This window comes from Anastrepha ludens, chromosome 2, assembly GCF_028408465.1.
Source record: "Anastrepha ludens isolate Willacy chromosome 2, idAnaLude1.1, whole genome shotgun sequence".
NCBI lineage: Eukaryota > Metazoa > Arthropoda > Insecta > Diptera > Tephritidae > Anastrepha > Anastrepha ludens.
In genome coordinates, this window is record NC_071498.1 from 158,226,979 (window position 1) to 158,764,530 (window position 537,552).

Below are 537,552 nucleotides of genomic sequence, written 5' to 3' on the forward strand. Positions count from 1 at the left end.
GAATTGCGCACGGAAGCTTAAGGCGAACTGAATACTGAAGGTGGCGTCTTACCAACACAGTTACGGAGGCGTATTTCATCAAGGTATTGTGATTTGAGTATATGATTGCTTGTTCTTCATTTCGCCATTTTTTTTCACTTAGTAAAACGGAATGACGGAAAGTTTTGTTGGCATTCCAATTTTTATTTGAAAGTGAGTAAGGATTTATATTTTAATTTTGTGAATAATTTTGTACGTTTTCTGTGTAATTTTAAATCGCAATAAATAAAAATACTGTGAGAACACAATTGCAAGGTTTGCGGTGTGTTTAAAAAATATGAACACGGAAAGGAGCTTTTTTTAAAGTTCCAATTGGCGAAACTGAACGGCAGCTTCAGTACAAATAATGACGGACGTAGCTTAAAATTAAAAGTTCTGTTTGTTTGCATCATTTTTTACGCACGGATATAATATGAAGCCGTCGTAGCTGAATGTGTTGGTGCGTGACTACCATTTGGAGCACCAAAATTAAAAAGACGTTGTTCCAATAGCAGTCGCCCCTCGGCAGGCAATGGCAAACCTCCGAGTGTATATCTGCCATGAAAAAGCTCCTCATAAAATATATCTGCCATTCGGAGTCGGCTTAAAATTGTAGATACCTCCATTTATGTGGAACAACATCGAGGCACACGCCACAAATAGGGGGAAAAGCTTGACCAAACACCCAAAAAGGGTGTGGTCATAAAATATATCTGCCATTCGGAGTCGGCTTAAAACTGTAGATACCTCCATTTATGTGGAACACCATCGAGACGCACGCCACAAATAGGAGGAAAAGCTCGACCAAACACCCAAAAAGGGTGTGCGCCTCAATTATATATATATATATACATATATAATATGCGATGGCTCGTTGTTAAAAAAAAATAAAAAAAAACACATTCTATTACCTTAGCCATTTATTTTTCACTCAGCTATGACTCAGACTTTTTTCGAAGAGCAACAAGCAAAATTGGCCGTAATAGCGGACAGCAGATGCCCTTCTACTCGTGCGACCTTGCGAAAGAATTGCATCCATGGCTGCAAGCAAGGTGGGATAACTCTGCAAAAGGGCGTTGGATGCACAAATGCATTCCCTACCTTAAGCTTTGGTTAACGAGGCCGCATGGAGAAGTGGACTTTTAGCTGACTCAGTTTTGGATGAATGCTTCAAAGCATATTTATACGGGTTTAACCGCGGTGACAATCCCTATTGTGAATACTGCGACGGAAACGTTTTAGAGAACGTTCACCACATATCACATATTCTTCACATCTTGTACTTCCGTTCTGCATGAGAAAAACTTCATAGAACCTTTGGAGAACCGGAAACATTCGTGCATCATATGCTGCACTCGAAGGAAAAGTGGAATGCGGCTTGTGACTTAGTAGCTGCTTAGTCTGCGACACAGAAGCGGTGGCTTATCACCTTCCCTCTCCGCGAAGTAATAGTTGACGGTAGTCCCGCGGCGAGAGGTGCTGGAAATAAAAAGGCTCGGACTGGTTTCTGAAGGCCATTTGAGGGTAGCGTGCCTTCACAACGCCTATGAAAAATGAAAAAAAAAAAAGATTTTTTTCCCCATAAAAAGCCAAAACAAAAACTGCAGTTCAGGGCTTTATAGTAATTTGTGCTTTCAGAATTTAACACTCGATACTTTGTTTTCATTAGTTGATTTCGTTTTAGTCTCACATATCACAATGCTGCCAAACCATTCCCGAAATTTTCACAAACAAGTAATTTCTTTTTTTTTTTTTGTTTTGCTCTTTTAATTTGAATTGAAAAGGGAAGTGACGTCGCATTGTAAAAATCGCAATAAAAATAAAGTACCGGTTTTGGAAAGGCGCCACCTTCAGTATTCAATTCGCCTTGTATACTATTATCTTGATATTTTCTTAGTAGATATATGGGGAATCCCCTATTTAATATTAATTATTGATGAATACATATCTTTTTTTTTTCTTTCTGCTCGAAGTTTGTATTGCTTCGTCAAGTGAGCAGTGATGGTAAATGTAGGGAAAATTCCCTACATGTAGGGATTTTTGTCGAAAAATGTGGGCGTAAGGAAAAGAAGGACAGATTTTTTTAAATTCTGTAAATGTAGGGAATTTTCAAGAAGGGCAAAAAAAATTTTAAAATAGCGGGGTAAAATTAAAAAGGTATATTTAAAATAAAAATCTGCGGTAAGACTTTATGCCAGACTTCTTTTCCTTATGGCAGCATACTTTTAAAAGCGTTAATACGGCAACATTGCCTGTTTTTTTCTTCGTTAACGCTAGCACGATTTTTTCTTTGCGCGAAAATTGCACCAAAAAATATGAAGGCAATTAAAAAGACATCTAAAATAAAGCGAGTAAACCAAATGGTTTCAGAAATTTCGAAATAAGACTTAGCATGTTCTTCGCTGAGCATAATGTTGCGCTGCAAGTGGTAGACCATTTAATCCCACTCTTAAAAGAAATCGTGCCCGATTCTGAAATAATAACAAACTCTGAGCTCGGAAGAAAGAAGTGCACCAGCATAATAAAAAATGAATTGGCAAAAGAGGAAAGACAATTTAGTTAAGAAAATTAAAAGTAAACAAATTTTCCATAATGATCGATGAGAGACATGGGACTCAATAAGCATACCTATGTGTCTCATGGTGAGATTTTTCGACGAGGAAAGCGAGCGGCTTGTGGTTAAGCTGCTGGATCTAATTCCAAAAAGAACTGATTGCACTGCAGAAGCCCTGTACGGAATTTTTAAAAAATCTTAAGCACACAATTGAATTTTGGCGTTGCAATTGCCTCATTATAGTGTAAACACAGGAGAAAAAAATTTAGGGAATTTCGTAGGGAAAATTTTTTGTAAGCGTAGGGAAAAGTAGGGAATTTTTTTGGGCTGTGTAGGGATTTTTCAAAAAACCATTTACCATCACTGCAACTGAGTCGTTGCAGTATTGTCAAATTGAATTTAGAAGCTTTCTGCTTATGGAATTGACTTGAATTTTTTTATCGCCATTAATTTCTATATGCCATTTTTTTAACCAATCCAGAATTTTGTTTAGGTCGTTTTGTAAAATTGTTTGTGCTATGTTCGGGTCTCTATGAGATGTCACAGTGTCATCTGCAAACGTCGCAATCATGCTACTTCCTGAAGACGGTTCCGGTAAGTCAGCGGTTCAGATGAGATACAGAGTGGATTCTAATACACTGGCTTGGTGAGTTCCTGCGTTCACAAGCTCAATGTATGACCATGGGTCGTTATACTTAACATAAAATTTTCTATCTTGGATGTAACTTTTGAGCATTAGAAAGTAGTCATCTGGCAACCAAGATTGGAGTTTGCGTAGTTAGCCATACTTTGTCAAAGGCTTTAGCTACATACATACGTCGAGATACAGTGGCTCACAGCTTATTTCGTGTGCCCGTTTATCAAAATAAAAAAGTTTAATATTTTTGTATAAACTTTATTTAGAAAAAAAAACTTAAACGTACATTCAAAGATAAATTATTTCTTGTTACAAACATACATAAATAAACTTAAATTATTTCTTCTTAAGTAATATATTTACAGCAAAATCAAAATTATAAGTAAATCCACGTCACTCCTTATTTCGTGTGCTTAACCAAACTAAAAAAAACATGATTTTTTTTTTTAATTTATTAAGTTTTTACTAATCTAATATTTTGTAGGGTAGCCTTTTTGTTTTAATACAGCTTTTAACCGGGATTGCATGGAGCTAACAAGTTTTCCAGTGTATTCAGGAGATATTTTCCCCCACTCCACTTGCAATGCTGTTTTTAGATCTTGTTTGTTGCTTATGTTATGTTTTCTAATTTTTTGATCCAGAATATTCCATAAATTCTCAATTACATTGAGATCAGGTGATTGTGCTGGCGTTTTTACCACATGAGGGCAATTCCATATAAGCCACCGTTGCACTAATTCCGACTTATGCTTCGGATCATTGTCCTGATAGAACCTGAACCTGTCCCGAATGCCTAATTTTTCAGCACTTTGTAGTAAATTATATTTTAATAAATTCAAATAAACTGTTTTATCCATAATTTCGTCGATAAAAACCAAGTTTCTGACACCAGCTGTTGACATGCAGCCCCAAACCATTACATGGTCCCCACCGTGTTTTACTGTACCACGCAGATTCTTCGGGTCCAGCTCCGCGTTGGGCTTACGCCAAACGAAATACTTTCCATCGGAACCAAAGAGGTTGAATTTGCTTTCGTCGGCGAAAATAACGTCATTCCAAAATGTTTGGTCTTTATTAACATGGTTTTCGGCAAACTCCACCCTTAATCTCCTGTTACGCTCATTAACAAACGGTTGTTTCGAGCTGTACGACCATGGAAATCAGCTTTGCGCAAAATTCTTCTTATTGTTTCAGGATTACATGACTTACCAAGTACTTTTTCAACCTCTTTTGTCAAAGCTGACGCACTAATTCGTGGGTCTTTTTTAATTTTTCTTAATATCCACCTTTCATCAGCTTCTGTAAAAATTTTGTTTGGAGCTTGGCGGCCTTTGTCAACCACTCTTTTTTCACGAGAAAAGCGTTGAATAATGTACTGTACTGTGGAAGTACTTAAATTTACAATTTCAGCCATTTTTTTCTGCGACTTTCCATTTTTGTAATGCGTAATCACTAATTCGCGCCTTTCAATCGACGTACGACGACCCATCACGGTATTTTTAAATTAAGCTGGACAACCGACTACTTTCAATGTGTAAACTAAATAAGGATATAATCTAATATACTATGCAAAACAAATTTCCTATAATTGCTAACCGGTTTACTGGCGCCGATAACGGTAAAAGTGAACACACGAAATAAGCTGTGACGTCAATTTACCTAGTATTCTGTTTTTGTTGTAAATATTCTACTAAAGCAGAAAAAATTTGAATGCATTTATACATGTTTATAATTAGAAATAATTTATCTTTGATTGTGCATTTAAATTTTTTTTTAAGTAAATCAAATAAAAATAATTTTACAATTCTTTAGTTTAACATACAGCCACACGAAATAAGCTGTGAGCCACTGTACATATACAGCCACGCATACTTGAAGTCTTTATTAATTTTGTGAGTGACTCTGTGCACTTGTTGGATTGTCGAATGCTTGCGTCTAAATTCGAACTGATGTTGGGGAATTAAATTTATTATTGTTATGATGGGCTCTATGCGATCAAAGAGTAGCTTCTCATATATTTTTGATATTGTCGGCAGCAGACTTATTGGTCGGTACGACGATGCGAACGTGGCGTCGAATAAATATTTGGAGGAGAAATATTTTTCTCAAGATTTTTACTTCAAAAGGTGTGAATTTTCACAAGTTCATCTACTAAAAGAACAGAAACTGTCGTCACCTGAGGAACTAAAAAATCTTTGGGATCTATTTGTTTTTTATAGATTTTAAGAAGTTTTTCAAAATCCTCTCTTGTCTAAATTTGTTTTTATGTTGATAGTTTTTGACCATCCAAAGCTCTGTATGTTCTGTCCAATTCTCCAAAGCAAAACATTCTCCATTCCTTTGTACGATTGAAATCCTGCATCCTCGAAATAAGTGATGCTGCGTTCCTTGCATGTTTGTAACTGAATTTTGAAACAATATTCCGCGTGTATGCCAGACTTTAATAGGCGATATTTTATTGGCCCCTATCATGAGTTACATTCGATCTTCGATATTCGTTGGTTGTCGAAGATCGAAAATCGAATGTCAATTTGGTATTAAGAGCGGTGCAACCCTATCGAAATTTTCGTTGTTTACCCAATTTAGAGTCGAATGCAATTTTGCTTTCGATCGCGTAGCGTTTTGTGGGAAAACTTGTTAAAGTGTAAGTTGTTTGCGATTATTTATGGTTTTGTAGTAATAAAATAATAAATATATACTAATTTTGTTAATATTATGCAGGTCGAAAGTCGTGAGTACCAAACAACAATTAGAAAGGTGAATCCACAATTCGCAAAAGGGATTTGCACCAAAGTTCAAGCAGCAAAAAAATGGGAGGAATTTACAACGGAGCTGAATTGCTTGCCACCAGTGAGAACGGCAGCAAAATGGATTAAGCTTAATAATGGTTTTTTTTTTGTGATGTTTGTAGGAATATATTTTTATTTTCCTTTGGTAGGTATGGGCTGAAATACGTAGAGGAACTGAAATACATGTTTTCTTCGAATGACGAATAATTGAATAAAGAAAATTTATAACAAAAATAAAACAGAAACTGTGGCGTAAAGGTTTCTATTTATTACTTTTTAGATTTTTCTATAATATTCTCAAAATTTCATTTCTTATGTTTTCTACTTCTCCGTTATTTGACTCCACTTCAATATCTTCAGCATCATCGTACACAGTGGGTTGAGCAAGTCCTAGCATACTTTCATTACCAATACTCAATTGGTGCGATCCCTGAGCACAAAATCGCAGAACTGTGGCTAGCTTTAACATATTTGGAATAGATTTGGCTCGGAAATTACTCAATGGAAGCCATTTCTAGGGAGTTGGATGCGCCCCTCAACTGTTTTCTACTTCTAGCTAGTTCACTAATCTTTCATCATAGGATGAATCGTCGAACCACAACTCCGTTGTACTCATTTTCACAAAAAATACTTTTTTTAACTTTTAAAAATGTTGTTAGCAAAGAATTTCAACACAATCGGTTTTTCTTTTATTTTGATTTGCTGTATCAGCTGAGAAAAATTATATATTGTAAATGCGTCGAGCGATCGAAATTCACAATAGTCCTATTCTTCAACGAATGAGCACCATAATACCAAATGAAAATTCGTTCGATCAGCACTTTCGACTACAGTCGAAGATCGAATGTTGCTCATAATAAGGGCCATTGTGTACATAAACTATTTCGTTCATGCAATGCGTAGATGAACCCAGCAAGAAAAGTTCCGGTCACGTTACCGATCACGTAACCGGCACGCGTGACCGTTAAACAGTCACTAACCACACCTCTTTACAATCACGTTGTTAAGAGCGTTGGGAAAATCGTGCCAAAAACTTTGTGTACGTGTGATTTTCTATCCCTTTCATACATATGGATTCGTTTCAGTGCCAATTTCATATAAACGTAGCGACGAACAAAATAACTTTTAGGCCAGCGCCGACAGCATAGCGCGATAGCCCAGCGGTTAGCAATGTGGGCTTCCGATCCAAAATCCTTGGTTCGAATTACAAAAAAAAATTTTTTTTTTATACATTTATTTTATTTTGTTTTATGATATGTTTATGAGGAGATTTTTTTCATGGCAGAAATACACTCGGTGTTTTGCCATTGCCTGCTGATGGGCGACCGCTATTAGAAAAATGTTTTTTATTAATTTTGCTTTCACCGAGATTCGAACTGACGTTTTCTCTGTGAATTCTGAATAGTACTCACGCACCAACCCATTCGGCTACGGCGTTTGTTTACTTTGACTGATGCAAAAATGAGGAAAAATATATGAATAAAGTTTGCTTACTGCTTACACATTTTCCAAAGGTGACGGAGAATAAAAAAAAAGTCGATTGTGTTAGAGTTTCGGTCACGCCCCAGCAAAACCTGCGAGCATATGTGTTTGTAACATATAAAAAACTGTAATTGTGTTAGAGTTTCGGTCACGCAGGTTTTGCTGGAAAGGAAGGATAGTGTAGATGTAGTGGTGTAGCTGCACCGGCAGAAAGCTTTTAACTTAGGTAGGGCTTGCACTACAAACTGCTCAATAGTTTGGCGTATGGCACAGTTCAACCTTCGTATTCGATCAATAATTGTTTCAGTTGTTAGTCCAGCCGACTTGAAAAATGTATGTAGTTTCAAGAAAAAACATGTTTTAAGTGTTCGCTTCACTCATTTTGGACCATTGTACAAAATTCCAAGTAAAACACTCTTCTTTTTACTATTTTTTGACAGGACCCCTTAGTGTGAGTTTGACAGGCAGTTAAGTGCGGGATGGTGTAAGTGCTTGGTCATTTTGTTTGAATGCATTGCCGGGGTTACTTTGCCAAATAAGAATTTTATGGTAACATTAAGAACAACAGAATTTTGACTAAACACAAAAACAAAAAAAATAAATAAAAAAAAATAGTAGCTTTGACTTGGAAAATTTGCAATAATAAATATTTTTAATAGATTTCTTAGCTATAATAATGTTTCCTATTGAGAAATTTCCAAATTTGTACGACATTTTTAAACCTTCTATGCAATTTTAATATATTTAAAGCAACCATGTTACAGAAAAGAGCATTTTAATCAGATGTTTTCAGCTGTGGACATTTTTAGATGAGAAAGTTTTTTCTTGTGGATTTGTACAATGCTTTGGCTCGCGAGAAACTGCGCCATCATCCAAAAGAAAAGTATTTAGACCTTTTTTCCGCCTAATTCCTTTGAGCCGAATGGGTTCGCAATCCCGAGCACGGAACACCAATTGGTAGAAAAAAGTATTTGCTAACACCGGTCGCTCCTCCTTGTGTATTTCTAATATGAAAAAGCTCCTCATAAAAAACCATCTGCCGCTCGGAGTCCGCTTAAAATAATCGATATCCATTTACGAATACTCCCTTCCAAATGTTGGCCGCAACTGCGTCGTAATTCGGAAATCCGAAAACATAAATTTTGAATGGCTCGTTGACTTCGGTCGGTATCTCGTGAATAACTTTAGTAATGGTGGCTTCCAATGCCTCATTAGAAGCTGGTTGATCGTCAAAACATTTAGACACACCTCCACAAATAAAAGCCTAAAGGTGTGATATCACACGATATTGGTGGCCAATTCACTGGTCCGAGACGAGAGGCAAAATGCTCACCGAAATGACGACGTAGTAAATCCATTGTTGCATGCAAATATTGCATCAAAAAGTCCTTTATCATGGCGTGATAGCGCCAGCCTCGTGTTTAAAGAAATATGGGCCGATGATTCCCCCAGCCTATAAGCTGCTGTTTTCATAGCTGGTTGTTTTCAATGGATGTAATGGCCATATCAATGGAACCAAATGTTGTGGATATCACGGGCTTCAATTTCTGTTACATAGGCGCCAGGCTCGTCTTTGAAGAAATATGGGGCGATGATTCCTCCAGCCCATAGGCTGCTGTTTTCGTAGCCGTTTGTTTTAAATTGTTGTCGAGTGGCTTCGGGTTGCTCTTCAGCCCAAATGGCAATTTTGCTGAATGACGTAGCTATTAAGCCAAAAGTGAACCTCATCGGTAAACACCATGAGTTGGCCTGAGCGCGCTTTGAACACACAGTAAAAATTTTAGTTTAATGTTAATACCAATTTGGTGTTTGTATATAACAATTCCAGAAAGTATAAGATTAAAACCATTCCGGTTTCAGAAAAGAGAGAGAGAAGTTAATTAAAATATTCTCTTTAAAAATCCAAGAATGAGACTAAATTATATACTTTTAAAGGTTTAAAAATAAAGCTGAAATGGTTTTGACTTTATCCGAGAATTGAAATAAATTTAATAAGAATTAGAATTAAAGTTAATCCAAAATTGAATTGAATGTAGAACTTTCTTGGAATTGAAAGTAAACCCTTGAATGATATTTTAATTCCAAAAAGGAATTGAATCCAAACCAAAATTGTAGTAGATTTAGTACATTGTTGACGAATCCTCAAAACAAAAAAGAAAATAAATTTTTTAAATAAAAACTTACGTTTTATTTAAAATGACATAAATTTATATACATAAGTTATTATTTCACTTACATATTTAAATTTTATTCTATAATTTCACATGGCATTAATAAAAATCTATAAAGTACACTTCAAATGGTCTTACATTTTTAAGGCTATTAAATTTAATTAGTTCTGAAAGATCTGTTGAAATAATTTCATAACACTGCAAAATGGAATTAAATTCCTTAGTGACAAACAAAACGGTATATTAAATACGTAAAATGCTTTAAAATACAAGTCAAAAACTTGCCTAAATTTATAATGCTCGGGAACTGCTATCTTCTTACCATCAATTGTTATAAAATATTGGCAAATTGTGGCTTTGTCCTGTCCAACTGCAACGATTGTGGGCTGACCAGACGTTATTTTATATTCTTCTAATGGTGTGTTAAGCTGTAAAAACAAATTTTTTTATTTATGCCCATTAAGAACAAAAAATTTTTTTTGTTCGCGTCCACTGGCAGTGGATGGCAGCAACTTTAAGAAAATCAAATAAGGTAATACTTCAGACGTCCATTCTGTACAGTTTCCCAAATTAGAACCGCCACTCGCAGCAATAAAAATTTGTTCCACACTGCTTTCATATTTCCCACAGTTCTCTAAAAACCTATTTGAAATAGCCTCCCTATACCGAAGATTAAAATCAAAATCAATCTAGAACAAATTATTATTACTATTTAAATGTAGGTGATATAATTGTTTATGTATTACCAGTGACGATTCATATACAAATATTGGGAAATTTTCCAAAACATTGCACGCAGTTGCGATAAATTTTTGCCTCGATTTTAACGTTTCTCGCAATTTCTGCTGCACCAGATTAAGTTCGTCTTTAACTATGCAGTTTTGAAAAAAACGAAGATCTTCTTCAGAAATTACCTCGCTATCATCGCTTTCCTTATTGACCTCGGACAGTTTACGTTTTTTGGAACTACAGCCACCGAGTTTTGTAAGTTTAGTGTTTATGTTTTTTAGTTTTGCAACTAAATAACCTGAATTGTTCTCTGGATTAAAGAACAAATCCTAAAATGATTTGGAGTTTAATTAAAATCAGATGGTATTTTTACGTATTAGCACAATGTTACGCATACTTACAATTTCTCCAAACTTGCTATTGGTAATCTTATAAGCAGGAAAAATACGTATTATTGACTCGGCTAGTGCAATTTTTTCCTCACGCTTGGGGTGATTTTCACAACGCTGGCGTAAAAAGTTCGTAGACTCACGCACTAAGGTACGTCGGGAACTATCACTCAAAGTGTTAGTGTGTTTGTATTCCTCAAAAATACTAGAGAAATCTCCACTTCTGATGTAGTTCTCCAGATCCTGTTGAATTTTTTAACACTAAAATGTCTCTTACACTTTATTTGCTACTTACCTTATGATTTAAGCTTGATGCTTCTTTCCTTGGCGAATTTTCGTATATTTCCAATAAAAAACAGCTACAGCCTTTATATTGGCGAATAATATCTTGAAAATCATCAAAAAAAAAAAAATTCAGCTCCGTTGCGGTCTCTAAATGCTAGTGCATACTCAGTATTAATATTTAATTGTTGTACAACTGCCAAAAAACACCATTAAATTTTATAAAATCTCAACAATTGTTTCGATTACTTACTTGATGCAATTGTTTTATCCACCGAGAACTCCTCACTTTCAGGATTGATTATTTTAAGGAAATGCACTTCCGCGTGGTATTTCACTTTTAAAAACTTGCTTCTAGAATAGTAGAAAAAATGACACTGAGAGTGAGAGAGTGACAGAGAGTGAGAGAATTTTTTAATACTTTCTTGGTTTTACTTTAAATCATATAATACTAAAGTTCAGAGTACATTAAAATTAATTGAGAGTGAGAAAATTGTTTAATACTTTTTTGGTTTTACTTTTAAATAAATAAATTTTAAATTGAATATAATTGAAACTTAAACTGAAACCAAAATAGCTTGAAACATTAAAGAGAGCATTTTAATGTTTTTTCGGTCTTACGTTAAATCTAATAGGTATTAAATTTCAAAAACGCAACGCTCAGCACCAATTAAAGTTTTGTTTTAAACCCATTTTGGATTTAAAATAATTGCAAGAATATTTCATCGTCTTAAAATAAAACTTTTTAGTATTAAAAATCAAATTTAATTCCAAAATTGTATAAATTCAATAGCAACTGGTATTAAATATAAACCATCATTTTTTACTGTGCACTTTTCACAGAGCGTCGATTTTCGTAATGCAATTGCACGATTTGTAAACGTTGTTGGAGGCGTAAATCTTTCCATAATGAAATGTCAATGAATGATAGCCAAGCCGCGATCAAGTCTCTGACGACGTTATGGTGTATATGCAAAGTAGTCAACTCCTGTAAAGAGATCCAATCTCTTGGGTGTGCAGGTAACATTTTTATGTTTTGGATTCCAGGACATTAGAACATAGAGGGCAATGAAAGTGCTGATGAGCTTGCGAGGAAAGGCACTGAATTGGTCTCACAGCTCACCTACCCAGACATCGGCATTCCCTTAAAGGGGAATTTTAAAACTTATTTCTCAGGAAAGCGTAGAAAAGATGAAGCTCCATTTATGTGCTATTTCGAAAACCCTTTGGCCCAAGTACAACACACGGAGGACTCAGAAAGTCTTGGAGACACCAGGACATTCAATTTCCAAACACGCGGAAAAGCTAGATTTGCTATTTAACGCCCATTGCAGAAGCTGTGGGGACTTTTCTAAGAAGAAGACTGTTGTGCACTGCCTCTGTAAGTGTCCGGGCTTAGCAGCTAGACGATTAAAATCACTGCATCATCCTTTCTTTGAGAGCCTGGGGTAGTGTGCCAACCTAGATCCCATCAATCTTCTCCATTACTCAACTGCTTTGGCTGGCTGGCTGTAGATATCTGCCTGTTAGAGGTCTCGTAATAGTATAAAAACGGCGCTTTAGTGCTACTTGGGGAGTGCCAGAGTGGTATATCAATCATTTCAGCTACTTACCTGAGTACGTTCATTGGTATAAGAACTTTCGAATTATATATAGGGTGGGCCATGTAAAATTTGCTGTTTGAATCGGCTATAAAGAAAAACGAATCAATATTTTTTCAAACTTTTTTTTTTTATTTTGAAGATTGAACATTGTCATTTATGAATAAAAAAATTCGATCAACCCAATTTTTAAGCACATTTTCGATTGTTTGGGCTCCAATTTCATGAATGGCAACTTCGATTTCGTGTTTTAAAGCATCAATCGTCTCTGGATGGTTCGCATAGCATTTGTCCTTAACGGCTCCCCACAAAAAATAATCCAACGGGCTTAAATCACAGCTCCGAGGCGGCCAATTGATATCGGAATTCAAACACGGTAGCCAAAAGTTCGAGTGTAACTTTGGCAGTGTGACAAGTTGCACCGTCCTGTTGAAACCAAATGTCGTCCATGTCATCCTCTTCAATTTTTGGAAACAAAAACTCTCGCCATTTACTGTAACCGCGGAAGAAGAAGACTCACCACTTTGGAAATAGGTTTTCAATATTTCCCAATTTTGTTCAAGCGTATAGCGTCCCATTTCGCAAATGTCAAACCTTTAAGTAAATTATGAACACATCTGACATGTCATTTGTGCTACAATTCTCAAAAAAATAGGTGGTTCAAAAAGCAAACGCTATATGAACCATTCCGTTATTTTTTTTTTTCGTTTTGGTTTTGGTTTTGTTTTTTGTATTGATTTTATTTTTTTAATTTTGAGTTTTAATATAATTAGTTTATTAGTTTTCTGTTTTATTTATTTTTATTGTTTTTGTTATGTTTTATTATTTATTTTTTGCTTTTTAATTTTTTGTTTTTTTTTTTTTTTTGTTTTCAGTTTTTTTTTGGTTGGTTGGTTGCTTTAAGTTCGACCCCGCATCGGAGTGCCACATAGACCACAAGTTGGGTCCGTTGTGTGGCCCTAGAGCTCATTATATTATATGATTTCCCCACCTAACCGAGATTTTTATTATAGATTTTGGTCCAAAATATTGATTCGTTTCGAGAATTTAATGAGAGATTCGATTTTCAAGTCCGAGAGTACAGAAAGATTGTCAATTGTTGGAGTGCCTAGAAGAGCGAGTCGACTTCTGGCTAGGCCCGGACAACTGCACAGCAAATGCCTGCTCGATACTTCCTCATATTCCTCCTCACAGTATCTGCACAGGTCGTTTTGAGGAACCTCGAGCCGACGTGCGTGAGTGCCGAAAAGGTAGTGGCCGGTGATAAGAGATATTATATGCCTTAGTTCATGTTTCGAAAGACTTATAAGGGTTTTTGTCTGTTTCAGATTGTAGGATGGCCAGATTCGTCTGGTCGTAACGCAAGTAGTTTTCACTCGCCACCTCCGTAGGACTATGAATAAGTTCGTGCGGTTTTTTTTCGAAATTTGAAACTTTATTGACGTAAAATGGTTACAAATTTAATATATATATATACTTTTTCCCATCTTTCTGGCAATTCACGGATTCCCTTTGTGAAAAATTCGGTCGGTTTTGCCGCAATCCACGAATCGATCCATTTTTTGACTTCATCGTAATTACGGAAGTGCTGGTCAGCCAGGCCATGTTGCATCGATCGGAAGAGATAGTAATCGGATGGCGCAAGGTCTGGACTATACGGCGGGTGGGGTAGGACATCCCATTTGAGCGTTTCTAAGTATGTTTTGACCACTTGTGCAACATGTGGCCGAGCATTGTCATGTTGCAAAATAACTTTGTCGTGTCTATCGGCGTATTGCGGCCGTTTTTCTCGCAGTGCTCGGCTCAAACGCATCAATTGTCGTCGGTAGACATCCCCCGTAATCGTTTCATTCGGTTTCAGTAGCTCATAATACACAACACCCAGCTGGTCCCACCAGATACACAGCATAACCTTCAGGCCATGAATATTCTGCGCCGACGTCGATGTTGAAGCATGGCCAGGGTATCCATACGTTGCCCGACGTTTTGGATTGTCGTAATGACCCACTTTTCATCGCCAGTCACAATTCGATGCAAAAACCCTTTCTTTTGTGCCGTTGAAGCAGTTGTTCGCATGCCATAAAACGGCGTTCAACGTCTCTTGGCTTCAATTCATACGGCACCCAATGGCCTACCTTTCGGATCATTCCCATGGCTTTTAAACGTTTGGAAATGGTTGATTGATCAACTCCCAAAGTTTTTGCAACCTCTTCTTGCGTTTGAGCCGGATCTTGATCGAGCAATTCCTCCAATTCGGTATCCATGAACTTTGGCGGCGCACCCTCGCGTTCTTCGTCTTCCAAGCCAAAATCACCACTTTTAAAGCGTGCAAACCACTTCTGGCACGTTCGCTCAGATAGAGCATGCTCACCATAAACTTCCACCAAGATACGATGACTTTCGGCTGCTTTTTTCTTCATATTAAAATAATGAAGAAGAATTCCCCGCAAAAACACATTATTTGGCACGAAATTCGACATTTTCAAGTGTGGTAAAAATATTGTTGTTTACGCTTCAAATAAAAAACTTATACTGACGTTTGTGCCTTACGACAGTAGCTCTCCAATGAATGTTTGGAAATGTGGATCGATGGAATAATAATCAAGTTACGCCATCTGTTGTAAAACCGCACGAACTTATTCATAGTCCTATATAATTTTTGTGTTTATTATTTTTTATGTGCTTTTGCTTTTGGTTCTCGTTTTTTGTTTTCTTTTTTGGTTTTTTATTTTATTTACTTATTCTTCTTTTTGTTTGTTGTTTTTTTGGTATTTTTTATTGTTTTTGCTTTGTTTTATTATTTTCTTTTAGTTTTTATTTATTTTTTTTTTATTTTAATTTATTTAAATTTTTTTTTCGTTTTGTTTTTTTTTTGTTTTGGTTTTTTCTTTATTTTATTTGTGTTCTTTTATTAATTTCTTGGTTTTATTGTTTTTGCTTTGCTTTTTTGTTTTTTTTTTTTTTGATTTACCGTTTTTTTTTTTTTGGTGTTTTTTTTCACCTACCTACCTACCTTCGACCGTTCATAGGTATGCGAATTTCCGAATTATAATTTTTTTTTTGGTTTTCTCTTTCTATTTTTTATTTTATTTGTTTATTTTTTTTTTAGTTCTCGGTTTTTTGCTTATTTTTTTATATTTTTGGGTTTGTTTTATTATTTTGTTTTTTATTTCTTCTTCTTCTTCTTATTTATTTTTAATTTTTTTCTTTTTTTTTTGGTTTTTTGTTTCTTTATTTATTTTTTAATTGTGTTTTTTATAAATTTTTTGTTTTTATTGTTTTTTATGTTTTATTATTTATTTTTTGCTTTTTCTTGTTTTGTTCTTTTTTGTGTTATTTGTTGTTTTGTTTTTTTGCTTTTCCCTTGCCTTTTTTGTAATTATTTTGTTTGTTTTTTCTTTTGCCTGTTTTTAGTTTTTGTTTTGTTCCTTTAATATTGTTTTTGTTTTGTGCGTTCTACTTCACCTACCGACCTACCTACCCAGAGGTATCCTTTAGGAGCGGTTCCATTGTAATTCGGAAAAAAATCTCAAGCCATTCAAGTAAAAGTAACAAAAATGTATTTAGTACTAAATAATTGCTGTATGTATTTCCACAATTGAAAACAAAAACGCAACAGATCTATGCATGTGGGTATATGGGTGGAAATCTAAGCAAAACATTTTTACATACTTTAGTATACTTTTTGCCAAGTAGTTTCTTGTTGCTACATGCGAGTATGTGGACATACATACATACATACATACATACATAAATTGCTATTAATTTCAAAAGTATTGTTTGTTCACACTTTTGAACTGTTTACTATTTTAATTTGTATTGCTCAACTTGTTTTTGCATTTGTTTATTTTAAATAAATTCTTTCATTCTCAGTTTTTCATTTTTCCATTTCGCATTCACGCTTTTCTTATAAATTTTTCGCTACTTTCTGAAAAAAGTACAATGCGCAAGGTAACGTTATTTCAAAATTATGTACTAAAATGCAAATATTCCTAAAAAAAAAACTAAAAAACGGATACATTTTTTTTTTTCATAGTAATAATAGTAATAACTGTGCGAAATTAAATACAGTAAATGTGAGTAGTCAAATTAATATGCATCGGCATATTTTACTCTGTTGGGCTTGGCAACTTTGCTGCTGCATATAAACGATTTCTAGTCAACATTTCTAGACACAACTTCACGCACCTATTGATGAATTTATTATTATTTTTAATTATTACGTTTTGTTCTTGTTTTTAATTATATTAAATTACCTATTTCTCTACTCTGCTTGCTTTGCTAATTCTAAATGTGGCTGCACGTTCACATTTTTTTATAATATTTTCATTTGATTTTCGGCGTGCATGCCGTTCTACATTCGTGTGCACATACATACATACATATCTATGCATGTACGTGCTAGTATGCACTCATGTGCCAATTATGTAATTTTCCATACAATTCCATTGTTAAAGTCTATCAGCCTGTTTTTTATGCATTCGTTTCGAAAATTCGCTTTGCGTATTCGCTGTTTCTAAAATGGTGGTTCCCACAATAACCAAGTCTTACAGTTGCTGCAGTATGAACGGTTGTACATTTGTATGTATGCGCGACCATCACTAAACATTTTACGAGTAGCTACGAGTGTTTACATTCAATAACATTAACATTTCTAAGATTTAACAATTTTCTAGTTTCCAACTTCGTATTTGCTTTGTTATGCATTTTTTAAGATTTTTATTTATTATAGTTTTGATTTTATTTTTAAATTATTTTTTAATGAATATTTTTTTATTTTTTAATTAATTAATTTTATTTGTTTTAGTTTGGTTTTATTTTTAAATTATTTTTTAATGAATATTTTTTTAGTTTTTAATTAATTATTTTTATTTATTTTAATTATTTTTAAATTAGTATTTTTTTTAGTTTTTTAATATTTTTTAATAAATGTTTTTCTTTATTTTTATATTTTTTAGTTCTTTTTAATTAAATTTTTTTATTTTTTAATTAATTTTTTTTTTTGTTTCTTAATTATTATTTTTTTATTTCTTAATTAATGTTTTTTATTTATTTTAATTATGTTTGGTTGGTTGTTATGTTATATTTTAATTAATATTTTTTTTATTTTTAAATTTTTTAATTAATTTTTTTAATTTTTTTAAATTATTTTTTAATTAATATTTTTTTCTATTATTTTTTAATAAATATTTTACTTTATTTTTATATTTTTTAATTTAATTTGTAATTTATATTTTTTTATTTTTTAATATTTTAATTCACTTTTTTAGTTTTTTTTAATTTTTTTAAATTATTTTTTAATTAATAGTTTTTTCTATTATTTTTTAATAAATATTTTACTTTATTTTAATATTTTTTAATTTAATTTGTAATTTATATATTTTTTATTTTTTAATTAATATTTTTTTTATTTTTTAATTTTTTAATTCACTTTTTTAGTTTTTTTAAATTTTTTTTAATTATTTTTTAATTTATATTTTATTTTTAATAAATGTTTTTTTTTAATTTTTAAATTTTTTAATTCATTTTTTTAGTTTTTTTTTAATTTTTTTTTAATTTATATTTTTTCTATTTTTTAATATAATTTGTTTATATTATTGTTTTTAATTAACATGTTTTCGTATTCAATCTAAAATCAGTTCTTTACGAAAGTCGCTACAACTTAAATTCATGCATCTGGGTATACATACATACATACATACATTTGTATGCATATGTAGATATCAGATATAGTAGTTCACATACAGTTGGCCAAGAATGAGTTTACTCATTGAAAATGAACGCAGAGCTTCAACTTTCGTATCCAAATATTTTATACTTCCACTTTATAAAACGTTTTTTTGTAAAAAATATAATAATATGCCGCATTTTAAGTTAATTCAATAAAATAAAATCGAAAACTCATTAGAAAATAAACAAAAAATACAGCAAAAACAAGAGTCTCTCAATTTTTGTTTTGGTTAGGCGCCAAATAACTCTTTTCTCGGCCAAAACCGCTTAACCGATTGATCTGAAATTTTATCATTTCATCAGTTATTCCACACATCAGCAGTTCTGGCAGGTGCTATTTTCATTTCTTTTCAGCCCTAACTTTCCATACTACAGTCTGATTTCCACCCGAAAAACATACCTGTTTTTTCAAAAGTCCGCCATTTTGTTATTTCTCAAAAAAATTTTCACATTATTACACCTTCCAGAATGACAAGCCTACAGAATAATAATCAGGTTAACTTTTTCGTTTCAGATGTCTTGAAGAGCCAAAATAGTGTTGACAAACCACCTATCTGTTTTTAAGACGCTTACGATGGTGCCACACTTCTACAACAAAAAATATGTAACACAAAAAAAATTGTTTTTGTACACTATTTGATGTCAATAATAACATACTATAAAATCAAAATGATCGCATTTTATTTTCTTAAAAAAAAACATTCCTAAAAAATATCTATAAAAAGTGAGTATTTGATCAGACAACTACCTTAAGCGGCTTGCGCGCCAATCAAGAAGAAGAAGAAAAAGAAGAATAACTCCTTTAACAAATAATAACAAGTGCTGCTATATGCAAGGTTTTAAATAATGATTTAGACCTTATGACATAATTAATACTTAACACATGGACTGGACGAACCTGCGTTTACTCCGAATTCCCAATGGTAGTCACGCACCAACCAACTCGGCTACGGTGGCCTAAAAGACAGCTGTTCATTCCAAAATTTCATGATATCCTTTCTATTCATTAGTTCGTGAGTTATTGGGTTGAGAGTGACGCACTTTTGTTGTTTTCAAGCAATGCATCAAAAAGAATTTCGTGTTATTATTTTCTACTGTTTCTTGATCGGAAAAAATACCGCTCATGCGAAGCAATGGCTTGAAAAGTGTTATGGAGACTCCGCTCCATCAGAACCAACAATGAAACGATGGTTTACTGACTTCAAACGTGGTCGTTGAGACACCGATTAACCGATGATGCACAACGCAGTGGACGTCCAAATGAGGCGGTAACATCAGAAAACATCGAAGAGGTCCACAAATGGTTTTGAGTTATCAAAAAATGAAGTTGCGTGAGTTAGCTGGCATCGTAAAGATATCGAAAGAACCTGTCGGCTTTATGTTGCATGAGCATTTGACTATGAGAAAGTTCTGTTCAAAGTGGGTGCCGAGTTTGCTCACTATTGACCAAAAATAAGTCAGTCACAAGTCAATCAAAACAGTGGCAAAACTACATGAATAGAACTTCGAATTGGTCCCACATCGCGTATTCGGCAGACTTGGCTCCTAGTGACTACTCACTGTTCGCAGACCTAAAAACAAAAATGCTCGCCGCTAAGAGATTTCGCTCGAATGGAGAGGTTATCGCTGAAACTGAGGCCCATTTTGAGGCAAAAAATAAATCGTTCTATAAAAGTGGTATTAAAATGTTAGAGCGACGCTGGAATGTTTGCGTTGTACTTGATGGAAATTCCGTTGATGAACAAGGCTAATTTTGAACAAAGACCACGTGACCGGTGACCACCGCTGTGAGTTTGGATATTGAATGCCGATTTGGAATTGAATGATCCCCAGCACTTGAAGCGTCTAGCATCTATCGTGGTCCACGTGTTTTTGAGATAGCGCACAATAAAATAGAACTTTCCATTTGTCTTGCTTTTTTGTTTTTGAAAAAACATTGTGCAGCTCCGTTTAACAACGGTCGAGAGGATGCCAATGAGTTGGGAACAACAGAATCCGGTTCTGTCAACCCCTTCCTGGCAAGCTCATCGACAATTTCATTTCCCTCTATGTTCCTATGTCCTGGAACCCAGATAAGCGAAATGTTTTGTTGCACTTTCGAAACGTTTGATCTCCTCCTCACAGGAATTGACCAGAAGAGAGCAGCAACATGACGACGACAGGGCCTTGAGCGCAGCTGTACTATCGAAAAAGATATTTATGTGTCCCTCCAATCAGCGAACTCTAAGCATTTTGCATGCTCGCAGGATCGGGAAGACCTCTGCCTGGAAAACACTACTAGTTTTTGGCAGTTTAAAGGAGACCGACATATTGGCTAATTTAGAGGGAACCAACGCTTTCACTCCAGATTCCATGTAGGATCCACATAAAGCCAATCATCAACTAACAAATGAAATTGTAGAAAAGTGTCTGAAGGGAAAATCATCATTATCTTGGCATTACAGTGCGGGGTGGACCATTGCCTCCTCTACAATACGCCTCCATTCTTCTCGTCAGTCCGATTTCGTTCTATGTGGTGAGATTTTCATCTTTCGTATATCGTCTTCTACGTCTTGCAACTATCGTCTTCTTGGCCGGCCTCTCCTTTTTGCTCCTTCAGGGTTTGCTTCAAAAAGCGGGTTTTCCAATAAGAGGTGTTATTTTGATATTCAAAGAAAAATGCTATTTTTTTATAGAAATGATCGGATGTTTATTTCATTATAAAGAGAAAGTGGCTCACGATAGCCTCACGAATTTCATCTTTGAGGTCTTGAATCGACCCTGGGCTGTTGGCGTAGACTTATGTAATCACCTCTTCGAGAGATAACACGGTCCGAAAACTTTTCCCGTAAAAGATCAATGATTTCGTTGCTTGTGTGGCACGTAGCGCCATCTTGTTGATAATAATCTGTTGTCCAGATCAATAGCATCCAATTCCGGCCATAAAAATCGTTAATCGTCTCTCCTGTTTAGCACCTAACACCTGTTATTGAAAAAGCCTTTACTTTTTTGGTCGTTCTTTCGCCGATCATTCTTAAAACGTGTCCATACTATCGTAATCTTTGGGACTTTCTAAATCGCGTTACATTTCCTCCCGCGATTAAAACACTGAGCTCGGTATACGGTATGTACCGTCTTCTAATCGTATAGGGCCGAATATTGTTCTAAGAATTTTTCTGGAACTGGTCTTATTATAGTATTGTACATCTGGAGTTTTTGTGCCTTTGATATCAATGAAGACTTCATAAGTTTGATATGACCAAAGTATGCTCTGTTAGTTCCCTGAATACAGTCTTATATAGATAAGGGCATATCCTTATTTATGGTGAGTACTACGCCTAAGAATTTAAACTCTTGCATGAACTCAAAAACTTAACTTCCGAATCTGATGTGACTATCATGAGTGCCTCCAATTCAGCGTTTTCGAAGGTTTTTGGTCTTCCTTCACGCGGACGGTCGTCAACATTAAAATCACCGTCTTTCAAGCGACGGAACCAATCTCGGCACGTTGTTTTACTTAAAGCAGTATCTCCATAAACTTTTTGTAGCTCTCGATGCGCTTTAGCCGCCATTTTTTTCGAATGAAAGAGGAAAATCAACACTTCCCGCAAATGACGATTATTCGGCAGAAAATCAGACATTTTCACAAAACCAAAAGTATATGATACCAAAACAAAATCACTAATGTGTCGAAGCAGTTTGTTTACCATATGACTAGGCTTGGTTTATGACGTTTAGGCTATGTTTGAAACGACTAGCGTACACTGTTATTGACAAACAGCGGGAACTTAGTTGCGTACCTAATATATTTTTGAAACCTTTACTAGAGATATTTATTGTATTTATTTCCAATGTGTAAACTCACTCTTGACAAACTGTAGGTATTTACATATAAAAGACGAAATAAAATTGTTGTGCGGATAATACAATAGAAAATCTCCAAATTGCGCGGAACTTGTGTTAAACAAAAGTGTAACAAAGTCTGCGACCACAGCTAAATCGAAAATGAGATTTTGAATTGTGAAATCCATTAGAATGAAAGCCTCACACTGCAGTAAAGTGAAAGCGACAGCATGTGTGCTTTTGCTTGCGAGCTTTCGAAAAGCTCACGTTGAAATTAATGCATGCTTGCTTGGCACTTTTTGCGCGTTGCCAATTTTTTCAGGCTAGTAAACAAATTCATAACTGTAAAGCGCATTTTCTAATATTTAGTAATCGTAACAAATACCTGCGTATTTTTAAATAAAAAAAATCGTATGATTACACTTAAAATATTTACGCTAAGCTCTTTAACATTTCATTACTATTATTTTGAAATATACCAACAAATTTACTTATAAACACTAATAAATAACGGTTATTCACTGAAATGATTATTGAAAAAAAGAAGGCACATTTGTTAATGTTTTATATAAGAAAAAAAGAGATATATATACATTTGGTGTATGTTTTGTAATATCTTCGTAAATCAAAATGTATTATTGTTCATTCAATTCAGTCACTATTAATATCCTACACTTCATATCGAAATAATACATTATTAGGCTATTGAAAAATTGATAGAAATAAAAAAAATATAATCGCTTTCGTTACCACCTCCAACTCCTTTATTAAATGATTCACACCGAAAACGAGAAGCACAAGATAATTGTGAAAGCCGTGACGCCGAAAGCTTAGTTAAATGAAACCACAGAGCTCCCCTTTTTTCTGCAATGTTACATAATTTCGTAAATTTGTACTACCGCTTGGAGTTTTCTCATTTTTTATTTTTTGTTAATTCTCCCGAAAGTCCAAGTGAAACATACTTCCTACTAACATACCCTCCAATGGAACTCGCGAACTTAATAAGCCCATATTATTGCATTTAAAAATCATATTTTGTGGTTTTGAAATTTTCGGCGAAGAAAAACTTCTGAGGTACTATTATTTTTAAAGGATAGTTTATGTCCCCACAGCACGCCACCACTTCTACTATTATTATAATTGGACCATAATGCACTGTGACCTCTAACGTGGCTAATGTAGCTTGATAGCAAGCCCAAAATTGGAGGCATCAGCTGACTTTTAGTACCTACTCAGATTTTTCTTTTCATAATTTTAATGGAACGCGGCCATCAGTAACGACGCGCTGTGAAGATCAACGAATGAGGAGCCCATCCTAAGGCAAATCAAACGCAGAGAGTGGCGATGGATAGGTCACACGCTTAGAAAAGCCCCAGATAGCATCATGAGAATGGCGTTGGACTAGAAATCGCAAGGGAGCGGAGGTCGCGTTCGGCCAAGGATCACTTGGTGAAGGTCGATGTTGCGCGAACTAGTAGATGCTGACATCTCATGGGACTGCGCAAACACAATAGCCTAGAACCGTGTACGATGGACGAGTCTTGTCGAGGCCCTATGCTCCTGAGCGGAGTTAACAAGGATATAAAAAAATTGAACGCGGGCCCCGTATCCGCATGGGTTGGTGAGTCACTATCATGCGAGGTTGGGTAGGTTCGAGTCGACGTGCTTGAAACATCAAATGCTAGAACAATTTTTCCTAATACCGATCACCCCTCAGCAGGCAATGGCAAACCTCCGCGTGTTTAGTGCAATGAAAAAGTTCCTCATAAAATACTACCTGCCGTTCGGAGTCGGCTTAAAACTGTAGGTCTCGCCATTTGTGTGGAACAACATCAAGACGCACACCACAAATAGGAGGAGGAGCTTGGCCAAATACCTAACAGCAGTGTACGCGCCAATTATTTATTTATTTTTTAAGAGATTTAGAGTCGCGCCAGCCACTTGTGCGAACCTTCGTCTTGCGAAATTTCTTAAATTTCCATCAATCAGTTCACAAAAAACGGCAGATATTTGTTTCAACTGATTCTAGTTTCCTGAAATGATAACGCAGACGACAATGTCCCGTGCAATATTCGGTGAAAGTTTGTAAGCTCACTCTATCCAAGCTTAAAAATCTATTTGATGCTCTTCTGGAGGGAAGGATAAACTCTTCAGCCTGCCTTTGTCTTAGACTCTCCATCCAAGGTTTGCGTGAGTTCCCTGTCTTCCCATTCTTTAATAAATTCCTTTATGTGGGCTTTGGTGAGCCCGCAAAATGGTTCTGATCTATTGAATTTTCAGATGACGTCTAATTTCGCTAGGCAGTAAGCCTGTGCGTGGCCGTTATAACTTTCATGTCCTGGTGCCCAGCCCAACAAAACGGTGTTCTATGCTCTCAGGCTATCGAGGACAATGCAGCATACCTCAACAAGTTCGAAAGATGAGAGACTGCAGTGCACATAAAGCTGTCCTCAACAGGAGGTGGACTGTCTACGAGCTGACGCCAAATCACAGACGTTCGAGTCAAACGGTCCGATGTTTCTGTTTTGCTGCAGACGCTAAAGAAACTACCCATAGCGTATAACCTCCATACGCACATGTGAGAGGAACCTGAGAGCATGTCCCACCTACCACTGGTATGACGGCACAGAGACATTAGAAGACGAACCTATAGCATGAAGCTGGCTACAAATATGGTGGACCCAGATGTGCGTGAATAGTAATGATCGCCGTTCTGGGCCATCACAAAGTAATGCGTAAAGTACTTCCGGTAAGGAAGTCTCCCCCAAAAAAACAAAAGCTGCCTGATTACAAAGTTCCATAATAGGTTTTTATGCCCGCAGTTGGGTATGAGCACTGCTCTCTCTGAGGGACAGTTGCGCTATTGAGTGGTCTATAGAAAATTCGCAGAAGAAATGTTAATAATAAGCATTTCTTACAAGAATTAGCTGCATTCCTCAACTTTCAATTTACCACTTGATAGATTAGCAAAGAGTTTAAATCTTTTAAGGTCGCACTCACCCCCAGCAAGCACTTCGCTACGCCTGGGGTTAACCCTTACTGTAGACCAGTAAATGCCTTTTCGTCTCATCCCCAAGCTGTTATTTAGTCACGCGTTATCTTCACCACCAGGGCAAGGGTTGTAGTCACCACGTTTTCTGTAGCCAATCTATCAGCCTCTTTCTTTCCTCTTCCTCTTGCTAAATGTTATTTCCTACTGCCAGTAAGTGTAGTGTTTCAATGCACACAAGTGACAGTTTCAACTCAAAATGTGATAGAGTATTGACTGCAGCCTGACTGTCGCTTAGGATAGTCTACCGTCTTAGAGCCATCGTTACAGCAATGTATGGTGTCTTGCAGCCTGATTATCATTTACAAGACCACGCTTTGCGAGTAATTTTATATTTTTTACCGACTTTATCCCGCGTAGATGCCTTTAAAGAGTGGAGGTACTCCCGTTTGACTTGCTTGTGAGCTCGGGCCTGAATGCTTGCTCAAACTGGGCAGTCTTTCTGATACCATCTCTGGAGAGTCGAGCTAACGGCAGCTGCCTGCTTATTTCCTCAATGTTGCGTGAGGATATCACCTCTCATATTTCAAACTTTCCCTAACTAAATTCAGAGGGGTTCATTTGGCTGAATGTTCTAAAATTATACGTAGCTGCAAATTCCCTCTATCACAGGCGTGAGCCGTGTCCGAACAAGTCACTGAAGCGTGGTTAGTGTGTGCCGCATGGCCAATAGAGTAGTTCTACCCAGTACCCCAGCCACCTCTCTACAGGTTGCTTGAGGTGTCACACTATACAAGTACACTGTGCCTGTTGCAACACTTTTCTGCGCCAAACATTTGCAAGTCATCAGCGCCTTTGCCTATTTGGATGCGATTGCGTAGATAGGGCAGTTTCCATAAAAGCTTGAAGACTTGGATGGGACCCAATACTACACACCCGGAGCGACTTCAACCCCATTCAGAGGTTAAGATAGTATCCACTTTACGGAATAGCGCTTGGAGAGTGTAGTGCTCTCGGAATACCTTTCATTGTGGGAAATTGGTAATTTAAGCTGTTTAAACGTTATGAGACAGTGTACAGCAAAATACCTGTCCGACTTAGCAACGTAATTGTCTGATACAGCCTCGTCAGGCGTTTCTCTTGCTCCTGAGTCTAAAACTACCACTTCGCACGAGGCCAATTTGAGTCGATTCAGTCGATAAATCAATTGGATGTCAACCAAGACAATTTTCTAAGCTCCGCTTTCTCCAATCTAGCGTAATAGTTGGGGCTTATCACTAAGTAAAATTGTCCCATTCTCCTCAAGACACTCGAACTGTGCTATGCTAACGGATCGACTCGAATTCATATGCTCATAGAATGACAGCGGCGCCGGTTGGCACAAGAAAGAAGCGACTGGCGCGCTTTGTTAAACTCGGCCTAAATCGCGTAAGCGGTTATCGCGCCAATCAAGAAGAAGGAGAATCTTAACAGGGCGGTATGGTCGGGAAGTTATTAACGCACAACAAAACAGGACCCTTTTGAGGAATCACTTTCTAGTGACTATAACCTCACTTTGTTGTTTTCTTCCGTTTACCGGTTAAGTGACTGCCTTCATGCTTCAACTATTCACTCAGCACCGCAGTGATGACGTCACAACTGTTTTTCTATTCTTTTTCATAAGTCAGCTATGACACTAGAGCCGCCTGCACTCTTCGACTTTTTCTGTTTTTTGCTTTTGCGCCTCTTCTATTTTTGTGCGTGCCTTTATGCTTAGCTCAACGGTGGGAATCATACGGTTTCAGAGGTGTGCGACAACTAAATGTTTTTTTTTTTCTTCTCTTAAATAAATAGCTATTTGTCGTAGTACAATTAAAACTTATTCCTAATTCGTGTTGTGCATTCCTGCAATTTCTTGTCACCACTGGCTCTTGAGGACGCCGATGACGAGGCGGTATGCGTACTGCTGCTGCGATTCCGTTTCGAGTAATAGCAGAAGATACAGAAACCATTCTGCGGTGTTGTACATCAAATGTTTGTGGGGCTGCGCGATGCCGACGATGTACGATAGCGAGAATTCGACCTATAAATTGAAAATAAATTTATATTAAAATCAGACAATAATTTCCTTGCCTAGAGGAGCTCTACTTTTAATGAAATTTCGACAAACAATTTGGCTCGCCTACCTCGAAATGCCCGATGTGTAATCCCTCACTGGTGTGCGCGCTTCACGCCTATAACTGCTAGCGCCAGCTGTCGACGGCGAAGAGGTGGTCGGATCTAGCAATGATATAGTACGATGATCGTAGGCGCGTATGGGTCTGCGCCCCACCGTCGCATAACCATCCAAAGTGGAATTGGTGAGTGTGGCACCACTTGGCAGTGTGCCATTGAATGTATATGAGGAACGTCTTTTCGGGCTATAGGTGTTGTAGTAACTGCCACCTGCGCCACCTGTAGCAGCGCTCACACCTGCACCTGTGCCCAAACCCATGCCACTTGTGGCTGAAGTGGTTTTGCTTTCGTAAGGACTTGAGCTGGCTGAGGATTTGTAGCGTATTGGCACACCGCTGTTAAGCGTCATATAATCCGTGTCCGCCGTAGAACCGTAACGTTTGCTCATCAACGACGGTGACGTGATGGGCCGTATATCGTTGAGACTCTTACGTGGTTTGGTAATATTGGTGGCATAATCAAGTGGCGCCTTGTAGATGGGTGGCTTCAATTCAGTGCCGACGGGACTTAGTTTCAAGGGTCGGAAGAATTCTTGTGTGATGTCCGGTGACTTGGTGCGTTCATTGGGATGCAGTTTATTGCTGGAACGCGCCTTAACCGCTGCTTGTTGTTCACGATAATAGTCGCGCACTGCACTGGGCCCCACAATACTGCTCGTGCGCTTAGGTTTCTTGTCGTTAAAGCGACAATAGAAGCTACGACGCTTGATGCGATCAATAACGCTTTCATTCGGATCTGAACTCTCACCACGCGTGGGCGAGGAGAGCTGTGATGCGCGTGAAAGACGTGAGACTGTTGGCGAAGGTGAGGCATGCAACATGTAGTTATCCTCCGAGCAAACCGACCAATTATCGAAGTACAGTTCAGGTTCTTCAGTAGGTGATAGGAACGTTGACGTTGAGGCGCAGTCATCTTGGTAACTGCGCGAATCGGAAGAGTAATTGGCAATGTTCTCAGTCGAAGGTGTGAGTAAATGATTTCGATTAATCTCGTGTGTAGACGATGTGCGATAACCCGATGTTTGCGAGGTTTGCATAGACGAATTATTATTGGTCATATAGGAGTTATTGTTATTAGTGGCATTATCCATTGATTGCTGGCTGGAGCTGTTGTTCGAAGAACTATTAACCGCACCCGGATATGGCGGGAGATTCGAGTAAATGCCATTGCCGTTTATGTAGGCCGCCTTCAAGTTGTTGCGATTTGTTGTGGCGTTATTATCAGTTTTATCCAGCTTGCTGAGATCCAACATCAGACCCTTGCGTTTGTCCTTATTGCCCTGTGCTACTTCTTTACTAGGCAGCAAAATGATTTTTTCGTCGCGGTTTTTAGACTTCAGACTTGCTGCCGCATCTTGTAAGCAATCGACACATTGTTTTTCGTCAGTGTTGACTCTATGCGTGGGCGCAATATCGCAGCTACATTTGGCAGTGATGTCTGACTTCCGCACACCGCCACTATTGGCTACCAAATTGCCAGCGAGCGCTGCTGAAATGCTACCAGAACGTTGGCATTCGGCTGTATTTTGATAGATTGGCGAGGGGGACGCTTCGCGAATCTGGCGCTCAATGTTACTTGTGGAGCGCGTGCTTTGCACACGGCGTTCTGCGCCGCCCACGTCCTTATCAACGCGTTTAAAGAGCCCTAGCACCCTATTAACGGCAGTTTTATTAAAGGTGCCTGGCATTTCTTCCACGCTAACGGCTCGCTTGATGTAATTATTTTCAGTAGCAGGACGTGAACGTGGCACTGAACGCTCACGCAATGAACGTATCATGGAATCAATTCTTGAACGTTTATCCGGTTTAGCTGGTTTCTCCTTTACTTCTCCTCCATCGACAGATAGCGGGTTGTGTGATGCATTATTTTCAATCGCATTGCCCTGCGCCGCATATTTATCAGTCTTTGTGTTTGTGCCATCCAACGATTTCTTCTTCTTAAGCAGCGTGGATTTTTCCTTGATCTTCTCTGGCGAGGCATTTTCTGGAGATCGTTTCTTTGTTACACTGCCATTTGCTGAGGATGCGGGACTAGACGTGATGCTTTTCTTCTCTTTACTCATAGCGGAATCTCGTAGTTTTTCGAATTTCTGTCCAATAGCGTAAAGCAAACCTTTACTTTGCTTCTTCTCAGGTGATTTCTCTTTTATTGCGGGGCTGGACTCTTTTGAATTTTCAGCTGGCGTTGTCGTTGTTGATGTCATTGCAGACGTCGGTGTTGTGGGTGTAACTGGCAGTGGTTGTGCTAGCTTAGACTTCTTGGAGACTTTAATAATTTTCTTAATGGTAGTAGGCTTAGTGTCGCTCGAAGACGAACTTTCCACATGCGCTTTAGAGATTGGCATCGAATGCTCGAACTTCTCCTCAATCGCGAGTGGTGGCGTTGTGTCGCGTACTTTGGCTTCGGCTATGGTTGGAATCGCCGCCCCGCTGCGCGTAACTTTCTTCGACTCCTTTGGTGGTGTGAGCTTTGATGTTGGATAGCTCTTGGGCCGCACAAGTCGGCTCTCACGCGCGCTCAATCCTATGGACTGGACGTTGGCTGCTTCCATACTGGTATGTGGCATATCGGTAGACATTTCTGGAATTGTAGTTGGTTTGGTAGACAACTTTGGTGTCATGGCACCTACTTCTGGCTTCATGGCGATTGGCGGCTCTTTGGTAGGATAGGATTTAGGTCGCTTCAGTTTAGACTCTTTCTTGGTCTGCTCTATTTCTAAGGGCGTAAGTGGATTATCTTCTGGTGTGACCAGACTGGCACCGGGTGTATCGTTAAGTATAGTCTTTGTGGTTTCAGTCTTTTTCACAATCTTTTTCACTTTTTTCACCACAGATGTGGTAATCGTAGCATCAGCATCTGTACTAGACTCTGTGGTAGTAGATTTTTCTTTGGGTTTTATCTTCTTAATCTTTTTAATTGTAGACGTTGTACCCTGCTCCTCAATTTCTGCATGACTGTTCGGCCCTACAACAATGGACTTCGTGGATGTTTCCGAAGACCGCTCAACAGAAATTTCTCTCGGCACTACGGGTCGTTGCTGCTGTTCTTGCTGTGTGCGTGCAGCCGAAAGTAACTGTAACTCCTCCAAAATCTTATCGGCCAGATCATTCTTACGTAGCTCTTCAGTTATCTCACGCGGCCGCGAAATACTACGACGATTGTGTCTTATAGTCTCTTGCGATGAACTGCTACCCGGTTGATATTCTGAATACATCTCCATACTCTTATTGCGCACATGTTTAAGCTCCGTATTTTGTGGTATACTCGAGCCATCTGAGCTAGGTAAGCTATGCTTGCGTGCCATGGCATCCTCCGTATCGAACCCACTATAACTAGAACGTTCTCGGCTCGGTTCACGAGATTTCTCTCTTATCTCACGCAGCACATTTTGCGCTTCACGCTCGCGCTGTTTCTTCTCACGTAGAAAGGGATTCTCATCTAGTGGTTCATCGAAGAAGTCGGGCCGTAAAAAGCGTGAGATACGTTTCTGCGAAGAGCGTCTACGCAAGGAACTGCTACCGCCATCTGCCGTTATAATAGGCGGCGATAAACAACCACTTGGTGGACGCCCATGCGCAGAACCGATCGCATCGCGCTGTGCGCCAATACCGCCACTGTAAAGTTTCTGCGGCGACACTGAGCCACTTTCGGTGGATGAATCCTTCACTGGTTTACTCAGATACGGCGAATAGTATTTGTAGCGATCATTGATATCTGTCGTATAAGTGGAGCACATCGATTTGCTGTGGTCGTCACGACAAACACTACTGCTGCGACTCTTCGGCATTGCATCACCCGGTGAGGGAATACTCGATTCATAGTCGTAACGCGAACGACTGAGACTGCGTCGGTAAACAGGATCATAGTGTCGACGTTCACTGCTATCGGTACTGCGTTTGCTCGCGGTACTGCTGCTGGCTGTTTCCTCGGGAAAATTTTCTTTCAAATCCTGCCCAACCGCAGTGTGCAAAACCCCACGACCGCCACTTTGACTGCGCTTGTATATTTTTACGGGTGCAGTTTGTGTATTACTTTGCATACTCAATGTGCGCGACAATTTGCGCGCCTGTGTTGGTGGCAGTTTTGCGAGAAGCTGCTCTTGGAAGCATTTCGGCAGGCCGGGTGTGATGCTGGACAAGGTTTCCAAATCTTTCTTGCTCAAACGTAGACGCGACAGATCTAAATCGGCCAAATCGAGCGGTTCGTCGGTGGTTATAGCTGGCGGCACAGATCCATCAACTGCGCTACTAGGCTCGGCAATAGTGGCAGGACGGCCGATTTTGGTGGAAGTCTTCGTGCCTGGAAAATAGATAAAGGCGTAACATGGTAATAATGCGCGAACGCTGAGAGGGGCTTTGAGAAGCCTAAGCCTTCATAAATTGTGAATTAGTTTAGATCTGTAGAACATTTGAATATAAAAATGAGTAAAATTTAAAAGATAGGTACTTACCGGCTGAGATTTTGCAAAGGCTATGAAGTGCAGGACTATTGATGTGAAAAATTTCACGAAGCTGACTTTTTTTATCTTTTCAACATTAAATTTGAAAATGCCTAGTATTAAAGTATAAGTAACACAGGCTTAAGACGCTTAAGCAGCTAAGAAAAGAAGACTAAAAGTTTCGAGCAATGGAAGATGGAAGATTCGCACGTAGCATTCCAGTGGTCGAGGAAGGGTGTGCAATACAAGGCAAAAGTTCTTATATGCATGAAATCAAAATAAAATGCTTTAAAATGTCAATCTCGGTATTTAGTAGCCACGCCCCGTACACAGCCAAATCGACGTTTTTAGTGAGACTCACTATGCGGTTAAAGCCTTTTGAGTCAATCTTTAGCGATATCTGGCGACGGCAGAGATTAAATGAGTCGAGTAAGCGCTGAAAATGAGACCTGGATAGGGCTAGAGGCTAGTTTTTACGAGATCCATTACAAAACGAACTGAAAACACCTGAACCGGACAGTATTTAGAAAGACGCTAAATGGCATTCATCGGGAGACATTTACCACCTGCTCAAACTCCCGACCTCTGAATGCCGTCATCGATTTCCCATTGCAGAAGAAGAGCTTCAGCTATACCGAGAAACCCGCGTAACTTTGGAACAATTACGTTCTGGATACTGTAGCAGTCTAAACTCCTACCTATCAAGAATCGACCCCGATATACCCAACTTATGTCCAGCAAGTGGAGTGCCTTCACGAGGAGGTTAGCCTTTTCATATGCCCCATCAAACCTACACACCTAACACCCCTCTCCCTCCGGACCCAATCTGTAGAAACAGCACATTTCCAGGGTCTACCGCTAGATGAGTTAGACAAAGACGACCGGCAACTACATTGCTTTGACAGCTACTAAGCTGCTACAATAACAGCAACAACAGATCTGGATTTTTTGAATATGACATCGCGACCCGTAAACAAAGTCAACTGTGGATGGAGAAGTGAGTAGGAAGCCCAAAGAAAGCGAGAGTAACCAAGCTACGATTGAAGGCATATCCATCGACTTTTGTTTTTGTTTTTTTTTTCGATTTGCGCGGCACTATTCATCGTACATTTGTTTTTGAGGAATAGAGAATAAGCGGACAGCTCGTTGTGGCGTCCAAAAGTGGCTGCGAGGACGCTCGAGGTGCTGGTCAACTTACCTGCTCTGGAAGAAAAGCAAAAAGGTCTTCATGGAGAACTTTTTGTGGTGAGATCGAGACTACGGTGGAGGCATCTCGACTGAGGAAAATCCTAACCAAGTCTGCTCAACCCATAGGGTATCTTCAGAAGCCAGACTCCAGCTGGACAGAATCCAGCCAAGAATCATTAGACCTATTACTAAATACCCACTTCCCAGGTAACTTAGAGGAAGCGATAACCGCCAATATTCCAACTTCGGATGCGGTACTAGGTACCGACATCCCCAACATTGTCACAGAAGCCAAGATAACTTGGGCTGTAGAAAATTTCCATCCATATAAAACACCGGGACCAGACGGGATAATCCCTGCGCAACTACAACAAACATTGGACAACATTATGCAATGGCTGATAACCATATTCAGAGCAGCATTACAACTAAACTACGTCCCCCTAAGATGGAGGGAAGTCAAAGTAGTTTTCATACCAAAGGCTGGTAGGAGCTCGCATACAAAGCCTAAAGACTTCAGACCTATTAGCCTTTCCTCATTCCTATTAAAGACGCTAGAGCGATTAATAGACGCCTTTATAAGGGAAAACTTGACCCCGTCGCTACTGGCGAGATCACAACACGCTTACTGTAAAGGTAGATCCACAGAGACAGCATTAAATTCACTAGTTTCAGAGATAGAGAAATCAATAGAGGACAAAGAGTATTCTCTGGTAGCCTTCCTAGACATAGAAGGCGCTTTCAACAACATCCTACCGGAGGCCATAACAAGCGCAATGACTGACTTGGGTGTCGCCGAGGGCCTTGTGAAATTTACTAAACAGTTGCTACTAGGCAGGTTAGTAATTTCGACGTTGGGCCCCTCGACGATACGCAGATCCGTCAGGAGGGGCACCCCTCAGGGCGGTGTACTTTCTCCTCTGCTGTGGATTCTGCCAATGAATCAATTGTTGAAGAATCTAGAGGAAAGGAGAATACACGTAGTGGCCTACGCAGACGATGTTGCAATATTAATAAGAGGGAAATTCCCAGATACCCTCTGCAATATAATGCAAAATGCTTTGAACGATGTAAGCCGGTGGGCTGCATCGAGTGGTCTTGGGGTAAATCCCAGCAAAACAGAACTAATCATGTTCACCAGGAAATACAGGTCACCTGTCCTAAACCCCCCTACTCTTGAGGGTATCACACTATCAATTGGGGAAGAGGCGAGCTACCTAGGACTGATATTAGATAGGAAGCTCTCGTGGAAACAAACGATTAATGATAGAGTAAAAAAAGCAGCCACAGCACTCTATACATGTAAAAGAATTGTGGGGGCAAAATGGGGCCTAACCCCAAAAATAGTACACTGGCTATATACAGCAGTGGTACGGCCTATCATGACATACGGTGCATTGGTCTGGTGGCCAATACTCGAGAAAAGAACAACAGTAAAACGCCTAGAAAGTATTCAAAGAGGTGCTAGTCTCTGCATAAGCGGGGCACTAAAGACTACACCCACGGCAGCGATGAATGTCATGCTGCATTTATTACCGATTGAGGCCTACAGCAAGCAGCTGGCGGCGAAATCGGCACTTAGGCTAAGAGAATCTTCTAACTTAGCCACTAACAGAAGGGGTCACGCTAGAATACTAGACGAATATCCCTTCCTACATCAAGCGACAGATTTTTGTAGCTCAGTAGAGTTGCACTTAAACACATCCTTTACCATAACTTTCCCAACGAGGGAAGATTGGGACAATGGGGTAATGGACAATAAAAGCGGAATCAGCATCTATACAGACGGTTCCAAGCTAAATGATCAAGTAGGCGGAGGCATTTATTCTGAAGGAATGTACGCCAACACCTCATTCCGGTTACCGGATCACTGCAGTGTATTTCAAGCTGAAATTTTGGCTATCAGGGAGGGCCTGCTAGCCCTAAATAAAAGTGTCCTCACCACAAGGGATATAAACATATTTTCAGATAGCCAATCGGCCCTGAAAGCTTTAAAATCGCCCAATATTAACTCGAAGACAGTAAAAGAATGTATCGACGTTTTGACAGAACTATCACAGTACTTTGCAATAAACCTGCTCTGGGTGCCGGGTCATAGAGACATAGAAGGCAACTGCAAAGCAGATGAATTAGCGAGATTGGGGACCACGTTACCGATCCAACCAGACAAAGCGGACATTCCTATACCCTTAGCAACTTGTAAGATGCTTATAGATAAACACACTATCAGTGCTGCCAACAGGCTGTGGTCTCAGACCTTGACCTGTAGAACTAGTAAAATGACGTGGCCGGAATGGAACATGGGCCGCACAAACCGACTGTTAAAACTAAACAGGAAAAATATGAGAAATCTACTCGGGGTCCTAACAGGGCATTGTCTGATTGGCAGACATGCCGGTAGGCTGGGAGCGCCCTATAACGACTATTGTAGAAGCTGTAACGATATTGAAGAAGAAGAGACTATAGAACACTTTCTATGCGGGTGCATGGCTCTGGATGGAAGAAGGTTCAATATTTTAGGAAAAAGTTCCCTGAATAACTTGGCAGAAGTAGCCAATGTAAAAATAACAAGTCTTGTTAAATATATTAAAGCCACAGGTTGGTTCAATGAGGACAATGTAGAGTGAGGAGAGGGGACAGCCCTGGTGGTATCACAATGGGCCTACAGCAGGCCTAGGTGTGTCAACCGACAACCACTATACCTACCTACCTACCTGCTCTAAATCTGGTAGAAAAACACGTGGCTGCCGCTTCAGCTCTGAGACTTAATAGTATGGCGTTATTGAAGACCCGGTTCGAACCACCGTGCACGAACATCAAATAATGGGAAAAGCTTTTTCTAACAGCGGTCGCTTCTCGGCAGGCAAGGGAAAACCTCCGAGTGCATTTCTATCATGAAAAAGCTCCTCATAGAATTCATTTGCTGATCAGAGTTGGCTTAAAACTGTAGGTAGAGGAACAACGTCAAGACGCACACCACAAATAGGAGGCGGAGCTCGGTCAAACACCTAACAGGAGCGCCAATTATTTATTTTTATGGTAGACTCGACGGTTCGGCCACGCTTCTATATTACAAGCTATGAATAGTTATAATCAAGAAATCGATTACTCTTTCCCTAAACCCAACTTCGACAGGCTATTCAAGGCCAACATTCCGACATTGCCAAGGGAGTGGCAAACTCAAAGACCATGGAGAAGAGGGGAGTTGAATTTTTACTGTAACAACCACTACGATAAATATGTTCTCGGATATTCAAGCGGTCATCAAATCAAATGGAGGCAGTTATACTAAGATCAAAGGTTGTTCAAGAATGCCCGGAAGCTCTAATTGATATTAGCACCGTCTTCAAGGTCAGTATAGTATGAGTACGTAGATATATTCAAGGAAATTGCCGCTGAGCTAGCCAGAAAGGGTACTAATATTCCACTGCTTGGAAACAGAGGCAATATTGGAATTCCAATGGCAACTTGCAAATTAAGGATAAAAAATCATATTCTCCAGGAGGTAAATAGGTCATGGAGAGAAGGAAATACGTGTGCTACAACCAGGCTTATTTGGCCGCAAGTAGATATGAAATGGTCAGGAGAATTGTTCAACGTCTCAAGAGAGAACAGCTCGAATGTCGTGGCTGGTGTTACCGGTCATTGGCTGTTAGGTGGGCACTCTTTTAGGCTAGGAATATTTTTGCATGATTACTGCAGAAGTTGTAGAGACGAGGAAGAGGAACAAATAGTAGAACACTGCCTCTGTAATTGTCAAGCCTTAGCTAGGAGTAGAGCAAAGTTGTTAGGAAAATACTATTTTGACTCTCTGACGGAACTATCAGGTGTTGGGATAAAAACTATCCTGCGCTTCGTAAGAGCATCTAAATGGTTCCATGATGAATAAACACTGAGGCTCCCGTATTACAGTGCTGCCACAACGGACCTATTGAGTCGAATTGAGTTGGCTATTCTAAGCCGCCTGCCACAAAAACCTAACCTAACCTAGTAAATCGTAGAAAAAATACAGGACATCGTATTGGAAAGAAGAAGCCTTCGGCTTTTACAAATAAATAAATTGCTTTTTTTATTACTTGGTACAAGTATTGCTCCCTACTTTATTTAGATCCGACATAAAAACTACACCCACATTCCACATGTTAAGACTAAATTTCCCTCCGTTCGACTATATAAAAATTCTGTTCGGACCGAATTTAGTCTTCCTTACTTGTTTTATTTATTGTCGAATTTTGGTGATAGAAACTTCGACCTTATCAAAACAAAGCAGTTTCGGTTGAACATTTTGAAGAAAGTATGGCCAAAATGCATACATACAGTTTATCAAGCAAGTATGTCTGCAAGAAGATTTTTTCTTTTATAAATAAATTCCTGATTGAATATCGAAGTGAGATATTGTTTTGCACATACATATGTATGCCTTTCTTTTGCAGGCTCGTAATTGAAAATACTCTATATAAATATAATTAATTAAACAATAAAGATTTTTTTTTAATAATATGGTGTGGGACACAAACTTTTTCTCTTTTAAAATGACTTTCTTGAAAAACTGTATGTTAAATTTTTAACAAAGTATAAGTATTTCTGAAAAATGAGCGAATGAGGGGTCGTTGTTATCACCAATAATCGTGCGCTGAATAAAATATAATTTCAAAGCCAAAACAAAGGGGACCATGACAAGAGAAGTGATCCTATCATAGCCAATTGTTGAAAAACTGAAAATATGAAAATTTGTAAAATTTCATTTGTGTGGCTACAATCTTCCGTCAACAAATGCCTCCGCATCATATGTGAAATATTCTGGCAAAAAGCCATCAATAACGACACGCTGTGGAGGTCAATGAAAGAGGAGCCCATCCTTAGGCAAATCAAACGCAGAAAGTGGCGGTGGATTGGCCCCACATTGAGACAACCACCGGATAGCATCACGAGAATGGCACTGGACTGGAACCCGTAAGGGAGCAGAGGTCGCGGTCGACAAAAAAACACTTGGAGAAGGTCGATGTTGCGCGAACTAGCAGATGCCGATATCTCATGGGACGGTGCAAAAACAACAGCACAGAACCGTGTACAATGGAAGAGTCTTGATGAGTGATGATGCTCCCGAGCGGAGTGGACAAGGAAAAGAAAATACATGAAGGACCACAAGCTGGGTACCGTGTTATTAGGTCAAGAACCAAGCGTTACAGATACTACTCGTATATGTACAATGCAGTTGGCCCGTGTACTAGGATATTACTGTAAATTCTAAGTTTTACTGCTGATAGTATGCTAGGTCTGCTACTATTGGTAGGTCTACCAGGTTTTTTCAAAACAGGCGACCCTGGACGCAGGGTGAGTGAGTAAGTGTCCTTTCTATCCAAAATCTAAGAGAAGAGGAGAGATGTTTTTAGTGGCATTTATAGACGGTTACTATACGGTGCAAAGGCATTTCTAACTGAGACTCACCGCCAAAAAAAAAACAAGAAAAGGTACCAGGTCTGCTGCTATTTGCACGCTCCATACAGTGAATTTGTTTTGAGAAATTTGAAGATATTGTTTCTTTTTTTGTTTTTGTTTTTTATTTTTTTACCATTTTTTGGCTCCCCAAACTCGCGCAAAATGAATTATCCAATTTTGTTTTTGAATAACTTTTCTACAAAATAAATAAAAAAAATGATGGGATGGAAATTTTTACTTAGAGCTTTACGCGCTCCATTGCGTGTTTGTTTTTATACTACTGCTGCCTAGTCACAAGTGTCAAATACTAGTTTGGGGACAAACAAATCAATTAGCTGTTACAGTATCGGCACCATAAACACCATTGCATTTTCTTGCATTTTCGGCTTTATCAAAGACAAATTGTAAAATGTACCGCATTTTCTCTTTATTGGTTTCCGTTGTTGACACCCTGTAACTCTCCACTGAATGGAACAAACAAAGGTTAGGTTAGGTTGACCTGGCTGGCTGAAAGCCATCACACAGACCTATTGGTCCTTAGTGGTATCAGATGGAGCTTGACCCTTACGTTTCTTTATAGTAGGCTTCTTGCGTATTTTGCGAATCTAAGTAAGCTCTGAAGCTCTAACACCGAGAGACATTCTAACCTCTCATATTTTAGCGCTCCTAAACATTTCATTTGGGTTCTAGTTATTGCAGGGCAAGAACATAGAAGGTGGTTTAGATTTTCTCTCTCTTCTAGTTCATTGCAAAATCTGCAGCTAACATTGTTTGCAATTCTCATCTTGTATGCGTGTGCCGCTAACAAATTGTGGCCTGTCAGTATACCTACGATAGCTACGAATGCTTTCCGAATCCTAGTACGAATCTGGCGTATTTGTCTGCATTCTGAGCATTCGCGGTTTTACAAGTGGTTGGATTATTCCAACTCCTGTCTTTCCGTATTTTCATGTAATCAGCGCTTTTGACAATCTCATCTAAAATTTCGTTACCTGCAATGCCCATATGTCCGGGTACCCAAAAGACGTGCAACCGTCTGTCTGCGGCTAGTCTCTCTGTGGCTTCCTTGGTCCTAAGAACGTTTCTAGATGAAATTTCAAATGAGTTTATTGCCTTTATGGCCGCTTGACTATCAACATATATACCTTCCACTCAAATATGAACGAGACGTTATCAATAAAACGGTCCGCGGATAACATATGGCAAAAATAAATTTTTTGTTTTTTGGTAGGACTGATATTAGCTTACATGGCAAATTTCAGTGTGATATGTCACATAGTTTGTTTTCTATGCTACTGTAAACAAGTCAAGCTCGAGTGTGTTCTTCGAATTTAACGATGGATATTCAAGTTGAACAAAGAATTTGTTTGAAATTTTGTTATTCCAACAAAATTTCGGCTTCAGACGCCTTAAAAATGTTGCAGACAACCTATGGGGACTCTGCTCTATCGCGTGCACGTGTTTTCCAGTCGTACAAATCGTTCAAAGAGGGCCGTACATCGGTTGAAAACTTGCCTCATTAACGTCGTCCAGCAACATCAGTAAACGACGAAAACATCGGAAAAGTAAAGGAAATTGTGCTTGAAAATCGCACAAATCGCAAAATCGGTTAACGCTGAATATTATTTAGATGTTTTAAAGCGTTTGCGCGAGAACATTCGTCTTAAAAGGAAGGAATTGTGGGACAACAAGTCATGGTTCTTGCATCACGATAATGCACCAGCTCACACATCACGTCTTGTTCGCGATTATTTAAAAAAAAATAATGTTAATATCGTTCCGCAAGCACCGTATTCGCCTGATATGGCTCCATGTGACTTTTTCCTGTTTCCCAAACTCAAGTTGCCGCTCCGTGGAAAACATTTTGAGACAATTGAAGTCATAAAAGAGAATTCGAAGAACACACTCGAGCTTGACTTGATTACAGTAGCACAGAAAACAAACTATGTGACATATCACGCTGAAATTTGCCATGTAAACTCATAACAGTCCTACCAAAAAACGAAAAATTTATTTTTGCCATATGTCATCCGCGGACCGTTTTATTGATAACGTCTCGTTCATATTTGAGTAGAAGGTGTGTATATATGATGGAGATGCTCGATGTCCTTGCTAGTGCCATTTTTGCAGCTTTTCCTACCGCAAAGACTTCTGCTCGAAAAATACTGCAATGGTCACGGAGCTTAATTGGTCGCCTGATGTCCACCTCTGTATTCCGGAGTCATATAGTCCGTATTGGTCCGATAATTCATACCTAATGAGCTATGTCCGAATATTTTACAGGTAAATTAACCTGTTGCGTTAAGTCTTGCGGCAGGTCAAGCTGCTAGACCTTCTGCCGCAATGTCAATCGGTGTTAGGTTGAGTATTCTTTCAAGTGCTGCCGTAGGAGTGGTTTTAATTGCCCATGTCGTGCAAAGTGCACCAAGACACTGAATGCTTTGCCACCAATTTCGCCGTAAAGTAGAAGGATGGCTAGCCAATCCCCATATGGAGCTTCCCTCTTAGTTCGTGTTGGGTTGATCCCATGATATGGGGGTCAAACCACCACTTAAGCCTCATCTCCACAGCAAGGATACCAACATGATGAGGAGGAACAAACAAAAACCAGCAAACTATTTTTTTTTGGAATGAAATATCACCTTGACAACGAACATAAACTTTCAATTGTTTGATGGATACTTTACGAGTTATAGATCACTAGAGCCATCTACCGATGGAAATATGGAAAATAATGGATTCCTTTTTTCCCCCAAACGAATATGTTTCCGATGGGGTGATTAATTTTGCGCCACCTGGGTTACCATATTTCAACTAATTTTTTACTAGATTCTAGAAAAAACCAAAAAAATTTAAAAAAATCTATGGAAAAGTACTACTACTACATTAGAATACCCGGCATGCCACAAATATCTAGGAATCATACTTACCTCCTCGGTGAGTCTAATTCTACAGTCTCGTAGATTTCCAACACACATTGCAACAAATCGACGGTTTTTTTTTTTTGTTTTTTGTTTACTCAACACTGATATTTTGCGCTTAAAATTTGTAATGCAATGCAACCAGAAGATGTGGAACACTAAAAATCAGGAAATATTCGCATTTGCAAGCTAAGAGCTAAGCACAACACGGACGCTGGCGCAATGCATGGATGCTACAAGGGCACACAGCAACAACAAACATACAAATGCGTTAAAGTGGTTTAGTTTTCAGCTAACTAAAGGCTAACTAGGAGCTGGAAGCCAAATGTTACATATAAATGGAAATTAGGAAAAGGATTGCGAAAACATGCTTGGATTTAGCAACTGCAAGAGGCAAAACGGGCACTCTTCACAACGAGCAAATGTAGTAAATAATAGGAAAAATAAACATTTAAAAAATAAATAAAATTAATTAATAGTTTTGGTTTGGTTTAAAATTAGTTTACAATTTTATTGTTGTTTGTCTTCTTCGTTTTAATTTCTCACACGAAACAATACTCGTATAAAATATATGCAAAAAATATTGTAGTATTATGTTTGTTATTATTATTATATTTATTTTCTTCATAAATATTGCTTATGTTGACTTCAATAGTAATTGAAATTGTTTAATGAGTGAATAATACCATTTATGTTATCAAAAAAGGAAAAAAAAAATAAATAAATAACAAATAAACATACGAAAAAAAATTAATATTAAAATAAAAAATAAAAGGAAACAAAAAAACAATAATAATAATAAAAAAATAAATAAATAACGATTGAAAATATGAAAAAATTATATTAAAATAAAAAAGTAAAAAAAATAAAAAAAATATTAAATTAAAATGAAAAAACAATTAAAAAAAATAAATAACTAATAAAAATATGAAAAAATATTTATTAAAATAAAAAACTTAAATAAAAAAAAATAAAACATATAGTTAAAAAATATTAATTAATAAAAAAAATATAAAAATAAAAATTTAAAATAATTAAAAACAAATAAATAAATAGCAAATAAAAATATGAAAAAAATAAATATTAAAACAAAAAAATAAAAGAAAAGGAAAAAATTCTTATAAAAAGAAATAGATAAATAACGAATAAAAATATGAAAAAATATATTAAAATAAAAAAGTAAAAAAAATAAATAAAAATAAAAAAATTTAACTTAAAAAAAAAATTAAATAAATATATAAACAACAAATACAAATATGGAAAATAAATTTAAAAAATAAATAAATAACAAATAAAAATATGAAAAAAATGTTTAAATAAAAAAAATATAAAAAAAATTAATAAATAAAAAAATGAAACTAAAATGAAAAAAATTAAAAAAACAAAAAAAATATGAATATAAAAACTGAAATAAAAAAGTGAAAATAAATAAAAATATGAAAAAAGTTAAAATAAAAAAATTTAAAAAATTAAAACAAATAAAAAACAAATAGAAATATGAAAAAATAACTATTAAAATAATTAAACAAAAAAAAAAAATTTAAGAAAAAAGAATGAAAAAATAATTTTAAAAAATAAAGAAATATCAAATAAAAATATGAAAAAAGTAAATATTAAAAAAAAATATATAAATAAAACCAAAATAAAAGTAAAAAAAAAATTAAAAAATAAATAAATAACAAATAAAAATATGACACAAAAAAATTTTAAATAAAAAATAAAATAAATAAATAACATATAAAAATATAAAAAACTAACTATTAAAATAAAAACTGAAGTAAAAAAAGAAAAAATAAAAAAAGTAATTACACAAAAAAAAATAAAATAAAACAAAGAAAAAAAGAAAAAAATAATTAAAAAAAATTAATATATATCAAATACAAATATGAAAAAAAATAAATATTAAAATAAAAAAGTAAAAGAAAAGGAAAAAAATTATAATAAAAATAATTAATAAATAACGAATAAAAATATGAAAAAATAATATTAAAATAAAAAAGTAAAAAGAAATAAAACTAAAATGAAAAAGAAAAATAAATGACAAATAAAAATATGAAAAAAGTAAATATTACAAAATATTAAAATAAAAAACTGAAATAAAAAAATGTAAAAATAAAAAAAAATGCATTAATAAAAAATAAACAAAAGAAAAATAAAAAAATATAACTTTAATGAAAAGAAAATTTCAAAAATAAATAAATAACAAATAAAAATATGAAAAAAAATTTAAAATAAAAAAATAAGAAAAAAAATTAAAAAAATAAATAAATAGCAAATATGCCCTTTGGTTGGGCACCTATTGCGGCGCGTCCCAGGTGGTCCCACAGTTATCTTCTGTGGTTAAGTAGGTCATAGCCTTGGTAAAAGCCTACTCGCGAACCAGCCTAGTTCTCGTCAACCAACAACTATGGTAGGGGGAACAACATGCTGTGCAGTGTTACTGCACGCGTGCCGTAACTGCCATAATTGCTGGCAGTGACCCATATCCACTTCGGTGGATGGCGAGAAGCCACTCGTATTAGTAGGTCATGGCTCTGCTAATACGAATGGAATAAACATGGACTCACGGGGAGAAGGCCACTTCCTTATATCAAAGGCTACCAATCCAAGGTGGAACAGCACACGCCGAGGGATGCATGGCTTAGGGTGAGCTAAGTCGCTAGTATGCGGACTCTGGGGCACCTGTCACACCCCAGTTTCAATTCGACTTACCACGAAACAGACAAAAACCCTTGTAAGTCTTTCGAAACACGAACTAAGGCATATAATATCTCTTATCACCGGCCACTGCCTTTTGGGCACTCACGCACGTCGGCTCGGGGTTCCTCAAAACGACCTGTGCAGATACTGCGAGGACGAAGATGAGGAAGTATCGAGCAGACATTTGCTGTGCAGTTGTCCCGGTCTAGCCAGAAGTCGACTCGCTCTTCTAGGCTCTCCAGCAATTGACAATCTCTCATCAAATTCTCGAAACGAATTAATATCTTTGACCAAAATCTACAATAAAAATCTCGGTTAGGTGGGGAAATCAATTAAAATAATGAGCTCTAGGGCAACACAACGGACCCAACTTGCGGTCTATGTGGCACTCCGATGCGGGGTCACCCTTAAACCAACCAACCAAATAAAGATATGAAAAAATAAATATTAAAATAAAAAAACGAAATAAAAAAAGTAGAAATAAATAAATAAAAAAAATTCATTAATAAAAAGAAAAATAAAACTTAAATGAAAAAAATTTAAAATATAAATATATAACAATTAAAAATATAAAAAAAAAAAAAATTTAAATAAAAAGATAAAATAAAAAAAATAAAAAAATAATAAAAACAAAATTTTTTTAATAAAACTAAAATGAAAAAAAAAAATTAAAAACTAAAAATAAAAGTCACTAATATCCTTTTTAGTTTACTTTCGCTTTGTAGCTGCTTTTCTGTTGTATGTGTTGTTGTTTGATCACGTAACATTTTGAATGTGTGGGTGTATATGTAGCCGCCACTGGGTCGCTTTCTGTTTGCTCGCTTGATTCACTGATTATGTGCTTGAGGTTAGTTAAACTGCATTCATGCTTTTCTGTTCTGTTTTCTATTGCTTGTTATGCTAAATTTTTCCCACATTTTTTTTTTCATCTCAAAACTGCTAAGCGCACATACATACATACATATAAGCCATCATAAATTGGTGCAAATACATACATACATACTAAATGCGGAGTGATTCCAAAAGTGATGTACATAAGTAGACATTACATTACATAGCAGAGCATAATAATATAAAATACAATAAAAATAGAAATTTGCATAGAAATGTGAATATAAGTAGTTTAAAAAAAATTTAGTTAAAAATCAATATGCAAATATATTAAGTGTGTGGTGTAATAACAAATATATTATATATATATAGTTTTTTTTTTGGATATGTAATAAAATTTTGTTGGGATAGAACAAGAATGCATTTGCGATTTTAGAGTTTTACTTCAAATATTGACTGTAAAAAAAGAAAATAATAAAGAAATTAAATTAAAATAGGCAGCAATAAATTAAAATCACAAGTTTGGTTAGTTAAAAATGTAATAAAGGAGAATAAAAAGTATAATAAGTCCATGTAAACACACACTGCATTGATATTTTGCCATACACAAGTGCTCGCATGATTAAGCCACTTTTTCTTTTTGCAATATTCGCAATATTTTGCGCGCAAAATTTTTTTTTTTCGCAAATTTTTTACAAATTACTTATAAAATATAAAAAATTATAAAACTTACTTTATTATAAAATAAAATAACAAAAAAAAAGTATAAATCAAATTTCAAAATTTTGCAAAAAAATTCAACGAATTTCCAAAAATTGTTATCAAAGTTTTTAATCTTTTATCCGAAGCTTTAGAAAACTTTCGAGAACGTAGTTTTGTAGCCCATTAAAATATAGTTAGATAACGTAAAAGGTACTCAGATTGGAGGTACATTTTCCTATAGGTTTTTTTGACAGATCACGCCTGACTACTGTCAAACTAAATACATCATTTTTTTTTTTCAGTATTCATTGACACTACATTATGAAAAGGCTTACGAAAATCGACGCACCGTGAAAAGTGTTCAAGGTGCGTTCGGCCCAACTTATGGTGTAGATAACCGTCCTACCGAACGCACTATTCGGCAAACCATCGGCAAAATTGAGCATAATTTTACATTACTGAATGATACTCGGCCGATTAGAGCACGCACAGGCAGAAGTGAAGAGAATATTGCGGCCGTAAATGAGAGATGTGCCGAAGACTCAAAATTATATATTTGGCGTCGATCTCAACAACTTGGCCTGTCTAAAGACACTACTTGGGCGATTTTGCGCAGATATCTTGGTTTTAAAGCGTATAAAATGCAGCTAGTCCAAGATCTGAAGCCGGCCGATCTTTCAAATCGTCATAATTTCAGCCATTGGGCTCTTGAAAAACTCGTCGAAAATCCGTTCAGCGACGAGGACCATTTTTTGCTCCATGGCTACGTCAGCAAGCAAAATTGCCATATTTTGGTTGAAGAGCAACCCGAAGCTATTCAACAACCATTGAAAACAACCGGCTATGAAAACAGCAGCTTAAAGGCTGGGGGAATCATTGGCCCATATTTCTTCAAACACGAGGCTGGCGCCAATATAACAGAAATTGAAATCTGTGATAACCACAACATTTGGCTCCAAAAAGGCGCCGCTACTTGCCATACAATTCGTGAAACTGTGGATTTACTGCATCGTCATTTCCGTGCGCAGTTTATCTCTCGTCTCGGACCAGTGGATTGACCATCAAAATCGTGTGATATCACACCTTTGGACTTTTATTTGTGCGGGTATGTAAAGTCTAAATGCTTTGTGGATGGATAAATCAGTTTCGATTGAGGCATTGGAGGCCAACGTTCAGCCAATTAAAGTTATACACGAGATACCGACCGAAGGCCCCCAGCGAGTCTTTTAAAATGGGTGTTTACGTATGGCCGAATTACGGCGCAATCGCGGTCTATATTTAAAAGGGATTATCTTTAGAAAATAAATGTCGTGAATGGTTTTACACAAAAATAATAAAGATTGCGAATCTATTTGAATTTTCGTTGTTTTATTTCAATTTAAAATTCGATACCTCTAAATTGAACACCCTTTATTATATACACGGTGAGCTTAAACAAGCTAACGAACAAAACGAGCTATTATAAACAAAACTGAGCTAAAATAGAAACGGCAGGAGCTTTGTTTTGATAACTTCGAATTTATTTATTCAAAATAGTCCCCTCTGGTCTCGATACCCTGTTTTGCGCGATCTAAAAGCTTTTCGAAAGAGTGTTTCAGGTCATTGTCCTTCAGGTTGTCGGCACAAGCTCCTTTTAGATGGCCTCTACCGACACAAAACGTTTTCCTTTCATGGCAAAATGCAATTTTCCGAATTTTCCGAAGTCGCAGGTAGCCACATCAGGCGAATACGGTGAGCGATTGATGCTTAAAATGCGATTTTTAGTCAAAAAATCAGTCACAAGAGTGGATCCATGAGTTGGTGCATTATCGTGCAATAAGAGCCAGCTTCCTCCTCTGTGGTATTCAGAGCGAATTCGAAGAATGCGATGCAACAAATGCTTCAAAACGCCAAGATAGAAAATTGCTTTAACGGTTTGGCCCATTGGCACGAACTCCTTGGGGACAATTCCCCAATCGTAAAATCAAATGAGCATCGACTTGATTTCTGACTTCTTCAAACCCGATTTTTGGGTGGAGGCTCGTCTGGGGCCTTCCAACCGGCACTTGGACGCTTAGTTTCAGGTGAATGTTGGAAACTCTACATTTCATCACCAGTTACAATGTTGTAAAGGAAGTTCTCGCCTTTTCTCGCCTCTTTAATGTTGAACTCTGACCAAATGGCTGGAAACGTGAGATTATTTTCTACTCACGGATATATTGGGTCCTATTCCTATATCTATTCTCATAAAGATCTCGCATATAGCAGCCGAATGAAATTTTCTTATTGACCCTTAATCGGGTTTTTTCTATTTTTCGTGGCATCATAAATGACGTATAGTTTTGGATATCTTATTGCCTAGACAGATTGTGATTAAAATTGTAGGGTGACAGACGGTTGTTACGCGGATTAGTGAACAGCTGATTTGCTTATGGGATAGTTTTGTCAATAAAAGATGGACCGCAGGCAACAAATAGAGGTATTAGATGCCCTGATACTAAGAAAGTGATTTGAAATATCGCTGCAATTAATGAAATTTCGAAGCAAACTAGCATTGCATTAAGTCTTTCTTGTTTTTCTGTTTAAAGGTTTTATTATTTTTTATTCACAATAGATATTGATTGTTATTTTTCGGCAGTGTTGCCATCGAAAATTCCCCTAATCCGCTTAAATTATTAGAATTAAATCTGGTTGTCAATCCGCATTTGTTTTACCTAATTCCTGGGATAATTTCGAATTAAGTCGTTAATCCTGATTAACGCCACCCTTTGTGTGAACTGTTGAGGGTCAATAGCCTCAGTTCAACTGAACCTAACCTAAGTTCATATAGTGGGCAGAGAAACATTTTGGTGGCAGACCATGCATGTTTCAACAGGACTCGGCACCGTCTCACAAAGCTCGAGTGAACCAAGAATGGCTAAAACACAGCGTTCCGAACTTCGTAACGTCCACGCAATGGCTCTCAAATTCACCAGACACGAATCCGACGGTTTATTCTCTTTTGGCCATTTTGGAGAGCAAAGTCCGAACTAAAAGGTTCACCTGTCTCGAGGCGCTGAAAAAACCCACTGTCCGCGAGTGGCACAAAATACCTGCAAGACACATTTGGGAAGCTTGCGATTCATTTCTGGACCGTCTCAAGGCCATAGTCAAGGCAAAGGGTGGTCATAGCGAGCAAAAGTAAATTGATTCTTAATTTTGTATTATTTTCACACAGTTTTTAATTTGAATTGAATAAAAATAATTTTCCAAACTAAATGTATGGCCTTTTTATTGGAATAGGCGGTAAAATATTGCAGTTTTCGGCAAAAAATAAACTTCAACATGACACCAGTTCATAAAACGGGGCATAAAAATTGTATTTGCTCAGATGTAATTTTAAGTTTTGTGCTGTAACTAAAAAATTGTAAAAAATACCTTTAGCCAAAGCTGATTAAAAAAATTTGTTGATTAAATTAATTTGTTTTGGTGATTCAATTAAATTAGTCAAGTATGATAGCTACGTTAGATTTTCTGGTATTATTTTGGCTCAATGAACTTGACAAATTATGACTAAATTTTATAAATATTTGGCGAAATGTTTGTAATAAATTTGAAAAGCGAAAGAATTAGTGCAAAAAAAAATTAATAAAGTGACATTAGGGCTCTTAATAGTGCGGGAGCCAGGAGACATTTTGACCTCATCATTTCATGCCGACTTATTTTAAAACTGGAGGCAGACGCCATCCAATGGAGGACGAAACTAACCGTCAGCTGGTCCAGTAGTGGTGGGTACGTGCTTGGGATGCTGCGAAACGTGTCGAAACAAAAGTTTTAACAACTCATTTAATACCGGCTGAAATTTTTTTGTGTATTGTTGAGATTTAGTAGAATAAAAAAAATAGTCAGCTGGGGGAAAATACGTCAGCTCAACAGGCGAACTTGAGTTGGTAGAAATTTTTTTTCGACACGTTTCGTACCCTCCCACAATCATACCCACCGCGGGTGCGCCAGCTGACGTTGACTTTCGTTTTTCATGAAAGCTAAATCACAGGACAAGAATTTAACGGCGTAAAAACGCAGTTCAAAATCGGCCCCTGGCTTCCGGACTATAAGGAGCAATAACATGGCAAAGTTTCTTTTGTTTGTTAATATAATACAAGGTGGCGCAAAATTAATAACCCTATCGGAAGATTTATAATTTTTGAAAATGGCTTCGTACTTCTATCATTTTTAACAAGCAAGCAATACATTAACGCGTTAAGATCAAAAAACAGATTTCCACCACTTGAAAAAAATTTTTTTTCATTTTGTACTTCGTAAAAAAGTAATTCAAAAACTTAATGTTGCGCCATCTTGTATAATTACATCTATATGTATTTGTATGTATAAAAAGCGTCTAAGAAAATATTAAGCAAAACAGTTATTCAAAAATAAAAAAAACTGGATTATTAATTTTGTGTCACCTTGTATGACCTTTATATGAATGTATGTATATGTCTGAAGTGTCTGAGATAATTTTTTTTTCCACTTAATTATTATTTTACATTAATTTTTTGTTAAATGAAATTTAGCATTTAACCCTTTTTTGCACTCAATATTGCAATTTATATGTTTGTATGTATGTATGTATGCATATATGTATGGCATATTAATATGAATTGACAACAGCTAGCAAAATACCAAAATTATGCGAATATTAAATTATATAAAAATAAAAATAAAATTTAACTTAAAAACGGAAAATGTTAACTCTTTAAAAAAAAGAAAATGAGGAAAAGGCATTAATAGTAAATAATAAAAATATATTAAAATTATTTAAAGCCAAATATTTTTAGTGTTAATGTTTAATGTTTTTGTTGCTTCTACTATTTTCGGTTTTTTTTTTGTTTAGCTTTTCTTAATTTTGTTTAATTTGTATGATTATTGTTATTGTTGTTGTTGGCTACACTTTCGCGTTGGATGGCTTGGTCAGTTGTGCTGTGGCGCTCGCCGTTATGGTAGTGGTGGACGTTTTCGTCTTTTCTATTAATGGTTTAATATTTCTAATGTTGTTGATGTTGCTAATATTGCAGCTGCCAATGCCGGGATCACTACTGGTTTTTGTTTGTTGTTGTTTTGGTTGTTTTGATTGGTTTGATTGTTTCGATTGTTGTGGTATTGTGGTAGTGGTACTTATTGTGGTAGTAGTACAAATATTGGTTTTAGTTTTTGGCATTATGGTAGTAGTTGTGGTAGTTGTTGTTGTAGTAGGAAAGCTGCGTTTACTGTTAAGTAGCGCATGCGCTTTGGGAATGTGTAAACCCACTGCAAACAATAATAGAAAAAATATAAATGTATATAAACGGAAATAAATAAAATAAAGTGTTAAAAATAAGTTAAACAGAATGAAAAAAAAACAGAAAAAGCGGAGCAATCAACATCAATAAAATATATTAAAAATTTATTAAAAATTATTTTTGGAATAAAAAAAAAATCATAAGAAAAAAATCGATTAAAAATTATTTTGCTATTTTTGAAAATAAATAAAATATTATAAATCAAAAATTATAAGAAAAAAATTGATCAAAAAGTATTTTGCTATTTTTGAAATAAATAAAAAATTATAAGAAAAAAATTTATCAAAAATTATTTTGCTATTTTTGAAATAATTAAAAAATCATAAAAGAAAAATCGATTTAAAAGTATTTTGCTATTTTTGAAATAAATAAAAAATCATAAGAAAAAAATTGATCAAAAATTATTTTGCTATTTTTGAAATAAATAAAAAATCATAAAAAAGAAATTTATTAAAAATTATTTTGGCATTTCTTAAATAAACAAAAAATTATAACAAAAAAAATTGATTAAAAATTATTTTGCATTAAAAAAAAATAAAAAATCATAAGAAATAAAATTTATTACAAATTACTATTTTTTTAATAAATAAAAAATTATAACAAAAACAATGATTAAAAATTATTTTGCTATTTTTGAAATAGATTAAAAATCACAAGAAACAAAATTTATTAATATAAAAATTACTATTTTTTTAATAAATAAAAAATTATAACAAAAAAAATTGATTAAAAATTATTTTGCTATTGTATTTTTGAAATAAATAAAAATTTATAACAAAAAAAATTGATTAAAAATTGTTTTGTCATTTTTGAAAAAATAAAAAAATCATAAGAAAAAAAATTTATTAAAAATTACTATTTTTTTTTAATAAATAAAAAATTATAACAAAAAAATTGATTAAAAATTATGTTGCTATTTTTGAAATAAATAAAAAATTATAACAAAAAAAATTGATTAAAAATTATTTTGCTATTTTTGAAATAAATAAAAAATTATAACAAAAAAAATTGATTAAAAATTATTTTGCTATTTTTGAAATAAATTAAAAAATTATAAGAAAAAAATTGATCAAAAGTTATTTGCTAATTTTGAGATAAATAAAAAATCATAAGAAAAAAATTGATCAAAAATTATTTCCTATTTTTGAAATAAATAAAAAATTATAACAAAAAAAATTTATTAAAAATTATGTTGCTATTTTTGAAATAAATAAAAAATTATAACAAAAAAAAAAATGATTCAAAATTAGTTTGCTATTTTTGAAATAAATAAAAAATTATATCAAAAAAATTGATTAAAAATTTATTTGCTATTTTTGAAATAAATAAAAAATCATAAGAAAAAAATTGATCAAAAATTATTTCCTATTTTTGAAATAAATAAAAAATTATAACAAAAAAAATTTATTAAAAATTATGTTGCTATTTTTGAATTAAATAAAAAATTATAACAAAAAAAAAATGATTCAAAATTATTTTGCTATTTTTGAAATAAATAAAAAATTATAACAAGAAACTTGATTAAAAATTTATTTGCTATTTTTGAAATAAATAAAAAATTATAAGAAAAAAATTGATCAAAAATTATTTCCTATTTTTGAAATAAATAAAAAATTATAACAAAAAAAATTTATTAAAAATTATGTTGCTATTTTTGAAATAAATAAAAAATTATAACAAAAAAAAAATGATTCAAAATTAGTTTGCTATTTTTGAAATAAATAAAAAATTATAACAAAAAAATGTGGCTGTGTTGCCAACCTACCTGCACTTCCCAGTACTCTTCAGAGTAATTATGGGAATAGATCAGATCTAATCAGCTCTAATAGCATCTCTACAGCAATACTAAGCTTTAAAAAATTTAAATCACCAGGTCCTGACAACATCATTCCAGCAGAACTTCAAGAAGGACTGGAAGTTCTACTGCCTTGGTTAACAAGGATCTTTAACAAGTGTTTAAATCTCTCTTACCTCCCGACAATTTGGAAGAAATCGAAGGTAGTATTCATTCCGAAAACGGGGAAGCCTTCACACTGCAAACCAAACGACTTCAGGCCCATTAGCCTAACCTCTTTTTGCTTAAAGGCTTTTGAAAAAGTCTTAGATGAGCAAATCAAAACCCAACTTGATACTAAGTTGATCTCTGAGGCACAACATGCCTACACTAAAGGGAAATCGACTGAAACGGCACTTCATTCACTGGTGCAAACAGTGGAAACTTCCCTTCACAATAAGGAGTACTCTCTTGTCGCATTTATGGACATAGAAGGTGCTTTCAATAATATTGAACCCAACGCTATTTTGTCTGAAATTGCCAAATTGGGTATTAATTGCTCCATCCGAAAGATGATCGAACAAATGCTCCAAAATAGAATAATCACTTCAGAGCTTGGGTTAAGCCGCATGAGAATGTACGCCGTCAAAGGCACCCCTCAAGGCGGAGTACTTTCACCCCTTCTCTGGAATCTCGCTGTAAACAGTTTGCTTCGAAATCTCGAAAAAGCAGGCTGCAAGGTTGTAGCCTATGCAGATGATATTGCACTCTGCGTGTCAGGCAAACACCTGAATACCCTCACTGAGCTCATGCAACGCTCAATCAATATTCTGTCAAAATGGTGCACCGAATGCGGACTAAATGCGAATCCAGCAAAGACAAATCTTGTTCTCTTCAATAGGAAACAACAATCTCCTCCACTGCAAACAATAACTTTAAAAGGGGAATCATTACTCCTATCTGATTCAGCTAAATATCTAGGAGTTATTCTAGATAGGAAGTTGAGTTGGAAATTGAACATCGAAAACAGATGTAAAAAAGCTTTCATAGCTCTCTATACTTGTAAGAAAGCTATAGGCAAAACCTGGGGGTTTTCACCTCGGATCATTTATTGGATATACACCTCGATCATCAAACCGATACTCTTCTACGGTGTGGTTGTATGGTGGACAGCACTCGGAAAACGATGCAGAGTAGCCACAATTGATCGAGTCCAAAGAACAGCCTGCCTCCTGATAACAGGATGCTTAAGTACAACACCTACTAAGGCTCTAAATACGTTACTTCACTTGCTCCCTATCGATCTGGCTGGCAAAGCGATTGCAGCGAAAGCAGCGACACGCATGAATGCTATATCAAAATGGAATAAGTATCTTGGCCATTCAGCCATACTGAACAGGAACACTGTTATCTCTCCCGACATAGACTATCATGTAAGTCTTCCATCACCACCCTTGCTATTCTCCTGTTCACTCCCAACTAGGGAAGAATGGAAGACAAATCTAACCGAAACCGATGGCCCGCTGATTATATATACAGATGGTTCAAAACAAGACGGCAAAGTGGGATTTGGAATCTTTTCCAAATCCCCTCACATCAATCTATCATTTAGATTACCCGACTACTGTAGCGTATTCCAAGCGGAAGTATGCGCTATCTGGTATGCTGCGAAAACTCTCTTAGAAAATAGAATATCACTAGAGGATATCCGCTTTTTCACCGACAGTCAAGCGGCCGTTCGAGCACTCAGCTCCTCTTATACCCACTCAGATGTGGTTCGATCCTGTCTCTTATCTCTTAACGAGATAAGTGTTCAGAATTCTGTCCAAGTTATCTGGATACCGGGTCACAGTGGATTCGAAGGTAACTGCAAAGCTGATGAGCTCGCAAGAGCTGGAGCTGCGCAATCAAATGTTAGTGACTTACCCACAATCCACATTCCGCTCTCAACATGTAAAATGCTCATCGATCGAGAATTTCACAGCATTGCTGATCGGAGGTGGCGAGTGGAAACTACTTGCGTTACGACCAGACAAATCTGGCCATCCTACAATCTGAAACAGACAAAAACCCTTATAAGTCTTTCGAAACACGAACTAAGGCATATAACATCTCTTATCACCGGCCACTGCCTTTTGGGCACTCACGCACGTCGGCTCGGGGTTCTTCAGAACGACCTGTGCAGATACTGCGAGGACGAAGATGAGGAAGTATCGAGCAGACATTTGCTGTGCAGTTGTCCGGGTCTAGCCAGAAGTCGACTCGCTCTTCTAGGCTCTCCAACAATTGACAATCTTTCAGTACTCTCGGACCTGAAAATCGAATCTCTCATCAAATTTTCGAAACGAATTAATATCTTTGATCAAAATCTACAATAAAAATCTCGGTTAGGTGGGGAAATCATTCAAAATAATGAGCTCTAGGGCAACACAACGGACCCAACTTGCGGTCTATGTGGTACTCCGATGCGGGGTCACCCTTAAACCAACCAACCAACCATAACAAAAAAATTGATTAAAAATTGTTTTGTCATTTTTGAAAAAATAAAAAAATCATAAGAAAAAAAATGTATTAAAAATTACTATTTTTTTTTAATAAATAAAAAATTATAACAAAAAAAATTGATTAAAAATTATTTTGCTATTTTTGAAATAAATAAAAAAATTATAAGAAAAAAATTGATCAAAAGTTATTTGCTAATTTTGAAATAAATAAAAAATCATAAGAAAAAAATTGATCAAAAATTATTTCCTATTTTTGAAATAAATAAAAAATTATAACAAAAAAAAAATTGATTAAAAATTACTTTGCCATTTAAAAAAAAAAAAAAAAAAATCATAGGAAACAAAATTTATTAAAAATTACTATTTTTTTAATAAATAAAAAATTATAACAAAAAAAATGATTAAAAGTTATTTTGGTATTTTTGAAATAAATAAAAAATCATAACAAAAAAAAAATTGATTAATAATTATTTTGCTATATTTCAAATAAATCAAAAATTATAACAAAAAAAATTGATTAAAAATTTATTTGCTATATTTGAAATAAATAAAAAATTATAACAAAAAAAAAATTGATTAAAAATTAGTTTACCATTTAAAAAAAAAATAAAAAATGTATTAAAAATTACTATTTTTTTTTATAAATGCAAAATTAAAACAAAAAAAAAATTATTAAAATTATTTTGCTATTTTTGAAATAAATAAAAAATCATAAGAAAAAAAATTGATTAAAAATTATCTTGCTATGTTTGAAATAAACAAAGTATAGCAAAAAAAATAAAATAAAAACAAAATGGCTTTGAGCGACAACTCGAGCACTGCGCGTTAGTAATGGCAATAAATTTCAACGCTTGCTTATTGAACTAAATACATTCTTTTTTCTGAATTAATATTAGTTTTGAAACAAAAATTATTTAAATAGACTAAAAATTGTATTTAAGAAACGATTTCTAGCAAATGTATGAACTATGCACAACGATTTCGGATTAGTATCGAACATTATTATTATTATTATTATTCTTATTAATATTAACATTTTAAACAATAGTCGTATTCAAAGTTTTGGACATTTTTTTCTCACTTCGTTTAAATTATGATTTCATGTAATATACCATCTTCATTACGCTTAATACATTTGGTTCAGATCAAATTGTTCCACATATTTATTTTCAGCTTAACATTTTGTAAATTACGGGAAAAAATAGGTACTCAATTACCACATTTACATATCAGGTGGCAAGCAATGACACATTTACCAGTTGAAAATAAATGATTTATGCTGTTTTCTTTTCGCAAAATTTCTCTAATTTCATACTCATATTTGCAACGAATAATTTTGAAGTCGTTTTTGGTATATGTTTTTATATACTTGTTTTCAATATATCCACTATATATCCATATATACACGTACATATATATATTTATATATAGAAATGTATATATTTTGATTTTCAAAAAAGCCCAGAACTCAGAAATTTGTTTTGTTATGTTGATATGGTAGTACCAGGCGGCGCAAAATTAAGCATCCAATTTTGTTTTCGAACAACTTTTTTAAGGAAAATATAAAAAAAAAAAAACACTTTTTTGAGTGCTGCAAATCTTTATTTTCAGCTTAACGCGCTCTTTTACTTGTCTGTTCGCTACAGCTGTCTTGCTCGCAAGTGTCTAATATGATTAATGTCGACTCGCAAAAATGATAAATCTTCCCATAGGGTAATTAATTTTGCGCCACCTGGTATATGTATGTCTATAAAGGCATATGTTGTTGTTGTTTGTGTTTGTGATATGTGTCTTTTGCGTGATGTGAACTGACAATTTTTAACTATGAATTGTTGTTTTTTTAATAATTTTATGTATACAAATTTAGTATTAAAAAACAGCAAAGTGTGAACAGAAAAGAATAGGAATGAAATTTACATAATTTTGTTTTTTTTGTTAGTATCAATTGAACTATATTTTTGCTGGCTTTGTACAGAACTTAACTTAAGATTAAATAATATTTATGTAAATTTGTATAAAAAAAATATATACAAAGGGAATATTTTCTTAAGCACTATTTGGAAAAATTGAATGCAGAACAGGAAACCAGGAAAACAGACTGATTTATTGGAAGAAAATAAACTTCGATTTAGGCACAAATTTAAATGTAGTCTAATGTGGTTGTTGTTGTTGTAAGAGCATAAAGTAACGCCTATAAAGTTTTGAGCAATGCTGCTGCAACAATATTGGATATAAAACCAAGTCGTTCCCGACAATTCAAAGTACAGAAGAAATCGATTTTATAAAAAACTTAAAAAAAAATGTATAAAAAAAACTTTATTGAAAAATATTTCAAAAAAATTATTAAAAAAAATGCTATAAAAACCAAATTGATTAAAATATGGATAGAATGGAAAGGAGAAATTTTATAAAAGATTTAAAAACAAAAACAATTTTATAACGAAAAATTTTATTAAACAACATTAATGCAAGTATACGGCAAACATATAAAATATCAAAAAAAAAAATTTAGTTAAAAAACTGGAAAAAAAAGTTGATAAAACAAAATTTTATAAAAATTAAAACAAAAAAATTGTATGAAAAAAAATTAATGCTAATGTGCAGAAAATATTATATTATAAAAATATTTAATAAAAAATATATAAAAGGAAAACTAAAGAAGAAACTAAAAAATGGAATAAAAAAATGTATAAAAAAAAAGATTTTATAAAAAAACTAATAAAAAGAATGTCTAAAAAAAATTTTTTTTAAAAACTTATAAAATAAAATTTATAAAAAAGTTAATTTAAGGAATGGAGTAAAAAAGAAAATTAAATAAAGCAAGATTTTATAAAAAAATTAAAAAAACAAATTAGTAAAAAAAATTTATAAAAAAATTAATTAAAGAAATGGAATAAAAAAGGAAATCAAATAAAACAAGATTTCATAAAAAAAATTATAAATTATTTATTATTAAATTATTAATTATAAAAACTTATAAAAAACCAATTGTTAAAAAAAAGTGTTTTAAAAAAATTTAATAAAAAAATTAAAAAACAAATAAATTTATAAAACAAATTAACTAAGAAATGGAATAAAAAAGAAAATTAAGTAGCATAGGATTTACATTTAAAACTAAAAAAAACAAATTATTAAAAAAGAAGTGGGTAAGACAAAATTTTTTTAAAAAATGTTATAAAAAAATAATGAAAAAAATAAAATAAATAAAATAAAAAATAAAAAAATAATATAAAAACAACTAAATAGAAAATGGAATAAAAACAATTTTATAAAAAAAAAAAAAAAAAAAAAAAAAATTTGTATAGAAAACACAAATTAATTAAAAAATTTTATAAAAACAGATTTTGTAAAAAAGTTAAAAAGAAATAAAAAAAGGAAGTGTATAAAACAAATTAACTAAGAAATAGAATAAAAAAGAAAATTAAATAGAATAGGCTTTACATTAAAAAATTAAAAAAAGCAAATTATTAAAAAAGAATTGGATAAGACAAAATTTTTATAAAAAATGTTATAAAAAAAATAATCGAAAAAAATATAAAAACAACTAAATCGAAAATGGAAAAAACAAGTTTATAAAAACAAATAAAAATAAAAATATTTTATAGAAAACACAAATTAATTAAAAAAATTTATAAAACAAAAAAATTTTGTAAAAAAAATGGAATAAAAAAATTGTACAGAAAAATTAATACTAATATGCGGCAAACATTATGAAAAAGAGTCAAAACAAAATGAATAAAAACAAATTTATAAAAAAAAATGAATAAAAAAAATTTATAAAACAAAAATTAAAATCAAAAAGTTTTACAAACAAAAGACAATTTTTTTTTATTTATAAAAAAGTGAATTCTAATGTGCTGCAATCAAGTAGTTAGGACTGCTCTAATTTATTTTTCGAGAAGCTGAGAGAAAAATTACTGTCATGGTATAAATATAGGCTGACTCCCAACAAAGGGCAGGGCACTTAGGAAAAGAAGCAATAGCTGTTGGCTGCAGTGTGTTAGATTGATTTCGTTCGTATTGAATATAGCAGCATCCTTTTTAGAACTCACTTGGGCTAACTTTCAGCACCTACTCAAATGTATTTGGAAATACTTGTGATTCTCATTTTATGTCAGCCAATACCCCTGGCAGCTAGCGCTGTAACCGAACGATTGCGTTTTATAATTACAATAATAAATTGAATTCAATAAATAAATAATAATTTGTTGTGCTTGAAATATATTTCTCCATATGATTTAGTACTATTTGCTTTTTAAAAAATTTTCAAACGAATTCTAGGATATTTATAACGAAAATGGATATTTATATTATTTCGAATCCGATTTATAAAAGAATTTACGAACTTTTGAATCGAAACAGGTCATGAGCAAGTATGGGTGGATCTCAAAACTCTTTCCTTTACTTTCTAGTTTAATAAATATTTTGGAAAACCGAAATTTAGTTTTTAGCATCGTTTAAGTGGGTATCGCGCCAATCAAGAAGAAGAAGAAATTTTTAGCTTCTATAGGAATATTGTAGCAAATTAAACTAATACCTATCCTGGAAATTGATCTCGAAGAAGAAAGGTATCCCGGATCACTCTAACCTTCTATTCACTTATCTGCTTAAAATCACGCATCTAATAATCCTTTACCCTTGGAACAGCACCGTCGAAACAGCATGTTTCTTGGGCCTACCGTTTGCTGAGTTTGACAATGACTATCGGTGACTTCACCGCGCGGTGCTTGATAAACTGTTATAACAACAACAACAATCGTCTAGAATATTTCTCACTCGCAATTTTTTGGAATTCTGGGTGGGATGTTCGCCATTTATGGTGGTTTTGAAAATTCAAATTGAAATGTTTGCACCGAGAAGGTTCTACGGGACTAAGATATTTCTTTAGGCAGTGTTTTACTACTGAAAAATTAAAATTTTTTGATCGAATACTGTCTGAAATCAGTAATAGTGCTTTAGTTTTGAAAAACCTCAGTTGAAATTTTCGAATCGGAGGAAGTCTGAAATCGACGAGTGTCGCAGTTTTGAAAACTCCCAACTGAAAATTTCGAAGCGGGCGAGGTCTAAGATCGACGAGTGTTTTAGTTTTGTTCAGTGTTTGTGTTTCAGTTAAAATTTTCGAATCGGGGGAAGTCTGATATCAGTCTGTCTTTGGTTTGGAAAGCCTAAATGAAAGTTCTCACCCAAAACGATTGCCCAAAATTTTTCTGCAAACGAAAATATTTTTTCGATACCGCAAAGAATGCACTTAAAAACACGCGGCTCAAACTTGAATTCAAGAAACTTAATAAAGAAGTACTATCGTACTTTATTTGCCGAGTTTTACGAAAGCGTTGATAACTAATTTTATAACTGAAAAATTCCAAGTAAACAATAATAAAAAAAATAAATTTTTAATAAAAACTAAACATCTAAGTGAACACAATTTTTTGGGGGTATTTTGCGCTCATTTAAAATTTATTGAAAATATCAGTCGGTTTTAATCCGATAACGGGTTGTGATCCTTGATCAGGCCATATAAGTAAGAGATTAAAAAAATATATTTTAAATATAAAAAAAAAAAAAAATAAATGAAAAAAATATATAAATATAAAATATCCTTCATAACGATTTTTCTACCGAAATTTTCGATTTATACAGTATTTTAAATTTACTTTAACTTTCTAAATTTAGTGGTAAGTCTTTAATTTTTGTTTTTGGATTTCCATACACATTTTAAAAACTAATTTCTGCTTACAAAAAAAAAGTTAACATATGTCAAAACCTTCTAATCCAACTACAAACTTCTGCATTCAATTTTTTTTTCATTTGTGAGGAACAAAAAATACAACTTCGTTAATTTGAGTTTCTCATACTATTCGTTTTGCATAGAACTTAACTCGCATTAGTGCCTTGAGGAGTGAGTTGGACAGCTAGCTGCTATAAATTCGTTTGCGGACTGCTGGCGGCAGGGCGCACAGAACACAAATTGATAAATCAGTGCATTAGAAAATTTTTTTTTGTTTCTTTGGGGAAATTTCGTACTTCATAACAAACTTGGGGGTAATTAACAGTAACACAAAACTATACAATAGCAGTAGTAAATAAGATAAATAAATAATTTTTCTTAAAAATATGTATTACATAAAGGGACTGCACCGGTTAGTGTTGACAAAACGTAAATTTTGTGGTTAATGCAATTAGAAATAAAATTTATTAGAAAAAAAAACAAATTTAAGGTAGCGGGGCCATTGCAAATTTACAAGTTGTTCCATAAATAGGCAGAAAATTTTATATTTATTTTCTTTTTTTTTTTTGTTTTGTTTTGTTTTGACTTTATTTACACAATTCTTTTGGTTGCACGCATTCAACGGCTGCGCTGCTGTACTGGCACAATGTGTGTTTTTGTATTGGCTGATTAACTGACTGGTTGAAGTCTAAGGAAAAACAATAGCGATACCAAAAAATAACAAAAACAGCTTTTTCTTCATTTTTATTTTTGTAATATTGTGCATCAAATCGTTTATTTCAATCAAGTTTTTCTTTATGGTTGTCATCTGCATCATCATAAATGTAAGTAAGTATATTCTACAAATATATTCATATATTTTTATTTTGCTGCAATACCTTTTTCACTGGTATATTTATAATAGGTATATATATTTTTTTATTATTTTCCTCTTTTTTTGTTTTTGTTATAATATATCAAATATATACTTCGCTTGTATATAATTAGGGTTAGTTGTTGTTTATTTATGATACCCTAGAAAGAAGGACTTTTACGCAAGTGATAATAAAAATAGGATTGCAAATATCCTAATTTTAAGTAGCGCGTAGGCGAATCAGAGTTGGCTGGGCTTCAGCAGGCGTTAAGAAAATCGATTTACCTGGGGTGATAGGGTGAATAAAATGGAAAATTAAGATATTTCGAAATTCTTTGAGATTTAAAAATTCAACCTAGTAAGCCCCGTAAAACCTGAATAAATAGTACCTAAAATGGGTGACAATTAAGATGATAGAATTTGGAGTAAAAAATAAGTTAAAATTAAGATATTTCGAAATTATTTCCGACTTAATATTTCGACCACGTAAAGCCTCAAACAAATTATTCATTAGCAGACGTAAACGCTGAAAATTATTTCTGTGATTCCTTTACATATTTGTTATAAAAAATATAAAAAGATGTAAAAAAATATTAAAAAAATATAAAACCAAATATTAAAAAAATATTTAAAAAATCAGCTAAAAAATGTAAGTAATTCTATTAAACGTAGCCTTGCCAGCAAATTTGTTCAAGAAACGAAAATTCATTTTTCATTCATTCAATTTAATTTTTTCAACTTTGAAAGTTTTCGAATACAATGTTAAGTAAAAAGCGTTTTGAAAATATTTCAAGGCGACTCTATTAAAGGTGATATCGGTAAATCAGCTGATTTGTTTTTTTTTCGCCATCCCCATGTGGCTGTCAGCCCAGAATGAAACAAGGCGAATTCATTATTTGTTTTCTACTTTGCGAATACTTCGCTTTGACAGTCAAACGTACAAGACATTGTTGTTGGTCTAGTGCCACCACCTCTAAGGAATGCACCTTGATGTAATTCTTCGGATTTACTATGAATCGGACGAGTACACCCAGAGTTATGTCATAGCCAGAGCAGTGACGCTGATTTGATGCTGACAGCCCAAGCATCGTTTTTCGGAAACTGCTGATTGATGAAATAACTACTTTTTAGACAATCTACGACAGTCGGGTAGTCTAAGCTGCCGTAATGAACCAGATTTATAGCTGGTCAAAAGTTAGCAGTCAAGCTAGTTTCTTCAAAAACATTGCTGAAGTGTTTTAGCTGTTAGGTTAGGTTGCTGAAGCGCCCGTCCTGTGGGACACATTCAGACTCATAGCCCATTGTGATGTCGCGTGGGGAACTTGCCCTTATCTCTCCTAATACCAGTGTGTACCTTTCAAAAGTTTTAGCATATCACAGATTTCCACAGTACTGAGATCTTTCAATTTATTAAAGAATTGATTACCCAAAGTGGTAAATCTACGTCTGGATAGAGCAATTCAATGGAATAGAAAGTGCGAGATCGCCTTTTCCTCTTCCTCATCTTGACAGCTTTTGCAGAAGTCATGTGTGGGTGCATACCCATCCTCTGGGAGTGCTTACCTAGTAGGCAGTGCCCCGTAATAATTGAGATCAATGTGCTAAGACTGTGGTTATGTCGGTTTAGCAGAGATTCTGTGCGTTTAGCATGACCACATTTGTGAAGCGATTCTGCATGTAGTTTCATTAAGCCATCTTTCAATCGCTGCTCTTACGATTTCCTCAAGGATAAGTACTTAGATGTCTGTAAGGGTATGCCTATGTCATTTTCAATGTACTCATCGGTCAATTTGGTGCCGAGTCTCGCTAGTTCGTCGACTCTGCAGTTACCCTCAATGTCGCAATGGCTTGGAACCCATGGTCATTTAGCTTTTTCTGTTACAACAATGGTAATTTGAAGACAAAACTTATTTTATGCTGGTAACTTAAACCAAAAATTTTCGAAAACAGTTGATTGATGAAATAACAACTTTTGAGACATTCTAAGTCAGATGGTCAGCTCAGCAACTTTCTTCAAAAATTGTTGTGAAGCGTTTAAGGAATTTAAGAATTAGGTGAATTTAATTTAATTATTCGATGCAACTCAAACTATAGATTTTTGAAAGCAGCAGATTGATATGTAACTGCTTATGAGTCATCTTTTAGGTATAATGCACACGATTTTTTTTCTATTTAAATAAAAATCTTGCGGCCGAATGTGTTGTTGGGTAACTATCATTCGGAAGTGCATAGGTTCGAATTTCCGTGCATGAAACACCAAAAATATAGAAACCAGTTTTCTAATAGCGGTCGGCCCTCGGCAGGCAATGGTAAGCCTTCGAGTGAATTTTTGCAATAAGAAAATTCCTCATAAAAAACCATTTGCCGTTCCGAGTCGGTTTAAAATTGTAGGCCCCACTGTTGTGGAACAACATCAAGACGCACACCGATCAACAAGACGCATCAACCAAAAGGGTTCTAAGCGATTATAATTTGTGCTTACTTCGGAGCCTTTCTTATTCAAAAACAACAATAGTTTCCATTAGTTTTATAAAAAATTCACCAAATATTTGTGAGGAATATTTATGCTATTAAAACAGAAACATGATCAGGTATCCACTATTGTAGTAACTCCGGTTCAAATTCTTGCATTAACTGCTAGAAAATATTTGAGATAAACTTAGAAAGATTTACTTCGTTCAAATATTAACGCTTTTGCATCATTCGATTGAATAATCCGCGAACAAAAACTCTCTCCCTTATCGCCAAGAACGGAGTAATCCGCCATAAATTATTTTTTTTGTTGAAATTTGAGGAAAATAAAAAAATTTGGTAATCCTGTAGCATTATTTTGCATTAGGTCAAACAGTAAACAGCATAAAAACTATTGCACTCGTTTTCTCATACAGATTTATTACTTGGTAAGTTTTTTTTTTTTAAATACACGATAGCCTCAATATGGTACTCTATAAAAATAAAAACTTAAAAGCTTGCTTTTTGTGGGGATTCTCATAACTACCCATAAACAGCCTCCTCGAGACTTTCATGTGAAAAAAATTATTCGCTTAATTTACATTGCAAAACAAAGATGAAATATATAAAAATTCTCAAGTTGGTCACAAAGTCTCAAAGTGGGGGAAAAAACAACAAAAACAAAGTGTGAAAAATTTCACAAATTGTTTTCAAAGTGCCATTTTGTGAAGTTTAGTACATTTTTTTGTATGATGTGTGTTTGCTTTGCAATGTAATTTATGGGAATAAATTGTTCAAATGGGGCTCACACTCAAGTTTAATACAGTTAAAAAGTCGCTTTCGAAAAAAAAATTCGAAATTCGAATTCGAAAAATTCAGTGTCTAAAAATATGTATTACTATCAATTTTTTATACGTATGCCCACTCCATTTAGACTATCGGAAATGTAGTAGATAACTTTTGATTTCGAAATTGCAAATTTTCATTTATACAAGGTGGCGCAAAATTGATCATCCAATTATGTTTTTGAATTACTTTTTTACTATACACACAAAGCAAAGAAAAAAATTATTTCGGGTGATGAAAATCTTTATTATGACTTTTACACACTCCATTTCTTGAATATGATTGACGTACGACGTCAGTTACAAAAATTAGAAATCATCCGAGAGATTGATTAATTTTGCGCCACTTTGTATGTCATATTGACTATCGAAAATGTAGAAGAGAATTTTGATTTAAAAATTTTCATTTACACAAGGTGGCGCAAAATTAATAATCCAATTTCGCTTTTGAATAACTTTTTTACAACATTTTTTTTTTACTAAATGAACAGAATGATAAAAATCTTTATTTTGACTTTTATTTTGCACTCCATCACTTGAATATGATTGACGTACGACGCCATTTGCCAAAAATTAGAAATCTTCCAATAGAGTGATTACTTTTGCGCCACCTTGTATACCATTAACATGCACTCTATATACTAGATTAGCGAGAATGTATTAGACAATTTATGACTTCGAAATTTTATTAATATAAGGTGGCGCAAAATTAATAAACCAATTTTGATTTGGAGTAACTTTTTTACTAACACATTTTTTTTTTTTGCTAAAAAAACAAATTATTTTGAACGATGAAAATCTTCAAATCTTATATTGACGTTTTTAGGTCAACTTTTTTACTAAAAATTTTTTTTACTAAATAGAAACAAAAGTATTTTGAGCGGTGAAAATCTTTATATTGACCTTTAGGTGCTCCATTACTTGTATTTTTATGTGCTGCAGGCTCTCTAGTTCACCGATGTCAATTATGATTGCCAAAAACGCCATTTGCAAAAAGTATTAATTTTTGAATAGGGTGATTAATTTTGCGCCACCTTGAATACCATGTGCGTACACTCCATTTAGACTAACGAGAGTGTAAGATATAATTTTTGATTTCGAAATTCGAACTTTTCAATTATAAAAGGTGGCCCAAAATTAATGAAACAAATTTTGCTTTTGTATAATTTTCTTAATAAATTTTTTTTTACTAACAAATTTGTTTACTAAATAAAAAAAAAAATATTTGAGTGACGAAAATATTTATATTGACCTTTTTAGGTCAACTTTTTTACCAAAAACTTTTTTACTAAAAAACTTTTTTACTATAAAGTTTTTTACTAAATAAAAAAATTTATGTTTAGTGCTGAAAATCTTTTTAGTGAAAAAACAAATTATTTACTAAATAAGAAAAAATATTTTGAGTAATGAAAATCTTTATATTGACCTTTTAGGTCAACTTTTTTACTAAAAAATTTACTAAAAAACTTGTTTACTAGAAACTTTTTTACTAAATAAAAAATGATGTTTAGTGCTGGAAATCTTTATTTTGACCTTTACCTTGTCTGTTTGTGTGCTGCAGCTGTTTGGTTTACAATCGTCAAGCAACAAAGCGATTAACGTACACCGTCATTTGCAAAAATTAGAAGTCATCCGATAGGGTGATTAATTTTGTGCCACCTTGTATGCCATATACATATGTACCTTGCATGTAAACTATTGCGAATGCTTTGGATAATTTTTGATTTCGAAGTTCGAAATTTTCAATTATACAAGGTGGCACTAAATTAATCATACATATACAAAGCTTTTTAATAACTTTTTTACTCATTTTGCGCCACCTTGTATGCCATATACATACATGCAGACCATTATAGGCTATGCGAATGTATTGCTAATTTTTGATTTCGAAACTTTCAATTATACAAGATGGCGCTAAATTAATCATACAAATTAGTTTTTTAATAACTTTTTTACTACCTTGGCGCCACCTTGTATACCATATATGTACCTTCCATGTAAACTATCGCGAATGTTTTGGATAATTTTTTATTTCGAAGTTCGAAATTTTCAATTATACAAGGTGGCGCTAAATTAATCATACATACACAAAGTTTTTGAATAACTTTTCTACTACTTTTGCGCTACCTTGTATACCATATACATACATCTGTACCTTGCATGTAAACTATCGCAAATGTATTGGATAATTTTTGATTTTGAAATTCTTTTTTTTTTTTGTTTTATAAAAAAATGTATTTTTAAAGTATACACATGCACATTTTTATACGCATGTGTGCATGCAGAATTTAAAAATTTATTTGCTTATTTTAAAAATTATTCACTCTAACACCATTCGTTTTGGTTAAATTCCCATTTTCTCTACGCCCAAAAGCCGCCAACCAAGCCACTGATTTGCCAATTGGCGCCACTCTCGCTTTCACATACACTTTTTTCCACTACATTTGATTTTTTCACTTGTCGTACAAAACTTTGAATACGAGGTTTGTTTCCTTAACAATTAACTAGAGAGTTGATTAAACAGTATTAAGAAACAGGCGGAGAAGAAAAAGTATTAAAGTAACGAAAATTGTTGTGTGTTTTTCTTTTTATATGTAATTATAACAACAAAAAAGTCATAAGCAATTAAGAGACAATTTCAATTCAAATAAATATTGTAGAAAAAACATAACAGTTGTATATTAAATTAAGAAGTTGTGAATTAAAATTAAGAACCATTTGCGGCTTGTTACACATTTACAAATGCTACTTGGATAACTGTATGTCACAAAAAAAAAAAAAAAAATTATAAAAAGAAAAGACAGCTAATCCACACATGAGTAACAGCTGCTGCAATACTAAGTGAATTTTATAAAAAATAAATATATATTATATGTATATGTACCTTTACATAGTTAGCAAGAAAAAAAATGTTGTATGCAATTCATTTTACATACATTTCGGTAGTTTCAAAAATTGAAAATTGTGTTGTTCTGTTTTTTTATAACTATTTGTTATCGAGAGTTCAAACTGTTATGTAGTGAAGTCGGAAAATTGTCAAAAAAAAATGTTGTTGTTGTTGTTGCACAAAACCGAAATTGACATTCGAAGTGCAGAAAATATTGAAATTATTAAAATTAAAGCATTGTAAGTTTGTCGCATCACGAAGCCGTTACTGTCCACCAATAGGTCTGGAAAAGCACGCAACAAAAAAGCAAACAAACTAAATCTGCAGCTGCCATTTTTTTTCTCTTTAATTTTCAATACACTTGCAATGCTTAATAGCTACATATACTCGTATGTATGTAATATATGCACAGGTGTGTGTGCATATATTTTTTAAGTATTTTTTTTTTTTTTTGCCTTTGCCAAATAACTTCTGCTAAAACATGTAATTACTTTTGCCAACTGCTACAAACATAAATACACCTACTGTGTAATTTGTTGTGTTTTGTTTTGAGTTGCTCACTCTTTTTGCTACTGTTTCGTTTTTATTTTTGCTTTTTGGTTTTTTATAAACTATAAGCAAATAGCTAATTAACAACAAACTACCAACACAACTACATACATTTCATTGCTTTGTTCGAGTAGGTTTTGTTGCATTTTGCAAATTGCTTTCCATTGACAAGTGTGCACTATTTGTCTTTGTAGTAGTAGTAGTAGAGTAGTGGTAGTAGTAGTAATAGTAGTAGTGGTGGTAGGTTACGTAGTATTGCTTTATTTTGTCTAATTTTGTTTTCATATTCTCGTTTATAGTTTTTCTTTCACCTGATCGCATTTTACTTTTGATTTATACTTTGCTGGTCATAACACAACACGCGCTATCGTTTGCCTTCTATGTGCATTTTCTTGTGCTTTTTTGTTTTGTTTTTTTAATTTTTTTAATGATCTAAAAATTTACTCTTTAATCTGTGATAATCACCTCTTGGCAGTGTGGCGCCAGTGCGTGAAAATATCGAGTCCATGTCGTTGCTCAAATCACGTGACATACTACGACGCCATGGGGCACCTACATTGTTGCCGGAAGCGCTGTTGAGGCGGCTGTAAAAGAGAGTACACAAAAGGGAAAAGAAAAAAAGAACAAAAACAATATAATTATTAGGAAAAGATTGATGATTAAGAAAATAATTGCTGATTTGAATTTTTAATTTGAAATCGAAATAATTTGAATTACTTTGGAAAGCTAACAGTAGCATGCACAGGTTAATTGTAAGCGAAAGTTAGTAAGTTAAAAGGAGTGAATTCGATCATATCGATAGATTTAGAGGAATTATGGGGACAGATACCTGTAAAAAAATCTATGTGTTTCAAGTTTTCGAAAAAATAAAATTTTTTAGTGAAAATAGTAGGAAAATTCACCCCAAAATTCATTTTTTTAAGCATTTTATTCCGCGAATGTTTTTTTTTTTTTGTTTTTCCATCTATTGTTAATTCATAGAGAAATTTTGATATTAATAAACAAAAAAATGTTTGGTTTTTGTATTCAGCTCACTGACGCCGATATTACAATGCCCGCCGATTGAGAAGCCCCGCTGCGACCTTCCTGGAAGAATTGAGTGTGCATCTGCCATTTTAAATGATTAAAATAAAAAAAAAGTATATTATTATAATGTATAAATAGACTATATGCCAATTTTGAAAAAAATATATTGACTTCTTTATTTTAAATAATTTTAATGAAAATCAGGGAAAATATGGCCGTTTACAGGTATCTGTCCCCTAAGCATAAAAGAAAAATTTGAGGCTTTTCTGAAATTCCTTTCTAAACTTAGATACAGTTTTTCCATCATAGCTTTACTGTGGTGAATTACTAAACTGCACTCACCTCACCTGTACTCACATAAGTAAGGGGTTAGGGGTAGGCAGAATTTTCAAAAACTTGATTTTTTTATTTTGCATTTTCTTAAAGTATGATATCTTAAAAATATTGTGTGAAAATCTGAAGTGAATCCGACAAATACTTTTCGAGTTATTCAACAATTAACAAAGGGCGCTCGGGCGCGTTCGTATGCTGAAAAAATAGATGAAATTGGCAGATAAGCGCGCTAACGATAATACGAGTAGTCGAGAAGGTAGAATGCTACGTAGGCAACAGCAAATCGATATTTTGGAAGCTGCTATGACGGCTGAAGAACTATTATATGGCCAAGGAATAGATTACACTGTGGAAGTAACTAAATACTTTTCAAATATTTTTCGAAAACTTCCAGGCATGCCGTTTTATAGCAGAAGCAATTTTAGTATCTATTAAGGTCTAAGTTTGTGGTCCCTCAAAAGCAATTTTCTTTGCATGCGCTGTTGACAATTTTCATCCATATGAAGCACATGAAGCAAGCCTTTTATATGATAGAAAATTCTCAGCAAAATTCAAGCCAAACAAAAATTTTAATGAAACTGCATCCCAAGAAATTTTCTGAAGACTTTGTCTAAAAAGTTGGCAGTTTTGACAATAATTTTGGAAATGGTGCACAAAGTTTCGTTCTTTGATTTATGGGTTTTTCTTCTACTGCAATGAACTATGTTTTTATAAAACAAATAAAGGAAAAAATTTAACACGAAAAATATTGCGAATTTTGCAAAAAGATGAAGTTACTGAACTATGTGAGCACAAGTGTATGACTTATCTAGGGAAATTAGGGGGTTTTTGCTATTACAACAACAACAATAGCAGTCCATTCCACACTACCGGAACGATACTTATCAATAATATAAACAGCCAGGAACTGAACAGTGTTGCCAAAGCCAACAATTGGATATTGTGGTGTTACAGGGAACGAGTTGACTGATAAACTGGCTAATGAAGACTCTACAAGTATGCCACTAGACGCTGAACCATTTCTAGGTGTCAATTCTGCATCGATACAACTATGGATTGACGACTTCATGCGGTCTATTCATAGAGGAGACCAGCGTCCTGTTGAACTCGTGCAGAGTAATCAAGTGCTTTGTGAAAGAACCAAACAGGAAAATAGCGACCTTTCTCTTAAAACTTAGTGGTAAAGACTTGAGAGTACTGGTGGGCATAATCACAGAACACAACGCCTGTGGTCAGCATATGGTTGCTATGGGAGTCGTCGACAGCCCGATATGCCTATCCTGTCTTGAGGATGACGACACTGTAGAGCATTTTCTCTTTAGCTGTCCGGCGTTTTCCAGAATCAGACTTGGGATATTGGGTTGCGATATACTGAATACGGATAAAATTCATACTCTTCCTCTTCCGGATCTCTTAAGATTCATCAATGAATCCAAGAAATTTGTTGAAGTGTGACCTCAAACTAATTCTTCCGTCTTACCATCCACATTTTATCTTTCCTATCTCTATTCTTTCTACTGAAATCTATCCGGGTGTTTGTACAATGGTCTCCTGACTGAGTGCTTGGACTTATCTAAGCCGCCACAAATCTAATGTAAAACTCATGGACAACAATTAACAGGGTCACTTGCACAGTTAAAGAGTCGAAAAACACCGCTAAATTTAGCCACAAAAATACAAAAACTGCATTTATTTTTTAAACCACGATTTCAGTTTTTCAATCAACTATTTAAATGGAATACTTGATGAACTATTCAAATTAGGATATGAGAAAAATATATACAAATCGATAAGCTTGCAGTGAGTTCACAGAGGAGTCATGCTAACCTGAGTTAAGCAAAACGTCAAATGCTTTACATATACATACATGTCTATGATGCTACAGGCAACAAAAATTGTAATATCGTAAACTTAACTTACAACCAGCAGTGTGATAAAAAATTGAGCAAAATTCTACCTATACGAAAAACATCAGCACGACTCCTCTTAACTCTTTGCTTAATAGTTATCGATCTGTATAATTGTAAATAATAATAAAAAAATATATTTATATTTAAGCAGTTAGGAGCATAGAGAACCCAAATAGAAGAAAAACGTGATTTTATGGCACTGAGGAAAATCATGCTTAGAGGCAGAGGAGACAGCGTACAAAACAAGAGACAGCAACAAAGTGACAAAAAAGAGTAGAAATTGAGACTGATTTTTAACTCGCAAGAAAAGCGCACATTTTATATAAATACGGGCGTATATTCACCGAAATAATTTTACAGGCATCAAATAGTGAAAAATTTTGACTATTCAGTTTTTTTGTTAATTTCAACTATTTTTTTTTTTTTTATAATATAAAAAAGTTTTGACGATTTATTTAGTTATTTTGTTAATTTCAGCAATTTTTTTTAAAGTATAGTTCATTTCGTAAAAACGATCATAAAGCCTAAAATTTCAAACTTCATACAAGATTTATAATTCATTTAATTCGATAAATTTATATCAGAGGTTAAAAAAAAAATTTTAATCAGAACTAAAAAAAAAAACAAAAAAAAAAAAAACTGAGGAACGCAGTTTCATAAATAAATAATTGGGGCTTACACTTCTGTTGGGTAGTTGGTCATATTACAAATGGAGGGATCTACAGTTTTAAGTCGACTACGAACGGCAAATGGTTTTTTTTGAGGAGCTTTTTGATGGCAGAAATGCACTCGGAGGTTTACCATTGCCTAGCGGACGACGACCGCTATTAGAAACAACTTTTTCCATCATTTTGCTGTTTCCTGCACGGAGATTCAAATCTATCCACTCCCTGCACCAACTATTCAACTAAAGCGGACGCAGTTTTATTGCCCATTAAAATTGAGGTCAACAAAGTGCAAAATTCAATAAGCTCCAAAATTTCCCTTGATTATCAATAACTTTTTTCCCTAACGATGAAAAAAAACATCTTTATATAATAATTTTGTAGTGTATATTACCGTTAACTTTTCACAGGACCTTATTGACGGTTGGCATTTCAGTTTAAATTAGTAAAACTACTAAATTTTGAATGTATTACTTCCCAAATTACTAAGAAAAAATTAGTCAGTTCACAACAACTCAGTTCATGAAACAACCGTCCGACAAAAATGCAGTTGTGGTGATACACTGAAGCTAGACCTACATACAGTTATGGAAAAATACACATCTTGTTTATATGGAGAAAATCGCAATACCTTCAAGAAAAAAAAATTGCCAAAAATTAACGCGATTTTTGAGCCACCTGTAAACTGTCAAAGCAACTGTTAAGCATTTTTGATGTTAAAGTTTGTTGCGCAAAAATAATGGATTTCTTTTTCCACAAACTAATATTATACCACAAAAAAGGTACTACCAACTTGTATATATAATTTTTAAAAATGGTTCGCCCAGTGGTTGAAATTCACTCCGTTTAATATTTATCTTTACCTCCTTATTTTTATGTATATTTATGTGCCTCCCTGGGACTCATCCATGACAGAGGTCTTACGTGGAAGCCAAACATTGAGGAGAGAATCAGAAAGACAACAGCCGCCTTGTATGGTTGCAGGGGCACTATCGGCAAAAGATGGGGCCTCTCGCCTAAAGTCACTTTTGGCTTTATAACACGACTATAAAACCAATCTTGCTGTAGGGAGTCCTTGTCTGGTGGAACTCGCTAGAAAGGATGGTATCAGTTAAGAAGCTGGAGAGGGTACAAAGGTCTGCCCTCATTGGAATCAGTGGGGCGCTCCGTACCACTCCTACTCTAGCGCTTAACGCTATGCTGAATGTGGCGCCCGAGGACATTGTAGGAAAAACTACCGCTGCACGCGCCGCAACCAGATTAAGGTGTTCGGGCCATAGGCTAGACTTAAGTTACGGACACTCTAGCATACTTAAAAACTTTGAGTTCATCCCTATGGTGCTGGACCACTGTACACCCACGCTAGGTCCGAGCAGACCTTTTTCTACTCACATTCCCTCAAGGGATGAGTGGGCGGGGTGCAACATTTGGCGGCAAGGCATGGCAAACATGTTCACGGATGGCTCGAAATTGGACGGAAGGGTTGGTGGGGAAGTATTCTGTAAGGAGCCTCCCATCAAACTTAAATTTAGGCTCCCGGACCACTGTAGTGTTTTCCAAGCGGAGGTATCCGCAATTAAGGAAGCGGTGAACTGGTTGCTTAATTCGGTAATTACCGTTAAGGAAGAAAATATTTACTCCGATAGCCAATCGGCAAATAGGGCCTTGGGCTCGCTGTTTGTGCGTTCGAGATTGGTCGGGGAATGTCTGACTTCTCTCTGGATTGCATCCGAATACTTCGTCATCAGGCTCATTTGCTGGCTAGACAGGGAACTTTGGAGACGGTTTCGTCGCGTAATGAGAGAATTGGGGTTCCCCTGAGAACCTGTGGTCTGCTCCTGGAAAGATGGGCCTCGAGTCAACTCAGCGAGCGCTGGGCTAGTGCGCAAACGTGCAAGGTCGCGAGGTCCTTCTGGCCACGAGTAGATCGGGGACGCTCAAGGGAACTCCTAAGGTTAACAAAGCCCCAGCTCTCGAATTTGGTGGGCATCCTTACCGGACATTGTCCGTTAGGTGTTCACGCCGTGAGACTTGGGATTGCCTCAAGGCCGTTCTGCCGAAACTGTCTGGAGCACGAGATGGAATCCTCTCAGCACCTTCTTCTCAGCTGCCCTGCTCTCGTCTGGCAAAGACTTAGACATCTGGGCTCTCACTTTTTCGCTACGCCTGCGGATATAGCCGGTGTAAATATCATAAATTTGGTGAAGTTCATCAGTAGCTTGTTACGGCTAACTACGAACGCTAATCAGCCAGCCTCGGCGTCGTCGTAAAATGTATGGTCATCATCGTCTCTAATCCCAAGGCTTCTTCTTCTTTCCCATCTTCTTTCCCCTCTACCATGTATGGCACCACAACGGACGAATTTCTTAATATTTGTCCAAGTGAGCCCTTAGCTAGGGCAGCCATTTAACCTAACCTAACCTAACATGTGCCTCTCTCCATGCCTATCTTTGCCTAATGTTTATCCTATTTTGTTTGTTTATCTTTTTAGATACGTTTTTATATTTATCTTTATCTTACGTTGATTTCTATCTCCATATCTATCTCTGTCTCAGTCTCTATCTTTATCTCTATCTCTATCTTTATCTCTGTCCCTACCTCTATCTTTATCTTTATCTTTAACTGTAACTTAAACTTTTAATTAATCTTTAACTTTAACTTTATTTTTAATTTTATCCTTATCTTTATTTTTATTTTTAATTGTATCTTTATCTCCATCTCTATTTCTATCCCTATCCCTATCCCTATCCCTATCTCTATCTCTATTTCTATCTCTATCTCTATCTCCATCTCTATCTGCATCTCTATCTCTATCTCTACCTCTATCTTCATCTCTATCTCCATCTCTATCTCTGTCTCTACGTCTATCTCTATCTCTATCTCTATCTCTATCTCTATCTCTATCTCTATCTCCATCTCCATCTCCATTTCCATCTCCATCTCTATTTCCATTTCCTTTTCCATCTCCATCTCTATCTCCATTTCCATCTCCATTTCCATTTCCTTTTCCATCTCCATCTCTATTTCTATCTTTATCTCCATCTCTATCTCCATTTCCACCTTTATCTCCATCTTCATCTTTATTACTCCACTATTGAAAAAAATCAGAAAGGTTAAATCATTCCATACAAGAAATGTTGCATGAGTTGAAACACGTTTGCTTTCACGTATGAGTTTACACTTTTTTTTTTGTATTTTGGTTTTAATCTACAAATTTTTCCATTATGGTCTCCACAAAATCTTAATCTGAGAAGAGCATCCGCATCTCGAAAATCTCTTCAAATTACTTAGCCTTCACGTTTAAAATAGCTTTTGCATTTGAAATTCAACTCTGTAATATTGAAAAGTCAGTTTTGTGCATACCGGCCGCCTTTAGAACCAACTATCCCTTTAGCTCAAGGCCACTAAAGTCGCATTGCGCTTTAACCCGGGGTTTGTCGCTAGGCAAATATAAACACAAACGGTCGCAACCGGGTTAAAATTACCATATAATATATAGGTGTATAATTAATTAAATATTTCTTTTACGTAGGGAGCGCATCTTTTGTTTCTATGCAGAAAGGTACTTTAAGCAGCAGGTCACGATATTTTGTAGAAAAAAAGTTAGAAGTGGTTTTATTACCTCTGTGGTATTTTTTACCCAGTTGCGACGAACACCGGGTTAAAATATGCAGCATTTTGTATGCATTACCAAGCTGAGTGAAAGGTTATTTGTAACTGCTTGACATGCGTCAGTCAGCTAGTCAGTCAGCAGTCTTTTATCTCTGCAATCCATAATATTATCTCTCTCTCTCTCTTTCTCTTCGAGTTAAATTTTAAATTTATATTTTTTTTAATCATTTTTATTTTTCAATTCTTAAATATTTTAATATTCCCATGTGTCATATTGTGATTTAACACTGGAATATAACCTGCGGTGATTGTGTTAGCCCAAATAAAATAAAATAAGTAAATAAATCAAATTTTTAAATTCGTCTGTATTGAGTGAATAAGTTAACGATTATTAAGATTTAAAACTTTCAACTATGAAATGAGAAATATCGATATCAGTTGAGGGTTCAGAATAAATTTTCTATAAAAAAAAATGTTTTAACTTTTCTTGCGAGCTAAAAATACCTCAAACAAAAAAGAAATCACACTGCATATCAATACAACCTTGAAGAGTAAAGTGAGTTAAAGAGACAGCGACTCGTACGAAGCGGTGCAGCCTAATAGTTTGAAGAGTTCTGATTCTAAACAAAAGACATTCACTTTTTATTTCGTACTTACACTTGTTTCTTCTCGACTGTTTCACTGTAAGTATAACTCACTTGAGATCTTAACAAACAATCGTACAAAAGTGATGATAATGGGGTTCGAAATGTTTAACAACAAATTCAATATTATTTATTGCATTTCAGTTTTTGTTAATAATAACAAATTGTATTTGTGTGTGTGTGTGTGAGTTTGATATGTAAACATCCGCCGATTGAACGCCATTCGAAAGAGTTTAGAAGCAAATGTTATTGTTATGTGAAAGAACCGTTTGTTTAATTGTATTTTAGTCAGTTTGATTTTAGCCAAGAGCAAACGCAGCATGAAAACAGAAATAAAGATGAACAGGTTATAATATAATTTATTATTTTTTTTTTTAATTAATTTAGCATGAGCAATTGGTTATTGGCACAAAAAACAATTTGAATTAAAGCATTAAAAGAAAATTAATCGCAAAAATATTATTGCCAACGAACTCACCTGCCAAAGGGTTCTTGATTCCAGAAAGGACCATGTCGCATATTGCTGAGAAGACGACTTGAATTCGGAAATCCTGCGGTTAAGTCCTTGTCAACATTCATGCGATGTGTTAGCGCGTGCACCTAAGAGCGCATTAAGAAAAAACAAATAAATGTAATAAAATTTTATTGCGATCAAATCGAATGCAAATACTCGTTGTAATAAAGTAGAGAAAAGATTTTCAGCGGTTAATATTTCAAAGCCGTCGTCATCATCTTCTTCGCCGGAACTTTGTGAATCGTTCTCCTGGCTCAGTTTCTTCACAGGTCTTGAGCTTCTGCATTTAAATAAATAAATGAAAAAATTATTCATAGAATATACTAAAATATTTAGAAAGATACTACAGTGAAACCTCGATATAACAAAGTTTAAGGAGTTGCGCAAGTGCTTCGTTAATTCTATAGTTTCGTTAAATTTATAGAATATTCAAATCTCGATACAACGAAAAAGGTAAAATTTTGCAAAAATTCGGTAAATTATAGTTTCGTGCCAAATCAAGCAATCGGGAAAAACATACGCTGTTTTGATACTTTATTAATGAACACATAATTGTATATGTGACCTGGTCTATAAAAAGGTACCTTACGTGTCAAAAAATCATTTTTCACTTTTTTGTTGATTCGAATTTGAATGGCTCTTTAAAATGGTAAAAACCAAAAAGTCATAATTTGTTTAAAAGTTTGTTAAAAGTAAAAAAAAAGAAAAGTACAAATACGAAAAAGACTAATTTTTTTGTCATGATACAAATTAGAATAAGGAAGACAATAATTTGTGCAAATTAAAAACTGAACCATTCCTGGACAGTATGAGGTGTAATGAATACGATACTGAAGTCAAAAAATTTGTTACAAAAAATGTATTCATAACTTTATAAATGGTGTTTTTTTTTTAGAAGTTTAAACTTTAACTGCTGTTTTCTCGAAAACTTGTTTTCGCACGTAAGGTACCTTTTCGTAGACCAGGTCACATATACATATATTTATTCCTGCCACTCTATAGTGAAGCATCCATCCACAACAATGGCCACAGAACTAAAAGTATTCAATTGGCTAAACAAATTTATTTCGTTGCCATTTGCCGTGTCAATAGGTGAAGTCCAAAATAAACAAAACTGGCGTCATAAAAATGTTTTTAGAAGTTTGCGTTGGAAGTTACATCCCTAGCTGACTTCCAGTGAAAGCTTGGTGGCATTCGGTTCAGTGGAAGCGAAGTTATTGCGTCTAAGATGTCAGTATGTTTGTGTCATCGGTACAAAAACGAGTTTCAAACAAAGAGCTAATATCAAATTTTGTTTTAAAATCGGTAAAACCTTTACCGAAACATTTGAAGTGATGAAAAAAGTTTATGGCGATGATTGTCTATCTCCTGCCAGAGTTGATGAGTGGTTTATACGTTTCAGAAATGTTCCTAAATTTGTTTAAAATGAACCGAAATCATCATTAAAATTCATGGAGTCGGAGTTGTATATCTCCAAAACATTGATTTATCGCATTTTAACTGATCATTTGGGCTTACGAAAGCTCTGTGCACGTTTCATTCCGCAAAAGTTAACTGAGGACCAAAAATTGCTCAGAATTCAACATTCGAATGACCTCATTAAAGAGGCGAGAAAAGACGAGAACTTCCTTTAAAACTTTGTAACTGGTGATGAAACGTGATGTTTCCAACATGAACCTGAAACTAAGCGTCAAAGTGCCGAATGGAAGACCCCAGATGAGTCACCACCCAAAAACTCGTGTTTGGAGAAGTCACAAATCAAGTCGATGCTTATATGTTGTTACGATTTCAAGCGAATTGTCCACAAGGAGTTCGTGCCAACGGACCAAACCGTCAATGCAATTTTCTATCTTGGCGTTTTGAAGCGTTTGTTGCATCGCATTTGTCAAACTCGCTCTGAATACGGCGAAGGAGGAAGCTGGCGCTTATTGCACGATAATGCACCATCTCATGGATCCACTCTTGTGAGTGATTTTTTGACTAAAAATCGCATTTTAAGCTTCAATCACTCACCACATCATGGGACATCGCCTGATGTGGCTACCTGCGACTTCTGTCTATTCGGAAAATTGCATTTTGCCATGAAAGGAAACCGTTTTGTGTCGGTAGAGGCCATCTAAAAGGAGCTTGTGCCGACAACCTGAAGGATATTCCAGTGAATGACCTGAAACGCTCTTTCGAAAAGTTTTTAGATCACGCAAAACAGTGTATAGAGGCCAGAGGGGACTATTTTAAATACATAAACTCGAAGTTATCAGAACAAAGCTGCTGTCGTCAGTCTTGTTTATTTTAGACTTCACCTTGTAGGTGAAACTGTTGAAGTACCAACCTGGCACTCCCCAAGTAGCACTAAAGCGCCGTTTTGATACCATTATGCAACCTCCAACAGGCAAATATCTACAGCCAGCCAGAGCTGTTGAAGAAATGGAGAAGATTGATGAGGCTTAAGTTGGCGCACCGCCCCAGGCTGTCGAAGAAAGGAGCACCGAGTGGCCTTAATCGTCTAGCTGCTATACCCGGACACTTACAGAGAAAGTTCACAACAGTCTACTGCTCTGAAAAGTCCCCTCAGCTTCTGCAATGAGACTTAAAATGGTAAATCTTTGGAGTTTGGAAATTGAATGGAGTAGAGTCCCCAGGACTTTCTGAGTTTTCCGTCTATTTTACTGGAGCCAAAGGGTTTTTGAAATAGCACATGAAGAAATAGAGCTCCGTCGTTTCTGCGCTTCCTGAAAAAAAAAAACCGCTTTAACAACGGACAGGCGGATGTCGATGACCGGGTAGGAGGACTCTGATACCAATTCATTACCCTTCCTGGCAAGCTCATCAGCAATTTTATTTCCCTCTATGATCCTATGTTCTGGAACCTGGATCAGAGAAATGTTACCTGCACACCCAAGATATTTGATCTCTTCCTTACAGGAGTTCATTAGTTTGGATTTGCACCATGGCATCGTCAGTGTCTTAATCGCGGCTTGACTATCCGGAAAAATATTAATATCTCTCTCGCTTCCACGTTCCCTAAGCATTTTGCATGCCTGCAGGATCGCAAAGACTTCTGCCCGAAAAACACTAGCAGTATTCGGCAATTTTAAGGAAATAGATAAATTAGCTGGTTTAGAGGAAGCCCCTGTTCCGACTCCCGTTTTCTTCTTGGAGCCATCAGTAAAGACAGAGGTACCAGTTTCGGTGTAGATTTTCCCCTCGTTCCAATCCTGCCTACTTGTAAAGATTGCCCTGGCACGATACTTAAACTCCAGTTTGCGGATAGAGAGATCTGTACGAAGTTCAGAGAAATACGGTGTTAACTGCCTAAAAATGCTGCCTTGTTCCTTGAGAGCTTACCTACAGAGGCCAACCTCCTTTAACCAGGTCGGTTTTTTGGCAGCGATAAAAATAATGTAAAAATCGAGTTCTTTGCACCCTCCCCAGTTTAGTGATATTATAGCCCTTCCGAAGCGCTTCCCTCCAAACTAGACACCCCTACGTTAAAGTGGGCAGAACTGCTACGTAGTGCATCCAAAGCACGACAAAGCAAGCATTTGACACTTCGCCTCGAAAAATGTTTGGAGCTTTTTGATGGACATTTTTTTGCGTAGGTTAATCGACTGACACTTCGCTAAATAACTCAATTTGACAACTAGACTCTAGTTAAAACTAGACTGACACTGACTAGGCACGCAACGCACTACACGTAGAGGCTTTTGACCCCGACACTCAAATACCCAACATATTCAGAATTCGCCATGTACAGGCTTTTTGAGTCGGTACTTCGTTATATAGAAGCTTTTGCTCATGAGACTTAAGCCGTCAATATAATCCAAAGGTCTTCATGCTCAAAAGGTCTTCCTTACATCTATGGAACATTTTTGTATGGAAAATATCGCAATAACGAGGTTTATTCAAGCGACTAAGCAAACATTTTCTTATGTTGAGTTTTCATTTTGTTCAAATTTATCATATCGTTCACCACACGGAACTCGTACTCAAATTTATAAAGAGATACAAGGTTATTTTCCCGTCTAGGGAAGAGTGGAACACTAACTCAACATGGATAAATGATGACTAACAAAAATGGTACACAGATGGTTCCAAAACGCTCGAAGGAGCAGGAGCAGGAATAGTGGGGCCTAGAGTACTCAAATCCCCAACAGTAAGTGCAGATACCACAATTTTCTATGCGGAGCTCTTCGCCATAATGGAAACAGTGGAAATCATATCCAAAACAGGGTTCGAGAAAGTAAAAACTAAAATACTTTCGGACAGCCAATCTGTTCTCAAAGCCTTGAATAGCTTCACATTCTAGTCAAAAGTCCTAATAGAGTGTAACAATGCACTCAACAAACTGGCCGCTCATAATCAGGTTTCACTGATTTGGGCACCAGGATATGAGGGATAAGAAGGAAACGAGAAGGCAGACTTGTATGCCAGAAAACGGGCAGAAGGGCTATTTATTGGGCCAACCCTATTTTTTGTCTTCAACAAATATAGTATAAAACAGGAAACCAAAAAATAGATCCAAACTAAAATCAGGGTACAGTGGAATGGCACAAGTGGCCTTAATCACTCCAAAAAGTTTTTGAACTTTGACTTTTTGAACAGAACAAAATCTGCTCTAACCCTAAATTAAAAGGGCCTCTGATTACTCTGTGAAGCATTACAGGTTACTTTGCTGGTAATAAACACTTTAACACAATCAAGTACAAGATTATGCAAGTTCTGCTGGGATGAAGAGAAGTCCATGGAACACTTAATCACCAACTGTGAGGCATTAGGCCACAGGAGACACAGAATCCTGGGCTCGTACCTACTAAAGGAGGAAGACCTACAGTTGCTTCCTCTTAAGAAGCTGGGAGCTGGTTCGATTCCTCGGTATAGTAAATAATTATAATTAAGTAATTAGGGACGCACATCAGATCAATCTGTTCACACTGCATAAAGGTCTTAGCCTAACTCGTACAACCATTACCATTACCATGATATCGAAAGTTATATCGAGGTTTTACTGTATTTTAAATATGAATCAATCAATCAAATCCTACTCACCTTAACCTGTGCAGCGTGAAACGTGGCTCTTCATCGCCTTCCCTATTGCCGGACGACGTCCGGAACTTCTGGAATGGCGAATTATCATCGATGCCAGAATCGTTTAATAGTGAGCTGCTGTAGGAAGAAAGCAAAAAAAATAAAAACACACCCACAAAATTGAATTCACTTGCACTATTCGCATTATATTAAATTGAATTTTTTTCTGATTAAACGCACCCAATGCGACGAGTTGGCCGCAGCCGATTGAATGCCGATCTACTCGATGCGGTATGACTAGACTCCGACGGTTCAATGCTACCCTCACGCGGTGTTATAAACCCACCGCCCTCCATCGCAATTGGTATAATGAATTCGCGTGGACTCTTTTTAATCGGCTGCGATGAGCCGGTTACGGTGGATTGTGACATATTTGCAGTTGTTGTTGTATCAGATTCAGAGTCATTGGTAGATTGTCGCGACAGCGAACCAGATCTTAAAGAAGAACGAAGAGAACGGTTTGAGAATATAAAAATAATAAGCATACAAAAAAAAAAAGAAATAGTAAAATGCACTTACCTTGTTGTTGTATTTGAGGTGGTGCGCGTATATGGCGCCTGCGGCCTTTGTATTTGTATGATATGCTCCTTTGGCTCTAGGCTGGTGGCGCGTGCATTCAACATCGTCTTGATGGGACTATAAGGAGCTGGGCCTTCACGTGCAGGCGCACTACGCAAATCAGCGACAGGATGTTGCATTTCCGTGGTGAAACGCATATTCGGTTGTTCGACAATACGTGGTTTTATTTCTAATTGAATTTCCGTTTTGGCGGTTGGCTTGCGGCGCGGCAATGTGGCTGATTTTAGTGTTATGGTAGCCGTGGAAGTCTTAACGGTATTATTCGGTTCGCCACCTGGTGATGCTGCGCATGGAAGATAATAAAAACAAAAAATAGTATCAAAAATTTTTTAGTGCAAATCGATTCTACCATAAGATGAGGTGAGTGCATGGATGCAATGGTAATGGAGGCCAAAATGCTACGATTAGTTATGAACATTGAAAAACGCGACATGAAAAAAGAAAATGAATGAAATGGGCGTAAATTAAAAAAGCATGGAAGACAAGCATGGATATGCTCAGAGGGGTTGTAGATATGTATGCGATTTTCGCATTACATTTTTTTTTGTAAAAATTTTGTTGATTTCCATAAATGGTTACTAAAAAATGCCTGTGATTCCGGAGAGAAAGCCGTTTGGAAATAAATATTCAAGTACAAGACGACTAATAAAAGTTCGCTTGATGGCAACACTCACAAAAATTTTTGACGAAAAATAAAATAGCTGATGATTTCGAAGTTTCACTGCAAAAAGTCAGCGTGGAGGCAAGAAAAAGCAAAGCTTGTGAGAAAGAGTTGGTAGATATTCCACTGTTGACACAGCAAAGCCGCGACTTGTCATTATTTTCACATTACGGCAGAAGATTCAAAGCTGTGGAAGTATTTAAGGGGTGTCAGGTAGCATTTAGACTGCACGGTCGCTTGAGATCGTCAATCGGCAACTCCAAACCAAGCTGGTTGTAAGTCATCGGAGCGACCGGGATTTATATACAGCCAAGGATTGTCACTCTAGCAGCATTCCTCGTATATGTATGGGGAATGTTTATGCTGCTAAAACAACAACAACAACTCCAAATGAAGGTCCAAGTTTTTGATTGATCACGTAAATGAGACTTCGATACGAAATACGCATAAAGAACTCAAGAGTAGTTGAGTCCTGTAAATCCAGGCTGAACTATATCGGTAGACATAATATCCTAAAGCTAACATGGGTCCTAAGACACGCGGGTATCGCGGGTAACGAAACCTCTAACTCTTTAGCTAGAATTGGCTCTGGGGCCAACTTTTTTGGCTCAATGGTAGAATGGGTTCGGAGCCCCATCTACCACTCCCAATTCTCGGAGCCCATTCTAGCATTGAGCCAAAGAAGTTGGCGTCAGATCCCATTCTACAACTCCCTTCTGCAGCCATCAAAGCCACGGTTAGCAAACGGGCTACTTCCACTCACAATCGAGTTTGACAGGCTGAGAGTGGCTGCAGATGGACAAAACTGATGTAACCTGTCATGTCCGATCGACTGTAGCAGATCCTCCTGTCATTAAGCAGAAGGGAGCAGAGCATGTGGAGAGGAAGATGAGATCGCGGACCACTTTCTGTGTGTCTGCCCGACCTTCGCCCGAATCAGATTTGAGGTATTTGGCATTGATGTGTTAAGAAGCGATCACCTTGGCTCCTTGGCACCACAAGATCTACTCAGATTTCTTGCGAGGTCAGGCAGATTTAAAGAAAATTAAATAGGGAACCCGAGTGGATTTAATGTTGTCTGAGTGCTGTATTTGCTAGTTGTTCTGACAAAAAAAAATTCTTGCTCCTTGTTTTTCCTAAAACCAGTAAAAATTTAGATGCACTGCAAAAATCTTTTCGTTTAAAAAAACAAACAGCTTCATTGTGCTGTTAGTGATTGAAAAAAAAGTGGATATTTTTTTTGCGGGCTCGTGACGCGTTCTGGCTGTTTCAATAATAAAAAATAAATTCAAAGGAAAGGTCTTCGTCAACAATAAAGTCCGAGCAAAGTCAGAGAGCTGGCACTACTACGGCGTATCGAGATTACAGGGTTTGATTGAAAAGTAATGAGCCTTCCCGCGCGGAGCGTCTGCCAAGCGATCAACCGAATCGGCTGGTGGGGGAAAATGATCGTTGGACCTTCCCCTTCCACTAGAAATCGGTCCCAGTTCGCTGGCAACAGCGGTGCAGTCAACATCGCTCCGCGCGTGAAAGCTGTTTTAAAAGTGTGTTAGGATTTTGCAAAGGTCAAAACCATGCTGATCATCTTTTTCGACTCTCGAGGCATCGTCCACAATTATTTTGTACCTCTAGGAAGTACTGTAAACGCGGCATTTTACAAAGAAGTGCTCCTTCGGCTGAAAAACCGCGTCGCCTGCGTTCGGCCCGACCTCGTCAATACTTGGACCCTTCATCACGACAATGCGCCGGCGCACACCGTCTTCCTCTGCACCTCTGCATTGGCCAAGATGGGGGTTCCGATGCTTCCCCACTCTCCCCTACAGCCCAGACCTGTCCCTTCCGGACTTCTTCTTGTTCCCACCCCTGAAAAGAAAGCTGACTCCATGAGGCAATCCAAAAACTGTGACAGCCGAATTGAACGCGATTCCGGCGGGTGAGTTTGAACAATGTTTCCTGCAGTGGAACGACCGCTATTAGCGGTGTATTGACGCTCAAGGGTCCTATTTTGAAGAACATTAGTTGTATAAGCCAAAAGGTTTAATAAAACTGCGTAAAAAAAATAAGGCTCATTACTTTTCAATCAAACCCTGTATGTTTGGTTAGTAGCATCTCTTGGAAGAACACACACCAAGTTTCAGCCAGCTCGGTCTATTTCTTTGTGTTTGGCATTCGTTTGAATTGAAGAAGACGAGCAGCAGTTGTGGTCACAAAATTAATCGAATGAGGGTTCCAACTCGTTTCACATTCCCGCTATTCTACAGACTTGGCGCCCTCGCATCCCTCGGAGTATTTGTTCCCCAATTTGAAGAAATGGCTGGCGGGAAAAAGATTTTATTCAACGAGGAGGTGATGGCAATTTCTCGTGGACGGTGGCCCCAATTTCTCGAAGACTTATGAACCGATTTTAATCTTTTTTTAATTTTTGTACATGTATTGGCTACAGTCATACATAGCCGTTTTTAAAAATTTCAAAAATTAATATTTTTTCAAGCCTTTCGAAAAAAAGGGTAAAAACACAAACTCTTTTTTCAAACTTGCACCATTTTCTCAACAAAAAAAAAAAAAAACAAAAAACCGCCACGTACGACGATAGCCATTGATGTATAGATTAAGCATTTTTTTGGTTTTTGCTTTCAGATAATTTTTCACCCGTGGCCAGGGTGCATCAGTTTTTTATGACGCCATTGCATTAATATTAATAACAATTGTAATTTTTAATATTTTTTAATACAAATTTGTGTCAGTATAGTTGAATATATGTTAAATAAATTATAATTTGTCCGATCCCCAAATAATCATCCCTACTTATAAAAAACATTTATGAAAATCATTCACGCGTTCACAGTAGTGTTCCCCTTAACAAACTTTCAAACATTTTAGTAAGAATTTTTTGGAAAATTTCGAGTATCCAGTTTTGTAGCTCATAAAATTTTAGTACACTAAAGTGCAAGTCTAAAGTGGCTCAAAATCAGTGTTGATTTTTGATAATTTTTTTTGTTGACGTGGTTATGCCCGCCGTAGCCGAATGTGTTGGTGCGTGACCACCATTCAGGAATGCGTACTTTCGAATTTCTGAGCATGAAACAGCAAAATGGTAGAAACAGTTTTTTCTATTAACTGTCGGCCCTGCCTACAAAATATCTGTTCAGAGTCGCCTTGACTCTGTAGGTCCCTCCATTGATGTTAAAACATCAAGACGCACACCACAAATAGGAAGAGAAGCTCGGCCAAAAACACCTTCTAGAAGTGTACGCGCCAATTATTTATTTATTTAATTTTTTTGTTATGAATTTTCTTTCATATAACGAAGGCTTGCATTTTTTTATATGGAAAATATGCAAAAGAGCGCCGGCAAAAAATCAAAGCGATTTTTGAGCTACTTCAAGCTTGCACTTTATTATACCAAAATTTAAGAACAATACAACTGCTTTGTCAAAATTCTAAAAACTCTAATAACAAATTTTTTAAATTTTCATGAAGATTTATTGAATTTTTTTTATAATATAATTTTTTTTGTATAATTTTCATAATTTTTTTTAAGTTTGAAACTTTAAGTTATATAATTTTTGGGAGCTATATTTTTATAAAAAAAAAATTAAAAAAAAAGAAAAAAAAATATATTTTTTTTAAAGTAATAAATGGTCAAATCTTTACAATAAATACCATAGGACGCGTTTCTATTACTGTGAACACAGATGTACATACGTATGTCGACACTTAGGTGCCATTTAAGTGTAAAATTGTAGAGAAAATATTTGCTTATGCCAACTTTCTTGTGAGATCAAAGAAAAATGCGAATTCATACTTAAGGGCAACTTGTTTGTTTCGAATGTTTACAATAGCATTCTGGATGTGTGTACTCATGCATCCAGTTTGTGTTTTGAAAAGCTTTGCGCTAATGGGGGTTTCAATGGGGGCATAGCAATTCTGCATTTAAATACAAACGCGCCCTTAATTTTTTTTATAATTCTGCAATGTGAAGGAGTCATTCAAGGACTACATTTTGGCGTGCGAATGGTAACCATTGGGAATTTTTAGGAGCTACCTCCAAAATTCCGACGCAACTTTAAGGGGTTAAAAAAAAATTAGATTTTTTTATTTGCATTTTCTTAAAGTATAATATCTTAAAAATTAGTTGCGAAAATTTGAAGTGAATCCGAAAAATACTTTTCGAGTTATTCAACAATTAACAAAGGGCGCTCGGGGGCTCCGGACAAGCCATAAAAACTTTAAATGCGTTTTTCTCAAAACTAATATATGTTTTTTGAACTGGTTATCACTGTATGTTAAAAACCGCTTGGTAGATTTCAATAAAATTTACGCTGGTTTTGAAAAACATAAAAAGCTCGTGCCTGATCGAAGAATTTTTGAAAAATTTCGATTTTTTTTAACAATTAATTGCCCTTTTTCTCCGAAAATCTGAAAAATATTTTCTGAGGCCGCCTCATTTTTAATTTTGAAAAAAAAAACTTCGATCAGGCACAAGATTATCTATTAATAAAAGTAATTTCTCTTGTCCGATTGATTTTAGTTGCGTCTCCAAGGACTTGAGATGATCACCGCAAGGGACTTCTGGAGAAACGGGCTTCACACAAACTGCGATACCTTTCACAATTATTCATTTTTTTTTTTAATTTGCTAAAGTCAAGTCGAAACCTGATGTATTAAGGGGTTACATGGGTTTCGTGGATTCAAAAACCCGATTTTGTTTGGCTTATGAATTTCTACAACATCTCGAGATTATTATCCCGAATTTCCAAGTCGATCCGAATAATAGTTTCCGAGATACAGCCTTTGCAAAGTGTGCGCTCCAAGCCACTTTTATTGTTACTCAAAACTTTAAACGCGTTTTTCTCGGAACTGTGTTTTCAAAGTTGGTTGTCAAATGATCTCGAAAACTACTCAACCGATCTTGATGAAATTTTACACAGGTGTTCGAGATACAATTTACTCGAAGGATTTTTTTTCAAATACAGTTATTTAAAAAAAAAATGTCAAGCAAATTTGACCGAAATTTTCATTTTTTTGGAAAAATGTCTGCCAAAATTCCAATTTTTAGTTTTTTTTGCGTTTCTTCGTTCAAGCACTAGTTTATGGTCTTAACTAAAACACTTATTTTTGTTTTTTCATTTTCGATAATCCTGTCAGGAGTTATGCTGACAACGCGGACGCATCTTTTTTCGAGAGGCCACCAGAAATGACGACACAATGGAGGAGTTTTAATTTTTTTTTTGTTGAAAATTTCAGAAATTATTCTTTAAATACAGGGTTGGCCATATTAAACTGACCCATTGAGTAACCCTATAACTTTTTACTGTAATTTCAGATCAGCTAATGACATACCGCGTTGGAAGCGTCAGTCGAAGGAGATTTATACCATGAAACAGTACACCCCAATAGAACGCGCTGAAATTGTTCAGCTGTACATTCAAAATCCCTTCTCGATTGTAAAAACGCAACGTGCGTGGAGAAAAAAAAATAAAGTGAAAAGAGCGCCGTCAAAGAACGCAATCAAGCAAATGCACAAAAGATTTTTGTCTTCCGGCACTGTGGCTAATACCCGACGTCCAAATAAAAAGCGGCCAAGACGATCTAACGAAAATATCGCGGCCGTACGAGCCAGTATCGAGTCATCGCCGCGAACGTCAGGTAATCGTCGTTCTGCTCAGTTGGACATCCCTCGGACCACTCTACGACGTATCATTCGTTTGGATTTGGGGATATTCCCGTACAAAATACAACTAAATCAACAACTGTTGCCGGCCGATAAGCCTCGTCGCTTGGAATATGCCAATTTTGTCGTCCGAATGGCCCAAACTGATGAGGATTTTTGGCATCAAATCATTATGAGTGATGAGGCCCATTTCTCCTTGAACGGAACCGTAAATAAGCAAAATTGCCGTTTCTACGCCACTGAAAACCCTCAAATTATTGAAGAGGTACCTCTCCACGACCAAAAAGTTACAGTCTGGTGTGGCATTTGCGCTGATATGGTCATTGGGCCGTTCTTCTTTGAAAATGGTCAACACCAACCATTGACCGTCAATCAAGAGCGTTATCGGGCCATGATAACCGATTTTGTGATGCCGATTGTTCGTGAAAATGGTATGGAGCACTTCTGGTTTCAGCAAGATGGCGCACCACCACACACAGCACGAGCCACCGTCAACTTATTGAAGACTTTGTTCCCTGGCCGTTTGATATCAAAAAGCGGCGATTTTGACTGGCCGCCACGATCACCGGATTTGACGCCACCGGACTTTTTTCTTTGGGGCTGTTTGAAATCTAAGGTTTACGTCAACAAGCCAAAGACACTAGGCGCACTTAAGGCCAATATCCGACGGGAAATAGCCGCCATATCGGCCGAGACGCTGGCCAAAACTATGGAAAACGCCGAAAAACGGGCACATTACGCTATACGAGCTAAGGGCGACCACTTGCGCGATATCATATTCAAAAAGTGATGTAAACGAATCTCCTTGAACTAAATTAAATGTTTTTCACAATGAAACACAAAAAAATGTTTCTTTTTCCATATTTTTTTAATAATCACATGGGTCAGTTTAATATGGCCAACCCTGTATGTATATATAAGACAGAAAAAAGTTTGAATTTAATAAATAATTTTTTACATAGAAAAAAAAAAATATTGAAAATAGGCCTCTTTTTACACGACGAAACCCATGTAACCCCTAATGCTATGTTTTTATTTTTGTAAAATAACGCAATTGACTAGCAAAAAAAAATTATTGAAAATCGTAATTTTTTTCGGGCCTCTGACTACCCCTAACCCCTTAAGTTAAAGTCGAACGGAAAACTCCTCAATGTTATTTTGCCAGTAAGACAGAAGAGGCAAAACCCCTGTCGAAGTACTGAAAATATTACAGTTCCTGTTCAAAATGTGCCAAACAAGTCCTTTTCGGCTGTTTACGGAAAAAAGAAATCGCGAGAAATTTTGCGTGAAATTCTTGTTCTACTGCAACCTACAAAAACAAATTAACTCAACAAGTAAAGCTACTTGGAAATTTGAGCTGCTAAGGCCTTTCCGAAAGGGCTTTTTAAAGTTATATCATGCCCCTATTGAAACCCCCTATATGACAGAGATATGTATACATACTAATTGAACAAATAAAAGCAACAAACTAATATCAAAGAAAATAAAACAAAAATAGTAAATAATTATACAATTTTGGAAATCATAAATTGCAAAGTTTTCGAAAAGGAAACAAAAGGAACTAAAGTAGAAACAGAACAAAAAAAAAGAAACAGAAATCAACAGTTTAAGAAAGAACGAGCGAACCAGCTAACGAACTAAGAAACGAACAAACGAACGAACGGGTGAACGAACGACAACTAAACTTACATTTGTAGAATATCGAAGGAGGTGGTGCATTATAAAACGGTTTTGGCACACTATTCGCGGTGGCGGCGGTAGAGGAGATGGCGGTATTTTTGACGTTGGCAGCAGTGGCAGTGGCAGATGCGGCAAGTGTGTGTGGCATTGACATGCTGTGAGCTGGTTTGGATTGGTATTGATGCAATGGTTGTTGTGATAGTGCTTGTTTTTGGTATTGGTGTTGTTGTTGTTGTTGTTCTAGTTCTATATCTTCTTGCTGCTCTATTAGCGATTGATGGTGTCTCTGTCTTTGTTGTTGTAATTGTTGTAGTCTTTGTTGGAATTGCAAAAGTTGATTTTGAGTTGCTTGTGGCGATAAATTAGTGTGTTGGTATTGATGTGATTGTTGTTTTTGTTGTTGTGGTTGTGGTTTTTGTTGTTGCTGTTGCTGCTGTTGATGAGGTTGAGGTTGTTGTGGATTTTGATTGTATTGGTATTGAAAGCTTACAGCATTGTTGTTGTTGTTGTTGCTGTTGTTTTGATTATACTGGTTATACAATGGAGAGGAATTGCAGGAGGAGGGTGGTGGTGACTGTATGAAGTAGCCACTTGGCGTAGATTTGTATTGGAATTCATTTTGTTGATCACCAGCATTAGCTGCCAAACGTCCCATAATGTGTTGCCTTGCAGCGGCGAGGGCAGCGTTTGCATTCACATTCCCATTCGCATTCGCATTCGGCTTTGCTTTTGCTTTTGCAATTGCATTTGGTGTCAACAGAGGCGGCGGTGTCTGAGGTAAATTGCTCATATTGTAGGCCAACATTTGAGGCGGTAGTGCATTGCTGCCAAAGTTGCCGCCACCGATGCTACCGCCAATTTTGGCGTTGACGCCAATGGAACCAATGCCGCCGCCGCCAACGCCAACGCCAACGGCACCGCCGCCACCCATGCCGCCGCTCATGCAGCTGCCGCTGCCACTGCTGCCAAAACCAATAAAACTGCCACTGGCTGCACGCATTTGACCGTAGCCCCCGCCGCCGATGCCAAAAGATGGTTGTGATGGTGGCCGGCGTATAACTAAAATAGATGAACCAATGATGAGATGATACAAATGAGAACGAACGTATGTACGTGATGTGATGTGTGTGGGCGAGTGTGCGTGTGCGTGTGTTCGGGTACAGTATGTAGGTGAGACTGTCTGATTGCATAGATGTTTGTTTGTGTGTCTATATATGTATGTAGAAGTATGTATGGATGTATTGGTGTGTGTGTGTGTGTGTGTGTGTGTAAACTAATGAATGAATGCAAAATGAAACCACTACAAATGATTTTGAATGCAAAAACAAATAATGTTTTGTTCTTCGAATGATTGATAAAATGATTGGCCGAAACTTGAACTGAGGAAATTTTGAGATTTTCAATGGGTTGGTTAAAAGGTTTTTTTTTCTAAATTATCCGCGTTCGGTAAGCTTCAAATGTTGTGCGGAGATGGAACATATAGGAGTTCTAACAAAAATTCCCTACCCAAAAAGCATAATTTTGAAATAATTTCTAATAAATCTGGACATAGGCACTTTGCAAAAAAATTGGAAAAAAAAATAAAAAAATAAAAATTAAAAGGAAAAGAAAATAAAGAATGATCTAAATCATCCTTAACTGAACTGGATCACACATATTCTGTGCCTGTTGCTAGAATACTTACAGGAGTGTCGCAGAAAGATATTGTAATTATGTTATCTAATTATATCGGGTGTTTGTTAAAAGTTTGAGAACTTAAAATGATAAAGGTTGTCAAAAAAGTCTTGCGGTATTTCCGCAAGCTTGTCTTTGCAAGCGCGTAGTTCTAGTTGTATTCGTCGCATCGGTTCACACTAGAGCTTTTTGGAAAGCTCTTTTCTCGTGCTAACACGTTTTTGATTAATTGTTGTTTGCTTTCAGTCGTTCGTGAGTTATAGCGTCGCAAACATGGAGCAAAATAAAGAGAAAATACGGCATATTTTACAGTACTACTACGATAAAGGCAAAAATGCATCTCATGCTGCCAATAAAATTTGTGCAGTTGATGGACCCGATACAGTTTCCATTTCCACCGCACAACGATGGTTTCAATGTTTTCGTTCTGGTGCAGAGGTGATCGAAGATGCGCCACGGTCCGGAAGGCCTGTCGTCGAAAATTGCGATAAAATCGCTGAATTGATCGAAAGAGACCGGCATAGTAGCAGCCGTAGCATCGGCCAAGAGCTGGGCATGAGTCATCAAACCGTTATAAACCATTTGAAGAAGATTGGATTCAAAAAGAAGCTCTATGTATGGGTGCCACACGACTTGACGCATAAAAACATTTTTGCCCGTATGGATGCATGCGAATCGCTTCTGAATCGCAACAAAATCGACCCGTTTTTGAAGCGGATGGTGACTAGCGATGAAAAGTGGGTCACTTACGACAACGTGAAGCGCAAACGGTCGTGGTCGAAAAGCGGTGAAGCTGCCCAGACGGTGGCCAAGCCTGGATTGACGGCCAGGAAGGTTCTTCTGTGTGTTTGGTGGGATTGGCAGGGAATCATCCACTATAAGCTGCTCCCCTATGGCCAAACGCTCAATTCGGACCTGTACTGCCAACAACTAGACCGCTTGAATGCAGCACTCATGCAGAAGAGGCCATCTTTGATCAACAGAGGCCGAATTGCCTTCCATCAGGACAACGCCAGGCCACACACATCTTTGGTGATGCGCCAGAAGCTCCGGGAGCTCGGATGGGAGGTTCTTTGGCATCCACCGTATAGTCCGGATCTCGCACCAAGTGATTACCACCTATTTCTGTCCATGGCGAACGAGCTTGGTAGTCGGAAGTTGTCCACAAGAGAGCCCTGGAAAATTGGCTCTCCGAGTTTTTTGACATTCCCTATTGCGAGCTTCTATAAGAGGGGCATTATGAAGTTGGCATCTCGTTGGGAACTCGTCATCGAACAAAACGGCGCATATTTGACTTAAATCGCATTATTATAACCAATTTTATGAACAATTGAAAATTCAATAAAAATACCGCAAGACTTTTTTGACAACCTTTATTATAAAACAAATACAGTCTGCGTCAAAAGAAAAGAACCGTTTTTTTGCAAAATATTGTATATTTCGTTCTGCTTTTTGCTGCATAATAGTCCCACTCAAGGACTACGAGCTCAGTTTAGTGTCGTTCGAAACTTTCCCGTAAACGCAACCAAACAAAAATGAGAGAGAAGTGCGCGAAGCGTTTTGAGGCGATATTTTTATGCACGCATTCGAAAGGGCCGAAATTATCTTACGCCGCGACTGCAAAAGTAATTAAAAAATCAAAAAAGTTTGTTGTGAAGTGGAATCAGCGGCATAAAGAGTACAAAAAAGTTGATGACTTTTCCGAGCGCGGCCTGAAGCGAGTGACGACAAAAAAGCAGGATAAAGTGATCGTACAACTTTTTAAGCGGGAACCTTCTTTGCGACTACGCCAAGCACGATCAGTTCTTGCTAAAAAAACCATGGAACGTCGACTGAAGGAGGCGAACATATCCTACCGTCCCACACCGTCACAACCACTGCTCTCAGAAAAACACATTGAGAAACAACAAAACAAGAAAATAGCGTCACAGTATTGGACTGGCCTTCCCAGTCCTCAGACGCCAACCCCATTGAAAATGTGTGGGAAACTATGAAAACACATCTTGCCGGAAGGCCAGTCGAAGATTTCAAGCCACTTGTGCGTCAAGTTCGTAAAATGTAGTCCTCTTTGTCGACGAGCTACGCAGAAAAGCTGGTTCAAAGCATACCCCTGGCAGAGGATTTAGACATTGCTTATGGATCCGTTCAGCAGTTTTTAGTTAGTGATTTGCGTTTGCGTCGCGTTGCTGAAAGTTGGCCCCAAAGGATCTGAATTTCGTGCCAAAAAGGGGCCGCGTTGATATCGCCATAGACATGATTTCCAAAGCTGAATCCGACTCAACATTCATCAAACGGCTCATTACTGGAGACGAGATGTGAGTACAAATATGTCAGGTGCAGACTTGCATGGGTTAAGGTAAATTCAGAACGGAACTGAACAAACTTAATATTCACGGATGAAACTTTCTTTTAGGCGAATAGTTGCATACATCGGTACTGATACACTGTTTATAATCGAAAACTTTAAGGTTCATATTTGGGACTGCTTCTCCCAAAAAGGATTTGGCGCTTCATTTGTGATTGCCGCCAATTGGAATGCAGTTTTGATAAATAAAATTTACCAAATGTTTGGAAAGACTAGTCAACCTTGGATTTTAGAATAGAGCGGAAAAGGGCGTAATGGGATTGAAATGGTGGACCTGATGCCAATCCTATTGAAAATGTTTGGCCAGTTGTTAAGCAAAAACTCAAAAGAAAACAAATGTGGACGGTCCAACCCTTATCAGGGCAAATTCGGCTGATTTGGAGCCGTTTACCTCCACAACTTGCGCGGAAATTAACATAAGCTAGTGTTAGTGACTGTGGATTTTATTGAATGTTAACTTTATATTGCGTATAAAAAAAATGGATAGAAAAAATGCGAGATTGGTGGAACTGGCAATAAATATAAACCCAACCAAATATATGAGGATCTCGTATACAGGAAAGCGTCTGGCGTTATAGACGTCGAGGACTTAAGTTTTAGAGCGTGTCCAAATTTACATATCTCGGCGTATTAATAAGTAACAACAACAGCATTGCATTCAGGACTGTATATCTGACAGGATATACACGCTCCGCTAAAACAAATCTCCTCAATTCAAAATCTCTCTCACGTAGGTGCAAACTCGCTATTTATAAATCGCTCATTCAATCATTGTTGACCTACGGCGCTAAATTTGTAGCGTGAATCTTGCAGACGGGGAAGGCACCTAAGAATATATAATATTTGAGGGCAAAATATTGCGTAAAGTATTTGGCCACAAAACGCGAAGAAGTTGGCGAATACAGAATCAGGCACAATAAGGAGCTGCTAAGTCTCTGCAATGGCGAAGATATTCTAAGATTTATCAAGTCGCAACGCATCAGATAGGCAGGACACATCATCCGCATGAATGACGGCGGGCCACAAAAACTTTTGCTGGACTACAATTTTTTTTGCTCAAGACCCCGTGGTAGACCAAAAACAATTTGCCTGCATAATGTCACCGAGAAGCCGGAAAAATTAGGCGTCAGAAACTGGAAATCTCTAGCGCTGGATTGTGTTGAATGTAGGAAGATTGCTGAAGCAGCTAAAGCCCAACCCGGGCTGTAACGTTAATAGGTGATGATGAGCGTATACAATGCAGTGTGTTAGAATCGAATTGGTCAAATAGGTTCCTAGTTATGGTGGTTCCGCTTCTATTAGACAGACAGTATCTCAATTCCAATAGGGCACTACAAGCAGCCACTATGTGCACAAAATTAATAATAACCCGAATAACCTAAATAGCAAAATTAATAATAAATAATATAACATAACTTAACATAGCATAAAATAACATAGCATAACATAACATAGCATAGCATAACATAACATAACATGACATGACATGGCAAAACATAACCTAACTTACTTTTTCAAAAACTACTCCAATTTATGGAAGTAAGCTAATTTATTAACGCAATCGCTTAAACAACGTTTCTATTAGACTGACAGTATCAATCCGAATAGGCTACTACAGGCAGCCACTATGTGCACAAAATTAATAATAACTTGAATAACCTAAATAATAAATAATATAACATAACTTAACATAGCATTACATAACATATCATGTCATAACATAACATAGCATTATGTAACATAACAAGACATACCATAACATAAGATTACATAACATAACATAACTTAACATAGCATAACATAACATGACATAACATAACATAACATAACCTAACCTAACTTAATTTTTCAACAACTACTCCAATTTCTGGATTTAAGCTACGAGGGGTGCCTTTTATATGTCGGGATTTGGCAACCCTGGTGTTGCAATCTGGCAACTGACAGCTGTATCGCAAAGTTTGACATTTTTTGGCTTTTACGTACTCAGAACGTTTTGAAATACCAGCGCTATTTGTGTTGTTTACAGTAACTTAAAAGATTCATCTCGGTCCAAAAATGGAATTAAATCGTGAACATTTTCGTGCGATTATTTTTTACAACTTTCGACGTGGATTAACTCAGCAACATTACACGGATGAACTTAATTCATTTTTTGGCGATGAAGCTCCATCAAGGACCAGTGTTTATCGATGGTATGGTGAATTCAATCGTGGTCGTAGTTCACTCCAAGACGAATTTCGTGAAGGTCGTCCAAAATCAGTTGTTGTTACCAAAACCATTGATGCTGTGCGCGAACTGATATTGCAAGATCGTCATGTGACCTATCGTGAGATTGAGACAATCTTAGGCATTGGTGGGACCAGCATACATTCAATATTGCATAAACATTTGACTGTCAAAAAAATTTGTTCGCGTTGGATCCCACACAATTTGTCAATCGCTCAAAAAGAGGCTCGTGTCGATTGGTCGAAGGAAATGCTCAAAAAATACGATCGCGGGGCTTCGAAACACGTCTATGACATCGTGACAGGTGATGAATCATGGATTTACGCGTATGTGCCCGAAAGTGAACAGCAGTCGACTGTATGGGTGTTTCAAGATGAGCCAAATCCAACAAAAGTTGTTCGCGCACGAAGCACTTCCAAGCAAATGGTCGCCTGTTTTTTCGGAACAACTGGACATGTCGCCACCGTACCACTAGAAAACAACGCAGAACAGTAAATTCTGAGTGGTACACAACCATTTGTTTGCCAGTTGTCTTCCAAGAAATTAGGAAAACCAATCGCCAAAGACGGATCACTCTTCACCAGGACAATGCGAGCTCTCACACATCGACTCAAACAACTGCATTTTTGAGCACCCAAAACATCGAATTAATGGGCCATCCGCCGTATAGTTCTGACTTGGCACCGAATGACTTCTTTTTATTCCCGTACGTAAAAAACAAACTGAGAGGTCAACGTTTTTCGACACCTGAAGAAGCGGTTGCGGCATTCAGAATGCATGTTTTGGAGGTACCTCATTCAGAGTGGCGAAAGTGCTTCGACAATTGGTTCAAACGCATGCAAAAGTGTATAGATCTTCATGGAGAATATTTTGAAAAACAATAAAGTGATTTTCGATTATTAAAATTTTTTTTGTTCTCTAATCCCGAAATATAAAAGGCACCCCTCGTAACCTGAATAACTAGAGTAACCTTAATAATAAAATGTATAGTAAATAATAGAACATAACTTAACATAACATAAAATAACATGGCATGACATGACATAACATAACCTAACCTAACTTAACCTAACCTAAGGTAATTTTTGAAAAAAAAAACTCCAATATGAGGATGAAGGCTAAGCTAAGAACTTAAACAAAGTATTTCCACCTTCATAGCATTTTTTTTTTTTGGGACTACAGTTAAATACTTCCCAATAGTTCTGAAAGAGGGACAAGCTGCAGAGAACTATTTGCCCACCCTATTTTTTTAACATTATTCCGCATTCTCTTAAAACTGTAACTTGTAAAAACAAATGTACTATTGGCAGTCGCTCTTCGGCATACCTTTAGCGGAAGTATCAAATCAGTCAAAAACACTCTCACACAAACCATTTGCTATTTTATTAAATTTCCACATTAGAGGAAGGGCACTGAAATTCACTCTTAAGAAATACCTTTGGCAAAGTATTACAACAACAGCCTGGTATAAAAATTTATAGCCATGTCTTATCCAACAGCATCCGATGCCGGTTTTTTAGCCTACGCATTGCATGCCATTACTCTGATCTTCAGTCTCAAATAAAATAGTTAAAAAGCTCGGACAATTTGTTATTTACTTTTGGGCAAATTTATGTTAGAACTCCCATACAGTTATTCAAAGCACAATAATATGGCAAGCTCTTAAAGGGTTGTTTACTTTTTTTCCAAAAACCGCCCCTCCCCAGCATTCTACTATTGTTGTTATTGCTTGCGTTATATTACATACTTCAATCAAGCTCACTTACCTGGCTGTATGGCATTTCCGATTATGGCGCGCGCATTTTTCAGCTTCCTTTCACGCTCGGCCGCCACCATTGGATTACCAGTTTCGCTCACTTCAATATTCTCAGTTTGCGCACATAGTTGATCGACCTCTTTCGATGATTCGCTTTGCGCTTGCCGCAACAACGCTATGGAGTTTTCCATGGAGCGACGCGCATCGTCAAGTGACAACGAAGCGACAGAGTTCTTTGAATCGCTCGCCTCGATTGATGCCGTTTCCGATGGTGGTGGCGGTGCATTGGCGGGCGTAGTCTGTAGTGTCTGATCGTCAGTTTCCAATTCTTGCGCTGCAGCCGCTGCGGCGGCAACTTCCTCCAGTGCACGCAATTCGCCTGGCGTGGGGCCTTGTGGCGCTGACGGATTGGTTGCTTTACGCTCGAATTCTTTCTTATAGCTGCCGACACTCACACCAGGTATGCTGAACTTCTTCGTCTTTTCACCGCCCCCGCCGCCGGTGTTCATTTGCTGCAACTTCTCGGTGGTTTCGAGTACACGCGATTTGCGACGGTCAGCGTTGAATTTACTCAACGAACCCTCGTCCTGAAGACTGCATTTGCGCACGAATGGCGTGGGTGTGGCATTGTTCGATGTAGTAGTTGTTGGTTTGGCGATTGCGGTTTTGGCATTACTGGTTTTTGTTGGCGCAACTGCGGCTTGCTCGCCAGCTTTCTCAGTTGAGGGTGCAATTTGACCGATGGCATTTACTAGATCAGCCGTTTTGTGCTTATTGACGAATTTCTTAATAACTTTTGTAGCATCTTTTTCTTCTGGTGTCTCTTCCAGCGATTCCAGCTTACCAATGGTCTTTTGACGCGGTACGCCAACATGTGTCGGTGTTACCGGAGTGCTGGGTTCATTTAACTGTGCTGCTGCAGGTGTAGTGGGTGTGGATTCCTCTTGGATCAGTTGCTCGCAGAGATCGCCAACCATTTCCATATCCCTTTGCGAGAAGCTGGCCGATGGCATAGTTTTGAGCGATGCTGGGGTAATGGGCTCTTCAACAAATGCGTTCTGTGCTGCCTCATCTTCCTCCTCCGTCTCCATGGGTGTTTCCTCTGTCAATGGCACTGTTGTCTCTTCGAGTATCATTGCACTGCTGCCCAGTTTGTCCTTCTTCTTCAGCGCAGCACCATGCGCATTCTCCGTAGAGACGGTGGTCTCGAGTTTACGTTTACTCTGCACTGGGCTGTGTGTTGGTGTGATTGTGCGCGTAGGTGATGGCATGAGCGCTGCTTCACCGCCAGCTGATGGGGGAAAAATGTGGAGAAAAGAGAGAAAAGTGGAGGTGTAATGAATTATGGGTTAAATGATGGAAACACAAATTTAGTACGCTTGAATGTTTGTACGAGTAGGGTTATTTGTAGACGTTTTTTTATAGATTTAGAAAGTTTTGAGAAGTATTGTAAGAGTTTTGTTTGAGGGGAAGTTGGAAATAGTTGTGATCAACAAACAGAAGGCAAATGAGGGATAGGAAATACAGTTATCAGCTATTTACAGACAACGGGAGTTTGCAACTACTACATATGTAGGTACACACAAATACATATACAAATACTACACTAGTCGCTCTTTCAGGCACAAAAACAAATATTCACAAAAAAAAAGCCAAATGCGCGGAGCTTGCAAAAGAAATTAAATTTTTCTATGTATTCAAAATCTATTTCAAAACTATATTTTTCGTAACATTGCGATTTAATTGTACTTTTTTTTGCTGTATAACAAAATATTTGCGAAATTTCTTCCACAAGCTCTGCGTTTATCTTAAATAAACTAAATACTACCGACAACCTACCAGCAACCATGTCCAATATTCTTCGTTCTGCTTCCGTATTGCCGCCCATATCACGTATCGATCCCACCGAATGGCTTCTTGGCACACGTTCTCCTTTGCCTGCATCGGCGGATGGCACAACCAATTGATCGGCCGTCACGGCGGCCGGTGTTAATGACAACAAAACATCCAAACGTACTGGTGTTTGTGTTGCCAGCTCCTCAGCCAAATCCAAACATGAGACATTATCATTTTCATTAACCCACCAATGAGCGCAAATCTGTTCGATGGTGGCACGTTTTCGTGGACTCACCGTCAACATGTCACGTATGAGCGATGAGGCACGCGATGGTTTCTTTGGCTCATAGTAGTCACCTTGACTGATTTGCTTAACAAGTCTTTTAAAATTGGAGCCATCAAATGGCATTGACCCATAGACTAGAGTGTAGAGGAGTACGCCAAGGGACCAGCAGTCGACTTCTGGACCTTGGTAGGGAGTACCTTCAACAATTTCGGGGGAAGCGTAAAGCGGTGAACCGCAAAATGTGGCGAGTAGATTTTGTTCGTCAAAAACATTCGACAGTCCAAAATCGGCGATCTGGAAATTGATGGCAGAAATTTGGAACATTTAAAATGTATTTTTAGCAAAGTGAATGCGGTGAAAGATGCTTACCTTCGCATTGCCATGCTCATCGAGTAGTATATTCTCCAATTTCAAATCACGATGACAAATTTTGTGCTTGTGACAATAGTAGACAGCAGTGGCGACTTGCCGGAATATGCGACGCGCCTCCTCTTCGCTAAGCACCTTACGTTCCGAGAGGTAATCATACAGTTCACCGCCTGCGGCAAATTCCATGACTAGCACCATCTTTTCACGATTCTCGAAAACTGTAAAAAAAAGTGAAGTGAAATTTTTCTTTAGAATTATATCACGGGGGGTAATCGAAAATGAGATAAATTAATATAAAAATAATAAAAATAAATAAAATAAAATAAAATAAAATAATCCTTACGAATACCACAAGAACACATAATAGACCTGATATATTTGTGGTAAATAAAAATGACAACACTGCGTTTGTCATAGACGTTGGCGTCCCATTGAACAAAAATATTCATAAAACGTACACAGAGAAAATCAGCAAATACTTCGATTTAGGGATTGACATCAAGCGGCAGTGGAAACTCAGAAAGGTCTTTATATTGCCACTGATCATATCGGCTCACGGACTCGTTCACGTAAATCTGTCGTAAAACCTCAAGAAGCTCAAATTGGAGAAGCACCTTATCTATGACCTTCAAAAAGCGGCTCTGCCGAATTCTTGCCACATCATAAGAAATTTCCTTCAGTAAATTAGTATATGTATTACTATTATTGTTACAATATTCACACCTGTACCTATTACTTCTATATTTAGAGTACGATAGTATAAGAACTTATTGAAACAGTGCAGCAAATCGGATGCCAAGTTGTGTAAGTGCTTCCCAAAGAATGGGAAGTTTGAACAAAAAAAAAAAAATAATAAATACATAGGTTAGGTTGGTATAGTTGCCCAGGGAATGAACACACTTGGACGAAGAAGGATTCGTCCTTTGTGATACAATTATGAAGGAGGTGAGGTGAAAGAGAAATACCGATGGGATGCAGGGAGTGGGTGGGGAGAGATGGTGCTGGGATGGTTAGGAGCGTGCGAATTACGAACGATAACTATATTTGCTTGATGAAATTCATCAGATTTTTAATGTCAACGGCTATATCAGCAGGCGTGGCAAAGAAGTAAGAGCCAAGATGCCTGGTTCTTAGCCCCGCCAGAGTAGGGCAGCTAAGGAGAAGATGCTGAGATGATTCCACCCATCCTCCATACATCCAGCGCAAAAAGGACTCGAGGTAATTCCAAGTCTCACAGCATGCATTCCTCGCGCATTGTGTCCTGTGAGAGAACCCACGAGATTAGAGAGCTGATATTATGTCAGCCTCAGAAGCTCGCCCGAGCGCCTCCGGTCCACACGTGGCCAGAAGGATTTCGCGACCTTACACGTTTGTGTACTTGCCCAGCCCGCGCTGAGTTGGCGCGACGCCCATCTTTCCAGGAGCACACGGCAGGTAGTCAGGGGGATACCAATTCTCTCCCTTCGCGGGGAAATCACCTCACATGTCTCTTGACTGGCCAGCTCATCCGCCTCACAGTTTCCCGCAACGCAGTCGAAAGTGAGGTCAAGCATTCCTTGACCAATTCCGAATGCACCGTCATAGACCCGAGGGCCCTTATTGCCGCTTGGCTGTCGGAGTAAATATTTACTTTCTTGACTGTTAGTACGCATTTGAGCAGCCAATCAGCTTCCTTGATTGCGGCTACCTCTGCCTGGAACACACTGCAGTGGTCCGGTAACCTGAATTTGAGTCTGAGGGGAGCTCCTCGCAAAAGACTCCTCCGCCAATCTTTCCTTCCAACTTCAATCCATCCGTGAACAAGTTCACCAGGCCCTGCCCCCAAGAGTAGCCCTCAGTCCACTCTTCCCTTGACGGAATATGAGTGGAGAAGGTTCCGGTTGGACTAAACGAGGGTATACAATGATCCGTTGGCAGAGTGATGAACTCGAAGTTTCTCAAGGATGCTTGAGTGCCCATAAGTGAGGTTGAGCTTATAACTCCAGCCCCTCAGTCTGATTGCGGTACGTGTAGCGGCAATTCTGCCTGCGATGTCTACGGGTACCACATTTAACATTGCGTTGAGCGCCAGAGTAGGAGTCGTTCGAAGCGCCCCACTGATTCCATTGAGTGCCGACCTCTGAACTCTCTTCAGCTTCTTCACCAATGTCGTCTTCTCTAGTGAGTTCCACTAGACTATGACTCCATATAAAAAGATAGGCTTTACAATAGTATTATATACCCAGAAAACAACTCTAGGCGAAATGCCTCATCTTTTGCCAATTGCGCCCTTGCACCCATACAAGGCAATTGTTGCCTTCCTCACACATAAATAAATAAATAATAAAAAAAAAATAATTAAATTAAATAATAAAATTAGATAATATTAAACAAAAATATAAAATATAATAGGACTATGAATAAGTTCGTGCGGTTTTTTTTCGAAATTTGAAACTTTATTGACGTAAAATGGTTACAAATTTAATATTCAAAATATTGTCCATCGCTTACTACTACTTTTTCCCATCTTTCTGGCAATTCACGGATTCCCTTTGTGAAAAATTCGGTCGGTTTTGCCGCAATCCACGAATCGATCCATTTTTTGACTTCATCGTAATTACGGAAGTGCTGGTCAGCCAGGCCATGTTGCATCGATCGGAAGAGATAGTAATCGGATGGCGCAAGGTCTGGACTATACGGCGGGTGGGGTAGGACATCCCATTTGAGCGTTTCTAAGTATGTTTTGACCACTTGTGCAACATGTGGCCGAGCATTGTCATGTTGCAAAATAACTTTGTCGTGTCTATCGGCGTATTGCGGCCGTTTTTCTCGCAGTGCTCGGCTCAAACGCATCAATTGTCGTCGGTAGACATCCCCCGTAATCGTTTCATTCGGTTTCAGTAGCTCATAATACACAACACCCAGCTGGTCCCACCAGATACACAGCATAACCTTCAGGCCATGAATATTCTGCGCCGACGTCGATGTTGAAGCATGGCCAGGGTATCCATACGTTGCCCGACGTTTTGGATTGTCGTAATGGACCCACTTTTCATCGCCAGTCACAATTCGATGCAAAAAACCCTTTCTTTTGTGCCGTTGAAGCAGTTGTTCGCATGCCATAAAACGGCGTTCAACGTCTCTTGGCTTCAATTCATACGGCACCCAATGGCCTACCTTTCGGATCATTCCCATGGCTTTTAAACGTTTGGAAATGGTTGATTGATCAACTCCCAAAGTTTTTGCAACCTCTTCTTGCGTTTGAGCCGGATCTTGATCGAGCAATTCCTCCAATTCGGTATCCATGAACTTTGGCGGCGCACCCTCGCGTTCTTCGTCTTCCAAGCCAAAATCACCACTTTTAAAGCGTGCAAACCACTTCTGGCACGTTCGCTCAGATAGAGCATGCTCACCATAAACTTCCACCAAGATACGATGACTTTCGGCTGCTTTTTTCTTCATATTAAAATAATGAAGAAGAATTCCCCGCAAAAACACATTATTTGGCACGAAATTCGACATTTTCAAGTGTGGTAAAAATATTGTTGTTTACGCTTCAAATAAAAAACTTATACTGACGTTTGTGCCTTACGACAGTAGCTCTCCAATGAATGTTTGGAAATGTGGATCGATGGAATAATAATCAAGTTACGCCATCTGTTGTAAAACCGTAACGAACTTATTCATAGTCCTATTAATAAATTAAACAAAAAAGTTCGTGTAGCGTAGTACACATAACAGAAGTGAAACTTCTGAAACTTCCTGATAGAGAATGAGAGAGGGAGAGAGAGAAAGAATATATATCTTAATAAATTCACAACATTTGCAGAGAATACAAATAGAGAAAATTTACAAAAAACGGAGAAGGGTCGACCGGTGTAGGTAAACGCCGGACACAAACCGTGGCAACACCGCGCACTACTCCGAGCGTTTATCACCCGCACACACGCAGCGATTCCAGGGCCGCGGCAACGCCACAAATTACCGCAAGGCAATACCAATAAATCCGACTCCGGAATAGATAGCACTTTATATGACGCACAAGCACTAGCCAGGAAACGGAAATGAGCGCCAAAAAGTAGGCACCAAAAAAACGCCAAAAACTTGGGACCAAAAAACGCCCCAAACAGTAGACACCAAGGAAATTTAACGCCAAAAAGTAGGCGCCAAAAATATATTTCCTAAAAAGTAAGTAGTGTTATTTCTCACTAGAAATTAGCAACTACAAGCAGAAACTAAGAAAAAATAGATAAGATATATATAAGGTATAGCTCTCTCTCTCTCCTATTCCTCCACGTTATATCTTTTTTCTCTCTCTCCTAATCTTCCACGTTATATCTTTCTTCTCTCTCGCGGAACGAAAATACCCAAAACGTTGCATGCCGTGAAATTTTACTCTCCCATCTCGCTCGTCCATCGACGCCTAAGGAGTTTCACTTCAAAAATAAAATAAATGAAATAAAAATAAATAAAAAATGTATTTAAATTAAATTAACTAAAATTAAATTAAATGCGAAAACAATTTAATGAAATGAAAAAACTTCAATGAAATAAAATGAATTAAAATAAAATTAAATAAAAAAAGTAAAATAAAAGCGAATAAAATAAAATGAGACATTATTATTATTATTATTATTGATTGGCTGTTTGTGCATAAGGCCATGTAACATACTCGAACAGTTTTAGGCTATTAATAAAAACTAAAACCGCTGTAGGCTTCATTTCTAGCAGGAGGTCTGGATATATAGCCCCATTTCCCAGGTAATTTAGTCTGCGTCGTGCCACTGCTGGGCAGTCGCATATTACGTGTTCTGCTGTTTCTTGTGCTTCTTTGCAGAGTCTACCAGGAATCGTTTTCTATCGCACCTATCTTTTCCATGTGATAATTAAGTTTACAGTGTCCTGTTAGTAGTTCAGTGTAAAGTTTTATGTCGTTACTGCTTAGGTTAAGGATTGCTTTTGCCTTTATCCGTTCCGGATCTATGAGTGTTTTCGATTGCCGTATGCTGGATTGGGCTCTCCAGTATGCCTCGTTGTTCCTGCTCACGTAGAAGGGCACTTTTGAAGCTGTTATTTACCCTACAGAAAGGTTCAGGGCCTATGAAGGGAGTGTTTTTCGCTAAAGTGTCCGCATTCCTCATGTCCAGAACCCACATCAAGGTAACAAAGTTTCTTGATGCTAGGGTGTTGAGGATTTTAATAAGTTTATAACACTATATTAAATTTAAAAAAAAACTGCATAATATGTTAAATTTCTTCCTTCTTACCTTCATAAATGTGTATAATATTGGGATGCTGCACCGAGCTCATAATTTGCACCTCACGCCGTATGCGCACCAAGTCCGCCTCAGCTTCTATTTTGCACTTTTTTATGGTTTTTATAGCCACCTCCTGGCCGGTTTCCTTATTTATACCTAATTGCACTTTACCGTATGTGCCCTGACCTAACTTTTTAATAATATCGAATCTGGGGAGAAAGAAAAAAACATACATGGAATTATGAGTAGCTATTTTAGCAGCAAATCATTTATTTTTTCAGCATAGAAATACACTAAAAAACAAATAGATGAAAAATAAATATACAGTAAAAACTCGATTATTGCACTTAATGAAAACCGGACTCGAGGTAGTCGCAAGTACTGAGGTTTTTTTTTTCATACAAATACTGAGAGCAATCCAATTTAATTTGTTTTTATTTTATTAATTAAATACACTTTAAAGAGCTAAGTTTTATTCGAAATTAAAGAAATTTCCGATTTTGGTTTGTCTTGTATAAAGTGAAGTCCAAAATAAACAAGACTGGCGTCAGGAAAATGTTTTTGATGAGTTAGTGAATTAAAAGTTACATCCCTAGCTGGCTTCCAGTGAAAGATTGGTGACATTCGTTTCAGTCGAAGCAACGTTATTGCGTCTAAACTGTCTGTTGGAGTCATCGGCACAAAAATGAGTTTCGAACAAAGAGCTAATATCAAATTTTGTTTTAAAATCGGTAAAACGTTTACCGAAACATTTGAATTGATGAAAAAAGTTGATGGAGATAATTGACGATCTCGTGTCGGAGTTCATCAGTGGTTTACACGTCTCAGAGATGGTTGTGACAATGAACATACGGGCCGCCCAAAATCAGCAATCACCGAAAACTACATCGAAATTGTTCGTAAATTTATGAAATTCATGGAATCGGAGTTGAATATCTCCAAAACATCGATTTATCGCATTTCAACTGATCATTTGGGCTTACGAAAGGTCTGTGCACGTTTCATTCCGCACAACTTAACTGAGGACTAAAAATTGCTTAGAATTCAACATTCGAAAGACCAGACGAGCCACCATCCAAAGAATCGTGTTTGGAGAAGTGAAAAATCAATTCGATGCTCATTTGTTTTTACGATTCCAAGAGAATTGTCCTCAGTGAGTTCGTGCCAATGGGCCAAACAGTCAATGCAATTTTCTATCTTGGCGTTTTGAAGCGGTTGTTGCATCGCACGCCCTGAATACCGCAAAGAAGGAAGCCGGCGGTTATTACATGATAATACACCATCCCATCGATCCACTCTTGTGACTGATTTTTTGACTAGAAATCACGTTTTAATCACCAATCACTCACCGTATTCGCCTGATACGGCTACCTGTGACTTGTACCTATTCGGAAAATTGCATTTGGTCATGAAAGGAAAATGGTTCACGTCCGTAGAGGCCATCCAAAAGGAGCTTGAAGCAACTTCCTGAAGGAGATTACGGATTCCGGTCCATGACCTGAAACACTCTTTCGAAAAGCTTTTAGATCTCGCAAAACAGTGTATCGAGGCCAGATGGGACCATTTTGAATAAATAAACTCGAAGTTATCAGAACGAAGTTCCTGTCGTTTCTATTTTAGCTCAGTCTTGTTAATTTTGGACTTCACCTTGTATAATAGCTTGGCTTTCCCTTTTGACATATGACTTGTAAATGGCCAGTTTTTGGCACTTTAATCCGCAAACCAATTGAATAACGAAAACCATCAGAAGTCTTAAGAGTTTTGCTTTTACCTGCACCGGATACAGATCGCGTAACAAACTTCTTCATTTTATTTTTTTCTTTACGCGTTATTGTTGCTCTACGCACGTGGAAGTTTTTAGCTGATGCATTAATGGAAATTCCCGCATTTACGTTATTCAGAAGTTCGGGGTTTTTTATTGTAAGCAGCGTAACTTTCTCTTTTTGCCATTATGAGACCACATCAAAAGTTAACGCAAAACTGTCATTTTGTTACCAAATGAATATGGCGATACTTCCCTTAAATTCCTCTGGTGATGCCCTAAATTCTATGATTGATTTGGTCCCCTTGGATCTTAAGATACAACAGGAAGCAATAAAAGCAATGCATAGACTCCATAAATATGGTTTCTGGCACAAAGACGGAACTTCGGGACACAGAGAAATCTTTAAGTTGCTATCTGAGTAGAATCCATTTTGGCACCTAAAGACGACCTGATACCCACAGTTTCATTTGGAAGAAAATTTGATGTCAGATTGATGTCATTGCGTGTGCAATCCACAATACATGCAGGGAGGTATGACGGATATTTTCTTTACTGATGGGTCCAAGAATGAAATAGGGTCTGGAGCCGGATGGTACTTAAACGATAGTAATAAGTATCACTATGCTATGGAGGAAACGGCAACTGTTTTCCAAACAGAAGTTTTTGCCATCCTGAAAGTAGCCGAATGTATAATCGAGAGGAGATGGAGCAAGAATAAGATTGGAGATTTCAGTGACAGTCAGGCTGCATTGAAAGCCCTGGAGAACGCGAAGCAAACCTCAAAGATTGTTCAAGAATGTAAGAAGAACCTTAATTCTGTCGCAAGACAAAAGAGGCTAGTGTTCAAGGAAACGAAATTGCCGTCAAATTAGCCAACCGTGGATCAGCGGTGCCCCCACAAGGGCCAGAGCCAATAATCGGAATCAGTTCCGCAGGAGTCATGAATTGGATCAGAGATTATGTAGGCAATTTACATAAAGAGGGATGGTCCGGTCTGGAACGCTGCAGAACTGCAAGGTGTTTTGTGACAAGTCCGAACAGAAAACTGTTAAACTTTCTACTAAAACTTAAAAGGAAAGACTTTCGATTGATGGTCGGTACCATTACAGGACACAGCCCATGGGGTCAGCATATGACCACGATTGGAATCATTGAGGACCCAGTGTGCCTGTCATGCTTGAAGGAGGCGGATAGCACTGAGCACTTTCTCTGTGAGTTTACTGCTTTTGCTAGAGCACGGCTACGAGTTTTGGGTTCCGATGTGGTGAGAATGAGTAAAATTCGTTCTCTAAAACTGGAGGATATCTACAGATTTTCCAAAGAATCTGGAAAATTCTCACAGGACTAACTATATCTATTTTGTCTCTATTCTTTCCTATTTCTTTCTCTGATACTTTTCTTCTTCCCTCCATGACTATCCGCTCTCTTTCCAAAGCTTACGAGCCACAAAATCTCTTTGTGCTCCCCGGCTCGACCTTTTCAAATTTCAATTCCCCTAAATGCATTCAGCTGGTTTAATTAAAAAAATGCCATTACTAGAACGACATCGACGGTATTTTGCTGAGCTTTATTCTAAAAAATTCTACGTAAAAAGCGCAAAAGAGAAAGACAAAGCAAAAACTGTTGCAAGTATCGAGTTAAAATTTCGTTGCATGTATCAACTGTGCAAGTATCGAGTTTCTACTGTACATTCGATGATTAAAGTCGCTTTGCCCCAATCGAACTCACCTTTGACGCAACTTCTTTCGATGGTTATTCATTTTCACATCACCCGTATTCGCTATCCCGCTCATTATATTATCTATTCTATCCCGTGGAATACCCGATGGATGCGCCATGCTAACCGCATCGCCACCAGCATTGTTAGTGGTGGCGGCCACAGCATCTGGATTGCTTATCACCATTTTTGAGCTTTATCTGTGGAGTTCACTGTAAATGGAAGAAAATAATAAAAAAATATATAAGTAAATATAAAATTCAATATAACACAGCGAAAAGAGTATTACATAAAAATATGTTAAAGGTACACACAACACAAGAAGTTTTATACGGGTATGTAAGTATGTGTGCGTATATAAATCATAGTAAAACTGCAATCCAATAATTCAAAGAGAGGAAACTAGGTTTAGAGCGCAGTGTAGTGAGTGCATGAAAGGGAATTTAGCGAAAGCAAGCGGGAAAGGAGCGGGGAAATGAAATATAGCAATAGAGAAGTATTTGCTCTGCATTCGAGAGGATATTATCAATACGAATATGTTTGCTGTTGTTGGCATACGCACGTATGTATGTATGTATGTATGGTATGTGTGCAGCTCGTTTTGCAATGAGTTATTGAGCTCATTATGGCAACTTTATTGCCCCAAAGCAAAGTATTGCTTTTGAAAAGCATTGAGCGAAACGCTTGTCACCGCTTGCCAAGTGGGCCACAGGAAGCTTAAGTCGCTTTGTCTAATTCATAACTGCATTCATGCGCAAAGAGCGCAAGTTTTAAATTGGAAAGCAAAAGGGTGCAAAGCATTTATGAAAAATATGTGCACTACATACATATATATGTGCGTGTATGGGTGTGTATTATAAGTAGAAGTGCCCTTTAGGTTTGTTTGGCTATGGCAAACATCTGGTAGCAATAACTTCATGAATTTAACATTAACTTTGTTCATTTCGGCCCGCGCTAAATGATATCGCATCAGTTTTAGATCAGTTTTGATAATTTTTCTTGTATTCTTTTGAAACTTCATTATTTTTGTGTACAATTATAGCTCAATGTCTAAAAAAAAACCATACAATTTCAAGCTTCAGACCTGATACAAAAATTAGAAAAATTCTACAAAACTTTTCATACCGATTTCAGGGTATTTAATTAGAATTTCTAGAAAAAATGTTGGTATGCAGTTTTAAAGCTTATTAAATTTTAACACAATAAAGTGCAAGTTTGAAGTTGCTAAAATATTGCATCGATTTTTTATAATTTTTTTCCTCAACAGGCTCGCGCATTTGCCGGACCCTGTAGGCACTCGAAGTGTAACCAATTTCGGACCGCTCGCATAGCTGACGCACGGGCATCAGATATCTGTTAGTTGGCTAAATGACAATCCAGAGTATTGTTTACAAGCACGCGGAAGCTTTTTGCAGAGAGTAAACGCGAAAAAAGAAAATCAGTAATGGATTTCAAACGCAATAGTGTGATTGCATTATATTTTCTGGAAAGTCACAATCAGCGATTATTTGTGACCTCGAGCATCTTAACGTAAATAAAGTTTTTATTTATCGCACCATTACTCGTTACACTGATACTGGTAGCATCGCGAAACGTCTTCTTCCAAAAGGGAAGTAGCGACTTAAGCGAAATCCCCGACCAAGTGCCAATCAAATGGCGAAAGAACTGAAAATATCTGACCGTAGCATCCGCCGCATATTGAAAAATAATCTCACAGTGAAGCCTTACAAGATCCAAAAGGTGAATGATCTCACACCAAAGCAGCAACAAGTCAGACTTGAGAGAACGAAGGAGTTGCTTCGCTTAGCCGAAAGCCGTCAATTTCCAAACATTGTGTCTTTTGACGAGAAAATTGTTCAAATTAAGCAATTCGTAAACGCCCAAAACGATCACGACCGTTCATATGAGAATTTGAGTCATCCAATGGCCACCAGGAGGCAGCATCTGCCACAAGTAATGGTTTGGGCCGTTGTAACCAATCATTTTCATCGAGCCTGGCGTCAAGGTAAATGCGAAATATTTTCCGGAAAGTATTCTGGAGGTGGCTTTGAAGCCGTAGGCAGACAAACATTTCGGTGGCAGACCATGGACGTTTCAACCGAACTCAGCACCGTCTCACAAAGCTCAAGTGAACCAGAATGGCTAAGAAACAACGTTTCGAACTTCATGACATCCACAGAATGGCTTTGAAATTCACCAGACGCGAATGCGATGGATTATTCTCTTTGTGCCATTTCGTAGAGCAAAGTCCGATCTAAAAGATTCATCAGTCTCGAGGCGCTGAAAAAAGCCCTTGTCCGCGAGTAGACCAAAATACCTGCAAGTCACGTTCGAGCAGCTTGCGATTCGTTTCTAGACCGTCTGAAGGACATAGTCAAGTCAAGGCGAAAAGTGATCATATCTAGCAAAAGTAAATTGATTCTTCATTTTGTATTATTTTCACACATTTTTTACTTTGAATTGAATAAAATTTATGTTCCAAACTAAGTTTATGACTTTTTTAATTGGTCACACACGAGTGCTGGACCTTGTATATAAACAAAAAATGTCGTGCATACTTTGGATAAATGCGGGTATTTCACTAACGTACTAACACATCTATCACCATTAGAATTACCAATCGCTACATGCAACGCGGTGCGACTCAGAGACAAGGAAGCTTCGACAAAAAGATCGTCCAGTCACGGAGAGATCCTCCTACAGGGACACTCACTGCTCAAAAACAAATCAGACTTCACGATCCCCAATCTTAACTTCAAGAAAGATTTTACGGTACATTTTCCACCCAACCCTCCCATATCGTATTACAATTTTAATTTTATTTTTTAATTATTTTTAATTTTTTAAAATTATTTTCCCCTAAACACAGACCTCGCATAATCGGACCCTATAGGTGTCTGCTTAAGAGAGAGTACACTGTTCAATGAATCAGGGTATACATATTACTCTTTTCCCAAAGTAAAGTTGGTATTTAAAATGGGAGAAATCGGTCAATAACCACGCCCACCTCCTTTACAACCTGAATTTTCAAAAAAAACAAAATAAAACACTTGCTAAAATTTAGGATGCAAGTAAAAGCGCGTTTATCTCAATAAAACTTTTTTTTGTCCTTTCAAAAACATTTTTTGTCCTTTCAAAAGTTGGAAAGTTATGGGAATTCCTCTACGAAACTTTCCAAGGATTACTGACGTAGTCTCAGAAATTATTAAAAAAAAAACAATTTGACGGGGGGCTGTTTTTCAAAAATAACAAAACGAAAAAGCATTTTACCAAGAAAATTATACCAAAAAAATTTAAAACAAATTTTTTGGAAAAAAGTTAAATTTTGTCCCAACAACAAATTTTGTTTTCTTAACTTTATTCGTAACTAAAAACTTAAAAAAATGTCTCAGTCTCAGCTATTAAAACAAAAGAAAACAATCTGACGGGGGCTGTTCTTCAAAAATAACAAAAAACAAAAAATTACAAAAAAATTAAGAAATAAAAAATTTTACAAAAAAAAATTTACAAAAAAAATTTCCAAAAAAAAAAAAAATTAAAAGCACAAATTTTATGCCAAAAGAAATGTTTGGCTTTTTTTTTAATTACTAAATTAATTGAAAATTTTTTGGTTTTTATTTAATCTTAAAAAGAATCGAAAGTATTTCACTTTGAATTTTTTTTCGGTTCACTACAAATACAAGAAATGTTCATTTACCACAATACGGCGCCTTGATGTGAAATCACACTAACAGAATTAGGTTTTTAGATACTAAAGAAAGAAGCATCCCACCTCTTATAAACTCACTCCAAGCGGGGGCTACAGAAAAATACCTAGTAGCAGATTTTATTATTGCATACAGAAGTCAACGTCCAACACTAATTTTCTCTGTTTTACCATATTTGCAAACACATACATATACACATACACATATGCATATCTGTCTACATGTATGCATATCATTGTGTTTTGTTTTCAATTCAATTTGAATATTACAAATTGCAAAAATAATTCGATTATTGAAATACTTTAAACTGCATGTAATAGGTAGAAATCCTTAAGGCACCAGTTGAATCGAATATTCAATTAAAATTAAACTGAGTATGCAAAATAGCAATCAAATGCTTTTAATAGTAAATAAATTTGCAATATTTGCATTTTGAATAGATGTTTTCTAGCACAGCCACAGGGTGGCCCAATTGAACTACGACCAACATTAAACTATCATACATGACGTCGTATGACTTTCGAGCTGCTGGCAGTATAAGGCCTCTTCGATACGCCTTTATGGACGAGAGAGCCATATACCTATGTGTGTGTGAGAGAGAGTCCTTTCTCTCCAGACACACCTGAGAGAGAGAAAGAGATGCCAGATACACACCGCCTACGCTTTGAAAGTATTGTAAGAAAAACTGTTAAGGCTGAAATGGATTGAAATCCGTCCGACTTAGTTGTGACATTTTCACGAAAGTCTGATTAATGTCTGCTTTGATTAGAAGATTTTTCGAATTCGACAATTCGTAAACAAGAAAATTAATCGACTTTAGTTAATATAGAGTTCTTAGGGAAATTTGGATACTCAAATGGCCGCCACAAGAAGTCAAGCACCAGCATTTGAAAAGTTTTGAATGGTCGCGGCAGCCGTTGATCGCTCTCTTCTGATATTTTTAAATTGCGACTCCTACATTTGTGATATTCCGCATATTTAAAAAAATGGAAGGTTGTCTGTAGAGATGGGTAACTAAACACTGTGCTGAACGACTGGACTGGCTCTTAGAGACGTGCCGCACGCTCTGACTTACCTCTAGAAAAGCTTGCAACTCAGTAACTTAGTGGAAAGAAATAAAATCAGGACTTTTTAAATTTTTTTTGTTTTTTTTTTGTTTTTCAAAAGATGTGACCAAACAAATCAAGCTGTTTGGCGATTATTGCATTACTATTTATTGTATATTATTTGCATTGAAATATTCTATTTTTCACATGCTGAAGTAGAAGTGGAGCACGAAGAAGCAACAAACAACCACTGGTCTGGGCAACCGACGAGCTCCCGCAATAGAAATCTGCCACCAATCTGAGCACCCAGTAAGCCAAAGAGAATTCAAACTGTCACCGGCCTGAGCAACCGGTGAGCTGCAACCGGTGAGCTGCAACAGGCACGGACGTGTCTTTAAATTATTTGAAAAATAGATTCATTAAACCTTAAAAATATTAAAAACACATTTTTTTGAATAAAATAATATCAGATGTATTTCAAATAACGTCGAGACACCATTTATAATGAGTCTTCTAAATTTTGGCAGAGGTAAGCTAAATATTTTCCAAACCGCTTTTGATTTTCCATAAATTTCGATATGCCCACCAATTTTGAGATAGCACACTTGTCACAGCTCACTGTGTTGACTCTTTAAAGTAATTTGGAGTTACTGAGTTACCCATCCCTAGTACTCTGAATCAATGGATAAAGTAGGCTGACTACATTTGATTGAATTGCAGAACCAGCAATCAGACTATAACTTGCCGATTGTTCTTGTTTGCCTGAATCTGAATATGAGCTCTGCAAGTCACGTTTTCGAGCTTAAAAGTCCAAAAAACCAAATTCTGGGCTCCATTTGAGGCCATAAAATAGTGTGGTTTTTTTTTTTTTGAGAGTACGAATTCCTTGAAAGAGTAGTACTTTTTTGTGCGGATCACTGTGTGGACTTTTTATACGAACCTAAGCTGTAAATTAAACAGACGATATCTCAGAGCCAAATACAAATTTGGTATACTCGTATATCAAAATGTGTTTGAAAGTGGGATAATTCGATTTTTTTTTTTGTTTTTGTTAACTGTGGTATCACAATGGATCAGCAATGGCATAAGTGAGTTCGTTTAAAGACCGACATTTTAAAAAATAACTCTAACTGTTGCACTTTCAGTACGAAATATCGCGAAAACTTTGTGTCTTTCTGTGCTATTTTGAGTATGAATTCAGTAATTCAAACACTTTCGGAAGAGTGTAGTACGGGCCCTGATTCACACAGCACACACCAAGCAGTACTAATGGTCAGCAAATGCAAAGCCAGTCGTCCAACCCAGGTGAAAGGCCAAGGCTAACCCTAAACAAAAACCAAATGTGTCAAGTACGCAAGAAAGAAATTCTTGTGTCGACCAGTTCAAAACCATAAGTTGCAGTAAAGACCTTCATTTAGAAAAACTAAAAAAAAATTCGAAAAAGTAAATTGTTTTTCAAGCATTTTTATATTTACCACCTGTGCGACGATGCGTTATCATGGTTCAAAATCCAGGAGTTGTATTCCAACAAATCCCTTTCTTTTTTGACGAATTGCTTCAGGTAAACATCTCATAATGCCCAAATAATAGTCCTCATTAACTGTCTAACCTACTGGCAAAAATTCGCGGTGCACAGTACCGTTCTACCTATGAAATGAGAATTTCAGCTATTAGTCCATAGATGTCGCTAGGAGTATTTTTAAACCTTCCCAAATGTCTTGTTTCTTTCGTCTGTCTGTCTGCCATCTGTCATCTGTCAACAATATTCAGTTCATTGATTGTTACATTTCATACAACAATGCATTTTTGTCGCTCTTAAAAATGTCGAATTTCGTGTCTTCAAACTACGATTTGCAGACATCGTTGATTTTCTGTTATCAATTGAAGAAAAACGCTTCTCAAGCTTATCAAATGCTTATAGAAGCTTATGGTGGACATGCTCTAAGTAGAGGTGGTTTGAAAAATTCCGAAGTGGTGATTTTAGCGTGGAGAACGAGGAAAAGTTTGTGGACGCCGAATTGGATGAAGATGATGGTCAAACGCAAGAAATGATGGCAGAGCAGTTGGGAGTGACCCAAAAAACCATTTCCAAACGTTTGAAAGACATGGGCATGATTTCAAAGGTCCGAAGGTGGGTGCCACATGAACTGACTGAAAGGCAGCAAGAGAACCGAAAAACCACTTGTGAAATGCTGCTCTCCCGCTTTAAAAGGAAGTCGTCTTTTTTGCATCGAATCGTTACGGGTGATGAAAAATGGGTGTATTTCTCCAATCCCAAGTGTAAACGATCGAATGGTCCACCCGGCCACAAGCCAAAAACAACGCCCAAACCAAATCGCTTCGGCCGCAAGGCAATGCTGTGTGTTTTCTGGGATCAGCGTGGTATGATTTGGTACGAGCTATTAATAGGACTATGAATAAGTTCGTGCGGTTTTTTTCGAAATTTGAAACTTTATTGACGTAAAATGGTTACAAATTTAATATTCAAAATATTGTCCATCGCTTACTACTACTTTTTCCCATCTTTCTGGCAATTCACGGATTCCCTTTGTGAAAAATTCGGTCGGTTTTGCCGCAATCCACGAATCGATCCATTTTTTGACTTCATCGTAATTACGGAAGTGCTGGTCAGCCAGGCCATGTTGCATCGATCGGAAGAGATAGTAATCGGATGGCACAAGGTCTGGACTATACGGCGGGTGGGGTAGGACATCCCATTTGAGCGTTTCTAAGTATGTTTTGACCACTTGTGCAACATGTGGCCGAGCATTGTCATGTTGCAAAATAACTTTGTCGTGTCTATCGGCGTATTGCGGCCGTTTTTCTCGCAGTGCTCGGCTCAAACGCATCAATTGTCGTCGGTAGACATCCCCCGTAATCGTTTCATTCGGTTTCAGTAGCTCATAATACACAACACCCAGCTGGTCCCACCAGATACACAGCATAACCTTCAGGCCATGAATATTCTGCGCCGACGTCGATGTTGAAGCATGGCCAGGGTATCCATACGTTGCCCGACGTTTTGGATTGTCGTAATGGACCCACTTTTCATCGCCAGTCACAATTCGATGCAAAAAACCCTTTCTTTTGCGCCGTTGAAGCAGTTGTTCGCATGCCATAAAACGGCGTTCAACGTCTCTTGGCTTCAATTCATACGGCACCCAATGGCCTACCTTTCGGATCATTCCCATGGCTTTTAAACTTTTGGAAATGGTTGATTGATCAACTCCCAAAGTTTTTGCAACCTCTTCTTGCGTTTGAGCCGGATCTTGATCGAGCAATTCCTCCAATTCGGTATCCATGAACTTTGGCGGCGCACCCTCGCGTTCTTCGTCTTCCAAGCCAAAATCACCACTTTTAAAGCGTGCAAACCACTTCTGGCACATTCGCTCAGATAGAGCATGCTCACCATAAACTTCCACCAAGATACGATGACTTTCGGCTGCTTTTTTCTTCATATTAAAATAATGAAGAAGAATTCCCCGCAAAAACACATTATTTGGCACGAAATTCGACATTTTCAAGTGTGGTAAAAATATTGTTGTTTACGCTTCAAATAAAAAACTTATACTGACGTTTGTGCCTTACGACAGTAGCTCTCCAATGAATGTTTGGAAATGTGGATCGATGGAATAATAATCAAGTTACGCCATCTGTTGTAAAACCGCACGAACTTATTCATAGTCCTATTAAAACCAGGTGAAACAGTTGACGGTGCACGCTACCAACGACAATTGGCCGTTTTGAACAGCGCTATACACCGATTGGTGTGACAAAGTAATTTTTCTTGATGACAATGCACCGCCACATCGAACAAGAGCGACCCGGAAATTGGTGGAGACGTACGATTGGGAACCGCTGGTGCATGCGGCTTACTCACCAGACTTGGCGCCTTCCGCTTATCATTTGTTTGCATCGATGTGCCACGCACTTTCACGCTTCTTCTCACGAAGAAGCCAAAAAATGGCTCGATAATTGGTTTGCGGCCAAAGACGGGCAATTTTTTTGGCGCTGCATCCACAAACTGCCTGAGAGATGGGAAAAAAGTATCGCTAGCGACGGCTATTATTTTGAAGATTAAATTTGTAACCATTTTTTGTTAATAAACGTTTGAAATTGAAAAAAGTCTCATTTCATAGGTATCTACCGGTAATCCATAAAAACCGTGGGCATCGCTTTCTTTTTGACTGAAAACGACGTGGTTGTTTTTTTTTGTCTTGGTTCATTCGGTGCTCTCCACTCACTCGCCTGATGTCTGGATTGCGTGTCGTACTCATAAACCTACATCACGCGTTTATTGAATGTTCAGCCAGATTCAGCTATGGATATCATGTCTTGGACCAACTTTGCAGCAAATCATAAACTACAAAGTCCTGAACGGATCCATAAGCAATGTTCAAGTTGTCTGCTCTTAAATAATAATTTTTTTTTTTTGAAATTTCTACATCCCTATCCATCCATATCCTAACCTTTTCAAACAAAACAGCACCAAGTAAATATAGTCTTTTGAAAAGTTGCTGCCACCCTGTATGTGCCTATATAAGAACTACGTTTAATATGTGACATAGCAAAAGCTTACATAAATATAATATTTATGTGGCTATGTGCAGACATATGTGCGAACATAAGAGCGGATAAAAGCAAATGCATGATTAATTTAAAGCATTTTGTTTTCTCAATTTGCTAATTTGCAGCAATAAACAAGCACACATGTTTTTGTACACTCCATTCGTCCCGTATGCATCGACTAGAGCTGTTGCACTTTTGCAACCATTCAAATGAAAATCACTTAAAAGACACTCCGGCACGCACTTGAGATTATTGCTGCACCGAGGAAGCAGCCAACGCTAAGTGCAATGAAAGAAAGTGAACATGTGTGGCAAGTGAGTACAAGTGAGAAATGCTAAAATATATATAAATGCATATACCTATATAAGTATGTGTGTATGCATGAACGAGAGTGGTTCAAAAAGTTCTTAGAAACAATTACAAATCCAATATTTCACTTCTCAGGAGATCTCTTTCAGAAAAGCACACGCAAATTTTGTGACTGATCTTTTCAGGAGCTTGGGTGCATGAAATGAATAAAAATTAATTTCAGGTGCCTATTAAATACTATTTTTTGCGCGAAAAAGCTATCCCGTGGACTACTAGAAAATTCTAAAAATATTTTAAAAACTTTTCAGTTTCGATTGGTGCCACCATTCGCCGTTCGTCCACACATTTTAATGCGGCCTTGTCAGCAAAAATGACTGCAAACGTCTTAGCTAAATCTACGACAACCCGCTTAACACCTTGGACGAATGAGGTCAAACTACAGTTAAAAGTGAAAGTCGATGACACACCAAGACCGACCGTCAACAACCCCAACATTTTCGGCAGTTTGCTCTTCATCCCGGCGCATACAACCGCAATTAGCGCTAAGGTCCAAAACCGCAACAAAGTCCTCAAATCGCTAGCCGGCAACATTTACGGCAAAGACAAAGATATGTTGCTGGCGACATTTGAAGTGAGTGGTGACCGGCCGTCGATTCGCGGACCGCTAATAATTCGCAGAGAAAAAATCTCCATTCAAAATACAACTATCAAAACAGCCTCGAGATGCCTCCTGACGTCTCCCTTGCAGCGCCTTTACAAAGAGGCTTCCAGGCTCCCGCTCAAGGAGTACAGTGAAATGCTCAGCAAGCAGTTCTTGCTTTGGTGTTACCAAAGGATGTTACCCCCGCAGACATTTGCTAGCACCTGAGCTTACATGCTAAACGTGTCAGGGGCATCTCTTCGACTACACCGACGAGATCCAGGACCTAACACGACTGCAACTACTAAATCGAACAGTACATAGACATACATTAGACGACATGAATAGTGAAACTCTCACCACCTTCCCAAACTCCCGACCCCTGAATGTCGTTATCGCAGTTCAACCACCACCTATTGCTGACGAAGAGCTGTCTCGTGAGATCCACATAAATTTTATCTCAATTACGGTCTGAATATTGCCGCAGGTTGAACTCTTTCTTATCCAGGAGCTTCAGCTGCCTCGTGAGATTCGCGTAAATTTGGCTCAATTACGGTTTGGATATTGTAGCAGGCTAAACTCCTACCATAATCGACCCCGACGAACTCAATATATGTCCGGAATGTGAAGGTACGCCGCACGATACTAACCACCTATTCACATGCCCACCCAAACCCGCACACCTAACCGCTCTCTCTCCTTTTAGACCCAACTCGTAGAAACAGCACGTTTCCTGGGCCTACCGTTAGATGATGCCGATCGGTAACTACACCGCACTGACAGGGCCTAGTGAATTGCCTCAACAAGAACAACAAACGTCCTAGCCGCCCAATTGAACTCACCTCATTTGAAAAGGCGAACAAGGATTTATACCAATTCACTTTAGATTAAAACATTGTCCCCTCAGTTAACTCCTCCTGGTGAAACGAAGCCATGAAAGGGTAGGCCAAGAACTGTCACTCCAGCTCTCTTTACAATGAAACATAGACTGCCTACAGCCTTAACGCTAATTTTCAAGGGTGTGAAGATTCCTTTGAAAGAAATTGTGAAGTACTTAGGACTCATATTAGACAGGAAACTTACGTGAAACCTAATATTGAGAATAGGGTTCATAAGGCCAACATTGGTTGTTCGGACTATTTTGCTATATGGAATACTTGGATGGCAAGTTATATGAAACTGCCGCGCAACGTCCAAAGAACTGCATTTTTATGTATCACCGGCGCGTTCAGGACTACCCCAAATAAAGCGCTCGAGGTGCTAGTCAACTTGCCTGTTCTAAATCGGGTAGGAAAACACGTGGCGCTGCTTCAGCGCTTAGACTTAATAGTATGGCTCTAAGGAAAACCCGGCGGTTCGACCACAATCCTATATTACATACTATGAGTAGTTATAATCAAGAAATCGACTACTCTTTTCCCCCTAAATCCACCTTCGACAGGCCCTTCAAAGGCTAACATACCGTCAAGAAGAGTGTAGCAAACTTAAAGACCATATAGAAGAGGTGAAATATATTTTTACGCGGCTTTATTGGCTATGAAGTTTTTTCAAAAGAATTAGGACTAGAATTATCTGCCCGACTTCCGGACTATTATAGCGTCTACCAAGCAGAAGTCTTAGGTACCATAAAGGAAGTAACGGTGTACCTTAACACACACGCCTTGAAACAAAACTGCGACAAATATCTTCTCGAATAGCGAGGCGACCATAAAATCAATGGAGGCAGTTATACTAAGATTAAAGGTTGCTCAGGAATGCCTGGCAGCTCTAAAGGATATTAGCACCGTCTTCAAGGTCAGTCTTATAAGGGTTTCGGAACAGAAAGACATTGACGGAAATTGCTAAATCGCTGAGCTAACCAGAAAGGGTACTAATCTTCCACTGCTTGAAAACAGAGGCAATATTTTAATTCCTATGGCGACTTGAAAGTTAAGGATAAAAACTTATATTCTCCAGGAGGCCAATAGGTTATGGAGAGAAGAAAATACGTGTGTTACAACCAGACTTATTTGGCCACAAATAGATAAGAGCAGATCAGGAGAATTACTCAACCTCTCAAGAGAGACCAGCTCGAAAGTCGTGGCTTGTGTCACCGGTCATTGGCTGTTAGGCAGGCACTCTTGGCTAGGAATATTTTCGCATAAATACTGCAGAGGTTGTAGAGACGGGGAAGAGGAAGAAATAGTAGAACGTTTCCTCTGTAATTGTCCAGCCTTAGCTAGGAAAACAGCAAAGTTGTTAGGAAAACACTATTTTGACTCTCTGATGGAACTATCCGGGGTGGGGATAAAAACTATCCTACTCCTCATAAGAGCGTCTAAATGGTTCTATGATGAATAAACACTGAGGCTCTCGCATTACACAGTGGTACCACAATGGACCTATTAAGTGAATCGAAGTAAGTTCGCTATTCCAAACCGACTATCACAAAAACTTAGCCCAACCTATCACTTGCCGTAGGCTGTAGGTCGCATGAAGAGGTAATCGATGCAGTAAGCGACCGTTTTGAGAGCTCCGAGAAGTCTCATTATTTGAAGGGCATCCAAGAGAAGGCAACACTGCAAAATACAAAGTTTCTTTATTTAAGCTTTCATGGACTTATTGAACCACCCTCGCATACATGCATAAATATAGAGAATTCATACTGTGATTGTGTGTTCTGTTCGAATAGAAAATTACGTGGTAATAATTACAGCTTGCACATGCACTTGATGGACACAAATGCAGAACAATAAACAGAGCTGAAAGTGGATGAGCATATTGTGCAAGGCACTGGTAAATTCATAAGTGCATGCGTGCATGTGTGCATGTGCATGTGTGTGGCGAAAAATCACGCAAGAAGCAATAGGAATACCTGGCAAGCCACAAGCATCTGTAGATTTGTCTGCTTAGCAATTTAAGTGAACACTTAACGATGCGCTTCGTGTGCGTCAGTAGTCGGTAGCTTGTGGGCGGACAGGGGCGTGGCAGCAGACAAATGCCGAAGTGAGCCAGATTCACGACTTTCAAGTATGCAACAAAAGGGGGAATACGATGAAGGTATGTAAATGCATGTTCATGTGGCAAGAAAGTGCACACACACAGATGTAAATACATGAGAAAATAGTTGGTGGCAGCTACTGATTCGAGGCATGAACAGCACCAAAGACAAGCGTGCAAACAATGCAAAAACAACGACATCAACAACAGTGCCCAAGATACCAGACTGTCAAAGACAGCAGAAATGACAGCAGCAAAATGCAGCAAAAATGGGCAGCCACAGCAGCAGCAATGCGCCTTTGCCACAGACTGATGGCACGAGCCGAGCATGCAGCAAGAAATCACAAAAACAACAACGACACAAATAAGAAACTAAATAACAACATTAAGCAGCAAACTGTGAAAAGCGTAGCAACTGAATGCACTCGCATTATACAGGGTGCTGATAAGATAAGATCAACGTGCAGAAAGGCTGAAGGCTGGCCTAATGCAAAGTTACAAATGAACAAATAGCTGATGGATTGGTGAGCAAAGCAAAACATCGTGCATATACAGACACACCAACACACACATGTATGCATGCATATATGTGACTCTACGTACAGTCAAGTAAATTAAGACAAAGTAAAGCACAAGTCAATAGAAGTCATGAAACAACAAATAAAAGTTCAGTACTATTAGCACAAAATGAGAATTGTGAAAAGGGATAGGCAGTGGACTGAGAAAGGGTGATTGCACTAAAACACATTTCGACATTTGAGTGGTTAATGCAACGGCTGCGCATATCGTGATCGTAAGTGAAGTGCAGATGCGAGTATTTGTAAGCAATTGTACATGGGCGTGTGTGTCACAGTGGGCAAACCATAAATTAAAAAAAGTAAAAATCTTACATTCACAAACAATAAAAATAAAATGTTTATTTAATAAATTAACAATAAAAATAAAAAAATAAAATAAAATATTAAAAAATAAATTAAAAAAAAATAAATTAAAAACAGAAAAAAAATTAAAAATAAAATTTAAAAAAATTAAAAAAAAAACTAAAAAAAAAAATAAAAAAAAAAAAAAAAAAAATTAAATTAAAAAATATTATAAAAAAAAATTTAAAAAATAAAATAAAAAGGAAAGAAATAAAATAAAAAATTAAATTTGTTTTTAAACAATAACATAAAAAAACAAAAATAGGGGCTTTTTCCAAAAAAGTTAAAATCTTACATTTATAAAATTTCTCAATGGAAGCAAACAATAAAAATAAAATTTGTATTTAATAAATTATCAATAAAAACAAAAAAATAAAAAATAACATAAAAAAATTTAAAAAACTAAAGAAAAAAATTTTTTTAAATTAAAAAAACTAAAAAAACATAAAACAAAATTAAAAAAAAAACAAAACTAAAAAAATAAAACAAAAAGGAAACAAATCAAATAAAAAATATTTTTTTTTTTTAAATAATAACATAAAAAAACAAAAATAGGGGCTTTTTAAACATTATTCTATTAATATATTTTAACTTTTTTCATTATGATTCAGTTTTTAAAAGTAGTCATGATATATTGGAGGAATATATGTTAATAAATTAATCATATCTGCAAATTTTTCGAATGTGATCGGTCTAGAATGATGATATAGACGAGATAGTAAAGGATTTTCCAATAACAGGTGTTATTTAAATATAGAAAAGACTATCGAGAGATGGTTAACGATTTTTTATGGTCGGAATTGGATGGTATTGATCTGGACAACGTTTATTTTCAACAAGACGGCGCTACGTACCGCACAAGCAACGAAACCATTGATCTTTTATGGGAAAAGTCTCCGAACCTTGTTATCTCTCGAAGAGGTGATCATAATTGGCCACCGAGATCTTGTGATTTAACACATTGTGACTTTTTTCTTTGGGGCCACGTGAAAGAGAAGGTCTAAGCCAACAGCGCAGGGTCGATTCAAGTCCACAAAGATGGAATTCGTGAGGCTATCGAGGACATAGGGCAACCACTTTGCAATTCGGTGGTGGTCATTTGCCTGATGTTATTTTGCACTATTAACGACATACCTTCCTCTTTATAATGAAATAAACATCCGATCATTTGCATTAATAAATATAATTTTTCTTTGAATATCAAAATAACACCTCTTATTGGAAAACCCTTTACAATGTTTCCAAGTTCTGTGGCCTTCACCGTAGGCCTTCACAGAGGATTTTCTTATCGAACAGAACACTGATTTGTACAAGGTGACCCAAATTAAACACCCCATCGGAAGATTTATAATTCTTGCAAATAACGTATCAAGTCAATCCTATTTGACACTTGTGAGCCAGAAAGCTGCAATAAACACACAGTCAAGCAAAGGAGCGCTTAAAGGTCAAAATAAAGATTTCCATTACTTAACATAATTTGTTTTATTAATTTTTTATTTAAAAAACTATTCGAAAACAAAATTATGGTGATTACTTTTGCGCCCCCTTGTCTTATAAATATTAAAAATTTTAAAGGTAAAAAAATGATTTCCATCACTCAACATATTTAATTTTTTTTTATTTAGTAAAAGTTATTTAGAACCAAAATTATGATGATTAAATTTGCGCCACCTTCTATCATAAATTTTAAAAATATTAGAGGTCAAAATATAGATTTCCATCACTGAACATAATTTTTTTTATTTAGTAAAAAATGTGTTCAACAACAAAATTGGATGATTAATTTTGCGCCACCTTGTATCATAAATTTAAAAACTTTTAGAGGTCTAAATAAAGATTTCCATCACTCAACATATTTTTTTTCATTTATTTTTATTTATTAAAAGAATTATTAAAAACAAAATGTTGGTGATCACTTTTGCGCCACCTTGTATCAAAGATTTTAAAAATTTTAGAGGTTAAAATAAAGCTTTCCATCACTCAACATAAATTCTTTCATTTATCTTTATTCATTAAAAGAATTATTCGAAAACAAAATGTTGGTGATTACTTTTGCGCCACCTTGTATCATAAATTTTAAAAATTTTAGAGGTCAATATAAATGTTTCCATCACTCAAAACATTTTGTTTTATTTAGTAAAAGTTATTTAAAACCTAAATTATGATAATTGAATTTGCGCCACCTTGTATCATAATTTCTAAAAGTTTTAGAGGTCAAAATAAAGATTTCCGTCACTCAAAACATTTTTTTTTTGTTCAGTAAAAGTTATTTAAAACTAAAATTATGATGATTAAATTTGCGCCACCTGTATCATAAAATCTAAAAATGTTAGAGGTCAAACTAAATATTTCCATCACTCATATATTAAAAAAATTATTCGGAAACAAAATTCTGGTGATTACTTTTGCGCCACCTTGTATCATAAATTTTAGAGGTCGAAATAAGGATTTCCATCACTCAACATAATTTTTTTTTTATTTAGTAAAAAATATGTTCAACAACAAATTTGGATGATTAATTTTGCGCCACCTTGTATCATACATTTTTAAAATTTTAGAGGTCAAAATAAAGATTTTCATTAATCAACATAATTTTCTTTTATTTAGTAAAAACTTTATTGAAAAGCAAAATTATGATGATTTAATTTGGCGCCACCTTGTATCATAAATTTTAAAAATTTTAGCATGAACATAATTTTTTTCCCCCCATTTCGATTTCAGCCGCACGGTTTGTGCCCAAAATTTGCACGGCAGTTTCCCACTGTACGGCGTCGCTTCGTGCAGCGGCAGGCAAAAACAGACAACTCGTTAACTAAACGACTATCTTTGCGATAAGGAGGCAGGCGTGCAGTCAGTCAGTCTGACACTTAGGGAACGCACATCAAGTGAAATAATTAAATTCTTAGCACTCCAGAGAGAGGGGAACAATGATGAACGGGTGGAGGCGGGTGTCGGGGCGTATCGCAGACGAGCCCAAGTAAAAATAAGACACAGACAGCCACAGAAAGGCAGGCAGGCAGGCAGTCTGTGCACTTAGGCAATGTAAGAAGAAAACGCAGCCAAAGGAATCGAGATCTGCGTTTCAATTTCTTTGACTCACACACATGCACACACACACACACACAGCAAGCTAACAAAAACAAACAGCAGCAACCACAATAACATCGGCAATAACAACAACTAAACAAACACCATCAGAAAAATGTAACTCAACGAATTATTTTAAAGTACGCTGAACCCGTTCCACAGTCGCCCATACCCCACTGTGGCGGCATATTGTAGCTGGTCTTATTGAACGAGTTGCATACAAATGTACGCTCAATTGTTTGTATGTACTTTAGCATGCCTATATTTGTTTGTTTTGTTGTTTATTTGTTTTAATGCGGCGATCACGACAGATCGACTGGCTCACCGCTATCTGTCGATGATCTCGCCGGGCCATCAGGCCGTCGTTTTGCCGGGTGCAAAGCATTTAATAAGGCGTGTACAGTATATGCAAATGAACATACATACACACATACATACGTAGCTACATACATAGCTTGTGGCATATGGATAATATTCACTTTTACTCTGTATAGCAAAATTTTTTATTTTTTTATTTTCTCAGTTTTCAATTCCGTGGGTGTGTGCGTCGTCAAAAGTGCTGGGGTAGGTAGACGCCGCCTTGAGCTAAAAACTTAATATAAGGCGCTGACGGCTATGGGCTGGACTTGTTGATTTACACACCAACACTTAAAATGAGTGAAGCGACTGCTACGTCCATATGCGCGTACGCGTATTGCGCTCTGCACAGAATCTTGAGCAACTGATGGGTTCTTTGGGTGTGTTCGAGCGGTGGTGAGATGGCACCACGTTCTGTCACATAAATTCTGCAATAATAACAACGTAACTTCACGCGTTCCGTCAGTAAAATGTTACCGATTTTCACTAGCAAAGCAAGCGCAGTATAAAATCACTTCACTACGGAGTAGAAATGGAAGAGTAGGTATTTTATTTAATAAAAATTAAATTAAATAAAAATATAACTATTGCCATACTGCGGCAGCTGATTCAGCTGAGTGTCAGCTACAGGTCATCAAAAAACTAACAGGCACGCAATATTGCTAATCGACGAACACCATCATTATTATTAGTAGTATTAAATTTAAACTTTACAAATTAATTTATAAAGTATATTTTGGTGGCTCGATTTCTAGATCATTCTGCCTCGCAAGCGTGTTCATACTTCGTGCAGCAGATTATGTTTTTTGAAGGCGCCGCTTAGTATCTTAATCGTATCTTCCTTGCTGCAGTCTAGAATTGTAGGTAGATTGCTGCTGTAGCTCGAGATGGGGCAGTCCTTTAGAATGTGTTCTATGCTAAGAGGTGTATAACACCGCCTGAATTCTCGTGAGCGCCCAGATATAAATTCTGTTACACCTACTCTTGTTCTGGCTATTGTGATGTATTTTTCGGGTGAGAGATCTTGTGGTAGTTTGATCGTTCGCATTTGAAGTTGTGGGTCCTTAAGAAACAGGTTCACGATTCTCACAAGCTATCTCTTAATGTTCTAAGATACGATCTATGGAAGTTTATCATAACAGTGGTTAAGCAAGGAGTCTCCGCTACAAGTGGGATGTCAAAAGTTTGCTTCGCAGATTTGTTCGCCAGCTCATTGTCTGTTATTCCCATATGTCCTGGTATCCATATGAACTTAATTTGGTGATGTCCATTTATTCTTCCCATTACATATCGGTGCGCTTCACTGTTTCTATTTATTAGCGATTTTAACACACTCAAGACGGCCCGTTGAAAAAATATCAGCTTTACAGTTTGCTTTATATGTTAGGAATATTTTGTTGTAAACTTCTCGAAAGGTGCTATTTTTGGGGAAAGTATTCAGTGAGATGTCTATTGAAATGTTTTGGTTTGTCCTAAATGTGTCTGGTGGTTTAGGCGGTATTGGCGTATGTGCGTCCAGTAGCTATTTATTTTATAGCCGCAATGTTGCAGGTGCTTCTATAGCTTTGACTGACCGGCTAGTTTCGGCTAGTTATGCGTTTCCAAAAGTCATTATGTAGAGGATGCGGCACCGTTGTGTTTGATTTTGCCTTAATAGTGTAGAAATGGATCCTGCCATATATCACTGGATTGCAAGTCTCCTGAAATGCTGAAGGATTATGGCAGAACGGAATGAGACTATTTTAACGAGGAAAGCAAGTAGAGTCCCTCCTCAAGGGAGTATCTTATCGCCACTTCTCTGGTTGCTAGTTGGAAATAGAGTGAGTATTACTCGATTAGAAGGTAGAGCTCCAAGGCTGAGTGAGACTGCAGATGGGCAGAACTGATGTTATTTGTCATGTCCGACCAACTGTCGCAGATTCTCTTATCATTAAGCAGAAGGGACTGTGGTCAGCTGGTCACTCTAGTCATCTCAGACAGTCCAGTCTGCCCAGCATGTGGAGAGGAGGATGAGACGGCGGGCCACTTTTTGGGCGTCTACCCGTCATCCATGAATGCAAGGAAGCAATTACAAGCCTGCGCTCGAATCCGGCTTGAGGTCTGAAAAGTAGCACCATTAATGCATTTACCGTTGGATCAAAAATGGAAGAGGGGTTGACGCTGGCGTATATTGTGCGAAACTAAGAAGAAGTCATTTAAACTCCCTAACTATGTCACTGTGTTTCAAGCTGAGATATATATTTGCTGTAAAGAAAACCGCAGGGCTTGTATACATATAAAGAAGCAACAATTAACTGCACAGAAAATTTCTACGTAGATCGCCAAGCGGCTATAAAAGCGATGAAATCATACTGCCTATCATCCATTAATACAAGGAAGCAATTACAAGCCTGGTCGTAGTCGCAGGATTTGAGTATATTGGGTTCCTGGGCATAAAGGCATAAAGAGAAATGAGATAGTGTTAAGCAACTAGGCCCCTGCGCACAATTCAAAAAGAACTAGAGAACCACTAGTTGAGGAAGGCGAAAGGCACATGGCTTAGTTTAACAAATTGCAAAGTTGCCAGGATCAGGAGTAAACACGCATATGATGGCAAGTATAGCGAATCGGTTCTATAGAAGGAACTGTAGAGCCTTAGCTGGTGCGGGGTAGGGCACTGTCTAGTTTCAAGCTATATCTTACTCTTAGTAATGCTTACAGGAAATGTAATGAGCCGAGTACAAGGAAAATCCTGGAGCATCTTCTATGCCACTGTCCGGCTCTCTCGAAAACTAGACTATGCTACCTGGGTGCTCTCAGTTTTGAAATACTAATATAGAATGCATCTATCCGTGAACTGGAACTTGAGCGACTCCTAAAATTCGCACACAGTACGTACATCTTGAGTGATGTATATTTCCACTAAAACAAAAACATAAGACTCTGATCCGGTACCGCTATGGACCAAACTTGTCTCCGCATGCCTTCGGCCAGCCGTTATAACCTTACTCAACCTATTCATATATCACTGGAGTGCAGCTGACTGTCTCTACTGGTTTTCATCACCAAATTTGGTGAAGTTTTTAAGATTGTAAGTTACTGAAAATCTCAAATATTGGAACTTAGGACTGGTATTAATAACTGAATACCCGCATAAGAGTAGTTTATCAATTACCAGTCAACATTCGCAATAAAGGTTATAATACAAGGTGGCGCACAATTTATCACCCTATCGGAAGATTTATTTGTGGGACAACATCACAAGGCACGCCACAAACAGGGGGAGGAACTCGGCCAAACATCCAATAAAGGGTGTAAAATAGATTTGTTCGAGGTTTGCACTTCGACCTCAGCGTCTTTTGTGCCCTCTGCTCATCACAGTAAGTCAATCCCTCCAAGTTCAGAATATAGTGGGGCTGCATTGTGCCTTTCTTCTGGCTGCAATTGGACGAGATGTCTAAACCTTTTCCGTGCTATAGCGCTACAGTCTAGGAAAAGGTGCATTGGAGGGTCCTGGGATTGATGGCAGAAACGACAAGAATCAGTGGACGATAACCCGATGTCTGCAGTGGCCTGTGAGAATGGTCGAGAGTATTCTTAGTTTATCCTTGGGGAGGGTTATAAGTATTTTAAACTTTTTTTGGTTGCATCCACCCAATAAGCTTTCGCCTGGTGTAGCTTCATATATTGCTGCCAGCAAACATCCCGTAGCCTTAGCGCTTCACTCCTAAGCTTGTCCTTGATGGTGTGTTGTTCCATAGTAAGGAAGAGCTCAGGTCCTATTAATAGCGAAGCCGCAGCCTCTCTTGCTAATACATCCACTGCTTCGTTCCCAGTTGTACTCATTTCTCCTGAGACCCAAATTAGCCGGATGCGATTGCGCGTATCAGTAGATTCAGTTGCCCACACAAGGGCCAGTGAGGACTTAATCGCACAGGATGATAGAGCCTTGAGTGCCGCCCGACTGTACCATAAAGGATGTAGGCGCCAATTATATATATCCAACGATTTATAATTGTTGCAAATGGCGTCGTAAGTTAACCATATTTGGCACTTGTGAACTAGACAGCTGGAGTATACAAAAAGACAAGCAATGGAACGCGTAAAGGTAAAAATAAAGATTTCTATCACGCAAAATCATTTTTTGATTTTTATTTAGAAAAAAAAACTATTGAAAAACACAATTGGATGATTAATTTTGCGCCATCTGCACAATAATAATTTTTTTGCCCACAATTTTCCTGATATCGCAACTGGACCAATTCTAGTCACTCTCGAACTGGTACGATTTCTTCCCTGAAATACCAGTTAAGAAACCAGAAATTATGCTGAGTAGTTGTGCCTTTCACTGCAGGAATACGAGTATATCTTCGTGCATGCGTGCAATGCACAATAATACAAATAAAACCAGCTCAATTTCTGCTTCACTGACAGTTCACGCACGATTATTATGAGCTCACAATTCGTTTTATTATTATTATAATTTTTTTTTGTTTTTCGTATTCTAGCCTGTGCGAAATTCCTGATTTTCTTGCTTTGGAAAAGTAAATAAATTTTCTGGGTCATGACGACTACCAACTGTGAAACTATGGAATTGCGAGTGTTGAAAAGTGTGCGGTACGGGTGCTGAGACACGCCGATTGGTGCATGGGCGCGTGAGTGTTGATGGGAAAACTGCTTGTTTATGTGACTTCAATGCAAATAAACAAGTTGAATGCGCGTAGGTGTGTGCGTGTGAGTCTCGCTTCCTGAGCAGCAAAGACGGCAGCCCATTATTTGCATATAAATGTATTAATATTTGCGACTGACTGCCAACAACCATATTACAAAAGACATTTCGACAGTGAGTTAGTGCGCCACTGAGGCAGTGAGCCGGCGAGGGAGTGAGTAAGTGCCTCGTCTGACTGCGACGGCTGCCATAAAGCAAACAGCAAAGCAAGCGCAATAAACCGTGAAAAACATAATTTAGCAGTCTGCAAGACGATACACACATGAAAATGTACTAATTTTGTGTGTGTCTGTGTGTGTTGCTTTCGCGACAGTCACCAACAAACACCCAATAAAATATGCTAATAAATGTTCGCACAAAAGTTGTCTGTATGTTCGGGTGCTTGTAAGTGGATACGTTTGCTTGATTTTGCAGCGGCACGCCCACAAAAGCCACCAACAATAATAATTTATCAAAAACAATTAGAATAAATTGAAATTAGAAGCGTAGCGAGACAAAGGCAGGCAACCATTCAACGATAACGACATCAGCAATAATGGGCCATAACAACAAAAATACATAAAATATACGTTACGTACACCTGTGCTCATAATAATAGCAGCGCGGCATATTGTTAAGTTTTAACTATTTATTTGTGTCTTTCTATTTTATTAAGCAATTTTTGTTTTCTTATAAAAAATAAATAAAAAATATATAAAAATACATATATAATTATAAATAAAAAATTAAAAATATTAAAGAAATAAAAAATATACAAGTAAAAAACATATATAAAATTAAAAAAATATATAAAAAAAAAACAATTAAAAAAATAAAAACAATATAAAAAAAGGTTAGAAAAAAATAAAAGAAAACTTAAAAATAAATAAATAATAATAAATATTTTCAAAAATAAAAGAATTATTATTATTAGAACTAAAAATATATATAAAAATAAATAAAAAAACTTAAAAAATATAAAAATATATTTAAAAAAAAATAAAAAAAAAAAATAAAAAAAAAAATAAAAAAATATTAAAAAAAAATATATATGTATATATAAAATAAATAAAAATATAAAAAAAATTTAAAAAATATATAGAAAAAATATTATAAAAACACAAAAAAAAACAAAAAAAAAATATAACATTAAATAGATACATAAAAAATTAAAACAAAAATTTTTAAATATTTAAAATATATATTGAAAAATAAATAATTATACAAAAATTTAAAATATTTATAAAAATAAATAAAATAATAAAACAAATATCAATTTAAAAATATTTATATACAAAAAAAAAATAAAAATAAATAAGCAAGTATTAAAAACAAGAAATAAAAAGAAATAAAAAATTCAAAAAATATAAAAAATATAAAAATAAATTAAAAGAAATATAAAAAATTTAAATAAATTAAACAAATATTAAAAAGGTATAAAAATTAATGAAAAAATTATAAAAATTAATAAAAAACATATTAAAATAACTAAAAAAATATAGTTCGTACTACATAAAAAATAAATTCAAAGAAATATAAAAAAATTTAAAGAAATTAATAAAAAAAATTATAAAAATTAATAAAAAAAATTGAAATAAATAAAAAAATATAGTTCCTACTACATAAAAAAACCTGCAATCTAGGCACTGGCTTCGGCTACAACAACCTCTAAACCGGTGGAACAAAACAGAAATAGCCTTTCCGCCTTGAATGCAAACCACAAAGTTACCTCAATCTGGGACATTGGAACATTGAAGGAAATGAAAAAGCGGACGAACTAGCAAGAGGGGGATCTGCTATGGCCAACAATCTTGCAGAATCGATATTTGCACCACTGGGAGCAATCAAAAATGCAAACTGCTGAAAATATGTATATACGAATCGGGGATTTTAGATGGAGAGACCAAACAACATGCAAAGGCAGCAGAACTTTATGGCCCACCTACAACCAGAAATAAACGTCAACATTGACAAATATGAAAAAAACGAAGGAATGCCTGCAGACTCACGGCAATGACAACTGGCTTCGGGTCCATAGGAGAGCCGGCAGTCAAAATGGGTATCACTTACAATATTCTTTATACCGACATAGTTGTAATGAACCGGGGAAAAAGGAAACTATTTTTCACTGCCTCTGTGAATACCCTGCCCTATGAAAGGCGAGGATGTTAAGCGTTGGAAACCACTTTTTGAAAACCTCGAAGAGCTGGCCGGTACAGATGTAGACAACCTTATAAGGTTCCTCAAGCGCACAGACTGGATGTAGTGGTGAAGGACGACGAAACGTATAATTTGTTGGTAGCGAGGATGTAGCAAAATTGAGCGGAAGCACTAATTGGATTTTTCAACTAACCAACAACATACAGCAAAAACCATATAACTTAAAGTTTCAAACTTTGTAAATTAAAAAAAAACAAATCATCAACTTTCCATTAAAATATCTAACTTCTTAACTGGAATTTTTAGAAAAAATTTGATTTTTGGTATAATAAAGAGCAAGATTTTGGCTAAAAAATCCCGCTGATTTCGATTTTTGTTTTTGCTGACGGCCTTGTGCATTTTCTCCTTCCAAATGAGGTGGTAACACCAGAAAACATAAAAAAATCCACAAAATCATTTTGGATGATCGAAAAGTAAAGTTGTGTGAATTACCGGTCGTCGTAAAGATATTCACAGAACGTGTTGCGAAGTCTAAGCACTCAGTTACAGTGGAAGAGAGACACGATAAATAGACAATATGGTGGTAGGACGGAAAAATTGGTTTGAAGTCACGACTCCGCAAATATTTTGGATTCATTGATGATCCGGAAGAAGAAAAGTATGAACTTTATCCATACTCAGTACATCGCAACCCGTCTGATTCTAGAAAACGCGACAGCTACAGAGAAAATACTCTGTTCTCATTCTCACGGAAGGTTGCCAATGATTCCCATGGTAGCCATATCCTGACCGCAAGCGTTGTGACATTGTGATTACACCCACCAGTACTCTCAGGTCCCTCCTATTAAATTTTAGGAGAAGGAGAGCTAATTTTCTGTTTGGTTCTTAGCACTTGGCTACTCTGCAGCAGCCCAACCTTCTATGGGCAGACCTCATGAAGTCGTCAATCCATAGTTGAATCGATGCAGAATTGACACCTAGAAAAGGTTCAGGGCCTTTACATACATAGAAAGACTCTACAATGTAGAGTCTACATACATACATATATAAGCACTCGAAGATTCTTAATGAAAAGTTTGAAATTTTTATGAAGTATAAAATTTTGATGTCGAGCATTCGTTACATAAAAAAAAAACGCATAACAGTGGTAACAAAAAAAAAATGATAAAAAATCAAGACAAAGTTTGGATCGCTGTAATATCAGCCAAAATTGACTGGACAACAAACCCGCATATCCAGAATTTTTCAAAAATTTCTGTCTAAAAAGTTTGAAATTTTATGAAAATTTGGAAAAAAAATTTAAAATTTTGTAAGAGATTTGAAACCTTAGTTATAAGGGTTTGTGTTAGTAGGAAGTATATTAAAAAAATAAATAAATAAATAAAATAAAAAAAAATTAAAAATAAAATTAAAAAAGAAGTAAAAACTAAATAAAAACTAATATAAATAAAAAAAACATTAAAAAAAATCTTTAACTTAATAAAATTTAAATAAAAAAAAATGTTAATGAAAAGAAATTTTAATTTTAAAATTAAAAAAAGAAAAACTTAAACAAAAACATTTAAATGAAATAAAAATTAAAATTGTAATTAATTTATTTTAAATTAAATTGTTTTTTTTTTATTTTAATTGTTTTTTTTTTAATTAAAATTTTTTTTTTTAATTTAAATTTTTATTTTAATTTTAATATTTTTTTTTGTATTTTAATTAATTTATTTTTTTATTTAATTTTTTTTTTATGTTTGTTTTTTTTTTATTTGATTTACTTTTTATTTTTTAAATTTTTTTTTAACATAGCTCCTGCTAACACAAAACCATATAACTCAAGGTTTCAAATATCTTACAAAATTTCAAAATTTTAAAATATATTTAAAAAAATTAAAAATAAAACAGTCAAAACTTTCTATATGTTGCACTGCTATTATTCCCACCACAGGTGTGCATACTATATTAACATTAAATGCTGAACGTACATGTGTACGCTTGTATTGAAGTATATATGTATGCGTGCTTGTTTACCGCGGCACAGCCCACTCACACACGACGCCGCCGATGCCAATAACGACTGTGTAGGTCACCTGAATATAAATTCAAGGATGTCGCTCACGTTCTTTGCTCTACGAAATTTGCACAATACATTACATTGGCTCCCAAATTTTTATTCCTCAATTTAAAGACTTTGGCAAACACACTTAAACGGGCATTGATGATGTTAATGGAGAGAGGAATATTTTGTATGTACAGTATTTAGTGATTTTAACAAAAAAAAAACAGAAAGCAGATAAATTTATTTTTTTATTAAAATCAATTAAAAAGCACATTTGAACTTTGCGCGCATAAGTAAATTAAGAAAACTACAAATATATACTGACTATTTTCATTAGAAATCGAGTCTAATTGAACTCGCGCAGCTATCGCAGGGAGTGGCGAAAAAAACGCAAACGCTAAGACAAAGAGATAGCGACCGATATTGGTGAGTTGTTGTTGTTATAGCAGCATAAAAATTGTCCATATATTTGCTGGGAATTGCTGCTGAAGCGACAGTCTTTGGATGGATTTAAATACCTCCGGTAATGTAGAACCCACTGTCGTGGGAACGATCCCAATGTTAGTGTCTCTTGGAGCGTTCTGCACGATTTTTTCGGGATGAGCTGAGTGTAAGCATGGCTTCTACCAAGCGAACTGGTTTTTTGCAAAAACAGCATCTCATTTTATAGTTAAAGACATAATTTCTCGGGGTAAAAATGTCATGAAAGGCTTATGCCTAATTACCTTTAACGAGATGTGGGCCAATGAGTATGACAATAATTTTATTCAACAATCATCGAAATGATGCTTCACAGACCATCCATGAAAAGGAAAAAAAAAAATCGAAAAAGTCGTTCCAAAAGCAAGCCTTTTTGACAATGCCTCTGTCAGATGTAATCCATTCCGTATTTCTTTCGTCAGGCCATGCAGTAGGTTAGGTTAGGTTGAGGTGGTTGGCTGAAAGCCATCACATAGACCCCTTGATCCTTAGTGGTACCAGATGGAGCTAAACCTTTACGCTTCTCTGTAGTAGACATTTTGTAATACGTCTGAGTCTTTTGCGAATCTAAGTAAACTATGTAGCTCAACCCCCCGTATGCCATAAAGTGCATAAGGAGTATTTTTTGAGCACTCAGAAGCATTTCAGGAATAATTTTCATCGGAAGAAGCCGAGATTGTCAACTTGTCTCCTTAATAAACGCAAGTCGCAGCGCACGTTTTGCAGAATGCAAAACGGAAGAATACGTTGCAAAGTTTTAGATGCGCGCATGCTTGGTGAAAAGCGAAGAGGACTACCTCAGAAGCATACCAGTCTGAGTCTGAGCCGAGTCAGAAGCATCGTAGTCTGGTTATGGACCGAGATGAATTGTAGAGGAAGCTAAGACTCACAACGAGCTGTGATGCTATGAACGTTGATGATCCTTAATAATATTTCGCACATCTACTATGGTCTGATATAACATTGTCTATTCCTACGCCACATCAAAGACTTAAAAACTCTCTTAGAAATCCATTATTTGCTTGACCTCGACCTTAACAACCGGGCTGTTAGTTCTGCTTTCTCCAAACTGGATAAAGCAGCAAAACAAATAAACAGTCGGCGCACTTTCGTATCGGCACCCACGTCACTACTGACAGTTGTGCTTTCGAGGTTGTAAGAGACTTCGTGTAATATCTAGAAACTAGCATTAATACCGATAACAAGGTCAGCCTTAAAATCTAACGGAGAATCTCTCTTGCCAACAAGAGACACTTTGGACTACGTATGCGATTCAAGTCCTCTCTCAACGAACAAAACTAAGACTCTACAAGGCTCTCTCTTAATATATATTTGAACTAAAAAAAAAAAATTTGTACAATCTCCAACAATATATTGTAAGCCGAGTTATCAATAGATTCCCAGAGCGCCTTGCCACTGAAGTATCCAACTTCTGTACAAGATACAGCTTGCAATTTTCATCTGAAAACAAAAAAAAAAAAGATTATTAATTTTGATGTAATTATCTTCGATGTGAACTAAGAAAATTGGGAGAAACACGTAAAATTCGAATTTTTGGGGAAGGTAATTAGAAAAAAAAAAGTGGTTTTTCAAGGAAAAAAAAACTCTTCAACTGGGTAAAAAAGTCGCTTAAAAAAAGTTTTTGGATGTTTTTTTTAGTTCACATAGAAGAGAAAACAATACTGAAGATAACGCATTTTGAATGAAATGGATAGCTAGTTTAGTTTTTTTGCAATCGTGTACATATATATATATATAATTGGCGCGTACACCCTTTTTGGGTGTTTGGCCGAGCTCCTCCTCGTATTTGTGGTGTGCGCCTTGATGTTGTTCCACAAATGGAGGGACCTACAGTTTCAAGCCGACTCCGAACGGCAGATATTTTTATGAGGAGCTTTTTCATGGCAGAAATACACTCGGAGGTTTGCCATTGCCTGCCGAGGAGCGACCGCTATTAGAAAAATGTTTTTCTTAATTTTGATGTTTTCACCGTGTACATAAATTAGGTAAAATCGTGAAAATGAAAAGCTGAGAAAACGCGCTTCAAACTACAACAATAAGCGCACGGTTGCTCGACGCCGCACTACGCTCGGCTCTGTAGCTCTGCAAATACTTGGAATTTAACTCTGAAAATTTGTGTCTCATGTTCTTGAATATCTAAGCTATTGATTTCAGGAAAAAAAAATCGATTTTTTTGACCTTTTAATTGGCCCGCCGGCCTTTCAGTTCAAATTCTAGAGCTCAAGCGCCTCCCTAGAGTCCTCCCTTTGCTTTCGCTTTGCAGTCAGACGAGATGAGAAGGGCACAAGGATTTTCTCAGAGTCTTCAATAGTCTTCAGAAGTAGTTTATTGAACCACATACAAACATATTTTAGAAATTATCTAAGAGAGTGCTTATGTACGTACGAACAGAGAAAAAAATGTCGATCACTCAATCTCATTCTCTCGTTGTCATGTATTTATTGCTCTATACGAGAGAGTGAGATTGATTTTTTTCTTGTTTTTGATTTCACTGACTCCCACCTTTTCAGCTGGCTCCCACTGATGCATATTAAATTTTACAAGCACGGCGAAAGCATTTCTTTTCAACAACTAATTTTTAATTTGAGTGAACGAGAGCCTTCGAATGAGAGCTCATGAAGAGAACGAAAAATGTATACTGGTATAAATTGAGAGAGGACGAAAGAAAGAGAATGGGAGATAAAATAATTAAAACAATTTTAAGAATTTGTCGGGAAATTATATTCATATACTACATAGTACATACATATATATGTAGCACGCAACACGTCAAACATTTCGCCTTCAACTCGCGTTTAACATCATTAAGTATTTTTATACTCGCGCGCACTTTGGCGCAAAGGTATTAGAATTTTGTTCACATAACGGTTGTATGTATGTCACAGCATAAAGGAAGCGGGACTGTATATTTACACATGCACAGTGCCTCACAAAAGAATTCGGAAATATTTTTTCTCACTTATTAAATATCAGAAACTTTAATATTTGAATGTAAAGCCGATGCTGCTTTTATCACTAATAAATGGGGCTTACACACTTTTTTGATTTTTGGCCGAGCTCCTCCTCCTAACGTACTTGCGGTGTGCGTCTTGATGTTGTTCCACAAATAGAGGGACCTGCAGTTTAAAACAGACTTCGGACGGCAGATATTTTTTATGAGGAGATTTTTGATGACAGAATGGAATACACTCGGAGGTTTGCCATTGCTTGCCCAGAAGCGATCGCTATTAAAAAAACTCGTTTCATCATTTTGGTCTTTCAGGCACGGAGATCAGAATCTACGCATTTCCGAATGGTAGTCACACGCCAACCCTTTCGGCTACGGCGGCCGCCCTCACTAAATATTGAAATTGAAATTTGAAAAGATCGAGCCAAAGAGCACCAGGATACTTGGTGGCTACTAAAACACTCAGGCTAAAAACCCATTGTATTTAAAGCTCTGGAAAGAGGTTAGATAGACAAGGAGGGAAGAAGAAAAGTATCAGAGAAAGAGATAGGAAATAATAAACAGAGACAGAGGTAGGAGAGAATTTTGCAGAAACAGGCACACTGGGTCCTCAATGATTCCAATGGTGGTCATTTGCTGACCCCATGGGTTGTGTCCTGTAATAACACCGACCATTAACCGAACGTCTTTCCTTCCAAGTTTTAGTAAAAAACTAAATATTAGAGTAGAATGGGGTAAGATAGGTCATTTTTTTTTTGGAGAGCTCTTGCTACGGTGTTTTTGCATTGATTTTGAAAAATAAGCAAGATTTTGAAAGGTTATTTATCTGCTAACATTTTGGTTATACTGAGTTATGTTTGGCTAAATATTTTGGAAGCTGCATTCAATAAGACAAAGGTACTTTTTTTCGATGTTTTCAAAATCGGGGGGCACGATAGGTCACTATATGTGAGGGGAAAAGAACAATGTACATGGCTTGGAAATTAACGATTTAACTTTTATTTATAGAGTATGAACACTGCACATGTTATAAAAGTTAGGAATTTTTCTTTAATTCATTTTTCTTCTCTTCTTTGGTAAATTTTTGGCGTTTTTGTATGAGCTTCTGCCTCTTTGCAGCCTCTTTTTCTTTTTTTCTTTCGGCGGCAAATTGTTTTTTTGCTTCCGCGTCCGATTTCTTTTGAGCTGCAGCTGCTTGCTCAGCGCGTAATGACTCTAGCATCACTGCATCTGTGAGAAGTGCAGCTTTACGTCGCTTCCGGCCTCGATTTGATGGTTTGCGCAGTGGAGCTTTAGGAAACGGCCGAATGTCCTCAATTGGAATTAATAGGTCGAGATTCGATCGATCTGGCTCTTGATCGGCATTCGATAAAACAGGCTCTTCATGGGCATTCGTTGGACCAGTCTCTTGATGAGCAATCGATGGGCCAGCCTCTTGATCTGGTTCGTCCTCGTACGGACGATCAGTTACGAATGCTGGCGTGAAATCATCTTCAGAAAAAATGTCGCGATTAAATGGCCAAATGCCAGTTGATCTGAATCCAGCGTTGATATTCATGCTGGAATCACCTTTCAACAAGGGTTCAGCTACCAGTTCAGCTATTCGGTCGATGGTAATAGGAATGCCGGAATGATTTAACATCCACGCCTTGCAGGAATGGTCAAAATAAGTTTTGAGCGGCCCAAATACTCCTCTATCGTGAGGCTGCAAACGATGGCTGGTGTGCGGAGGTAGAGTTTATACTTCAATATTATTATTCTTACAAAAGTCTAATCCAGCAATTGTCATGTGAGATTCGTGGTTATCCATGATGAGCAAAGTTTTTTCAGTACTGGATCGAATCGCATAATTTTTAAAGTGCTTCAGCTATTCCAAAAATGTGTGGTTGGTAGCGATTGCGTTTTTTACGTCCTCTTCACTTCGTTTCGGCGTTTTTCGCACATAATTACGCACGATTTTGCTGCAAAAACAATTAAAATTTATTTTATTCAATTAAAAGTAGTGACCTATAACGCCCCCAGACGGCTGACCTATAGTGCCCCCAAGCACATGTTTTATGTTAGTGTCGATATTTTTTTTAAAACAAAAATATCAAAAAACAACACATTATTCGTATTCAGCATTGTTTTCTACGTCAGTAAAACTCACCTGACAAATATTTACATACATTAAATGCACTGCACCGTAGAATAAAAAAAATGCTATGTCGGAGAAAAGCTCACAAAAAACTAAACGACGCCAGAACTAGGATAACTAATCAATGGTGACGGCCGAAATGACAGTCGCGAACGTTGTTCCCCACCACGTATTCAATTCACATAAGACGAGTGACCTCTGCAAAAACAGTGACGAAAACCCCACCTACCTATTGTGCCCAAAACCAAAACTAGTTGTACTTTTTTTGCGAATTCCAAACCCTTTTTTCGGTTTTTTTTCTTTCACTTATAAGCAGCTTAATGAGTGGAGTTCGCCCATTATACCCAGCTGCTCTGAGCTTTTTTCGCACAGTTTCATTACTAACGTTTATTCTGCTAATCGCAGCGAATTTCTTGTTCGTTTCTGGGGCAGAAGGGCGTGGCTTTCGCTTGATGTTTCTAACAAATATGGTCTTATCGTGGGACTTAAATTTTTTAGGCCTTCCTGATCGCTGTCCTAACCTTAATCAATTCCTCTGCAGAATGCTGTTGATGTCTGAAATGCATATATTTCCATGCAATTTCATTTTATGATTTAGTTGATGTTGAAAAAGGGAGAAATTGGTCAATAACCACACCCACTAGCCATATAACGGCAATTAAAAAAAGCAATACAGCGTGTCATCTGTTATAAGTCAAACAAAAATTGTCAAATTTGGTAAAAAAAATCATAAACTCAACAAATTATATAAAATTTTGAAAATGGAACAAAAATTGTCAAATTTGGTAAAAAAAATCATAAACTCAACAAATTATATAAAATTTTGAAAAATAGGCGCGGCATAAGTGCGCGTAAGCGTCTCGGTTAAATTCGACAAAATTATTATTGAGATATAGATTTCCAAATATAACTCCCCCGACTCTAGGGGGAACGGCACTTTCATTCAGTGATGAGGCCCGCTACTTAGGTCTAATACTAGACAGAAAACTAAGTTGGAAGGCAAATGTCGAAGATAGAGTAAAAAGAGCGACAATAGCGCTCTACTCTGGGAAACAGCTGATAGGACTAAATATTATGTTTAACCTTTTTCCAATACAGGGTTGCCCATATTCGACGGACCCATCTGGCAACCCTGTATCTTTTGACAGAGACGTCAGATCGCTTAATGACATACCGCGTTGGAAGCGTCAGTCCAAGTAGATTTCAAAAGAAGAAGAACAAAATCATCATGTCCGATGAGGCTCATTTCTTATTGAATGGGACGGTAAACAAGCAAAATTGCCGTATTTACGCCACTGAAAATCCTCACGAAATTCAAGAGGTACCTCTTTACGACGAAAAAGTCACTGTTTGGTGCTGTGTTAGTGCGAAAACGATTACTGGGTCGTTTTTCTTCGAAAATGAAGATGGTCAATCAGGAGCGTTATCGCGATATGATAACCACTTTTGTGATGTCAATTATTCGTCGAAAGCGTATGAGGCAGTTCTGGTTTCAACAAGACGGCGCTCCACCACACACAGCTCGCACCACAATCGATTTTTTGAAGAAATTGTTTCCTCGTCGTTTGATGTCGAAAAATGGCAATTTTGACTGGCCACTGCGTTCGCCCGATTTAACGCCACCTGACTTCTTCTTGTGGGGATATTTAAAATCAAAGGTTTATATTAATAAGCCAAAGACCATAGAAGAGCTCAAGAACAACATTCCTGAGGAAATAGCCGCTATTCCAGCCGAAATGTTAGCTAAAACTATGGAAAATGCTGCAAAACACGCACAACACGCCGTACAGGCTCAAGGCGGCCATTTGAGAGATATCATATTCAAAAAGTGATGCCAACAAATCTACTTGAACGAAATAAAATGATTATTATCGTCAACATCAAAAAAATTGTGTTTTTCTTTGATTTAAAAAAACACACATGGGCCCGTCGAATATGGGCAACCCGGTAGAGGAATTCGGTAAGCAAACAGTGCTAAAGCAGCTCTCAGAGTAAGAGAAATCGGCCTACTCAGAACGACCCAGAGAGGACACTCCTCAATTTTAGAAAAATTCCCCTGCATTCCTGAATAAATCCTTCGTCACAGTAGGAAGTAGGAATGGAATAACGGGCTTATTGTTAAGGAAAATGATATAAACATCTATACACACAGCTCAAAACTAGACAACAAAGTAGGTGGAGGGGTTTACTCCAATAAACTTGAAGTTAGCCAAACATTTCGCCTACCTGATCATTGCAGTGTATTTTAGGCGGAAGTCACTGCCATAAAAAACGAGAGTATCATCCACAAATGAAGTCTTCATATACTCGGGCAGTCTAGCGGCAATAAAAGCGCTTGAATCTAAAACACACTCGTCAAAAACAGTTTTAGATTGTCTTAAACTTCTAAATAACGTATCTAAGTGCTACAAAGTGCACCTTATCTGGGTGCCAGACGACAGGAATATAGCAGGGAACTGCAAGGCAGATGAACTTGCTCGAACCGGTACAACGCTCGAACTCCAACCGGATAAAACGCTGATACCTATGCCCAGAGCCACTTGTAAATTACTTATAGATAGGGAAACCATCGACAAGGTAAATACAAGTTGGCAAAACCTCACAACATGCGAACTAAGCAGACATACATGGCCGAACTGGAACAGCGGTCGATCGAAAATCTTGTTAAGATTTAACAGAGAAGCTATAAGAAAAATGATAGGGGTATTAACTGGTCCCCCCTAGAAGGTTAGAACCCCCGTTCTTCGATTTCTGTAGAAGACAGCTAATACAGAAGAAGAGGTAACAGTCAGACACCTTTTATGTGAGTGTGAAAGCTAAGCTATGAGGAGGCTCCGCACTCTTGACATGGCATTTTTAATTGATGTAGCGGACATAGCGCATCTAAAATTAACGAAGCGCTGATCATTTATTAAAGCTACCGGTCGGTTTGAAAAGGAACCCATAGGGTAAGGATAAGCTCCAGTGGTATCACAATGGACCTACGAAAAGTCTAAGTGTGTCGTTACGACAACCACCCAACCTATGTACCTATTGAGATCGAATAAAGACCACGCCCACTTTTTATATGTAAGTTGAAATTAAATTTCCCTCAATCGCCCTGATGCCACAAACCTTAACCGTCATTGTATTTTACCAAAATGCGTGGTTCGAGCTGAATTTAGGCCTCCTTATTTGTTTTATTTATAACTAGCAACCCGCCCAGCTTCGCACGGGTATAAAATATATACCCTATGTCACTCACTGAAAAAATGATTAAAATCGATCCAGTAGTTTTGGCTTATTCATTATTGCCCGTGGCCCGCACGCGTTAAATTTGGAGTAAAACAATTCCCCTTTCTTTATAGCATGAAGATTTCCTGCTATCTTTGGGATATCTAAATTCATACCCTACATTTTTGCATATTAACTTTTTGCATTTTTACATATGTATTTATTTTATTTTTACAACAATTACTATATTACAGAATGTCTTTATATACAACGTTCATAGCCTTCTTGTCATTAGACAATACAAACATGTTTTCTCTAGAGGTTACTCTTGAAAGAGCGACATACGGCCAGTCAACACTCAAATCTAAGCCTGCAATGTTGAAGGTTTGACCCTGAGATTTATTAATGGTCATTGCAAAAGATGTCTTTACCGGAAATTGTAAGCGTTTAAATTGGAATGGTAGATCCGATGGTATCAGAGGGATTCGGGGAATCAATACATCTTCTCCGGTACCACATCCTGTGAGTATTGTGCACTCTATTATGAAAGTTTTCAATGATTTTACCAGCAAACGCGTGCCATTGCAAAGTTTAGGTGGATTTAGGTTTCTTAATAAAATAACAGGACAACCTATTTTCAGCTCCATTTTGTGAGGAGGGAGTCCAGACGGTTTCAAATAATTTAGAAATTCTGTAGGAAATTGAACAGCTTCTTCCAAATCGAGAACAGTATCGACCGAGTAGTATATTTTCGTCGGCGCATCAATCTTTGAAATAATCAAGTTATTTACTTTATCTACTTGTTCGTTAGTTGGTGACAGAATAGCTCTTTCTTTAAACCAAGATATTGTCTTATAACTTATGTTATCAATGTCTGAATAGACATTGTTGACTAACTCTTGGATGTTGTCTATCAAAACACAAAGGTTTTCTAGGTTAATCCTTCCCTCACTTTGTGTTAATTCTCCATTGCCAACTTTTAGCAGCATCTCTGGAAATAGCCTGTTCTCACGTGAAGATGACGAAATCCTCATATTAGTTTTAAGCTCTAATTTATGGACATACGACTAAAGGTGGGACCTTTTTAGCGAAGCATTTATTTCGTCAGCACGTGTTCCTCGAGTCACAACTGGTAGGATTTGACGGAAATCTCCTGAGAACAGAATTGTACATCCACCCATAGGTGCATTTTTGTTGCGCAAATCGCGCATTGTCCTATCCAGTGCTTCCACAGACGTCTTGTTTGACATGGTAGCTTCGTCCCAGACTATTAATGAGCAGTCACGCATCAATTTTCCTGTATTGCTCTGTCTAGAAACACTACAGACGCTGTTATCATCATCGGTGGCGATTTTCAGCGGGTGCTTCATTGTAGAGTGTGTGGTTCGGCCTCTTTCCAAAAGAGTAGCGGCAATGCCGGATGACGCAACAGCTAACGCAATTTTTCCGGTAGATCTCAATTACTAATTACTGTTGTAATATCTTGAAAAATATTGTTTTTAATTATATGCTGTAAAGAGCCATATACATAGATCTATATGAAAACAACAATGTATTTAAGGTATTTAATTGGATAAGGATTAATGTTGTACCCATTTGTTGAAATCGCTTCGAAAATAAGCTATTAGTTGTCGTAAAAAGTAAATGACAAAAAATGTTACTGTATGGAATTGATAGCAAACTAAACGCGCTCCGAATCAATAAAAACTATTCAAAAACTGTATTTTAATTACACATAGTAGAAAAAGTCTGCGTTCACCTATGCAAATATTTTTTGCATTAGAAAAAGTTCAAAACAATAAATATTTCAGAAATTTTTTTTAATGAGTTTTATTAAGTTCACTTAAACGTAACTATCACACATATTTCGCTACCAATAACAAAATCAAATTTAAAATGAGATCACACAAAATTAAAAAGGCCATTCAAACTAAACGGAAAAAGTTTGCGTTCACTTCAATAATAATAAAATAAAAGGCTTAAGATCATAGAAATGTTTTAAAATTAATAGCTAGTTGGATATCCCCGGCTTTTTATGACTTCTAGGAGGCGTCTTTTCATTGATCCAACTAGGTTGGCTGTTATTTCTGGACTTATGGGTACCCATTCCTCTTTAAGCGCGTTCTTAAGCATTTCCTTGCTAGTTATTGTACGCTCTCGTTTTTTTTTTTCTAGAACGTCCCATAAGTGCTCAATGGGGTTAAGGTCAGGTGATTGTGGGGGTGTGCGAAGTTGTTTTGGAACATTATACAACAACCACAACCTAACAATCTCTGCTGTGTGTTTCGGGTCGTTGTCCTGTTGGAAAACAAATCTTTCACCGAGTCCCAGTTTGATTGCACTTTCTCACAAATTCGTTTTTAAAATATCGAGATAATCATGTCTGTTCATTATCGACTCAAAAAACTGCATATTTCCAACGCCCGAACTAGCCATACACCCCCATATCATGGCACCTCCTCCCCCATGCTTTACCGTAGGTACCAGATTTTGCTTTCCAAGTGCCGTTCCGTTTTTCCTCCAAATAATTTTACGACTTTTTATCCCGAAAATGCAAAACTTGCCCTCATCTGAAAAAATCACACTATTCCAAAACTCAGGTGGCTTGTTTACGTATTCCTTGGCGAAAGCCATCCGCTTAAGTCGATTTACTCGCGATATGAAGGGTTTTTTTCGGGCCGCTCTGCCGTGAAATCCGATTCTTTTTCGAATTTTTCTTACTGTATCTGGATGTACTTTCTTTTGGTATTTTACTTCTATGTCTTTTGAAATTCGGCTTGCTGTTAGTCGTGGATTAGAATTCACAAGAATAGTTATGTTGCGTTCTTCTCTTTCCGTCAGTTTTTTTGGACGCCCAGAACGAGGCTTAGACTCCAAACAATTCGTTTGCTTGAAGTTGTTTATCACTCTTTGGACCGAGGAGTATTGCCTCCCAGCAATTTTCGCGATTTCCCGATAGCTCATACTATTTTGCCACAAGCTTACAATGATTTTCCTTTCACCAATATCTATTTCTTTTCGCCTTTGGTCCATAGTAACAAAAAATGTATTTCTAATATCAATTTTTCCCTCTTTAGATTTGTTCTTAACCGCGTCAACTACATGAATGATTTAAAATTTAATTTAACGTAATTGCCATGCAAATAATCGTCACTATTCGAAATGAACGCACACTTTTTCTGCTTAGCCTATTTAAGTAACTGTACTACAATCCCGTTATCTGAACACGACGCAGCTCAAACTCCAAAAAATTTTGTTCATAACATCTATGAATAATTTTCTTTGAAATAAGTGAAAAGAAATAACTGAGAGTTTTAAGATAAACACGTTAAATTATTTTAATACTTTATAACAATGGGTGAACGCAGACTTTTTCTACCATGTATATGTGCGATTTACTAATATAGAACCTGAAAATAGAGTTTTATTTCGCTGTAAAATTGTATGTACATATAATTACATGGAATTCAGTACATACATAGATACATATGTACATATGTCCGAAATGAAATAATGCGAGCGATTCGTAAATACATACATACATACGTTACCATACGATGTAATTCAACATTAATGAGGTGTGGTGAGATTATCGCTTAACGCCTATTGCTTCATTCGGTTGACAGCGAACACACACACAAACAGCTTTTTTTGGAAAAAGAGCTGCTTTTGTTTAAACAATTTTGGTTAAATAACAAATAAATCAATTTTTTTTTTTGATGCAGAACGAAAGTAAATATTTCAAAGTTAAACTTCAAGAAAGTTTCATTTTAATTGGTTGATTCGTTTATGATTTATGGCCGTGAAAACAAAAAAATTATGTTTTTTTGCCACATTTTGACCGATTGCCACGCCCCCTTTATATATTTCTTCACATTATACAGATATAAACCTTCCTCTTCAATCAATCTATCAATCTATCAAAACCGCATCAAAAAGCAGACAGAAAAAGCGACTTTGTTTTATAATATGTAGTGATTTTATTTTTAATTTTTTATATAATTTTTTACAAAATTTATGCTTTCTTTCTTTCTTAGTTAAAAATAACGAAAAAGGAATTTGCACGCGTAAAGTGGCTCACCCTTGGGTTTATTTTTATTTATTTATTTTATTTTTTTGCAACTGTCTGTCAAATTGTTGAGAACACCCACAGGCGACTTTCAGTCAAACCCCTATGAACGTTGATATGTATGCATGTATGTATGTATGTATGTATGTATGTATGTATGTATGTATGTATGTATGTATGTATGTATGTATGTAAGTATGCATGTATTTATTTAAGTATTACCACATTTGCTTACTCCTGCTAATTTTTATCGTATTCTAGTCAAGTTCATTTACGCTTGACGCCAACAACAACAAGCCAGCCGAGCAAAATAGTACAGTACAGTGCATCAGCACAGCAGCCATCGCTAATCTCGCGCAACATTTTCAATAATTATTTTGGCAAAACACGATTTATTCCCGTCGCTGCTGCACTTTTGCAAGTTGCAGTCGCTTGTTGGTATGTCTGTCTCTTGATCTGCCTGTCTGTCAATCATTTGCAAGAAGAGTAACAACGCGAAAATTCTTCGTAGTCACTTGGCGTTGATGGCGTCGTTGTTGTTGTTGGTCTTATTGTTGGTGTTGTTGTTGTTGTTGTTGTTGTTGTTGTTCTTATTATTATTGTTGTTGTTCTTATTGTTGGTGATGTTGTTGTTGTTGTTGTTGTTCTTATTGTTGTTGCTGTTCTTATTATTGTTGTTGTTCTTATTGTTGTTGTTGTTCTTATTGTTGTTGTTCTTATTGTTGTTGTTCTTCTTCTTCTTATTGCTGTTGTTGCCGCAGTTGTTTGTCGCACAAATTATTTTCTTTCCACTTCCCAAACTTTTCATTGTCTTATTTTTTCTGTCAATTCGATTTCGTTTAATTTTCGCTTGCCTTCTGCTTCACAGTGTCGGTCTCTTCAATGCTTTTTAGTGCATTTGCATTGACATTTCGGCAGTGGAAACGTAAAGAGAAAAATGTGTGTATGTATGTAAGTACATTAGGGCTTTGCCATTTCCTTGGAGTTGGAGATGTAAATGACTCAGTTGAAATTTTCGAAGTTTTTAGCGATATTTTTAAGGAAAATCACACAGAACTGACTGGTCACTTAAATAAGACTATCAAAAAGTGGGAATATTCACATTTTAATATTTCATAATTTTGGTGCACCCTGTCAATTTTCAACTCCTGTCATGCCTCCCTACAGAATTGAGATTGGATATAAATTTTTAATATTTTGGTGTTACCTTCCGGGCAGTTTTTACTAATCTAAAATCTTTTTACCGCCAACCATTTCTCCAAGTTGGGAAGCAAATAGTATTCCGAGTGGCCGGAGGCAGCCAAGTCTGGAGAATGGAGAAGATATCAAATCAGTTGCAACCCCATTTTCATTAATTTTTCGGAATGCGTGCAACACGGCAGATCCAAAATGGATGAGCTCTGCGAAAATAGACAGCTCACAAGGGAATAGAGGGATATGAGAGAGTTGACAAGCTTGCTAAGGCAGGCACTCGCTTGCCTAGGATGAGTACGTCGAACATATATCGCTCACTCTCAGTTTTGAAGACGAAACTAGACGAGAAAACAACTTTGGAAGTACAGCCTATATGAGAAGCCTCGACCTCCCAGAGGATTGCCAAAATAAAGCCACGAACTTGCAACATGAAAACAACGAACTTTATTTCTATTTTATCACTCCCAAGAGAGGAACGTAAAATATTGGTTGGAGTACTGACGAGATATTGTCTCATTACATATCACGCAGCTAAAATGGGAATGATGCGTGTAACTTATGCTAAGAAGAAAGAGATACGTCAAAATACCTCCTTTGCCACTGCCCTGCTCTAAGCAGAACTTGTAACAACTTCCTGGGATCGGTATACTTTTCCGCTCTGAAGGATATTACTGGCAAAAGTTTAAACTCATTATTAAAACTCGCCAAGACGTGTATCACGAACTATGTGTAACACGACTTCAACAACACTGATAACACTACGGGCCCTTGTGGTTTATGTGAGATCTATTTAGATCAGCCAGACCAACTGCTGAGGCGTGAGCTGGTGTGTTGTTGTGATGGGAAACGAAAATCACTCGACTTTCGCGAATCAAACGAATGCCAAACACAAAACAATGGACCGGCCTGGCTGAAGCTTGATGTGTGTTCTTCTAAGAGGTGCTACATACATATTATACTAACTAAACACAACCTCGATAAGCGCCAATGATGCCATCTCTCTGACTTTGCACGGACTTTTCAATCGACCTTCGTAGTTCACGTGTCTTCCTACTGCTAAAGCTACTTTAACTCTGTCAATGACTTCCAAAGACTGCAAACCACTCCTAAATGTCAGAGGGACAAAACGTTTGTTTACTTAGCACTATTTGGAGGTTCGTCCGATGATATCAAAGATCGAATAAAGTAAGCTGTGACGGCATTTGGCTCGCAATTGGCAATTCGAAACTCATCCCACATTTCACTTCTCACAAAACTCCGAATTTTTAACTCCAACGGAAAGTCGATTTTACTATATGTATGTTTGTGAAACGTGGAATGCGATGTTTTTGTAAACAGATGCCTTCGAAAAATTCTCAAAATATTCTGGCCAAATATTATATTATGTCGAATGCTGATTTATGGGCCAGAACCCAGCAGAAGCCAACACAATTAGAGATCCGAAAGAGAATATGGGGATGGATAGGCCATGTTCTACGCAGAGGAAATGGTGACTTAACAAGAGCCGCCATTGACTGGAACCCCCCAAGGAAGCCGCAAACGTGGAAGACTAGCGAATACCTGGAGACGACTGCTGGAGTCAGAAACCCGTGCCATGCAGCTTAGCTGCAATGAAGTTAAGAGATTGGCGCATAAGCCCGAATAGAAGAAGTTCGTTATGGCCATATGTTCCACACTGCAACTCTAGGAATTTATGATGACTTGGAGTCCTTATAAACTTATAATTGCTAAGTTTCAGTCAAATTGCTTCATTATCCTCTGAGATATCGATGGATACAGAAATCAGTCGGATGGCAAACATCAACTCTGTTTAGAGAAAATTGAGTTCGTGGCAAGATCAAGTTGACTACTAAGCACGTCAACTATTAACGGGGACTCTTATTCACGCAAAACAACAACTCACAGATGCAAGCAAACCAAATAATCTATAGACAACAATCAGCGCTTAAGATGATTGATAGAGGCGACGTCGAAAAACTTGCTCTGGAGGATGCAAGTGCGAAAAAAAAGAAAAAAAGAAATAAATGGTTACCCAAAATATTTACGACCATTCTGAACATCTTCTACAATCAAACTGGCATATCTATGGACAGCGCTAGGTGGATGCCGAGAATGCTCGTTCTACTTCAGAAGACCCAGAGCGTTAAGTGTTCAGCCGAATTTATCAATGCGAGCAGCGAGAGCAGAAAATAGTACCTTAAACGAACTGACACTGTAACAAAAATTTGGGTTCTTCTATATGTATGAGTCTGATTCGAAGCATTCGTTGAGACGAAAAAAAGTTAAAAAGACATTTAAGGTGCAACAAACGTCTGAAAAAGAAGAAGAATGCACCGTTTTGAGATTCAGCAAATATTTTCTTCTTACAGTAAACATTTTATTGATCGATATACTATAAGAAATCACTTGATCGGACATCCGATTATAGTGGAGCGGAGCAAAAATAAAAAACATACCATATCGGTGATTTGAAAGTTTACGTCACAATTTTTTCAGTGGAGATCACAGTTCCCACGTTTTGCACATTCTTGTGGTAAATCGGCCTAAGAAACTGTGAGATGCTTACATTTTAGACATAAGGTTTGTTCGGCAATTCTATGTAAAAAATAACGCGGATCATTTTTGTGGAACATTTTAACCCTCTAACTCCTCAATGGATGGGTTTTTTGTCTCTTTTTTGGAAAAGGGCAAAAACTAATCAAAATTGATGGGTGTAATGGTTAAAATTCTACTAAAAGTTTCTTCGTGCAACAAAGTTCAAAATTCAATGCACTACACCAGAAACTAGTAAAAACAGAAAATGTGTACAAGTTGGCGCAAAATTAATCACCCTATCGGAAGATTTATAATTTTAGCAAATGCCATCGTATGTCAATCACATTTGATACTTATATTATATCAGATGAGATTTCTTCTACACCCGAATAGATTACAGTGGAAAGAATAGCAAGACAGGATAGATATATACATGGCAAGACTGGAAAATTTGGTTTGAAGTCACTCTTCCGCGAATCTTTCGGATTTATTGATGAATCTTAGAGGTCCAGAAAAAGAAGAACTTTATCTATACATAGAACATCTTAACCCAACAGCCTAAGACTGATTCTAGAAAACGCCGAACAATTACAAAGAAAATGCTCTGAAGTGTTTTCATTCTCACGGCAGGAGAGGCATATTGGGTCGGCAGTGATTCCCATAGAAACCAAATGCTGACCATAGGCGTTGTGCGCTGTGATTACGCCCACCAGTACTCTCAAGTCTGTCCCACTAAGTTTTAGGAGACACTTCGCTAATTTCCTGTTTGGTTCTTTCACAAAGCACTTGGCTACTTTTGAGGAACCTAACTCAGACCAACGATTTCTATGCGTAGACCTCATGAAGTCGTCAATCCTTAGCTGAATCGATGCAGAATTGACACCTAGAAAGCGTTCAGGGCCTAGTGATACTTGAGAACTAAACAGCTGCAGTGTACAAACAGTCAAGCAATGAAGCGCTTTAAGGTTAAAATAAAGATATCCGTTACACAAAATCATTTTTTCTATTTAGTAAAAAGGTTATCCAAAAACAAAATTAGCTGCTTTATGTTGGATGATATATATATCATCATCATCATAGCAACTCCAGCTCGAGGTGACCCAGTGCTTCTCTCACAATCGCGCTACATACGACTCGGTTCATTGCCTCGCTTCTCCTAGCATTTATAAGGCGCAGATCTGCTGCAACATCGTCTGCCCATCTTCTTGGCGGTCTTCAACGCTTTTTATTGCCACCAATAATAAGAGAGTTGAAGGTCTTCTTCGTAATTCTGCTGTCGTCCATCCTGAGAGATGGCCAATCCATCTCAGCCGTTGAGCTTTAACAAAACGCACCGTGTTGTGACCTGATATCAGCTGTTCGATCTCATTATTTTATCTGATTCTGTAAGATCCATCAGCTTCCGTCACTGGTCCAAATATCCTTCCTAGGATTTTATGCTCAAAGCGGAAAAGGTAGTTCTTTATCTTAGATATCAGCACCCTGTTGCACATCTGTTGCTACTGATCTGATTAGCGTCCTGCAGGTTTGTAGCCTCGATAGGAATTTATTTTTAAGAAGTTTTTTCAGTTCTTTTAGCATCTTGTAAATTACCATTCACGCCGATTAGGGAGACTGCAGCTTTGCTAAGGTTTTCACCCAGGTATTTAAAACTCTCCACTTTGTGAAAACTATATAGACCCACGTCCAGGTTGCCATATCGTGTGGCGCTTAAAGGCCTAACGAGATATTTTGTCTTATCGACATTAACTTCAAGGCCGACTACCTTTGCTTTAGTTTTAGCTCTAGCGTACAGTCATCGAGTGCGCCTTGGTTTCTCTCAACGATAGGAAGGTCGTCAGCACAGCCGCAGGTCTGGACATTTTTCATCCTCATTGGTAGCTCCAGGGTTAATATCTCGCTGATTTTGTATACAGGGTTGCCCATATTCGACGGACCCGACGGATTTAGATGACTCTTTGGACCCATTCCAATCAACGAGGCTTGTCCGCAGGCCACAATCGTTGCGTCAATTGAAACTTATACGGGAATAAATGCAAATCAATGCGGATAATTCGTTGTAAAGTGGTCCGAGCAATGCCCAACTGCTGAGAACGGCGATTTTGGGATGTCCTTGGCGACGCCTTGGTCGGTTTTGATTTGGGCTCTTTGGATTAGAAAGAGCATCAGCAGTCGAAAACCTTTCGTACAAACGTTTAATGGTGTTCTTAGAATGCGCACTTTTGACATTGTCTAAATTTTTATACGCACGTTGAGTTTTCACAATTGACTTCTTTTGTTGAATGTAAATTTCAACAATTTGGGAGCGCTCGCGTGGCGTGTACTGTTCCATGGTAAGAATCTGCTTGGACTGACGCTTCCAACGCGGTATGTCATTAAGCGATCCTGACGTCTCTGTCAAAAGATACAGGGTTGCCAGATGGGTCCGTCGAATAGTGGCAAGCCTGTATTTATATGTAATTGGCGCTTACAACCTTTGTTGCTTGGTGAACCGAGCTCCCCACACCACTATTTGTGGCATGTGTCTTAATGTTTTTCCACAAATCGGAAACCTACAGTTTTATGCCACCTCCGATTGGCAGAACCTTTTCTATGAGAAGCTTTTTCATGGCAGAAATACACTCGGAGGTTTGCCATTACTCACCGGAGAGCGACCGGTATTAGAAAAAACTTTTTCTAGCTTTTGGTGTTTTATGCTTGGAGTTTCGAAAACCGAAGACGCATGATAAGGAAGAAGAAGAAATTAAGAAGAAGAAATTCAAAATCATATTTAATTTCAAACAGATTCCTCTTCAACCCGCAAAATTTCCGACCTCACCCCGCAAATATATAATATTTATTTCCAAACAAAAATTTACTAATATTTATGTGATGAATGATGCTTAAGGACCTAAAAAATGTCATAACCAAAATCGATTATAATTTTTCAAAGACTTCTAAAAACCATTTTAAAACACATAAACTGCATGAATTTTATTTTCATGCCACACACATCGCATGTTTGGGTGAGCCAATAAAATTTTCAATTATAGGGAAATGTGACCGTCACCCTAATGCACATACATATTTACGTTTGTAGGAATACAATAAATTCCTTACAACACAAAAGACTGTTTCCTGCCGCCAATATTTTTTCAAAATATCAAAATTATTTTTCCCGATGAGGTGTTGATGGGCGACGGGCGCGCTAACCGAGGTCGTTACACCGATTGTTGCACATCTCGCGCGGCAATGTGTAAGTGAGAGAATACTTTTGAACAATAAATGTAAAAAATATGCATACACGGACATAAATATGTGCATACATATGAACAATATTTGGACGAGAAATCAAAATGACAAAGCGGCACGTCGGGTACTTGAAAATTCTTTAGGACAAGAAGAGCACAAACTCAACTAATTGGACTATGAATTATTTGCTCGACTAGTAATTTAACGTTTAAAATACTAAATTTAATATAAATACGTACATATGTCCATAGGCACACAATTATATGCAAGTGTATATGTAATACAGAGAACTTTGAAACAATAATGCGGAATTTAAAAGTTATTGTTTTCTGTTTTTTGCCGCAATACGAAAAATCATGCACATTTATGAGAGAAGCCTGTCTGCCGAAAACTCTTTAGGTTATTTTCCATTTGATTTTCCTCAAAGGCAAAACAACAGCAAATTTGCATATACATAAGGAAATTCAAAATCTAAGAAAGCAAAGCTTTGGAGCTCTTAAGCTGGTGACTAATGAGATTCAGAAATTCGCGTGACGAGTTGGGATCATTTCAGAGTGGATATTTTCAACGCCATTCTTAATAATGGCGACGAAAAAATTTTAAAACAAACGTCACTTTCCGATATTTAAAACATTTAAGTACAAAACTCAGTGCAATTTTACGAAATTGAATTTATAACACATGGGCTGAAAAGACATGGGGCTAACACATAGACGCCGCCGTAGCCGAATGGGTTGGTGCGTGACTACCATTCACAATTCACAGAGAGAACGTCGGTTCGAATCTCGGTGAAACATCAAAATTAAGAAAAACATTTTTCTAATAGCGGTCACACCTCGACAGGCAATGGCAAACCTCCGAGTGTATTTCTGCCATGAAAACGCTCCTCATACAAATATCTGCCTTCAAAATCTGACTTTTCTTGCTCCCTGAAAATATTTTTGGGAAGCTCCAGGTAAGCTGTAAGATTTAACGCATCAAAAAGATGGGAGGATAAAAGATTTCAGATTGCTAGATAAATGTTCCGGGACGTTCAAGTGATCAGGCCCTTATTTTCATGCGTCTAACCAGTGGAAAGAAGATACACTTCTAGGTATTTACTCTATCTGTACAAGCTGCATATGGCTCAAAAATAGACCAAAGAACGTTGGATATGCGTATTTTCAAGAGTGCTCACCCTAAGAGTGCTCTAAGTTTTCAGCTGTAGGCTGATCAACTAAACTGTGGGACAATTTTAAGACAATTTTCATTGCATTTTTGCAATTTGCAATTTTCCGGCGTAGTAAAACTTCAGCTCTAAAATTTAGCACGATTTTTTTTTTTTGTTTTTTTTTTGTGGGTCATTTCAACTTTTCAGCTCCAATACTGTTTTTATACACCCAAATCTGGCAAATAAGAAACAATTCGCTATATTTTATACACAAGCAAAAAACTTTTTTGTGAGCAAAATACATCGTAAATATTTTTTTGCGTGAAATTATCAAAAAAAAAAAAATCCAATTTTTTAAATTTTTTATCTTTCTCTAAAACAACAAATACATTCAAAAATTATTGACACAGTCTTTAGCCAAAACATTATCGTTAGTAGTGACTATTTACCCTAATAATCAAGCAGCTATAAAATCACTTGGCTGCAAAACCTTTTCGAAAATTGAGAACATAAGAATTTTAAATCTAAATGGACTGACCTGTAAAAACTCCCTACTAACAGTAGGTAACTACGTAGCAGATGATTTGCCAAGAAAAAGAAACTACTGGTCCGATATGAAACCTTTTCTTGATTCAAAACAAAAACGTCCTCGAACAGGCAAATCACAGTTGGTCTGCAGAGTCCATAGGTGAAATAAAAAATCAAATCTGCCCTAGATGCGATTACGAAAAATGCTCAAATTGTTGATAAGAGGTGTTATTTTGATATTCAAAGAAAAATGTTTTTTTTTTTAATATAAATGATCGATGTTTAATTCATTATACCGTTAATAGTGGAAAATGACATCAGGCCCTTCTTATGAAATTTTCCACAACCGAATTGCAAAGTGGCTGCCCTATGTCCTCGAAAGCCTCACGAATTCCATCTTTGAGGTCTTGAATCGGCCCTGAGCTGCTGACGTAAACCTTCTCTTTCACGTGGTGACAAAGAAAAAAGTCACCAGGTGTTAAATCACAAAATCTCGGTGGCCAATTGTGATTACCTCTTCGAGAGATAACACGGTCCGGAAACTTTTCCCGTAAAAGATCAATGGTTTCGTTGCTTATGTGGTACGTGACGCCATCTTGTTGAAAATAAACGTTGTCCATTGATCAATATCACCCAATTCCGGCCATAAAAAATCGTTAATCATCTCTTGATAGCGCAATCCATTCCAACTCAAAGGGGAGGAAAACCGTTACCATAAACATTTCTTGAATCTCTTTGACACCAGAACTTACAAGTATTGCAGTATCTTAGCTTTGCTAAAAGTGTTCACCAGTGCAGGTCTAGCGTTTGTTTATGAATTGTGCTTAACAGGAAGTACCTTTAAACGAAACATCCTAAAAATAATTGTAGGTACTTTTTTCCATCCATTGTAAACATCCAGTACCGGCACCTGAACGTTTTTTTTTTTGAGGTCATATCAGAAATTCTATTAGGTTTTCGTTTTTCATTTCTCCTCTTTCTTGTTTCCAAATATAAAGAAATGGCACGATGGTAATATGCTGAAGTCGAATGGAGTATAAAGCCTATTTCGAAAACTTCGAAAAATCATATTATTTGCAGGGTATCACAAAAATTGCAGAAACGCTGCGGGAAGTTAACAGACTAAAATTCAATCTTCACCCTACCAAATATTAACGGGCAAACCTCGCTCACTTTCACCTAGTGCAAAGTACTTAGCGGTAATTTTGAACTCCAAACTTAGTTGGAAATTAAACGTCGAAGAACGGGTAAGTAAAGCTGAAATTGCTTTAAATGCCTGTAAACGTATGCTTGGAAGAAGATGGGGTCTTCAACCTAAGCATACATTATGGCTGTATAAGGCGGTTATAGGACCTATTTTATCGCATGGTTCGGTAGTTTGGTCGAAAGCTCTAGGGAGAGAGTACAATTCCAAATAACTCGGCAGAATACAAAGATCAGCCTGTGCAATTATGGACGGTGCAATCAGATCATGTCCTAGGGAGGCTCTCAATGTACTGACACACGTAATTCCAAGAGACCTACATATAAAGAAGACGGCAACCATGAGTGCATTTAGATTATATGAAGCGGGTTGCTGGAAAGTGGCCAGTCTATTATTGCGACAAACTCAGTTAACCTCGGTGAGGACTGACTACATCGCCTCGACGGTAACATTCAATAGGAATTTTCCGACTCTCTTTCAATCTAAGGAGAAATGGAATAAGGGATTCTCACTAAACAAGTTCGGCACTAAAATGGAATGTGGTGTTGGAGCTGGTATATATTCTCATAGACTGAGAATTGAAAAATCTGTACGTCTCCCTAATACCAGCAGTGCCTTCCAGGCGGAAGTACTGGCAATTGGGGAAGCTTGTAGGTTCTGGGGATCTGCGATTACCTCTTTTTAGGGCAATATCGCTATTATCTCGGATAGCCAGGCTGTAATCCAGGCACTGGATTCGGCGACAACAACCTCTAAACTGGTGGAACAAAGCAGGACTACCCCTACCACCTTGAGCGAAAACCATAAAGTTACCTTAATCTGGGTCACGGGACATTGGAGCATCGAAGGTAATGAAAAAGCGCACGAACTGGCAAGAAGGGGATTTGTCATGAATAACGCTCTGGCAGAATCGGTATTCACACCATTCGATGCAGTCAAGAGTGCAATTCCCCTAAAATACCTCCGTATCGCAGATTGTAGATGGAGAGACCGAACGAAATGCAAAATTAGCAGAACGTTATGGCGCACATACAACCTCAAACAATCGTCAATATTGTTAAACATGAAACGACGGGACGCCTGGTCACTATCGGCAGTCATAACTGGCTTTTGGTCTATCGGAGAACAAGCAGCCAAAATGGGCTGCTATGGGACAACACATAGTGTCACAGTTGTAAACAACCGTAGAAAAAGGAAACAATCTTCCACTTCCTCTGTGAATGACCTGCTTTAAGGAAGGAGAGAATGCCAACCCTGGGCAAACCACTGTTCGAGAGCCTCGAACAACTGTCTGGATGTCAACCACCTAATAAGGACTGGAAAAGACAAAGCATATGCCAGGCTCGAGCAAATGCCCGTTGACAAAAGAACATGCCAAGACAAGATAAGATATGATTATACTTCAAGCAAGTATGCACAGGAGTAAAAATGTAGACCTGCTAATGGAGCAGATGGTCTTAGAAAAAGGAGTTCAAGCAGTCGTGATAAGCGAACAATACGCTCAATCCGAGAAAGCTTGGATCGAAGACGAGTCGGTAATAACCGCAAAAGGATCAGGCGATAGTTTCGTCTACGTTCGAAACAGCCAATTCACAATGATAAGCTGTTATCTTTCATCGAACGACAATACAGATGAATTCAACCGAAAACTGGAAAGTATTGAAGACAAAGCCCTTAGTTTAGAGGGACGATTAATAGTAGCAGGAGACTTGAACTCAAAAGCAACCGAATGGGGCTCGGCGACAACGAACTCAAGAGGTAGACGAGTGCTGGGCATGGCAGCCAGACTAGGTTTAGTGGTACTCAACACAGGAACGACTACGTACCGAAAGCCAGGTTGCGAAGGCACAACACCCGACATAACCCTAGCATCGGAAAGCATAGTCACCTTTACTAAAGACTGGAGAGTCCTGGAAGATTACAATGGGAGTGACCATCAATACATCACGTTTTGCATTGAAATGGAAAACCAAAGAGTGCGTGAAAATCGAAATAAAAGTACACGCAAATGGAAAATTAACAAGCTAAACCCAGCGACGCTCCTTGCAACTATTGACGAAAATAAAACGACGATTTGTACGAATAGTACAGCAAAAACACTAGTCAAGACAACAATGCAATGCATTACGATAGGTTGCAATGGATCTATGCCTAAAATAGATAAGAACAAAGAAAGAAATGCTGCATAAGCATAGAAAGTATACTGGAGCCAAAAGATTAGACCCGGCGATAACGGAATCCGAAGAATACAAAAAGAGCAGAAAAGAATTGAGGAAAGCTATAAGCTAAAGCAAAAAAAACAAACAAATGGGAAGAGCTACGAAACGATCTAACAATAACCCATTGGGAGCTACAAAATCGTTATGAAAAAGCTAGGAGCCAAATCCCCTGCTGCTGATATGGAAACCGAAAAGGTAAGCAAAATAGTCGACACACTCTTCCCAACACACTGTGCTGAGAGGGAAGAACTCGAGCATGAAGCAACGGAACCTGTCCCATTCACAAAAGAAGAACTTGTGGATGCTGCAAAAGCAAAGAAATGCAATAAAGCGCCAGGACCCGATAGCATAGTTGCAGAAATATTGAAACTATTGGCAATCGAACGCCCTCCTTTGCTGCTAAACATGTACAACGCATGCCTAAAAGAAGGAATTTTTCCAGAAATATGGAAAAAATACAAAAACTAGTACTAATCAGTAAGGGAAAGGGAGACCCAACATTAGCGTCCGCTTTTAGACCGTTATGTATGCTGGATAGCGCAGGAAAAGTCTTTGAGAAACTGATAAAGCATAGGCTTAGCGAAGCCGTAAAGTACAGTGGCGGCCTCTCTGACAGGCAGCATGGTTTTAGAAGTGGCAGATCTACCTTAGGAGCCATCCAAGATGTAATAGCTAGTGTAGAACATGCCCAGGTAGGTAATCGATACTCCAAACGCTTAGTATTAATAGCCCCTCTCAATATTTGAAATGCTTTCAACAGTTTAAGTTGGAACGACGTAATTGAAGCTTCAAAGATAAAATTCAAGATCCCGAATAATCCATTGAAGATTATTCGTAGCTATCTAAGCAATCGCGTGCTTTTATACGAAGCGCGAGAAGGGTGTAAGACTAAACAAATAACAGCAGGTGCGGCCCAAGGATGAATACTCGGATCTGAACTCTGGAATATAAGCTACGATGAAATCCTTTGAATAGAGATGCCCGACGATGTTAATTTAGTGGGATACGCAGATGACATTGCAGCTGTAATAATCGCCCGAAACACTGACGAAGCTAAAAGAAAGTTAAATCAGGTGATGACCGGAGTTCAGACATGGCTAGAAGACCATGGATTAAAGCTGGCCACAGAGAAAACAGAGCTTATCCTTCTAATGAACAGACGTATTCGATTAGAAGTAGACATGCAAGTACTCGATGCCACTTTATCGACAAAAAGAGTGGTCAAGTACCTAGGAGTGCAATTAGGCACAAGGCTAACTCATTGGGCGCACATAAATCATGCTGCCACAAGAGCTGCCAAAGTAAGAGGCATGTTAAGTAAGCTCATGGCAAACCTTGGAAGTCCAACGCAGAACAAGCGAAAACTTTTAATGGACACGACGAACTCGATTCTCTTATACGGATGCGAAATATGGGCAGATTCGCTAAGGGTGCAATGCCGGCGGAAAACTCTGCAATCTGTGCAAGGCACCTGCGCTCTCAGAGTGGCTTCGTCATACAAAACAGTATCTGAAGCAGCGGTGTTAGTTATCAGCGGAACCATCCCTATAGATATTCTAGCACAAGAGCGCAAACGAAGATCGGAGACAAAAAACACAGGAATCCCAGTACCACGCTTCTCTGATATTAGAATTTAAATGCTCACACTTTGGCAGGCAAGATGGAACTCTGAACGGTATGGTAGATGGACAGCGAGACTAATCAGATGGACAGCGAGATCAACGAAACTGCATATATGGAGATACTGAGTATGATGATGCGGAGCACACCTGCTTTAAATGCGAGAGGTGGAACGTAGAGAGAACAGGTCTGCAACGAGCTATTGGTGTATTTATTGTGAAGAAATTATCGAGAAAATGATGATAGACGAAGAAAAATGGAATGCCGGCGCAAATCTTGTGGAAAAAAGGAGCGCGAAATGGAAAATTATGCTGAAGAGCATTGGGCATAGGTTTCTCAAAACAGGCAACCCTGGACGCAGGGTGAGTAAGTAAGTGTCCTTCCTAGGACGCCGTCTTGGCCCTCTACCTCGAAGCAATGCGGAAGCAGTCCCGAGGTGGAGGGAAAAATCCAAGAGAAGAGGAGGGATATTTTCAGTGGAATCATCACACACGTAGTAACGACGGTTGCTATATGGTGCGAATTCATTTTTAACCCAACCTCACCGCAAAAAAAAAACAAATCCCGTGGCTTCAAGATCTTTGTGGTTAGCGAAGCATCTGCACTTGCGAATTTGTTTATTTAAACTTAAACAATTTTATTCCAGCTGAATGCCAACCATCCAGTCATTGAGTTATGTGCCGCTAAATCAGTATTTCTTGACATTCAAAGTACTTTCGAGGTGAATTACTAAAATAAAATATCCTCAGAATGCAACTATCAGTCATCCATCCAGTTGATGAAAAATAATCTACAATTTATGAGCGTATATAAACATTTCATGAGCTTTCCGAAGAACTTATACACTTTGAAATTTTATCAAAAATTGTCGGTTAAACTCAACGAGTGGCACTTAATGACTCGAAAAACAAAAAAATAATAATAATGACATCATACAACGAAATACGGCATGAAATCGTGACTTTGAAAGTGATTTTTGTTAACCCCAAATGAATTGTTACAAAAATGTTATCAGAACACCACCGCTGCCAGTTGACGTGTTCGGCACACACACGATGACGCGAAAGGCGCACAGCGCTCACGGACGCACTCGTGCGCGCAGCAGCGGCAGGTAACGATGATGATAGAGGTGATTCGGAATTCATGCAGCGCAGCCAAAATTATAATCAATGATTCATAGCATAAGAATGGATAGGAAATTTCGTACATAAATGTATTTACCGTTTGATATTCGTAGGCGTTGAGTTTTACGAATAAATCCAATTTGATAGCAGCGACGCGTTTTCCACTAAAAAATTGTCCAGGAATCGAGACGTTTACAGCAGAAAGCAGTTTTCATACTGCTCCGTTTTGCAGGTATACTTAAAACGATTAATCTTGAAAAAAATCAACAACTGCTCATCAGGCACTTTACACAAAGACGAATCGATTTTGAATTGTATTGCACTTTTTACTCGTTTTTTTTTTTGGCTTTTTCTTGCTTCTTCTTCTTCTTCTTCAGCTTGTTAGCTTCTTTCAACGAATCGATTTGAATTGGTTTGGTTTGGTTTGGGTTGGACTCGTTTTCGATACTTTCTACTTCAATACACTTTAATTGCCATATTCTCTATATTTCAGATAGTATAAAATTTAACAAGACGTTACGAAAATTTCGTACGCCACTGAAACGCACACACTCACACACACACACGCGCGCGCTCTCTGTGCATAATACACATGCGGTCACAAATTTGCTGGTAGTCGCGCATTATTTTGAAAATATATACTCGTATGTACTATGTTTTTTAAAAATAACTTTTAGCTAACACGCAAGAAGAATTTTCATTTGAAAATCATTTATGTATGTACTCGTACATGTACAGCGATCTGGTGATATTCACACATTCACACGAGTAGAGGAGGCGAGGCGAGGCGGTAAGAGGCGAGCGAGCGCAACCAGGAACGAGAGCGTAAAGCGGAAAGCGTAAAGCTGTTGAGCCATCCCCACATGCAGGCAGGCAGTCAGTCGATCCGTATGGTGGACTCGTGCCGAAATCACAAATTTAAATTCAATCCAAAAGATATAATCAAAACCAACAACACGAAACAAAAAGCTATACTACACGTACATGCATACATATGTATGTGTGTATGTATGTATGTATGCACGTATGTATATATACATATATATTGCACCATACACTGTTCGCCACGAATTTTATGGTATTATAGATACACACTTTGCTTGTAAGGCACTTTTTGCCGATAATTCGATAATTTCCCTATAGCCAGGAGTACCCAAAATTCCATTCGATTGGAAAATTATTTTCTAATATAGTAAAAGTCGTGCACGTTTTTCTATTTTCTATTTGCCATTTGTTTGCCAAGCTATGGCTATGAGATGGTCAACTTTTTTAAAATTGCGAGTTGTAATTGCACTTTTCGCCAACAACAAAGTAGGCGGCGTTACACGTACTGCGAAAATTCGAAAATTTCAAAAATACTTTATATATCTTCCTTGTTTGTAGCTGCCTCCAAGTTAATTAAGCACACTTAAATGAAAAGATGATTAACAAAAAAAAATACTGTACATTTAGTATTTTTCCCGATTTTCCGATTTTCCGCTTTACCGACTTGCCGCGAGTATCTTTCAGCCACGATGTGCTCGCGCCGTCTAAACACTTACATATTCGACTTGGTCGAGCAGAAGTTTTCATCGTCGCTTCGTCTGCTGCTATGAAGAATATTTGATCCTAAAAATAAATCGGCTAAGGGAATGTTTTATTTTCAGCTACGAATATCATCGTTTATACGCGCACAATGGCTAACGAAGAGAGCGCTCGATCAATTCCGTTATGTACTCGTCGTATTAGAGTGTAGAGTAGGAAAAAGTAATGTAGCGGCGAGGCTGGGCGCACAATGGCACGCGCCACAAAGGAGTCTTGGCCTCGCCTCGCAAGTAGTGCAGAGAAAGTTGAGCGGCAGCACAATGCTCCTCTGTGCTTGCTCTGTTTAAAAAGTATCCGAAGAAGAATGAGAGCAAAAGGCAGTAGGCGTTATTGCTGCTCGGCGCTCAGTGAATTTGACAGCATCAGCGCTTGAATTGACGTAATTGTAAAGTTTCGTTGACTTATTATTATAATATTTTTTACAAACCACTTCTTTTTTATCCTGTTTCCTATAATTTGTGTTTTTCTTTTAAATTGACCTAACCTAACCTTCCATATTCGTATACAAATGTGGGCTATTTTTACATTTTTTACCCCCGTTCTCTCTCACAGCCCATGCAAAGTTATGTCCGCGTAAGATTACTCCCAAAATTTCATTTCAATCTAAGCGATATTGTATTCTATCATTCTTGAAATGTCCGCCGCTTTCGATTCACCGCTTCTCTGCTCGCTAGCGAACTCCGCTGCTCCCCAAGCGAAGAATTTGTATAAGAAAGTACCACGAATTTAGCGGTGATCAAACGTTCGTGCGTAAGCGAATGAATCAATAGATGAAGGAAATGGCATAAATCAAACATACGTTGGCAGCACTGAAGAAGAGCTGGCAAAAATAGCATTTGCCACAAATTGAGATTTGTAATGAAACTTGCCTAATATTAGAAAAGAGTGGTAGCAGCCCTGGAAAAAACCGCCAAAAATGGCATTTGCTTGGCAGCACTTATTGAGTATTAGTAATGAGGCTTGCTTAATATCAGAAAAGAGAGTTCGAAGGATTGAATATTGTCAGTTATACCATTTTTACGCTGATGGCGTAGCTTGCTCGTTAACTTTCACATGTAAATTTTTTCGGCAAGCGAGCAGAGCCCAAACATAGCGAGCAGAGAAGTGGCAAATCGAAGACGGTTTTTGAACCGTCTTAACTCACAAGCGATATGCTTGGGAAGCACAAGTAGAGATACTTTTCTTTATATTATATAGTGCATACTTTTAGGGGCAATACTTTCACAGGAATAGAATTACAAATAATTTGAGCAATATGAGAGTTGGAGCAAGACGCTTGATTCTTGACCGTTTGTCACAGGATCAAATAAGCTAGCATACTTTGAGGCGGCACGCTTTGAAAAGCAATGATATTACATAGAAATTTATGAAAAGTAAAGTAGTGCACTGCTGCTAAATTATAACCGACATTAGATTCAAGAAAATTTTTTTATTTTATTCATGACTCGTAATTCGAAAGCAGTTCTTGTCAAAATAATTCGTTTTTTTCTGTTGTCAGTTTTCACATATTCATTTTGAGGCAACTCTTCACCTTAGTTGTTGATTAGCCCATGAAAAGTTTTTCGAAGATTATAAAAACCATTAGAATGCGTGTGATTTACTGGAAAATTTGTCCCGAGTATTTCTATGGACTAACACAGGTCCACATCAACGAACTTCTCAGAAGGTGGGAGGAGAAGAAAATCGTTGAACACTGACCAAATTCCATCGGTTAGCGACAAGCGAAACAATTCCTAACGCCGAACAGAGGAACTTCTGATAAGCTGTTTTCACTCAGCAGAGTAGAGTTAAGACTTCTAACTGGTTACTTTACAGGCCACTGTAGCCTAAGATACCCCTTAAACAAAATTGATCTCTCTGAGACCTTCATCTGTTGATACTGTGAAATGGACACTGAAAATTCAGGAAACACCCTTTGTAAATGTCCTGCACTGGGTGGAAAACGGCTACACCCTCTTGGTGGTATTATGGAACAATAAACGCCAGAAAGTTCTAAAATTTTCAAAAAGCCTTCAAATATAGGTTACCTCAGCTTTTCACAACAGATCTCTTTTGGGGTCGCAGTGCGCAGTAGCCTAATAATAATAATAATAATTTAAATACTGCAAATTCCTGGAACTTTTAAAACAGAAGTTATTTTCCATCAACATCGATCACTAGAAAATATATGTCGAAATAAGAAATTTTCAACACAAAATATGGCGAAATTTAATTGCCTACTGTGATTCACAAAGAAGTGATTTCTGAGAGCTTTGGTGTTTACAGCAAATCCTACATTTAAATGTGTATGCGAATGTGTTTGCACATATGGAATTCACGCCTTTGTTTAGTACAAGACCGGAAAGGCTCTTTCAAGTTCGAGTTTTTATCAAATTTAATTTTTGAATTTTTTTTTTCTTAAGTTTTTATTTTTTTTGGGAGTCAAATCAATCATATTTTGAAAAGGATGTCATTATCTGTTTGTTAATCTGTTTTTGTTAGAGGGTCTCCACTATTTGAAGAATAAATTCTATTGTCATCCAAACAAATGTGAGACAATCGAAGTGTATTTAAAGCATCATAAAGTATCATTTCGGCTACTCATTTGCTGAAGCACTAAAAACTGCCACCTCTACAGTCGCCAGAATGGCCAACTAGCCTCAATCCTCTTAACCTCATTAGCACTTAGGCATTTACGAATGTGTAAAACTGCTTCTCACCCAAGGGTTTTTAAAAAATAATTCCGATTCACCATATTAAAAATGGTTTGCCAACGCTTGCAGAGGATCATCTGCTGAATAAACGTACCATTTTCATTAATTAATTTTTAATTAATTTGATATCAAACAAAAAGATCAAAATAAAGATTTCCAAATATTGTTTTTTATTGAGTAAAAAGAGTTGTTAAAAAAAAATTGGATGATTAATTTGTATAATTTTCTATATGGCAGCTCAACTAACTCAGCGATAAAGAAGCATTCAAGAAGTCATTAAATTCGCTCCTAAGTAGTAAATTTTTCAGCAGAATTGTCCTATACTCGTAAACTTTTGAAATTTATAATGCCAAGCAATGATCAGTTTGTCAAACTTATAGAGCACATACGCAAATAAATTCCTTTGATGCTTTCTAACTCCAACTTACGCTTTCTAAAATCCAGCTGGCTATTCTAAAATCCTATTTACGCTTTCTGAAATTCAACTGACTTATAAAATATAATTGACGCGTTTTAAAATCCTTTTAACGCTTTGTAAATTCGATCGACTGTTGTAAAATCCAACTGACGCCTTTTAAAATCCCCTTGACGTTTCCCAAGATCCCACTGACTATTATAGAATCCAATTTACGCTTTCTGAAACTCAACTGACTATTCCAAAGCCTAACGAAAGCCTTCGAAAATCACCTTGACGCTTTCTAAAATGAATCGACTATTCTAAAATCCAATTTACGTTTTCTTAACACCAACTGACTATTATCAAATCCAATTGAAGCCTTTTAAAACCCTTTTAACGCTTTGTAAATTCAAATGACTATTGTAAAGTCCTCTAAAGTTCCCTGAACGTTTCCCAAAATGCAGCTAACTAAAATCAAATTTACGCTTTCTAAAATTTAATTGACTATTCTAAAGCCCAATTTAAGCCTTCTAAAACCCAATAAACGCTTTCTAAAATCCAGCTGACTGTTCTAAAAGCCAACTTACGCTTTCTGAAATTCAACTGACTATTCCAAAGCCTAAAGGACGCCTTCGAAAATCCCCTTGACGCTTTCTAAAATTAACCGACTATTCTAAAATCCAATTGACGCCTTCTAAAATACCTTTGACGCTTTCTAAAATCCAATTTACTCTTTCTATCATTCAAATTAGCCTTTATAAAATCTCATTGGAAATGGTTTAGTGCTGACTACTTTTCGCTACTCAGTATCGATTCTCTTAAAAATGGTTTAGTACTAAGTACTTTTCGCTACTCAGTATCGATTATTTTAAAAACCGAAACGCTACCGACTCCTTTTGAGAACAGAGCACCCTCTACAGGATGTCCGTTGACAGAGTAAGGAATTACAAACCACTTATAAATTAGAAAAGAATTACTAATGATAAAAGTTTACTTCAATAACTATGACAAAGAATACAAGTGCGGATTTTTTTTTTAATATTCCCTCTAAATATTGACCGTCACGTAGGATACACTCTTGTAATTTGGCCTTCGAGTTCCATGTCACTCACTGTAGAAGTGATGTCCGGATACCAATAACCTCGTGAACGATTATTTCTTTTAGTGCTGAGATAGTCCCCGGGTTGGTTTCACAGATTTTACTTTTGAGGCACCCCACATAAAAAAGTCCATAGGTGTAATTTGGGCGACCTAAGTGGCCAGAATATGTCACCGAAACGGCTTATCAGTTTGAAGGTTTTAGGGGAGAAATCAACGACGCCTTGCTCGAACTCGGGGAAGCTGAGCCAAATTTGTCGATATCGTCGATATGATAGCTCAGAGGTTAAATTCATCACATGGAACAGCCCGCAGGCACCTGGTTCAGTTGGTAAAGGTTTCAAATCTGGGAAAATGGGTTCCGCATAGACTTTCCGTCGCCAACCTTCAGCAGAGAGTGAATGTGTGTTCTCAGCTGCTGCAACGGCTTGAAAATGAAAGTTTCTTGAACCGTATTGTTACTGGTGATGAAAAATGGGTCCTTTGCAATAATCCTGTTCGCAAACGCCAATGGTTAGATAAAGGTGAAACACCAGAACCGACCCCGAGACATGGCCTTCACCCCAAGAAGATTCTTATGTCTATTTGGTGGGATATGGTCGGTATTGTTTATTATGAACTTCTGAAACCAAACCAGGCGATAATTGCTAATTATTATTCCCATCAGCTATCAAACCTGAAGGAGGCACTTAAAAAAATCGACCGTCTTTAGTGAATAGACGCAAAAGTTTTGTTTCACCGCGACAACGCAAGACCTCATACCGCAAGGCAGACATTAGACAAGCTGAACGAGTGCGGATGGGAGCTAATGCCGCATCCACCATACTCTCCGGATATTGCACCTTCAGATTATCACATTTTCCGTGACTTCAATCCCATATGAGTAACAAGAACTACTCCTCAAAAGTAGCTTTAAAAATTTATATCGAAGCGTATTTTGGCTCCAAGGACAACACATTTTTTGAGCAGGGAATTAAACATTTGCCTAAACGTTGGGAAGACATTGTAAATAATGAAGGAAAATAATTATTGATTAATAAATACTTTAAACATCTTTTTTATTAATTTTAAAACCACCTTCAAAAAACGCACGAACTTATGGACTGACCTGATACCTACAAAAGACACAGAAATTGATTGCACTCGGCAATTTTCAAAAAATATCATACAATTATTCCACTGTTTCACAATGCACAACAAACCGTCACTTTGAAAATCTGAAGTGGCTGTTTATATTTTAATAGTGACCTCTGTCCTTTAGGTGACCACTAATGGCAATTTTTGTTCGCTACTCTATCGTTTAAATGAAAATGAGCTTCATCACCATAATAGTTAGAGTTTACCGTACGAAATCGCCCCAAAATTGTCTCCCACAAATTTTTACGCAAATTGCAGTCGTTAGGCTTAAGTGACTGCAAGATTTGAATTTTGAAGGGGTGAAGTCTAAGATCCTCCATATTCGTGTACAATAGTTTTTGAAAGTTCCAGAGCAGCCGCTCTCTTGCGCACGGATTGCCATAGGTTATCGTGCAAGCTTTTAGCAACGAGCTCATTTATTTATTTATTTATTAGAAATATAATTAAAAATAACTATATTACATTACGAAGGCACTAGTAGCTAGGACTATCGGCCTGAAATAATACTAATAGATTTTTTACTTATTTATAAAAAAATATATTAGAATAAAAATTAGGGAATTAATAAACAAAATTATAAAAGATAAACTAGTCCAATTTGATATATAAAATTATAAATATTCAACATATTTTCTAGAGAAATCTCTTTCAGTAAATCGGAAGGTTTCCTGCCGTTAAAGATATTGTTTCTGCCACTGTTATACTTGGTGCAGTAGTCTATTATATGAGTAATGGTCAGTGGACAGTTACATGCTGAGCAAATCGGGGCAGGCATTCCTTTTAGAAGGTGTTGGTGAGTAATATTTGTGTGTCCTAGCCGGAGTCGGGTAAAGAGTTTTGTCTGCTGCAGTGTCGCTCCTGTTGGAATAATTGCTTTTAGCCGTTCTGGATTTATGGATTTGTAACTGGCATTTCTCCCTTACGGTTGAGTGATAGATACTATCGATTATCCTGAGAATGTCGGATTTAACGAAGGTTTCGAAACAGAATGTAGGGATATTGCTGACATTTTTCGCTGCTTTATCAGCGTTTTCGTTGCCAAGAATTCCGCTGTGTCCAGGGATAACTTTTATTTTTGCCTTTTGCTGGGACAATTTATTTCGAATATTGTCAATTAAAGGTTCTCTGCTGTTTGCGCTCAACAGAGCTGCGATGGCAGATTTACTGTCTGTACAGATTATATATTTTTCTTTAGTTGAGGAGGCGTAGTCAATGGCGAAGTTTATAGCAGTCGCCTCGGTAGAAAATATCGAGTTGTGTGAGAATAGAAGACCACTCCTAAGTATGCTTCCCTTATCAGATACCACAGCAAATGCAGTTGAGGCGGTTTCTTTAGAGCCGTCAGTGTAAATAAATTTCCAGCCTTTGGCATCCCAATAGTTCTTGATTTGAAAGAATAGCATTTGATAAACAAGTTTAGAGGTGGTTTGTTTTGAATACATCAGTAGGCTGGTGATGAAAATGGATGGAGGAAGTTCCCAGGGTGGGAATCTCGATTGAAAAGTTAACATGGGCTTTATGGAAACGTCGAATTTCGCGGTTTCTTCCACCGCTCTGTATATAGCTGATTCACGCTTCAATTTTGTGGTTCTTCTGATGACATTTTTCAAGTCATTGCTTATAATTGGGTTACTGGAACAATATATCCTTGGAATTAAACGAAGTGTATTATACCTTACTCTATCACTCATTTCGGGGAGTCCCGCTTCGGCTAAAATACTTTTTGTCGGGGAGGTTGGAAGAGCTCGAAGACTTTTACGAACGGCTGAATGGTAGATTGCTGATATGTTCGCGAGGGTGCCTTTTGAACACTGTCCATATATTGGTAGACCGTAATCAGTGCAAGATATTATTAATGATTTTGTTAGATTTATTAGAGAATTTGGGGTAACATTACTATACCTATTTTGAAGCAAAGTATTTAATGAGATTTAATCTATTATTAAGTTTAAATTTAAGGTATTTACAATGCTCCTTAAAGCTAAGATTTTTATCAACTTGTTGCGCGAAACCTTCGCACCCATGAACGAATCCAATCGTTATATGTTACATTGAGCTTTCACGAGACATATTTGCTTGAAAAATTATGTAAAAATATTTATGACAAAATGCAAATGTTTGAAGTAAACAATTTTCTATGCCGAAGATATTGCATGATAAATAAGAATATTTCTTTTGCCAGCATTTCTCAAAGTCATGCAATTTTCACTTGGATATTTGCATATAAGAAGGAACGCACAAACAAATTTCTGTAAAGGCAAAAAATGATTCTAAAGCAAAAATATTTATAGAAAACACTCAGGCGTGTAACAAAATGTTTTTCGCAACAATTTGCAAATTTGATTGGCTCAATGAGAAGGTGAATGCATAATTGAATGATTTTTGTATAAAAAATTTAAACAGGTTTACTGCTGGAGTGCACTTGAATGCGCAATCTTTGCCGGTACGAGTATTGTTTGCTGAGCCAATTAGGATAAGGTGAATGAAATTGAAAAAAAAACAACAAAAAAAATGAATACACAAACAAAAAGCTAATATGCAAAATATGTATTTATGTACACAAAATATTTATGTGCTGCATTTCATGCACACAGAGGTGGAAAATTAAAGAATTGAATAAAAAATTTTATGAATATTTTATAAAAAAAATTTTTTACAGCACAAATCAATATAAGCGCCACATTGCATTCAGCTGTGCAATTCAAGTGCCTCTGCAAATTTTCCAATCAATTTACGCATTTACCGGGCTTTTCCCAGGAGCTTAAGCCGGAACGCTACATTTGATTGTTTCGTGCTGTAATCCTCCGCTGTCGCCCTAAGAGCAGCTGTTCTCTGCGCTATTCTCTGCCGTTCTGTTAATTAAGCCAGCTGCTAAACACTAACACAACAACAATGAGCTATGCAATCAAAAAAAAAAAAATCTAAAAAACAAGAGAAAGTATTGCAAAATAACAAAATAGACAATTTTCCTTTATGTTCCACTATTTGCACTGCTGAGTATGCAGCTGCGTAACAATGAATAACGGATAAAAGCAAACATCAAATGAATAATAGATGAGAAGACTGAAATTTGCGCAACAGCAAAATATAGCGTAAAAAATGAAGATAAAAATTGAGCTAAAATAGCAAAAAACAAAAAAAATCACAATTGCCAATGTAATATTGTCACCAGCGTAGACAAACAATAGCCGGTGGTGGCAATGAAATTTTAAAAGCGTAAATGGCATTCTAAAAAAATTGGGAATAAAAGCAAGTGAGAATAACAATGCGGTGTATCAAATAGGAAATGGTAAGTAAAAAAGTGCATAGAAGCACATTGCGTAATAAGATATCGCAAATAGTGAAATTTTATTCTGGAAAATTGAGTGAAATAAAAAACTTAATGGGCTAAAAAGCAAAAAAAATAAAATAAATATAATAATATAATATATTATATAATCTATACTAATATTATAAAGAGGAAAACATCTTATTTTGGAAAAAAATAGGGTTCCGTAAGATATTTGGATTTTTCGGACACAAACTGAAAAAAATCTTATATATAAAATAAAGTCAACTTTTTGTGTGTGTTCGCTAACCGGCCGTGTCTGCACCGAATTAAACCAAACTTACATACATTGTTAAGAAGGTATTGAAGATGGTTTCCGTATAGTTTGGATACCTATTGGTGGATAGGGCTCGAGATATAGGTCAAAACGTGGACCCGGGTAACCTTCGGATGTGTATGTACAATATGGGTATCAAATGGAAGCTGTTGGTGAATGCTTTAGTTCAGAGTATTTTTCATGCCGCTCCGTGACTAGGGTCTCGAGATAGAGACCAAAACGTGGACCCTAGAATGTGTTTGTACAATATGGATATCAAATTGAAGCTGTTGGTGAATGCTTTAGTACAGAGTATTTTTCATGCCGCTCCGTGACTGGGGTCTCGAGATATAGGTCAAAACGTGGACCCGGGTAACCTTCGGTTGTGTATGTACAATATGGGTATCAAATGAAAGCTGTTGATAAGTGCTTTAATACGGGGTAATTTTCATACCTCTTGATGACTAGGGTCTGGAACTATATGCCAAAACGTGGACCCGCCGTGTCTCTGCACCGAATTAAACCAAACTTACACACATTGTTAAGGAGGTATTGAAGATGGTTTCCGTATAGTTTGGATATCTATTGGTAGATAGGGTCTCGAGATATAGGTCAAAACGTGGACCCGGGTAACCTTCGGATGTGTATGTACAATATGGGTATCAAACGGAAGCTGTTGGTGAATGCTTTAGTTCAGAGTATTTCCATCCGCTCCGTGACTAGGGCCTCGAGATAGAGACCAAAACGTGGACCCTAGAATGTGTTTGTACAATATGGATATCAAATGAAAGCTGTTGATAAGTGCTTTAATACGGGGTAATTTTCTTACCTATTGATGACTAGGGTCTCGAAATATAAGCCAAAACGTGGACCCGCCGTGTCTTTGCACCGAATTAAACCAAACTTATGCACATTGTTAAGTAAGTATTGAAAATGGGTTTCGTAAAGTTTGGTTGTAATTCGGAGAAGTGGCAACGGGTACAGCGTTCTTTTGAGCCAGCCATAATGTCGCTTACTTTTTTAACGCTTGGGGCGGAACTGAACTGTCAAATTGACAGTGTGAGTTACAATGTGTCAATATTTCTTTCTGATTTGGATGCCATAAGGAAAAAACGTAAGTGCAACATGTAAAAATTGTTTGTGAATTTTTTTGGAGTGGATTTTGGAACAGTGAATAATTTCTTACGAAATTTGAGAATTTAATGTGAAATCCGAATGAAATTATGTGGAAAAAACAATTTTTTTCGTTTTTTTTTTTTGAAAAATATAAATGGATAATGGTTAAAAAAGCTCCAATGCTTAATAAAACATATAAATTGAAACGAAAAATTCATGGATGATCAGGAAAAAAGACGATTGTTTATTCATATGCGTTGATTTGAAATTTAAAAACAATCTTCTTTTTTCCTGATTTTCAATTTATATTTTATATTTACTCAAAAACAAATAGAAAAACAAAAAATATTGTTTATGCCAAAACGCTTGAATAAAGAATAAAGAAATAAATAATATGAAAACCATATATTTTCTGTTCTAAACCATATCTATTCTATTTTGGTGTGCCCAGCGAAGGGGGCCGGGTTTGCTAGTATAATAATAAATAAAATACAAAAGTGCGTGTAGCGTAGTACACATAACAGAAGTGAAACTTTCAAGACAGACAAAGAAAGAGGGAGAGACCCGAGAGAGAATGCAAGTGAGGGAGAGAGAGAGAAAGAATATATACTAAATAAATTCAAAACATTTGCCGGGAATACAAATAGACAAAATTTACAAAAAACGGGGAAGAGTCGACCGGTGTAGGTAAACGCTGGACACAAACCGTGGCAACAACGCGCACTACTTCGAGCGTTTATCACCCGCACAAACGCAGCGATTCTAGGACCGCAGCAACGGCACAACTTACCGCAAAGCAATACCAATAAATCCGACGCCGGAATGTATAGTACCCACAAGCACTAGCCAGGAAACGGAAATAAGCGCCAAAAGTAGGCACCAAAGAAAAACGCCAAGAAAATTGGGACCAAAAAAATGCCCCAAACAGTAGGCACCAAGGAAATATAACGCCAAAAAGTAGTCACCAAAAAAATATTTCCTACAAGTTTGCACCAACAAACAAGCGCCAAGAAGTAGGCAGTGATATTTCTCACTAGAAATTAGCAACCACAAGGAAAAACTCAGGAGCCAAAGGTGAATCTAAAATAATATAAGGTATAGCTCTCTCTCTCTCCTTATCCTCTACGCTATATCTTTTTTCTCTATCGCGGAACGAAAATGCTCAAAACGTTGCAAGGCCTTGAAATTTTCGCTCTGATGTGAAGAAGCACGAAGGGAACGAAATTGTGGACACTTTAGCCAAAAAGGCTGCAAACACTCCCTTCATTGGTCGTGAACCTTTCTTCGGAATAAACAAAAGCATCAAAACTGCCTTTCTGCGTGAGTGGGAACAACGAAGCTTAATCGAGTACTGGAGAACCCAAACGGGCATGCAGCAATCAAAAACACTCTACGTTACAGGAACGACCCAAATTTATATCCGGTCAAGGATTGTCACCCCTTTTGCATGCTACAACAGTAACATCTCACTGATCCAGAACGTATAAAAGGAGAGGCAGTCCTCAACCTCAGCAGAAAAGACATACAACTCTCACAAGAAAAAATTGGTGTGACAGAAAATGATTCTTGTAGGCTCTGTTTGAGCAGGCTACACGGCTGCACAATAATTATTTTTTAGGTCGCAGTGCACAAAAAGCCGTTTTATAATAATAAAAAATACAAAAAATGATATAAAAATTTACGCCCGCCGCGCTTGAACAGGTACAGGTACGTGCCGAGATTGGCTCCGTCGCTCCAAACACGGTGTTTTTAAGGTTGACGCCCGTCCGCGTGAAGGAAGGCCAAACAACTTCGTAGGCGCTGAATTGGAGGCATTGCACAATGAGGATCCGTGCCAAACGCAAGAAAAGTTTGCTTCAGTATTAGGAGTTACCCGCCAATCCTTTTCCAAGAGATTGCATGCTTTGGGAATGATTCAGAAACAGGGGACTTAGGTTCCTTATGAGCTAAAACCAGGGGATGTTAAACGTCGTTTTTTCGCCTGAGAATAACTGCTCGAGCGACAAAAAAGGAAGGGTTTTCTTCGTCGCATCGTGACGGGTGATGAAATATGGATTCATTACAGCAATCTAAAGAAAATAAAGTCATGGGGATTGCCCGGTCATGCTTCTACGTCGTCGCCTCGACCGAATATTCACGCTGTGAAGGTTATGCTATGTATTTGGTGGGACCAAGTTGGTGTTATTTATTATGAATTGTTAAATCCAAGCGAGACTATCACTGGCGATCGGTATCGACTTCAATTGATACGATTGAGCTGAGCACTGCGCGAGAAATGGCCGCAATACGCGGAGAGGCATGAAAAACTGATTCCACAGCATGACAACGCTCGCCCTCATGTTGCCAAACCCGTTAAAACCTGCCTTGAAACACTGAAATGGGAAATCCTACCCCACCGGCCATACTCTCCAGATATTGCACCTTCCGATTATCACCTGTTCCGGTCGATGGCACATGGTCTAACCAGCAGTTCCATTCATATGAAGACATCAAAAAATGGCTTGATCCGTGGATAACCTCAAAAGATGAACATTTTTAATTATTTAATTTAATTCTATTATTTCTACTTTTTTTAATTATATTTTTTTTATTTAAATAGGTAATTTTAAAAGTAATGACGTAAATTTAGATGATTTCTGCGAAAGTTTTGCGTGGAAAATCTCTAAATAACCAACTTTTATCAACCGAATTGAAATGTCAGGTTAGATTAGGTTAGTTTTAAAAAGTTCGTCAGATATTCCATTGGATCCGCCAGTTTGAACAATTATGAAAATTTAATTTCAAATTCGTAATCAGCGAGCATGGAAATCTTAACGCAACAAGTTTTAAGCCAATTCGATGAATTAAAAAAAAAAACAAATCGTCCGCCAATTTAAATTTTTAAAAGGGGAATTTTCGTTTTAAATTTGGTAAATCAGATTCATAGTCACCAGCGTCGAAAACCTTTGGGCAACAATTTTTCAGCCAATCCATTCAATTAAAAAAAAATATTAATAAAAAAATTAACAAAATTGTCCGCAGTTTGAATTTTAAAAGTGGAATTTTCATTTTGAATTTGGAAAATCGGACTTCAGATTCATAGTCACCAGCAATGCATTCAATTCACCAAAAAAAAGAAAAGAAAAAAAAAATGATAACAAAATCATGCGAAGTTTTGCATACGCCATTTTCAAAAGTCGAATTACAGATTCGTAATCAGTGGCCCTAAAAATAAATGCATTATTCCTAACCTAACGATTTTCACTATTACTAAAAAGAAAGAAACAAGCATATTTGCATACTCGCTTCAGTACAGCCGCCATTGTGGATTTTCAATTCTGCATTGTTTCGATTGAATGTTTATCAGCTCCGTCGCGGTAGCTAAATGGGTTTGTGCGCAGCTCCCAATCGATAGAATGCGTGTTCGAAGCCCACTATAGGCATGAAACATTAAAGGGAAAGGAAGTTTTTTTTTTTTAATTTTTAATTTTTTGGATCCCCAAGCTGAAATACTAAGCAGAATGCGCTATTACATTTAACATGGCAAATGCCACAAACGATCTTTGTTGCTTTCTCGTTTCACGTACACACACTGCCTCCACGTCGCGTTCCCTATATAAACTACAGGCAGTCGTCCGCAATGAATTAATGTGTGCAGCGAGCCACTATGCTTTAAAGGTTTTGCGGCGGGTCTGGAATCCGTCATGTAAAAAAACAAAAACACTCCAATGTACGATCTAAATAAGCTTCGGTAAAGCGCTCCCCCCTTTGGTGACAGACGAGGAAGGCCACATCTTCGTTGGCAAAACCAAATGCTGCAGGATCTATCAGCGCTCGGAATTTTTAGCTGACTCCAGCGAGCGGGCCGCCGTGGACGTTGGTTCGAATCGCTGTGAAACACCGAAATGAAGAAAAAGTTTTTTCTAATAGCGGTCGCCCCTCGGCAGGCTTGGAAAACACCCGAGTGTATTTCTACCGTAACAAAGTTCCTCATAAAAAATTATCTGCCATTCGGAGTCGGCTTGAACTGTAAGCCCTTCCATTTGTGAGACAATATCAAAACGCATGTCACAAATTGAATACAAACGTATATCAATAAGTAAAAATATTAAAAAAAGTATTATTTATTAAAAAAATTATTAGTTATTAAAAAAAAATTTATTTATTAAAAAAAAATTTTTTTTTTTTGTTAAAAAAAATAGTTATAAAAAAAGAGATTATTTATTAAGAAAAATATTATTATTTATAACAAACTGATTATTATTTATTACAAAAACATAATTTTTATTTATTAAAAAAATAATTTATTTAAAAAAAATGATTATTATATTTATTAAAAAATAAACAAAATGTATTATTTATTAAAAAAAATATTATTGTTTATTAAAAAATTAATATTATTTATTAAAATAATTAATTAAAATTAAAAAAGTTATTATTTATTAAATAAATTATTTATTAAAAAAGATTATTATTTACCAAAAAAAATTATTATTTATTAAAAAAATTATTATTATTTATTAAAGAATAAAAAATGTATTATTTACTAAAAAAAGATTTTATTATTTATTAAAAAAAGATTATTACGATTATTTTTTAATTATTTTATTATTTATTAAAAAAAATATATGTATATTATTTATTAAAAAAAAATAAATTATTTATTAAAAAAAACGATTATTTATTAAAAAAAATTACTATTTATTTGCCGCTTTAAAATATGTGTGAGTTAACAGTTGCTAATCAGTTTAGCCTTCGACTTAAATAATTTCTTGAATAAAATCGAAGAAATAAAAATACTCCAATAATGAACTGCTTATGCACGGAAGAAAAAAAATTCTTTGCGACGAGGATGGGATTCGAACCCACGCGTGCAGAGCACATTGGATTAGCAGTCCAACGCCTTAACCTCTCGGCCACCTCGTCACTGTTGCCACACTAGCGTACACACGTAACTATTACGAATATCTGACGCTGCTGCCGCCGCCGCCACTGCTGCTGCTTTCATTGTCAAGGGAGAATATCAAATTAAAAAAAAGTGACTATCAAAGAATAAACAAAGCAAAGCGCATAACGGAAAAGACAGAACATCAGTCAACATTAAAAAGTTGCAAAGCAATAGTATGTACAAAAATAGAAATGCTAAAACACAGCAACAATGTTAAAAAGAATACTATCCACTAGAAGAGAGAAAATTACACTGTACAACACACAACAAAAAAAAAATGGGCAAAAGGGAAAATGTGTAAGAGTTAAGTTCGTTAGTGTGTATTGAAAAAGTTGGTTTCAATGTATGTTTGTTAAAGTGCACATTTTCCGTTTTGACTTATTTCTGGTAGTTAAATTGAAACTTGAGCTTTGCTGTTTGAAGAGATTTGTTGTAGTACTTCATGGGGATGTTTTCCGAATTTGTTAACTTCATTTGACAGGTATTTCAAGAGACAAGATATAGACAGGGGAAGATTAGTCAGATGAATTTGAAGCCTTTTCTGGGCTAAAGCAAGGGTGTCTTATGTCTCCTTTACTTTTTGCGCTATATTTAAATTACTTGCATGAAGATTTGGGTGATGATTTCAAAGTTGACGATCTGAATATAAGAGGCTGCTTTTCTATGCCGATGATATAGTCCTTTTGCAGATGAAGTAAATACACTTCAAAAAATTATAAATAATCTAAAGGTCTACTATGAAAAATGGAACATGGAGGTCAACCTAGCCAAATCCGCAATAATGGAAAAAAAAAATAACGCCGGAATATCAAGCTTAAACTTCACAAATAATAACTTTTTTGATAAAACAAGTAAATAAAATTCGTTGTGAAATGAAAAATGTTTCAGTCAGTCCGTCGAGCTGTCCAAAGTTATGCGGCGGCGCAGGTATGGTGATACTATGGCGATAGTAAGTTTGAGAATCATGGCAAATTGCAAATACAATTCATAAAGAAAATGTTTAAGCTCCCAGGCTTTTTGTACAGTTTAACCCGTTATAGCTCTCTGTTATGAGCATTTTTTGACCTTTCTCACAAAAGGAACATAACAGACCCTTCTACTGAATGATTTTTTTTTATTGAGAAAGTTGTACTTATAGTTAAAACTCAATTACAACGAATATCTAAGCTATGGCTGCTTGGGTTGAGGTCTATTGGCCTTGTCTATATGCCCACATTTTCTGTTTTTACTCATTTCTGGTGTTATAAGTTGAATTTTGAACTTTGATGAATCTTCCGATAGGGTGATTAGTTCTGCGCCACCTTGTATATTTGCACATATTTTGTGTTTTTACTTATTTCTGGTGTTGTAGGTTGATTTTTGAACTTTGATGAATCTTCCGATAGGGTGATTAATTTTGCGCCACCTTGTATATTTGCACCTATTTTTTTGTTTTTACTTGTTTCTGGTGTTGCTAGTTGAATTGTGAACTTTGGTGAATTTTCCGATGGAGTGATTAATTTTGTGCCACCTTGCATATTCGTACATATTTTCTCTTTTAGCTTTTTAACTTTGGTGAATTTTCCGATAGGTGATTAATTTTGCGCCACTTTGTATATTTTTACATATTTTCTGTTTTTGCTTGTTTTTGGTGTTGTAAATTCAATTGTGAGCTTTTGTGTATTAAGGATAACTATTTTTAAGAGATACATATTTTTCTAATGCATTTTTAACCGTTAGACCTATAAATTTTGAGTAATTTTTGCCCTTTCCCATAAAAAAGAGCCACCTATTTTGGAGCTAGAGCGTTAAAATATTCCACCAAAACGTTAACCACTGTTTTTTCCATAGAACTGCTAAATACATTGCAAGCCAAAAGTGTTCTGACAGAAAGGGTGAAAACTTTGTTTCCTCTCAAATGAAAAAAAATTAAAAAAAAACAAAAAAAAACAAAAAAAAAACAAAAAACAAACAAAAAAAAAAACAAAAAAGAAACACAAAACAAAGAAAAGAAACAAAAAACAGAAACAAAAAAAAAACAGGAAAAAAACCCCAAAAAAAAAACTTAAAAAAAACCACAAACAAAAATAAGAAAAAAACCAAAGAAAACAACCAACAAAAAAATAAGAAAAAAACCAAAGAAATCTATTTTGGAGTTAGAGGTTTAAAATATTCCACCAAAACGTTAACCACTGCTTTTTCTATAGAACTGCTAAATACCTACATTGCATAACAAAAGTGTTCAGACAGAAAGTGTGAAAACTTAGACTCCTCCCAAAAGAAAAAAAATTAAAAAAAAAACAAAAAAAAAACAAAAAAAAAAGAAACAAAAAAAAACAAAACAAAAAAAAACAGGAAAAAACCAAAAAAAAAAAACACTTATAAAAAAACCAAAAACAAAAATAAGAAAAAAACCAAAAGAAAAAGAAAAAAACCAACAAAAAAAGAAAAAACTCAAAAAAAAAGCAATAAGAAGGAAACCATAAACAAAAAATCCAAACTTTCAAACCTCCGATCCGCGATTATCTTTTTTTCGCGCCCTCCACCAGAACCCATTGCCGAAACCATGCTATGTTGCAAAAACCTTGATTATGGCGCATAGTGTTACACCAAAAAAAAAACAAAAAACAATTGAATAAACGAGCTAAAATGTTTGCTTATCTAAGCAACTGATTAAATATGAATTTAGTAATTATGTATGTATGCGCATTTGTGTGTATGTATGTAGATTTTTGCACATTGCAAACAAAGCGACAATTGTTCGAAAAAATTCATTTAAAAATCTCAGTGACACTAACGAAATCAATAATTAAATTTCGTATTTTATATGATTAAATAATTTAAGGCCACAATGCGTGAATGCCGACAGTGAAAACAAATTTTTTAAACCCCATTTTCAACTTTTTTTATTTAATTTTTTTAAACATAAAATGAATTCCACTAGGCGGAAATTGTGTACCTAAAAAAACAAGTTTGCACCTCGGCTGCCACCACCACTCACACACAGCCCACACACATTTTTCGTTTTTTGAAAGCAGATACAGCAATGGGCATATAAATTACACAGAATACGATTTCGAATAAATACTTATGCATATACAGATATGCATACATACATACATACATAGGTATGTAAGTTTTTCAACTGTGATTTTATTAAGTTTAAAATGCAATATTTTCAGCTCGGTTAAGCTGAGTGCTGCAATAAAGACTGATGTCCGCGGGAATACAAATAAAAAGTTCTATTCGACATACTTAATATTTACCGTTATTGCATGTAGATATAAAATATTTTTTTATATGGACAAATGTGCATAATACCGTTAGCTAAAAAAAATTGTTAAATCAACGAAATGTTTTAACAGCTTCAAGTTTGCACTTTATATGCATACCAAAAATTTGTTCTAGAAATTTTAATTAAATTGTTGAACTGTGATGGAAAGTTTTTCGAATTTTTCTAATTATTATATAAATTTGGAAGATTTATATGGTAGACAATGAGCCATACTTTCATAAAGAAGAAAAATTAACATTCAAAAATAAAAGAAGCAAAAAATGTCAAAACTGATCCAAATGTTGAGGTACACAGCCCACACTGGGCATATGGGGGGAACACTTCTGCAATTTACTTGCTGGCGATGACGCACACAATTCCGATCCAGTAGAAGATGACCCGATACCGCCAATTGACGATAATTTGGACGTTCCACCACCCAGTCATGACGAAGTCAGAGTTGCCATTCAGCGGCTCAAGAATAACAAAGCGGCTGGCGCTGCCGGCTTGCCCGCTGAATTGTTCAAGACTGGCAGCGATGTGCTGATAGTGAGCATGCATCAGCTCATATGCAAAATATGGCTAGCAGAAAGCATGCCCGACGATTGTAATCTCAGTATTTTTTGTCCTGTACTAAAGAAGGGTGACACGACGATCTGCACCAACTACCGGGGCATCAGTCTTCTAACCATCGCTTACAAGGTCCTGTCTAGCGTCCTATGTGAAAGACTTAAGCCGTTTGCCAACACACTGATCGGGCCTTATCAGTGCGGCTTCAGACGTGGTAAGTCCACCATCGACCAGATTTTCACACTACGTCAAATCCTGGAAAAGACGACACCCATCATTTCTTTGTCAACTATAAAGCTGCGTTCGATAGCCCGATAAGGGATTGCCTGTACGCCACCATGTCTGAGTTCGGTATACCAGCGAAGCTCATATGGCTTTGCAGAATGAGCAACACAACCAGCTCCGTCAAGGTAGGAAATAACATCTCCGCGCCATTCAGTACCGTTTGAGGTTTCAGACAAAGCGATCCACTCTCATGCAACCTCTTCAACTTCGTGATGGAAGGGGTGTTCCGAAAAGCAGGTGCTCATCGTAATGGCACTATTTTCTACAAATGTGCCCAGCTCCTTGCGTACGCCGATGACATTGACATTATCGGCCTCTGTAAGCGAGATGTCACCGCTGCGTTTTCTGCTATCGAAAAGGAATCATCACGAAAGAATCTGGCGGTGAACGAGGGTAAAACGAAGTATATGCTGACTACAACGCGGAACACACGGCGTGCAGGAACGCCCGTCATTGCGGACAACTATACTTTCGAAGTTGTACCAGAATTTATTTATCTAGGCACCGCCGTTAACAGCAACAACGATATCAGCCTGGAGATCAAACGGAGAATCACTCTTGCTAATAGGTGTTACTATGGGCTAAGTAAGCAATTGAGTAGTCGAGCCCTCTCTTGCATGACCAAACTAATACTTTACAAGACGCTCATCATGCCCGTGTTGCTTTATGGCGCAGAGACATGGGTAGTGTCACAAAGCGATGCAGCCGCTCTTGGGGTGTTCGAGAGAAAAGTTCTTCGAAAGATCTTCAGTCCTGTGCGCGTTGGCGAAGACTACAGTTCAATAATGAACCACGAGCTGTATGAGCTCTACGCCGACATTGACGTAGTTCAACGCATCGCCATCCAACGTCTGCGTTGGCTAGGGCATGTCGTGCGTATGGTTGAAGAAGCTCCAGCAAAGAAGGTGTTCGAGGGCGAAGTCCAAGGGAGCCGACGCAGAGGAAGACCATTGCTCCGGTGAAAAGACCAGGTGGAGGAAACCCTATGCTCGCTTGGTGTACAGAATTGGAGAAGGCGCGCGCGGAGCAGAGGCGCCTGGAGAGAGCTAGTGAGGTCAGCCGTAACTCGGTAACGGGTTGTTATGGCCACCTAAATAAGTAAGTAGGTACACACAGAAAAATTAAAATCAGCTGGTCGACGCTCACACCCACATTTTTTTTAAGGTAGAAAATTTAGCACTTTTTCATAGTTACAGCACAGTATTTTGAGCAAATGGCACGCAACCCTATGAACCCGGCGTGTAACAGAGTAAATGCAATATTTTACGTAAATAAAAAACGCTATTAGTTTTATGGTGCCAGCACTAACCGACGTTATCGGGGGCCTTTTGCTTTGCCCGTAGGATACACAAAATTGAGCAAAGCTTTAGCTCGTAGAAAGCAATTGCTTTCATTTGGTTACATACAAGGTGAAGTCCAAAATAAACAATACTGGTCTCATAAAAGGGTTCTTGATAGCGCCATCTTTTTAATGAGTTAGTGCGTTGGAAGTTATATCCCTAGCTGACTTCCAGTGAAAGTTTGGTGACATTCAGTTCAGTGGAAGAGAGCTGATTGCGTCTAAAGTGCCGTATGTCATCGGAACAAGAACGAGTTTTGAACAAAAAGAGTTAATATCAAATTGTGTTTTAAAATCGGTAAAAGATTTAACGAAACATTTGAATTGATGAAAAAAGTTTATGGCGATGATTGTCAATCTCGTGCCAGAATTCATGAGTGGTTTACACGTTTCAGAGATGGTTGTGAGGACATACAAATGTAAATGAAAATGAACATACGGGCCCAAAATCAGTAATCACCGAAAACTTCACCTAAATTGTTCGTAAATTTATCAAAAATGAACCGAAATCATCATTGAAATTCATGGAAGCGGAGTTGAATATCTCCAAAACATCGATTTATCGCATTTTAACTGATCATTTGGGCTTACGAAAGGTCTGTGCACGAGAAAATACCAGAACTTCCTTTACAACATTGGAACTGGTGATGAAACGTGGTCATGAACCTGAAACTAAGCGCCAAAGTGCCGAATGGAAGGCCCCAGGCGAGGCACTACACAAAAAATCGTATTTAGAGAAGTCGAAAATCAAGTAGATGCTCATTTGTTTTTACGTGCCAAAAGGCCAACCCGTCAATGTAATTTTCTATCTTGGCGTTTTGAAGCGTTTGTTGCATCGCATTTGTCGAATTCGCAGTGCATACCGCGAAGCAGTAAGCACGATAATGCACCATCTCATCGATCCACTCTTGTGACTGATTTTTTGACTAGAAATCGCGTTTTAACCATTAATCTCTCACCGTATTCGCCTGATATGGCTCCCTGTGACTTCTACCTCTACGGAAAATTACATTTGGCTATGAAAGGAAAACGTTTTGCGTCCATAGAGGGCTTGTACCGGCATCCTAAAGGGCATTACGGATTCCAGTCAATGAACTGAAACACTCTTTCGAAAAGAGGAGACTATTTTGAATAAATAAACTCGAAGCTACGAGTATCAGAACAAAGCTCCTGTCGTTTCCATTTTAGCTCAGTTTTGTTTATTTTGGGCTTCACCTTATATAAAAGTGGATTTCTTCAGCTGCGGTTTCCAGCAAAATTGCATAGTTTGGCGTGAAGTCTGGTGTCCTTAGCATACGTTTTATCAAGTATCTTTGCTGTTTGATTGAGTTGCAGTTGAAGAGGTCATGAGTCCATCGAGGATGACGAAAGTAGTGGCAGGCCGAAAACTGATGAAAACATCAATCAAGTGAAAAAAATGTTGATTAATAACCGCAGATTAACCATCAGAGAATTTGAATAGAGGCAGAGGACTTGAGCATTGTTTATGGGTTTCTCTTTCTGCCGTGTTGCTGCAAAGTTGGTTCCAAAGAACCTGAATTTCATGCAAGGGACCATGTTGATATCACCAAATTCTAAGAGACGCGACCTGGGTTTATGAGGCATGCAATTCAGACATCAGGCAAGTGAATGGAGAGCCTCGAATGAACCAAGAACAAAAAAAACCAAGTCGTGTTCAGTCAAAAATGGAAGCAATGCTCTTGGTTTTATGAATTACAATGGTATTGTATGGCGGAAATACACTCGGAGGTTTGCCATTGCCGGCCGAGGGGCGACCGCTATAGAAAAAAAAACGTTTTCCTTAATTTGACGATTCATGCCCGGAGATTCTAACCTGGGCCCTTCCGAATGGTGGTCAGCTACCAACAAATAAAAATTATCCTACAACAATTATTGGATGAATACGCATGTCGAACCCTTGATGATATGTCTAAAGAGTTGGATGTTGAGATGTTGACAGATCAACTGTCGGTAAACGTTTGCACGCGATGGGAATGGTCCAGAAACCATGTAACTGGGAGCCCCATCAATCGTAGGAGAGTGATATCGAGAGACGATTGGTCCCACACGTCACCACATCACCGCTTCTTGAACGGCAAAAAAAGAAAAGATTTTGTTGTGCCTCTGGTGGGATCAGAAGCGAGTCATCTATTATGAACTCGTTAAACCATCTGAAACCATCACTGGCGATCATTACCGACTGCAGCTAATGCGTTTGAATCGAGCTCTCAAAGAAAAGCGGTCGGAATGGGATGGTAGACATGACAAACTGATTTTGCTGCATGACAACGCCAGGCCACACGTTACTTAATCGTTCCAGAAATATTTAGAGGGGCTGAATTGGGGAATCTTTCCCCATCCACCGTATTCCCCAGACATTGCAACTTCGGATTACCATCTGTTCCGATCAATGCAGCCAGCCCTTATTGGAGAGCGGTTCACTTGTTACGAGAGCAAAAAAAGTTTGAGCATCGCAAACTGGCTCAATGAATCCATGAAGTCCAAAGAAGTCGAATTTTTCCTCAGACGGATCCGTAAGCTGCCTGAAATATGGAGTAAAGTTGTAGCTTCCAACACGATCTATAATATAAAAATGAATCGCAAAATGTGTTGGTAAGCGCATAACTCAACAACGCATGGACCAATCTTAACAATTCTTTTTTAAAATGCTCCTTGAACTCCAAGGATGGTTTTTACGGCGAGAAAAATTCGAATAATTTCCGGGAAAATCCTAAAACAGCGCTTTTCTTTTTCCCATACATATATTGCGTGTTTGCGTTGGAGGATCTAATGCGTTCTTACAAAAGTGATAATATTCTTTCTTTTATTTTAGTTTCAGAACGATTTAAGGAATAATTTCAACAAATCCAAACATATTTTAAGAATACCAAAACGATGAAAATACTTATATACGTTTTATTTCATTATTCTTTATTATTTATATCGGTTATTAACCCTATGTTAATTAAAATAATAATAAATAATAAATTATCTCTATGTTTTGTCATTGAAGCACCCACGTTATAAATATTAGTCACCCTTAGGTTTCCACTATCCCTTTAGATTATTTTTCAATCAGGTTTACACCTTAAGTTCCCCTCTTAGTTTGAAGCCCTCTGGCAAACATCCCAGTCGGGGTTTTTAGTGGGCCCCAAAAGGGTGACCAAAGTTCGTGGCAGCGAAGACACTTAGGTCACCCGAGCTGACCCTTTTCTTTAATTCTCCTTAACGGAACCGTCACCATGATGATAGGGCGGTGTGTGAGGGTCAGCAGAGTAAAAACGTCTTAAGGTCGAAATATATACAGCCACATTCAAAATCTATTTGACAGAACGAAGTCTGTCGGGTCCGCTAGCATAATAATATAAACTCACATAATATCGTGTATTATTTCATTGTTTAAATAATTCGTAACTTTGGCTAAGAAAGGACGCAAACTTATTCCCATATCCAATACTACCCGAAGTTAGAGCTTGTAAAATTTTCTCGTCGTTCCTAATTCGCTGGACGAATACTGTAGTTTCATATTTTCAAATATTTACGTATGTATGTCTCTAATATGTGTATATGTATAGAGGCGTTTGCATGTTTCTATGTATTATAAACACTTCCAAATGTCTGTACGTAGGCGCAGATTTGAATATGGCAAGTGTTGTGCCAGCTGCCTCAGAGAGCGGAAATGCAAAGCTAAATAAATTGGCACCAATGCAAGCAATTAAACCTTTTAAATAAAACAAATTTATAGTTATAATGAAATAGTGTACAAAATCACACACACACTGACACACACACAGTGACATACACAACTAGAAAGAGCAGCAAAACAACCGAAAACACAGATACAAAAAGAAAAAATAAATAAATAGCTGACAAAAGGAAATCAGCAAGCTGCCTTCAGCGTCACATTAATTAATGCCATTTAAAATAGTTTCATAAACCAAAAATTTACAGCAAATTTCAATCGCATGAGCGCGTCGCACAAAAAAAATGAATGAAACTACACGAAAAGGATTGAGGCCTCCGGCAACTGTAGAAATTTTGCACAACATACACAGTATGTTCAATAAATAACAGAACTTTTTATTTAAATCATGGAACACGTAGAGCTATCTATTAAACTTTGATCATATTGAAAAGGTACAAGCGTCAGCTTTCAACCGCAGCCAACTTCATGTAAATCGTCTGACAGGTTAAAAAGTTACGCGCCTTTTATTGACAGTATGTTTCGTGCTTGTGTCGCAAAAATATTATACAATGGGCAAAGAGCAAATATTAAATTCTGTGTTAAACTTGGAAAAACATTTAGTGAGACGTACGAATTGATGCAAAAAGTTTATGGTGATGACTGTTTAACTGGTTCAAATGTATGTATATAATTGGTTTAAACGATTTAAAATTGGTCGTGAAGATTTGAATGATGATGAAAGACCTGGTCGTCCAGAAGCAAGTAATCAATCGTGCTGAATTGGTGGAAAACGTCCGCGAAATCATTGCTGTTGACGGAAATTTCACTGTAAGAATGTTGGCTGAAAAATTAAATTCATCTACTGGTACTATTTGGAAAATTTTAACTGACAATTTGAGTATAAGAAAGGTTTGTGCACGCTTTGTTCCACACCAATTAAATGAAGATCAAAAAATCGCTCGTGTAGAGCATTGTAAAGACATCATTTCAACAGCTGAAAACGATCTAGATTTTCTTGACTCGATCATAACTGGTGACGAAACATGGTGCTTCAAATATGACCTTGAAACTAAGCGTCAATCTGCAGAATGGAAGACGAAAGGGGAGCCAAAAGCAAAGAAATTGCGTATTTAGAAGTCAAGAATCAAAACAATGTTGATCACGTTTTACGATTCCAAGGGTATTGTATACAAGGAATTTGTTGCAGAAGGTCAAACTATTAATGGAGAATACTATTTACAAGTTTTACATCGTTTGTGGTCAAGAATTGTTCGTGTAAGAACTGAATATCCAGAGGGGAAACAGCTGTTTTTATTGCATGATAATGCACCACCTCACAAAACCTAAAATGTTCGTGAATTTTTGATGCAAAAACATATTTGTGTCATCGACCACCCTCGGTATTCTCCTGATCTATCACCATGCGGCTATTTTCTGTTCCCTAAATTGAAAACTGCCATGAAAGGTGCGTTTTATGATGATATTCCAGCCATTCAAGCAGCCGTGACACAGGTATTAAAGAACATTTCCTTAGATGACATAAAAAAGTCCATGCAGAAATTGGTTGATCGTTCTGAACGTTGTATCGAGTTAAGGCCGGCGGGCCAATTAGATGTCCTAAATTCAATAGTTTTCGCGAAGCGTTGTAGGATGAGAAAAAAAAACAATTAGCCAAATGAAGTTTTGGGGATAGTTTAATATATATTTGAACTAAAAAAAAACAATTTGTACAATCTCCAACAATATATTGTAAGCCGAGTTATCAATAGATTCCCAGAGCGCCTTGCCACTGAAGTATCCAACTTCTGTACAAGATACAACTTGCAATTTTCATCTGAAAACAAAAAAAAAAAAAAAATTATTAATTTTGATGTAATTATCTTCGATGTGAACTAAGAAAATTGGGAGAAAAAAAGGTAGAAGGTAGAAAAAAAGTGGGTTTTCAAGGAAAAAAAAACTCTTCAACTGGGTAAAAAAGTCGCTTAAAAAAAGTTTTTGGATGTTTTTTTTAGTTCACATAGAAGAGAAAACAATACTGAAGATAACGCATTTTGAATGAAATGGATAGCTCGTTTAGTTTTTTTGCAATCGTGTACATAAATTAGGTAAAATCGTGAAAATGAAAAGCCGAGAAAACGCGCTTCAAACTACAACAATAAGCGCTCGGTTGCTCGACGCCGCACTACGCTCGGCTCTGTAGCTCTGCAAATACTTGGAATTTAACTCTGAAAATTTGTGTCTCATGTTCTTGAATATCTAAGCTATTGATTCCAGGAAAAAAAAAATCGATTTTTTTGACCTTTTAATTGGCCCGCCGGCCTTAAATGGAGACTATTTTGAATAAAAAATAACTTTCAAACACAGTATGATACGTGTTTTATTCTACGTCTGAAAAGTTATCAGGAAAGTTATTTATTGAACATACTGTGTATGTGGCATAGCACAGCTAAACATAATTAATTAATTTACTATATTGGGCAGAATCTAATTAAAGCACATATTTGCCTAATTTATAGATATTTGTGTGAGTGTACGCGTAATTAAGTAGATAGAAACTTGTGCGAAGGGGGTAGAAAAATTTTAATTTGATTTGTGGCAAGAGAATTTGGTGCCCACAAATATTTTTATGATTGTCGGAATGAGCGCCACTTTGGATCTATTAACGCACCTCATAAAAGGGTTGCCTTTTCCATTTTGCGCCTTTGCAACTCTACTTTTGAAGAACTATAATTCGATATTTTTAGCGAAAAGTTTGGAATTTTTTAGCATACATTTACATGCAACATTTTCACTTACGGGCTTTATTTGTTCTATTTTCAGTGAGTTGAAAAATTCATCGCTCGCTCAAAAGATGGAATTAACTCATGAAGATTTTCGTGCGCTGATTTATAACGATTTTCGACGTGGAGTGCATTGCTCAACTTACTGCGACTTTTAGCGTTGAAGCACCACACTTAGCCACACTGTGAAACGTTGCTGCAACGCATCCCCTTTACACTGCAATCGCCAAGTAGTGAAAATCGTTAACATTTACAACGCCAATTCGTAGAAAGAAAGCCAATAAAGAATTAATTTATGATTTTACTGCCATAATTTTTCAATCGAAATTGAGTGCCTTTGAATGGATTTTATGCCAAAGAATTTTTTAATTTAAATGCACTTAATATGCAAATCGGTAGTAAAAACAAAAAAGAAATATGCAATCAACAAATTTATATTTATATTCGAGTGATATTACATAAATAAGTCCTTATGGAAAATGAATTCATAACAATTTATGCTTGTTTTCTGCAGCCATTAGATAAATTGAAAAATATAAAAATGTTTGCACAAATTTAAAGCCACACAAAGTATTCTTAATGTGTTTGCTTAATGAATGCATGCAGAATTTTACATACAAACGTAGATCTACAGTTGCCCACATTAAAACCCGGACAAGTAGTCGGCATACACATAAAACACAACAGGAAAACGTCTCAGCAGAAGAAGCAGCAGTTATTTTACAAAAAGGGATATGCATTTTTTTCAATTTTGCATCACGATTACCCCTCTCTGATGAGCTGACCTCGCAGGGAACCCCGGAGCCGGTTTCAACAACGCTAGGTCCAAGCGGGACTTTTTCCACTCACAGTCCTCAAGGGAGGGGTGGACAGGTTTACAACATTTGGAGGCAGGCAGGGCATGGCAAATATGTTTACGGATGGCTCGAAGTTGGACGGAAGAGTTGGTGGGGGAGTATTTTGCGAAGAGCTCCTCCTCATGCTCAAACTTAGGCTTCCAGACCACAGCAGTATTTTCCAAGCGGAGGTAAGGAAACAGTAGATTGGTTGCTTACTTCTGTAATTACTGTAAGGGATATAAATATCTACTCCGACCGGCAAGCGGCAATTAAAGTCTTGGGCTCATTGTTTAGGCAATTGAAATAGTAGGTCGTGGAATGCCTGACTTCTCTCTCGATTACATCGGAATACTTCCGATATTAGGCTCATTTGGGCTCCCGGTCATAGCGGCATAGAGGGAAACTGCTGGACCGATGAGCTGGCTAGACAGCAGATCCCGGAGCCAGTTTCATCGCGAAACGAGAGGATTAGGGCTCCCTTATGAACTTGTGGTCTACTCCTGGGCCTAGATGGACCCCGCGTCAACTCAGCAAGCGTTGGGCTAGTGCGTAAACGTGCAAAGTCGCGAGATCCTTCTGACCACGGCTAGATCGGGGGCGCTCGAAAGAACTTCTAAGGCTATAAAAGCCGCGACTCTCAAGCTTGATAGGTATCCTTACCGGACATTGTGCGCTAGATGTCCATACGGTGAGACTTGTGATTGCTGCAAGTCCTCGCTGCAGAAGCTGCCTGGAGGACGAGGTGGAATCATCTTAGTACCTTCTTCTCAGTTGCCCTGCTCTCTCGTAGGGCAAAGCTTTAGACATCTGGGCTTTAACTTTTTTCCTACACCTGCGAATATTGCGGGTTTAAATATTACACACCTAATGAAATTCATTGGTAGCCTGAAGCGGTTAATACGAACGTATTTAGCCACTATTGGTCGTTATCCACTAATCCAAAGCCCCTGCTTCCTATTTCCACCTTTTTTGATTCTTGTCGATTCTTTTTTGATTCTTGCGAAGATTTGAAGGCTTAACTATAACAGGAAATGAAATGAAAAAATTTTGGATAAAAAACTATAATTCATTACTAAAAATTCTTTTGCTTATTTTTAGGATAAATTATACTTTTTAAAAACGCTTTTTGCGAAGATCAGTAAAAAATTAGTGCTCTAGCGAAGCACCAGCCTTCTCCACCTAATAGTATTTTATTGAAATCGGCCGAACACTTAAGAATTTTTTGAATTTTTTAAAGACTTTTTTAATGATAATTTATACAATATTTTTTTAATATTGATTTTTTTTTTAAACTTAAATGTTTTTTAATAAAATTTTTTTTTTTAATAATTTTTTTTTTATTAAATTTTTTTTTAATAAATTTTTGTTTTCATAAAACTTTTTTTATAAAAATTTTGATACTTTTTAAAAAAGTATTTAGTGATAAAAATTTACGAATTATTTTAAAGGAAATTTTTTTTTTTATAATGAAAAATTTTTTTATGAAAATCTCTTATTAAATTTTTTAATAAACATCTCTTATTGAAAATTTTTAAATTTTTTAAAAAAGTAATTAGTGTTCTGTTAGTTAAGTAAAACTTTATTTTCACTATAGCATTATAGTATTTTATTGAAATCGGCCCAACACTTTAAAATTTTTTGAATTTTTTAAAGAATTTTTTTAATGATAATTTATATAATATTTTTTTAATATTGATGAATTTTTTTTTTAAACTTAAAATTTTGTTAATAATTTTTTTTTTTTTATAAAAGTCTTTTTATTAACTTTTTTTTATAGTAAAATTTTTTTTTAATAAAATTTTGATACTTTTTAAATAAGTATTTAGTAATAGAAATTTACGAATTTTTTTAAAGTGTTATGAAAATGTATAATTTTTTTTAAGAAAAAAAAATTTTAATGAAAATTTTCAAATTTTTAGTAATCTGAAAAAACTTTATCTTCACTATAACAAAGTAGTATTTTATTGAAATCGGACTAACACTTTTAAATTTATGAATTTTTTTAAAGCAAATTTTTTTTCATAATTTATAAAAATATTTTTAAATGATAATTTTGAAATATTTCAAAAAAATAATAATTAATACAATTGGTTTAATGAAAATTTATGATTTTTTTAATGAAAATTTAGGAATTTCTTTTATAGAAAATTTTAAAATTTTTTTAATGAAAATTTGGAATTTTTTTAACAGAGTAAAAAAAAAAATTTTATAATGAAAAATTTTACAAGTTTTTTTAATCTGTTAGTAAAGCAAAATTTTATTTTCACTATAACATTTTAGTATTTTTTTGAAATCGAACCCTCATTGTTTAAAAAATGTTGAAATGTTGTTTAAAAAATAATGAAAACTTTACTATAATTTGGTATTGCACATACAATTAAAGTAAAATTTTTAAATCCTTTCATTTCGAAACGTCTATCATGCAAAGCTAGAATTTTACCAAACTACACGAAATTCAAAGACCTCAAATTTTCAAATAAGGACAGCCCTAATATCAGTATACTCGTATACATAATAAGTATGTGAATTTTTACATAAATTCTTATGACACAAAAAAAGAACTAAAATATACAAAATTTTTGAAATTATGCAAAATATTAATGGAACGAATTTATATTTTGACATTAGCTTTTCACAAAATATGTCACTTGGCTGCTGCAGGCGGGAAAGCAAACGCAAAATAAATATTTTAAAAATCCAATGCTAAATACACTGCATACAGTCAAATATATTTGGGGCAGTCTCAGCATATTGCCATGCACTCATTTGCTGCAATAATAAAATGAAATGGGAGGATACATAACTCAAAGTACGGCACTCACACATACATATGTACATATGTGTACATGCACATCCATACAAAAGGAGCTCCCAAAACGTAAATCATTTTTTTATATTTTGTCATACATGAGCTTGGAGATTTGCCATTTCCTACTTAGTAGCGAGTGCTGTTGATTAAAAAGTGTACTTATTTAATATTTTTGTGCTGAAGCTCCAAAGTAGTGGCTGATATGCAGCGTCAAAGCATATGGATTGTGGCTGCGGTGACCACATAATCTGGGTTTTCTTGCAGCCAAAAATATTACTTTTTCATTTCAGATCGCTGCATGCTGCTCGCTGTAACGCTTGATGCATGTTACGACCTTTGTAGTGGCCATTTATGAAAAACGCCTCATCCTCACGGACAACAAACACCCAGTCCAAAAAAAAAAAAAAAAAAAAAAAAAAAAAAAAAAAAAAAAAAAATAGCACCCGCGTATATATTTTACATATTAATCATTTTATTAACTAATTAATTTTTTTTTGTGTATAGAATTTATTTGAATTATACATAAAAAATATTGAACTCACCACCTTTTCTAGAAAGAGTTACTGCTTCTGAAATTAAAGAGAAAAAGTTATGAATTAAAATCTTGAAATAGTATATAAGTATGTACATAAATGGATACTCTACACAGAAAAAATCTTCTTTCTATATTATAATATTCACAATGTTTGTTACGCTGAAACCTTTTCGCATTTTTTTTATTAATCCTAGGATTAATATTACGAAACATTTATTGGCTGCTAAACCGGAACCCCCCTCTCAATTGACAACACGCTTATCCTTTGCGTGTCTTCTTAAGGTTGAAAAATGGATCAGTGCTTCGATCCAGTTTATCTTAGAGCTAACTAAAAATGTTAAATTTGTACCTTGAAAGGCTATTTTACAGGAAATATACCTTTAATATTTAAATCGATGACTTTAAGTCAATTCCTTTTTTAATGGATTCCAATATTTTAATTACTTTAAAAGCATAGACAGAGAAACATTAATTAAAACCACAAAAAAGCCAACAAGAAAAATTATAAATATTATTTATTAAAATATTATTTTTATCAATTTATCACTAAAAACATAAAAACAGAGTAAATCAAAGCTACAAAATTTACTCAATATTCAGAAACTTTTTACGCAGTTTTATACCCCATTCAATTTTAATATTATTAAGTATAATAAGGTTAAAGTTTGATGGCGCTCAAACATCGCGTTGATTTTTGACAATTTTTTTTCTTTTTGCTTACGATGTTGACTATTTTCTGCCATATAAAGCACATGTTCGGAGGCTTTCGCAAGAGATAAAATGTTAATGTCCAAAAAACTATCTACGCGGTATTCCACGTAAAATTTGTATGCTTATTTTAAAGCTCCAGTGTATAAATCTTGTCAAAGAGAATGTTAAGATTCCAATCCCCAATCGTCGACAATGGGACTATCGTTCCGCTACCCGACCATGAAAAAGTGTGAATAGCAATAACGCGGCTACAAAACAATAAAGCCGCGGGAGCCGACGGACTGCCGTCTGAGCTATTCAAACATGGTGACGAGGAGCTGGTAAAGTGCATACATCCGGTTCTATGGAAAATATAGTCGGATGAGAGCATACCTGCCCATGGGAGTTTAAGTGTACTCTGCCCAATCCATAAGAAGGGTGATCCTGCAATATCTGCCAATTACCGCGGAATTAGTCTCCTAAATATCGCCTATAACGGTCTAGTGAGCGTATTGTGTGAAAAGCTGAAGCCCACCATCAACCAACTGATTTAACCTTATCGTATTAGACCTGGAAAGTCTACAATCGATCAGATATTCACATTACCCCAAGTCTTGAAAAAGTCCCATGACAGGAGAATCGAGACACACCATCTTTTTGTTGATTTCATAGCTGCATTCGACAGCACGAGAAGGATTTGTCAGAGAGCGCCGCCCGAATTGGGAAGGGCATCTCCGAGCCGTTTGATACCAAATAAGGTTTCAGACGGGGTGACTCGCTGTCATGTGACTTCTTCAACCTGATGCCGGAACAGATCGTGCGAGCCGCAGAACTTAATCACTCAGGCACAATTTTTATAGGAGCGTACAATTGTTGGCGTATCCCGATGATATTGAATATCGAATATCGCAGGCGATGAAAAAATGAGGTGCATTAGCATTACGACACATAGACATAGTGCATCGAAAAAAGATCCAGCGGCTACGTTGGCTGGGTCATATCATCCGAATGGATACAAACGCTCCGGCTCTGAAAGTATTCGATGCGATACCAGCTGGTGGTAGCAGAGGAAAAAGAAGGTCTGCCATGCCTTGAAAGGATTAGGTGGATAAGAACTTGGCCTCACTTGGTGTGTCCAACTGGCACCGGTTAGCACGAGAAAGGAACGACTGGCTCGCTTTGTTAAACTCGGCCAAAATTGCGTAAGCGATTATCGCGCCAATCATAAAGAAGAAGAAGTGGATCTTGTGATTTCGTAGGGCTTTTTGTTTCAGAGGAGGTAAACTTATTGTATGGTACCTTAACCGTTTGAGTGCGATTCGTCGATATAGCGACGATAACTAATTACTCCAAATTTGCGGCGCGTCGCTATAGCGACGATTGCACCACTGTGCATTATCAAAAATTTATGTCATATAAAAGTATAAATTAGTTGAGACCGTTAAAAACAATTTTTATTTTTCGTTCAATATCGATATTTTGAAAATAATTCCTGACCATGTCTAGTAGTGAAGAATTTACTGACGTGGAAGATACGATACCGGATTCCGACAATGAAATGGACTATGATAGTGATTCGAGTTTAAGTGAAATTAGAGTGTTTACTACCCGGAGGATGCGCATTTTTAGTGATAGTTCCGACGAAGACGAGAATAACATGGGGGATGACCTTGAAAATAACATATTTACTACTATATCCTCTATATCTTCGCAATTTTCGTATGTATTAAAGAAAATCGCTTAGGTCTCAAACGGTTAAAGAAATGAGTCATAAGCTGTAAAATTCGCTTATGGCAAACAAAATTCTGTGGTTCCCTCTGCAGTAAACACGTTTGCTTAAATTTTTTATATTTTTATATTTTTGTTTTTTTTAATTCACAAAACAAATTTCTTTTTATTTTTATTCAAAAAAATTTTTTAAGTGATTTTTTTTTTTTAATAAAATTTCTTTTTTTAATGTTTTTATTTTTGAAGTGAAACTTCTTAGGCGTCGATGGACGAGCGAGAATGGAGAGTAAAATTTCAAGCCCATGCAACGTTCTGGGCATTTTCGTTCCGCGAGAAGGAAAAAAGATATAACGTAGAGGAAAAGGAGAGAGACACAGTTTAGGCTATTTTTCCTGAGTTTTTCCTTGTGATTGCTAATTTCTAGAGAGAAATAACACTGCCTACTTTTTGACGCTTATTTGTTGGTGCAAACTTGTAGGAAATATATTTTTGGTGCCTACTGTTTGATGTGTTTTGTGGTCCCAATTTTTTTGGGTTTTTTTTTTATGCCTACTTTTTGGCGCTTGTTTCCGTTTCCTGGCTAGTGCTTGTGCGTACTATAAAGTGCTATCCATTCCGGAATGGGATTTATCGGTATTGCCTTGCGGTAATTCGTGCCGTTGCTGCGGTCCTGGAATCGCTGAGTTTGTGCGGGTAATAAACGCTCGGAGTAGTGCGCGTTGTTGCCACGGTTTGTGTTCGGCGTATACCTACACCGGTGGACCCTTCTCCGTTTTTTTGTAAATTTTGTCTATTTGTATTCCCTGCAAATGTTGTGAATTTATTTAGATATATATTCCTTCTCTATCTCTCTCTCTCTCTCATTCTCTCTCGGGTCTCTTCCTCTTTCCTTGTCCGCCTTGAAAGTTTCACTTCTGTTATGTGCACTACGCTACACGCACTTTCTTATTTTATTTTTTATTAATAAAAAAAATCCCTACGACCAGTCATAAAATAACCAAATTACTGTATTTAATGCTCGATTAATAATTTTAAAGTACTCAAGTTAAAAATGGAATGAAAAATAAAAATGAGTTTAAAAAAAATTTAAAAATTTTAATTAAAAAAAAAATTTATTAAAAAAATTTAAATTAAACAAATTTTACATTTTTATATTAAAAATTTTAAATTTTTTAAATAAAAAAATAAAAGTTATTTTAATTAACAAAAATTAAACATAGTTTAATTAAAATTGTTTTTTTTTTTTTACAATAATTAAAAATGAAATACAAAAAAACAATTTGTTGAAGTTTTTTGATTTTCTGTTTTTACTTCGCGTTGTTATTAATCGTATTTTCGCAAGTCAAAAATAGAATGAAAAACAAAAATGAATTAAAAAAAAATAAACATTTTTTAAATAAAATATAAGCATTTTTTTAATTAAAAAAAGTTGAACATAATTTAATTAAATTAATTTTTTCCTTAAACATAATTTAAAAAATAAACACAGTTTAATTTTAAAAACATTTTTTTTGTAAAATTTAATTTAAAAAAAAATTTTTTCTCGAATTTTTTTGTTTTACTTTGTGTAGTTCGTATCGTATTTTCGCAACAATTTAAACGAAATGAAGCAATTAAATTGTGAAAAAGAAATATGTATCCGCAAATCAGGATTACTCAGGTACTCTGACATCTACGCCTGTACAGCTGCTGATACCTGCGTAAATAATGACTAAATAAATAAAAGTGCGAGCACTGCATAAATGTGTTTACAGAATAATATTTACACTACCTGACAGATAAATTTTTATTTGAGAAAAAATATTAGTACATTCAGCGCTGACGCATGCATTTAGCCGCTGCAAAGCAAAAGCGCTTGAATGCATACAAACTTAATTTACATATGCAGGCATGTAAGTAAACTTTACATATGCACATGTAAATATATGTATGTATGTATGTATATGTGTATGTATGTATGTCTGTCGCATATATCATATGTGAATCAACTCATTTAGCAACTCAGAGGCGAGCACAAAAAAAAAAATTAAAACCGAAGAAAACAGTTGAATGGGCGGCAAAGCACAGGAATGCAAGTACGTCGACGACGACGACGACACCAATAAAGTTCGTTAGGAAGGAAAATGTTTCCATAAATTCAACGCTCATCATAAACGTCAAAATCAGCGTCAACGTCAACGCGTCAAGCGCTTTGTAAATGGCAAATAGCTCACGTCATTCATAAAAAATGCTGTTGCTGCTGCTGGTGCTGCTGCAAGTCATCAAGTGTTAACGCAACAAAATGTTGTTGCAACATTATAATGAGAATAATTAAAATTCATTCAAATGACTGAAAAGGCAGGTGCAAAAGTGTGTGTGTGTGTACGTATATGAATGCCTGACGTGTGTGTATGTGTGTGCGTTTGACTGCTGGAAGCAAGACGCGCTCATTCATTCATGCAGTCATTCAACTAAACTAACTGCCAAGCTACAGGGCAACTAACTGCAAATATGTGCATGGGTGTGTGTGTATGTGTAACTGTATACTGGTAGTCAGCCAGTAGTCAATCAGTCAGTCAATTATCACTACTTCGTGCATACATACACACACACACACAAACACACATGCATACATATGCGTGTGAATATATTCAAAGTGCGCATCGCTGAGTTAATTATGCATAGAAAATTGTGCAGAGCAAATTAACATTTCCCATTCATGTGCGAACGCATTCACGCACGCACGTAGCCACACACACACACACAGGCACATACACGTGAGCATATAAAGTAGCAATATAGCAACGCGCGCGGCAAAACTTTTGCAATATTTTCCATTCAAAACAAAAAATTAATATGAAATAATATGAATGTAAAATTACAAAAAAAAAAAAACAAAAAAATAGGGGGAAAATATTGAAATTAAATTCTGGACGTGCGATCATAATAATGCCGCGAATGCAGCAATCTGCCACAATCTGCAACAGCTGAAAGTAGCAGCCAGCCAGTCAGCAATCAGCGGCAATAACAATAGAGTCCAGTTTCTGTAGCATCACAGCAATGCGTTTCGTGTCAGCTGAGACGTGACTGAGGAGCGGCAAACATTTATGGCGCTTTTCGCACCTCGCCAAACAACCAAAGAATCACAGCAAATGCAACGCTCAGCTATTGTAACGCCGCCATGGCTGTACTGCACTGCATTTACAAAATTTATCATTACCATAAACATCATCGTCATCGTCACCATCATCATCATCGCCATTATGAGGTATATAGACCCCATGGCACGCCATGTTGTTGGCATTGTGATCGTTAGCACCGCAGCCATAGTTGCCGCAACCACCACAGCCGTGGCAACTGCATCAGAAGAGTGGCCATTTTAAGTACAAGTTTTGCCAAGCGGCCGCGTGGAAAGATTCGCTCGCACGTTTATAGTTCAAGGTAGTCTAGCGTGCGGTGTATTCTTTCAGTCATTTCCGGTTGACATCCTACCAACATCAGCTACCAACTACGAGCTACCAGCTACCACCTGGCTTTAAGCTTTGCGCGCGCCTTCATATACTCGTACACATACAAGCACAGGAAACTACAAGCGCAAACTGCCGACGTCAGCAAACGCCAACGTTGTTCGTTGGCACAGTAGAGAAAAGTTGTGGAATTTGCGAGATAAAAAGAAAACTTAAAAAACTAAAAATAAACAACTACAAGTAAATTGCTTTTTAATGCTTTATAATGCATACGAGGGGTGCTCAGAGTATTCTCGGTGTTAATATGAAAAACAAATCGAATTAAATTCAATATATTGGGTTGTCGAAAAAGACTTTTCTTATTTCTAATCAAACTTTATATATATTTATTATATTTATATTGAACTTTATTAAACCAAATAAGTACCATTTTGGTCAACCACCTCTTGCTATTTTTCTTCTAGAGACATTATTCCATCAGTGTAAAACTTTTGTGGTTTCTCGGCGAAGAACTGCGACAAGTAATTTTCACAGGCTTCTCGTGAAGCCCACTTTACTCTATTAAGGGAGTTCTGCATTGACCGAAACAAATGGTAGTCCGATGGTGCAAGGTCGGGGCTATATGGTGGATGCATCAAAACTTCCCAGCCAAGCTCTCCCAGTTTTTGCCGAGTCATCAAAGATGTGTGTGGCCTAGCGTTGTCCTGATGGAAGATGACGCCCTTTCTGCTGATCAGTTCTGACCGTTTTTTTTCGATTGCTTGCTTCAATCTCATCAGTTGTTGACAGTAAAATGTAGAATCAATCATTCGAGCAGGCTGGAGCAGCTCATAGTGGATGATTCCTTTCCAATCCCACCAAACACACAGCATAACCTTTCGAGACGTGAATCCTGGCTTTGCGACCATTTGTTGAGATTCACCACCCTTGCACCATGATCTTTTTCGCACATTATTGTCGTTTTTGATCCACTTTTCGTCTCCTGTTACCATTCGCTTGAGAAATGGTTCGATTTCATTTCGTTTCAGCAAAGAATCGCAGATGTTAATTCGGTCCATTAAATTTTTCACAGACAATTCATGTGGTACCCAAACATCGAGCTTCTTTTTGTAACCAGCCTTTTTTAAATGGTTTAAAACCATTTGATGATGAATGTTTAGTGCCTTGGCGATGTCATGCCAGCTTATGTGACGGTCCTGGTTAATCTTTTTCCATAATTTCATCGACTTTTTCCACGATAGGTCGACCGGAGCGAGGTATATCTTTCATATCGAAATTTCCAGAACGGAAGCGACCGAACCATTGTTGTGCTACACGAACTGATACAGCATCGTCTCCGTAAACTTCACAAATTTCATTGGTGGCTTGCGTGGCATTCTTCCCTTTTTTATACAAAAACTTCAAAATATAGCGAATTTCTTCATTATTTTCACTCATTTTTGAACAGCTATAACTTTTTTTCAACTTCTCCGAATTTAATATTTTTTGGTTAAATGTCACCTTTCTAACATCATATGATATGACACAATGTGATTGGTAGCACTGGTGATAGATGACGTCAACTACATCTATTGACAAAACATGAAAAGACTTTTTCGACTACCCAATATGATATTTTTATTCTTCAATATAATCCCTCATCAATTCACTTGCTACATCGGGTGCTTTTAAGCTGCATACCGATAACTATGGTTTGACAGCTGAGAATGGCAAACTGCGTCGACATTTCTGTTCAGTAAGGCTTGGCAAGTTTTAATGAATCGTTTACCTCTAGAAAAATGCTTTCAAATTGTGGAAATTTACTTAAAAAAAAATTTCTTCGCGAAGTTCATAGACCCCGGCATCATCATCAGTGGAAATGAGGAAGGAGCTGCCGTTTGCCGTTACGGTGATTGACAGCTACGGAGCGCTATCGAGCCATTCTGACAGAATTTTTGTTTCCAAACGATATTTGCTTTCAACAAGTCGCTATACAACATGATCGATTTATTGGACCATGAACTCATACCCCAGATTTCATATTAAAAAAAATAAATGGCATGGAAGGATCTACCAGATTATAATAGCATACAAAAATTTCATTCCAACAATATTTCTGTGTTGTATTATCAATTTAGCGTAAGTGCACTAGTCTGCCATCCCTGAGGTTGCGGGTTCGAACCCCACGTAAAGCACGGTCCTCGCACTTTTCCAAATTTACCTACTTTTCCAGTTTCGGAAAAAAAATCTCATTCCTCAAACCCAAAACCTTACACATTCCACCCTTACTACCGCACAATAGTCAGGGCAAACAAGGAAAAACACACAGTTACACATTGCATCAGTGGCGTCAGCAAGAGGAAGCAGGCAACCGCGGTAATAGCGCAGACACACCAAATTTAGCGAAGTCCTTAACCATCTGTGCGATCCTTTTGCAGAAAATTGTGAAGCATAGATGGCGCTCCAAGCAGTAAAGGAGGCGTTGTTCCTAAGCAACGACAACTGGGTATTTCCACCACTTAGGACTGGTAGCGGCAGGCTAATCACCTACCCTGTCTGAAATCAAATAGATTCACGAAATCCAACGCAAGACAAGTTTTTTCGAGGCCCTATGCTCCCGAGAGGAGTGAACAAGGAAAAAAAATTACCAATTTCAGTTCTGAAGCTCTTAAAAAACCCCCATCTATTGAAAATTGTTAATGCTCTCTAAAAAATATCTTTCCTCCTTGTCCGAAAAGTGTGCGTTTACTACCGCCTCGAACTCTTCATCGTAAGAATAATTATTTTCACAACGATCTGTTTTCAAATTTGAAGAGAGGCCAGTTCTGGACTGTACGTACGGTGGATGATTGATTTCTTCGAAGCCACAATCTCGTACAGCGATTTTTGGAGCACGTAGAGAGAGGAGCGTTGCCGTAGAGTAGCAACGTAACGGCAGTCAATTTTCATCGTATTTTCCCTTAAATTGCTTGCCTTAGATTATGGAAAGTGGTCGCGTAGGGCACTACGTAATAGTTTCCTTACTCAATCAATCCCAAAATACTTGGACCACGATTTTTTCAGCGGAGGGAATGACTTTAAATTTCTTAGGAGAATATGCGCCTCTTTCTTACTTTCAGGGCATTTGAGGCATGTGATGAGCACATTTTTCATCTCCAGTAACAATACAATTTTTATCACAGAGCTCCTCCACTCGCACTTGTTTTTGAGGTGTGAGTTTGGTCGTCTCTTCCTATAATTTAAATGATATACGGGATTATTCCAGTGTAGAAGTTTCTCAACTTCTTTCGTATTTGCTTCTGCAGCAACCGTAATAGGCTGCTTGAGGCTCACGTACCTGCCGATGGACAAAGACTTGTATGAAAACCAAAAAGGTCGTTGAAATCCTCATTTTATAAGCGACAATCACCACTAGGGTTTGTTAAGGCTGATCTCGGTAGGCATGATTGGAGGATGAGCACGTAAAGTTGTTAAATTTTAAAAGGGAGCTGCAATCATAAAAGAGAATAACTAAGCCGAGGCACATCAGAAGTCTTTGCCTCTGCAGCTCAGTGACGTGAGTGTACAACAAATAACAACTCCGGTATCGACAAATCGGGAATGACCAGCGATAGCCCGAACCAAGTGGAGAAGTGGGAAGCGATCAACAAATTCTTAAAGAAGTTCCTCTCTTACTTAGAGAAAAAAATCGTTTCGTTAAACAGCGTGCGAATAATTATTCAATGGACCTATAGAGGACTCCATCCCCACGGCGAGCTTTACAGCAACGAAGCATTTTTTCTTATCACAGACGCATCTCCACAGCAAATGGGAAACCTCAGAGTACACATAAAGATCTTCTCGTACAAAACAACTGCCATTCGTGGGTGGTACAAAACTATTACAATGGATTTGTGGGAAAACATCAAGAAAGACATCACGAATTAGAAAAGCCTAGTCAAGAATTTAAGAGCCACTTCGAAAGCAAGTTGTGCATCGAGTGACCACAGACTGACGGAACTATTACTGCTAATATTGGGCACAAAGAAGGTTGCGGCACTGACTTTGTCGACTACTATGACAAGAATCCTCTAGTCATAACTCCTACACAAGCGAGGATGATACCTGTATAAACTTCGAGATTTCCTCGGTGTTTACCGAAAGCTGACCATATTAAATACGGATTTTCAATAGGACACTTTGATAACGACCCGATATGAAACGTAGAACTTTTATTGATTATGGCGGTTGTCAGCTATCAATAGAAGCGATTAGGACATCAGCCTATAAGAAGGTTATGTTGCAGGATTAAGTCGTGATTCCAAGTTAGCATGGAAAGTAAAGTCCATTTTGTGGAAAAACGCACAAGACGCACACGAGCAGTGGAAGAGAGATCTCGACCAAACAACCAACAAAGAATGTAGGTGCCAATTCATGCTATATATTATAGATGTATTTATATAGTTCCATCTTATTATATAGATATTGAATCTTCTTTTCTATTGTCGCAGTAACCGCCTACTGATTCTCGCCGAGTTCAACAAAGCACGGCAGTCGCTCGGGCAAAAGGCCTTAACTCGTTTGCCGTAGTCATCTTCATCAAAACAGAGAGTTCTCATCCGAGGTTGGTTGGTTTTTTACGCGGCGGGTCTAAGACCCAGCGCACAAACCTGTGTTCGGGGGCTATGGGAAGGAAGATACTCGGGTGATATCCGGCAATTTTGAGCTGTTTAAGTTGCTTGCAGAAAAATCGTCTTGGGCACTCCTAAGTGAAAAGCGATCAGAAACTTTTCCTACTTGCATGCGGGGCCATTCGCAAGTGAATCTCTTGAAAATATCTGAGCAAAGTCGTTAGTATCAAGCGGAGTATACATGTAAAAGCACACGGATTGATCGGATTGATAGCTTTGATTGATCCAAAAGATAGCTTTCCACAAAGCTTTCAACAATTTATTACCACATCTTTTACCTTCTCTCTAAGAAGGCTGAAGCTATTTGCAGTTAACTACGAAGGACCAATTAAGTAACCAGTCTCGTGCATTGTGAATGTCTCCAGATAAGATAAGATCGAGATCCTGGAATGAAAGCAAGAATGTGTAGGAAGAAGAATTTTAATGGATATAAAATAAAATCGGTAGCAAATTCAACTTTTTCTTCTTCTTGATTGGCGTGATAAGCCCTTACGCGATTTTGGTCGAGTTTAGCCCCTTGCCGTGCCATTTAGCTCGACGAAACTCCGGCGTAAGTGTTACGCGTCAACGCGTGGTAAATATCAGACTGATGCGCGAGATGATGTAACAGCAATTAGGAGACTCGGGACTAACTCTGGTCGCGTACAGATAGAAACTAACATTCAAGCAGGAGCCAGACTCGTGATATTTACGTTTGGCCCGACGATCTATTCGTGGCCTGGCTCGTTAAAGCACGGCAAGGGGTTAACAAAGCGCGCCAGTCGTTTCTAAGTGAAGCCACCTTCTCCACCTGATCTTTCCAACGTCTTCCTCTTTTTCTGCTACAACCAGCTGGTATCGCATCGAATACTTTCAGAGCCGGAGCATTTGAATCAACTATTCAATTGCTAGCTGCATTTTTAAACGGACTGGGAAAGTGAAAATATAAAAAATAAGGCAGCTCTCATGGACCATTACCAGATTTATGCATGAAATTTGCGATTCGTAATATTTATTAATTTCGTATTATTTTCTAAAACTATCTATGTTGATTCCTCCACTTGATTGGAGGAATATCAGTTGGTGCCTGCGACCTGGCAGAATAATTTATTTCTTTTTTCGTTTATTTTTACTCGTTTCATTCTTCGGTGTGCGTTGTTGTTGAGTCGAATGCGACGTTCCACCATCTAATACGCGTATTTGGCTGTAAAGTGCTGCACCACCAAAACAGAAAAGTATCAGCGCTCATATAAAAACCCACATACCTGCACTTGCACAAGCGCTCGAACCACCCACGGTCCCACAAAGACACTCATGCACGCATACCATATACTCGTACATAAATACATACAAACATTTCGAAAGCCTATGTATGTGTGGATATGCAAAATGAGCGCAACAAACCGAATTCACTTAAGCAACGTGAAGTGGAAAAGTTTTCAGCTCCGGTGTTGCATGTGCACTTGCCTGACTGGTTGACTGGTTGGTTGGCTGGTCGTTCGGCGGGTTAGCGGTCGTGGACGACAGTTGACGGCCATTCGCTCGCTACCTCGCGTTTTCATTCATTTAACGATTTAGTGAGTTAGTTACAAATTTGCATAGACCCCACGCCCACGCCCTCGCCATTTCCTTTTCCTTCCATGCCCAGCCCGGCCAACACATCTGACTGCAATGGTAGCAGCAATTTCCCTTAGCCTTTTATGATGCAAACACTTGTCCACGGGGTGTGGCCGTTGTGGGTGTGTGTGCGTGAGTGTGAGTGTGTCCAAGTCTATCGCAGTGTTGACCCAGCTGAGCGCAAATTAGGTCCGTTTTGTGCATTTCACGTGCAAGCATAACTCGACGAGTTGACAAAGTTTCATAGCCTTCGCCTCGCCTCCAACTACTTGACCAGCCGTGCGCTTGGTTGAGCGTATTTTCGATGGTGGATGAACTCTGCGATTAAGGTGACACAGATTAGGCGCGGACTGAGCTAAACAAGCAAGAGAAAATGCGCCCAAGCACCTTGACATACGCGATGCGAACTAAACTGCGCGGCGGCGGTCTAGACGAGTTAATAAACGCCCAACGCGAAATTATTTAATTTGACTTGAATTGAGGCATGAAAACTAAACAAGTCGACTGACAACAAGTAAACATGAAAGGTGGGGCAAAGGCTGATTTCTTAAAAAAAAAGGATTAAAAAAAATCCGAGGCTTTGTCTTGATTCTCGTTGGAGGAGGATTTTTACGTGGCGGCTACCAAACCCAGCGCAGAAACAGATATCGTGGGTTGCTTCGCCAGTTCCGGAGCTAAGCAGAGAATAATTGGGCGGAAGTTGCAAGCTGCTTGAACTACATGCAGACGAATCGTCTTGTCCACTTGCAAATGAGTGGTAATGACGGACTTTTCCACCTACGTGGACTTTCATACACACGAAACCATCCTCCTTGAAATAAAACGAAGAATCCAGCCTTTCTTTCGCCAAAACGTGCTAAGTGACAATTTGGACTAAGTAGGCAATTGAGTGGTAAAGTCGTCTCTCGACGAACAAAACTAACACTCTACAAGACTCTCATCATGCCCGTCCTAACCTATGGCGCAGAAGCGTGGACGATGACAACATCCGATGAGGCTTCCCTTGGTGTGTTTAAGAGAAAGATTCAGCGGAAGATTTTTGTACCAGTACACGTTAGCATAGCCCAGTACCGCAGGGGATGGAACAATGAGCTGTATGAGCTTTACGATGACATAGACATAGCGCAGCGAATAAAGATCCAGCGGATACGCTGGCTGGGTTATGTCGTCCGAATGGATACAAACGCGCAAAGGCCTCCTCTGCGTAGGAAAGATCAGGTGGAGAAGGACTTGGCTTTACTTAGTGTTTCCAACTGGCGCAGGTTAGCATGAAAAGAAACGACTGGTGAGCTGTGTTAAAGTCGGTCAAAGTCGTGAATCAGTTATCGCGCCAATCAAAAGGTAGAAGAATAAAAAAAAAGATCCGTTTCATCTGAAGAGATTTTTTTGCCACCAACAGCAGATGGGCTTTAATTTCTGAACTTATGAAACTTTTTAAGCGACTAAGCCGAGATATTTATGAAAGAATACTCCTCAGACTATTGCTGCTAATGTTGGATTCCTGATATCTGCAGTGGGTTGACACTCTCAGGTTTATGTACGTCTTCAGCAGAACTAACATCCCTAGAAGAGCCGTTCATCTTGTTCAGAATTTCTTTCTAACCCCCTCCGTTGGAGCGTTTAGAAATATGTTAAATTCACGTCCAAAGTCGAAAAAGTCTCTTCTGGCCAGACCCGGCTACCCAATACAGAGTTAAAATTCGGCCTTTTTTGGCAACATCGCATTTACTGTGGATATAAGTTTCAATATTTCAAAAAGCTCTCCATACAGCTTTGATATTTTGAATATCACACCTAACATTTTTAAACGTAAAATAGTCAACAGTGTCACAATAAGAATTTATTTGCCAATAAACCGAGCGCTGGCTCATCCTTTCAGGTAAGTAAAACCCCTTTTTCTTAGATGTTTGACCACTTTTTCGTTGAATAAGTTATTTTATGAGTTATTATAGTCCTAGTTTTCAAATCGCTTCTTAGCGGCATTTGAATTTTATAGGAAGCTGCTTTATAGCAGAAATACACACGAAAGTGTGCGATTACTCGTCAGAAGGCAACTGCCAGTAGTAGTTTTATGTCCACGCTGGGCATTGTAGTATCCCAGAAAGCCACTCGACTACGATGGCCACCCAGTAAAATGTAAATTTTAGACAAAGTAGAGCTCTACGCTTCAATAAATTTCCATAGTTTTAATGCCACTAAATCTATCTATCGGAAAAAAGTCATTGTAATGCTCACAAATATTTTGACTTACCTTAATTTTTAAAAAATTTTAACTCATAACAACATAAAAGTTTTACTTAGAAAAGTTTAACTTTGAAACAAAAAGAGTTAAGTAAAGCAGACGAGGACCCTCAGCAATGAAATTTTTTTGTTTACTACAAACAAGTTTTTGCTTCAGTATGTTTCCTTTTTCCTACAGGCCACTCTGGCATCAGGAAATAAACACTCGCTTAGCACTGTTCTAGTTAATGCCAACAAAGGGTTATTTTGGTTAAGGTTAGCATTGAAAAATGGCCACAGGTAATGCAAAGGTCGGCGTTAATCATGATCAGGCAAAGGACAGAGCAAACGGCATAGAATTAGAATGAAAAGAGTCCGCAATGGTATTGCATACACGGACAAACAGCTGAGTGGTTATTTAGGAAAGTTGATTGTAGAGATTTATTTCAGCTATAAAAAATTTTTGATAGTTTTGTTCCAAACTCACACACAGAAGGCAAAATGACGGGATCTCTTGAGAAAAAACGAAAAATGGAATGAGTATAGAAATGATTTTTTTCTAAGCTGAAAATTTCCATTTGCATGAAAAGGATTTGAATTGGCAGTATGCGAACTGGGAATTCCCGCCATGTAAAAAAGGTTTGTACAAAAAAAAAAACACTTACAAACTTACACATTTTGACATCTTCCTGCAAGGTCTTAAGCTTGACGGAGCTATCAGACAAACAAAAAAGAAATACTATATCTAAGCCTTTTGCAACGTAGGTCATGATTTACCACATCAAACGCTTTAGAAAAATCTAGAAGGCAGAGAAGTGTTAGATTTCCATCAACAAAATGTATCCTAAAGTTGTCAATTATTTTCAACATGGCTGTAGGCTAAAGAGTAGCTGTTACGGTCGAAACCCTGATTGCAATGATGATACCAGGTTAGGAGCTCACTCACATACGTTGGAAAAGGCTGGCAGAATGCTTGTCGGCTCATAGGGGTTAGTGGGTGGCATTATTCTTTTTAGCAACTGGAATAATGACAGTCTATTTCCACTCTGTTGAAAAATATGCGATTGTGAAACAGTGATTTATTATGTGCGTTAGAGTGCCCAGAATAAACGGCAAAGCAAGCTTCACAAACCTCAAGAATATCCTACCTTCACCTATAGCATTTGACTTAATCGCACTGACAGATATTAAAACTTCATTCTCAGAACCTTCATCAAATTGAAATTTATCTTTACAAGCAAAATCACAACAAATGTCTATGCAAGATGATTATTGATGCTTATACCGGAGCTAGCCAACGTGCAAAGCCCAAAAAATCTTACGCAGAATCTTCTCTCAAACACTCCAAGCAACGCTTCATCAGATATTGCCACCGTCCACCCTACTGCGCCCTACAATGAGACGGGCATGATGAGAGCTTTGTAGAGAGTTAGCTTTGTTCGTCGAGAGAGAGCTTTACTACTCAATTGCCTACTTAGTCCAAAGTAGCACTTGTTGGCAAGAGAGATTTCCGCTCTTTAAAGCTGGTATTTGTATCGGTGTTAATGCTGATTCCTAAATAAACGAAATCTCTTACAACCTCGAAATTATAACTGATAAAGGTGACTTCTTAGAGGGAGAATAAAAGGGGGCTCATGCCTTTTGTATGTTAGACAAGATTTTTGTGAAGAAAGCGCTCCGGTTGGTCAAATTAAGACACACAAAATGTTTAAACTTGGCGATAGACAGGATGGTCCCACATTAAACTGAAGATGGCGTAATCGAATGAAAAGAATGTTAATGAATTTTTAAGAATTGTTTTTTTTTATCCTTTAAAACAAAAAAAATTTAATTAAAATGTCTAATTCAAAAAACAAAGTTTGTTAATTAAAATTTTCTAATAAAAAAGAGAGCAATGTTTAATTACTTTTAATTAAATTTTAATAATATAATTAAAAAACAAAATGAAATAAAATAGAAAATAAGTAAAAAACAAAAATCAAATATAAAAAAACTAAACCTTTTATTGAAAAAAAAAAAAAAAATGATTACAAAAGATAAGAATTTTAATTAAAAAAATTTATAGATTTACTACAAAATTTCAAAAAATTTTAATCAACACAAAAAATTGTAATTAATTTTAATTAAATTTTAATAATTAACAAAAAATATAAAATATATGCAAAATATTGTAAAAATCAAAAATACTAAACTTTTGATTAAAAAAAAAAATTATTAAGAAAAAAATTGGGTTCTAATAAAACAATTATTTGATTAATTTAATTGAAAAAAGATAAAAATTTCAATAAAACATTTTTTGATTTTTTTCTGATTAAAATTCTTATCTTTTGTTAATTACTATTTTTTAAATTTGTTTTGATTAATTCTTTTTTTTCAGATTCTTTTTATCAAGATGAAATATAAAAAACAATAATTGATTTATCACTTAAAAGAAAAAAATTATAATTAAAATTTTCTGATTAAAAGCAAGAAAATACTTTTAATTTAAATTTTTTATTTAAAAACACAATTTTAATTAAATTTAATTAAATTACATTTAATTTTAATATTTAACAAAAAAAAAAAAAAAAAGAAAACATAAAACAAATATAAAATAAAAATCAAATACAAAAAAAACTAGACTTTTGAATTAAAAACAGAGTTGAGAAAAGATAAGAAAATAATATAATAATTTAATAAAATAAATTTGTTGATTAATTTAATTAAAAAGAGATAAGAATTTTATTAAAAAAAGGTTTGGATTAGTTTTATTTAAAAAAAAATTAAAAAAATATATATTTGAATAGGATAAAAGAAGATAAGAATTTAAATTCAAAAAAAAAAATTAGAAAATTTTAAATAAGAAATAAATATGAAATTTACAAATACGAAAGTTTTGAATTGAAAAAAATAATAAAAATATTTAAAAAGGATACGAATTTTAATAAACCAAATTTTTTATTAACTTAATTAAAAAAAGATAAGAATTTTAATAAAAAAAAAATTTAAATAAGAAATAAACATGAAATATACAAATACGAAAGTTTTGAATTGAACAAAATAATAAAATTATTCAAAAGGGAATTTTAATAAACCAAATTTTTGAATAACTTAATTACAAAAAAGATACGAATTTTAATAAAAAAAAAATTTAAATAAGAAATAAATGTGAAATATACAAATACGAAAGTTTTGAATTAAAAAAAATAATAATAAAATTATTTAAAAAGGATTAGAATTTTAATAAACCAAATTTTTGATTAACTTAATTAAAAAAAGATAAGAATTTTATAAAAAAAAAAACAATTTAGAAAATTTCAAATAAGAAATTAATATGAAATATACAAATACGAAAGTTTTGAATGGAAGAAAAACAATAAAATTATTTAAAAAGGATATTTTAATAAAAAAAAAAGTTTAATAAATTTCATTAAAAAAAAGAATTTTAATAAAAAAAAAATTATCAAAAAATTTTTATCTTATTTTTTTGTTTCTAGAAAATTGTTTTTTTTTTAATTGTTTTATTAATTTTATTTATTATTAATTCAAAAGTCAGTGTTTTTATATTTCAGATTTATTTTTTTCATTTGCTCGGGATGTTATTTTGACGACGCCTATCTTCAACAACGCCTATCTTCAAACAATTTTGAACGCGATATTTTGACCACTAGAACTCTTCGTTTACGATTCTGATTTGAATTTTTTTTAATATAAAAAAACTCGTCACATTTTTAAGCAAAGCACATCGATTTTATTTTATTCATTCGGTCTCTTAATTGTCAAATTTTGCTTACATTAATCTAAACTGTCAATCTTTGTGCATAGATTTTCGATTTTTAGGGACCAAAAGCAAAAACAAAATACATTGCTTTTGTAGTTTTTGCTCTACTGCTACTACCTGTTAAATGTAATTTTTTTTAATTCAGAATTAATTAAATTCTGAAAAGGTCGACTCCAAAGCGGAAATAACATGCAAAATTTAATCTGAATGTAATGAAGAAAACCCAACATTTGTTCCAAACCAGGTTAAGCTCTTCAACCATCTGCCCTGCAGCCCACTTTAAATGTCTCCCTACTTTCTAGGCTTAGCTATTTTTATCAGTACTTTTTATACCTCAACCACACAGTCGTAATAAATCTATTCAGCGGACGAAATCCTACTTCACAAGCAATATTTTGCTACGCCTTTGCACTCACGATTTTTTCTATAATCAAAAAAATGTGGGAAAAAATATTTGTTTTTGTTTTTTTTTTTTTGGTGATAAAAAAATTATAATAATTTAATAATTACGCTCCAAAAAACTTAAATGAACCGCCTGATTCATTGCTGCTTCATCAATTTAATTCAAATTGAGATGTATGTATGTATGCGCGTACGTGCATCGCGTCAGTAATAAATATGTACAGCCAACTCATTCACGAGATTAAATGTGCAGTTATTAATAGCACAGAAAACTAAATGTCACCACAATATTTTTATTTTTTATTACCGTACAGTGTAATTAGCACGAAAACTGGTCAGACAAGTCAAGTGGAAAACGTATTAATTGCTCTGCGACCTACTGCATACATAGCGAACTCACACAGCAACAAAATATGTACGAGTACAAAAACAAAAACAAAAAAGAGTACACACTACACCCTCACTGCCCAATTACAATTATATTTTCTGCGTTTGGGGCTTAGCAAAACGACGTCATTAAGGCATTAAAATGTACTAGCAAAAGTGTCCGCATCTCGTCCCCGCTCATCCGTAATGGCCTGTAGCCTATATCGTAACTCACTGAGTGAGCAGGCAACAAGGCGACAGAAGAGTCAGCATATTTTTTTGTGTTGTAGGAGTAAAGAAATAAAGTAATTAAGAGCAATTTTCAGCGAGAGCAAGCAAATGAAAAGTGTGACAAAACTAAATTTAATGGCTTTAATTTTTTTTTTATAATCCACTGCTATGTAAAGTCTTTATTTAAATGCCATTTTTTTCATTGTACTTCACTTTTGTTTTGCCTTCCTTTTTGTCAGTGAAGTAGAGGAAGTCACAACGAAAATACTTATCATATCAGCGCATACCTAGCCCTGCACCTATGTCTACAGTTCCACAAACTGCCTACATACAGCTGCGTTCATGATAATAGCAGCGCGACATTTTGCAAAATTTTGTGTATTTATTTATATTTTTTTTTTATCTTTTTATAAAAATATAGGGCATACTAAAATAACAACTACACAAACTTAAAGTTCCAAACGTAGTACAAAATTCACCCAAAGAACGTTTGATAACTTAATTTTCAAGAATTTTATTTTCGATTAAACAATTAAATTAAAAAACAAAAACATCTTTTAATTAAAATTTTCTAATATAATTTAAAACAAAAAAATAATTTTAGTTATAAAAACTGTTCATAATTCTAAAGCAAAAAAAATTTCTTATCAATTTTAATTAAATTAAATTGAATTTTAATAATTAACAAAAAATATAAAAAAAATAGAAAACAAATATCAAATATAAAAAACTGAACTTTTGAAATAAAAAAAAAACAAAAATTTATTAAAAAAGATACGAATTTTAACAAAACAAAATTTGTTTTGATTAATGTTATTTAAAAAAAGAAAATAAGTTTAATTAAAAACCTGTTTCGTTAATTTTTTTTATAATCCAAATGTTTAATTTAATTATTTTTTTTATTAATTATTTTTTTAATAAATTGTTTTTTTTTTTTAATAAATTACAATTTTTTTAATTTTTTATGATTAATTTTTTCATTAATATTCTTGTCTTTATTAACTTTATTTTTAAATAAATTAAGTTAAATTTTAATAATTTACAAAAAAATAAAACAAATAGAACACAAATATCAGATATAAAAAACTAAACTTTTGAATAAAAAAACAAAAATTTATTAAAAAAGATAAGAATTTTAATACAAAAAAATGTTTTGATTAATGTAATTAAAAAAAGACAAGAATTCTAATAAAAAAAAAGTTTGATTACAAATGTTTTTTTTTAATCCAATTTTTTAATTATTTAATTGTTTTTTTAATAAAACATTTTTGGTAAATTTTTTTATAATCCAATTTTTTAATTTCATTATTACATAAACTATTTTTTTATATATATATTATAAACTATTTTTTTTTAAATAAATTGTTATTTTTTTTAACAACTTTTTTTTTTAATACAATTTTTTTTAATGATTTTTTTTTTTAATAAATTACTATTTTAAAAATTTTTTGATTAATTTGTTTATTAATATTTTTATCCTTATTAACTTTAATTTTAAATAAATTAGGTTAAATTTTAATAACTAACAAAATATATAAAATAAAATAGAAAACAAATATCAATTATAAAAAACTAAACTTTTGAATTAAAAAACAAAATTAATTAAAAAAAGAAATTTTCGATTAATTTAATCAATAAAAGACGATCTCCTTTGGTTTTGTCATTTTTTCTTCACATCTTTTGGGCTAAACTCGACTGCTCGTCGTTTCTTGGGATCATCATCGCCATGACAATTGCAGATCGGAGTGAGCAAGTGAGTTTTAACGCGCAATCGGCAAGTGCGCGTGTATTTCTGGCAACAATGCAACTATAGCAAGATCGTCAGTATAGCCACAGATCTGAATGCTCTTTGTGAAGATAGTTGCACCAGGGTCGAGTCGATTTGATCTATCCTTTTGTTAATTGATTTTAATGAGCGATGTAGAAACCTTCGTCGTTTCGTACTTTTTCCTATAGGCTATATAAAATGCTTTACAATGCTGATGCCCCAATTAATAGAGTTTTGTCCGAGTTCCATTCTTTCCCGAATTTTTTAGAAGTACTAGTTTGAAGTGCCTCAAAAATCGGGTTGTGTTTTTGATATTTTTTTGCTACCGGTTTTTTTTTATTTTATCCTTATAAAAATTTTTGAGCATCCGGCATACGGAAGAAAATGCATAACATCATCAACAAAAAAAAATCACCAAAAATCAATGCGAATTCTGAGCCACCTTAAAATCCCACAATTAGATGCCAAAACTGAAGGGGCTACAATACTGCATACCCAGAATTTCTTTTTTTTTTTTTAATATAAAAAAAATCGAAGTTTAAATTTTGATTAAAAATTTGTCGGAGGTTTCAATTAAAAGGTTTTTATTGTACTATAAACTATATTTTTATAAAAATAATTTAACAAAATTAAAGAAATATATATATAAATATATTTTTTATTTAATTTTATATTTTATATACAAATATTGTATAAAAAAAAAGTTTATATTTTATATAAAAATATACAAAAACAAACATTTATAAAAAAATTGTATATATATTTTAATATAATTTTTTTTTTAATTCAACAATAAATTATTAAATAAACAAAACCTTGCTATATGTCGCACTGCTATTATTGCAAGCACAAGTGTATGTTTGATATATTAATGCCGCCAATGGTTTGTCTTGTGTTGTCCTCGTCGACAATTGCCAGTTGTCAGTTAGTTGAGAAATCAGCGGTCGCCTTGTTTTCGAAACTATGCAAATACGCAAACGAGCCAAGTAGGCAAATAGCGGCAACCGACAATAGTTTGTCTTGCCCCTTGATGCTTAACCCGTCAACAACTATTGTAGTCGCAGCTCCTCCCACACCTTTGGCCGTTTACTAGTAGTCCAAAAACAAAAAGAAACTGTCGCATGGCCGAATGCGCCTGTTGACAGCTTTTCATTTTTCCAGCTGTCAAGCATTTAAATTTTTTGTCAGTACCGGCGCATATTCTGTCAAATAAGTTTCCACGATAAGTCGAGTCGATTCAGCTAATTTTATTTATGTATATTATAATAAGAAATTTGACGGGAAAAGGAAACTCTCCTTATAATTCTGAAAGTATAGTGATTTTTGAGAATTTTTTTTATTCGTGGGCTTGTTCATTTTCTCCATTTAACGCCTACTGCACATTTTTTTATATGGAAGAAAACAGAAAAGTTGTCAAAAAATCAATGCAATTTTTTAACCAAAGCCCTCGAGCTTTAAGCCATCTTTTTTTACATTGATGGGCTTACATCGTTCCCACCGTTCCCACTCTTCCCTTAAGGGTAGGAGGGTCGTAAACGCTGTAATGGCAAGTATAGGCGGGAGTGAATAGTCGACCAGTCCCCAAAGTTGTTCGTTAGAAGAAAAACATTTTTATGAATAATTTTTCATTCTAACTAGAATTTTAGGATTTACGAATGATCTCAAATCCTGTTACTTTTACAACAGAATATGCATACTTATGTGTTAAACTGTAAAAACAAAGACAAAGTAAAGAAAAAATCTAGAATAATGGTCAGTGAGTGTCAAATATGCAAACAAATGGAGGGAAAATCTGTCAAAGACCAGCAGAAATCAAATTCGAACAAAAAGTTTAAACCACGAAGACGACGACAAAATACTTTGCGCTAATGCTATAAAAACAACCAGAACGCTCAAGTGGTAAGCGGCAAAAAATAAGGTGGAGGCCGCAGCAAAAAAAAAAAAAATTAACAACAACAATCACAAGTTGCAGTAAAGCTTAAGAATTATAATCGCCCAACGGGCGCAGGAGTGGCCAGCGGGCGTAGTGCTGTGAAGAACGCCTGGGTGAACGCGTCAAATGAAATACCCCAACAGTGGTGGCCATCAGCAATCAGATGGCAAACACACACACACCACCACCACCACCACCAGTGCATGTATATGTGGGTCAAACCAAAAATAAATAAATAAATAAATAAAATATATAGAATAAGTGGGAAAAGGAAAAGCCGACTACAAAGAAAACACAACGGCGGCGGTACGTAAAAAAATGCACAGAATAAATACTGGCATAAGTTTGTGCGTACGTACACACATACATACATATATTACAAGTAAATATGTCTGTGTAAGTAAACACTAAAGAAAACCTTAAAGAAGCGGTGAATATTCGGAAAGAAAAAAACAACGGTAAAACAACAAAAGCTAAAGTATAGAAAAAAGTTTACTCTTCAACGCCTCAACGGGGACTTTGATTTTTGCAGCGCATAAACGACAGGCCAAGCGCATACAAAAGAACACGCACACATGCACACACGCGCATACTAGACTAAGCCAGCAAAGTAAGTAAAGGCGAAATAAACCAAATCTTTAAAAAATACTAAATATGTATATATGTATGAGTGTATGTATGTATGTGTGCATGCTTGTGTTTATGCTTGAGAGTAGGAACACGAAAATGGATTAAGACCCAGTGTGATACTGAGATACTGCGATACTTACGACATGAAGATGATGCCGACGACGACGACGACATGGAAGAACAAGACACCGTGGAAGATGCTGCAGCTCGTGTAATGCGCCATTGTGTTAGAGGCAAGTCTGTCAGCCAGCTCAAGGATGCTGCATGACACGTACGCAAAGAGTTACATATAAAATAGTATTCTCTTTTTTTTTTGTTTTGTTTTAATGTCTGTATGACAAACATTAGTTGATAAACACAATTACACGCACACTAACGCCTTTTGTATCGGCCATGTTGTTCTCTGGGAAATCGTCACAAACACCAACAAAGCAACGCCTTATGTCTTTGCATGTGACTAACTTGAGGATTTGCCAACCAGTCCGTCCAATATGCGCTCATATGTACGACCGTGTGTGTGTGTATTTGTGTATATATTTGGCGTATAAGCAACAGAAAGGATGATGGATCACCCATTTTTAGGTAATGAAGTGTAATGCAACATTGGAGTCGACCCAAATTTTCGTACAACATAAGGATGTTGGCAAAGCATGCAACAACAAAATATGCTGCAGCTCATTGTAATTGATGTTTGGATGTGTATAAACAGAGAAAATGGAATTACTTAGTAATGGCAATTAACTGTAGGGAATTAGAGAGCCCTCAGCAAGTTGGGAAAAAAGAGGATTCTTTTTTTTTGTAAATACGAGTCTTTTAAGCCAGGATGCTGTGAAATCATTTAAAGTCATAAATTTAAGTTTAGAAATTTTGAGTGAAGAAGTAAGGAGTATTTCAAAAGTGTAGGTAAGTAGGATATGTTATTTTGATATTCAAAGAAAAATGCTATTTTTTTAATATAAATAATCGGATGTTTATTTCATTATAAAGAGAGAGAAGAAGGTATGTCGTTAATAGTGGAAAATAACATCAAGCAAATGACCACCACGACCAAGCTTACAGGACAATATCCTTTTCATGAAATTTTCCATAACCGAATTGCAAAGTGGCTGCCCTATGTCACGATAGCCTCACGAATTTCATCTTTAAGGTATTGAATCGACGCTGTGCTGTTGGCGTAGACCTTCTCTTTCACGTGGCCCCAAAGAAGAAAGTCACAAGCTGTTAAATCACAAGATTTCGTTGGCCAATTGTGATCACCTCTTCGAGGGATAACACCGTGCGGAAACTTTTCCCGTAAGATCAATGGTATTGTTACTTGTGTGGCACGTAGCGCCGTCTTGTTGAAAATAAACGTTGTCCAGATCAATGCCATCCACTTCCGGTCATTAAAAAACGTTAATCATCTCTCGATAGCGCAATCCTATTAAAAATAACACCTGTTATTGGAAAACCCTTTACTAAAGCTCCGTTTTGATACCATTATAAGACCTCGAACAGGCAGATATCTACAGCCAGCCAGAGCTGTTGATGTAATGGAGAAGATTGATGTGATCTATGTTGGCGCACTGCCCTAGGCTGTCGAAGAAAGGAGCACCTTAATCATTTAGCTGCCAAACCTGGACATTTACACAGAAAATGCACAACAGTCTCCTTCTTCTCAGGGTCTCCACAGCTTCTACAATGGGGGTTAAATGGTAACGTAACCCCAGCTTTTCCGCGTGCATGCCGTTCGTCTAATGACCGGTAAACACAGCTAAAAGTTTGGAAATTTAATGGCGTGGAGTCCCAAGGACTTTCTGAGCCCTGCGTCTATTGTACTGGGGTCAAAGGGTTTTCGAAATAGCACATGGTGAAATGGAGCTCCATCTTTTTAGCGCTTTCCTTAGAAAAAAGTTGTGCAATTCCCCTTTAACAACAATCAGAGGTATGTCAATGACCGGATGGGAGACCTCTGAAGCCAATTCAATCCCCATCCTAGCAAGTTCATCAGTAATTTCAATTCCTCTACCTCCTATGTGCTCGAAACCAGATACGACAAATATTATCTGCACATTTAAGAGATTTGATCTCCTGCTTACAGGAGTTGACTAGTTTGGATCTACACCATGGCGTCATCAGAGCTTTGATCGGGGCTTAACTGATGAAAGAAGTTTTAATATGTTCCATGTTCCCTAAGCTTTTGCATGCCTGCAAGATAGCAAAAACTTCTGCCCGAACAGTTGTAGAAAAGATGAAAATCATTTCCTACTCTTCATCATTCAAGCAACTTCTTCAAAATGAAATTATGATTTTTGCTTGTTTATTTATAGCTCTTCTATGTATAGTTTATCTATTTAGAGAAAAGCTCTGCTCTGACTCCCGATTCCATTTTGGAGCCGTCAGTGAAGATAGAGGGACCAGCTTCGGTACAGATTTTTCCCTCGTTCCAATCCTGCCAACTTGGGAATATTGCCCTAAAACGAGCCTCAAACTCCAGTTTGCGGATTGAGAGGTCTGTTCGAAGTTATGAAATGCTGCAATGTCCCTTGCGAGAATTCCTCTAGAGGCTACCCGCCTTTAACCTGATTGCACTCTCTCCAGTTTGATTTTATAGATCTTCCGAAAAGGTTTCTACCAAACCAGCGTTACCATACGTTAAAATTTACAGAAACACGACTTTCCCGCACTAATTTACTCCACTACTGGTGTACCCATTTTTGGTCGAACATAGATTTGCAGGAGTGGCCAAACATAGATTTTCAGGAGAGTATGCAGCAGGTCTTCAATAGTGAATAATTCGTAAACTATAGAAGAACGCATTAAAATTATGGAAACCTATTATGCCTGGACTTTCCGGAGGAACCTACTCACTGTGGTAAATTTCCATGCAAAACCTTGCACTCGAACAACGTTTACAAATAGAGGAAATTTAGTTCTGAAATTCATGTTCGCTGTGTCAAAATTTGAGATCGCGTCCATCCGAATTGTGATACGCATAGGCGCCTATCCCCTGAGGAGTTTATACGGAATGCAATGGTGCGACTTTGAATAAAATTCATCCTCGACGAGGGTATGCCGTACGCTCCATTGCCGCTTTAGAAATAAGTGTGGCCGAAGATCCACACGTGTGTTCAAAGCAACTCGCCTCAGTCCGTTTATTACAGGAAGGTTCTTAGGCCCGCATAGGATTGAACTCGTGCCGCAGTTGCAGACGTTAGTAACGCCTTACGGTAGATGCACTGAAAGTCAATTGCAAGTGGAACTGGGGTTTTAATGTTAAATAAATTTTTGGCTATGGACCTAATTTATGGCTTAATGTATTTATGCAACATGAATAAGGAAAATTTTTATATTGTAATATATTTATAATAAAAACAGTCCTCTTGCGACTGTCGAAACTCCATTACCTAACGAAGAGCTCACAGTTTACTGTAAATTACTTGCCGAAGAAACTATTGGTCCATATTCTTTTCTAAATTGGTGACGAAAAAACGTTACTACACAATAAAGGATTTGTGACTTGTCGGTTGTTGTTGTTGTAGCAGCATAAACATTCCACATATATATACGGGAAATGCTGCTGGAGTGACAGTCCCTGGCCGGATATAACTCCGCATCGTTCCAGTAATGTAGAACCGACTGTCGTTGGACTAGCGACTTGTAGGTTCTCCACATGGTGAAAAGAATTAAGAAGGTGTGCTCAATAACAGACCGTTCACGGGATCTCATCATGCCCGTCCTAACTTATGGCGCAACAGCTTGAACGATGACTATACCCGATGCGGCGAAAAAAAAATCCTACGCAAGATTTTCGGAGCTTTGCACGTTGGATGGAAACATGGATGGAACATTTGACTGAACAATGAGCTATATGAGCTTTACGACGGCATAGACACAGCGCAGCGCATAAGGATCCAACGGCTTTGGTGGCTGGGTCATGTCGTCCAAATGGAAACAAACGCTCCGGCTCTGAAAGTATTCGAGGCGGTACCAGCTGGGGGTAGCAGAGAAAGAGGAAGGCTTCCTCTTCGTTGGTACGATCAGGTGGAGAAGGACTTGGCCTCACTCGGTATGTATAATTGGCGCCAATTAGCACGAGAAACAACTGGCGCGAGATAACAAGAAGAACCGCTTCTCAGAGAATTTGACGGAATCAGCTCATGGACTGACGTAACAGGGGATGTGCTTACAAAAGCCTGAGATTGTGTTGGAGATATACGAAAAAAATATTGGCACAATGTTACTGCGTTGCCGTCTGAACGACGACTGATTGAACGAATCTGTGAATGCATGTGAAATAATCGTGCAGAATTCGGCGGCCGAATCTCCCAAGTGACGTGGCAGCCGAAGTTCCCCTCACAATTTTCCTTTTCACCATAGCTAAATAGCAAACCTTCTAAATCTATCACTCCTGGGTTTTCCAGTAGTGGTAGAAGACTTTCGATAGTGTGATGACACTTCATTTAAATAAAACTTTCTTAAATAAAAACGTTTTTTGTAACAGAAAAAATTTACTTTGTCCAACGAGGTGTTAAAATTTGTATGGCGAAACAACAAAAAAAAACAAGTTTGCATAAAGTTTTTAATGCATTTCTACAACGACAACAAAGTGAATTGAAGTGTTTTACTCAGTGAACGCAAACACAGTTATGATGCGAATGCATTCAAGTTGAAACGCAGTTAAATGCAACCTGCAACGGCGTAAAGTGAATGACACCGAGTGACTGACTGCTGGAAATTAAATGATAAGAAGTGTCAAAATGAGAGACAAAATGAAAAAAACACAGGATGTAGAAGAGGAAGCATTAGGTGAGGAATTTAATCAATGACAAAATGTGTAATTAAAAGCGGAAATAGGTGACAAGAAAGATCTGAGTAGCAAAACGATAGTTGGCACTTCAATTAAGCGAAGCAATGAGAATAAAAAAGTGAAAAATTTAAGTGCAAAAGAGAGAAGCGAAAACATGAATGGACCGCGACGACTTGGCAGCCAGCTGGTGAATTGAACTAATTAATCTTGCATGAGTTCAATAGCTCGCAAAATTTTCTTAGGTAGTTAGGTTTTTACAACATTTTTTTTTTTCGTGGCTTTCTTTTTACGTTTCGCTTTTTGTGGCACTTCCGCGCCGAGTGCTTTGGAGAGTTTGCACCTTCTGGGTTGTGCGATTGCTTGTACGAATACTTCCGTTGGACGAGCCTTCTTCCTTGCTGCCGCTTGTCTACGTTTTGCAATGCGCAGCACATAAATTCTTCGCTGCTGTCATTTCCGGCCAATATTTCTGTGCAATTTTTTTTCGTGTTTTTTTTTGTGTGTTTTTTTTTTTTGTTTTTTTTGTTTGCTTGTTAGCAACAGAAAATTACAAAAGACGAAAGACAAAAACAAAAAATGTATACATGTAAATGTGCATGTAACAGAAAATGCCAAAGGGCAGCAGTTGCCATTTACTTGTCTTTGCAATCGTTGTTTCGTGCAAATAATATTCCTGTCGAATCCTTGGCCTTATTCTCATGACGCATGCATTTCACTGATTCTTAGTGCACACACCGAGCATTGCATTGCATTTCGGCAGGGCAGCCGTAAAAATATGGAAAAAGGAAAAGACTGGATATTTCGTAACGCCGACACAAATGGCAACAACAATAAATATAAATAAAACAGAAATAATATAAATAAATAAAAATAAATAAAAAAATAATTAAATAAAAAAAATTAAATGAAAAAAATTAAAAAAAAAAATTAAAAATAAAAAAGAAATAAAATAAAAAAGAAATAAAATAAAAAAATAAAAATAAAAACAACATATAAAAAAGTAATCAGCAAGCGGCAAGAGGGAGCAACAACCACAACAACAACAGCAACAACTTTGTATAGCATAAAGTTTTAGTAGCTTTTTTCACGAATATCGCAAAAAAAACCTTGACCGATATTTGGTGCCGGTACCTCACGGCTGACTACAACAAACACACATAAAGCTCGTGCATACCAACAACGAAATAAAACTCGCATGTATGTGTGTATGTATGTATAAGTAAGTACACAAAGCTAACTAATATGAAAAATTCGAAAGTAGCACTAAGGTGGATGGTTAGATGGATGGATGGATGGATGTATGGCTGGATGGATGGCTACATGGCTGTATGGCTGGCTGGTTGGTTGGCTGACTGAATGGCTGGCTCACCAGCTCACCAGCTGACGTGACAGGATGGTTGGATAGACGAGAGCATAGCTAGTGAGAATGTGATTAGTGGGTGTGGCAGGCAGCGCACACACCTATAACTGCATATTTGCACACAAACACCCTGCTTACAACCAACCGCATAACTAAAAATTTTCATTTATTTGCAAATTTTCACATGCATAAACACAGGGATGCACGCAACCATAAGCATTTTTGCGGTGGGGTGTTTAAAATCTGCTATGCACTACTTTTCAAAAATTGGTAGCTTTCAAAATTGATTTCAACTCGTTTAATATTAATCCGCTTTAGGGGAGGAGGTCTGATCCACCAACACACACACACACATACACTATCAGCAGCTTCATCTAACAACATCCAACGCCTAAACTAACCACACCTATGTACGTAACACTTACTCGGACAAATGACTAGTCAGGCAGCCAACTGACGTGCATACATACATGCGAATATGTAAACAGACGGTTGATGTGTGTGTGTGTGTGGCTAAAGTATTCGAACGTAAATTGCATTTAGTTAAACCAGTTTTGAGGTACTCGTAGTCACTTGTCGAGTCAGTAGCTCAGCGCTCCTCAAGGCTATCACCTCCTTCACCCTCCTCCTTTCTACCGCCTACCTTTCATAACCGTATTTTCCATCATTCTCCACTTTTTGTTGCCCCAGGCATGCAGGCGGCAAGTGTGCACCGCTTCGATGTGGTTCATTCATGTTTTATTTATCTAGCCATTTATTTACTGCTCCCCTCATTCTGTTCCGTTACAGGGGAACCTGCTGCTGCTGCTGCTGCTGCTACTTACATAAGGCATATTAACCTTCGTCTCTGTTCATCCTTAGTATTGCATAACGAAATTTGAGTGTCACCGAAAGTGATTCTCAAATGAGTATTTCCCGTAAATGTTAGCTCATTCGTGGTGCATTTGACAGTAATTCATGCAGTTCGATACGCTGTGAACCTTGCAAGAATTATGATGGCATTTTCACTTTCTTACATTTTTGCATACTTTAGTGGTGATTGATTTTGTGAATAAATTGAATGAGATATCCTGGCTTGTGGTTTGATATAGTAGTAGGGATATTTAACAGCTATTAAATTTGTTCTGTGAATAATCTGAAAGTGTATAATGCGATTTATTTTTACTCCTCTGAGAATTGTAGAGCTTTATAGCAAACAGAGCAATGGCCCAGCGTTCATGGCCGACCCATTTCTGCTGGAAAAATCAAAATTTTTTTACAGGTGCATTACCGCCTATTGTTGCATAAGCCATGTCATACCAAGTGGCATGCCCTTGTATCGCCCAGCTAAACCGCATACGAGTTTTTAAAACACTGTTTTTCAAGTACGTTTAACCCATAGGTGGTCAATGTCTTTGATAACCACTAGCGAAATTTTCCAACGAATTTTTTTGTGGAACATATTAACCCTTTAATACCCAGTTGAACAGGGCTTTTGAAGAATTTTTGAAAAAATGGGTTAAATAGTCACATAACGGTGGGATTCAACGGGTTAAAATGTTCTACAGAAAAATGTATCATTGAATTTTGCTAAAAGTCTTCTAAGACGAAGTTTAAGAAAAATCAATATTTGTACTGGATTTATCATATTGTTTAATATGACATTTGATTAATATTCCGAACCTGTAATACACTGTAAAAAAAATTGTGACCCGGTAGACCCGGTTGAGGTTTTATTACTCTACATGAGCACTTTCATTTGCAATTAATTGGTTTGGTTTAGGCCCAAAAATTACTGCCGCACTATGTAATTTGCGCTCAATAATATTAAAAATTACTCGATTGTTTTTCAAAATATTCTCCTTGGCAGCCGATACACTTCTGCAATCGCTTGAACCAATTTTTAAAGCACTTTTGCTACTCAGAAACGGATAACTAAAAAACGAGTTACTTCAAACTTCAATAGCTTCATGCATTAGGCGTTGAAAACCGTCGACCTCGCATTTTATTTTTGTTGCTCGTGAAAAATAAAATAAATCATTTGGTGACAACTGAGCGCTGTAAGGCGGATGACCCTTTGATTCGTTCTTTCCAGTGCTCAAAAACTCAGTTTTGTGAACCGATACGTGATAGCTTGCAATGACTTGGTGATAGATGATACGTCTTCGACGGTTGGTTTTCCTAATTCTGCGAAAACTTCAGGCAAACAGATGGTTGTTTACCACTCAGAAATGACTGTTTTAAGTTTCTCTGGTTTTACAGTTGCGACATGACCACCAAATGCTCATGCATTATTGAATATATACCAGTCCTACTAATGCCCAAGGATGCCTCTATCTCGCAATATGTCACTTGAGGATGTTGTGTTATCAACAGCATCGATTGCTTCACAACAAATGTTTTTGGACGACGTTTATGACATTTATCCTGCAAGGATTGAAACTCGTTTTATCCGCTTTTCACAGTGGCTAAGTGTGGTGCTTCAACGCCAAAAGTCAAAATAAATTGATCAGTGCATCCCTGGCTCGATAATCCAGTTGAAAATCGTAATAAATTAGCGCACGAAAATCTTCATGAGTTCATTCCATCTTTTGAGCGATGTGAACTTTGCAACTCTCTGAAAAAAGAACAAATAAAGCTGAAATAAAGTGAAAATATTTTAAGTCAACAGCGAAAGACCCTTTAATTATCTACCAGATTAAAATAAAAAAATACATTCCAACAATATTTCTGTTTTGTATTATCATTTCAAGTTCTCAAGCTCTTAAAAAACACCCTATACAACACACATTAGCACCTTCTCATGTGGTAAAGTCGGTAAAAAATTGTTTATCCAGCTAAAGCGTTTATCATTTCACACAACAGGAAATGCCGTAAAAAACCTATCCTAATAAATTTCCAAACCATGTTTATTATTTTTTTGTGTTTTAGTGCAGTCATAAAATCACACAATAAATTCCTGATTTCAATAAATTCACGATTCTTTAAGAAGAAAAAAATCGATTCTACATCAAGCGTAATTTTAAATAAACTTTTATTAAGACAGAATTCCTACTTTAAATTGATTTTATCAATTCACTCATTCAGCTATAAAACGAAATGCACCGCGAAGAATATTGTTGTTGCTGTCCCAATTTACGAGCAGTAAAATTGAAAAAGACAACGATTGGCAATTGAATGATTGGAACGCACGCAGAATTTCGAAAGTTTCAGACAGTTTAGTAGTGTTGTAAACAAAAGCAGCGCCGCCCAAAAGTGTGCGAAAAAAGTCAGTAACATTTTCACGGCATTCCCCCAATTTTGGGTATTGCTCTTCAGTCGCTTGAGTGGGAATGCGCTTAAATTCCATTTAATTGACTCAGAATGGCACACAAACGAGCATACATATGTGTGTATGTACTCACATTTGCACCTATGTTTGTACATGTACTGTGTAATACGTTTATATGGAGGTAGCCCCAGTCAACAACAAGCACAAAGTCATACTAAACTGATTTACCAATTTGTTTTTTTTGTGACTAAATAAAAATACCGGCATTTTTAAAGCGTTCACTCATTCATCCACAAATGGTATTGATAAGGGTGTGGCATCGTATAGTGCGCCCACAGCAGTACGTATGGTCCCATACCAGAAGATGATTGTGCGAAAATTTTAAAGTACATAAATACTAAGTAAATACGAAGTGCGGGAAGTAAGTATAAGCAAATTTGTGCGTTTGTATGTATGTAAATATATATGAACACAAAGGGGAGGCAAAGCCATTAGCAAAGCTGGAATATGATATGGCGCGGTAGGTGAGTGCGCCAAGTCACTTCAGCAAAAGCACAAGCACATGTAATTTGAGAGAGCAAGAGAGAGAGAGTAAATGAGATTAAGGAAGAGCGAGAGGGACAGAGCGTGAATGGGTATGAGAGTGGAGTGGTGTGTGTGACTTCTGTACACATTTGTTAGTTGGCGAATTAAGCGTAATTATTTAAAAGGGCTTGCGGGTGGAAGTGTGGGGACACTTTGCAAACCACAAACGATATTAATTTTCGAAAACGTGCAAATGCTTGGCGAAGTGTGTGCCGCGCGAATTTCACACTCAGATGTTTTTAATTACATACCTACACTTCTAATATTTTGCATGCACAGTAAGGTGCAAAAACTAAGTGGGGTTTTTACTACTAATATTTATTATATTTTGGTTTTTCGGTCATTTTGGAGTTTAGCGTTAAATACTACTCGTAGACGAGGAGTTTACCATAGAAATAATTTTCGTTAAGAGGTTTTATATACAAATAGAAAAAGCGTATTTTCTAGAATTTTTTCTGAAAAACTTTTAAATTTATTGGTCTAAAAATTATATGCGTACACATTTTTTTTTATCTTTTAACTGTATTTTAAGACTTATGGTAGTAGCCCGGTGTGACGGGTTCAAAAAATCGAATTTTTTTGTTTTTACATTTTTCGGAAGAAAAACATCGTAAAAATATACTATAAAAATTTCAGACAGACATTTTTATTATTTTTAAAGTTATAACTAAAATAAGAGAGCGCGCCGTAGTGTGTATGAAAGCGTGTGACACGCCAGCAGCAGCTGTTGTCGAAACTTTAAACGCGTTTTTCTCAAAACCATGTTTTCGAAATTTCGGGGAATCACTGACTCAAAACTATTCCACCGATTTGGCTAAAAATTTAACCCGTTGTTCTAGACACACATATCTAGATCCCGGAACTTTAAAACATTTAATTTTTTAATAATAAACTATTTAATTTAAACAATTTATGAAGAAAAAAAATTAGATTTTGAGAACTTTTTTCACAAGTCCGCTATTTTGTTTTTGTTTTTGTTTTTTTTTTATTTTTATGTATATTTTAGGTTCGGGACCTAAAATAAAGTCTACAGAATAATAATCTCTTTGAATTTTTTATTTCAGATGACTTTGGAAGGCTGTGTGTTTCCCCGAACCAACTCATCTTTTTTTAAAGACTCCATTTTGACGTCAAAAATTTTAAACTATGTAATTAATATAAAATTACCTTAAAAAAATGTTTCTTTATATACTTCAAAACACCAATAAAAACATGTAAACACTTTGAAACGGTCGCGTTTTATTTTCTTTTTAAAAAAGATTCATGAAAAAACGTCGAAATTTCGGTCTACTACACCCGACTACTACCTTATAAGTATAAGTATAAGTAAAAATATTTATTTGGAAAGGAGCTATGGCTGGTCCCCGCGAGCTCCTCTCAAAAAAGGCGTTTTGCAGTGACCAAAAATCTCTGAACTGGATCCTCTGAAGTTTAAAAACCAAACAGATTTCGTTAAAGTAATCTTAAATCTAATAATTAAGCGAAGGAATAAGCAAAATAAATTTTTTTGACAAAATGGCGGTTTCACAAAAAAAAAATCGATTTGTGACCAAAATTTCGGCCTTAATTTGTTTATAAAAAACAATATTTATCGGTGAGAGAAAATCTTCGACTAGTTCCAAAAAGATAAAAATTAAGAAAATCAAATTCTAACTGTATATAACCCCTTAAACACGCTTTACACGCCACTTTCATTTCGTGGTTAAATTTGGGCGCACTATTGAAGAATTTTGAGAATTCAGTATATTAACAAAATGTGACTATTTATTTACTTACTTTTTAATTGCAATTATTCCTTTATACAGTTCACACTGCAACACAAACCTTATAAAGCGAAGTTTTGAACTTTACATAAAATTTATAAATTTCAAACCTTTTACTGACAATTTTAAGAAAAATTGCGGGTATGCAGTTTTATAGATCCTTGAATTTTGGTATAATACTGGACACTGAAAGTTAATGATATAAACCAGTTATTGCGATTAGAAAGAGCCATAATGAGAAAAATCTACGGTCCTATTCGGCTTGAAAACGACACGTATCGCATCCGCTACAACAACGAAATTAGAAACCTTATTGGTGGTGCAAATGTAATACGTTTTATGAAAGCGCAGCGTATTCGATGTATTGGACACATCATAAGAATGTCCAACGAAAGAATCCAAAAAAGGGTGTTTACCGACCAAGAAAGAGATAGCTTGATGACTTAGAAGCAGATTTAAAAGCGATGAACGTTCGTAATTGGAGAAACGAGACAAGAGAGAGAGAGACTGAATTGAAGGAGGATTGTTGATGAAGCTATGATCCACCACAGACTGTGAAGCTAAGAGAGAGAGAATTCTGGTATATAAAGTGCAAGTTTCACGTAGATCGTGTGATCACTTAATCACACTGATTTTTGAGAATTTGTTTCGGTTGCGTTCTTGCGCATTTTCCCCATTTAACGTCTACTCCAATTTTTTTTTTTTTATATGCACCCTACAAGACCTACACTTTTACGCCGCCCTTGAACAGCAGAAAATTTTTTGTGTGAAGCTTTTTTATGACAGAAAAACAATCGAAGGTTTGCCATTGCCTAACGAGGGACGACCGCTATTAGAAAAAACTTTTTCTATCATTTTGCTGTTTCATGCACTGAGTTTCAAGCCTGGGCACTACCAAATGCTAACTACGCATTCGGCTGCAGCCACTGACTTTTTAGTAGTGTATAAATCGCATAGAAGAATATAATCATCGTTTTTAGCTTATTAAAAAAGTATAACCTCTTTTGATATTCCAAAAATGCAATTTTATTTTGCGCTCTTTCGGAGCAATAACGCTTTTAACGCATGAACTTTTTTAGGTTTGGAAACAGTTGGAAGTTGATAGGGGCCAAATTTGTTGAATACGGTGGGTACTTCAACAATTAAAACTTTAGCTCATGGATTTTAGCCATTTTCAAACTGCTCTTGTGACAGGGTGCATCGTCCTGATGAAAAATAATTGTATTCCTTTTTCAAACTGGGTCTTTTTTTACGAATTCTAAAATGTTAAATGCTGATGCCATTTGGCCGATTTGTGGGCACGAACTAGTTTCGGAGTTAAAGAACCAGTTTCACACCACTCCTTAGTCTCTTCTTTTGATTTTGAATAATTTTGATAGACTTAAAATCTCATCGGTAGTGATGAATCGAAGCACAAAATCCAGTTTATACTTGACAATGCTCTAAATGTTGCTGAAAAAGTCGCATTCGAATGTGTGTTCTTAACGAATGCGGCACACAACTTTTTGAAATCCAATGCTTTAGTCAAAATATTGTTTACACTACCGAATGAGATGCCTAGGGCTTCTACCAAATCTCTTTCAGAATAAATTGACAGTTTGAGAGTGTGCCGACATAATAAAAAAAAACATTCGACAACGTCCTTCCTTGTTGAACCGCAAAATTTATTGAAGATCCCAGTATGCTTGAGGTTTTTCGAGTTCAATGCATTTTAGAATTTAGCGAAATAATTTTCACTCACTCCTGCCTGATAAACTAGATGTCACTGTCAAAACCACATATTATTCTTCTTCTTCTTTAATATTGTGTTATGTCGAGAGAATGTGGTTTCAATGTTAGCCCAGCAGAGAAAATCATAATTTTCGATGCGACAATGAAGTTATATACTTTGCCCGAAATCTAGGACAAAAGACTGAAGAGTGATCCAGGAAAACTTTCATCAGCCTGCAAGTCAGCATTACGTAAATGTGGGGGCTCACACCTTAAATACTACAACAATTTGTTTTTTGGCCTTAAAGTCAGGTAGATATCTACTATATAAACAGATCTACAACAAGAAATAGAGTTACCAATGTGAAATGCCCTCAACGCCGACAAAAGCCTTCAAAATCTGACTTTTCATGCTCCCTGAAGATATTTTTGGGAAACTCCAGGTAAGCTGTAAGACTTAACGCATCAAAAAGATGGGAAGATAAAAGATTTCAGCAAGCCAGCCAAATGTTCCCCGACTTTCAGGCGATCAGGCTATTCAACAGCTTCTTCACGCACATTTGAAGCATTACTCCATCTATACAAGCTGCATATACCTCTTTTACTGCAGCTGTCAAGTTCACAAGTGTGAAATATGTTCAACATTTCAATTTAATTGTATTCTAAACTACTTAATGGCATTCTTGATCCCAACAATCCATTCTTCCTTCAATTATACTAACATTTTAAATTGAAATATTTATTTCGAAGGATTTGTAGAATATTCAAAAGGCAAATATGAAGCAAATTTTTGGAAAATTGCAATATAAATAAATATTAATTAGAGTTTGCATAGTATCGCTTTGAGTAAACTAACTTTTCGCCATCCAAGTATTTGTTTATATGTATGCAAATATCAATTTTCAGCTATAGACTTGTGGGTACAATCATCCGCAAATATGTTTAAAAAAATAAATAAACACTTTAGAAAAAACCAGTTGCATTCATCAGTACACAAAAAAACTGGTTAAGGTTTCCACTATGATTTTTCGCGTCAGTGCAAGCAAATTGCTTATGTATTGCACACCACTGTATGTACATTGGGGTATGATTTGTTTCAGAACACAAAATAATAGGGGTAAAGATGACGAGTGTCAACATTAGCTACTCCATTTTTTTCTCTAATAGTAACGGATTTGAAATAACTGCCTTCTTTGAATTTTTTTAAGTAAATGTTGCTCAGTAGCAGCGATTATTGTCAGCAATTTAGTTAAAGCGTTTATTTTCACCCTTTTTCAACATTTCCCCATAAACATGATTCTCGAGTAGTCATGCCGCTAATATGCATACCTATGCAAGTACTTGAATATTCATGAGTGTGTTGGTGCCCATAAATGTGAAGAAGTGTAGGTGAAGGAGAAGTAAACAATAATGGAGGCGTTTTTACACCTTATCAAACACGTACACAAGCAGAGAAAACGAAATACTTTTACGCTTACGTATGGATGGATGTAGTATTCAAGTATAGGTAAAGGGTGGTTCAAGTAGAACAGAAGTATGTGTATAAGTGTTTGGACACCGGCAACTCTTTTCACCGCGAAATTTTGTGGTGTGGGAAGGGTGGGGAAATATTGTTAATTTGTTTTAAAATGGAATGCTGCTATCCATACGGTGGGTTTATTGAAACGCTGCTTTGGCCGAAATTAAGCTGCATGGGAATTACTGCATGGAATTTACTTATATGGGAATTATTATTCTAAACAAGTTTGCGCGAAAAGTATGTGAGACTGACTCGCTCGAGCACAACACTTACGATCGTAGTCGCATTAGCATGCTGTGGTCGGTCGAGAGTATGTCAGATGAGATTTTTGTACTACCATTGGCGCTTCTTTATTGCCTAGTAATTGAAGACTTGAAGCAGGTAGATGTTGCGGTTGTTGTTATTATTGTTTTTATAATTATTGTTGTTGTTGTTATTGTTTTTATAATAATAATTATTGTTGTTGTTGTTATTGTTTTTATAATAATAATTATTGTTGTTGTTGTTATTGGTTTTATAATAATAATTATTGTTGTTGTTGTTATTGTTTTTATAATAATAATTATTGTTGTTGTTGATGTTGGGTTTGTTGTTTTTATTATTTTTATAATTATTGTTGTTGTTGATGTTGGTTTTGTTGTTGTTGTTTTTATTATTTTTATAATTATTGTTGTTGTTGATGTCGGGTTTGTTGTTGTTGTTTTTATAAGTATTGTTGTTGTTATTATTGTTTTTGTAATTATTGTTGTTGTTGATGTTGGTTTTGTTGTTGCTGTTTTTATAATTATAGTTGCTGTTGTTTTTATTGTTTTTATAATTATTGTGGTCGTTATTTTTGTTTTTATAATTATTGTTGTTGTTATTATTATATATTATATTTATAATAATTATTATTGTTGTTGTTGTTGATGTTGGGTTTGTTGTTGTTTTTATTATTTTTATAATTATTATTATTGTTGTTGCTTTTGTTATTGTGTTTTTTATAATTATAGATGTTGTTGTTGCTGTTGTGTTTTATTATTATTTGTATAATATAATTATTGTTTTTGTTATTGTTTTTATAATTATTATTATTGTGTTTGTAATTTTTATAATATTAGTGTTGTTGTTGTTATTGGTGATATTGTTGTTATTGTTATTGCTGATATTGTTGTTATTGTTATTGGTGGCATTCTTGTTGTTTTTTTGCTATTGGCCGTGGTAGTGTTATTGTTGTTATAGCAGTTCATCACGCAATGCCGCATGCAATAAAATGCAGGTAGCTCTAAATAAGATTGAGCATTGGTGCGAATTGCATGGTCTTTCGGTGAATCCTACAAAGAGTACCTTAGTGCTTTTCACTAGGAAACGCAATATGGAAGGCCTGTTACTACCCACATTGAAAGGGGTAACACTGCAACTGTCTTCTGAGGTTAAATATTTAGAAGTAATCCTAGATAGTAAACTTACCTGGAAAAAGCACGTGGAGCAGAAGGTCTCTGGAACACTAAAAGTCTTCTGGCAGTGTAAAAGAACCTTTGGCAAGACATGGGGTCTAAGACTGGCGATAGTACATCACCCTGATTAGACCCATTATTACATACGCCTCTGTAGTATGGTGGAAAGCCACAATGGTTAATTCCAGAGTAAAACCCCTAAACAGGCTACAGAGAAGTGTGTGCTTCGGTATTACAGGTGTCATGAGTACGACATCTGGGTATGCCCTTAATGCCATTCTGAACTTGCAACCTCTAGATCTTCCAATTCGAAAGGAAACGATGAAGGCGGCGTACAGGCTTGAGTTAAACGGATTCTGGGGAAATGAAGAAACCACTGGCCACTTTCAGATATACCACCAGTTGTCGGAGCGGTGCACACTGTTCTCGATGCCAGTGGACAATCGGGTGCCTAACTTCGGTAGGAAGTATGACGCTTTGATCCCAGATAGAGATCAATGGATAAGTTCAGATAACCTATTAATGGGATATCAGCACACTTTCTACACCGACGGATCCAAAACCAGTGATGGAATCGGATCTGGATGGTACTTAGACGAAAACACTCAGTACTCCTAGTCTATGCCATCTTGAATGTGGCGTACTGGCTAATTGAGAAAAAGTGGCGGGGTAGCAGTATTGGAATTTGTAGTGACAGTCAAGCTGCACTGAAAGCCCTTGCGAAGTTAGTCGGTGAATGTAAGAAAAAACTGAACGTGTTGCAAAACACAACAAAGTTAGTCTTATTTGGGTGCCTGAACGAGTTAGCTTATAAATTAGCAAATGAAGGCTCTGGAAGTCCCAGGTGTTCCACTCCTGTTTCGTAGGGTATTAGGTAAGCGAGTGCGGCAGCTCTAGTAGAGCATTGGAGTTGTTCGAGTAATTAACTGCCCGCGGCGAATTTAATACAATTGATGACATCCGTCCAGCTGATTTTTTCGACGTAGATATGAATAACGTCAAAATTATCAATGTTGTTTACATCTGCATGTTTACTTTGCCATTTGTATGCATTGAGATGTATAGTTGATGATTCAAATAATATCCAAAGTGAAATATTACAAAAAATACATGAAAGTATTGGAGGTTGAATTAGTTTTAAAGGTTTTCTTCGAAGATTTGGGGCTTTATTGTGAAAAACGGTACAAAATAATAGGACTATCAATAAGTTCGTGCGGTTTTTTTTCGAAATTTGAAACTTTATTGACGTAAAATGGTTACAAATTTAATATTCAAAATATTGTCCATCGCTTACTACTACTTTTTCCCATCTTTCTGGCAATTCACGGATTCCCTTTGTGAAAAATTCGGTCGGTTTTGCCGCAATCCACGAATCGATCCATTTTTTGACTTCATCGTAATTACGGAAGTGCTGGTCAGCCAGGCCATGTTGCATCGATCGGAAGAGATAGTAATCGGATGGCGCAAGGTCTGGACTATACGGCGGGTGGGGTAGGACATCCCATTTGAGCGTTTCTAAGTATGTTTTGACCACTTGTGCAACATGTGGCCGAGCATTGTCATGTTGCAAAATAACTTTGTCGTGTCTATCGGCGTATTGCGGCCGTTTTTCTCGCAGTGCTCGGCTCAAACGCATCAATTGTCGTCGGTAGACATCCCCCGTAATCGTTTCATTCGGTTTCAGTAGCTCATAATACACAACACCCAGCTGGTCCCACCAGATACACAGCATAACCTTCAGGCCATGAATATTCTGCGCCGACGTCGATGTTGAAGCATGGCCAGGGTATCCATACGTTGCCCGACGTTTTGGATTATCGTAATGGACCCACTTTTCATCGCCAGTCACAATTCGATGCAAAAAACCCGTTCTTTTGTGCCGTTGAAGCAGTTGTTCGCATGCCATAAAACGGCGTTCAACGTCTCTTGGCTTCAATTCATACGGCACCCAATGGCCTACCTTTCGGATCATTCCCATGGCTTTTAAACGTTTGGAAATGGTTGATTGATCAACTCCCAAAGTTTTTGCAACCTCTTCTTGCGTTTGAGCCGGATCTTGATCGAGCAATTCCTCCAATTCGGTATCCATGAACTTTGGCGGCGCACCCTCGCGTTCTTCGTCTTCCAAGCCAAAATCACCACTTTTAAAGCGTGCAAACCACTTCTGGCACGTTCGCTCAGATAGAGCATGCTCACCATAAACTTCCACCAAGATACGATGACTTTCGGCTGCTTTTTTCTTCATATTAAAATAATGAAGAAGAATTCCCCGCAAAAACACATTATTTGGCACGAAATTCGACATTTTCAAGTGTGGTAAAAATATTGTTGTTTACGCTTCAAATAAAAAACTTATACTGACGTTTGTGCCTTACGACAGTAGCTCTCCAATGAATGTTTGGAAATGTGGATCGATGGAATAATAATCAAGTTACGCCATCTGTTGTAAAACCGCACGAACTTATTGATAGTCCTATTATTTTATTCGAAGTATTGGCCATCGCTAGCTACAACTTTCGCCCATCTTTCGGGCAATTTCCGGATGCCGTTTCTCCAAAATTCTGGCCGCTGCTTGGCTATCCATGACTCAACCCATATTTTGGTAGCCTCGTACGAGGAGAACCGCTGGTCCGCCAAATCGAGACTCATATGCCGGAACAAATGATAATCGGAGGGAGCTATGTCTGGACTATACGGCGGGTGGGGTAACACTTCCCAGCCAAGCGTTCCAAGGTATTTTTTGACAGGTTGAGCAACATGCGGCCGAGCGTTGTCATGTTGCAAAATAATCTTGTCGTGCCTTTTTACCGTTTTCGGCCGTTTTTCTTTCAATGCCCGGCTTAAACGCATCAATTGCAGTCGGTAACGATCCCCCGTGATTGTTTCGCCCGGTTGGAGCAGCTCAAAATATACGACGCCGACCTGATCCCACCAAATGCAGAGCATGATTTTCTTGCCGTGAATATTCTGCTTGGCCGTCGACGTTGATGCGTGGCCGGGCAAACCCCATGATTTTTTGCGTTTTGGGTTATCGTAGTGGATCCATTTTTCATCGCCAGTCACCACCCGATGCAAAAAACCCTTCCGATTTTGTCGCTCGATCAGCAATTCGCACGTAAAAAATCGCCGTTCGACGTCGCGCAGCTTCAACTCGTACGGGACCCAATGTCCTTGCTTTTGGATCATTCCCATCGCTTTTAGACGCTTGCAAACGGTTGATTTATCAACGCCCAATGATTCAGCAAGCTCTTCTTGGGTTTGGCACGAGTCCTCGTTTACCAATTCCCCCAATTCCGCGTCCTCGAACTTTTTGGGCTGGCCAAGACGCTCCTTGTCTTCGGTGTGAAAATCACCACTTTTGAATCGTCGAAACCAGTACTCACATGTTGAAATCGACGGAGTATGGTCTGGGTAGGCCTCCTGCAGCAATTCACGGGCTTGGGCTGTATTTTTTTTCAAATTGAAGCAGAAAAGCAAAGCTTCCCGCAAATTGCGTTTCGACGGCACGAAAGTTGACATACTCGGAGCACGAAAACACTGCGTTGTTTATACTTCAGCGAAATGACAGATACTGATAAACAAAGCCTAGGGATGAGGCTTTGTCATGAATATATATTCAGTATTGCCAACGCGATAAAGTGATAAATAGCGCCATCTGTGTGTCACCTTTAAAACTAATTCAACCTCCAATATATTGAGCTTGAAAAAAGTTAATCGGGGCAAAGGACTCTTTTTGTCGTTCCTAGAGGGGAACCGAAATGGCAAATGTGGAGAAGAGCATGCTGATTTGGACGTGATGGAGTTCAAAAGGCAAAAACAAAATACCCGTATGTTTTTACTTACAGGCGGATGCCATCGCCTGTAATAAATTCGTTTTGTATCTACCGAACGGATATCAAACAGGCTATCGATATTTTGTGCGCTAATTTCGGTTATTGTGGCATCAGCTGTCTTGTCCTTGTCTATTGGCTGCCACTGAGCTGTAATTTGAATATTTTGAAACTTTTTTAAGGAAAACTTCGAAAGATTCATTTTTTTCAGACAATCCAGAAGCAGTTTTGGTCTTCAAGGCGTGTAAAATACAGCCAGAAACCATCAGCCAAGTTTTGTGAAACAAAGTTGCCAAGCTGCGCTACTGTCAATACAGCCGAGGCACGCTCACGACGGAAAGCGTATTCCATAAAATGTATAATAAAAGCCTTTATGTACCAAAAAACAATGTAATAAAAGCTGTTATGTACCAAAAAACAATGTAATAAAAGCTTTTACGTTACAAAAAACAATGTAATAAAACCTTTTATGCACTGAAATAAAAAAAAATCTTTTGTTTATTTTTAAACGGAAACCTAAACTTTAACTACCCTTTATGTGTATATACATACATATGTACATATGAAGATGTCACTAAGCATACATTAACTTTAAAAGTGTGAAAAAGCTGGTATGAGTCACTGTTCACGATCACAATGCGATGTAGTGACAAACAAACAAAACAAAAGCAACGGACGAGTCGAGTCTTGCTCAGCTACAAACCGCAAAGAGATATGCACGTAGATATGTATGTGTTTCCACAAAAGCAAATAAGCAGCAAATGTTAAAGTGTTAAAAAGCGATCGAATCAGGCGCCAAACAAAAAAAAAAGCTTCACTTCTCTTCGCCCCTCCTACTTATTTAGTTACTCGAGCAATATTTGATTCTTATTTCAGGTATTTGTGACTTGAAGCAGGTGACTCGGATAGAAGTCTTTATGTGGAAATAAAAACAAATACTAACAAATGTGTCAATAACGAAATGGTAAATTGAAATTGGAATTTCTTGATCATCCATAAATTATGACAAATATGCGCATATTTATATATATTACAAAACTTGATGTATGGCAGAAGTGGTTAAATTAAAAACTGCAACTTTGTTGGTGGATGTATGTACGCATTCCATGCAGCTACTAAGTCTACTGAACAAACAAGTAAACTCGTGCGAGTTTTTTGAATGCCAACAGAAGCTTTGAGAAACTTTACCAAATTCCTAGAAACTTTACTAAACTATTCAGGCGTGAGCTGACACTAATTTAGAGCTTCTTACATGCATAGGAATCTTTTTATGTTTTTTGTTCACAACTGGAATGACTGCACTTTGCAAAAGTATCTGAAGCGCGCTGTACGCCACCAGGAGCATAAACATTGCCCATAACTCCCTACTCCACCATTTCAGGGGTAAAGTGTAGCTTCTTGTGATCAAAGTTACAAAAAATTTGATTTTGAAAACTGTCAACCACGTTTTACTTTTTTTTTGCGATAGAACACTTCTATTCTTGTATAAGTTGTGGGTAGCGTGCAAGGATGACAGATTACTAGGTAAGACCAATAGCTTATGGTAAAAAAAAAACAAAATTGTGAGGGGAACTTCGGTTGCCACATCACGGGAGTGATTCGCCAGCCGAATTCCGCACGATCATTTCACACGCATTCATACACTCGTCCAATCAGTCGTCGCTCAGACGGCAACGAAGTGGTATTGGGTTGATTTTTTTCGTATATCACTAACACATTCTTCGTTTTTTTTCGTAAAACCCCCAATTCATTACCCCTGCGACGTCAGCGCATCAATTGACTCTCTCAAATTCGTTGAGAGCCGTCCATTGTTATCGACGCTCGAAAGATGTTAAATTCAACGTCAAAGTGGAAAGCGGGTAAATTTCCAAAGAAATATTCGTTTCAAGCAAAACCAAATATTTCAAAAGTGTTGAAAGAGATTGATATCCACGCTTCAAAGAAGGTTATTACAACGTCAAAGGCAAAAGGGACATAAGGAAAATGGAAGCTTCACTTGATGAAGATTTGTCGCAAGCACCAAATAGCACCATTGTGGCAAGCACTGCAGAAGCAGTATTGACACCAGCCATAAGAAAGTCGTTTCAATGCATTGGAAATCGTTTGAAATCAAGAAAATCCAGTAGTGTACAGCCGCCCAACATTTTGGGGATCGCACGAATACACAAGACTTATGAAGTTATCCGAAAGTAGCGCCAATAATACGGAGTCAAATGGAAAATACAACACGCTGATCAAAAATGTCCCGGAATAACCGCCAGGTAACGCTTTAAGTGAACTGATTTGAGTTTTTTTTTTCGTTTTTTTAGATTGCCACATCTGTGATTAAAATTTCTACCACTGAAATTTCAAATTTCTACTGATGAAAACCTTAATAAGGAAAAAAAAAGTTGATCAACAACCGCAAATTAACCATCAGAGAGCTGGCAGAGGAATTGGATATTGCTTATGGATCCGTTCAGTGCAGTTAATGATTTGGGTTTGCATAGTGTTACTGCGCAAGGTTAGTCTCAAAGAACCTCAATTTCATGCAAAAAAAGGAACGCGCTAATATCGCCACAGAAATGATTTCCAAGGCTGACTCCGTCCCAACATTCATGCAGCGCATAATTCTTGGAGACGAGACTTGGATTTATGAGTACGAAACGCAATTCAGATATCAGACGAGTGATTGGAAAGCACCCAATGAGCCCAGCCCAAAAACAACACATCGTTTTGAGACAAAAAAGAAAGCGCTGCTCACGGTTGTCATGGATTACAACGGCATTGTGTACCGCGAATTTTTGCCAGAAGGTCAGGCAGTTAAAAATGACTATTATTTGGGTGTTATGCGATGCTTACGTGAACCAAATCGCCAAAAACAAAGGGATTTGTGGGAATACAACTCCTGGATTTTGAACCATGATAACGCATCGTCGCACAGTGCCATCATTATCCGTGAATTTTCAACTAAGAACGCAACAAATACCATCCAACAGCCATCGAATTCGCCTGGTATGGCTCCCTGCGATATTTGTTTGTTTGATCGAGTCAAAAAAGCACTACGGGAAACGCGTTTTAACAGCCGAAAGGAAGTAATGGAAAAATCGAAGACGGCACTGATGGCCGAACCGAAAAAAGAGTCCCAGAAATGTTTCGAGGGATGGATCAAGCGCTGGCATAAGTGCGTTGCAGTTGATGGAGAGTACTTTGAAGACGATAATATCGCTTTTGAGGAATAAACTTGTATTTTGAGTGTTCTGAATATCTTTCGGGTACTTTTTGATCAAGTTGGTACGTAGGTTTTAGCGGTCACTGTGGTCGAATGGGTTGTGGTAGGACGCGGATTCAAAGGAACAGATTTTTTCTAAAAGCGGTCGCCACTCGACAAGTATTGGCAAGCCTCTGAAAATTATTCTGCATTGGAAAAACTTCTCATAAAAACAAAATCATCTGCCGTTCGGAGGCGACATAAAACTGTAAGACTTTCTATTTGAGGAACAGCATCAAAACTTAAACGACAACAAATATGAAAACAATCACGCTTCACTCAACTAATCCACGAATACCTATCTATAAATTTATCCTTCTAACTACAAATGCACCCACATCCACACTCCACACATACAACCTCCGACAAAACGATCAACATCACCAAAATTTGGACCTTTTTTTTTTTTTGTTTTTTTTGAATGTACATAGTTCAGTATACAAGTAGAGCTCAGTGTCTAACAAAAATTGCATAAATCCAATTTGAAATTTTTTTCAAATATTCGAACACTAACACAAACTTTCCACCCCATTTGCGCGGTTTTTAATTACAATTTCTAGAAAGAGTTTTGGTATGCAGTTTTATAGACCATTAAATTTTAATATAATAAAGCGTTAAATAAAGAAGCCGTTGCGGAATGGATTTTTGCGTCGGCAGTGCCCTGATCTGAAGACCTGGGGATGAAGCACCAAATGATAGAAGAAGTATTTTCTAATAGCTAAAGCCAATAGCAAACCTCTGAGTATATTTTTGGCATGAAAAAGTTCCATATAAAAAAATAAGGATGATAGAATACAACGTTGCGCCTTCCGAATTCGCTGTGTCGTCAGGCTCCATGAATAAACAAACATAAGAAAGGGGAAATACTCAATTGTGAAGAGGAAGAGTAGGCGAAAGCAATAGAAGCTACTAAATTCGAGAAATTATACTCTCACACACACAAACTTCCTTGCCGAGGCGTCCTCATAAAAACGCAAAGAGGCGGCATTCGGAGGTTTTATATTAATTTGTGGTTTCAGAATTCAACACGCAGCACTTCGTTTTCATTAGTTTGTTTAGTTTAAGTCCCACAAATCCCAATATTGCCAAGCCATTCACTGAATTTTCACAACATGTATTTAATTTCTCCTCCTTTTGTTTGTTTTGTATTGGAAAAAAGCCTGACGTCAGACTTGTCAAAATCGCAAAAATAAGGAAACTGTTTAGGAAGACGCCACCCCCAGTATTCAGTTCTTCTTGATAAAAACCCACACGCCGTACAAAAGCGGAATTAAACTGTAGGTCCCTTCATTTGTGGACAAACACTACAAATAGGAGGAGGAACTCGCCCAAATACCACACAAAGCGTTCAAGGGGTTATATACAGTTAGAAGCCCGAAAAAAGCGAATTTTCCAGAATTTTTTGTGAGAAAACTTTTAAATTTATTAATCTAAAAATTTGTACGCTTTTATGCTATCTTTTAGCTGTATTTTAAGACTTAGTATTAGCAAAAATATTTATTTGGAAAGGAGCTACAGCTGATCTCCGGGAGCTCCTCTCAAAAAAGACGTTTTGCGGTGGCCACTACCTACGTATATACCTATGAAATGAGACTTTTTTTCATTTCAAACGTTTATTAACCAAAAATGGTTACAAATTTATGTTTCAAAATAATAGCCATCGCTAGCGACACATTTTTCCCATCTCTCAGGCAATTTGTGGATGCCGCGCCAAAAAAATTGGCCGTCTTTGACCGCAAACCAATCATCGAGCCATTTTTTGGCTTCGTCGTGAGAATTGAAGTGCTGCTCGGAAAGTGCGTGACCCATCCATGCAAACAAAAGATAATCGGAAGGCGCCAAGTCTGGTGAGTAAGCCGCATGCACCAGCGGTTCCCAATCGTACTTCTCCACCAATTCCCGAATCGCTCCTGTTCGATGTGGCGGTGCATTGTCATCAAGAAAAATTACTTTGTGACGCCGATCGACTTTTCCTGGGCGTTTTCGGTGTATAGCGCTGTTCAAATTGGCCAATTGGCGTTGGTAGCGTACACCGTTAACTGTTTCACTTAAATTTAATAGCTCGTACCAAATCATACCACGCTGATTCCAGAAAACACACAGCATTGCCTTGCGGCCGAAGCGATTTGGTTTGGCCGTTGTTTTTGGCTTGTGGCCGGGCGGACCAAACGATTGTTTACGCTTGGGATTGGAGAAATACACTCATTTTTCATCACCCGTAACGATTCGATGCAAAAAAGACTTCCTTTTGAACCGGGAGAGCAGCATTTCACAAGTGGTTTCACAATGTCCGCAAATCGTAGTTTGAAGGCACGAAATTCGTCATTTTTAAGAGCGACGAAAATGCATTGTTGTATGAAACGTAACAAACATTGAACTGAATATTGTTGACAGATGGCAGACGAACAACACAAGACATTTGGGAAGGTTTAAAAATACTCCTAGCGACATCTATGGACTAATAGCTGAAGGTCTCATTTCATAGGTATATACCGAACTGAACTGGATCCTCTGAAGTTAAAATCCAAACAGATTCCGTTAAAGTAATGTTAAATCAAACGCGTTTAAGGTTTGAAAAGTACTTTCAAGCACTCTGAAACGCTTTTTCAAATTTGCGTGTAACTTCGAAAATATTCACCGGATCGATATTGAATTTGCAGTGTGTATTCTTAAATATATGTACATTCGAAAAAAAAACAAAAAAAACCAATTTTTTTTTAATTCTAACTGTATATAATCCCTTAAGCGCCAATTATCATCATTATAATTCAAGTTTAAAGTTACTAAAAAATGCCGTTGATTTTTTACAATTTTTCTCCCTAACGATGTTGCGCATTTTCTCCCTATAACAAATGCACGAAATTTTGTTTGCCAAAATTATACACCTCCTCGCACAATTGACTGCTGAGAAAGTATTTAAGAAGCACTGAGCCCAACCAACAAGCCAAAATTTACAAAAAAAAAAAAAAATTGTATAGAATGAAAAGGCATTTTAGTACAAACTTAAAACTACTCAACTCAAGCACATCCACTCACACTCCGCATAAAATCAACAAACACTTATTTATGTACATATCTTATACACCTACACACATTCGCCTTTAATTTTTTTTTTTTTCGTTTTAATTTTCTTTCATACCTTTTCATTTAATTTAATTTGCTGCAACCTAACCGTAAATACTGAAACTTCCACGAAATCGAAAGAATTTCTATATGACTTCTCTCTAAGTCGATTCAATGAATTCCAACATTGTAGAAGTGCACGTTTTCGCAATTTTCTTACAAAAAAAAAACAACAAAAAAAAATAAAAAAACAAAAACGCAAAACTGTGTGGGTGGCCCACACACTCACCACTGACTCAACGCAAGGGGAAAGAGAGAGCAGAGCGCCGCACAGTGGCGTTTACATTTTAAACTGGCGCAAGGTTAGAATCTGCGAGCCAGCAAGTTGGGACGCGCAGAAGTAACAGAAAGCAATTGTTTGCACCGCCTTGTTGCATGTGTTGCATGTTGCACGTTTGTGAGTTGCGATTTAAAGTTCCATTTCATTTTGCTAAAGCATATTCGAGTGTGTGCGCGAGTATTCGCTACAAATTTTGCTGAATTTTCGTGTCATTCTATTTGCGCTTTCGTCGCGTATTTGGCAGTTTGCAGTGGCAATATGTAAGTGTTACTAATTGAACGATTGTGTTAAAATATGTAATTGGGAAGAGAAAACTTTTCATTAGTAGTTAGTCAGTTAGTTAGCTGGTTAGTTAGTCCGCTGGTGGTAATTCGGTGGCGTATTCAAGTGGGTGCAGTAGCAATTTGTGTTATTGATATGGTGCTTTGGCGCAGTTGGATGCCGTGCAATTAATGTAAATTATTGGCTTTTTAATGAGGTTTCTATAGCAATTAAAGGGGAGTTTGGAATGTTATACAAAATGATTTAGATTTGATATCAAATTAGTATTGGATTTTGGATTTTACTTCAACGCAATGGTTTGATGACTCTGTGCATATGAACATTAAAATTGTTGAATATGAATGGCGAAAGTAAAATTGCAAAATGTGTGTAAATGAAGCCATACATTTTTTTATATTATTTGTTTTATATAAAATAGCTCAGCGTGAAAAAATTAACTGCGAATTTCACTTGTTTGATTCATAGGTTTTCCTTCCGTTGCTATTACATTTCAGGTAATATTATATCGTCCCCCTTATATCAGAGAAAATTTTGGGTAATCAAATTTGAAAGTTCAATGAAAATTAGGAGCCTACGCTTTTGGTATGAAAAATTATTTATGATATCCTTGTACGCATCGTATTCTAGGTTTTAACGTAACATAGACCATTCAGAGGTTAGTCCAATCAACCCACTTACTCAAAATTTGGAAAAATTGCACATTTATGCTTCTGCCATAAGGGAGATGATATGATAGAGCTTAGTCAGAGGAGGAGACTTTTGATCATTTTCTCTGCAAATATAAATCTCATCAACCTTCCCCGTTGCATCAACAGCTCTGGGCAACTGTAGATATCTGCCCGTTGGGGTCTCATAATAGTATCAAACCGGTGCTTTATTGCTACTTGGGGAGTGCCAGTCTGGTACGTTTCGAATCATTTCGCCTACCTACCTACCTATGGGGCACCGTTTTCAGAAAAACTTAAATACAATTTGAATATGATTAAATTTCTGATATAAGGGGGAAGTCCATATAAAATTTTCAAAAAATTGTTTTTTTTTTTGTTTCGATATTTCGAAAGTATAGTATCTTAAGAATATACTGTGAAGTTTTCATGCGGAAATTCCTAATATTATAGCTTCTATAGCCCATTAACTATGTAGAGAGTGGTCCGCGCGCTCCTGTACCGCAAACTTTAAACTCATTTATCTCGAAACTGTATTTTTAAAAACTGCTCGTGTTGTACCTCAAAAATTTATCGACCGAATTGTTTGAAGTTTGGTGAGGCCTTTCTGTATATTACTATCGGAAGGCTAAACCTAAAATTTCAGATATTTCCCTTGGGTAAATAACTTTTTGGGGGTTAAAAATGTCAATAAAATAGGCCTAAATTCTGAATTTTTTTCAAAGGCTTATTTTATAATAATTTTATACTTGTTTTTTAATTTTATAGATTCATCTTTTCCGTTAATATGTTATAAAATAAACCCAATTTAATTTTTTTGTTTCAGATCGATAGATTAAGAGTAATAAATAGCGCAGTTTGGGACCTAGCACCGTAGGCAGCCGAAAAGAAATGATTCTGAGTCGCCATTTTGAAAAAAAAAATGAAAAACAAATTTTTTTGTACTTTCGAAAGGTTAAATAAAGTTGTTTTAAAGCTTCAAAATAATATAACTATTTTTTACCTTAAAAAATTACCGATTTTGAGGCTTCTACATGGACTTCGCCCTTAATTTCATATGTAGCACTTTTTAATGCCTTTACAGCATTTTATGTCACTCTAAGAATCGAACATAAAAAAAAATTATATCAAAAAATCGATTTAGCTTTTTTGTAGGGTATGGAAGAAGAATTGTTTTGTATTCCTCAAATACTCTTATAGTAAATGTACAAAATAAATTGCAACATTTTAAGCTCCAGCTAATCTTTCCAACGCACAGGAGGTCTCTTCCTCTGCTACCACCATCTGCTTGTTTCATCGCCTACGATACTCGCCGTCTCCAATATGCAAAAAGGTACAAGAATCTTCCGCAGAATCTTTCTCTCAAACACTCTAAGAACTTTTGTGCCATAGGTAGGGAGGATGGCTCCAAATGTAGAAGTCCACGCAAGTCGAGAAAGTACCTGATTGTCATTCACTTGGGAGTGGCTAGGATGATTATTCCGTTAAAGTGACGCCTAGATGTCATTAGTAAATAATTCCTAGACGGTACCTTTTTTTATGTCATCTTTGACATTTGTCAAGCAGACAGATATAGAAGTTTAACCCTCTCTTGAGCACCCCTAAGTCTGGCCAGACTGGCTTTTTCGACTTTGTACGCAAATGTAGCCTATTTCTATTATAGCTAACAACTTGAGCTTCCAGGTAGTTTCTTAACATTTAATTTTGTATGATTTATGAATATAACCTTTTAAAAAGAATCTTCGAACAGGACGAAAAAAGCCAGATCCGGGTGTCGCGCTAAATATTTAAAAAAAGGTGACCAAAGGAGGGTTTACCGTGGATATTTACACGATAGAGCAACGCGTGAAAATTCTGCTTCTTCTTAGCGACACAGTCCTTGGTGAACCATTACTTCCTTCACAGCTTCAGCGTGAAAATTATGGAAATTTATTATGAAAATAGTCGATCATTAAGAACAAAATATTATAAAATTTGTGGCGACCAAACTGATTAAAAGGAGATATACCCAATTTTCTGCTTCTTTTTTTGTCAATCATATAAAAAAATCATAGTTTCATATTCTTATTTATGTAAATAAAGCAACGAAGAGAAAAATAGAACAAAAAAGAAATTTTATTTAACTACTCTTTTTCTACTTTTACTACGTTTTTTGTTCTCTCACATCTCACCTCCTTCATAATGGTATCACAAAGGACGAATCCGTTTATCTTCGTCCAAGTGTGCTCATTCCTTGGCCAACCATTCCAACCTAACCTAATTTAACCTTTTTTCTATTTTTTTTGTTTGCTGTATCTGTAAATCACATACGAGACATGTTTTAATAGCTATTAATAATAAGATTGAGGTCACTGTACAATAAGTACGCATGCGACAAACGCCAGCTGTTTAGCGCGAGGTCTTCTCTCTTTCGAATGTGGTGTCTTCCGCTTCTTCAAACTTATGGTCATACTTCATCACGACGCATGATGTATAATGTAAAGGTGGGGGAAACATCAGACCGTTAACCGGCTCTCAGCAATTTTAAAGGAATCCGCTGATTGGCCGACGTAACCGGGGTCATGATTTGGTGATATACGAAAAAACGTACATCTGAACGACTTATTGGAAATGTGTGTGTGAATACGTGTGAAATGAGCGGGCAGAGTTCTGTTGCCGAATCAACAGTAACGTGGCAGCATAATTTACTCTCACAATTTTGTTTTGGATGGCCCGGTAACCTATCATCTTTGTATAGCCATAAGCTTCGTTAGTATTAGAGTTGTTTTCTCAGTTCGCCAAAAAAAATTTTTGAGAGCCAAATGTTCAACAAAATTCTCGCCACAACCAACTTGCAGAAATGTTTGTACTGATACTTAAACATAAGTGCACTCTTTTTCCACATAGCAGACGCACACAATATCATAAAGGAAGGAAAGGAGAGTTAACTGCGGAGGAGAAGAAAGGAGAAATGATCTTAGATACCCAAAACTGGTACTTTAAGTAAAAGTCGTTCCTGAACAATTGAATTAAACTAATTGGAAGTGATTAGAGAAAGTGCAAAGGTTTTTTTTTTTTCAACTGTTGACTCTATCAGCCATTAAACCATTTTTAGTTTGTTTTTGACAGATATAAATGTGAGACGTGTTTTGGTGTGCTTGGCGATTTCTGACTACATTTTGACCAAAATAACCATCGCACGAACATCGCTCAGGAGCTAAATAATGACAACCGTGTGGTTGGGCACATCACCCGAGTAGAGAACCAGGGCGTCAAAAGCAAAGACCAATTAACCCAATTGAAGCGGCCAGGAAGGCCATGATCGAAAAAAGCACGCCTAGTTCGGTCAAATGGGAAGAGGGTCCGCACTTTTTTTCAATTAAAATGTTGTGGTGCGTCGTGCATTCCTACGAGGAGGACGCACAGTTAATAAGAAATATTACTTTGAAATTCAGCGGTGTTTACGTTAAGTTATTCGTGAAAAAAGTGACTTTGTGCTGAGACAACTATTAAGTTTTTGTACTTTAAGTGGGCCATATTTGTTCTATTCTAAACAAGAAAAGTTCTTAGAAGTTTTAAATACCATTTTTTTTTTACGAATTGTACAATTCGGCTTAAGTGGACAGATACCTGTAAAATTTCGAATTTTTTTTTTCTTTCCATAAAATGTTAACATAATCCTTTAAGAATATGTCAAACAAATTTTAGAACGTAAATTTAAGTATTTTTTATATTATAGATCGTCAACCGTGGCGACCCTATTCTTTGCATTCGAGCGCTGGGAGAGGTATAGTTACGTTGTATTCAAACTTTAGACGCGTTTTTTTTTTCAGAACTATATCTTTCGAATTGGCGTACACGATAACTCGAAAAGTTATTGACCGATCTTCCTGAAATTTTGCACACATCTTTTTTATGATATTACTTTCTATCTGTTTCAAGTTTTCGAAAATTGTTCAAAAAAAAATTTTTTTCGAAGCAAAAATAGTAGGAAAATTCGTCATTCATTTTTTTAAGCATTTTATTCCGCGAATTTTTTCCCCCCATTTTTTTTAATTCATATAGAAATTATGACATTAATAAATAAAAAAATTTTTGGTTTTCTGTATTCAGGTCACTGACGCCGATGCTACAATGCCCGCCGATTGAGAAGCCCAGATGTGACCTTTCTAGAAGAATTGAGTGTACATCCGCCATTTTAAATGATTAAAATAACATTTTTTTTATATTATTTTAATGTATAAATAAACTGTATGCCAATTTTGAAAAAAATATATTGACTTCTTCATCTTAAATAATTTTAATGAAAATTAGGAAAAATATGGCCGTTTACAGGTATCTGTCCCCTTAAGTCTTTTGTCGATGAAGTGAATACTCCAAACAAATGTTTTTTTTTTTGCATTTTGCCTGAAATCAATACCACATCCAGAGTTAATTATAAAACAACTGTATAAAATAACGTAACTATGCTCATTTCAACTTTACAAAACGTTTGTGAGATTCCGCCTCGCTGAATATTGAGTTATTGTCATATCGAGAATTTGATAATCTCGTAACCAAACCACAAAGATGAGTTCGTTCGTAATCATGCAACCCACCAGCCGCCAATGCAGCTGAGTAAAACAATACACTTTATCCAACAGCTGGTAGATATGTATATACCCAGCTACTTTATGTATGTACATCTGTATGTAAACGTGCCTATGTATGAGTGTATACAGTTGGAAAATTGACACCGTTGAACTGTAGTGCACGCGCTCGAAGCCACGTGAAGCACATTTCTAATTACGAAATAAACAACATTTATGAGAGCCACCGAGAGGGGATGGGCAAACAGGAGTAATTGGAGATGCAAGAGGAGTAAGTGCATTTAATTTTTGCCTGGCTTTGCTGGCAAAGTTGAATTTCTGGTTTTCGAGTAGAAACCGCAGTTGCATGCAAACTAACAACAGCACATACATACAAACAGCATGGGAGTAAAACAAACGTGAGCACGAACGAACAGATTTTCGTTACAGTCAAGCTGTGATTATAAACGCGCAATGGTGACAAAAGTAGTGAGGAACGGTATGAAGCAGAGAGTTAGTTGTGGGTTGTGTCCAATAGGAGGGAGTATGGTGAGTTGTAGTCAAAACTTACTGACACAAGGCAGTGAGTGCACTCAGTCTGTCTGTCAGGCAGTCAGTCAGTCAGTCCGTTAGTGGTGTTTGGCAGTCATGCGTAGGTATAAGCGTACTTTCGGTCGCTCATTCGTTCATTCGCATTGCATACATAATCATATCAGAGTGACTCTTGACTGACTGACTGACTGAATAAGTGAGTGAGTGAGTGAATGACTGACTACCTAGCGGCAATCTCTTAAATGTTGTTGCTATTATTATTGTGCAATTGTTATTGTGGCTTTATTGACTGGTTTGCTGCTTGTTCGCTGTCGCTTGTAGCGCGAAAAGTAGTTGAATGCGCGTGGGTGGGTGGGCGAACAGCGGATTGGTGCTAATGTTGTTGTAGTTTTTATGTTTCTTGTTGCTGTTGTTGTTTTTGTTGTTGGTTGCGGCTTATAATCTCATTGAAAACTTGTTTCTGTTCACAAATGCAAACGCACACATTCATCCACATCCACATTCATATGACTTCATTTAAATGATGGTATGCAAATATGCTCGGTACAATTGCATATCGTGGCAGAGGATTTTCTGTTCGTAACTTCTCAAGTTTGCACTTCTGTGTTCTACCCTGCAGTAAATCAAAGTATCGCCAGAGTAGCGCATTTTGAAACTCTACCATTTACTTTTATCTGTTGTTGGGATTGGTTGTGACAAATACCTCTGTCTAAAGGGTTTTCCAATAACAGGTGTTATTTTGAATTCCGTAGATGTCACTATTGCAGATGTCATTTGTCGATATTTGACAAGTAGAAACTACGCCATTGATAAAAATGGAACGGCACACGCTTAAACTACGCATTGAAATTATTAAAATTCGCTATAAAACTAGTGAAAATTTGGCAAAGACGGTTCGTAAAACTCGAACATATGTGGGTCATCGAACATCATAAAGCTGTTGGGACAAGTCAGTGATGTGAAGAATAAAACCCGTGCACGTCGCTCAAGAACAGCCGAAAACATTGTTGTTGTAGCCGAAAGTGTTAAAGAAAACCCAGGTTTGTCCAGTCCTCGTCGTTATTTGGAATTAGGCATTTTCGACAAACGTCATTACACCGTATTTTGCATAAAGATTTGGATCTTAAGATTTCTGAAGTTCAGTTAACACAAGAACTCAAGCCGGCCGGCCATCAACAATGTCGTGTCTTTGCTGATTGGGTCGTTGAAATGCATCAAAATGATCCGGAATTCCATGGAAAAATTATCTTGAGTGATGAGCCCCATTTCCACCTCGGTGGCTTCGTCAACAAGCAAAATTGCCGGATATGGGGCTCAGAAAATCCAAAAGTTATGGTTGAAAAGCCTCTCTATCCTCAACGTGTGACTGTTTGGTTCGATTTATAGTCCGGCAGAGTCATTGGACCTTACTTTTTCGAAAATGAAGCTGGAGCAACAGTTGCGGTGAATGGATTGCGCTATCGAGAGATGATTAACGATTTTTTATGGCCGAAATTGGATGGTATTGATCTGGACAACATTTATGTTCAACAAGACGGCGCTACGTGCCACACAAGCAACGAAACCATTGATCTTTTACGGGAAAAACACCACTTATTGGAAAACCCTTTATATTTGCTATTGATAATAAAAACAGCGATGTCAGATTTTACAATAGATTCTGGGATCAGTCTTTGCTCCAGACCTTAAGTAGCAACAAGTCTTTCCTAACAGCGAGCGGCCTCCGACGGTTAATAGCAAAAGTTCGAGTGCACTTCTGCCATGAAAAAGCTTGGTGGAAAATGTATCAAATGCAAGCTCGGATGAGCTGAGATTTTTAAGAATTGCGTAACGCAGACTACTTGGATATCTCCCCAAGAACTCACTCTCTTAACTCAGAGGTTAATCTACATAGATTTATTATCGTAATTTGCTTTCATTTTCTGAGAGAAATCGTAAAGCGCGAATTGGCGATTTGAAAAAGTCCAAAGGCAATTATTACATTCAAGAACACCAGCTGCTCGCTCAAAGCTCGATAGTAGTACCGGAAGTGATCTCATTGCTGAACCTCTGTTGTTGTTCTTGCTGTTGTAACAGCATAAAACATTCCTCAAACAATTTCTGAGTATGCTGCTGAATGAACAGACCTTTCCCGGTTTAAATCCGCGCCGGTTCGGTAACATAGTAACGACGGTTGCTGAACCACTCCTTTCGGTTGAATTTTCAGTCCAGAGTCTTCCAGGTACAAGTATCAGCCAACGTGAAGCAATTCGAGAGTGAATCTTGGCAAAGGCATCTTCTTATATGCCAGGCACACATACTACCTACTGCGATGTGCTCCACATTGAGACTGAAACCAGGCGGATATGATAAGAGGACTAGATTTATTTGCATTCATCCTTAAACTTGCACAGTCCCGTCGCTAATTTTTGTAAGAGCCCGTTCTTGTGTTTAGTGCTAGTTTAACTCTGCTTTCAAGTTTAACCGAGTTTTGAAGGTTTAAAAATGATTCACCCCACTTGGGGCCGGTTTCCGTTGTCTTCATCTCAGACATCGGTGGCCGTTGTTAAAGGGAAACTGCACAATTTCTGCCTTAAAAAAGCGCAAATCGGATGGAGTTCTATCAGTACGACAGAAGCAGGACGCTTAAAGTGCTAGGGATTCCCCACCATTCAATGTCCAAACTCATAGCCGTGGTCAACGGTCACTGGGTGATCGGAACTCATGCAGAAAAACTTGGTATTCTGTACAACTCTCATTGCAGAAGCTGTGTGAATGCGGCAGAGAAAGAGACTGTTGAACAGTTTGTTTGCAAATATCCGGGTCTGACAGCTAAGCGCTTGAAATTCCTTGAAGTGCCTTTAAGGAATATCCTGAGGCAATTCTCAAGCCTAGATCCCGTTTTTTTCTTCCACTACGTAAACAACTCTACATGGCTGTAGATGGTTCATTTAACCATCGGAAAACCCACGTAAAGGATTAACATTGCGGAAAACCGTAAATAAGCCGATATTTAAACAGAGCGTTGTGACTGATGCCCGTAATAAATTAACACCAAATATAAACAGTCAAATATCAGACGGTCAACAGCAAATAATCAACCGAAAATGGATGGATTTATAATGGTAAATTACTATAAAATATATAAGGTATAGCTCTCTCTCTCCTTTTCCTCTACGTTTTATCTTTTTTCTCTCTCGCGGAACGAAAATGCCTAAAACGTTGCATGGCCTTGAATATTTTACTCTCCATTCTTGCCTAAGAAGTTTCACTTCAAAATTTTTTTTTTCGTGTTTAGTCAAATTCGTGTAAAAAGAGAAAAATCAAGGCCTAGTCGTACAATAAAGATGAAGAAGAAGAAGAATTTGCACTTTAGGATAAAAACAATTCAGATGCTAGGTGGATAAAATGCATTGGAAACGGATTAGAAACGGCCAAAAAAGGTAAAACTTATCACCTGTCTAGAGAGTTTCAACAGAGCGCAGCTTTGTAGAACGGCACAGTGGTAAAAACTTGGCACTTATTATATTTTTGTAGTTTATCTAGAAACTGTAGAGGCAAAAAGGAATAAAAACGGTATCACTACTTCTCTGTAACTTCCCAACTTTATGTAGGTATTATCCAAGGATGATAGATTACCAGGTTTGGCCATCTGTTCTGGTGCAAACAAAACTATGAGAGCTACTTCCGATGCCGTAACCGGGGATTCATAGCGGAATTCTGTTCCCTCATTTCACGCGTTATCACACTTTTCACCATAGGCATTATCAGATTAAGTATTTAATTTGGCAACACCATTTTGTAGCACTACTTTTCAACTCCGACATTCCTGTGGCAGCCTGCATTCACCAATTTATAGACAGCAACATTCATGGCATAGGTAACATAAAACTAGTCCCCTTATAAGACTCTCTGCAGGGTGAATGAGCACACACACACATGCATGCATACATGCACACATACACATATACAAACATACATGAATACAGTAGTGTTTGCATTCATTTATATGCACCACAGTAAGCTTATACAGTTATTAGAATAGCTCGCTGTCTACCACACAACAAAGCTAGTGCCGCTACAACCAGTGTGTTGGCATTTGCATGTATGCAGGCAAAGACAAAGCTGAGGACAAGACAAGACCCGGATGAATGTGTAGACAAAACGAAGCTTCACATTTTACGGAAGAAAATTGCGGTAACACAAATAAAACAATACCGCACAGTAGCGGCAACACCAACTGCATTAAAATGGTTTGCATACTTGTACAACAATAACAACAGTTGAAGCATCATGGCGGCACTTCACAAAAACAACAAAACCACCACAACATGCCATGATATGATGGTTGGTATGGTGGGTTTTTTTCTCTTTTTGTTTTTTTTTTAGTACTTATTTATATGCACTAAAAAATTCTTGTCTTAATATTAAATTTAAGTAAAAAAAAATGGCATACACTCGGCACTAAAGCTGGCTTAAAGGAGCTTCTTCTTGATGTAGGGTAAAATTTCTCGGTTTAAGAACCCAATTAAAACTTCATAGTAATCTAAATCTGCTGCATCCCCTGAAGATGTTTACGTTGCCCGCAGTTTAAGTAACAGAAATTTCAAGCAGTCAGGCTTAGCCATAAGCTCCTGAAGGGGTTTTTTATAATTAATGTCGATAAATACATTAAGGGGTTATATACAGTTAGAATTTTCAAAAAATCGATTTTTTTTTGTTTCTTAATGTACAATGTACATGGGCGGGTCGATTTAAAAATCGCTCATTGCTCTCTGAAAATTGTATTCTAGGGATCAAAATAAGAAACTTTGCCGAAGGAACCATACCTCTAAAACGAATTCTGATGTCCCAGAATTTGGGCCGCACTTTTTAGTTTCTTTTCTCATGTAAAGGCCAAAAATGGTGATATTTTGAAATGATTGTATAGGGAACCCCCCAGGGGAGTTCCAGGGGGTTTGCCACTGGCATGGGTGGATCGGCCGTCCAAAGTTAGTGGGGGTCGCTTATACATTTAGACTCGATTGGAGCACTCTAAATGGGTCAAAATGGGATTTTGGGTCAAATCGATTTTTTGATCCCTAGAATATGATTTTCACAGAGCAATGGGCGATTTTTTTGCCTCCCCACAAATCAACCCGGCCTAATGTACATATATTTAAGAATATACATAGAACATTTAATTTCGTTCCGGTGAATATTTTCGAAGTTGCACGCAAATTTGGAAAGGCGTTTCAGAGTGCTTTTCAAACATTGAACGCGTTTTTCTCAAAATGATGTTTTAAAACCAAAGCCGAAAACGACCGATTAATCTCAAATTTTAACACAAGCTTCTTAAATATAGTACATATTTTTTAATAACTAATAGAAGATTTTTTCTCACCGATAAAGATTTTTTTTTTTTAACAATTTACAGTCTGTTACATAAGAGCGTGGTCACTGTTACGCGTATATAAAAAATCAGAGCGTCCTGCTTCTTTTTCTATGACATAGAGGTCACCTCAGTTCTTCATGCTTTTTGTAAAAAATCAGCTGTCTGTCAAATTAGTCTTCCATTTAGTGGTTTTCCGAAATGAGTGAGAGTCGTACTCTCGCTTTGAGGCAATTTTTCTATGTTTGCATGAAAAAGGACCAAATTAACGCAAACTGCTGCTGCGAAATATATGGGAAAGTCGAAGCAGTTCATTAGCAAGTGAATAAATCGCGGAAATGCAAGCAAAGTCTCAAAAAAAGACGAAAAAAAGATTCTCGCATTGTTCTCGAAAGATCCAACTTTGACTTTACGTGGAGCTACTGTGAAATTGAAAGCAAAAGGTGTTGACATATCTTACGGAACGATCCGCAGGCACTTGCTTGCCAATAAAGTGAAATATCGGAAATGAAAGGTGGATCCTTCAAGAGGACAACGACCCGAAACATCGGAGTCGAGCGTGTAGCGGGTGGAAGGCGCAAAGCGCAGTTGTCACTTTAGATTGGCCATCCCAGTCACTGGATGCAAAGTCACCATAGAAAATGTGTGGGCTCTGATGAAAATGCAGCTTCGCAGACGCAAGCCATGTAATTTAGATCAACTTTCTCGACAAATTCGGAAAATTTTGAGGTCTTTTCCGGTAGAATATGCAGAAAAACTAGTGGAAAGTATGCCCCGACGGTGCCAAGCCATAATTGACAATGCAGGAGATTGGACTTGCTACTGAGGTATTTGCATTGAGTATTGACGACCAAATTATCAATAAATTTGCGAATTTTCGAACAATCAATTGTTGTTATTACTTAGCAGTGACCACGCTCTTATGAAACAGACTGTAAGGTCGAAATTTTGGTCAAAAAGAGAGAAACCGCCATTTTGTCCAAAAAATTTATTTTGCTTAATCCTTCGATTAATTACTAGATTTAACAATACCTTAACGAAATCTGTTTGGTTTTTTAATTTGAGAGGATCCAGTTCAGAGATACAATAGTCACTGCAAAACGTATTTTTTGCGAGGAGTTCCCGGAGATCAGCTGTAGCTTTTTTCCAAATTAATATTTTTACTAATACTAAGTCTTAAAAGACAGTTAAAAGATAACATAATGTGCGTACAAATTCAAATAAAAGATAACGTAATAAGTGTCAATAAATTCTGGAAAATTCGCTTTTTTCGGCCCCTTACGTATTTTCCAACGGCTGCATATTCTGAATATGAACGAAATCGGATCTGGCGCCACCTGACGGGAAATAAAATACATTCTGAACTTCCTCTCCTAGGAATCATTTAAATCACTAAAAACATAGGAGCGCATGGCACCGACACATAGTATTTTTAGATTAATAAAACGTGATTCTTTTTTTTTCGTCTGTTAGATCAGGCGAGTCATTTTTCTTCAAAATTGTTTGGCAAATTATCAGACAGTTACAGCCCACCATATTTAAGCTGTACTAAGATAATCAGCGTATGGTCAAAAAAAAGAAAAACTTCGTGCACTTAGATCAACTTTTAGTGCACATCATCGACCATCCGCACTTTGGTAGCCCAGTGCTCGTATATTCTACATTTTCAAAAATGAACCAAATGAATAAATCTTTAGGATAGGCTCCTTTTAGTCCCTCTTTTATGCTTTTATTTTGCGAAAACTTATTTTGAGTGAAAACCAAATTTTCACCAACTTATATTGTAATAAGTTGCACTGTATTGTCTAAATAAAAAATAAAAATAAAATATCACATTTTTACATATTCATTTTACTATTTGCGGGCACTTTCGTCCTCTGCGTGCAGCTGTGGCAAGCGAATAATATATGTCTGTGCGTGTGTATATGTGTAGGTTTGTACAACTATTCCTCCAAAGCAAAGCAGTAACAAATGGAATCTACTTCCTCCATTCTATTTAGGCCTTCATTTTGCGGATTTTCAGTGATGCAAGTGCATACAAAGGAAAAGATGGATAACCTACGGGCAGATATGTACAAGCGCAGAGATCAAGAACATAACTGTACAAGGAAATGTGTGCCATAAAAGAAACCAAAACAACAACAAAAAAAGAAAAAACAAGAAAATGCATAATTTAAATGCACAAAATTTATCCATCAAATATTTCAGAATATGAAATTATTGCGCTTTTATTGTGCTGAAATAAATGTTTTGCTTTATGCTATACACACACACATACTAATATGTATGCATTTGTATGTGTACAAAAAATATAATATTTATGCCTGTTATTGACGTATTCAAATAGATACAGGATGATGAAAAATCAAATTTTACCCGGCTAATTTCGTGGCCTACAAAATAAGGTCAAAGCAAAAAGGGATTTTTGGGATTCGTAGCTCAAAATATTGATGCTTTGAATTTGTATAATTTTTATACGTTTTTTTTTTTTTGTTATAAATGTTTTGCGCTTAACTCGTGCCCCAATCTATTGGTTGGTTCCCCACTTGGCTTTTCCGAGCCCGTCCTCTGGCTACCTACTTACGCTTGTGAGTGTAGAGGCAAGCAAGCGAATTTAGGTCTAAAATAAGCTACACTTCACTCTCGTAACAAACTTATTTAGGATTTAAGCGTCTGCCGGTAAGAGCGATGCGCCTTTTTTCAACTTTTAGGTACCACTATTTTTATCTCACGCACACTGGCCTACTATAGTAGAAGTATTTTCATGTAACGGTTGCTTGGAACTGCCTAACAGCATTGCTATACATAAAAGCGCGTACAAGATGGCGCAAAATTAATCACCCTATAGGAAGATTTATATTTTTTGCAAATGGCGTCATACGTCAATCATATTTGACACATGTGAACTATAAGATAAGATAAGCAATGGAGCGCGTAATGGTCAAAATAAAGGTTCCATGACTCAAAGTAATTATTTTTATATTAAAAAATTATAAAAAATAAAAATTAAAAAAAAAAAAATTAAAACAGTTATTCAAAGCCCAAAATGGGATTATTAATATAATTTTTTTATATTAAAAAAATTTTCAAAAGAAAATTAAAGGTTATTCAATACCAAAATTGGATTATTATTTTTGCGCCTGTTTTGATTATAAAATTTGAAGTTTTGTTATTATTTATTTATTTATTTATTTATTTTTTTTTTAATTTTAACAAGCTATTTTAACAGATTCCTAACTTTGTACAAAATTCAAAAAATTTCATAAAATTTTTATAAAAAATTCAAACTTTTTAATCCGAATTTTCATAAAGCTTTTAAGTACGCAGCTTTTGAAACTGAAATTTGAAAAAGGCGAGCCAAGAAGCTCGAAGAGAATGGTAGCTCCTAAAATAACAAGGCTAAAAAGCCCATCGTATTCAAAGCTCTGGAATGTAAAAAGGTAGATAGTCAAGGAGGGAAGAAGAGAAGTGACAGAGAGAAAGAGATAGGATAGAATAGAGACAGAGAAAGAGAAAGGTAAAGAAAATTAAAAAGAAAAAAAAAGAAAAAGAAAAGAAAAAGAGAAAGACAAAGAGAAAGAGAAAGAGAAAGAGAAGGAGAAAGAGAAAGAGAAAGAGAAAGAGAAAGAGAAAGAGAAAGAGAAAGAGAAAGAGAAAGAGAAAGAGAAAGAGAAAGAGAAAGAGAAAGAGAAAGAGAAAGAGAAAGAGAAAGAGAAAGAGAAAGAGATGGCTAGTCCTGTGAGAATTTTCTAGATTCATTGGCAAATCTGAAAATATCCTCCAGTTTGGAGAATTTTACTCGTTCTCATGACAACGGAACCCAAAATTCGTAGCCTTGCTCTAGCAAATGCGGGACACCCGCGGAGATAACGCTCAGTGCAATCCGCCTTCTCTAAGAAAAAGAAGCAAATAGGGTCCTCAATGGTTCCAATGGTGGTCATATGTTGACGCCATGGATTGTGTCCTGAAATAATACCGACCATCAACCGAACGTCTTTTCTTCAAAGTATTAGAAGAAAGTTCGACAGTTTTCTGTTCAGGCTTGTCGCAAATCATTTTGCAATTCTGCAGGGTTCTAGACTGGGCTATCGCTTTTTATGTAAATTGCTTACATAATCGCTGACCCCATTCATGATTTTGTAGAACTAATGCCGATTATTGGCTTTGGTTCCCGCTGATACGCAGAAGGTCAATTCATCGGCAATTTTGTTTCCTTGAACACGGCGATGTCCTTGTTCGTCTTGCAACAGAATTAAGCTTCCTTTTACATTCTTGTGCAATCTTTGAAGTTTCCTTTGCGTTATTCAGAGCCTTGAGTCAAGCTGTCACTAAAGACTCCAATCTAGTTCCCGCTCCATCTCTTCTCAAATATCTATTCTGCTACTTTCAGAATGGCAAAAATTTCCGTTTGCAAAACTGTTACCATTCCTCGCATTGCGTAACGCAGCTTTATAGGACATTCAATTTTAGTTTGAGATGCGTCGAAAATCGCGTTGATTTTTTAGAATTTTTTTTAGAATTGTTTTTTTCTTTTGATTATTGATGATATTGAGTATTTTCTTCTATAGAAAACAGAATTTTTATTTGCAGGAAAAGTTCAACATCGTAAGTAAAACAACTTTCCCAAAATCTACGCGATTTTTTAGACACTTCAAGCTTTCACTTTATTAAAAATTACCATTATTCTATTTAAAAGTAATTTTCCAAAATGCAAAAAAAAAATTATCTAATCCTTGGTGTTCGCGTGCCAAGCTGTGAAATCACGCGCCATTTTGCGTCACTTCGGTTTGGCGCTAAGACAAAATATTAAAATGCCAACGTGCTGGCATTTGGTGAGAAAATAATTGCCAAAGAAATAATTATGCAAGGAAAAACTCGCAAAGAAAAAATGATAAATTTCTTATGAGGGATGAATTTAAGAGAACCGGCATATCAGTTCGCAATTTGAATACAAAATGAGTGCCTATATAAATGGTCCTTTTTTTTTGCTTTGCATTAGTTGCTTTTTGTTAATTTATTATTATTACTTTTTGTTAATTTATTATTACGCTAACAAAAAGATTACGCAAAAAAACATAAATAAAAAATTTGGAAAAGTCGATAAAATTTCATATAATATTTGAATCAGATTTTTAGAATTTTTTTCGGGTATGCAGTTCTCCGGCCTCGGTAGTAGTCTAGCGTAAGTGCACTAGCCTGCCATCTCAGAGGTTGCACGATTCTCGCACTTTTCCAAACTTACCTATTTTCCCTGTTTCTAAAAACAATATTCCTTCAATTCCATTCCTCAACCCCAAAAACTTATCCTTTCTATCCTTACTCCCGCAACATAGTAAGCGCATTATTTGCATTGTGGCTACTAAAACAAGCAAAAACAAAGAAAAACACACAGTTACACATTGCATCAGTGGCGCCAGCAAGAGGAAGCGGGCAATCGCGGTTAATAGTGCAGACACACGAAATTTAGCGAAGTCCTCAACCATCTGTGCGACCCTTCTGTCAGAAAAATGTGAGATACAGATGGCGCTCCAAGCAGTAAAGGAGGCGTTGTTCCTAAGCAACGGCAGGTGTACATTTCCACCAGCTAGGACTTGTAGCGGCAGGCTAATCACCTACCTCGTCAGAAATCAAAACAGATTAACGAAACAAACGCAAGACTGGGTCTTGTCGAGGCCCTATGCTCTCGAGAGGAGGGAACAAGAAAAAAGACTAAAAAAAATGCAGTTCTCCAATTCTTCAATTTTGCAGTGGCCACTATAAAAATTTAGAAATACGTATTTTCTTCACACAAATAAAAATTATGTATTTTAAAAACATTTTATGGATAAATAGCTGTGCGATTTTCAATGGCATGCCCTGTATTTATATACCTATAATATGTACATTAAGGCCGGTCAATTTGTTTGGAACGGGGTTTACCGTCATCGTTTCTAGCAGATTCGGATTCTGTATAAAATTCTGAGAAAGTAAGTCTATTAAAGCATAGCTCTAAAGTCAATTTCGAGCCCCCCAAATTTTCTTTATCTTTAATTAGTAAGAAAATAGAGGCCATCTTCTATGGCCAGGAAGATAGAAAATAGGAAACATTACTTAATTAATGTCCAGTGTTATCAGAATCATTTGCAATTTAAGTTCTCAAACCAGGATCAGCCGTAGAGAACATTGCTGCCCGTTTGGCGGACTCGAGTAATCCTTTTGGTCCTTTATCGATAGCGGACTCCCGCCCAATTAATATTAATATGTATTCATTGCGTGGGGGTGTCACAGTCAGATTATGTGATTCCATGGTGAAGATGTTTTTTGAGGTGTACTACCTAGCAGACCATTATGGTTCTCAGCGAATTTGACAGATATGCCGATGACATTCGCTTTGTGTCTCACATAATTTAGCTTTAGCTTAGTGAATCACAAAACGAATGCCGGAGAATCCAAAGTTCTCCTCAAATTTTTTTTAACTATACCCATAAGCAAACCTGGTATCTATCATCCTTGATGTGATTCACTGTCTCCTCCAGTAACTCGCATTTCCCCACATATTTTGCCCACGTTGGAGATAATTGAGTACTAATAGAAAACTTGATTATTCTCTTTCAAAAGGGAAACCAGCTATATAAGGTCTCAGAAAGGTTGTTGTTGTACCATGGTCAAAAGATGTTTAGTGCTGTACTTTGTAGTAGATCGTTACGTCGCTTGGGTCACGAAGCGGTTTGTTTATAAAAAAACTGAGATTGTATTAGTGAAATACGAAAACAATCAACCAATAAGAACACATTGCCATCATCTGAACAACGACTGATTGGAGGAGCATGTGAATACATGAGAAATGATCGTACAGATCGGCTGCAGCCAAATTTCCCCTCACTTTTTTTTCAGCATAGCTAAATAGCAAACCTGGTAATCTATCACCCTTGTGTAAGTACTGGGAATGCTGCTGGTGTAACACCCCTTGGGCCGGTCGTTCTGGTGATCTAGAACTGACTGTTGAGGGAACTCAAAAAAGTGCTTTGCGGTTTTTTCAGGTGAGAAAACAAATCTTCGTATGTTTTAACATATAAATTTCTTTTTTCCAGCAAAAATTGGCATTTGGTTTGGTTTGGTTTGTAAAATGCCAATACAGTTCCCTAATGTCGTGAAAGATACAGCTCGAAATTTTTATCTGAAACAAAAAATCGAATAGAATTTTAATTGCTTCGATTTTTTTCTTCCGGCAGAAATCCAAAAATTTCAACATTTTTGAAGGTTTAAAAAAAAATTTGCATTTTCAGAAAAAATTGTAAAAAGTAAAAAAATTGGTCAGTTCAAAATTTGAACTTCAAATAGAAGAGAATTTAATAGTGGAGAGAGCTCCAAAAGAATAATTAGTTTCTTTTTTTTAATTACGACCGGCTACTCAGAGCAAGTCAAATATTGGTTGACGGATGCCCAGTGGAATTCTTTGAAAGGTTCTGCTACCTCGGCTGCATCATCACGGCAGATGGTGGAGCAGGTGAATAAGCAAGGGTGGCATTCGGGAAAAGCATACAGTATGGGGAAGTTCGCAAATCTCCAGGCGCACTAAAATACGAATATTCGGCTCATGCGTGAAGTCCCTATTGTTGTACGCAAACGAAACATGGCATCTAACATCATCACACAAACGCTACAATCTTTCGTCAACAAATGCCTCCGCATCATCTCCAGAATATTCTGACCAGACAGCAACAGTAACGACGCACTGTGGAGATAAACGAATGAGGAACCCATCCTTAGGCAACTCAAACGCAGAAAGTGCCGATGGATAGGTCACACATTGAGAAAACCACCAGATATCATCACAAAAATGTCACTGGGCAGGAACCCGCAAGGGAGCAGAGGTCGAGGTCGACCAAAAAACACTTGGAGCAGGTCGATGTTGCGCGAACTAGCAAATGCCGATATCTCATGGGACGGTACAAAAGCAGAGAACCGAGAGGAGTGAACAAGGAAAAAAAAATCAGAACAATAATCAAAATTAAAAAGCGAGAAGAAGAACAACTATCTGAAGCCCGTATCTACGGAAATATTGCGAATTAGGCTTTGTAATTTATATACCTGGATATCAGGATGGAACAAACAAATTTTTTTTCTTGAATTTTTTTTTAATTTTTCTTTTTTCCTAAATTGTTCTATGGGGCGAAAAACAGATACCTATTTTTATTTTTTTATTTTATTCAATAATTACGCGTGCGGCCTCCGGGGAAAAATACACTTTTTCGTGTATTTTTGGTGTAAAATATTGCCGAATTGATATTATTTAATCTCCTTTTTTAATTTATCTTCACTTCAACCGATTGAGGGCCTCATCTAAACAAAAGCCCTCATTATGTACTAAAACCGAGTGAAGGTGTACGCTTTTAGTCTCCGAAGTAATCTGTCGGCAGCACTTCTCTAATTTGCAAGGATTATTGCATTGGTTTTTTGAGAAAGAATAGCCTTTGTGGCATGGTTGAGTAGAGGTCAGATAAAAAAAAACACTGACATTCGAAAATTCACTCGCATCGCGCTTAGATAGACCTACAAGATGAAGTCCTAAATAAACAAGACTGAGCTAAAATAGAAACGACAGGAGCTTTGTTCTGATAACTACGAGTATATTTATTCAAAATAGTCCCCTAGTCTGGCCTCTATACACTGTTTTGCGCGATCTAAAAGCTTTTCGAAAGAGTGTTTCAGGTCATTTAGCGGAATGTCCTTCAGGATGTTGATACAAGCCTTTTGGATGATCTCTACGAACGCAAAACGTTTTCCTTTCATGGGCAAATGTAGTTTTCCGTATAGGTAGAAGTCACAGAGAGCCATATCAGGCGAATACGGTGAGTGATTGATGATTAAAATGCGATTTCTAGTCAAAAAATCAGTCACAAGAGGGGATCGATCAGATGGTGCATTATCATGCAATAAGCGCCAGCTTCCTTCTTCGCGGTATTCTGGGCGAATTCGACGAATGCGATGCAACAAACGCCAAGTTAGAAAATTGTATTGGCGGTTTGGCCCGTTGGCACGAACTTCTTGTAGACAATTCCCTTGGAAGCGTAAAAACAAATGGGCAGTGACTGGATTTTCGACTTCTCCAAACACGATTTTTTGGGTGGTGGGTTTGGGACCTTCCATTCGGCACTTTTACGCTTAGTTGCAGGTTCATGTTGGAAATACCACGTTTCATCACCAGTTACGATGTTGTAAAGGAAGTTGTCGTCTTTTCTCGCCTCTTTAATGCGGTCTTTCGAATGTTGAATTCTGAGCAATTTTTGGTACTCAGTTAACTTGTACGGAATGAAACGTGCACAGACCTTTCGCAAGCCCAAATCATCAGTTAAACTGCGATTAATTGATGTTTTGGAGATATTCAACTCCGATTCCACGAATTGCAATGATGATTTCGTTTCATTTTTGATAAATTTACGAACAATTTCGATGGAGTTTTCGTGTTCATTGTCATTTACATTTGTATGTCCTCACACCCATATCTAATCGATTTTGCTGTATGCAGCTCCAGCATGGGCGGAAGCAACTAATTGCAGCTCATATGTGAGTTGTATGAAATCAGTGTATCGACTGAGTGCCACCAGAGTGTGCTGCGCGTTTCGAACGGTATCAGAAGACACCATTATGGTTATTGCAGGACTACTCCCAATAAATTTAATGGCAAAAGAGTACGCTGAAGTTTACCAAAACAAAGCTACTTCAGAACGACAGACAATACGCAAAGAAGCAAGAGAGCGTAGCTTGCGCTCATAGCAGGGAAGTTGGAGTTCGTCCCTGAACGGACGCTGGACGTACCGTCTGATTCCCTTAATAGCCAAATGGGTTAACCGTAAGCATGGACAGTTAGACTATTATCTGACCAAATACTGACGGGACATGGGTGTTTTAAATCCTATCTATATAGGTTTAAGCACGAAGACGACCCGTACTGTTCTCATTGTGCACCAGCTGTAGAAGACGCAGAACATGTTTTCTTTGTCTGTCCGCGATTTGTGTTCGAAAGGGAGGAATTAAGCACTAAGGTGGGGAAGCCAATTTCGGCTGATAACCTAGTCGATATTATGTTAGAGTCAGAAGAACATTGGTCAGCTGTATGTAATATGGCAAAAATAGTAATCTCCAAACAGCGTTGCGCTGAACAACAGCGCAGATCTTCATGAAGAGGCAATAGGCCTCACTGAACAACACAGCGCAAATTTTCAAGAATTGGCAATAGGCCGCTCCCCCTCCCGCGAAGTCATGCCTAACGGTTGTCCCGCGGTGGGAGGGAAACGGAGCTGGGGTGGGTTTTTAGTGGGTGAGTCAAAAGGCAAGTCCCACACTTTTCGGCTTTCAATGCTTTGTGCCACCTCCATAAAAAAAAATTTAAAAAAAATAAAAGCACCCATATGTGAAGCGTGTAAACCACTCATGAACTCTGGCACGAGATAGACAATCATCGCCATCAACTTTTTTCATCAATTCAAATGTTTCGGTAAACGTTTTACCGATTTTAGAATAAAATTTGATATTAGCTCTTTGTTTGAAACTCGTTTCTGTACCGATGACACAAACATACTGACACTTTAGACGCAATAACTTCGCTTCCACTGAAACGAATGTCACCAAGCTTTCACTGGAAGTCAGCTAGGGATGTAACTTCCAACGCACTAACTCATCAAACCCATTTTTATGACGCCAGTCTTGTTTATTTTGGACTTCACCTTGTATAAGCAAATTTTTTTTAAATAGAATTAATTACACATAGGTTTTTGTTATTTTATTAGGTTGCAATGAGAAATTAAATTATTAACCATTTAACCAATAACTTTGGGCCACCCTGCGCTTACGTGCACGTACCTAAATACGAGTGGTTGTATACTCATTCATACACGAGAAATGAGATTTATGCTGTAGACGCAAATGCCGGCGATCAAACCAATTCGTTGATCCGCTGATCTTTGGCGCTTGTCGCCGCCAGCGTGTAAATACTAAATACACTAAATACAGACAGTCAAGTACAGTGGATAAAAAAAAAATATTAAATTATTTACGTCATTTAGCCACAATGATACTAAAAGCAAACCCAAAACCAAAGCCTCCTGTCCTGCTCCTCAGTGCGGGATGGTCACTGTCGTCTTCAATAAAATTGGTAGAAAGGAAATTGCGCCACAGTGTGCACGAATGTACAACTATTTAAGTAGCGTACACACAAGCCCATTTACATGCATATGTATGTATGTGTGTGCAAGTGTGAAGGTGTGCGTGCATATTTTAGCTTAATTTAATATGCATGTATGTATGTATATATTCTTTTTTTGTTGGTATTTCTGAAATACGTTTTTATGTAGCGAACTTTGTGTGTAAGTTTCTATGCTTAGCCTGTTTAAATGTTTGTTTGTAGGTTTGTGTGTACACTGGCATGCGCTCTTTGTTTATTTTGCCCAAAAACAAAATAGAAACAAAAAAAACAACAATAAATGTTGGCCGTTCGACTTTTCTGCTATAGATTTTGAAACCCGTGTCGAAATAATTTTGCAAATTGTGGCGCAAGTAAGCTAAGCCAATTGCAAAAACACCAACAATGCGTACACAACAGGCTAACAAGATAAATAGCGTCTACGCAATACGGCCAAAAACACCGTGCAAGTATTTTGGTGCTCGCGTTTCTATTAACCACATACATACATACATATCTACATACAGTGGATCCATAACAAAGTCAAACATCATATTAAATTATATACCATTCTTATTCTTCCCGTGTTCATCTTTTATTTACGACTTAGTCCCGTTTAAAAACATCATTTGACAATAAATCATTAACTATAAAAAAATCTTAGGTTAGGTTGCGCTTGCGAAGGGTCCACTTGGACATATATTCAAAATTCGTCCGTTGTAATATCACACAGGAGAAAGGAAAAGCAAGGCAAGAAAGGCCCTTGGGATTAAGGGTGACGACCATGCACTTACGACGACGACCAACGGGTGCTAATGTACATTCGTAATTAACCGCTGCGAGCTACTGATGAACTTCACCAGATGTGTGATATTTAAACCAGCAATAGTCACAGGTGTAGCGAAAAAGTCAGAGCCCAGATGTCTAAATCTTTGCGCGGCGATAACAGCGCAGCTGAGAACAAGTGCTGAGATGATTCCAGCGCGTCCTCCAGACAACTTCTGCAGAACGGACTTGAGACAATCCCAAGTCTCACCGCATGTACACCTAACGAACAATGCCCGAAAAGAATACCCAGCAATCTGAAAGCAGCAGCTTTGTTAGCCTTAGAAGTTCCGTGGCCAGAAGGCACTCGCGACTTTGCACATTTCCGCACTAGCCCAGTGCTCGCTGAGTTTATGCGAGGACCATGCTTTCAGAACTAAAGCACAGGTTCTCAAGGGAACCCCAATCCTCTCGTTTTGCGAGGAAAGCGTCTCCAGGGTCCACTATCTAGCCAGCTCATCGGCCCAGCAGTTTCCCTCTATGAACGGAGACCCAAATGAGCCTAATATCGAAATATTATAATGCAATCGAGAGAGAAGTCAGGCATTCCCCCCCCGACTAATTTCGAACGCTCAAACAACGATCCCAAGACCCTAATTGCCGCTTGCCTATCGGAGTAGATATTTATGTCCTTTACAGTAATTAAAGAAGTAAGCAACCAATCTACTGCTTCTTTAAGGGGTTAGGCCACTCTAGGATTTTCAAAATATCGAAATTTTTTTTTTTTTGCTTAAAAGATGCTTTAAACTCTTTAGAATATAAAACAAAAAGTCCTATGCGTGAAAAAAATGTTTATCTCTAATATTTCGCACTTTTGCGCGAGCGCCTCTGACGTCTCTGACACGACTATTCAAATTTAAACCGTGTTTATCTCAAAACGTGATTTTTCAAAACTGCACGCAGCATAACACAAACAATTTTTAATATTTTCACTTGTAATTGTACAAGGATCTTTAGAACATTATTCCGCACTGAAATACGTACGGATTTTTTTATTAATTAATTAGAAAAATTTTTATAAACAATTAACGGTTCCATTTTAGATGAAAAATTCTACTTTTGACTTCAAACATCTGCAAAATACACAAATTTCAATATTTCTAAAATCCCGTACGTATTTCTACAGCTATACTCACGTCGATTGAGAAGAATTTTTTTAATTTGGTTTAGGTGGACATTTACGTCAGTTGTACTGCGTGCCGTGAAGTGCCTTTTTCGCAGGGCGCGTTCAGGGATTCACTCCAAAGGCGCCATTTTGTAATATTTTTCCATAAAAATATTTGTAATTACACTTAAATACATGCTTAATAATATACCTAAAAAGTTTTTTCCTAGCACCTTTCTTTCAATGTAAAAAAATCCTTAAAAAACTGCTTTTTTTACAGTAGCTAGAGTGGCGTAACCCCTTGATTGCGGCTACCTCCGCTTGGAAAACACTGCAGTGCTCCGGAAGCCTAAGTTTGAGCTTGAGGGAGAGCTCCTCGCAAAATACTCCCCCCACCACTCTTCCATCCAACTTCGAGCCATCCGTAAACATGTTTGTCATGCCCTGCCTCCAAGTATTACACACCGCCCACTCCTCCCTTGAGGGAATGTGAGTAGAAAAAGTTCCGCTCAGACCTAGCGTGGATGTACATTCATCCAGAACCATAGGGATGAACTCAAAGATTTTAGGAACGTTAGAGTGTCCGTAGCTGAAGTCAAGCTTATGGCCCGAACACCTCAATCTGATTGCGTGCAGCGGTGGTTTTCCCTGCAAATGTCCACGGGTGTCACATTCAGCATAGCGTTGAGCGCTAGAGTAGGAGTGATATGAAGCGCCTCGCTGACTCCAATGAGGGGAGACCTTTGGAAACTCTCCAGCTTCTTAACTGATACCATCCTCTTCAGCGAGTTCCTCCAGACAAGGGATCCACGAACCCAGTCCGGAAACTTTTCTCGTAAAAGATCAATGGTTTCGTTGCTTGTGTGGCACGTAGCGCCGTCTTGTTGAAAATAAACGTTGTCCAGATCAAAACCATCCAATTACGGCCATAAAAAATCGTTAATCATCTAATAGCACCTTTTGTTGGAAAACCCTTTTTAAATTCAAAGCACATATAAGTCTTATAATATAGTCAGTATTATTATTCGGATCTTGAGCCTGATGTCCAACCTTCTTGCCAACTTCTAGGAAGCCTTCCTGGCGGTCTAGTTGTATAGGGTCTTTCCAATCTTTTACCGTGTTTGCTCCATTCTTTCCAGCACTTTCTACTCCATTTGGTTACGTCCTCAATTTCACATATGCGTCTTACATAGTCGTTTCTTTGGTGGTCAAGCCTCGAGTAGCCCGCTATATGTACATCCTAAAGTCCGTTTTATAATACGCTGCGTTCTAAACGTATCTGCTCGACCATCATATTGGGTCTGAGGTATGTTTTGTAGATACGGACTTTAGTTCTGGTACTCATATTTTTTAATATTATGCAGAATGCTTTTGTAGTTTGCATTCTAACTTCTAAGCACTTAAACCCCATCAAAGTTTACAACTGAGAGGGTTTCTTGAAATTGTCAAGGATTTCGTCTTTGTTACCAAAGCTTCAAAATGTTCGTTGTAAGTTATCTTCATCTTCAGTTAGCAACAGAGCATCGTCTGCGTAGCAAAGAGTTTCAAATTCTGTGTTTAATACTTTATAACCATTCGGTCTTATGTTTGTAATATCTGTTGTTACTCCATCCACGATTGGGTTGAAAAGTATTAGACTGAGACAATGCCTTTGCCTTACACCTGATGCTATTTTTATTTTGTTCGACATGCTTTTGTTTGCTCAAATAAAAGTTGAGTTGTCTGTGTTTACATCTTCTACCACTGCAATGATTCGTACATCTAAATTTCTATTTTGCAGTTGATTCAGAACAACGTGCAACTTCACCATTTCAAATGTTTGTGTTAGGCCAACAAAAAACATAAAAATATGTTTGTGTTAGGCCAACCAAAAACATATAAATGCTGGCGTATTATATTCTGTTGCCTTTTCTACAAATTGCCTAATAATAAATGTTGCATCTGTTGTCGATCTATTCTGTCCGAAGCCTTGCTATTCTTCACTCATTCAGGTGGCAGTAATCTCTGAAGCAAGCAACTTCGTGAAGCGTTTTAATACAGAGTTTAACAGCGTTCATTTTATATTTACACTTCACATTTTTATCTACTAGTTTTAGTTCTAATATTTTTAGCGAGAAAAAATTGTTGCTCTGTTGTCCGTTCTTGGCTTGCAGTCACTGTACGTTCAGATTTACGTATGCAGTAACGTAATGCAAATTCAGAAGCTGCTGGGGAATTTAATGCTGGGCAATTTCAGTTGGCGAAAGATTTTTTCTGGACCCAGTTTGGTTTTTGGTTGCAACGAAAATAAATATAGCCACGATCGCCGCGGATTAAAATCGCCGTACGATGTTCGTGGGTATATATGATACAATGCACATACATACACATTCACATATATTTACATATACTCGTATATACATATATACTTATACATACGTATTTTTATCACAAGCGATCGGGTCAATAAACCTTAATAAGACTGCAAAACAACGTAAGTAGCTTTAGTTCTGGTGTTTTAGATTTGAAAACTGGATTTTTGGAGTTATATAAACTCATTGAATTATATTGGGATGAAATTTCCTGTTTTAACCTATTTTGTTTCGGATCAAGACTGATAAGACAGAATCAAATTTTTAATTTCTCAAAAAATACCAGGATTGGAATCACTCATAAATATACGTATTGTGTTATCAAGAAATATTTCAAAAATTATACACGAGTACATACTTCCATAGCCAACATCTTTTCCAAAAGTTCTTTCAAAAATAACAATTTGATTTTAGAAAGCTTAAATTCTATTTCATATGATACTTTATAAGAACTTTAGAATTATTAAATGCCCTTTAGAAGGCGTAAAAGATACTACAGAAAATGTCAAATGTACTTTAGAAAAAACCAAATGTTCTTTAGAAAGTGTCAAATATACTTTAGAAAGTGTCAAATGTACTTTAGAAAGTGTCAAATGTACTTCAGAAAGTATCAAATGTACTTCAGAATCATATTTTAAATATCTCTTTAAATTTTTTATCTAGCAGCTAACATTATTTTCATAAAAGAGTTGTGCATGTACATCGATTGTAGTAAATCATTTCATTGAACTTGTGCATTAATCAGAAAAAATTAAGAGACGAACCAAACTGAAGTCCTCGTCTGCGATGGGTGGTGGTTACTCTCATGACAGCATTCGGAGGGCGGGAGTGTTAAGAGACGCCCGAGTAAATATGTCTGGTCCTGGATTACGATGGTTCTTCACTATTGGTTGAATTATTATTATTTTTTTCAAACAAATTTTCCATAGTACAACCATCTAGTGGCATTTTTACAGATGGCGACAATTATTTTTTTATTTATTTATTATGTTAGTATGTATGGGAAAAGTGGTATAAATTTCCTTTAAAAATATTACTTTGTTTCCATCAGAATCGAATCCTTGCTGTAACTTGATCTGTTTTCTCGTTGTTGTTGTTACGGTATTGTACTAAGTCATGGATAGAACTTTTTTTAGAACCGAATTGTACTTTCCACAATGTACTACACATATGGTCATTAAAATAGGTACGCTGCCTTTATCTACCGATTTCTTTGTGCCGCTCGAAAATATTTTAAATATTATTGAAATTTCCCTTTTTTACAAATGGCATCACTTCTTTGTTAGGAATTCAAAAGGCCCGTTGTATTAATGAAATTAGAAAACAAAAAAGATTTGCTTTCCGCAGTCCGCTCGTCCATATACCATAAGCGATAACATGAACAATTATTGACATTTTTTGAAGAAACTTAGGAAAAATGATTTAAAAAATTGTGTTGATTTTTCGTACGATTTTTTTAAATTCTGGCACTGATTTATACAGTTTGTGTCTGTTAGAATATGAATAACATGTGGGCATCAATTTTTCCCATAAATTATATGAGCAGCACACAAATTAACGCACACAAATAAATCTTAAAAACTTTGCAAGCAATTAACTTAACGATTTTTAGAGACACTCTCTCTATTATCAGCAGCAGAAAAGCAAAATTTGCTGAAAACTGCCCACTACTTACAACGAATTCTTTGCAATGTTCCAAACATTAATTCGTCAATTTTTAAGATTTGCAAAACATTTTTTTATGTTTTATTGTATTCTGACACGATCAGCGAGTAATGAGAGCCCAATGAAATGCGGCAGCGCGAGCGACTAAGGCAGACATAGAACGGCAGCTGCTCTGCCGCCGCGTCTTAGCTGGTGCTCAACAGTGGGCGTTGAACATTAACTTTTACACGTACACACGCAAATTTGTATGTGGATGTGCAAAAACAAAAACCAATATAAAAGTAAAATATAGAATACAAAGAACAAAAGCGGCAATTTATCATACCGCGCTTCTGCGAAATGTGTTGAAAATACTTTGAAGAAATTACAACTAAATAACTAAATAAAATTTAAAAAAACATTGCAAAATGAAGGCGAAAGCTGCAAACCTGTAAGACAAATAGTGTAAGCGACATACACACAGATGGGAAAAATGCCGCTAGGCATTGGGGCTGACAGATTAGCAAGGCCGGTTTGTGGGGAGCAACATTTTAAGACTAAGGCCGACGGCCCAATCAGTGCTTTGACGTCATTGTTGCTAAGTTTAGAAGTATAGAAAATTTGTACGGCTAAGAGACTGGCTGTGAAGGGAGTTCGATTGGGGATGCAAAGTATTAAATGGTTCTAAATCTGCAAGTTTTCCATGAGTGGTGAAATCTATTTTAAAGTAGAGTAGAATGGGGTAAGATAGGTATGGGGGCACAATAGGTAGGTGGGGTTTTCGTCGCACTGTTTTTGCAGAGGTCACTCGTCTTATGTGAATTGAATACGTGGTGGGGAACAACGTTTGCGACTGTCATTTCGGCCGTCACCATTCATTAGTTATCCTAGTTCTGGCGTCGTTTAGTTTTTTGTGAGCTTTTCTCCGACATAGCATTTTTTTTATTCTACGGTGCAGTGCATTTAATGGATGTAAATATTTGTCAGGTGAGTTTTATTTTACGTAGAAAATAATGCTGAACACGAATAATGTGTTAGTTTTTTGATATTATTGTTTTAAAAAAAAATATCGACACTAACATAAAACATGTGCTTGGGGGCACTATAGGTCAGCCGTCTGGGGGCATTATAGGTCACTACTTTTAATTGAATAAAATAAATTTTAATTGTTTTTGCAGCAAAATGGTGCGTAATTATGTGCGAAAAACACCGAAACAAATTGAAGAGGATGTAAAAAACGCAATCGCGGCAGTCCGAGATGGCGCTAGTGTTCGATCAGCCTCTAAACAATTTAAAATTCCGTTCGAAACATTACGTGCTCGCGTGATGAATTAAAGAAAAATTCCTAACTTTTATAACATGTGCAGTGTTCATACACTATAAATAAAAGTTAAAACGTTAATTTCCAAGCCATGTACATTGTTCTTTTCCTCTCACACATAGTGACCTATCGTGCCCCCCGATTTTGAAAATATCGAAAAAAAGTACCTTTGTCTTATTGAATGCAGCTTCCAAAAAATATTTAGCCAAACATAAGTCAGTATAACTAAAATGTTAGCAGATAAATAACCTTTCAAAATCTTGCTTATTTTTCAAAATCAATGCAAAAACACCGTAGCAAGAGCTCTCCAAAAAAAAATGACCTATCTTACCCCATTCTACTCTAGTTTTTCACGAGAAGAAAACGAGCAATGAAAAATTAAAAGAAATAAATAAATAATTGGCGCTTACACTTCGGTTAGGTGCTTGGTCAAACTCCTCCTATTTTTGTCGTGCGTCTCGATGTTGATCCAGAATTAGAGAGACATTAAGTTTTATGCCGACTCTGAACGGCAGATGGTTTTTATAAGGAGCTTTTTTCATGCCAGAAATGCACCCAAAAGTTTGCCATTTCCTGCAGAGAGGCGGCAGCTATTAGAAAAAACTTTTGCTATAATTTGCTGTTTCATGCCCGGTAATTCGAGCCTCGGCCCTTCTGAATAGTAGTCAAGTAGGATGAAACCATTTACTGCAACAAAGTTCACTCACCTTAAAAAGACTAGAGCACTTTTACATCAACCCCCGTAGCTAAAAATAAAACCCCTTTTCATTCCGGTGCAAATATCGCTGAAATTTTGATCGAGCCATTGGCTTTCATTTATTATGCAATTAGTTATTTCACGGAATATTTAGCGGTTGAGTTAGAAAGACGGAAGTGTTGACAAAATTAGATTGCCGAAGGAAGTTATTTTGGTTTTAAGGTGCAATGTACGAGGGCATTTCAATAAGTACCCGTGTTTGATGACAGAGGGCGTTCCTTAAGGGAAGTGGTGATTAGCATCGTGTGCGTCATCTATCAAACTAGGGCAACACAAATTTCAAACTGATTGATTGGTTACTTTGGATTTCGCAGCTATTCGAGTAAGATGTGTGACGTGATTTTCGCCAAGATGGAAAAAGAACAGTAGCGTTCGGTAATTCGCTTTTTGCTTTTATGGTAGATGGGAAAAAATGCGGGGAGATAAAAGCAAAGTTGGATGCTGTTTATGGGGACGCTTAGTCACCTACGAGACTACCAGTTAGATATTGAATCAAAGAATTTAAACGTGGGCGAACATACGTTTTTGATTAGGAGCGACCAGGCTGCCCGGCTGACGTGGTTACCGAGGAAATCATTCAAAAAGTCTACGACAAGCGTCTCGCTGATCGACGAACGAAAGTGCGCGAAGTAACAGAGGTCATAGGCCGTTCCGGTCTACACGGCAATTAATATTTTACATAAGTTGTCGATGAAAAAATTGTCGACCCGATGGGTGTCGCGTTTGCTCACGGTGGACAACAAGCGGATGCGGCTGTTAACTTCGAAGTACTCTTTAGTGTGAGCAATTTAAGCGAGATTCGAAGCAATTTTTGCATCGAGTAGTCACCGTTGATGAAACCTGGATTCATCATTACACATCAGAAACTAAGCAACAATCAAAACAATGGATTTCTCACGGTGCATCTGCTACAAAGAAGGCGAAGACAGTCTCAGCGCACAGTGCGGCCGATTCCCAAAAAGCTGGCCAAAAGTCGAAAAAAAAAGTTTCTAGATAATGCCTTGAGTAGTGAAAACCGTTCATAGCAACGTCCTGTACCCTAAGTATCCTCTGTATTTTCAGTCGCAACGTGGCCTTCGTTTGAGCATCGTATTACTGTCGAAGAATAGTGAAAGTTGTACACATTTGAAAGATTTTGTAATGGAGTAAATTGAACAAAACCAAATGGAATCATCTTCGGAAGGTTAGTAAAATACGAGAAATCTTTAGTACACATCAATACCTCGACACAAAATTTTTAGCTGCAGCAATACGTAGATACATTTTTTGCAATTTTTTTTATAAAATTTGAGTTTTCAAACTGTATAGTAATACAACGCCGTCATATGCTGCTTTGAAACCTATTAAAGGTTACTCAAAAAAGTAATGGTTACTGAATAAAACAACTCGGCCAAACACCCAAAAAGGGTGTACGCGTGTATATACTCGTATGTATATATAATTCAAAAACAAAAAACATAAAGAAATAATAATACTTATTATGAACGCGCCTTAAGCAAGCTGGTTTTCGCTCTCCCCGAAGCTGCATTGACCAAGCCAACACACTTCGGATTATAGTAGAACAATCAGTTGAGTGGCGCTCCCCGCTCTACATGCTGTGCGTAGATTTTAAGAAGGCGTTCGACACTATCAAACGAGTCGCAATATGGCTGCCACTGAGTAGAAAGGGAGTTACCGCCAAGATAATCCGCCTCATCAAAGCCCTCTACGAGAACTCCGAACTGGCAGTGCTTCACAAAGGCTATATCAGCGATCCATTCACTACCAACGCAGGCGTAAGACAAGGTTGTCTCCCTTGTCACCTCGTCTTTTCGCCCTGCAAAAAAAAAAAAAAGCAACGTATGGAGTTTCAGCAGACATCTTGAGGACATGGACTTCGCCAATGTCATCTACCTCCTATCTCACAAACTCTCTGGCATGCAAACGAAGGCGGGCAGACTAGTCGCGCTGGCACGCACTGTCGGACTGGAGTTCAACATCGCCAAGAGAGCCAACCTCAATAACGCAAGGCAGATATTGGTTGACGGATGCCCGGTGGAAGTTGTCGCAAGCTTCTGCTACCTCGGCTGCATCATCACGGCAGATGGTGGAGCAGGTGAAGATGTCAAATGCAGGCTAAACAGAGCAAGGGCGGCAATCGGGCGAATGCGGAACGAATGAGGAACTCATCCTTAGGCAAATCAAACGCAGAAAGTGGCGATGGATAGGTCATACATTGAGAAAACCACCAGATAGCATCATGAGAATGGTACTGGCCTGGAACCCGCAAGGGAGCAGCGGTCGACCAAAAAACACTTGGAGAAGGTCGATGCTGCGCGAACCAGCAGATGCCGACATCTCATGGGACGGCGCAAACATAACAGCCAGAACCGTGTACTATGGATGGAAAAGTCTTGTCGAGGCTCTAAGACCCGAGAGGAGTGAACAAGGAAAAAAATCGTCGCTATTGCAATAAAAAGCGAGATTGCAATGAAGTTACCTAATTCAGAAAAAGACATTCGCTACAAAATATTTATTTAATGCTACTTCTCACAAATACAAAATAAAATAATTGTATTATTAATATTATTAAAGAGCAACAAAGCGAATTAATGCATTTATTTGAAATAGAGTATTTTTTTTTTTTTTTTTGTTGTTGATTGACATATGATGGATGTGGGTAGCTATCGAAAGGCGACGCGTTACCATAGCCCTTTCATAAATTTTTCAGAAAGCAGTGTAAAAAACAAAAAAAAAAGATAAAGAATGTACTGTAAAGTATTCTCGTACAAATTATTCAAAATCAGTAAACATTAGCATTTGCATGCATATGGGCATTTCTCCAATGTCGAATGCGACATTCGTACGCATTCAAAGTGAAAAAACACATATCCCAAAACATTATTTTATTTTGACAAAAGGCGAAAGCTATAGCACTTGATTAGCACTATGATTGGTGCTAAGGTTGATTTTGGGAAATTGTTCGTTTTCAAGATAATTACAAAAAATCAATCCATTCGCATGCGACAAAAACAGAAGTCGCTTTCAAAGCAAAAAAATCAAACACTTTTTTCAGCGAAACCTGAAGAAATATATTAATGCGACTAATTTTTAAATGTTATGCATTGATGTATCTTTTGTTCCATCATACTTTTTATGTTTATTTTTTTTACTTTTTATGTAATTAGATATGCAAAAGATGATTATAAATGATTTTTAATATATTCAATATATTTATTTTCACAACCTAAATTATAAACTTAACAAAATATCTTCAATAAAGAAAAACAAAAATAAGTATATTAATCTTATATACTATGTAAAAACAAAGAACGGAAACTAACTTAGCTGAGAATAGTATTACTAATGTCAAATAAAGTTCTTTTAATGGAATATGCAGTCCTAGCTGCTTCTAACTGTTGGCCATCGCAACAAAACGAATGCAACTGGGATATACCTGGAATATTTTTCACTTCCTTCCATTTATCGTCCAATTTATAATGAAGAGACAAATTTTCAATTTGAGCAGATGACATAAAATACATTTTAATTCCATTTGAGTTGTTTTGTGCACATTGATAAAACGATAGTGCATCTGGTAAAACAACGTTTTTAGATTTTGTTATTTGCCACACTTTTCTTTTAATGACGGCTCCAACTCCATCAACGGCTCCCTTTCCGTGAGAACTGGCATTACTAGTCATTAACATAAAGCGCTTAGCTACTAATTTGCCTTCAATTATAATGGCGTCTTTCTTTCCCGAAGCTTGCACACTAATATTATCATTCTGATAAAAAGCATTGATGGCATTAATTAGGCTTTCTGGTACGGTTCTGTTGGATTGGTTAACGTTTTTCTTTTCTTCAAACTGCTTATATTTTTTTACCAGGACTTCAAGAACTTTTAGCCTTCTGTGCATGTCTTTTGGCATCGCTTTCTCCCCTTTTTTAACAGCTTTCGCCAAGGTTTGTCTACATTCATAAGATGCGTTTTGGCTTTAACGTGCATATGACATTCCATTTTCTAAGAGTTTTTGGCGCCTCTCTCGTTGTCGTATGCGATTATATTTCCGTTTTTCTTGAATTATATCTTCTTTGCTTTCAGCCAGTGCTCTCCCCGTCTGTCTAGCTTTCCGCATTCTTTCCTTGTTTCTTAATTTATAGTTTTGTAATTTTGTTTCATCATCCTTAAATCTTTCTCTCCACCGTTTACAGTTCGCCTTATTTTTCTCGCCGCCGTTTTTACTCATCTACATTCAAAAATTTTATATTTTGTATTTACATATACTAATAAAGATATTTTCGAACGAAAATTTATTTTGAATCTGTACATTTTACACGTACGATGTCGCACGCTACAAGCTTTAAATAAGTAAAAAGAGCAAAGCGCTGATTATTTTCCAGCAAAGTTTTGTTTATTTAATTAGCAATTAAAATATCTATTTGCTACTAATATTTGATGCAAGTTGTACAAATACCTTCGACTCACTGATAACAAATATTCTTTTTCAATGTCGCACGCGACATCGAGTTATACAGTAAATCAAAGAAAAAATGTACCATAATTGGCAATCGCATCGTTCCTTTTACATTTTTCCTACATTCTTTACATATAAACCGAGATTTAAAAAAGGAAATGTCACGGCATAATATATCTTATGAAGATCATTAATTAAAACAAAACATGCAACAAAAATGTTTAAAATGGAACTTTTGCACTGGTTCGACTTTGCATTCGAATATTTCAAAATGTGGTTTGTACAAATGTAAAATTTGTTTACATTAGTTACATTTGATAGATTCCCTATAAAAATATGTTAAAACAACATAATTTTATAGACTTTGAATTTTTTGGTTTCGGTTGACATTTCTGTGGAAATGCCCATATGCCAATAAAATTAATTAATGTACGAAATCATTTTCTTTTCACACACAGCATCCCCACGAGGGAATCAGACAATTACGTAATTGCATAAAAATGAATCGGTTTTTTTGAAACTATTTGTGAACAATATTAAATCTTACATACCCGCTTTTCATGTAGCATTAAAATTAAGAATTTTTCACTTTCAATCGTAGGAGCTTATTGCATGTGTAGTTGAAAGATGGCGTTAGCGCTCACCACGGCAGACGCTTTGCACAGCAGCTAAACAATAAATTTTAAATTTTTTTTACAGATTTGAGCTTCACTTTTTACACTTCACAAGTTTACTGTTTCGCTGGCAAAACGTCGTTTCTATGCCTGTTACTTTAGCAGTATTTAACAATTGAGGATCCACGCACTGTTCTCCATATTTGGGGAATATGGCGACGGTGTGGCGGCTTTAACCATTGCATATGTACCTGGCATGTATAATTGTTGCGAACGTGCCTTCCTATGCCCACGCTACAAAGTACAAACACTATATTTTTAATCAATTAATTGTTATCGCTGGTGTACGACAGCTTGCCGTGTTGTGTCTGCTGGAGGTGATTGTTTTTGTTTTTTTGCTCGTCGATTGTGCAGCTGTTAAGGTGAGCAATCATAGAAGTGTACGCGGGAGGCGAGGCTATAAAAGACACAAGTGACTCAAAGTGCAGCCGAGTTGCTTTTTTCCATTATTCACTAAATATACAATGGATATTTCACTCATGGTTTTCCGAACTATCGGTAATATTTATTTTCGACTTCTTTTATCATACACGGACTCTATACATACATATGCGTAATCACTTTTTTCACTGACTGACTTTTATTGCTTTGCTTCAATTCATTTGTTTTATTTTTGGTTTTAAAGCCGTAGCTGGCCGTAGTGTCAAATAAGGCAAAAAAAAACAAAAAACTCTGCCTCTGTCAACGCCGGCAGTAGCTGCGAAAGCTGGCATAAAAAACTGCCGAAAATTAATCGAATACTAACAACAACTTAGTCAAGTTCGGAAACGACAGCGATAGTGACGGCGCTAAAAAGACAACAACGAATACGATGACAAAGGCGGAATAACGACTAATTTTACGATACCACAACAACAAATTCAACGAATATCTGATCTGGGCGTTAATGTGTGTGGGTGGCGATTGAGTGTATGGTAGGTATTGTTTTTGTTATTGGTGTTAGGTGAAGGCAGCGGTAGTTGCGCTCTTGGTGGGATGGTATGTTTGCAGAGCGATTAGACTGCACACTGCACGGGATGTGGGGATCGTGCACAATAGGAACAACGGTCACAGCATTGACCAAGAACGCAAGCACGCAGTAATTGTGTATGTCGTTATGGATTTTATTGCTTGGAGCACTTTTCGGTCACACTTTAGTTTCGGTTTGCTTGTGATGGTAGCACGCCTGGAAGCTGCGTGCAGCTTGTGGTATAGTTCCTATATATGAAAATGGATCTTGTGTTGGGCAATGTTACCCCACTCGTCATCCGCGCTTACTCCACAACTTCGCTTACTCTCACACTTCTGCGTTATGAATTGCAGTCTGCCGCCAGACGTTTCCAAAATTACACAATTCTACTTATTGCCCAACTTTTTCACTACAATATGCCATCTTACCACACGCACTAAGTTAAAATATTTGATATTTCGTGGCAACTGTCTTGGGTGTTGGTAAAACTTGGTCAAAATCTAATTGGCATTTGTTTTTGTTTTCTATATATGTATGTATATTATCCACTTTAATGAGATACCGTTGCACCGATTAATCCAATCAGACAAAACAAACCGCATCGAGACGGTGAACGAAGCCGACTGAAGCGTAGACGCAGCGCTATGAACATTGCGTCGTCGTTCATAATAACTGACAGTGTTGCCGTTGGTTCAAATGCTCAGATAAATAAAATAACAAATAAAGATGACTAAAACTTTTAGAAGAAAACGAGAAGTTTAAAACTTTCCTTTATGAAATCATGTTTATAGTATTTCGTATCCTGTACTTTTTAGCTGTACCATTAAATATAAAAACTTTATGCCATGTAATTAATTATTTCGAAAGGGCTTTTTGCAACTCTGAAGGACGTGTTCAACTAAATTGAACGCAAAATAAAAAAGCCATTGCATTTCAATTTCGTCACGTTTAACTTTTTTAACTTTGGACGCAAGATAATGCACTGATAAGAATTGAAAACATGTATTAGCTTTCAAAAAGATAAAATGTGTTAGCTGTGAAATAAACGTCAAGCCCATTTCTAAAAACTTTTCTTCTAGTAGTCTGGCTTGTCCTAATAATAAGGACGCGACTGTGTTGGGAACAATTTTGTTGTATTTACCCGACTAAAGTAGTCACTTTAGACTATTTTAATGTATATGTATATATCATGTATTATAATACATATATAATATATTATTTTGGAAAAAAAGTAATCCATAACTTTCTCGATATAGGGCTGCAGTAATCGATATCTCGTAAGGTATCGACTAAGCAATTTAAAGTTTGTGTTCGTTGTCAGTTAAAATCTCACAATAAAAAATTCTTTTGCTGTTTTTTGTTTGCTCCATTCAGTTGTAGGATACAAGGTGTTAACAATGGAAGTCAATAAAGAGCATTCGGTACATTTTACAGTTTTTCTTTGATAAAGGCGAAAATGCAAGCCAGGCCCCTGAAATTGTGAATGGTGTTTCTGCTGTCGATACTGTAGCAGCTAACTACGTGCAATTTCAGTTTCGTTGATTCTATTCAGGCATTTTTGACGTTAAAGAAAATGTCGAAAATGCAGTTATAGCATCACCCAGGAGCTAAAGTTTGACTATAAAACAGTTTAAAACCATTTGCGCAAACATAATGTATTTCTTTTTTTCCCAAACTAATTTATTATAACAAATCAAAAAACATTTCTTAAAATATAAGTTTATTTTAATTTTTTTATTAAGTCTATGAGTATAAAATCTTACAGATTAGATAAACAGAATGTTCTTAATATGAGTTTCTCAATGAGTAAGGACAACAATTTTTTCTTACCAAACACTTTGTATGTAAAAGTGAAGACACATTTCCTTCGAATGAGATTTTGTGCGACTGATTGTTTACTTAGCATCACAAGTGCTGGGGTTAATTTCTTAAAAAAAATGTAGATATTATAACACTCTTCCAGCAAATAGCGACATGTATTCCTTTATTCTATTCAGTGCAAAAGTACTCACCCATCTTTAGACAGCTAAAGGCGTTCCTATCCGCTAACTGCTGATACCGATAACTTTTCGATAACAATTATGAAAAACAGTTGTTTCAACTTAAACAACAAAACATTTCGGTTATAATTAAAATTAATGCAAACCAAACATTTCAAATATAATTTAAAGAATTACAGCATTCAACAACACTCGAAAAAATCGATTACCTCAAGGAAGACAACAGATCAATTTTTGCTAGGCGATTTTTCAAGCGTTTATCGCCTGTCAAAAATTCACCTATATATATATATATATAGATGTTGTTCCAAAAATGGAGGGACCTACAGTTTTAAGCCGGATCCGAATAGCAGATTTTTTCTATGAGGAGCTTTGTCATGGCAGAAATATACTCGGAGGTTTGCCATTGCCGACCGCTATTACAAAAAACTTTTTCTTCATTTTGGCGTTTCACCGAGATTCGAACCTACGTTCTCTCTGAATTCCGAATAGCAGTCACGCACCAAGCCCTTCGGCTACGGCGGTCGCCTCATGCAAATGCAATTTTATTAAAAAGTATTGTCAAGGCGTATCTGTAGAAGGTGATGTGATTAGAGAAGTTGATTGTTTATTCTTCAACTCGCCTTAATTTTGAAATGTCAGTAAAACGTAATGACGACAAGTTGTTGTTTTTTTGTGAATGTGCGACAAACTTAGTAATTTGTCAATAATACCACTTTTCTATTCTCTTTCCCTTGACAGCTCTAATTCAAGAAATGTTGTTGTTGCTCGAAGGCTACCGCCTTGAATAGATGCGCCTTGCTTATTGTCTATTATTTTTATGGACATTGCCAATTGCTTGTGTTGATTCCGTGCATTTTCTATTGCTGGCAAGTGGCAACGCGTTTCATACCTAAATAAACATGACAGATACATATACATATATATATATATACATGTCTTCCTTGATTCCATATGATTCGTGAAATGTTAGAAGCAATTTTGCAATATAGTAATCATGTAACCGAGTACTCATTGCAACATAACCCAGCACATTTTCTGAGGATCGATAAGCATTTGAAATGCACATGCAACCCTGCTAACTACAGCCATCATCCTTTTGCGAATTGTTTATTGCAAGTTTCGAATATTCGCGCCTGTAAATTATCCATACTTGTGCGTGAATCCGCAAGAAGTTTTTTATTTGTGAAACGCCTGTGTAAAAAAGATTTGGCTAGAATTTAGTATAGTGCCGATCGCTTTGGAAAAAACGGTAAAAAGGGGGTGATAGAGGGGTGTATCCTCATCTTAAAACTGAAAACAGAACCTGCCGGAGGCTTATAGTTTTTAAGTAATTTAATGTTAAAGTTCTATAATTTAGCGAAAAGTTGGTGTTGCCATACACCTGAAATGTAAACGAAGTTCGCACGCAGGGATGTTCAGTGGAAGGTTCATTGTAAAACTGCAGTATTTTTTGCTGTAATTTAAAGTTGAGAAATGAATTTGAAAATAAAAACATACAACTCATTTAAACTTAAAAACAATGATATTAAGCGTATCACAAAAAATAATAAAGTAATTAAAATTAAATTAAATTAATTAACACAGTATTTTTGCGTGGAACTCTTTATCGCGTAGGCGGCCTTCGGCCGCGCTTCATAAAAATAACCCTCATCAGTCCTACTCCGGCTACGCAATCCACAGTATTTTTGCGTAGAACTCCTTTTCGCGTGGGCGGCCTTCGGCCGCACTTCAAAAAAATAACCCTCATCAGTCCAACTCCGGCTACGCAATCCACAGTATTTTTGCGTAGAACTCCTTTTCGCGTGGGCGGCCTTCGGCCGCACTTCAAAAAAATAACCCTCATCAGTCCAACTCCGGCTACGCAATCCACAGTATTTTTGCGTAGAACTCCTTTTCGCGTGGGCGGCCTTCGGCCGCACTTAAAAAAAATAACCCTCATCAGTCCAACTCCGGCTACGCAATGCACAGTATTTTTGCGTAAAACTCCTTTCCGTGTTAAAACCATTGAACCCAAAATTAAAACGTCATATGCGTGTATGTAGTAAGCAGGCACAATAACCCCCATTCCCATCATTAACACTAAACTCAAGTACTTAATTTTTGTTTTCATTTGCAGGCATCCGGCAACACCATACTGTTGTAATTCCAATCTTCTTCTTGTTCGCGCTTAAAATTGGAATGTGATTGCATAGGCAAATGAATTTGCATTTAATTTTAATAGATATAATTAGAATATTAGCATAAAAATCGGTACAAACACGCGTGTGAGTGTATATTTGGTGATTTATAGTGAAATGTTAAAAAATATAGAGTGTAATGTGGCAAATTATACTGATGTTCCCAAGGGCATTTTGAATGTAAATAATTAAAAAAATATTATTTCCCGATTAATTTAAAGTTATAAAGAGTGTTCCTTAACACCTCACTAACATCTCCACCAAGTTTCATTAAAAAAAACATTATAGTTTGCCAGAAATTCCAAGATCGGCACTGTTCTAAACTCCAGCCAAAGATTTTGCCTAAATACCATCCCATCTGGTGTACTATGTATTTTTGGTGTCTGTTACAATCCGCCGAATAGGTTAGCATCATGATGAAAAGTGAACCTTCTGATCCAGTCATTACTGTAACATTGGAATCTCCAGGTGAGTAGACGAAGGTGTATAACTTATTTGACTACTACTACATTTAACTAAATTGCAGATATGGAAATTCCAGTGGAAAATCTTGACATCACCTCTAGAAATGCACCTAAAAGTAGTGGTTCTGTGGTGAGCGTTCCAAAGTCTTTCAGCCCCCAGGTACGAAATATCTTAATATGACCCTTACGTATGAAAATTCCAAGACGTTTGCATTTGCTTCTAAACTTGTACAAATTGTATGCTAATTTTAAGGTGTATCCTATTATAATTACAGAATTTCTGGATGGAGATGCCCCAAATGATAGTTGTGGAGACCCGTTTTATTACTCAGCAGATAGCAACACAGAATAAAATTTACTCGGCGCAAACACTGCTTCAGATAACTGATCAACACAATAGTATAGATATTCGAAAGCCATGTTTTCCTGCATCTACGCAAACGACACCACCACCGCAACTAGTAGACGTAGGTTCTTTGGTGAAGCCAGACGTTGCTGATGTTGTCGTATCCACCGATAGTCCTAATCCCTGCCGAAATCGCGCACAACAAACATCGAAATCTGCCAATCAAACAACAACGATAGGCATTCAATGCAATTTAGAGGACGACATGGCGTTTCCTGATATGTACTCGAATATTGATACCACCGCGGAGACGGATGATAAGCAGGAGTTTTTAAAGTTTACCGAAGAGAAGGTTATATTTTACTTAAATGGTAGAACAGAGTGTACGTTGTGTGGCGAAGTGGAAATTAGTATGAAACGAATGCTTTCCCATTTGGCGCTTCATTGGGGACCGCCAGTTCTTTGTCACTTGTGTGGTTTGCAGTTTGAACATCAAATGCTAATGGCAACCCATGATTGCGAAATGAAAAAGCAGCGAAGTAAAAAACGTCGAAAAGTGTACCAACAGTGCCCCATATTCTGGTGCGGCTCTGTAAAGAACTCCATGCCCGCGCTAAATGTGCACATACGCAAACATTTAAGTACAAAATATAGACGTGCCTGTGTAACTTTTACACTTGATCGTACGATGGTACTGAAAAGGCCTTCCGTGGCGAAAACAAATTCTTTACTTCGTTGCAATATATGTTTGCAACGTTGCAAGAATGCTTCGAAGTTTGCCAGGCATCGAAAAATATGCATACAAAACTTTATGGGACGGCTGAAGGAGCAGAAAGTTGTTGAACCTTTACTAATTTTATGTAACGAGTGAATGGCGGAAACAATGCTAGCAAGCCATTGAATTTAATGTACGATTTTGTGTTTTTTTAGAATTGCGAGTTAAGGGGGTAGTATGGTTAATTTGGTGTAAAACAAGCATATTTTTCGAAATTTTTTTTGTCGACACAGTTGATTTATTCAAAATTTTAAAATTACTTCATTATAAAGTCATATTTAAAGAATATTGTGTGAAATTTTCATTGATTTTTATGAAGAAATGAGTTGGTGGCAGCGAATCTTCGCGGACGTCTCATAAAAAAGTTTTATTGCGGTGTCCCTCAGAACTCATTACTGGATCAACTAAAATCAAAAAACCAAATTGATTTCATCAGCTAATAAAGTTTCGCAGGTAACAACGTCGAATTTTTTTTTTTTTTTTTTTTTTTTAAATTTTTTAAAGCGCTTTGAAGTCAAAACACCGATTTTTCATAAAAAAAACTTGAAAACTTTGTTGTTTTAAAATATGACAAAATTAAAAAAACAAAAAAACTCGACGTCATTACCTCGTGAATAAAGTAAAGAAACAAAAAAACCAAATTTGAAAAGAATCGGTGCAGTAGATATGAATCTACAGTGGACACCGACCGTAAAAAAGGCAAGTGTGAGAAAAACGCGTTTAAAGATTTTCGGCAGCGTGAAATCCGGTTGGAGAGGTAGATACTTAATCCTTTGTGTCTTTGTCAATTTTACTCTAATGCACTTCAAACTTTCACACAATAATCTTAAGATGTTATAGAATAATTTAAAAAAAAAAAAATACCATACTACACCTTTAATGCGCCTGTTAAAATGTCAGATATGACCATGATTCAATTATTAAAGGTTTGCTCACTAGTGGCATTCGATTTTTGACACTCCCTTACAAAAGGTTGTATTTAAGAAGGTGAATAAAGTGGAACAAATTAAATCCTTTTTGGTAAAAATGGTAGCAAAAAAGGATTTTCCTACTTAAATGGGATATGACAAACAAATTTCAAAATAATTCAAATTATATTATATTATTACGTAAAAGGCATAAATCATGTTTTTAATTTTAAAGAAATTATTTGTAGAAAATAAGCAGAATTAATAAGTTGTTTTATTAACATTTCGGCTTACAACATGAACTTGTTGTTTTTCTCCGATAAATGTTTTGAAGAACGTTTTGCATCAAGAAACAGCGAGTGGACATCGTCAATGTCCTCCTTTGTAATTTGTGTCCTTCCGTTCACCTTGGTCATTTGATGGGCCGGCGTCAGCAGTTGCACAGCATAGCGCAACGTCGATGTGCTGCCGATTTCGCTGAGACGGCTAAATGCCGTCTCCTCCAACTGGAGGCCTTCAGTTTGCGCGCGTAGTTTGATAATTTGCTCCATTTCCGTGGAGGAGTATGGCAATGTGCGTATGATCAGCAGACGGTCCAGCAAATCCAATGGTATGCCATGTGGCGATACGATATCAGTTGTGCCACTGCAATGCCACCAATGTTAGTTTAAATTACAACATTGATTTACATATTTATGGAACACCTACCGTATTACACAACGTCCGCGATTCGTAGCAAATATGACGATTGGCGCAATCGGCGATTCGAGTGATTTATGCAAGTATGTGAATGTTTCCAAGTCAAGCATGTGTATTTCGTCAATAAAGAGCACGCCCGGCACAAGTTCGGCAATACCCTGATCGATATACTTGTTAACGACTTTGTTAATCTCCATACGCAATTTGTCTGCAAGTATTTGAATTAGCACCATCAACAATAGAATACTTTGGCATACTTTTTTTGCTGAACACCTACCTGTGATTTCTGTCTTCTTTGGCTTCATCAATTGTCCCATCATTGAGAGCACATCTTGTCCGCCTTGTGGCCGCGCGTTTGCCACATCCAAATCGTGTAATGTGACATCCTGTATAACTTCCTTCTTTTTATGTACATCCCCCTTTGGTAAAGGTACATATTCTTCAGTTTCCAAATCGAATTCTGTGGCAAAAGTGTCGCTGCGTCCCTGCCGCTTCACTGCACCGCTGTTCGCTTCAATATAAATCACATCGCCGACCTCGACTTTTTCCTTCTGTAGCGACTCAAAAATGCTTGGGTCGAGTTTCAATTGCTTTGTACCTTTAGCTGTTTTCAAACCAATAACCACATTGCTAATAGTTTTGCCATAACCGCCCATTGGATTCTCGGTTTCGACCGGTGTCAATTCCGTAACTTCACCCTCATACACCTCCTTTGTTTCACGTATACGCAAACCTATTGAACGTCGGAAATTCTCCATTAACACCTCGGTTTTTTTGATTTCGCTGCTGAAAACCTCAGATCCCACCATTGGGCAGAAGGGTACTTTATTACCCAGTTCTTGTGCTATGGCAAGCGCTATTGCCGTCTTGCCTGTGCCTGGTGGGCCGGCTAGCAGCAATGCACGTCCGGCCATTTTCTTTGATTTTATAAGATCCAAAGCAATTCCGGCAGCCTCACGTGCACCCTTTTGGCCAACCAAACCGGCTGCTATGGGCAACGGTACACCATTCTCATCGAGGCCCAAGCCCTTCACATGACTATGTGCGGCAATGCGCTGAGTGCGCACAGTACTTTTTACTTCCTCGATCTTCATATAGACTGAAACTTATAGACTATCTCGATTTCTAGGCGGGTTCTGATTTTATTGATCAAACTTATCGCTTTTTCTGGAAAATTTTAACTGTTTGACTGTGACAATTAGAGCAGTGCACGCTATTTTGTTACTATTGTTGTTAGTGCACGTACAGTTGTCAAAGTGTTGAGAGTTGCTTAGCAGTATGCGTTTCATAGCAATGAGCTTTTTATACAGTGCATACGGTTGCACATTTAAGTGCAACTGTAGTTTCCATTCAGGAATAATAAGATACAAGATAACGCTTTTAATTGTCGTGCCATTTGTTTCTTTTCTGTACTGACGTCACTGCACTTAGGAAGGCACATTCTTACATTCTATCGTTTTTTCCCTATATGCGGGGGTTTTAACTAATGCTGTTTTTTCTCGCAAGAATTTCTCATTCACTCCTCATTTCGCCAGAGCGGGCGAAAATACCCATTTGGTCTCCCGCCTCTTTTAAAAAAAGGGGTATAAGGGGTGGTAGAGGGGTGTATCCAAAACTGAAAACAGAACCTACCGGAGGCTTTTAGTTTTTAAGTTATTTGAGTTTAAAAATTGTAAAATTGACCAAGAATCCTCCTATTTTGGTTACTACAACCAGCCGAAGTGCTGCCAGACATCGTATAAATAAACAATTTTAGAAGATAATAAATGAATAGAAATACAAAATTTTACAAATTATTTCTATATTACATACGTCTATTCATATATATATATATATATATATATATATATTATATAGGTATATTTATGGATATATGTATATATTTATATACATATATATATTAATGCTTGATTTTCAGTAAAGTATGTTTGATTGTATGCAGTTTGAATATATGATATACATATATATATGATATATATATTTTTAATTCCAAATTTTCACTATATTATGAATATATGATATATATATATACATATATATATTTAAAAAAAAAGAAAAAAAAAGCGCCGCAGGCGAAAATTTGGAATAAAAAATGACGCGATTTTTAATTCCAAATTTTCACTATATTATACATATATATATTTAAAAAAAAAGAAAAAAAGCGCCGCAGGCGAAAATTTGGAATAAAAAATCGCGCGATTTTTAATTCCAAATTTTCCCTATATTATGAATATATGATATATATATATACATACATATATATATTTAAAAAAAAAGAAAAAAAAAGCGCCGCAGGCGAAAATTTGGAATTAAAAATCGCGCGATTTTTAATTCCAAATTTTCACCATATTATGAATATATTATATATATTCTTTTTTATATATTAAATATCTATATATAAAAAAGAATAATTAAAACATTTTGCGTAAAACTTTTTTCTGCGTAGGCGGCCTACGGCCGCACTTCAAAAAAATAACCCTTAATAGTGCAACACCGTCTCCGCTGCACATAGGAGTTTTACGTGAAGCGGAACTGTATTTCGAAAATCATATCGATATTGTATTTATATATATTTATGAACTCAATATATACACCTTAGAGGTTGTAAACCCCCATTCCTTCATTATTCTAACAGAAAAGAGTGTGTGGAAATTATGTTCCTATGTTGCTTCGTTTTCAATCGCATTCTATTATTTTTTTTTTTATTTTTTGCTTCTGGCAGCACTCCATTTAGCCATGCTTTTCAGTTATTGTAAATTTAGCTGGCATATTTGGAGTTAGCAACTTAAAAATGCAATATAAATGGTTAATTTGTGGTATAAATAAATAAAAAGAGTTAAAAACGTGTGTGTATGTTAATATAGTTTCAATATTTATTAAAATAAATGTGATAAATGCACTTATTCTATCAAAATTTGGTGAAGGTAAAAGACAAATTTTATCAACAAATAACTTAAAAACTATTATTAACAGAATAGTGTTGGTGCTAGTTTTAGCAAAATAAGCACGAAATGAACATCTCCTGTGAATTTCATTGGAAAATTCGTAATATTTCTCTCAAAACAAGTGAGGGGATACTGCATGGAGTCGGAGCCATTTGATTAAGTGTTGCATTTTTCTTGTTCTATTCTCCTATGAAAAAAAACTTTCACAGGGCGTATCGCAATACATTCGGAATGTCAAAATATTGCGAATCGACTTTTTTCACTCAAAGTTTTACGTGTTTTGAAAAGAATTTGTATAATCGATGATAGTTATTTTATATCACTGAAGGCCCATGGCTACTGCTAATTAAGTATATATTCCCAATAAATAATAATAATAATGTTTTATATAAAGGGTGATCCATATACATGGGTTCCTTTCAAAAACTAATAAAAAAGAATAAAACACAATTAAATTTTTTGAAGTGAAACTTCTTAGGCTTCGATGAGCGAGCGAGATTGGAGAGTAAAAATTCAAGGTCCTGCAAAGTTTTGGGCATTTTCGTTCCGCGAGAGCGAAAAAATATATAACGTAGAGGAAAAGGAGAGAGAGAGCGCTATACCCTATATATTATATATCATAGGTACACTTTAGGCTATTTTTCCTGAGTTTTTCGCTGTGGTTGCTAATTTCTAGTAAGAAATAACACTGCCTACTTTTTGGCGCTTGTTTGTTGGTGCAAACTTCTAGCAAATATATTTTTGGTGCCTACTTTTTGGCGTTACATTTCCTTCGTGCCAACTGTTTGGGGAGTTTTTTGGCTTTTTTTTTGGTGCCTACTTTTTGGCGCTTAGTTGTGCGTACTATAAAGCGCTATCCATTCCAGCGTCGGATTTATTTACTGGTATTGCCTTGCGGTAATTTGTGCCGTTGCTGCGGTCCTGGAATCGCTGCGCTTGTGCGGGTGATAAACGCTCGGAGTAGTGAGCGTTGTTGCCACGGTTTATGTCCGGCCTATACCTACACCGGTAGACCCTTCTCCGTTTTTTGTAAATTTTGTCTATTTGTATTCTCTGCAAATGTTGTGAATTTATTTAGATATATATTCTTTCTCTCTCTCTCTCCCATTCTCTCTCTCTCTCTCCCATTCTCTCTCTCTCTCTCTCCCATTCTCTCTCTCTCTCTCTATCTGTCATTCTCTCTCGGGTCTCTCCCTCTTTCTCTGTCTGCCTTGAAAGTTTTATTTCTGTTATGTGCACTCGCTACACGCACTTTCTTTCCTTGTTCACTCCTCTCGGAAGCATAGGGCCTTGACAAGCCTCTTCCATAGTACACGGTTCTGTCACGACACAGACACTCCAAATTTAGCGAAGTCCTCAACCATCTGTGCGATCCTTCTTACGTACAACAAAATAACATAAATGATAATAATTGGCTCTCCCACCCTTTGATGGGTATTTGGCCGAGCTCCTCCTCCTATTTCAGTTGTGCTTCGTTCCTCAAATGTAGGGACCACCAGTTTTCATGCCGCCTTCGGTTTGCCATTGCCTGCCCAACTCTTATTAGAAACAAATATTTTTATCACTTGAGTTTTTATCCTCGACGTTTCGAACCTGTGCATTAGCGACTGGTAATAATTACCCAACCATTCGGCTACGGTGGCCGCAAAAAAACTGGACTATTAATATAACAAATTGTAATTTTTATATTAGATCTCCAGTAACTTGGCAATAAGTTAGTTACCGAGAATTCGCTCTCGACGAGAAAAATATCAAAACAAGTTCATGAACGCAAAACTAGTAAGAATTTGCAAGTTTTATAACAGCTGATTAAATTGTTGGCGGAAAAAATCACAAAAAATAAATTTATTTTCTGTTGAGCTGCCTCGTATTAAATTTAAAAATAATAATAATAATAATACAAGTAAAATGCAAAATATGCACCTAGCACCACATGATTTTATTTTGTTCCTAATAATTTGTTCCATTTCATCATCGCTGACTGACATATAACATTCCATTAGCAATTGTATTGTTCTTGTTTTCTTCATATTTTCCTTGCCAAATTAGTTAATAACCAATAACTACAAGCATAAAACACAAAAGATACCTTCAATGCTTTCGATTTGTATTTCCGAAACTGCAGCAACGGTGACTGAAGGCTGGGCACAGAAGTACATTCATACCTCTATATCATTGGCCGATTCCTATTCAATATGTGATTTCAAATAAACTTTATAAATATAATCTAAAATATTTTTACTTATAGTCTCCATTTTAATCATCATTTGTTTTAATTTAGTACTTTGCCTCAATACGCACATTTTAATTCGTGTTTATTTTTACTTTGCGATCAACTATTTTTCTCATTTACTTATTCTTACAAGTAAAAACTTGCAACTTCCCCTCAAAATGTAGTATCGTATTGCTTTCTCACTTTCCCCTACTTTGCAAGTTTTTTGGATACATGAACATCCAAATTTCATAATTTGTAATAATTGTTACAACTCTTTATTACTAGTAGCCAATTGTCTTTTCTTCATATCCTTAAAAATAATTAAACAAACCAAACTCCAAAATATTCCACCAAACGAATTTCTATAAAGAAAATCCTTTTGAATCAGTCTTGACAGCTGATCGTCAATTTTGGTTGTTGTTGTAGCAGCATAAACATTCCCCATACATATACGGGGAATGCTGCTGAAGTGACAGTCCTTGGCTGAATATAAATCCGGGTCGTTCCGGTAACGTAGAACCGACTGTCGTGGGAATGTCAATTTTCGAGGTAATCTATCACATGTGAACGGGTAGATTAATTTTGTGGATTTATTGCTAATTACTGCATATGGGAACGTTTAGCATTCTTAGGAGCTAAATCCGTTTCTATCGCCAACCATTTAGTGACTTGAGAAATAAACCAAGAAGCTATACTTCTGCATTAGGCTGCTCACACTTACCAACGTAAACGTACGCCCGTATTGCTGGAAACAGTGAACGACGTAAGCGCAGTCCCTTGTCAGCTGTTACGATCAAACTAATGAGAACCCCATGTAAATAAAAAATTCCTTCCATCCGTATCGTAGATTTTATTTCACGATTTTTGAAAAATCCCGTAGAACCCAGTCAGCTGATTGCTCTCTCACCATACAGTGTTGCCAAGCAGTACATTTCGAAACCATTTACAGAATAAACTTGGAAAAATTATAATTTTTATTAAAATAACTTAAAAACACTGTTGAATAATGTTAATTATAGATAAATGAACTATTTGCATTTGTTGGTTTTTGGCTTTGGTTTATTAAACAATGAAATATTGTAACTGATAACGTGGATGTGTGAAAAAGTGTGTAAGCAAAAATATCAATGGCAACATTGTGTAGATACAACCAAACACATACACACACAAACCGATGTATTGTGTAAATATGTAATTAAAAGAACGCAATTGTTCTCACGGGATGAGTTTTTGTGCTCGTTAGGGGCTGCGGTAAGGGACTGCGTACGTTGTTCACTGTTTTCAGCACATCACCTGACACGATGAAACTAATGAGAGCCTCATGTAAATGAATTCTCACTACCGTTCCGTTCCGTAGCATCGTAGATCGTTGTTTCATCGTGTCAGATGATATGGGCGTACGGGCGTACGTTTACTTACGTTCTCTGCGTTTACATTGGTGAGTGTGACCACCATTATTGCGAAGCAGCCATCAGCGAACATTCTAAAGAACGTATGAAATCTGTTATAATTGAAATTTACTTCACAACACTGGTGTCTTCAGTGAAAAGATATATATTTTTTGAAATTTGTGAACGAAAACCAAAACAAAATGAGTAATCGCAAGGAATACTTTGTAAGCGAATTTTTTTAACTATAAATAATAATAAATAAAATGTGATTGTGTATATTTATTGTCTAGATTGCGGCAATACCAATGATGGAGCAGTGCAAATTGGATCGGCCTAAAAAATCGGGAACTGTTCAAAAAATATATGATGCCATATTTGCAAGTTCGAGCTCTTCCTCTGAAGACTCTGACGCCGAAAATACCGAAAATGAGAAAAGGACCTTACCGCCTAACTTTGAAGCTACTCTCGATGCATTGAGCGGCATGGACTTCAAATTGAAAATGGGACTGAAACGTGAAACAGTGGAATATCTTATAAGTAATAACTTAAAACTATATAAAAGAAAGTGTAACTATCAGAAAATGAATAAAAACTTTTGCTGCTTTCAGCACAGTACTCGTTATCAAAATTTGTGCCTGATGCGTTTGGCGGCGGAAGATCACGGGTGGCACCCAAGAAAGCAGTTTACATGTATATTTGGTTCATACGAGATGACAGCGTGACATTTTGGCAGCTGGCGGAGATGTTTGCGATATCCACATCGTCTGTGTGGACAACAGTGAAACGAGTTACTGACTTCGTACTATCGATTAGCAATGAATATATTAGGTGGCCAGAAGGCGCTTACTTGCACAGTAATACTGAGAAGTTTCGTCTGAAAAAACGTATTCCTGACGTGATTGGAGCTGTAGATTGTATGCACATCGTTATTAAATGTCCAAAAAACCAAAAGGAAATGTACATTAATCGGGAAAAAGCGTACAGCATAGTTCTGCAAGCTGTAGTTGATGCTGATAAAAAGTTCGTTGATATAACTTGTGGTGAACCTGGGTCACTTGATGATTACACAGTTTTGAAAAGATCCAAACTCTATCACGATGCCGAAAGATATTATGAAGAAATGTTCTTAAATAACTACTTTATTATCGGAGACGCGGCATATCCGTCGACGCAATGGTTGGTGCCACCATTTAAAGAGTCGGAAAATTTAACTGAAAGTCAACGGAAATTCAACGAAATACATAATTCGACACGAATGGTGGTGGAAGATGCGTTTGGCCTTTTGAAAGTACGTTTCCCAAGGCTGGCGAACTTTACAGAAGCCAAGGATTTGATGATGATTACTAATATCGTGGTCAGTGCATGTATTTTACATAATATTTGCATTAACTTTGGCGATTCGTGCGACGTAAAGGTAGAAAATGAAGCGAACGAAGTGGACCCCTTTGTACTTGATGATGATGAAATTGAGGATGCGAATCTGGATGTAGCCCTTGATAGAAGACAAACCCTTTTCAATTATTTAAGACAACAAAATATTATTTAAAATAAGTGTATTATGTATTTCTAAGTCCTGCTGGGAAGTAGTTAGTTTCATATTGTATTATTGAATAACATTTTGCGCCGTAAGAATTACTCATTTTAATTTTAAAAGAAAAGTCACAAAAAATATCACTAGAAATCGCAAACACAAAAAGTAGTTGTAATACAAAAACAATTTTTTTTTTAATTTATTTGCCAGTGTTTCCCAAATACTTCACGTGCTTTTGTTTGATATTATTGGGCTCAAAGGACGAAAGTCACCAAAAATGCAGTTGCTTGCCTAGAGGAAAGTTTTGTACGCCTGGAGAAAAGTGTGCACCTTGAGGACTCACAGCTTAATGGTGTTTTCCAAATCAAACCCACGGCAGTCCGTTCTACACTACCCGGAACGAACCGGATTTATATCCGGCCAAGGAATGTCACTCCAATAACATGGCCCGTACTGGTTCGCGTGGTTCGAAGCCATAAGAATCGTTCGGAGAGAAATCGCAGAAATAAACCCCCTTAGAAAGCAGAAAATCATGTCCAACGAAATGAATTTTTCGACCAGATCCATGTCGAGACTAATTAGAAATGATCTGCACATGAAAGCCTTTCGTCGCTCAACTGGTCATATTTTGACAACCCGCTTGAAGAAAATTAGACTCGACAGATGCAAAAAACAAAAACCCGTCGAAACAGCCAGTTTCCTGGGCCTACCGATAGATGAGCTAGACGAAGACGACCGGCAATTACACTACACTGACAGGGCGAAGATACTGCTACAACAACAACAACAACAACAACAACAACAACAACAACAACAACAGATGCAAACACCTGAAGAAAAAAATTTTTCTAATAGCGGTCGCCCCTCGGCAAGCAATGGTAAACCTCCGAGTGTATTTCTGTCATGAAAAGGCTCCTCATAAAAAAAATATCTGCCGTTCGGAGTCGGCTTGAAATTGTAGGCCCCTCCATAAAATGAAAATATTCTTTTCAAGATGAGAAAATGTTCACTGTTGAAGAAGTTTTTTTTAATAAGCAAAACGACAAAATCTATGCTAAGGCTTCTAAAGACGCAAAAAATGTTAATCCAAGGGTTTAGTGTGGCCACCATACAGCCTCCAAAATGGTAAAACTGAGGCAAAAGTGTACCAGGAGGATGTCTTAGAAGGCGTGGTGAAGCAGTTTAGCAGTACTCTCTTCAATGGAGAGAGAGAGGGATTTTCCAGCAAGCTTCCGCTTCAGCCCATAAGGTAAAAAACATCCAGCGGTGGCTAAAAAAAATATACTTGAATTCAAACCGCAGAAGATTGGCCGTCTGAGTGTCCATTGGACTACAGTTTGTGGTTAGAATTGGAGAACAAGGCCTGTCGAAGGCCTCGCAGAAATGTGGAGAATCTCAAACGATCTTTGGTTCGGGCAGTGACGTCAATATCCATGGAATCTTAGCTTAGAATCCTGGTGCTTCTTCGCGAGTTCAGTTTTTTCGCTTTTATTCACGCGCCCACTTGATTCTTTAAATAACGGTTGTACGTAACAGCATAAAGGAATGGAGGTTAATAGACCAAAATGCTTAGAATGATGAGAGGAGTCTATTTGGCCGTGTCTGTTCGTATGTCTGTGTACACGATAGATTGTTATTGTTGTAGCAGTTCCTTAAGCCTTGCCAGTGCGGTGTAGTCGCCAATTGTCATCGCCAAATTCATCTAGCGGCAGGCCCCGGAAACATACTGTTTCGATAGCTCGAGTCCAGAGGGGCTGGGGTGTTAGGTGAGTGGGCTTCAGAGAGTATGTGAATACTCTGCCGGACATATGTACATACATTGAGTTTGCCGGGGTCGACTCTAGATAAGTTGGAGTTCATCCTGCTACAATATCCAGAATGTAATTGAGCCAAGATTATGTGGGTCTCCCGTGTTAGCTGAAATTCTTCGTCTGCAATGGAAGGTAGTTGGACTCCGATGATGGGATTCGCGGGTCGGGAGTTTAGGAAGGTGTTAAGAGACTTTCTATAAATGTCTCTTTATGTCTGTCAGTGCCTGTCAGTGCACTGTCCGATCCAGAAGTGTTAGTTGTTGTTGTTTTAACAGCATGGTTAGCCCTGTCAGTGTAGGTATATCATCTGTCGTCTTCGTCTAGCTCATCTAGGGGTAGGCCCAGGAAACATGCTGTTTCGACGGGTTGGGTCCAGAGGGAGAGGGGGGTTAGATGAGTCTGATTAAGGGGGCATGTGAAGAGGTGGTTAGTGTCGTGCGGGGTACCTTCACATGCCGGACATGTGTTTGGTATGTCGGGGTCAATTCTGGATAAGTAGGAGTTTAACCTGCTACAATATCCAGAACGTAATTGTGCCAATGTTACACGAGTCTCACGGGGAAGCTGGAGCTCTTCATCTGCAATGGGTGGTGGTTGGACTCCGATTACGGCATTCACGGGACGGGAGTTCATGAAGGTGGTAACGGACTCCCGGTGAATGTCGTTTATTGACTGTCTGAATACTGTCCGGTCCAGTAGGTCTCGGTCAGTTTTGTCCTGGAGTTCGTCAGCGTAGTCGAGGAGGTGTCTCCTGACGTGCCTGGGAGGCGGCTCAGGCTCAAGCAGGTGTCTGCAGGGGTGAAACCTGCGGTAACACCCCAGCAGGAACTGCTTGCTGAGCAATTTGTTGTGCTCCGCGACTGGGAGCATTTGTGCCTCGTTGTGCAGGTGTTGTATGGGTGACATCAGGAGGCACCCGGTCGCTGTCCGAATGGCGGTATTCTGACATGTCTGAAGCTTTATCCACTGCGAATCACTAGTACCAGGCGACCAGACAGGCGCAGCATAGTTTAGAACCGGCCGGCCAATTGCCTTAAATGTCGAAAGCAACAGTTCTTTGTCCTTGCCCCAAGTGCTGCCGGCCAGCGATTTGAGGACCTTGTTGCGATTTTGGACTTTAGTGGCAATTGCGGTTGTGTGCGCAGAGAAGGAGAGCAAGCTGTCAAAGGTTACACCCAAAATTTTGGGGTTATTCACAGTCGGAATTGGTGTGTCGTCGACTTTTACCTTAAGGGACAGCTTGACCTCCTTTGTCCAGGTGGTGAAAAGGGTCGCCGTGGACTTAGTGGGGGAAAGTTGGAGATTCCTCGCAGTGAAAAAGCGAGAAAGGTCGGTGAGGTAGTTGTTCACTTTGGAACACAGGCCATCGATGTCATTGCCCGACGCCATTATCGTGCAGTCGTCAGCGTATGAGATCAGGGAAACTCCCGCTGGTGGTTGGGGGAGCTTCGAGATGTAGAAGTTAAAAAGCAAGGGTGAAAGGACACCACCCTGCGGTACGCCTTGCTTAATCTTCCTCTGCTTTGACATTTGATCTCGAAAAATCACTGACGAGTGCCGACCGCTCAGGTAGTTCGCGGACCACCTCTTCAGCCCTGGCGGGAGTGTCGACTGATAAATATCATCTAGTAGCGTGGAATGGCTGACTGTATCGAAAGCCTTCTTTAGGTCCAACGCTACTAGGACAGTCCTCTCGCAGGGGCGGTTTTGGTTAAGCCCGCGATTTATCTGGGCGTTTATGGCGGTGAGTGCCGTGGTGGTGCTGTGCACTCGTCGGAATCCGTGCTGATGTGGGGCTGGGGCCAGGTGGGTCGTGAAGAGTGGGAGTAGGAGGGCTTCAAGTGTCTTCACTACTGGGGAAAGGAGAGTTATCGGCCGATAAGACTCCCCTTGGTTGGCGGGTTTCCCAGGTTTCAATAGTGGGACCACTCTCCCTGCTTTCCACTTGTCAGGGATGATGAGAGTGGCCAGAGACAAATTGAAGACCCTTGTGAGGTATCCTACTCCCAGGGGTCCCAGATGCTTCAGCATCAGCGCGTTAAGTCCGTCAGGGCCAATGGCTTTCGATGATTTCGACTTGTTGATGGCCCCCTGAACCTCATCACCGGAGAAAGTAAGTGGCGCACTGTCGTTCGTCAGTTTGTGCAGCCTTCTGGTAACACGACGTTTGGTTCTGTCGCCCGGAGGATGCAGTGTAAACAGCCGGCTAAAATAGCTCGCGCATCTCTTCGGGTCCGACGAAGTACAACCGTTGAAGGTGATAGCCACCTTGTCGTTGTGTTTCGTCGGGTTCGACAGTGTTAGTCATGTTTGGTGCTGGATCTCGTCAGTGTAGTCGAAGAGTTGTCTCCTGATTCGCTTAGGAGGTGTGTTTTGCTCTGGTCTATGCCTGCAAGAGTGTTTCCAACGGTACCACCCCAGCAGGAATTGCTTGCTGAGCGCCTTAGTGTCGTCCTTAACCGGAAGCATGGAGTCCTCGTGAAGAAGGTGATGAAGGGGAGATATAAGGCGGCATCCCTTGGCTGCCCTGTTAGCAGTATTTTGAGAAGCCTGTAGCTTTATCCACTGCGAATTACTTGTGTCAGGTGACCAGACCGGCGCAGTGTAATTTAGAATCGACCGGCCGATTGCTTTAAATGTTGCTTGTATTTCTTTGTATTTGCGCCAAGTGCTACCGACTAGCGATTTGAAGACTTTTTTGTGGTTTTGGATTTAAGCGGCAATCGCGATTGTATGCACAGCCAAGGAGAGCAAACTGTCGAAGGAGACAACCAACATGCTGCTACAACAACAACCGTTCCCACGAAAGCCAGTTCTACGTAATCGGAACGACCCGGATTTATAACCGGTCAAGGACTGTCACTTCAGCAGCATTCTCCGTATACGTATGGGGAATATTTATGCTGCTACATCAACAACAACAACCAAAATTTTGTGGTTGTTAATGGTCGGTATTTGTGTGTCATCGACTTTCACCTTTAACTGCCGTTTGACCTTCTTCGTCCAGATGGTAAAGAGGGTCGTAATGCATTTATCATTCCTCGTAGTGACAAAGCGAGAAAGGCTGGCGAGATAAACGTTCACTTTGGAACACAAGTTAACAACCTCATAGATAATCGTCCTACCGAACGCACTATTCGGCAAACCAACGGCAAAATTGAGAATAACACTAGTCTACAAGGAAAAGTATTCGAAATAATTTAAACTAATATCTGCTTCTCTGTCCATGCAAAATTCGGATTGATAACTAAAATTAATTTATTAGTTTGAGTTTTCGAGATATCCTAACCTAAAAGTGCAAAAAACCCCATTTTTGCCCATATTTGAGGTTATGTAGCATTGCAGATGTTTTCTTTCACCAAAATTAAAGGATGGCATCTTTAAATACAATCCTTCTTTTTTCAAATGGCGTTTTGGTTGCTCAAATATCATTTTTTTTCGCAGAGATATCGCATTTTGAAATTTTCATGTTTCGAAATTTTACTACACCTGAAAATCGATTAAGATAACATAGACATGATATATTCGATTACTAATTTTCTTGAATTGAGTCTTATTTTTCTTAAAATTTTGTCTCACACCATAAGTGTGCTGACTCACCACATCCCTACACTATCTAACCTTTGGGTACCGAGTCACACACAGCCCTAACCCCTAGAAACCACCCCTATCATACCGCGAGCAGGCTAACCCACATAACCGCAAGCAGGCTTTCCCACAAACTCCAAATTTACATACTATTAATCCATATATTTCAGGCCCTCAAACCCAAGAAAATTAGTAAGCGACTATATCATGTCTATGTTATCTTAATCGATTTTCAGGTGTAGGAAAATTTCGAAACATGAAAATTTCAAAATGCGATATCTCTGCGAAAAAAAATGATATTTGAGCAAACAAAACGCCATTTGAAAAAAGAAGGATTGTATTTAAATTTGCCATCCTTTAATTTTGGTGAAAGAAAACATCTGCAAGGCTACATAACCTCAAATATGGGCAAAAATGGGGTTTTTTGCACTTTTAGGTTAGGATATCTCGAAAACTCAAACTAATAGAGCAATTCTGAGGCCAGATTTGGATTCAGCGCATCATAAACCTTCGGAAATATATAGTCTGGTTTCTGGGTCTGAATGTTGGTTAAATTTTGTCGGCCTGTGTAATTTTACATTATTGGATGATACTCGACCGATTGGACCACGTACAGCCCGAAGTGATGAGAATATTGCGCCTGTAAATGAGAGTTTTTGCCGAAGATCCAGAATAATCTATTCGGGATGTCTTATGGCACTTCTTGGGCGATTTTACGCAGAGATCTTGATTTGAAAGCACATAAAATACAACTAGTCCAAGATTTGAAGCCGGCCGATCTTCCAAAGCGTCATGATTTCAGTCGTTGGGGTCTTGAAAAACTCGCCGAAGATCCGCATTTTAGAACCCGAATTTTGTTTAGTGACGAGGCCCATTTTTGGCTTAATGGCTACGTGAATAAGCAAAATAGTAGTATTTGGGTTGAAGAGCAACCCGAAGCCATTGAAGAATAGCCATTACGTCCATTGAAAACGACCGTTTGATGTGGCGCATGGGCTGGAGGTTCATCATGTCAACTAACAGTGAATAGCGAACGCTATCGCGCCATTATAAACGACCTTTTGATGTTGGAAATCGAAGCCCGTGATCTCCCAATCATTTGGTTCCAACAAGATGACGTTACTAGACATACAGCCCGTGAAACAAGGGACTTACTGCGTCGGCGTTTCGGTGAATAATTTATCTCTCGTCTCGGATGAGTGGATTGGCCACCAAGATCGTGGGATATCGCACCTTTGGGCTCTTATTTGTGGGGGTATGTAAAGTCAAAATGCTTTGTGGATAAAAGAGCTTCGATTGTTCGATTGAGGCATTGGAAGCTAACATTACTTAACTTATTCACGAGATACCGACCGAAGTCCTCCAGCGAGTGTTCAGAATTGGTGTTTACGGATGGCCGAATTATGGCGCAGTTACGGCCAACATTTGAAAAAAAGTGCATGTGTGGTAGTACACATAACAGAGGTGAAGCTTTCAAGGCAGACAAAGAAAGAGGGAGAGACCCGAGAGAGAATGAGAGCGAGAGAGAGAGAGAGAGAGAGAGAGAGAGAGAGAGATAGAGAGAGGGAGAGACCCGAGAGAGAATGAGAGCGAGAGAGAGAGAGAGAGAGAGAGAGATAGAAAGAGAGAGAGAGAGAGAGGGAGAGGGAGAAAAAGAATATATATCTAAATAAATTCACATTTGTTGAAAATACAAATATACAAAATTTACAAAAGACTGGTGTAGGTAAATGCTGGACAAAAACCGTGGCAACAACGCGCACCACTCCGAGCGTTTATCACCCGCACAAACGCAGCGATTCCAGGACCGCAGCAACGGCACAAATTACCGCAAGGCAATACCAATAAATCCGACGCCGGAAACAGTAAGCCCCAAGGAAATATAACGCCAAAAAGTAGCCACCAAAACCAAGTTTGCACCAACAAACAAGCGCCAAAAAGTAGGCAGTGTTATTTCTCACTAGAAATTAGCAACCACAAGGAAAAACTCAGGAAAAATAGCCTAAAGTGTATCTAAGATATATACAGGGTTGCCCATATTCGTCGGACCCATCTGGCAACCCTGTATCTTTTGACAGAGACGTCAGATCGCTTAATGACATACCGCGTTGGAGGCGTCAGTCCAATCAGATTTTTAAAATCGACTCACGTGTTCCAAATTGTTGAAATTTACATTCAATAAAAGAAGTCAATTGTGAAAAGAAGAAGAAAAGAAGAAAATTGTGATGCCAATTATTCGTCGAAAGCGTATGAGGCAGTTCTGGTTTCAACAAGACGGCGCTCCACCACACACAGCTCGCACCACAATCGATTTATTGAAGACATTGTTTCCTCGTCGTTTGATGTCGAAAAATGGCGATTTTGATTGGCCACCGCGTTCGGCCGATTTAACGCCACCTGACTTCTTTTTGTGGGGATATTTAAAAAATGCTGCAAAACGGGCACATTACGCCGTACAGGCTCAAGGCTGCCATTTGAGAGATATCATATTCAAAAAGTGATGTCAACAAATCTACTTGAACCAAATAAAATGATTATTATCGGCAACATCAAAAAAATTGTGTTTTTCTTTGATTAAAAAAAAAAAAACACATGGGCCCGTCGAATATGGGCAACCTTGTATAAGGTATATCGCTCTCTCTCTCCTTTTCCTTTACGTTATATCTTTTTTCGCTCTCGCGGAACGAAAATGCCCAAAACGTTGCATGGCCTTGAAATTTTACTCTCCATTCTCGCTCGCCGATTGACGCCTAAGAAGTTTGACTTCAAAAATTTATGAATGGTTTCACACAAAAATAATAAAGGTTGGCCAATCAATTTGAATTTTAGTTTTTTTATTTCAATTTAAAATCCGGTACCTCTAAATTGATCACTTTTCATTTGTATGAACTTAAAAGGTAAACCATTTTTAATTATGTACAAATATTTCTTTCATAATTTATTTACATAAGAAATCTAAAAAATTATGCTTAAAGAAGACTCGAAATATTGCAACTAAAGGTCGGGTAGAATAGGCGGACAAGTGCAGACCAAATGCTTATCACCGTAGGCATCGTCGATTCGTCCGACGGTAGGCCAAATCTTTGAATCTGGCTTAACAAACAACTGTATGAAAAAAAAGAGTTTAGTAAATATGCAAATGCCAGTTCTTTCTTTTTACTTACCGCTGGGAAAGCAGCCACCTCGCGGGTATATGGCCTATCCCATTTGTCTGAGATAACCTGCGCTTGTGTATGCGGCGCCATCTTCAGTGGATTCACCGTTTTATCCATGCGTCCCTCTTCAATTTCGGCAATCTCTTCACGTATTGAAATCATCGCCTCGCAAAACCGATCCAACTCTTCCTTATCCTCAGATTCAGTTGGTTCAATCATTAAAGTGCCCGCCACAGGCCAAGACATAGTGGGTGCATGGAAACCATAGTCCATTAAACGTTTAGCAATGTCCACTGCCTCAATATTGGCCGTCTTCTTCAGATCGCGCAAATCAAGAATGAATTCGTGAGCCACAAGCCCACTCTTCGATGACTTATACAGGGTTTTGTAGTGGTTATCGAGCCGTTTGGACATGTAGTTCGCATTGAGAATGGCCACTTGAGTGGCGCGCTTAAGACCGCGACTACCCATAAGCTTAATGTAGGACCAAGAAATCGGTAGAATGGCTGACGAACCGAAAGGTGCTGCCGAAACTACACCAAAGCTGTCGTGTTCACTTTCTACTGGACTGATCACTGGATGTCCTGGTAAATAGGGCGCCAAGTGCTCTTTCACACCAATAGGACCCATGCCAGGACCACCACCGCCATGTGGTATGCAGAAAGTCTTGTGTAGATTCAAATGGGATACATCACTGCCATAATCACCGGGACGACACAGACCGACTTGTGCGTTCATGTTCGCGCCGTCCAAGTACACTTGTCCGCCATGTTTATGTATGAGTTCACATATGTCAGCAACAGTTTCCTCAAACACACCCATTGTGGAGGGGTAAGTGATCATAAGGCAAGACAAATCGCTAGTATGTTCCGCAGCCTTGTCGCGTAAATGTGCCATGTCTATGCTGCCGTCGGAGAGAATACGTATGGGCTCGACTTTCATACCAGCCATTTGTGCCGATGCCGGATTGGTACCGTGCGCCGAGATGGGTATCAAACAGACATTGCGATGACCTTCGTTACGGTGCTCATGATAACTGCGAATAGTGCGCAGACCGGCGTACTCACCTTGTGCGCCAGAATTGGGTTGGAAAGAGATTCTATCGTAGCCGGTAATCTCGCAGAGATCTTTTTCGAGTTCGCTAAACATTTGATGATAACCCTTGGCTTGTTCGACAGGCGCGAATGGATGTATATCGGTGAATTGCCGGAAGGAGCATGGTATCATTTCTGTGGTGGAATTGAGCTTCATTGTGCAAGAGCCAAGCGGTATCATAGAGTGGACGAGTGAAATGTCCTTATTTTCCAAACGCTTCATATAGCGCACCATGCGAGATTCGCTGTGGTGTGAGCTGAATATAGGATGTTGTAGGAATGGTGAGGTACGTAAGAATTTCGAGCGCTCGATGGAGTTTTTCAGTATATCGCGTTCGGCTAGTGTCTCATCTAACGACTTACACTTGAATACCCACAACAGATCATTGACGTCCTGCGCCCCAACAGTTTCATCCAGAGCTATGCCCACGCTACCATCCGTAAAGTAGCGGAAGTTAATGCGCTTTTCCGCCGCACGCGCTTTAACTTCATCAATCGGCAAACTTTCCGACGGTGTGACATTCAAAGTGTCGAAAAAGTGTTTGTTGTTCACCTGATGTCCGGCATCGTGCAGCCCAGTTTGCAGCGCAAGTGTGAAGTGGTGTATACGATTTGCGATCTCTTTGAGGCCTTCTGGGCCATGATAGATGGCATACATGGCAGACATATTGGCGAGCAGTGCCTGTGCAGTGCAAATATTGCTAGTTGCCTTGTCACGCCGTATATGTTGCTCCCGTGTCTGCAACGCCAAACGGTAAGCGTCGTTGCCGTCTCTGTCACGCGTAACACCGATCATACGACCCGGCATCAGGCGCACCAAATTCTGTCGGCAGGCAAAAAAGCCGGCATGTGGACCGCCATAACCGAGTGGTACACCCAAACGCTGCGAGGTACCAATTGCTATATCAGCGCCGAATTCAGCTGGCGGGCGGAGCAGAGTTAGTGCAAGCAGATCCGTGGCGACCACAACGAGTGTCTGTGTGGAGATAAACCCAATAGGAAAAGGGAGTGGTTTAGAAAACATTTAAAATATTTTATTTCAGCGTAACTTACGCCATTTTTGCGCGCCTTCTCAGCGACATCCTCAAAGTCCTTAACGTCACCAAAAGTGTCGGGATATTGCAACAAGATGCCAGATATTTCACGGCCCTCCAAATCCGCACTCGCGATCGGACCGATTTCCGTCACAAATTCTAATGCTTCAGCGCGTGTCTGCACCACGGACAAGGTTTGTGGATGCAATCTATTGGAGAGGTAAATCTTCTTGCGCTTGTTTTGCCTGCATTGCATAAAAGTCGGTAGATTCGCTTAGTAGATGTAGTGACTGGATTCATCTTACCTCGTGCACAAGCTCATAGCCTCTGCGGCGGCCGTGCCTTCATCCAAAAGCGATGCATTCGCCACATCCAGCCCTGTCAGTTCAGCAACCAGAGTTTGATAATTCAATAACGATTCCAGACGGCCTTGGGCGATTTCCGGTTGATACGGCGTGTACTGGGTAAACCAACCGGGATTTTCAAAGACGTTGCGCACAATCGTATGCGGCACATGACAATTGTGATATCCCATGCCGATGTATGAGCGCCAGATTTCATTGCGCATAGCGATGCCCCGTATATGGCGTACGAGTTCATGCTCATCTGAAATGGAATGGATTTGATTACTACGAGAGCAAAATTAATGTGAAATTTTGGATTTTTTTTAATGTAAGAAAACAAATAATGAATAAGAGCGGGGATCTAACATACGCTTGAGAGAATATCGAAGCACTCGGGGAAGATAGGCTGCACATGTGGAAGGTGTGACCAACATCAGACCGTTAGCCGGATCTCAGCGATTTTGAAGAAATCAGCTGACTTGTGACGTAAGCGGGAATCATACAAGTTAACTGTGTCCCCAACAAACTTGGACACATTTTAGATTTGATATTTTTATGTAAAAGCGTATAATTTTTCCATAATTGGCGCGAGGACAAATCGAAGTACCTCCTGTCTTCAAACAAACAGTTGTCGCACTCGCGTATCGGCACTGTTGACAGTTATAATTTTGAGGTTGTAAAGGACTTCGTATACTTATGAACCATCATTAACACCGATAACAATGTCAGCCTTGAAATCCAACGTAGAATCTCTCTTGCCAACAAGTGCTACTTTGGACTAAGTAGGCAATTGAGCAGTAAAGTCCTCTCTCGGCGAACAAAACTAACACTCTACAAGACTCTCATCATGCCCGTCCTAACGTATAGCTCAGAAGCGTGGACGATTGGATATCTGGTGAAGTGTTACTTGGAGTGTTTGATAGAAAGGTTCTACTGAAGATTTTTGGACCTTTGCTAGTTGGCAACGGTGAATATCGCAGGCGATGGAAGCTGTATGAGCTTTCCGCCGACATAGACATAGCGCAGCGAGTAAAGATCCAGCGCCTACGTTGGCTGGGCCATGTCGTCCGAATGGATACAAACGCTCCGGCTCTGAAAGTATTCGATGCTGTACGAGCTGGTGGCTGCAGAGGAAAAAGAAGGCCTGCTACGCCTTGAAAGGATCAGGTGCAGAAGAACTTGGCCTCACTTGCTGTGTCCAACTGGCGTCGATTAGCACGAGAAAGAAACGACTGGCGCGCTTTGTTAGACTAGGCAAAAATTGTCTAAGCAGTTATCGCGCCAATCAAGAAGAAGAAGAAGAAGCAGAAGAAAAAGAAGAAGAAAAAGAAGGAGAAGAATAAGAAGAACAAGAACGTTTGCTAATTTAGCGATATTTCTCAAAAATTTATGAGGAATATTTTAGGCTATTTTAAGGGGGGGGGGGGGGTAACGTTTTTAAATTTTTTTTTTGCATTTGTTTTTTATTTGATTTTTTAAATGAAGAACCTTTCAAGAATATTCTGTGAAAATTTTAGATGAATCGGAGCAAAACTTACAAAGATACAGCCATGTAAGTGTTGCTACCTACCTGGCTCAACCGCGCGCCATTTGTACTTTAAAGCGTTTTTCCCACAACTTACGTTTTCAAAGTCGGTGCCCCTCATAACTTTGAAACTACTGCACCGATCCTTTTGAAATTTTGAACACTTTTTCTGTAGATGTTTCACAAGGTAACGCCGAAGTTTTTTTCGAATTTGTTGATACTTTTGTTTTTACGGTAACTAATTCACCGATTTTTTTACGCGAAAATCGTGTTTTTGACTTTAACGTGTTCCCAAAAATCGAAAAAATTTTAATTTCAAAAACCCTTCTCGGCGTTACCCGGAGAAAACGATTATCTAACGAAATAACTTTGGTTTTTTGATTTCAGATGATTTAACACCGAGTTATGAGGGGCACCGCAAAACTACTTTTTTTTGAGATGCGTCCGAATAATTTCTGCCATGCTATAGTTTTATGTAGTAAAAGATTTGACGAATAAATTTTAACTGTGTCATCAAAAAAAAAAATCATAAAAATGTGCCTTTTTTTCCATGAATTAACGATCAGCCAGAATATTATCTTTTAATGAAACTAATTTCTCTCGTCCGATTGATTATCGGTAAATGTCCAAGGATTAGTGATGATCACCGCAAGTGACTTCTGGAGAAACGGGCTCCACACAAATAGCGATAACTTTTACAATTATTATTATTTTCTTTTTGAAATTTTGCTAGAGTAAAGTCAAAACATGATGTTTTAATACCATGTTTTTATTTTTGTAAAATAAAGTAAATGACAAAAAAAAATTTTCTAAATCAAAATCATAATTTTTTCGGTTCTCTGACTACCCCTAACCCTTTAACAACAACAGCTGGCTCAGTGTTTTGCTGCCCATGGCAGCTTCACAAGTAATTCGCGCAGAGAGGATTACAAATACTTGCCTTAATTACCATTAATTGGTATCTCTACGATTTCCTTTCCTTACACCCCGTTACAAAATTATAAACATACCACCATTTTATTCTAAATATTGTCAAATGGTAATGGTAATGGTTGTACGGATTAAGCTAAGACCTTTATGCACTACTGCCAAACTTATCTATTGTGCGCCCTAAATTACTTAATTATATTTATTTAGTATATCGAGGAATCGAACCAGCTCCTTAGGAGGGAGCAATTGTAGGTCTTCCTCCCTTGTAGGTACAAGCCCAGGATTCTGTGTCTCCTGTGCCCTACTGTCTTACAGTTGGTGATTAAGATTTCCATGAACTTCTCTTCGTCACAGCAGAACCTGCATGATCTTGTACTAGATAACCCTATTGTGTTAAAGTGTTTATTACAGGCAAAGTGACCTGTAAGTGCTCCACAGAGTAATCTGAGGCCCTTTTTATCTAGGGTTAGAGCAGATTTTGCTCTGTTGGCATTGAAGTTTACAAACTTTTTGTAGTTATTAAGACCGCTTGTGCCGTTCCAGTATTTCCTGATTTTAGTTTGTTTCCATTTTTTGATTTCCTGTTTTATATTATTTTTGTTAGAGCCGAAAATGGGGTTGGTACAATAAATAGCCCTTCTGCCCCTTTTTTGGCATAAAAGTCTGCCTTCTCGTTTCCTTCGTGTCCCTCATGTCCTGGTTTGTCCAGTTTGTTAAGTGCATTGTCACACTCTATTAGGATTTTTGACTTTAATGTGAAACAATTCAAGGCTTTGAGAACAGATTGGCTGTCCGAAAGTGTTTTAATTTTTACTTTCTCGAACGCTCCTTTGGATATGATTTCCACTGTTTTCATTATGGCGAAGAGCTCCGCATGGAAAATCGTGGTATCTGTGCTTAGTGTTAGGGTTTTGTTTGCCCTATGCCCTGTTCTAGGCTCTTGGAGCGTTTTGGAACCATCTGTGGGTCATCATTTAGCCATGTTGGGTTAGTGTTCCACTCTTCCCTAGACGGGAAGATAACCTTGCATCCCTTTAAAAAATTTAATATATTGCCACCTACCCAAGCTCCCACCACCAACAACACACACTTCCTCACTCATATTCTTCTTACCCTTCCTACTTATGTTCTCACATATCTTTCCCTTACTCACTAAGCTTTTCTTTAATGGCATCTAAACCAATCTCTTTCTTTTTGTTACATAACAACAACAACAACAACAATTCACATTTTCACTCTTACTATTAGTTTTTAAGCTCATATTTGTTTACTTAGTTGCAAGAATTGTGTAACCTTGGAAAATATTAATAAAGCTAACTTCGAAAAGAACGGAGTTATTATTATACAGTTCATGCTTCAACAACAACCATATAACGCAAAGTTTCAAACTTTTACACTTCTACACAATTTAAAATTTTTTTTTGCAGTGAAGCTTCTTAGGCGTCGATGGACGAGCGAGAATGGAGAGTAAAACTTCAAGGCCATGCAACGTTTTGGGCATTTTCGTTCCGCGAGAGCGAAAAAAGATATAAAGTAGAGGAAAAGTAGAGAGAGAGCGCTATGCCTTATACAAGGTTGCCCATATACGACGGACCCATGTGTTTTCTTTTTAAATCAAAGAAAAACATAATTTTTTTGATGTTAATATAAACTTTTGATTTAAAATATCCCCACAAGAAGAAGTCAGGTGGCGTTAAATCGGGCGAACGCGGGGTGGCCAGTCAAAATCGCCATTTTTCGACATCAAACGCCGAGGAAACAATTTCTTCAATAAATCGATTGTGGTGCGATCTGTGTGTGGTGGAGCATCGTCTTGTTGAAACCAGAACGAATAATTGGCATCACAATTTTCTTCTTTTCATCTTCTTCTTTTTCTTTTGTTGAATGTAAATTTCAACAATTTGAGAGCGCTCGCGTGGCGTGTACTGTTCCATGGTAAAAATCTGCTTAGACTGACGCTTCCAACGCGGTATGTCATTAAGCGATCTGACGTCTCTGTCAAAAGATACAGGGTTGCCAGATGGGTCCGTCGAATATGGGCAAGCCTGTATATATCTTAGACACACTTTAGGCTATTTTTCCTGAGTTTTTCCTTGTGGTTGCTAATTTCTAGTAAGAAATAACACTGCCTACTTTTTGGCGTTTGTTTGTTGGTGCAAACTTGTAGGAAATATATTTTTGGTACCTACTTTTTGGCGTTATATTTCCTTGGTGCCTACTGTTTGGGGCATTTTTTTGTCCCAATTTTTTTGGCGTTCTTTTTGTGCCTACTTTTTGGCGCTCAATTCCGTTTCCTAGCTAGTGCCTGTTGCGGGTGATAAACGCTCGGAGTAGTGCGCGTTGTTGCCACGGTTTGTGTCCGACGTTTACTTACACCGGTCGACCCTTCTCCGTGTTTTGTAAATTTTGTCTATTTGTATTCTCTGCAAATGTTGTGAACTTATTTAGATATATATTCTTTCTCTCTCTCTCTCTCTCTCTCATTCTCTCCCGGGTCTCTCCCTCTTTCTTTGTCTGCCTTTTAATTTAAAATTTAAAATTTTTAAATAAAAACAAAAATTTAGATTTTAAAATTTTTGAGATAAAAAAAATTAAATTTTTGAATTTAAAAGTTTTCCTAAAAATTGTTAATTTTTTTAATCAGAATTTTTACAGTTCTTCTGGGTATGCAGTTTTATAGCCCAAACATTTCCAAGTTTCAAGGGACAACAAAATTCCGTTGATTTTTGACATTTTTTTCGCTGAGTTATTCTTCCACACAAAGTACAAACTCGAATTTTTTTATATGGAAGACCGCACCGTCAACTGATTTACGCACATCTCTATACTGACTTCTCTATATGTAGAAGCGAGAGGCACTGCATTCGCAAGAGAAGACTTCCCGCTAAACAACTGGCGGTCGCTGGCGTTTGACGCATGCGCACTTCTTCTATAGCAGCGTAAGTCTCCTTATTTAATAGTCACCCCTCGTCTGTGTTCATATAGGAAATATTAACATAAACCCGAAATAAGAAATAAATAATCACCATAATTCGCAAAACACAAAAACGCGGCCTTCGCATCACCTAAGAACAAAACAATTAATGATAAGCGCCGTTGATCTTTTGACCTGTGCTTGTAGTAGTAACGACTGCACTTTGCTCCCTTATCAGTATGCTCTCTATTGTATACGACTGATGCACAGCAGGGGGTCCAATGAATATATGGGGTAATTCATGTGCGAAAAATTAACAGCAAGCAAATTTTCCAGCGAAATACTCGTAACTAAATTATATGAAATCAAAAGCACTTTCGCACACTCCAATCGATTTGGCAGCACATGTCGGCAAATACTCACTCAAGGGCTTGTCCAAGTTTAAATCACGCTTCAGTTGTATACGCCGAGGTATGGCCTTCTCCGTTAGCTCCTCTAAGGACTAGTTGTGAAGAGAAAATATTTGAAATTCACGCCATGCTTGATTTATTCTTTCTTTTGCTATTTTTTTTTGTTTTGTTTTTATGTAAAGTGCATACCTTAAAGCCTAGTGTATCCAACATGGCGACTACATCCGTTTTACGCGGCCCTATGTGACGACTGGGAAAGTCGGATTTGGTGGGAAAGAGCACTTCACCCACTGGCACTGTGGCTAGGCAACGTGTTTGTATGAGTACACGTGGCGCTTGCCAGCACTTAGTGGCTGTGTGTGTGAGCGTGACGAGTTGATGCATCTGTGCGCGGCTTAAATGTTGCATTTTTATTTTTGTAATGAAAGTGAAATTACAAACATGAATAGAAAATTGTTAGCATGCAAACACTCTGCAACTTTAACTGCACTTTTATTTTTAACTTTGTTACAATTTGAATTTCGAGACACTTTTCGAGTGACAAATGCTGCTACTTCCGCCAACTGCTGACCACCGACTGATTGAGATGAGCAACCAACAGATAAGTTGGGCAGTGGGCTAAGTCTGGCTTTGGTGCTCATCGTCAGCACTGATAAGGTAATCTGAAATTTCCATTAGGAGTCTAGCCTCACAATGCGCTGCGTGTGTGTGCTTGTGGGTCGTATCGGGTGCTTGATAGGCTGTTAAGCGATAGTCTGTTTATTTTGAGAATCACGAATTAATAAGTGATTATGATTTTTACATAATATAATATTTGTTGTGAATGAACAAGAAAAATTAAAATTTAAAAGTGAAGGGTGTTCCATGAGGACTGCCTATTAAAAAAGATAAAATTCTGCTTTTTTATTAGATTAAAGGGACATAGGTAAGAAAAACATTATCCCACAAGTCCATTGAATTTTGCAATACATGAAGAAAGAAATACAGCGAACGACATCAAATCATAAAACAAAACCAATCCTGGTCAGAGCCAGTCGCGAGGTATGTGGGTTATTTTTTTATTTTTTTTTGAAAAGTCGAGCCAAGAAGCACCGAGAAAATGGTAACTCCTAAAACACTCAGGCTAAAAAGTCAATTGTGTTCAAAGCTCTGGAAAGTGAAAGGGTAGATAGTTAAGGATGTCAACTCCGTTTAGGGCGAGCAATCCCCATTTCACCTCAACCCCTTTTAGGGGACGGGGGTTGGCACCTGCTTCCAGGTTTAACCGACAGGTTACCATAGATGGTCCTAGTACCTCTAGGCGGAGTACAGTCGTAGAGAAGGCGGGACTGACTAAACATATCCGTCCCATTAAGCAAAATTACTACGAAAAAAAGGCCGCCAATAGGGTCTTATTTAGACTAGGAGAGATAGTAGCAGAGTAGCTAATAGAGGAACAGGCTAAATCGCTGGAACGGACAAAGGGTATAATAACCGACTTGGCGAAGACCGGCGAGTGCTACTCCTAAAAGGCAACGATCCGCAGATAAAGCGGAAGAGAAGGTCGCCAAAAAACAAAAAGTAGGTGGCCATAAATACCCAACTTTCAGTGAGGTCATCAAAGGCGGCGGTGAGATATTGTCCGGCATTGATAAGGGGTAAGAGGAAGAGACCATTTCTAAGGAAAAAATGGAGGTTAAGGAGGCAATCGCCAAAGTATACCTCCAAATCCTAGAGGAATACCTTGGACCTCCTCGCCTTTGTCATGACGCAGACTGATATCAAGGTAGGGCAAAGCTCATCGCCTGCGAAGACGTTAGGTCAGCCACGCTCTACAGGTTGGTGGTAGCTAAGGTAGGAGAAGTTTGGCCGGGAGCCAAACTCGAAGCTTTTAGTTAGTAAGAAATTCCAAGCAGACATCCAGCGCGAGTTTGGATTCCGGCCAAGCCGTGAGAGCCTAACAAAATTGAGCAAATTTTTAGGTCCTACAATAGCGACCTGCCAACTCACAATTGGAAGGTAGGAAGAGTAGAATAGCCAGTAGGGGGAAGAAGACAGGTGATGCTCATCCTCAATGGAGTAACGCTTGCCCCACTGGCGCAGAAGAATAATGTTACAAGGTTCGGGTTTGTAGACGCAACCATTCGGATCTATCGCAGCGACGAGTCAGCTTTCGATTTAGATGAAGAGAGTAACAAAGTCGGCTTGCGTAGCGATACTGAAGAAAGGGCGGTCTTCAACCAAAGTGCAACCGATTCTGAGAGGCTGTCGGGTGTGAGGCCGCATTGGGATCCTCACAGAGGAAACGCTCAGTGCTATTCGCCTCCTCTAAGCAAGACAGGCAAATCGAGTCCTCTATTTCTATGATTCTAATGGTGGTCATATGCTCACCCCATGTATTTTGTCCTGCAATAATACCGATCATCAACCGAACCTCGTTTCTTCCAATGTTTAGAAGAGAGTTTGACACTTTTCTGTTCGGGCTTGTCACAAAACACTTTGCAGTTCTGCAGCGTTCTAGACCGGACCATCGCTCTTTATGTAAATTCCCTACATAATCGCTGATCCATTTAATGGTTTCTACAGAACTAATTCCAATTATTGGCTCTGGTCCCTGTCGTGTAACTGAATTAAGCTTCTCCTCTTAGATTCTTGAACAATCTTTGAGGTTTGTTTTGTGTTTTCCAGAGCCTTTGGTGCAGCCTGACTGCATAATCCCGTAAAAGAGGTTAGATCTGATAACGGTCCTATACAGCCAGTAGAGATCTTCAGAGAGAGATCCCACTTGCATCCTATGGCCTTTTTGCATGAAAATAGAGCTACAGTAGCGAGGTAGGTAACCGTTCCAACAAATGCCGCCAGATCTACTGACTCCTCTTTCGAATGCAGAATCTCTCGTATCTGCCATATTCTCCAGATATTGACGATTGCTCGGCTGAGTGACTTCCACCCTTTTCTAACCGGAAATTTGATTTACAAAAAAGAAAAAGAAAAAACTTAAGATTTCTTCTAAGAAACTGAAAAATACTGATTTTTAGCTTTGTGCACCCCTACGAATATGTGGGTGTATGGCAGCTGTCCCACAATACTGTTATTAGACCAACTCAAAGTTTTCCAGGCAGTCCCTTTTATAAATATTGTCCCACAATGAATATTTACTTGAATTGGCTACCTAGACCTAAGGCCACACTGAAAAGTGTCAATCAGTTTGCTGATTCTCTCAATATAACCTCGCAGGTGTCTGGTGGAACTCGCTGGAGAGGATGACATCAGTTAAAAAGCTAGAGAGAGTTCAAAGGTCTGCACTCATTGGAATCAGTGGGGCGCTTCCAACTACTCCTACTCTAGCGCTTAATGTTATGTTAAATGTGGTACCTATAGACATTGCAGGCAGAATTGCTGCTGCACGCACCGCAATCAGACTGAGGGGTTTGTGCTATAGGCTCAATCTCACATATCGGCACTCAAGCATCTTCAGAAACTTTGAGTTCATCCCCCGTTGACGGATCAGTGTGTACCCTCGCTTACTCCAACCGGAACTTTCTCCACCCATATTCCATCAAGGGAGGAGTGTACTGGAAGCAACACCTAGGAACAGGACCTGGTTATAATGTTCACGGATGGCTCGAAATTGGACGATAGGGTTTGGAGCAGGAGTATTCTGCAAAGAGCTCCACATCAAACTCAAATTCAGGTTACCGGATCACTGCAGTGTGTTCCAAGCAGAGGTGGCTGCAATCAAAGAACCAGCTGGCTGGCTACTTACTTGCGTAATAACCGTTAAGAAGGTAAATATTTACTCCGATAGCCAAGCGCCAATTAGGGCCCTAGGCTCTATTATGGTGCACTTGAAACTGGTCAGGGAATGTCTGGTCTAACTTTCGATTGCATCAGAATTCTTCGACATAAAGATAAGGTGGGTACCTGGTCATAGTGACATTGCTGAAAACTGAAAAGCCGACGAGCTGGCCAGACAACGGACCTGTGGCGTAGTGTGCCCGCGTAAGGAGAGGATCGGGATCCCCTTGACAACCTGCGCTCTATTCCTGGAAGGATGGGCTTTGCACTAACTCAGCGAGCGCTGGGCAAGTACACGAACAAGTAAGGTCGTCAAATCCTTCAGGCCACGTTTGGATCGGAAGCGTTCGAGGGATATTCTGAGGATGACAAAATCTCAGCTCTAAGTTTTTGTGGGCATCCTCACGGGGCACCATCCACGGAGTATACATGCCGTGAGACTCGGAATTACTTCGAGTGCTTTTTGCGTCAGCTGTATGGAGAATGAGGTGGAATCATCTCAACACCTGCTCTTTAGTTGCCCCGCTCTCGCTGAACTAAGACTTAAGCATCGAGGTTCTCACTTCTTTTCTGTGCCTGCTGACATAGCAGGTCTTGATACCAAAAATGTGATGAACTTCATCAGCAGCATAAAACGGCTGGTTGTGTAAATTAGTCACCGTTCATAGTCCACAAATACTCAAACCATCCCACCCCTACCTTTTTCGTCGTATCGTTTTTCCTTCACCTCTTTTTTCCCCCTTGCAATGATATCACTAAGGATGAACCCTTCTTCTTTTGTCCAAGTGGGCCCACTCTCTGGGCAACCATTACAACCTAACCTAACCTATGAAGCGCCAGATTGGTCTCATCCCCACACCAGACAGTTCCGTTAGTTCAAATTCAAGAATTCAAAAAGTGTCTGCCTAGAAAACCTGCTCTGATTCTAGCTAAGGCTGGACAATTGCAAAGGAAGTGCTCAACTGTTTCTTCCTCTTCTTCTTCCTCTTTCTCATCTCTACAACGTCTACAATATTCATGGGAGAAAACTCCTAGTCTCAAAGAATGTCTGCCACGTACTTAATGACCGGCTTGGAAAGCTAAGCAGTTCCTCCGTATTTTTCTTATTTATTTGCGGCCACAGCCTAGTTGTAACGCAAGTGTCTTCATCTCTCCATGTTCTCTTGCACTCTTGGATGATTTTATCTTAAATATTAATTTACTCGTAGCCATAGGTATTCCAATAGTACTTCTATCATACACTCGACCAAGCAGTCGTTGTTCAGAAGGCAACGAAGCAAGATGAGTAAGGCTTGAGTCGATTTTCTTTCGTATATCACCAACAGAATCTCAGTTTTTCTTTCAAATAAACTGTGATTGGCTGGTTACCTCAGCCAATCAATTGATTCCTACAGAATCGCTGAGAGCCGGTTGACGGTCTGGTGATGTCCACCCCTCTGAATTCTTTTCACCATGGGCCTGATTTTGGGAACCTCTCTGCATCCTTTTCTCCCTGCTGACCTTTAGTTTTAAAGGTGAGTCGCGTGAGCTATTCACCACTGAGTTGAAATAAAAGTCGTATTTTTCTTTTAATAGATTTCATTTTAATGCGATTTTATTGGCTTTCTTTATTATTATCAATATTTTGTTTTTTGTCGATGAACCCATAAACAATATTCATAAACTATAATACCGTAAATATAGTTATTAAATATCCATACAGATACAATGCATACATAAAACGTTTATTAAATATATATATATATATATATATATAATTTTTTTTTATAAATAAAAGTTAACGTTTTTATGACTATTTAAAATATACAAATTATTATAAAGTAAATTAAAATTTAATATTTATGATATTTTTCATTTCGCTTCCAATAGCTTTGACATCATTAAGCCGTGCTTTGTTGCTGTCGCTTTAAAAAATTCGAATCAACTTAAAAAAATAGTCATTATTACATATTTATGCATATTTTTGCTCTAAATATATTTTGTTGCAACCATTGCCGTTTTGAATTGAACTAAAAGTTGGCTCTTGTATATTTAATATACCTAACTGCATTGCTCTAATACTCGTACTCGTACGCGCACAAAATACTACTTACATATTAACGTATATAATACAATTTGTGAAAGGAATTTTTTTGAGTTCACTGTGTTTTTTGGGTTTTGTCTTCATTAATTTTTATTTTTTTTGCTACTCCAACGAAGCCATTGCAATACTTTTGAACTCTTCATTAAATATTCTTCTTTAACAACTGTAATTATAAATTTGAGACTAATTTGTAAATTTTACATTTGGTTCCAAAAATTTAACTAATTATAATTATAATTTTCATACAATACATATTTTTGTGTGTTACTGTAAAGTTTATCGCTCGCTTTTTTATTGTTTTTTTTTACATACATAACTATATCGGAATTCAGTCAATAACATTTAATGTGGTTTTATAGCAATAGGCTAAAATTGAAATTTGTGTTGGTATTTTGCTGAGTTGGATATACATATATTTTGCTTTTATTGACATTTGCAAAAGGGTCTGATAAAGCCACTCTTGAAAAATGAAATGCTGACAAATAGAGAATAAAAAATGCTTTGCAAGTTGTTTAAAAAGTTTACACCCCCGTTATATTGAGCATAGAGGGGAAATCAGTATGAGTAACAAGAGAGAATAGTAAGTAAAGGTCAAAGAAATTTAGTTTGAATGCTTTTTTTAAGTAGCATTTATTATCATATTATTATAATTTTTCAATGCCATTTTTATTTGCTTAATTTTGATGCTAGTTCTAAAGTACAGTTTATAGTATTCAAGTTGCTCTCTAATTAAATATTTATGCATACACATATGCATAGTTGTAAATATTAGTTTCATATCATTATGTATTATATATGTATGAGGTATGTTGCGAGTGGTGCTACTCTCCGTTAAGCCTAACAAGTGTTCTGGTGCGAGTTCTTCTCAAATGAGAAGAGAGAAATGGAGAATTGTTTTCAAGTCAAATAGATAAGGTAAAATTTTTGTATGCACACACATATGCACATAGGTATGTAGTAGTAAGCTGTGTGGGTGCAAAAGTGCGTGCTGGTACGTATGGATATACGAGTATGCATGTAGGTGAGAAAGGGTGGTGCTTCGATTAAATATTTCATATTCAAATTTTGAAAGTAAATTTAACTGTTGCTCTCTTTTATTTAATTTCAACTTACATATATATGTAGTTGCATTTATTATAGCATGTGTGTGTGTGTGCATGTGTGTATTATTGCTTTTTATTTGTTAATATAGCTTTACATCTTTGTATTTGTGTTTTTTGAGTAAGGTTACGTGGGTAAGTAGTAGATATATGGTATATAGGGGTTAAGGGTAAATGCTTAGCATAGTTTAAGGGGATTTTCTTCTCACTTCTTATATTTTTTAGGTTTGCATTGTAAATTTTAGGCTGCAGACGGGATCTAACAAGCTTCGACAACCTTTTTTTCATTAATTGATTTGTATGCTGGCGACTTCTGACATCTTTAATATTATATAATTGTAAATAAAACTAATGTGCATGCATATACTGGGAGCTATAGGTGGTTGTGTTCGGCGAGTATTTTTCTTAATTCAAATTTAGTAGATTTGATAACAGAAATTTCGAACTCCAAATTCATATAATGATAAAGATACATAAAAATTAAAAAAAAAATTAAAAAAAATTAAAAATTCAAAAAAAAAAAAAAAAATTAAAAAAAAAATAAAAATTAAAAAATTAAACAAAATTTATTACATACAAAAAAATTGTAAAATAAAAAAATAAAAAATTACAAAAAAAAAAAATAAAAATAAAAAAAATTAAAAAAAAAAATTTATTATATACAACAAAAATTATAAAATAAAAAAAATTAAAAATTCAAAAAAAAAAAAATTACAGAAAAAAAAAAATAAAAAAAATTAAAAAACAAAATTTATTATATATAAATACAAAATTCAGTATTAAAATGGAAGATAAACATCGAGGTTAACAAGATCTACATGAACTACATAAACCACCTTTTCTACTTCGATAATTTTTAAATGACGCATTGCCTGAATCAATCTTCTTTACACACTATCTAATACCCGACCTGCTATTTCGGCGTGTCATATCAAAAGTGCGTTAAACTTTGCGCGCGAAAAAGAAATTTTTAATTCGAAGTTTACAAATTTCATCAAGATTAGTTAAAAATGTGCCTCTCTTGAACCTCTCTTTTTATGCCTGTTATAGTCGAGTGTGAAAAGTTATACATACGCGGGTTGCTATTTATATTGCAGGCGCAGAAATTAAAAAAACAAACATTGGTGGTTTTAAAATGGTTTTATTGCTTTTCAAAATATTCCTCACGATGATCAAACACTTTTGTATTTGCTGAAATCAATTTTCGGAGCACTTTTTCCAATCGCGTTTCCACGGCGTTTCTTAATCATTCATATGATATGGCTTCCTTCCAGGCTCAGAGCGAGCTCACAATGGAAGACTGTCAAATATGGACATTCAACCATCCTAGATTCCTACATGGATATAACCCGTGATTGTGATAATCTCCCTCCCATTCTATGCTTCGAAAGAAATTTCTTAATGAAAATCCCTTCTAGACTGGAATGGCTTGAAGAAGATCCATCACCCAACACACCCGTTAAGATCTACCCGGACGGATCGCAAATGGACACCGGTGTAGGATCAGGGTTATATTGCGATGACTTTTCTATCACTGAATCCTTTAAACTACCGGCTCACTGTGGTGTTTTTCAAGCGCAAATAAATGAAGCTTTAAAATGGTTAGAGATAAACAGAATATCATCAACAGATATCTGCATTCCATCAGATAGTCAAGCTGCCCTACGTGCCCTAGATGCATTCCAAATGACATCAAGAAGTGCCTTACATTGTCGCCAATCTCTTAATGGGATGGCCAAAAAATATCGTATCAACTTATGCTGGGTTCCAGGCCACAGAGATATACCAGGGAACTGTAGAGCTGACCAACTAGCAAGAGAAGGTACCTGTATGCCAAACATAAATCACTTTAGGGGGGGACCTCTCGCAACTTGTAAGCTTCTTGTTATGGACACAGTAATCAGTTCTGTAAATCTAAGATGGATTAGTGTCAATAGCTGTGAAATCGCGAGGCAAACATGGCCAAGGCTAAATCTGCGTCTGCCCAAGAATATTATAAAATTGAGTAGATTTCAAATAAGGACCTTAGTAGAGGCCGTCACAGGACATTATCTCATAGGAAATCTTGCAAGGAGATTAGGCGTTTACACGCATGATTTCTGTCGTAGCTGTGGGAATGAGGAGGAGTTGGAAGCAATTCAACACCTTTTTGAAGTGAAACTTCTTAGGCGTGCAACGTTTTGGGCATTTTCGTTCCGCGAGAGAGAAAAAAGATATAATGTAGAGGAAAAGGAGAGAGAGCTATACCTTAAATATATCTTGCATACACGTTAGGCTATTTTTCCTGAGTTTTTCCTTTTGCGTGTGCGTACTATAAAGTGCTATCCATTCCGGCGTCGGATTTATTGGTATTGCCTTGCGGTAATTTAGACCGTTGCTGCGGTTCTGGAATCGCTGCGTTTGTGCGGATGATAAACGCTCGGAGTAATGCGCGTTGTTGCCATGGCTTGTGCCCTGCGTTTACCTACTCCGGTCCAACCTCCTCCGTTTTTTGTAAATTTTGTCTATTTGTCTTCTCTGCTAATGTTGTGAATTTATTTAGATTTATATTCTTTCTCTCTCTTTCTCTCTCTCTCTCTCTCTCTCTCTCATTCTCTCTCGGGTCTCTCCCTCTTGCTTTGTCTGCCTTGAAAGTGTCACTTCTGTTAAGTGTACTACGCTATACGCACTTTTTTTCCACCCGCCCGACTCCAGTCAGAAGCAGGAACCGATATTTAAGATCCTACTTCTTAATGAATATAGATAATCTACATTAGGTATCAGCAACCTTTTACGCTTTGTCAAAAGCTCAGGATGGTTCAGTACGGAAAGGGAAATGTAGCCCAGCCCCTGCGGCTCTCTACGGACCCATTTCGTGGTCTAAGTGGCATTGCTGTCTCTATGTGCGATGCGGGTGCCAAACCTAACCTAACCTAAGTCAAAAAAACCACTAAGAAGAACGTGTTTTAACAACCGAAATGTAGTGTAATGGAAAACTCGAAGACGGCGCTGATGGTTATGCCGAAAGTAGAGTTCCAGAAATGTTTCGAGAGCTGGATCAAACGCTGGCGTGGGTGCTTAGATGTTGATGGGGAGTACTTTGAAGGCGACAATATGACTTTTGAGGAATACATTTGTATTTTGAATTTTCTGAATATCTACCGGAAACTTTTTTATCAAGGTGCTATGGTACACGATTTGCCTAGCATTTTTGTTATACTTTTTGTGCTTTTATTTTCACATTTTTTTTTAATTTTTAACACTGAAATCGGTTGCATTTTTCTTAAAAAAAAATTGAATTTCAAATTCGAAAATTAAAATTAAATAATAATATACTCGTATATGTAAGGATTAACGAATTTGAAAAAAAAATATACGTTGCAAGTCTGGAAATACTTATATATTTAAGGGGACAGATACCTGTAAAATTTTGAAAAAAAATTTTCGATCTCCCTGAAATTTTGCACACAACTTTTTCATGATATTACTTTCTATGTGAATTTACAAGTTTTTGAAAATTTTTCGAAAAAATAATTTTTTCGCCCCAAAATTCATTTTTTTTAAGCATTTTATTCCGCGAATTTTCTTTTTTTCCATTTTTTTTAAATTCATGTAGAAATTATGACATTAATAAACAAAAAGCCCCGCTGCGAGCTTCCTGGAAGAATTGAGTGTACATTCACCATTTTAAATGATTAAAATAAAAAAAAAATCTTATATTATTTTAATGTATAAATAAACTGTATCCCAATTTTGAAAAAAATATATTGACTTCTTCATTTAAAATAATTTTAATAAATATCTGGGAAAATATGGCCGTTTACAGGTATCTGACCCCTTAACAAAATTTTTTCATGCACTTTGTACTGCTACTAACTTTTTGATGTGCCTTGGAAGCTATTCCACATTCTTACTTACCAAAGACTAATTAAAAAACTCCGTAGTTTGACTTTTTAAGTAATGCAAGACAAGAAGAAACTAAAGCAAGCAAATGTCATATTTTAATAAAGGTTTGGGGATAGCTAGGCAAGTTGGACAGCAAAGGCAAAGTCGCTAAAATTCGTAAAAATCATTAGATGAATTTCCATGTCAGCTTCACCAATAACTGGCTTTAAGAGGCTAATTTACTGCATACTAATAATAAAATTATTGTTTTCTTCTCATTTAAAACCTTTTATAATTTTTGCTTGGACTTTTTCGCACATGCTTTCACTAGACTTCTTACTACCAAGCGTACCTACAATTGCCGTTTGCTTCATTCATATGCAGCTGGATATAATATAATATTTTCAATAAATGAACACCTTTATGAAACTCATGTGAAGCGGATTCAAAATTCATTTTAAAGTTAAGGAATACGTATACAAAATATGTATATGTGCAGATGTATACATACCTACGAAGGTGGATAACTCAAACGTTGCATCAATTTTGCTATTCTTTATTGGCCGTGTAACAAAAATCAACTTTTTTTCATGCAAGTGAAACTACAAATTTTTATATAAAACTACAAACTGCATACATTTTTCAACACATTATATGTTTTTTAAAAACTTTAGAGTGTCAAAGAACTACATTAAAAAAAAAAGACAAAACCAAATAGTAATATTAATCCTTTGGGGACGGAAGCGCTCGACGGGCGAGCGTCGCTATGAGAGGTATTGGGGTGTGCAGTAAAGAAAATAAATATGTACTTTATTTAACACAAGAAAAATTTTTCATACAATCAAAAAGTAATGAAATGCCTGAGTGGATTCCTTCTTGCACGGATTTCACTTCCACTTGACGAAGTACTGCCGTCATCTTCCGTCTTATGAGACTCAAAGTAATATTCGTGAGAACTGTGACTATGTAACTTATCATCTCTAGATCGCTTAGCCATCGTGCCAAATATAAGCCAAAATATAAAATATATAAAAAGTTTGCTGGTTCCTCTGGCAGTGACACTGAGAGGCGGAATCGAAGAACTGAAATCCGTTCTGACTCTACCGTCGTCTGTAAGTTTACATTATAAATAAGATAAGACTTCATCGCTAATGGCCCCTAATGTCTTTGAAAGAAAACGTGACTCTTTTACTGTACCTATGCGTATCTTATCGCTCAGAACGACAGACGTCGCAAGTCTTGCAGCTACGAAGTAATTTGGGCGGTTATATGCCGACACTCGCCCCCAGGGGGTAAATATGGATATCCAACGAGAGAAAAGAGAATATATGCAGCTAATGAAAAAATTTGCTTAGTTTTCGATCTTGCTGTTAATAGAAAAGAGGTAGGAACGTCACAAAAAATTGTTGAACTCTCCTTCTATGAAGTTAAGTATACGCAGTGGTGACCATACAAATCGTATTTGTTCTGGCGAAAAGTCAAAGAAAAGAAAACTTAATAGCTGCATACATCCTCTTGATATCTAATATATATTAATATTAATATTCGTATTTCATATTAATAGTCGGTATCGAATTATCATTATATCATATCGTCAAACACTCCACAATTCAAATTTGCAAAGTTTCTTGGTGAACTTTGAATTTTGGGACTCCCCTGAAAATACCTTTACTGTGCGTAGTTGCATGTTACGCATAAAACATAGGCACATTTTGGCGCACGCTTCCGTACGAATCGCTTTGTTGGTATACAGATTAAAAATTTGTATTAAATATGAGTCCTAAAAAGTATAAATGTTTGACAATTGAAGAATTGAGAAGAAATTAATTGAAAAAGTAAAAGGAGGTGAGAAGAAAAGCAATGTCGCAAAAGAATTTAAGACTCCTCTCAGTACTCTCTCAACCATAATAAAGAACAAGGAGAAAGTTACAGCTGCTCAAACTGCTGGAGCACGGAAAAGAACAACCAAAGGTGAATTTCCTCGTCTGGAAGAAAGCCTGGTCATTTTGCTTAGACAGTGTAGAGGTCAAAATGTATCTATTAGCAGAACTTTGTTAAAGGAAAAAGCAAAAGAGTTGGCGTCTACTCTAAACATACAAAACTTTGCAGCAAGCTAAGGTTGGCTTACAAATTTCACAAAGAGGAATGGAGTTGTGTTTAAAAAAGTTTGTGGAGAAAGTGGAACTGTTAATGATACTGTTTGCTCAGATTGGCATGGTAAATTGAAGACAATGATTGCAAACTATGATGCCCGAGACATTTTCAATACTGATGAAACTCAAATGCTTACCGCACAAGACGTTTACCTTTAAAGATGACAGGAAAAAATAGTAAACAGAGGTTGACAGTTCTACTGGCAGTAAATATGAATGGATCGGAAAAACGTAGGCCCTTGGAAATAGGAAAAGCAATGAAACCTCGATATTTGTTTAAGGAGTGAAATCGTTTCTCACTGATCACTGTGCTAACAAAAAAGCTTGTATGACAACAGAACTTTTTACCAATTGGCTTTTAAAAGTTAATGGAAACATGAAACGACAAAAGAGAAAAAGAAAGCAACAGTGAATGGTGAAAGTTATAGCGCCAAGATAAAGGATATTTTGATGCTGGAAATTGAAGCCAGTATTTGGTTCCAACAACACGGCGCTACTTGCCATACAAACCATGAAACAATGCATTTACTTCGTCGTCGTGTCGGTGAGCAATTTATCTCTCGTCTCGGACCAGTGCATTGAACATTGAGATCGTATCTAAAAGCTTTGTGGGGAAACTAGCTTCGATTGAGGCATTGAAAGCCAATATTACTAAAGTTATTCACGAGATGCCGACCGAAGTCCTCTAGTTTGCGGTCAACATTTGAAAGGGATTATCTTTAAAAAATAGATTTCATGAATGGTTCCACGCAAAAATAATAAAGATTGCACAATCTATTTACATTTTCATTGTTTTATTGCAATTTAAAATCCGATACCTCTAAATTGATCACCCTTTATTTTTTAAGTATATAATAAATAAACCTTGTCCATTTATATATTTTTTACAAACGAAGGTAGCAAGAAAAAAACCTGATTTGAACGAATTATGATTATTTTTGCAGTAGGGACATATATAGCCCAGAGCCATTAAAGGGTTAAACAAGTTGTGTTAAGATTAGGTGGAGATCGCAAACTTTTACTGTCACACTGTTCCTGCCTAATCAGAAATCTTAACATAGCATCCTTAACATGAACTGTTAACTTACATTGGCGTGTTTTAGTGTGCGAACTCATTTTGAAAACAAAATACTAAAACAACAGTTGTTGGTAGGTAATGGGTTGACGATTGAAAATTAGAACACATTTAACAGCATGAAATTGCACAGAATTGTGGCGGGAACGGATTTCTTGCCGTCAGTTATTTTAACGGCGACAAAATAATTAGATTCATTTTTATTTTCTTCGACGGTTTACAGACTCAGGGTTGCTTTTCTGAATACTTGATGATTGGTTTACAAGCAACAGCAGGCAATATTCCATTTGCACAAGAAACCCGGCGAATTATGTATAAATAATTTAGAAAAAAGTTGTTTATTTGAAACTACGAGCTTCAACGAGTCGCCTCACAAATAGCAAAAAGCAAACGAAAAGATTTCACTACAAAATTAATTTTATTGTAGCCGCAAAATGTCAGTTGAAAACCGACCCGTCGCAATAGTATTTTCCATCTCCGTCGCAATTGTGCTTCACCGACTGAATTTTCCGAAGGAATTAGATCAGCTGATCATCACCCGTCAACCCGTTAATCGCTGTCCCGTTTCAATGCTGTTCCAGAAGAAGCGACATTGAGAGTTATAAAGAGGCCAAGGATGGAAGGTAAGATGTATGGTAGGGTTGCATTGCTCCCTCGCTTATTGTAGGTTGATTGTTTACTTAAAGCCGTAATTAGTGGTGCCGTAGTCATACTGTCATAGTCGTAATTATAACCATAGCCGCAGCATTACAGCTAATATGCAAGTACAATTAATGACAACATCTGCATTTTGTCATAAAAACACCCATAATTTCCCACTAAGTCAATTAATTTTATGTCGTTCATTTCTAATATTCAAATTTTTATTGCAAATATTAAAATAAATGTAAAGTATTTCATAGCAGCTTACGATAGCGGAGATAAACCAAAATTTAATAGATACATATGGCTAGGATTATGGTTACGGCATTATGGTGTGACACCTATAATCGTTTACAGTGATGCCTATACGCTTCATCCAAACAGCTGCTTGCTATGGTTACTGCTATGCTAGGCCACGACTAATCGCAGCTTAACTGAGTTTTCGTATGTCATAACAATTTTCCATTACTTGCATCTGCATATATTTGAACGTATATTCCAATAAGCAACAGTTTGAGTTATCCAGGTTCGACTGTATACATGCACTTCACACCACATGAGTTTCGAATTAGGTTCGATTACATTTTCTTTCTTTCATACTACAGTATAAGTATGTGTGTATGTATGTATAACTACTTTTGTGTAAATATAGTACTATTATTTTGCTCTGTTGCTAAAAATACATACATAAATATGTAACTAACAGTTCTCAACTCAACTTCAGACACACTACTTGAGAGTAATATACTCTCTTATACATTTCCATCACTACACTCACTCTTTGTTTTGCATTTAGGCAGCTCGGTTGCATAATTTACTACTAAGGTTTTCACTTTTTCACATTTTGCGCTAATTCATGTCCCGTCGTGTTGCTGTTGCTGTAACTCAAATGGCTGTTGTTGCTACAAACGTTGTTGTTGTTGTTATTATTGTTGTAACTATTTAAATTACTAGTGTAAAGGCCCAGTGAGGAGAATGACATCGTGTCGGAAGGTTGTCGCATTGTGAGAGCCATACTCAGGGGTGCACTCGTATTATAGAGGCTGCCGCCGCTGACGACGCTGCCGCCACCACTCGTCGTATTGTAGGACAGAAGTGATGAAGATGAATTATTTGTGATGTACTTGTTGGTATTTTCACTACCAACCATTGTTGTTTTTGTAGTTGTTAACAAATTATTAAAATTGTAAGTACTAGTTGTTGTCATTGTCGTGGTGTTGGTACTAAAAGTACTAATTACTGTTGTTGTTGTTGTAGTTATTATTGTTGTGGTCGTTGTTGGTGGTACTGATAGAGCTGTTGCGAATCTGTCTAAACCTGTGAAACTGTTGTTGATGTTCAAGTTTGTTGTCATTTTTGTTGTAGCAGTATTGGTGATGTTGGTAGTGGAGAAGGATTTATTGGTTGTAGTTATTGTAGAGGTGATGTTTGTTGTGTTGTTGGTTATACTTGTACTATCAATCAAGCCAATTCGATAGTTAGTTGTGGTCGGAAATGAAAAACGATTGTTATCGATTGGACGATTGCTTCTTAGCGTCTCTGTCGACGTCGGCGTCGTCGTCGATGTCCCGGTCGTAGTTGCAGTTATTGTGGCTATTGCTATTGCTGTTGTTGTTGTATTGTTGGCCGTGTGCCCTAACCCAGCTGCAGTTATAGAAGTAGATTTGAATTGCATGAGTATATTATCACAACTGCGTATGCGTAAGTCCATATTAGAAGCTTCGGTTGCCAATGGAAACCGTGTGCGCATATATGTTTGATACGAATATGTGCTTGAATTACCTGTGGGTGTTGTGGCCGAATTTAGTGTAGCGGTAGTTGTGGTGGTGATAATGTCGGTGTTGGTATTGAATTTTAAGGGATTCAAGGATTGATTGGTGTTGGTGATAGCTTTGGTTGTGGTCGTGGTGGTGTTATTCAGTGGGTACGTCGAGCTGACAGCATTATAAACGCTACCCTCATAGCTACCGGTCATTGAACTGCGATATTGTTGTGGGCTTTCAATGTTGATGAAGCTTGAGGCGCCTGCGGCGTTGTCCACTCGCAACGCTGCCAAAGCCGTTGTTGGGGATTTGTCAATGTAGTAAGACTTAGCGCTTGCACTTGCCAAATCTACATAACTCTTCGATGTAATCGATGGCGATACGATAGGGGAACGGCTCGGTGGACGTGAGAATTTTCGCTCAATTTCCTTTTCTGCCAATAAGCGGTCATAGAATGTTGACGTAACTGTTGTGTGACGTATATCAAGCTGACCGGGCACATAGACGGGTGTATTGGAGCGTTTGAGTGGATCGTAGCCGAGTAGAGTGTCTGTGATGTGACGGTAGGCGTGCGCGTACGGTCTGTCCAATTCCAATTGATAATTTTTATTTTTCACTTTTTTTGTGTTGTACCGGTCGTTGTTGTCGTCGCAGTTGCTGTTGCTGTTGGTGTTGGTGTTGGTGTGGGTGTTGGTGTTGTTGTGTCGTATGCTTGAATTGATGTTGTCGTGCAACATGCTTTCTGTCATCATCATCTCCCTCGATCCATACGGCGATCTCAACGGCGATCTGGAGGCCGATCGTGAACTTGATCTGTCTCTTTCATCACATTTGTATGTGTCTAGTTGTCTATCTACTTTATGAAACTTAATTAAACTACTACTACTTACATGTCTAAGATTATCTAATAAATAATAATTTGGCAACATATTTTCACGTCTTACCCTACTCTGGTATTCTTCACGCTCTTCTTCGCGTCGCCGGCGTGGCGAGATCTCGCGTCGCAAATCCCGATTCGAACGATGATGTAGTGGACTGGCAGCGCGCAATGGACTTGTCGAACGTATAGAATCCGCCGAACCCAGAGAACGGCCGTATAAATAGTCCGAGTGCCTTTGGCTATGATCCGAGACACGTATGGAGGGCGCATATTCGCGATGTACACGACTTTCCGCACGCGAGAGATCCTCCAGTGATGCCTTCTTGCTGCCGAAATGTATGGAATCGGAGAATAGTGAATCGATGTAGCGTTGGCAACGCTCTTTACGATATGGTTTCTCTTCGCATAGTGTATCGATGGACTTGATCGTGTTCTTAATGGAGTCCAAACGTTCGTTGATATTGTCATTGGTGCGTAATGGTACACCGGTGTGACTTCCAGTACGTTGTAGTGGCGAAGTCTCCTAAAAGTGGAAAAACATGATCAACATGAATTTTGTGTAATGTAGGCGGATACAATCGTCTTTAAATCTAACTCACCCTCATTAGACGACTGCCGAACTCGTCAAGTCCTTCGGATGCATGAGCTTGAGTAGCGCCGCTAGCACTTATACTGCTACATGAATCTGCAAGAGTCTTCTTAAGAATACGTTGGAGGAATTTAGAATTTTCTTCAATTGTTCCTAAAGCGCCATAATTAATTTTGCCCACCATTCGTCCAATGTTGTCTCGTGTATCCGTGTGCGATTTCGGTCTGTGCGGCAAACTTGTCACATAGTCGTCTTCTTCATCGCGGAAGCGTATAGCCTTAGGACTAATTGATCTGTACTGTCCATCCTCATAGTTGCTGGCGGAGTCGCGTAGCGCAGATTTCGGTGTTGTTGAACGGGTTGTCTCGCTGCGTCTAGGGCTTTCCTCGCGTGATTTTGATGTTTTGAATTCTTCGAAGGAAAGTGATGGGGACACAGCATCCTTCAGTTTTTGATTGAATTCCTGATAAGTCTTTTGCATTTTAAAGTCGAAACAGTGTTCCTCTTCTAATGCGCGCATGCGTGCCTCCAGCTCGTCAGCTGTGGGTAACTCTCTTTTGGTTGGCGAAGCGACAAGCGTTTCCAAGTTGTGTATGGGTGTTGTTCTTGAATGCTTTTCTTCTGCTAATTTCCTATTTTTTATATCTTCTATGGTTGGCGAACGTGAGCGTAATTGTCGAGCTGGTGAAGGTGTTCTTCTCTTATCTTCCAACACACGAATTCTGTGCTCCAGTTCACCGGTTGTGGGTATAACGTCCTCGTCTGGGCTGGGATCGAGCAGCATTTCCAGTGGATGTATTAGTGATTTTTTCGCATCGGCGATATTTCGTTTAGACTTTTCGTTCAACGATTCTTTCGATTTAGATCTTGGCAGTTCCAAAGCACGAAAACGATACTCCAGATTTTCCGTTGATGGTATATCGGGATCCTCATATCTAGCATAGCCAGGCGAAACATGTCTTTTGGGGCTTTTCGATGCTCCATTTGCACCATCATAACTAATACGCCCAGGCGAGGTGTGCCTTTTCGGACTACGGGATTCACGTGGTGGGTGTGTCGGTGATGTGTAGGGTGTTTTCTCTTTCGCTCGCGACGGTGAGGTATAAGGTGATCTACCTTGTTTCGGTGTAGGTGTTCTTGACGCGCGTCCATCCTCTATTTGATATCTATCACGCGCAGCCGTTATAGCTTCGGGCAGTTCATCTAAATTCTTGCCTTCACAGAGTTCCAAAAATTTGGTGAGATCCTTCTCGTGCGATAGTGAATACTGCATTTTGATTTTGCGCTCAATTTCATTTAACCGCTGTTCGACGTCGATCTTCTCCACATCTTCAAGCAGTTTTATTTGACGTTCGAGTGATCGAAAGCGCGCTTCCAGCTCTTTAGTCGATGGCAGATGTACGGTTTTGCGTTTTAAATGCCGCTTCACGGGATCCGGCCCCCAGTCGTAGTCTTCCGCTGGAGATTTTGATTTGTCAGCACCCTTTTCCTTTTCCTTTTTGGTTTCTTTCTCTTTCTCGTTTGGATTTGCTCTAGTATAGTCTTCTATCTCCTTCGAGAGTTGTGTTAAAGCCTTCGATTCTTCTGATGGTGGCACATCGGATTTTTCGGCAGCGCGCATTAGTTTACCATCTTCTGATTTAATGAGATTGCGATCACTCAACTGTTTTTCGAGCGCTTGGAATAAGTTCTCCAACTCTTCGGTGTTGGCGCGCGTCAATCGTCGCACCTTAACGGCTTTCGGTTCATTGTCAAGCAGCAATACGAGCGTTTTGTTGTTCGGATCGGACGATCCAACTTGAATGGCAGTTTGCATGGGGGCAACCGATGGCTCGGCTGATGTCTGATCTCCAGGTGTTTTGGTTGATTCCTTACTATTATCGTGTTTCTCCTGTTTAGGTACATCCTTCGCCACCTGGTGATTTTCAGGTGTTTTGGTTGATTCTTTACTATCATCATGTTTTTCTTGTTTAGGTTCATCCTTCACCACCAAAGTTTCTTTCGGTTCTACCTCTGCAGTTGTATCTGTTAATTGCTCCGGTTGCGTTGGCAATGCTTCTTCTGTGGGAATATTTTCTTCATTGGCTCGCTTTTCAACCGCTACCTCCTGCTTTGATTTGTTTTCGCTCTTCTCGTGAACGTCTGCGTTAATATTCTGCGATGTATCGCTTTTCTCTTCAGCCTTACACTCTCGCTTATCTTCAACAATTTCTTTTTTCGAGCGCGCAATTTGCTGGTTCTCGAGAGTTTTTTCAGCTTTTAAGACCTCAATTCTAATATCATTTTTTTCGTTTTCTCCGTTTTCTCCGTTTTTGGTATTCACATTTTCTGTAATCTTCTTGTCACTTTTACATTCTTCGTTGAATGCTTCCTTCACATTCTTTTCAATTTCTAGCTTTTCTTTCAATGCTTCCTTGGTTTCTCTTTTCTCCATTTCTGGCGGTTCTTTTATCACTTCTTTACTTTCAATTTCCTCGGCCACGTACTCGTCTGATTTATCCTCACTTTTCTTCAGCTCCTGCACATCATTGACATTATATTGGTCGATGCTTCCCTCGCGACGTGATCTGGACATTTTCAGTTGCTGTTCCAGCACCTCGAGTCGTTTTTCCAACTCCGCAGCAGTCGGCAGCTTCTCTTTGGGCTTGTTCTCTTCATCCTCGTTTTTTTTAAGCAGCATTTTAATATTAATACTTATGTTGATCGGTTTGAGAGAGCCAGTTTCTTCAAGTTCGCCAACGTAGCGCACAAGTTCCTTGCCTGTCGCATCGACAGTCTCCGAACTAAGGCGTCGCGGGGAGTCCGACTCGGCGGCTGCTTCCTGTTCTTTTACACGCACAGCCTCAAGTAACTTTAGACTATTTTCGCTAAGTTGCTTCTCCAATGCAAGTACGCGTTTTTCTAAATCGTCTGCCGCTTGCTGTTGCGCGCGCGCTGATGTACTTGGTGTTTCGTCGTCTGCGGACCGACTCTTCAAATCCATGAAATATTTTCTCGATGCCACTTCGGAATCACTTGCACAGCGCTGCTTGTAGAATTTGATTATCAATTGTCTTTCCAAAAAATGTAAGCGATTCTCAAGATCAGCTTTTGATGGTAAATCGGAGAAACGACGAACCATTTTCTGTGGTTGACTGTACCAGGGTTCGTAATTTTCCGATCTAAAGTAAGCGGTGTTTGCATGTGTTTCCGAGGTTCCATCGAATGGTGATGTTCGTTGTCGTTCGGTTGTTGTACGTCGATTTGGATTAATGTCGCTTGGTTTGAGGTTTTCACCATTGGGTTGCACTTTAATTTTACTCTGAAATTCTTCAATAAGCGCGCGATGCTGTTCATCGTTAACTAAAAGTTCTGCTGTATCATTCAACGGCATTGGCGGCGCTACGGGGATGCGTGCAGTGCTTTCATTTAATTTCTTTTCGTCAGCTGATTCTTTCAGTTCTGTTTTGCTAGTTCGCTTTGCCGTTTTTGTATCTACGATTTCTTCCTTTTGCGCTCTTTGCTGGTTTTCATGCCGCTTCTCGAGATCTTCTTTCTTTTGTTCGCTTGCACGTCTCTGTAATGCTTCATATCGACTTTCTAAGTCCTCAGTGCTTGGAGGCTCCGCAGATTTTATTGTAGCTTGACTTTTAGTTTCCTCTACATCTAATATCTCGTGTGGCCCCTCTTCAAGAACTGTCGCCGATTTATCTTTTACTCCGAACCCTTTTTCGATTATAGCTTTGGTGCTCATTCGTCGCTTGAGCGACTCAAAACGTTTCTCTAAATCTTCTGTAGTTGGTGGTTCGGAAGCGCGTCTCTTGTTGGCCACGTTGGAAGTGTCCTCATTTTCTGCTTCTCTCTGCTCCACATTCGTCGTTTCTTTGGGTTTGGACAGTTCTTTATTAATCTCCTTACATTTCTCATTAAAGGCTTCAACCAGTTTGGGTTCTGGTGTGGTGATTGCTACAGTTTGCTCCGATTGCTCAAGTTCTGGCTTAGTTTGCTTAGAAAGTTCTTTGTTAATTTGTTTGCACTTTTCCTCGAAGCTTTTTATGGCTTTAGTATTTGTTGCCGGCTCAAGCGGTGCGGTTTGTTTGCTTTTATTGGATGCAGCTTCTACCTGAGCGTTTACTGATTGTGATGAATTTTGTTTTCCTTTACTTGACCTCGCCAGAGTCTTTTCGGATTCTGAGGAGCTTCTTGTTTCTTTGTTGCCCTCTAGGCTAGCGCTACTCATTTGTCGTTCCAACGCCTGAAAGCGTTTTTCAAGTTCTTCGGTACTTGGTGGCGATTTCTTTTCTGATTTTTTCAAGTCATCTCCCGTTTCTTTCAGAGCAGCCTTGTTATTTTTCTGTGGCAGCTTGGAGCGTTCTACATCAACTTCTTGTTTGCTTTCACTTTCTAGGCTATCGCTTGAGTGATTAATTTTTTTAAGTTCTTTTTCGTTATTAGTCGTTGCCTTCGCAGTTTGCTTTCCAACACCTCTTTCTCGTTTGTCTTCATACCCCTCTTGCTTGTTTGTCTTTTCCCCTGCCGTGTGTTCCGTAGTTTTTGAGACTCGCTTTGCGCCATCTTCCACTTCCACTTCTTGTTTCTTGTTGCTAGCTTGAGCTTCTTCCACTTTTGTTTTATTAACTTTTTCACCACCTTTTTTCTGATCAGGTGAAATCTTCTCTTTGGCAACTGATTTACCTTTGTTTGCTTTATCATCTTCTTTACTCTGTCTTTCTGGCTTACCTTTAATATCACAATCCTTTTTACTCTTCTCTTCAGCTGGTGTCTCTCTTTTTTTATTCGGTTCTTTCGTCTCTGCTTCGTCGGGTGGTTCCTTCTTCGTTTTGATGGGACTTGATTTTTGCGTGCTCATTCTTCTTTCTAGCGCATTAAAGCGATCTTCTAATTCGGCAGTAGATGGCAACTTCTTTAGGCGTGGCTTTTCTGCTTTTCTATCATCTATCTCGGATGCTGCCTCTCCTTCAATATCATTTCTTAGCTGCGTTTTACTCTCACCTCTTTCCAAATTTTGTTTATTGCTTTCGTTAGGCGTATTAGGAGGCGTCTGTGCATCTTTTTCGCTAGTCTGATTTTCGTTGCGCCGCAAGTCCATTGAGCTTTTACTTGGCACACCATTCGAGCTTAGTTGTCTCTCCAAAGCACTGAAGCGATCCTCTAATTCTACCGTTGAAGGAATATGATTGCGTGCTCGTTTTGATATGGAAAGCTCATATTTTTCTTCGGAGGGTACTACGTCTGGTATATTATCTCGCATTTCTGACGGGTAGGGTATAATTGGAACTTCCTCTGTAGCAGAATCATCATAGGAGCTTCTGTTTAATTCTTTTGCGTGTCTTGATTCTGTAAATGATCTGTTCGTTAGTAATGTGGTTTCATGATTAGACAAATCTCTATACTCGCTACTTTCAGCAAACCTTTTCTTCTCATCCGCCTCTTTACTAATTTGCTTTTCAAGTGTACTCAATCTTTTCTGCAGATCGGCCGTTGATGGTATCTTTTTATTAGACCTTTCATCATATGATTTATCATCAACCATCTTCTCTTTGTCGATGATAAATTTTTCTTCACTCATTCTGCGTTCCAATGCCTGAAAGCGTTCTTCAATTTCTATAGTTGAAGAGCGCGTGAGAGTCAATCGCCTGGGATCGCGGCGCTTTCGGCAGGCGCTACTCAAACCCGCCGATTTTTTTGTTGCTGCCGCTTTAACATTATTTGGATGCGCTTTTGACTTCTCTGCTTGCGGACTATTTTCCTCGAATGTTTCAACTGCTTCACCAGGAATGTTGCTATCTCTGATTGGGAGCTTAGATATCATTTCCTGGGCATCCTTCTTCTCAGCTGGCACTGCATATGAAAGATCTTCAGCTTCGGCTGGCTCTTTCGTTTTGTCATGTCTTAGATTTGTGGAAACTTCACTGGTTGCCTCTGCAATGAAAGCCGCTGATGACTTTTCAGAGTAGTCCATTAGCAATTCCATGCGTCTGTCAGAACCTTTGTCCGTTACTTCCAATTTATTAGTTTTATCCTCATCATCCTCTTCTTTGCACAATTTTTCACAGTTTTCAGTCGGTTTAATACCAGCACTATAACTTTCCTTAGCGTTCTCAAGGTTAGCAACTTCTTTCTCATCTCTACGTATGCCATCTTCTTCGTTGAGCGAATAGAACAAGTCTAATTTTGTTGGCCTCTCTACGCTATTGACCCTTTCAAAGTACTGATTTGTTACGCCATCATCGCTGACAGCAAACTTTCTGCCTTCCTCTCCATCGTCTCCACTACCCAGCGAATTAGTTGAGTCGAGGAAAAGCGGTTTCGGTGTAGGCAATGGACTAATATTGGAACTATTGAGATAGGCAGCTATGTCGGGCATAGGAGAAAGTTGACTTGTGCTTGTTATCACAGGTAGCTCTAAGACGTCCGTTTGAATGTGCAATGCACTTAGCTTCGTGGTAGCCAGATCTCCTGCAATAGAGGAGTACTTGGTGTCGGTCCAATCAAACGCAGCTGCGCCTTTGTAGCCGAGACGATCACATTCGGTTGTGCTGTCCTCCTCCTCCTTTATCAATTCCTCCAAGTGGTGCGAACGTGTAGACTTTTCATCGTCGGCGCTGTGTGTTGGCGAATCGGACGTCATAAGCATAAATGGAATTTCAGTTGAGGAAGGTGCCCATGATTTGGGTCGTCTACGTTCCTTTTCACTATCACTAGGTTCATTTAGGGTCTCCAACTTCGTAGCGTACTCTTTGGCCTTGCGCGCTGATTTAGATCTACGCTTGGGACTATTCTCAATCGAAGAGGAATGTGTTTTATCAGCTCCGGAATTTGGATCATCATCATCGCAGAGACTGGTATCAGTACTCGAGCCCCCTTCATTGGCGTCGTCTTCACTTTCTTCACTGTACGATGAAGAGTCGCTTTTGCCGACGCGTGAGCGAATTTTCTGTGACTTCGGCACAGGCTCCGCACCATCACGCAATAAAGTGGCACGATCCGCCTTAATCTCCTTCCATGTGAGGCTGTCTCTGCGGCGCTTACTTATATCCGCATCGCGCCAATGCAAAGTCTCACCACGGCGCAATTGACGTTCTGGTGGTCTGGAATGTAGTACAGTGGGTAAAGAGGGTTTACGGGCAGGTGGTATTGCGCCTGCTGGTGGACCGACTCGCCTGCCATTGTTCGTCACTATTGCAGGACGACCCAAGAGTAGTTGATTCACAGTCACAGCTGTATTAGGTTGCGTGGAAGAAGTAGTGATGGTGCTTTGACGCGCCGTGGAGCATGCAGTGGTTAGAATAATGTGCGCTTGACGCTGACGTTCGCGCAGACGATCGTATTGCTTCTTCAGCAACGAAATGTCCAACGCAAGTCGCTCTTTATTTTCGGACACTTGCTTGTTGGCGTTGCTGCTGCTGCTGCCATGTGAACCACGGCGACCCCAAGGCATACCCCAGACAGTGGCGACAGCAAGGCGTGATTCTTCATCCGAGCCGGGCTCTTCGTCGTCATAGTAGAATCTGAAAAGCAAAGCGAATTAGCTTGTTTTAAGATTTTGTCTAAAAATGCTGAAGAACAAATTAAATTACTGTAGTCCTTGTTTGTGATGCAGTGGTGTGATGTTGTATAGGTGCTTGTCACGCAGCCGCTGTATGTCGGGTATCGGGCCAAGTTGCACAACTTTTTCAATCAAGCCATTCGAATCGATAAGATGACCATTGAGGAGTTCGCTCGAGAACGAGCCCATTTTCCCGTAAAAATCGTCTGCTGTTCGAGTGCTCAGCACGCGACTGTGCGAAAGCAAAATAATTATCTCTCATATCTACCATACATACTTTCGATGTCTGAGGGCACTGAGGCATACTTACTCTTCCAATAAGCTCCAAAGCACAAGTGCTGTTCGCAACAATACATCACTACCCTCGATGAGAACGAGATCCCAGACACGCAACACACAAGTCATGGGCAGGCAGGTGCAGAACATCGTAAGAAACCATTGCATGGTGAAAACATTCGTCAGCGGCGGCTCATAGGCGTTTTCAATGGGGCCTTGGAGCTTTTGCAAATGCTTCGCCAATCGGGGCAGCTTGGTTTGCATCAGTTCACGAAACACTGCCATATCGGCCTGCAAGCCGCCCATGGAACCGTGGAAATAACCAGGTGGCAGCACACCCTCAACCAAGTAGATCATTACCTTCATCGACTCGGCTTCCTCCTTCTCCATAACTTGCAAAATTAGCGCGCCAAGCATATTGAAACCCTGTGTGTAATAAAAAGCATATTTTACATGAATAATGGAGGATAGGTTAGGGCTGGAATTACCTGACAGTAACCAACTTCTGGATTATAACGCGCATAGCCCAAAAGTATACGCTTCAGTTTGGCCTGATTGATTGAACCTGCCGGGCCGGTGCATAAATTCGAGCCGGTGCGATGCAAATCCTGCGGAACAAAGGCGTTAAGAGAATTTTGGAGGAGCGAAAGATGGGTAAAGTTGATATAAGGGGGTAAAATATAATTTTTTCTGCGTAAATCGTTTCTTATGATATGATTCCACCGATTTCAAGACCTAACTGCAGTTAAGGGCATTTCCAACACAACAAACTTAAGTTAAATAGATTAAGAGCTTTCGCTACCAACGGCTGGCTACCAGAGTTAAATTTAAAAATCACTCCTTATAACAAAAAAGAGAGTCCAACATTTTTTTTTCCAATCCAGCTGTTTTTAACTATCGGTTAACTAATGCAGGCACATTGGTTAGCTACCGGTAATCATTACTTAAATTGTTATCTTTCCCATGGCAGCCGGTTCTATGTTATCGGTATGACTCGGGTTTTTCCCGACCATGGGCTGCCGCCCCAGAAAACTAGCCCTGTCTAGTGAATCGTCTATCAACCCCCTCTTACGTCAGCTCAGGGCTGGTATTGAATCCAACCTTGGGTCAGAGGTATTATATTGCTGCATTTGTCATTAACGACTCCACCCGAACCGCTGTTCAGCCCACACGCTATGTGACCGCGTGTTGCTCCCGCCACCAGGCGTCCGATGCCTCACTACTACACCCCCTGATAGGACGGCACTACCAACCGCCATCACAACCCATACCCTCTTGGCAAGGAGCTTATCGGCCCAACACAACTCCCCCAACATAGTCCATCTCCTCCCCTCTTCTCCAACCCCAGTGCGGGGACAAACCAGTAGCTCTTGTTCCCCCGCACAGTCTGTTCCGTGTGTCAGACCAAAATACCTCGGAACTTGGCGTCAGTCAAATGCAATTTTTGCAATGGCTAGAGCCATTTTCGGAGATGCTCTGGCCTGCGCACCACCCGTGAGTGGACAACTGAGAACGTTGGTCCCTGCTGCAGAGCTCTGCACCCGCAACCTCCCCCCGTGGCGCGACCGCCCACCACCATCAGGCCGCAACAACAACAGTGGAACGCACAGCAGGCCCAACGTAGACAACCACACGCGTCCCTCACACCCTGAGTTACAACAGCCATGCCGAGAAGCGTCAAGCTTCTACAATTTTACTGTAACGAACTAACGCCAGCTCTTCTCTCACAACCAGTAATGGCTATAACGCACACAGACAAGATCGCGAGCGAGACAACGATGGTGGCCTAGCGTTCATAGTCCTCCACACAGTGCAGTATTGTCCGATCGACGAAGGCATCGTCCGCCTCCCAGGCACGTCAGGAGACACCTCATCGAACGAACGGACATTTACTTTACCAGACAGTGTTTAGACAGACAATAAACGTAATTCATCGGGAGACCGTCACCACCTTCCTAAGCTCCCGACCACCGAATGCCGTAATCGGAGCCCAACCACCATTTACAGCAGAGCTTGCCCGTGCTCCAGCCTGCCCGTGAGACTCGCGTAACACTGGCACAATTACGTTCTGGATATTGTAGTAGGTTAAACTCCTACTTGCCCAGAATTGACCCCGACATAACAAACAAACAGGGGGACTTTCTCTAAATTAGCCAATTTATCTATATTTTTAAAACCGAGTACTGCCGAGTACTGGTAGTGTTTTTCAAACAGATGTCTGCGCGATCCTGCAGGCATGGAAAATGCTTAGGCAACGCGGAAGCGATAAAGATATTAACATTTTTGCCGATAGTCAAGCCACGATTAACACACTGACGATGGCATGGTGCAGATCCAAACTGGTCAACTCCTGTAAGGAGGAGCTCAAATCTTCTGGGTGTGCTGGTAACGTTTATCTGATCTGGGTTCCAGAACATAGGAACATAGAAGGAAATATAATTGTTGATGAGCTTGCCCGGAAAGGGTCAGCTCAATTGGTCTCAGAGATCTCCCACCCGGCTATCGAAATCCTTCTGACTCTTGTTAAAGAGCAAATTGTACAACTTATTTCTCAGAAAAGCGTAGAAGAGATGGAGCTCCATTTCTTTGTGTGCTATTTGGAAAATTGTAATAAAAATTTAATTAACAAAATAAAATAAATAGTGGGCGCGTACACTTCTGCCAGGTGTTCGGCTGAGCTCCTCCCCCTATTTGTGGCGTGCGTTTTGATATGGTACCGCATATGTAGATGGTTTTTATGAGGAGCTTTTTTATGGCGGAAATACACACAAAAGATTTGCAATTGATTGCCGAGGGGCGACCTCTATTAGAAAACAACTTTGGAGATACTGCATTTTGTGTTCCAAATAGAATCGATGTTATAGCATTGACAGACGGCGGCGTTAATCCGGATTACGCGGACAGTTAATCTGATTGAAATCGTTGTGTGACAGCCGGACTAGTGAACAGCTGATTTAAAGTAAAAGATGGGCCGCAACAAAGACGGGCATTAGCTGTCCTGATACTAAGAAATAATAATTTATTTTAAGAAATTTTCATATCGCTGTTTCAAAACGCAAAATACTTTCCAATACTTTCGAAAACGTAAAATTACTTTACTGTTTTTATAATTATTTGGCGGGTTGTTTTAAAAGAACAATAAAATATTATGCCGCTTTTACAATAAATAGTTGAAAAAAAGAAAAAAAGGAAAAACTCTCACAAAACATAACTCCCTTAAGAGGACAGGTACCTGTAAAGTTTCGAAAAAAAATTTTTTTTTTCATAAAATGTTAATATAATCCTTTAAGAATATGTCAAAAAATTTTAGAATGTAAATTTTAGTATTTCTTATATTATAGCTCGTCAACTGTGATGACTCTATTCTTTGCGTTCGAGCGCTGGGAGAGGTATAGTTACGTTGTATTCAAAGTTTAGACCCGTTTTTCTAAAAACTATATTTTTCGAATTGGCGTATACGATAACTCGAAAAGTTATTGACCGATCTCCCTGCAATTTTGCACACATATTTTCTATGAGATTACTTTCTATGTGAATTTACAATTCAAAAACTTTTCGAAAAACTAATTTTTCCGAAGCAAAAATAGTAGGAAAATTCGCCCCAAAATTCATATAGAAATTATGATATTAATAAACAAAAAATTTTTGGATTTTTGGATTCAGGTCACTGACGGCGATGCTACAATGCCCGCCGATTGAGAAGCTCCGCTGCGACCTTCTTGAAAGAATTTAGTGTACATCCGCCATTTTAAATGATTAAAATAAGAAACAAAATTCTTGTATTATATAATAATGTATAAATAAACTGTATGCCAATTAAAAAAAAATAGTTTGACTGCTTCATTTTAAATAATTTTACTGAAAATCAGGGAAAATATGGCCGTTTACAGGTATACGTCCCCTTAAGCGCTAGGCATGAAAGGAAATTTAAAATATTTCATCACCACCTACCTTAACAATTTGTATGCCCAATTCTTCGTCATCTTCGCGCCACTTCTCGCAGAAACACTTTTCCTCCTCCTTTGACCAGTCTACATTTTTCGATTTCAAATATTTATCTGCCAGTGACAGCCACAACTACGCAGGCAATGCATGCGGGTGTGTGTGTGTGTGTGTGTGTAAGAAAGAAAAATTTTCCAATTAAAAAACAATTACACGAATTTCCGGGCACTGGTGTTGTTAACCTGCAACAGATGGTAGCTTACCTTACGTCTAAATTCCGGTGGCATGCCGCCAGGCAAGCGCGCCACCAGCTTCATTGCATGCAACCATTGAATGTAGTCGGATGCTGCATCCTCATCGTCCGCAGACAAGGTTAGGGCAGCTGTGCTGGGCGAAATATCGTCGTCGCTTCGGGCGCCAACGCCGGAAGCACGTGGATCATTGTTATTGCTTTGTGCGTAATTGGCTTGCATGTTGGTGGGCGATGTTATGACGGAAGTGGACTTGGATGGTGGTGGTGAGAGGCTGAATCGCATTTTTGGATGAACATTGTCTGCAAATTCGAATGGAATTCAATTTTAGTGCAAAACGGATTACAAAATTAAATCTAACTGGGGCAAATGACATTGTAGCATAAACTAAGGCGCATAAGATACGAGAGAGAGAGAGAGAGAGAAAGAGAGATCTATATATGTAAAGATGTAGATAGGAAGAATAAATATATTTCATATTCATATATGTATGTATTTGTATATATAAATATATATAAGGAAATTAATATGTTAGTTTGAGTGAGACTTACAATATCCGTGCAGTATGCAAACTTTTTAATTTTTTTGGTAAATAGAGAGTAGTAGTAGTAGTAGTAGTAGTAGTAGTAGTTTTGGCATTTAGCATTTTACAGGAAAAAGACACGTTTTTTGTTTTCGAAAAAAAAACAAGAAAAAACGAAACAAAAACACAAATATTTATTTTAGAACCAAAATATAACACAATTACCACATAGAAAAATTTACACACAATTTCAGCATAATTTACAATATTATATTTAAATTTCAAATATTGTCTCGTTTTGCTTATAAAATCTTTGATGTTTTTTTATTTTTCAATTTAACAATGAAAGTTGCTTTATGCGAAATGCGATATAAATATTTTATAAATATGCAGGCGGAAGCGTTATGGCGAACGAACGAATGAAAACGACATGTAAACGTATCGGAATCGAATCGTATGCGAAATGTATGCATTCAGGTATTTGAGAAAAAACGATTTCAATCGAAAATGTATATGTGGCATTATATACAAAAAGAAACTTGATCGTAAGAAAGTTAAATGCTGATACAAAAAGCTGGAATTTGGTAATTGTGTAATTAAAAGTTAAAGAAAAAAAAATATTTAAAGGAATTCAAGTCCATACAGTACATTTAAAAAGTGCGTGTCACAGTGCGGTTAAGGGTTAAGTGTGCTGAAAAGTCATAAAAAATATATTTATATACATAAGCAAGTACCCTACAAGACAGCTGACTATTATACAGGGTGGGCCAAATAAGACCTACTAATGTTAAGCACAAATAACTTTTTTATTTTTTGTCATATTTATTCTCCTCTTTTTGTAGGTTATAATTGAATTGTTGGAAATTTATTATGGAACACTACAGCACAACACAACGCGTTAAAATTATCGAGTTTTTCTATTCTTACACAATTAGCCACACAAATTGATTTTTTAAATAATGTTTTGATGTCGGATGAAGCGCATTTCCATTTAAATGGTTATGTCAACAAACAAAACTGTAGATTGTGAGGCTCTGAAAATCCAAGGGCAACACAGCAACATCAGTTGCACCCGTCCAAATGTACTGTTTGGTGCGGTGTTATGGCCACTAGCGTTATCGGTCCATATTTCTTCGAAAATGAGGATGAAACGCCGGAATCGATTTCAGGAGCTTCTTACAGAACATTGATTGAAAACTTTTTGCGGCCAATGGCGTAGCAGTATCCTAATTTGTGGTTTCAACAAGATAGAGCAACTGCGCATACTGCTAGGTCTTATTTGGCATACCTTAGTAGGTCTAATTTGGCCCACCCTCTATAAGCAGTCATATTATCATCATCACTATCCTCATTACACTACACATTTTCCTTCTAGCCGTGGGAAAGTTCTGATAGTTTCCCCTAGTCGGTGTGATATTCTACCTCGCTTTTACCAATAGCAATTTCTCCTGAGAAATATATCTACTATGCTCTAAAGGCAAGGCAACCAACAATTTTTATTCTTACAGTGTAACTACTGACAACTAAACTCCTTATTGTGGTATAATAATCATGCATCTCATTTTCGTTATCAAAAAGTAATGAGTACTAGTGATAAAAACTCCTCATTTTCGTTAAAAAGTAATCAGCCCTGGTGATGAAAACTCCTCATTTTCGTTAAAAAGTAAACAGCACTGGCGAGCCAAACTACACATTTTCGTTATCAAAAAGTAATCAGCACTGGTGATGAAAACTCCTCATTTTCGTTAAAAAGTAAACAGCACTGACGGGCCAAACTACTCATTTCCGTTATCAAAAAGTAATCAGCGTTGGTGATAAAAACTCCTCATTTTCGTTGTCAAAAAGTAATCAACACTGGTGATAAAAACTCCTCATTTTCGTTAAAAAGTAATCAGCACTGGTGATAAAAACTCTTCATTTCCGTTATCATAAAATGCTTATTTAGAAATACTTATATAAAATTTTTATTTTTTTGGCTAAACTACTCATTTCCGTTATCAAAAAGTAATCAGCATTGGTGATAAAACCTCCTCATTTCTTTAAAAAGTAATCAGCATTCCATGTGTTGGAATGTTTGCCGAAAGTACTCAGCACAGTCTCTTTCTCTGCAGGATCCCCCCAGCATCTGCAACAGGGGTTGTACACAAGTACAAGCTTCTCCGCATGAGTTCCGAGTGAACACCGCAATGTGTTTGGAAATTGAATGGCGGGGAATTGTTTCTATCGTATTGAGGCCATATCGATTTCGAAATAGCACACGATGAGACAGACCTCCATATGACTTGCGCTTGTGTGAGAAAGAAATTGTGTAGTTTCCCTTTAACAACGGTCAAGGGGACACCGATGTCTGAGAAGAGGACAACTGAAACCGGTTCTGTCGACTCCTTCCTGGCAAGCTATTCGGCAATTTTATTTCCCTCTATTTTCCTGTGCCCAGAAACCAAATAAGGGAAATGTTTCCTGCATGTTGAAGACATTTGAGTTCCTCCTTACAGGAGTTAGCCAGAAGAGAGCTGCAATACGGCAACGACAGGGCATTGATCGTAGCTCGACTATCGGGAAAAATATTAATGTCTCTCTCCCAACAGCGATCCCTAAGCATTTTGCATGCTTGCAGGATCACGAATCCCTACTTGAACTCGTTTTCCAGCAGTTTAAAGGAGACTGAAATATTGGCTCCCACTCCAGATTGCATCTTGGATTAGTCAGTGAAAACAGAGGTACCTATATCCGTGCCGACTCTCCCCTCTTTCCAATCTTGCCTACTCGGAAAGATAGCCCTAGCACAACCCTCAAAACCCAGTTTGCGGATGTAGAGATCTTTACGAAGTATAGAGAGTAGGAACGGTAGATCTGATTCAAGATGCCACTATGTCATACAGGAAGTTGCCTCCAGAGGCCAATCTTCTTTAACCTAACAGCGCTCTGAGCAACAATGAATTTAACTTGAAGATCCGCGGAAAGTAAGCGCAGAATGACGTTGAGGGCAGCACCCCTGTTTAAACGCGTAAAAGCTTCGTCAATTTCTACTAGGTAAAGGAGAGAGGAGAGGACGACAAGGCTCACCTTGAAGAAAAATACTGCTTTGAATCTGGTAAGAAAAATATGATTAGCAGCAGCTGTAAATTTATGCAAATTATGCAATTTTCATGTCCTATGCAGCTTAGGAAAACAAAGAAGGAACATAAACAGGCTAGCGGTTAACACACACACACACACACACACACACACACACGCACACACCCACATGCATACAAATCAGCAGTCAGTGCTTGCACTTTAAAATAATAAGCAGAAAATTGCATTTAGTTGCAGAAGTGTATGAGCCTTTATCTTGTCCAATGAAAAGGGTGGGAAGAGGGAATGGTTGTTCACAACTATGATTTTATTTTCAGTCCACTCTCCACCCACTACGAAACGTGCACTATTACCCATAAAGCAGTATTGTTGAAAGTTTTTGGATATTTTATTTATCCACATTGATGTTGACGAGGTTTAAGCGCAAATATGGAACGGAATATGTGTATATGTATGCATGCAAATATATATGTATGGTATGGACACATGTAGGTATGTTTGAAATCTGTTAGTTGTCCTTCATGACGTACACATGAAAGAACTTTTTTGCCTTCACCCACAATTTCACACATAAGTTTCGATATGTGGTTGCGACTAGCGTTTGCCGCACTAAACTTGGTGACGTGAAGTTGACCATGACATTTAGGCGCACTCACCTACATACAACCACATGCGTATACATATTTATGCAAATTTTACTTCATTTGCCCGTACATACAGAGTTGACTCGTGTACTCGTATCTGCGTTCCCCTAAATATAAACTGTAGTATACATATGTACCTATACAGTCGATTCTCGTTAATTCAAATCTGCGATATTTCGAACCTCTCATTAATTCAAAGTTATAACGAGTCCTCTACAAAATCTCTTTATATGTATTTCGAATTATGCCCATACATTTTTATGTACTCGGTAATTCGAACGAAAAAATCATTGCTACGACGCGGTGTTTCGAACTCATATGGTCAAACACTGGACAATTCAAATTTGTAAAGTTTCTTACTAACACAGAACTTTGAAAGACTCCCCTGAAAATACCTTTACTGTGCGTGGTTGCGTGTTACGCATAAAACATAGGCACATTTTCACGCACGCTTCCGCACGAATCGCTTCGTTGGTATACAGATTAAAAATTTGTATTAAATAATATATGAGCCCTAAAAAGTATAAATGTTTGACAATTGAAGAACTGAGAAAAAATTAATTGAAAAAGTAGAAGAAGGTGAGAAGAAAAGCGATGCTGCAAAAGAATTTAAGACTCCTCTCAGTACTCTCTCAACCATAATAAAGAACAAAGAGAAAGTTACAGCTGCTCAAACTTCTGCAGCACGGCAGAGAATAACTAAAGGTGAATTTCCTCATCTGGAAGAACGCCTGGTCATTTTGCTTAGACAGTGTAGAGGTCAAAAAGTATCTATTAGCTGAACTTTGTTAAAGGAAAAAGCAAAAGAGTTGGCGTCTACTCTAAACATACAAAACTTTGCGGCAAGTGAAGGGTGGCTTACAAATTTCAAAAAGAGGAATGAAGTCGTGTTTAAAAAAGTTTGTGGAGAAAGTGGAACTGTTGTTGATGCTGTTTGCTCAGATTGGCATGGTAAATTGAAGACAATGATTGCAAACTATGATGCCCGAGACATTTTCAATACTGATGAAATTGGCCTATTTTTCAAATGCTTACCGGACAAGACGCTTACCTTTAAAGATGACAGGAAAACATAGTAAACAGAGGTTGATAGTTCTAAAGGGTGGTTAAGTTTCAAGGGCCGGTGTTGATTTTGAATAAAATAGAATTTTTTTAGGAAATTATTATCATTTTTCTTTATTATGATAATATTGGTATGGCTCAATTACGTAGGGAATAAAATATTCTAAATAGCTGCCGCGGCCTCGGCGGCACACCTCCATCCGATGGTCCAAATTTTCGATGACGCTGAGGCATAATTTAGGTTCTATGCCGTTAATGTGCCGAATTATCTCATCCTTTAGCTCTTGAATTGTTACTGGCTTATCGACGTACACCTTTTCTTTCAACTAACCCCAAAGAAAGAAGTCCAACGGTGTCAAATCTCGTGATCTTGGCGGCTAATTGACATCGTCGCGACGTGAGATTATTCGGCCATAAAATATTTCGCGCAAAAGACCTATTGTTTCTTTAGCTGTGTCACAAGTGGCACCGTCCTGTTGAAATTACATATCGTCCACATCCATATCTTCCAATTCGGGCCATAAAAAGTTCGTTATCATCTCACGATAGCGAACACTATTCACAGTAACTGCCTGACGGACCTCATTTTGGAAAAAATACCCCCCAATGATGCCGCCGGCCCATAAACCGCACCAAACAGTCACTCTTTGTGGGTGCATTGGTTTTTCGGAAATCACTCTTGGATTATCATTCGCCCAAATGCGGCTATTCTGCGAATCCACTGGGGTGAAAATGTGCCTCATCACTGGAGATGATTTTCTTCGAAAATTGGTCATTCATTGTTGCCATTTCCTGCCACCATTCTGACCATTGACGACGCTTGAAATGGTCAAGAGGCTTTAGTTCTTGAGTCAATTGGACTTTGTAAGCGTGTAAATGCAAGTCTTTATGCATAATGTTCATCAACGACGATTTTGAAAAACTTAAGCCTTTAGTAATAGGAAAAGCAATGATACCGCGATGTTTTAAAGGAGTGAAATCATTTCCTACTGATTACTGTGCTAACAAAAAAGCTTGGATGGCAAAAGAACTTTTTAACAATTGGCTTTTAACAATTAATGGAAACATGAAACGACAAAAGAGACAAAAATTACTATTTTTTGACAATTGCACTGTCTACAACAGTCCTCCTACATTATCCAACGTAGAACTCTACTTCTTCGAACTGCAACCATTGGACCAAAGGGATCATTCATAATTTAAAGACGTTCTATTGCAAAGAAATTGTTAAGATCGTTTTGGAATCTCTCGACAAGCAGCTAACTACGAATATCACGGTTTTGACAGCTATTTTACTGATTGACAAGGCATGGAGAGCTGTAACACTCCTAACGATTCTCAAATGCTTCTAAAAATCTGGTTTCGTAAAAGAAGATCAGGACAATTCGCAATAATTATGGATGATAAAGAACCATCAAAGGTACCAGTAGTTGACATCAGCGGTGTGAGTTTTACTGACTATGTTCAAGTGGGTGAAGATGTTGCGGTCACAGGATAACTAACCGATGGCGAAATTTTTTCTGCGACAGATACGAATGAAAAGAGCAACAATGAAGATGAAGACGATACATCAGAACCTTTGGCAGAGTTTCAGTTAAGGTAGTAACGGCCTTATTCGATAACTTACAAAGCTTTTGTCTACAAAACGAAACTGATGAAACTGCATATCAGGCTCTTTTTCTCTTTAAAAAAATTATTGAAAAGTCTGAGCAGCAGCAATGAGCTTCGAAGCAACTCCGTATAAATGAGTTCTTTTCAAAGATTAATTTATTCACATTAAGAATATGTAAAACTTTAGCAGTTAAGTAAAAACACTCGATAATTCGAAGTTTTATTTATTTTCTCTCAAAAATTTCGAACCATTTAATATTTCAAACACTCGATAATTCGTAATATTTTAAGAGTTCCTCGAATTTCGAATTAACGAGAGTTCACTGCACATACTTTTTATGTGTATCTATATATGAATGTGTGTAAATATGTATGTGTGTACATATGTATGTGTGCATGTGCCCCAGGGTGTATGGAAATGACATTATCGGTTGTGGGAATAAACCATTCATGCTGCGTAATGGGAAACGTCGCTTCACATTTGCTTGAAGGACGACGGCGGTCGCAGCGAATAGGAATTTGCTCTTGAAATGCGCTCCAACCAGATGTATGGATGAGAGCTCTGGTTCAAGGTAAATATCATATAATGCAATTAACTTCATTTGATTCTGCAAATTAATTTAAATACTTAGGTAATAGCAGGCAAAGAAGAACATTTTTTATGAATAATGAAAACGAGTATGGAGAATGCAGCAGTGAATGGGTGTAATGAGGGAGCCTTTGATATTGCAATGTAGCGCAAAATAAATCCTACCGGAAATTTAATAATTTTTGCAAATGGCGTCGTACGTCAATGTTTGACACTCTTGTCCACTAGATAGCTGCAGTATACAAAACAGAAAAGCAATGGAAGGCGTAAAGGTCAAAATAAAGATTTTCATCATTAAAAATATCTTTTTTGTTTTTTGTATATTAAATAATGTTCCAAAAAAGGAAAAAAGAAAAATTTTGCGCCACTTTGTGTGAGACTCCACCACGAATTGAATCCTTTTGGAAAATAGATCTCTATCACACAAAGTACAATATTTTTTTTGATTTCTGAGAAATAATTTGTGCAGTTCCCATTTAACAACTGTCAGGGGGATACCGATGACCGGGTGGACTCGCAGTACTCCTTCCAGGAGTTGCGTTTCGCATATTCAATGGCTTTTTTGTATTCATTCAAAATTACACGGTAATTTTTATAGTTTTTAGCTTGGTAGCATTCGTTAAAAACCTCCCCAACTTTCTTTTTCAAGACGGTCAGCGTCTTGCTCCACCAGGGAGGAAAGCCTTTCTTGCGAAAAGATACTGGACAAGCCACTTTGAAGGCCGTCTGATAGGATCGCTGCAAGTATTTCACCTCCTTGTCCAGTTGATCAGTGGATGAGTAAGAAAAAGTTCGCCTATTCAATTTACTATTGAAAACCCTTTTGAACAGAGACTAGTCGACTCTTTTAGGGTTCTTGTGGGGAGAATAAGGCTATTCGACTTAAAAGACGTCATCAACATGGTCAAACCTTACCGCTTCAACACAAAGTATAGTAGTTGTCGGTTGACACACCTGGGCCTGCTGTAAGCCCATTGTGATATCACCAGGGCTGTCCCCTCTCCTCATTCTACATTGTCCTCCTTGAACCAACCTGTGGTTTTAATATATCTAACAAGGATTTTTATTATTTTTATATTGGCTACTTCTGCCAAGTTATTCAGGGAACTTTTTCCTAAAATATTGAACCTTCTTCTATCCAGAGCCATGCACCCGCATAGCAAGTGTTCTATAGTCTCTTCTTCTTCAACGTCGTTACAGCTTCTGAAATAGTCGTTATAGAGTGCTCCCAGTCAACTGGCATGCCCGCCAATGAGACAATGCCCTGTTAGGATCCCGCAACAGATTTTTCATTTTCTTTCTGTTCAGTGTCAACAGTCGGTTTGTGTGGCCCATGTTCTTTTCTGGCCAGGTCATTCTACTTGTTACACAGGTCAGGGACTGAGTCCATAGCCTCTTGTCAGCTATGATAGTATGTTTGTCTATAAGCATCTTACAATATGCTAAAGGTTTAGATGTGTTCGCCTTGTCTGGTTGGATCGGTACTGTGGTACCCAATCCCGCTGGTTCATCTGCTTTGCAGTTGCCTTCTATGTCTCTCTATGACTTGGCACCCAGAGCAGGTTTATTACAAAGTACTGTGATAGTTCGGACAAAACTTCGATACATTCTTTTACTGTCTTCGAGTTAATATTAGGCGGTTTTAATGTTTATATCTCTTGCAATGATGCCACTTTTGTTTAGGGCTAGCAGGCGTTCTCTGATATCCAGAATTTCAACTTGAAATACACTACAGAGATCCGGTAACCGGAATGAGATGTTAGCATTCATTCCTTCAGAATGATGGCCTTCGCCTTCTTGTTCATTTAGCTTGGAACCATCAGCATAGATACTGATTCCGCGTCTATTGTCCATTACCCCATTGTCCCAATCTTCTCTCGTTGGGAAAGTTGTGGTAAAGGATGTGTTTACATGCAGCTCTACTGAGTTACAGAAGTTTGTCGTTTGATGAAAGAAGGGGTATTCGTCTAGTATTCTTGCATGACCCCTTCTGTTAGTGGCTAAGTTAGAAGATTCTCTTAACCTAAGTGCCGATTTCGCCGCCAGCTTTTTGCTGTAGGCCTCAATCGGTAATAGGTGTAGCATGACATTCATCGCTGCCGTGGGCGCATCTTTAGTGCCCCGCTTATGCAAAGTCTAGCACCCCTAGGCATTTTACTGTTATTCTTTTCTCGAGTGTTGGGCACCAGACTAAGACACCGTATGTCATGATAGGCTTTACCACTGCTATATATAGCCAGTGTACTATTTTTGGGTTTAGGCCCCATTTTGCTCCCACAATTCTCTTACATGTATAGAGTGCATATTCCAACCCAATACATACATACATCCTATGACATCCACCAATGTCGCCATATTTAAATGGCTCAAATAGCTCACTTCAATATGATAATTATTTAATCTGTGATTAACACAAAAACTCAATTCGCCATTATATTTAATACCATTCCTCAATAAGTATCATAACCACGCCCATCCTTTTTGCATAATTAATCTATAAAAAAGCCATTTGAGTATTGCAGCATGGGAGTTTAATGCTTTTTAAATATACACAAGGGGCTAACTAATGAGATAAAAATTATACTTGTGAATTGGTAAAGAGTTTTTTATCAGCATATCTACATATACATTACACATACATACACATACATACACTATATACTCATAATACCTACAAACAGTTTATTACGTACTCAGCATATTTTCCCACACAGCTCATTCGTTTTAATGCCCTGTTAATAATAGCAGGATAAGTAGACGAATAAATGAAATTAGTGCGCTCCCGGAAGTTGAGGCAGTGCATCGACCGACTTGCAGGCTGTGAAGAGGTCATACAACACAAAAAAATAAAAAAGAAATAAAACTGCGAGCTAAAAGTGCACCTGAGGGCTCGAACGAAGTAAAATGAGTATAAAGCGTAGGCCCAAAGAACGCCACACACTCACACCACGGCAATGCAGCTAAGTTGAAGAAAAAGTGTCGAATGAAGGAGGAAGCGATCAAAAATGCAAAAAATCACGGAAATCCTTATGGAATATGCAGCGAATAGACGCCATTAGTGCCAGAATTGTTACACAAGCAGGCATTGCTGTCACACACATCTCATGAGCGCCTCATTCGGCATAAGGAAGTAGGAGTACATAAATACATACAGTGGCGAGCATAACTGAGTGAATGACGATTTTATTTTTAATATATAAAATGTTTTACGATTTAGTTTTTTTGTAATTTTTTTTAATATTGTTCATTGATTAATTAAAACCTTATGAATAAAATGTTCAAACTTTATAGAAAATTTAGAAAAATTCAACAAATTTTTAATCTGAATTTCTAGAAAAATTTAACAAATTTTCGCCTAAATTCTGAAATTTTTAATCTGAATTTCAAGAAAAATTTCGAGTTTCGAGTATGCAATTTTATCACCCATAAAATTTGGGTATAGTAAAGTAAAAGTTTTAAGTGGCTAAAGAAAGATTAAAAAAACTTTCAGTGACGGCTCTTGCGTTTCTTTCATATAAGAAGTGGGATTTATCAAAACTGGAGTTTTTCCTTTAACTTTTTTTTGCCATCGGTCTGGCGCATTTTCAGGGCCAAGAAACTCGTTTTTGTATGTAAAATTCAAAAAGGGTTAAAACAAAATTAGTGCAAGTCCGAACGATTTTTCGGCTGCTTTAAACTTGCTCTTGTTTTACAAAAATTTGAAGAGCAGTAAAGAGATGCGTACATCAAAATTTTCTGAAAATTCAGATTAAGAAGTTCAAAATTTATACGCAGTTTTTTAGATTTTTTAAAATTTGCTTAAAATTTGGAAGTTTGATTTATTTGAGTTTCTTTAAAGAATGAATATTACAAGAACAAAAAAATAAAAAAAATAAAAAATTGAAAAAATAGAAAATAAAAATAAAAAATAGGAATAAAAAAAGTACAAAATAATAGCAATAAAAAATGAAAAAAAGATAAAAAATTTAACCAAAAAAACATTGTAAAAATTGAAAAAAAATATCATCATGCACTCAGTTTTGTTCCCCACTGTATGTAAAGGAAGATGACGAGAACAAAAACAAAAAAAAAATATTTTTAATATTTACAATGCCTTTCGAGTCAGTTTTTTTATATTATTCATTAATTAATCAAAACCTTAGGAATTAAATGTTCTAACTCTATAGAAAATTTAGAGAAATTCAAGGAATTTTCGTCTAAATTTTGAACTTATTAATCTGAAAATTTCCATAAATTTTCATCTGAATTCTGAACTTTTTAATTTGAGTTTCAAGAAAAATTTCGAATTTCGAGTATGCAGTCTTATCACTCACAGAATTTTGGTATAATAAAGTACAATATTTAAGTGGCTGAAGAATTGCGTTGATTAAAAAAAAAATTAGGACATCTCTTGCGGTTCTTTCATGTAATTTATTTATTTAATATATAAAAACTCAAAGCTGTTGATTTTTCTTTTTTTTCCTTTTTTGCCCAGGGTCTTGCAGATTTTCGGTGACAGGAAATTCATTTTTATATGAATTTAACTGCAATAAAGAGAAAAAGGGGCAAAAAAAAAAAATAATGGAAATCCGAGCGCTTAAACTTGCTTTTATAATACTAAAATTTCAGGAGCCTCATTACTGCGTATAAGAAAATTTTTTGAAAATTCCAATTAAAAAGTTCAAAATTGATATGCATTTTAATTTTTATTTTTTATACTTTATTTAAGTTCGGAAGTTTGGTTAAAATATTAAAACAAAAAAATAAAAAATATAAAAAAAGTAAAGTTTGTAAAAATTGAAAAAAAAATATATATATCATGCACTCAGTTTTGCTCCCCATTGTAGGCAAAGGAAGATGGCCCAAACAAAAACAAAAAATATATATATTTTTTCTTGATGCTACTCTCCTATTTTATTTATTCATTTTTAATTTTTTTATTTTTGTAATTTTTAATTTTTAACATTCTTCAAAGCTGGGGGTTTCCGAATACCTATAAAAATAGTTTTTCTTTTTAATTTTGTATATGTTTCATCAAAGCGCACCGGTTAAGATGGCTGGGTCATGTAACAAGAATGGACGGTACGAGGGCGGAGAAGAAAAATGTAACAGCCAGAACGTTCAACAATAGAGCAAGAGGAAGACCGGGAACAAGAAGAGGAGTCCCCATTGAAGAGAAGAAAACTTTCAAGGAGCATCAAAAATAACCAGTTACAAGGCAATGAGAGTGAATAACGCACTCATGCGTATGCTATCAAACGTTGGAAAACTTCAAGCAAATAGAAGAAAAATGTTTTCAACTGTTACTGACTCTATTTTTCTATATGCTGCCCCAGTATGGTCAGCAGGACGAACGAGACGTTCAAAAAAGGTAGTGCAATCTAACAGACTTGACGCGCAGAGTAGCAAGTGCGTACAGAAGAGTATCTGATAATGCAATCTGTGTTATAGCGAGTTCTCTTTGATATACCTACGAGTTCCTTAAGTTCCTCTAAGCGACTGTATCACTCACGTAGGCACAGACCGACACCTGAAGACAAGATAACCGATCGCGAACATACGATAGCAAAGTGACAAAATAGATGGGATCACTGCTCCAAAGGCCGATGGACATACATATAAATTGATTCCCAAATTAGATGAATAGAATTAGCAGAAAGCACGGCGAAACCGATTACTATCTAACACAGATTCTCAGCGGATATGGTGGCTTTCTTGTGTACCTCCACTGTTTTAATCTAGCAGATAACTCAACTTGTCCTAAATGTCACAACGAAGATGAGAGTGCAAAACACGCGACTTTTCACTACGCTAGATTTTATGAAGAGCTCTTCGTGCTCACAAATGTCCTCGGCATCGACCCAACGTCAGATAACATTGTAATGAAAAAGTTGAACTCGAAAGAGAAATGGGAAGCAGTAAAATAGTTTGCATCAAGGATAGTAATAAAACTCCGTAGTAAAGCAAAGGCAACCGATTTAGAACATACCACAGATATGTCATCCAAAGAAGCCATTTTGAAACAGACCTCTTGTGGGGGTGACTTTATTCACGAACATACGACAAGCACGAGCGCGTGAGGTAAAGTCTCAAGACGTGTCCAAACAGACGACAAGTCGATATCGAGTAACCATAATGAAACTTGCCGATGCTCCATTGGTCACAAAGCAATGGAGGCTATCGATAGTGTATAAAGCCAGTACGCAATTAGAAGAGGAACTTGGACGCAGGTGCTTGGTGTCTCTTAAAGGCTTAAATACGGCTCCGCTTTGATGAAATGCTTTTACCAGTCCCAAGGTGGAATCAGCCGAGAGAGGAAGACTATTATAGGGTTTGTGGGAGCATGCACCATATACCACTGGTGTGACAGCACCTTTGATGATGTTTTTGACACTTTCGATTTTAACCTTCTGTGGCCAAAGCTCACAAAGAGCTGTAGTGTCAAAATATGATGATGATGGTTTTTTTTAAATAAAGCAGAGGCTATCATTTTGTAAACATTTGTGGAGCGAAATTTAAAGAGAAGATTACTGATGTCACTCTATAAATATTTTATACGCACCAACATTACGAAAAAGTGCGTTTTTTTCAAATTGAATTCAATGCTACGATTCAAAGCGTTGGCAGCGCGGGTAAATATAAAAAAATAAAATACAAATAAAAAAGTAATAACATTGGTGTCTCATTTTTTGGCCAAAAATAAAATAATTTTTTCTTGCTTCATCCTGATGTAAAGGGTCTGTGAAGTTCGTGCTTCTTTCTTTAGCAGTGTTTTTGCTTATGTACAGGGTCTTTCAAAATCATGTTTCATAGAACAAAATCATTTTTTCTCGCTCCATCTTAACGTAAAGGGTCTTTCAAAATCATGTTTCGTAGAACAAAATATTTTTTTCTTGCTCCATGCTTATGTACAGGGTCTTTCAAAATCATGTTTCATAGAACAAAATAATTTTTCTTGTTCCATCCTTATGTACGGGGCCTTTCGAAATCATGTTTCATAGTACAAACTATTTTCTTTTGCTCCATGCTTATGTACAGGGTCTTTCAAAATCATGTTTCATAGAACAAAATAATTTTTCTTGCTCCATCCTTATGTACGGGGCCTTTCGAAATCATGTTTCATAGAGCAAAATTATTTTTTTCTTGCTCCATGTTATGTACAGGGTCTTTCGAAATCATGTTTCATAGAACAAAATAATTTTTCCTTGCTCCATCTTTATGTACAGGGTCGTTCAAAACCATGTTTCGTAGAACAAAATAATGTTTTCTTGCTCCATCCTTATGTACAGGGTCTTTCAAAATCATGTTTCATAGAACAAAATAATTTTTCTTGCTCCATGTTATGTACAGGGTCTTTCGAAATCATGTTTCATAGAACAAAATAATTTTTCCTTGCTCCATCCTTATGTACAGGGTCTTTCAAAATCATGTTTCATAGAAGAAAATAGTGTTTTCGTGCTCGATCCTTATGTACAGGGTCTTTCAAAATCACGTTTCATAGAACAAAATAATTTTTTCTTGCTCCATCCTCATGTACAGGGTCTTTCAAAATCACTTTTCATAGAAGAAAATAGTGTTTTCGTGCTCGATCCTTATGTACAGGGTCTTTCAAAATCACGTTTCATAGAACAAAATAATTTTTTCTTGCTCCATCCTCATGTACAGGGTCTTTCAAAATCACGTTTCATAGAACAAAATTATTTTTTTCTTGCCTAATCCTTATGCACAGGGTCTTTCAAAATCATGTTTCATAGAACAAAATAATTTTTTCTTGCTCCATCCTTATGTAAAGGGTCCTTCAAAATCACGTTTCATAGAACAAATGAATGTTTTTTTGCTCCATCTTTATGTGCAGGGTCTTTCAAGTTCGTGCTTCTTTCTATAGCAATGATTTATGGTGATCACAGTTCAATGGCGTTTGAAAATTAACTATTTTCTGATATGGGCTATTAGTTCCATTTCGCGTGAGCACAGTAAAAAATAATTAAAATACACTTGGCTAGATTTTTCGCAGGTTTCGCTAAAAATTTGCCTTTTAAAGCATTATAGGGTTTCTGTTGAAGTATGAATTACGATCTTATGAAAAAAAAAAAAATTAAACAAAAAAAAATTATAAAAATAAATAAATACTCAAAACTTTGCAATATGTCGCTGTGCTATTATTTGGCCAGCCACTGTATAAGAATTGTCTAAAAAAATCTTGCCTTACACACAATTGACGAATGAGTGAAATGCTTCTTAAATTTGTCTAAACTGTCCAGATTAACAAATACCAAAGGAATTCGTAAAATGTCCCTACGCAAAACTTTAATTTGCCCGAAAGTGTAAGACTGAGAGGTCAGAAATTGCAGTTCGATCGGATAGTCATGGCTTAAACAGCCGACATATTTTTTAAAATTAAATATTTTAAAGCTTTTTATTAGAAGAACCAATAGAAAATACCATTGCTACTCATGGCAATATGTTGGGAAGCCTTCAAATTCCGCTCAATCTACTGCTAGGGTGCCTAGGTTGAGGTCTGCTGGTGTTGTTGAGCCATTTTTCTTAAAAAAATGCAGCTGGTAATGCAAATTTTGTTTTTGCATATTGTTGATGGTATTTAAGTGATATATAGCTTCAACACTCGTTTATACAACATGCAACACAGGTCTAGAAAAAATGAATTTATTTAAAAAAAAAAAAAACTACCCATAAACAATAATTTTGCGTAATTTGGGCTCTAGGAGTGGCTATGGGCTGCCTTCTGTGTTTCCATCACAAATATAGATTTTCTATGTTTAGATTAGAAACTCCTGAAGCTTTGAGAGGCAACATTCGACGCGAAATCGCTACCATAAGTGCCTACTTATGCTAAAATTTCGCCGAAAATTTCACCGGCAATTCAAGAAATAAATCAACAAATAATTCGCCCTACCACATAATACTTCAACTATCCAATATAGAATTGACTTCTCATTCTAAATATGTATTTAATTTGTATTCACAAAGTAATCTCGAACTTGAATTGCCCTTTAAATGCACTTGATTTAAATCAGAGAAGAGAATTTAAGCGCGCGGAAAATTGATATTATCGTAATGAGAGTTGATTGGTGGAAATAATGGAGATAGCAATACGAGAGCTTTACATGCATGCGCACATCTAAAAATAGACACAAGCTGTCATATACACACATTTCATTTCCATATTCGTGTGAGCCCTCTCTTACACAAGCACATTTACACACGTAATAAGTTATTTGAGTGCGGTGCTACGCGGCGTATGAGTAACGCGAATTCGAAGCGCATTTGTGTCAAAAGTATGAGTGGAAAATAAGAAATAAAATTACAAATCAGCAGCGCAAGATTCAGCATTATTTATGGTATTTTGCGACACAATTGTCTGTTTGCTTGTAAAAATGTGTGCACTGGCTCTTTCGGTTTATACGAATAATATCCACATACTTACTTATGGATCTGTGACACGACTTATGAACTGACGTAGTACAGTACAGATATGTATATGTTCGTATGAATTTATTCATAGAGTACTCGAATGTGTAGAGAGTATATTTAGCCGATCATACACATCATATATTTGAATAATCGTGGCTATGCATAGTAAAACAAAGCAACCTGTTAGTTACATATCTTTGCTGGGATTCCTCAACTAATCGGAATGCTTGCCACTGCTTTGGTTCTTTCGTTCCAGTATTTGCACTCAATTTTCAAATTAATGTATTGATTTATAAATGGAATCGTCTGTTTGAGTTTCGAATTCTCTTAAGTGGCAATACACGCGAAAACTGTACTACCACAGCTTAACATCCACATATATGGTCAAAAGTTCATATGAATGGGGAAGCAGTTATTTGTTGTATGGCCGGTAAGTAAGGTGAAAATAAAACAGAAAACCCTTAAAGTAATAAAGTATGACACGAAAAGAATATTAATATTTCAGTCAGTTGAACATCGAACTCAAAGGGTATGTTAGGTTAACCTGACTGACTGAAATCCATCACATATACCTATTGATTCTTAGTGTTACCAGATGGAGGTAGACCTTTCTTTGTAGTAGGCATCTAGTAACACGTGTGCGTCTTTTGCGAATCTAAGTAAACTCTGAAGCTCTAACCTCTAGAGGCATTTTAATTTCTCATATTGTAAAGCTCCTAAGCATTTTAAACTGGTTCTAGTTAACGGAGAGCAAGAACATATGCAGCTGAGTAGCAATACATTATAGCGGGAGATAGACCCCTTGTAACTCCCAGTATCTTTTTACATGCGTATAGTGCGTTGCTGGCCTTTTTCTTCCTCTCTAATATATTGTACTTCCATGATAATTTACTATCCAAAATTACTCCGTTTTATCAGCATTTATCCCTAAGCACTCCGTGCCCTGCTTCGACTGTATTATTCATTATGTCACTCACGGTGTTTAGGAACAGGGTGGACCATATAGCGTTTGCTTTTTGAACCACCTATTTTTTTGAGAATGGTAACACAAATGACATGTCAAATGTGTTCATAATTTACTTAAAGATTTGACATTTATGAAATGAGACGCTATACGCTTGAACAAAATTGGGAAATATTGAAAACCTACTCAAACTGTGAGAAATTTGAAAACAAAATTCCAAAAAAAAAATATTTGCCAGCAAGACAGTTTGTGGATAAATTTGTTAATCGTGTTTATGAAAGTGGATCGTTAATGGATAAAACAACACGTGAACGTGCTCCTACAGTGCGTACACTCGAAAACATTGCTGCTGTAGCCGAAAATGTGCGTGAACATCCAACAACTTCAACTCGTCATCGTTCTCAAGAATTGAACATTTCACGCACTTCTTTGAGGAGAATTTTGCATAAAGACCTCGGTATGAAGGCTTACAAAGTTCAATTGGTGCAAGAACTGAAGCCTAATGACCATCCAATGCATTCTCGGTTCGCTCAATGGGCAGAAAATCGTTTGACCGAAGATGAGCATTTTTACCGAAAAATCATCTTTTCTGATGAAGCTCATTTTCACATCGGTGGCTACATCAATAAGCAAAATTGTCGGATTTGGGGTTCAGAAGATCCACACGTTACTGTAGAGAAGCCAATGCATCCACAACGAGTCACTGTTTGGTGCGGTTTTTGGTCTGGCGGCATTTTTTTTTAGAAAATGAGCGAGAAGCCGCGGTTACAGTAAATGGCAAGCGTTACCGTGACATGCTCAACGAGTTTTTGTTTCCAAAAATTAAAGAGGGTGACATGGACGACATTTGGTTTCAACAGGACGGTGCAACTTGTCACACTGCCAAAGTTACCCTCGAACATTTGGCTACCGTTTTTGAATTCCGATATCAATTGGCCGCCTCGGAGCTGTGATTTAAGCCCGTTGGACTATTTTTTGTGGGGAGCGGTTAAGGACAAATGCTATGCGAACCATCCAGAGACGTTTGATGCTTTAAAACACGAAATCGAAGTTGCCATTCATGAAATTGGAGCCCAAACAATCGAAAATGTGCTTAAAAATTGGGTTGATCGAATGGCCTACTGTAAAGCCAGTCGTGGAAGTCATTTGAACGATATTATTTTTTATTCATAAATGACAATGTTCAATCTTCAAAATAAAAAAAGTTTGAAAAAATATTAATTAGTTTTTTTTTTTTTATAGCCGATTCAAAAAGCAAATTTTACATGGCCCACCCTTTATTTGCCTGTCACTGCTATGGCTATACCATCTGCATATGCTACTAGTTTCGATACCGTACCTTCAAATTTCTTTAGTAACTCATTAACAGCGAGTAGCCAGTGAAGTGGCGATAGAACATCACCCTGTGGCGTACCCTCGCATGCTACTTTAGTGAGTTTAGCTTCGTTCCATTCCGCCCTTATTATTCTACAACCTAACAGGTTCTTCATCTATGAATAAACAGCGAGTTTTGTATTTGTTGTATTTAAGCCCCTTAATATGGCTTCTCTCGACACATTGTTGAATGCTTCACTAATGTCTATAAATACTCCGAAAGCATATTCCGTGAGCATCCTCCTTAGAGCTTTCTCTTTAACAAACACTAGTGAGTGTAACGTAGTCTCTGTGGATCTGCCTTTAGTATATGAATGTTGCGCCATCAAGTCTGACATCCCATTTCCTCTGATGTGTGCGTCAAGGATTTGCTCAAGCGTTTTCAGATGAAATGAGGTCGAACTCAAAACATCCAGCTGATTTCTGCCGCAAAAATGTTAAAAACGCAAAGTGCTTTTCAATCCCTTTTTTCCTAGGGGCTTTTTTTTGTCTCCATTTCAGAAACTGCGTAAAAAATGTGTAATTCCGAAAACTCCGCAATTGTCGCAAACAGTCCCGATAATGGCGGGACCTAACAAAAAAAAAAAAAACTTTAATCACGGAATTAACATCCCTAACGGCTACCCAGATCAAATGATTTAGAAAATCTTCCTGAACGAAAATATATTAATAAATATTAGTATCCATATACATTTTTTTTTTTAGTTTTCTCAGAAACATTTTAAATGTCCAGCCCTGTATATAATCAGTAGCCACAAACGCAACACGTAATTGACGCATTATAAGCCTGAAATGTCTTACTTAATTAATATTTATCCTTTTGTTTGTTTATAAATTTCCGAGCACACAGAAATATGTACAGTAATGAAGGTAGAAAGGAAAACAGCATTACAATTATATCCCTACATATTTAAGTTTGCGAGTATGCACACACTTTTACTAACGCCACGCAAACTGATACGCATTAAAGTTCATATGCTTAAGCTCCAATGTATAAGTATTTGTTGTAATGTGTAATAATAAAAAAAAAACAGTGGCATACGAACTTGAAAAGCCGAAAGGCCGCGCTTCTGCTCCAATTTGAAGTGTGAATGTTACAGCTTTAAGTTGCATCCGAGAAGTTTCTTCACATGAAATATGCACGCGAAGGCTTGACATTGCTTCCAATAGGGCAAAAACTGTTACAGTTGAAAATGTCGGTGGTTTTTATTTTGGGTAGTGGGAATTTAAGTTAGGATTCGCCATCTACATGTCGTGCACAAATACGCTGGGCAAAGCCACTCGCTTTAATTGCGTTTTAAATAATCCAATTGTCGTTAGTTTGTGTGAGACGGTGTCCACTTCGGTGCCACGTAGGGTGACCCAAAGGAAGAATTGGTATAAGGCTTGGGAATTACGATAAGATTTTCTTTAATTACCAAGAATTTCGGTCTGAAAAATTCTCTAATGCGTACTTGACAAGTCTGTTGTTTGCAAAACTGTTGAAAAGTCTTCTAAGGTGCATGTATTGCCGAAATATTCAACTTTTCACATCGATTCATCAACTTTCTTACCACTTGACCTATTTAAGAACCTCAGGCCAATTTAATGCATCGTCGACTTTGGCATATTTGGCAGCTATCCTAACACCCTCATGGACATTCTGCGCTCTAACATGGCCACGCTTAGGAGCTGGACTGAAAGTAGGGGACTCACTATAAATCCCGCAAAAGCTGAAATAATTCTCTTCACAAGGAAACATAGGCTTTCTATAATCTCTCGCTGGTTTTCAAGGGTGTGGAGATTCCTTTGAGAGAAAATGTCTAGAACTTAGTACTCACATTAGATAGGAAACTCGCATGGAAACCTAATATTGAGGAAAGAGTAAAAAAGGCAAACGTTGCATTATATACTTGCAAAAGAGCAGTCGGTATTAAATGATGGGGGTTAACAGCTCGCGTTACTCATTGGCTATATACTTCGGTAGTTAGACCAATCTTGATATATGGAATACTTGTATGGTGGCCATCTACTCTAAAGGCGAGTTACGCTAAAATCTAGAGTAAGGTCTAAAGAACAGCTCTTTTATGCATCTATGGTGCTTTAAGGACTACCCCAAACAAAGCGCTGGAAGTGCTAATCAATTTGCCTGCACTTAATCTCGTAGGGAAAAACGTGGCCGCCGCCTCGGCGCTTAGACTCAGAAGTATGGCGCTATGGAAAGAACGGCGGTTTGGTCACACCTTTATTTTGCACACTCTGAACAGTCACAAACAAGAAGTAGACTATTCTACTCCTAGACTTACCTTCGACAAGCTCTTCAAGACAAGTATACCGTCAGGAAGGGAGTGGCAGACACCAAGGCCATGGAGAAGGGGGGAATTAAATTTTTATACAGATGGTTCCGAGCTAGACGATAAAGTTGGCTATGGGGTATTTTAGAAAGATTTAGGACTGGAATTATCCGTTCGACTACCAGACTACTGCAGCGTCTACCAGGCAGAGGCTCTAGCCATAAAAGAAGTGGCTACATACACAAAAACGACTATAAATATATTCTCGGATAGCCAGGCGGCCATTAAATCAATGAATGCGCCTATACTAAGCTCAAAGGGTGCACAGGAATGCCGAGCAGCCCTAAATGATATTAGCGTCGTATTCAAGGTCAGCCTTATTTGGGTTCCAGGACACAGAGATACTGATCTAAACTGTAGAGCTGATGAGCTAGCCAGAAAAGGTAGTGCTCTTCAACTTCTTCACTGGAATGCCTTTGGCTACGAGTAAATTAATAATAAAAAACAACATTACCCAAGAGGCCTATAGGTCTTGGGAAGAAGAAGATACATGCGTAACAGCCAGGCTACTATGGCCGCAAATAAACAAGAAAAGGACATCTCAAAAGAAGATATCTCGAAGGTCGTGGCTTGTGTCACCGGCCACTGGCTATTTGGAAGGCATTTCTTGAGACCAGGAGTTTTCGCCCATGAATATTGTGGAAGCTGTAGAGATGAGGAGGAGGAAGAAACAGTAGAGCACTTCCTTTGCAATTGTCCAGCCTTAGCTGAAATCAGAGCAGGTTGTCTAGGTAAACACTTTTTCAATTCTCTTACAGAACTATCTGGCGCGGGGATTAGACAAATCCTGCACTTCATAAGAGCCTCAAAATGGTTTCATGCAAGTAAATAAACAAGGTTCCCGTGTCGTGGTATCAGTGCGGACCTGTGAGGACTAAGTGAGTTAGTCATACGGACCGACTACCACCATAACCTAACTTAACCTTGACATATTTGTTATTTAAGTGAGGAGACGATACCGAAAATAAAAGAACAAGTCTATGAACTGACAAAAGTTGGATTAGGTTGATTGAGTTGCGGACAGATGTATTGCGATCTTATCGGAAATAAGTTTTTGTAATTAATTCTGACCAAATTTTCATAGATATTAGCTAAGAAATATCAAAACATTCTCTGCTCCGTTCCACGCGGTATGCAACTTTTAGTGGCAAGGCTCAAGTAGAACCTTTACTTTGCAGAGTTGCTTAGTTAGGGAGTTAGGTAGAGCCAAGGGTGATAGATTAGCAGGTTTGCCCATTCGCTATGGTGGAAAAATAAAATTGTGAAAGTACCTTCGGCTGCCAAGTCACCAGCCCATTTTACTCCTATTCACGCACTCGGCTAATTAGTCGTTATTAGTAACATTAGCGGAGGGTATTTTTTGTTTCGTATATCACCAACACAACCTCAGTTGTTTCGTAAAGAAAACACTGTCGTGACCCCGGTTGTATAAGCAAATCAGCTAATTATTTCAAATTCGTTGAGAGCCGGTTAACGATCTGATCAAGGCTAAATCTCTGAATTCTAACATTAGGTTGATCACTGGCTAACTAACCGATCGGAATTGAAATTTTAAGCTCCCATTTATAGTATATGATTCTACTGAGAAAAAAGCGGGTAGTCGCGATCTCACATTAAAAGTTATACCACGCATTTTGCGCATTTTGTCTTTCGCCATTAAGAAGTCAAAGAAGTTGGTTCCGAAATCAGTCAGCATTACAGCCCGGCAGCCGCCATAGCTGAATGGGTTGATGCGTGACTATCATTGCACCATTGGCAGTGCAGAGATTTGTAAGCCCAAGCATGAAACACGAAATGGTAGAATAAGTTTAGCCTAATAGCGGGCGTTCCATATAAAAGAACATCTACCAATCGGACTTGCCACAAAACTGGAGATCCCTTCATTTGTGGAACAACATCAAGATGCACACAACAAATATGAGGCTCGATCAAACACCCAATGAAAGGTGAAAGCGCCAATCATATAATATCTAAGCATTTATGTGTGCCAAAAGGATCGGAAATCAAGTGAGCCGCAACTGGACCAGGCAAAACCTACCAAAACAGGGTTATAATTTTTATAAGGCCTGATGGTTGTGATGGCATGATTACATACTGTCGGCTTAAGTTTCACAAAAGGAAGAGGGATTAATGTGAAAATAGTTAAAACTGGGGTAGTGGTATTCAAATCCATTTAGCGATTAATCAAAATTTGGTGTTTGCACAGCAATGTGATATTGGATCAAAAGTCATACGCAGGAAAAACGAATCCTACCGTAGAGACTGCCTGCAGCGGATGGTAGAGCTTCCAGCTAGCGTCCTGGTGTGGGGTTGCACGCCGGCAAGAGGTGTATTGGACTACATACTTTTGTTAGGGACGAACCTAACATTTATCCAAATGCTTCTGCTAGATATGAATTTATCTTCCAGCAAGCCAAAATCTCTTTCCTATAGCTAAAAAATTCCTCTAACAGAAAAATGGTCTTGGTCAAATAATATTGAAGTATTGGTCTCATCCCTGTCGAGTGCCGATTTTAGCCCGTATCGAATCTTTATATGCACTCATGAGATAACCACTAAAAATCAGGCCTCGAAAATTCTTTTGCAATGAAGAGCAATAAATGAAGTAATTAAACTAATTAAATTATACTAATTAAACCAGGTCAGTGCGGGAAGCTGGTATCTTCTATGAGCAGCCGATGCAAAGCAGTAATCGTTGCAAGGGGGGGCGTCATTAATTTAAGTTTACACCAGTCCTACGAACTAATGTTGCCAGATTTCTGTGTTTGTTTTTTAAGTCGTGACATATAAAAATTATTAATAAGATAACCGTAAGTTGTATAAAGTTTGAATGCATTTTTTTCTTAATGTAAATTGCATCATCTTTCTATTCTATGAAATTCTAGTTTGTTCAATAAGTTTCGGTTTCGATAGGCGAAGGCGTTGCTACTAGCCTATTTTTTGTTGTGTTGGTACACTCTTCATTTCAATCTATCAATTCATGCTTTGTTTGTAAGCCATATAGTATCGACGTGTCACAGAATTTTCTACAATGGAAAAAATCAAGTATCGCACAGTTATTGAATTTTTATTTTTCGAATGCTTAAAAGCAAAGGAATTTATGAACGAATGTTGAAAGTGTATAAGGAATTTTCATGCCTTTTTCATCAATGAGTACAGTAGAAAGATGGGCTGCTGAATTTGAATGTAGTCGTACAAGCCTTGAAGACCAGTCACGTCCAGAACGTCCAAAAACAGCTACAACATCATAAATTGTAGAAAAAACACAGGAATCGTATTGGAAAATCATCGAGTGACTGAAAGCCATTTAGTAGAAGCCCTAAGCAGCTCACTGGGCAGTATAAGCAATATTTGGATTGAAGTTTTGGATTTCAGTAACCGATGTACGCTATAGGTGCCGAGTGCTGCCTTCGCTAACAATGGGACAAAAACACGTTCGAATGCGACTCTCTCAGCAACATTTAAAGCGTTTTCGAAAGGATAAAGTGGATTTTCGGCATCGATTCATTATTATGGATAAGACTTGGGTCTATCACCAAGATCCTAAATTAAAACAAAAGACTAAAGATTGATCTGAAGCTGGTTCTTCGCCTTAGAAACAAGTTCGTGCGAAAGAAATTTTGTTTGTGGATTACTTGCAAACTGGTGAAACAATAAATTCTAAATATTATTCCAACTTTTTAGACCAACTGCAGCAAGCTGAATTCATTAAAAAGTGCCCAGTTTGCTCCAGAAAAAAATTTATCAGGACAATGCACCGTGTCACAAGAGCATTTTGCCAATGGCTAAAATCCATGAATTATATAATAGTAAAGTTCGAATTGTTAGGAGAACCACCAGATTTGGATCCCAGCGACTTCCATCTGTTTCCAGACCTAAAAAAATTCATTGGAACAACTGTATTTATGTTCAGGGAGACTATACTGAATAATAAAGTGCATTTCGAACTATAAAATTGTATTTTTCTTATCGAAACCGAAACTTATTAAACAATTTTGTACGAGTATACTTATAAAGAAGAGGTGTACAATGAATTTGAAATATGAATATGAGAAGAAATCGTAGAGGAAGGGACTAATAGTGCAAGTAAAGGGTTTTTCAATTGGCGCGGGTCGATTTTGGCGCCCTGTGGCAGCCATTTTGTTTTGGTGACATCTGTCAAATCTTTTGTTTATTATTCAGTTGTTTATACCAAATCATCATGTTCAAATGATAAAACTTTATTATCAAAATGAGTGTTCATTAACGCAAACGTTGCGCGCATTGCGCCGTATATGGGACGACACCAATCCACACGAGGTTCACCAGGTGATAATGCATCCTCAAAAAGTTACCGTTTGGTGTGGATTTTGGGCCGGCGGCGTCATTGGTCCGTACTTTTTTGAAAACAACGTTGGTGAGGCGATCACGGTCAACAGCGAGCGCTACACAACGATGACAACCAATTTCTTATGGCCCATAAGGACCATATGAACCTAGACGACATGTGCTTCCAGCAGGACGGCGCTACGTGTCACACAGCAAACGCCACGATTGACATTCTGCATGAACGATTTGAGGGTAAGATTATCTCTCGTAGGAGTGATGTGAATTGGCCACCAAAGTCATGCGATTTGACCACGCTAGACTTTTTCCTGTGGGGTTTCTTGAAGTCTCAGGTCTATGCAAATAAACCACAATCGACCGATGCTCTAAAGGTGAACATAACACCGGCCATCGCTCAAATTCAGCCGGATCTATGCGGAAGAGTCATTGAAAATTGGACAACTCGGATCCGTTCCACCGTAAGAAGCCGAGACGGGCATTTCAATGATGTCATATTCCACACTTAATGGCATATATGCGCCTTTCAAATAAAATAAAAATGTTGTCAATAACTCACACACAGCTTGTTTTATTCTATTTCAACATCTACCCGCCCTATTGAAAAACCCTTTATATTGGATTGAACTCCTCTGAAATGCAGGCCTTTTATTATTCAATAGGAGAAGAAGGAGTAAGACTGACGGGTTTTTGACCTACCAGGTTTAAGCGTGTATACATTCGTGATACAAAAAAATCGTTTAGATCGAAGTAACTCTTCCATGTTTTTATACAAAATACCGGTTTCATAATTTTTGATCTATTAAGCTGCTTGGCCGTAGGTTTTTTGGATATACAAGAACCCGAAGTAGACTAGTTGGGGAAACTTGGGCCATAGAAGACTTTAAACGAGAGAATCGAGATTTTCCAAAAAATTCTATTTTGTATGCATTTCGTGGCTGTCGTAGCCGAAAGCTTGGTGCAAGACTATCATTCAGAAGTGCCCAGGTTCGAATATCCGTGTACGAAAAACCAAATGATAGAAACAGTTTTTGTTTTTAAAGCGGTCGCCCCTCGGCAGGCAATGACAGACCTCTGAGTGTATTTATGCTATGAAAAGTCTTTGCACAAAAATCATCTGTCATTCGGGTTATAACTGGAGGTCCCTCTATTTGTGGAACAACATCAAGACGCACACCACAAATAGGAAGAGGAGCTCGGCCAAACACCTAAAAGGGACGTAAGAGCCGATTATATATATACTCATATACCTATTATACGTTTCGATTCGGAATTTATCTGTTGTTTCAAGCAAAAACATGATAAGTACAAGAATGTAAATTTCACCAGAGCTGTAATATAAATATATAAATATAATATAATATATAAAAATATAAATTATATTATAAAAATAGTCCTCAACATTTTTTCGGATTTTTCAAACAACTCAAAATTTTTTCTTTAAAAGTAAGGGCTATACAAAAAGATATGCAGCAGGGATGATTAACATTTCTTAAGCAGAATACCTTTATAGTCCCCTCAATCACTGGGAAAGCTGTCTTCAGAATCAGTAGAATAGGATTGCAGGGGTGACAAAGAAATGAAAGAGTTAAACACTAACTTTGATACTTCCATACTTTGGCCAGGAGAAGAAGTGTCTCCTTCCCCATTGTATCAGCTAGCGAACCTGAACTCAGCGCAGCTACATGCATTTTTAAGGACCTAAGTGAGACTTAGTGTTGATGAGTTGTTAATGAGAAAACATGGAGACACCGACTATCGCATTTCACAGTTGCTCAGCGGACATGGCTGTTTTCAGGAATACCTGCACCGTTTTAAGCTGGCAGACAGCCCTTTCTGTCCAAACTGCTCGAATACAGACGAAAACGCAGAACACGTCATGTTTTATTGCGACCGCTTTAGAGAGGAACGAGCTAACATATACTGGAGCAAGCCCTGGGTCATCAACCGTCCTTCAGCAGCCTCACACGAGATATGTGCGCAACCACCGGTAAGTGGAAGGCAGCGCAAACGTTTGCAGGTAAGATTATGACGCGACTTCGCCATATTGATTGGAACCGCAACGCGTTTCAGCAACAGAGAAGGTGGAAAGTCTCTGACGAACCGACAACAAGCACAGACGTTTGAGTGAAACACTCAGTACAGTATCAAGCAGAAGACAAGACGGTAGTAAGTTAAGATAATACTACTGCAAGCTTTCCGACGTCTCCTTTACTTTGGAACCACCTATAAACATAATTGGGACTATCGACGGTGTATAGCCTTCAAAAGCCTATAGGAGAGGAACCTGGACACAGGTACCTGTTGTGTCTTTGGACATAAACGCGGCTCTACCCAGAAGTTATACTTTTGTGGTCCCAGAGTAGAATTAGCCGAGGTGGAGGATTGTTATAGTATAAGTGGGAGCGTGCCCCACATATCATTGGCGTGACGGCACCTTTGAGATGTTTCTGAGATTTTGATTTCAACCTCATTAAAAACAAAAAACAAAAAAGTGCCACAATTGCATATCTAGAATCTCTTTCTATATGAATTTGCCATCTTCTTTATAGGAAAGAATAAAACTCCAAAATAATTAGAGAACCATTAGTATGAAGCAGGTGAATTTTCGCTTCGGGTATCAGGGTAGAGTAAGCGGATTTTCTTTCGTGACTTATACAGGCATATTAGTTGGGGAAAAAGAAGTCCATTTTTTGCGTAAATTTTTGCGCAAATTGTTTAAAATTGTTTTATGGTTAATCTTTAGTTCTTAAGCGATGCAAAGGCTCCTAAAATGCCGTTATTTCTATGATTTTATCGAGATTTTCGAATTAGTGACATTTTCTTGAACACCCAAAATGTCTGAACGTACTCGAGGAAACCAAAATTGCACGTAATTGTTGTTGTAGTATCGGCACCATAAACACTATTCACAATTTCTGCGGTCTGGCTGAACTGAAAACTGTACCAATATTCTCTTAGTATCAAAAATGTACCAAATTTTCTCTTTGTTGACTTCCATTGTTAATACCCTGTAACTCACAACTGAATGGAGCAAACAAAAAACAGCAGAATAATTTTTTAGTGTGAATTGTCACCTTGACAACGAGCATACACTTTAAATTGTTTGATCGATGCTTTACGAGATATCGATCACTACAGCCATCTACTGAGAAAATACCACTGAAGAGGCAAATTTTCTGCGGGCTTATATCGTCGTAGTCGTTGTCAGCTCTGAAAATATTTCTTTGCTTTGTTTTCATTTTAGTTTTCTACACATAAATGAACATTCCTACAAATATAAGGTACACAAAAATATGCATATGTGTTTGTGTGTATTCAGTAGTTTTTTGTTTTAACAGTTGCGGTGTTGGCACCTCAACTAAATGTACACTTCACCGATGTGAATGAAACGTGACTTTTTCTCCACAATTTTCCAGGCGCTGCGGTCTCACGAGTCGCCCAAAGCCACTCGGCAGTTATATCTAAATATGTGGAGTAGTTGGTATAAAATTTGTCTATGTACAGGCTTTGCGGCTTTCGTTGGCCATGGCACATGGCAAACATTCGCTAACAAGAAAACATAAAAGCAAAAAAAATTAATTTATGAAAGCGTCCGCTTTGCAGTCGGCAATCGTCACTGTTTGCCATGGCAGGCCGTTTGTGACATCCTTGACACGTTTAACGACGCCATGCCAGTTGGAAAATGGTTCTACATATTCTTTCACACACAACATTTCTCTGCAATAACACGCTGGCGCCGACTCTCACGCTGCTGTGCTGGCACATAGATATACTTGTGTGTTCCTATTTAAACATGTGTGTGTGTGTGCATATGTTCGGTTGGCTGCTGTTTTTGCCTTACTATTACTGGCTTCATCACTTGCGTAATAACTTTCCATTTTAATTGCGGAAACTGAAAATTTTGCTGGCAGCCACAACCGAAGCGCCTGTTTAGCTACAGAGAAATGGTTTTAGTGTGAAAAAAGGTGGAATGTCTAAAAAATTTTGGAAGTAACTACAGAGAACATTAACATTGTGCATAGGCTCGGTGCAAGGGATATATTTTGGGAAAATTTTAGCCTCATTAGTTGGGATACTGATAGATCGAGGATGGAGAGAAATGCGGCGGGTGTGATTTTTTTTTTTCAATTTATTGTAGCTTGAGTCTATGAGTTTAGAATAAAAAATACACATAGATCTACAGGGTTGCCCATGTTCGACGGACTCATCTGGCAACCCTGTATCTTTTGACAGAGACGTCAGATCGCTTAATAACGTACCGCGTTGGAAGCGTCAGTCCAAGCAGATTTTGACCATGTAAGAATAGTACACGCCACACGAGCCCGATTTAACGTCTCCTGACTTCTTCTTGTGGGGATATTTAAAATCAAAGGTTTATATTAATAAGCCAATCAGGAAATAGCCGCTATTCCAGCCGAAATGTTAGCTAAAACTATGGAAAATGCTGCAAAACGGGCACAATACGCCGTACAGGCTCAAGGCGGCCATTTGAGAGATATCATATTCAAAAAGTGATGTCGACAAATCTACTTGAACCAAATAAAAATATTATTATCGTCAACATCAAAAAAATAGTGTTTTTCTTTGATTTAAAAAAAAAAAAACACATGGGTCCGTCGGATATGGGCAACCCAGTATGATCTGGCCTATAGGCTTCTGTTAAGATATGGAAATATGATATGCTGACTTTACTGTGTTAAACTGTTTAGAAAAGAATACTTGAAAGCATCGGGTAATATAATATTAGGATAAAGTCGATTCAAGATTAGCTTGCAGTACTACTGAGTCTTTAGAATTTAAGGTGGCTACGTTTTAAAACCTTCAGCATTCTTTCTCTTCATTGCTTTTTCCCCATTTTGCTTGTGGTCAGCTCTCCTACTTTGTTAATTTGCACGTTTCTTGACGCTTTCGATCTGCTTCTTTCCTCCCTTCTTTCGCTTATTTCAAGTCCACCATCACTAAACAAACACTCAACTAAACCCAAGTCTAAAGATCACTTAGAGCTAATATCAGCTTAAATTACTACAGATAGTAAAATAAATAAATAAAAACAAAGAGTTGAGAAATTTGTAAAATTCATTCCTTGACACCGAAAGGTCAAGCGGAATAGAGTTCGAGATCTCATTGAGTTCTCTTTGAGCGCGTGCTTCATCCAAGTATTTTGGGATCACCCTGGCTTCCTCCGCACCGTAACGCTGTTCAGAAATTTTTTTGCCCTATCATATCCAGGCTTCTTCTGGACTTGACCATACCAGCTAAGACGGCTCTCTTGTATTTTTTGTTCAATCGGCGCGATTTTAAGGCTTCCACGAATGTAGCGGTTCGGTAGGTAGGTAGGTGAAATGGTTGAAGTGCCGGTCTGGCACTTCTCAAGTAGCAATATGAGACCTCCAACAGGCAGATATCTACAACCACCCAGAGCTGTTGATGTAATGAAGAACATGATGAAATCTAGATTGCCGCACTGCCCCAGACTGTCGAAGAACGGGCCGCCCAGTGACCTTAGTCGTCTAGCTGCCAATCCTGGACATTTAGAGTTAGAATGCTCAACAGTATCCTTTTCTGAAACGTCCCCACAGCTTCTAGCTTTTTCGCGTGTGTGCTGATCGTCCAGTGACCACAGCTATGAGTTTGGAAATTGAATGGCGAGAAGTCCAAAGCACCTTCTGAGTCCTTCGCATATCGTATTGGGGCCAAAGGGTTTTCGAAATAGCACATGAAGAAATGTGGCTCCATCTTTTCTGCGCTTTCTTGAGAAATAATTTGTGCAGTTCCCATTTAACAACTGTCAGGGGGATACCGATGACCGGGTGGAGGTCTCTGTGACCAATTTAGTCCCCTGCCTGGTAAGCTCATCAGCAATTTCATTTCCCTCTATGTTCCTATGTCCTGTATCAGAGAAATGCTACCTGCACACCCAAGAGATTTGATCTCCTCCTTATAGGAGTTTACTAATTTCGTTCTGCAGCATGGCGTCGTCAGAGCCTTAATCGCGGCTTGACTATCGGAGAAAATGTCTAGTAGCAAAAATCATTAATCAACAAAAGAAGCGGACAAGAATACTGCCCCGAGAAACTCCTGATGTTGCACCGAAAGTGCGCGAATTCATACTGCCGAGTACCAGTCTACAGTTTCTATCCGATAAATGCGACTCTATCCAATTTAGCGAGTTAGAGTAAAAATTACTCAGCAAATTGGCACCCTAAAGTGCACCATAATAAACACCTTCGAAAAGTCTGCGTAAATTAGAGATCTGGCAGCTTTACGCTTTCTCGAATTGCTCAACTCCTTAAATATATAGAGGACATAAGATGGGATGAGGAGGTTAACAGAAGGAAAAGAATCAAATAGGTGGAAAAAGGAAGAAGTGGCTTTGCACTGGACGTTGGTATAAACGCTTCAATATACTGGTGAATTTCACCAGTTGTGCAATATTTAAACCCACAGGTGTAGAAAAGGAATGAAAGCCCAGATGTCTAAATCGACGGTAGCAGGGCAGCTGAAATAATTCCATCTCATCCTCTAGACAGCTTCTGCAGAAAGGACTTTAAGCAATACCAAGTCACACCGCATGGACATCTAACGGGCAATGTCTGGTAAGAATATCTACCAAATTCGAGAGCTGCGGCTTACAGCAAGAACTATTAGAGACTGACTGGCCTGAAGTCCTTAGGGCATACATGTGAGATTTTACTTGCCTTGGGTATGAAAGTAACTCTTACACCTCTTCAAGATCTGGGCATGTAGCTCTTATCTCTGCATCTTGCGTAGATAGGGAGTAGCCAACGGCAAGATACCTCCGCAGATTTCAGCAGTTGAAGAAGCATGATGCCATCGGGCGTAGGTGACTTGAAGGGCTTGAAAGAGTCAATCGTCCGAAGAGCTTATTTAACAAGCACCTATGGGTGCAGTTAATGCTTTCCATTTGTCCATTTGTCAGAATTTGTCGGAAAGTGGGCGTCGAGAAGCAATTTGATTGATTGCTCGCTGCTCGCTGCTCATTGTCCAGTTCCCTGATCCATCCCTCAGATACCTCATGGGTGTGGCATGCCTCTAGAGAATACGTCTGAATCTTGCGGACTCATGACAGCCTTCCACGCTTTCGCAGAATCCCCTCCATGAACCTCGCTTCGCTTTCCTAATTTCGCACTTGCAGATTAATCTAATCCTACTCTGTGCAGCTTCCATCTCGAGGGAGACTTAGTTCTTGTGGCTCTATTAAAAAGCCGTCTACATGACAAAAATTACATTTTCATTTACATTTCAGTAACTGGAGTGGTATTTAAAAATTTGTTGAACTCTATGTCTAGAATTATGGGAACCTGGTGATTACAAGGCGAAGCAATCGGCTGCATTCTGAAAGCTTAACATTTAAATTTATTTCATGAAAAAATTAAAACTAAAATCGATTGCACTTATAAATCGAACTCTTTGCTTGGAGCAGTCCAATGCTTGAAAATTTACCAATCAAGTACGCTTCGAAAAAACTGTAGCCATTGGAAGGCGTAAGATCATATGAAATGGTGAGCGGTGGAGCAATGAAAACGGATTAGTAGTGGATCCTAGAAAAATATATTTTGTATTTTTGAAAATAAGTTAGGATAATCCCAAATATGTAAAGATCACAGCCATACACAAAATTACACTTAAGTTAAGGAAACCGGCAAAAGCTACAAAAAACTTGAAGAAAGAAAAAGTGTCAAAAGTGAAGTGTCAAGCCGCCGAATTGGGCTTACTTTGCTTGGTTCACATGACGACTGTAAGTCAAAGTGTATTAAATTCTGCGTATTTTTAGATACATGTTTTTAAACATACACACACACACACACATAAAAAATGCATACAAGTGCGTGTGCGTACATTAAGTACAATATTTTCCCATGGCTTCATTTTATGTTACTTTCCATATACCAGCAAATGAATTGTATTGAATCAACTTCATAAAAATGTAATTGGCCATAAAAGGAGACTATTTGAGTTGCATCTTAGCGCAACAATACAGCTTTAATGAACAACTTATGCGTGCGTTTTTTTCACTTATTACTTATTTTTACTGCGAGCTCTCATGGCTTAACAGATCATAAAATATCACAGGAGGATTACAATGATGCTCGTTTATGGTACTCTAAGTGCCCTGGGGGGTTGATACGAGCACTGAAGCTTAACTAAATACCGTAGGCGTATAAAATCTATAACTAGCAAATTTGCACTTGAATGCATACTCGCATGAAGATGTGGGCGAGTGATATATCCACGCAGTTAATATAATATCTCCAAATAGACATTTACATTCATTCATATACATTTTGTAATTGGTTTTTTGCTTTAATAATAAACCTCCTCCCGCTCAACCGACACGGGGGGCACATTCTACATGACGTACTGCTAATTTTTGTTCTGGCGTTGCCCCAAAAAAGAGCGAAGTTTATTAATCATTAATATGTAAAACTACTCAGCTACAGAAAAATTTTATTAGCTGAATAAAAGCTGAGAGGTATTTTATTGCCAATTATTGGCTGAGAGAGGATAGCATTGTTTTTTTAATTGTGAGAAGCGAGTCCGATATATCGAAAGAGCTAGAATGAGGATTAAAATTATGGCATATATGTCGAGTTGATTCATTAAGGTTTCAAAAAATGGGCCTGCAGTGCGTTGTTGCACGAGAGGCAACATTAAGGATAATTTTTGGCAGCAAAAAATTGGTTTGATTGACTGTGATTGCATTATATAATATTTGGCTGGATAATCACAACCAGCTATTCTTCGTGAGCTCGAGCACCTTAAAGTAAATAAAGCTTTTGTTTATCGCACCATTACTCGTTAAAATGATACTGGTACCGAAACGTCATCAAAAGACTGCAACTTCCCGTGAAATGGTTTAAAAAGTGAAGAAGCGACTTCAGCGAAATCCCCAACGAAGTGCCAATCAAATGGCGAAAGAACTGAAAAACCGCCCCTACGAGAGGACTGTCCTAGTAGCGTTGGACCTGAAGAAGGCTTTCGATACAGTCAGCGATTCCACGCTACTAGATGATATTTATCAGTCGACACTCCCGCCCTCGTCACTAGTCAGTGATTTTTTGAGACCAAATATCAAGGTAGAAGACGATTAAGCAAGGTGTACCGCAGGGTGGTGTCCTTTCACCCTTGCTGTTCAACTTCTACATCTCGAAGCTCCCCCAACCACCAGAGGTAGTCTCCCTGGTCTCATACGCTGACGACTGCACGATAATGGCGTCGGGCAATGACATCGATGGCCTGTGCTCCAAAGTGAACAGCTATCTCACCGACCTTTCTTGCCTTTTCACTGCGAGGGGAAGTTGGAGATTCCCCCTGCTAAATTCACGGTGACGCTCTTTACCATCTGGACAAAGGAGGTCAATCTGCCCCTCAGGGTAAAAGTCGATGACACACCAATTCCGACGGTAAATAATCCCAAAATTTTGGGTGTAATCTTCGACAGTTTGCTCTCCTTCTCAGCGCACACAACCGCAATTGCCACTAAGGTCAAAAATCGCAACAAGGTCCTCAAATCGCTTGCCGGCAGCACTTGGGGCAAAGACAAAGAACTGTTGCTATCGATATTTTAGGCAATTGGTGAACCGGCCACGCAGTGGATAAAGCTACAGACATGCCAAAACACTGCCAAACAGTCGGACAGCGACTGGTTGCCTCCTGATGTCCCCTATTCAACACCTTCACAATAAGGCACAAATGTAATGGAGCACAGCAAACTGCTCAGCAAGCAGTTCCTGCTAGGGTGCTACCGCAGGCTTTACCCTTGCAGACCCCTGCTTGAGCCAGAGCCGCCTCCTAGGCACGTCAGGAGACACCTTTTAAGCTACGCCGACGAGATCCAGGACAAAACTGACCGAAATCTAATGGACGAGACAGTGTTTAGACAGTCAATAAACGACATTCACCGGGAGACCGTCACCACCTTCTTAAGCTCCCGTTCTGTGAATGCCGTAATCGGAGACCAACCACTAAGTATTGCAGAAGAAGAGCTCCAGCTTCCCCGTGAGACACGTGTTACACTGGCACAATTACGTTCTGGATACTGTAGCAGATTAAACTCCTACTTATCCAGAATCGACCCCGACATACCAAACTTATGTCCGGCATGTAATGATACCCCGTAGGACACTAACCACCTCTTCATATGCCCTCTAAAACCTACTCATCTAGCACCCCTCTCCATCTGAACCCAACCCGTCGAAACAGCATATTTCCTGGGCCTACCTTCAGATGAGCCAGACGAAGACGACCGGTGATATACCCATCGCGGACGGGGCTTCTATTACTGCTAAAACAACAACAATAACCATATTTTTAGTATCCATATGTACTAGACTATATTCTAGTACGAGTATCAGTATAGTATAGTATAGTAGCATGTGGATCATTGAATTATTTCAACCACATTTTTGTAAATGTAAAAGCAACACTTTCTCTAAATGCCACTTTCGATAGTTGTGGATATTTCAAAATTTTTTCGAAGAAAATAAAACTCAAAAACAAACTAAGCAAAAAGTGTGCTAAGCGTCTTAATAATAAGAAATTTTCAACTCGCCTTAATAAACTGATTATCAAAGTGTTCATGCGAAGCATATTTAAATAATTATAGTGTATGCTTACTTATTAATTTGTATTATTACTATTTTTCTTGTTAAACATATTCAACATACTTCAATTTGTATAATTTAATTTTTGTAACTCACCACACTGTAATTGCAACTCTGTTGTGAGAATGAGGAGTAAGCAATCGAAGTAAGTACTGGAAAAGTACCGTATTTGAGTGCTCTTGCCCTTTTCAAATTGTTGCCTTGCAGTATGTGAGCTTAGAATTTAGCTTCCGTTTTTCATTTTGGACATCAGACCGTGTGGTCGTGTATATATCAAGAATATTCAATAAAACACAAACTAATAAAGCCATACTACGTTCGCGGCGTGAACGCGAGTGATGAACTGTACTGTGATATTTTCATAGAGAAGCTTGATTTTTTAGCATAAACTTACATGCAACGTTTCAAATTTCACGAGCTTAATTGTTCTTTTTTCAGTGAGTTGAAAAATCCGTCTCGAGAATTCATTCATGAAAATTTGTGTGCGATAATTTATTACGATTTTTTCTATGTGGTTGGTGGATCACCTCATATATTCCACCCGTATTTTCATCACTTGCATATCTACACATACCCTGCAGGGAAATCTATTAGTTTCGAACTGCCATCCTGCTGGTGAGTTTAAGTGGTTGGAAAAATCACCAAAAATCATAAGAGTGCATCAGTTTTTTTATAATGAGTAATTTTTAGTAAATCAAGTTGTTCCCTATTTAAAAATTACAGTTCTTTAATTCATTAAATATTTCGAAACAGTTGTATATTGGATATTACATTTTCCTCTTGCTTTCTGCACTCATTCTCATTTGGTGTGTGACTACCATTCGTAGCTTCAAATCTCGGTGAAACACCAAAAAGAAGAACAACTTTTTCTAATAGCGGTCGTCCCTCGGCAGGCAATGGCAAACCTTCGAGTGTACAGGTATTTCTGCCATGAAAAAGCTCCATAAAAAAAAATATCTGCCTTTCGGAGTCGGCTTCAAACTGTAGATCCCTCCATTTGTGGAACAACATCAATACGCACGCCACAAACAGGAGGAGGAGCTCGGCCAAACACCCAAAAAGGGTGTAAGCGTCAAATATATACAGGGTGAACGATATGATAAATGAGCTCAAGGTCAAGGCTTACAAGTTCCAAAAAGCGCAGGATCTTTCAACCCAGCAAAAAAAGTTCGGAGCGAAAGAGCAAAGTAGTTGTTGCGCTTGCACGAACGTGACGTATTTCCTAACATTGTGTTTTCTCAATTTTTCAATTGAGCAGTTCATAAACATTCAAAACTCATACGAGAATTTGAGCCTACCTATGGCGACTCGAAGCAATTTCCCATCGCAAGTAATGGTTTGGGCCGCAGTGACCGCTGATGGACGCTCTCCAATCGTTTTTATCGAGCCTGGTGTCAAAGTGAATGCGACTTATTATCGGGAAAATGTTTTAGAAGCTGCTTTAGAGCCGTGGACAACGTTCCAACAGGAGCAAGGTGAGGACTAAAAAATATGCCAGTATGGATGCGCTGAAAAAAGCGATGATACGAGAATGGGTCAAAATACCTCATATTCGTGCAGCATGCCACTAATTTTTTGACCGTTTGAAGGCTATAGTGAAGGCAAAAGGTGGTCATATCGAGCTAAAGTGAATACATGTTAAAATTGTAATCATTTTTGAACAATTTTGTCTTTGAAATCAATAAAAACGAATTTCACACAAAAAAGTTATGGTGTTTTGAATAGGTAACACTTCACATCGTTGACCCTGCCTCGCCCAGGAGCTAAAGATCGAGTATAAAACAGTTTTATGAGGTTAGGGGTAATCAGAATTTTCAAAAAATTTGATTGTTGTTTTCTTCTCTCTTCTTAATTGGCGCTATAACCGCTTACGCGATTTCGGCCGAGTTTAACAAAGCGCGCCAGTCGTTTCTTTCTCGTGCTAACCGGCGCCAGTTGGACACACCAAGTGAAGCCAAGTCCTTCTCCACCTGATCTGTCCAACGCAGAGGAGGCCGCCCTCTACCTCTGCTACCAACAGCTGGTACCGCATCGAATACTTTCAAAGCCGGAGCGTTTGTTGTTTTACATTTTCTTAGAGTATGATATCTTAAAAATATTGTGTGAAAATTTGAAGTGAATCCGACAAATACTTTTCGAGCTATTCAACAATTAACAAAGGGCGCTCGGGCGCTCCGGAGCGAATGGCAAAACTTTAAGGGGGTAGTATGGTTAATTCGGTGTAAAACAAGCATATTTTTCGAAATTTTTTTTGTCGACACAGTTGATTTATTCAAAATTTTAAAATTACTTCATTATAAAGTCATATTTAAAGAATATTGTGTGAAATTTTCATTGATTTTTATGAAGAAATGAGTTGGTGGCAGCGAATCTTCGCGGACGTCTCATAAAAAGTTTTATTGCGGTGTCCCTCAGAACTCATTACTGGATCAACTAAAATCAAAAACCCAAATTGATTTCATCAGCTAATAAAGTTTCGCAGGTAACAACGTCGAATTTTTTTTTTTTTTTTTTTTTTTTAAATTTTTTAAAGCGCTTTGAAGTCAAAACACCGATTTTTCATAAAAAAAACTTGAAAACTTTGTTGTTTTAAAATATGACAAAATTTAAAAAAAAAAAAAAACTCGACGTCATTACCTCGTGAATAAAGTAAAGAAACAAAAAAACCAAATTTGAAAAGAATCGGTGCAGTAGATATGAATCTACAGTGGACACCGACCGTAAAAAAGGCAAGGGTGAGAAAAACGCGTTTAAAGATTTGTGAAGATTTTTACAGCGTGAAATCCGGTTGGAGAGGTAGATACTTAATCCTTTGTGTCTTTGTCAATTTTACTCTAATGCACTTCAAACTTTCACACAATAATCTTAAGATGTTATAGAATAATTTAAAAAAAAATGAAAAAAAAAATACCATACTACCCCCTTAAATGCGTTTTTCTCAAAACTATGATTTTTGAACTGGTGATCACTGTAATACAAAAACCGCTTGGTAGATTTCAATAAAACGTATACTGCTTTTGGAAAACTTAAAACACTCGGCCTGATCAAAGGATTTTTTTTTTCAAAAATTTTAATTTTTTTTAACAATTAATAGTTTGGTTTTTTTCTCGAAAATCTGAAAAATATTTCCTGAGGCCGCCATACTGTTAGTTTTGAAAAAAAGCTCCAATCAGGCACAAGACTATTTATTAATAAAACTAATTTCTCTTGTCCGATTGATTTCAAAGGAATCTTAAGGACCTGTGATGATCACCGCAAAGAGCTTCTGAAGAAACGGGCTCCACACAAACAGCGATAACTTTTACAATTAATAATTTTTTTTTTGAAATATTGCTTAAGTCAAGTCGAAACATGATGTATGTATTAATGCGGTTTTACGTATTTCTATTTTTCCCTGCAGGGTCAATGCGCTTGTAAGTCGACCTATTAGCATTAACGTTTGCGCTTTCTGCGAATATCAAATTACATTGCACGATAATTACGTAATGTATTGCATGCCAATTACGAAAATCACTGCTGGCAGTTGTGAGTAAACACAAATCATTACAAATGATTTTAAGAGAAATTTAATTACTTGTGCAAAATTCATATGAAAAACATGCCACTGTGTGTTTGGTAAAATTGAAGGCCGATTTTTGAAGTTAAATGTTTAAACTTCGCGGATATGGAAACTCGCAATTATTACACGACGAAATAATTTTCGTTCTTTGTCCTAAAGTTTTTTTTATGATTTTCTGCTTTATTATGAAAAAAAAACGAAGAGAAAATACTTTTTTTCGGTATAAAGTTTGCTTTCCTAATAGTTACAATAACAACACTAATTTTTTAATTTTTTACGAATTTTAATTAAGTTTAATACGTTAAAAAATACCGCGCGATTAGAGTAGGGTTTTAACGATCACACAGTGCCGCTAAAGTGATAAACAACCATCAGGTGTTATGCACAAATCTAGAATGACCTAAAATGTCGTCGCGAAAGTGTAAATGTGGAGCTGATGCATTTTGTTATATATGTGGACAATTTATTGAAGTTTGAGATATAAAATATGCCTACGAATCATACTTTGGCTATCCTGTTCGGAATCAAGACAAGACATGTTGCTTGTAGTTACTGTAAAAGATGTTTGGAAGGTAAGTACATTTGAATTACATAGTAAATTAAATTTAATAGACATATTGATTTTTGTTTCTATATTTTAGGTTGGTATCGAGGTGAGAGAAGGTCTTTGAAATTTGCCATACCAAGAATCTGGCGAGAACCAAAAGACCACATTAAAGACTGCTACTTTTGCATTGTGAATCCGAGTAAAAGACGTGAAGGTAAAAATGCAAAACCTATTGAATATCCTGATCTAGAATCTTCTTCTGCTCCAGTCGCACATAATCTCACACGACCAGCACCTGTGCCACCAAAAAAACTATCGCAGAAAAGTGGCTCATCTTTTAGTTCATATAAAAATAATTCCGATAAAGAGTTTTTACCGACACCAGAACAACCAAAAAATCATTTCATCACTACAGAAGATTTTAATGATTTAGTTAGAGATTAAATTTACCAAAAAGTAAAGCAGAGCGTTTAGGCTCTCGCTTAAAACAGTGGAATTTGCTTGATGACGTTAATATTACGGATCAGCGTACTAGACATGAAATATTCTCAACATTTTTTACAAAAGAAGATGGACTTTGTTTTTGTGATGACACAAACGGAATGTTTGAAGAAATTGGAATACCTTATGTTCCTAACGAATGGCGTTTATTCATTGACAGCTCAACAAAAAGCTTGAAAGCTGTTTTATTACACAACGAAAATGAATTTCCATCTCTTCTAATTGTTCACTCAGTACACCTCAAAGAAAATTATGAAAGTGTTAAAATTTTGCTTGAATCTGTAAAATATCGCGAGTATAACTGGCAGCTGATTGGCGATTTTAAAATGGAAATGAAAATATACTGAAACATTTTAAGGCGATGAGCTGCAGGATGTCATTGAAAGTACATATGCTGCACGCCCATTTAGATCAATTCAAAAACAACATGGGGGCGTATTCAGAAGAGCAAGGTGAACGTTTTCATCAGGACATTAAGAGCTTTGAACAACGTTATCAAGGGCAATATAATGAAAACATGTTGAGAGACTATATTTGGGGTTTATTGAGGGATAGTACCTATGAACATACAATAAAAGAAAATGTAAAAAGTATTTTATACTTTTTTGTAGGTTATTTTAATAGTAAAAATTAATAAAAATGATAAAAATGTTTATTTGAAAAGTTTCATTCTTAAATAAAAATTAGAATCATAGATTTTGAAAAATATCGTTCAAGCTGTTTCTTAAACAGGAAAGCAAACTTTTTCAAGCCATATATTTTTTTTTCGTCTAATTACGACCTAAAGAATTGAAATTTAATGCTTTGAAGTCAAAGTCAAATTTTGTGTTGACCCGTGTTATTATTATAATTTTTTTTTATGACCAGGCCACGGATCAACTGCTTAAAATATCGCAGTGCTTTCTGAATATTTTATATCTGCTTTCCAAAATCGAGTTCAAGTTGGCACTGTGTGAACAGATTTCTCAAGCGCATTTGAAACGCAGTCTAATCACACAGTTTTAACTAACAAATTGAGGGCTTTAAGAATTCACTCCACTGTTTTAAAAAGGTTTTAAGGAAATGTGTTGCTAATGGTAATTTCATTTATTTCTTTCTTTGAGACCTCTTGTGTCCCCCAGGGAAGCATACTGGGCTTCTTACTTTTTATAATTTTTGTTATAACATTTCCAGTTATTTTAACGCAAATTTTTTTTAGCAGAAAATGCTGATGATTTAAAGATATACTCGGCGATTACAAGTGCAGCAGCCTCTATAAATCTTCAATCTGTTTTTTATAAATATTTGCTAAAAACTATCAAAATAAATATTATTTTCAGCTCTGTTCCACGCGGCAGGAGACTTTTAGTGGCGAACCTGAAATACAACTTTTACTCTGCGCAGTCCTTTACTCATATCAGTGAATGGAGGTACTGGGAAAAATAGGGAGCCTCACAAATATGAAACTATTTGACTATTCCTCTTCGATTATTAGATCGTTAATCGAAAAAATGTATTTCAATATTCCTCAGCGAAGCGTATAAAATATAAATAAAAGCTCGCCGGGAGATTTTTCCCTATTTCTTTTCCTCCCTTCATGGATAAAAATTTCTAGGAAACTTTTTACATTTTCCCTTTCCTCTTTTCAAAAATGAGCTTCGTAAAAAATAAATAGTACAAAAACAAAAAAAAAAATAAGCATCACAAATGCAAAAATAGGAAGAATGTAATTGCATTTTCAAACGAATTTTCCGCCAGCCAAGTGTGGGGTAGCTTAACACAAAAATGTAAGAATTTTACTTTTCAATGGAATAAAATGCTGAACATTTGTTGTTTTTAGGCCGAAAACTGCCAACAGCGGCCAACTCGAGTTATTTGTAAAAATAATCCAGGGAAATCCTGGAATTCCGGGAGGATTTTGCAAAGCCAGCAATGAGGAGTTTAGCAGCAGACTATGCAGTCAAAAATGTGCTTAATCCCTGTACATAGTAATGGGGAGTTTTTTGAGAACTTAAATGATAATACAGCAGAAATATTTTTGAAATGAATTTTTGTAATTATAATCTGGTAGATAATTTCATGGCATTTATTTTTTGACATCATAACCAGCGGCTACGTATTATATAGACCATTCGATCAGTCCAACTTTTTGACTACTTTTTCCAGTAAATTTGAATAACAAATCTAAATGAGCCTAATCAGCATAAGTTAGTTATTTGGCTTCAATTTTTGCATGTAAGCAAAGATGCTTACAACAAAATTTCCACGTAGTCGAAGGACAAAAGCCAACAAGTTGAGACATTACGGTGTCTTCTTCTAAAATTCGCACTATGAACTTCGCGAACAGTTTAATTTTTTGTGAAGTAAATTTCCACAATTTGGACGCTTTGTTTTGACGTTAAACAACACATGATGACTTGCCAAGCCTTACTGACCAGAAATGTCAACACAGTCTGCCATTCTCAGCCATAGCTATCGATATCGATAGTTCTCATGCAGCTAAAAAAACACCCTATAATAGTAACAAGAACATGAATTTTATAATATATAGTAATGATAGCTATTTTTTCTGATATTCTATTTATTTTTTTTATTTCATTATTTAGTATTTATATGTGGAGGATGTTTCCTTGTGTAGAAGTCCACGCAAGTAGGGAAAGTTACTGACCGCCATCCACTTGGGAGTGGCCAGGACGATTCTTCTGCATATGGTTCCAGCAGCTCACAACTTCTGGGATTAGCTTCCGAACACCCGTTCGGGAGTGAGCTAACGTGAGAAGGCGAAGGATTCCAGGATAGCTGGTTGTGCGCTGGGTTAAGGACCCGCCACTTAAAAAAAGGAGGGAATTTTTAGTCCCACAGTCGGAAAAGTCAGCCTGCACAACGAAACATCCGGCAACGGACAGAGGCTGATCGACTTCGCCGGGTCTGCAGCACCAGATTCCAGCATAAAAAGATCCACCAAGCTACCTGGCTGTCCCCTGATCGAAAAACACGAAACCAGATCGATCATGTTGTGATAGATGGAAGACACGCTTCTGGTGTATTGGATGTACGTACGATCCGAGGACCCAACATCGACTGGGATCATTACCTTGTTGCTGCTAAACTGCCCACACGCCTCTGTGCAGCAAAAAACGTACATCTACCTACGCAAAGAATGTTCGACATCGAAAAGCTGCAATCACAACAGACAACCAGAAGATTCGCCACTCAACTCTCACTCCTGCTCTCAAAGAGCACTGCCCAACAAACCGGCATGCACGAAGAAGAAGAAATCGGATTCCGGCGAGCCCGAAAAAACAGTTGGTACGTCGAGGAATGTCATGCTGCCGCAGAAAGCAAGGATGCCGCCTATAGAGCCACGCTGCGATCGGGCGCAACGCGAGCCATGTGGGATCGCTACAGAGAGCTGAAAAAGGAAGAGAGACGTATTATCCGAAAGAAGAAATGAGCGGCCGAAATACGTGTATGCGAGGAGCTTGAGATGCTGGCCGAAAATTCTACCAGAAAGTTTGGCGGCTTACAGAAGGTTTTAACACCGGGACGTTTTCCTGTAAGAACAAAGACGACGAACTGGTGACTGACATCCAGAACATCGACTGATTGGACCTTATCAGTGTGGCTTTAGACCTAGAAAGTCTACCAAATATTCGTATACACAATCCGCCAAATCTTGGAAACAACCAATGAAAGGAGAATCGACACCCACCATCTTTTCGTCGATTTCAAAGCTGCATTCGACAGTACGAAAAGGAGTTATCTGTATGCCGCGATGTCTGATTTTGGTATCCCCACAAAACTAATACGGCTATGCAAGATAACGTTGCTCAATACCAGCAGGGCCGTCAGAATTGGGAAGGACCTCTCCCAGCCGTTTGATACCAAACGAGGTTTCAGACATGGTAACTCGCTGTCGTGTGACTTCTTTAACCTGATGTTGTCGTGTGACTTCTTTAACCTGACGAGCCGCATAACTTAATTTTTCTTTCATTTTTTGTATTTAAATTAATTCTAGAAAATTGGATGACCACTTTGCAGCTAATTAAATAGGATACTTTCTATATTTTGAGTCACTGCTAAGTTGTGGGGTGAGGCCAAAGTAATAACTTCTGCACTATGGCTAAAAAGGGTGACAAGCCCTGCTACTAATTTTTCGCTTAGGGTTGGAAATGCTTTAAAATGAAAGCACAACTCAAAGCACAAATTCCTATTTTCTTCTGCTTCAAATACCTGTATCCCCTTTGGACATAAAAGTATTTAGAAAATATCAACCATCTGATCTGAGGTTTCGTTAAGAGTGGATTGAGCCAAAGAAACGTCCCCATTTTTTCCGATCCCACTGTGCTTTCCATCTTAAGCAAAAAAGTCCAAAGCTTAAATAAGCCTCACTTGTACAACGCTGTCTCAATCGTACTTCTATAACTCCGCCAGTTTTCCTCTGATTTTCATCTATCCATTTTATCGCTAATCCAGCTAATTGGAGAAGAAGACTGAAACGCAGAAAGCCCAAAGACTTAATGTACATACTAACCACACCTTAGCGTTAACTGTTGTATATACCTTATTTTCTAAATTCTAAACAAATTGCTCGTTAGTTAATAAAATTTTTCTTTGTAACTAGTCGCAATGTAAAATAATAAAAAAAAAAAAAAAAATCTATCTTAAGCAAAAAATATCTAAAGATTCAATAAGCTATATCTGCATTCTAAGCTCTTCGAACAAATATTGGAAATTAGCCTTATTATTTGCAATTATTCAAGGGGGGTTGCGTTAAAGAACAAGACAAAGTGCCTCCTGCCATCAAACAAACAGTCCGCGCACTCCCATATCGTAACCCACGTCACTTTTCACACTTATAATTTTGAAGAAGTAAGATCTTTTTGAACCATGCGAAACGAAGCGGGGCTTCAGACAGGGACGTCATCCTTAACATGCGGCCTTTTCAATTTGATGATGGAGCGAATTATTCGCGCCGCCTACATCGACATCTTCGGCACTATTTTCTATAAAAGTGTCATGCTGCTCGCTTACGCTGATGATATCAACATTGTGGGTCAGGGTACAGTCAGTGCAACTCCAGTCTTGAAAAAGAATCCCGTAGAGTGGGTCTCGCTGTAAACGAGGGCAGGACAAAGTACATTGTGTCAATAACCGAAAAGTCTACAAAGGATTCAGCATTAACATCAACAACAACGTCAGCCAAGCGATCCAGATAAGAATACCTCTTGCCAACAGGTGGTACTTTGGGCTGGGTAGGTAATTTAATAACAGAACCCTCTCTCGATGCACGACAAAAAAGCTCTACCTGGATATTAACGAACACCGATGGGCGGTTACTAAGAGCTTTCGAGAGAAAAATTCTTCGCAAGCTCTATGGTCTGATTTGTGTAAATCGTGCATATCGAATAAGATGGAACCACGAGCTGTACGCCAATATGGACAATGTGAAACGCATTAAAATTTAGCGGCTCCGCTGGCTAGGTCACGTTGAGCTAATGGACAATAACGCTCCAGCAAAGAAGGTACTCTTTTCGAAATGCACTGGTGGAAAAAAAGGAACGCAAAGAATCGCAAAAAAGGACGTCCTCAACTACTTTGGCGAGACCAAGTCGACGACGACCTGACCGCCCTTGGTTTTTCTAACTGGTGTCAACGCGCGCAATGCAGAGGCGATTGACACAAAATTTTGGTATTTGGACCGACCAGCGGTTGTAGTTGCCAGCTAAGTAAGTAAGTAAGATACCTCGTTTATTTAGGAACCGATAATAATGTCAGCTTTGGGATCCAACGGGGAATCTGTTTTGAAGAAGTGCTACTTAGGTCTAAGAACGTAATTGAGTAGTAAAGTTCTTTCTGGACGAACAAAACTAACACTCTATAAGGCCCTCACCATGCCTGTCTTATTATATGGGAGATGACAACATCCGATGAGGCGCTCTTTAGAATGTTTGAGAGGAAGATTATCTGGAAGATTTTTGGACTTTTGCACGTAGCACGGCGAGGAACAATGAGCTGTATGGGTTTTACGACGACATAGACATAGCGTAGCGAGTGAAGATCCAGCGGCTTTGGGGGCTGGGTCATGTCGTCCGAATGGATACAAACGTTTCGGTTCTGAAAGTATTCGATGCGGTACCAGATGGTGGTTGTAGAGGAAGAGGAAGGCCTCTTCTGCGTAGGAAAGATCAGGTGTAGAAGGACTTGACTTCACTTGGCGTGTTTTTGTTAAACTCGATCAGAATCACGTAAGCGGTTATCGCGCCAATCAAGAAGAGGGAGAAGTCTGCACGAGCAGGCATTTGGAAAAAAACTATTTTTCATAAATTGTGTGCCTTTTACATTTTTATGTATGGAAATAAACAGGTAAGGAATTTCCATTGAAAATCTGTGCTTAATTTGAATTTATGAAGAAAATTCGAACTAAAAATACCAACTTGAAGAATGCATTTTACTGTGTGCATAATAATTCCAAATGATTAATTAAGTAGTTGTAAAAGGCTTTAACATTTGAGTGACACGCACTGTCGATTCAATAATTTATCATACCAGGAATGTTGCTGAATTGCTGTTATTATAATTTTCCGTCAATTACATACTATTACTCTTACATTTGTATTTTTTTTTAATTTTAATTTTTTTTTCGTTTTCGTGAGTTGTATATCTTTCAAATATATTCAAAGGAAACCATAATAAAATTGCCAAAAATAATTTTATTTCATGTGTGCTTTACGTAATCTGAAGGCCCGTTCAAGTCATTGTTCACAAACAAAACTGGCAATGAAGAGGGAAATCATTAGGCCGCGATGATTTAAAATTCATAGATTTGAAAAGAAGCCATATTAAAAAATGAAAAGCAGTAAATGCTCTATAGATGTTCCGACATGGTTTTGAATTGTGTATATAAATACGTACGTATACACACGATATTACGATAAAATTTGGTCAAGGCATGTGTGCTGAAGAAAACAGATAGCTATGATAGTTTTTTTAAAGCCTTGTAAGTAGAGAAGGAAGTGAGGGCACGGATCGTCTAACTCATAATGAACCTTTTATTAGTATAATATCGACTGAATCGCATAATTTTTCAAATTTGTTGGTTTACAAGACATCACTTTTCAAAAAGTTCCCTTAGCATACTCCATACCTGCTTTGTTAGATGTTTGGTAGCGCTTCGCCACTAATTTGCGTTGTGCGGCCTGGTGCATGACCCTGTCTGCAAAGGGTTTCTATGAAAATACCTTATCAGGTTGGTTATTACGTAAAGTTGGAAAAAGTGTTTTTCTATATTTTTTTCTACCGAGGTTAGGGTCAATCGAGTGATAGCCGCGCACTCCACCACTTGGCTACAGCGACTGCTGCACATTTGTCTTCGCATTTCCCTCGCAAAGTTCCCTTTGGAAACGTGATACAGTTGAAAAAAAACGTATGCTTCGTTTTCTATTGTGCATAAAACCTTTGTCACAAAATATAAAAGTAAACGAAGGGAAGAACGTAGCTATGTAATGCACAATCGTGCCGTTTGACACTTTAATCCGAAATTTGTCCTTGGAAACTTTTCGTCAGCTGTAGAACAATTTTATTGGAAATGTGTTGAAAAGTTCAAATACGCGCGAAAAAGTAGAGCAACACGTATTGCACACACGTACACACACATCTATGTAGGGATATGTATGTTTATAGAACCGCATAAAGGCACATTAGGGTGCGTCACTAAAAAAATTCGACTATTTTTATTATAAAATTATAGAAAATGATTTATTTTTGAACAAGAGTGTATATGAAATATCTCTAGAGTTTAGTTTCTTATTAAGAAATGGTGTATATTGAAAAAACTTTGTTTTCCAGCTTGATGTGTAACTGATAGAAAAAGGTTAACTCTGTATAAGATCTGCATCAAAATTAGAAAAAGTAAAAGCGAAAGAAAAAAGTCGTAGGTATGGCTGAGTTGTTCAAATTTTAGGCTAGAAAGGCTGCTTAAAAAACTACCAACAATTTTACCAAATATCTTATTATTGAATAAAATATTTAATACTATAAAATAATATGTATGTATGTATATGGGCATAGTTTTTAAATATAGGGTTTTCCAATAACGGGTGTTAACAGGCGCTATCGAGAGATGATTGACGATTTCTTATGGCCGAAATTGGATGGTATTGACAACGTTTATTTTCAACAAGACGGCGCACCGAAACCATTGATCTTTTAGGGGAGAAGTTTCCTCACCGTGTTCTCTCGAAGAGGTGATCATAATTGGCCACCGAGATCTTATGATTTAACACCTTGTGATTTTTTTCTTTGGCGCCACATGAAAGAGGAAGTCTACGCCAACAGCCCTGGGTCGATTCAAGGCTAAGGTCTCAGATGGAATTCGTGAGGCTATCGAGGACATAGGGCAGCCACTTTGCAATTCGGTTATGGAAAATTTCATGAAAAGGATATTGTCCTGTAAGCGTGGTCGTGGTGATCATTTGCCTGATGTTATTTTCCACTATTAACGGCATACCTTCCTCTTTATAATGAAATAAACATCCGATCATTTATATTATTGGAAAACCCTAAACTTTGAGGCATGGCTCTTAACTCTAAAATTTCCGAAACGAAATTTCAACTGAAGGTTTTGAGGCAGCCTGTCCAATTCAACCTCTTCTTGACTGCACTCCTGTTCTTTGGTGGAATCGAGAGCTTCAGATGTCGAGAAAGCTTATAAACCGGGCTCTAAAGACTAATCTTGTTGAGGACTGGGAGCGGTACCGTCATGTTCAGAAGGACTACAAGAAGCTTATTTGGGACTCGAAAACAGCTTAGTATAGGGAATTCTGAAGCGGTATTGAATCATTGAGGGACACGGCGAAATAGGTTGAGGGCTGTTGTCAGAGCTGCTACACCTTCTCGGCATGACTGGTACATTGCCAGATCTGTGGTGAATGAAGCCGCCATTCTATTTTATGTTTGACGGCTACAAGTCACTCGGATCAGATGGCATATATCCTGTCATGCTGAAGAAAGGCATAGAATCGCTCTAGAAGGATGGTGAGAGTCATCTTCCCCCTAAAGTTGAAAGAGATGACTACACTAGCCTCAAAAGCTTTAGACGCATCAGTATGACTTCATTCATGGTGAAAGGTCTCGAACGACTGGTGGAATTGCGTTTACGGCAGAAGTCGTTGAAGGTTCACCCCCTTTCTCCATTTCAGCATGCCTATCAAAGTGGAAAATCCTGGCAGTAGGCACTACGAAACCTTGTTGTTAGGGTAGAGCTAGCCATGGACAGGAGAGACTACGGTGTGGGTATCTTTTAGGACATAGAGAGGGCCTTTGATAATGCAAATTTTGACAGTATGTAAAGCTTTGCTAATTGGATTCGTTCGATGCTAGCCCAAATGATCGCCACGGTGCGAGCAGAGGAAGATCTGCTGGTGTCATCCGGGGTTAATAGTGGTTGCCCCCAAGGTGGTGTGCTATCTCCATTGCTCTGGTCCATGGTGATCCATCCTCTACTCACCACCTTAAATGATGCTGGAGTCTACGCACAATCATATGGGGACGACGTTGGGATTGTTTACTTGAGAAAAATGGACAATAAGAGTCTTGGACAATAAGTCAAAAGGACAAAAACAGATTCCAAGTAAGATGGAACCATGAACTGGACCAACTTGTAAGAGACAAAATTGTTGTGCCGTTCATCAAAGGTCAAAGACTAAAATGACTAGGCCATACCATGAGAATGGACCCCACGATAGCTGAATGAAAAATAACTTGCAACGAGAGCAAGTGGCAGACCAAAATGAAAAGATGGATTGACGAATTAGAAGACGACATGGGGAAACTCAAGATCAACAACTGGAAGGAATCAACCAAGGATCGGGGCAAATAGATACATTTTTTGCAGCAGGCTAAAGTGCACACAGAGCTGTAGCGCCAAATGATGATGATAACTTGAGAAAAGTACGCACTCGTCAGCCTATTCCGTACCTTTTAAATGCCCCACGGTAAGGGTGATCCATTTTTCTGGAATTTTTGTAAATTTCGTTGTGTAAAATTTCGTCAATCACAATCAGTAACAGTAGAAGGGGGAGAAAGGATGCATCCTTGCCTGACACCCGCAACTGTATTCGGATCGGATCTGAGAGCATTGCGATATGTAAAACTTTACTTTACATTTATACGTTACATTTATTTCACCGCAATAATTACATTTATTATTTTTCAAGACTTTCTCCAAAAATTTTGGAAAAATATTAAGAAGAAGCACAGTTAGATTTCCGTGAGCTGGACCGATTTGAGGGCACCTTCAAAAGTCGGTGTTTTTGTGTATAAATAAATATTTTATAAATATATTTTTTCCAAAAAAAATCACTGCATGAAAATGTTAAAAATTTAATCAACTGAATCGAAATAATTAAATTTTTGGTGGCATTTTTTACTTTTTTGGAAAGATAGGTCTAATGAAAATTTGAATAACTCAGCCAAATCTTGACAGATTTAGACTTCCAAGGTATTATTGGAAGGGTATTTTCTCACACTTGCCTTATTTTAAAGACATCATTAAAGATTTTTATGCAGTCCTTCTAAGCTTAAGCTTCTATGCTGTTGCAGCAAAAACATAACACATACATATACGGGGGGTGTTGTTGGAGAGAGAGTCCTTGGCTGGACATATGAATAATTAATCCAGATAGTTCCGGTAACGTAGAACAGATTGTCGGGGCAACGAAACTATTCTATCTGCCTTGGTGTTTTGGGAAAAATATTTTTGAAAACTAATTTTATTCATAAAAAAATCAATTATTATATTTTTCTGAGATATTTTGATGGTGTTCTTAAAATGTAATGAGTTTTGTAATTTCGGTGAAGACCCGCAAATTTTTTTGGTGAGCCACCCTAATGTATGTATCTACAATGTACCTACAAACTATGTTGGCAATTGAGTACACTCAAATTTTTACAGTGAATAGTAATCCTCCAAATAGTTTTTGTTAACATATAACGGGTGTTTTTTTAAAGGCTTGAGAACGTAAAATGATAATAAAAACAGAAAAACTGTTAGAATGTATTTTTGAAGTGAAACTTCTTAGGCGTCGATGGACGAGCGAGAATGGAGAGTAAAGTTTCTAGGCCGTGCAACGTTTTGGATATTTTCGTTCCGCAAGAGAGAAAAAAGATATAACGTAGCGGAAAAGGAGAAAGAGAGAGCTATACCTTATATATATCTTAGATACACTTTAGGCTATTTTTTCTGAGTTCTTCCTTGTGATTGCTAATTTCTAGTGAGAAATAACATTGCCTACTTTTTGGCGCTTGTTTGTTGGTGCAAACTTGTAGGAAATATATTTTTGGTGCCTACTTTTTGGCGTTCTATTTCCTTGGTGCCTACTGTTTGGAGCGTTTTTTTTTTTTTTGGTGGCTACTTTTTGGCACTTATTGCCGTTTCCTGGCTAGTGCTTGTGCGTACTATTAAGTGCTATCCATTCCGTCGTCGGATTTATTGGGATTGCCTTGCGGTAATTTGGGCCGTTGCTGCGGTCCTGGGTGCGGGTGATAAACGCTCGGAGTAGTGCGCGTTGTTGCCACGGTTTGTGTCCGGCGTTTACCTACACCGGTCGACCCTTCTCCGTTTTTTGTAAATTTTGTCTATTTGTATTCTCTGCAAATCTTGTGAATTTATTTAGATATATATTCTTTCTCTCTCTCTCATTCTTTCTCGGGTCCTCATTCTTTCTCTCTCTCTCTTTCTGTCATTTTCTCTCGGGTCTCTCCCTCTCTCTTTGTCTGCCTTGAAAGTTTTACTTCCGTTATGTGTACTACGCTACACGCACTTCTTTTTCATTTTTTCATTTCATCTGGTAGACGATTTCATGGCATTTCGTTTTTGAATATGAACTTCGGCATATGTTTTAATAAAATATCTGGCATATGCCCGCCGCAGCTACAAGTTACGTAGTCCATTCAATCAGTTCAATTTTTGACTACTTTTTCTAGCAAATCTGGCCATTTGGCGTCAATACTGGCTTAAATATTGCAATAAATCGATTGCAAAGCGCGCTGTATGACGCAATTGGGACTTCTTTTGGTACCAAATGTCGTCGATGTTTAGCTGATTAATTTTTGGAAACAAAATTTCAGTCAGCATGGCTCAACAGCGCTCGCCGTTTACCTAAACGGCAGCTCCTTCCTCGTTTCGAAAGAAATAAGCACCGATTATGCTGCCCAAACTCCAAACTCGATGAACTTCGCTAATAGATTTACTTTATTTTTCCAAAGCAAATTTCCACAATTCGAAAGCGTTCGGGCATTAAGCGCTTCATGATGACTTGCGAAACCTTACTGAACAAAAATATCAACATAGTTTGCCACTCTCAGCAGTCAAACCATAGTAATCCACATCGATAGTTCACATGTAGCTAAAAACACACCCGATATACGAAATTTTGCATTACATTGAAACAGAAAGCCAAGTGCATAGTACTTATGCACCTAAAAATATGTTTATTCAGAACTCTTTTACTCAATCGAGTGCATTTCTGTGTATAGAAATTCATGCGCAATGTTTGCTTAAATGCATTTCTCTGAATATATTTCACATTTATTTTACATATCTACATCAAGTTCGTTGAAATTCGATATTTCTTTGATATTTTTCAGATAGTTAAATTGAAGCGATATATAGTCGTTTACATTTATGCTATTGAGAGGCAGCGTTTTGTTGTTTTTGTGAGAAGCTTTTTCATCGCAGAAATGCATTTGCGCTATGAAAAAAATCCGTTTTTCTTTTATTTGCTGTTTTATATTGAACCAGGGGAACTTTTTTTTGAAAGGACTCAAACGTTTCTGTTCTGATGCGGAATTCGAAAAACTATCATAAATCTTTAAGGGTATATGAAATGTATATTTGGGCATCAATTGTAACAATAATATGAAGGAAATTTTTATTTCATTAATTTTTAATTTATTTGTACAATATAATAAATATCCTTCAATTGATGTTGATCCTTCCTGAGTTGTGATAGTTATTTTAGTACCCATTTAAATTGCAGAATTGGCAAAATGAGAGTTAAGCAGTGAGTTTTAAGTAGATTCTTGAGGTTGTCTGTTTTTTTGTAAGCTTTGGGGTGATTAGAATGTTTAGATTGGGATGAAGGAAATGTATCTTTATCTGGAACATGTGAAATGGGTACTTCAAAAACATTAGCCATCCCTAGGCATTTTCTTGAAGATTTTCATTGGACTACTGCTAAAAACATTCATGATAAATACTATTCTATTGATTTTAGCCTGCCAATTTCATCTTCTAAGTTTTACACTATGTAACAAAATTTAACTATTTTCTAAATAACTGAGTTCTGCCGATGCTCAATGCTTCATTTCCATATAAAATATGGGCCAAAATATACCGGATCCAGCTGCACGGGCATCAAAAGACTGCAACGTTACGTGAAATGATTTAAAAAGTGAAGAAGCAACTTGAGCGAAATCCCCGATGAAGTGCCAATCAAATGCCGAAAGAACTGAAAATATCTCACCGTAGCACCCGCCGTATGCTGAAAAATGATCTCAGATCGAAAAGGCGCATGATCTCACACCGAAAGAACTGAAAATATCTCACCGTAGCATCCGTCGTATACTGAAAAATGATCTCAGATCGATAAGGCGCATGATCTCACACCAAAGCAGCAACAGTCAGACTTGACAGAGCGAAGGAGTTGCTTCGCTTGGCCAAAAGAGGTGAATTTCCTGTTCGGAAATATTTGTTTTCTGACGAGAAAATCTTTCAAATTAAGCAGTTCGTAAGCTCTCAAAAAGGATAGAATTTATTTGACCGACCATTCATACGAGAATTTGAGACATCGATTGGCCACCAGGAGGGAGCACCCGCCACACGTAATGATTTGGGCCCCTGTAACCGCAGATGGGCGCTCCCTAATTGTTTTCATTGAGCCTGGCGTCAAGGTAAATGCGAAATATTATCGGGAAAGTTTTCTGGAGGTTGATTTGAAGCCGTGGGTAGACACACATTTCGGTGGCAGACCATGGACGTTTGAACAGGACTCGGTACCGTCTCAAATGGCTCTCAAATTCACCAGACGCGAACCCGATTGATTTTTCTCTTTGGGCCATTTTTGAGAGCAACGTCCGAACCAAAAGATTCAGTTGTCTCGAGGAGTTGAAAAGAGCTATTGTCAGCGAGTGGGCCAAAATACCTGTAAGTCACATTCGGACAGCTTGCGATTCGTTTGTGGACCGTCTCAAGGCCATAGTCAAGGCAAAAGGTGGCCATATCGAACAAAAGTAATTTGATTCTTAATTTAAAAGTAATTTTCCAAATTTACGGCCTTTTTTATTGGTTACACTTCGTGTGCCGGACCCTGTAATTATAGGCGGCCTTCAATGAAAACTTGTCTTCAGTGAATTTCAGGACGCTGATTTCAAACATGTTTTTTGCTGATAACTTTTACACTTTCACTGTAGATTCACTATTTGAAGTTGGAAAATTTTTAATTTTCGGTATATTTTTATTAAAAAGAAACTTAGTAAAGATAATTGTATAAAAAAATCAATATCACGAAAACAAGCTTTGATTAAGATCTCTCCACATAAAACTGGTAAGCATATTTAATACTTCAGATGCAAGGGTCTTACGATTTTGTATACCTTTTCATCGCAATAAGAGGGCAACTATCTCCTTCTTCAAAAGAATTTAGACCTATAATTTAAAAACGGTGTATGACAGATGTTATTTTTTTGACGCTATTATTAAGGCTTTGTCAGAATATTGTTAGTATTCTTATTCTTCTTCGTATCTTGTACAAAGCTACTATGAAACAGACAAAGCGCCAAAGCCATTTGCTTTAATGTTATCCCTTTTGTACATATATTATATAAGTATGCAATTTTATGCCTATTGAATTTTTAGATGTAACTTTGAAGGCGCTAAAAAATCGCCTTGAATCAATTTCTTTTTTGGTAACGCATTTCCTAAACTAATAATGAAAAGCAAATTTTTAAATGGAATGAAGTGAAAGAAGCCATCATAAAAAAAAAATAGTACAAATCCGAGCGGCATGGCATGAGGCATTTCACTGCGTACGCGTAATCTTTTTTAAAAATACAGATTAAAAATTTTAAAATTTAGATACAAATTTGCTGAGTTCTTCTAAATTTTGAATACGATTTTAAAGTTTGTTTCATAAGATTATAATTGAAGGATGACTAAAATTAAAATTGTAAATCGAAAAACATCGTTAATTTTAAAAAAATATCATCATTTACTCTGCTCTGCTCTGCTCGCCACTGTGTATTAATGCTTATGATAATGAAGAATAGCATAGGTTAGGTTATGTTGAAATGGTTGCCCATAGAGAGGGCTCATTTGGACGATAATCAAAAATTCGTGCTCTTTGATACAATTGTAAAGGAGATAAGAAGGCTGTGAAGAAAAGAAGGTGGTGGAGGAGGGGATTTGTATTTGTTGAAGACAACCGAACGATGACTGATTTACGGTGGTATTAGCCGCCTCCTACTACTGAAGAAACTCATCAGGTTTTTAATATCAATGCCTGCTATATCAGCTGACGTGGCAAAGAGATGAGAGCCAAGATGCTTAAATCTTAGCCCAGCGAATGCAGGTCAGTTAAGAAGAAAGTGCTGAGATGATTCCACGTCATCCATTTAACTGACGTAAAAGGGCTCGAAGTAATGCCGAGTCTCACAGCATGCATACCATGGCACCCACGAAATTGGAGAGCTGAGATTTTCTTAACCGCAGGAGACCCCCCGAACGCTTCCGATTCAGTCGTGAAGATTAGCTTACTTTTTTTCTTTAACAATTTTTAGCGCAACTAATTTTTTTGCTCTTCTTGCACAATATGATAACAAAAGAGCAGAAAATGAAAATGCCATGGATTTGCCAAGCCTTGGCTTGTCATTGAAAAATGCTTACCATTTTAGTTAAGCACATTACTGCAAAATGTCTCTATTTGCAAAGCCAAATAAATTGTCGGTGCAATGCTTATCCAATCAAATTATCCAAAATGCTTGTCAAGTAATTTTTTCTTAAAAAGTTGTTAAATATTTTTGATAATTTGTTATATAGTACAACGGTTATCAAAAATCTCAATGGCACATCTCAATATTCGCTAACGACCAGCAGTAGAGTAGAATGGGGTAAGATAGGTACGTGGTGGGGAACAATGTTTGCGACTGTCATTTCGGCCGTCACCATTGATTAGTTATCCTAGTTCTGGCGTCGTTTGGTTTTTTGAGAGCTTTTCTCCGACATAGCATTTTTTTTATTCTACGGTGCAGTGCATTTAATGTATGTAAATATTTGTCAGGTGAGTTTTATTTTACGTAGAAAATAATGCTGAACACGAATAATGTATTAGTTTTTTGATATTTTTGTTTTTAAAAAAAATATCGACACTAACATAAAACATGTGCTTGGGGGCACTATAGGTCAGCCGTCTGGGGGCATTATAGGTCACTACTTTTAATTGAATAAAATAAATTTTAATTGTTTTTGCAGCAAAATGGTGCGTAATTATGTGCGAAAAACGCCGAAACGAAGTGAAGAGGACGTAAAAAACTCAATCGCGGCAGTCCGAGATGGCGCTAGTGTTCGATCAGCCTCTAAAGATTTTAAAATTCCGTTCGAAACATTACGTGCTCGCTGAAGCACTTCAAAAATGATGCGATTCGATCCAGTACTGAAAAAACTTTACTCATCATGGATAACTACGAATCTAACATGACAATTGCTGGATTAGACTTTTGTAAGAATAATAATATTGAAGTATTAACTCTACCTCCGCACACCAGCCATCGTTTGCAGCCTCTCGATAGAGGAGTATTTGGGCCGCTCAAAACTTATTTTGACCATTCCTGCAAGGCGTGGATGTTAAATCATTCCGGCATTCCTGTTACCATCGACCGAATAGCTGAACTGGTAGCTGAACCCTTGTTGAAAGGTGCTTCCAGCATGAATATCATCGCTGGATTTAGATCAACTGGCATTTGGCCATTTAATCGCGACATTTTTTCGGAAGATGATTTCACGCCAGCATTCGTAACTGATCGTCCGTACGAGGACGAACCAGATCAAGAGGCTGGTCCATCGAATGCCGATCAAGAGCCAGATCGATCGAATCTCGACCTATTAATTCCAATTGAGGGCATTCGGCCGTTTCCTAAAGCTCCACTGCGCAAACCATCAAATCGAGGCCGGAAGCGACGTAAAGCTGCACTTCTCACAGATGCAGTGATGCTAGAGTCATTACGAGCTGAGCAAGCAGCTGCAGCTCAGAAGAAATCGGACGCGGAAGCAAAAAACAATTTGCCGCCGAAAGAAAAAAAGAAAGAGAGGCTGCAAAGAGGCAGAAGCTCATACAAAAACGCCAAAAATTGGCCAAAGAAGAGAAGAAAAATGAATTAAAGAAAAATTCCTAACTTTTATAACATGTGCAGTGTTCATACTCTATAAATAAAAGTTAAAACGTTAATTTCCAAGCCATGTACATTGTTCTTTTCCCCTCACATATAGTGACCTATCGTGCCCCCCGATTTTGAAAATATCGAAAAAAAGTACCTTTTTCTTATTGAATGCAGCTTCCAAAATATTTAGCCAAACATAAGTCAGTATAACCAAAATGTTAGCAGATAAATAATGTTTCAAAATCTTGCTTATTTTTCAAAATCAATGCAAAAACACCGTAGCAAGAGCTCTCCAAAAAAAATGACCTATCTTACTTACCCCATTCTACTCTACAAACTACACTTCTTATTTACATAAATATAATGGAGTAATAAATATTTCTGTACTAACTAATTTGCATGAAAGGGAGAAGAAATGAATTCAAGCCTAAAGTTCGTAAGTAAAAAATTGTATGCAAAAATTCTCAAATAAAGCCTGCCTCTCTGTAAATTTAAATACTCATTAAAAATGTATTAAATTATGTGAAAAGGTAATTCTTAGAAGCACCTTTAATTAATGGATGAAACCTGAACATCTAAAAAACGGCGCTAGCAAACATCAAAGGCGAATCACGCGCAACGCCGCCCCCAAGCCCAGGCGAAGAAGCGCAAATTTTCCATCGCTGCCGTAGGCATTTGCGCCAGGTCGACGCATATTTTCTGCTTTTAGTTAATGCAAAGTACTGTTTCGGGGGAAAAACGCGCCTAGTAGCAATTTGCTATCGGAATTAATCTCACGGTTCAACAAATTATGTTAAAACTGTAATAATAACAAAATTGTGTCAAAACTCCGGTAGACAAAAGCAAACTACATAAGAAAGATTTAACTTCTTGTGAGGCATAATTTGCAATTTGGATGGCTTAGTAACCACAGCGCAGAAAAACTAAGGAAAAATTGTTCCTTTATTATTCCTTGAAGGAGTTCAACACGCATTTCGAGCTGCTGCTGTAAGAACAAAGGAAGACATAACTTTGGTTTAATACTAAAAAAACTGTATGCAAGTGTGAGTGTGTGTGTATGCGGTGGACAGCTGCATTATTGAACGAGAAAATCTCAATTTCAGTCCAATCGTCATAAAAATGCAAATAAATGTTTTTTAGCTTGACGTCAGTTTTGTTGCTGTCGTTTTCCGACTCGCTGTCATTGCCATTTGCTGTATATTTTTATGTGCTTGTTTTTATTGTTGTATGACCTTTTGTACAACGAAAATATTTTGACGCAAATGGCAGGAAAATGTTAAAAGGAAAATAGCGTCGACAATGGGTAATGCGTAGCTTAGGAAGATATCTGTAGCACTCAGTGAAGGATAAGAGAAGGAAAGAAAGGATAAAACGGGATGTGATATTCAAGTCTACATATCTAATATTACTTTTTGTTTAATGCAGTCAGAAAAAATGTTGAATAAATATTACTTGTGGCGGGCAGAATTTAAATTTATTTTTGAGCTTCACTAATTTGAAGCAGCACTCATTTAACACATTGAGTGCCATGTCGCACGTTTTTTTGTACGACACCAAATACTTTCTGGGATGCCACGCCTCAATCTACAAAATCCAAAATAAACAACAAAGCAGGTCATAGATCGCCGATCGTGTTTTGTTGCCCACTAGCAATAATTTAAGGTTACATTCTGTGGTTAATTCCATGACAAAGGAGACCTTAAAGTTGTGGTCCAACTTGAACGACCTTGGAATGGCAGCCATTTTCATATTGCCACACTATGAAAGAAAGTCTAAAAAGAATATGAGCCTCTTCTTTTCGCCAAGACTTAGCAAGCGGCGAATAGTTGAAGCAACTGGTACAAAAGAACATATTTGGGAAACGCGGGAAGAGAACTACCTTAAGTTACTTGTGTTGGTAAGGCAGTGCGTCTAATGAGCTATAGCGATACTCGCCAGCGCCGAATCTTAGTCGATAACCTTGTTGTTTTCGCACGCAAATTTTTCGTCAAGTTAATCGAGCAGGAAAATGCTGAATAGAAGAGGCCTTATATTTCTTGGAGAAGCTTATAAAATCATCTACTAGAAAACCTCCAAAATTCTTTTTCTTTGTGAGATACTTATTTTTTTCAAATTTTTTCAGTTGATTCTAACAAAAGAAAAGAAAAACACAATTTTTCTCGAAAAAAATTTTGTTTTTGTTAAATATTCTAAAAAATTATAAAACAACATGTTACCAAGAATTTTTAACAAAAAATACTTTTTTTCCAAAAACATTTATTTTAAGTATTGTATATTTTATGTTAAAATCTTAAAAAAAAAGATAAAATGTGAAAAAATAAAAAAAAAATATTTGAAAATATACTGAATAATAAATTGTTAAAATTAACTGAAAATTAAACAAAAAAATTGATACTGAAAATTTTTGTAGAGATTTTTTAAAGAGGAATTTTATCGGCACTTTTCTTTTTTTTTAGATTTTTAGATAAAATATTAAAAATAAATGTTTTTGGGAAAAAATTAAAAAGAAAAAATGCTTTTGGAAAAAAATTAAAAAAGAAATGTGTTTCGAAAAAAATGTATTTCGCGGTAAAAACTCTTGGTAAAATGATTTTTTGTTATTTTTGGAAATTTGTAACAAAAAAGATTAATTTTTTGTCGAAATAAACTGCAAACTTTTGAAAATTTAATAACTTTGAAATTCCTGTTGAAAATTTTGGTAGAGATTTTTTAAAGTGAAGTATCGTCTGCAGTCTTTAGATAAATAAACTTAAAAAAATTTGTTTGAAAAAAAATTTAAAACAAAATTTTCTTATAAAAAAATTATTTATTGTTGAAAATTCTTCTTAGATAACACGTACTTAAACAAAATGTTTTTGAAAAAATAAATAAAAAACAACAATTGTGGAAAAACCTTATTATAAAAAAAGTTTATTTTTGGGGAAAAAATATATTTCATGTTAAAAATTCTTTTTAGATAGAATATAATTAGAAAAAATATTAAAAAAAAAAATTAAAAATAAAGTTTTTTGGAAAAATTCATACTAAAATAATTTTTTCTAATTTTTGAAAAATTTTAACAAAAAAAATTAATTTTTTGTTAAAATAAACTGCAAAATGTTGAAAATTTTATAATTTTGAAATTCCTTTTGAAAATTTTGGTAGAGTTTTGCAGTTTTTCAGATAAAAAATACTTAAAAGAATGTTTTTGGAAAAAACAAAATTACAAAAATTTATTTATAAAAAAAATTTATTTATTATTAAAAATTCTTTTTAGATAAAATATACTTAAACAAAATGTTTTTGGAAAGATATTGAAAACAAAACATTTTTAGGAAAACTTTATTTCTTGTCGAAAATTCTTTTTGATAAAATATACTTAAAAAATATTTTTGGAAAAAATTAAAAAAAATAAATTTTTGAAAAAAAATATGTTTCATATATAAAATTTTTTTTAGATAGAATATAATTAGAAAAAATATGTTTGGAAAAAAATAAAAAAGGTTTTTGGAAAAAAGTAAAAAATGAAAATCTTTGAACTTTGAAAGATAATATTTGTTTACTTTTTTATATTAATATTTAGATTACTATAAAATCTTAGAAACTAACATAGTTTACTTAACTTGAGATTAATTTAAAAAAATACCCATTTTTCTTAATTTTTCAACTTTAGGCTCTAGTCGGAACCTCTAAATTTTTTTCGATTGGCTTAAGATTTAACAATTTGCAGTTTTTTCGGAATCCTCACATTTCTAGAGGGTGCCCCGCAAAAAATAAAAGTGTTTTATTTTTTCCACAATAATAACGGCTACCCTAGTGCAGAACACATTATGCTTTCAATGCTCCTCTTGTTCGCTCTCTTCATGAACTCTCTAAGATCTCGAATACCATTGAATTTGATTTTCCTTTATCTAAGCTATGCTTTTTTGCTGAGTTAAACCGTTCAATTGCAATAGAACTAATTTTTTCTCTTTTCTGAAATATACTTTTGTTATAAGTAGTCAGTAAGAAAAATTGTTTATTGATTTCAGACTAACTAAACAAATAAATACTCATCGAAAAAAATGGCAAATTTAATACGAGCAAAAAACTATTAATGCCACGGAGGTGTCGCACCAAATACAAACAGTATTTACATATACACACATACATACACAAACAAGCGACAACATGAATAATTAGTGCACATCGACTAACAACAGACGTACAAATTTTTATATCGATGTACAGCCTCATACATATGCATGAGAAAATAGCGCGCGTGGCAAGCAAACATGCAACAGTTGTTAGGAACCAGAAATATTATAAGAAAATGTGGGATATTTATATGAGAGGCAACTCAGCGAAATGAAAGTAAGCATTGATGTATGTGTACGAGGATGTAGATATGTTTGCAGCAGCCACACGCAACTGTAAGCACATGCAAGAGCCGTTGTATGTATGTATAGGTAAGTGTAAGTGATAGAAATTAGGTGGTGGGCGAAAATTTCTTTGCCACAAGCGAAATTTTTAATGAAATTGTAGTTCAAATGAAGTTGATTTATAAATACTTATGTATGTATGCAGAAAAATGTGTATGTGTGCAAGTGTGGGTGTTTGTGGATTTGCGTGGCTGCTTGCTGGTTTATCGCCGCTCTATTCCTTGTGTAATGGCAACCTTGTCGGCATCCAAACAATGTAGCAATGCGCAAAAAATCGAACGTCAAACATAGAAATAAATATTAAATAGAAAAAAATGTGGAAATCACGCATGTAAAGAGGAGAAATGGGAATAGCCCCTTAAAGTTGGTGTGCGTGGGTTGGCAATGATTTCGCCTGACTGTTATTTCGTTTCCGCTTTTGGTTATTTTTAGGGAAGTGATGAATTTATAATACAAGTGAAACCAATGTAAAGTCAGTAGAATAATGAAATGCGCTAACGGCAGCATAAAGGCGGGCAATTACTTATTTATGTGACATGGGTTTGCGATGAGGGCACAAAGTGCTGGCTGATACGTGAATGAGTGGGAGGTTTGTGTCAAAGAGAACTTGCTTTATTTAAATGAAAAAAAAAAAAATAGAAAAATTGAATTACATATAAACCACATATGATTTAGTGAAGTGCATGAAGCACCACGTGTATACCTATGAAACCGGAATTTACTTTTAGATCACGTGGTTTTATGATTCTGACCTTCATTAATAACAAATACGTCAGCAAATTACAAGGTTTTCACAAGAACGCAATGTTGTCTATTTTATATTGGGTTGGGGAAAAAGAAATGTCGTATTTGTGATCGAAATTTGACGCTTTATTTAACGTACTTAGAGTTATCCGATTCAAGTCAAATATGCCCCGTTTTGTTCGCAAACTTGTTGCCATTTAGAAGGCTACTTCATTATCCCCCCTTTATAAAACTCCCCCTCCTTATTTGCAAAAAACTCAGACAACCAGTTTTCGCAAGCCTTTTTTGAGGCCAGCTTGGTATCACCAAGGGCGTTTTGCATGGACCGGAAGATATGATAGTCCCTTGATGCCAGGTCCGGACTATATGGTAGGTGCGATAGGACATCCCATCCGTGCTCCCGTAGCTTCTGGCGGGTCATCAAAGATGTGTGAGGACGAGCGTTGTCCTGGTGGAACACAACACTATCCCTATTGACCAATTCTGGCCGCTTCTGGTCAATCGCCTGCTTCGAACGGTCAAGTTGCACACAGTATAGGACCGAATTAAGGGTCTGGCCACAGTTGAGCAGCTCATAGTGTATAATTCCCTTTCAATCCCACCAAACACACAGCAAAACCTTCTTGGCGGTCAATCCGGGCTTGGCGATGGTTTGGGACGGCTCGCCGCTTCTCGACCACGATCTTTTTCGCTTGGCGTTGTCGTACGTGATCCACTTCTCATCGCCAGTCACCATCCGCTTCAAAAATGGGTTAAGTTCGTTCCGTTTTAGCAGAGAATCGCAACTTCACACATTTTTTGCCGCCGCCTTCGTTGCATTTTTACCTCTAAGGTAGTAAAAACGTAAAATATGACGAATTTCTTGCTTGGTAGACTCCATCTTTGACGCGCTATAACTTAAGACTGAAACGTACGATCACAACACTGCACTATGGGCCAGAAGACCAAAAAATTTGGCCAAAAGTCATTGAAAGATTTTTCAAAATGCAATATAGTATCATCATATAGATAAGTGAAAGTAGTTATTTTGTAAATTTTATAAGTTTTAATGAAATATTTAAGCGTGTATAATAAGTTAATATAAGTGTAAGGCTTAAATGATCACCATATAGCTATTGTTCTAAACTGTCACTGTTTTACTGAAATGTAGTATTTGTCATTAATTATATTGCATTTTCTCATTAGTTGCAATCATGTAGTATGTGTAAATAGTCAATAGCTGAAAAAATAAATCTGATGCTAGAAATATTGAGAATAATTGTGAAAAATTTTGTTTTTTTTTACTACTTGTTAATACGCCGATTGAGCCTTGCGCAAAACTCCAGAAGCTATTAACTATTTCTTTACATTAACGTCTTCAGTAGTTCATGTGTAACAAGCTAAAGGTGCGGTTTGCTGCGGTTTTTCATTTTCTTTTTAAAAAAAATGAAGTTTTACTGATCTATGCGCGAGTTGACTGTATATCAATCATTTGCCAATAGGGTGTAAAAAGTTAACCAAGTATTAGTCATACAAGTCACACAATTTTAACTTATTTAATTCATAATGACTTCATTGAAGAAAAAAGAGGTTCTTCAAATTATGTTAGGTAATAATGACATGAATATAACCGTTGATTCAATTTTAACTAAAATTGGTATCAATAAATCAGATGTAGGTTGTAAAGGATTGGAACGCTTGAAAAATGCTTTAAATAGTTTAAAGTCAAAAAGAAATGCAAAATATCAGCATTGCAGTAGGAAAATAGCTGTCTTTGAGTCACAAATTCAGAGTGGTTAGATTCTGAATTTACTATTCCTGACTTAGACCTCACAGCTAAAATAAGTAAGACTGAAATACTTAAAAGAGGTCGTCCATCGCTCGATTTTGCAGAAAAATCTACTAGATCGAAAAGACGAGAAGTGTCTAAAATCAGTGAAGAACATGATAATGATCGTCAGAAACTATTAATGGCTACTAGTCATGCGGCACGAGTTTCAGGGGAAGCAGATTTGCGATCGGTACTTAACGAACTTTCAAAAAGCGAGGAACAGGCTAAGAAAATTAGAAAAATAATGACAACACCTTTTCCTACAATAGAAAAGAAAAGCCCAGAAGTGGCTTTAGCATTTATTTTCGATAATTCTATGTCTAAACAAGTCTATCAGAATATGCGATTAGCGACCAAATCTAGTGGAGCAGACATTTGGCCTGCATATAATGCGATTAGAGAAGCCAAAGAAAAGTTAAGACCGTCGAAAGAGTCAATTAAAATTTCTGAAACGTTAGCTGAAGTATCACTTCAAGAACTTTTAAACAGCACGGTGAATAGAATAATAGAACTACAAAGAGAAGTTTTACACTGTCTTATTGTTCTGATGTGTTCTTGGGGATTTGATGGGAGTAGTGGGCATTCGCCTTAAAAACAAGGTTATGATAGTGTCAATGAGAAACAGACTCCTACAGATGAAAATCTGTTCGTTACTACACTTATCCCCTTATTGAGTAACAAGTTTCAAATTAATCAGATAAAATTTAAAAAAAAGGTCCGCATAAGGGATTCGACATTTTTAATTTCTAAAATCTGGCAGCAGATTCGTAATCAGCGCCCCCAAAAACCCCTAAATAATAAGTTTGGTAAAAAATAATTAATTTTAAAAAATTTATGTCCGCCATATTGGATCCGCCATTTTGAATTGTTGAAATCTGACTTCATATTCGTAATCAGAGACCATCAAAACCCCTAAATACCAAATTTGGTGAAAAAAATCCAATTTTTTAAATTTCATGTCCGCCATATTGGATCCGCCATTTTGAATTGTTGAAATCTGACTTCATATTCGTAATCAGAGACCCCAAAACCTGTACATAGCGGTATTAAAAGTTATAAATTGTTGGTGTTTTGGGAATTATGAATTTTGGCCACTTATAAGGGTCTCCTGGCCCATAGTGCACTGTCCAAGAGGCACTTGTAGTATAGATTGTCGTCTTCAAATCGCCGTTTAGTGTGACCCGACGCAATAAGTACAACGCAAGATATGTTTAAATGTCGCGCTCAATTGACAAAATACGACATTACCTTTTCCCCAACCCAATATATTGGGTATGGGATTAGGTTTTCGCCCTCGTAAAAGAGGTGTCGCTGCTGATAATATTTTTTTGTTCGCTCTAGTAATATACTGGTGATTTTAAGGTGATTATGTGAGGTTTCAATTGAAATAGTTGACATTCGTTTGAAGCGTAAAGATCCTTTTTTATCTGACATCAAAAATGTCTACGTTCGTCCCGAGAAAACAGGAAGTCCTGCGGGAAGTCCTGCTTCATTATTACCCTTTAAAGAAAAGTGCAGCTAAAATGTGTCGTATATTGATCAGTATTTACGGTAATCGCACACCATCAAATACAACTTGTGAAGAGTGGTTTCGACGCTTCCAAAGTGACAATTTCAACGAGAGTGATAAAGATCGCGAAGGGGCACCAAAAATTCGAAGATACTCAACTACAACATTTATTGGATGAAGACGCATGTCGAACTCTTGATGATATGTCTAAAGATTTGGATGTTGACAGATTAACCGTTGGTAAATGTTTGCACGCGATAGGAATGGTCCAGAGTGCAGGTAACTGGGCGCCACCTCAATTGAAGGAGAGGGATATCGAGAGACGTTTGGTGACGCGAGAGAGACTTCTTGAACGGTAGAAAAGAAAAGGTTTTCTGCATCGCATCGTTACTGGCGATGAAAAATGGATCTATTATGATAACCCTAAGTGTCGAAAATGTAGGAGTTTGCCAGGTTAACCAGGTCCATCGACAGGTCCAGGTCCATCATGCTTCAAAGGTTATGTTGTGCATCTGGTGGGATCAGAAGGCTGTCATCTCTTATGAACTCCTTCAACCACCAGCGGCGATCTTTACGGACTGCAGCTAATACGTTTGAATCGAGCTCTCAAAAAAAAGCGCCCGGAGTGGGACGGTAGACATGACCAACTGATTTTTTTGCATGACAACGCCAGGCCACACGTTGTTAAATCGGTTTAGAAATATTTAGAGGGACTGAATTGGGAAATCTTACCCCACTCGCCGTATTCTCCAGACATTGCACTTTCCGATTACCATCTGTTCTGATTAATGCAGTCAACCCTTAGTGCGAGAGCGGTTCACTTCTTACGAGAGCATTGCAAACTGGCTCAATGAATAGATCAAGTCAAAAGAACTCGAATTTTTCATCAGCGGAATCTGTATGCTGCCTGAAAGATGAAGTAGAGTTGTATCTTCTAATGGCATTTACTTCCCATAATCCCATCTATTATTTAATTGTTTAAATAAGTCGTAACTTTGGCTAAGAAAGGACGGAAACTTATTCCTTGACCCAATATTTATATCCCGTTTCTTGTCAACAAAATATGTACGATATACCACCAGCACTGCAACTAATTTTTAAATTTTATAACATTTTTGACATCAGTTTATAAAACCAAGTGAAACGTTTATGAGTCAAGGCTATCGGCCATAGGCCAATTAAATTCAAGTGCTGCAAATACACTCCGAACCTCCAAAGAGTCAACTCAAAATGATATTTGATTGATGACAATGCGCCATTACATCCGTGCCAAGAAAATGGCAACGGCGATTAACTGGGAGGCACCGCCTCATGCGTCTTATGCATCAAACTAAACTCCAACTGATTAACAATGGGAAACGCATTTGCAGAGCTGCACTTTGCTACTAGGAAAATATGAAAAATTGTTTGTTGCTTGAGTTGGCTCAATAGGCGAACAAGCTTTGGAGAGCCATTAGCTAACTGCATGGAAGATGAAGAAAAGTGCATATGGCATTTGCCACCCTTCCTCATGACATTGTGGTTGGGCCTGTGCGCATCTGCGAAATGCTGGGCTGTGCCAACGGAATACTTAGGTACTCCAGAAGTACCTCACCCATGTTGGAGAGGTGAGCATGGAGATGCCAAACAAAGATAGGTTCGTTTCCGTTCGTTTTCTGAAACCGGAAGTTCCGAAATATCTAAAAGTGTCTTTCTCATTGAGTGCGGTTCTCTGGTCGGCGCCTGTTTCCAATGGGTCGGCAGTGTTTAAACCTAGCAGTAGGTATGAAATGCAACTTTTCTTTCCCCCCTTCCTCGTCGAATCAGCGCGGCTAAAGAGAGTTCTTAAACTTCCGAAAATCAAGTAGTTCATATACAGAACTCAGGCACGACCCGTGGTCATGTTACTGAAGCCCCTGTTGTTCAGATGGCTACCTCAGGTCTGCACAGTCGGCAAACTATTAGAGTAAAACAACTTGTCCTAAGGTAGGCTCAAATAAGAAGCTATTCTGTGATATAAAGTGATCTGTCGGATCGAACACTAGTCGCCAACACGGTCTACACCACGGATGAAAAGGGTATCTCTTGGGTATACGGAGTATCGTAGCACCAGACTTTAAACCCATAAGTGATCCAAAGTTTACTTATCCCAAAACCAAATCGGATGACGCCCCAAAGCAGTGTGGTGTCAGTGTGGTACACAAAACCCGGAGTGGAAGATAAAATCAGGCTACAAAAGCTCAGTTAAGTTTCTTGCCAATCTGAGCAAACGTCACCCAAATTCTCGCTCCACACGAGTTAAGGCGCTGATGAAGCAGCACGCATACAACGTCCGGAAGTTTGAGAAGCAGAATACGATGGAAAAATACGATGGTAGTTGAGCTTCCAAGCAAGCCAGCAAAGAAAAAGACGAACGAAACTGAATCGCCCTTGCAAAAGCTGGAACAGTCGAAAAGTCGAAGGCTTTAGTCGAAACACAGCCTTCCGGGGACTGCCCTTGGCTCGATTTTGAATATAATTAAACGGCGGCCACCGTAGCCGAATGGGTTGGTGCGTGACTACCATTCGGAATTCACAGAGAGAACGTATGTTCAAATCTCGGTGAAACAACTAATTAAAAAAACATTTTTCTAATAGAGGTCGTCCTTCGGCCGACAAAGGCAAAACCTCCGAGTGTATTTCTACTATAAAAAAGCTCCTCATAAAAATAGCTGCCGTTCTAAGTCGGCTTTCAGCTGCAGGTCCCTCCATTTGTGGAACAGCAAAAAATTTGCGAAATCAAAAAAAATTGTTTTTTTTACAAAATTCCAGTTCCATAGGTACACACGCGGTCATGAGAATGAAAACGGAGAGAGTGAGACCGCCTAGAAATTAGAATTGAATGAAGGCAATAGGTGTAAAATTTAGAAATATTTAGTGAATACGCAAAATAAATACTTAAACATAAAACCTTGAAAATTAAATAACAAATCTTAGGAGTAGATTACGTGTGAATGATAATTCCAAGTTGTCATAACTTTTTTCCACCTGTGGTGTGGTCATAGCTTTCGTTTCATTTTCAAGTTCAAAGCATAAGAGTAATTTTTATATGCCTCTTAGAGCTAAGTGATAAAAAGAAATTTAAAGAAATTAAAAAAAAACAGAGTTAAGGAAGTCATTAAATTTCTTTAATGCACCAAAAATCAAGCTAAATAACACATAGGCTGAAAAGTCCCGGGCCCAATACATAGATTGCACTATTTTTATTGCACTCACTTCTTTTTAACGGAACTATTTATATTTTCTTTGATATATTGTGCATTCAACAAGTGATTTTAATCGCGGATAGAAGCACAAATTGTTAAAAAATAAAATAGAATCTTCGAACGCGTATAAGAGGCATATTTTGTAAATTTTTTATAAAAGTAGTAAAAATGCAAAAACTGCTGTTGCAGAAATAAACACTGTTCACGGAGAGGATATCGTGAGCGTAAGGACTGCGCAAAAGTGGTTTTCAAAATTCCGAAGTGGTAACTGCGACGTGGAGGATGCCCCGCGCGCTGGTCGTCCTGAAGTCTTTAACTCCGACGCCTTGCTCGAACTCGTGGAAGCTGAGCCAAATTTGACAGTCGATATGATAGCTCAGAGGTTAAATTCATCGCTCGGAACAGTTCACAGGCACCTGGTTCAGTTGGTAAAGGTTTCAAATCTGGGAAAATGGGTTCCGCATAGACTTTCTGTCGCCAACCTAGAACAGAGAGTGAATGTGTGTTCTTAGCTGCTGCAGCGGCTTGAAAATTACAGTTTTTTGAAGCGTATCGTTACTGGTGATGAAAAATGGGTCCTTTACAATAATCCTGTTCGCAAACGCCAATGGTTAAATAAAGATGAAACACCAGAACCGACCCCTAGAGATGGCCTTCATCCCAAGAAGATGCTCCTGTCTATTTGGTGGGATATGGCCGGTATTGTTTATTATGAACTTCTGGAACCAAACCAGACCATAACTGCTGATTATTATTCCCATCAGCTATCAAACCTGAATGAGGCACTTAAGAAAAATCGACCGTTTTTAGTGAATGGACGCAAAGATTTGTTTCACCACGACAACGCAAGACCTCCTTCCGCAAGGCAAACGAGCTCGGATGGGAGCTAATGCCGTATCCACCATACTCTCCGGATATTGCACCTTGTGATTATCACCTTTTCCGTGGACTTCAATCCCATATGAGCAACAAGAACTACTCCTCAAAGAAGTTATAAAAAGGCATATCGATGCGTATTTTGGCTCCAAGGACAAACAATTTCTTGAGCAGGGAATTAAAAGTTTGTCTAAACATTGGGAAGACTTTGTAAATAATGAAGGAAAATATATTATTGATTATTTTTATTCATTTTAAAACCACTTTTAAAAAACGAACGAACTTATGGACTGACCTAATACTAACCTTAAAAGGACAGCTGGTAAAATTTCATGATATTCATTCATATTCTTTCGTTCGTGAGTTATTGCGCTAAGAGTGACGCGACTTGTGCTATTTTCAAAACAATTGATTGCAAAGAATTTCTTGTTTTAATTTTACACCGCTTCTTGATGGGGGAAAATAGCTCTAGCGAAGCAATGGCGTGAAAAGTAACCAGGAAATAAGTAATCAGAGATAACAATAAAACGGAGGTTTGCTGACTTTAAAAGTGGTCGTAGAGACACCGATGATGCACAACGCAGCGGACGTCCAAATGAGGCGGTAACACCAGAAAACATCAAAAAAATCCACCAAATCGTTTTGGATGATCGAAAGGTGAAGTTGCGTGAGTTAGTTGACATCGTAAAGACATCAATAGAGTGTTTTTGGCATTTGTATTGCATGAGCATTTGACTATGAGAAAGTTCTGTTCAGGGTGGGTGTCGCGTTTGCTTACTGTTGACCAAAAACAAGAAGTCACAGGTCAATTAAACCAATACCAAACCTTCATAAATCGAACTTCGAATTGCTCCCACATCCACCGATTCGCCAGATTTGGCTTCCAGCGACTACTGGCTGTTCGCAGACCTAACAAAAAATGCTCGCCGGTAAGAAAGATGGAGGTTATCGCTGAAACTAAGACCTATTTTTAGGCAAATATACAGTCTATGTCAGAAAAAAGAAACCGCCATTATTCAAGAAGTATAAAGGTACAAAACTAAGAGTCGCAATTACTCAATAAGCCGTCTAGTTTTCATTGTTGTCGAGTATAGCCTGGCATCTTTTTTATACTTTGAACCAGCTTTTCTGCGCACCTCGCGAAAAGATGAACACAGTTGACTCACGAGTTGTTTTAAAATATAGACTGGCCTCCCGGCAAGATGCGTTTTCATAGTTCCCCAAACATTTTCAATGGGGTTGGCGTCTGGGGACTAGGAAGGCCACTACAATACTGTGACGCCGCCATTTTCTTTTTTTGTTGTTTCTCAAGGTGTTTTTCTGAGAGCAGTGGCTTTGATGATGTGGGACGGTAGGATATATTCGCCTCCTTCAGCCGGCGTTCGGTGGTGTTGATACTCACAACCATTCACACATTGTGTCACAAATAAGGGTCCTGCCTAAAAAGTTGTCCGATCACTTTATCCTGCTTTTTTATCGTTACTCGTTTCAAGCCACGCTCCGAAAAGTCATAAACATTTTTGTACTCCTTTTACCGCTGATTCCACATCACAACAAACTTTTTTGATTTTTTAATTACATTTTTAAATATCCCCACAAGAAGAAGTCAGGTGGCGTTAAATCGGGCGAACGCGGTGGCCAGTCAAAACCACCATTTTTCGACATCAAACGACGAGGAAACAATTTCTTCAAAAAATCGACTGTGGTGCGAGCTGTGTGTGGTGGAGCGTCGTCGTGTTGAAACCAGAACTGCCTCATAAACTTTCGACGAAAAATTGGCATCATAAAAGTGGTTATCATGTCGCGATAACGCTCCTGACTGACGGTAACAGCTTGACCATCTTCATTTTCGAAGAAAAACGGCCCAATAATCGTTTTCGCACTAACGCCGCACCAAACAGTGACTTTTTCGTCGTAAAGAGGTACCTCTTGAATTTCGTGAGGATTTTCAGTGGCGTAAATACGGCAATTTTGCTTGTTTACCATCCCATTCAATAAGAAATGAGCCTCATCGGACATAATGATTTCGTTCTTCTTCTTCTTCTTCTTTTGACTTCTTTGGTTGAATGTAAATTTCAACAATTTGGGATCGCTCGCGTGGCGTGTACTGTTCCAGGGTAAACATCTGCTTAGACTGACGCTTCCAACGCGGTATGTCATTAAGCGATCTGACGTCTCTGTCAAAAGATACAGGGCTGCCAGATGGGTCTGTCGAATATGGGCAACTCTGTATATCTTGAAGTTACAAGAAAAAAAGCGGTTCTTTTCTTCTGACACAGACTGTAAATCCTTCTACAAAAGTGATATTGAAATGTTATAGCGGCGCTGGAATGAGTGCTTTGTTCTTGATGGAAATTACGTTAATGAATAAATTAAAAAAAAGTGTTTTCTTTGTTAGGCCCGGTGCTTCTTAGCTCATGTGTTAGTACTTGAAATCCGATAAAAATCTATGAGTTTAACAGCCCTTGCGCATAGCACAGCTCAGTACCATGCGGGGTTTATTTGAAAGAAGTACTGGATCTGGATGTTGTATTGTGCGGATTAGAGGCCGTAATTGATGTTAAGGACGAAATGCTTGCATCTATTTTAATAATTCATAATGTCGCATTTCCAATCACACCATGTAACGAGATTTTTTCTTTCTTTTCATGCCGAAAAATCTCAATGGTCAGCTCTTAAACATACCGTTTTTCGACTCTGAGGGGATTTCACAGAATCAGCTGATGGTCTGGGGTCATTTCAGTGTCTTTACAAAAAAAAAACTAAGATTGTGTTGGTGATATACGAAAAAACTTAACCAATGCCACTTCGTCGCCGTCTGAGCAACGGTTGATTCAGCTGCCGAATACCCAAGTGACGTGGCTGCAAAAGTTCCCCTCACAATTCTCTTTTTCCCCATAGCTAAATAGCAAAAATCATGGTGAAAAGATTTTTAGAGGTGTACTACCTAGCAGACCGTTATACGGCTCTTAGCGAATTTGACAGATATACCGACGTCATTCATTTTGTGTTGATGAAACACAAATCCAAACAGAATCCAAAGTTACACTCAAAAAAACTTTTTCTCACCATACCTAACGAGCAAAACTGGTAAACTATCATCCTTGAGCAAAACTGGCTAACTATCATCCTTGTTTTTTGTTTGTTCATTTATACAAGGACTAAGTAGGCAGCTGAGCAGTAAAGTCCTCTCTCGACGAACTAAACTAACACTCTACAAGGTTCTCATCATGCCCGTCCTAACGTATGGCGCAGAAGCTTGGACGATGACAACATCCGATGAAGTGACGAGTTGGAGTGTTTGAGAGAAAGATTCTGCGTAAGTTTTTTTAACCTTACGTTCACGTTGGCAACGGCGAATATCACAGGTGATGGAACGATGAGCTGTATGAGCTTTACGACGACATAGACATAGCGCAGCGAATAAAGATCGAGCGACTACGTTGGCTGGGTCATGTCGTCCGAATGGATACAAACGCTCCGGCTTTGAAAGTATTCGATGCGGTACCAGCTGGTGATAGCAGAGGAAGAGGAAGGCCTCCTCCTGAGGAAAGATCAGGTGGAGAAGGACTTGGCTGCATTTGGTTTGTCCAATTGGCGCCGGTTAGCACGAGAAAGAAACGACTGGCGCGCTTTGTTTAACTCGGCCAAAATCGCGTAAGCGGTTAACGCGCGAATTAAGAAGAATAAGATTTATACAAGGGGAAGAAGAAGAAGCCAAAGTCGTAATTTTGAAACTAAAGAAATTTTCACCACACTGTGGTGAAGTACATAACATCTTTTTTGTGGGAGTTTTCCAAAAATGAAATCATAAAATAGAGAAATTTATTTGAAATAAAAATTTAAGTAATTTAAAAAATAAAAAAATTTAAATGAAAGCCAATGGCTAAGAATGGGGTTGTAATGCGCAGGAATGAGTACTTGGATATAAGAAAAAAAAAAGATGGTAATTGCTTTTCACTTGTACGATTTTTGGCATTGACTCTGGCAGTATGGGACAATGAGAATGCAACAAATTTCAATTATGATTTTAAATGGCAGTGCAACGCGCATGAAATGACGCGTCAAATGAGCGCCGGTAAATGTTATGAAATGTCAAAAAATTCAATTAGCATTTAGATTGAAGTACTTAGAAATAGTTTTATTCAAAATAATGATGTTAATTTACCTGCCTCAGACGTTTATGTTTTCGATTTGTATTTTACATTTTGCGTGTTGTTTTTGGGCATTTCATATTTGAATTGTTTTTGTTCAAGTGTTTTTGCGTCGTTTAGAAAATTAGTGAAATGTTAAATTATTTTAATTTTTTTTAATGCATTTTATATGTATATAAGTATTGTATATATGTGAATATTATTAAGAAAAGAGAAAGACATAGAATAGTTACTGTTACAAGAAATTTGTTTTACAAAAATTTTACATTATATATCATATCTAGCTATGTATGTATGTATTTATGTATGAGTAAAAGAGAGAAACATTAGTTGAGTACGATATGCTACGAAACACAGCATTTTCTAGTTATTTGATTTCCACTATTACACAATTTTTTTTTGTTTTTATGAAAAATTTTATGTATGTACAAATATTTTCTTACTTCATTTAATTCAAACTTGAATTGCGTTAATTGAAACTTTTATATTTACCCATGATCCATCCAATAACGTTGAAACATACGTTTCTCGCTGAAGCTCAAGAGCGTTGACAAGCCTACCAAGCTTGCTGGTGTTGCGAAATGCTCCCCTTTTGCTGCTTTACATTTTGTTGATTTTTTCTCGCAAAATTCTGTATTTCAACACTTTTATATTTTTCTTTAAACACTGCTTTATTTTTGCTTAATGTTCACACACGAATTTATTTTATTTACTTCACTCATTCGCTCGCATTGACGCTTTATTACGTTCACAGTCGCAGCACCTAAAATTATGCAATGGTGTGTTTTTACACAGAAATAAGCTAGTGCAGAATTCATATATACACACAAGCGCAGACATGCTGACATATGTATATGCAGATTGTATGTTTATGTGAGTATTCACTTAATGCGCCACGCAGGAAAAATTTCAACAGTGTCACACACTACTCACTAGTTGCTGAACTGGTGAAAATCAGAAGGAGTCTTCACCTTTGGCCTAAGTGTGCCATACCGAAATAGTCACATCATTTATTAGAGTGGCGGAAATGAACCTACAGCCATGGACAGATAAATAGCACAAATGTGAATCTTATAAGTTAAGTTAAGTTTTGAGTACGAACTCTGCTTTGACAAAAAAAATTTGTTTGTTTGCATTTATTACCGCTACTAACTTTACATTTATGCGAGGAATTTACCGTTTCTTTTCGATGGAATTTTTTGCGTTCTATTTTATTTATGCTTATTGCTGTTTTCAAGTGGACACAAAAATAGCACATTTTAACTTGTGCAGCGGAGAGTAAAACTTTAATATTGTTTCAGCGTTTTTTAGTAAAATTTTTTGTTTCTTAAATAAAATTTTAAAGTAATTACTAAAAATGGGACGTGGAAAACACTGCATTATATACCGTATGAGTCAAAACGGAAAAAGTTATGCAGAAATAGCTGAAATGATGATGCGCTCTCGGAAAATGGTTTATAATGCTCTTAATTTAGTTAACAAAGATTCATCCTATCTAAGCAAAAAAACGGAAGGAAAACCAAAGCCGCGAAAAAGTGATGTTAATGTGGATAGAGCTATAATACGCAAGAGCAAAGCAGATCCTTTTAAGTCGGCATGGTAAATAATATTTCAAATAATCCAAGAATCTGGTCTACAGGTGTCCAGAAAGCTTGTAGGAAGGCAACTTAACGAAGCCCAGCTGTTTGGCCGCATAAGCAGAGAAAACCACTCCTCTCAAAGACACATATCAAACACCGACTTGCTTTTGCAAAAGCCCACAAAGACAAATCTATTCAGTTTTGGAAAAACGTACTTTGGACCAACGAATCCAAAAACCGGAAAAACTATTGTACCTCGTCCAAAAAATCAAGCGTCAAATCCTAGCTTCACAAAAAAGCCTATTAAACACGGCGGCGGAAGCATCATGGTTTGGGGAGCTTTTTCCTGGCATGGTGTTGGGCCGATTGTTCGCGTGGTTGGTAAAATAGATAGATTTCAGTATCTGGATATACTCCAGAATAAAATTGAGTCATGCGTGTTTGAGTTTATGCCATTAAATTGGACATTTATGCAGGTCAATGATCCGAAGTATACTGCAAAAACAGTGAAGCAATGGTTCAAAAGAGAAAAAATTAATGTATTGGATTGGTCGGCGCAGAGCCCTGATTGCAATCCAATAGAAAATTTGTGGAATGTTGTTAAGGTCAAACAAAAGTTTTAAACATTTTGATGAGTTATGGGCCGCAGTTGAGGAGGCTACGTACTCGATTCCAAAGAAAAGATGTCACAAGCTTGAAAAAAGCATGGAGCGACGGCTTGAAGAAGTAATCAAAAATGGTGGATATAGTACAAAATACTAATCTGGTGAAACAATATTATTACTTAACTATCTGATTTGCTTACTATTTTTGCTTTTATTTGGAATTTTTTAGGGTGTGCTATCTATGTGTCGCGGAGGTGTCGTGAGTTATCAACGTTCTTGTAAATTAAATCAGAACTGAAATTCTTTTTGACCATTTTTTTGTTTTGAAGTGGAAGTAAATAAGTTTTTTATTTTTTATGTAGCTTTTTCCCCAATAAAACAAAATTATTTAAAAACATATTCAACTTTTTGCTTTCAAAGTCTAAAAGTGCTATTTATATGCCCATGGCTGTATACTGTTAGATTTAAAAAATAAATAATTCGCATTAGCTGCTATAAACAGTTTTTAGTGTAATTGCTTTGGTTTGATTTGTTTTTTATTTACAATTTTTTTTATGTTTCGAATTTACCTTCCATTTTATTCTTTGTTTTACTAATTAATTAATAAAAGAAAGAATAAAATGCGCCTGCTGTCGATAATAGACGCCAAGGAATCAGAGATAATGCAAAGAGAGCGGTACTATATTTGAAGTCAGCTGAATGACTCAGAAAAGTTTTCTTTATAATTTGCATGAGCTGATAAATATGTGAAAAATACGCAGTGAAGTGCTTCGGGAGTTAGCTTCCAGTTAATTAGTATATCTTATTAATTAAAGAGAATTTTTGTCTAATAGGGATAGTTCCTTGACAAACCTCCGAGTTTATTCCTGCCATGAAAAAGTTCCTCATAAAAAACTATTTGTCGTTCGTAGTCTGCATAAAACTGTAGGTCTCTCCATTTGTAGGATAACATTAAAACGCACCCTACAAATAGGAGCAGCATCTCGGCCAAACAGCTAACAGAAGCGTTCGCGCCAATTATTATTTAGTTTTAAGAGAACTTGGGTCGAAATTCGAACAGATTTTATTTTCTACTTAATAAACATACATACATACATACAGTTTTGACTATTTATTTACTTACTTTTTAATTTAAAGTATTCTTTTATAAAAACACAATTAACCCTACAATAAAAACCATATAAAGCCAAGTTTCGAACTTTGCATAAAATTTGTAACAATTCAAAAAAATGTTCATCTAAATTTGAAACTTTTTACTTAGAATTTTTAGAAAAATTTCGGGTATGCAGTTTCACAGAGCTTTGAATTTCGGTATAATAAAGCGCAAGTTTCAAAAGGTTAACAAATTGCGTTGATTTTTGATAATTTTTTCTGCCGATTGCTGCATTGAGTATTTTCTTACATAAAAAAATGTCGAGTAGGTGGTCTAGAAATTTCAAAAAATCGATTTTTTTGTTTTTTGATAATTTGAAAGTATAGTAACATAAGAATATACTGTGAAGTTTTCTTGCGGAAATTCCAAATATTCTAGCTACTACAGCCTACTAACTAGATAGAGAGCAGTCCGCGCCCTCATTTATCTCGAAATGACTTTTTAGGCCAGGTGTTGTCAAAAAAAAAAAAAACCAAAAACTTTTCTACCTAATCGTCTGAAATTTTACCATGTTGTTCACAGCATCAATGGCTATCGCCCTACTCAGTCATACAATTATTTCAACTATTTCGAATTTTTTTAATTAAAAACCTGCGGAAAAAACCACGGTTTTTAGAGTGTGAAATTCAAAACCGCACCATTTTGTCAGTTTTCTTTTATTCTAGTAGCGGGACATAGCTACAGTCATACAGAATAATAATTTCTTTGGGTTTTGTGTTTCAGATAAATAGAAGAGCCAAAATGGTTAACAACGTCCGGGTCCAATTTTTCGGGAGGGTAAATTTCAGCGCCATATATAAAATTATTAAAATTAAAAACAATTTTTTTAAAATAAAAAGTCTAAAAAATTTTAATATCGTTTTTTCTTTTTTTATTGTAAAAAAAATTCCTGAAAATACCCTAAGTTTTCGAGCTCTAGACAACGGGACCCCTTAAAGGAAGAAAACGCACAAGACCGCGACAAAAAAAAATGTTATTTTAAAAATCAAGAATAAAGGCTTATTTGAAAGAGAGAAAAAAAATTATAAAAAATATTAAATTACAAAATAAAAATAAAAAAATGTGAATTTCATATAACCAACTACATATTTTCCTTTCTAATATCTTTAATATTTCCATTACTTCCAATGTTTACATTAATCTATTCTAAATTTAAATTTTCGCTTCAAAAGTTCGCTTATTTTGACATCTTCCAGGTAGTTCTCTCTCACAACTCATTTAATGCTAACCTACAGCAAAATTACTCGCGAAATCCTACATCCATCTGCGTAATCATTCTATTATTCTTAGACTCGAAGGCTGCCAAAATATGCCCCAACATTCGTTAACCTAATTCTCATTTTTCTTCAGAATTTATTTTCATTTTATATTTTAATTTTTTTAGAGAGCCCAAACATAGCGAACAGAGAAGTAGCGAATCGAAGGCGCCTAGTATACAGCTGCATTAGTCTTGTACCACCACAAAAGCGTATTTGCCCTGTACTAGTCTGGCTATAGCTCGATTTCCTACTGGGTATTTACTTATGTACACAGTTCACCTACTTCACATAAATGTACATATTTGCGTGTGTATTATACAATCGCAATCAAAGGCCGCAGCAATACGCCGCCCATTTGCCTACAGTTCAAAGCAAAAAACTGTGGCATTGAAAATTATTTTCGGCTGCTGGCACAAAAACTGCAGAAACTTAAAAAACAAAGATGGCAAGCAGAAATGCTTAAGTAGACTTCCATGCACACGTACACACACACACAGAAACACGCAAAAGAGCCATTTATTGGCAAGCAGAAAGATAGTTTCCAATTGCAGTGCAACGGCGAGCCTTGAAAAGCTTCACCCAAAAGAAAACGAAAACCCCATGAAGGAATGGAAGGAAAAGAAGCCGAGAAAACTGATTTCACAACACGAGTAGGAAAGTTTGCAATTGAGTTCAGAGGAATGATTTCTATTTATATAACTTAAATATATGCGTATTATATAAATCCGTTGCATATTTTCAGGCATTAACATATCAACCATGCACCATTGTTTGCCTTCGAGATTCAACAAATATATTTTTTTAAGAATTCAACTGCCATTCTCACTCGCTCCGCACACACAAAAGTGGGAAAGAAAGCATGGAAATCAAATTGGAATGTATTTGTGCCACGCAGTTACGAATAACACACACACACACACAAATACATTTGCGAGTATGCATATTTTATGTAAGCTAATACGTCTCTATGAATGATAAATGCTCTGTGCTCTGTCATATTTCTACACTTTTTACGTAGGCAAGCACTTTTACTTTGGCTGATATTTTTCTGCAACATCTTTTTTTAGTATTTTTTTCTTGCTTTGAGTTGTCTTACACTGAATTTTCCTTTTATGCGTTTGTGCTGCTACTTTTATTTGCTTCTTTTTGTGTGTGAGTGTGTGTATGTGTGTGTGTGTGTCTAAGCATTTGCCACGATTATCTTTCAGTTATCTAGGTTTTCCGCTCTTTCTCACCACTTATTCATTTATTTTCTTAATTTTTTATTTTTTTTTTGTTTGTTTGTCGATTTAATTTTTTTATCTTGACCCAGTTCAAGCAACTGCGACGTAATTGTTAGCAATCCCAGAGAAAATATTTTCAGAGATTAAAATGGAAAGCGTGATTTGGATAATGAAGAGTATTTTTGTGGTCGATAAATTACATTTTTTTTAAATAAATATAGGCATGCAAGGGTCTAAGAAGAGTTCAAAACTCAGGTGGAGCTGAACTGCATGAAAGCCCAGTTCAAAATCCTGAAAAGTACGTGCAAGAATTAAATCTACTTTGTTCGGCGTAAATCTTTTTTTTTAATGTTTCATCATAGCCTCCTTTTAGGCGTATACACTTCGTTCAACGCTGTTCTAGTTTGTTGTGCCCGTCCGAATGATAGAATTCGGCCAAGTCTGAAAAATAGCCATTCGTTTTTGCAATCACCGAAGAATTTGATTATAATCTTTTTCCCATCAGCCATTTCTTCAAATTTGCAAATTATGGGAAAAAAGGTTTTCCAATAACAGGTGTTATTTTGAGTAGGATTGCGCTATCGAGAGATGATTAACGATTTTTTATGGCCGGAATCGGATAGTATTGATCTGGACAAGGTTTATTTTCAATAAGACGGCGCTACGTGCCACATAAGCAACGAAAGCATTGATCTTTTACAGGAAAAGTCTCCGGACCGAGTTATCTCTCGAAGAGGTGACCACAATTGGCCCCCGAGATCTTGTAATTGAACACCTTGTGACTTTTTTCTTTGGGGCCACGTGAAAGAGAAGGTCTACGCCAACAGCTCAGGGCCGATTCAAGAACTCAAAGATGGAATTCGTGAGGCTATCGAGGACATAGGGCAGCCCCTTTGCAATTCGGTTATGGAAAATTTCATGAAAAGGATATTGTCCTGTAAGCCTGGTCGTGGTGGTCACTTGCCTGATGTTATTTTCCGCTATTAACGGCAGACCTTTCTCTTTATAATGAAATAAACATCCGATCATTTATATTAAAACATAGCATTTTTTTTGAATATCCTTCTATTGGAAAACCCTCTAGTAGTCCACGGGAGGAGATGGAGCGGGAAACAGATTGGAGTTTTCAGTGACAGTCAGGCTACACTGAAGGCCCTGGAGAACGCGAAGTAAGCCTCAAGACAATATAAGATTGTACTTATATTGTTCCCAGGATACTCCGGTGTTCAAGGAAGCGAAATTGCCGATGAATTGGCCAACCGTGAATCAGCGGTTCCCCCACAAAGGCCAGAGCCAGTAATCGGAATAAGTTCTGCAGGAACCATGAATTGGATCAGCGACTATGTAGGCAATCTACATAAAGAGCGATGGCCCGGTCTAGAGCACTGCAGAACTGCAAATTGTTTTGTGACAAGCCCGAATAGAAAACTGTCAAACTTTCTACAACTAAAACTTAGAAGGAAAGACATTCGGTTGATGGTCGGTATCATTACAGGACACAACCCATGGGGTCAGCATATGACTACCATTGGAATTATTGAGGACCCAATATGCCTGTCGTGCTTGAAGGGGGCGGATAGCACTGAGCACTTTCTCTGTAAGTACCCTGCCTTTGCTAGAGCACGGCTACAAGTTTTGGGTGCCGATGTCGTGAGAATGAGTAATATTCGTTCTCTAAAACTGGAGAATATCTACAGATTTGCCAAAGAATCTGGATAGTTCTCACTAACTATATCTATCTCTGTCTCTAATCTTTACTATCTCTTTCTCTGATACTTTTCTCCTTCCCTCCTTGACTATCTACCGCCTATCCAGAAGCTTTAAATATAATGGGTTTTTTAGCCTGAGTGTTTTAGGAGCCATCAAGTCTCCTGGTGCTCCTTGGCTCGACCTTTTCAAATTTCATTTTAATTTCAGTCCACGAGATCCGAGAGAGACAAGTCTGCCGAATAGGGGGGACGTGAAACGAGTTGGAACCATATTTCTAACTGCTGAGGTTCGTTGTCGTGATGAAAAAGAAACTAATTTAAACGAAAGCCAAACACAAAGATATATACCGATCTGGCTAAAACTTGGTGTGTGTTCTTTCAAGAGTTGCTACTAACTAAACATAACCTCGATAAGTCGTAGGAGTGCCAGCTCTCTGATTTTGCACGGACGTTTCAAATGACCCTCGTAAACAGGATTAACTAAATAAAAAAGTATTTTTGAGACAAGACCTCTTTAATTATCTGAAAATAGTAGCCTTCGGCTAAAAACAGCGGCTACGTTGGTTGAGCCATGGCGCCGGTTAGCATGAGAAAAAAACATCTGGTGCGCTTTGTTGAACTCGGCCAAAATTGCGTAAGCAGTTATCGCGCCAATTAAGAAGAAGAAGAAGTAGGTAGGTAGGTATGTAGAAGTGGCAGTCCGTCTCTAAACCAATTCACTTAGACCGTTGTCGATCAATTGTGATACTACAGCAGCAGTTTATCTGCTACTCCTCTTTAAACCATTTTTTTTAAGTAAACACCCATTCACCTGAGCAACACTTATATCACTAAGGACGTCAGTATCACTCAAGAGCGATGAGCCAAAGTATCCGCATGCCGCGCGGGACAGCAATAGAGAAAATGTCTGACTTTTCTTTCTTCTAAATGCCGAATATATATTGGACAGGTCGGAGTCGATTCTAGATAAGTAGGAGTTTAACTTGCTACAATATCTAGTCCGTAATTGAGCCGAAGTTACGCTTGTGTGGCGGTTGGACTCCGATAACGGCATTCGTGAGTCGGTAGTTTAGAAAGGTGGTAAGAGACTTCCGATGAATTTCGTTTTATGTCTGTCTGCACTCTGTCTGATCCAGTAGTTGTAGTCGTCAGTGTAGTTGCCTGGATCTTGTCAGTGTAGTCGAAAAGATGTCTTCTTTCTCGCCTGGGAGGTGGCTCAGGCACTAGAAAATGTCTGCAGGGTTGATTCCTGCGGTAACATCCAAGCATTTTACTGTGCTCGTTGGTCGTGAGCATGGAACCCTCATAGTAAACGTGTTGCAGGGAAGACATCAGAAGGTATCCCGTGGCTCTCCTGTATTTTTGCAGGCCTGGCGCTTTGTTCACAGTCCAATGCCGCCAATAACATTTCTTTGTCTTTACCCAAAATACTGCCGGCTAGCGTTTTGGACCTTAGTGAAAATTTCGATTTTATGCGCCGGGAAGGAGAGTAAACTGTCTAAGTTGACATTTTGACAATTTTGGGGTTGGTAATGGCCGGCATTGGCCGAATTTTACCTTTAACTGCCGTTTGACCTTCTATTTCCAGGTGGCAAAGAGGGTCGCCTTGGATATAGTGGGGGAAAGCTGGAGATTCCTCGTAGTGAAAAAGCGAGAGGGGCTGGCGAGATAAACGTTCACCTTGGAAGGCAAATCATCAATGTTAGACCGGTCACATTTTCATGGCAGCCGGTTCTAAGTATCGAAATGGCTCAGGGTTTGTCCCGAACAAAGGTTGGCGCCCCAGTAAACTAGGCCTGTCTAGTGCGCTCAACCTCAGATAGTTTCTCGTAGGGCTTTCTTGAATTGTCCGAAAAGTAACTTCTGTGTTAACAAGTTTAATAACACCTTGTCGGCTGAACGAAGGCCTGGAAGTGGAAGGAAAAAAGGATTTGTATCGCAGTCAAAAAGAAAAGAAGTGGTGTCATTATTTCTAAAAAAAAACTTGCGTCTCACTACGAGATACGGCAAAGCAGGTTCATATTATATGTCGAAAGGTTACGTCCAAAAGTGCGCAAAAGTTAAGGTTTACGATCATAAAAAAAAATTGTGGCACCTAATCGAAATGATAAACAAAATAAGAGTGCTAAAACACGTGAGCAAAACTTATGCAGTCAAGACATCGCTAAATGTGGCTCTGTGGTTATGGACGATGAAACATACGTCAAATCAGGCTTTCAGCAGGTCCAGGACGCTGAGTTTTAAACTGCAAGTGCGAGAGGAGGAGTCCTAGGTGCCTTTAAGCTAAAATTATTGGATAAATGCCCTTCAAAAATATTTGGCTTGCCCAGCCATCTGCCAGTGTGTGTGCCAGAAAAGCAAAACGATCATTACCACGGGTACTATAAATTAAGAAATTTATACGAAGGAGTGTTTGTAAAAGCGTTTGCTGTCATTCATAAGACAACATAAAGGCGCAGTTCTATTCTGGTTCGATTATGGCCGCCTTGCTATGAGCTGGTATAAAAATCACCAGGTAAATATTGTTCAAAAGGCACTGAAAAATAAGTTACGATACTAAAAAATGTTGTCTAGGGACCTTTAAATTAGGGGACACCGACTTAACTCTATCTGGGGACATGAAATATTTGGGAGTAGTCCTTGATAAAACTTTTACCTAGAAAAATCACTTATCGTACCGCCTTGAGAGCAATATACGCCAACGACCTATGCCTCTCTGGTATGGTGGCCAAAAGTAGACCAAACTAAGACTCAGATAACACTTAACAAGGTATACAGAATAGCCTGTCCGAGCGTAACGGGAGCATTGCAAACCTGCCCCACAGCGCCTTTAGAAATGATCACTGGATTCATTCCACTCTACCTTGTAGCCCGACCTGGCAGGCAGTCAGTGCAGCTCTAAAGGTTCCTAATCTACTCCACCTCAAAGAAGACAATCAAGAAAGAAAACTAGAATTCTCCAAGAAATTGAAAGTGGTCATTAGTGGCCGCTCAGCGTGGAGCAATAATGGGCACACAGGTATGGTATACTGATGACTCAAACATGGAAGACCGTAGCGCCGGGGCTGGAATTGTCGAGCCACATTTCAAAATAGCAATTGCAATGGGAAAAACCACTTCCATTTATCAGACGGAGGTCCACGCCTTAGAGCTGTGTGCCAGAGAATGTCTACGGAGAGGTAGGCGCGGTGTCAATACTAACATTCTCTCTGACAGTCAAACAGCTCTAAAATCGCTGGATAGCTTCTCATTCCAACCGAGGTTGGTCTGAGAATGTATTAAAACCATCAACACTCCAGCATCAATAAATTCTTTTACCTTGATGTGGGTTCTGGGACATGAGGGGCACGAAGCGAACGAAATTGCGGACACTTTAGCGAAAAAGGGGGCAAACACTCCCTTCATAGGTTCTGAACCTTTCTGCGGGCTAAATAACAGCTTCAAAACTGCCTTTTTGCGTGAGCAGGAACAACGAGGCCTTATCGACTACTGGAGAGCCCAATCGGGCATGCGGCAGTCGAAAAGACTCATAGATCCAGCGGATAAAGGCAGAAGCAATCCTTAACCTAAGCAGAAAGGACATACAACTTTACACTGAACTACTAAGAGGACACCGTAAACTTAGTTACCACATGAAAAAGATAGGTGCGATAGAAAACGATTTCTGTAGACTCTGCAAGGTGCTCAGGAAACAGCAGAACATATTCTATGCGACTGCCCAGCAGTGGCATGACGCAGACTAAATTACCTGGGAAATGGGGCTATAGATTCAAAGCTCCTGGTAGAAATGAAGCCTACAGAAGTTTTAAGATTTATTGACAGCCTAAAACTGTTTGAATGGGCTACATGGCTGCACAATAGATCTCTTCAGGTCGCAGTGCACAAACAGCCAATCAATAATAATAGTAATAGGACTATGAATAAGTTCGTGCGGTTTTTTCGAAATTTGAAACTTTATTGACGTAAAATGGTTACAAATTTAATATTCAAAATATTGTCCATCGCTTACTACTACTTTTTCCCATCTTTCTGGCAATTCACGGATTCCCTTTGTGAAAAATTCGGTCGGTTTTGCCGCAATCCACGAATCGATCCATTTTTTGACTTCATCGTAATTACGGAAGTGCTGGTCAGCCAGGCCATGTTGCATCGATCGGAAGAGATAGTAATCGGATGGCGCAAGGTCTGGACTATACAGCGGGTGGGGTAGGACATCCCATTTGAGCGTTTCTAAGTATGTTTTGACCACTTGTGCAACATGTGGCCGAGCATTGTCATGTTGCAAAATAACTTTGTCGTGTCTATCGGCGTATTGCGGCCGTTTTTCTCGCAGTGCTCGGCTCAAACGCATCAATTATCGTCGGTAGACATCCCCCGTAATCGTTTCATTCGGTTTCAGTAGCTCATAATACACAACACCCAGCTGGTCCCACCAGATACACAGCATAACCTTCAGGCCATGAATATTCTGCGCCGACGTCGATGTTGAAGCATGGCCAGGGTATCCATACGTTGCCCGACGTTTTGGATTGTCGTAATGGACCCACTTTTCATCGCCAGTCACAATTCGATGCAAAAAACCCTTTCTTTTGTGCCGTTGAAGCAGTTGTTCGCATGCCATAAAACGGCGTTCAACGTCTCTTGGCTTCAATTCATACGGCACCCAATGGCCTACCTTTCGGATCATTCCCATGGCTTTTAAACGTTTGGAAATGGTTGATTGATCAACTCTTAAAGTTTTTGCAACCTCTTCTTGCGTTTGAGCCGGATCTTGTTCGAGCAATTCCTCCAATTCGGTATCCATGAACTTTGGCGGCGCACCCTCGCGTTCTTCGTCTTCCAAGCCAAAATCACCACTTTTAAAGCGTGCAAACCACTTCTGGCACGTTCGCTCAGATAGAGCATGCTCACCATAAACTTCCACCAAGATACGATGACTTTCGGCTGCTTTTTTCTTCATATTAAAATAATGAAGAAGAATTCCCCGCAAAAACACATTATTTGGCACGAAATTCGACATTTTCAAGTGTGGTAAAAATATTGTTGTTTACGCTTCAAATAAAAAACTTATACTGACGTTTGTGCCTTACGACAGTAGCTCTCCAATTAATGTTTGGAAATGTGGATCGATGGAATAATAATCAAGTTACGCCATCTGTTGTAAAACCGCACGAACTTATAAATAGACCTATTAATAAAAAATGTTGTGGATTTGTTATAAGGGGGAAAAGCGTAGCACCGTCAAGGAAAACATATAAAATAATCAACGGGGTTTTCTAGCAACTTTCAACCTGCACTTTATTATATTGTACTAAAATTTAATCTGCTGAAATTCTACTTAAAAACCATAAAATTGGGACTTGAAGCTCGTAGAATTTTTTCTAATTTTTTAATAAAATTTGAAATCTAGCTTTATATGGATTTTGTAAAACAAAGTGTACCTCACTTTTATAAAAATAATCACCTTTTAAAAAAAGCGAAAGAAAATAGTCAAATTTAGCCATCTGTATAATTCAACTGATTTCATATACATAGTTTTCAAGAAATATTTCACTTAAATTCGCTTACATTTGTTTGCTAGTGTAGTAATTCAAGTATTATCTTACCAAGCAAAAATTCGCACACATTCACACCCACATACTCGTACTCGTACATACATACACATATGTAGTTGTGCATTCAGCAGAGTATGTGGGACTCTGCTTACTTGCACTTTACATGTTGCTAGAAAGGCAAGATAAGTGTTTGCTAAGCCAGATTAAGCGCTTGGCAGTTTGTTCGTGACACACAAACTTAATTTCCCAGCAGTTAAATGCAGTTTCTACGCTTAATGCCAGCTAACTGTGTCTGTTAGAAAACAAATACAAGTGAAATGCTTGAAAGCGTCAGGTAACATTTTGAAGGACATTTGAAGTTCTCTGTTTAAGTTTCTATGCAAATACGAAGAGGACTTGGTATCTAATGGACTGCATAGTAGAGTCTCTTACAAGAACTGCAAGGATTCAAGTCGTAGTAGGGTCATGTATACAGTGGCGCAAAATCAATCATCTAAATTTGTTTTCGAATAACTTTTACACTTTTTTGGGAAATTTTCTTTATTACAAAAAAAGAAACTTTGCGTGATTGAAACCTTTTTTTTTACCTTCATGCACTCCATTGCTTGTCTGTTGTCTCTTTTGCAAAAGGATTCAAGTCATGGTAGAGTCTTGCACAAAATGAATCATCTAATATGGAATAAATAAAAAAATTAATAACTAAAATAGCTAAAAACTTAAAATAATAAAATAAAAGAAATAATTATATGACACCAAAAAATCGTCAAAAGGTAGTCAATTGTCAAAGAGACAAATTAAGGCGATTATACACGAAGAAACCGAAAATAGGCTCTATGCTACTGAAATACAAAGAAAACTCAACCTGCCAGTGTTCAAAAATTATGTGCCCCTTATTTTATGATCGACAGCTTACATTAAATGTGAGAAACTGCTCTGCGAACTCTCGCTTAAACTACAACAAATAACGGCACAGCTAGAATTTGTTCGCAGACACATACAATGGACAACTGGAACACAGCTGGCTTCTCCGATGTGACTGCTCGGGTTGTTATTGGTGTGAAAGTAATACTTCAATTGACACTGAGAGTATTAATGTTCGGTTGACGAAAATAAACTTTGGAGGTGGGATCGTTATGCTGAAAGCGGCGTACTCTTTAATTGGAAAGTCTCAAATTAACTTTGTTGCTTCACAAATGAACTCAAACATTTACAACGAAATGCTAAAATGTACTTTTATCGGCAGAAAAAATAGACGCTGACTGCGTCTCCCAGCAGAACAGCGCAACAATTCGTGTCTCAAGAACATCGTTGGAGTGGTTGAGGGAGCACCAGATCTTTGTTCTGTGATGGCCATGATGCACTAGGGATTTTAATAGCATGGGAAATTTGTGGAACACAATTTTTTGTGGGGCGTAAGAATTCACACTTTCCGTACGGTGAGCTCAAATTCAATGAGCTCAAATTGAAAGTAAAAGAGAGATTTGGGCTGAAATTGGTCCGAAAATACTTTAGAAACAGGGTTATGCCAAATGTTGCCACTAAATAATAAGTGCAATAAGCCGATAATTAAACACTGACAAACTGAAGATTTAGTGTGAATGAAACCCTTATTTCATCTACCACTAAAAAATTAGTGGTAGTGCAAAATGTCCAACCCTTTTCAAAATTAACTAAATTCGATATCAAAAAGAATATTTAAACTGATTCGAAAAATTCGATAATCAATAAACTATTAAGGGCTACTTTTTCAACCAGCCCTTGATTTTATAGGCCACCTTATCATGACGACAGAAAATAATCAAAGGGCACTTTAAAGTGAGGAACAATTTAATGTCTCGGTTAGTGGTGTTAGGGCTAGTCAGAATTAAAAAAAAATGAAGTTTAATTTAAATTCAATTTTATTCATGTATTAATATTATAAATTGCTTAAACAGAGTTATACATTTAAAGGAATGTGAGCCACTTTATAACAGAAACAAAAATGCAGACCAGCACTTGAAAAAATGGCATTGTCTCTAAATCCCTATTATAACGCTTACAAGAGAAAGCGAAAAAAGCACAGTTGAAGCTCAAGAAATCTGTCGGAAAGATGCTTAAAGGAATCGTAACGAAGCAATGAACCAATGCTGATGAAAAATATTTTTTTCTTAATTTTGCAAGTCTTACTAAATGGAATCTGATAGACAAAGGTGTAGCCCGAATTGTTTTATAGAAAGTGTGGCAGTTTATTCCTCCTAAGAAAGAAAAATCTAAATACTTAATTACGGTGTAGTCACTTGCATATATAAAAAAAACTACAAGCGGTAAGCGACGGCTGTAGCACGAAGACGACTTAAAATCAAAATCGCAAAAGCAAAGGCAATGGACATCAATACCTCCGAAATCCAAACTCTCTAGATTGCTGGGACTCAGTTAAAAGAAGTGGATGCATTTTATTACTTCGAGATTATTATTTTAAAGCCTGGTGAGTCAGCAGCGGACATATGCACCCAAATATCTAAGATAAGGTATGGAGAGCGACTCACATTTGCAGACGTACGAAGCTAAGGATAGTCGACGGAGACGTGAAGACAGTCGTCGTCTTATATGGGTGGTAAACATGGAATATAACAGCGTAAGCCCTACAAATGCGGCAATCTTTCCTTAACTGTTGTCTTCGTAAGATTATGCGAATGTTCTGGTAAGACCTTAAAAGCAATGTTGACCTTTGGGATGCGATATAGCAAGCATCTATCCACATATGTGGTGTAGGTGGAATTGTATCGGGCATACGTTGCGGGATAAGATGGCATCACAGGAGCGCTAGATTGAAGCCCTCAAAGAAGTCAAAGATGTGCGAGACCAGCCAATACGTGGAGGCGACATGTAAAAGCAGATGTGATAAAAACAGGCCGTTACTGAGGCCAAATTAATTTCTTAGCGTTAAATAAACCAAATTATAATAATGCTCATCCAGGAACTGCGGGAAAATATATATGTATATTAGGCCGGGTCGATTTGTGGGGAGGCAAAAAAATCGCCCATTGCTCTATGAAAATCATATTCTAGGGATCAAAATAAGAAACTTTGCCGAAGGAACCATACCTCTAAAACGAATTCTGATGTCCCCCAATTTGGGTCGAACTTTTTAGTTTCTTTTCTCATGTAAAGGCCAAAAATGGTGATATTTTAAAATGATTGAATGGGGAACCCCCGAGGGGAGTTCCAGGGGGTGTGCCACTGGAATGGGTGGATCGGCCGTCCAAAGTTAGTGGGGGTCGGTCATACATTTGGACTCGATTGGAGCACTCTAAATGGGTCAAAGTGGGATTTTTCGTTCGACCCAAATTGGGGGACATCAGAATTCGTTTTAGAGGTATGGTTCCTTCGGCAAAGTTTCTTATTTTGATCCCTAGAATACGATTTTCACAGAGCAATGGGCGATTTTTTTGCCTCCCCACAAAATACACAAAAAGTTCGACCCAAATTGGGGGACATCAGAATTCGTTTTAGAGGTATGGTTCCTTCGGCAAAGTTTCTTATTTTGATCCCTAGAATACGATTTTCATAGAGCAATGAGCGATTTTTAAATCGACCCGCCCTAATGTATATATATACAATATATATAAATTCGAATTGATGTTGCTTTGGTATATTCGGAAAAATTTTTGTTCGACCAATAAAATGGCTAGATTCTGATATTCTGGATAACATCAAGTTTGATATGCAAATTAAAGTTTCACCAGGGAATTTAGAACCATTGATTAGTAGAAAATATTTTCACATGAAATCAACGACAGTGGATTCCGAAAAGAGATCCGGATGATCTGAATGAGATTTTTCAATGAGGAATCTTAGCGCTAGATGACGGGCAAGGCATACGAATGTCATTAAAATTTTAAATAAAAATAATTGACGCCCATAAAAGATATTTACGTCGTTCATTATTTACTTTTTAGTATTTTACACTATCGAAAACTATGGGTTATTGTTATTGTAAATGCATAAACATATCCCATAAGTGTTTAGTGAATGCTACTAAATCTAGGACTAGGAAACCTTTTTATTGAATCAGAAATATACCACCTTTATCGAAAAGTTCACGGAAAAACAGTCCAGTGACGCTCTAAGTGAACCAATTTGAGTTCGCTTTTTTGTTTTTGTGAGGTCTGTGATTAACATTCTTACCAAAATTGTATCGCTATTGCTTGACATTTGTAAAAGTTACGCCCTTCTTGAGTAAATCTTACTCTGCCTGTGTTTTCTTTATTTTACAGTTTTAAAATGGATTTAAATTTGCTGCAAAGAGTTTGAATTAAATTTTGTTTTAAAAATGGATTCAATGGTGCGAAAATCGTAGAAATATGGGAATGGCATCTACAATGGTATAAACGCAGGGGAAGCCAAGAGGATCCTGGCGACGCTGCGCGCATGACGAAATAACTCGCAGCGATCTCACCTGGACCTAATTGAGGCAAATTGCAAGCGCTAGAAATATGTAGAAATCATTATCTTTAGCACTATGCGCCACATAATCTGCGCTTAAAGAAATAATAATAATAATAATAACAATAATAAACGCTTCAGAAGAGAGTCCATCGAGAATGACGAATGTAGTGGTAGGTCGTCGGCATCGAAAACTGATGAAAACATCACTAAAGTGACAGAAAAGTTTATCAATAAACGCAAACTAGACATCAGAAAGCTTGAAAAGAGGCAGAGGACTTGAACATTTGTTATGGATCTCTTAGGTCATTGTATTGAATGATTTGCGTTTGACCCAAAAACCTGAGTTTCATGCTAATAGGGTCGCGTTGGTATCGCTAATGACATGATTTCCAATGCTGAATCCGAACCAACATTCTTCAAACGCATCATTAATGGCGACGAGACGTGGGTTTATGAGTACGATCAATCCAGATATTGGGCGAGTGAGTGGAGAGCTCCGAATGAACCAAAACCAAAAAAAAACCATGTCAAAGAGTCAGTCGAAAAGAAACCGATGCTCACGTTTTTTATGGATTTCAACGACATTGTACAGCACGAATTTTCGGCAGAAGGTCAGACTGTTAAAAAGGACTAACATTTGGGCGTTATGAGATGTTTATGTGAAGCGATTGGCCAAAGCAGAAAGGACTTGTGGAAAAATAACTCGGGAAATTTTGGTGCAATGATGCTACCGTCGCACAGCGCCACCATTAGCCGTGAAGTTTTGAGCAAGAACGACATGAGTGCCTTACAGCAGCCATCGAATTCACCTGATAGGCTCCTTGCAACTTTTTTCTCTTTGATCGAGTAAAAAAATCTCACGGGGAACGCGTTTTAAGAGGCGAAAGAAAGTAATGGAAAAATGGAAGACGACTCTGATGGCTACAGCGAAAATAGAGTTCCAGAAATGTTTCGAGAGCTGGGTTAAACGCTGGCATAACTGCTTGGCTGTGGATGGGGACTACTTTGAAGGCGACAATATCGCTTTTGAGGAAGAAATTTGTATTTCGAATTTTCTGAATATATTTCGGGAACGTTTTGATCCAGGTGGCATTTTCGTAATAGATATTCACATACAATACAGAGCTATGTATGCATGTATAATACTTGATTTTTCGTATAAAAAAAAAACGAGAAAAAAAACTCATTTAAATATTGAAAAAAAAATCCCTTGTGTCACGAAACCTCAAGCTCTGCAAAATATTTAATTTGAACATAAACATATTTACAGCGATTTTCCAGGTAGATTTATGGGTATAAGTATGATATTAAGGATGTTTGAACGCACAAGCCACTCATGATGTTTTTTTTATTGCAAGCATTTTGGGAAAATTTCAACAAGCACGCCGTTTTATGCTCTCTTGGGAATCACTTTAAAAACAAAACACGTTTCATAATGCTTCACAATCAAGAGATATGTGCTTTTTGTTGTTTTTTTTCATCCGAAAACAATGAAGTAAAACAAAAGCGGCAAAATACTCACACACACACACATACACACAAATGGTACAAAACCCACAAGAGCACAGAGTTAACGAAAAAGTTGCCACGTAACCAATTCCCAAAATTGCAATAAAAACAAATTGTGCTGCTTAAGGAGATAAGTAAACACCGAGTACAGTAAAGAGGTGAGTTCCGCTTTCTTGTACGCCACGGCGGATGGGTAACACAAATCTGCACAAATGAAAAAGAAAATTAAAAAAAAAAATGATTTCCTTTTCTTAGTTTTCGTTTTTGTGCAAGCACCTCAATCGATTTATGGTTATTTAACACACAGTGGCACAGTTTTCAATTACTTTACCTTACTTTTTTTTAGATATTTTCATGTTTAAGCAAAGTTTTTCACAAACACAACCAAAATTATTTTGAGAAAAATAATTCAGCACAAAAAAAAAATAGTCGCACAAAAGTAGCATATCAGTGCAGCAGATACTAATCGTTGCACTGTTATGACCTCAACGGACAACACGTTTTTAGCACACAAGCAAACATGTACACACAAACGCACACACAATCGAGAACGGACAAACAAACGCGTTTATTAACGGAGCGTCCGTCCCTCACCGCAAATGAAGCAAGTAACGAAACATCCATCAAGAATATCAAGGCTAACGGTGTGGTATATATTACACATGTGTGTGTGTGTGTTTGTGCACGTAGTTTATCGTTTTCCATGCATACACACACACACGCACATGTCTTCTAACTGCGCTCACTTAGCATACTCTCTCGCTCTGCCTTCTACCCACTCAACGAGTTCCACTAGTGCAATGCAACTGGGTGGCGGGTGTGGAACGTGGGTTGCTTGCTAGTTTGCTGGCATGTGTGTGTGTGTGTGTGTGTGCGTAGGCATTTGTATTGGTGTACAATGTTATGTCGTGCCAGCCGCTTTGTCTCGTGGTTTATTCTGCCTCAGTTGGGTGGGTGGTAGACTTTGCAGTTTTCTCGCAGCGAATTCTCCTTTTTTCCCATGCGTTTATTATTGTTTCTTTTCACGGTTTCATCAAGCACCATTTTGTTTTGTTAACTTTCTCAATTCCACATTTTCTTTATTTCCTCTTCTATTATCTTTGTTACCCTTCACTATTCGCTGCTGTGTTTGCTTGCTTTGTTTGCTCTCGGGTGGTGTTGGCGGAGGTGTTGCTGGAGAGGTGCATTTGCGGTCAATGCTTCTCCTGTCTTTTTTCTCCCCGTGCACTAAATGTATTCACTGTTTTTTTCCGGATTTTAGACAAGTTGATAGTAGAAGGCGTTCAAAGCAACTGAATAGTTTTGTGTGAAATATAAATGCCATTAGTGAATATTTTGACATTGACACCACCAGCAGGCAATTGTAGAGTTTGCGCAGAGCTTGCACGAAATTTGACACTGACAGTTGAGACAGTGGTCGAATGCGAGAAAAGCTGATTTTTTTAGAGAAAATATTAATGCATTTTTAACTAGTAAATGAAAAAAAAATAATTATTAAGTTGTGGGTATACCCACAGTATTCTTTTTTGTTATTCCTTACACTCCTTGAAACAGAGCGCTTCTCTCGTTTATAGAACGAATACTAATCGGGCGGATGATACGCGCCGATTTGAGTGAAACATCCAATAAGAAATTTTCGATCAGAGATACACCACAGGGAGGTAGATTACACCTCGGCTTCTGTGGAGCCTGACTGTCAATAATCTTCTTCAGGAATTTGAAAAAATGCGAGGTGTGAATATTTCATATGCCGATGATAATGCAATAGCAATCTCGGGCAAACACCTTCCAACACTGTGTGATCTTCAACAAAGAGCTCTCAATAGACTATCACTTTGGTGCAAAAGTCGAGGACTAGAAGTAAATCCAGAAAAGACGGAACTGATACTGTTCAGCAGAAAACATAAAATCCCTGCTTTTCAACAAATATGTTTAAGGAGAAAACCCCTTAAGGAAGCAGAAAGCGCTAAATATCTAGGACTCGTATTGGATAGGAAGCTAAATTGGGGGCTCACAGTCGCAGATAGAATACGCAAAGCTACGACGCCGTTATACTCCTGAGAATGGCTCATTGGGTAAAAATGATACACTTGTTGCGCACAGCAGTAATTAGACCAATTCTCTACTACGGTATTGCAATACGGTGGAATGGCATTAAGAAGGACCTGAAGATTAAAAGAGTTGACAGGGCCCAAAGACTTGCATCTGTTCTTATAACCGCTGCAATGCTAACCACACCATCGAGAGCACTACTATATATGCGATATTAAACTTCCTTCCGGTAGACCTGCAGGCAAAGTACATTGCGTGCAGTGCAGCAATAAGGCTAAGCCTCTAAGTAAGTGCCCAACCACAGACAATGGCCACGGTAAAATCCTGGAGGGCACGTTGGCACATTGCCATTATAATGTTCACGACCCTGCTACCCTTGAGGGAAGAGTGGAAACGGAACGTGGTAAGCCAGGGCGAGTCCAGACTGTTCCTGACATCCGTTTCAACACACCGCCAGCTGTTATAGTAAAGCTGCAAAATCAGTTTCTTCAAATTTGTTTACCAACCTTTGAATAGTCGACTCATTAGGATGATTATTTCTATGAAAAAAGTCACGAATTTCGCAATGCTTTGTTCTTAAAGATCGGCCATTTTCTTTATAAGTTTCAGTAATTTTAATGCGTTGTAAATATCCATGGTTAAAATTCCACATTTGTCTACTTGACAAATGTGAAAGATGATCTAAAGCAAAGACCTGGGAAACATTCACTACTGACAGCTAGACGTCACTTTTGAAAGAAGCTTTATTAGCCGACAGAGCCATACACCATTTTCTAGGCTTTAAGTTCAAACTGACGGAATTTTTCACACGATAAAAATAAAAAATTAAAACAATGTACACCCAACTCTTTTTTTACACGGTAGATACGTTCCTTAGAAAAGCGTACAAAAAAAATCGTGTGAAAAAATACATGCGGCAACTTGAACTTTTCATCATTATCGGCTTCTTTATTATCATAAATTCGATCAAATCGTCCTCATCCAAATGGCTTTCTCGCATTAATTCGTCGATGTCAGCTGTTCGCATGTTGTTGAAACCTTCGCCACCAATTGCATCCGATAGATTTATAATTTCTGAGAACACGCGGCTGGTTTTTGTACTACGAAACTTCCACTTTTGATGCATGCTGGGAAATTTTTTTCCCACAAACATTTAAGGTCGATTGATGTCAAAAGTAGCATGTGTAATACAATCCATAATCGTAAACATTCTCCATGCTTCCATAACATTCAAATTTCTTTCTTCTAATATACTGAATCTAAAATATATTTAAACGTTTGCTTGATGTAGTATCATACATTTTAAATGCTGTCATAATAACCTGATCGAGTGGCTGAATCAGCGAGGTGGTGTTAGGCGGCAAAAACAGCAATTGAATATTTGAATGATACAGCTCTGGGTGGCGCAGTATCAACGAGCAAAAAAAATTTGAATTCCAAACCTTTTTGTTCCATATATTCCTGGACTTCAGGGACAAAGCAGTTGTTGAACCAATTTATTGCAAACAGATCAGCCGTCATCCAATGTTTTTTTATTCGTCATCAAATGAACTGGAAGGTGTTTAATGTTCTTACCTCTTAAAGCTTGTGGCTTAAGGCATTTGGTGATTAAGAGAGGCTTTAACATTTTAGCACCAGATGTGTTACTGCAAAACAAAAACGTCACCCGATCTTTGGCCGCTTTAAAACCACCAACTGATTTTTCAGATTTTGCTATGCACGTTCTTTTAGACATTTTCTTTCAGAACAATCCCTCCCTATTTAATTATTTTTCCTAGTTTATCCGGAAAGCTTTTTGCAGCATTTTAGTCTGCTGATGCTACTTCTCCTTTTTGTTTTTACATTGTGAAATACGTGTCTTTTTAGAAAACATGTCAGCCATACCTCACTTGGATTAAATACTAGTTTCTTCGTTGCCTGAAGACTGGTTGATGGTTCGAATTTCTGAAGTTGGTTATGTATTTTAAGTACTTTCTCTATTATAATTTCTTCATCAATAGGTATTTTTTGTTTGCAAATCTTCCACCCAAAACCCCGTGTGTTTTTCCGTTTTATCCAAGATAGGATTTCGACTATACTAAGAAGATGTTTTAGAACTAAGTTCCGATCCAGAAATTATTTATTGTCGAATGGAATTCTCATTTTTTCAAATTGTTCTTACAGTTGCTTCGCTTGAACCAAATGCTTTGCCAACAGATGTGGAACCTTCGCCTCTCTTCAGACAGTCTAAGATTTTTATTTTGGTTCCTAACGACAATGCTTGTCTCTTCGGAATATTTTGTTGTCGATTGATATTTTATTGATAAGGGTACTGTAAAAACTATGCAAAATAATATTGCTCATAGAACTTTTCTAAGCCGAAAAGTTAACACAATATTACCTTTTTTAGTAGTAAAAAGTTATCAACAATATAAATCAAAATAAAAATTTCAGCACCTAATTAAAAAAAAAAAATTAATTTGAACATTAACTTACAGAGCTTTATTGAAATTATTTATTACGTTCTACGAACTGAACACTTTAACACAATACTGACTAACGAAATGCTGTGTGCAAGCTGAAGTACAACTAGATAAAGAAAAAAACGATAATAAAAATCTTCCCCGTAAAGTAAACAGGTCACAGAGAAATCTTCAAGGTGCTATCTGAGCAGTATCCACTGTTTTTGGCACCTAAAGACGACCTGATGCCCACGGTTTCATTTGGAAGGAAATTTGATGTCAGATTTCCACTGCGTGAACAATGGAGCAATCCAGAATGCATGCAGGGAGGTTTGACGGATATTTTCCTTACCGATGGGTCCAAGAATGAAATAGGGTATGGACTCGGATGGTATTTAAACGATATTAATAAGTATAACCATGCTTTGGTGGAAATGGCAACTGTTTTCCAAACAGAAGTTTTTGCCATCCTGAAAGTAGCAGAATGGATAATCGAGAGGAGATGGAGCGGGAAACAGATTGGAGGTTTCAGTGACACAACCCATGGGGTCAGCATAAGACCACCATTGAAATCTTTGAAATCTTTGAGGACCCAATGTGCCTGTTGTGTTTCGAGGAGGTGGATTGCACTGAGCACTTTCTCTGTGAGTGTCCTGCTTATGCTAGAGCAAGGCTACGGGTTTTGGGTTCCGATGTCGTGAGAATGAGTAATATTCGTTCTCTAAAACTGGAAGATATTTACAGATTTGCCAAAGAATCTGGAAAATTCTCAGATGACTAACTACCTCTGTCTCTGTCTCTGTCTCTATCTCTATCTCTATCTCTATCTCTGTCTCTGTCTCTGTCTATTCTTTCCTGTCTCTGTCTCTATCTCTATCTCTGTCTCTATTCTTTCCTATCTCTTTCTCTGATACTCTTCTCCTTCCCTCCTTGACAATCTACCCTCTTTCCAGAGCTTTAAATACAATGGGCTTTTTGAGTGTTTTAGGAGCCACCAAATTTCCCAGGTTCTCCTTGGCTCGACCTTTTCAAATTTTAATTTTTCAATTTCAAACAAACCATGAAATAGACCAAGTCACTAACACATCTATGGGCATAAACCGACCGACGGTTTGTTTACTTACATATGTATACCGGGGCTTACGGCAATCCCCCAATTGTATTTTGTTGCTATATAGATAAGTTTATATAAGACACTGCAAAAATTAGAGCTAAAAAAAATATTTAGGGATTCGTGATAGAACAAAATATTCGCGTAAAAATATGTATTAATTCTTAGCGGCGAGCCGCGTTATTTCAAAATCGTGTAAAAAAATACCGTGTAAGAAAAGAGTTGTGAGTATTTCGATAAAAATTCAAAGGTGACACCTTTTATGCTGTGCAAAAATTCTTATTAATATGAAAATATGTCTCTACTTTTAGTTAAGGGGCCATAAGCAGCAGTTTGAAAATTTTATACCACTTTTCTCCACATTTTGATTTTTTGCATGTTGACAATCTTGTGAACTGAATTACCGAACAAAAAATATTATTTAAACAACGAAAATATAGATTTTACTTTACGCGAAATAACTAATAAGAATAGTCAAGATAAATAACCTTTAAATGGTAATTTTTTTAGAACGCATACCCGCACTAATCATAAATATTAAGTCGTATTAAGTCGCATTAATTGAAAACTTATTGAAACTTACGAAATTTCACAAACAGCAGCGCATCCACAAATGCACACAAAGCTTCTTGCTGCCTTCGATTGCGTTCGCGCGATATCAGCACCCGCTCCAAGAAGTAACCCATCAAACTAATCTCCATCTTTAGAATCGCAGAAATATCGGTTAGCCTGCAGATGCCCAAATGTTCCAAGTCTTTAGCACTGCTAGCAAATTTCAACGAACTTAAATCTGCCATATCTGGATCGTCTTTGCTAAATTTGTCGCTATACTTGCTAAAACGCAGCGAACGCTCTTCCCGCTGTTGTTTGCCGTAAATGTCCCACAAAAGAGAGTTTAGCAGTTGCTTCACCTCGCTGCGCATGACAAAATGTAAGAAAGTCGAAGTAAAAAGGAAAAGCTTGGCTAAGTGGTGGGAAAAAATTTGCCTTGCTTGTGGCTTATCAAAGTGTTAGCCATTGCATTAAACCGTACCTCATGTTTTTTTGCACTTTTCGAGGGCTGTTGTGTTAGACTTTGTGCAGGCGTGGTAACTCGGTTGCTATTTTAGTTGTTGCTTGATTAAGTAGCGGAATTTCTAAGAAATTTGAATTTTTATCAAACAACGTGTCTTTTTGTTGCTACTTTTTAAAGATAGTTTTTTTTTGACTTACGTTTGAAGTTTTCGTTTTGTGTAGTGACTTTGAAATGTTGCTTGAAAAATAAATTATCGAACAAAAAGCCAACAGCACTTCGTGCCAAGTTTGAGGTGCCTTGAATAGAGGTATTCACTTCTGACTGCTCAAATTGTTAAAAGAAAAAAGGGCAAGAAAAATGAAATGTGCTTTGAATTTTCATTTCAATATACACAGATTAGCGAGAGCTTATAACGCTGAGGTTATACCTCCTGAGAGGGGGTTATCACCCTTCTCCCGAAGAAGGGCAACCTATTTCAGGAATTACGTTGCTAAGCATGTTGAACAAAGTAATAGCTCACGTAATTCACAAAAGGCTGTCCAACTCTTTGAATCAGAGACTACGCAAAGAACGAGCAGGCTTTCGTCGCCACTACTTTTGCGTCGATCATGTAAACTTCTTGAGAGTGATCGTGGAGCAGTCGGTTGAGTGGCGTTCGCCTCTTTACCTCTGCTTCATCGACTTCGAGAAAGCATTCCATACTCTCAATCATGAACCAATCTGGAAAGCTCTTGAATACAAAGGAGTGCCTGAGAAAATTGTGATCTTCATAAAGGAATTTTACTCGGGCACTTTATGCCGCGTGAAATAGAAAACTGCTCTAAGTGGTATCGAAGTTCAACCCGGTGTTTGGCAAGAATGTGTATTATCTCCACTCTTGTTCAAAATAATTCTGGACCTAGCAATGAGACAAGCGTGTGCGGTCAACAGGGGTTTATGCGGCCGGCTTGAAAACCTAGACTATGCGGACGACATTTGTTTACTATCGCACAAATACTCAGATGCATCGGCTAAACTACCAGCTGTATGCCAGGCAAGAGCACAAACAGGTCTCAGAATTAACATAGCAAAGACCAAAGTAATGCGGATTAACAACACCAAAACGCAAGCCCTTCAAATTGCCGACACGCCGCTTGAAGATGTAGACGAATTTTGCTACCGTGGGAGTATAATTTAAAAAAACCGCGGATAAACAACCGAATATCGGAGGGACGCGTTGCATTTGGCATGCTAGACAAGGTATGGAGATCAACCCACACCGCCGGGCACACAAAACTGAAAATATTTGATGCCAGCGTGAAATCGGTAGTTGCGTATGGATGTGAAACATGGAATTTAGCAGCAAGCATATCACAATCACTGCAATCCTTCCTAAACCATTGCCTGCGAAAGATAAAGCGAATATTCTGGCCTGATGTTATAAGCAACGATGATCTTTGGGCGGCTTCCGCGCAAACATCAGTCCACATAGAAATTATGCGTCGCAAGTACAAATGGATCGGGCACACATTGCGAAAACCATGGGAGGACATAGCAAGCACAGCGCTAGATTGGAATCCCCAAAGAGGCCGTAGATGAGGTAGACCAACCAACATGGAGGCGACAAGTGGCAGCAGAGGCGGAGAGAGCAGGCCGTTCTTGGAGTCAAATTAAAAATCTAGCTCTCAGCAAACTAAATTATAATAACTTGTTTATTGAGGCCTTATGTTTCATCTAGGAACATATATATACGCTGACACGCTTAGGTATGTTCTTCCAGTAAATCAAGGATATTTTACCGGCAGGCAGCCTTTAAAAAGTTGTATTGTGACATATATGAACGCTTAGATTTGTAATTACTCACCCAGGGTTGAACACTTTAAAGAAGAAAAGGAACTAACGCTGAAAGCACAGTCTATATGGGAACCCTCCACCTTACACAGGATTGCCAAAATAATTCTACGAACTTGCAACACGAAAACAATCAACTTTATTCGATCACTTCGAAGTAAGGAATGTGGCTTGCTGCTCGCGCGTTCGAAATTAGTCGGGGAATGCCTGACTTCCCTCTCGATTGCATCGGAATACTTCGATATTAGGCTCATTTGGGTTCCCGGTCCCAGCGGCATAAAGGGAAACTGCTGGGCTGAAGAGCTGGCCAGACAGGAAACTCTCGAGACGGCTTCATCGCAATATGAGAGGATTGGAGGTCCCTTAAGAACCTGTGTTCTGCTTACTGGTAGCCATTTAACCTAACCTAAACTAAGTAAGGAATGTAGAATATTGGTGGAGTACTGACGGCACATTGTCTCACTCCATAGCACAAAAAAAAATGTGAATTGTCCAGAATGGACGCGTCTGACTTATGCGAAGAAGAAAGAGGTACATTAGCACTCACTTTGGCACTGTCCTGCTCTAAGTAGAATTCCTTACAACTGCCTGGAATTGGTATACTTTTCCTCTCTGAAGGCTATCGCTGATAAAAACTGTTTATTAAAACTCACCAAGCCATATATCACATACTATGCTTACACGATCCTCGATCCTCTACTCACCATCTTAAATGACGCGGGGTCTAGGCACAAGCATATGCGGATGTCGTGTCTTTGCTCATGAATATCCGTAGGAAATTACAGAAAACTCTGGATATGACACTTTGATTGACACTTGGTGCTGTGCTAATGGGCTATCGGTAAACCCTACAAATACTGGTATTGCCCTCTTTACCAGAAGAAGTAAGCTTGGAGGCCTTCAAGGCCATCTGCTGGCTGAAACACAATGACACAATGAGAATTGGTACGGCCCCTGCCCGGTATTGGAAACATAGAAGGCCTGGACTTCGTTCCAACGATTCTCTCCATGCCCCTTGACTCCATTCCATAAAGAGTCGCACTTGAAAAGAGATACTGTCTCTGAAAATGACACATTTTCATGGCTTCAGGATCGACCATGGTTCCGGCTCTGGTGTCTACGTGGAATCCAGCTGGACAAAACTACACCAAGCCGAGGTGTATGCTGTTGGAGAAGCAATGAACTTTGTTGTGGAAAACAGGTGGAGAGGCAGATCTGCAGGTGTCTACAGTGAGAAGAACGTTACGCTCATGGCCTTAGACAGCTCTCCAACCACTTCAAGAACAGTTGAGTCCTATAAATCCAGACCGAACTATGTCGGTAGACACACTATTCTGATGCTATCATTGGTCCCGGGTGTGTAACGAGACCTCTGCCTCTTTAGCTAGGATGGGCTCTGAGTCCAACTCCTTTGACCTGGAGCTCATTCTGCTATTCTCTTCTATAGTCATCAAAGTTAGGGTTAGCAAACGAGTTGCTTCAACCCACAAGAGAGGCGGAAAGGTCGGCATTTCAGACAGGGCACTCTGCCCAGCATGTGGAGAGGAGAATGAGACGGCGGACCACTTTCTATGCGTCTGCTCGGCCTTCGCTGGAATCACGGTTAGGTCTTTGGTATGTGTTAATAAGTAACCAACGTGGCTCCTTTGCACCACAAGATCTACTCGGATTTCTTCGGATGTCAGGTAGATTTAAAGAAAATAAAAAAATTAAAAAGGGAATCCAAGAGCAGTACAATGGACTTAATGTTGTCTGAGTGCTGTGTTTGCTAGTTTTCCCGAAAAAAAAGTTAATACGACTCCAACAACACTGGTAACAGTACGGAGCCTTGTGGTTTATGTGAGATCTATTCAGATCAGCCAGATATACCTAAACTAACCCGCATCAAACGTTGGCGGGGTAGTTGATGGGGTGCACTTTGAGGTGATAAGATCACGTTTGAGGAATAAATTTGAATTTTGAATTTTTTGAGAACTTTTTATCATTTTGTGGGATTGTAAAAAATATAAAAAAATTGTATATGGACGACTCTGCGCCGCATCTGCTTAAACTTTTTTTTGGAAAACAACAATTCTATTTTACTCTTAGTGATTCAATTTATTAAGCATTTTTAATTTAATTTGGTTTTACTAAGCTTTTGAACATGTCTCGCGCCATAGATCTACCCACAGTACACCGAATCGGCAAAATACGGATAACTTTTGAAATTTATGTAGGTATATACCGTGGAAGACACCAGCAGCATAAATGCTTAGAAATAGGCGCGATCCATTAGAGTGTTGAGTGAGAAGTTGCGGTACATGCCGCACCGATGAAGTTCATTGGAGAATTTCTGGGACAGCGGAAAGTAGCGCACGGGTATTGTGTAGGCATTAGGTGCGTAGTAACCATACTCGGAGTTGCAAGTGCGATACATGGTGTTCTGGTCTGTCTCCACGCCATAGCCCTTGAAGTTGTCTAAGAGAAAAAGAAAAACGAAGTGATTACATCTTTTGGCTTCCGCTTTATTCACGCGAAGTGTCGCTTACAAGGGCATTTGATCTTCTCGCGCGTGTGTAGCTGCTCATACAGTTTGGCCGTTTGCACGATGGGCTTGCGTTTCAGAAACTTCTGGTACTCGATTTCGGGATTGAATGTTTCCAAATCGTCACAATAATGCTCACACATTTTTGCTGTTATCTTGGATTACTTTGGATGCGATGCAAAAAATTATGATTCAGGAAAAATTAAATGCAAAATTATTTATTAGCAAGGGCGATTTATTTTCGCGTTTAAAAAAAAATATAAAAAATATTTGTTGAAATTCGGAATTTGTGTCTTCTTGCTCTTCTATTGAGAACTTTCGAATTAAAAATGATTGACAAAACAGGCATCTGTTGCTGCAGCAACGAAATAGTTGAAGTTCGAAAAGTATGAAAAGCTTGGGGGCAAACACGCACTTAAGCGATTTTAGCGCATTAATAAAGGTAACAAGAAGCCGCCCTGCTGCACGCTAGCAAACATTTTTTACAAAAAGAAAAAAACAAAAAAGTGTTTTCCAAAAATTTTTAACACAAAAAAAATTGTGCCACACATTTTTTTAAGAACTCTATTTTACCTTGAAAAATTTTAAAATCTTCTTAAATTTTCCAAAAAAATAAGAAAAAAGGGTGTCCAAAAATTTTTAATATAAACAATTTTTCCCAAAAAAAATTGTGCCAAAAATGTTTACCGAATTTTTATCAAAAACAAAATAAGAAAAACAACTGAGAAGGTAAAAAGCAGCCGCCCTGCTGCGCGCTCGCACACATTTTCTACAAAAAGAAAAAAAACAATAAGAAAAAAAACAAAAACGTGTTTTCCAAAAATTTTTAACAAAAAAAATTTTTTTTTCAAAAAAATTGTGTCATACAGTTTTTTAAAAACTATATCTTACCCTAAAAAATTGAAAAACAACTTCTCAATTTTACCAAAACAATAATAAAAAAGCAAAAAAAGGGGTTTCCAAAAATTTTTAACGCAAAAATTTTTCCAAAAAATTGTGCAAAAAATATTTTTAAGAAGTGTCAATTTTTCCAAAAAATTTTTATCAAAAAGAAAAATAAGAAAAACACTGAGAAGGTAAAAAACAGCCGTCCTGTTGCGGGCTAGGAAACATTTTTTACATAAAACAAAAAATAAGAAAAAAACAAAAAAGTGTTTTTCAAAAATTTTTAACACAAAAAAATTTTTTCCAAAAAAATTGTGCCAAAAATGTTTTTAAGAAGTATATTTTACACTAAAAAATTAAAAGAAGAACTTTTAAATTTTTCCAAAACATTTTTATCAAAAAAAAAAAAAGAAAAAAACTGAGAACGGGTGTTTTTTTCTTTTTAATGACAAATAAAGATTTTCCAGAACACGTTACCAAAATAATGAAAATAATACCTAAGGAGGTGTGTCTTTTTAAATTACAAGAAAAGTTTTATGCAAAAATTTTTAACACAAAAAAAATTGTCCCAAAAAAAGTGTGCCAAACATTTTTTTAAGAAGTATATTTTACACTAAAAAAATTAAAAGAAAAACTTCTAAATTTTTCCAAAACAATTTTACCAAAAACAAAAAAAGAAAGAAACTGAGAAGTGGTTTTTTTTAAATGACAAAAAAAGGGTTTTCCAAACATTGTTACCAAAAAAATTAGAAAGAAACCTGAGATAAGAAAAAAGATGCTTTCCATTTCAATTCAACCGGGCTATTCGGGTCATGTTCTTCGATTTCGATGTAACTGAAATATGTTGCTCTCTGGTCAAAATAATGAGACACGTATTTTTTTGTTCGCCCGAAAAAAAATTTTTTCAAGAGTTATCGGCAATTTTGTTTTTGGGCTCAAAATCGATTTTTTTTAATTATATAAGAAAAAAAATTTTTTAAATGCCCATAACTTAGTCAAAAATGAACCGATTTTAATAATTCTGGGTTCAAAATGATCGTAATTACTTACACTAGCGATTTCATGTAGAAACAATTGCAAAAAAGTAGTTGAAATTTTTTTATTTAGCAAAAAAGAAAAAAAAATTAAATTATTTCGAAATTCAATATTTCAAAAAGTGTATTTTTTTTTTTTATAACTTTTTCCAAATCAAGAGGACATCTCAAACTTTAATTGAGCTGAATGCCTAGTAGCTAAAATGAGTTGTTTTTGAGTAATGAATTTTTGAGTAAAAAATCTGTTTCGCACTTTTTGTTTTTTGCAAAATAAAACCTTTTCAACTTCTTTTTTGCATTTCGCTTCTGCATGAAGTCGCTCGTGTAAGTAATTACGATTATTTTGAACTCAGAATCATTCAAATCGGCTTATTTTTGACTAAGTTATGAGTAATTAAAAAAATTTTTCTTATATAGATTTTTTCCTTTTCAATTCAAAAGGGCTATTCGGGACATGTTCTTCGATTTCGATGTTACTCAAATATGTTGTTCTCAGGCCGAAATAATGAGACACGTATTTTTTTGTTCGCCCGAAAAAAAAATTTTCAAGCTTTATCGGCAATTTTGTTTTTCGGTCAAAATCGATTTTTTTTTAATAATATAAGAATTTTTTGTTTTTTAATGCTCATAACTTAGTCAAAAATGAACCGATTTTAATAATTTTAGTTTCAAAATGATCGTTATTACTTACACGAGCGATTTCATGTAGGAAAAGTTGCAAAAAAGTAGTTGAAAATTTTTTATTTTGCAAAAAACAAAAAGTGCGAAACAGATTTTTTACTCAAAAATTCATTACTCAAAAACAACTCATTTTAGCTACTGGACATTCAGCTTAATTGAAGTTTGAGGTGTCCTCTTGATTTGGAAAAAGTTATAAAAAGAAAAAAAAAATACACTTTATGAAATATTGAATTTCGAAAAAATTTCAATTTTTTTTGCTTTTTTGCTAAATAAAAAAATTTGAACTACTTTTTGCAATTGTTTCTACATGAAATCGCTAGTGTAAGTAATTACGATCATTTTGAACCCCGAATTATTAAAATCGGTTTATTTTTGACTAAGTTATGAGCATTTCAAAATTTTGTTTTCTTATATAAAAAAAATCGATTTTGAGCCGAAAAACAAAATTGCCGATAACTCTTGAAAAAAACTTTTTTCGGGCGAACAAAAAAATACGTGTCTCATTATTTTGACCAGAGAGCAACATATTTCAGTTACATCGAAATCGAAGAACATGACCCGAATAGCCCGGTTGAATTGAAATGGAAAGCATCAAAAGAGTTTTACAAAACAAAGCGCTAGATCTCGTAGGGAAAAACGTGGCCGCCGCCTCGGCGCTTAGACTCAAAAGTATGGCGCTATGGAAAGAACGCCGTTTTGGCCACGCCTGTATTTTGCACACTCTGAACAGTCACAAACAAGAAATAGACTATTCTACTCCTAGACTTACCTTCGACAAGTTCTTCAAGACAAGTATACCGTCAAGAAGGGAGTGGCAGACACCAAGGCCATGGAGAAGGGGGGAATTAAATTTTTATACAGATGGTTCCAAGCTAGACGATAAAGTTGGCTATGTAGTATTTTAGAAAGAATTAGGACTGGAACTATCCGTTCGACTACCAGACTACTGCAGCGTCTATTAGGAAGAGGTTCTAGCCATAAAAGAAGTGGCTACATACCTAAATATGCATGCCGTAACAAAAATGACTATAAATATATTCTCGGATAGCCAGGCGGCCATTAAATCAATGAATGCGACTATACTAAGATCAAAGCTTGCACAGGAATGCTGAACAGCCCTAAATGATATTAGCGTCGTATTCAAGGTCAGCCTTATTTGGGTTCCGGGACACAGAGATATTGAGGTAAACTGTAGAGCTGATGAGCTAGTCAGAAAAGGCTGTTCCGTGATAAAAGTTCCATTGGAATACCTTTGGCGACGAGTAAATTAATAATAAAAAACAACATTACCCAAGAGGCCTATAGGTCTTGGGAAGAAGAAGATACTTGCGTAACAGCCGAGCTACTATGCCCGCAAACAAACAAGAAAAGGACAAAGGAATTGCTAAGCCTCTCAAGAGAAGATATATCGAAGGTCGTGGCTTGTGTCACCGGCCACAGGCTATTTGGAAGGCATTCCTTGAGACTAGGAGTATTCTCCCATTAATATTGTAGAAGCTGTAGAGATGAGGAGGAGGAAGAAACCGTAGAGCACTTCCTTTGCAATTGTCGAGCCTTAGCTAAAATCAGAGCAGGTTGTCTAGGTAAACACTTTTTCAATTCTCTTACAGAACTATCTGGCGCGGGGATTGGACCAATCCTGCTCTTCATAAGAGCCTCAAAATGGTTTCATGAAAGTAAATAAATAAGGTTCCCGTGTCGTGGTATCAGTGCGGACCTGTGAGGTCTAAGTGAGTTGGTCATACGGACCGACTACCAGCATAACCTAACCTAACCTTTAACAACAAAAAAAAATTAAAAAAACTGAGGAGGGGTGTTGTTTTCTAAATAATATAAAAAGTGTTTTCCAAAAAAAAAATTTCTAAATTTTTCCAAAAATGTTTACGAAAACAAAGAATAAATCCAAAAATAGGTTTTCCAAAAATTTTTAACACAAAAAAAAATATTTTCCAAAAAAATTGTGGCAAAAATTTTTTTTAAATAAAAAAAACATCTGAATTTTTCCAAAAATAAAAAAAGAAGAAAAACCGAAGGGCTTGTTTTTTAAGGACAAAAAAGCGTTTTACAAAAATTGTTAAGAAAAAAATAAGAAAAATTTATGTGTTTTTTTCAAATTACATAAAAAGCTTTTTCCTAAAATTTTAAGGAAGTATATTTTACTACAAAAAAATTTAAAAAAACTTCCAAATTTCTCGAAAACTTTTTTCCAAAACAAAAAAAAACAGTAAAAAAGGGGTTTTCCAAAAATGTCTTTTGCCGCAACAAAATAGTTAAAGTTCGAAAAATTGGATAAGTGCGAAAAGCTTGTAGGCAAACGCGCACTTAAGCGATTTTAGCGCATTAAAAAGGGTGAAAAGCAACCGCCCTGCTGCGCGTTAGCACAGCTGTCACCTTTATAACGGTGCAACAGCTGTCGTACTGTGGCTGTCAACACCCACCTCATGGAGTGTGTGTGTGTGTGTGTGTTTCTACTGCTTATGAACTGTCAAAAGCGTTTGCGTGACATGCGCACTACCTTGCTTTGCGCTGTGAATGTTTTATTGATTTTAGCGACAGCGAAAAACACACCTGCAGATTTTCGCTTTCATATCAAACCGCAGTGAAAATAAAAGTACAAGCACTAACTCTTATCGGTAGCTAATTTTGCTTTTGAAAGAGTGAAACATATTTTCAACGAAAGTTAACAGAAGCGCTCGTAGTTTGTTTAAAAATGTGTAAAATGTTGAATTTTGTAAATTTCATAATATGCATTGCCACATTTAGTCAGACGATGGATCCTTGTTTGGCTATAAAACGTGGTCCCCATCATCCACGCAGTGAACAATCGAAAACACCTAAAGTGGACCAGCATTTGACGCACGAAGAGCAGTGAGTTCTTAGCTAAAGAAAATACGCATTTCACTATTCTACCAGCCACCTACTTTACTTGCAGTCGAATTGATGACGACCTCAAGGATATGGGCATAAATGTGAATTTGGAGGACATGTCCGATGAGGAAAAGAATTTTTACTATTTTAAGGTGGGTATTTGGAGCAGGTGATGAAATGCTTCTTTACATCATAGCTATGATTAATAGTAAAAATTGATTTTGTCGAAAATCAGGCTTTCGAGAGAAAACAGTCGTACTCTCTCCCTTATCTCAGTAAATAACATAGGACCGATTCCATGTGGAGGGATGCAAGGATTTTGGAAATTGTAGTGAATTTTTTAGAAAATTTGTTCATTTGTTGGCTTGACTACAATAGGAATTTAACTGAAATGATTTATACAAAAACTGAATACTTTTTTGAGTTTTACAATGTGGAACATTTTGCTAAGAAGTGTTGTAATGCGAATCTTTGGTTCGAAGCGGTTTATTTTTTATTTTATAGAGTAAATATCCGTACTTTCTTAAAAATTTGTTGTAAAATTTATTTGGAAAAATTTAGAGTTTTTATTTTAATTTTCTTTGGGGAAAACATACTTCTTTTTCTGTCGGGAAATGTGTATAAAAATGTTTTGGTAAAACTGAATTTTTTTTTAAAATTTTTTTAGAGCAAAATATACTTTTAAAAAAATTGTTTTAGCGCAATTTTTCTTGTGATAAAAATTTTTGGAAAACACTTTTTTGCCATTTAAAAAACACACAACTCCTCAGGATTTTTTCTTATTTTTTTGCGATTTAAAAACAAATATTCCTTCTCGGCTAGTTTCTTATTTTTGTCTAAAGTTTAATTTTTATAGGGTACTTCATAAAAGCCTTTTTGGAAGAATTTAGTAGTGTTTTGTTTAACTTTTTTAGGGTAAAAATATACTTCTCAAAAAATTAACAAACTTTCTGGCACATTTTTTGTAGGAAACATTTTTGGAAAGCCTTTTTTGTAACTTAACTGCTTCTAAAATTATTTTTTGGAAAAATTGAGCGATTTGTTCTAAAGGGTTTTAGGCTGAAATATACTTCCTAAATTAAAAAAAGAGCGTGTAGTTTAGTACACATAACAGAAGTGAAACTTTCAAGGCAGACAAAGAAAGAGGGAGAGACCCGTGAGAGAGAGAGAGAGAGAGAGAAAGAATATATATCTAAATTAATTCACAAATTCACAACATTTGCAGAGAATACAAATAGACAAAATTTACAAAAAAAAAGTCTGTCTATTTTATATTTACGTCGTCACTCACAAAATTTTACAACATTTTTTGAAAATATAATAGTACTTATTTAATATATGAAATATTCTATTTAATTACTATTTGCATTGTTATCGTTAGATGCTTCAATATGTACTATTGTTACGATTGGTTTATGATAACTAAAATATGATATAAAATGTGATTTTTTAGCTATTATCTTTTTAAACAGTTGGTTTAAACAGCTGACGCACGTTTCGTGTTTTGTTTCACTATGAAACATCTGCAGTTTGGTCTATAATTTAACCATGAATGGTCGTACAAACGAACAACGCTTTTAAATCATTGAATTTTATTATAAAAATGCGTGTTCTGTTAAGAAAGTTTAAAGCCGAAAAATTGTGTTCAACGACGAGGCTCATTTTGGGGTCAATGGGTACGTAAAGAAGCAGAATTGTCGATTTTGGAGTGAAGATCAGTCAGAAGAATTGCAAGGTCTACCAATGTATCCAGAAAAGGTCACAGTTTGGTGCGGTTTATGGGCTGGAGGTATCATTGGACAGTACTTCTTCAACGATACTGCGAATCGTAATGTAACTGTGAATGGTGAGCGCTACCGTGAAATGATATCCATTTTTTTTTTGCCCAAAATGCAAGAGCTTTACTTGCATGACATGTGGTGTGTGTGTGTTCAGCAAGACGGCGCCACATGCCCCAGAGCACGCGTAACAATGGACTTGTTGAGAGGCGAGTTCGGTGAACATTTTATTTCCCGTTCGGGACCTGTCAATTAAACAAGCCTGCTTCAATTAACGCATGGGAAAACACCATTAAAGCATTTATATGTGAGATACCGGCCGAAAAGTAGTGTAAGAGTATGCCGAAATTGGACTAAGCGGATGGACCATTTGAAGCGCAGTCGCGGTCAACATTTGCATGAAATAATCTTCAAGCATTAAATTATATGGACTGTACTATCGATTTGAATCAACATTTCATGGATTTTTCTGAATTTTACGTGTGTTTTTTTGGAAATTTTTCCTATAGCTCTTAAAAAATCCCCCTTTATATGTCTTTGATTTTACATTAACGATATTACGAGAAAAAATTGCATATATTTTAATTCCGGATTTAGTAGTTGATTCATTTATTTTATTAATTATATGTAGACCAAATGTGTCGTCTATTTTTTGGTTCGGTGATATGTAAAAAGCCGCTAGAATAATGACTTGTCCATTTGGTGTTTGTCACTTTGCAATACAAATATCGCCAACTGTTGATGAATATAATTGAGATTGCATGGCAGTCATTTCTATGTTTGGCGTTACAATATTTACAGTATCATATTGATTATGGTATATTGCCACTCCTCGTGCTCGAGCATTCGGCCGTTTAAATTTGATAACGCAGTTGAAGTTGGGTATGCTGACATCTTCGTCATCACGCAACCACATTTCTGATAGCATTATTATATGGGACTCGCGTACAACAGCATCAATTAGATACTATAGTAATATGGCGTTAGTGCTGTATGTTATATCTTTTTTCTCTCTCGCGGAACGAAAATGCCCAAAACGTTGCATGGCCTTTACTCTCCATTTTCGCTCGTCCATCGACGCCTTAGAAGTTTCACTTCAAAAAACTTTGGCACAATTCGCTTGGGGGGAATTTTTTTTCGTTAGCTGCGTTAGCAATTTTGGAAAACTCGTTTTTGTCATTTAAAAAAACACCCCTCCTCCGATTTTTTCTTATTGTTTTTTGTTAAAAATTTTTGGAAAATTTGATTGAAAAAATAAAATTAGTTAATTAAAAAAAAATTGTTCTCAAATTTTTTTCGTTTTTTTTTTGTTAGAAATGTTTGAATAAACAGGTTTTTGTCATTTAAAAAAAAGCATCCCTCCTCATTTTTTTTTTTAAGTTTTTTTGTTAAAATTTTTTGAAAAAATTAAGAAGTTTGTTTTTAATTCTTTTATGCTAAAATATACTTCCTAAAAAAGTTTGGCATAATTTGTTTGGGGAAAAGTTTTTTTTGGTTACAAAATTTTGGAATACAATACATTTTATGTCATCTTAACCAAAAAAACACATTCTCAGATTTTTTTCTTATTAAAAATATCTGGAAAAACTTTTTTTTAATATGTTTTGAAAAAAAAAGTTAAGAATAAGTGCAAAATAGGTACTATTTTAGCGGAGCGCTAGCAATTTTTTTTTGAATTTTTTGTGTATTCTTGACTAATTTGGTTCTACTCTTCAAGTATCGCATTTTTCAGATCAGGTTTGTTACGAATATCATACTTTCGTGTATTTGTCCTCAAAACGGACCACCAATTTTCGATGACCTTCAAATTGTATGAATGAGTTTCAACAACGTGGATAAATTTATATATTAACCATTTTTGTTATATTAATAACTTGTGCTTAGGGCCGTTATCCCGATGAAAGCGAAAGTCATCTTCAAATTTTCTTGCAGAGGTTTTAAAGAAAAATATTTTTGATCATTCCAGTTAACTCGCTTCTTAGTTCGCTGTTCGAATCCATTAAAAAATATATATTAACTACCTACAGTATTTTTATTCCACTTTTAGATCCATGACAGCGACAATAACAATGCACTGGATGGGCTCGAGATGCTGCAAGCGGCCATACATCAGGACGAGCATTTCAAAAAGGTCGATCGCGATAATTTTCTACACAACGCCAGTGAAGAACTGAATCATATCATTGGTAAATAAAGTGCAGAAAATAAATTTTAAAATTTTAACATTCGAGCAGGTTTTACATATTCCAGAGGTTATTGATGAGTTCCTGCAAATTGCGGATGCTAATAAGGATGGCTTTCTGCACTATGCGGAGTACGTGAAGGCGGTCACAGGTGCACCAGAGGGACAATAGAGCTAAGCGCACACAAGACACAGAAGACGCGAGAAGAAGAGGAGAAGGGGTGAATAGCAAAATAGGAGTATTAGATAGTCGTGGCAGATAAATATAGATTAAAGTTAGGAAAATTAGCTCAACATTTAAAGAAAATTAACCCTCAAGTGTTTTGCCAAAAGAAAGAACAAACAAAAAAACTCACAATAAACAACAAATACATACATGCATACATACATACGTGCACGCTAATAAGCATGTATGAGTAAACTAAAATTATACATAACTTTTTTCGAACACCTTTTGCATAAATTATTGTATGTATGTATGTATGTATGTATGTACGTATCAGCGAGGCGTTTTTTAGGTGCATGTGCAGATGTATGTGTGAATTTGATTACCTTTATTGTAATGACGACGCAAAGCAACTTATTAAGACTGTAAATACATAACTACCAAGCGATACATTTTTTTTTAAAACGCTAGCATAATTAATACAAATAGTGAGATTGATAAATACAAATAATTGCTCTTTTACTAATTAACTATCGAACTACAATACAATAATAAAATAATTTTTAAATTAAATTGTGTACGCATTTAATGTTGTTTTGACAGTTGTGCAATTTCGCGTTGATGCTGTTGGAGTTTTCTCATAGCAGAATATCGCACTTCGATGATCTGTTGCAGGGCAAACCGCGATAACCATCGTAAGCGGCCTTCTCCAGCAGACCTATTAGATCATTGTAGCGGGGGTTGTTGAATGCGTTGCTGGAAATTAGATTACATTTATAAATTACGTTGATAATACTTCGATTTGGCGAAAAATTTTGAATTTTTTTGGAAAACGAGAAACACATTAAAACAAATATTTAAAAAACTTTAGGGCAGTTCACAATTAAGTGGAAATAACCGGGCGTGAACATAAGTGGAAATTCAAATAAATGGAATTTAAATACTATAAAGGAAGACTTATGGTGTTTTTAAGTAAATTAATTTTTTTTTTTAACTTTTTTAAGTACAATTAATAATTCTTATTTTTTTTTAAATATAATATTTTTAAATTCATGAGTAAAAGTTAAGTTAAATAATATTTAATTTTTAATTTCTTTTAATTTATAATTTTTTAATCTATAGTTTAGAGTTAAGTTAAATATTTTTTTATTTTTTTAATTTATAATTTTTTAATTTATGATTTAAAGTTACGGTAAATAATTGTTAATAATTTTATTTGCTTAGTTAATAACTTTTTTTGTATTTATAATTTAAAGGTAAGGAAAATAATTTTAAATTTTTTAATCTATAAATTCTTTTTAAGTTAAAGGTAAGCTAAATTATTATTCAGCTTTTGTTTTTGAATTTATAAATTTTTGAAGTTAAAGATAATTTGAATAATTTTCAATTTTTTATTTCTTTTTAATATATAATTTTTTTAAGTTAAAGTGAAGCAATTTTTTGTTTTACATTTTTAGTTTATAATTTATTTGCATTACAGGTAAGTTAAATAATTTTCAATTTTTCATATTTTTTAAGTTATATATAAAAAAGCAATAACTTAGAGTTAAGTTAAATATTTTTTTTTTTTCTAATATATAATTTAATTTTTAATTTAATTTTACAATAATTTTTGTTTTCATTCATAATATTTTAAGTTAAAGATAAGTTGAATAATTTTATTATTTTCTTTTAATTTATAATTCTTTAAGTTAAAGTTAAGTTAATTAAATTTTAATATAATATATATTTAAAAAAATTATTATTTAATTTAATTTAATTATTAAATTAAAAAAAAAAATTTAATTCATAATTTTTTTGAGCTAAAGATAAGTTAACTAATTTTTATCTCTTTTAATCTATAATTTTTAAATTTTTAATTTAGAGTTAAGGTAAATATTTTTTTATTTTTATTTTTTAATTTATAATTTTCTTTATTTATACTTTAAAGTTAAGTTAAATAAACTAAAAAGTTTTTTTATTCATAACTTTTTTAAGTTAAAGATAAGTTTAATAATTTTTAATTTTGTATATCCCTTGAGTTATACTTTTTTAACAAAATGTAAATTAGAGTTAAGTTAAATAATTTTTTATTTATATTTTTATTTATAACTTAATTTTGTTTTTAATTTTAATTTGTTTAAGATTTTTAATTTAAATTTTGTTCATATTTAATTTTTCTAAGTTAAAAGTGAGTTGAATTTTTTTTTTATTTTCTTTTAATCTATTTTTTTTTTAAGTTAAAGGGAAGTTAAGCAATTTTTGATTTTAATTTTTTGTTTAAATTATAATTTTTTGAAGGTAAGTAAATAATTTAAAATTTAAAATTTTTTTAATTTATAAATTTATGAGTTAGAGATATTATTTGTTCTTATAATTTAAAGTTAAGTTAAATAATTTTTAATTTTTTTTTGTTTTTATTTAATATATATTTTTTCAGTTGAAGGGTAAGTTAAGTAATACTTAATTTTTTATTTTGTTATTTAATTTATAATTTAAAGGTAAGTTAGGTAATTTTAATTTTCTTCATTTTCTTTAATCTATAATTTTTTTAAGTTCAAGTTAAGTTCAATAAAATTAATTGTTTTAAATTTGATTTGCAATTTTTTAAGTTAAATTTAAGTTAAGTAATTTTAAATTTTTAAATTTTTTCACTTTATAATGTTTTTAAGTTTAAGATATGTTGAATAATTTTGAAGTTGTTGAATAATTTTAAATTTTTAGGTGAATATTTTTTTAATAATTGTTTTAAATTCGAAGATAAGTTAAATAATTATGAACTCTTTAATTTTTTTCACTTATAAATTTTTTAAGTTGAAGTGAAGCTAAATAATTTTTTAATTTTTACTTTTTTATTTATTTATTTTTTTTTAAGTTAAAATTAAGCTAAATTTTATCATTTTTGTTTTTTAATTATAGTTTTTGTAACTTAAAGTTAAGCAAAATAATTTTTAGTTTCGTATTTTTTTAAATTAATAATTTTTTTAAGTTAAAGCTAAGTTAAATAGTTTTTTAAGGTAAGTTAAGTGCAAATGACCAGACGTCAACGAAAGTCAAATGAAAGTGAAATGCACAAGGTGGCGCAAAATTAATCACCCTATCGGAAGATTCAGAATTTTCGCAAATGATGTTGTGCGTCATTTGTGAACTAAATAGCTGCAGTATACAAACAGACAAGCAATGGAGTACGCAAAGGTCAAAATAAAGATTTCCATCACTCAAAATCATTTTTTGTTATTTAGTAAAAAAAATATTTAACAACAAAATTGATAACAAATTTTGCACCACCTTGTATATTCACCCCCGTCACATTGATAGCACATGCATCTTTTCATTAGGGTTGAATATTTTCCTTTTGTTTTCTGAATGTTCCTTATTTTTCCTTTTATATAAAAGTATTGCTCATTATTTCACAAAACGAATGAATCAAATTCTAAAATTTTAGACAAAAAATTATAAAAATTCCAAAATATCTATTACACGGAGAAAATACGCAAGATCACCAAGGAAAAAAATTTATAAAAAATAAAGCGATTGTTTCAGCAACCACAAACTTACTTTTTAAAAATTAAAAATGATGGCTGAAATATTGTAATTTCTCAAAATGTTTTTTTTTAAGTAGTATAAAATGTATTTAAAAAACGAAATTGATGATTAATTTTTCGCCACCTTGTATATACGACCCGCAACAAAGTGATGGCACATGAACATTTTCACCGGTGTTCACTATTTTCCTTTTGTTTTTTTAATATTCATTATTCTTGTGTGAAGCTATGGTTCATTATCTAACAAAACCTATATTAATGCAATTTAAAAATTTCAATGAATTAAAAATTTTTAAAAATTGGAAAACAATAAATGTAGGGCATTTACTGCATGGAAAAAAATTCGTCACATCGCCAAAGAAAAAAAAATTTTTAAATTTAATGAGATTTTTCAGCAACCTAAAACTTGTACTTTTTTATACCGAAATTCAATTCAGCTCTAAAAAATTGCATACCATAATTTCTTCAAAACTTCTAATTAAAAATCGTGGAATTGTTATGGAAGATTTGTGGAATTTTTCTAATTTTTATATAAAATACGAAAGTTGCATTAATTTCGTTTTTGTTGTATACTGAGCTGTACACTTTCACACAAAAATAGTAAACTTTCAAAAATGAAAGAAAACTAATCAAAACTGGTCAAAATATTGATTTGTTGCAGGCTGTATGTAAATAAATATATTTGCCATCATAATTTGCAATTTCAGTAACACCAAATGAATTCCACTTATTCTTGAATTGATTAAAGCAAAAAAAACAAAAACAAGATATAAAGTTCTCACTAACTTACCCCTCGTACTTTTCGATGCCCTCAATTAGTGCTTTTGCCGCCTTAGCATATTCGTCGGCCACATTAGGACTGGCACAAGCAGCCGCAAATAGGCAATCATCCAGTCCTATGCCTTGCGCAGCTAAGAAACCAGTGATGAGGTAATCTTCGCCGTCACTCAGGCCAAAGTTGATATCGTCTAAAATAAAATAAAGTGAAAAAAGATTACCTTAAGCTCGGAACTACAACGCTGTAAGAATCACAAGTTCAGTCGGTTCAATATTACTTTCAATGTTAACACCCTAAAAGAATTATTTTAGTGTGAAATGTCACCTTGACAACGAGCATAAACTTTAAACTGTTTATCCGATACTTTACGAGATATCGATCGCTACAGCCATCTTCCGAGTAGGTAGGTAGGTATAGTGGTTGTCAGTTGACGCACCTAGGCCTGCTGTATGCCCATTGTGATACAACCAGGGTTGTCCTCTCTCCTCTCTCTACATTGTCTTCATTGAACCAACCTGTGGTTTTAGTATATCTAACAAGTATTATTATTATTTTTATATTGGCTACTTTTGCCAAGTTATTCAGGGAACTTTTTCCTAAAATATTGAACCTTCTTCTGTCCAGAGGCATGCACCCGCGTAGAAAGTGTTCTATAGTCTCTTCTTCTTCAATGGCGTTACAGCTTCTGCAATAGTCGTGCAATAGGGTGCTCCCAGTCTACTGGCATGCCTGCTAATCAGACAATGTCCTGTTAGGATCCCGAGAAGATTTCTCATGTTTTTCCTGTTTAGTTTCAACAGTCGGTTTGTGCGGCCCATAAGCGGCCGAGTAAATAATGATATTCTTTTTCCCCAAACTAATATATAAAATAAGTTATTATTTTAAATAACTCTTAATGTTCAAATTTTTGACTCTGTATGCTTTAGGATGCATTCAGGACCAATTCCAATTGTGAGTCGCTAATTGACTATTGCGTTCATTGAAATGATCCATTGAAATATTTATCATCATAGGACCATGCTTTAATGCGCTTTATGACAAATTCTGCCAACGTTTTATTTTTTTATACTCGTACAATATTTTCAAAAATATTAATATATTACTGGGGTATTCAACATTTTTATGTTACATTGATTACATTGAATTTACGCGGAAGTGAATTACAGCATATTTTCGATTGAGTTGTGCCGATCATCTTTGGCGATTGGTTGCCCTGGCTGGTTGGGTGTACTGGTCATTGCTTTCAAATCATTCTTGAACTGGTTTTGGTTAAGATCCGTACTATTCTCGGCCCAGATCTCTGAATCTATTCTCGGCCCCGATCTCTGAAATCTGAGCTACGATGAGATATTGAGAACAGAAATGCCAGAAGATAGATATCTAATGGGATACGCGGACGATATAGCGGCGGTCCTACCAGCTCGGGGCACTGAGGATGCTAGAAGGAAGCCGAATAAAGTCATGATAAGGACGCAAATATGGCTTGAGGACCATGGCCTGGAACTTATCAAACATAAAACTGAAGTCATCCTTATGACACGAGGTCACATCAGCATCCAAATATGCGACTTGTCTTTAGTGACCCAAAGAGTAGTGAAATACTCAGGTATTCAACTTGACTGCAGGCTTACTTTCTGGGCCCAGATACGGCATGCGGCTACCAAAGTAGCAAAGGTCACGGGTATGCTAAGTAGATTAATGGCAAACATCGGTAGGCCAACACAGAGCAAAAGAAAGCTAATTATGGAGGCCACAAGTTCTATTCTCTGTACGGCAGCGAAGTGTGGGGAATTATGCAAAGCCAAGCGCAAAGCACTGGAGGCTGTGCAACGAACAGCGGCACTCAGAGTTGCCTTAGCCTACCGCACTGTCTCAGGCGCAGCAATTTTCGTGATCAGCGGGTCGACCTCATGGTCCGGGACTGAATGGATGCGTGGGATTCCAAGAAGAAACACGTCATCACTAGCTTCTCAGAACGGAGATGTCAAACCATTCTGCGGTGGCAAAGCCGGAGGGACACTGAACTGAGTGGCAGATGGACGGCGAAACTTATTCCATCAATTGACAAATGGGTTCAACGAATTTCGGAGAAGTGAACTACTTCTTAACTCAGTTCTTCTCAGGCCAGGGATACTTCCAGAGATACCTATACCGCATGGGCAAAGTAACCGATTCCAAGTGAATATACTGCGAAGCGCTGAGCGATGACGCTGAACACACGTTTTTTAGTTGTAACAGATGGCTCGCGGAAAGAAACCCTCTGAGGGAGCAGATTGACGACATCGCACCGAGCAACATAACCAGAAAAATGCTCGAACGCGAGGACAGCTGGAACGCCGTAAAGAAATACATCGACAACGTACTTCTAAAAAAATAAAAGAATGACCTCGACACAGTACAACAAAACGGAGCCGCACAGATAGAGACACAAGAAGACGAGCCTCGTTCCCAGAAGGAGAGGTGGGTCGTTTTAGTGGCCACACTACACGGCGCAGTAGCCGCCGGACGCTGTAAGTGCGAAGGCATTTTGCACCCTACCTCATGAAACAAAAAAAAAAGATCCGTACTCGAAATGTTCCCCATAGTATGAGGAGAGAAAGGTGCACAGCAAATGAATTTTTGAAATAAATTTCCATGTCTTTAAACTTGATTGGTAACAGAAGTTTACAAATTAAAAACAAAATTCTGATCTGCCACATTTGACTGCCCATTCTTATATAAAATGAACTCGCACATGAATTCCGATATAAAGAAAGTAAGGTCTTAGAGAGATATGTAGCTAAACTTAATTTGTTTGAGTTCTAGAAAAAGGGAACTCGCTAAATTGTCATAATCTCTGGCTGCACTCAGTCGATTTCAAAATTATTTTTACAAAATTAAATATGACTTATGAACGCCTTCGACTTCTTCAAATATTTTGCTGCAGATGCACGTGACATTTTTGCACCTTTAGGGTGGAGTCTTCCTAGGACCACTGCTTTAAATCGTTTTTCATACGCGCAACTCTTTTTGTAAAATCCACGTACGCTTTCTAAATTTCTCATAAAACTAACAAATTATCGTATTTCGCAGCATTGAAATTTGTTTTTCTAACGGAATTCATAGTTTGAATTTCATCGGAATGCGATAGTATTTTTACCCTATGATCAAAAAGTACCGATCGTGCAAGCACCGATATGGCCCCGTTCGACTACTTTTTGTTTCCCAAGTTGAAGTTACCACTTCGTGGAAGGAGTTTTCACTCGATAGAGGAGATCAAAGAGAATGCGACGAAGGAGCTGAAGGCCACCCCTTCGTCGATCACCAGGGGTGCATGGAGGACTGGGTTAAACGTTGGCACATTTGTGTTGCTTCAGTTGGGTAACATTTTGAAGGAGATAAATTTGCCTGAAATTTAACTCTGTTTTGTTTTATTTAAACATTCCGGTACTTTCTGCTCATAGGGTTTATATTATTTTTACACTATTATATTTATTTTTTTTGCATTATTTTTCCTATTACTTTACCAATGAATTGCATCTCAAATAATATAAGAAAATTTTTGAAAAATTTTACTTCAAATTTTCAAAACTTTAAAAATACTGAATTTCGTTTAAAATAATATTTTTTTTCACCTTCTGCACTCCGCGCATGCCCATAACCATATCCATAGCCATTCCAATGTCCAGCGCCCAACATGCCGGCAGCAAATATTAATATTTTTAACAAAATAATTATCAGCAGATTCGTAAGGTTCAGACTGAGTACCTGCAAGAAATAAAATTAAAATTTGAATCAGATTTGACCTTTGGAAGTAATGTGATATCCATTCTGTCAAAAAAGTAGTGGGATGTGAACAATGAAACTAGTTAAGGGGACAGACACCTGTAAACGGCCATATTTTTCTTGATTTTCATTAAAATTATTTAAAATGAAGAAGTCAATATATTTTCTTCAAAATTGGCATACAGTTTATTTATACATCAAAATAATATGGGATTTTTTGTATTTTATTTTAATCATTTAAAATGGCGAATGTACACTCAATTCTTCCAGCAAGGTCGCAGCGGGACTTCTCAATCGGCGGGCATTGTACCATCGGCGTCAGTGACCTGAATACAAAAAACCAAAAATTTTTTTGTTTATTAATGTCATAATTTCTATATGAATTAAAAAAAATGGAAAAAGAAAAAAAATCGAGGAAAAAAGTGCTTCAAACAAAAAAATTGAGAAAATTATTTTTTGGAAATATTTTCGAAAACTTGTAAATTCACATAAAAAGTAATCGCATAAAAAAGAGGTGTGCAAAATTTCAGGGAGTTCGGTTTATAACTTTTCGAGTTATCGTGTACGCCAATTCGAAAAATACAGTTTTGAGATAAACGCGTCTAAAGTTACATACATGAAAATTCCTATCCCACTGCTCGAACGCAAAGAATAGAGTCGTCACGGTTGTCGATCTATAATATAAGAAATACTAAAATTTACGACTTAAAATTTTTTTGACATATTCTTAAAGGATTATATTAACATTTTATGAAAAAAAAAAAAATTTCGAAATTTTACAGGTATCTGTCCCCTTAACATACTCGTATTTAGTATTCAAATCAGCTCGAGCCATATGACGCGTCTTTGGTGACTTTTCGATGATTTGTTGATTATAAATTCGTTCACAATGAAAGTTTTCGGAAATTGTGCGCTGCCGTAGTGGAAATTCCATGAATTTATGTCACAAAAGTTACCCTTTTCGAAGAATTTGCTCTTAAGCGCCAGATAACGTTTAGAAAGTATTTTTTACTTACCATTCGATAATTATTTTTTTTTAATTTTTATAATCTTTTTTACGTCTTCTTTAAATTATGAATTCTGATACTTTTCTTGTTTATATATTAGCATAAAAAGAGCTTGAAAAAATCAGAAGTAGAAGGCGAAGAAAATATTTTATATGTGCAGCAGCCTCGCGTTTTAAAAGTAATACTAATCTGTTGGGAGTTTTATTGTATAATATACCTACAACTGCTTTTCCGAGTAACTTTTACATAAGTACAGACGTATTTCTAATCGATTATAGATCATTTCTTGACAGTTTTTCTCTATAACTCTAGGCTGAGTGGCAGGAAAAAATTAACATTGAGGGTAACTTTAAGACGGATGAGTTAGCTACCGTTTTTTCCGAAAATAAGACATCCCCCGAAAATAATCGCCAGTTAAAATAATTTGACAAAAATAATTCGTAAAAAAATGCAGTTCATTTATTAAGTATAAGTAATAAAATGTTTAGTTTTCCTAATACTCGCATTTTAGAGAAATGTTTGAAACAAAATATTCCGAGAAATGAATTCTTTACCTCTACTACCTACTTCGTTTCAAATTAATTCTTGGAATTTATCTTAAACCTACATTGAGTGACAGTGCAGGTTTACAACGTTCATTCATTTCAGTTTTGTAAGTCTGATTATTTTCTCATAAGTAATTTTATTTAAAAATAAAGTGAATAATTTTGCATTAGCATTCTGTAAAGAGAAGGTGTTGGATCTCTGTGTGGTTCGTAAATAGCCTGCAGACTACGGTTACGGATTGTAGCAAGGAGAGCAATGGCTTTGGTTGTGCGCAGGGCTGATATTCAAAAATTTGCCCTTGAAACATCAATTGAATTTGATATATCCACAGAATTTAAAGCATCGTCACACTGGTTGGAGAACTTCCTTAAACGATATGAACTGTCTCTAAGGAGATCAACAACATTGTTTAAGCTGGAAGAGAATAAAGTTGTTAAGCGTGCACTTGCGTTTAAGCTTTTTATTGATGGCATCGATTTTTCGAAATACCAACTATCCAACATGATTGCTATGGATGATACTGCGGTATTCCTAGGTCAAGGGCTCAAACGATAGTTCCCCGCAAGGCTTTTTCGTCAATTTACGTTCCTTCTACCGGTTACGATAGTGCACGTGTTACCTGTATTTTGGCGATTCGTTTGGATGGCCAGAAAGTGTCGCCATTTTTAACCACTAAAGGTAAGAAAGATCAGATTCAACGTGTTTCTGGAATTTATGCCATTGAAAGTGAAAGTACACCCAAGCAGTTATGCCACCACTGTTGAGGGGTCAGTATAGAGGTTTACTAGTTTGGGATTCAGCCAGTACTCACCGCGGTAAGGACATGAAAAACTTTCTAGCTGAAAGAAAGCTTGATCAAATAATGATTCCGGCAGAAATTACTGGTTTCTTCCGGATACTTGACATTGCCATAAACAAGCCATTCAATGATCATTTGCGGACGGAAATCAATGAATATATTGAAAACAAAATGGTGAGAAATCAGCGAGAACCAGAAACCAGGCTTACAAGAAGTTGTGAATTGGGTAAAAAATTCATGGGTCAAAATAACTGATAGTGATGTTTCCAATGCACTACGAACAGGCTACTTAGACAAGAAGTATGCATTTAACTATAGCTATATCGCAAGGCATGAGAGATTAGGACCAATGATTCAACAGGAAATGGATTTGGAAGAAAATCAAAATATAATTCAGAATTTTATTTATGACGATGTTCCAGAAGAAGATGACATGAATGAATGGAATAAATTTAAATTTCTGTATTCTGTGTAAAATAAATAAGTCCTACCGCGTGTTTTGGACCAAAAAAGAAAATAAGACGGTAGACTGGGCACTAGACTCCAAATTACTGAAGACAAAGTTGATATACCTTAGCCTAAGACAACATGTAAGCTGCAAATAGATAGATACACCTTAAGTATTGCCAATGATCGCTGGAGACAGTTACATACCTGTAGCATTAGTAGACAGATATGGCCAGAATGGAATATGGGTCGCACCAATAGTCTACTTAAATTTATTTGGAAAGACTTGAGCATATTAGTAGGAGTCCTATCTGGGCACTGTCTTATAAGAAGACATGTCATCAGAATTGGGGCACCATATTTTTACTTTTGCAGAGACGGTCAGAATGTAGAAGGGGAAGATACAGTTGAACACCATCTATTCTGGTGCATGGCTCTATATAGAAGAAGTTTCAATTTATTCGGTTTCACTTTTCTAGACAGCACCGTGGATGCTGCATATATAAAATTAGGTAGGCTTACTAGATTTATAAAGCCCACAGAATGGTTTAAAGAGGACCAAGTGGAATAAGGATTTTTCTTTTCTTTTTTGGCGGCGAGGTTGGGTTAAAAAATCCTAGTCTATACTACGTGTCTGGTGATTCTACTAAAAATATCCCTCCTCTTCTCTTGGATTTTTCCCTCCACCCTGGGACTGCTTCCGCATTGCTTCGAGGTGTAAAACCAATACGGCGTCCTAAGAAGGACACTTACTTACTCACCCTGCGTCCAGGGTCGCTTGTTTTGAGAAACCTATGCTCAGTGCTTTTCAGCATAATTTTCCATTTCATGCTTCATTTTTCGGATAATTTCCTCCACGAAATTTCCGACGGCATTTCATTTTTCATCGACTAATATCATTTTCTCGATAATTTGGAGTAAGGATGGGATAGTTTTGGTGGTATCATAAGCGACCTCTTTTTGGCGTATTTGGGTCGCAAGACATCCACTTTACCTAACCTTAACTAAATCGTTTGGACCGATTAATTTTTTTATTATCGATTATATAATTGGCGCTGACACCCTTTTTGGGTGTTTGGCAGAGCTCCTTCTCCTATTTGTGCCGTGCGTCTTGATGTTTTTCAAAAAATGGAGGAACCTATAGTTTTAAGCCGACTCCGAACGGGCGATATTTTTATGAGGAGCTTTTTCATGGCAGAAATACACTCGGACGTTTGCCATTTCTTCATTATTGCTGATTATTTTTTATTATTATCGATTCGCTTTTAATTATTTTCGATTATTTTTATTATTATCGATTCGTTTTAAATTATTATCGATATTTTTATTATTGTATTATCGATTATTTTTTATTATTATCCATTGTTTTTATTATTATCGATTCCTTTGTAGTTATCATCGATATTTTTTATTATTATAGATTATTGTTATTATTAATTCGTTTTTAATTATTATCGATTCTTTTTTATTATCGGTTTTTATCACTTATTGATTCCTATCACTTTATAGCTTTAATGGGCGATTAATTTTTTTTATCGATTATTAATCGATAAACATAGTTCCAAAAAATAAAATTTTTAAAATGTTTCATGCCAACATCTTAAAATAAATTTATCTTTTATTACAATAAGGAATTTCTAAGCCTAACAAAGCCTGAAAGCCCTAAAGTTTGTGGGTAGCCTTGCCGGACATTGTCCGTTAGGTATCCACGCGGTGAAACTTGGTAGTGCCTCGAGTCATTGCTGCAGCAGCTGTCTGGTGGATGAGGTGGACCCATCTGTGAATTTCATTAGTAGCAATTTTCGACAGGGAATAACAAAATAAGACAAGACAATGAATTGACGAACTAAGACCATTATACGGCGTGCAAGCACCATTCTTTAGCATTGTAAAAACCTGTTACTCATACACTGAATTTTCTCGTGGTCGCTGATCGTTCACTAACAGATTCCGGGATGATCGTCCAGAATCGGTTTATGTGCCAGGAAATACCGCTGCTGTGCACGAAATGATTAAGGAAGGCCGTCATGTGACATGTGCCGTGAGATTGAGGAATCCTTGGATTGCAATTAGAATGACGAGCATCAATAAAATTTATGTGAGTTGATGAAATGAGCACCTTTTGGGAAAAAGTTCTGTTATTCCTGGATCCCACACAATTTAAAAAACGTTGTGTAAACGCAACTGGGCAGGTGGTCTCAAAGGAATGTAAAATTGTGTGGAGATTAATTAGGAAAACAATAAAACCAGTTTGAACCACCAATGATAATTTTTTCACTTTTAAGCCAGATATATAAATAGCAACCCTCGTATATAGATGCATGTATGTACGAGTGCATCAAAGTAAGTTTAACTCAGCGATCGTTTTCACTTGGAAATTTTCCACTTCATTAAATATCTGCACATACTTGACTATTGCCTGTCGATCGATTGATCAGCTCCTTGGCAACTTGCGTCACCACATGTCCCGCCGGACTAGCGATCATATCCTGAGCCGCCTGAAGCCAACCTGACGGCCGTTCGATCACTTCACTCAAACTATTATTCCGATCCACTTCGTAAGCGAAAACTGCACAACGAATCTGCGGTAGCGCGACAAACGCAGACAACACAAGGAAATGCCAATTTTGCAACAACATCGCAGTAAAGGAGTTCGCAACTTAAAATCAAAAAATTACTAAAATCCGGCTCACGTATGTGCCCCACAGTAGTGAAACGTGACTAAATTTAGACGACATCGCGCGCTTGGTTTTATGTATTTTCAAGAGCAGAATCAAAGAAGCGCGAAGTGCAGTTGAAGTTTCCGCATTTGGTGGCATGGCGTCGCAGCGCAAGTGCAGCGTTAAATGCATTGAAATATTTGCGCAGGTGCCAAACGAGTGGCTTGAAGTACCTGCGTATGCGCACCGATAATTTGTGCTGATTTTTCAGGCATCGTTGCGCACGAAAGTGAATTTTCTAACAAAAAAAAAAAAAAATAATAATAATAAAAATCCATAAGAAAACAAAACAAAGGCAAAGGAAAGCAATTGAAATGAGAGCGAAAATATGCAGTGAGGCAAATGACTGAATGAACGAATGAGTGAATGGTTATGCTAGGACAGCGCATACATTGGAGACCAAATGCTTGAATGCGTCGGTTAGTTATGGTGTGGCAGTGTAAATACATAAATGCCGAAAATTGTATTTGTAAATGCCATCAGCCCAGTCGACGTCATTTGTTTAGGGGTACTTTGATTTGTTTGCCAAGCGCCAGCGCAGTGTGAAATGCAACAGGTAACTACGCGTATGAAAAATTATGCCTATCAATGCAATGTAGATGCTTGCATATATAAATGTGTAGAGGTTTTTAAATATTATTGGTCTAGGTATGGTATAGTTATTAAATAAAAAGGAAAATTTATGCAGAAAAAACTAAATTGGAAATTTTGAAGTGACTGCAAAAGAAAAGTTCATGACATCACTTAACGAATTATGGCAATCATTTTGGAAAATACTGAAATTGGCGAAATTATGTATTATCGTGCAATTTCATTTGATGTCAATAATCTGTAATAAACTTTTATTGTTTTTCATATACGAATATAGCATAAATATAATTGCTTACGGTAATTTTCATTATTTCGAATTGAAACTGAATTCGTTTTAATGGCGTTGTTTTATCTATCGAATACAAATCATTTACTTTTATATATATATATGTATATAATTGGCGCCTACACCCTTTTTGGGTGATTGGGCGAGCTCCTCCTCCTATTTGTGGTGTGCGCCTTGATGTTGATCCACAAATGGAGGGACTTACAGTTTCAAGCCGACTCCGAATGGCAGATATTTTTATGAGGAGCTTTTTCATGGCAGAAATACAATCGGAGGCTTGCCATTGCCTGCCGAGGAGCGACCGCTATTAGAAAAATGCTTTTATTAATTTTGGTTTCACCAAGATTCGAACCAACGTTCTCTCTGTGAATTCCGAATGGTAATCACGCACCAATCCATTCGGCTACGGCTACTTTTACGATATAATATATAAAATGGTACCACAAAGGGAAGTTATGTGCAATTTGATGGTTGAACAATAGAAATGAAGCCTTTCACTTCTTATTTCCAATCCCCTTATAACGCTTTCCAGTGGAGGTGCTGCTACGGGGAACTAGTAACATTCTGTACATGATATACAGTGGCTCACAGCTTATTTCATGCAGGTGAACTACTAAAACTTCGAATGCTGTATTTTGAAAGCTAAAGCTTTTTTTGAAAAAATTTAAATATCAAGCAATTTATACGCAATTGCAGTAGGCTCAAAAAGGCTCTTTATGTATTTTTTTAAGACACAGAACAGATCAAAGTACAGCTTATTTCATGCAGTATCCATTTTTTCTTAAATTTGAGTTAAATTAATGATTTAAAAATAATTCAGTATTTTGTGTGGTATCCTTTGGCTTTATTAACAGCTTTTAATCTTTCTGGCATTGACTTCACTAGTTTTTTCGTTACTTCCGGACCGATTTTGTTCTACTCCTCCAAAATTACGATTTTTATCTGATCTCTATTGCTTATGCGATGTGTGCGGATTTTTGTTTCCAGTAATGACCATAAATTCTCGATGACGTTCATGTCAGGTGATTGAGCCGGTGTTTGCATTAAATGTGGACAGTTCCATATGAGCCATGTCTGCACGATTGCTGCCTTATGTTTAGGGCCATTGTCCTGGTAGAAATGGAAATCTTGAGGTATTACAAGTTATGTAGCACTTTGGAGTAGATAATCTTTTGGAATATTAAGGTACATTGTTTTGTCCATAATGTCCTCGACAAACACTAAATTTCCTACTCCGGCTGCTGACATACTCGTACATACATACATGCCTATGCCATTACACTGTCACCACCATGTTTCACTGTCGCTTTTATGTTGCTTTTGTTGAGCTCTGTATTAGGTTTCCGCCAGACGTAAGACATTCCATCTGAGCCGAATAGGTTGAATTTGGACTCGTCAGAAAATATTACCGTTTTCCAGAAACAAAATCTTTAATTTCAATCTCTCTAGCGAATGCAACTCGGCACAATTAATTTTTTTAATTTATGAATGGCTTCTTTCGTGCTACTCGACCATTAAAGTCCTTTTCACGTACTACCCGTCGCACTGCCCCGACGCAATATGATTTGCCCACTTCCTGCTGAATTTCGTTTAGTATATTACTTTTGGAGCCGTTAGCATTGGGTTTTCTTTTATTTTTCGAACAATTAAACGCTCATCACGTTCGTCAAAAATTTGATTTGGGGCACTTCGGCCTTTATTTTGTACCCGATTTTCATGAACATATATAAACTAGGAATTCAAAATACCGTTAACCAAGCGACTAGCCGCTGCCACAACATAAACAAGTGCTTGCGTGAAATAAGCGGTGAGCAAAGATATCGCATTGTGGTTGTATTTCATCCTGTAGTGTGAGTGGGACTGATTGACCTGCACATAAGAAGCGAAATTCCTCGGGGTCGACTGTCGCATACTCAACATGCTTATTGCAAGGGTAGATCGGTGGAATCTGCCCTACATGCAATCGTGGAAGAAATCGAAGGGTCTTTTCTTCAGAAGGAGTTTGCGGTAGGCGCCTTCCTCGACATTGAGGGGGCTTTTAACAACGTCCCCCCGGAGGCAATTACCAGGTCTCTAGGTAAACTAGGGGTCGAAACCGACCTTATAAGATTTATCCACAAAATGCTTAGCGACAGAACTGTCACGGCAGAGTGGGGCGGTATCTCCATCCACCGGCAGGTAAGTAGAGGCACTCCGCAAGGCGGGGTTCTCTCACCATTCCTCTGGGTTGTTGTTCTAAATGATCTGTTGGAGGAGCTGGTGAAGGGGGGCTGCAGGGTAATTGCCTACGCGGATGACGTGGCACTAATTGTTAGAGGAAAATTTTTGGATACTCTGTACAACTTGATGCAGGGATATCTGAATGCAGTTGTTAGATGGGCAACGGATTGTGGCCTGTTGGCGAATCCTCTTAAGACGGAGCTCGTCCTATTTACGAGGAAATATAAAATACCCAGAGCTCAACTTCCCTCACTAGGGGGCGCTCCTCTGATGCTTTCTGACAAGTTGAAGTACCTAGGTATTATCCTTGACAGCAAGTTTACATGGAAGCCCAATATTGAGGAAAGGGTGAGGAAGGCAACAATCGCCTTGTATGGGTGTAAGGGCGCAATTGGCAAAAGATGGGGCCTCTAGCCTCGAGTTGTTTTCTGGGTGTATAATACTATTGTAAAGCCTATCTTGTTATATGGAGTCATAGTCTGGTGGAACTCACTAGAGAAGACGACTTTGGTGAAGAAGCTGGAAAGAGTTCAGAGGTCGGCACTCATTGGAATCAGTGGGGCGCTTCGAACGACTCCTACTCTGGCGCTCAACGCAATGTTAAATGTGGTACCCGTAGATATCGCAGGCAGAACTGCCGCTACACGTACCGCAATCGGACTGAGGGGCTGGAGCTATAAGCTCAACCTCCCTTATGGACACTCAAGCATCCTTAGAAACTTTGAGTTCATCCCTCTGTCAACAGACTAGTGTATATCCTCGTTTAGTCCAACCGGAACATTCTCCACTCACATCCCGTCAAGGGAAGAGTGGACGGGGGGCTACACTTGGGGGCAGGGCCTGGTGAACTTGTTCACGGATGGATCGAAGTTGGAAGGAAAGGTTGGCGGAGGAGTCTTTTGCGAAGGGCTCCCCATCAAACTAAAATTCAGGTTACCGGACCACTGCAGTGTGTTCCAGGCAGAGGTAGCCGCAATCAAGGAGGCAGCTGATTGGCTGCTCAAATGAGTACTAACAGTCAAGAAGGTAAATATTTACTCCGATAGCCAAGCGACAATAAGGGCCCTCGGGTCTATGACAGTGCATTCGGAATTGGTCAAGGAATGCTTGACCTCACTTTCGACTGCGTCCGAATTCTTTGACATCAGCCTCATCTGGGTTCCCGGTCACAGCGACATTGCGGGAAACTGTGAAGCGGATGAGCTGGCCAGACAGGGGACATGTGAGGTGATTTCCTCGCGGAGGGGAAAATTGGAATCCCCCTGACTACCTGCGGCCTGCTCCTGGAAAGATGGGCATCGCGCAAACTCAGCGAGCGCTGGGCAAATGCACAAACGTGCAAAGTCGCGAAATCCTTCTGGCCACAGGTAGATCGGGGACGCTCAAGGGAACTCCTAGGGCTAACAAAGCCCCAGCTCTCAAATTTGGTGGGCATCCTTACCGGACATTGTCCGTTAGGTGTTCACGCCGTAAGACTTGGGATTACCTCAAGTCCGTTCTGCAGAAACTGTCTGGAGGACGAGGTGCTTCTGAGGCTGACAAAATATCAGCTCTCCAATCTAGTGGGTTCTCTCACAGGACACAATGCACGAGGAATGCATGCTGTGAAACTTGGAGTCACCTCGAGTCCTTTCTGTGCTGGATGTATGGAGGATGAGGTGGAATCATCTCAGCACCTTCTCCTTAGCTGCCCTGCCCTGGCGGGGCTAAGATTCAGGCATCTTGGCTCTTACTTCTTTGCCACGCCTGCTGATATAGCTGGCGCTGACATTAAAAATCTGATGAGTTTCATCAGCAGCATTAAGCGGTTGACGCAAACATAGTCATCGTTCATAATCCGCACGCTCCTAACCTTCCCATCACCACCTCTCCCCGCCCTCTCCCTGCACCTCATCCTTCCCCTCTCTTCACTTCCTTGACAATGGTACCACAAAGGACGAATCTTTCTTCGTCCAAGTGTGCTCACTCCCTGGGCAACCATACTAACCTAACCTCCATAAAATATTACACCTGTCGTTAGACAATAAGTAATTTTATTTACAAACGATGGAATGAGAGTGATATTGAAGGGCCAATGCCCCCAAGCTCAATTAGAAGAAATATATACATATTATTTAAAAACAAGTGGTTAACAATGACATATACGATTAGTTGACAATTGATTACATGGATTTTGCAAGATCTGTTGGTGTTTGACGGTTAAGCCGATTTTGGGTAGTTTTTTCTTTATTTGGTTTGTTTGAGTTAATGCCATTAAATTGGGCATTTATGCAGGACAACGATCCGAAGCATACTGCAAAGACATTGAAGCAATGGCTCAGAAGAGAAAAAATGAATGTACTGGATTGGTCGGCGCAGAGCCCTGATCTCAATCCAATAGAAAATTTATGGAATGACGTTAAGGCCAAAATCGCTAGCAAAAATTTTAAAAATTTTGATGATTTGTGGGCCGCAGTTGAGGAGGCTTGGTACTCGATTTGAAAGGAAAGATGCCACAAGCTGGCCGAAAGCATGGAGAGACGGCTTGAAGAAGTAATAAAAAATGGTGCATATAGTACAAAATACTAATCTGGTAAAACAATATTATTACTGAACTATCTGATTTGCTTACTATTTTTGCTTTTATTTGGAATTTTTTAGGATGTGCTATTTATCTGTGCTGGAGGTTTCATGAGTTATCAACGTTCTCGTAAATTAAATCAGAACTGAAATTCTTTTTGACCATTTTTTTGTTTTAATGTGGAAGTAAATAAGCTTTTTATTTTTATGTTGTTTTTTTCCCAATAAAAAATAATTATTTAAAAACATATTCAACTCTATGCTTTCAAAGACTAAATGTGCTATTTATAAGACCATGGCTGTAGGTGGTGAAAATGTTTTATTAAAGTGCAGCGGATTAGATGGATTGGCCACATCATAAGAATGCCCAACGAAAGAATCCAAAAAAGGGTGTTTACTTTGCGTCCAATTAGAGGAAGAAAGAGAGGCCGACCAAGAAAGAGATGGCTTGATGACGTCGAAGCAGTTTTAAAAAAGCGATGAACGTTAGTAATTGGAGCAATGAGGCAAGAGAGAGACTGAATTGGAGAAGGGTTGTTGATGAACCTATGGTCCACCACAGACTGTGAAGCTAAGAGAGAGAGAGGGAAGGCTTTGCTGCTTTGCATTCTTATGTTTTCAGCTACGTTTTGGGCTTGAGCTACCTTTGGTGCATCCTTAGTGGCGTGGGGTGTGTCTTTAGAGCAATGCGGTTGCTCTTCAATTGACGTTGGGGCGCTGCAGTCACCAGCCATTAATTTAGGCTTCAAGCATTACTTACTTCCCGTCAACCAAAGAAAACAGCATTTAATTTTTTTTTCATTTTAAAAATGTAATATTTTTATTTATCAACTCATTATTGTATCCATTATATCTCATATGCTCATAATCAATCATCATATTTAATAATTGCAATAATCATATTCATAGTTGTATATTGTTTTTGTTTTTTGTTTTTTTGTGTTTTTCATATTTTTTGTCATTTGTATTTGTATTTGTAATATGTGTTAAGTTTACATGTAATTGTATAATATTTATTTATGTAGTCACATACAACACATACATATTTAATAGTACATAATAGTATATAATAATATTTTTATAAATACTTTTTTTATTTGATTTTGTGTTTGTTTGTTTTTGTTTTCAATATTTGCTATAAGACCAACTGCTTGGGCATTTCGAAATATCGCGTGAGATGATGAGTGTGAGTGTGAGAGTCGCCAATTGATGCGATCGATACTCGGCTACATTTTTCACCGTTCAATTTGGCTCTCGTCATGTAAAACTTACAATACACATCCAATGCATATATGCATGTGTGTGTATATGCATGTACGATTATGTGTGATGCTTTGTGATATACATATGTATGCGTCGGTGTATTAGGATTCTTGTGATATACAAGTGCGCGTTTATATGCATGTCTATGCTTGTATGTATGTTTGTATGCTTCTGTGAGTGATTATTTGTTGATAAATGCAGCTCATACGAGAGTAACTTGTTTTTAATTCTCTTTCACAATTACTTGTTTTTGGTTTTTGTAATATTTTTACGTTATGCGTGCGTACATTTATTGTTGTATTTGTTTAGTGCGTTTTTGCCACATTTGCCTATTAATTTTTTTATATTTTAACTACATTACTTATTTATTGTTAATGTTGGTTTTGTTTGTTTTGTAAATAAGTTTAATTGTGCTAATAACTTTGCTTGCAATGCTTCTTCAATATTTTTATGCATATGTAGGTATGTATGTATGTATATGTTTGTGATAATGATGTGTTGCGTGATAATGCTTCGTTTCCTAAGATACTGAGAAGGTATACGAGTACATGAGTATTATGGGTGAGTACATACATATGTACATATATATGTATCTGTATATATATGCAATATATATTTGTTGTTGGTATGCTGGTGATTACTACATACATAAGTATATACGAATAATATTTTGTCTTTTTTTCTGGAATTTTTCAGCGACTGAATAGCGTGCAAACATATTTGAAAATTGCAAGCTTTTGCTGTTTTTTTGTATTATGATTGATTATTTAAATTTAATTATTAATAATTTTTGCATAAATTTTACCATTGAAAACATGACACATTTAGGGGAAAAAGTGAGGCTTTAGGAAGGAATAAAACATTTAATTAGTGTAAAGTGGCTTAATTTAATTTTTATATTTTCGCTTTGTTATTGTTTTTTTTTTTGGTTTTTTTTTTGGAAATTTAAGTTAATGATTTAACTTGCAACAACACAATTCACTTTTTGTAATATATGATTCTCATTTTGTATTTTTACTTATACGTACATACATAAAATTTTCATCCTAAATGTAGTATATTTTGGGTTTTTAATTACATATAAATATTTTTTTAATAAAATTTCTGCTATTAACTTTAAACACAACCTAAAATATGTATATATGTGTGTGTGTGAATGTGTATGAGTGCGTGTATAACAAAGAGGGTTTGCTCATTGCATAACATTAAATACAAATATTTGTTAATTCTTGCTTATTCCTTATATGCGTAAATGCATAAATTTATATTTTTCTAATTTACAAATATTTGTGTGTTTAATTTGCTTACTTTTCTCATTGCAGCTAAGTTTCGTAGGTGCGTTAAAAAACATAAACAAATTTGATTTTTATTAAATAAAAAAAAAAAAATAAAAAAAAATTAAATAATTAAAAATAAAAGAAAAATAAATTCATCTTTTTATTAAATAAATAAATAAAATTAAAAATTAAAAAAAAACTTAATTAAATAACAAAAGTTGTATAAAATTTTCCATAAATTTATATTTTTCTAATTTGCAATTATTTCTGGGTATTATTTGTTTAGATTTTTCTTTCGTATGTGCATTAAAAAAATAAATAAAACAAAATTAAAAAAAAAGTTTATAAAAAATTAAAAACTTCTAAGCAATAAATAAACAGATTTGAAATAATAACAAATATAAAGAAATTGCTAAAATGGAGCTAAAATAGTGTGAAGGAACTTGTGAAAGCGCAAACACAAGTGCCATCATTTGAAGTTCCAACCGCAGTTATATGAACTTCTGGTTTTGAAAATATCTGCTAAAATCTTCTGCTTGAAAGCTATTATACTATTGACAAATCTGTTAAAATCGGGTAAAGAATATTCTCTATCAGCCTTCCCAGACATTGAAGGTGGATTTAGTAATATCTTTCCAGGGAAAGTACTCTCGGTCTCTTGTAGACAACTCGTACGTAACCTGATAGTTAGTCGGAAAGTAATTTCTTTTTGCACTTCAAGGAGGCGTTTTTTCTGCTCTTCTGTGGAACCTGGCCGTCAACGATATGCTTTTGATGCTCGATGGTCGAGCCCGTAAAGCAATTGCTAATGCAGATGACATACATAGTTGCTGCCACATGCGGCAAATATTTTTCGACCCTAAACGATCTAATGCAGACCGCTCTTAATAAGCTGTGTAGATAGGCTCTCCATAGAGGTTTGAGTGGGAATCCACAGAATACAGAATTAGTGCTGTTTTCGAGGAAATAAAAAATTCTAGAAATAGGCTAGAAATAGGAGATGACCTCTATAGTTAGGTGTAATTCTCGACAAGAAGAGGACAGAGTAAATAAAGCTACTGTAGCCCTATTTTCATGCAAAAAGGCAATAGAACGCAGGTGGGATCTTTCACCGAAAAACACTCACTGGCTGTACGTGACCGTTATCAGACCCATCCTACTTTACGGGATTATATCCTTCGACAAGACAGCAATTAGAAACAGGCTTCAGAAGGTTCAACATCGGGCGATTATACTCGTATGTATCAGTGGCGCAACTAATCAATGGCGCAATTTAAGGGTTGGACATTCGGACATAACACTCGGTCTGCGCCCAAATAACCCTATTGACTACTGTTCAAATGAACTTTGAATGATTTTTTAACAGATTATTTAATACCTAGATCTGAATGGTATTTGGCCAAGCTCCACTCCTCCTATTTCCGGCGTGCGCCTTGATCAGTTTCAAGCCGACTTCGAACGGCAGATATTTTTTTATGAGGAGCTTTTTCATGGCAGAATTACACTCGGAGGTTTGCCATTGTCTGCCAAGGGGCAACCGCTATTAGAAAAAACTTTTTCTTCATTTTGGTTTTCACCGAGATTCGAGCCTACGTTCTTTCTGAATTCCGAACGGTAGTCACGCATCAACCCATTCAGCTAAGGCGGCCGCCCTCGTCTTCCTAATCACTGTAGCGTATTTCAAGCTGAAGTTCTAGCCATTAAGGAGGTTGCTGTCTAGTTAGGCAAAAATGTGACTATCTTTAAATAGATCTATATTTACTCTGATAGCCAAGCGGTGATTAAATCTCTTGGTGGGGCTCTGACTAATTCCTTCATTGCTCACAAAAGCCGAGCGTCTTTTAACGAGATGACGGAATATTTCCGCATCCACTTGATATGGGTGCCAGGGCATAGTGACATACCAGGGAATTGGTATTGCTTCTAGCCTACTGGGGAACAAGCAACCAAAATGGGCGTCCTTCACAACACACACTGCTACAGTTGTAAACAACCAGAGAAAAAGAAAAGCATTTTCAACTTCTCTTCCTTTTTCAATTTCCTCTGTGAGTGCTCTGCCCTATGGAAGGAGAGGATGTAAACCCTTGGCAAACCATTATTCGAGTGCCTCATAAGTGGATTAGGTCACGTTACCCGCAATGCCTGCTGATTGTACTGAGAACGTCACACAGAACGTCACAGGGAAACTAATGAGCGTGAAGCCTAAAGGCAGATTTAGGAGCCCTCGCAGTAGAAAAGGATCTCAAAAATTTGGGAATTCGTAACTACGAAGAAAAGTTCAAGATCGATCGCTTTGGAGAATCATTGTGCAGGAAACTCTAACGCTAGGAATGATGCTGATGATGACAGGCTGTGCCGTAATTTTTTCTTCTTCTTAATTTCTGTCCTCCCTGATAGGGTATAGAGCCTTTACAAAACGCTTCGAGTGCTTGCCTGCTTATTTCTGTGTGATCCTTTCGAAGAGTATGGCCAATCCACCTCCATTTCCTCTACTTTATTTCAGTCTGGATGGGAAACTGCTTACAATTCGTCCAAAGCTCTCTTGTTGATTGTTCTGAGCCAGTCGTTTTCCTTGTCATGTCTGACCGCAACATTACATAAATTAGGCCTCGAAACCGAAATTCACATTTTCAATGAACCGTCGACAGTCAAATTTCCTATTGCTTGCTGGGGTGTATATGGCTCTCCGGAATAGAAGCATTTTAGCATCAGTCGTACCATCTATTCTGAATCTATACTGTATCGCTATTGCATCCAACCTGTTCAACCCTCCACAAATCTAGTCTAATTTTTTTTATAACCGAAAGCTGCGATGTCTGGTACTTTTCTATGCGCAAAATTTATAATTCAAAGCTTAATATCGCTGAGCTTTCTGAGTAAGCTCAAGCTCCTTTATTTGCAGTCACCGCTTTGTATGCAAGCTTTTGCGCTTCTGCGCTTTCACTTTCCACAGAACATAACTGATTTTAATACTGCGAAAGATTCTTATGTTAATTCAACGAATTTGCTGTAATGTCACATGAATTCTTTTTCTTTTATCTTTTAACTTTTCATGTTTTATGTTTTTTTTATTCGTTGTGGCTTTGTTTGAGGTTTTATTGATGGATTTTATGAGTGATTCGAACAGAATTGCAAATTGATTCGGCTATTTTGTTTTTTTTATTTTCAACATTAGGCATTATTTGTTATTCTAGTGGTTAAAGCAACAACAACGTATACAGGATTTTTATGTTTGCTTGCTTGCTACCTGTGCAACATGCTTTGGTTGGCTCGCGTACTATGAAAGCTAATACTGCAATTGGGAAATTGGAAAAGGGTGTTCAGTAGCGTAAATATTTCAATAATAAATATTAAATAAAAAAAATATATATTTTTGGTCTTTGCTTCATTTATGAGTGTGTATAATAATTTATTTTATGAATATTTAAGTTTTGAGTCAAATTGCATAGACAATTTTGGGGTTTTGTTCGACTGCGTTTGTTTTTGGTTTTTGTTTTTTTGGCTGAACTTAACTGAATTTGAATTTTTGTATTTTTTTTATTTTCTTACAATAACTTTTTGGTTATTTTTTATTTTTATTTTAATTTTTTAATTTTTTTATATAATTTTATTTTTATTTTTATTTAATTTTTTCATATATTTTTATTTAAATTCTAATTTTTTTGTTTTTCCTTTTTTTACAATAACTGGTTCTCTGTTTTTTTTGTGTTTTTATTTTAATTTAATTTTTTATTATACTTTTTGAATTTTTCATATATTTTTATTTTATTTTTATATATTATTATTTTAATTTTAATTTTTTTTTATTAAATTTTTTTAATTTTTTATATAATTTTATTGTTATTTAAATTTTTATTTAAGTTTTTTATTTTTTTCATATATTTTTATTTTAGTTTTTATTTCAATTTTTTATATAATTTTATTTTTATTTAAGTTTTTTATTTTTTTCATATTTTAGTTTTTATTTCAATTTCTTTTTCTTTTCTTACAATAACTTTTGTGGTTATTTTTTATTTTTATTTTAATTTTTTTTATATAATTTTATTTTAATTTTACTTTTTATTTAATTTTTTAATTTTGTCATATATTTTTATTTGAATTTTTACTTTAATTTAAATTTTTTTTCTTATTTTGTTTTTCTTTTCTTACAATAACTTTTTTGGTTATTTTTAATTTTTATTTTAATTTTTTATATATTTTTATTTAGATTTTAATTTTAATTTTATTTTTATTTAATTTTTTTAATTTTTTCATATTGTTTTATTTAAATTTAAATTTAAATTTAAATTTTATTTTTTATTTTATTTTTTATGTTATTATTCTAAATATTCTGTTTCTCTTTTCCTTTTCTTCCCATCAAGTAGTTTTTTTTTTGCCTTATTTTATTAGCGTTTACATTAAATTGTTTTATTTTTATTGTTAAATTTGTTTATATTATCGCCTTTACTACCCCTTTCATACGTCTCTGTAGTTGTTTTGTTTTTGTGGTTTTTGCATATATTGTCTTGTGTACTTATACAAATAATCAGCAATTTTTGTATAGCGTCATTTGTGTTCTTGTTCAGTGTCTCATGTTGGAATAACAAGATTCAATTTTGTTACTTTTTCATTTGGGTTTTTTGTTTTTTTTTTTACTTAGTTTTTTGTTTTTAAGGTTAACTACTTATTTAGTTTGTATATTAAATTGTTATTTATTAATTATGCATAATATATAGGTTTTTAGTGTTAAATCCATCTCAATGATTTTAGTAAACATTTGCTTAACATTTCTCCCATATAATATTTTCTTCTTCCCTTTTCAATAGTATTCGTATTAGACTTCATAGGTATATAATAATACAATATTTGTCCAAAAATTTCAATAGTAACGCATACGCACATATTTTCTATAAATTGTTTTATCATGAATTCTTTTCAAAAACTATGCTGTAGCTTTGTTTGTATGTGATTTCTTTCATATATTTCTATATTCGCTTACCTTTCTTGCAGTTCTTTGCGCTTATTCTTATTCTTCACTCATCCCTAGTGTCAATATTATTGTATTGTGTTTGTTTATTTGTATGTTTGTTTATATAAATACATATATGTATGTTGAGTAGATAGGTGGTTGTTGTATGTGTAATTAGAGTAACTACTTTTAAATATCTAGTTGAGACTTCTTACTTATTTGTTAATGTTTAGATGAGTAACGATATTTTAATGAATGCAGCTTTCGCATGCGATTGAGGGCGAAAGAAGTTAGATTTAAACGGTTCTAAGATTGGAAAAATTAAAATTAAATATTAGAATCTTAAATTAAAATTTGAATACGAAAAATAAAAAAACTCATTACAAACAGTGACGACCATAAGTAGCGGGACTGCTAATAGAAAACCCCGGCAGTGCAGCGCAAATGTTGGTCAAATTTGTATGGGTGAATTAAGGGGGTATTCTGGTCTAGAAATTTGAAAAACTCGATTTTTTTTGCTTATTCCCAACGTTTAGACCTTCAAAAATATGCACTTCAACGGATTTTTCAAAATTCGAATTATTTTCGGAGATGCGGCGGATTTTGTGAAGTGGAGCGAATCGCACAATGAACGGCAGATGTTACCGGACAACTTGAGGACTCGTTCTTTCCAGAAAGTCTTTTGTATCCCACACAACTTTTATTTGTTCTATACATATCTATACCTGGAAATATAACGCCGATTAATCCACAGTGAGTAGTAAATATTGAGATCTAAATTATTCCATGGGAATTGTTGCTCAAACTTCAAACGCGATTTTCTCAAAACTACTTTTTTTTGAGATGGTCGTCATGATATCTCAAGTTCTACTTGACCGATCGCTTTGAAATTTGATCCGATTTTTCAATTATACATACATCTGTCTATCGCGCCTGTCTCGGATTTTGAAAAATTTAAGTTTGAAGTATTTTTAAAAAATTTGAAAAGATAAAAAAAGAGAGTAAAAAAAATTTTTTTTTCCAAGTTGACGCCATTTTGTGATTTTTTTCTTTAATTTGGCGTAATCCGATAGCGACATTCTAAATAATGAAGAATTTTTTTAATTTGTTTGTTTTAGATCACTACAAGGGTTGGAATCATGCCAACCATGCTACACCGTTTTTTATGTAGCCCCCACTCCGCCGGCCTGTAATTCCATGATTTTTTTATTTTTTTTTTTTATTAATTTTATTTTATACTTTTCCAATATTAATAAAACCCATAAAAAAATGAATGCTTAAAATGTTTTCCATTTTTTTACCTTACTTTTAAAGATAGCTAAAATAAAGGCGTCTAGACCAGAGTACTCCCTAAGATTTGGTTGTCGTATATCCTACTTGTGGATTACATAGTTCTTAATCCCAAATCTACTCATACACCTTCCACAGATTATGTTAAAAGAGCTCTGGTGCAACAGAAATGTCAGTTGGATACTGCATATTTCAGTGTTAAATATGCATATCTGTCCATGGCGAAAATATTTTTAGAGATTGTCTATATAGCAGACCGTTATTCGGCACTGCGCGAATTTGACATAATCGGCTGTTAGGCTGACGTGACTTGGGATGTGTTTAACTAAAATTAGCTTGTGTTAGTGATATATAATGATAATGCCATGGCAACAGCATTGACTGTGTTGATTTTTATCGTATATCCTCATCATTTTTTTTCTAACTCTCTGGGGGAGCATCGGGCCGAGGTGAAGCAATTGAACCCAGTTCGATTTTTTGCTAACTTCTTTATCCCTAGCCGTGATTTAAACACTGCGGCGCTATGACGTTTTAGGCCTTCCCCTTTTCCTGCTACTCTGGGCATTCCAGCCAAGAGCGTAGCGACAGATTTTCCCAGTAGGTTTTCGTAAAGTGTGCCTGATCCAACCCCGTTTACGCCTTTTTATTATTGTAGCGACTGGTTTGATGTTACAGCGTTGGTATAATAACGAGCTGCTTATAGTATTGGGCCACCAAATTTTGGGAATGCGACGCATTCTCGCTATTTATAAAGGCTTGTAACTTGTTTGTAAGGCTGTCGCGAACTAGCCATGTTTCACAACCATATAAAAGAACTGTGAGAACATTGGAATTTGTGTATAAGTTCAGTTTTGTCTTCACAGATAAACTGGCCGAGTTCCAGATTTTTTGTAAGCTGGCGAAAGCTCCAGCGCTTTTTGCTAATCTGGATTCTATGTCTTTCTTTGCACCACCATCCATCGTAATCTCACAGTGTGTTTCATTGAGCGTAAGCATATGTCATCAGCATAATCGAGACCTTCGAATGCTCTTAGAAAGTCCATTGGATGCCGCGGAGTGTGCCATCGGGAGACTTATGCATATCACTAACACGATCTAAATTTTGTTAATCATATCTCAAGTGACGTGTCAGCCAAAGCTCTTCTCAACATATGTTTTTTCACCATAGCTATCAAGCGAATCTTGAAATCTGTCACCTTTGACATCTGTCTTACCGAATTGTCTGCTATCACTGCCCTATCAGCTGTTATTTCGTAGTTTATCAACTCAATTTTCATTTTACTGCGTCGTTTGCATGTTTGAAACGAGTTGCTTGATGCCATTTTGAAAATGAAATGTTGAGACAGCAGGTGCTCACTTGAGAAAACGGTACAGAGAACCAATTTACATGCTAACTTTTCATCCTTTATGGTCAGCTAATTCTAATAACCAACGGTTGGGAACGGTAATTCAATAATCCCGAAAGCTGTATTTTTGCGAGTCTCCCAAGATGTATGGCCGCCACTGTATCAGTATGGACAAGAGATATCAATAATGCGAGAATATTTTTTATGTGTGTGTTGTTTTGTTAGAGAATATTAAAAATTGAATGAAAATAAACGTTTTATTTATTATAACTTTGAACTTTGAATACTCAGTATATCTGAAAAATTATTAAGTGTGCAAGTAAGACTTAAAAAAATTATAGTAAGGTATCAAAAAAGTGTAATTTTAGCACTTTCAAAATCAAATTAAAAAACAAGAATAAAAAATAGATAAATATAGTAAAATCCAACATTAAATTAAAAAAATTAAAAAAAAATTAGAAAACTAAAAATAAAAAACGAAAAGTTAACAAAAATAAGATTAATAAAAATTAATATTTGCAAAAAAAAATTATAAAAAAAACTATAAAATAAAAAAAAAAAAAAATAAAATAAAATATTTAAAAAAACAAATAAGACTATATAAAATTAAAAACAAAATAATTACAGTAAAATAAATATAAACATTTAAAGCAAGTAGAATTTGATAAAAAAAATTTAGTTTTGCATTTAAAAAAATTTTATAAAAAAATAGATTTCAATTAATATTGCAAAAAAACTACCAAAATAAAATTAAATTAAAAGTAAACAATTCAAGCAAATAGAGACGAAATAAGTTCCAATAAAAATAGAATTTCAATCAAAAAATGCAATAAACCAAAAAAAAAATGTACAAAAAAATTTATAAAATTAAAAGTTTACAAAATTAATTTAAAAGTGTGTTAATTAAAAAAATTAAATAAATATTATTAACTAATAATTTTTAAATAAAATAAAAAATATAATTAAAAGCTAGAAAAATAAAATCAAAAAATTTAATTAAGGGAAATAATTAACTTGAAAGGAAACAATTAAGGTATATAGAATTTGATAAAAAAATACTTAAATTTGAATTTTAAAAAATTGATAAAAAGAAATTAAATTCAATTAATTAAAAAACTAAAAGAATTAAATAAGAGTGAAAACAATTGTAATAAAAAATATTTCTTAATAAAATCAAATAAAAATTAAATGAAATAAAATCCAATAAAAATAAGATTTCAACAAAAAAATTTAATAAACTGAACAAAATTACAATAAAAATAAAAAATTATTTACAAAATTAATAAAATAGCAAACGTGTGACATTTAAAAAAACTGAAACTGCCATTTACATGAGGAATCGCTACTAATTTCAATGAAAAAAATCAATAGACTAAAAAAATAAATTACAATAAAATAACAAATTTACAAAATAAAAAATTTACAATATTACAAAATTTTAATTTTGAATTAAAAAAAAATTTAAATAAAAAATAAAATTCAATTAATAAAACAGCTAAAAAACTAAAATAAAATTGAAAAAAAGTTTTAATAAAAAAATTAATAATTTTAAATAAAATAAAAAAAAAATCAGAAACTACATAAATAATATTAAAAAAATTTAATTAATTGAAATAAATTAAACTAAAACTAAAAAATTAAAGCAAATAGAATTTCATAAAAATTTTAATTTTGAATTTTTAAAAATTTTTAATAAAATTTAAAAAAATGAAATGGATTTCATAAAAAAAAATTTCAATAAAAGAAATCAATAAACTAAAAAAAAAAATGTACAACAAAATTATGAATTTACAAAATTAAAAAATTTTAATTTTGGGTTTTAAAAATTTTAAATAAAAAATAAAATTCAAATAAAAAAAATGTATGATAGGAAATCAAATAAAAATTAAATGAAATAATCCCCAATAAAAATGAAATTTCAATGAAAAGATTGAATAATTTGAAAAACAAATTTGCAACAAAAGTAAAAATTTACAAAATTAAAAAAATTTTATTTTGAGTTTTAAAAAACTTTAAATAAAAATTTAAATTCAAATAAAAAAAAGCTAAAAAAATAAAATAAAATTCAAAAAAAGTTTTAATAAAAAAATTTTATGATAGAAAATCAATTAAAAATTAAATGAAATAATCTCCAATAAAAATATAATAAAATTTCATTAAAAAAATTCAATCAAGTAAAAAAAAAATTTACAACAAAATTACAAATTTACAAAATTACAAATTTACAAAATACAAATTTACAAAATTCAAAACTTACAAAAGTACAATATTAATTAAATGGCAAAAAAGTAATAATTAAAAAAAATGCTGGATCTCCCATTTACGTGAAGAATCGCATCTGTTTATAATTATTTTCCATTATGAAACCAGGGAGGGTAAAATAAGAAATAAAAGCACAATAAATGTAATAAAACACAAATTAAAAAAAAATAAAATAAAGCAAACCAAATAGTATGAAATTAAACTTGAATAAAAAAACAAAAAAAAAAAAAATATTAAACGAAAAATTCAACACACTATGTATAATAAAATAATTTCAAATGTACAACAAAATTAATTCATTAATAAGCAAAAGTGTAATAAATTAATCAAAAAAATATTGAAACTCCCATTTATGTGAAGATTCGCTTCTATTTGTAATTATTTTCCACTATGAAACCAGGAAACTTCAGAGGCGAAAGATGCGCATGTGTATGTATTAGTTTACTTTTAATAATATTCTTCCTTCGTTTTCCAGTTTTTGCATAATTCCCTTTACCTAAGCTTGTGTGTCCTAGTGCACTTGCAAGTGCCTGCACACATTGAACCTGCACGCAAACACACATCAATTTAGCTAACTTTAATTTTGTAAGCTTTCAACATTCTCTCCTACTTCAAATCCAATTCATCATCCTCTTCGGCAGTTGGCTTACTCCAACGATTCGTATTCCCATACGAGCTAATGCTACTGATGCTGCCTGTTTTCGGTGAGTCACTAAAGTCGCTGAATGCGGCATTTTGTATGCCTTCATAGGCGCGATACGAATTGTTGCTGCCATTGCCATCGTTGCTGCGCTCGGAGGCAACGCTCATGCTCTTCGAGGCGCCAAAGCGATCGGCCTTATAGTTGCTCGGTGGTCCGCCAAAGATTAGTTCGGCATCGGAACCGGAGCGCGTGTACTTGCCATTGCCGTAGCTGGGCTTATTAGTCTCGCCGAAAATTATGTCTAAATCGGATTGTTTGTTGGAAGCTGCAAGCATTAAAAAAATTGTTAATTTCAAATCAATAATTGGTGTTATATTTCAAATATTTATTTATGTTCACAAATAATTTGCGTATGCGGTGCGTATAAAAAAAATATATATTTTGCATAGTTTTTCGAAAACTCCATTTAGCAATGCTATGGCGCCAGTTCGAAATTCAATGCATAGACACTGAGTAATGCTTGTGATGAGGATGAGTTATCAAAATGTTGTGATTTTATGAATGATTACGAATTTTTGATTATTCCAATGTAGTTGAATAATGCGATCAATGTTAGGAATGAAAATGTTAAATGATTTGATGCAATGACAAAAACTATGTTGGGGATTTTCATAATTAGTACACTAATCTTAAGGGGAGGCGGTGGTTTAGAAATTTAAAAAAATCGATTTTTTGATTTTTGGATATTTCGAAAGTCCAGTATCTTAAGAGTATACTGTGAAATTTTCATGCGGAAATTCCCAATACTATAGCTTCTACAGTCCATTAACTAGGTAGAGAGCCCGCGCGAGTTATGTACATATAAGCCTCTGTTAATAACAGAGCTAATGTTATTAACATGACAATAACACAATAGTGATGTTAAACAAATGTTAAACAGTATAAACGATGTTCAATGCTAAGAAGTTAAACGTTAAAAACCGTTACTGGAAAAACAATGTTGGGGAACCTAAATTAATCAGTTCTAGTAACAACAAATAAACAAATAGTAAAAAGGACTGTTGGATGGAAAAATACCATTGCAACTGAGCTTTTAGGTGGCATGATGCTTTTTGTTTAACTGTTCATAAAATACAGCTTTGTTTTAGGTAATAAGTAATTTATTTTAGAATGCACAGATTATTCTTAAGTTGACGTTGAGGAATAAAGTCATGTTTTCACTGTTTTATTTTAAATAATTATATAATTCGCGTTCCTGTACCTCAAACTTTAAACTCATTTCCCTCGAAACGACTTTTTTCGGCCTGGTGTTGTCAAAAAAAAAAAAAAACTATTCAACCGAATCGTCTGAAATTTTAATATGCTGTTCACAACATCAATGGCTATCGCCCGCACTAGAATCATATTATTATTTTAATTATTTCGTATTTTTTTGATTAAAAAACTGGAAAAAACTCGATGTGAAAAAACTAAATGTGAAATTTAAAACCGCGCCATTTTGTCAAATTTTTTTTGGTTTTGTTCTTTTTTTATTCTAGTACGGGACATAGCCCGACTAATACTGATAATTAATTTTTTTGGTTTTTGTGTTTTAGATAAATAGAAGAGCTAAAATGGATAACACCGTTCAGGTCCAATTTTTCGGGAAAGTAAACTTCAGCGACATTTTTAAAATTATTAAAATTTAAAAAAATTTTTTGTTTTTTTTTTATATGTAAAAGAAGTTAAATAAAAAGCATAAAAAATTTAAATGCCGTTTTTCATTTTTTATTGCCATTTTTTAAATTATTAATATTATATTAAAAAATTCTTTTTTTCTTTTTGTATTGTAGAAGTAGTGAAATAAAAATGCTAAACAATTTAAGTATCGTTTTTTTTCATTTTTTTATTGTAAAAAAAAATTCCTAAAATACCTTAAATTTTCGAGGGCTCTAGACCACCGTTACCCCGTATTAAGTATTTCAGCTAAACAAATGATAAAGTATTTTGTGAATTTGTAATGTCAGTTGATGACTGTAAATTGCTTTGAAGATCGTTCAATGATGACTTCGAAAGATAAGTGGTGCGGTGGGGACTTCTATAGTAATATTTCAAAGGTCTTCTTCGCTAGCCAGTCGTCACGGAGGGTACACATCAGGGGACATAGAAATGAAGTGGGAATTAGTAAAGCGTAAAAATAGAAGCACGATTGAACTCCTCATATGATCTGTTCAAGTTTACCAAGAAGCGCGTAACTCAATTCCCTTGAGCCATTTAACTCTGTGTTAAGGTAACTAGAGAATCGTGAGTATCGTCAAGCCTTTAAAAACTCCAGATGCGTATTAAAATTTCATGATTTTCTAAGATTTATTCCACGTGAAATAGCTGTCAAAATACTTTAAGGTTCTTCAAAATATTTTCACAACAAGTTGTGCTTTGTTCATGCCGAGAAAGATCGCGCAACATGTTGCCAACAAGACGATGATGCTAGCAACATTTTTTCTCCGCTGCTTAAATTGCGTTTGCTATTCACGATTTGGTAAAAAAAATTTGGCTCATCGAATTCAAAAATTGTGTTCAAATTGAAATTTAGCAAAAATTGGAAACATCTGCCCAAAATGTAAAAACAAAAAACAAAAAAAAAAAAATAAATAATTGACTCGTACACTTCTGTTTGGCCGAGCTCCTCCTCCTATTTGTGGCGTGCGTCTCGATGTTATTCCACAAATGGAGTGACCTACAGTTTCAAGCCGACTTCGCACGGCAGCTATTTTTTTTATTCTTATGAGGAGCTTTTTCATAGCACAAATACACTCGGAGGTTTGCCATTGCCTGCCGAGGTACGACCACTGGTAGAAGAAAACCTTTCTTGGGGTCTTTATGAGTTAAAACCAAGGTATGTTGAACGTGGGTTTTTCGCCTGTGAACAACTGCTCCAGCGGCAAAAAAGGATGAGTTTCCTTCATCGCATCGTGACGAGTGATGAAAAATGGATTCATTACCGCAATCTTAAGAAAAGAAAGTCATGGGGACTGCCCGGTCATGCTTCTACGTCGTCGCCTCGACCGAATATTCACGCTGCGAAGGTTATGCTATGTATTTGGTGGGACCAAATTTTGGTGTTATTTATTATGAACTGTTAAACCCAAGCGAAACCATCACTGAAGATCGGTATCGATTTCAATTGATACGATTGCGCCGAGCACTGCGCGAGAAGCGGCCACAATACGCGGCCCGTTAAAACCTACCTGGATACACTGAAATGGGAAATCCTATCCCACCCGCCATATTCTCCAGATAATACGCCGTTCGATTATCACCTGTTCCGATCGATGGCACATGGTTTAGCTGACCAGCAGTTCCATTCATATGAAGACATCAAAAAAAGGCTTGATCCGTGCATAGCCTCAAAAGATGAACAGTTTTACCGCGACGGTATACGAGATTTAGAAAGATGGGAAAAAGTAGTAGCCAGCACCTAATAGCATCCGAAATCAGTTGTCAAACTTTACACAACCTCTTAATAGTGAATCATACACACTATATGTATGCATATATGCATGTAAGCAACTTTTTTTGAATTTAAAATTGTGCTGATTTGATTCATTTTATGCTGATTAGTTTATTTCTAACATCAGCTGCTGTCAAATGCTCAAGTAAAAATTATGTTGCCAGCGATGCTTCACGGCTGTGAAAAGTTGCTACCCTTTGGTTTCAAAATTTTTTGGTAACATTTGTTTTTTTTTTTTTTACCAACTTTTTGATAACACATCGCCATCCTTGCGAAAAAAAGTCTTCATACACTTAATCCAGATTATCGATTGCATAAAATATTTGAATTGCAAAATCTGCCAATCACAATAATTGAAAATTAATATTGTTGAGGTATTAAAAATAGACAAAAAGACAAATAAGCCAAGAATTTTTGCGATTGAATTGCATAAAACGAGTACGAAGCCTTTACGTTTGTTTCATAAAGCAACAGAAGATAGAAGAGCGCCTTGCTGTTAAAGTACTTGCAAACTTATATGCTGAGTATGTAGTGGTTGAGAGTGTGTTGGTGCCGCGTGTAGTAGGGTGCCCAAAGCCAAAGAAAACAGAAACAGTAAATGCGGTGTTTATGCACTAAGAAATATTGTTGTTGCTATACTGCGAATAGTTGTTATGCTGTGGAATATTACGAGTAGTGATGCGCATTTTCAAATTTCGAGTTGCTTGGCAGAATTTAGGTTTCTATTTAGTTTGTTTAGCATAAAAATATTTGCGTATTTTCTATTATTTGTGGTATATTTAATTAGACATTAATTGATTAGAGTGGATGCAATAATTTCGTTTACTTTCATACTTTTACCAAAAAAAAACAAAGAAAATATTACATTTATTACATTGCATTTTGCATTTTTGTGATTGCTCGGTTGCAGGGTTGCATTTATACAATCAACACAAAAAAAAAGAAAACTTACGAAACATTGGCTTTGTTGGTTTGCGGCGGCATGCTTCAGTGCGGCATGACGATCGAGTACAACAAACACACGCACACAAAGTTGCAGTATGAAGCGTTTAAACGTTAGAGTAGGACGGAAAAGCATTATTGGGCGTGGTGGCGTAGGCGTTTTACGTTGATTAGAATAGAGTAGAGTAGAGTAGAAATATTTTTTTTTTGGTTTTTTTTTTGGTTTTTGTTTGCATTGCAACTTTTGTAAGCTATGACGGCTAAAGGGATAATGTTTTTCTACATGTCGGGATGTATGGACGAGTAAGTTGAGAGAGGAGTGAGTGAGGATGGCACAAACTTTTAGAATTTTTTTTTTTGTTTTCTTGGATGCTGACTTATCATGAGGAGAGCGTGGGATTATGAGATATATGGATATTAATGAGCATTTTTGGTATTCGATATTTATTTTTGGTTTTGCTAGTTTGCGGGTAGAAAAGTTTATAGCTATGTTTTGGCTACGCTTATTTAATTTCATATGTATGTGTGTGTGTGTGTGTCAGAAGTTAGTGTTGAGGTTATTTGCTATTCTGTTAATACGGATATGAAAATACGTTATTTGGGTATAGAAAATTTATATATACGATACTTTTGGCTGCTTATTTGCGCTTCGCACTTGTTAAAAATACCAGTAAATGTAGGCTAGTTTTAGGCGCATAAGTCATAACCTCGGTTTGTGGTAACCTCAGTCGATTATAGTCAATAGTTTTGGGTTGGTCTTCAAGCACTTTCCCTAATCTATTCCGCTTTGTTCGCTTATTAAAATATTATTGTTAGCATCCGGTCTTTTCAATTCCTGTTGGTCAGTACATCTTTTTTTTTTTTTTGCGCGTGAAAAAATATTCTCTTTCCTAAACAAGTATGAGTAGGTATATATGATAGTAAGTGATATGTAGTTATAGTGAAGTATGAGTGAGAATGCCTGCGGTTATGCTTTATGAGTGGAAAAAAAATTTTATATGTCGTAGGTATTTTTTTGTTTTTGTTTTCAATATGACATACAGGCTTTTTAGGTTAGTATGGGTGATGTGTTATGAGTGAGCAGCTATGAAAGTTATTGGCACTGCAACGACTTTTCCAAATTGCCATTAGATATTTTCATTTTTTCACTTAATTTTTTCGCAGCGTTAAACTAACGAGTAATACGCCCACGGCCAGATAATTACCATTGCTTTCGGAGCGCGAATACGATGGTCGCGTGTACGATGGCAAATCGGCTGTCGCATTGTAAGCGTTCGAGGCGGGGCTCGAGTTCGACACATAGCCGGAGGTATCGCCAGCGGCGGGCACAGTGGAGCTCACCGCTGCTGGTGCGCTGTAGACGCTCGCCGAACGTATGCCCATTTTCGATTTCCAATCTGTGCCGCCGCTCGCTGAGGCTGCGTCACCGCCACCTGTTGCGCCGCCAATGGCGTTATTAGTTACATTTGCACCCGCTAGACCGCCAGTAGCAGCAGAGGCATCACTGCTCGGCTCAACTGTGGTGGTGGTGGTGGTGTTGGTATCCATGCGTGTTATAGTCTCGATGGAAGTGGAGCTGCCGTAATTGAAGGTGCGTTTGTCTTTGCCGATGCTCGGTGGTGTGGTTGAAGTTGAGTTGCGATAGTTGCTGCCACCGGCTGTTGGTGGTGGTGGTGGTGGTCCAGTGGGTGGTGGTGGCGACTTAATGCCGGCATTGCCGTTGCGATTGATACGCGATGAAATCGACGATGAGGAGACCGATGACGACGAAGTGGTCGAAGCGGCACTGCCGATGGTTTGGTTGGTGGCGGAAGTTTTTATTGCACCCTTGTCGAAGGGATTGACACGCTCTTGTGGCTCAAAATTGGTGACTGGCTTGTATGTGTTCTCCTCTGCAAATGTATCCAAAACGCTGGAAGATGGCTTACTGCTATAGCTTGCGGCCGAGCTAGCACTGACGCTCATACTGCCTGCTGTCAACGTAGAATTCGTTGAAGTGTCAGAGCGCGCATCGTATGGCTTCTCCGCAGCCGGTTTGGGTGACGGCTGTGCGGATATAACATCCGATGCAACACTCGAAGTGCTGCCGCTGACCGATTTGCCGCCGCCACCACCACTAGCAAACGAGAATTGCTTGCCGAGGAACGAGCCGGTACTTATGCCGCTTATTCCACTGCCGCCAGCACTGCCACCACCGCCACTGCTTGTCTCGCTTGCTGTTCTTCCGCGCTTCTTATTGGCTAATTCCTACATGTCACCAAATATCCCCGCAAAGGTCTTACGCAAATTTTTCATTGTATCCTCGGCATCTTCGACCACCGAACTTTGAGTTTGTGGTGGACGTGTCGAGACTCTGGAGGCCGATGACACGCTCGATGCCTGCGAAGTTTGTGAATCGCGCCGAACAGCACCACCAACGCTGCTGGGCACGCTGGTTGGTGCCGGTGCTGATGGCTCTTCAGGTACCTCGGAAATGCTACTGCGACTGCTGAGGCGCCCAATCGAGCCGACTGCTGGAGAAGTGCGTTCGGGTATTGGTGGTGGGCCGCCCATTGGGGCGGGACGTGGACCGGCTGGAGCCGGTGGTGTTGGTGCCATATCCTCTGTGGGGCTCTCGCCGCGTGAGGAGATGGATGAACGTGATGGCTGTCGGATGCCATGCGGTGGCATGCCAGTCTGAGCCATGCTGGGCCGGCAAACGTTCTGAGAGAGAAATGAAATTCAAATAAATTAATAGTTTTTAAAATTTACATAATACTATTTATGGATCTGTTAATGGAATAGGCAAATAAAGCAGACATTTTGAGTTAAGACGTTGAGTTTCAGAGGGTCATCGTTATAGTCATCAAATAAGAAGGAAAGAAAAATAAATTATGTGAAATATCAAACTCATGCTGGCTTTGGGGGTCGACAACCCAGACTAGAGAGCTCCCAATTAAAGAACTCACGGCGTTGTGTATGATTCTCCGGTTTCAATTCTTGCAGCTGCAGAGTTGTATATATATATAAGCCCAAATCCAATTGCATAACAGTCTGGGTTGACTCTCTAGCGAAGCTCGATTCAGCTGATCGGAGCCGTGCCAACAATTCCATGCACCCACTTTGCACCAACCTATGTCTTGTTGCTGGCTTCAGACCCTGTGGCTCCAGGTCAGCGATTTATGCCTTCATACTTACCAGTAGATTTATATTTCAGCTATGACTTTCCGTTCATCTGATTTGCGTTTCTATTCCTTTACCCTGTTATTTTACATACTAACTTCAAGTACTCACTTGCATTCTTGCCGAAACCAAATCGGCGATCTGCCGACGATCCTCTTCCTGGCTATCGCCAATTAAAGCGAATGTACAATCGCAGGCGCTGATTATATGTTCGCGTCCATCTTTGCCGACCACCACGGAAATGCCGCATACCTCCATGCCGCCGAAGAGCTCAGAAATCTGCGAATGCACAAAGAATTAGTCGAATGCATAAATGCGTTGAGTTTTATAAAAATTGCGGACTGCTATTGTGTAAATATGTTTCCAATTTGTTAGTTGCCCCATTTATGATTTATGTTGCGCATTAATCAATTCCTGTTTGCGGACGTCGTGCGCCCAAAGACCGCCTCTCTAATCATAACTAATCGTATTGTGTTTGCTTAAATGCATAAGTTCATACGCATGCACATACACGCATACATACACACATACATGTGTACAGCCGAGTATGTGCATGTTAACAATTAATCGTCTTAGTGCTTGATGGTGATTAGTAGCAGCTTACATTCGATTGACCGCAGTAAGCATTACATTGAGCCGTACGTGCCGCCAAAGCTGCGGTAAAATAATGCGGCGGGCGGTTTGCTAATTCATAATTCAAAGTATGTACACACACACACACACATTTGTATGCACATATGCACTTGATTGTTGTTGATGCATTTGGTGTGTTTGCCATGCCAATTATAGCCGAGCTCGTTAGTTATGTAAGCGAGTGAATTGGTACTTTATTAGCAGCAGCAAAACCAGCGGAGCTCACTGAGTACACCACGGAGTACGTACAGAGGAGTACACCGCAGTGGTTGAGAGCGTGTATTGAGAGCGATATATCTTAAACAGTAGAGAGTTCAAAATTATCCCGTGGAGGGATAAAATGATTGGAATTTTTCAATGGATCAGAAAATCAGGGATTTACTATTACATTAGCGGGATTACTGAGGATATTCTCAGCTATTAGTGACACAAATAAGATAAAAATCTGAAGAGCATTTTTAAGTGTTTTTCACGATGACAAAAATATGTAGTCCCTAAAAATTAAAAAAAATAAATTAAAAACAAAAAATTAACAACTAGGAATTTTTAACAAAAAAATTAAAAAAATAAAAAAAATTTAAAACTCAAAGAGTTTTTTTAAATTATTAATAAATAAATTTATATTAACACAAAAATTAAAAAAAATTAAAAAAAAAATTATTGTTATAATAAAATTTTGAAAAAATGAAATAAAATTTTTTTTGTTAAAATTTTGAAAAAAGTTACAAAAAATTTTGGTAACATTAAAAAAAAATGTTTTTTTGTTAAAATTTTGAATAAAGTTAAAAAAAATTTTTAGAAGAATTTCAAAAACATTTTTTTTTTAATTTAGGAAAAATTAAACATATTAAACATATAAAATTTGTTATTTTTGTTCTTTGTTTTTCCAAGAATATTTTTTAATAATAATTTTTTATTTCAAAAATTAGAGAAAAAATTTGTAAAAAGCTAAAAAGAAAACAATATTTCACTATAAAAAAATCCATACCTGATTTTTCAACACGAAAAAATCTCATAATTATAAACTTTTTTTTAATTTTTGTCGGTTTATTGGCATAAAAAGTGACAACAAATTACATTTTTTTAATATTATTAACAATTCTTTTTTATAGTTTTTTTATTTACTATTTTTTAATTTTTTTTTTTTACTTTTTTTGTAATTTTTTTTAATGTTTTTTTAATTTATTTTCTAAATTTTTTAATTCTTTTTTCAAATTTTTTTTCAATTTTTTCAAATTGTTTTTCATAATTTTTTTTTTGTGTTTTACTTAGACCGCTTTACATGGAATCGCTCATGTACGAGTACCGAAAAAATTTTAAAATTTTTAACAAATATGTTTTCCTGAATGGCTTGGGGAAGGCATTAATTCGGCTTCAAGTCGACAGTCGTATGAATAACCCCCAAGTTATGGAACAGTTTACTAAAAGGTTAGCTATAGAGGTGTATATCTTTGGTACCATGACTACGTTTTATTTTCGGGGATGACGCCCGTGAAGAGGGATCTCTCATGAGTACATCTAAACAGGCACAGCAGTATGCACGACTTCTAGCCTCACAGCTACACCTACGTACTAAACACCTCTCCACTATCTACCACTTTCCTCGCGGAACTGTCGAAGAAGAAATTACCTCACGGGGCTGGTTAGCTCATACATAGGTTCCTAGTTATTTCGTCTACGAACCTCCGCGCGTCTTATATCATTGTGGATATATTGGATATATTTTGGTTTTTTTATTTTAGCATAAAATCTATAATATTTTCACGGTTTAATATACCACAAGTTTCGGGAGCATAGCGTGGGCATTGGAACCAGACGTGATCAGCGTCATCTTCCCTATACGTGCAGATTGGGAAGTTTGGTGAACTGTCTTGGCCAAATCTATGGAGGCATTTTTGAAATACTCCGTGCCCTGAAAGAAATTGGGTTAGGTGGAAATTTCCCCATTCCCCATGGTTCCTTTCTAACCACGTCGTAGGAATGGGCAAAATCCCATGCGTCCATCTACTTTTCGGTGAACTGTTCCCCCGGTCTTGCCGGTGGACGATCGAACGACGCCTTTCTTCTTCTTCCTCTTCCGTAGTGTTCAGATAGCCTTATATACACACTTTGCATTTCTTTCGCCAAAATGTCTACGCGGACTAGCCCTGCTATAACGAAGTAAACATGATGCGAAATCGTACGGAAGCCGCAGATAGTTCGCAAAGCGTTTAGCCGATAGACGGCTGTCAGTTTTTTTGTTAAGCTATTTAAGTTCAGTGCATCAGCCCAGATCGGTGCGGCATACAAAAGAACCGAGCTGACTACCCTGCTATATAGCATTCTTTTGGCGTGGCTAGGTCCGCCATTGTTTGGCATGATTCGCGACAGGCAGGACTGCACACTCGATGCTTTCTTCACAGCGTATTCCAGGTGCGTTTTGAAGTTTAAACGGCTGTCAACCATCACTACTAGGTATTCTATAGCAGGTTTTGAACTAATGGTTACAGACCCAACATTTACATTTATAGTTTCTACTATTTTCCTGCTGCTTATTAGAACTACATCGGTCTTATGCTCAGCTAATTCCAGCGTCATAGACCTTAGCCAAGTCTTGATCCTGCTTACTGATTCGTTGGCGATTCTCTCAGTTTCGTGGATAAGTTTTGCTACCATTACCACCGCGATGTCATCCGCGAATCCAATGACTTTAGTTCTAGGGGGCACTAACGTATATATGTATGACTAAGTGTATATGTACAAATGTATGTGCACCAGGCACAAGTGGTGCCACAAATACAAAAAAAGGATCTTATAAAATCAAACTCGGTGCGTTTTATTAAACTCGGTCAAAATCATTTAAGTTGTTATCGCATCACTCAAGGAGAGGAAGAGCTGGTTTGCTTACCCCAAACAAATGGGCATGAAATTTATCAACAGAAAGGAAAAGAGAAAGCCATGTTTGTGAAAACGTAAAGGAAGCAAAAATCAATTTTTGCCATATATATACAAGGTGGCACAAAATTAATCATCCAAGTTTGCCTTTGAATAATTTTTTTTTAATATAAAATGATGAAATGATTTTGAGTGCTGGAAATCTTTATCATAACCTTCACGTGCTCTATTGCTTGTCTGTTTGTTTACTGCAGCTGTTTAGTTAAAAACTGATAAATTTTCTGATAGGTGATTAGTTTTGCGCCACCTTGTGTATACATATATAGGGTTATTCAATAGGTGCGCTTCAACTTTTTTCCGATAGGGAGGGCGAACGACGCAATATTTTTTATTTTTCGCTTGTCATTTGTAAACTCCATTAGTATACATTTCATCATGGAACGCTACACACTTGATAAACGATTGCAAATCGTGCAAATTTTTTATGAAAATAATCGTTCTGTTGCTGCTACTTTAAGACCCTTACGGCCATTTTACGGTCCATTTAACAAGCCGTTCCGTTTTGGGGTTATGTGAAGTCATTGGTCTACAGTAACAAGCCGGCAACGATTTGTGAGCTCAGAGCCAATATTGAACGCGAACTTGCTGGAATTTCGGCCGATTTATGCAAAAGAGTGGTCGAAAATTGGGTTCAACGATTGGACTTCGTAAAACGTGCACGCGGTGGTCATGCAAAAGAAATCGAATTTCATACTTAAATGTATATGTTCAAACTCGATAACAAAAAAACAAAAATAGTTAAAAAAGTCAAACCGTTTGTGTTTTATTAAAAAAAAAGTTGAAGCGCTCTTACTGAAAAACTATATTTGATTAGGTTAATGTTTCAATGACAATAGGGTTAACGCTACCGGAACGCTAAGACTCTGTGCATGGAGTGGAATTCTCTCAACAGCAATAACAACAATGATTTGGTGTTAAAATTAATAGGTAACCTCTAGTACATACATCAATAAAAGATAACTAAGTTTAAATCCGATTGCCATAGTCGATAAGGAGTGCTTTAGTTTTGTTTATTGATTTTTTGACTTCTTCTTAATTGGCGATTTCGACGGAGTTTATCAAAGTGCGCCAGTCGTTTCTTTCTCGTGCTAACCGGCGCCATTTGGACACACCAAGTGAAGCCAAGTCCTTCTCCACCTGATCTTTCCAACGCAGAGGAGGCCTTCCTCTACTACCACCAGCTGGTACCACATCGAATACTTTCAGAGCCGGAGCGCTTGTATCCATTCGAGCGCTGGGAGAGGTATAGTTACGTTGTATTCAAACTTTAGATGCGTTTTTCTCAAAGCTATATTTTTCTAATTGGAAAACTTAACTGGAAAAGTTATTGACCGATCTCCCTGAAATTTTACACACATCTTTTTTATGATATTACTTTCTATGTGGTTTTTACAATTTCGAAACTTTTTCGAAAAAAAAATTTTTCGAAGTAAAAATAGTAGGAAAGCTCGCCCCAAAATTAATTTATTTAAGCATTTTATTCCGCGAATTTTTTTTTGCATATACAAATTATGTAATTAATAAACAAAAAATTGTTTGCTTTTTTGTATTCAGGTCACTGACACCGATGCTACAATGCCCGCCGATTGAGAGGGTGCGCTGCGACCTTCCTGGAAGAATTGAGTGTACATCCGCCATTTTAAATGTTTAAAATAAAAAAAATAATTTTTATATTATTTTAATATATAGTATAAGTAAAATGTATACCAATTTTAAAAAAAATATATTGACTTCTTCATTTTAAATAATTTTAATGAATATCAGGGAAAGTATGGCCGTTTACAGGTATCTGTCCCCTTAAACATTCTTCGAAGCTGTGTAAAAATTGATCCAAGCAGACGAATTTCTTATCATACTCTTTCTACAGAGCAAAGAAGGCCAGTCTGGTCTAAATCTATGTATACAAGTTTCTACCTTTCCTTAGCTTTTTCCTAAAATTTTAAAATTTTCAAAGGTCTACTAACTATTCATCTCTAATGCGCCTATGTTTATAACTACAAAAACAAGAATTTTATTTTCCATTACCCCCCTGCCACTTCTGTATGCTTGCAGTCGGATTAGTTGTTCCCTGCAGTAGGTAACACCTTAGTTGTTATCTAAAATTGTTGCTGTGGAATTCACTTATATAGACATAGACTCGTGCATACATACATACTTATGTCTATACTCATTTATATGCTGCATAATCATAACGATGTCGACATTAATATTTAATGTATTTTGCATGTAAATTACGTACATTCAGAGTTGTAGTAGCTAAATAGTTGCCAGAACCATGCCAAATCACTCCATGCCAATGGCGAACGCCAACAAAACCTCAACTGCTAATGCCAAATAGTGACGTGAGTCATTTGCTAGACATTTCCATTTAATAAATTGTAAATATTATTAAGGTATCAATAAAGCAATGTAAACGAGTGCTATGGCACTACAGGAATTGTATTAGGCGAAGTGCCAAAGTACGAGCATTAACATGGCTCGCCGCCTTTGAAAGGCCTCACATACAGCCACATGCTGCACTTGGGCTGACATGGCCTGGCACAGGAATGAATTCGAGATTGCCGTTAAGTGCGGTGGGTGTGTAGTGGATTACGTGCGAGTGCCTTATTTTGGGCTGTACTCGTGTGAATGTGAAGGAAACAATTTTGCACTTGACTGTATCCGAAAAAAGGTTAATCATAAATTTGCAAATTTACTTAGCCAAGTTTTTTGTTTTTTCACTTGAACACCTTGATATATATAATAGAGTCAAAAGTACACAAGTTTCTGTTCATATCGTTTTCATTTTATTTTATTTAAAAAAATATAAAATAAAAATATAAAAAATATTTTAAGTGCTTTATAATTTTTGGAAGTGTGTAAGTGGTTTGTTATGACAACTTGAAGTGCCACTTAAATTTTGTTGGTAAAATATGGATGTAATTGGCCAATAAAGCTTCTGGTATCGTCCGAAATTTAGAGCGTGAAATTTGTTTGAAAACGTACACATGCAGAGTAATGGCTAATGCAATTAAATTTTCAAAAAACATTAAATTTGAGCTCTTTAAGGATTTGGTGTTAAAAGTGTTTTGATATCATTAGAAAATGCTTTAAGGGGTTATATACCTTGTGTTGGACTAAAAAATCGAAAATGGCATTATGGCATATTCTAAAAGTACATCATCTTAAAAATATAAATTTAAAAAATCATAAAGATCGGAGCACTAGAACGAAAGTTACCGACCGTGGAAGCGTGCGACCTGAATAAAAATTATCCATAAATGAAATGCACGCGAAACTTTAGACGCGAATATCTCGAAGTCGTGTCTTTTGGAAATTACCGTCGCGGTGATCATTATTTATCAAAAACTATTTGACCGATTTGCCCAAATTTTTTTTTTATTATTCGAAGTTACAGCCTCGTGAATCCAAACACTTTGCTTTTTATAAATATTAGCATAATTCGCTGGAATTAATTGTTTTTTTTTTAATTTTTTTATACATAAAAAATCCGCTCGTATACCTGCGCGACGCTTGCTCACAATTTCTTCTGTAACTGCGAAAATATTTTGAATTTGCTTCTGAAATTTTGAGGACACATTCTTGGATAGTTTGGGAAGACATTTATGCAAAAAAAAAAATCGATTTTTTGAAGCCTCTAAAGCAGGCGCCCCCTTTAAGAAAGCCGTGTTGATATGGCGATATGAGATCTGAAACTTGGAAGAGAATTAAATTTTGACGCAGTTTTTTAAAGAGTTTAGGTTCACTTGAGATTTTGCAGATCGGGCGATAATTTTGAACATCCGACTTGCTTCCAGACTTATGTGCCGGTATGATAAAAGAGTTTTTCTCAATTATGTAAAAATTCACCAGAAGCCAGTATGTACTACTGTGGGCAAAAAGTAAGGTGAATTTATTTTTCAAACTTCGCGGGATTAAAATTTCGCTCTAGTTATTTTTTTCATGAGTTAGCAGCACTGTTAATAACATCTGGGCCAACTTTCATGTGAATGTCATTATCAGTAATACTCGTATATTTACGCTTGTGTTTACCAAACGACCAAGAGTGCATTTTTCGATTTTTACAATGTCTGATTTGCTTGAGCAGAGAAGTGCCATCAAATTTTGTTTGTGGAATGAAATTTCGGCTGCGGAAATGTTTAGCATGTTGCAGAAGGCATTTGGTGATTCGGCCATGTCGCAGAAAAATGTTTATAAGTGGTATAAAGACTTCAAAGAGGGTCGAGAACGTGTTGATGACTTGGAGCGCTCCGGACGACCATCGACGTCAACAGATGACCAACACGTCAATAAAGTGAAGGAGTTAGTGCTCAAAAATCGTCGGTTGACTGTTAAAGACCTTACTGATATGATCGGAAAATCAGAAGGATCTGTGAAAACCATTTTGAAAGACCATTTGGGCCTACGAAAAGTCAAATCACGTTTGGTACCGAAAACTCTCAATTTCTTGGAAAAAAGTCGTCGCGTTGATGTGTGTGAAACAATGCTTTCAGACTATCAGGACAAGCTCAAATGCATCATTACGGGAGATGAGACTTGGATTTATGCTTAAGATCCTGAAACAACCGACCAATCAATCGAATATCGTGCTAAAGGCGAGGCCAGACCGAAAAGAGCACGTCAAAGTCGTTCAAAAATCATGGTCATGATGACAGTTTTTTTCGATTTTCGTGGTGTGGTGCACTATGAATTCTTTTCACCTGGCCAAAGTGTTAATAAGGAATATTATTTGAGCGTTATGCGTCGTTTACGTGAATCAATTCGTCTAAAAATACCAGAATTATGGGCCAACAACTCTTGGTTTTTGTATCACGATAATGCACCGTCTCACACTGCACTCGTTCTTCGTGACCATTTCGCCAAAAATTCCACGCATATCGCTCCGCAACCACCGTATTCGCCTGATTTGGCTCCGTGTAACTTCTGGCTATTCCCAAAACTCAAGAGACCACTCCGGAGAATGCGTTTCGAGTCGATTGAGGAGATAAAAGCTGAATCGAAGAAGGTGCTGATGGCTATTACCGGAAATGGACTATTTGGCATGATTCGGGGATTGGAAAAATCGTTGGCATAAGTGTATTTAATCGAGAGGGGTTTATTTTGAAGGGGATGAAATTGATTTACAAGAATAAATAAAGAATTTTCATTTTACAACCAAATTCACCTTACTTTTTACCCACAGTAGTATAATAAACTTTCATACGCAATTTCCGAAAATTTTCATTCTCACAGATTCGTGTTTCTGACGTAAGGAGGACATTGTATTCTAAGCTGTGCCAAAGTTATAAAAGCTACATTTGTCTTAAAATATTTATTTGCGTTAGAACTCATACACATAGCGTTCAGCTCTAGCGCACACATCTTACATAACAGCAACAAAGAATAACTTCAGTTTGGCGCATATTTTAGAAACAAACCCAAAGTGCATTCTCATATCCAATATTGTATCGTTTTTAAACCACCATAAATTGTAATATTTTAAAACCGCCAAATTTTAGACGCGCAGTCGCATGCAATACTCACACAGATCACCTATACACTCATCAACTTGCTTTCACATAAACGACATGAACGGCACTTCAAATCGCACGTATGTATGTCTGTATGCATTTTTGTGGACCCGGCTGTCTGTCAAATAAATCAATGCAACTATTAGTGCACCCATGGCACACAAGTCAAACGTAAATTATGTACCGCAAATTTATGATTATCGCCTAAGCGACTCAGCGAGCTGTGCACCACCGCCGCGGCTGAGTGAGTGCACTCGAAATTTCAAGTGAGAGCATTAAGTTGGCAACAAACTGGATTTGATTAATGCAAACAATTTGCAAATTACAAATTCGATGAGCTGATAGCGGCACTAACGCCATTCGATAGCGACTGCCATTCATTCGCTCAAACTGTTGCTTGGAAAGCGTTTCATTTGTATTTGTTGTAGTTTTAGTTTTGTTATTTCATTTTCGTATTTTGTATTCTGAAGTTTTGTTTTGCCACTCACCTCATCCACCCAGGACTTGTACTTCTCGGTTAAAGTGATTTGCTCGAGCATCGCCGAGCCTTGATTAGTTTTCCAATGGCCTGAGATCGATTTGCGCCTGCAATGAAAAATTCGTGAATGAGCGGAAGGGGATAGCAAAGCAAAGCAAAAAAAGTATTCATTTAATAAAATTGAAGCATAAATCACGAAATAATAAGCGGCACTTTTGTGCCGACTTAAATGCTTAAATGGTATTATTATTAAATTACGCGTCTGTTGTGCTGGTCGAACGATTTGGCGGCGGCGGCGGCGGTAGCGGCGTTGATGTTGCTTGATTGGCGGCAAAAGAGGTCTTTGACTGCAGCAATCGCATAAGCGGCTTTTGTTTCCCCTGCACTTTATGATGCTCTTGTTGTTGTTGCATTATTGCATTGTGGTGGCATGTCAATGAGTGCGCTGAGTGCGGCAGCAGCAGCAATGACGACCCGCACGTTCGCGCGCTTTTTATGAACCTTTATTGTGAAGTGATTTCTCAAGTGCTGCGTGCGCGCCCTCGCGTAATGAACTCCCATTCTTGCGGCATTATTCCTATTTACTACAATTCATGAGTGTTGAAATTCGATGCAAAAGCAATCTTATTTGTTGCAGATACTTTATTCGTAACTGGTGCGATGTGCAGTGCCGGCGAGTACCTGCAGTGTTGTGACGTGGCGCACAGTGGTCGCGGCAAGGTAAGATGCATATTAAAAATTATTGAGAAACAAGTGAGCAAGTTTTTATCGCCAAAATATGTAATGCAACTAGTTTCAGAAAACAAAAAAATGTATGAAATTTAGCAGGTAGAAGTTTCGTGATTTCTCTAAAATAGCAGGCGAACGTAGTCATCATCTTAGCCTCATTTGTTGGAAACGTACAAGCTGGTATGGTAGTACAAATTCATATGTGAGATGAGTAATTCCACATGACCGCTGATTTACTTTTATAAATAAAACACAATGAACTTGGTCGAAATGATTTTTTCTATATTATCATACTTAGTCTATACTTTTGAAGTGAAACTTCCTAGGCGCCCATGGACGAGCGAGAATGGAGAGTAAAATTTCAAGGCCATGCAACGTTTTGGGCATTTTCGTTCCGCGAGAGAGAAAACAGATATAACGTAGAGGAAAAGGAGAGAGAGAACTGTACCTTGTATATATCTTAGATACCCTCTAGGCTATTTTTCTTGAGTTTTTCGCTGTGGTTGCTATATTAATTTCTGGTGAGCAATAACACTGCCTACTTTTTGGCGCTTGTTTGTTGGTGCAAACTTGTAGGAAATATATTTTTGGTGTCTACTTTTTGGCGTTATATTTCCTTGGTGCCTACTGTTTGGGGCGTTTTTTGGTCCCAATTTTTTTGGCCTTTATTTTGGTGCCTACTTTTTGGCCCTTGCTTCCGTTTCCTGGCTCGTGCTTGTGCGTACTATAAAGTGCTATCCATTCCGACGTCGGATTTATTGATAATGCCTTGCGGTAGTTTGTGCCGTTGCTGCGGTCCTGGGAGCGGGTGATAAACGCTCGGAGTAGAGCGCGTTGTTCCCACGGTTTGTGTCCAGCGTTGACCTACACCGGTCGACCCTTCTCCGTTTTTTGTAAATTTTGTATATTTGTATTCTCTGCAAATGTTGTGAATTTATTTAGATATATATTCTTTCTCTCTCTCCATCTCCCTCTCGCTCTCATTCTTTCTCTCTCTCTCTCTCTCTGTCATTCTCTCTCGGGTCTCTCCCTCTTTCTTTGTCTGCCTTGAAAGTTTCAGTTCTGTTATGTGTACTACGCTACACGCACTTTTTTTATGCACAAAATCCGACATCCTTTAAATGCCCACCAAAACTCCTCTGGTAACACAGAATACCCATCTACAAAATTTCCATGACTTTTTGGCTCATTCGTGCTTTACTCTACGATAAGAAAGTACTGAGAATGTATAAATAATATAAAACAAAACAGAGTTAAATTTCAGGCAAATTTATTTTATCCCCTTCAAAATATGACCCGTCTGAAGCCACAACCCATCTGTGCCAACGTTCAACCCAGTCCTCCATGCACCCCTGTTAGGCCGACGAAGGCATGACCTTCAGCTCCTTCGTCGCATTCTCTTTGATCTCCTCTATCCACTGAAATCTCCTTCCGTGGAGTGGTAACTTCTCTTAGGAAATAAAAAGAAGTCGCACGGGGCCTTATCAGGTGAATACGGTGCTTGCACGATGGTATTTACTTAGTGTTTGGTCAAATAATCCAGCACATTTTGGGCTCGGTGCGATGGCGCGTTATCATCATGCAAAATCCAAGAATTGTTTCCCACATTTCCGGGCGTTTGCGACGTACAGCATTTCTCAAACGCTTCAAAACGGGTAAATGATATTCTTTATTGACTACGCCTTGGCAATCGAAGAAAACCGTCAACCCGGTACTTTTTGATCATAGGGTATATCAGTTATAATGGACATTACAGTCCAGGATGAACCATTGCCTCTACAATACACCTCCATTCTTCTTGACAGCCCGCTTTCGCTCTATGTTGTGAGATTCTCATCTTACGTATGTCGTCCTACGTCTTGCAACCATCGTCGCCTTGGCCGGCGTTTGCTTCAAAAACTTTTTTGGTCGCTCTTTCGCTGCTCATTCTTAGAAGGTGTCGATACCACCGTAAACTTTGCGAATTCCACCGTAACTGCGTCATATTTCGTCTGCGATTAAAACACTGACCTCGTGGTTATAGCTTATATGGTTTGTACCGCCTTCTAATCGTGTAGAGCCGAATATTTTTCTGAGAATTTTACTTTAAAATTTTTCAGTCATTAACTTTAAAGACCCATGTTTCACAGCCGTAGTGAAGAACCGGTCTTATTATAGTTTTGTACATCTGTAGCTTTTGTTCCCTTGATATCAATGAAGTCTTGGCCAAAGTATGCTCTGTTAGCTACCTGAATAGGGGTCTTGTATTGATAAGGACGGACCCTTATTTATGCCGAGTACTACGCAGAAGTATTCAAACTCTTGCATGAGTTCAAAATTATAGTTACTGATTCTTATGTGACTATCTCCGTTTGGGCTCTGCAGCAGTTATGCTATATTTTTATTAAATGGTTTTTTAATCCTATCCACTGCGCCGTGTAGTCAACCGCTTACTTACCGCAGCTACAATGTCTCAGCACTTACCAACTTTTCATGGTGCGCATTTCAATTACAATCCACAATTGCATTACAACGCCAGCGACCGCCGGCTGATTTGATCTTTCTTCTCTCGTACTTCGCTTTGCTGCTTACTTCTTTTGTCTTTTTAAAGTAGCTGACCGTCCAACCACTTAGCCAGCCGGTTGTGGTGCGTTTGATGAGTGGCATGCACAATAAAATCAAGGTCAGCGAGTCAGCGGACAACTTAATCCACGTCTTTAGCAGTTGCCATTGACAGTGTTGATGCAACGCATTCGTGATTCGTGCGTATTTATGTATGCATAAATGCATTTTGGTTCAACATTTCTCATTTCATCAAAAACAATTCGATGCTTTGCTTTAATTACACGGCATCACGACGAAGTATAAGCAGGCACACACGCACATGAATAAATGCGTGTATGTATCTAAATATGCCTTTTTGTTATTGGTTTTATTAGCCCATAATACGCGCAACCACCGCCTAGCTGACGTCTACACGCGTGCACAAGTCGACAAAACAAATACAATACGAACAAAATTTCACTTACATAAAGGCCTTGTAATTATTTCCGATCTTCTGGATGTGCACATCGAATTTAGCATCAATGTACGGCTCAATCGTGCAGTAGCAATGCGCATCGTTGCCCGAACCGGTGACAAGGCCGGCTGCATCTTGTAGAGCGCTCTGGTTTTCGAGGCGTGCAGTGGCAACGCCGCTGTGGCAATGGCCTGCCTTCAAAACACACGGAAACTTTGTCCAGCTGAACTGCAAGTAGCAAGAAGAATGAAAAAAAGAATAATTACTATGTTATCAAAAGTTGACCACAAAATTAATATTTCAGGAAATGCCATTCAATAAAGCGCAGAATATATATATTAATATTTTTTGTTTACCCGATTAAAAAAAAAACAGACAATAAAAAACTGTGGCTGTTAAATTCTGTTGTTTGCTTTTTGGTGTTTTTTCTGTTTTGCTATATTTAAAAAAAAAGTATTGAATTTATGTTGATTAACTTTCTGGCTTGTGGCCAACCATGCAACAGAGCAGAGGGGGCGCACAGTGGCTCTAAATCGACGAAAGGGAAAATGAAAAATTTAATATTTTCATGGTAGTGTCACGGTTAGCCCAATGAGGTACTAAATCATTTAAATATAATTTAGAAAAAAATTCCAGAAATTCACAAAGCTCGAAAAAAAAATTTTAATTTATATTAAATAATATTAAATACAAAATAATATTATTTTATAAAAATTTTTTTTTCTGTTCAATGACATTTTTTAGACATTCCATAAGTGAAATTATTTAATGCATATTAAATTTGAATTTCCAATCCATTATCTCTCGAGCACAGGTTTTCTAAGCAGCTGGGGAAAATGCATTAGAATTATTAAATAACAGACATTTTTTTTTTTTTTGTTTTGCTTGTTTAGGCTTATTTTTTATTTCTTTATTTACATGAGAACTAATGGCTGGCCCTAGTAGCCAGTTCAAACTAGTAGCAAATAATTTTTAACACTTGTAATGCCGCACCTGCGATTTCTATTAAGGAGCAAAAAGTACCGAAACGTCATTTATTTGTTCAAATCACCAAAAATACAAAAATATTGAAATTACAATATTAAAAATATGTACACCAAAGGTAAATGCAAACTTTACATAAACCACTTGAAATTGAAATTTGAAAAGGTCGAGCCAAGGAGCACAAGGAGAGGAACACTCAGGCTAAAAAGCCCATTGTATTTAGGCCTCTGGAAAGAGGGTAAATAGACAAGGAGGAAAGGAAAAAAGTATCAGAGAAAGAGATAGGAAAGAATAGAGTCAGAGATAGAGATAGTTCATCCTGTGAGAATTTTCCAGATTCTTTGGCAAATCTGAAAATATCCTCCAGTTTTAGAGAACGAATATTACTCATTCTCATGACATCGGAACCCAAAACTCGTAGCCGTGCTCTAGCAAAGGCAGGACACTCACAGAGACAGTTTTCAGTGCGATCCGCCTTCTCCAAGCATAACAGGCAAATTGGGTCCTCAATGATTCGAATGGTGGTCATATGCTGACCCCATGGGTTGTGTCCTGTAATAATACCGACCACCAACCGAACGTATTTTCTTTCAAGTTGTAGAAGAAAGTTCGACAGTTTTTTGCTCTGTTTCTTGTCACAAAACACTTTGCAGTTCTGCAGCGTTTTATGGTATTCCGGACCATAGCTCTTTATACAGATTGCCTACATAATCGCTGATCCAATTCATGATTCCTGCGGAACTGATTTCGATTATTGGCTCTGACCATTGTGGGGGCCACTAAGTGAAATGAAATTTTTATTATCTAATAGGCATACACTTATTTGTTGGTAACTCTTCATAAAGGGACATTTGTTCTAGGAAGGTGGGCACCTTCAGTTAACATAATGATATATACAAGGTGGCGCAAAATTAATCACCCTATCGAAAGATTTATAATTTTTGACACTTGTAAATTCGACAGCTGCAGTAAACAAACAGAAAAATAATAGTTAAAGGTGAAATAAAATTTCCATCACTCAAAATAATTTTTTAATTAGAAAAAAAAGTTATTTAAAGAAAATTGGAAAGATTGGAATTGGAAAATTGCTGGAGCGACCTGCTTCATTGATTTTGAAATAGGCGTTTTAGAAAAATTACTAAACAACATTTTGGTAAAAAATTTGAAACCATTTAATTAAAATGGTTTCTGAAATAGTTAAGCTAATCACCAATCTCGTCAGAAATCAAACCACAGATTAACGAAACCAACACAAGACTGAGTTTTGTCGAGACCCCCTATGCTCCCGAAAGGAGTGAACAGAAATAGAAAAAATGTTTTACGAGAAATGTTTAGTAAGTAAGAAACAAATGTTTTCCAAGTATATTTTTTTAATAATATATTTTTTTAAGAATATTTGTAAAAATTTGTTTTAACACGTTAAATACAATTTTTTTTAATATTTTTTTTTCTGGAAAATTAAAGATAGCCCGTGTAGAAAAATTCGTGAGAAATGGGAAGAAAATGTTTTCTACATATTAATATCAACAGTTTTTCTAAAGAAATGTGGAGAAAGGTCTTTAACAAAAATTACTAAAAAAATTATTTGCGCAAATTCGGAATGAAAGAATTTAATATAAGTTTTCTAAATTTTGTCTATTTAATAAATTGAATGATTTAAATTTGCATGAATTAAATAAATTTGTTTTTTAATATTTTGACGTTAAAATTATATTTTTTAAGAAATTTTAGAAACATTTTTTGCAATTAATAAAAAAAATTCGTAAATATTTTATCTAAAAATATAATTCTCCTAAATAGCATCTGGAGAGGTTCGCTCAACAAAAATTACTAAACGAAGTGTGTTAGAAATTTATTGGTGAAAAGCATAATTTTCTGAAAAAAAATTGGGAGTGTATAACAAAAATTACTCCAAAAAAAATTTATTAGAAATTCTTATATAATACTAACTTTAACCCGCGGCTCCGCTCGCGTAGGAGTAGTTTTGAGGGATTTAGGATATGTATATAAAAGAATTACAAAGAATAATTTCCTAGAAAAATTTTTTTTATTAATAACCATAATATTACAATACCCGGCATCCGTTGCTACGCCTCGTTGAACAAAATCAAAACAACCAATCAGAAAAATATCAAGCAAAATTACTTTTATTAATTTTCTATCTCAAACCGTTTTTGAACTTTGCATTTGGGTCATAGTTGAACAGCTTATGCGGATTATAAAGTCTAGAGTGGGCTATAAATAGTGGGAAATAGGAAAAACTAAGATTTTTTAAATTAAATTTAAGCAAATATTCGATTATTAGTGAGGAATGAGAGTGGTGGTGCGGCCTGGGGGCTGTGGGAGGGGAGTTCCATCATAAAAACATGTATATAACCTTCGTCGGGTGAAAATATGAATGTATAAAAATTTTACGTCATTTGGTGTTGTCGTTTCGTAGTGATGCGCGGACAACGTACAGACATTCACCTTTATAGTATAGATTTCACAAACATTTTTCGTTTTCAAATATTTTCATTTAATTAAAAATTATATTTTGTTTTTCAGAAAATTTAGAAAAATTTGAAAAATTTATTTACTTAAAAATATAATTTTCCTAAGAACCATCCAAGGCGAATCTATGAAAGGTGTTATCGGTAAATCAGCTGGTTTGATTTTTTCTTGCGCCGTGTCCATGGGGCTGTCAGCCCAGAATGCAGCAAGGCGAATTCATTGTTTGTTTTCCACTTTGCCAATACTTTGCTTTGACAATCAAACCTACAAAGCATTGTTGTTGTACTAGTGCCACCACCTTTAATGAATAGGCCTTGGAAGCATCTAGAGAGGGTTGTTTACTAAAAGTTATCAAAAAACAAAAAAAATGCTAGAAAACTTGTGAAAAAATTTAATATGCTCTTTCCAAAATATTTGTGTTTAAAAAATATACCTTTTCTGGAATATTAAAACGAAGTTATAACATTTTTGTTTGAATTAAAATAAAATTGTTGCTCAAATATTTTCATTCAACAAACAAAATTATTCGGAAAAATTAAATTAAAAAAATTGTTTACGAAACTTTTTGAACTAATTAAAAAACAATTTCTCTCAAACATTTTTATTACGATATATTTTTTCTCGAAAATTAAAGACAAAAAAATTTTAAATTTTAAAAAGAAGATTGCACTAAAAAAAAATTAAATAAAAAATATTATTTAATTATTAATTATTGATTTTTTATTAAGGTAGTAGTCTGGTCAAATACTTATTATATTTTTTATAGATAATTTTTAGAAACTTTTTTTATGGAAAATAAGAACAGGATTTTGGTTTTTCCGAACATCTGAAATGAAAAAGTTAAACTGAAACTGCAGGTGCTGCAATGGGAATTTTTTTTTTAACCCTCCGATGTTCATATGGGTCTGGCCAGACCCATTCGATCTTTAAATGTATGTAGATCTTTTATTTTTAATATCTGAGGCTTCTTAGTCCATGACTTCCTAAAATGTAGTGTGCTAAACACAATGAAGTAGCAAAATTAAGATTTTTGCTATATTTGTTGTAGAAATAATAATTTTAAACTAATTTCGTTAATTAAGCTCACATGGGTCTGTGCGGACCCATATACGCTTCTCATGTAAATTGGTTAACCGTTAGGTGTAAACAACTAAACTGTTAGCGGAGGCAGCGGCAGAGATAATTTTTTAGTTGACATTTGAAAATTAAAGTGAACACGTGTTTTTTAATTAGTGGGAAGGGTTTTTTTTAAATAAAATGGAACGAGTAAATATGGATGAAGTTGATGTGATGATGCGTTTGCTTCGTAAGCTAAGTGCAGCAAATGTGAGTCCGGAAGAACTTCAGCGACTTCAGGCACAAATTGAAGAAATTATGGGACAGGATCCCGATCCATTTGAAACAAGTGGCGACGTAGAAGATGATGAATATTTTCCAGATGAAGATGACTTCGGTGAAGCATTAGAGGCTGTTCTGGATGAAAACCATGATGATATTGAGGATTTGTATAGAGAAGCTATCGCCCTTCAGGCTTCAACCACAATGGAATCATGCAGCACATCTATTACCCAGGGCCTTATATACAGGTCAAAAGATGGTAAGATGTGGAATTCAAATCCTCCACCACCTGGAAGGCCTCGTTGTCACAATGTTACAACTTTTGCTCGTAAATTGCCACTACGAGGAGCGTCACCGAGTCATAAAGCTCTTTTCAAGCTATTGCTGTCTCCTGAAATCGAAAGTATCATTGTGCGGGAAACCAACAGAAAAGCCATTGAAGCGTTTCGTCTATGGAATGAAAAGTATCCCAGTAATAATCAGCGTTCTTCGGTAATGACTAACGAAGACGAAATGTATGCTTTTTTTGGGATGCTACTTATTGCTGGTGTATTCCACTCGAATTCTCAGCCAGCGAAAGAATTGTGGGCCAGTTACAATATGCCAATGTATAAGGCCACTATGTCATTGAATCGGTTCAAGAGCTTAACTACTTTCATCCGTTTCGATAACAGTGGTACTCGTGCTGAGAGGTTGAAGCAAAGCAAATCTGCTGCCCTGGACGATGTATGGCTCATGCTGAGGACCAATTTTGAGAAAGCATACACTAACCGTCGATGAACAGTTATTTCCATATCGTGGGCGCACTCGATTCACCCAATATATTCGAAGTAAGCCGGCAAAATATGGCATGAAAGTGTGGTGGATTTGTGACTCTGTTTCAAACTACCCTTTGAAAGGTATAATTTATACCGGAAAACCACCAGGTGGTCAGCGAGAAACGAATCAAGGTGAACGGGTCGTCATGAAATTGATTGGAAAATTATATGGACAGCGGTATCACTGTTTATGCTGACAATTTTTTTCAACATACAACTTGGCAGAAATGTTGATGGATCGTAGAGTGGCTTTCGTCGGTACCGTAAGAAAAAATAAGACCTTCATTCCACATGAATTGCTTAACCCGAAGCGTGATGTTTAAAGCACTTTATTTTGTTATCACATTAATAATATCGCTCTGTGCTCGTATATGGCAAAGCCGAAAAAGCCAGTAATTATGTTATCCACTGCCCATTACCGTCAAAGCACCGATCCATTGAAAGGATTCAAGCCAGATCAAATTTTGGACTACAATAAATTTAAAGCGGGGTAGATACAATGGATTAAATGTTGACTGGCTATTCGTGCAAACGCTCGACAAACCGTTGGTCACTGGCAATGTTTTATAATATGCTTGATATTGCCGGTTTGGCCCCATTCATCATCTATGACGAGCTGAATCCGGCAAAGCAGAGTGATAAGAGGCGCTCTTTTATCATTGAATTGGCACGGCAGCTAGTTATTCCACATATGACGAAACGGGCGACTAACCCATTAGTATGGAGGTTTGCTCATATAAGACAAGTAATGAATCTTTTCAATATCAAGGTGAGTATGAATTTTATACACACCTACATATATCTCCGCGTATAAAGATATGTGTATGCATGTATTCATATTTACTAATTTTAAATAAATTATTTCGCTATTTTTAGGTACCGGAATTTTGTCCATCGACATCAGATGCAGCACAGCAACAATCATATGCTCAAGATGCTTCAACACGGTCATTGTGCTACCATTGTGCTGCTTCTTCTTCGAAAAAGCGACGTAAAACTCGTTATAACTGCAGCAAATGTAATCGTCCCATATGTCTTAATGAACATTCCATGCAACTATATAGTTGTAAACCCAATTGCTCTTCGTAATTAATACTAATCCGTTCAAATAAATAAATAAAATTATTTTTAAAACCGTATTTCTTACATTATTTGTATGGGTCTGGGCAGACCCTTATGATGCACTTACCGCATCACAAGGCACCGAACATCGGAGGGTTAAATAACAAAATGGCGGACTTTTGAACAAAGGTATGTAAAGGTATGGACAGTTAGGGATAAAAAGAAACGAAAGTAGCACCTGCCAAAATGACAAGTCTCCAGAATAATAATCAGTTTAACTTTCTCGTTTCAGATGTTCTGAAGACCCGAAATCCTGTTGACAAGCAACCTATTTTTGTTTTAAGACGCTTACTTTGGTGCCACACTACTACAAAAAAATATGTCAAAAAAAAAGAAATGTTTTTGTATACTATTTGATGTCAATAATAACATGCTATAAAATCAAAACGATCGCATTTTATTTTCTTTAAAAAAAATGTCTAGAAAATATCTATAAAGTTATTATTTAATCATTAATTTTTTTATTACTTTTATTAAAAGTGATTAAATATTTCTTATATTTATTTTTATTACAAAATTTTTAATAATATTATATTTTTTTTTTCAATTTTAATTGTCTTCGAAAAATCTGGAGAAGGGTGTTTAACAAAAAATTGCCAATCTAATTGCTGAACAACATTTTGAAAGAATTAAGTATATATACGTTTTTTGAAAATATTTTTGTTTAAAAAGCATAAGTTTCAATAAAAATTAAGAAAATACTTCGGAACACTTTTGAATAAATTTAGTATATTGTATTGTATTTTTCTTTAATAAGTATACTATTTAAAATTTTTTATAAATCTGAACTAAATTTTTTCTTTAAATCTTTACTTAAAAAGTATAATTTTCAACAAAAATTAAGTAAAAAAGATTTTGTTATGAAATTTTTCGAACAAATTAAAAAATAATTCCTCTCAAATATTTTTATTTAAAATACAGTGCACTCGCGATAACTCGAACTAATTAAAACAGGCGCTGTTCGATTTATCGAATTTGTTCGACTTATCAATTGAGTGTGCTATGTTAAAAAAACAGTCATCGATATCGATTTTTCGATCGATTGTTGAAAATGGAAGCCAGTAGAAAATTTCTGTAGTATAGTTTCGTTATACGAATTACATTTTGGTTCATTGGCTGGATCAATGGTGTCACATTCGGCGGCATAAACATAGTTAAAATTAAACCATCCTCGGACTTTAATTCGATTTCGTTGGGATGTGATGGGGCATTATCAATTAGAAGAAGAGCCTTCGCAGGTAGTCCCCATCTTTCAAATTTTTTCTTACCTAAATATTAAAGTCATTTAAGGGGGAAGTCTACTGTGACAAGGGAAAAAACAGGCTTATTTTCCGGATTTTATTTCTAACAAAATATTGCTCGTACATAAAATCTATTTAAACTCTTATCTTTATTATATATTTAAGTTTTTGAAAAAAAAATTTTAAGTCAAAATATTCAAAATGGCCGCTGTGGCACTTCTGCAAGCGCAGGTCCGCTTTTCTTAGGTGCCTAAACGGTGTACATGAAATCTTACGTTTCGGTGATCTAAAACAAAAAAACAAAATATTGTTATCATATACATAGTATTGACTCTCGTCTGACGTAGGATTATGTCGATAAAAAATTTTGGCGTTGAAAAAAAAATTCTTGAAATTTTTTTCTTTTTTTTTGCCTAAAATTGATGTTACTATTGTTTATAACAATTTAACAAATAACGATATCAAAAAAATCCTATGTCAGACGAGAGACACTATTACAGAGAATATATAATTAAATTTTTAAGCTGATTCATTTATCAGAACTCGAGATATCGTGTACACCGTATACAAAAACTTAGTTTCGAGAAAAATGCGTTTAAAGTTTCAGTATAGCAGGTACGCGCTTTGGAGCGCTTCGGGAAAAGGTCGAAATTTCAACGAAGAAAAATTTAGCCAGCTGTAACACATATTGTACCTTATTTAAGAGGGTTCAAAGTATTTTTTAAGCTAATAAAAAAAAATCGATTTTTTGAAAAATTCACAGTAGACTTCCCCCTTAACTTGGTTAAAAAAATTGTTTTAATGAATCTGAATTTTACCTGCGGCACGAACGAATTATGAAACCAGTCTTTGAAAATCGCCGAAGTCATCCAGGCTGATTTGGAATTTTTGTACTCCAGTTAAAATTATTGAAAACACGAGGATTTCTTGCTTTGTCAATAACGAGAAGTTTAAGCTTATGGTTGCCGGTAGCGTTAGTGCAAGCCATAAATTGCCTTGTCTTTCTTTTTTATAAGACTTATGGTGGACTTGGCTACCCCATATTCCTTCGCTAGAGAAGTAACACTACGTCCACGTTTAATTTTGTTAAGGACTTCAGCCCTCTCTTTTAATGTTAAACACTTCAACCTTTTACGATCCATTACTCACGTGCACTGATATACTACAAATGACAAATTTAAAGCAATTTGGTCAATGCAAGATGTTGTTCCCAGAAAACTAACGGGATATTAACGCCGAAATATTCATATGGACAATACACTAGTATACATATAATTTATATACATATACTATTACATATGTATCTATGTACAAAATGTACATGTTTGAAAAGAATGTGTGTACAAATAAATTTGTTTTTTTGTTCGAGTTATAGCGCTTTTTTATTGTTCGAGTTACAAAGAAGTCAATAGGGGGAAAAATGTGTTCGAGTTAGCACGTCGTTCGACTTAGCGGCTATTCGAGTTACCGCGAGTGCACTGTATATACGTATTTGTACTTGAACATTTTTTTGAAAAGTACAGTTTTTGTTACAAATTAAAAAAAAGTTTAGAAAACTTTTAAATAAATTTGATTTTTTTCTTAAATATTTTTATTTAATAGGTATACTTTTTCTTGAATATTAAAAAAGTTTTAAAATTTTTTTTGCAAATTTAACTAATTTTTTTTTAAACATCTTTTCTTAAAAAGTATTATATAATTCTCCTGAAAAATTAAAGCAGCTTTTGAACAAATACAATTTCTTGCAAATATTTTTATTCAAAATAGATTTTTTCTAAAATAAGAAAATAACTTTTTAAACTTAAACAAAAACATGATTTATCATTTCAAATAAGTCTGTACCATAATGAAAAAGTTTCAAAATAGTAAAATTTTTTTAAATTATTTTCAGCATTCTTCTGGTTAAACTCAAATCTTCAATCAAAACACAGTAGGTGCCTTGAAACAGCGTATGTATGCAGTTAGGATTTTAGCAAGGATTTCATTAAATTTGAATTTTTGTTATGAATTTTGTACTCGCCATCTTAAATTTCTAAAATCTTGCTTAGGTGGCCATAACAACCCGTTACCGAGTTACGGCAGACCTCACTAGCTCTCTCCAGGCGCCTCTGCTCCGCACGCGCCTTCTCCAATTCAGTACACCAAGAGAGCATAGGGTTTCCTCCACCTGGTCTTTCCACCGGAGCAATGGTTTTCCTTTGCGTTGGCTCCCTTGGACTTCGACCTCGAACACCTTCTTTGCTGGAGCTTCTTCATCCATACGCACGACATGCCCTAGCCAACCCAGGCGTTGGATGGCGATGCGTCGAACTACGTCAATGTCGGCGTAGAGCTCATACAGCTCGTGGTTCATTCTTGAACGGTAGTCTTCGCCAACGCGCACAGAACCGAATATCTTACGAAGAACTTTTCTCTCGAACACCCCAAGAGCGGTTGCATCGCTTTGTGACACTACCCACGCCTCTGCGCCATAAAGCAACACGGGCATGATGAGCGTCATGTAAAGTGTCAGTTTGGTCATGCGAGAGAAGGCTCGACTACTCAATTGCTTACTTAGCCCATAGTAACACCTATTAGCAAGAGTGATTCTCCGTTTGATCTCCAGGCTGAACAACGATGTTGCTGTTAACGGCGGTGCCAAGATAAATAAATTCTGGCACAACTTCGAAGGTATAGTTGTCCGCAATGACGTGCGTTCCTACACGCCGTGTGTTCCACGTTGTAGTCAGCATATACTTCGTTTTACCCTCGTTCACCGCCAGACCCACTCGTGATGATTCCTTTTCGATAGCAGAAAACGCAGCGGTGACATTTCGCTTACAGCGGCCGATAATGTCAATGTCATCGGCGTACGCAAGGAGCTGGGCACATTTGTAGAAAATAGTGCCATTACGATGAACACCTGCTTTTCGGAGCAACCCTTCCATCACGAAGTTGAAGAGGTTGCATGACGGATAGGTTATTTCCTACCTTGACGGAGCTGGTTGTGTTGCTCAACGTCATTTTGCAAAGCCGTATGAGCTTCGCTGGTATACCGAACTCAGACATGGTGGCGTATAGGCAATCCCTTATCGGGCTATCGAACGCAGCTTTATAGTCGACAAAGAGATGATGGGTGTCGACTTGCTTTTCATGGGTCTTTTCCAGGATTTGGCGTAATGTGAAAATCTGGTCGATGGTGGACTTACCACGTCTGAAGCCGCACTGATAAGGCCCGATCAATGTGTTGGCAAACGGCTTAAGTCTTCCATATAGGAAAGATTTCTAAAATCTGGCTATGCATAAATTGGTAATCAGCGTAGTCGAGAAAATGATGATTATTTAAGATGTACGTGAAGTGATAAACAAATCATAAAAGATAATAAAAAATAAATTCAAACATTTATTAAAATCATTCAGCAATATCTGCTACTAGCAACAACAAATTCTTTCACGTTTTTCTTGAAACTTATTTGTCAAAAGAAGAAACGACTTACTTCTTCAGAATTCGCATGCAAATAGCGAACCAGGAGGAATAGGATACAAATAATTCTTCAATTTCCTTCAGTTTGAAACCACAGTGCGGCGTAGCGCCTGTCTAGCATTGTGAGTACCGCAGCCAAAGACGCTGTGTCAGTTGTATGTATGTATGGCAATTGATGGTGTTTCATTTATTTCACCAAAAATTCTACGAATTTTCATACAATTTTCACAAATTACCAATTAGCCAGTTTTCTACACATTGCACACATTTTATTTCCCCCTCTTTTGGTATGTAAAAATTAATTGGAAAATGCATGCAATACATTTTTAAATTTGCATTTGTTTTTTTTTGTATTTGAATTGCTTGAATTTGTGAGACTCATTCTGCTGTACTTGATTAGCTATTGGCACATTGCATTATCGTAATTCGAAAAATTTCCTCATCGACCTTGGCATTGAAAATGAGTTTAGTTTGTATGTACCGTGCAAGGTCGGCACTTTCCTCGAGTAGCTGAGTACAGTATTTGCGTGAGTAATAGAAAGCATTTTTTTGCGCATGTTTTTGTAATAAATACTATTAATAAACAAATGAAAAACACGGCGTATTCATATTTTTAGTTCGCTGGTACTTTGGAAAGTGTGTAATTTTCCAAGAAATTTTAAAGCAAACATTTTTTGAGCCAACAGTTGAAATATTATTTTTATAAGATTTATTTTGAGAGGCTAAGTTTCTAGGAATCCGCTGTTAGCTTATTAATTATTTTGCTTAATTTCGCCGGGGTCTTCCGGTTGATTTGCGTACTTTGCGGTTTAATTTTCATTCAGAAATCAGCTGAAAAATTGTTATTTAGTTCGGCTGCTTTGGAAAGGTGTTTATCATCGATCTTTTTATATTCTGCGCAAAAATGTAATTATTATAAAATAGTTTAGAGTGAATTTTGCAATTAATAAATTATTTGAGACAGTCCACAGTTGACTTTTTCAATGACCAAAATTTTAGAAACGCGATATTTTCTTCCAATTTTTTCTCATTTCTTTTTTGTTTTTTTTTTTTTTTGTTTTCTTGTTCACTCCTCTCGGGGGCATAGGGCCTCGGCAAGACTTGTCTTGCGTTGGTTTCGTTAATCTATTTGATTTTTGTTAGGGTAGGTGATTAGCCTGCCACTACCAGTTCCAAATGGTGGAAATGCCCACCTGCCGTTGCTTAAAAGCAACGCCTTCTTACTGCTTGCAGCGCCATCTGTGTTTCACATTTTTCTGGCAGAAGGATCGCACAGGTGGTTGAGAATTTCACTAAAGTGGTGTGTCTGCACTATTACCGCGGCTGCTCGCTTCTTCTTGCTGGCGCCACTTGGAGCAAGTGTAACTGTGTGGTTTTCTTTGTTTTTTGCGTGTTTTAGTAGCCACAATGCAAATAATGCGCTGACTATAGTGCGGTAGTAAGAATGGAAAAGATAAGTTTTTGGGGTGAAGGAATGATGTTGTTTTTTTTTTGTTTTTAATAACGCCTAACTAATTTTCATTTATTTTTTATAAAAAATAACGTACATTTTGCAACAAATATCATGAATCAAGTTCCCAAACCTTGTGCAAGATTTCTAAGAATTCGAAAAATTTTCATGGAAATTTCAATCAGACTCTTAAAAGAAAATTTCAGTTCGCAGTTTTCTAGTCCAATAAGTTTTAGAATAATAAAGAACAAGTTTAAAGTGGCTTGAAATTCCCTTTACTTTTAGATAATTTTTTTCCATACGATGCTGCGCATTTTCTATACATAAAAAAAATTAAAAATGAAATAAAATTATTAATAAATGTAGAAATTTATTTTTTCTGAACTCGTTGATTTTCACAAAATATATTAGGTCAAGTGCTGGAAAATATTTTTTTTATTGTAATATATTTATACACACATTATACTGTATTGACAAAGATAGTGAGTACGACACAAGCAAATTATTGTGTATTTTCCGTAATCGCACACTGCAGCATCTGAGAAGTCCTTTACTGAAATTTTTCAGGGAATAATTTTGTGGAATATTTTAAACTTCCATCGAGCTTACAAACTTAATATCTTTCAGGCTTTTGAAAATATGGGTTGAAAGGACCCACACGGGTACAAATATTGTGATAAAAGATAACACAAATATATACATCATCACATTTTATTATGGACTTTTAAAGACAATTTTAATTTTTTTTTAATTTAAAGACAATACGTTTTTTTTAATTAATTTAGATACACAAAAAATAAGGAAAAAGTCAACAAAGCGTAAAAATTTTGAAAATCAATATATTAATATATAAAAATTTGTACGTTTAAACACCAAACCGCAGTCTTCCAATTTTTGTAGTGTAAGTAATGATTTTTTTTTACCGAATAACCCGCCCATTCAGTTGCTGTGCAAAATTGGTCGCTAAGTCCGAGAATCCCAATAGTTTTTTGTTTAATCTTCAGTTTTCTAGATATCAAACCATTAGATGGATCAAAACAATTTTTAATATCTGTAGAATTCTTATTAAATTCTATTCTAAGTTAATTGAATTCTAAAGTAATTCTTTTGAACGGGTATTAAATTTGTAATTTTTAAACATTCATCATTTTCAAATAAAATTAAACGTTTTACAGAAAACTCAGGAAGTTAAAAAATAAAAAAAAAAATCTTCGATTTATACAATACCTATTATAATATATAAAAAAATTACGAAATTTTTTTTTGCTTAATTATAAAAACTATATATTTAAAAACTTGGTGATGTCTCCAAATCCGAAGCCAGGAAAAAACATTATATGGATTTTCAAATCTAGAGACTGATTTTAAATATGAATTGAATGATCTACTATTTTACCAAGAGTACTTCAGAAGGCGTCAAATGAACTTCAGAGTACTTTAAAAGCTGTAAAAGCGCATTTTACGTTATTATTTTATTTTATTAACTATTTTTATATTATTTAATTATTCTGAAGTGCATTTTACAGTTTCTGAAACACAATTGGATACTCTGAAGTTCATTTTAGGTTACCTGAAATACAATTAATTATTATGAAATACATTATATATTTTCTGGAGCATAATTGACGCTTTCTGAAATAAATTTTATGTTTTCTGAAATAGAATTGACTATTCTGAAGTACATTTAAGGGTTTCTGAAGCACATTTGGTGTTTTCTGAAATACGTTTTACGTGTTCTGAACTACATTTTAGATTTTTTGAAGTACCTTTGACGCTTTCTGAAACACATTTGACGTATTCGGAATTACAACTGACTATTCTGAAATAGATTTCAGAGTTTTTGAATTACATTCGGGACTTTCTGAAATACATTTTACGTGCTCTGAAAAATAATTGACTATTATGTAAAAACTGTAACGTTTTCTGAAGTACGTTTGATAGCTTCTGAAGTACGTTTTGAAAAGGTGTAGTTTTTGTTTTGTGTGCTTGAGCCAGTGCAGTTCGAGCGTCAGTGTATGCACATTCAGTGTAATTTAAAATATGACTTGGAAATAAAATCATGCAAATGCAGTTTAAAAACTTAAGTTTTTGAAAAAGCTGCATTGAGAACGAAAATAGCTTTCTGATTTCACAATTATTTTATTTTTTTTGTATGCACATAAAAATTCTGAGCGAGCCCTATATATACATATATGTATGTATTCTCCTGCCAATTTAAACAAAATTAATTTAATTTTAAACAATTAATGAAAAATAGTATCAGAAATTTACGCGGAAACTGTTTTCCAAATGCGTCGAATAAAACACTTAACGAACCACATAAATCTCAATTGTTGTGCTATTCATTCATAGAGTAGATTTATACGATTTGTGTATCATTGATAAATCTATAATCTGAGTCATGCACTACTACGCGCTGCGTTCCGTGTTTTCTCACATAACAACAAACGAGCATAAATTAAAACATTCAACAGTCTTTAAATGATATTTCGCTGCTACTCAATAAATCTTCGGCCGTAGTGTAATGCGAAGCACGTGTTTACCACGAACGCAGCGAAGCGAATGACGCGATGATGGAATCAATTGATGTTGCGACGAGACAAACGAAAGAATAGCAGTTGAGTGGTGGGGTGGAGAACGGGAGCAATTGCAGACGTTATTTAAAAAAAAATATAAAAAAAATCTAAGACAAATTTAAAATGCGCCACGTCATAGATAATTTGTGGAATTCCAGCAATGGGATCGGCGTAAGTGCCTGTGGGTGAGTGGCGACAGCGCAGCGCCAACACCTTGAATTAAGCTCTGGTTTTGATTTTATTCGAGCAACAGAATGCCACTTATGTACACTCATACACTCATGCACACATACACACATATGTAAATTCACAGAATCAAACTAGGCGACAGAGCGCCACGCTTCTTCCCTCCCTTTACCTTTGATCGGCCAGCAATGCCAATTACACCGTCACTCGGTGCCGACGCGCGCAGTGATGCGTCAATCAGATATTTTAAGCGCGCTGAGATAATTGAGCAGTAGCAAATACTCGTATGAAGTGCATGAAGAGAATCGGGTGATAAAAGGAAATCACTGTAGCGTTGCAAAATCTACTCATAGATTCTTCTATGTAAATATTTAACTAATTTTTGCGAATTACCCGACAGCGCAAGCTCAGTGTCTGCACCACTTAGTTCATAACCATCTGTTAGCCGTTGCCGCATTATGCCAATTAGTGCAAATGTATTTGTTTAAGATAAATACATTTATTCCTTTGCCATTCATAGTCTCTCGTCGTCCGTCGCCCCTCCTTGCCAGGCTTGCTAGCCGGAGTGCTCCTAGCGCACTCAAGTAGCCTAGCAGCCAATTATAATTTGCATTCGCACTTGTCAGCCGCGTAGGCGTGCGAAAAACATCTATGCAAGTTAGTATGTACACACAAATTGACATACATACATACATACATACGCACATACAACTTCCACAAATAGCAGACTGCAGCACTTGCACTTCGCTGTCCTCAATGTAAGTTGTTTGTAGTGATTACGCCTGCCTTGCATGGCTGTGGCTGTCGCTTCTTTTTGCTGCTTTCTCTGAGCTCTTGTCATTTGTGAATATTCGTATTATGTAAACGACAATCTCGGTCGTTGTTGCTGTTGTTGTTGCTGTGCGTGGGCCCGTTGATATGCTTGTGGTTTGCGGTGAATGGTGTGACATTTTTTTCATTACACTACATTGCGTCATCACTTTCGTATCGGCATTGCAACAATAACAAATGAGTTGTGTTTATAATGACATCACTCAACTGCGATTGTGTGGGCCATTCTTGGAAGAGTCACTGTGTTTACTTTTGAAATGTTTATGTAGATGTTCTAGTTTTTGCAAAACTTATTTTTTGCTCGACTAATTAACCTTGGTATATCTTTAGTGAGCTTACATACTTACATACCTACAGAGAGTTCTCAGTTCGATATCAATAGCGGATATGAAAGATCAAAACTTTTACAAAGGTTTATATTCGTGAATGCTCTCTTCTGCATCAACAAACCATAAAAATATTTGTGACTGTTCAGTGCACACCAAAAGTACATCAAATGAAAATAGCTGCCCAAGTGAGTTTGAAATTATAGACGCAATAAAAACCTTGAAAAACCACAAATCTGCTGAACGGTTTGCGAACTCAGCGCACGTATAATCAGATCAATAATCGAAGACTTCTGGACAACAGGCCAACTTCTTAATGAGTTAAAATAGGGTGCTACATAAAATCAACTTACCCAAAAACAGGCGACTTTTCGGAGTGCAAAAACTGGGGCGTTATGACACCTTTGATCTTTTTTCCTTATTTCCTCCTTTCGAGAGCATAGAGCCTCGAGAAGACTTTTCTACCATACACGGTTCTGTGCTATTGTTTTTGCATCGTCTTATGAGATGTCGGCATCTGCTAGTTTGCGCAGCGTCGACCTTCTCCAAGTGTTTTTTGGTCGACCGCAACCTCTGCTCCCTTGTTGTATTGCTATCTGGTGGTTTTCTTAACGTGTGACCTATCCATCGCCACTTTCTACGTTTGATTTGCCTAAGTGGGTTCCGTATTCGTTAATCTCCACGGTGTGTCATTGCTGAAGGTGTTTGGCCAGAATGTTCTGCATACAATGCGGAGGCATTTGTTGACGAAAGATTGTAGCCTCTGTGTGATGGTGTTAGAGACCAGTCATATTTCGCTTTCATACAACAATGCGGACTTCACGCATGAGCCGAATATTCGTAGTTTAGTGCGACTGGAGATTTACGAACTCCCCCATACTGTATGCATTCGCCCGAATGCCGCCCTGCAGCGAAGTAGCAGAAGCTTTCGACAAATTCCACCGCTCTTGGCGATGTTGACCTCCAGTCCGACAATGCGTGCCAGCACGACTAGTCTGTCCGCCTTCGCTTGCATGTCAGAGAGTTTGAGAGAAGGGAGGCAGATGCCATCGTGTCTGGTGAAACTCCATACAATGCCTTTTTTGTGCAGGGTCAGTTGGCTCATGGTCATCAAGGACGATGGCGAAGAGAATGGGCGACAGGGGACAACCTTGCCTTACAGCTGCGTTGGTTCGCTGATATCGCCTTTGTGAAGCACTGTCAGTTCGGACTTCTCGTAGAGAGCTTTGATGAGGCGGGAAGTCCCTTTCTACTCAGTGCTAGCCATATTGCATCTCGTTCGATACGGTCGAACACCTTCTTAAAGTCTACGAACAGCGCCATACGAACGGGGCCACTCAACTGATTGTTATAAATTACGTTATTACAATAATCCAAAGTGGCTTGGTCAACACAGCTTCGGTGAGGGCGAAATCCAGCTTGTTCGTCTCTTAAGGAGTGTTTGATATCTTTGAGCCCGCTTTGTATGATCGACACCGCTGAATACGGTGAACAAAATAATCGCCAAAATTATCAATATACGTTTATCGACGGCTCTTTAACCAAAACTCATGGCGGAGCAGGCGAATTTCCGCCCAGGCCGATCATGCGACGACCACGTTAACAGCATTCGTGTTATAGTGGAGCGGTCTATAGAGTGGCGAGCCCCTCTCTATCTAATCTTCGTCGACTTTCAAAAATCATACGATGCGATCTACCACGACGCATTCTAAGGTGCATTGGCGTGTAGAGGAGTTCCTGCTACGCTTATTAAGCTTTTAACAGTACTGTACACCAACGCAAGTTGCCGTGTGAGGCATAAAAAAGAGCTGAGTTATCGAGGGCTGTGTGTTGTCACCACTCCTTTTTAGCATTGTGTTGGACTGTGCTACGAGTATAAGCAAAGCAACGCACGAAAGAATTGACATAACATGGGGACTGAATGAACTGAAGATCTCGATTATGCCGACGACATATGCCTTTACTGATATGTCGAGAAAACAAACGCCAGTAAAATAAACAGCAACTAAAGTAGGCCTCGAAATAAATATCAGTAAAACCGAGGTAATGCGTTTAAACTCGATCTGTACACACAAATTTCGCATAAGTGAAGCGAAACCGGTTTTTGGCACTCTTAATGATGGCTGGAAAATCCCCTGTGATGACTCGTAACACCAAAAAGTAATTTAATTCTAATGTCAAGCCCACCCTATTGTACGTCTGCGACACTTGGAATCTTTGAGCTACAGAATTGCAGCACTTACAAGTATTTGTTAATCGTAGCCTCCGTACTTCGTAACTTCTGACTCAACACCATATCCAACTAAAAACTTATGGGCTATGGTGAACCAAACTACAATGCGAATGGAGATACTCACGAGAACACTCAAGAAAAAGACACATTTCAACAAGAGATCCGAACGACGTCACCCGTAATTCGATTGATTGGAACCCGCAGGATAAGAGAGATTAAGAAACGGAAATAGCAAGTACAAACACAAACTGGAGCGATCTAAAGTGGCTGGCGGCCGACAGAAGACCTCGCGGAACCATATGGGCTTATATATATATATTCCGAAAGACATTGCTACTGGTTGCATGCCATATGAGCGTTGTCTAACGAGTACCTGAATAGGCTTATTTTGTATCAGAGTGACTTGAAGGTAATATACCATATAATTTAGCAAGAAGTCTTCTTTTTAGCCATTTTTCCGGAACAAAGTTTGTGTTTTTTTGCATTAGCGCTCAAAGGTTAAGGGGGCCAGAATTAACCGCGACATACATATGTCCGCCATGTGAAGGTACCCCGCACGACACTAACCACCTTTGCAATTGCCTTTAAAACCAACTTATCTAACACCCCTCGCCTTCTGGACCCAACCCGCCGAAACAGCATGTTTCCTGGGCCTACCTTTAGATGAGTCAGACGAAGATGACCGGTGGTATACCCTACACTGACGGGGCTTCCATTACTGTTAAAACAACAACAACAACAACCAATAAATCTGACACCGGAATGGAGAGCACCTTATAGCACGCACAAGCACTAGCCAGGAAATGGAAATAAGCGCCATAAAGTAGGCATAAAAAAACGCCAAAAAAAATGCGACCAAAAAACGCCACAAACAGTAGGCACCAAGGAATTACGAGGGGTGCCTTTTATAGGTCGGGATTAGAGAACAAAAACAAATTTTAATCATCGAAAACCACTTTATTGTTTTTCAAAATATTCTCCATGAAGATCTATACACTTTTGCATGCGTTTGAACCAATTGTCGAAGCACTTTTGCCACTCTGAATGAGGTACCTCCAAAACATGCGTTCTGAATGCCGCAACCGCTTCTTCAGGTGTCGAAAAACGTTGACCTCTCAGTTTGTTTTTTACGTACGGGAATAAAAAGAAGTCATTCGGTGGCAAGTCAGGACTATGGGCGGATGACCCATTAATTCGATGTTTTGGGTGCTCAAAAATGCAGTTGTTTGAGCCGATTTGTGAGAGCTCCCATTGTCCTGGTGAAGAGTGATCCGTCTTTGGCGATTGGTTTTCCTAATTTCTTGGAAGACAACTGGCAAACAAATGGTTGTGTACCACTCAGAATTTACTGTTCTGCGTTGTTCTAGTGGTACGGTTGCGACATGTCCAGTTTTTCCGAAAAAAACAGGCGACCATTTGCTTGGAAGTGCTTCGTGCGCGAACAACTTTTGTTGGATTTGGCTCATCTTGAAACACCCATACAGTCGACTGCTGTTTACTTTCGGGCTCATGCGCGTAAATCCATGATTCATCACCTGTCACGATGTCATAGACGTGTTTCGAAGCCCCGCGATCGAATTTTTTGAGCATTTCCTTCGACCAATCGACACGAGCTTTTTTTTGAGCGATTGATAAATTGTGTGGGATCCGACGTGAACAAAATTTTTTGACCGTCAAATGTTTATGCAATATTGAATGTATGCTGGTCCCACTAATGCCTAAGATTGTCTCAATCTCACGATAGGTCACATAACGATCTTGCAATATCAGTTCGCGCACAGCACCAATGGTTTTCGGAACAACAACTGATTTTGGACGACCTTCACGAAATTCGTCTTGGAGTGAACTACGACCACGATTGAATTCACCATACCATCGATAAACACTGGTCCTTGATGGAGCTTCATCACCGAAAAATGCATTAAGTTTATCCATTCAATGTTGCTGAGTTAATCCACGTCGAAAGTTGTAAAAAATAATAGCACGAAAATGTTCAATGGAATGTTTAATTCCATTTTTGGACCGAGATGAATCTTTTAAGTTACTGTAAACAACACAAATAGCGCTGGTATTTCAAAACGTTCTGAGTACGTAAAAGCCAAAAAATGTCAAACTTTGCGATACAGCTGTCAGTTGCCAGATTGCCACACCAGGGTAGCCAAATCCCGAAATATAAAAGGCACCCCTCGTATAACGCCAAAAAGTAGGCACCAAAAATAGTAGGCAGTGCTATTTCTCACTAGAAATTACCAACCACAAGGAAAAACTCAAGAAAAATAGCCTAAAGTGTATCTAAGATATATATAAAGTATAGCTTTCTCTCTCCTTTTTTTCTACGTTATATCTTTTTTCTCTCCCGCGGAACGAAAATGCTGAAAACGTTGCATGGTCTTGAAATTTTACGCTCCTAAGAAGTTTCATTTCAAAACGCACATTCTAAAGACAATCTGTCACGCATACAAAGTTCTTTAAGTAATTCAATAAAAATTTGGTGTTCTATTTTCTTTAAATGGGCATTTTTGTGCGTTTTTATATGCAAAGCTAGACAAGACTGCAGTAGCGAGAGATTTGACTGCTGAAAGCAGAAGAACACCAACAACGATTGCAATCGCGGGCAAAGCGACCAGATGTTAGAAAAAAGCAAAGCTAAATAAAACTGAGTGAATTATTTACATAATTATTAAAAAATATATATTTTACAAAATTATAAACATTACTTTTAGAACAGGCAACTTTAGAACAGGCCAGAAAAATGTCATGAAGAAAGAACTAAGAATCCGAGACTAAATAAAACAAACAAAATGATAAATCAAGTTACGAAAATGGTAATCTGGTCATACTGGTGCTGATACAACGTAACTCATTGTCAAATACACAGAGAGCGAAGTAACGGTACCACGATAGGCGCCATGTCATTATTCTTTCTCATTGTTTTTTTTTATATATTTCCTATCTAAAGACGGCCACCATACTAGTCTACCTTAGGTTAGAATCACTATCGCTGTGTAAAGCCAATGTAGAATAAAAGGGGAAAGACCCCTACTTAATTTGAAGACTTAGAAGTCATATAATTTTTATATTTCTTTTGTTTTTTTTTTCTTTCGGTATATTATTCACAGTGCTCGCAAGCTCGCTTCTGAAGGAAAGCATTTCAAGAATTTATTTGTTTTTGTATATTTTATCCATAAATTAATAACCGGACATGCACACATGCACATACAAACAAACATATTTGGGTATAGCAGGGCATTTATATTCACTCGTATTGCCTAATCGAATAAAAATGCGAATTCCTGTAAAAAACAGCGCCAGACATTGCAATTATCTATAAAAGGAAAAAAGTTTACAACTTCATAAAGCAAAACCAAATTGAATTGTTGATTTACAAGCGCAACAGCAGCAATCGTATTAATCGCTTGCCAAAAATGGTAAAACAAATGCCATTGCACAACAACGAGTATTCAATAAGAGTTTTACACATTACAGATTCGCAGATCACTTTGGGTGATGCACAAATGTAAGCGCAACGCAGTCAAGCACACAGATGCACATCTGCCGCTACATAGAACGCGACGACGATGTCGGTCAGCGTTGCCAAGCGCCAGCGCCGCTAAGCAGTGCTTATTTATTAGTGGCGTTCGCTGGCGACATAGCGCGTAACTGCGCACCGCCCCACGCGTCTCTAGCTCGTAAATAATTGTAATCGGAATTTATTACTCACGCGCAAATTAGAGCGAGTTGTAGTTTTTGGCGTTGCATAAAAATATAAATAAATAAATAAAAGTGCACTTACATACTTACACTTACATGCCGTATAACTGTGCGCGTCGTGCACTGTTATGCCTTCAATACTTCAAAGCGCCACAGACGTTTTGTGCGGCGGCTGCTGCTGCTGCTGTGGCAGCATCGTCGTCACCCACATTTCGTGTCTAAGCAGGCTGCGCATTTTTTATAGCCTCAATTTTCTTTTCAAATCTTACAAATTTAATGCTGACAAATTTGTGTTGTATGTACATATGTGCATATGTGTGTAGGTTTGTTGAAATATGTGTTTTCTCATAGCGCGGCCTGCTATGTTGTGCGCGGCGCGCGATGATGCTGCGAGCGGCAATTCATTGTCGATCAATGCACGGCGATAAGTCACCAGTGCGCGTTAACACAGTGCCGCACAACACAAAAAAAGTAATAAAAACAAAAAGAACAACAACTACAAATAGGCGCGCGAGCGTCAAAGAAATTTATGCACTTGCGGCGCGAATTCGTTCCAGATAAGAAGCCACCAAAAAGAATACACAAAACTGAGTGAATGAGTACAAATATGCCGGTGTGTCGTTTGCATGCTTTGAGCGCGCAAGTATTCACTACTTGCTCAGGCGCATCTAA

At 37.0% G+C, this 537,552-nt stretch overlaps 11 protein-coding genes and 1 non-coding gene across 30 annotated transcripts in view; 3 read left to right on the plus strand and 9 right to left on the minus strand.

The window, feature by feature from the left end:
• LOC128860185 (uncharacterized) overlaps window positions 1-23 on the minus strand; it is a 1,512-nt gene extending 1,489 nt beyond the window's left edge. Inside the window, exon 1 of the mRNA XM_054097505.1 lies at window positions 1-23. This exon is cut by the window's left edge and continues 52 nt beyond it. The gene's annotated coding sequence lies outside the window, so the exon portion shown is untranslated.
• Window positions 24-22,798: 22,775 nt separating this feature from the next.
• Window positions 22,799-284,527, minus strand: LOC128855676 (mucin-2). 14 transcript variants are annotated; one of them, XM_054090774.1, is made up of 18 exons: window positions 284,322-284,527; window positions 282,822-283,732; window positions 196,947-196,973; window positions 110,140-110,340; window positions 106,656-106,855; window positions 101,410-101,627; window positions 100,758-101,334; window positions 98,929-100,209; window positions 90,907-91,956; window positions 82,823-83,165; window positions 82,484-82,738; window positions 82,265-82,381; window positions 77,375-77,498; window positions 77,183-77,304; window positions 76,718-76,765; window positions 68,980-69,098; window positions 27,359-31,706; window positions 22,799-27,255 (listed from the first exon to the last, which is right to left on the minus strand). In XM_054090774.1, the coding sequence occupies exons 4-18, from the start codon at window positions 110,313-110,315 to the stop codon at window positions 27,201-27,203; spliced, it is 9,033 nt and encodes a 3,010-aa protein (XP_053946749.1). In that variant the 5' UTR covers window positions 110,316-110,340; window positions 196,947-196,973; window positions 282,822-283,732; window positions 284,322-284,527; the 3' UTR covers window positions 22,799-27,200. The 14 variants fall into 14 exon arrangements, with proteins under 14 accessions (XP_053946749.1, XP_053946748.1, XP_053946755.1 ...); XM_054090773.1 differs by having other exon boundaries at window positions 196,950-196,973; window positions 282,822-284,527; XM_054090780.1 differs by having other exon boundaries at window positions 82,265-82,378; window positions 282,822-284,527.
• Trnas-gcu (transfer RNA serine (anticodon GCU)) lies at window positions 180,741-180,822 on the minus strand. Its single transcript has one exon. It is a non-coding gene; the product is annotated as a tRNA-Ser (tRNA).
• Window positions 284,528-286,930: 2,403 nt separating the features above from the next.
• Window positions 286,931-290,612, plus strand: LOC128855678 (uncharacterized). Of its 2 annotated transcripts, none has more exons than XM_054090788.1 (4): window positions 286,931-287,145; window positions 288,013-288,541; window positions 288,600-288,697; window positions 288,813-290,612. In XM_054090788.1, the coding sequence occupies exons 2-4, from the start codon at window positions 288,487-288,489 to the stop codon at window positions 289,752-289,754; spliced, it is 1,095 nt and encodes a 364-aa protein (XP_053946763.1). In that variant the 5' UTR covers window positions 286,931-287,145; window positions 288,013-288,486; the 3' UTR covers window positions 289,755-290,612. The 2 variants fall into 2 exon arrangements, with proteins under 2 accessions (XP_053946763.1, XP_053946764.1); XM_054090789.1 differs by having other exon boundaries at window positions 288,362-288,541.
• Window positions 290,613-290,822: 210 nt separating this feature from the next.
• On the minus strand, window positions 290,823-292,522 carry LOC128855677 (ruvB-like helicase 1). Its single transcript, XM_054090787.1, has 3 exons — window positions 291,543-292,522; window positions 291,275-291,473; window positions 290,823-291,211 (listed from the first exon to the last, which is right to left on the minus strand). Exons 1-3 carry the CDS (start codon window positions 292,357-292,359, stop codon window positions 290,857-290,859), a joined length of 1,371 nt encoding a protein of 456 aa, XP_053946762.1. The 5' UTR covers window positions 292,360-292,522; the 3' UTR covers window positions 290,823-290,856.
• Window positions 292,523-293,994: 1,472 nt separating this feature from the next.
• LOC128860196 (putative nuclease HARBI1) lies at window positions 293,995-299,509 on the plus strand. Of its 2 annotated transcripts, none has more exons than XM_054097518.1 (3): window positions 293,995-294,189; window positions 298,107-298,353; window positions 298,425-299,509. In XM_054097518.1, the coding sequence occupies exons 1-3, from the start codon at window positions 294,160-294,162 to the stop codon at window positions 299,360-299,362; spliced, it is 1,215 nt and encodes a 404-aa protein (XP_053953493.1). In that variant the 5' UTR covers window positions 293,995-294,159; the 3' UTR covers window positions 299,363-299,509. The 2 variants fall into 2 exon arrangements, with proteins under 2 accessions (XP_053953493.1, XP_053953501.1); XM_054097526.1 differs by lacking the exon at window positions 293,995-294,189 and adding an exon at window positions 297,901-298,040.
• An 8,149-nt stretch (window positions 299,510-307,658) lies between these two features.
• On the minus strand, window positions 307,659-316,732 carry LOC128855679 (glycine dehydrogenase (decarboxylating), mitochondrial). The gene is made up of 6 exons (XM_054090790.1): window positions 316,342-316,732; window positions 316,166-316,244; window positions 310,335-310,635; window positions 310,049-310,274; window positions 307,911-309,971; window positions 307,659-307,851 (listed from the first exon to the last, which is right to left on the minus strand). Exons 1-6 carry the CDS (start codon window positions 316,558-316,560, stop codon window positions 307,741-307,743), a joined length of 2,997 nt encoding a protein of 998 aa, XP_053946765.1. The 5' UTR covers window positions 316,561-316,732; the 3' UTR covers window positions 307,659-307,740.
• Window positions 316,733-321,536: 4,804 nt separating this feature from the next.
• On the minus strand, window positions 321,537-441,667 carry LOC128855680 (titin). Of its 3 annotated transcripts, none has more exons than XM_054090791.1 (12): window positions 441,502-441,667; window positions 421,866-422,136; window positions 346,648-346,668; window positions 346,109-346,398; window positions 345,855-345,980; window positions 342,392-342,511; window positions 341,938-342,329; window positions 341,659-341,859; window positions 334,260-341,589; window positions 334,089-334,187; window positions 333,554-334,012; window positions 321,537-322,175 (listed from the first exon to the last, which is right to left on the minus strand). In XM_054090791.1, exons 2-12 carry the CDS (start codon window positions 421,867-421,869, stop codon window positions 322,155-322,157), a joined length of 9,063 nt encoding a protein of 3,020 aa, XP_053946766.1. In that variant the 5' UTR covers window positions 421,870-422,136; window positions 441,502-441,667; the 3' UTR covers window positions 321,537-322,154. The 3 variants fall into 3 exon arrangements, with proteins under 3 accessions (XP_053946766.1, XP_053946768.1, XP_053946767.1); XM_054090793.1 differs by lacking the exon at window positions 321,537-322,175 and adding an exon at window positions 332,402-332,490; XM_054090792.1 differs by lacking the exon at window positions 321,537-322,175 and adding an exon at window positions 333,265-333,462.
• A 9,258-nt stretch (window positions 441,668-450,925) lies between these two features.
• LOC128860210 (piercer of microtubule wall 1 protein) lies at window positions 450,926-451,674 on the minus strand. Its single transcript, XM_054097538.1, has 2 exons — window positions 451,372-451,674; window positions 450,926-451,300 (listed from the first exon to the last, which is right to left on the minus strand). Exons 1-2 carry the CDS (start codon window positions 451,508-451,510, stop codon window positions 451,095-451,097), a joined length of 345 nt encoding a protein of 114 aa, XP_053953513.1. The 5' UTR covers window positions 451,511-451,674; the 3' UTR covers window positions 450,926-451,094.
• Window positions 451,675-456,507: 4,833 nt separating this feature from the next.
• Window positions 456,508-461,522, plus strand: LOC128860220 (multiple coagulation factor deficiency protein 2 homolog). 2 transcript variants are annotated; one of them, XM_054097567.1, is made up of 4 exons: window positions 456,508-456,835; window positions 456,900-456,987; window positions 460,661-460,799; window positions 460,864-461,522. In XM_054097567.1, the coding sequence occupies exons 1-4, from the start codon at window positions 456,678-456,680 to the stop codon at window positions 460,965-460,967; spliced, it is 489 nt and encodes a 162-aa protein (XP_053953542.1). In that variant the 5' UTR covers window positions 456,508-456,677; the 3' UTR covers window positions 460,968-461,522. The 2 variants fall into 2 exon arrangements, with proteins under 2 accessions (XP_053953542.1, XP_053953553.1); XM_054097578.1 differs by having other exon boundaries at window positions 460,848-460,956.
• A 31-nt stretch (window positions 461,523-461,553) lies between these two features.
• LOC128860215 (uncharacterized) lies at window positions 461,554-474,466 on the minus strand. The gene is made up of 4 exons (XM_054097552.1): window positions 474,236-474,466; window positions 468,878-469,010; window positions 465,276-465,453; window positions 461,554-461,717 (listed from the first exon to the last, which is right to left on the minus strand). Exons 1-4 carry the CDS (start codon window positions 474,464-474,466, stop codon window positions 461,600-461,602), a joined length of 660 nt encoding a protein of 219 aa, XP_053953527.1. The 3' UTR covers window positions 461,554-461,599.
• Window positions 474,467-492,709: 18,243 nt separating this feature from the next.
• Window positions 492,710-530,236, minus strand: LOC128855502 (synapsin). Its single transcript, XM_054090460.1, is given in 7 exon segments — window positions 492,710-493,557; window positions 498,870-500,367; window positions 500,938-501,105; window positions 510,392-510,488; window positions 514,119-514,336; window positions 529,952-530,034; window positions 530,173-530,236. Coding segments are annotated over 7 exon segments (2,490 nt in total). The 3' UTR covers window positions 492,710-493,195.
• Between the last annotated feature and the right edge of the window lie 7,316 nt (window positions 530,237-537,552).

Coding starts and splice junctions, on each gene's coding strand:
- LOC128855676 (XM_054090774.1), bottom strand. CDS start 110,315: ATGGTGATAAGCAATCCAGATGCTGTGGCCGCCACCACTAACAATGCT. Junction 83,166..90,906: donor TCCTTCGATATTCTACAAAT/GTAAGTTTAGTT, acceptor TTCCATGCGCAG/CATCACCAGGTGGCGAACCG. Junction 82,739..82,822: donor ACCTCAAATACAACAACAAG/GTAAGTGCATTT, acceptor TTCTTCTTTAAG/ATCTGGTTCGCTGTCGCGAC.
- LOC128855678 (XM_054090788.1), top strand. CDS start 288,487: ATGATGAAAAGTGAACCTTCTGATCCAGTCATTACTGTAACATTGGAA. Junction 288,542..288,599: donor TGTAACATTGGAATCTCCAG/GTGAGTAGACGA, acceptor ACTAAATTGCAG/ATATGGAAATTCCAGTGGAA. Junction 288,698..288,812: donor CAAAGTCTTTCAGCCCCCAG/GTACGAAATATC, acceptor TTATAATTACAG/AATTTCTGGATGGAGATGCC.
- LOC128855677 (XM_054090787.1), bottom strand. CDS start 292,359: ATGAAGATCGAGGAAGTAAAAAGTACTGTGCGCACTCAGCGCATTGCC. Junction 291,474..291,542: donor AAAGAAGACAGAAATCACAG/GTAGGTGTTCAG, acceptor AAATACTTGCAG/ACAAATTGCGTATGGAGATT. Junction 291,212..291,274: donor CGCGGACGTTGTGTAATACG/GTAGGTGTTCCA, acceptor GTGGCATTGCAG/TGGCACAACTGATATCGTAT.
- LOC128860196 (XM_054097518.1), top strand. CDS start 294,160: ATGCACTTATTCTATCAAAATTTGGTGAAG. Junction 294,190..298,106: donor TCTATCAAAATTTGGTGAAG/GTAAAAGACAAA, acceptor TTTATTGTCTAG/ATTGCGGCAATACCAATGAT. Junction 298,354..298,424: donor AACAGTGGAATATCTTATAA/GTAATAACTTAA, acceptor TGCTGCTTTCAG/CACAGTACTCGTTATCAAAA.
- LOC128855679 (XM_054090790.1), bottom strand. CDS start 316,560: ATGCAACATTTAAGCCGCGCACAGATGCATCAACTCGTCACGCTCACA. Junction 310,636..316,165: donor AAACTTGGACAAGCCCTTGA/GTGAGTATTTGC, acceptor ATTCCATTTCAG/ATGAGCATGAACTCGTACGC. Junction 310,275..310,334: donor GCTATGAGCTTGTGCACGAG/GTAAGATGAATC, acceptor TATGCAATGCAG/GCAAAACAAGCGCAAGAAGA.
- LOC128855680 (XM_054090791.1), bottom strand. Junction 334,188..334,259: donor GAGACAACATTGGACGAATG/GTGGGCAAAATT, acceptor CGTATTCTTAAG/AAGACTCTTGCAGATTCATG. Junction 322,176..333,553: donor GTGAAGAATACCAGAGTAGG/GTAAGACGTGAA, acceptor TTATAATTACAG/TTGTTAAAGAAGAATATTTA.
- LOC128860210 (XM_054097538.1), bottom strand. CDS start 451,510: ATGTGTGAGCATTATTGTGACGATTTGGAAACATTCAATCCCGAAATC. Junction 451,301..451,371: donor CGAGAAGATCAAATGCCCTT/GTAAGCGACACT, acceptor TTTTTCTCTTAG/ACAACTTCAAGGGCTATGGC.
- LOC128860220 (XM_054097567.1), top strand. CDS start 456,678: ATGTGTAAAATGTTGAATTTTGTAAATTTCATAATATGCATTGCCACA. Junction 456,836..456,899: donor CATTTGACGCACGAAGAGCA/GTGAGTTCTTAG, acceptor CTTTACTTGCAG/TCGAATTGATGACGACCTCA. Junction 460,800..460,863: donor AGAACTGAATCATATCATTG/GTAAATAAAGTG, acceptor TACATATTCCAG/AGGTTATTGATGAGTTCCTG.
- LOC128860215 (XM_054097552.1), bottom strand. CDS start 474,466: ATGTTGTTGCAAAATTGGCATTTCCTTGTGTTGTCTGCGTTTGTCGCG. Junction 469,011..474,235: donor GATCGACAGGCAATAGTCAA/GTATGTGCAGAT, acceptor TATTTCTTGCAG/GTACTCAGTCTGAACCTTAC. Junction 461,718..465,275: donor GGCATCGAAAAGTACGAGGG/GTAAGTTAGTGA, acceptor TCTAATTTCCAG/CAACGCATTCAACAACCCCC.